The sequence below is a fragment of the Typopeltis vanoorti genome, chromosome 2, assembly GCF_054136105.1.
Source record: "Typopeltis vanoorti isolate ZY-2024b chromosome 2, IOZ_Tvanoo_1.0, whole genome shotgun sequence".
In the NCBI taxonomy this organism is placed as follows: domain Eukaryota; kingdom Metazoa; phylum Arthropoda; class Arachnida; order Uropygi; family Thelyphonidae; genus Typopeltis; species Typopeltis vanoorti.
The window spans coordinates 52766248-53277282 of record NC_143550.1 but is presented as its reverse complement, the minus strand read 5'-3'; the positions used below and the strand labels follow the sequence as shown (position 1 = coordinate 53277282).

Here is a 511035-nt window from a genome sequence, read left to right as displayed (position 1 = left end):
CCATGGATAACATCAGGGCCATCGTCAGATTAGATCGTGCCCTGAGGCAAACAAATATCGCCCCTGATGGATTATAAGGCAAAAATAAAAGAAAATATCCAATTGCTGTTTTGCTTTTATTACAAGAGAATAATGCAAAACGATTACATAATTTTAATTAAATATTTGCTCTATGGGTATATCGGCCAATAAAACTGTTTATAAGCTCTTCTAAATTTAAATTATAAACTATGCTGCCTCTATCAATATAATTGCTAGACCAAACAATCTTTCTTAGGTCATTGCCGTTCGCAAATAATTTTTAATCAGTTTAAATTGGAAAAACTTCTTTCTGCACTTGCTCTGCTAATAGGAATTGTTAGCATAGTGAGGCAGGCAGCCTGTATGCTATGTCCTGTATGTATAACAGTACTGGATAACATCTGGAAAAGTAAAGTGATCAGTCTGCAAACAAAATTGAAAGTACTGGAAACATGCATCTTTAGCTGTGTACTGTATGGCACTGAAACATGGGTAATAAGGAATCAAAAAGAATTTTGGCATTTGAAAGCACTTGTAACAGGAAGATTCTAAGAATAGGATGGGTACATAAAGTCACAAATGAAAAGCTCTATCAGAAAATACCACCAAAGGAGAATCTAATGCAGAAGGTTATAAAATGTAAGCTGCAATTATTTGGACACAGCTGCAGAATGAGTGAGGACCGGACGATTAAAGACATGTTTGGTATTATGGATGGTGTAAGCAGAAGAGGTAGACGATACAGAGAATGAATAGATGACATAAAGGACTGCTGTGGAATGAGTGTGCAGACACTGCATTGGACAAAGGTGGAAGAAGATAGTGAAGGAGCATCGGACACCAACGGGTGTAATCATGGTTCATAATTAAGTTTAATGTGAATGCTCAATCCCTCTTAACAGCTGTACAAGAGAATGAAAGAAATACTGCTGTTGATGCTTCTGAATGTTGACCATGAAACTAAGAAATGCATGTGGCAAAAAACAATGTCATATAAACGAATGGGCAGTGAGTTGATCAGATGTAGTTGTGTAATTAATCATAAACACCAGCACAATTGTAAGAATGTCAGTATGTTGCACCCTTCTCGTGACGAGAGAAATGGTTATATATATAGGCTTTTCAGTTGAAGGTGTGTTAGCCAATCTCATGAGGAGGTAGCAGAGTTTTTTCCTCCTAGAAACTTGGGTTTTTCATCCTGCATACAGGAAAATCAGCCATGAAAACACACAATTTACAGATAATGTATGTATATGAGTAGTGGTAGTGTGTAGTTGAAGTATTAAGTGAGGGGGAGAGGGTAAATTGTAGAGGAGTAGTGTGCCCTCCCATGATGAGTCCTTGGAGGTGTGTAGAGGCTTGAGTGCTGTGAGGACATGTCGGAGGCTTAATGGATTTTTACAACACTCGGAAAGGATTAAAACAGAATTTACTATATATTTTGTCTCAGTCACTGAGACATCTTCAGGGATTACAAAAAAACTACTGTAACAAACAAATAACAAGCAATAAGCCCAACCACGTGGGTGACACTAATTCTTGGAGGTTTGTATTAATCATAATTCTCTCTTGTATTGAATCAGATTTTTTTAAAGATACTATTAGAAGGTGAATGACTGGATAAATTTTACTGTGTACATGAGGTAAACTGAGTAGCTAAACCAAAACTAATTTTTTGGATGTAAAGGTATACTATATATGTGATTTCTTTATGCCAAGAAAAACTGGAAGTTATACCAGAGTTAACAAAACCAGAGATCTCTATACTCAAGAAAGGTTTTAACTTTGTGATAACACCTAATCATATTCCTAAAGTCGATACCATTTGTAATATAGAAAAGGCAGTCTTGTTACCGGAACCCACAGCTAGTGATCTTAGATTAAATAGTAGTATTATCCTCTCATCTTCAAGAACTCCTAACACGAACATCACCCCTCTGGAAAAAAGAACAATGTACAGTTTAAAGAAAAAGAACGATATCATTATTTAAAAGCAGATAAGGGCAACTGCACGGTGATTTTAAACACCAGGGATTACGAAGATAAAATTAGCAACCAGATACGTCTGTTTACTGTGTCCTAGACACAGATCCAACATTAAAGAACCACAATGATACGAACGATTTATTGCGGCACATGGTGAACTGGCCTACATGTTTAAAACAAAGACTGAAGTCTATGCATCCATTAACACCAAGACCATGTGGAACTCCAAAAGTATACAAAGATGGAATACTATTATGCCCTATTGTTGATGATATCAACTCTCCCACCTATCTGTTATCAAAACACCTTGCAAGCCTCCTCAAACAACACATCCATAATTTGGATGCTTATATACGAAATTCGCAACATTTCGTAGAGAAATTGAACATCTCCAATACTGACCTACTCGCTACCCTGGACGTTACATCTCTATTCACTAACATTCCTGTGGAAGAAGTTATCAACATTCTAGGAAGTTTGTTTCTGCAAGATATCACTTCTCTGTTCCATCATTGTTTAACATCTTTTTCTTATGGAATAAAACCATATATCAGCAATTGACTGGCCTTGCAATGGGTAGCCCTCTCACCATTTTGTGCTGATCTTTTTATGGAAGATCTTGAAAGTAAAATTTTATCTCAAGTAGAGCCTAAACCCAGAGTATGGTGGAGATACGTAGACGGTATTTTCATTGTTTGGAACCACACAAAAAAGGACCTGTTCGATTTTCTAAACAAGATCAACTCTTTACACCATACAATCAAATTCACTGTAGATCTTGAAAAAGATAAATTATTTCTGGACACCCTAATCAAGAAGCAAACGAATGGTCGTCTCAGCCTCTTAGTTTACCGAAAACCTATAAATACAGAACGTTATTTGCACTTTAGCTCCTCCCACCACATTTCTCAGAAACTTAGCATTGTACACATGCTAAAAAAAAAGCAAGCTATCTGCATTACTACAGATCAACAAGATCTCCAAGATGAGTTACCACTGATATTTAAACCTCACCATGAATGGCAACCCTCAGAGACTCTTCCACAAGATACTTTTCTCTGACTCCCAACAAAGACAAGGAGACGGCACACAGTATATTTCTACAATCATCATTCCATATGTGGGGACAGTTTCTAATAAGGTTGCAAGACTCCTCAAACCCCATAGAATAAGAGTGACTTTTAAACCTACAGAAACGATTAGGCAACTCTTAAGATCTCCAAAAGATAGCCATCCTTTCTTCAAATATTCTGAACTTTACAACATACCCTGCTCGTGAGGTTTAAATTACATTCGCAAACTTCAAGTCGCCTTGAGATTAGACAAAGGGAGCCAATTGGAGACGTTAATAACAATAGAGAAGAAAAATCGGGTGTATCCTTTTATTTCTCAAGAACTAACCATATCAAAGAGTGGGGTAAAAGCTCCATTCCTTACATGGAAGAGGATTTTCGCTCCCGAATTATTAAAGAAGCCACAACAGTTGCCCGTTCTGTATAAAATCTTAACAGGAACCAAGGGTTTATCTTGCCCGAGATCTGGAAGACCCTCAGATCTCTAAACATACTAGAACTGAATTATAGTACCAATTATAGAACGTTCCTAAATAACAAGTGAAATCATACACGCGCTATGCATGTATTGTACGCGTTATGTTTTGTCAAATATAATTGGAATCGGTTGATTTAGAGTCTGTAACAGTTTTTACCTTTAAGTGCCTTATATCAGTTATGTATCCTGGAGATGTCAACAGTCTCAGTTGGTATAACAGTTATTCTAAAAAATACTTGATCAATAAATCCAAATAGATGCATTTCCATAGATAGAATTATATGAGGGTGGTCTTGACCATAGATCTCATCACTATCGGCAAGACTTTTTTCTAAGTTGGTACATCTTTAATAAACATCCATGTGAAATTGCAAATCATTCTATCAAGTAGTTTATTTTATACAGCTGTGTGAAGCAAAAGTGTTGTCTATATCTCTTGAAATGGGTAAAACTGAGTATCGTGGTTATAGAATTCTTTGTAAAAGAAGGTTTAATGCCAAGAAATTCATTTGAAGTTAAAAGTTTATTGGCACTCTTCTCCTTTGTTTTCGACAATTAAGAAATGGACTGCCGAGTTTAAACGTGGCTATACCAGCCTCGAAGGTCATCCACGTGAAGGACGTCCAAAAAGTGCAACACTACCAGAAATCATTGACCAAGTGCACGATATGGTATTGTATGATCGGCTAGTCAAAGTGCGTGAAATTGCTGAGACTATAGGCATTTCTAAAGAACATGTAGATAGATATATTTTGCATGAAGAATTGCAAATCAAAAAGCTTTACGAACGATGGGTGCCGCGCTTACCCACAGTATATATCAAAAGCACACTAGTATGAAAATCTCTGAACAGTGGTTGGAACGTTTTAACAAGAATAAAACTAATTTTGTGCATCTAATTTTTACTATGGATTCACATTACAAACCAGAATATCTAAATAGCAGTCAAAATAGTGGACAGAAGACAGTTGTTCATCGCCAAAGAAGACAAAGTCAGTTCCATCAACAAGAAAGGTCAGTGTTTTGGTATGCTAAAGGCATTTTGTTTATTAATTATCTTGAAAAGGGTAAAACAAATGTGGAATATTATTCCGACTTTTTAACCAGACTAGATGAAAAAATTCGCGAGAACAGGCCCGGTTTGCAGAAGAAAAAAAAAATCAACTTTCATCAGGACAAAGCACGTGCCCACAAAGGTATTTTGGCAATGGGAAAATTAAGGGATCTGTACTATGAATTGTTGGAACATCCACCCAATTTCCCAGATTTGGCTCCCTCTGACTTCTATCTCTTCCCAAACTAAAATTCTTCCTCGCTGGTCAGCGTTTTTTTTCGAATCAAGAGGTCATTGCTGCTGTAGAGGAGTATTTTTCAGATCTTAATGGGAACTGGATAATAGCGCTAGAGCATCACTGGAATAAATATATTAGTCATAAGGAGATTATGTTGAAAAATAATTTTGAAATTATAAATTCGTTTTTCATTGTTAGGCCTAGAACCTTTCAGACCACCCTATAAATGCACTATCTGCCCATAATTGTGCAACCAGTTGAGCAATATTGAACTGATACTAGCAGGCGAGCCCTAATATCGGGTCTATCCACCTTTGGCTTTGATCACCTCATTCATACTTTGAGGGAGTCTTTCTATCAATGTGCATCAGATAAGTGGAATTTGTCTCAATTCCACCGTCAAACCAGCACTGAATTCAGTGGCAGAACAAGGACCTGCTTGATCATTGCTCGAACACCTGTGGCACGAATTGGACCTGCTCCAATTCGTTCCACGGGTGTTCGATGGGATTGAGGTCAGGATTCTGCACAGGCCAGAGCGGTGATTTAATATCCATCTCTTCATACCATTCCATAACAGCTGCAGCTCTGTGGTAAAGGGAACTGTTGTCTTGATAGTATCAAAGGTCCATTCCATAAAAACTTGACAGTTTAGGCAGTACTACCTGATTATCCAGAATATTATGGTACTGAACCTTATGGACAGTGAGCAGTGGTCCCTCTCGAAACCAGCCGAATTCACCCCACACCATTACTTCTCCATCACCAAACTTTATTATGGGTATGACACACTGGTAACAAGGATTCACCATGCTGTCTCCACGCCCTACCATCAGACTGGAAACAGGTGAACTTTGATTCATCACTGCAGAACACTATTTTCCACTGGTTAATTGTCCAGTTCACATACTCTTTGCACCAGGACAGACGAGCTGCGTTGTGTGCCACTGCTCTTCCATGGAAACCCAGTAAATGAAGTTCTATTCATACAGTATCAATGTTTGGTGTTACTGATGCTCTGGAACTCATCACGCATGATCTCTACTGATTGTAGTCTTTTCTGCATGCCACCCATTTTAATACTCTCTTATCCCTGTCAGTCATTTCCTGGGTATTTTTCTGAACCAGTGATTCCAGAACGTCTCCATTCGTTGATCACATTGACTTTTATTTTGAATGCTCCAGTTGAGCAGCAATGGCAAGTATGGACATGCCACCAATGTGACAGTCCACGGCGATACATGCTCTTTGCATACAGTACAGATGAGTACAGTATCAGTGCTTCGTGTTACTGGCGCTCTAGAACTCATCACGCATGATTTGTATTGATTGTAGTCTTTTCTGCGTGCCACCCATTTTAACACCTTATACCTGTCAGTCATTTCTATACCAGTGATTTTTCTATACCAGGGTATTTTTCTATACCAGTGATTCCAGAACGTCTCCATTCGTTGATCACATTGACTTTTAATTTGGATACTCCAGTTGAACAGCAATGGCTATTCAACTGGACATGCCACCGATGTGACAGTCCATGGTGACACATTTTTATGTTATTAAAAAACATGGAGTATTCTGTAACTTCAAATAACAGTGGTGTCTGGACAATTATTGGTAGATACTGTATATATGTATATATATATCAGTGGCATCATGTGCCCAGTTCAGTTGGGTATGCTGTTGTGTAGCGTATGGAACCTGTGCTACAAAATTCATGTCAATTTGACCATATGATTGCATTTCTTTCGACGTATGAAAGTTTTAAAAGTGCCACTGGTGCACTCTGCAGTCTTAAAACTGTCATGGGCAAGCAGGTTTTTCCTTCTGGAAACATTTTTTTTTTGTCCTGTCAACCTAAGAAAAATCAACCATAGAACCCACATTATTTCAGACAGTAACATATCCTATTGGGGTTAGGTACCAAGAGATGGCAGTACTTGTTTGCTTGGCTCTTCATTGGTTGCCGTTAATAATTAGTGATAGTCTTAGTCCAGCTATCTCTGTTTGTCTTCCGATGGAAACTAAACTGCCCAACTCTCCAAAAGCTAAATAGGTCAGATGTTTTTTTTTGAAAAAGTTAAGAATATTTTATTCTTTGTCTTCTCTGCTCTCGTTTGAAGTTTAAAAAAAAAAGGACTTGTTGAATGGAATTTTTGGACCAGTCACGTTACTTCCTGTAATGACATTGGTGGGAAAATATGTAAAGGTATTTTCGTTCTAACGACGCAACAAGGTATGTAAATTTCACTGATTCTTTCTGCTACTAAAAATATTGCTTTCCATCGGTGACTTCAGCTACTTTATTAATCTTACGAATAGCAAAAACAACGATCTCTGTGGCTACATTCTGTTTATATTGAAGTATTTTTGATGCAAACGGCCACATTCTTATCAACATAACGATATTCAATAATTATTAAAATCAGACAATTAGAATTATCTAATTTTAATAACGAAAATAAACATGGAAATTTTTATTGTTATACAGACACCTCCTGGAGTCAATATTCAGCAAGGGAGACATTAGTAAGATGCATTCTAACAAAATGTTTGTCATACCTCATCTTAAATTGTGTCAATATTTCTCCACTTACCATTTCATTCTACAAAACATTCCAGTCACCAACAACTCTCCATGCAAAAATTAATGCTGCACTCTCTTATGAACTGCAATTTATACAACTTAGATTTCTTAGGATAGGGTTTTGCTCTGTCCCCATCTCTCCTTCAACCATTTGAAAAATATCCTGGGTATCTATCTCATAAATACCTCTTAACTATTTATATGTCTCAGTCTTATCGCCATTCCGCTTATTTATCAGTCTGAAATTTACATTCTCTATACGTGTCTTCATAGTCAGTACTTATCTATCCCAATACTGTTTTTATGTGCCTCGTAACTTTTTTTACAGAGCTTGCTTCTTACCTAAGAATGCAGGTGATCAAATAGGTGTAAAGTTGTCCAGATGAGGTCTAATCAGAGCCTAGTTCAGTGGTATAATCACATTCTTATTTCTACTTGTTAGTATTTTTCTTAGTATACTGGCATTTTTTATGATGTTTTTATAACTTTTGCAATTGTCCCTTGATCTCTATGGTTTCTTGATTCTCTATGGACCAAGATCCCTCACTTCCTCTACCTCCTGTAATAATACAATGCCTCCAGTACGGTACAGCGCATTACAGTTTCGAGATCCAAACTAAAAAAAACTTTATATTTACTGGTTTTAATTGAGATATCACCCAAGCGGTTAGCTTAGTATTATGCGCTTCGCAACCAAATGCCTGGGAAAGGAATGATCTGGGTTCGATTCCCGTCGTCGACGTGAGGAGCTTAAGGACCTTTCTCAAACATAGCAAAGTCAGCCAGTTTTGGGCGTGGACTGCAGGGTTTTTATCCCAAGTTTATCTGGGATTTTTCCTCCCGCAAGCAGGCGAACCAGCCCCGTGGACACACCAGGAGGCATAGGACTAGCCAGCTTTTCCTCGGAACGGGTACGGTTTAGAAGGGCTAAAGATAACTCTGTAACAGGCCACTAGGCATAATACCTGAAGGGAATAAAAAACGAGTCACTTGTATGTCAACATAGCCACTTTATGCAAATCGATCTGAAACACCAGTATATCTGCATCATTCCTGTTAACTTTTTCCAACATACCAGGGGGGGATGAAAATTCTGATAAGCACTAAGAACCAAAATGATATTAAAGAAACTGATACAAACAGTTTTATCTCCGAGGACTGTAAATGATGCAGCAGCATTGTAACAAGTATATAACGCTCCATGGGGAATATATAGAATGTGCAAGTTACATGGTTATACCTCAATTCCTACATGGTGATACATATCATTATATACCAAAAACATAAAACATAAAACAACCCCATGAGACTCCATTGATAACTCTCCTCCTCAAAGACGTGGCTCCAAAATATACACCACCGTTTGTAATCTATTTGAAAGCCAGTTTCTTACCAAATCTTATTATATGGTAGTCTGTCAAATGTAGGGATCCCAGACGTCCCCTAAAATGAGGGATCGTCCCGTTTTTTTTTTTTGGCTAATTCGTCCCATTGTCCCTAGGAAACTCTTCGGGACAGCTTTTTGTCCTGTATTTTAGAGTTCAAGACTGAATAACAAAATCGATAAGTTACAATTTCTATTCTATTACGAACATCACTCTCCGTCATTACAGGGAATTCTAGACGCGTTATTTTCTCAAGGCAAGTGATGGCAACACTGCAACAATGATAAGTTCCTTATAACAGTGTGCATGTGCATTGACATTTTGGCATGTGCCGTGATATTGACTCAGCTTTAAATAGCACGGAACGGTCCGCTTGGTCCACGCCATTTTAGAAGCTTGCTCTGATATACAGGGTGTTCGGGATAAATTTGACATATTTATAATTAATTATATTTTTCCGTAAGTTACATGTATTAACACACACTTCTCTTCATTTAAAAGTTTGGACCCTTCTTCATTCATATACAAGATGTCAGAAAGGATGGATAGCTGGAACCCACCTGAATCATGGAAGAGAATAACTTGTATCATGATGATTCGTGCCCGCCATCAAAATAAGGATATTACGACTGCTGCCCAATGCTCCCTGAATACAGTAAAAACAATCAGGCATGAACTAGAGACTTGCAATGGTGACTACGAGGATGTAGCAAGAAGAAAGATCCCTAGCAGACGATCTGATTGCGTTCGTACAGCAGAATTCCTCGCAAATCTGCAGGAACAGGTGTTGAAGAACCCTGGCATTGGAATTCGGGCTTTGTTCGTGGAGTTGCTAACTGTAGTCAAGCCCTGGATAACAAGGGTAGCCAATGGTAGGCCGTATGTATGGCAGCAGGATTCGGCCCCTTGCCACACCTCTGGGAAAAGTCAAAAATGGTTGTCTGAAAATTTCTACGACTTCACCAGTCCAAATGTTTGGCCTCCAAACTCCCCAGACCTTAACCCCATGGATTATTTTGTATGGGGCGCAGTTGAAAAAGACACCAATCACACTTCCAGTAATACAAAAGCCCAGTTAATGGATAAAATTAAAACAGTTTTTGCGGCCCTTCCCAGGGAGACTGTAGCATCAGCTTGTTCGAGGTTCCGAAGCAGAATTGAAGCTGTGATCGATGCTAATGGTGGTTATTTTGAGTAAATCTTGTTGATAGTATTGTAATTAACTCTGCCTGTAATGTTTTTTTGTCAATTCATTAAATTTAATAGATACAAAGAAGATTTTCTTTTTCCTTACGAAACTGTCAAATTTATCCCGAACACCCTGTAAGTGTCATAAGTGTCTCGTATTTTTTCCAATGTATCTGTGATCCCTAGTCAAATGCCTTTTGCATAATCCAGAAGTACCATCGTATATGACTCGTGCCTAGCAAGAATTTTAGTTATTTTTCAAACCCATGTTGACCCTATATAATCTTTAGCTTATCTACCCAATTCTGTATTCTGTTCCTAACTAGCTCTGGTAAACCTTAACAAACACTTTGATCTCTGGCACAGGCAAATCAATTTTTCTCCAAGAAACTCAAGAAAAGCTGACAATAGAACCCACAGTGTTTCGGACAATAATTATGTTGTGTTGTGTTAGGGACCACAAGATACACCGATGAAGCCATATGTTAGTAGCCTCTCTTCATCGAATTGTGTATTTAATTAGTTATAGTTTTTGGCCAGCTATCTCTGACTGATTACCAGTGGAGATTAAGCTGTCTACTCAGTCTCCAAAAGTTAGGTATGGCTAAAAAGCATTGGCTTCTCCTTATAAGAGGTGTTAGCTGATTTTTTTGCTCTCAAGATGGGTGAGAAAAAAGAATATCTGGAGATTGGATATGAGCATGGTTAGCAGAGTTGTATGAGTTACATTTTATCTTGGAGGGTGATGAAGGTAAGGAATGGATTACCAGAGTCAGTTTCTGCTTTGATGGATTTATATATCATGGAATGCCTATCTAATAATTAAAATAAGTTTTAATTAAATAAGCAAAGTGGATATTACATCCAGCATTATTTCAAAGCCGAATGTAAAATCTACTAAAATTTCGTGAGTTGACCAGAGAGCTTGCGGAAATACATTCCTCGGAATTCACGAGTTGCCTTAATGTGCACTACGTAAACGACATTGGCGCCGCCCAAGCGTCTATATATTCGCCTTTTGTTAGTCCATTTTGGCAAGGTTTCACTGGACTGGCTGTTACGAACTGGTTAGTTCTCTTCAGAGACATTTTGTAAGTAACGGCCTCTCCAACTTAAGCGATCCGTCAGATCACTCTAAACGAGTGACTGAAGGAATGTCCAACTCAGCGGTGGTGCCCTTAATGACAGACTCACCCTACCACTGAGCAGAGTTGCTTGAATTCCAGGGAAAAGTATTTATTGACACAGCTCCGAATGCAGCCATGCTGGAAAAAGTCAATCCCCGGATTGTATCAAACGCTGTCTCAATGTATACGTAAGGAGCGTCTCAAAAAATTATGCGATCCACCAGACCACTCCTTACGAGTGACCAAAGGATTGTCCAACTCAGTGTTGGTTCCACTTAGTGACAGGTTCTCGCCTAACACTGAGCAGAACTGCTCATATTCCAGGGAGAAGCATTCACCGACTCGGACTCAATAGAGGCTATGCTGGAAAAAGCCAATTCCCGGGTATTCAAACGCTCTCTCAATGTATAAGTAAAGAGCTTCTCTAAAAATTAGGCGATCCACCAGACCACTCCCTACGAGTGAATGAAGAATTGTCCAACTCAGTGTTGGTTCCACTCAGTGACAGGCTCTCCCTACCACTGAGCATAACTGCTCATATTCCAGGGAAAGCATTCACTGACATGGCCTGATGGAAGACAAGTCGGAAAACACCAAAACCTGGAGACTCAAATTGCCCTCCCAAGGAAAACCTTAAGAGAACAGAAACTCTCGTTATACTAAGGAACTTGAAATGTCAGAGAAATATACTAAGGAACTTGAAATGTCAGAGAAATGTATTTTTCGTAAGTGAACTCTCAGTCGGTGCATAAATAAAAAGTAATTGCTAAAGTAAAGACCCAAAAGGCTTTAGTTCGGCGATGCAAAATTACATGAGCAAAGTGGATGTTAGATTCAGCATTATTTCAAAGCCGAATGTAGAAACTATCAAAGTTTCGTGAGTTGACAAGAGAGCTTGTGGGAATATATTCCTCGGCATTCAAACTTGCCTTAGTTGGCTCTTTATATTTTAGTAATCACTTTTACCCACCGACCGAGAGTTCGCTTACGAAAAATACGAGGCGTGTTCAAAAAAAGACCGAACTTTTTAAATAGCGAGGCCAAAGGGCACAGAGAGCGTGCTGGGGCTCTGAGCGCACCTAGCGGTAGGTTTGACAAAATCTGCCATTTCCCTCGTTTTTCTATCGTCGAGTTACATCCGATAAAATGAGCACGTGCACAAGCTGTTCGTCGTATTAGCGACAAAGTGACAATGAAAGAGCTTGAAGACCAACGTGTGTGTGTGTGTGTGTGTCAGTGGCGTACCCAGGATTTAATCTTGGACGGGGGGGGGGCAGAGTTGAACGGATAAAAATATTTTTAATACAATGAATTTGCATTAAAAATATTTTTATCCGTTCAACTAAATTGCATTCATTCAATACAATTCATTAAATAAAATGCATTAGGTAATTATAAAAATTTATTTAAAGAATAAAATCCAGTTTTCTTTTCTTTTTACAAAGCTCTTGAATTATTTCAAGAGCTTTGTAAAATAATTCATAAGTAGTATAGAAATAGAAGACATGACACAACATATATAAAAAATGAATTTTAATTAGGAAAAGTATTTTGAAAAATTTTCTAGTGTTTTTTAACTTTTTCTTTTTTTGGGGGGAGGGCCTTGGCACCCTCCCTGGCTTTTAAGTAGTTCACTAAGGCAACTCCTGAATGCCAAGCAATGTATTCCCGCAAGCTCTCTGGTCAACTCACGAAAATTTCATAGTTTCTACATTCGGCTTTGAAATAATGCTGGATGTAATGTCTACTTTGTTTATATAATTTTTAACCTCCGAACTGAAGCCCTTTGGCTCTTTATTTTAGTAATTAATTTTAAATTACCTCTATTTATACTTTGCACACATTCGTCAACTAAGAGAAAAGTGCAAAAGAGCATTCACTTTCCGTAGCACTTATCCTCTACTGAGTGGGGTGCAGACAGATCATTCTGTCATTTTTATTGTGCTCTTATAATTTCAAAGCAGCATTATGTATCTCAAAACTGTGGTTCTGCAAGACAGAATAACCTGTGATGGTTGGATCCCATTCATCATCTGAGTATACAGATAACTACTACTACTGCCTTTCGCACATCACTTACTCAAAGTCTTCATGTTGAACCAAATGATCTAGCTCTATTAGTTAGACGGAAACAGTTGTTTCTTAATTGCGCAATATAGATAAAGTTTCTCCTATGTCATCCGATATGGCTACTCTCTTTTCTCTGCATTGGGAAGCTCAATATCACACGTCCGACTGTCATACGCCCTTTTGGTATATATATTAAAGAGAATATGCAAGCTATTGGCACGAATGTTGAGAACATTGCCTACAAAAAATATATCATATCACATCCCTCCATAGCAGGTTTGCACTCTATCCTGTAACTCTCACTTGGTCATCTACAGAAGACTTACACTCATCATCTGTCTACCTGCAATTGTTTAATATACACACACAGTACAGCCAACTCTGATTTCTTGCCCATCTATACTGATGGCTCAAGAACTGACACCTATATTGGCTGTGCTGCTGTGCTTCCTGACATTGCTATCTCCAACCGCATCCCATCTTGCGGTAATCATACTGCAGAGTATCCTACTACTCAGCTTGCACTTGTGCATATAAAAGGAAATAGCTACCAAAAGTGTGTAATTTATACAGACTCTGAGTTATTTACACACTATCTCCTCTCTTATGTATAATCCATATTCAGTGCTGTCCCTTGGATTTGATGTTCAGTTGTGCTGGGTTCCCAGCCACATTGGAATTAAAGGAAATGAGACTTCAGATATAGCTGCTAGATCAGTTCACACTTTCACCACGAATTGTTTGACAGTACTATATACAGACTATAGACAGTTTATGAGATCAAAGCAGATTGCTCATTAGCAGTTATCATGGCAGGAATCATTGACAAACAAATTACATGCCATTAAGCCTGAAATTAAGCATTTGCATTCTAGTCAACGTAGAAAGAGAAGAGAGTTAGTTGTTCTTACTAGGCTCCTTATAGATCACAGTCATCTTACACATTCTTATTTAACAAGGGCTGATGACCCTCCCGTGTGTGAAACATGCAATACTCGTCTCACTATTTCTTATATTCTGGTGGAATTACCTATGGAACCAAGCCATACACACTCAGACAGATTGCATGAGTCTGATAACATCTGTGTGACTCTGACAACATCAGACTCAGAGAGATTGCATGATTTTTTTTAACTTCCTACAAAGAATTAAGTCGTTCAAAGACATTTGAGTATGATTTTGTTTATAAGAAGATTGCTTAACTTAAATTTTGTACATATATATATGTATATTATTTACTAGTTTATTTTTGACTGTCCATGTAATGCTATAGCTTTTGACCCTTGTGTATTGATGTATTTTACTTTTGCTTATTTGTAGATACTGCATTGCTAAACTTATTTTTTGTGCATGCATATTGATTAATAATTTCTCTATGACTATTTAATTTATGTGCTGCTGTAATCTTTGTGGTCATTTTATTTATATGTAGATACTGCATTCCTTAGCTTGGTATTTATACATGTATTTCGTTTACCAGTTTGTATTTGACTATTTATGTACTACTGTAACTTTTGACCTTACGTATTGCTGTAACATTTGCAGTAATTCTATTTATATGTAGATACTGCATTTTGAAAGTTAATTTTTTTGCATGCATATTCCTTAATAATTTCTATTTGTCTATTTATGTACTTCTGTAATCTTTGCTGTAGTTTTATTTAAATTTGTTGCTTGGCTTGGATTTTTGTACCTGAATATTGTTTACAATTATTCTTTAAGTGTTTATGTATTGCTGGAACCTTTGTTATGGTGCAGTATAGCATTAATAACTATTGCCTGTTGACTTTTATGGCAAGATGGACGTCACTCCCTAGGACTTTTATCCCTTTGTCGCTAAATTTTATTTTATTTTATTTTTTAATTTATATAGAGAGATTTTTGAGCGCCTGGTTCGCCGAATTAGGGAAGTGTAGAGTCTTTTAAATCGGTGATCAGAACTGCCTTCGGGCGTCTGTGTTTCCATCTGTCATTTTCATCGTAATTTGATGATTTTCGAATGAGTTGGTTGGGAAGGAGGGATGTCAGCGTCAAGTACTTCGTAGCTGTCTGGATGAGAAACGTAGGTATATCTGGTAAGTTTCCGTCATGGTGGAGGAGGGTGTTGCTTACAAACCATGGGGCGTCAAAGATATTCAGAGGCACCTATTCTGGAGTATCTGAAATCTTTTGATGTTGCTAGGGGAGGTGTGACGCCACGCTGGTGATCCGTACGTTAGTATGGGTCTAATGACTGTTTTGCATATTCTCAGTTTGTTTTCTGTACTGACTTTGCTTCTTCGGTTAAGTAAGGGTAGATTTGGGCTATTGCTGAGTTGGCTTTGTTGCAGACATGTGAGATGTGGCGGTTGAAGCCGAGTCGGCTATCTAGTTTGATTCCAAGGTATTTTACTTCTTTTTGCCAAGGAATATCAGTGTTGAACATAGTGACTGCTCCGTGGTGGGTTGCGTTCTTTTTTGTAAAGAGTATGGCAGTGCTCTTGTTTGCGTTGACGTCTATCCTCCAGTTTTGAAACCATTTTTCAAGATTTGTTGCTGCGTTTTGGAGTCGTTGTGTAGCTAGTGTAGCCTGAGTGATCTGGCTAGTAACGACATGTTATCTGCGTAGAAAGCCATGATGGTTGATGGAGTGTTTGGGACATCTGAGATGTAAATATTGAAGAGTAGTGGGGTTAGAAGGGAGCCTTGCTGAAGAATCACCTGCTGTGATTCTTCTTGCAATGGATTTGAGGCCATGCAACTTAACCTGAAACTTTCGGTCTTTCAGATAAGAGTCTATGATTTTGATGAGGTTTAGTGAGTATTCTGCAGTTATTAGTTTGGGGATGAAGCCTTTGTGCCACACTATCGAAGGCTTTCGCCATGTCCAGGAAGATTGCACCTACATGTTGTTTCCAACTGAATCCGGTAATTATGTACTATATAAGTCTGTGAACCTGTTGAGTTGTGCAGTGACCTGTACGAAATCCAAATTGTTCGTTAGGCATTAGATCTAGTTTGTCGGTTTCGTCTTGTAGGCGTTTTAGTATTAATTTTTCTGCAATTTTCCCCAGACAAGAGGCTGACAGGTCTGTAATTCTGGGGGAAACTGAGGTGCTTTCCCTGGATTATGGATGAGGATTATATCTGCCTGATTCCAGCGAGTTGGAAAGTATTATTATTATTATTATTATTATTATTATTATTATTATTACTACTACGGGCTACTCCAGGGAGTCCTTAGACTCATCGAGGGAGGCCCTAAACATCATGTTCACACAACTGTTCAACATTCTCACAGTATCTATCATACCTTGCCTTGAACTCGCTCACTGTCATAGCACCCACAACAGACTCTGGCAGCTTATTCCACTCATTTACCACTCTAAAAGTAAAGAACCCAGCTCTAACACCCCTGCTAACCACGCTCTTTCCCAGCTTCCATGGGTGTCCCCTAGTTCTCCCACCACCAGTCCTGATCTCAAAAATATCCTCTGAATTAATCCTATAGAATCCTTTTAGCAATTTGAATGTCTCAATCATATCTCCCCTTTTTCGCCTATCAACTAGATTCTGCAACCCACAAATCTTCAACCTGTTCTCATATGGTTCATTCCATAGACCTGCTATCATCTTAGTCACTCGCCTCTGTATCCTCTCCACCTCCTCCCCATTAAGAAAGAACCGAGGTGACCAAATCTGGGCACAGTAGTCGAGATGAGGTATTATCAGGGCTCGGTACAGAGGTACAATAACTTGCTTGTCTCTGCTCGTCAAGGTATTTTTCAACAACCAAGTGAGTTGATGAGCTGATTTAGCTACTTTCGCAATGTGCCCCCTAAACTTCATCTCCCTATCCACCAACACTCCCAAGTCCCTGGCCTCATCAAACTCTTGGAGTATAATTCCACCAATGTGGTATAACTGCTGCTAATCTTTTCACTCCGAAATGCATAACCTTACATTTTGTCAAATTAAATTGACATCCATTCTCCTTAGTCCAGAACTCCAATCGATCTAAGTCATCTTGCGAGACTTTGACATCTTCTGCATTCACTATCGCCCTACCCAACTTTGCATCATCAGCGAACAAATGAACTGTCCACTTAGACCCTTCCCAATATCGTTAATGAACAGATTAAACAGCAGTGGTCCAAGAACAGAACCCTGTGACACACCACTAGTCACAAGCCGTCTTTTGGACTCTACTCGTGAATAAACTACTCTTTGATATCTCTTCATCAGCCACCCAGCTATCCATCTCACCAACCCTATATCCAATCCCATATGTTGTAGTTTACGGATTAGAATTCCATGTAGTATCTTCTCAAACGCCTTTGCCAGGTCCAGCAGTATCACTGTAAGCCCATTTTCCTTATCCAGTTCAGCCGTCACCTTGTTATAAAACTTGAGCAAGTTACTGAGGCATGATCTACCCTTCACAAAGCCATGCTGTCCTCTGTACAGTATCTCATTTTCATCAATCCATTCCTGTATTTTTCCCTTGACTACTTTCTCCAAGACCTTGACAACGACTCCTCATATGCTGATCGGTCGGTAATTTGCAACCATATTCTTGGATCCTCCTTTATGCAGTGAAACTATTTTCCCCTCTCTCCACGCCTTCGGGACTAAGCAAAACCCGAGACTCAGATTAAACAACATGGTCAAGGGCACTGATAATTCCTTAGCCGCTTCATGGAAGACCTGTGCCGATATACCATCCAATCCCACAGATGTATTCACATTAAGGTTCTGTAATAGGCTATTCACCTCCACTTCGTTCACCACAATTCCCGTATGAACTAATGGTTCCTTCATTTTTTTCAACGTCACCACCTGGATGATACACTTTTGCAAAGTGCGCGCTCAGTAACTCCATTATATCGACTGGTTCAATGAACTCTTTACCATCGTCATTCCTTAAAATCATTTTGCCATGTACAGTTTTTTTCTTGCTTGCAGCATATTGAATGTACTGTTTGGGATTCTCTTTTGCTTGCATAGCTAGTTTCCTTTCATAATCGGCTTTTGCTGTTTTTACCACACTCGTTACCCTTCTGGCCTGCACTTTATACCGTTCGTGTGCCTGCAGGTCACCCCTTTCTTTAAATTCCCTCCATAGTTGTTTCTTTTTTTTGCAGCTCAAGCTTAATGGTGTTATTCATCCATTTAACCCCTACTTGTTTCACTATTGAAACAAGTAGGGGTTAAATGGATGTATATGAGTTGTGAGTCAGCAGTTAGAATTGAAGGAAGTACAGGAAGATGGTTTAATGTTAAATCTGGTGTGAGACAAGGATGTACATTATCCCCTCTGTTATTCATTATCTATATGGATCACATTATGAAGGAATGTGGTATTAAACCTGATATCAAAATTGGAGATGTTAATGTCAGCTCTTTGCTTTATGCGGATGATGTTATACTTCTAAATAAATCCGCTACAAGTCTGCAAGATTCTCTGACTAAATTGAATAGCTGTTGTAATAGATATGGTATGAAGGTCAGCAATAAAAAGACAAAGACAATGAAAATAGGCAGAATCATTGAAAATGTCAACTGTGTTGTGAATGGAGAACCTGTGGAACAAGTAAAACATTTCAGCTACTTAGGCACAATTTTTACTGAAGATGGTAAATTAAATATAGAAATATACAACAGAATCAGCAAAGCTGGTACCGTGGGAAGTCAATTGAATATATTCATATGGAATAAGAAAGAAATTAGTCGGAACACTAAATTAGCTGTATACAAGACTGTTTTCAAACCAATTTTAACTTATGGATCTGAGAGCTGGGTCAGAAGTAAAACACTTGACCAAAGACTAGTGACCGCAGATATGAGAGTCCTGAGAAAGATTAGAGGCGTGAACAGATGGCATCAATGGCAATATCATATGAAAAATGAGGATATTAGGAGAGAACTTGACATTGTCAGCATACAGGAATGTGTTAGCAGAACTAATCTCAGATGGTATGGTCACTTAAATAGAATGGGAGAGGAAAGATTAGCAAAACAAGTGTTCTCTGCCAGGTTGGCAGGGAAACGACCCAGAGGAAGACCAAGATATAGGTGGATTGATACGGTACACAGTGCCTTAGACGATAGAAATGTATGATCTGATAATGTTGGAGTCATGACAAGTAACAGACTGATTTGGAGGAAAATTGTAGATAGGAAGTTAGTAATGATGTAATTTTTTCATGTAGTACTGTCATATCCTGTACACCCCTTGAGGGTACATGGCAGGAATTTGATGATGATGATGATTGTTTCACTATTCGGACCTTAGGTATACAATCAGCCATAACCTCCTGTAAATGCTCTTTGACCACTTTCCATGCTCTATCAACGTTCAGCCCTTGCAGTTGTACATGCCATGGCACTGATCCAAGCAATATCCTAAGCTTGTCATACTTGACAGCACGGTAATTCCATATATACCCTGTGTTAATTACAAATTGCACACCTTTAGCCACCTCCCAGGTCAAGACCTTATGATCACTCTCACCAATAGGTGGCAACATGGTCATATTCATTACAGTCAAATTTTGAGATGCAATTACCAGGTCAAGCACTCTCACACCCCTAGTATTTTCAATTACATGCTGTTTCAGATAGTTATCCTTAAAAAAAAAAAAAATCAGCTAACGCCTTTTTGTTCCCGTATATACGGTAGTAGGCGAGGCCATTTAGCCCTATCTAACTTTTGGAGACGGAGTGGGCAGTTCAATCTCCACTGGTACCCAATCAGAGACAGATAGCCCAAGGCTATCACTAATTAAGCGGTACTCAGTGAAGAGAGACGGCTCAAATGTGCCGCCATCTCGTGGTCTCTAACCCTAACACAATATATTTAATTTCTTAAATAATGTGGGTTCTACGGTCGATTTTCTTGAGTTTACAGGACGAAAAACCCGAGTTTCCGGGAGGAAAATCCTGCTTGCCCGTGCCAGAGATGGACTGACTCGGGAACCGGTCGAAAAAAGGCTTAGAAAAATTTCCTCTAGTCGCCGACTAGACTCGAAACCAAGACTTCCTTCGTGCGGCCTAGCGCGGTGGTGTGCAAACGCCACATCCACTGAGCTACACAGGCTCCTCCTTAATAATTGAATAAAATCCATTTCCTTCCTCACATGTGTCCTCTCCTCCTTCCAATCAATGTTACGATAGTTGAAATCCCCCATAATAATTACCCTCCTTCCACTCATTTCATCAATTTGTTTATGCATACCATCTCCACCATCTATTCCATCACCTGGTCTATAGCAGCACCCAAACTGTATATTTTATTCTGCCAGTGTCAATCTCACACCAAATAGCCTGAAATGAGCTCTTTTCACTATCCTGCAATACAACTTCTATTCTCCTTGGCTGCAGTTCATCAGCTATCATCAATAACACCCCTCCCCCAATTTTATTCTCTCTGTCCCTCCTAAACATACTATAACCTACACATTCTATCCCACTAACTATATCATCTTCCATCAGCCATGTTTCACTAATTACAATAACCTGTGGCCAGGAAAAGCCAATCAAGGCCAAAAATTCTTCCTTCTTGTTCCTAATACTCCTGGCATTAGTATACATGAATTGCAGTGATCCCTTTGTCCCACCCCTATCTTGATGCGTTATTCTAAATGTCTCTTTCCCATTTTTTGTCCTTAGTGCTGGCTCAGGTACATTATATACATTTTTACACTCAACTGTCTCACTGATGTCTGGATATCCACTCCCCCCCCCCCTCTTTGGTAGTTCTAGTTTCCCTGGTTCTGCACATCCATTTTCACTTCATTCAGCAACACTTTTTCCAGTCTCCGCACACCAAGTCCATTCAAATGCAGGCCATCCATCTTGTATAAGTCCTTTCGCCCATCAAACTCATTCCACACCACACCGTCCGCATAACCTGCGCATAATGTCATTTGCGATTATGGCCCTCCTTCTAAACTCCTCTCTGTCATACCGCGGTAACAGACTCACCATTCTAACTCTGTCACTCTTTTCTTTCGCTACCGTTAACAATACTTTCAAGTCCTCTCTCATAAAAAAATTATCACCTTTCAATTCATTCGTACCCGCCACAATTATTAATTCTTTAACCCTCTGTTTTTGCACTCTAATACTCTCACTTACATCCTTAAATTTCGCACCCGGTAAGTACGATTTAGTTACACTCCCATCTATTACTCCTCTTAATAACGAGTCACCATACAACATTCTCTCCTTCATTTCGGAAACTCTCCCACGCTGTTTATTTAAGTTAGCCGAATCACTCTGGAAAGAGTTTTGCAGGTGCTCTAATTGCCGCTGCGCATTTTGTATCACTGCGCGCAACCTAGAGATCTCACTTCCTACAAATAATTCCTCATTTTTTTTATCATTCAAACCATTTTATCTTTCTGTATAATTGCTCTCACTCTTTCTTAGATCACCGCTCACATTGCCATCTTGTACACCGCAATTCCCTATCAAGCCACTATTTTCACTCGCATTCTGGCTTTCTTCAACCACAACTGTCTCACAACCTGACACATACTTCGACTCCTCACTTTGCATACACTTTCTACACATTCTCCCACCACTATCATTTTCAATCCAAACTCCAGCCTCATTCGGGAATGCATACATTCCACACACATCACATTGGACAAATTCTCTCACATTATAGTTTTTGAACAATGGCATCGTATTTTTGCAGGCCATTATCTTACGTCTCATTGGCGCCATATTCAAATCTATGAAACGTATCGTTAAATACTAAATTAATTAACGGAATTTACACCAAAATCACACAGACACAACAAGCTACCAAATTTAGACAATATTACGTTATGATTTTAACATATATTCTAATTTCCATTCAAAATTGTACTTAGCTTTCGGGAGCTCCCTGAAAACACGACCGTTCTCCTGCCCGCTAGCGGCGACCTACGGAAAGTAGTTGAATCTTAGCATCGTGTTGATGATAGCCACTAGATGCATTATTGTTTTGTGAGAGAGTGCTCTTATAATTTTATTTGAAATCTGATCAGGACCTCGTGCTTTTCTGTTGTTGAGATTCTCGATGATTTGATATATTTCCTTTGGTGTAGTATAGCTTACGTTGTCACGGCTGGTGGGATGATAAAGTGCACAGCGTACTTGCCTGTGGATTTTTTCGATGAAGCTCGAGTCCGCATGAGTGTAGTTTGGTTGAAATTTCAGCTCCAGGGCGTCTACAAAGGCTTCTGCTTTCTCATCGTCTCGGTAGACCATGCCTCTTTCCCCATGGATTGGTTGTATGTTTGGGTGATCGCTGCGAAGGGCTTTAGTCATTTTCCATAATGAGTTATCTTCGATGTTTAAAGAGCTTAGTTTCCTCTCCCATAATTGATTCTTATGGCCTTTGATCGCATATTGGACTAGGTTTTTTGCCCTGTTTAGCTCTTGTTTATCCTGGGGTGATAGTGTTGCATGGTATCATCTGATCCTGTTTTTGTTGCAGATAAGCTTTAGAATCTCTTCTGGAAGCAGGTTGACTTGAGCGAGTGATAACGGTGGAGGCTGTTGCTAGTCCAGCTTGAATGGTGTGTTCCAATTTATTGATCGCTATGTCTACTTCTTTGGGTGAGGAGATGGTTGGGATCGGACCTGTGAGGTTGTAGAGAGTTGCGTTGAGCTTCTTGACATTTGTGTAGGATTGACCAGGGATGATTTCTGCTTCCCCACCTAGGTTAAGCAGAACCGGATTGTGGTCGGAGCTAAGATCATTAACAACCTGTAACTGGAATTGGTGCGGGGTGTTCCTGAAAATGGCTATATCCAGCACGTCAGGTTTGCCCAGTGGTCTGTAGTGTGTTGGTTCAACAGGACCTGCTATGGTGATGTTTCTTGTCATAACGAATTTGTGTAGGCTCTTCGCATTATTTTTGGTGTTTTTGCTGTTCCATGCAGGATGTTTTGCGTTCAGGTCTCCCACCACTATTGTTGCTTCGTTTGTGTCAAGGAGCTGGGAGAGGTTCGAGGCTAGGAGTGGTTTGCCTGGAGGGTTGTAGACTGAATATAGTTTTAGACTACCTGTGTTGTTGGTGTGTATCTCAATTCCAGTTTCTTCTAGGTTTGTAGTTGTTGTTTTCTTGATCTCATTGTATCTTATGCTTATTTTTTGACTAAGATAGCCGTTCCGCCCCCCCTCTGACGTTGAACCTGACTGTCCTAAGTAGCATGTAGTACCTTATTTTGGGGTTGTCGCAAGGCCGAAGGTGCATCTCGTTGACTAAAAGGATGTCTATTTTATATCGTTCAGTAAATTCTTCTAGTTCTAGGAGATTGTTGTTTAGTCCATTAGCGTTCCAATATGCGATGTATATTGAGTTAGCTGTGGTAATCGTGTTATCCATTAATCATGGAGAAGATGACTTGTGTGTTCTTGAGGAATTTGTTGGTGTCGGCCTGATTTGGATTTGTTTTGCTAAAGGCCGTTAACATCTCTCCTAGAGTGGCAGATAGGATTGCTGTGGGATTTTGGTTGCAAGATGCCGGTTTGTTACTTGTAGAGACCGCAGATGCGTATGATTTCTCGGGTTTAACAGCCCACGTTTTGATTTCTGGTGTTGGTTGTGTGGTTCGCTTCTGAGTGGGCGGGGGTAGTGCATCTCTTCTCTTCTGCAGGTTAGATGTGTGGAGTGAACATCCCTTGTAGTTGGCTGACTGTGGGCCACCACAGTTTGCACACTTAGCGGGTGTGGTTCGCGGCTTAACGCAAGTATGCAAGGGATGGTTGTCACTGCACTTAAAGCATTTGTAATCTGCTTTACATAGCTTTTTGTGGATGCCAATATTTTTGGCAGCGATGGCTTTGACTAGCTAAAGCTTTTCTTCTGAGAGGTTCTGTCTTGATGACTAAGCTGCAGACTATCTTAAGGTCATAAATTTCTTTATGGTCTTTACGGAACTCTACTAACACCGGAGACATGGGCCGCTTGTCTGCTCGGCACATGTGCGAAATCTTAATTGTCTCTAGGCCTTGTGAACTGAGGTCAGTAGCTATTTCTTCAGCTGGAATGGTTTCAGCCAGACTTCTGATGACAACCCTTAGATTTTTTTCACCTTTAAGCTGAAACGAGCGATATGGGGCTTTCAGTTCGTCCATAAGTCTGGAGCTGACGGTAGTCCGAAGTTCCTTCTGGTTGAATCCGGATTCCTTCATATGTACTCTTAGCTGATGTAAATTTGAGGTTTGTATTCTTCATCGTCTCTGCAATTAAAGACCATTTTTCTTTTGTTCTTAAAATTACTGGTGGATTCCTATCTTTGGGTTGTGCTTTGGAGTCATCAGATTGTGTTGTTAAATCCATTAGAGCTGTTCTTTCCAAGGGTTAAGGTATTATTTCAGGTGCTGCAACTGGCGACTCCTTCTTGTGCTTCTTTTTGCTGACAACTTGCTAGTCTGTAGAGTCATCTGAGTCCGCTAGAGGCTGGTCGATAACTGGCGACATAACCTCCCTGGTGTTATCTTGAGAAGTGCTAAGGAGAGCGTCAGGGGATTGGTAGCCATCTGATTCAACCTCTGCTATTTGGTGTATTGCTACCTTTTTTGGCCATTTTCTTTGCAACAGGCCGCCTACATGCTTGAAGACTGCCAATAGCTGTTTGAAGGCTAGCTCATCATATGGAGTCCATGATTTGGCTTAATTTGTGATTAGAAGAGAGAACAGAGGTTGCTCAGGTGTCCCGAGCAGCTTGCAAGTAATCCTGTGGACTTGAGGGTCCACTAGCAAATCCTGTAGACACTCTCAGGTGTCTAACAGCAATAAAATACAACTAGCTGTCCTACAGTAGGGAAAGTGAGCATCACGAGAAAGATATTCTATCTAGAAACCCAATCCATATTAACAGCTCTCTGTAATGTTTAAAAAATTTAAACCTACGCCAATGCCAATGGTTTAACAAATAAAATTCTCGAGCTTCAAGAATTCGCAAAAAGATACAATCGAGACATAATCTTCATCAGTGAATCCAACTTCAGACCATCAAACAACCCATAAGAGGGTTATATTTTATATAGGACAGACAGACGTAACTCTAGTGGAGGCGGGCGGCACAACTATTTTTATTAAAAATTGATTGAGCCACAACTCGTTGACCAGCCCCCAAACTCTAAACCTTGAGGCGACAGGTGCAGAGGTGCACACTAATAACGCAGGCAAACTCAAAATCTACGCAGCATACAATCCTTCCCAGCATTCCACTATTCACAGCAGATTTAGACTCCATCCTTGGCTCCACGGATTCCATAATTATAGCAGGAGACCTAAACTCCAAACATACGGCCTGGTTCAATTCGTCAATCTACTCTCGACACAAAAACGCATCTTGGCTGGAGTTCCACAAGGATCCTTACTAGCACCAATCCTATTCTCCTTATTCTTGTATGATATACCGCACAACCCATTATCTTCAATTAGAGCTCTATATGCAGATGATCAGCGATATTGGCCAGATCTTTAAAGCCGCACCTAGCCATCATGAAACTGCTAGAAAACCTACTGCTAATCGAACAAGATTTCACCAAATGGCGGCTCCAAGTGAATCCCCTGAAGAGCGTAGCCGTCCTATTCTCTAGAAGATCAGCGGTTCCTAATGAAGATATCCTCCTTTTCAACACTAAAATCCCGTGGAAAACTGAGATCAAATATCTTGGAGTAATATTAGACAGAAAACTGACTTTCAGCTCCCATATCAAGACTCACTGTGCAAACACATCAAAAGCTATAGCCCAGCTCTACCCGCTAATTAACAGAAACAGTAAGCTGAGCACCAGAATCAAACTTCTCATATACAAACTGATGGTTCGTCCAATACTCATCTATGCTTCACCGGCCTGGAGTCATACTTCAAATACTAATATTCTCAAATTACAACGTATCCAGAATAAATGTCTCAGAATGATCCTAGGCGCCCTGTGGTTCATCCAAACTGTCCAGCTACACTGGGACACAAATGTCCCCTATATTTACACTTTGATGCAGACTTTAGCAATCAAATTCTTCTCAAAAGCATCTATGCACCCTAACAAACTGATCATCCAACTGGCTGCAGATTATGACGCAATGGATTATTTCAAATATACAAGATCTAAAGCCGTCCTAAACTTCAACACTGAGGACTAATCTCCTAGCCCACTCAGGGCGAGCAATTCGCTAATAAACTATCTCCACTCACAGTTTCTCTCAAAATACCAGGGAATATGAAAAGCTTTTGCTTCACCCCTTATGTCAGTAAAGTTGATAGGTGATAATTGATTTTATAAGGTTCAACTGTAATTGTCTACAAGAATGATTTTCTAGGCTTTTTTTCCAGCTGTTTCCTGCGTTCGTCGTTCTTTGGAATTTTATGATTTTCTTCTTGAAAGCCCGGTTTTTTTACCCAACAACTCAAGAAATTCGATGGTAAAAATCATACTTCAGACATGTATAATGTTAAGGGTAGGTACCAGGATACGGTGTCATCCTCCTCCTTCTGTTGCCTAAAATCAGTGATTGTTAAGAGTAGAGCTGGTCTATCAATGAAACTTTAAAAGTTTGTTGGAGAGAAATGGTCCTGCCTATTCCCTTTGGAAAATAAAAGTATTAGCTGATTTATTGAATTATATAGGGATCCTAATAGTGTAATAGTTCACAGCATAGTACCATAAACACTGCAAATTAGAGGATAACCATTGCTTATAGCACACAATGTTTATTTTTGCTGTGTGTGTATATATATATATATATATATATATATATATATATATATATATTTTAGCCTTATCTAACTTTTTAGTTAGATAATTTTAGCCATTTTAGCCTTATCTAACTTTTGGAGATTGAGTGGGCAGTTCAATCTCCACTGGTACCTAACCCTAAAACAATATATTTTTAATGTCTGAAATAATGTGGGTTCTACGGTCGATTTGAGTTTACAAGACGAAAAACCCGAGTTTCCGGGAGGAAAAACCCGCTTGCCCGTGCCAGAGATCGACTAACTCGGGAACCGGTCGAAAAAAGGCTTAGAAAAATTTCCTCTAGTCGCCGACTAGACTCGAAACCAAGTCTTCCTTCGTGCGGCCAAGTGCCGTGGTGTGCTCTCTCTCTCTCTCTCTCTCTCTCTCTCTCTCTCTCTCTCTCTCTCTCTCTCTCTCTCTCTCTCTCTCTCTCTCTCTCTATATATATATATATATATATATATATATATATTATTTATTCTTCTGCACTACAGATAGTCTGTGATATACAAACCGATTTAGGTGTAATTTAATAGTACAGTATAAATACCGTATTATTTTTACGGCTATTTTTGCCTGTTTTCATTTTAGAGTGTTGTCCCTTATTTTAAAAACACTGGCTTTTTACTCAAGAATTCTTAGGGCATTACAGGTGTATTTTAAAGATAAATATATGCAGACCAGTAGAGGAAGAAAATTTGCACATACAGTACCGTGTTTGAATGTTAGGTTGTCTTCGTTCTGCATACTTCTTCTGTTAGGCTGTTTAAAGGGGAGATTTAGGAAACGTGGGAGGGGTTGAGACAAGGTGGAACATTAATATATATATATATATATATTATAATTAAGGGGTGCTTCTTTGGGGTGGGGAGGGTTTTATGGAAACAGAGGCGGTGGAGAGCGTTAGCGCTTTTTTAAAAAACCTGGGTTTTTCAAATTAAATTCCCACCTTGCCTCAACCCCCACGTTTCCTAACCCCCCCTTTTAACAGCCTAAGAGCAGAAGTATGCAGAACGATGACAACCTAACATCCAAACAAGGTATGTGCAAAATTTCTTTCTCTACTAGTCTACATATATTTATCTTTAAAATACACCTATAAAGACTTAAGAATTTTTGAATAAAAAGCCAATGTTTTTAAAATATGGGACACTCCTAAACGAAAACAGGCAAAAATAGCCGTAAAAATAATAGTTTTTGAGAGGAGAAACATGGGAATTTTCCCAGAAACAATACCTATAAATACTGTATATCTTTAATGTGACAACATGCCTCTTTTTTCAAGTTAAACGGATATTCAGAAATATAGGGGACGCTGCAGTTTTGAAGTTTTGATGGTGGTTGTCTAAGCGATGTTTATGCTCTCTTGATCATAGTACATGTGCTCAGTGTTTTTGTGAGATGGGACTTTTAATTTTGTTTTCATGTTTGTTTCTGGCCTTCTGATTCATAGTATGTGTTACCTGTGGTGTTTTGAGGTGTTCTTTTGTTGCTAATAATTTCTCTGTGCTTTGCCCGTTTGAAAAAGCTATTTTTGTATTTTTCAGTAAGCTAGTCTCGAAGTTACTACTGAATTCCAACAAATGGAAGAAACTAGTGATCCTTCGGATATATTTAAAAATCTTCTTGGAAATATAACAGAGGAGCAGTGGAAAATTTATAAGGAACTGAGGAAAGGAGTAAGTGTATAGTAAAGAGTTCTGTAGTATTGCAGTTTCATCATTTGTAGATTACGGGGTGCTTCTGAAAATTATTTAAAACCGGTACTCACAAATATCAAGGATGACGTTTAATATATATTTGGTATTAAAGCTGCTGCGCATGCTGAATAACAATTCAACGATAGGAGTAATGGGATATCAGCATGTGTGCTAAAAGAGTTCAGCTGAACTGGCTATTCCTTTAACCAGGCTATATAATTTGAGTCTCAGAGAACAGAGAAGATTTTGCAGGAGTGGAAAGACTATGGCAATCTCATTGCACAAGGGTGGTGCAAAGACCTATGTATCCAACTATCAACCAATCAGTATCCCAGGAGTGGTGGTGAAGATTTTGGAAAAGTAAGTTTGAGAATCTGTCAACCCATTCAGAAATGGTTGACAGAGAATCTACTTTGCAATGAACAGCATGGGTTTACTAAGGGAAGGTCATGTTTTAGCAACTTACTCACATTCTATAATAATGTTACCATTGAACTAGGCAAGGAGAATGGATACACCATGATACTTTTGGTACCAAGCCTTAGCATCATGATGCTAAATTTGGCTTGGTACCAAATTGTCAGTTCAGTGTTGGAGAATATGGGTTTGGATTATAAAATATTAATGTGGATAAGAGGATGGCTGACTGACAGATATCAAAAAGTTTACAGGAGATGCAAGTCTGTAAAATTTAAGGTAACCAGTGGTGTACCGCAAGGATCAATCCTTGATCCAGTGTTATTCAGTATGTTAATGACATCGGGGATGATTTGACAGGTGATTTGCAACTATTTGTTGATGATGCAAAGATAGGTAGGGTAATCAGGAATGCAGCTGATATGCAGAATAATTTGAATAGGCTGTAATTGTGGGCATGGAAAAAGTGGTCAGTTCAATGTCAGTAAATGTAAGGTCATGCACTTAGACGTGATTAAATATCTAATTATTATTATTATTATTATTATTATTATTCCTAACACCTCCAAGGAGTCCGAAGACTCATCGCGGGAGGACACCTACAACTGTCTCAACCACTACCCTGAACCTCTACTACGAATCTTCATCATCAACGCCATCTACCACCCACCTCCACCACAACTAGTATTTTTTGTCTGTAAATTGTGTGTGTTCTGAAGGGCCAATTTGTCTGTATGCGGGATGAAAAACCCGAGTTTCCGGGAGAAAAAACCCTGCTAATGTCATATTATATTGGTAGGATTATAGTACAAGCAACTGATCAGGCTAGGGATCTTGGATTTTGTTAATAGGTAGGAAGTAGAAGTTCAGCGGCCATGTAGCAAATACTGCAAATACAACTCAAAAGATAATTGCAATGCTGATATGAACTTTGACATGCAAAGATAAGGAAGTCATTTTGCCTCTTTACAAAGGCCATGATAAGACCTCACTAGGACTATTGTGTACAGGTTTGGATTCCTGGTTTCTGTTGTGATTCTGATACAGTGGAGAGAGTGCAAAGGAGAGTATTAAAATTGATATCAGGATTGTGGAATACTGATTATGAAGAGAGATTGAGAATTTGTAGACCATGCAGGAGAAAAAAGAGTGATATGATCAAGACTTGCAAGCTTCTGAAAGGGTCACACAGTATTTCAGTTGATGGAATTTTTCAATTTATGGAGGATGGGGAAAGGACAAGAGGCATTCTTGGAAGCTGAGAATGAATACTGCTAGGAAAGGGGGTGAGATCTATATTTTTTTCTCCCATAGATGGTGCGTGACTGGAATGGATTGCCACTGGATGTTGTGTGTACAAGCAGTGAATTAATTGGTCAACCTTTGCCAAGAACAGAGAAACATGGAAAGAACTGGAGGAGGCCTTCGTCCAGCAGTGGACAGAAACTGGTGAAAAGAAGAACTGCTGCATGCAGTATTTGGCTTCCCTCAATGATTCCTTGATTTCCTGGAGGTCTCTCTTAATAATAATAATAATTTCCCATGTCGGTCAACATGGAAAATGATATTTACAGGAATGAGAGAAAATTAACGGAAAATAAGAAAATATATATAATATAATATAAAATATATAGAATATATGGAACATTGTACCCTTCAATCGGAAAAGACCTAAGTTCAATTCTCATTGTGACAAGAGGAATCTTTATATGCCTCTTGTCACAATGTCATACCTCTTTATATGAGGGAAAACCCCTCCAATGGGTTTTTCTGCTGTGTTAGCAACAGAGAAAATAACTATGTGAGAATTACTCTGTTGGACAGAGTTGGTGGATGGATAATCAAAGCAGAAATTATAGTAAACCTATTTTATGATCATATTGTTAAGGTTTTTCATGTTAATGGAAGTAATATTGTTCCAGGAGAATAATAGAGGTTTGAAGGTTGAAAGACAAATGAAATAAATGAGCACTTTTTTTGATAGGAAAAAAATAACCTCAGTTTGATTCTTGTCATGATGAGAGAAATCCTTATATGGTTGTTTTCAGTTGAATGCGAGTTTGCTGAGCTCATATGGAGGTAACAGTTGTTTTTTTTCTCCTGGAAATTTGGGTTTTTCATCCTACATTTAGGCAAATTAGCTGAGAGAGCACACAACTTGTATACAATTTTAGTATTGGTGGGCAATAGGTGGTAGTGTGTGTGTAGATTGTGGATAGTGCAAGTTGTGTGCAGATGAAGACTCAGTTAGTGTAGATTGTGGGTTGTGTGAAGAATCATAATGGGAACAAGGAAGTTGGACTTGATGAGATTCTGAAGTTCTGAAAGGAGAAATCGACAATATCATTGATTGTTTAAACAAGAGGATTGAAGCTGGAAGTTATAAAACAATGGAAAGAGGGCAAAATTGATCTATTGTATATGGAGAAATGACGTATTAAAAGGAATACTACTGAAAGTAGTTCTACAGAAAATATAATTTAATATTGGCTTTTGCATGGATTAATTCTCCATCTTTTGTAAGCATTCTGTCATTTTTCAAAAAGGTATCCATTATTCTTCATACATTTTTGCCATTGCTAAGTGAGATGATGTGTGATAACCACATAAAAGTCATAGCTCTTCATGTACAGCTTGTTTTAGTCCCTCATTGTTCATAAAATGGTATCCTTGGATAGCATCCTTCAGAGACCTTGGGCTGTGAATGGGATGAGGAAGATCATTTCAGCCATATGTTGCACTTGCATCCCTTCTGCACAAACTGGCGTGAGGTTGGGGTTGTCATGGGAAAGGCAGCTATGTTCATGTCAGCCATATCATCTCCATACACATTTTTCAGACAGGTATGAAATTCCATTGAATTGCTTACATCTTCTGAAGTAAGCAATTCAATCACCACACTTTATTTCATATGTGTATCTATAACAGCTGCCATTCTGAACAACTTGTGTGATGTATCTGAGGTGAAACTAGAGACTACTGCTGTATACTCAATAGTATGTAAAACTTTCTGCTTAGATTGAAAGAATAAAATGTTAAGGTCATTAGTTAGGAGCAGGATACAAAATCGAGTAGATAAGGAAAAGATTCTGTATAGCAGCCAATGTAAATTTCTTAAAGGAGAGAGGGTCTCTTATTTTGGTGATCTAGTTATGCTTTGTAATACTGTGACTACAGTAATGGATTAGGAAGGTTTGCATTCTAGGATATTTCTGTATTTTGCAATGACATTGCAGATTAGCATGTAGTGAATTGGTATATAAGTTAAAGCAAATGGTTGGTATTAGCACATAATAAAGTGATAAATAAGTTACAGCAGATAATTGGTTAGTTGAATGGATAGGAGTATGGCGCTCATAAAGATTTCAGAGGGTTGTGCATGGAGGAGTTCTCAGAGGAAGCATTACCATTGGAATCTCACATGGTTCAGTACCAAGAGCACTGCTATTTAACCAGTATGTCAGTGATATTGCAAGCAGTTTGAAAGGGGATATTCAGTGTTTGCAGATGGTGCAAAGTTGAGAAAAAGAATATACAAATGTACTTATACTCTAGATTGCTTTGAATAGAATGCCTGTGTGAACAAAAGAGTGGGGATGCCAGTTCAACATCAAAGAGATAAAGTTTTGCAATTTATAATTAGAAATATAATTCTCTGTACCACATCATTCGTCATGTGTTGGAGGTGATGGATGAAACAGGGAAATCTTGTGATAATGGAGGAATAGGAAGTTAAAGTTCAGAGGATATATTGCAAAAATGAAATTAAAGAAATGCGGATTAAGAAAATATTGACAAGTAAAAATATGGAGGGGATCATTTCATTGTACAAGGCTTTCATTAAACTACATTGGGTCTCTTCTACATAGATTTAGTTGCCTGGATTTATTGGAGATGAAGTCTTGGGAAAGATTCAGAAGCAGATAACAATGGCAATAATAGGTCTGTGGGATATTAGCTTTGATAATGATTTTATCCCATCCTCGTCATTCTAATTTTTTGGGCAATAAATAAACAAGATAAAGAATAGAAACAGGTGAAATGAGATTCATGATAAAATTGCAAATACACATTATTAGACTAAAAGAATAAAATGAAGATATTTCAGAAATAAAAACAAAATCAATAGAAAAAAACTAAACAAAAGTAAGCAAAATTGGATAGAACATGTAAATTGAAAGGCCAGTCCCAGTATCCTAAACAATTCATAAAATATAAACTAGATAGGAAGAAAAGGCTGGGTAGTCCTCAGAAGAGACTATTAGATGAAAATGAGACTGGAACAGATCATAAGATTTATATCTGTATTTCATTTAATCTGCAACTTATGATAAGTTGAGAAAATGTAATTTGCAGAGTCTAGGTAAGAGGGATGGACAATATGATTAACATAAATTGTTGAGACAGGCTTCTGGACTTTAACCCCTATTCATCAACACTCACAAATCACTAGCTTCATCAGTTTCCTGGAACACATTTTCATCAAAATGACACACAGCTTATAATAATTTTTATCCCCAAATGCTTAACTTTTGGAGATGAAACTTTTCCACATTAAACTGGCACCCATTATATTTTGCTCATACTGTCATCCTATTTAAATCATACTGAAAACTTTCTACAGCACCTTTATTAATTATTGTGCTACCCAATTTTGCATCAGCTCACAACTAATTGTTTCCTGTATCATTTAAATGTACAAATTAGTCAAGGCATAGAGCCTTGTGGGATATCACAAGTCACCTGCTTTCTCCTGGATTCTGTTCTGACATTATACCACTCTTTGGTATGTCTCAACCACTCATATTCAAATTCAAATCACCAACTTCATATCCATCCCCATTTGTCCAGTTTGAGTCTTATGTGGTATCCATCCCATCATATGCATCCACAAACTCCAGCTGTATCATTATGTGGTGATTCCCTTTATCCATCCAAGGCTACCCTTCAAAGCCATGCTGTTCCCCCCCCCCCCCATAGAGTATCATATTCACTTATTCCTGATTTCTTTGACCAACTTTTTCAATGCTTTTACTGCTACTCCTCAGATATTGATTGGTCTGTAAATTGCTACTTCTGTCTTGGAGCCTCTTTAAAGTAGCACAGTTATTTTCTGCCTTCCTTCCTTCCACTCCCTTGAGACTTTATGGGAATTGACACTTAAGATGAAGAGCCTAGCCAGAGGTAATGCCAATTTCCTTGCATATCCTTGTAATACTCAAGCTGATACTTCATCTAATTCCACAGCTGTATTTGCATTGAAATTCTGCAATATCCTAAGTTCTTCCAGGTCATCAACCTCTGCTCTCACATCAGTTCCTGTTGCATCTTTCACTGCAATATCCTCACTTGGATGATAGATCCTTGCAAATTGGTCACTCAAATATCTTGTTATCTTGCCTGCTTTCATCACCTTGCTGTCATCAGCACTCATAAGTTATCCTTCCATAGTTGTCATAGTTGCCGAGTAGCAAAAGATTTCTTTGGGATTCCCTTTGGCCTGCTCAGCTGATTTCTTCTCATAGTGTTGTCTTCCTTATCATGCTGGTCAACCTTCCTGCTTAATCTTGTATTGCTTGGAATCTTGCTAATCACCTTCTTATATGTCCTCCACAACATCCATTTAACTCCTACTTGATTTATTCTCCTGACCATGGGTGTACTATCTAATATTGCTTCATTTCAGGTCCTTCTTAACCATCTCTGATGCACTGCTAGCATCCTTCCCTTGCAGATTCTTATGCCATGGCACTGCCTGTGGCTGTCTCCTAAGGTTATCATAATCATCTGCCCTATACCTCCATATATATAGATATATAACTAACTTATAAATAATTAACTCTTCCTAACTGAAAATTCCATGTTTGGCAACCTCTCAGGCCAAGACCATACATTTACTCTTCCCATTTGGAGGCACTGCATTTAACTTGGTTATCTACATTGCTTCTGATTGGCAGTAGTGACCATACTATATATTTATTCATTTATTTAGATTTACAATCTTTTGGAAGTGGGATTCACATAAAAAAAAAATCTTATATACATTTGGTGCCCATTAATTTTTTTTTTTTCAATGTGAATCTCACCTGTGAAAGAGTGTAAACTTCATGTTCATTATTACCTCTTGGTGGATTTAGAGTTGGTTTACCTGATTACATATCTATACAATTTTAGCATATTTGTAATGATATGCAATTTTTCTTCTAGGAAGGTGATTTGGTTGTTGATAGTGAAGATGACAGTGAAACAGATGGACATTTTTCCCATTACAGTAGAGCTTCCAGCATATGGTCTGATGAAGTTGAGGATATTGAGCAGGTGAGGAATTAAATTGAAATGAACATCATTCAGTTATTTTTTCCAAGTGAGCTCCTTTATATATATAAGATTTGTTTGAATTTTCTAGTTGTTCTTTGCTCCATCCTGTTTTTTATTCATCATTTACCAAATGTGAGAAAGCAGAAATGAAGTTAACCGTCTATGTATACACCAGGTTTTTTGTATATACAGATAGTTAACTTCATAACAGATTGTTCCAGTATCCCATAATGCACAGCTCACTTCTTTTGGATGTGTATATTGCCATGCATTAATAGCAGGGTTATTGCCCAGACCCGTTTCAACTTTATCTAGGTACAATTTGTTTAAAAAAGGTTCTCAAGAGCTCCAAAAATCATAAGCAAAATATGATGCTGATCTAAAAAGATCACTGTCTTTCCACTCTAAACCTGGTTCAATCCAGTACTAAGCATCTCCCTAATAGCACTGTACCAAACATCAACTCTACACAGCAGCAGGCAGAAAACTACCATTACTGAACTTTGCTCTACTCAGCACTAAACAGAAACCTTCTAGCATGCAGTAACTGCTCTATTATTATTGTAAGTAATGGATGATAAGATGATCCCAGTGGATTGTGTTTTGAGGAGTACGCTTCCATGATGGGTCCTTGTGACTTCTTGAAGGAATCACATAATAATATCAGTATATTCCTCATTGATGTGCACAAACTTACAAACTTATTTTAAAAAATTATCAAAGTAATTAGTTGCTTTTATTTTCAGTAGCACTGAGAGAATAAAAGCTGTTTGTTATTGTAACACATAAAATCCCAATTTTATGCATGGATGTTTATGAAGATGGTAGATGAAATTCATTGACCAGTGCAGGACTACCACTCTGCTTATTGGAGGCCTGAAATTGCTTGAAAATAGTTTTCATGGTTTCCAGAGCAGGGGGGGGGGGCTCTGGATTTTCTAGCCCTACACAGTATTAATGTATGATAGATTTACCTATTATAAACTGTGATCTGTGATAAGGGGGGAGATAAACAACAAAAGTGTGGTTTCTGTGAGTAAAATTTTGTGATTTAACTAAAGCTATATATGTAAGCAAGTGAATAAGTGGATGGCATTATGTTAATTGGAATGAATGATTTGAAAAGGGGGGGGAAATTTTTGTACAAGAAGATATGAAAAAAATTTGTTGAATAAGGCAAAAAAGAAGAGTAAGATGTTCAGTGCAAGAATGCAGTTTAAAGAAATTAGCAGAAGGATTGGACTTGGCAAAAAAGTTAGGAAGTTATTTTACGGATAATGATCCCTCAATAGAGCGCTCGGGAAAATTCATGAGACATTTGGATATTTGTTTAGCGCCATATTATGAACTTAATAAAAAAATTGCAGCACAGTGGAAAGGCAAGTCTTATTACTGACTTCTTGGTAACTAAAGTAGCCGAAGTATGCAATGAGAATTATACAAATGATGTCCAAGAGATTTCAAGTGGTGATGACTTCCAGCCACTTAAAGAACATCTACGAAATGTTATTTCTGAAGACAGTGATGACGATTAAAATATGTGCTTTATTTTATTGTGTCTAAAACATTTATGCATTATGTGCAATGAAATTTATGTACAATTTGTAATTTTTATAATTTTATACTTATTTATCTCATAGTTTGTTTACTTAACTTACATGAATTACCTGAATTAAATAAAAATATTGTTTTTGTTCCATATGTCATTGTTCTTTATATAATTTAAAAAAAAAAGATTTCGGAACCTAACCCTACTTTTTCTATGTGATCTAAGTCTCGTATAATACGATTTATATAATGCGGCATTTCTGTGGAACCTAACATCCGCATTATACGAGGGTTACCTGTACTATATTCCTATTACTTTATTATTTATAGCATTTTGATAAAAATATAACTTCAGTTGACCAATGTTTTCATTTTCTGAGTTTTGTCTTTTGTTTAAAATGTAAGGTTACTGGATGTTTGTACTTTCAATAATAAATAGAATAAAAAATCCACAATAGCATAGCTCATGGGTCTCAAACTCAAACACAGCAAAGGGCCAGTCAATTAAATATATATATCAGATGCAGGCCATATCCAATATTATTTTGTGAACAAAACTAAAAAAAGAAAGGCTCTAACAAAGGCCCTTTTGTTGAGAGGCCTTTACGACTTACATAAACAGTTACACCTCCATTTAAATTTTAAATTTGTAACCATTTTTATTTCATCACCATCATCATCATCATCATCAAATTCCTGATATGTACCCTCAAGCGGTGTACAGGATATGATAGTACTACATGAAAAATTTATATCATTACTAACTTCCTATCTACAATTTTCATCCAAATCAGTCTGTTACTTGTCAAGACTCCAACATTATCAGATCTTATATTTCTATCATCTTAGGCACTCTGTACTGTATCAACCCACCTATGTCTTGGTCTTCCTCTGGGTTGTTTTCCTGCCAACCTGGCAGAGAACACTTGTTTTGCTAATCTTTTCTCGCCCATTCTGTTCAAGTGACCATACCACCTGAGATTAGCTCTGCTAATGCATTCCTGGATGCTGACAATGTCAAGTTCTTTCCTAATATCCTAATTTTTAATATGATATTGCCATTGATGCCATCTGTTCATACCTCTAATCTTTCTCAGGGACTCTCATATCTGCAGTCTCTAGTCTTTGGTCAAGTGTTTTACTTCTGACCCAAATTTTAAAAATATAACAATTTAGAAAATATAAGTTCAATTACATTTTATTCATACTTGAAGAAAATTATTTAAATACATAATTTTGACTTACAAAAATAAAGATTTTTATCTATGAGTCCTTTTTTAAATTTGATTTTGATCCTGAAACCTGACATCTTTTCCTCTGTACTAACATGTCAATATCTGCTTTTACGTTTCGTGTTGCAGTGTGAAGTATTGCATTTAATCTAGAATCTTTTATCTGTGAACAGAACTTTGACTTATTAAGTTTTTTGGAAGTTTATTTTCCACTTGGTTAGACTATAATAAATTTAGATTAATCCTTTACCCAAGTGTAGGCAAACAAAGTTTGTGCCTGAAGTAGTTCAGGACTGAGGCAACTCGTAGTAAAGGTGGACCAAGCCCTCATCACTCCTTGTCTCAGTATCTCCCATAATGCAAAGCACATCTCCTTGCAGACATGTATAAAGCTATGCATTAAGGGAAGGGCCACTACCCAGACCTGTTTCGACCTTTATTGAAGTCTTGTCAGTGGGTGGCAGACCCAGAAGTGGTGATACTAAAGCAGAAGCAATGGAGAAGTCATATTTACTTATACGAGTTGCCAAAAGGTGTACCACCTTATTATTAATTTACCCAAGTGTAGGCAAACAAAGTTTGCCTACACTTGGGTAAAGGATTAAACTAAATTTATTATAGTCTAACCAAGTGGAAAATAAACTTCCCACATCTTTCTCTAAATCCAGAGTAAATTAATAAGGTGGTACACCTTTTGGCAACTCATATAAGTTGAAGGTTTTATGTACTGACTTCACAGCTCTGGTTACATGTACTGCTTTTTTTATGTATGTTAGCTGCTGTTTCATCATAATAATCTGTGGTACTTACAGGCCCTTAGGACCTGTAAGTACCACAGTCCTGTAAGGCTAATGACTTACACAGATTAGCTTTCATAACTATAATTTTTTAGAATAAGGTAGTTGTCTTATACCTAAATCTCATATTATTGTCTGTAATAGTACAAGTTCTATGGGGATTTTTGAGCTTAGGAGTTTATAACCTGAGTTTATGGGTGGAAAAAATTGTACTTGCCCATGCCAGAGATTGACTAACTCAGGGATCAGTTGAAGAAAGACTTAGGAAAGTTCCTGTATCTGGCAACTAGAATTGAACGGTCGTTCTTTGTGCAGCCTAATGCTATTGTTGCAAACATCATGTCCTCAGGACTACATAGAATTTTCACTAACTTCACATCCATTCCTATTTATGCATAACAGATTTCTGTGCCGTATCCTATTATATACTTTTGCAAAATCCAGGTATCATTTCCTTTGTTCAAATCAAATGTTATTTTATTATAAAAACTAAGTAAATTACTGAGACAAGACAAATCCTTCACAAAGCTATGCTATTTGTCCATAGAGTATTATATTTTAACTCGATCCTGAATTCTGCCTTTAACCTATTTCTTCAATGCTTTAACCAGCATCCCGAAATACTGCTTTCTGTATAGAATGCTACTTCTGTCTCAGAGTTTTCTTTATGCAAAATGGAACTATTTTTGTCATCTTTCCTGCTCCCTTGAGAACCTTACCAGAACTGAGATTTAAGCATCCTGGTCAGAGGCACTGCCATTTCCTTTTAAATTTTTCTAATGTATGGGCACTTTAATTTCTAATGTATGCCTCAAGGGCTCACTTTAGTGAGTACGGGCATGGCAAACCCAAGGTACCTGATGCTGGACCACCCCTTACTTCATGTAATATATATCTGTTATATTATCTGTAGACAGGTCCCTCCTCTTTCTTCCTTGCTTCTTTCTTCTCTTATTGCTCCTTACCCCCAATTCTATTAGAGTATTCGAGGGCTAGGGGTGAAACTTTCCTATTTTGCTGTGTGATTTCATCTTATGCACTATTGTGAGGCACAACCCGTCTGGCCAACGTGGTGCTATAAGGCGAAATATCTCCCCATGAATGAATGAATAAAATAGGAAAATTACATACTGGCTCATCCATCGCCCAGCATAAAAAGGGATGCGTCCTGGACTTAGGCAGAGGGTCTAGGTCGAAAAATATGCTACAGTCTCTACTAGCTACAATGAATCCACCTACAGTGCACAATGACAGAAGGATATTAGTAGGAACATATAACTGCAGAGATCTCTACTGGATGATGATAGATTGGAAGAACTGATGAAGGAATTGGAACATATAAAATGGGACGTTGTGGGCCTTTCAGAGATAAGAAGGATAGAAGAAACTCTCATACAATTAAAAGATGGATATCTACTCTACCACTGTGAATGTGACAGAAACTCAACTGGTGGTGTAGGATTCCTAATAAATAAAACAATCAAGGACAATGTCCTGTTTGTAAATAAAATAACATCAAGGATAGCTGAACTAAGTCTCTTCATAAATAAAAGATACCAACTGAAAATTATACAAGTATATGCCCCCAACTATGGACCATCCAGATGAAGAGATAGAAGATTTCTATGAAACATTAGCATCCACATTCAATAATTCTAAAGAATTCTACATAATTATAATGGGTGATTTTAATGCCAAAATTGGAAGCAGAGATGACCATCTGAACTCCATCGTTAAATTTGGATTTGGACAGAGGAATGAAAGAGGAGAAAGACTTATTGAATTTGCAGAAGAAAATAACCTCTTTATTATGAACAGCTTTTCAAGAAGAAAATCATCCAAAAATGGACTTGGAGAAGCCCAAATGGACAAACTTACAATGAAATAGACTTCATCCTCTCCAACAGAAGATGTATAATAAATAATACTGAAGTGCTTAATAGATTTAACACAGGAAGTGACCACAGACTAGTAAGAGCAAAAGTATGGATCAACAAAAAATGGGAACGGAATAAGCTCATAAGAAAAAAGTCCAATTTAGTGAATCCACAAAATCTCTACCACAATAAAAGCTGTTATAGAGAATCACTCAAAAATGAACTAAAAAAGTGAAACATAGCTACTACCATCGATGATGCTAATGAAATATTAACAAAATTTATCTTCAATTGTGCACTAGAAATAGGAGGTGTAAAAAAGCACCAAGGAAAGGAAAAACTAAGACAGGAAACCGTAGATCTGATGAAGAAAAGAAGAGATATGAAAAGAGATTTGAATGACACCAATAAAATAGAATATACGGAAATTTGTAAAACTATACGTAAAAGGATGAAACATGAACTTAGATCATATAATACTAGGAAAATTAAAGAAACAATAGAAAACAATAGTAATATGAAGGTCCTAAGATGAACATTATCAGTTGGAACAAAGGAAATAGCTGCTGTAAGAGGAAAAAATGGTGAACTGATAAAAAAATAGAGATGCAATAATCAAAAGAATTCAGGAATTTTATACTGAACTCTATGAAGACAAAGACCGGGACATCCAAGAATCCTCTATGGATAACTCGAGTGAGGAAGAACATGATGCCCCTGAGATCTTACAAGGTGAAGTGGAAATGGCACTGCGGGAAATGAAGAATGGAAAGGCCCCAGGAGAAGATGGAATTATGGTAGACTTCTTAAAACTGGGAGGAAGCCCTGTTATCAAACAGTTGAGTAAACTGTTCAATAAATGCCTAAAACAGAGAAAAATTTCAAAAAATTTGAACAATTCACTTCTAATATTAATTTTTTTAAGAAGGGCATTAAGGAAGAAATTAAAAACTACAGACCTATAAGCCTACTCTCCATCATATATAAAGTTTTCACAAAAATTATAAATAATAGAATAAAATCTAAACTAGAGGGAATGCAATCCTGTGAGCAAGCTGGATTTAGGAAGAATTACAATACTTTGGACCATATTCACACATTAAGACAGCTCATTGAAAAATCAATTGAATACAATAAACCCTTATGTCTGGCCTATATAGACTATGAAAAAGCATTTGATTCAGTTAAAACATCTGCAACACTAAAAGCACTTGAAACCCAGGGAACTGAGAAACCATATATTGAAACACTAAAACATATTTACAATAATGCAACTTCTGTAATTAAATTATATAAAAACAGTGAAAAGTTCCCACTACAAAAAGGCTTCCGGCAAGGCAACACCATACTCCCAAATTGCTTATAGCTGCACTAGAGGAAGTCTTTAGAAACCTTGATTGGGAAACAAAAGGAATAAACATAAATGGAGAAAGGCTGCATCAGAAATTTGCAGATAATATTGTCCGAATAGCAGATAATCTTGGAGATCTGGAAGAAAGGCTAAATCAGCTAAATGAAGCCTCCAGAGAAATTAGATTAAAAATAAATTGAGAAAAAACAAAAATAATGATGAATAAATACATAAACCATAGAACTATCAAAGTTGAAAACCATGAAATAGAACAAGTTACTTCATATGTATGTTTGGGCCAATTGTTATCCTTTGAGGAGTGCCAAAGAAAAGAGATTGAATGAAGAATTCACCTTGGATGGATGGCTTATGGGAAAATGAGAGACATATTCAGAAGTGACATCCCTATGAGTCTAAAAAGGAAAGCTTTCAACCAGTGCATACTTCCTGTCCTAACACATGGTGGAGAAACATGGACTTTAACAGAAACCCTAAACAAAAAGCTGAGAGCAACACAACATCGCATGGAAAGAAGTATGCTAAAAATAACATTGAGAGAAAGGAAGACAAATATCTGGATAAGATCTCAAACAGGTGTCATGGATATTGTAAAATACATTAAACAGGCTAAGCGCATATTGCCATAGTGATGGGAGATGGACTAGAAAAACAACAGAGTGGAGACCAATGGATGGAGCAAGACAAAGAGGAAGACCCAGAAGAAGGTGGAGAGATTAATTGGAACAAATTGCAGGAGTGAGATGGATGGGAGGGAGAAAACAGAGTGATTTGGAAAATCATGGGGAGGGGGGAGACTTTCGTCCACCAGTGGACAGAACCAGAAGGTTGAAGAAGAAGATATTGTGAAATACATTAAACAGGCTAAGTGGAGATGGGCTGGCCATATTGCCAGATGCAGTGATGGGAGATGGACTAGAAAAACAACAGAGTAGAGATCAGTGGATGGAGCAAGACAAAGAGGAAGACCCAGAAGAAGGTGGAGAGATGAATTGGAACAAATTGCAGGAGTGAGATGGATGGGAGAGGCAGAAAACAGATGATCTGGATCTTCTGTTTTCTGCCTCTTGGGGGAGACCTTCGTCCAGCAGTGGACAGAACCAGAAGGTTGAAGAAGAAGATGGGCACTTATTTTCAGTCTTACTTTTTCTCCAATGATATTTGCATATTTGAATCTACAGCCTGAAGATGTACATTGATTCCTTTTAAAATTTTTATGCACATTTTATTTTTAATGTGATACTCATTTATCCTATGAGTCATTTTTTCATTATAAAAACTTTTTTCTCCTATAATATTCTTTGATGTTCATTGAAAGAACATTGATAGATGGTAAAAATTTTTTTAGGAAGAGGAAGATGAAGAAGAAGAAGAGGAGGAGGAAGAGGATAATGTAATGGGAACACAAAATACCTGTGAAATGTCTGAATCCGAAGATGGGGAAGATGGAACTATGCAGACATCAGAAATTCCTGATTCAGAATTAACAGTGAAATATATAAATGGTAATGTATAATTATTAAGAATAATAATAATAAAAAAATCCATAATGTTATTATGTCATTAATTTAAATAACAAAAAGCAGTAAATCTGTCAATGCCTTTTATTCCAAAGGGAGTAGATGGGGTAATTTGGCCCTAACTTTTTGAAGACTAGTGGGCAGCTAGTCCACCCTTAGCCAATCACAGAATAGCTATCCCAAGACTGTTAGTGATTCACATTTTTAATTCACACCTGGGGAGGAGAACATGGCAGACAGCTGCCACCACCTTGTAACCCCTAACCCCAACATTATGTTGCCTGAAATGATGTAAGTTCGATGGCTGATTTTATTAGTTTATGTAATGAAAAACCCAAGCTTCCAGTTGGAAAAACCTGTTTGTCCATGATTTATTAACTCAGTCAAAGAAACACTGAAAAGTTTCTCTAGTCGGTGATTAAATGAAACTTACAGTGGTCTTTCTTCAGGTAGCCTGGTGCTTTGGATGCAAACACCATTTCCACAGGGCTGCATAAACCTTAATTTAAATAATGAATTATTTTATTTTTGAAATCATTTTAGTAACTAAAATTATTTTAGTTATCCATGGGGTGCTTGAGGGTCAAAGCTGTAAAACGGAGAGGAGAACTCCACATAGCCTTTAAAGGAATGCGGAGAACCGACCAGGGCTTCTGAACTAAAGTCCAATCCTCACCTTCTCGTGGTGCACCCTGTTGGGTATCTACTTTGATACTGAACGAACGAGGATGGGCTGGCAATTTGGGATTTAGCCGATCAAATTGTATTCTTATTGGTTAAACCAAAATAAAAAATGATGGTACAACATGACAAAATTTCATGCCAGCTGATGCGTCACCCAGTTAAACAAGGACCCTGTTGTTTTTGCAAGGGAACCAGGGCGAACAGCGAAAAGTCAGCTACTAGAACAAATCTGAAAACACACCCCAACACAACATCACCAGAGTTAAAGATCAGTACTCTCAACATAAGAAGCCTGAATGGCAAAGAAATGGAGCTAGCGGAGGAATTAGATAAGTACCAGATTGACATAATAGGGGTGACTGAAACAAAAAAGACAAAAACTGGCGAGATCTTTCTGAGCAATAAATACAAAATGTTATATTCAGGCAATGACAATCAAGGAAAAGAAGGAGTAGCCATAGTATTCAACACAAAATACGAGGCTTATCTTCTTGAATGGCAGGCAGTGTCAAGTAGAGTGATTTGGGCAAATATCAGAATGGGGAACTGGACAATGAGACTTATTGTCCAGTTCCCCATTCTGATATTTGCCCAAATTTCTCCACTTCTACTAAGGTAGAAGTGGAGAAATTTTTGAGGCTCTAGAGAAAGCTACTGACACAATGAAAAAGAAAAGTTGGTCCTTGTTGGGGATCTAAATATCAGAGAAGGAAGTGATTGTCAGACATAGAAAAATATTTTGGGAAAATTTAGAGAAAAGAGCAAAGCTAATAATAATGGCAAATACCTGTTGGATTTCTCCTCAGGACATGGACTGGTTATTACTAACACCATGTTCAAACATAAAAATGTGCACAAATTCACATGGAGAGAAGAGGCAAGGAATAAGAAAAGTGTCATTGACTATGTTACTATAGATAGTGATGTTTTCTCTCTGGTGCAGGACACCAGAGTGTACAGAGGATTTGAAATTGGAAGTGATCACTATTTAGTCTTGAGCAGGATAAAATTGAATTTCATATTGAAAAGAATAACATGTAAGAAAGTTTTAAAGCGAATAAAAGTTGAGAAGCTCTCAGATGTGAACTGTAGACTAAAATACACAAAGATTATTGAAGAAAAAATGAAAGAATTTGAGAACAGGAACCAAACCTTGGAGATTCAGTGGCAAGCCTTAAAGAAAAACCTGATTGATTCAGCTAGAGAGGCATGTGGTGAAGTTGTCTGCAAGGATAGAAAAATCAGAACTCCATGGTGGACACAGGAAGTTAAAGAGGCAGTGAAGGAAAAGAAGAAAGCATATCAAAAGTTCCTGGAAAATAAGTCAGCTTGTGCTCTTAGAGAATACAGACAGAAATGTAAGAAAGCTAAATACTGTGTAAAATTGGCTAAACAAAAGTCATGGGAGGACTTTGGCAAGAACATAGAAAATAAATATCAAGAAGGTGGCAAAATATTCAGGAGGTTGTTGAAGAAGCTTAGAAATGGAAGAAAGAGTTCTGTAAAAGGAGTTAGAGATGATAAAGGTGACATGAAAAGGGGAGAAAAAGATACCCTTGAAGTATGGAGTAATTACTTCGAAAAATTGCTAAATGAAACAAGCAGTGATAGCACAGTAGTAAAAAAACACACAACAGGAATACATATCCATACTTGAAGTCGAAAAAGCTATCAAAGGCTTGAAATGTGGAAAGGCAGCAGGAGTAGATGCTATTCGACCAGAAATGCTGAAGTATAAAAGTCATACAGTGGCTGCACTGCATAGTTCAGAATGCCTGGACAGAGTGACGAATTCCAGATGATTGGAGTAGAGCTCTCATAGTACTCATATATAAAAAGGGAAATAAAACTGAAAGTGAGAATTACAGAGGTATATCCCTACTGAGTGTTCCTGGTAAGATATATGCAAGTATACTGGAGAAAAATGTTGAGAAGAATTGTGGAAGAAAAGCTTGGTGAAGAACAAGCTAGATTCAGGTCAAATATTGGCTGTCAAGATTAGATCTTCACTTTACGACAAATAGTGGAGATATCATGGGAATATAACAAAGATCTGTATTTAAGTTTTGTCGAATTGTAAAAGCATATGACAAGGTGCCAAGAGAGAAGCTATTCAATGCGCTACAGTTATATGGTGTCAATGGGGCATTATATCAAGCAATACTTAGTCTTTATTTGAATTGTAAGTCAGCAGTTAGAATTGAAGGAAGTACAGGAAGATGGTTTAATGTTAAATCTGGTGTGAGACAAGGATGTACATTATCCCCTCTGTTATTCATTATCTATATGGATCACGTTATGAAGGAAAGTGGTATTAAACATTATATCAAAATTGGAGATGTTAATGTCAGCTCTTTGCTTTATGCGGATGATGTTATACTTCTAAATAAATCTGCTACAAGTCTGCAAGATTCTCTGACTAAATTGAATAACCGTTGTAATAGATGTGGTGTGAAGGTCAGCAATAAAAAGACAAAGACAATGAAAATAGGCAGAATCATTGAAAATGTCAACTGTGTTGTGAATGGAGAACCTGTGGAACAAGTAAAACATTTAAACTACTTAGGCACGATTTTTAGTGAAGATGGTAAATTAAATATGGAAATAGACAACAGAATCAACAAAGCTGGTATGGTAGGAAGTCAATTGAATAAATTCATATGGAATAGGAGAGAAATTATTCGGAACACTAAATTAGCTGTATACAAGACAGTGTTCAAACCAGTTTTAACTTATGGATCTGAGAGCTGGGTAAGAAGTAAAACACTTGACCAAAGACTAGAGACCGCAGATACGAGAGTCTTGAGAAAGATTAGAGGCGTGAACAGATGGCGTCAATGGCAATATCATATTAAAAATGAGGATATTAGGAAAGAACTTGACATTCTTTCCGTCATCCAGGAATGCATTAGCATAGCTAATCTCAGGTGCTATGGTCACTTAAACAGAATGGGCGAGAAAAGATTAGCAAAACAAGTGTTCTCTGCCAAGTTGGCAGGAAAACCAAGAGGAAGACCAAGATATAGGTGGATTGATATGGTACAAAGTGCCTTAGATGGTAGAAATATAAGATCTGATAATGTTGGAGTCTTGACAAGTAACAAACTGATTTGGAGGAAAATTGTAAATAGCAAGTTAGTAATGATGTAAGTTTTTCATGTAGTACTATCATATCCTGTACACCCCTTGAGGGTATATGGCAGGAATTTGATGATGATGGATTAAATTTGTTGTTGTATTGGAGTTAATTTAGCTGTCAGCATTCAAGTGAATTTGTATTCATCTGTTAATATTGAATTTCCTCACTCACTGTAATAGGACTCTAGAAAATATGCAAAAATTAATTATTCAATTAAGTTAACTGTTTTTAACTAAAAGGAAAAGCATTTCTATAGATAATTTTTTTCTAAAAACATTGATAAATCAGAATAAAATAATTCTATTTCTAAAACGTGGACAATGTTACAGCGCATCCTGTTGGAACCATTGCTTAGTCCCAATCTTATTTTATTCTTTCTACAAGCAACTGAGTAATGGTCACAGTATTTCTGACCATTTTTGCAGGTGATATCGTTGTATGGAGTAATCACTGAAAAATGCATTCTGAATTTAGAGACACAAAAAACAATGTTCTGCAGTAAATGAAGAAATTTTCTGAAAGTTAGGAAAAACTGAATGCATTCCTTTTAACTCTCCCTTTCCTTGAGGGCCAACCTGTCTCTTTGGTGAAGAGACTTCCTAGTGATGGTGCTGGCCCCTTTCATCCTTCCTCTTTTTTTCTTGACTTTTCTTCCCACATTCTTTGCTATACTTCTCTGGAGTCATTTATGCTATCCTATTTTCCATACCACCATCACTTGGATCCAACGCACTGCCTGTTTATAATGCAGTGTGATCTGAGTATCTGGAAAGGGGATTCTAGTAGTCTCGCACTACTTTGGTCTTCTTATGGCAAGATGAGTAGTCAAGGGTCAGTTGTATTGCAGCAAATCTGCCACCATGGCTTGGTGTGATGCTGGTATAGCATCCAGGCTAGCCCTAGCATTCCTCTCTCAAGCACAGTCATTGCTTGCTGGTAAGTGGGCATCCATTTGTGTGACTCCGTTGTTAGTGGGGAGCTCTGGCACTAAACAAAAAATCCTTTGAATATGAATTTTTTATCCTCAGATTTTTCATGGGCATCCTCATAAAGTCCCAACCAGTTATGAAAAAAATTATGGCAAGGTTATTATAAAGACAAACCACTAGACTCACCCACAGAAAAAAAATGGATACTTCTATATCCATTGAAAGCAAGTTGAATTTACCCAGTGATCCAGACACAACCTTTCAAAATCAGACAAGTCTACGAAGCCTAAACAATAGGAAAATTTTTGCAATGGAACTGTTGTGTTTCCCCAGAATATCAGTGATATCAAGCACCTACTGCAGAAAACTTTTTTTGTTTTTGTCTGCAGGAAACTTGTTTAAAACCTAGCGAGGATGTCTGCAGGAAACTTATTTAAAACCTTCAGGAATATCACTCTTATATGCAAGGGCAGAATTGGAGGAGACGGTCCTGCACATGGTGAAGTAGCTATTCTCACGGGCAGTCATACTCCTTTCTATCATGTTCAGCTTAATGCTGCTCTGGAAGCAGCAGTGATTTGCCTATGTATGGGTTTCTTATCACAGTATGCTCAATATATTTACCTCTGGGTTCTGAATTAAATAAAACAGAACTCGATAATCTCATAATGCAACTATCTCAGCCCATACATACTCCTAATGGATGATTTTAATAGACATAACACTGTGAGGTAGTCCCAACACAAATAGACAAGGTCATATCATCGAGTAAATGCTTGACACTTCCTTATTAATAATGTAGTAAATACTTTTTTCCATATATGTGTCTGCCATTTTCTACTCTTCACATGGAATGTTGATGAAAACATATATACAGAAGCGATCATTTTCCTGTTATTAGCACTATGTCTTCACAGGAACCACATCCTCCTACATGGATGCCCATGTGAAACATAGACCATGCTGACTGGAATACATTTTCCCATCTTGCTAAATTTAATACTGAAGCAGTCAGCTAAACACCTATCAGTGAAGCGGTGAAGTATGTCATTAATTGTATTATTATTATGCAGCAATTCCAAAAACATCATTCGATTTCCACTCTATCTAAAGCTGGAACCCAGAATGCCAAGTAGACAAAGAAAGATCAAGATAGAGCATGGTGTATACTTTGTAGATACTCTACCATAACAAACTTAATAGCATTTAAACCTGCTCGGAGCAAAGCACATTATGTGAGATGTCAGAGTCAAAAACAATCCTGGATTAAATTTACATTGCTGATTAATCAAACAATTAGTGCAAAAATTGTATAGGATAAAATCTGGAAAATATTGTTGCTGATTCCAATTCCAGACACTTTGGGAAAAAACTTTGCCAAGATCTCAGCAACAGTTTCTTATCCTCTTGCTTTTTTAATTTTGAAAGAGCAAGAGAAACAGTGGCTAATCTTTTGTACCAAGGGGATAGATCCATATAATCAGCTACTTGCTAAGGAAGAACTCAAAAGAGCTCTTTCGCTGTCTTCCACTAGCACAGTAACAGTAGTCCCTGATGGCATCCATTATGAGATAATAAAACACCTCCTCATCATCTTCTATGGATCTCCTTCTCTTACTATACAACAGAATATTTACAGAGGAAGAGTTTCCAGACTTTAGCATAAATCAATTGCCATTGCTATCCCAAAACCAGTCAAGGATCCAGCACAGACCAACAATTATCATCCAATTGCTCTGACTAGCTGTCTTTGTAAAGTCTTGGAACTTGCATGGTAAATGGTAAATGCAAGGCTTTTTCTGATACTTATAAAGCAAAAACCTTTTTCCAATGCACAATGTGTTTTTGTAGACACCAATCAACCTTGGACCATTTGGTCCATCTTGAACCATATATAAGGGATGCTTTCCTGAAACAAGAACATGTGCTTTCAGTGTTCTTTGACATGGAACAAGGTTATGACACAGCCTGGAGATATGGCATATTAAAAGACCTGTTTAATCTTGGTCTGAAGGACACCTTCTTGTTTTTATTAAGAACTTTCTATTCAGTCATGTCTTCCAAGTCCATGTGGGAAGCACGTTATCTCGGCCATATCATCAAGAAGAGGGAATTCCTCAAGGCTCTGTCTTCAGCGTGATCCTCTTTGCTATTAAAGTGAACTAATTTATTAAACAGTTTCCTCCCACAATAGGCAATTGCCTTTATGTCGATGACTTTGCAATTTACTGTTCACTCCTGCAATATGAGGGGGATCATCAAAAGACAACTTCGACAAGTGATCAGTCGTGTCTCTTTATGGACTCTTTGTCAAGGGTTCAGGTTATCTGCAGAAAAAACTGTCTGTGCACACTTCTGTTGGAAATGCATTCCACCCCAATCCCCATTTAAGAATGGGATAAACTGTTATCCCCGTAGTTTCAGAGGCTAGTTTTCGGGACTCATCTTTGACCTAACGCTAACATTTTTTTACACACATTCATCATTTTCAGGATAAGTGCAAAAAAGCATTGAATATCCTCTGCTCTGTCCTCTATAGAATGGGATCAGTGTTTCTTGCATTTATCTTGCGCTTGTATGTTCAGAGTTTGATTATGGTTCCCAGGTTTATAGGTCTGCAAGGGAGAGTACACTCTGGCAATTGGACCCGATCCATCATCAAGGTATCTGATTACTTACTGATGCTTTTTGCACATCACCCATTCAAAGTCTTTATATTGAATCAAATGAATCCCCTCTATCACTCAAATGAAAACATTTGTCTCTTAATTAAATCCTAAAACTAAAGTCCATTCCTGATCATCCTACAGGGACTAGTCTCTTTTCTCTCTGTTGGGAGGTCCAATATCGTCAGACTGCCATTCGTCTTTTTGGTATGCTTGTTTAAGAGGCTATGAAAGCTAATGGCATGAATGTTGACAACATTAGCTGCACCAAACAAAACAGCTTCCTCCATGGCATCTACTTAAAGGTTGTGGGATGTGGTATAAATCCCATCCTTTGTCTTTTTGTCATCCTTCAACTAACAAACTTGAAATTAAGCATTGGCAGTCTAGTCAGTGTAGGAACAGAAGAGAGGAAGTTGTTCTTGCTAAGCTCCACATTAGTCACAGTCAGCTTACACAAGCATTTACTGAGGACTGACCCTCACTGTGTGAGAAATGCAACACTCATCTCACCATTAGTCATATTCTGGTGGAATTTCGGCACTTCAGATGAGATGACATTTTTACTTATCTAGCCAAGCCTTATACACTTAGGCAGATGTTATCAGACTCGGACAAATTGCATGATGTTTTTAAATTTTTACAAATAATTAATTTATTCAGATACATTTTGTTATAAATTTATATGTTTATATGTAGATATCACATTGTTGATACTACATCTTGTATATACATTTTATTTACTTATTTATCTTCTTATAAATTTGTATATATATTTTATATTATTCACTAATTTATATCCTTATAGTTATTTATTTATCTATCAATACCCTAGGTACTGATGTAACCTGTGTCTTGGCACAGTATGACCATTGCTGTTCTTGTGCCAAAAAAAACCATAAATCAATCACTCACATGGTTTGTTGATTCTCTTACATCTACAGATGCAACTGCTCTCCTGAAATTTGTTATACCACTTACAAATGGATTTTACAGTTGGTATATTCTTTTCATCCTCCTTTCTAAATAGTTGTGAACAGAACATTCAACAAAATTTGTGGAATGAAACCTCAAGACACCAAAAGCATTCTGTCCATTCATCAATTTTCACTATTCTAAATTAGTATTGTGTGTGTTCTTGCATACACTGAGATTCTTGAGTTCTTTTATCTTAGGCATGTTTTTCATGCTGCTAATTGTTTCTTATAAAAGGGCTTTTAGTACAGAATGCACATTAATACTACTGGTGAACTAGAGCTTAGATATGCAAGATAATCTGTTCTAGAAACCAAATATGGCACATTTTTTTCAAGACACTTCAGGTTTCCCTTCAATGAAAATCATTTAACACTTTATATATATATATATATATATATATATATAAATATTTCTCCCATACATGAAAGGAAGAAGAGCCTATAGCAAACAAATGCCATGTGTGGGTAGCAATGTTTGCGAAACCTAAAGGTTTTTACAAACATTCATGCTGTGATTGCATTCATACCTTCAGCTGTGTGTTGCAAAAATGTGAGGATGGTATTAGTTTGGCCACACAGGCTGACAGACATATGTAACATGAGACAGAAAGCATTTCCATAGCCTGTATATACAGCCTACTATCATAGTACATTATTACATATGTTGTATGTATTTATACTTAATGTTAGCAAAGATCATTCTTATTTACTTCATGGAGGTGTTCCTTTGCTTTGACTAGATTAATATCTTGCACATGCCAAATTAAATAAGCAAGTAAGATTATCATTTAAATTGCAAAACTTCTAAATTGCAAAAGTATAACATTCTTTGCACCAATAAAAATTGTGTCGATATATTAAATAATTATTTATTAATTAATTACTTAATTTACAGGAGAATTAAGCTTTTCAGAATTTGCGAGTATTCTTGAAAACATGAAAAGCGAAGATACCACTGATAGCAGTAAAGCTACTATTACAGACAAAGAAGCACTTCTTAATGGTGAGAATAGAAGTATTTTTGATTATCACATTGATTTTTTTTTTCTTTTTGCAATAACAACCAGAAGTGGATCCTATTCAGATTCAAAGGTCCAAATTATAAGAAAATCATTTATATTTATTCTGTACTGTTTTATGGGTGTAATTTTCAAATAAATCTACAAAACTAGATGACTCGGTTTTCCTGTTTAATTATAGAACACATTATTTGTCTACCACCTCAGAATATAATGGATGTAGTAGTTGCTGAACCCAAGTCAATTGCACACACCCCAGAAGAAAGCTTTGCTTCAATCTCAGTAGTAGCTTTGTATCCCTTTGAATTTTTGATACTGAAAGAAAAGTAAGAGAGGCAGTGACTAACTTTTCTATAAATGGGCTACTACTATACAACAGAATACTTACTGAGGAGTAAGTTCAAATTTCTGTAGCTGTTGTAGAGATTCATGTTGAAGTTTCTGGAATAAAAACTACATGGAACTGGAATGAAAATAAATAATTTAATAACTTAATTAAATATTAACATCAGCATGTAAATGTGCATCTTCACTCATTGAAGATGCACATTGAGTGAAGACTGGAAATTAATTGACCTCCAGAACAAGGACAGGCATGTGTTTGGCACCCCACCCTAACTGCTAATGGGCTGATAGGGTGGTGTGCCAAATTTGTGCAGCTACACCATCAGCTTCAACTGTAGGAGAATGGTCACTTAATGGACTTTGATGTGTCACATTTCCCTAATTTTCTAGTGGATGAGATGCAATGTTGCTCATTTTCAAAATATTCCCCCCCAACATTTTCAGTCTCTTTAATAACCAGCTCATTAACATGGAAGGTGTAGCAAAGGGCACCCCACTTTCATCTCCTATTGTTAACTTATACATGGAATCTTCCAACTGTGGTACTAAATTCAGCCTGTCATCTAGCCAAAATTATCATCATCATCATCAAATTCCTGACATATACCCTCCAGGGGGTGTACAGGATATGATAGTACTACATGAAAAATTTACATCATTACTAACTTTCTATCTACAATTTTCCTCCAAATCAGTCTGTCACTTGTCAAGACTCCAATATTATCATTATCAGATCTTATATTTCTATCGTCTAATACACATTGTACCGTATCAATCCACCTATATCTTGGTCTTCCTCTGGGTCATTTTTCTGCCAACCTGGCAGAGAACACTTGTTTTGCTAATCTTTCCTCGCCCATTCTTTTTAAGTGACCATACCACCTGAGATTAGCTCTGCTAATGTATTCCTGGATGCCGACAATGTCAAGTTCTTTCCTAATATCCTCGTTTTTAATATGATATTGCCATTGATGCCATCTGTTCACGCCTCTGATCTTTCTCAGGACTCTCATATCTGCGGTCTCTAGTCTTTGGTCAAGTGTTTTACTTCTGACGCAGCTCTCAGATCCATAAGTTAAAACTGGTTTGAACACTGTCTTGTATACAGCTAATTTAGTGTTCCGACTAATTTCTCTCTTATTCCATATGAATTTATTCAATTGACTTCCTACCATATCAGCTTTGTTGATTCTGTTGTCTATTTCCATATTTAATTTACCATCTTCACTAAAAATCATGCCTAAGCAGCTGAAATGTTTTACTTGTTCCACAGGTTCCCCATTCACCACACAGTTGACATTTTCAACAATTCTACCTATTTTCATTGTCTTTGTCTTTTTGATGCTCACCTTCATACCATATCTATTACAACAGTTATTCAGTTTAGTCAGTGACTCTTGCAAACTTTTAGCGGATTTATTTAGAAGTATAACATCCTCCACATATAACAAAGAGCTGACATTAACATCTCCAATTCTGGTATCATGTTTAATACTACTTTCCTTGATAATGTGATCCATATAGATAATGAATAACAGAGGAGATAATGTACATCCTTGTCTCACACCAGATTTAACATTAAACCATCTTACTGTACCTCCTTCAATTCTAACTGCTGACTTACAACTCAAATAAAGACTAAGTATTGCTTGATATAATGCCCCATTGACACCATATAACTGTAGCGTATTGAATAGCTTCTCTCTTGGCACCTTTCATATGCCTCTTACAGATCGACAAAACTTAAATACAGATGTTTGTTATATTCCCATGATATCTCTACTATTTGTCGTAAAGTGAAGATCTGATCCTGATAGCCAATATTTGACCTGAATCCAGATTATTCTTCACCAAGCTTTTCTTCCACAATTCTTCTCAACCATTTCTCGAGTATACTTGCATATATCTTACCAGGAGCAATCAGTAGGGATATACCTCTGTAATTCTCACTTTCAGTTTTATTTCCCTTTTTATATATGAGTACTATGAGAGCTCTACTCCAATCATCTGGAATTCGTCACTCTGTCCAGGCATTCTGAACTATGCAGTGCAGCCACTGTATGACTTTTATACTTCAGCATTTCTGGTCGAATAGCATCTACTCCTGCTGCCTTTCCACATTTCAAGCCTTTGATAGCTTTTTCGACTTCAAGTATGGATATGTATTCCTGTTGTATGTTTTTTTACTACTGTGCTATCACTGCTTGTTTCATTTAGCAATTTTTCGAAGTAATTACTCCATACTTCAAGGGTATCTTTTTCTCCCCTTTTCATGTCACCTTTATCATCTCTACCTCTTTTTACAGCACTCTTTCCTCCATTCCTAATCTTCTTCAACAACCTCCAGAATATCTTACCACCTTCTTGATATTATTTTCTATGTTCTTGCCAAAGTCCTCCCATGACTTTTGTTTAGCTAGTTTTACACACTGTTTAGCTTTCTTACATTTCTGTCTGTATTCTCTAAGAGCACAAGCTGACTTATTTGCCAGGAACTTTTGATATTCTTTCTTCTTTTCCTTGATTGCCTCTTTAACTTCTGTGTCCACCATGGATTTTTCTATCCTTGCAGACAACTTCACCACATGCCTGTCTAGCCGAATCAATCAGGTTTTTCTTCAAGGCTTGCCACTGAATCTCCAAGGTTTGGTTCCTGTTCTCAAATTCTTTCATTTTTTCTTCAATAATCTTTGTGTATTTTAGTCTACAGTTCACATCTGAGAGCTTCTCAACTTTTTTTCGCTTTAAAACTTTCTTACATGCTATTCTTTTCAATATGAAATTCAATTTTATCCTGCTCAAGACTAAATAGTGATCACTTCCAATTTCAAATCCTCTGTACACTCTGGTGTCCTGCACCAGGAAGAAAACATCACTATCAACAGTAACATAGTCAATGAGACTTTTCTTATTCCTTGCCTCTTCTCTCCATGTGAATTTGTGCACATTTTTATGTTTGAACATGGTGTTAGTAATAACCAGTCCATGACCTAAGCAGAAATCCAATAGGTATTTGTCATTATTATTAGCTTTGCTCTTTTCTCCAAATTTTCCCAAAATATATTTGTATGTCTGACAATCATTTCCTACTCTGCTATTTAGATCCTCAACAAGGACCAACTTTTGCTTTTTCATTGTGTCAGTTGCTTTTTCTAAAGCATCAAAAAATTCCTCCACTTCTACCTTAGTAGAACCTTCTGTGGGACCATAGGCACAAATAAGTCTCATTGTCCAGTTCCCCATTCTGATATTTGCCCAAATCACTCTACTTGACACTGCCTGCCATTCAAGAAGATGAGCCTCGTATTTTGTGTTGAATACTATGGCTACTCCTTCTTTTCCTTGATTGTCATTGCCTGAATATAACATTTTGTATTTATTGCTCAGAAAGATCTCGCCAGTTTTTGTCTTTTTTGTTTCAGTCGCCCCTATTATGTCGATCTGGTACTTATCTAATTCCTCCGCTAGCTCCATTTCTTTGCCATTCAGGCTTCTTATGTTGAGAGTACCGATCTTTAACTCTGGTGATTTTGTGTTGGGATGTGTTTTCAGATTTGTTCCAGTAGCTGACTTTTTGCTGTTCGCCTGGTTCTCTGGCGAAAACAACTGGGGCCTTGTTTAACCGGGCGACGCCCCAGCTGGCATGAAATTTTGTCATGTTGTACCATCATTTTGTATTTTGGTTTAACCAATAGGAATACAATTTGGTTGGCTAAATCCGAAATTGCCAGCCCATCCTCGTTTGTTCAGTATCCAGTTAGATACCCAACAGGTCGCACTACGAGAATCCACAATTATGGCTGAAGTATATAAATTATATCTTTGCCATTTAGCCACACATGGTCCATAGGCTCTTTCTAACTTTTTATAGTTCAACAATATGGATCCCCAAATTACTTTTACTTGAAGAGGCTCTAGCCTGCCTTCTTGGATACCGTGCCTGTTCAGTTTATTGTCCCCTCCCCCAAGATAATCTGGAATTTTTGAAGCTTTACTCTCCAAGGCAGTACAGATTTTGGCATTTGGGCTTGTTCTGCATTTGAGCCAACAGGCTCCATTAACATCATTGAAGAAAACAATTACAACAAAATAACCCTCACCATAAAAATACCCCCCCCCCAATCCAGACTATGCAGATGTTATATCCTTACCCCACGTTAAAGATACAACAGACAGACTGGGCTCACTCCTAAAACAACACAAAATTAGAAAAATTTGAATTAAACCTCAGGACAAAGTCTCCACCTTCCTGAGACAAATCAAAGAATGCCAGGATGCTTTCTCCTTCTCGTGTATCTGGAGTATTTTCTATGAATGTGGGATCCAGCAGTTTGGAGGATGGATTGACTTCCTTGGTAAAACAAAAAGAACATAAAAAGTGCATTCAGAATGGGCAACCTAAAAGTAGACTAGTACAACATACCTTGGAAGAAAGCCAGGCTACTACACTAACCCTGTTTCAAATTGCAGACTGTTCCTGTTCTGCATTACCCAGTTAATTACATTAGAACTAATAGTAAAACTCTACACAAATTTTGATGCACCACCCTATTCCCTTGTCAATAGTATCCACAGACACAGAAAATCACCAGGGAAAGCATCACTTTCACCCTTCATACACGTCCTTGTTTTCATTGACTGGAATTGCCTTAGTTGCTTCGGCTTTAAATCCAAAACAGACAACATTGCACTTGAGAGAGAGGAATGCAATTTTTGTTAATCTGGCTGAGCCATATATATTCGGTCAGATTTGGACAGACTGCATGAAGTTTTTAACTTTTGCCAGAATTAATTTATACAAACATATCTCCAGGGCTCACTTTAGTGAGTACAGGAGTAGCAAAACCAAGGTACCTGATTCTGGTCCATGCCTTATTTCATGCAATATACATCTGTTATATTATCTGTAGACTAGTCCCTACTCTTCTTTCTTTCCTCCATGTCCCCCCACCCCTGCCCTCAATCTTTCCTGTTTTACTTTTCTTCATCTGCTGTAGTTTGTTTAGCCTTACCTAGTAGGTTAAACAAACACAGAAGAAGACAATGACAAACCACTTTTGTATATATTTTGCCAAGAAAATATTATGAACAGAGGCTTAAGTTATTGTGATATAGTGCTGGAAGATGTGGCACACAGGTCAGAAGGCACTAAAATGGCTACTGGAGGAGAGCAGAGAGGAACTTTCCTGAAGTTAACAAGAATGATGAAGCTGGATCAAAACCTTCTGGAATGTCAACTTCTGAATTAAACTCAGAAGAAGAAGATGCCTCAGCTTTACTGATTTACATAAAATAGAAACATGGAATGTAAGAAGCATGCATTAAGGAAAACTGGAACTGGTGAAGAAAAAAATGAGAAGAATGTGAGTTAAGTTGTTAGGAATCGGTGAACTGAGATGGACAGGAATGGATCACTTTGATACCAATAATTTCATGATGTATTACTCTGGACATGAAAAGTTTCGAATGAATGGAGTAGCATTCATAGTTAAAAGAGATTACAGAAAATACATTTTGGGTTACAACCCAGTGTCTGATAGAATAATTCTAATCAGATTAACGGCATACCCAGTGAATATTGCACTCATACAGGTGTATGCAGTGACTATAGATTCAAGTGAAGATGAGGTAGAAGAATTTTACAGTAGCATGAAACAAGTATACAGTATTGATAAAACAGATTTTCTCTTGATATTAGGTGATTGGAATGCAGAAGTGGGTGAAAAAGAAGAACAAGGCATCACTGGAAAATTTGGTTTAGGACTGAGGAATGAAGCAGGAGAAAGGATGTTGGAGTTTTGTGTTGAGAACTTGCTTTATTGCAGACACTTGCTTCCAACAACATAAAAGAAGATTGTACACATGGTGGACTTCACCTAATGGAGAATACAGAAATCAGATAGATTATATTGTTGCCAGCAGAAGGTGATGGAGTGATACCCAAGCAGCAAAAACACTATCTGGTACAGACTGTGGGACAGATCATGAATTATTGATAGCTGAAGTGAAATTAAGGGCTAAGAAGAAACAAAAGGACAGTATCAGATTTGATTAAATCCTATAAATGAAGTGTTTAAAGTTGGAACGAAATTAAAAAGTTTGGAGTAGACAGGAAGAAAATTAGAATAACCTAAGAAGAGAATTGGAAGAAACAAAATGTCCAGTCATAGAAGCAGCAAAGAAGACTTAATAAAGCAACAAGAAATCAAGATTGTAAATGGTTGTCAGAAGAAGCTATTCAAATAGCAAAGGAAAGAAGAAAAATGAAACTTCAGAGAAACAAAGAAAGGGTTAGACATCTGAGTGCAGATTTCCAAAGACAGGTTAGGAAAGATATGGAACAACATCTAAACAAAAGGTGCAAGGAAATTGAAGAAAGCAATATTACGGGTAGAACAAGAGATCTGTTTAGAAAAATAAATGATGTTAGGGAAGTTTATCTCTAGATTACGAGTTGTAAAAAGTAATTCAGGTAAATGTCTGATGGAAGAAGAAGCAGCAAAAAAAAAGATGGAAAGAGTATGTAGAGGATTTGTACAAGAAAGATAATAATATTGAAGGAGAATTTGAAAGGTGAGAATTTGTTGAGGAACCCATGATAATGAAAAGTGAAGTGATATCAGCAGCTGCCAGAAGGAAAAGTTCCTTCAGCTGGTGGTGTATCAGTGGAATTATTGAGAGTAGCTGGGGATGAAGTAGTAAATATATTGACTGAAATTTGTCAACAGGTTTGGAAGAAAATATACTGGTCTAGAGATTGGAAAATGTCCTTTTCCAAAAATATCGAATCCCGGAGATTGTGAGAATTATAGAACCATCACTTTAATTTCACATGCAAGTAAAGTTATGCTGAAAGTGATCCAACAAAGTTGGAGACATATGTGAATAGAGAAATGCCACAGGAATAGGCAGGCTTTAGGAGAGGTAGAGGAACTAGAGATCAAATAGCATACATGAGATGGATTATGGAAAGAACAAGAGAATTTCAGAAGGAAGTATTTATCTGTTTTATTGATTATAAGAAAGCTTTTAATTGTGTGGATCACAACAGACTGTGGATTGTAATGAGCTCAATGGGAATTACTGAACATCTAATTCTCTTGATAAGGGAGCTGTATGACAACCAAGAAGCTTCAGTAAAAACAGTCTTTTGAGAAACAGGTGGTATTTGAGTGGAAAAAGGGGTGTGGCAAGGTTGTATACTGTTGACCTACCTTTTTTAATATTTATAATGAATATATTAGGAGAATGGCTGATTTAGACAAAAATCCAGCTGGAATTAAGATTAGTGGCAAAAAAAATAAATAATTTAAGATATGCAGATGATACAACTCTCATAGCAGAAACCAAGGACGATCTGGAGCAGTTGATTCTATTGGTTAAGATGGAAAGTAATAAAGCCAGGATTAATTTAAACATCAGTGAAACAAAAGTGATAACTTCTGGCATTTCTGATTCTGTTCCAGAATAAGAAATGATGGTAAATGTGAAGAAGAAATTAAAAGGATAGTCATGGGGAAAAAAAAAACATTAGACCTGATAAAAATTATGAAAGATAGAGGTGTGAGTAAGGCCACAAAAGTTGGAATTGTTAAAGCAATGGAATACCATTGCTTTAACAATTTCCAGTAGTTTCATCAATTTCCAACAATTTCCATCACTATTTCCAGTAGTGATGTATGGATGTGAAGCTTGATTATTAAGAAAGACAGAAAGTGAATTGATTCATTTGAATTATGTGTGGAGGAGACTATTAAGAATCCCATGGACTGCAAGATATGGGGTGCTTAAGGGTCAAAGCTGTATAACTGAGAGGAGACCTCTACATAGCCTTTAAAGGAATGCGGAGAACCGACCAGGGCTTCTGACCTAATGTCCAATCCTCACCTTCTCGTGGTGCACCCTGTTGGGTATCTACTTTGATACTGAACGAACGAGGATGGGCTGGCAATTTGGGATTTAACCGACCAAATTGTATTCTTATTGGTTAAACCAAAATAAAAAATGATGGTACAACATGACAAAATTTCATGCCGGCTGGGGCGTCACCCAATTAAACAAGGCCCCCGTTGTTTTTGCAAGGGAACCAGGGCGAACAGCGAAAAGTCAGCTACTAGAACAAATCTGAAAACACACCCCAACACAACATCACCAGAGTTAAAGATCGGTACTCTCAACATAAGAAGCCTGAATGGCAAAGAAATGGAGCTAGTGGAGGAATTAGATAAGTACCAGATTGACATAATAGGGGTGACTGAAACAAAAAAGACAAAAACTGGCGAGATCTTTCTGAGCAATAAATACAAAATGTTATATTCAGGCAATGACAATCAAGGAAAAGAAGGAGTAGCCATAGTATTCAACACAAAATACGAGGCTTATCTTCTTGAATGGCAGGCAGTCTCAAGTAGAGTAATGTGGGCAAATATGAGAATGGGGAACTGGACAATGAGACTGATTTGTGTTTATGGTCCCACAGAAGGTTCTACTAAGGTAGAAGTGGAGGAATTTTTTGACGCTCTAGAAAAAGCAACTGACACAATGAAAAAGGAAAAGTTGGTCCTTGTTGGGGATCTAAATAGCAGAGTAGGAAATGATTGTCAGACATACAAAAATATTTTGGGAAAATTTGGAGAAAAGAGCAAAGCTAATAATATTGGCAAATATCTGTTGGATTTCTGCTCAGGACATGGACTGGTTATTACTAACACCATATTTCAACATAAAAATGTGCACAAATTCACATGGAGAAAAGAGGTTAGGAATAAGAAAAGTTTCATTGACTATGAGACTTAATAGTTGATAGTGATGTTTTCTCCCTGGTGCAGGACACCAGAGTGTACAGAGAATTTGAAATTGGAAGTGATCACTATTTAGTCTTGAGTAGGATAAAATTGAATTTCATATTGAAAAGAATAACATGTAAGAAAGTTTTAAAGCAAATAAAAGTTGAGAAGCTCTCAGATGTTAACTGTAGACTAAAATACAGAAAGATTATTGAAAAGAAAATGAAAGAGTTTGAGAACAGGAATCAAACCTTGGAGATTCAGTGGCAAACTCTGAAGAAAACATTGATTGATTCTGCCAGAGAGGCATGTGGTGAGGTTGTGTGCAAGGATAAAAAAACAGAACTCCCTGGTGGACACAGGAAGTTAAAGAGACAGTGAAGGAAAAGAAGAAAGCATATCAAAAGTTCCTGGCAAATAACTCATCTTGTGCTCTTAAAGAATACAGAAACAAATATGGAAAGGTAAACACTGTGTAAAACTAGCTAAACAAAAGTCATGGGAAGACTTTGGTAAGAACATAGAAAATAAATATCAAGTAGGTGGCAAGATATTCTGTAGGTTGTTGAAAAAGCTCAGAAATGGAGGAAAGAGTGCTGTAAAATGAATTAGAGTTGATAAAGGTGACATGAAAACTGGAGATAAAGATATCCTTGAAGTATGGAGTAATTACTTTGAAAAACTGCTAAATGAAACAAGCAGGGATGACAGCACAGTGATAAAAAACACTGACCAGGCATGCAGTCAGGAATACGTATCCATACTTGAAGTAGAAAAAGCCATCAAAGACTTGAAATGTGGAAAGGCAGTAGGAGTAGATGATATTCGACCAGAAATGCTGAAGTATGATGGTATAAAAGTCTTACAGTGGCTGCACTGCATAGTTCAGAAAGCCTGGACAGAGGGACAAATTCCCGATGATTGGAGTAGAGCTGTCATAGTATTCATATATATAAAAAGGGAAATAAAACAGAATGTGAGAATTACAGAGGTATTTCCCTACTGAGTGTTCCTGGCATGATCTATGCAAGTATACTTGAGAAACGGTTGAGAAGAATTGTGGAAGAAAAGCTTGGTGAAGAACAAGTTGGATTCAGGCCAAATAGAGGCTGTCAGGATCAGATCTTCACTTTACGACAAATAGTCGAGAAAGCATGGGAATATAACAAAGATCTGTATTTAAATTTTGTCGATTTGGAAAAGGCATATGACAAGCTGCAAAGAGAGAAGCTATTCAATGCGCTATAGTTATATGGTGTCAATGGGGCATTATATCAAGCAATACTTAGTCTTTATTTGAGTTGTAAGTCAGCAGTTAGAATTGAAGGAAGTACAGGAAGATGGTTCAATGTTAAATCTGGTGTGAGACAAGAATGTACATTATCCCCTCTGTTATTCATTATCTATATGGATCACATTATGAAGGAAAGTGGTATTAAACCTGATATCAAAATTGGAGATGTTAATGTCAGCTCTTTGCTTTATGCGGATGATGTTATACTTCTAAATAAATCCGCTACAAGTCTGCAAGATTCTCTGACTAAATTGAATAGCTGTTGTAATAGATATGGTATGAATGTCAGCAATAAAAAGACAAAGACAATGAAAATAGGCAGAATAATTGAATATGTCAACTGTGTTGTGAATGGAGAACCTGTGGAACAAGTAAAACATTTCAGCTACTTAGGCACAATTTTTACTAAAGATGGTAAATTAAATATAGAAATAGACAACAGAATCAGCAAAGCTGGTATGGTGGGAAGTCAATTGAATAAATTCATATGGAATAAGAGAGAAATTAGTCGGAACACTAAATTAGCTTTATACAAGACAGTGTTCAAACCAGTTTTAACTTATGGATCTGAGAGCTGCGTCAGAAGTAAAACACTTGACCAAAGACTAGAGACCGCAGATATGAGAGTCCTGAGAAAGATCAGAGGCGTGAACAGATGGCATCAATGGCAATATCATATTAAAAAGGAGGATATTAGGAAAGAACTTGACATTGTCAGCATCCAGGAATGCATTAGCAGAGCTAATCTCAGGTGCTATGGTCACTTAAACAGAATGGGCGAGAAAAGATTAGCAAAACAAGTGTTCTCTGCCAAGTTGGCAGGAAAACCAAGAGGAAGACCAAGATATAGGTGGATTGATACGGTACAAAGTGCCTTAGACGATAGAAATATAAGATCTGATAATATTGGAGTCTTGACAAGTAACAGACTGAATTGGAAGAAAATTGTAGATAGGAAGTTAGTAATGATGTAATTTTTTCATGTAGTACTGTCATATCCTGTACACCCTTTGAGGGTAAATGGCAGGAAGTTGATGATGATGATGATGGACTGCAAGAATGACCTATAAGAAGGTTTTAGAGAATATAAAGACAGAAAGCTCTTTTCAGGCAGTGATTGCTACAGAAGTTGATGTACTTTGATGATGTTATGTGAGTTAATGAATCATTGGAAAAGGCAGTTATGTTGGGAAAGATTGAGGGAAATTAGAAGAAGTGGAACACCACAAGAGAGTTGGATGGACAACATAAAAGAACTTTATGTTGTCCATAAAGGATCACCAAAAATCAAAAATGACTGGATGGCACATAACAACATCATTGGGTTATAAATTCAATTTATGTAGATATGGTATTTGTAAATTTTTTAAAACATTTTCTTGTGCCTAAGATGTTATTTACTTATTTAGCTATTTATTTATGTACTACTGTAAGCGTTTTTTATGGTGCAGCATGATCTTTGCTGTCCTTATGGAGTAAATAAACTCTAATCCTACTTGCCTGTGTAGCAATTGTTTGACTAGAGGAAGAAAATTTCTAGAGCATACTTATATGTGTATTTCATTATTGACAGAGCCTTGATTCATGCTAAACCTTGAGAACTATTGCAGCCTTATAACACTCTCAGCTATGAACTTTGAATTTGTTGCTTTGTTAGCCGTACATCTCTAGCAATATCACATATTCCATTAACATAAATGCAACATAATTACAAACCTGTTTAGAAACTTGGCTGCTGAATTCTACTCCAGTTGCATTTAAACAGATTCCCTGCTTTCAAAAAAATCATTGCACTTGTAGTGTCAGTACACTTGTCATCAAATTGTTCTCATGAGTCAAGCCTCTTTTTCAATAAGTTTGAATAATCCTTTATCAGCTTTAGTTATAGACAGTCTTTTCTATGCTTTTCTTTTAGGGTTGAATGTCCCAGATGCCCTCTATTTTGCTGCTAACCTTGACACAATGGGCTTGTGTATTCCAGTTTTATCAGCAAATTCAGACAGAGAACACTCTACCTACTACTACTTTTTATAGGATCCCATTTTCCTGTGGCCCAGTTTACATAGGTCAGACAAGCTGAAGTTTTAAATTAAGAAAAAGGAACATATCAGCCATGGTGATCACAAAAGAGAAGAAAAATCTGGCCAGCTCATCATACATGCATGACAAATCACTATTAATTAGTTGATTGGGATACAGCCATCATATTCTATTTAGAAGAAATTTTTTTTTTTTTTTTTTTTTTCCTAAGGCTTTATCCTTGGTGTCTAGAAATCAAAATTAGATATCTCGACTCATCAGAATTAACTTTCAGAATTACCTACATTCTCTCGCCAGAGAGACAGCCAACACATGTCACACATCATTGCAGTATCATTTTATTTGTTCATTTGTTTCTGTTCCAAAAATTTCTGTTTTAACATTAGTTTCCTTCTTTATTTCTCCTGTTGTAGCCCTGAAGAAGCCACAAGAATATGGTTTGTGAAACTAGTCATTATATTCTATATTATAACCTAATGACTAATAAAATTTTTCCTATTATTGTTTAATCTACAATTGACTTGCACCTTACAAGGATAGAATGTTATAATGAGCAGTTTACTATAGTGGATATTCTTAGAATAGCACTATGTCTATAGGGTCTTCGGTTGGGACTTGTTGGTAGTACTTTGTTATAGCAGGTAGGTTTGTTATAACAGTGTTTGTTATTGTTAGAATTCACTACCGTCCGACCAGATGCTAGAACCCTGGCTGGCAGGTTGCCAAGAAGAGTCATTTCATGTTGAAGGGGAGAAAGGAATAAGTTGATGTATGAATTCATCACCAACACACGAAATCATGTGCTTTATACTTAATATAGCAATATTAAGGCTGTATTATTATATGGATCAGAGTCATGGAAGCTGTCCAAAAAACAGGTGTGACAGTTACAGGTGTAAGAAGAGAAATTAATTGGAATCCTATGTCACAGTTAGAAGATTTAGATTATGCAGTTGACATAGTTTTAATATCATCAGTTTCTCTTCTTATACCTGTAACTTTTCTCATAATCCAATCAATGATTATGTTAAACAGTAAACCAGACATTGCACAACACTGCCTCACTGTATAACAAACAATGACTTATATAAGCTGACTGAACAAAAATGTATCACTGATGAAATAAAAAAAAATACAGATGGAAATGGGTTGGATACATACACAAAGAGATTCCTAGATGGGCTTTAACATGGTCAGAAGGAAAAAGGAAATGGGAAAGAACTAAATTAACTTGGCAGAGAATGAAGAAAAGGAAGAATGGCTGGTTGGCAGAGCTGAACTGGCTACTGAAGATAGGGCATCCAGATGAAACAGATTTAGACCTTATGTGCCATGAGCCATGACAAGGGTAAGTAAATAAGTATTAAATGAACGTACACTCTAGTGAATGTGAAATTCTAATAAATTACAAGGAGCTTAATTGTATTTTATTTAAATGTGCAAGAAATGTTAGAAAATTTTCAGTGAAATTTTTGCATTTTATAGGTAATGAAGAACCCAGTATAGAACAGTCTGCAAAAGAATTTGATGAAGAATTTAAAAAAAAGGTTTTATTTTTTAATATGTGACCTTAATTTTGTAATCTTATAAATCTTATATACTGAAATATGTATCATTACTTAACTGAAAGAGTAACTGTCACATGTGTGTTCATTAGTTATCATCAAAAGTTTCTCATCTTGATATTTATTTTGTAATCTTAAAATATCTCAAAGGTAGTTACTTTTTATAAGGGTGAAAAAAAAAATTTCATTCGCATAGGTAATTCTTGAATTTATTGGCATTGATGGATATCAGCTAATATCAACTACATTTCTGTATATGGTGCAGACTTGTATGTGAAATGCTACCAGATCCATGAAGTCTTTCTTGAATATGCATTCTTCAGAAGTCGTATTGAACATTACATCATCATGCAATCATTCAGTTTTTGCTGTTACTGTTATAAATGATTGCAGAAACTGTTTACAATTTTTATATTTCAAAATACTGCAGCAACATCAGTAATCATTCAGAGAATTTAAGCCAACAAATAAAAAAACTAATTTTTGTTACTCTGTTGAATAGTACTAGCATACAAATTTTAAAAAAAAATTATGTTTTGAAAATAATAAGGATTTACCAGTTTAATAGTACAGATTTCTAAAATAACATTTCTTTCCTGTAAAGACAACCTAAAAGAATTTCATCATTATGCTTCAAGTAAAAGAAAGAATGAATGTAAAAGAATAACTCTACTGAATACAGATAGTATGGGTGGCAGATGCAAAAGAGATTGTTCAACTAATAAGTGTCCATTTTACTAAAATCTGTCCACCTGGTGTATGCAACATGGAGCTTAGTGCTACCTCTACACTGGATGAAAAACTCAGGTGTATGAGGAGGTACTAGAGCTGTTGTATAAACTAAATAAAAATTCAGCAATAAGGGCTGGTTGGATATCAGCACAAAAGATTAGTCTTTTAGGTCAAGCCACTGCCAATTTATCTAACCTGGATGATCCTTTGATCTGGCTGTATAATTCAAGTCTCAGTACAGGGAAGATTCCACAGTAGTGGAAAGGATGTATAATAATCCTGTTGCATAAGGGCAGTGTAAAGACTGAAAAAGGGGTGGTATGATAAAGACCTATATTTCTGAAAGGGTCATATAAGATACCAGTAGATGGGATTTTTTGTTTTATGGAGGATGGGAAGTGGAGAATGAATGCAGTCAAGAAAGGAGTGAGGGCTAGAATTTTTTCTCATAGAGTTAAATAGTTATATTCTCAAAATAGTTATTTATAACATGGTTGTAAAGGCCATAATTTCTAAAATGAATAGAGATGGCAGTGTGATGGTATGGTTCTACTTTTCCTGGTTTAACCTCGGACCTATGTTTGCGGTGCACAAACAATGAACTCCAAATCTGAACATTCTAGCCAATGCAATGCTTCCTATTTTGTGGCATTTCTATGGAACTGACCATTATCTCTTTCAGCAAGACATACACTATGCCATAAGGCTGCTCCTGCTGTAAACGCATTGTTTGTGGATATGAACATCGCCACATTTGACTAGCCTCCACAGAGCTCTGATCTCAATCCTGCTTAACATCTGTGGTAATGAACTGGAGTATCAGGTAAGGTCAGGGGATGTCAGCTCCACAACAGTCCAGGACCTCATTACATGCATATAGGAAGAATGGTCCACAATTCCCATTGATCACTATCATAAATAGTGATCAATGGGAATTGTGGACTATGTGAATATTCTATGGGAATATTCTGTTGTTTTAAGGATAACGATTAATGATTACGTGATTATATCATTCATGGGAATATTCTGATAGTGATCAATGGGAATTGATCACTATAAGAAAGAATGCTCCACAGGAATGCTGCAGTCCTCACAGTGAAAGGAGGTCCTAGATCTTATTAAGGTGGGCACTATGTCTGTTTGTTCCTCACACTATGGTATCCGTTGACTTCTTTCCAAGCAGTGTATAAAAAATATGCTGTCTGCAATGATAAAGGATTTGGTTTTATATGCAGTCACTTACATGATATCCAATATCCTACTGACTAACTTTCTGCACTAAAATCTTTTAAATTGGACCTAATTCTGCTTAATAAAAAGTGCAATATAAAAATAATAAAATAGGCCATATTTAGGCCACACAAGCATTTTTATTTGGTCAAAAATTTGCTATACAAAATTACTATCTGTGAAGGATAGCTGCACCAAAAGCAAACATTAGCAAGCATATCCTTACACCAAATTTTATAACCATCACAGAAACATTAACAAAATCTGGAAAAACTATTGTCCCCATTATATACTAAGGAATGATAAATTCCTTATCATTTGCACTAAATTCCTTATGAAAGGTGTGAAAGGGAAGATTTTCATTAGTCACCAAATAAGAAAACTTGTTTATAAAAGCATTCTAAGAAATGATGAAAGAGAGAGAGAGAGAGACTTGAATTAGCTTTGAGATTGTTATGGGAAGTTTTCTGGGAAACAATAAACATCCCAATTATGAAATATTAAATCACAGCAACTCTGATGCAATATGAGTTAATGGTTCATTTTTAATATTTGTGTTTGACTTATTCAAAAAGAACCTCTCTGAGTAGGGTGAAAGGTCCATTAGTACATTAAAGAAAGAAAGTGAGATAGACAGTTATAAAAGAGCAGTGACAAAATGGAAATTCAAAGAACTATAACTGATTAATTTTTAATAAAATTAATTTTGAGTATGTGTGTATTTGACGACTTTTTCTTATACTTAATAAACAATTTTAACAGATGAATTAGATTTTCATATTTTCTCAATTTGAAAAAATTATCACCAGAGACCTCCACGGAGAGTGAGGTGCTTATCAAAGGTCACATATCACCCACTGTCATTCCTTTTCTTGAATTCATTCACTATAGACTCCAAAGACAAGCGTATCTAGAAACGGAAGTGTGTTCTGCTTTTCAATCTCAATTGTGAACTGCATGCGTTTGTGTTGTTGTTTGTTTAGGTGGCTAAGAAAAGTGTCTAGCGGCCATGGGGCCAGATCACGTAAACATCGTCAACGTATCTAGGCCAGGCTTTGGGTTTTAAAGGAGAGGAATCTAGAGCATGTTGCTCAAAATGTTCCATATAAAAGTTAGCGATTGGGGGGTGGGAAGATAATGGCGAGCCCATGGCTGTGCCTTCTTTTTATAGGTAGAAAGCGTTTTGACAAAATAACTAGAATGTAATACATGTGCAAAGAGCGCTGTAATATCTGGAGGGAATTTGTTCTGTAAAAGAAGTATCGTGTCATTAATTGCGACATTCATAAAGAGGGCAGAGACGTCAAAACTGACTAATAAATAATCTTTTTCTAATGTAATGTCTTTGATTATGTTTATGAAGTGTTGTGTGTTTCTGATATAGGAGGGGGAAATGACCTACCAACTCCTTGAGTGTTGCCGCTAATTTCTTGGCTGGTGATAATTCACGCTGTCTATACCTTCAACTATCGGCCAGAGTGGTATGTTTTGTTTGTGTATTTTTGGTAGATCATACATTCTCGGGGAAAAAGCATAGTGCAGATGTAATTTTTTGATTATATCTTCGGGCCATGTAGTAACTGATTTAAGTAGTTTCTCTGTTTTCTTTTTTATTCTATTGGTTGGGTCGTAGTTAACAAGTTGGTATGTACTATTGTCCGAGACTAGCGAATTCATTTTTTCTAAACATGTGGTTCGGTTTAGAATAATGGTGGCACTTCCTTTATCGGCTCTAGTTATTACGATGTCCGGATTTGATTTTAGTGATTTCACCGCTGTTTATTTGTGTTTCATTAAGATGCTTGTTATTGTTTTCTTATAATTTATATTTAAAATATCAGCAGTTTCTAAATGTATTTTATCTGCTATGTCATTTGGGATGAATCTTAAACCTCTTTCAATATTACAAATAAAATTCAGTTCGTTCATCGATCTGGGTGCTACTGCAAAGTTTAGACCTTTGCTGAGTAGAGAGAGTTCATCTTAGTTTAAGGCATGGTTGGATAGGTTAATTACGTAACTGTTACCTGCAGGCAATTGTTGGCTCACAAAAAGAAGGCACAGCCATTATCCCCCCCATTGCTAACTTTTATATGGAACATTTTGAGCAACATGCTCTAGATTCCTCTCCTTTAAAACCCAAAGTCTAGCTGAGATACTAATAAATTTAGTTTAATCCTTTATCCAAGTATGTGCAAACAAAGTTTGCGCCTGAAAGTATCTTCAGGACTGGGGCAAAGTGGTACAACACCGGGCAACTCCTTGCAAAGGTGGAGCAAGATACCAACACTCCTATCTCAGTATCTCCCATAATGCAAAACACATCTCCTTGCGGATATGTATAATGTTATGCATTAAGGGAAGGGCCACTACCCAGACTAGTTTCGACCTTTATTGAGATCTCTTCAGTGGGAGCCAGGCCCAAGTGGAGATACCAAGGCAGAAGCATTAGCAAGGTCATCTCCTCCTATAGGAGCTGCCAAACGGTGGCACACCATTTGGCAGCTTCTATAGGAGGAGATGACCACATCAGACTATAATGTTATGCATTAAGGTGAATACTGAAGAGACCTCAATAAAGGTCAAAACTAGTCTGGGTAGTGGCCCTTCCCTTAATGCATAACATTATACATATCCACAAGGAGATGTGTTTTGCATTATGGGAGATACTGAGATAGGAGTGTTGGTAGCTTGCTCCACCTTTGCAAGGAGTCGCCTGGTGTTGTACCACTTTACCCCAGTCCTGAAGATACTTTCAGGCGCAAACTTTGTTTGCACACACTTGGATAAAGGATTAAACTAAATTTATTATAGTCTGATAGTGAAAAATAAACTTTTAACATCTAGCTGAGATACATTGATGATGTTTTCACGATCTGGCCCCCATGGCCGCCAGACACTAGACACTTTCCTTAGCCACCTAAACAAACAACACAAATGCATACAGTTCACAATTGAGATTGAAAAATAGAACACACTTCCATTTCTAGATACACTCGTCACACATCTTCCTTCTGGCAGTCTTTCGTTCACTGTTTACCAGAAACCGACATATACTGTCCAATAAATAAACTCCTACCACCACCCAACACAAAAACTAGGTGTCATTAGTAGTCTGAAAAACAGGGCTTTAAAAATTTGCTCCAATGAACAAGTGCTTAAAGACAAATTTAAAGTTATCAGCAATACTTTCTAAAAAAAATGGTTACAGCCAAAACACTATAACAAAAAAATTCTCTATAAGACCTCAATAAAAAACAAAGATAAACCAGACTACAATAAAATTATAACCATTCCTTACATTAAAGGGACATCAGATAAAATAAACAGAATACTACAGAAATACAACCTCAAACCACCTTTAAACCTCCTGCAAAATTAAAAAGCTTACTCAACTCATCCAAAGACCCACTCCCTCTGCTGGCCCACCCTGGAGTATACCATATTTATTGCACCTGTAATCTACCATATATAGGTGAAACAGGACTCACAATTCCTATCAGACAAAAGGAACATAAACGACACATTAAATATAATAACTATGATGAAGCCGACCTTTCTGATCATGCCTTGAACACTTTATATAGAATTGACTGGAAAAGTACCAGTTGTTTACATCACACCAAAACATGGTATGAACATAAATTTAAGGAAGCTTGTGAGATTCTTATCAACCACCCCAATCTGAACAATAACGATGGTCTAAAAATCCCAAGCATATGGAAGGCACATATTCTACCCAGGAACCTTTTTCCCTAAGAGTTAACTATAAACAGGACTGTAGATAACCCAGAATCTTAAATCTAACATAACAATTGTCGTGTTAAAATTAGGACATCATCATTACTGTAAGAAAACTATTTATATGAAAGAATGTTTCTCTTATGTTATCTTAAATAGAATTTAGCTTTGATGTAGTTTCTAAATAATTAATTAATTTTTAATTTTATCTGTATTTTTTTTTCGCTAGAGATCATGCCAGTAGAATAACCGTTGATCAAATCATTGTTTCTTTAGCATACTATGTGAAATGTAACTCAGCTTGTCCTTGTATATTTGTATATACTCCAGATGATGACTGTGATATGAAGGTTGAAACATCGGGAAATTAAAATAGTTATTTATAACACTGTTGTAAAGTCCATAATTTTTAAAGGAATGCTGATCACTGTGTAACACTAAAAGAAAGGATACGGCCACCATCTCCAAATTTCACAGTTGGGATTATGCACTCTGGTAAGAGACATTCGTCTTCCACACCTACACCTGTCCATCTGCTTGGTTAGAGGGTGATTTGCTCCATAACACAGCTTTCTACATCCCACTGTACATGCTGCTTGCATTACTGAAGAGTATGCTTCATGTTGGTTTGGGTGATGTGGAGCTTGCATATTGCAGTCCTAACATGGAAATCCATGTTGTGAGCTTCAGTTCACAATATTACATTAGAGGATGCCAACATGTTGAGCTCTGCTTTCAACATATTGGTCGATGACACATTGAAATATATTATATATTATATTTATTTATTATTATACATTATGCTATATTATATTAATTTTTATATATTATCTTTTGTAGCACTCTGTGGTTGCATTTGGTGAGTATGATGGGTCGTTCACTGCTGGTAGCACTTGCAAATGACTCCCTGTGCTTCCATCTCAGTGTGGTATCACTGATTGTTGACCTGGGTTGACCCAATTTGTTAACAATTTGCCAAACAGATAAGCCTGCAACATAGCATTCTATTACAATGCCTGTTTCAAATCATGAATTCCCTTCTCGCAGTCATTTCACCCAAACACAGTTGTACTGACTTGGGAGCATCATTTTCCTCCAATTTATACTGGCTACAAACATATGACTTATTATATGGCATGATGCACCTTGCCCCGGGGGGGGGGGATGTCCTTTGACTTCTTTCCGAGCAGTGCTATTGCTGATTGGCCAATTTACACATGTGTATGAAGAGTTCCTTGATTGTAACTTGATGTACTGACAGACAAGATCATTTGCACTGTCATTATTGCAAGTCAGGACTAATAGATCTTTCTTTTTACATCCCCTTCACACAAGATTAGATGGGGTGGGCATTGTGCTATATAGATTTCATTACAGGTCAGAGATACTATTTTTAGTCATCAGTGGCTATGAAATGCTTTCCAAACCCCAACAAGTATGACCATTAATCTGCTAAAAATTTGGGAGACAGTCATCATAAGATGAACACAACTGTAATAAGTTCTATACAACATTACATTAGAAGATGCCAGATTAGAACTTCAGGTATTCTATTCATTAAAAAATTTGTATTGTTACATTTACTCCTTGTCATGTGAGTTGTGCTCTTAGGATACTGGTTTTTTGAAATATTGCACTGTATTTAAGATAGTTAATAAATGTATTTTCATGATGTTTTATGATTTATTGATTTTGTGTTATAATACTCTAAAGAATAAAAAAAAAAAAAAAGAGATGAATAATGTCCAATGCCTAAGATTCTTTCTGATGATTTGTAAGCTACCCTTAATAAAACTGTCTAATCTTGTTAATTTTTCAGGTCTTTACCAGGTTTTAGAATAGCTATTATTAACATGAAAACATATGTACAGTCAATCTTACTATAGTAACTCATAGTGACCACAAGAATAGTTTGTAATTGATAGTTTAGTTTAGTAAAATGATGTAAAGAAATTTTTTTAACAGTCTTGTGTCTGTGCACATTCTCTCAGGGCTTTTTAGAAGTTTGTTATAATGTTGTTTGCTAAAGTGAAAGTTGACTGTACTTAGCAAAAATCATAATCAAAACTTAAGTAAAATTACATTAAAATCAAAATTAGCCTTTGTCAACCTCTTATAAAATTTAGAATTAAAAAAGAGGTCAGTTGAGCACTAATGCAGAACATTTAGAAATAGTAGTCTACATCTTATTATTGCTTGACTACTGAAAGTAGAACTAGTTGTTATAGAAACATCGTCATATCTGTCTGGAGCAATTGAAACTATTTTATTACGTAAGAAAGCTAAAGCAGGCAACCTCTGTTTTAGCAGTCTTTGACTAACTTTATATACTAGATATATTTTTGTTAATTTTCAGTATGCATTTAAGCCAGTCAAAGCTAGATAATTGGAAGTCAAACTTCAACTAGCCTTTTAAGGAATGGAGAGCCTACTGAGCCTTCTGACCAGATGTTCAGTCCTCGCCCTCTTGTGATGAACCCCGTTAGTAGATATTTAGTTGGATACTGAATGAACAAGAACAGACTGATAATTATAATTTGGGATTTAGCTGACCAAATTGTATTCTTATTGGCATAAATCAAAATACAAAATGATTGGTGGTATAACATGAAAGAATTTCATGTTATACCAACATCCCCTGCCAACATGTTATACCACATGTTGGCAGGGGATGTTGCCCATTTAAACAAGGTCCCCAGTGTTAAAACAGTAAAATTCATCTACTGGAACAAACTCTAAATCACCATCAGCAGAATTCAAGATTGGCAACATCAACATAAGAGACATCAGTGGAAAAGAAGTGGAACTAGCAAAAAAACTGGGAAGTACCAGGTTGACATAAAAGGATGGAGTAGCTATAGTATTCAACACCAAATTTGTGTGTAAGGTTCTTGAATGGCAGGCAAAATCGAGCAGAGTGATATGGATAAACATCAAAATAAGGAATTATACAATGAGAGTTGTGTCTGTGGTCCTGCAGAAGGGCCTACTAAAAATGCAGTAGGGGAATTTTTCAAGTCATCAGAAAAGAAAGCTGACACAAAGAAAAGGGAAAAGTTGGTCATTGTTGATCTTGACTGCATAGTAGGAAATGAATACCAGACATACAGAAATGTTTTGGGAAAATATGGAGACAAAAGCAAAATTAATACAAAATGCTAAGCGCTTGCTGGATTTTTGGTTGGGACATGTATTCATTATTATGTTCTACCATAAGGATGTACACACAAATTCACAAGGGGGGGCAGGGAGAGAGAGAGAAAGAGAGAGAAACAACCAAGAAATAAAAAAAGTCTCATTGAATATGTTATTATTGATAGCAATTTCTTCATGCTAATTCAGAACACAAGAGTATACATGGTTTTGAAATGGGAATTGATCACTTTAGTTATGAGCAGGATAAAATTGAATGTCATATTAAAAAAAAAGAAGAAAAAAGTTGAGCTGCTTTTAATATATCAGCTATACAAATATTTTAATATATCAACTACACAAGAAAAAATTAAAGTGTTTGAAGACAAGAATCAAACATTGGAGACTCATTGATAAATGCTGAAGAAACCATTGAGTCATCCAGAGAAGCATGTGGTAAAGTTGTCTGTAAGGATAGAAAAATTAGAACTCCGTTGTGTGGACTCAGGAAGTTCAAGGAAAAGAAAACAAAGGATATCAAAAGTTTCCTGGCAAATAAATTAACATGCTTGTCAGTAGACATACAAAAAAACATGTAAAAAAGCCAAGTAGTGTGTAAATTACAGTTAAACAAAAGTCATGGAAAGACTTTGGTAAGAATACAGAAAATAAATATCAGGAAAGTGATAAAATGTTCTGGAGGCTATAGAAAATAATGATAAAGGTGATATGAAAACTGACGATAAAGATGTTTTAGATGTTTGGAGTAATGCAATGTAATGATTAACTTAATTACCGAATGTAACAAGAAGTGATAGAACAGCGGTGAAAATTGTCAAGAGAAATACGGTCAGAGTACATATTAATATTTTAAGGTAGAAAATACCATCAAAAATCTGAAATGTGGAGTGAATATAGCTGCAGTGATAATATTCAATCAGAAATGCTCAAATACAGAAGTGTAAAAGTTTTACTTTGGCTGTACTGCATAATTCAGAAGGTCAAATTCTAGATGATTGGAGTAGAGTTCACATACTACTCATCTATAAAAAAGAAAAATAAAGCTCAATGTGAAAATTATAGAGGAGTTTTCCTACTGAATGTTTCAGGTAAAATTTATGCAAACATACTGGAGAGCTAAGAAAAATACTGGAGGGGAAGATTGGAAAAAAACAAGCTGGGTTCAGGCCAGAGGTTATCGGGATCAGATTTTCACTTTAAGACAAACACTTGAGAAATAGAGCCTCTTGTAGCTCAGTCGGTATAGATGAAGCCCTTTGGTCGGAAAGACCTGGGTTCGATTCCTGTCCATGAACGTGAGGAACCTTTATCTGGTCTCTTTTGACTAAAAGATGAGTTAGCTGGTCTCATTCAGACCTAGAGGGTTTTTTTCACCTGGAAACTCAAATTTTTAGTCCCTCACAACAGGCAAACCGGCCTGTGAACACACAAGGATCTACAGTCATAAAATACTTAATCCTCATTAGGAGGGCTCAGTCTTAAGGGACGGTGAAGGAAAGGGAGAACCCCCACATGAATAAACAAATAAAAATGTGAGAAATCATGGAAATATAACAAGGATCTATATTTAAGTTTTGTATATCTGTAAAAAGCATAATAGGTGCCAACGCGAAAGCTGTTCAAAATGCTACAGTTACATGGATGTAATGAGACATCATATCGAGCAATACATAGTCTGTATTTAAGTTGTAAGTCAGTACTTATAATTGAAGGAAGTGGAGGAATAAGATTAGATGTTAAATCAGGTGCAAGACAAGGGTGCACATCATCTGCAATCTGATGTCAAATTTGGAGATGTTAATCTCAGCCTATTTACTTCATGCAGATACTTCTAAATAAATCCAGTACAAGTCTACAGATTCCCTGATTAAATTTAACAATAAATTCACTGTAAAAATCACTAATAAAAAGACAAAGTCTCTGAAAATAAGCTGGAACATTGAAAACATTAACTGCATCCTGAATGAAGAATCTATAAAACAAGTAAAGCATTTCACCTCTTTGGGTGAAAAGTTTTTAGTGAGAATGACAAACTAAATATGGACATGGACCACAGAATTAGTAAAGCTGGTATGATGGAAAGTCAACTGAATAAAATTATAATGAATAAGAGAGAAATTAGTCAAAACACTAAACTAGTTGTACGAGGGTTGTTTGAAAAGTTTGGTAAAAAAATAAGTTAAATGCATTTTTTTAGAAAAAATCACCTTTATTTCTCAACATAGTATCCGTCAAGGTCTACACATTTGATCCAGCAAGTTTCCAATTTTTTCATCCCATCTAAAAAAGTAGGATTTGTCAAATTGTGCAAAATAATCATCGACAGCCTTGATGACATCCTCATTCAAAGATTTTTTTCCACCGAGCTAAATTTTTAAGTTTGGGAACAAGAAGAATTCACACAGGGCCAAGTCCAGAGAATATGGTGGATGTGGAATCAATTCAAAACTGAATTCGTGCAATTTTGCCATAGCGACGGCCGATGTGTGGGATGGTGCATTGTCTTGATGAAAGAGCACTTTTTTCTTCAGTTCTTTTAAACGGTCGAACATTGACGCATAATAGACTTCTGTTATTGTCTTACTCTTTTCCAAATAGTCTATCATAATAATTCCTTGGGAATCCCACAAAACAGTGGCCATCACCTTCCCAGCTGACAAAATGGTCGTTTTTTTTTTGGTGCTCTTTCACCGGGCATTGTCCACTGTTTTGACTGCTGCTTGGATTCAGGTGTGTAGTGGTGGATCCAAGATTCGTCTACAGTCATGAATCGATGCAAAAAATCCTGCAATTTACGATTAAACATTGCCAAACACTGTGTTGAAATATCTTTTTGCATGCGTTTTTGATCAACAGTCAACAATCGCAGCACCCATTGCGCACACAGCTTTTTCATGTGCAATTTTTCATGCAGGATATTATGCACCTGTTCAATTGAGATGCCTACAATCTCATGCACTAATTATTAATTTAAAAATACCAAGAGATTATATACTTGGTTTAATCCTTTATCCTGCATCTGAAATATAATCAGGACAGGGCAACTTATATATAAAGGCTAATGACTTCACATCACTTGCCTTGGTATCCCATAATGCAAAGCACACATCCTTATGGACATGTATAATGCTATGCATTATGGGAAGGGTCACTGTCCAGACTGGTTTCGATCTTTATTGATGTCTTATCAGTGGGAGCCAGACCCAGAGGTGATACCAAGGTTGAAGTAATGCAGAATATATGAGTTTCCAAAAGGTGTCATACCTTATTACTAAAATACTCTGGATTAGAGATAGTTGTTGGATTTTTTTCCCACTTGGTTATACTATAAATTAAAGATAATAAGAGATTATATACTTGGTTTAATCCTTTATCTCAAGTGTAAGCAAACAGAGTTTGTGCCTGAAATGTAATCAGGACAGGGCAACTCATATGTAAAAGCTAATGACTTCACATCACTTGCTGCCTTAGTATCCCATAATGCAAAGCACATTCTTACGGGTATGTATAATGCTATGCATTATGGGATCTTTAATTTATAGTATAACCAAGTACAAAAACTTTAGACAACTATTTCTAATCCAGAGTATTTTAATAATAAGGTGTGACCTTTTGGCAACTCGTATATGAAAATATGACTTCTTCATTACTTCAGCCTTAGTATCACCTCTTGGGTCTGGCTCCCACTGACGAGACCTCAATAAAGGTTGAAACTGGTCTGGGTAGTGACCCTTCCCATAATGCATTATACATACCTGTAAGTATATGTGCTTTGCATTATTGGATACTAAGGCAAGTAATGTGAAGTCATATACGAGTTGCTGTGTCCTGAATATATTTCAGGTGTAAACTTTGTTTGCTTACACTTGGATAAAGAATTATACCAAGTATATAATCTCTTGGTATCTTTAATTTATAGTATAACCAAGTGGAAGAACTTTCACTCTCACGCACTTTCACTCGGCAGTCTTTCATAATGATACCATGAATTTTGTCAATCATTTCCTTAGCGATCTCAGATGGACTTACGACCACGTTTAAACTCATTTATCCAAAAATAAATTGTCGTCAATGCTGGTGCAGAGTCCCCATGAACCGCATCTAGCTTTGATCTGTGTGCCTGTTCACTTCTTCAAATAAAAGTGTTTTATCACTGCACAAAATTCGTTTTTCTCCATTTTTATGAAAAATGTGAACACTGTCATTTTAAATGTTTGTCAAATGAGAACTATGCATTGCACGTGGCTAAAATTTTGCCAGGGGTCATGAAAAAGATGATACATGCCGACACTGGTATGAATGAAGGAATTGTGTCGCCATCTATCGGAAATTTATCCAACTTTTTAAACAACCTCATATACTAGATAGCTTTCAAACCAGTTTTAGCTTATTGATCTGAGAGCTGGGTTACAAATAAAACACTTGTTCAAAGACTGGAGACCATAAGATATGAGATTACTGAGAAAAAGTTGGAGAGTGAACAAATGGCTTCATTGGCAGAAACATATTAAAAATGAGGATATTATGAAGGCACTTGACATTCTTAGCATTTGGAAATGTGTGATCAGAGCTAATTAAGGTGGTAGTGTTACTTAAACATAATGAGACAGAAAAGGACAAAACTTTTCTTTTTTTTTTGCCAGGATGTCAGAGAAAAAACTACAAGTCCAAGATCTAGGTGGATTGATACAGTAAGATGAGCTTTAGGAGACATAGAAAGTTGCTAATGATATAGACTTTTCATGTCGTACAATAATAACAGCCTCTACACTGCTTAAAGATATATATCAGGAATTTAATGATATAGCACAACATTATTGATTACTGCTTTCATGGACACTGAATGATAATGCTGTTAATGCCATCTGAAATGAGGAACTTGCCATTACTTGATATCACTATATACTTTTAAAAGAAAATTTTGCTGCCTCAATAAGGGGAGTGAGAACTGTTTCAGTATATGATTTCCATTTTTCCGGATTTTTCTCTCTGATAAATCACATAGTGATGTCTTTTGCTGAGTGGTTTGTCACTTTTAAAAAAATATACTTGAATTCAAATCTTGTCCCTCATCAGCGGGAAGTTTATTAGACTTTTTTTTTACCCATTCAGAACTAGGTGGAACTCAGTCAGTTTATGCTGTATTGTTTTTTTTCCTTTTGGAGATAGTCAAGAGGAAATATGATTGACTATTGGACCTTTTTCATGAATAGATGATGATAATCCTAGTTTGCATGTATTAAATGGAGACAGTATGTTTGGAGAGAATTATTACAGAAGAATAATTAGTGTTTGTTTGTTAGTTTGTTTATAACTGCTATAATAAACAAAATATAGTTTATTTTATGTTGCTTTACTCTATTATATTACAGAGAGGCAGAAGAAACACTCGCTTACCCAAGTATCTGCAAGGCTTAATGGGAGAAGCAAATTTATGTTTTGCTCGTGGAGACAAAGAAGATGCTATAAAAATGTGTTTAGAAATTATTCGACAAGGTATTTTTGGCTAAAATATTTTTGTTATTCTGCATAAAGTTTGACTTCACTGTTTACATTGCTATTTTTACTGTGTTTTTTTTTATTTTTAATAAAATATCTCTCATACATTCAGTAGCTATTTCATTGGGTATATCTGTCTAATAGGAGTTAGTATTGTTGTGCTTTTGAAATCATCTGCCTTGTAGCATCATATGTTATCATGCTGCAAGTTAACACTGCCAGTGGCTAAAATCTGAGCAGGTACCTAAATGGTAGAAATGTGTAAGTAGCTCATGGAATTCAAATATCACTTCATCAACATCAGGAACTCTAACATGTACCTAAAAAAAAAAAAAAAAAAAAAAAAAAAAAAAACCTCCTTTCACCATCACTAGCTTATCTGTGTTGCCACCTTGCATGATGGTCCATTAATTCCTCTCTATTAGATTGGAGCTGAGATTTCTTGGCATAGGCAACTTTTTTTCTGCTCCTCAAGTGTCCAGTGTTTCTTCTTACATCTATCCTCTTAGCTCCATATTTTTAGCTTACAAGAGTAGAACTAAGCAGGGTCATCCACTGCTCTGATAGGATCTGATGCATTGTACATTCTGATATCTACTTTTGCAGACCACGTGCTATTTGATTGATTATGTCCTGTCTTTTAGACTGCACTCTTCTTGTAACTTCAATTGTCCCTGAGGTCAACTGTTTAGTCAGAGGACTGCTATTGGCTGGATGTTTTCTGGTTGTTGAACATTCCAGTAGGATAGCAGTGGCACATGCACTAACATCCAACACACTGCATCCACTACACTGAATTCTAAATACACACTCCATCAGTATCTTCCTTTCTCCCTGCTGTATATAGCCTGCAGTATACAGCCTGTGACAATATCTTTGACAATGTAATGGTGCCACGGATGATGTTGTTAACGAGAACTAGTTTTATTAAAATAACAATATAACTCGAAAAGTTTTATAAGTCATTGAACTTACATCATCAAGAGTACAGAACTTGTATTAATTGATGAAAAACTGAAAGAATAATTGCATCTATCAAATTTTTCATTCACTTTAACAGTCTAAAAGAAAAAAAAAACATTGAATGGCAAGCTCAGGAAGAGGATACTAATTCCAAAGGAATAATTGCATAGGCTGTGCAGAGGAAATGGTGTGCAGTTTGTATAGACTAAATTTGACAGATGGAAAGACAATAATGCTGATATAGAATGCACTTAAAATGATTCAGAGTTAGTTGTCTCAAGGCCTTGTTGTGCTTACAGTCAAACAAATCTAATTATTCTGTCAAGTTCTGTGGCATAATGCATATCATATCCCAGATCTGCTTTTGTTAGATTATAAATAAATGCAGACCAAACTTAGATGTAGTATTAAGGCTTGGTTTTTTGCCATACTGTGTGGGACTATGGAGCATTTTTGAGGTTTCTTTAAATTTTCTTATATAACAGTTATGAACAATGCACATAATTTCTGTTTTTTGCTAAATTAATTAGTGGCTTGTGTTTATTGTGTGTAAGGCCCACCCAGTCTATGTTTCTTTTTCTTTTTTTCACATCGTTTATATGTTCTGACATGCTAATCTCTCTATAGGTTGCTCTGTCTGGCCTACATAGCAAATGCCACAGGTGCATTTGCTTGAATTTTATATATTCTGGTTTCTTTATTGGCAGATGTGGATGTTTTAGCAGACCTAGAAATCTTGTAATTGGAATAGAAGCCACTTTAGTGCGGTAATTAATTACAAAAGCATTGCTGCAGTCTTGTTTGTAACATTCTTAATATACTCTATATGTATACTAGACTGTTGAATTTCATGAAAAATCTGTTAGGTGTAATTATTCTTTCTGTTTTTTTTTTCATCACTTAATATCTCTGATGCTGGTGATAATGATGCAAGTCCGAAGACTTGAAAAAATTGTTGAGTTTCATTGTCATTTTGATAAATCTAGTTCTTGTTAATAAACATGTGGTCTCTGTCCTGGAAGTCAAATGAACAATATTTTTTTAAATCAAAGTTGCAGTTAAAAATGGCTTATTGCAAAATGGATTTTCTTATATTTTTAATTGCATGATAATTGTAATACCATATTTTAAAATTTTACTCAAAATAACTACATTAAATTGCATTGTTTGGAATCAGCCAAGATATTAAAGTCATAAAATTCAAGTATATTTATGTTTTTGTTGACTATGTTCTTCAGCCAGTTTTTAAGAAAAAAAACAAACAAACTTGGCTTTCATAGTCTAACTCAGGCTCACTTGAATGGCATAGGGAAAAGTTCCTTATCTTGTTACTTGGAGATTCAAAGATGATATTGAAAAGACGCGAGTTCCAGAATATAGTTGACTTTTACTATAACAAACTCATGGCAACCACAGGATTAGTTTTGCATATCATCTTGCTTGTCTGGTTTTGGTCAGGAGATTAACAGTGCTTGCTGTAGCAAGAGCCAGTTGTCATTTGCATATCAGAATGCATTATTACACTTTAATAGACGATACCATAGATCGATGATCAGCTGTATAAAGAGCTACAGATTGACTGTTGATAGTGAGGAATCAGAAGGACAACTCAAAAATGAAGTCAGTTCCTGACTTATGATGAGTTCTGTTCTGATGATCCCATCATAAGTCAAAAAGGTCCTAAGTTGGCAATCACTCTATGAACCATAATGATATATCAACAATTAACATATCATCATCAATTTCCTGTTATGTATCCTCAAAGGGTGTTCAGGTTACCAGGTTCAGACACTTCTGACTGAATCAATCCACCTTGATCTTAATCTTCCTCTGGGTCTCTTTCTTGGCATCAAACACATGTTTTGCTAACCTTTCCTCACCCATTCTATTTAAGTGACCATGCCACCTTAGATTAGCTCTGCTGAAATATTCTTGAATGCCAATAATGTCAAGTTCCTTTATAATATCTTCATTTTTAATATGATTATGCCAGCGATACCATCAGTTCACTTCCCTAATTTTTCTCAGACTCCTCATATTTGTGGTCTCTGGTCTTTGATCAAGTGCTAACTCTGAGATCCATAACTTAAAACTGGTTTGAACACTGTTTTGTATACTGCCAGTTTTGACTAATTTCTCTCTTATTCCATTTAAATTTATTCAGCTGGCTACTCACTATACCAACTTTGCTTATTCTGTTTTTTTTTTTTTTATTTTCCAGATTTAACTTTCCATCTTCACTAAAAAATTGTTCTTAAATAGCTGAAATATTTTACTTGTTCTATATACACTCCATTCAGAATGCAGCTGAAGTTTTCTATGCTCCTGCCCATTTTCAGTTTTGTTCTTTTTATTGCTGATTTTCATGCCAAATTTGTTACAGATGTTCTTAGAGTAAGTCCCTTGAGTAGGTGAATTTGCAAGGGGATCTCGATCAATGGAATCTATACTTGTGGTCATTAATTAACTGATAGATTTCCAATTAAGAAATTGGTTGGTTGACAGCCTTTCCATTATTTTAGAAAGAATAGAAGTTAAAGCAGTAAGATAATAGTTCACTGGTAAACTTTTATGTACTGATAAGCTGCAGGACTGATATGAAAAAGAATATGTATATAGAGACGCATACTTACATATTCTTCTGCTGTGTCTGAATATGTACAAATGACACAGGATGGCTGATAATTTTGGAATAATACTGGAATGGATACCAGCAAGACCAGAAGACTTTTTTTATTGTCCAGGATTTTATTTAATGGCCACAGAAGCTTTCACTGTTTTGAGTATGGTAGAAAGTGATTTATCCATATGATATTGAGTATTATAGTGGCATTAAGTAGTGTTACAGTGGTACCATTTACATTAGAAGAAAGGATGGAACCATATAAGGGCAAAAGTTGCAATCTTTGCAGTCTTCGTTACAAAAAAAAAACATTCTTTTTAAAAAAATATAGATTTGTTGATGCTTTTTTTTTACAATTCTTGCAATCTTCTCTTTAAGCTGAGCATTGAGGTTAGATATTTTTCTCAAGTCACTTGTGATGTGCATTATTTTCAGCCTAGACTGCTGTGGCATACTTGTTAGAGAATAAAGGTTTGGCTAAGCAGAGATGTTGAATAGAATATGAAATGGCCTCTGTTCCATTCATATTTTCATCCTAGTATATGAGATCCAAAATATTTGTATTCCCAGAGAAGAAATTCCAAGAGATAATTGTCACACAAATTTAACTTGGAGGTTGATGGTGTGTATTGCATCAACAGTGAAATAATCATTCATGTGGGCATAATAAATCTTTGCTAACATATCTGAAAAACAAACTGGAAATAGGAAATCATTCTCTGAAGTGTTTTGTATATATATTTGTTTGTTTTATCAGTTTTATAATGCATTATGTAGCTGTATCCTATACATATAAAGCTATCTCTCTCTCTCTCTCTCTCTCTCTCTCTCTTTTAGCCCCCACTGCATATGAGCCTTTTCAAACTTTGGGCATTCTGTATGAAGAAATTGATGACTTGGACAAAGCTTTACAGGTATCTTATTGCATTCTTTAGATCTTAATACATTTTTGGAATTGCAGTAAAATTTAGCTGTTAGTGGAAACCTTCCACTTGTTGATATTAGAAGGTTCTTGCATTTTTTGAAAAAAGTATATGTATAAGACTGTCGTTTTTCTTTTAGCATCATCAGGGTAAATCTATACAGCAATTAAAAAAGAAGAGAATGCTAGCAGTAACTTATATTTAGTTTAGTTAGTGTTTAGATAGTAATGCAGAATTACTGAAAAATATTCAGAATGTTTTTTGTTTTTTTTTAACCATAAAAATAAGGTATGAAATCATTTATGTGACACCATTGCTATGGCAGACAGTTCGTTCTGTGGGATTAAATTAAAATTTAAAATTTGAATTATGCATAATTGCATAGCAGGGTTTGGAAAATTTACAGAGGTAACACACATGGTGTGCCTGTTAAATAATGAGAGATTTTTTTTACAGGAATACTTTAAATAGAATTGGGCAAAATAGTATATAATTTTAACTACTTGCATGGGCTCTTTCCAATGAGCACATACACATTGCATTGAACAGACCAGCTATTCTGACCCAGTGTACAATCCTTACCTTCTTGAGATACACTCTGTTAGTAGGTATCTACCTGGATTGGGATTTAAGCAATAATTGGCCTAAACCAAACAACATGATAATTTTATGCTGATTGGAATCTCACCTATTATATAAGGCCCATATTGTTTTCATCAGGGAACCAGGACAAACAGCTAAAAGTCAGCTACTTGAACAAATCCCAACTCAACATCAGCAGAGTTCAAGACCGCACCATCAGCACGGGAAGCATGAGTGGAAATGAAATAGAAAACCAGGGTAAGAATTTATTAAAGTTTCAGATCGACATATTAGGTGTTACCAAAACAGAAAAGACAAAAAAAACAGGTGAGATTTTTCAAATCAAATATAAGACATTATGTTCAAGGAAAAGAGGGTAGCTGTAGTATTCAACACAAAGTAGGAGGATAATCTTCCACGAAAAGGACAGGCATAATCAAGTAGGGTGATGTGGGCAAATATCAAAATGGCAAACTGGAAATGAGACTTATTTGCCCATGCAATTTTTCTGCTTGAAAAATTCCTCCACTAGAGAAGGCAGCCAACACAAAGAAAAAGGAAAAGTTGGTCCTTGTTGGAGATCTAAACAGCAGAGTAGGAAATGATTATCAGACATATAGAAATATTTTGGGAAAATTTGGGAAAAAAGTAAAGTCAGTAATAATGGTAAGTAGCTGCTGCATTTCTGTTCAGGATGTGGACTAGTTATTACTAACACCAAATTCCAACAAAAAGATGTGCACAAATTCACATGGAGAAAAGATGCATTAAATAAGAAAGTCTCATTGACTGTGCTATTGTTGATAGTGATATCTTCATGCTGGTTCAGAACACAAGAGTATACAGAAGATTTGAAATTGGAAGTGATCACCATTTAGTTTTGAGCAGGAGGAAAACTTGAATTTCATTTTGAAAAGAAAAGTGTGTAAGAAATTTTTAAAACAAATCAAGGTTGAGCAGCTTTCAGAGATGAACTGTAGACTCAAATACACAAACATCATTGAAGAAAAAATGAAAGAATTTGAAAACAAGAACCAAACATTTGTGGTTCACTTGCAGACCCTGAAGAAAATATTGCTTGATTCAGCAAGAAGATTCAAATGGTGGGGTTGTCTGCAAGGATAGAAAAATCAGATTTCCATGTTGGACTCAGGAAGTTAAAGAGACAGTTCAAGTTAAAGAAGAAAACATATTGAAAGTTCCTGTCACATCTTGTGCTCTGATAGAATAATGAAAAAAAATAAGAAAGCAAAGCACTATGTAAAATTATCTAAAACAAGAAGTCGTGGGAAGACTTTGGCAAGAACATTGAAAATATGAGAGGGGGGGGGTCTAGAAAGTTCTAATAAACACCTAGACAAAAATTATACTAAAGCAACTGATATAACCACAAGAAAGAGCATATGAGGATATAAGAACATAAGGTACCTTCATAACTCTGTTACTAATATCTTATTTCTTGTGGTTATATCAGATATATCTATATATCTGATATAACCACATCTTTAATTGAATTTTTATTCTAGGTGTTTGTCAGAATTTTACAGAGACCCCCCCCCCCCTTCACTCCCTCGTATATATCAGGAAGGTGGCAAAATATTCTGGAGGCTATAGAAAAAACCTAAAAATGGAGGAAAGAATACTGTAAAAGGAATAAGAATAATACTGGTGATGAAACTGAAGATAAAGTTATTCTAGATGTCTGAAGTGATTACTTTGAAAGATTGCTAAATGAAAGAAGAGCATGGCATTAGAAAACATTCAATCATCATCATCATGCCTATCAAGGATTTAGGCCTAGAGTGGCCTGTTCTGACCTCAGAAGTCATCGTTGAATCTTTTAAGAGGACATCCTGGTTTTCTTTTTCCTAATGGCTTGTAATTTAAGGCTTGTTTTGATAATCTTTCTGTTTTCATTCTTTGGACGTGTTCCATCCATTTATGTTTATATTTTTAATTTTTTTCTTTTACTGATTCCTGAGAGAAATCAGTAAAATTTCTTAATTTCTTCGTTTCTTTTGTGATCAAATAGAGTATGCTTTGCAGTTTTTTTCTCATAAACTTAATATCAGCTGTTATTAATCTTTGTTTGTCTTTTTGTTTTATTGTCCAGATTTCACATCCATGCAATAGGACTGGTAGGGTTAATGTATTGTATTGTATACTTTTAGTCTGATTTGGTTTTGAACTAGGTTTGGTTTAAATCTAGAGTTAATTACACCTGTTATTTTTAAATATTTTGCAAATTTTAGTTTTATATCTTTTTCATATGTAATCATACAACCTAGGTAGTCAAATGAATTCACCTGTTCTAAAATCTTGTTATCTATTACTGTTTTAGTTCTTAACTATTTTTTTAAATATTTATCTGTCCACAATTCTGTATAGAAATTTAGAAATTCTTCTAATTTCAATTTGGCATTTAATTTTATGTTTTCTTTAGTATCTGTATTTAAGTGTTTCAAAATCTTATATACATTGGGTCTTATTTTATATAAATCGTGTTCTAAATTAGAAACAAATTTGTTCCATGATTCTCTATATCTTTTTCTGAAACATTCAAGAAACATCCATGAAAAGAAAACATTCAAGAGTAATGTAATCAGGAGTATATATCATTACTTGAGGTTGAAAAGCCATCAAAAACCCGAAATGTGAAAAGGTAGTTGTCACCAGTAGATGTCACCAGTTGGTGACAATGATCATACTGTACTGACCTGGAAAGTAGCCAACAGTATGGATATTAGGACAGGTTACATGCTGAATTACAAAGCTGGAAATTATGACAAACTCAGGAGAATACTATCTTTAGTCCCATGGTATTAGATATTGAATGAAGAAGATATCAGCAATGTATGAGAAACTTTGAAAGGTGCTTATGGGAGAATAAGAGTGAGAAGCCTTATGAAATATATAAAGTACAGGCTAAGAAAGTTACAAGCACATTATACAGAAAGCTAAATTGTGCAGAGTAAAGGCACCAAAAAGAATTTTATTGTTATGCTGTAAATAAAATTAAAAAAGAATCTGATGAGTGCTCACCTTGCTAAGATCTGTTAACCTAGTGTATGTGACATGGCAAACAGGGCTTCCAATACACTACATGAAGAGATAGAAGAGTAGGAGTTTCAAGAACTGTTGCGTAATGTGAATAAGAATTTGGCAGTAGGGATGTCAGCACATATGCTAAAGAAATGTTTAGCCAAACTGGCTAGGCCCTTGACATGGCAAACAGGGCTAACCTAGTGTATGTGACATGGCAAACAGGGCTTCCAATACACTACATGAAGAGATAGAAGAGTAGGAGTTTCAAGAACTGTTGCGTAATGTGAATAAGAATTTGGCAGTAGGGATGTCAGCACATATGCTAAAGAAATGTTTAGCCAAACTGGCTAGGCCCTTGACATGTTTGCATAATTTGTGTTTTAGCTCAGGACAGATCTCACAGGAATGGAAAGAATGTATGGTAATCTCATTGTACAAAGGATAGTGCAAAGACTGATGTTTCTAATTGTCAACCACTTAATATCTCTGGAGTGATTGCCAAGATATAATTAAAGCTGGTAAGAACTTGCGTACTGAAATGGTCTGACAAACAAGCTATACTTTACAAGGAACAGCATGGATTTACTAAAGAGAGGTCATGTCTGAGCAGTTTACTCTTATTTTATAATGACATAATAGTAATATTATATAAATATTACTACTGAGTTGGATAAATGGAATGAATATATTATGCTACTGTTGATACTACATGAAAGACTTGCATAGACTGGAGAATATGGGATTGGAATATAAGCTGTTGGCTTGGAGAAATGGGTGGTTGATGGACAGGTATCAGAAAGGGATATATGCAGGTATGAATCTGCCAGATTTAAGGTGACCAGTGGTGTGTCCCAGCGATCAGTTCCTGGACCATTGTTGTTTAATCTATACATTAATGATATTGACAAGGAACTGACAGGCGATCTTCAGTTGTTTGTTGATAATGCAAAGATAGGCAGGGCAATCAGAGATGCTGTTGATATACATCAATTACAGGATGATTTGAATAGACTGAAAGTGTCAGCAAATGATAATCTGTCAAATTATTGGAAGTAAGTGTAAAGTTATGCACTTTGGCATAATGAGATATCCAACTACATGTTATATTAGTAGGATTATGCTTGGAGTAACTGATATATCATATTAAAAGTGGGGATATTAGGAAAGAACTTAATATTGTCAGCATCCAGGAATGTGTTAGCAGAGCTAATCTCAGGTGGTATGGTCACTTAAACAGAATGGGAGAGGCAAGATTATCAAAAGAAGTGTTTTTTGCCAGGTTGGCAGGAAAAAGACCCAGAGGAAGACCAAGATATAAGTGGATTGATACAGTAAAAGTGTCTTAGAAGATAGAAATATAAGATCTGACAATGTTGGAGTCTTGACAGATAACAGACTGATTTGGAGGAAAATTGTAGATAGGAAGTTAGTGATGGTATAAGTTTTTCATGCAGTACTATCATATCCTGTACACCCCTTGAGGGTACATAACAGGAATTTGATGATGATGATAACAAAAATTACAAATACAAATCAGTGAATAATTGTGATGTTGAAAAGAACATTGACATGTAAGGATATGTAAGTCATTTTGCCTCTTTACATGGCTTTGATGTGAATTCACTTGGATTACTGTGTGCAGATTTGGTCCCCTGAGTTTTGAGAGGATAAAGAAGCTATGGAAAGACTGCAAAGAAGAGTTACAAAGATAATATCAGAATTATGGAATGTAGATTATGAGGATAAATTGAGAGTATGTGGACTGCAGATACTGGTAGATAGAAGAAAGACGGTTGTTATGATAGAAGTCTATAAACTTCTCAGTGTTATAAGATATTGGTTGATGAAATTTTTCATTATATGGAAAGTGGGGATAGGACAAGGTTGCATCTGTGGAAGGTAAGGTAAGTTTGTGTGCAGTTAAAAAAGGGGTGAGAACTAGGTTTTTTTTTTTTTTTCCCTCACAGAACTGTGAGTGAGTGGAACAGTTTACCTGCTGAAGTAGTGTTATAGTGGAGTTCAAGAGCAGATGTGACAGCTGGTGAGGGGGATGTGTGGCTTTCCTTTGATGAGCCCTCTACTTCCTTCAGGTCTGATAATAATAGTAATATTTGTTATATTTTAAATAATTGCTTATGGAAGTCATCTTCATTTCCTAAAAATAATGCTATGCTATCTGCATATCCAACCAAGTTTAAATTCTCTTATGGATAAAATAATAACAATAATCCTTTAATTCTATTATTATTTCATCCATAATTATTATGTTAAATAAAAATGATCTTGTATCTCCTTGATCTGAGCTGATCTCTTTCCTCAGATAGATTTTCTGCAAATTTGTATTACAATTTTTTATTATGCATTCATTTTTGTGTATATATGCCATTAATCATTTAAATAATTTGCAGTGCTATATTTCTTGGTGTTAGTAGTTTCAGAACATCCTGTATATGGATTCTATCAAAAGCCTTTCTGCAATTGAAGCACTTATATTGGTTTATTATATTTTCATTTTGCTGTTATTTAATTTGCAACAATCATTAGCATGAACACATGATCTTCCTCTACAGAATTCTTGTTTGTTTCATTATAATATGAGGAACAGCTAAGGAAAAATTTTTGCAAGGCAAATTGATTAAGAACCAGTTGTATTTAGTGTTGTATTTAATGTTTTACTGATAATGGCAAATTAAATATTGAAATAGATAATAAAATAAGTCACACTGGTATGGTGGAAAGCTAGTTAAATGAATTTATATAAAAAAATTAAAAAGAAGGAGAGATCAGTGAAAAGTGTACACTATAAGTATATATGAGGCAGTTTTCAAACCAGTTTTAACATATAGGTCAGAGAGCTGGGTTAGAAGTCATACAGTTGATCAGTGACTGGAAATCTCATATGGTAATTCTGAAGAAAATTTGGGAGGTGAGCAGATAACATCAGTTAGTAGGATCATATGAAAAAACAAAGATATTAGAAAAGAACCAGATGTTATTAATGCTCAAGAATGTGTAAACATAAACTAATCTAAGAAATCATGGCCTGACTAGTTAAAGAGAATGGGAGATGAATGATTAGCAAAAACAAATGTTTGAAACAAAATGTATCCATTTCCTTTCATTTTTGTTTCCTTCATCTTTTTTTTTTCAAATGTTTAAAACAAAAATGGAAGGAAATGGATACATAGAAAGACCATGATATAGGTGTGCTGATGCAATTAGCAGTGCTTCAGAAGATTGAAGAGCTGAGAAAATCAGGCCTAGCAAACCACGTTTTCAAATTGTTAATCAGAAATTAGTCTTAACTCTTTTAAATGAGTTAGACTTATAATATCTTGTACACCCTGTGATGACGTGCATCAAAACATAGTGAGTCATATTCAGCATTAATCGGTGACTCTGTGTTTCTGATAATTGGCCTTGCTAATCTAGTCGCTTAACTTTATGTGAAGTCTAATTATGAAATTCTGCTTGTATTTATAAAAACCTTATCAATTTTAAATAAATGAAATGTATCTATTTTTATTATTATTATTACTTTTTTTTTTTTTCACTTCTTCATCAGAGTCCTTGGTATATGTATATTTTTCCTCTGTTTCTTATTATTCTGAAAGTGCATTTTTGCTATTGTTTGCATTCTCATAATCAATAGAACTGGTTTGTTAATTTTGGGAATGGAAATATTTTAGTATTTAATGTTTTGTATTTACAGTTGAGCCTTCATATCTCAGTTGGTTTACGCAGGCCTTTTGGTTGGGGGTTTAAGTTTTGTCTATGATGTGAGGACCCTTTATCAGGTGTTTTTGGGTGAAATGGTGAGTTAGCCGGGCTCATATGGAGGTGGAGGGTTTTTTCCTCCTGGAAACTCTGGTTTTTAATCCCTAAAAACTGGCAAACTTCCCCCCTGGTCACGCGTGCGCACACACACACACACACACTCATATAATCAGACATAATTCACTTCCAGAATAAGGATTAACTAATCTATTCCATGGGATTTTGGTTTTGAACACCTGCATGGTGAAGTGTGGGTCTATGAGTGAGCATAAATAAATTAGGATTTACAGTCAGTTCTTAAATTATAACGTATGCAACTTACGACCAATCCTACTTACAATGGCTATCCAGTTAACACATTCACCAAATACCACCTCAGTCCAGGGTGTTATTGCTGCCTTCAAGACATTTATTTAAGAAATACTTTTGCTCAGGTTATATTGTTGATATTGAGAGAGAGAACTCTCAGAGACTTTTAGAAGGAATATAATATCTTGCATTCTACAAAGAATATAGATGCAGTATGGAGTGTAGTGACAGCAGTGTGTATGAATGGTGTTTGGAAGAAGCTGCTGAAAACACATGTTCATACATTCACAGGAGTTAACAAAGGAAAAAAAAAAGCCTCACAAGAGACTGTGACAAGATTTTGTTGCTGGCTAAAGGGTTGGAGGTTGGCAATGAAAAAGTAAAGCAATTAGCAAAATCTGTGGGAGAAGAGCTTACAAATGAAGATCCTATGATGCTAGAAGCACAGAATATTTCAGAAGAAAAAGAAGAGAGAAAAAAGCAGAAAAACAAGAAGCTGAGTCCCAGAAACGTTTACAGAGGAAAAAAAAATTGGCAGAAGCACCCCTGTTAATAAACGCATTTTGGTTGTTTGACTAAATGGATCCCAACACAGAGAAATTTATGTAAGTAGTAAAGTGGTCTGATTGATCTGGGCTGCAGTTGCTTGCTACAGAGAAATTGATGCAGAAAAGAAAAATTTAACTCTGCACTAAGTAGGATGAAATGTACATATATTTAAAGAATCTCCCACTTCTGCTATCCTCACCCCAAAGATGGTTCTGAACCTTCCATAAGTTGTTCATATGGTGAACCATCATCATGCTTTGTTGCAATTCCAATTTTCAGAACTTGTTGTTGATCTCCCTTCCCATCTGTAACAAATTTTCCAGTTAATAAAGCAGCAGGTTTGAAACATTACACTTGCTCCACATATTTCTATCTCATTATTTTACTGGTAAATGCAGCGAAGTACTATACAGTTGTGTTTTATTACAGTATAGTACAGTACTATACACAGTAAGTTTATAATCTGTACATTGTATTATTTCACTATAAACATAGAGTAAAATTAATTGAAAATATAACAAAACGGACACACACATTTTGGAGTCCAGGCAAGATAATTATTAACATAGCCTTTATTGTTCATATAGTGATTTCTGACTTATGATGGGATCATCAGAACAAAACCCCATTGCAAATTGAAGACTGACCAGAGTATGAAAAGGATTAATTTGCCACATTTCATTTTCATTCATTTGCCACATTCATTTCAGGACATACTCTAAGGTCATAATCTGCCAGCGCAGTTCCTTGTGGTATACAAGGTAATAATTACATAATAAATAATTAAATAAAGGGACATGGTTAAAAGTTGTCTAGTCTGTTATTTTCAACAAACCTGATATTCACAGCTGAAGATGCTTACAGTTATTTACTGAGACTACTGAGCAATGATTATTCTGATCTTGTGTAATCAGAGAAAAGTAGTAATAAGTCTACAGAATATTTAACCTGTAAGACTTTGTCATAATAACAGTTATTATGATAAAGCTGGCCTGTGTATTGTAATGTTTATTTGAATCCCATTCATAAAAGTCTGTTAGCCTATAGTACATTAGTGTTGGTACTGTGAGTTTAAGGGAAATCCTTCTCCGGAGACCAAACATGGAACCTTTTTGTGCTACATCAGGCACCCAATAAGGAGAGTGATTGTTTGCACACACACACACACACACACACACACACACACACACACACACACACACACACACACACACACACACACACACACACACACACACACACACACACACACACATGTGATGAAATTCATCCGTCACTTAAAGGCTTCACAAAACATCCATATAGAATTCAAACCCACAATGTATTGGTTGGAGAATAGATATGCTAACCACTCAGCCAGCTAGCCCAGCATAGTTGTATAAACTGCTGATTATCTATAAAAAGTTGCAAGTTTGAATTTTGCATAAGATAATAATGATGTTTGTAAAAATATATGTTCTTACTGTGCTCATGCTACTCCTTGAATTTATAATATAGCAGCTCAATATAGGTGAACCCATAAGAACTACTGCAATAGTCTGTTATAGTGGATAGCTTGGAGTAATTTAGAACTGCACTCTGCCTATGAGAACTTTGGCTGTGAGTTTTCAGTAGTTTGCTATAGTGAGAGCTAACTGTATATTAACATGTTCACTGCCACGCTACTCGGGCATAGTTTGTTACCGTACACCAAGCAATTTCACTTCTTCAAGGTCAGTACGGGTAATCTCGTTGATGGCAGTAATCGATATATGAGTATATTCGTAGTTGGCTTGTGAGGCTTATATACCATCTACGAGTATACACACTTTTGCTGCTAGCTTCACAAGCCAAGCATTTTCACTTCTTCAAGGTCAGTATGGGTAATCTTGTTGCCGGCGGTAAGTGTCATACGAGTATATTCGTAGCTGGCTTGTGAGGCTCATATATCAACTACAAGTATACTCGTAGTTGGCAGCGAATGTGTTAATAATAAAAAAAATAGAATAAAATACATGTTGAATAATGACAGATCAGAAAAGCTCTCTTTGATGCATTACATATTTATGTGGTTGGTCTGAAAAGTTCTCGGCCTCAACCATAAATGGCAACACTATCGGCAAGATTTTTTTTTCTAAGTTGGTACATCTGTCATAAGCATCGATGTGAAATTGCAAGTCATTCTATCAAGTAGTTTTTTTATACAGCTGTCGGAAGCCAAAGTGTTGTCTGTATCCCTCGAAATGGAGAAAATTGAGTATCGTGTAGTTATAAAAGAAGGTTTAATGCACCAAAAGAAATTCATTCAAAATCAGAAAAGTTTATGGGCACTCTTCTCCTTTGTTTTCGACGATTAAGAAATGGGCTGCCGAGTTTAAACACGCCCATACCAGCTTTGAAGGTGATCTACGTGAAGGACATCTAAAAAGTGTAACAACACCGGAAATCATTGATCAGTGCATGATATGGTATTGAATGACCACTGAGTCAAAGTGTGTGAAATTGCTGAGACTGTAGGCATTTCAAAAGAACGTGTAGGATACATTTTGCATGAAGAATTAAGAAATGGGTGTAGCGCAGATAAAAAACGCACTCGCATGAAAATCTCTGAACAGTGCTTGGAGCATTTTAACAAGAATAAAACTGATTTTGTGCATTGATTTATTACTGTGGATGAGACTTGGATTCACCAGTACACACCAGAATCCAAACAGTAGTCGAAACAGTGGACAGAAGCCAATTGTTCAGCAACTGGCTTCTGTCCACTGAAGGCAGGGTCATGGCATTGGTGTTTTGGTATGCTAAAGGCATTCTGTTTATTAATTTTCTTGAAAAGGGTAAAACAATAACCGGGGAATGTTATTCTGATCTTTTAACCAGACTGGACGAAAAAATTTGTGGAAAAAAACCTGGTTTGCAGAAGAAAAAAATCATCTTTCATCAGGACAATGCACCTGCCTACAAAGATGTTTTGGTGATGGGAAAATTAAGGGATCTGCACTATGAATTGTTGGAACATCCACCCTCTTCCCCAGATTTGGCTCTCTCTGACTTATATCTCTTACCAAAACTAAAAATCTTCCTCTGGTCAACGTTTTTCTTCGAATCAAGAGGTGATTGCAGCTGTCGATGGGTATTTTGCAGATCTTACTGAGAACCACTACCGGGAAGGGATAATGGCACTGGAGCATTGTTAGAATAAATGTATTAGTCTTAAGGGAGATTATGTTGAAAGAGAAAAATAATTTTTAAATTATAAATTCGTTTTTTCATTGTTAGGCCAAGAACTTTTCAGACCACCCACCCATGTGAATTCTATCCACAAAAAGTTATAAATCCATAGTATATTAGTATCTTGGGCTAAAGGTTAGATAATTCAGAAAGCTTACTCTGGTACCATATATCTTATGCTTTCAACTTCTGCCCTCCAGTAAGCCAAGTGGTTATTCACATTGCGAGACCAAGGTGGGTGATTTTGTGGGTGATTCACCACAAACTAACAGGAAATACTTGTGTCCTCAAGTTGTGTATCCCACATCTAAAGCCTTGCTGAAACCTGTATGCCACTATGGGATTTAGATCCACAGTCTGTTGATTAGTCAGCAGGATGCTATCCACTCAGCCAACCATGCCTGCAGTTTAATTTATTTAGTTTTGTGGTCAGATCCATAACCGCAAAAGCTGCCAGTTGTTATTACTTTTTAGATCCAGAATGAATTTTATTTCCGTTTCCAGTTCCAGGAAGATAATACCATCAGTAGTTGGTATCTTTAATTACTAGTTCTAACAAAAAGTTGACCAAAATCATTTTGCCTGAAAGATGCAAACACAGGAATTCCTCCCATTTGCTGTGGCAGATAAACAGAGAAACTTCTCTAGATGGCAGAAGAATTTTACTGGATGTGTCTTTTCCTATAAGCTGAGGGAATCTGAGAGACCATTCATATGGGGAATACAGATTATTTTTCCATTTTTGCAGATATAAAAATCTGATGAGGCAGTTAGTCAAAAAAGTAGGAACTTTGAGCAGTTTCAGTGATTTAGAAATATGGTGGGTGCAACAAATCAAATAAAAAATGAAGTCCGAAAATGTATAATGCATAGACTAAAATGGGGAACTGTCAGGTCTGAGACCAAGCAATTAAGGGTACGCCACATATGTGGTTCTTAAAAAATAGCTTCCATAATTATCTGTTAAAAGATTTCATTAATGTCCACAAATGTAGCTAAAGATTTATTATAGAATTTAAATGAACATTATTGATAATGTTAGAATTAATCTCAATTTACATTTAATATAACATTCTTTTTTTTCCAATTTCAGTTTTCAATGATTGGTGCCTATTTAAATCCGAATGACAAAGAAGAGTGGATTAGACTTGCAGAGATGTCCAAGGAACAAGGAATGATCAAGCAGGCAATCACCTGCTATTCAAGAGGTAAAAACGTTTCTAGATGAGTGGTGTTATTGCCTCTCGAGTTGTGCATCCCTCATCTTTCTTTATTGGTCTTGGCTAAATAATTTTGACTCAGTTTTGTTTTTTTATTCAGTTTCAGAAAAAGTAGTTTTTAAATGAAGTCTTTCATTAAGCATAATTATTGCAATTCTGTGTAATATTTGCATATGTTACACAGATTGCAATTAGCTCTCACTATAACAAACGCCACGTTAGCAATATAATAGTTTCTTTCTTTATTTTGAAAGAAACTAACAAGGAAGACCTGTGTTTATTGTTAGTTTGTGATAGTACATAACAGATTTAAAGTAATTTTTATAACTTACCGCAGTTTATTGGCCATACATGTTTATACATATGTGCAAGTGAGGGAATATGAATATATCATATTCCCTTAATCCATGCAGTTAGTTTAGATTATATTAAACTGATTTCCAGTTGTCAAAGCTTATTTAATTTTTTTTTTTTTTTTTAATAAAAAAGAAACAGATATTTATAAATAAAAAACAGATATAATGAAAAAATAGAAAATAAATATGTTGGTAAAATATAAATTGTATTTATATTTTACCAACCATATATTAATGAAGAAAAGAGACATAAGGGCTTCATTTAGGAAGAATAAAAAGAAACAAAAGTCATTATCATTTTGTTCCAAGTAGAGAAACTTTTACATTATATAGTTTGAAAGTATTTTAGAAAAACAATCTTATTTATCTTATCAGAAGGTTATTTTATTATCTTATCAGAAGATCAAAACATCTTATCAGGACATCATCATATATAGCATGCATTCAAATTGGAGATGGGCTTAGACACATTGCAAGATGTAACAATACATGATGGCCTAAATTATTAACAGAATGGAGATGTTATGGGTGGCAGTAGGCAAAGTTAGAAGAACAAGGAAGAGATGGCAAGATGAAATTGTTATGATTGCTGGAGGAAAGCTGAAAAACAAAATGGAATGGAGAAAATTGAGGAAGAACTTAATCCAGATTGGTTGGATTGATTCTAGTTGATAGAAAAAGAACCTACCTAAGAGTCGTCTTTATTAGTGTTTTTGAAAAAGTGTCACTATCTTCTCAGTATTTTTTGAACTCTTGGTTCTCTTCACAGACAAGGCAGAAACTCAGTTACTACATTTGAAAGTATTTTACAAATGCCATTTAAAGGACTTTAGTTCAGAAATGCAATAATGTCTGTTGAGGTCTTAAAGTAGTAGCAGCCAATGCAATGATATAAGTTAAGACCTTTTCGTTCAGTGAATTAAATGGTGAATGTCACTCATTATATTCGATTTATGGAGTCAGCTACTGTTTTAGATAAAAACTTTAATAATAAAATTCTATGTTTTGGTGTTTACATTAAGGTCACTTTCAGGAATATATACATCTGTATACATACAACACATTGGGTTCTGGACCACTGTTTTATATAGCAAATTTTGTCATATAGTGGATCGCTGCCTTTTTTTTATTTTTTATTTTTATTTATTTATTTTTATTTTTTTTATGCATGTAATGGTTTAATAACAGTTTTAAACAACCATATGTAAATGGCATAAATAAAGCATTAATTTATGTCAGTTATGCAAACAAAAAAATTTAGAATAATTTTTGCAAACGTGAAAGCTATTCTGAATAGTCTGGCTTAAGGAAACATGCCAACTAGTTTGGCCATTAACTATGACATTAAAATTTTTTCATTTCAGCAATAAGATTGTCACCTTTCCATAATAACTGTAGTATTAACTAGTGTAGCACATTTAATTTCACTAAGAACTTTTATCTTTGTTTATAACTACTGTTATTACAGTAAGTTAGCCTGTGACCTATCACAGTGTTCAATACACATTATCACATCTTTTTTACTGGAAGCAACAGCACCCTTATCTTGAATTTTATCTGCCATTATTAATAACAATAAAAAAAAAAAATTGTAGTCATAAACACTTACAAATTAGCTCATAAACACATTTGAGCTAATTTGCCATCATATATGTAGGCACTAGCCATAATTGAAGAGCATTATATGAGCAGCTCATCATAAACCAAAGTATCATAAGGCGAGGAGTATTACTGTACATTACAGCAACTAGCAACATATCATAGTAAGCTGTAACACATATGAAACTACTTAGTTCTGTCTAGCCTGACCTCTTGTGGTTAAAAATAAATAAGTAAATAAAATCTGACATCAGGAAAAAAAAGCATACCATAGAAAAACAGGCCTTTCCAACGATGTACTTGAAGACTTCTCATAGAACTGATTGGAAAGACACTTAACTCTTTGAAGACGCTTTGCCGACCTGGTTGGCCGAGTGGTTAGCATATCCGCTCTCCAGCCAAAAGGCTGTGGGTTCAAATCCTGTCGTGGGCATGGATGTTTGTGATTGTCTGTGTAAAATACTAGTGGTGATGGTGTACAGTAGATGGCATTGGTGTAGATGATGCGATGGTGGATGAGGTTGAGTGGTGGAGACGGATACCTGTAGAGTAGGTGTACTCCCCTCAATGAGTTGTGGACTCCCTGGAGGTATCAAATATAATAATAAATAATAACTCTTACATCACACAAAAATGTGGTATGAAAGAAAATTAAAGAGGCATGTAAAACATTAATAAAACAACCAAATTTAAACAAAAATGATGGGCTAAAAATCTCTAAGTTTCGGACAACATACATACAACCCTGACAACAATACATAGTCTCAAATTGCTTAGACTAGACTACCTCACTACAGGTAGCACTGATCTCCATGAAAAATAAGAAGAAAAATTAACATCAAATGAAAGACCACTTAAAGTGAAAATAACTTCAAAATACAAAAAGGGTTCCTTGGGTTTATATATATATATATATATATATATATATATATATATACATATACACACACACACACACATACTAGGGGCCTCTGGTGAATATGGCACCGCCTCCCCGTGTTCTGGACTGGTAGGCCGGTTCTCCTTGAATTCTGATAACTCGAATTTTGAAAACTCGAAAGCCACAATGAAAAGGAAAAGTTGATCCATGTGGGGGATCTAAATAGCAGAGTAGGAAATGATGTTCCAACATAAAAATGTGTACAAATTCACATGGAGAGAAGAGGCAAGGAATAAGAAACGTCTCATTGACTATGTTATTGTTGATAGTGATGTTTTCTCCCTGGTGCAGGACACCAGAGTGTACAGAGGATTTGAAATTGGAAGTGATCACCATTTAGTCTTGAGCAGGATAAAATTGAATTTCATATTGAAAAGTAAAACATGTAAGAAAGTTTTAAAGCGAATAAAAGTTGAGCAGCTCTCAGATGTAAACTGTAGACTTCTTCTGTAGCTTTTCCCACTTAAGTAGAGTCGCTATTTGTGGTGAGTCTCCTCCAAAACCTCCTTTCTTGGGCTGTAGCCACATCCAAGTTCTTCATCCTCAAGTCCTCCTCCACCATGTTACTCCATCTCTTCTTTGGACGTCTGCACTTCCTCCTCCCCTGCACATCCATCTGCATAACCTTTCTTCCCATATACTCTTCTTCCTCCTCATCACATGACAGAACCATCTCAACCTTCCCTCCTGTGTCTTTGTTCCTAAGTTCGTAACTTTCACCATTCCCCTTACATAGTCATTTCTCAGATGATCCTTTCTGGTAACACCACACATCCACCTAAGCATTCTCATCTCTGCTACCTCCATCTGCTGATGTTATTTTTCCTCAGAGCCACAGTTTCCATAGCATACGCCATAGCTGGTCTCACTACTGTCCTGTAGATTTTGCCTTTTAGATTGATCGGCACCCTCTTATCGCTTAGCACTCCAGCCATCTCTCTCAAGTTCGTCCATCCTGCTTGTATCCTGCATCCCACTTCCTTCTCAACCTCACCATTCTCTTTCATTGTTGAACCTAAGTATCTAAAGTCACTGACCTTCCTTCCAGCTCCAGATCTGTCTCCTGGCTGCCATCCACTTTGCAACACACATATATACTTTGTCTTACTTCTGCTCAGTCTCATACCTCTCTCTTCCAGTACTTTCCTCCACCTTTCCAGTTTAGCTGCCACTTCTTCTCTTGATTCTGCACACAGCATGATGTCATCTGCATACAACATAGTCCAAGGCTCATCTTCTCTCACCTCCTCCGTCACCACCTCCATCACAATATTAAACAGGAACGGACTTAATGCTGACTCTTGATGCAAGCCAACTGTCACTGGAAAACTTTCTGTCTCTCCCAGGCAGGTTCGAACTCTTGTCTTCACATTTCTGTACATACATCTCCTGCACCAACCTGACATATTTCTCCGGTACCTTCTTCTCCCTCAAACACCTCCAGACTTCTTGCCTTGGCACTCTATCATATGCTTTCTCCAGATCAATAAATACCAGATATAGCTCCCATTGCTTCTCTCGAAACTTTGCCATCATTTGCCATAACCCAAAGATAGCATCTGTTGTCGATCGACCAGACATGAACCCAAATTGCTCCTTTGCAATCTCCACCTCCTTCCTCAGTCTTCCATCAAGAACCCTCTGTAGGATTTTCATTGTGTGGGACATCAACTTTATTCCTTTGTAATTCTTACAGTCTTGGGCATCCCCTTTACTCTTGTAGATGGGGACAAGAGTACTTTCCCTTCCATTCCTCAGGTATATTTTCCTGTTGACAAACTTTTATTAACAGGTCCCACAGCAGACCAATTCCTTCTTCCATGCCTCCACTGGGATCCTGTCAGGGCCCACCGATTTTCCATTCTTCATCCTCTTTATGGCCTCCTTCACTTCCACTCTACTAATGTTCTGCACCATCCCCTCATAAGGCTCCCCATCTTCTCTGTGAGTCCTTGCATTTTCTTCATTCAAAAGCTCTTCAAAGTATTTTCTCCATCTGTTTCTCATATCCACATCCCTCCTTAATACCATTCCTCCAGAGTCTTTGATCTGCTTCACATGTACGATGTCCTTTGATGCCTTATTTCTACATTTTGCCAATCGATAAATCTTTCTCTATCCTTCCTTTGTTTCTAATTGATCATAAAAAAAGTCTTAATATGTCATGGCCTTCGCCTGTGCAACAACTCTCTTGGCTTCTCACTTTTTCTCTCTGTCCTCTTCCACCTTGACTCGTCTCACTTCTGGTTTGCCTTCCTCTTAGCTGTCACTGCTTTTTGTACATTATTATTCCACCACCAACCCTCCTTCTGCTCTCTAATCTTTCTGGATGTTTCACCAAGCACCTCAATTGCATAGCTTAGAATTACTTTTGAATTATGTCTCCACTAGTCTTGTACACTTTCTAGTCCATCCGAAATCCTCTCTAACACCTTCTCCCTAAAAACAGTTCCTTACACTCTCCTCTTTTAAGCGAAACCACTTAATTTTCTTCCTCCCATGGCTTCCAAAGGTTCTTATCTTCGACTTTATTTTAAAGTCTGCGCACAGCAGCCGGTGTTGCTGCGCTACTTCATCTGTTGGGTTACCTTACAATTTGTTACTGCCATAAGATTTTTTTCTTTTAGTCAAAATGTAGTCAATCTGTGAATTTGATATGTTATCAAATGCTCTTCCTTCTTACAGAAAAAGGAGTTCACAATTGCCGGATCAAACGCTATTGCAAAGTCCAAAACCCTCTCTTCTTCCTGGTTCATCATTTCCACTCCATGGCCACCATGCATCCTTTCACAGTCCCTATTCTGTCTCCCTATGTGTCGTTCAAGTCTCCTCTGACAATCACCATCTCGTTGTCTTCCAGTTCCCTCATTTCTTCATGTAGCACGTTCCAGAATTCATCTTTCTCTCTCTGCTGTACAGCCAACTTGTGGAGTGTATATACATAAGATGACCAGGTGCTCTTCTCCAAGACCCAGTTTCATTCGCATGATTTTCATTCGCCTCCTACCCACCTCCAGTACCTTGCCCTTCATTCTGCCACACACCACAATTCCGACACCATTTCTTCCCTCTTTATTTGCTCCAGAGTAGAAAACAATTTATACCCGTCTCCTAGTTCCTTCACCTTTTCCCCCTTCCACCTTGTCTCCTGAACACATAAAATGTCCAACTTTCTCCTCTTCATCATGTCTGCCACCCCTCCTCCCCTACCAGTCAAGCTACCAACATTCAACATTCCCACTCGCAACATTCTCTCCACTTGCTGGGCTCGCTTCTTTAACCGCATCCCTCCTTGATGTGGTAGCCCTCATTCACTTCTCACAGCTGTAGGGCAGTGTGGCTGCACATCACTTAAGGGTATGCCCTAGCCCTTGTATCACTTTCTTTTCGACTCATTTGATCATAGCTAGAGCTGGCAGTGAAGTTTTATGACCGAATGCCCTTCCTAACGTCAATCTTTGCCATTTATCCGGGCTTGGGACTGGCACCTATTGGGGCTAGCTTGCCCCCTTCAGTGGCTGCAATAGGCGAAATGACATAGCAAGATAGGAAATATTCACCCCTAGTCCTTGAATACTCTAATATCATTGGGGTAAGGAGCAAGAAAGAAGCAAAGAAAGAAGGGGAAAACACCAGTCTACAGATAATATAACAAATGTATATTACATGAAGTAAGGCATGGTCTAGCATCAGGTACCTTGGGTTTGCCATGCCCATACTCACTAAAGTGAGCCCATGAGAATAAATGTAAACTGAAGACTAAAATACACAAAGATTATTCAAGATAAAATGAAAGAGTATGAGAACAGGAACCAAACCTTGGAGATTCAGTGGCAAACCTTAAAGAAAAACCCTGATTGATTCAGCCAGAGAGGCATGTGGTGAGGTTGTCTGCAATGATAGAAAATTCAGAACTCCATGGTGGACACAGGAAGTAAAAGAGGCAGTGAAGGAAAAGAAGAAAGCATATCAAAAGTTCCTGGCAAATAACTCATCTTGTGCTCTTAAAGAATACAGAAACAAATATGGAAAGGTAAACACTGTGTAAAACTAGCTAAACAAAAGTCATGGGAAGATTTTGGTAAGAACATAGAAAATAAATATCAAGTAGGTGGCAAGATATTCTGTAGGTTGTTGAAAAAGCTCAGAAATGAAGGAAAGAGTACTGTAAAATGAATTAGAGTTGATAAAGGTGACATGAAAACTAGAGATAAAGATATCCTTGATGTATGGAGTAATTACTTTGAAAAATTGCTAACTGAAACAAACAGTGATGACAGCACAGTGATAAAAAAACACTAAACAGACATGCAATCAGGAATACATATCCCTACTTGAAGTAGAAAAAGCCACCAAAAGCCTGAAATGTGGAAAGGCAGCTGGAGTAGATGATATTCTACCAGAAATGCTCAAGTATGGAGGTATAAAAGTCTAACAGTGGCTGCACTGCATAGTTCAGAAGTCCTGGACAGAGGGATGTATTCCAGATGATTGGAGTAGAGCTCTCATAGTACCCATATATACAAAAAGGGAAATAAAAGTGAATGTGAGAATTACAGAGGTATTTCTCTACGGAGGGTTCCTGGTAAGATTTATGTCAGTATACTTGATAAACGGTTGAGAAGGATTGTGGAAGAGAAGCTTGGTGAAGAACAAGCTTGAGTCAGGCTAAATAGAGGCTGTCAGGATCAGATTTTCAATTTATGACAAATAGTTGAGAAGTCATGGGAATATAACAATGATCTGTATTTAAGTTTTCTCTGATCTGGAAACAGCATATGACAAGGTACCAAGAGAGAAGCTATTCAAAACGTTACAGTTGTATGGTGTCAGTGGGGCATTATATCAAGCAATACTTTGTCTTTATTTGAGTTGTAAGTCAGCAGTTAGAATTGAAGGAAGTACATTATCACCTCTGTTATTCGTTATCTATATGGATCACATTATGAAGGAAAGTGGTATTAAACTTGATATCAAAATTGTTAATCTCAGCTCTTTACTTTATTGTGGATGATGTTATACTTTAGCTGTGGTACAAGGCTGCAAGATTCCCTTACTAAATTGAATGACTGTTGTAATAGATATGGTATGAAGGTCAGCAATAAAAAGACAAAGACAATGAAAATAGGCAGAATCGTTGAAAATGTCAACTGTGTTGTGAATGGAGAACCTGTGGAACAAGTAAAACATTTCAGCTACTTAGGCACAATTTTTAGTGAAGATGGTAAATTAAATATGGAAATAGACAACAGAATCAACAAAGCTGGTATGGTAGAAAGTCAATTAAATAAGTTCATATGGAATAAGAGAGAAATTAATCAGAACACTAAATTAGCTGTATACAAGACAGTGTTCAAACCAGTTTTAACTCATGGATCTGAGAGCCAGATCAGAAGTAAAACACTTGACCAAAGACTACAGACTGCAGATATGAGAGTCCTGAGAAAGATTAGAGGCATGAACAGATGGCATCAATGGCAATATCATATTAAAAACGAGGATATTAGGAAAGAACTTGACATTGTCAGCATCCAGGAATGTTTTAGCATAGCTAATCTCAGGTGGTATGGTCACTTAAACAGAATGGGAGAGGAAAGATTAGCAAAATAAGTGTTCTCTGCCTCTAGGAAAAAGTCCCAGAGGAAGACGAAGTTATAGGTAGATTGATACAGTAAAGAGTGTTTTAGAAGATAGAAATATAAGATCTGATAATATTGAAGTCTTGACAGGTAACAGATTGATTTGGAGGAAAATTGTAGATAGGAAGTTAGTGATGAGGTAAGTTTTTCATGTAGTATCATCATATCCTGTACCCCCCCCCTCTTGAGGGTACATTGATGATATCTAAAAGGCTAGTGCATCCCAAAGATGCAAACAAAGCAACTCATGGTGTTGAAATGTTTACATCTTTGCTAAGCAAGAATAGTTTTGTATGATTCTTTTAAGTGTGAGTGCTGCTGGTCTTCATATTTTAAACAAGATGTTGATTTCAACAGATTATTTTACTTTAGCTGTGATATATGTTTTAACAGATTTGGTTATGAAATGTGTATTTCCTTTTTGCTGATGGTATAAAAGTAGCAGATATCTTTGTATTTGAATGTACTGATATGCTTTTGGATGAGTTTTATGTGTAATAAAATGTGTATTTCCTTTTTGCTGATGGTATAAAAGTAGCAGATATCTTTGTATTTGAATGCACTGATATGCTTTTGGATGAGTTTTATGTGTAATATTTTTATTCTAAAGAATGTACAAATGGAAAAGGCTCTTAAGGTTTAATTCTTAAAAAAAACTCATAATTACAAGAAACTTTGAAGTATCATAGTTGCCATTGGTAAACAGTTTCGAAATGAAGAAAAAAGTGAGTGTGCTGTGATAAACAAGAATTTTTGTATTATTTATTTATTTATTTCTTTTTTTGCATTTCAGAACCAAGAATGTTAATTTATTGTTCACTAATACCACTGAAGTATTTGTTTAAGTGTGTGCATATAATTTATATTTCAGTTGTGTGCAGTCATCCATCCATTTATTTATTTATTTCTCTTTATGCTCTTGAAAGTCATGTCTTTAAATGTATATATTTCATTCAAAATAAACCAATGCATCTTTCCTCCTATACACTCTGATAAAAAATTTTCATATATTCATCATTAGAAAATATTGATTGAATTTGAACCTGTGATACTTGAGAATAATAGCTACTTTTAGCTAAGCTTATTAGATAAGTATTTATTAATTAATATATTACAAAGGTAATATTTTACCTTTTGTTGTCTAGTTATTTTTAATACTTATCAGTGAAAGTAATCAATTCTGTATTGCTGCACATCCTGTGAGAACTCTGAATAAAAACTTTTAGATAAGTGTTTCTGAATACTTTCATAGGTTTCAGAAATACCACATATCTAAACATTTATGCTATAATGACATAACATTGATGTGTGCTGCAATGCTAATTGCTGTCTATCCAATATCTCTGAATAAAAGTATGTTGTTATTAACTTGTTCATGAGGAAGACTTCCATCAGTGTTTTGATATTTTTTCTTAGCACATAAGTGTGTGTGAGTAAATTTCACAAAGGTTGTTTGTATAGTATGTATGATGCTAACAAATAATTCATATAATTACTAGATTGGTGGTATCAAAATACATAAATTCATGAGATATGTTTGCAAGTCTTTCACCTTTATAAAGGACACAAAGAAATGCTGTGAATAATTTATCACAAAATAATTTATCGCAGAAAAGACAGTAGCAGGAATCATAAACAAACAAACATAAAACAACATTAAAAAAAACACTCTTTCTCTTACAAGGTTGGTACATGTGCCTTTTATTAGATGTCATATTTCTTTTCAGAGATGCCAAGCTTAGAATCTTCTCTGGTTCAGGATGGTTTGGTCACACTCTTTTTATTGCTTTTATCATTCCCCAAATTCTGATTACCATTTGGACCTCTTTGATCATTCAATTTTGAAGATTGATTCTCAGTTGTCTAAATACCCATCAGCAAAGAAATCATCCTTAGAGATATCCAAGTTTACAACTCAAACTGGCTTCTCTTCTTCAGTTCCATGATCCGTTGAGAAGCTGGAAAAAATGACAAAGTACTTTCTATTCGTAATTCATCATCATCATTTCCTGATGTTTACTTTCAGGATGTCACAATAGTACTACATCTGATAGTAATTAATACTAATGCATATATTATTATTACTAACTTCTAACTCAAATATTTACTAAAATAATTAGTAACTAAAATATTGTCATATCTTAAGGCGCTGTTAATTGCATCAATCCACCTAGATCTTGGTGTCTTGTCTTTTTGATGTTGTGATTGCTGTCACAAAATGTACTTTTAAATGATTGTTTGCAGTCTCCTTGTTGACTTTCAGCTGTACAAGATTTCTTGAAATTCTCTCCTGATTTGTAATGGTTAATATTTTAGACAATGAACAAAAAAATAGCAAAGCGTTTTATGGTAAAATTTTGGAAAATCAAAAGCACTGAAGCTTGTGTATTTTATTTTCAAAAAAACGTTTACCAGCACTATACATTTTAACTTTATTAATTGTTCGCATCTTACTATAGTTATCTCAGGTGAACACAAAACTTATTACATAAGTTTTTCTCTGAAATCATGATCTGAACATTATAAATAATTGTTGGTCATGCAGGTAACTCTGTTTAATTTTACTGTTTATTAGAAAGCTGAGTGATTGTGGCTTGTGTCTGATTCATACTAGCTAGGCAACTTGAACTGAAATATTTAAAATACTTGAAAAAAAAATTCAGCCTTTCAAGCAATTTTTGTTGATAGTTTTACACCATATAAAATTACAGGAAACTTATTTACTTTAATGTTTTCACGATGTATATTATTTAATAATGTTAATAATTTGCAAATATGTATTTAGCTATAAAATTAGATCCTGAAAACATAGGCCTTCTTTGGAAGCGCTGCAATTTGTATGAAGAAATTGAAGACAGGAAGAAGGCTCTTGCTGGTTACAGAACTATTACACAAATATTGAAGCCTGAACACAAGGAGGGTTGCCTTCAACTCTCTAGAGAAATTGCCAAAGTAAGTTAGTTTCTAAAATCGATTTTATGCATGAATTTATATGTATGATCTTATATTTAAAATCAGTCATGTGTAGAATTTTTTTTTTATTTTGAGTAACATTGGAATTTTACTGTAGATCAGAAATATGAGCCCAGAAGGAAGAATTGAAACAACTGTTGAGCTAATTTTATCTCTCTATTAATATCATGCTCAGTTGGCTGCTATAGCCAGGTAATTTAGCTTTTATAAACCTATATTATGATAGGATAGTTAATCTTATCTCTATAGTTTTTACTACCTCCCACACAGCTGCTGTACCAGTTGTGTGTTTTGTTTCTCCTGGGAGGGAAGATGAACTGATATAAAACCCTATAATTAAAATACAAGTTTATTTAATGCTGACCATAAAAACAAACTTATATTATATCCTACCAGTTTCGCCAGCAGACTGTCTGGCTTTTTCAAGGCGTTTATGAAAAGACATAAAAACTAGTAAATGCAAATTGAAAGGAACATAAAAAACATTGTAAACCAACTAGTAGCTAAGGTTACACATTCGTGTGACAGAGAAGACTTATTGTTCTTATTCATTATCACACATGCATGTTTGTTGTAAACGTGTAATGTGATTACTTGATTAAGAGAGAGGATAAGGTTTTTCCATGAACTGTTTAGAATTACACCCTGATTTCTGTTGAGGTTTCCGCCGGTTATTGACACTATTGTGGCTTCCTTGAATAAACGATGTCTGTAGTCGTCATCGAGATATGGCATGGAGCTGTTTTGCCAATCTATCGTGTGGTTAGACATACAGAAATGACGTGCTTAGCCGGAAGAGATACTTCTGTTGTGGTTTACATCACCAACATGTTCTTTTTGTCTGATTTCTAAACTCTGTGAAGTTTGTCCTATGTAGGCAAGACCACAGGAGCAGGGAATGTAATATACTCCTGGATATTTGTAGAAAGGTACTTTATCTTTTGGGGATCCTAAAACTTGCCTGATGCTGGTGGTTGGTTTGAAGACCACTCTGATGTTGTAGGCTCTTAGTGTACTTGCTATTTGATAAGAAATTGACTTGACGAAAGGGATCACTACAGTAGAAACGTGCTGGGAGTGTGATTCTTCTTGTCTGGGGTTGTCACTGTATAGATATTTTTTATGATGTTTTGAGGATATCCATTTTGTGATAATGTGTTGGCTATTAGTGAGAGTTCAGTCTAGGTATCCTCCTCTTCTGATATAAACTTTCTGGCTCTATATTTCAACATGTGGATAATGCTCAATTTGTGTGTCTTGTGATGGTTTGAAGTATAATGAAGATATCTTCCAGTATCTTTGGGCTTTCTGTAAATAGATAATTTGACACCGTTTGATTGTTTCTTTATCAAAATGTCTAAAAAATCTTGTGCAGACCTTTTCATGGAAAAACTTGAAAAAGAAATTCTCTCCACAATCTCCCCCAGACCATCTACATGGTGGAGATATGTCGATGATATCTTCATTATATGGCAAGACAGCTTGGAAAACATAAAATAGTTTGGGGATAAAATCAACTCAATACATAACAAGATAAAATTCACTCTGGAAGTGGAAAACAACAACCAACTGCATTTTTTAGACATTTTGATAAAGAAACAATCAAACAGTGTGAAATGATCTATTTACAGAAAGCCCACATATACTGGAAGATATCTTCATTATACTTCAAGCCATCATAAGACACACAAACTGAGCATTATCCACATGTTGAAATATAGGGCCAGAAAATTTATATCAGAAGAGGAGGATACCTAGACTGAACTCTCACTAATAGCCAACACATTATCACAAAATGGATATCCTCAAAACATCATAAAAAATATCTATACAGTGACAACCCCAGACAAGAAGAATCACACTCCCAGCACGTTTCTACTGTAGTGATCCCTTTCGTCAAGTCAATTTCTTATCAAATAGCAAGTACACTAAGAGCCTACAACATCAGAGTGGTCTTCAAACCAACCACCAGCATCAGGCAAGTTTTAGGATCCCCAAAAGATAAAGTACCTTTCTACAAATATCCAGGAGTATATTACATTCCCTGCTCCTGTGGTCTTGCCTACATAGGACAAACTTCACAGAGTTTAGAAATCAGACAAAAAGAACATGTTGGTGATGTAAACCACAACAGAAGTATCTCTTCCATCTAAGCACATCATTTCTGTACGTCTAACCACACGATAGATTGGCAAAACAGCTCCATGCCATATCTCAATGACGACTACAGACATCGTTTATTCAAGGAAGCCACAATAGTGTCAATAACCGGCGGAAACCTCAACAGAAATCAGGGTGTAATTCTAAACAGTTCATGGAAAAACCTTATCCTCTCTCTTAATCAAGTAATCACATTACATGTTTACAACAAACACGCATGCGTGATAATAAATAAGAACAATAAGTCCTCTCTGTCACGCGAACGTGTAACCTTATCTACTAGTTGGTTTACAACTTTTTTATGTCCCTTTCAATTTGCATTTACTAGTTTTTATGTCTTTTCATAAACGCCTTGAAAAAGCCAGACAGTCTGCTGGTGAAACTGGTAGGCTATAATATAAGTTTGTTTTTATAGTCAGCATTAAATAAAATTGTATTTTAAGTATAAAACCCTGCTACTTCCATATGAGACTGACTGAATCTTCCTCAGTTGAAAATCTTATAAATGTTCTTTACACCTTAGAAAAGTATTTTAACCTTTTCACTATGTCTTTTGACTAAAGGACACATCATTTCAACAGGGTTATGGAAGCACTACATTTGAGCTCAAAGTCTGTTATTGAAGAAATTTTTTTTTTCTCTTTTAATTAACATTTTTAATATTCTCAGTACAGGAAACCTGGATCCTTTTCTAAATATTCAGCTTTTAACAACTAACTATGGAGTGATTATTAAATTACATTTCTCTTATGTGCTAGTGAACCAGAGAAGCAGTTGTTATGGGAAATGCATGCTTTCATCTCACATTCTATTGAAACCTGTCCCCTATCCAAACTTTAGTTTCCAACAAGTGTGTTAAGGCTTACCAAGTAGAAAATGTAGCATTATCATAATGACATGAGATGGCATTACCCTCAGCTTATATATAAGTTTACAATAGCCACAGAAATCACCAGTAATTACAAATTTTACTTTAAAATGGTAAAATATAAAATTACTGGGTTCTTGTGCAGACAGCGGTGCTGATTTTTTGGCCCCTTGTCAGGGTTATTGATTTCAGTTTTCCATGAGTGTTTCTCTTTCCCATGCATATCTGGATAGCACTGCTGTACTCAAAAAAAACAACCTTGCCTAAAGAGAAAGTTGATTCAGTGTTATACTTAAATAAATTTATTTAAGTATTTATTGTCTACTTAAAATAAATTTATTTAGGTAGGTCTTCCTATCCATACTATACTTTAATGTATCATCAGAAAAATTTTAAGTAACCTATATCACAAAGTCTACTGGTTCTGATTTGAAACCCTCCACCCTCATCCCCTCTTACATTTTACTTATAGGATTAAATAAAAACTGCTTTGGCTATAATTACAGATAATCATCACAGAATTCCAACTTTAATTCCAAACAGCACCATGTATAACCAATACCTTAAATTAAAAAATGTTATGAAATTGGAGATCACATAAGTGGGAACTTGTGTTTCCATGTATGTCATCTCCAGTTTCACCACACACTCTCACATTCAGCTGGGATCTATCCCATGGAAATTACTCCATATTCAGGTCATTCTACAAATGGGAGATAAGATTCGAGACAGCTGAAGTTAGGGTAAGTCCTAATTTCATTCGTCTCTAAAATAATGGAGAAGACCATAAACGAACAACTTCTTTGCTCTCAGAAGTCTTGTTAGTTAATCAGCAACTGCCAGTAAACTGGTGGTTGCTAATTCTTGTGATTCTATCCATCAGTATTTATTCTTAATCTAAAGTGAAACACTTCATTGATATCACTCAACAATGGACATCTCTTATTTCTCTAAATAAGTTTAGAGAAACTTGTCCAGCCACCTTGACATGTCTGAAATATCTGTCAGGTTTGGCATTAGGCTCTCACAACAAACAGCCATTCTATGGTCTCTCTTCCACGCTGTTATTCAGTAATACCAGTTTTCTTTCTGGTCAGTTACTGCATGTTATGATAGATGATTTATTGTCTTCACACTTTTCTACCATTGAAGTAGTGACCCAAGCTTTGTTCTTCCAATTCTCTCTGATTATATAGTTGGCATTCCAGTTGAAATATTCTGAATTTATAACAGATTTTAAAAAATATTAACAATATCAACTTAAGATTCAGAAGATAGATATTCAAGAGTTTTTTTGGGGGAATTTTTATGGGAGTATTTATGGGAGCATTGTCAAAGAGTAAGTGGATGTCAAAATTTATCATTATATCATCGGAATCAAGTTGTCTAATTTAATAACACACAAAAATTAGTGATATTTTTAATAAGAGGAATGAGTGTTGGATAGCAATTTAGAGATATTTGTATGTTAAATTTCTTATGAAATCAAGATTTGACCTAAGGGCAGCATTGGGCTGCATCTTGTGTGTGTGTGTGTGTGTGTGTGTGTGTGTGTGTGTGTGTGTGTACGTGTGTACGTGTGTACGCACACGGACCAGTTGTAGAATTGCAGAATAAACTTTCAGTGCAAAGGAACACAAAATTCTAACAATAATCTGAAAATGGAAAAGAGATTTAAATTATTCTAAAAAATGTAATACCTGATTGTTGGATTTCTGAGCAGGCACAGTATTTTGTTCAAGAAAATACATGTTAATTGGAGGCTGTTGTTTATGCTGTACAACTACGTACAGCTATGGAGGGTTTTGTAAAATCTTTGCACATTTTTGGGAATGGCCAAATTGTACTATTAAAGCAAATAGGATTGAAAAAAAAAGTACAAAAAATACATACTGTGATGTATCCATTAATATTCTATACCAAGTCCAAGTAAAGAACAATGAAACATTTATGGCCTGAGGCTAAAACACTAAGTTCACATTAATTGTTGATTGGAGAGATTAGTAACCCAGTTATCACAAGGAAGTTTGTTTGGAGTAGAACATTATTTTAGAATGTTTCACAATTTGGCTAAGATGAATCTTAATTGTTTCATAGGCAAAATTACTAGAATTCTTTGAAATATGAATACTTAGATTAATTAAGTTTAATTTTTGATTGGGATTTTCTGAAATATTTTGTGACTCTTAATTTTCAAACAGTGAGCAGAAATATCAAAGCTTATTTGCTAACGGAGCTCTCCTATTCCAAACTAAGGCTGAATTTTAGTTCTAACTAAAATGAAATTTTTTATCTAAATTATATTAAAAATAGTATTAAATGACATACCTGGGTGTATATTTTTAAGAAGTTAGAGATAACATGATATTTGGGCGCTGAACTGGATTCAGCTGAAAAATGTATAGTAAGAAAAAGTTGAGGATGATGAAAAATATGTGCATATATTCAATAGCAGAGAAGATAATGAATAAAATAGACACTAAATTTTGAAAGATTAAGAATTTAAAAATTTGGGAAGTAAAAATTAAAAGCATAAAAGAAACAAAACTTATAAAATATATATACAAAGCCAGCAGCATAATGGCATTCTGCCATTTCATACAAATCATCATCATCTTCCTTCCCCCCCCCCCTCTTTTTTTACCTTGCAGCGTTGAGGGTTTTTCTTCATTTAACCACAATCATACACAAAGATAAGGTAGTTAGCCCTATGCCTCCCAGTGTATCTTCTGTCTGTGGAAGCGTTCAGTTCTCAAAGCCAGTTTGTCTGCTTGCAAGATGAAAAACTCCAGATAAACTGGGGAGAAAACCCTGCAGTCCATGGCCAAGACCAGCTAACTTGGCTATGTCTGAGAAAGATCCTTAGCTCCTCACATCAATGACGGGAATCGAACCCAGGACGTTCTTTTCCCAGGCATATTGTTGTGAAGCACATAGCCACTTGGCTAATTGCACAGATTACAAATCATCTTTAGGTTTTAAACAAAACTAACTATGAGCTTGCCACATGATTCAAAATTCTATATTAAGAGGTGTTTGGTTGGTTCAAGAGTGATGGGGAGTAATTCATTTTATTTAATTGCTACAAGGTGAAGATTCTATAGACTTTCTTTGTGTTCACTACATTGGTTCTTATTGCTAAAGATTTGGTTTCATTTTCTTGGAAATAAACGGTGTAACCTTCGCAGCCGAGGGGATGTGTTTTTGACTGTATTGCAAGCAGTCATATTTTAGTAGTGGGATAATGTTAATATATTTTTGTTTGCATTTCTTCTTTGTGGTGGAATGTAAGTAGTCTAGTAAGGGAATGTTGCAATCTCACTAATGTTCAGTTAAATTAAATTTAAGAAACAAATAATGGATGCAATATAGCAGGTATTTTGCCCAGACTGTTGTTGAGAAGACAATTTTGTAATTAGAATATATAAAGATGCATTTCATGGCTTTGTAGATATGAATGTATGGGAATTTTAAGGTAATGTAGGATTTAGATAAGTTGCTCTGAGAAGATTATTATTATTATTACCACGGGCTACTCCAGGAGTCCTTAGACTCATCGAGGGAGGCCCTAAACATCATGTTCACACAGCTGTTCAACATTCTCACAGTATCTATCATACCTTGCCTTGAACTCGCTCACTGTCATAGCACCCACAACAGACTCTGGAAGCTTATTCCACTCATTTACCACTCTAAAAGTAAAGAACCCAGCTCTAACACCCCTGCTAACCACGCTCTTGCCCAGCTTCCATGGGTGTCCCCTAGTTCTCCCACCACCAGTCCTGATCTCAAAAATATCATCTGAATTAATCCTATAGAATCCTTTTAGCAATTTGAATGTCTCAATCATATCTCCCCTTTTCCGCCTATCAACTAGTTTCTGCAACCCACAAATCTTCAACCTGTTCTCATATGGTTCATTCCATAGACCTGCTATCATCTTAGTCACTCGCCTCTGGATCCTCTCAACCTCCTCCCCATCAAGAAGGAACAGAGGTGACCAAATCTGGGCACAGTAGTCGAGATGAGGTCTTATCAGGGCTCGGTACAGAGGTACAATAACTTGTTTTTCTCTGCTCGTCAAGGTATTTTTTAACAACCAAGTGAGTTGATGAGCTGATTTAGCTACTTTTGCAATGTGCCCCCTAAACTTCATCTCCCTATCCACCAACACTCCCAAGTCCCTGGCCTCATCAATCTCTTGGAGTACAGTTCCACCGATGTGGTATACTGCTGCTAATCTTTTCACTCCGAAATGCATAACCTTACATTTTGTCACATTAAATTGACATCCATTCTCCTTAGTCCAGAACTCCAATCTATCTAAGTCATCTTGCAAGACTTTGACATCTTCTGCATTCACTATCGCCCTACCCAACTTTGCATCATCAGCAAACAAATGAACTGTCCCACTTAGACCCTTCCCTATATCGTTAATGAACAGATTAAACAGCAGTGGTCCAAGAACAGAACCCTGTGGCACACCACTAGTCACAGGCCGTTTTTTGGACTCTACTCGTGAATAAACTACTCTTTGATATCTCTCCATCAACCACCCAGCTATCCATCTCACCAACCCTATATCCATTCCCATATGTTGTAGTTTACGGATTAGAATTCCATGTGGTATCCTGTCAAATGCCTTTGCCAGGTCCAGCAGTATCACTGTAAGCCCATTTCCCTTATCCAGTTCAGCCGTCACCTTGTTATAAAACTTGAGCAAGTTACTGAGGCATGATCTACCCTTCACAAAGCCATGCTGTCCTCTGTACAGTATCTCATTTTCATCAATCCATTCCTGTATTTTTCCCTTGACTACTTTCTCCAAGACCTTGACAACGACTCCTGATATGCTGATCGGTCGGTAATTTGCAACCGTAGTCTTGGATCCTCCTTTATGCAGTGAAACTATTTTCCCCTCTTTCTACGCCTTCGGGACTAAGCCAGACCTGAGACTCAGATTAAACAACATGGTCAAGGGCACTGATAATTCATTAGCCGCTTCATGCAAGACCCGTGCCGGTATACCATCCAATCCCACAGATGTATTCACATTAAGGTTCTGTAATAGACTATTCACCTCCACTTCATTCATCACAATTCCCATATAAACTAACGGTTCCTTCATTTTTTCAACGTCACCACCTGGATGATATACTTTTGCAAAGTGCGCGCTCAGTAACTCCACTATATCGACTGGTTCAGTGAACTCTTTACCATTGTCATTCCTTAAAATCATTTTGCCATGTACAGTTTTTTTCTTGCTTGCAGCATATTGAAAGAACTGTTTGGGATTCTCTTTTGCTTGCATAGCTAGTTTCCTTTCACAATCGGCGTTTGCTGTTTTTACCACACTCGTTACCCTTCTGGCCTGTACTTTATACTGTTCGTGTGCCTGCAGGTCACCCCTTTCTTTAAATTCCCTCCATAGTTGTTTCTTTTTTTTTTGCAGCTCAAGCTTAATGGTGTTATTCATCCATTTACCCCCTCCTTGTTTCACTATTCGGACCTTAGGTATACAATCAGCCATAACCTCCTGTAAATGCTCTTTGATCACATCCCATGCTCTATCGACGTCCAGCCCTTGCAGTTGTACATGCCATGGCACTGATCCAAGCAATCTCCTAAGCTTGTCATACTTGCCAGCACGGTAATTCCACATATACCCTGTCTTAATCACAAATTTCACACCTTTAGCCACCTCCCAGGTCAAGACCTTATGATCACTCTCACCAATAGGTGGCAACATGGTCATATTCATTACAGTCAAATTCTCAGATACTATTACCAGGTCAAGCACTCTCACACCCCTAGTATTTTCAATTACATGCTGTTTCAGATAGTTATCCCTTAATAATTGAATAAAATCCATTTCCTTCCTCACATGTGTCCTCTCCTCCTTCCAATCAATGTTACCATAGTTGAAATCCCCCATAATAATTACCCTCCTTCCACTCATTTCATCAATTTGTTTATGCATACCATCTCCACCATCTATTCCATCACCTGGTCTATAGCAGCACCCAACTGTATTTTATTCTGCCAGTATCAATCTCACACCAAATAGCCTCAAATGAGCTCCTTTCACTATCCTGCAATACTTCAATTCTCCTTGACTGCAGTTCATCAGCTATCATCAATAACACCCCTCCCCCAATTTTATTCTCTCTGTCCCTCCTAAACATACTATAACCTACACATTCTATCCCACTAACTATATCATCTTCCGTCAGCCATGTTTCACTAATGCCAATAACCTGTGGCCAGGAAGAGCCAATCAAGGCCAAAAATTCTTCCTTCTTGTTCCTAATACTCCTGGCATTAGTATACATGAATTGCAGTGTTCCCTTTGTCCCACCCCTATCTTGATGCGTTATTCTAAATGTCCCATTTCCATTTTTTGTCCTTATTGCTGGCTCAGGTACATTATATACATTTTTACACTCAACTGTCTCACTGATATCTGGATATCCACTTCCCCCCTCCTTGGTAGTTCTAGTTTCCCTGGTTCTGCACATCCATTTTCACTTCATTCAGCAACACTTTTTCCAGTCTCCGCACACCAAGTCCATTTAAATGCAGGCCATCCATCTTGTATAAGTCCTTTTGCCCATCAAACTCATTCCACACGTCCACAAATTCCACACCACACCGTCCGCATAACCTGCGCATAATATCATTTGCGATTATGGCCCTCCTTCTAAACTCCTCTCTGTCATACCGCAGTAACAGACTCACCATTCTAACTCTGTCACTCTTTTCTTTCGCTACCTTTAACAATACTTTCAAGTCCTCTCTCATAAAAAATTTATCACCTTTCAATTCATTCGTACCAGCCACAATTGTTATTTCTTTCACCCTCTGTTTTTGCACTCTAATGCTCTCACTTACATCCTTAAATTTCGCACCCGGTAAGTACGATTTAGTTACACTCCCATCTATTACTCCTCTTAATAACGAGTCACCATACAACATTCTCTCCTTCATTTCGGAAACTCGCCCACGCTGTTTATTTACGTTAGCCGAATCACTCTGGAAAGAGTTTTGCAGGTGCTCTAATTGCCGCTGCGCATCTTGTATCACTGCTTGCAGCCTAGCGATCTCACTTCCTACAAATAATTCCTCATTTTTTTTATCATTCAAACCATTTTCTCTTTCTGTATAATTGCTCTCACTCTTTCTTAGACCATCTTGTACACCGCAATTCCCTATCGAGCCACTAATTTCACTCGCATTCTGGCTTTCTTCAACCATAACTGTCTCACAACCTGACACATACTTCGACTCCTCACTTTGCATACACTTTCTACACATTCTCCCACCACTATCACTTTCAATCTATACTCCAGCCTCATTCGGGAATGCATACATTCCACACACATCACATTGGGCAAATTCTCTCACATTATAGTTTTTGAACAATGGCGTCGTATTTTTGGACGCCATTATCTTACGTCGCATTGGCGCCATATTCAAATATATGAAACGTATCGTTAAAGACTAAATAGTTTACGGAATTTACACCAAAATCACACAGACACAACAAGCTACCAAATTTAGACAATATTACGTTATGATTTTTAACATATATTCTAATTTCCATTCAAAATTGTACTTAGCTTTCGGGAGCTCCCTGAAAACACGACTGTTCCCCTGGCCCTCTAGCGGAGAAGATGGAACATTATTTCAGGATGCATGATTGTATTAAGCTAATAGTGGTTGATGGGAGGATAAATGCAAGTAATCCTGATGTTGGTGGGTTTATGGTATACCTTAGTACTAAATGTGATGATTGGATCTAGTTAGGGTTAAATTTAAGAAGTTCTCAGATTTATTTCTTCATATCAAATAATGAATTTTAATCTGTGGTCAAAGGTGTTCATAAAAATAAACAGTTTTTATGTGACATTCTCATTACTGATGCCTAGAAAACATCTGCAATTCCAACAATCACAAACAGCATCCCAGAGATACATCAAAGGAAGGTCATAGGCTACAACTGCAGTGGCAACCAGTATCTCTGATTATTTGCTTGTCAAAACAGAAGTGCTATCCCAAATCAGTTGTGATCTGACCTCGTGTTGGCTAAAGGAACATCAGTGCTTCCATTGTGTTCGGAAGGTATTCTCTATGTAGGCAATTAGTAGTCTGCATGCCCCTATTCCAACGTCATAGGAGAGAACTTTTGAAATGGGTCAGGCTCCATGTCAACTGGACACAAGACCAATGGGGTTGGTATTGTTTAGAAAAGAGTCCTGATTTGCTCTACAAAACAACAATATCGGGCATACTCTGAAGTGAAGAGAACCAGGGGCACGTTATCATCCTTCTGTATTTGTGAAAGGGACACTTATGTTGGAGGTAGTGTGATGGTTTGGAGAGACATCTCATTGGATGAATGCACTGACCATTATGTATTTGCTAATGGAACCATGGATGCAGCAACTTATAGAGATGATGTCCTGTACCCCTATTTTCATCTGTATGCAGGTGCAATAGAGGAGGCATTTATCCTGCAAGATGATGATGCCTGTCCTCATCAAGTGAAGCTAGTGGATCAGAATCTTCAAGAGGACACTATCATATGTATGGACCTCTTTACAAAATATATAGGAGCAATAACACGAATTGCTTCTGCAAAGCAGGAGTAATTCATGTTATGACCAACTGAGCTCCTGGAACATCATTATAAACAGTATGAAACATTGTTGAGATAGTGCTGTATTGCGATGAAGGGTTACCATATTCCTTATTGAGACACTTTGACCATCTCATTTTGATCTTTTTATTGTTTTTTTTTTTAATATAGTCTTGATGTACCTTTTTTTATTGAATTAAACTATGTATTTACAATTTTTGTGGGTATTTATTTCACATCTTATATCATACTGCCTTCAACTGAACTGCATTCAAATTTGTTGTTTTGTGTTATTGTGATTTTTCTCTATGTTCCTTAATTTATGAATTTTGCCAAAATATTTGACAGGAGATATCTCATTGAGAGTCTACCACTTTCCTTTTCCACATTGGAGACTATGATATCAGCTCAAGGGGGATAAATGTACAAAATAATCTGTCATGGCATAGATAGGAAAATAGCTGAAAAGTTATGTATGGAGAAACTGAGTCTAAGAAAATTAAGGTATTTAAGGGATGGGGGAATATCACAGGGTTCTGTGCTTAGACAACTGCTGTTTTAATTTATATTAACAGCATAATTTATATGAATACACTATATATTAATAGTATTGGGGTGGTCTCAGGGGAAGACCCTGTTATATGCTGATGATTCATAGTTGGTTCTGGTGATAAAGGACATATCCTCAAGGGGTGTACAGGATATGATAGTACTACATGAAAAATTTACATCATTACTAACTTTCTATTACAATTTTCCTCCAAATCAGTCTTTTACTTGTCAAGACTCCGACATTACCAGATCTTATATTTCTATCGTCTAAGGCACTTTGTACTGTATCAATCCACCTATATCTTGGTCTTCCTCTGGGTCGTTTTCCTGCCAACCTGGCAGAGAACACTTGTTTTGCTAATCTTTCCTCGTCCATTCTGTTTAAGTGACCATACCACCTGAGATTAGCTCTGCTAATGCATTCCAGGATGCTGACAATGTCAAGGTCTTTCCTAATATCCTCGTTTTTAATATGATATTGCCATCGATGCCATCTGTTCATGCCTCTAATCTTTCTCAGGACTCTCCCGTCTCCGGTCTCTAGTCTTTGGTCAAATGTTTTACTTCTGACCCAACTCTCAGATCCATAAGTTAAAACTGGTTTGAACACTGTCTTGTATACAGCTAATTTAGTGTTCCGACTAATTTCTCTCTTATTCCATATGAATTTATTCAGTTGACTTTCTACCATACCAGCTTTGTTGATTCTGTTGTCTATTTCCATATTTAATTTACCATCTTCACTAAAAATCATGCCTAAGTAGATGAGATGTTTTACTTGTTCCACAGGTTCTCCATTCACAACACAGTTGACATTTTCAATGATGCTGTCTATTTTCATTGTCTTTGTCTTTTTATTGTTGACCTTCATACCATATCTATTACAATAGTTATTCAATTTAGTGAATCTTGCACACTAGTAGCGGATTTATTTAGAAGTATAACATCGTCTGCATAAAGCAAGGAGCTGACATTAACATCTCCAATTTTGACATGTTTAATACCACTTTCCTTCATAATGTGATCCATATAGATAATGAATAACAGAGTGGATAATGTACATCCTTGTCTCACACCAGATTTAACATTAAACCATCTTCCTGTACTTCCTTCAATTCTAACTGCTGACTTACAACTCAAATAAAGACTAAATATTGCCAATTTCTTTGGCCATCTAATTGTCTTTTGTATGGTGGAATAGTAAGAAAGCATTTGATCAGAAAGACCGGTGCCTGACATACCCAAATTATAATCCCTAACGATATTTGGTTTTATTTGAAATTTACCATTCCGATTTTGCGCTTCGACCATTTCAAATTTGTGCATATTTGAAACTTCTCTCTTATACTTCCATTTGCTGACCAGAACAAGACCTCTTCTTTGCCAGACAAATTCCCCTTTCTTTAATTTTTTTAGAATAACATCTGGTGGATTGTTTTTCCTATTATTTCTCAGCGTTCCACACACACACGTACATTTTTCTGTCGTAAAGTGATTCCTTCAGCTACAGAATTATAAAAATTGTCCATATGCAATACACATAACCCCTGTCTAAATATTCTTCCATCAAGTGGAATACAATATCATATGCGTGACCCATGTTCGCTAAAGAGGGATTCAGATTTTCCTGTATAAATTTTTATTTTTATCTCCAATCCATTCGATTCACATAGTTCGTAGAATTTCACGCCATATTTGTGTTTTTTGTTTTCTGTGTATTGCCAAAACGCCAGTCTGCCGTTTCCACAACACCATTGACTCTTCAATACATAAGTTTCTGTCTGGTGTGTAGCTATTTTGCATTACACTATTAAAATGATCTAGGACTGGTCTTAATTTGTGAAATTTATCATTAGCTGCTTGGGAATTATCTGCAAAATGCAAATGATGCAATAAAATTTGAAATCGATTTCATTTCATTTTAGAGCACCAAAATGGCAAATTGTAAAGTTGATTTGTATTCCAATAATGCTCAGTAGATGGTAAATTACTAGGACCCATATGAAGTAAAAGTCCAAGAAATAATTTCATTTCAAGTATGTCTGTTGCTTTCCAGTTTGAAATTCTTTGACTTATTTTGATCTGCACTCAGCTTTGCTCAATATTTTGTAAAACATATAAATTGGTTTGTTCTACTAAAATTGTGAGAAAATCTTCAGAAAAGTTCAACTAACCTTTTGATACTGAAATTTCCAGTGTCAATTTTAAAACCTGCAGTTTCAACAAAGTTGAATTGTGGGGGGGGGGACTCTTGTTCTGAATTTTTTCAATAAGTAGATGTTGATGTATTTGGCTGGATGCTAACTTCATCTTCAAAAGTTTCTTCATCATCTGAATCACCACTAGAGTCGATCATCTTCGGAATCAGAACCAAATATTTCATAAAATTCATCGCTCGTATTAGAATAAGCTTCTACTTCTATATCAGTAAGTTTTCTTTTACTGGCCATGACAAAATTGAAGGTTCTTGGAGACTAGAAATGAAAACTAGACTAGACGCAATAAACACCATCGTCAGCACATGTAATATATAGGTGGAAGTGATATGAGATTACTCATACTTGGCCTATGAAACAATTCTGTCTGATAAGCCGGCTATGAGATTACTCGTAGTGACCTTGAAGACGCGAAAGCGCTTGGCGTGCGGGAACAAACTATGCCTGAGGAGCGTGGCAGCAAATGTGTTAAACAATTATCATAAAAAACCGAAAATTGGGCTCTGCTATGTAGACGATATTTTCATCATATGGTCAAGAAAAACAGAAGAACTAACTGCTTATAAAGATTACCTGAATAATATACACAACAACATAAAATTTACTTTGGAACAAGAAGAACATAAAATACTTCCCTTTCTTGATATCCTGATAGAAGTGAATGAAAAAGATAATAAATTATCCTTCTCCATCTATAGAAAACCCACCAACACAGGAAGATTTCTTAATGTGGCCTCACAACACCATCCCTTGCAAAAAATACTTTTAATTAAAACCTTGAGGTGACAGAGCTTATAATATTTCCAACACAGAAAAATGAAGAATTTCAATATTTAACACAGATCCTCAAAAAAATGGTTATGAAGCTAAGACAATAAAAAGAATCCTCAACATACCTTCTACAAGCATCTCACAAAAGCAAGATTTCAAGAATGCAATCATGCTTCCATACATCAAGAATGTTACAGACAAAATGGCCAAATTACTAAAGAAACATAACATCAAAGTGGCTTTTCTACCGCTGGAAAAAATTTCAACATTTGTATATCCCACATCATCCTTTAAAAAAAACCACGTGTATATAAAATTCATTGTTCCTGTGGCATTGCTATATAGGCCAGACAGGAAGATCAGGGGAAATTTGCATGAATGAACACCCAAAAAGTCGTACAAAAAGAAGATAACACAAATCAGGCCTAGCATACCATACAACTTCCACTGGCCATAATGTACTCTGGCAAAAAACAAACATGTCTTACATAGAAAAAAATTGTTATATAAGGAAATTTAAGGAAGCTGCAAACATGCTTAGACTTCCAATGCAGTGTAACAAAAACCAGGGCCTAATTTTACATCAAGTTTGGTCAGCATTATAAAAAATATACCCAAGTCAGACCTCTAACAATGTGAACGTGAACAACAGAACGTGACAGCATCCAGCATTGTTGAAACTTAGCATTGCACTGAATCGGATATTCAGTTTAATAACAGTTAGACGGCCACAACTGTATATAATAAATTATTTTGAGTAATTTCTCATTTCTTGTGTTTAAACTTTTAGTTACGTTTGACCCCTGAAGATGTAAGTCAAATGACTGACAAAACTTTTTGTCGGATTTGTTTTTTATTGTCATTTAGCTTAATAAACATGTGGTCCAATTACCGGAATCTTTCTTATTTATTTTCCTTTGTTCTTAATCTTCTCAATGAATGAATATGTTATGGAAGAGAGACAAATTATCATGGTTAGGAGTAGGTCTTGAATTGAAAAGTGTATTTTTCTGCTTTATAAAATTCCAGTTAATCTCAGTGTGATTTAAAATATTCATTCTGTCATAATCTGGACAGTTCTTTTATACCTTTTTTATGTACCACTGTTATATCTTCATAACTAATTGATTTTTCTCCTGTATTTTTTCCATTATCCTTTATAATAGTATTTTTTATTAAAATTTAAATAAGACATCTACCACACTTGTTATTTCGGAGAAGCTTAGACCAATCAGGGAGCGTGTAATGCTAAATTGCTGCAGTCGTTTGATTGATCTTATGATTGATGATGGAGACACACTGATTAAGCATTATTCCTCTATTTTGAAATGGAATTGTTAAAAATTATGGTATGATATTGGAAAGTTATACCACTTTCCAAACATTACCATATGATTATGTAAGTGAATATTACATCTGTGCTTTCAACTTTAATTGTGTATACATTTGTATGGAATTCTTTATAATTGCCAATTTTTTTTGTCTGACTTGACTGATTAATTAGTGCAGTTTATAGTAAAATTTTTTAGCTGGATATTTAATTTTATTTTTAAATACCATTTAGCAGAATCCCTGTGTAAAGATGCATAATACTTCCTTGTATCCAAATCTGTTCGCAAACAAAAAGGACACTCATAACAGTGCTTCTTTTATTTTGTATAAGGTTATCATTATTTATATCTTCTATCTCAGATTCATGTGCTTTGTCTGTTGTATTGCAGTACTATCTTTTAGAAAGAATGTAATGGCTTTATATGTTAAAGCCTGAAAATTGATTTCCAATTCATAGAATTCCTTCTTATATATAAAGAAGAGTAAAAAGTTGTTAATTTGGAGATTACATAATTCACACAGAACCGCAACTTTCTATCTTCACCAGCTGCTTAGATTGCAGCATAACAGAACATGATGTGTCTGATTTATATGAAACAAAGAAGATTAATTGCTTTCTTCTTAAATTTTATTGAATGCTTCATGAGCCCTCCTTTTTTTTTTTGACAGAAATTCACATTTTTAAAATTTAAAGGCATTTTTTAATTTTTATTATCATATGCCTTTTTTGTCTCAGTAATACAGTTTATTGCCAAATTTGGACTTATTTTTCTGTCTTCTTTCTGGTTTGGAACATTTGCTTCTTATTGAGTAAAAATAATATTTTTAACAAGTAGGCTTAATTTGTGCATTTAATAATCATTATGCCAAGGATAACTAGGAATTTGATATTTTTAGATTCATATTGATGATGGAAATATTGCTGATGCTATTCAAGTCATGGAAGTGGCATTTTCTAAATGCCCATCTATCATTGAAGCTGGAGGTAAGAGATTTACCATATTTTTCTTAGTGTAGGTTGAATGGACTATTATCTCATTTCTTTTATCTCTATTTATAGGTAGTCAATCTTGAGTATGAGTTAAGGTTATATCAGTAGTTCATTGAATAACATATGTGAATTGTGTTAAATATAACAAGTGTAAACAGTAGCTGATTTAAATTTATCATAAAATTAAGTTTGAATGAATTTTGAAATGAGGAATTGGACAATGAGACTTATTTGTGCTGTGGTAGTACAGAAGTTTCTATTAAGGAAGAAGTAAAGGAATTTTGATTTAGAGAAAGAAGTAGCTGAAAAAAAGATGACGAAGAATGATCGATGCCCATTTTTTGAGATGAATGAAGGATTCACCTTCATAGTCCATTATGTACAACAATATTAGTCCATCACCCATCTCAGAAGATGGGCATCATCAAATCCTTACTTAATAGGGCATATGTTGTCTGCTCTAATTCCAAGGATCTCTGACAAGAACTGGACACCATCCAAAGCATCATGCTACAGAATGGCTTCATCTCAAGGAAGATTAAATGCATCTTACAAGCCTGTCCCTAGGAACTCTAAACCTCAGCAGCAAGTCCCAGTTCCATGAATTGCAGGCATCTCGGAGGCAATTGCAAAAATTCCTGAAAAGATAGTTAGTCCTAACATTCTTATTTATAAACAAAATCTCCTCCTGGTTCCCTTTAACAAAAGAAAAACAGGCTTCTCTCTTCCTTTCTGGGATTTACTAGGTTCACTGTGATTGCCTTCACTTATTGTTTGAACAAACAGGACATTTTGTTGAATGACAATTGAATCACCACCAGTCTTATATCAACCACAGTAAACCTGACAAATCTAATCTGTCACAACACAGAGTGGACACTGATCACAATATCCTCTGATCCAATACATGCCTATTACATGTGTTGGTTTAAGTTTGAGTGGTTGTTTAAAGAGAGTGCAGAAGCACTTTTACACTGGCCAAACTTAGATAGGAATTACTGTCTAATCCACTGCAAAGATTTGGGAGAGTCTCATTTTGATAAAAGCATTAGCCTCTATTTTACTTATATTTAAATTCAATATTTTTTTTTTTGTCATATCATGTCATATTTGTCATGTAATTTTAATTTACTTATTTTATTTATATAATTTTATTGTATTTGTTTTATTTCTAAGCTAATTTTATTTTGATTTTAGCATTATTTCATTTTATTTTGTAACCACCCATATGGAGTGCTACTCATATGGTAGCACTCCAGCATGTGGTTTAGATCTGTAAAAAGAAATAACATTCCATTGTTTTAGCTTTACCTTGTGATTGTGCACTGATTTGATGATGATGGCCTTTAGTTTTAGGCTGCAATATTAAAATATCATTATTTCTCGTGAATATGTGCTTCTAATAATTGGAGGAATACTTTAAGGAATCAAGAATCATCTTTATAACCAGAAGAGATTATAAAAATAACATGAAATTGGAAGATATTTGGGACATCTAGAGTAATTACTATGAAAAATTGCTTATCGAGAGATAGATCACTAGCAGAAAACATTCCAGAGCTTTATAAAATATGTTTCTGTATATCATCAATCTCAAAAAATAGACATCACATCACCCAAGCACTTCATAGTAGAGCATGTCTTCTGCTCCACTCCTATGAACTTAAACATATTCATGCTGGAATGGGTTTCATGTATGACATAAGGCACAATGTAAACATGTTAAACTAGAACATGATACTATTAAAAGAATTATGCAGCACAAATGGCTTCATCCCAAAGAAATAAGTCATATCATAGATACATATAAGCCTGTTACTGTGTTCTGACCCTGTATGTAGAGTCCAAATTTCTTACATTGCTGGAATCTCTTAACCAGTTTCAAAGATCATAAAAAAATAACATGGTGCCTACTTGCTTTCCTGTCAGTAAACTCTCCTCCATGTTACCTTCCACCAGGAACAGTCTCTTTTTTTACCCATTCCTTGTGTATCAACACTAAATTAGCAAGTGTTTAAACTGATTTCTCTTTCAACCCTTGTGTTGAAACTCAGACAGATAACACTCACAGTTCAAGAACTTCTCACTTCTTGTTTTCTCATCTTCTGGCAGAAAGACATCAGAAGAAGAATCCTTAATAGCTTGGACACCAACAAGTATCCTGGTGATTGCTTTCTCTCACACTTTGGCAAATAGAATGTTTGCATCATGCAAATTATGGAAACAACTACCGTGTTAGCGTAAAACTTTACTTTAATATAAACCAAAATAAACTCTTGACGTTTTGACCTCACATTATCATCTGGTCATCATCTGGAGTATACAATATATACAAAGAAACAAGCTGCACTACAATCTACATAGCATGCTAAAGTTACTGACCAACCATTATAACTATTAGCCTGACCTCTGGTGGAAAAAAATTGTATATAATTGAGCAAGGTGTATGCACATATATCTTTGTGTATATGTGTATACTCCAGACGGTGACTTTAATGTGAAGGCCAAAACGTTGAGTGTTTATTTTGGTTTATATTAAACTAAAGTTTTACTCTAACACGGTAGTTGTTTCCATAATTTGTATGATGTATTCTGATCACCATGTAAGCATGAAGGAAAGGAAACAGAATGTTTCATTCAGAATCCTGTATTGTCTGTATTTATCAGTTTTGTGTGTACTGTACTCTAGCATGTTGCTCATGTTTCTTTTGAAATCCTTTGTTGTTATCCTGCATTTTTAAATTGTCAGTTATCAAAGATGGCCTGTAAGTTGCTGATCAAAATTTTTGGTTATAGTGTACTTTCTAGTGTTTGCATGTTTGTTTTAAAAGAGAAATTAGCCAGAATACCAAATTAGCTGTATACAAGATAGTGTTAAAACCAATTTTAATTTATGCATCTGAGAATTGGGCTAGAAATAAAGACCACGGATATCGGAAATTTGAGAAAAACTTAAGGGAGATGAACAGATGGTATTATATTAAAAAGGAAAATATTAGAAAAGAACATTTGACATTGTTAGCATCCAAAAATGTGTGAGCAGAGCTAATGTTAGATAATCATCATCATCATCATCAAATTCCTGACATGTACCCTCAAGGGGTGTACAGGATATGATAGTACTACATGAAAAAAATTACATCATTATTAATTTCCTATCTACAATTTTCCTCCAAATCAGTCTGTTACTTGTCAAGACTCCAACATTATCAGATCTTATATTTCTCTCGTCTAAGGCACTTTGTACCGTATCAATCCACCTATATCTTGGTCTTCCTCTGAGTCATTTTGCTGCCAACCTGGCAGAGAACACTTGTTTTGCTAATCTTTCCTCGCCCATTCTGTTTAAGTGACCATACCACCTGAGATTAGCTCTGCTAACGCATTCCTGGATGCTGACAATGTAAAGTTCTTTCCTAATATCCTCGTTTTTAATATGATATTGCCATTGATGCCATCTGTTCACGCCTCTGATCTTTCTCAGGACTCTCATATCTGCGGTCTCTAGTCTTTGGTCAAGTGTTTTATTTCTGATCCGGCTCTCAGATCCATGAGTTAAAACTGGTTTGAACACTGTCTTGTATACAGCTAATTTAGTGTTCCGACTAATTTCTCTCTTATTCCATATGAATTTATTCAATTGACTTTCTACCATACCAGCTTTGTTGATTTTGTTGTCTATTTCCATATTTAATTTACCATCTTCACTAAAAATCGTGCCTAAGTAGTGAAATGTTTTACTTGTTCCACAGGTTCTCCATTCACAACACAGTTGACATTTTCAACGATTCTGCCTATTTTCATTGTCTTTGTCTTTTTATTGCTGACCTTCATACCATATCTATTACAACAGCTATTCAATTTAGTCAGAGAATCTTGCAGACTTGTAGCGGATTTATTTAGAAGTATAACATCATCCGCATAAAGCAAAGAGCTGACATTAACATCTCCAATTTTGATATCATGTTTAATACAACTTTCCTTCATAATGTGATCCATATAGATAACGAATAACAGAGGGGATAATGTACATCTCTGACACCAGATTTAACATTAAACCATCTTCCTGTACTTTCTTCAATTCTAACTGCTGACTTACAACTCAAATAAAGACTAAGTATTGCTTGATATAATGCCCCATTGACACCATATAACTTCAGCGTATTGAATAGCTTCTCTCTTGGCACCTTGTCATATGCCTTTTCCAAATTGACAAAACTTAAATACAGATCTTTGTTATATTCCCATGCTTTCTCGACTATTTGTCGTAAAGTGAAGATCTGATCCTGACAGCCTCTATTTGGCCTGAATCCAGCTTGTTCTTCACCAAGTTTTTCTTCCACAATTCTTCTCAACCGTTTCTCAAGTATACTTGCATAGATCTTGCCAGGAACACTCAGTAGGGAAATACCTCTGTAATTCTCACATTCAGTTTTATTTCCCTTTTTATATATGGGTACTATGAGAGCTCTACTCCAATCGTCTGGAATTCGTCCCTCTGTCCAGGCTTTCTGAACTATGCAGTGCAGCCACTGTAAGACTTTTATACCACCATACTTCAGCATTTCTGGTCGAATATCATCTACTCCTGCTGCCTTTCCACATTTCAAGCCTTTGATGGCTTTTTCTACTTCAAGTATGGATATGCATTCCTGACTGCATGCCTGGTCAGTGTTTTTTATCACTGTGCTCTCATCATTACTTGTTTCATTTAGCAATTTCTCGAAGTAATTACTCCATACTTCAGATATCTTTTTCTCCCGTTTTCATGTCACCTTTATCATCTCTAACTCTTTTTACAGCACTCTTTCCTCCATTCCTAAGCTTCTTCAACAACCTCCAGAATATTTTGCCGCCTTCTTGATATTTATTTTCTATATTCTTGCCAAAGTCCTCCCATGACTTTTTTTATATAATATGTTTACTTAAATAGAATAAGGTGAGAATGGTTAACAGAACAGATATTTGTTGCCAGAATGGCAGGGAAAAGTTCTAGAGAAAGATTGAAATCTAGTTGCATTGATGCAATTGCTATACCACAGAAGATTGAAATGTAAGATCTAATAGTGTAGTCCTGATATGGATGAACATTCTGATGTGTACCTTCTTGACTATATATCAAGAATTTTGTGATAAAATTAAGTTTTTGTCTTAATAAAATTGGAAAATGTGTTCAGCTCTTCAAGCAATTTTTGTGCCATGATAATAAGTGCACTGCTGTTTGCATGAACTAGAAAAATTTCAATCTCATTTGGTCTGTTAAGTTCCTGAGATGTAGTACATTCAGATTTTCTTTTATGAGTATGAATAACTCTATTCATATTTTTAGCTGATATTTCTCTTAACATCTGTGTCCTCAACTATTTATCATTTAAAATTTCATAATTCGAACTTGAATACCTACTAGATGTGAATTCTGATTCTTAACAGGTTAATTTCTTATTCAGGAAATCAGATTTTTAAATTTTTATAGGGGTAAGAGGTTAGAAGCTGCACTGGTCTTTGTACTCCTAAATAAGATAGAAATTAACCCATAATGCATAGGACTATTGTTTGATCAGATAACTGTTGGATTTTGATCAATGTTAAATGTTTTTTTTTTTTTTTTCATTCTCTCTTTAAGTCTTTGAATGCTTTTTCATTTCCAAAAAAAAAAAGAAAGCAGAGGCCTTCTTGAATCCCATCGTTTTGAAAACTGATAAGCAGCTGATCTCTATCCTTAATATTCGGTGGTAGATGATTTTATTCCTACTGACTGTTTGTAGATTATGGATGACTAGAGTATGGCAAACAAAAATAGTGAGAGTTCCACAGTGGATTATTTTTTAGAGTTGCAGTATCAAAAATTCTTGCCTACATAAAATTAACTCAGAAACCATCTTAAAAAGTGTGGAAAAGGTTTCTCTATTTGATGACCAGAAAACCTATATCTTTCTTTTGCCGATTTGTTGTCTTGGAAATTTCCAAGAGACTACTTGTGCATTTTCATATGAAGTCTTTTTATATCTTAATTTTAGGTAAATCAAAATTTTTGTTAATACTGAGAAATTTGAGCAACCAGTTTACATAAGTTTACAGAATATCAGAGCCTCTAGACCAGTGGTTCTTAATGTTTTCAAAGTCACGGAACACTTTTGATTATAAGAAAAATTTGGGGAACACCAAAAGCATTAGGGTCATAAAACTAACAATAAAAATATTCATCAACTTGCCTTTTATAAAAATGGAACTTTTTAATGCGATACTTGAGCTTGTCAGCTTTTTCAGATTTCAACAATATCTAATATGTGATATAGCTACCCTCATCTCTTTGTTCTATATTAGTAAATCTTTCACACTATTTAGTTTTTATATTGGTTAATATTGAGAAACTGAGCTCACACAAATATGATGTTGAAAACTGTAACAAAATTTTCAGTGCCCTTGTGGAGATAGCTGGGTATTCGGCTTGGACAAAAATCCGAAATTCCTCAAGAGTTATTTCAGAGAATTTCATTTTTAGAGTATGATGTTCTCTATGACAAGGTAACTAATTGTTCTTTTTCTTGTAACGAAAATTCACAACTCGATGTATTAACTGTGCCAAATGGATTTCGTATCCAGTCATAATTGTGCGTATTTAAGGAAGGAAAGTAATAACTTGAAATCTTTTCTTCCAATATTGTTAAATGTTCTGTTATAACAGAAATAATTCCCTTGACATTTTTATTATGGAGCGAAGGAAACATCTACTGTATTTTTTTCTGATATGCAGTTTTTCCAAAGAGATACTTTTTTCTGAAAAACTGACAATTTGTCAGTGGATGTCAAAATATTTTCATTTTTCCCTTGGATACTTGTATTAACACTATTTAAGTAATTAAAATCATCTGCTAAATATGCCATTTTAGCACACCAAAGATCATTTTGAAGACATTTTACAAAAGCATCTGTACATTCATTTAAAAAAAAAGCCAATAATTCATTCTTAAGTTCTAAAATTCAGAAAAGCACTTTACCCCTGGATAACCATCTTATTTCAGTGTGCAAAAGCAAAGATTCGTACTCTGCTTCCATAGACATGCAAAATTTTTTTTTTAAAAAAGGCATGCTTTTAAAAGTCTTGACTTGATGTAATTTAAAAACCGTCATCAGTGCATCAGCATCACAAGGTGAAGCTAGAACAACAAATGTTAATTCTATTTTAGTTTCACCTCATGATGGGCAGTTTGTTTCTGGGCAAAATATTTGCAATAATAAACGTTATTTATTCTTGGGAATATGTGTGTAATAAACTTTATTGTCAAAAGTGCCATTAAAAACTTGTCTAATAGATATTTATTATCATTATGCTTTTATAGGATTAGTATTGCTTAATAAAATTTTACTGAATGTGTAAAATGTTTGTGTCTCATAAGTGCTATATGCAGTTCATCTTTATGAATAAAGCTTATTATCTGAAAGGCCCATAAACATTACTGCAGATAATACAGTAAAAAATCTCATGAATTCATTTCAGTTTCCTCTTTGTGATCACAACATTTTATAAGATCAAGTTATGAGTTATTTACTGGATCTACAAAATCTAGTTAAATAATTCATACCTGTTTTTGCTTGTATTAAAAGAGAGAGAGATTTGATCTGGTTCCAGAAGTTTTATATGTCTTGAATATAAAATCTTTTTCTTTTAATCTTAAAACATATATAGTTCTTTTCTGTTAATTTCTGAAGAAATACAGACAAGATAATTTTAAAGTTCTCTTTTTCTTCTGGAAACTCCTTCACTATCCTTGAGCACTAAAAACATTCCTTTCTTCCTTCTTTAATCAGAACAAGACTTCTGCCCAATGCATTTTAAGGATGATTGCCCATTACTTTGGGAAAGCTGTATAATCTCTTCTTACATTTTATCATTTTACAGCATCATGTAAAAGTAAATTTTTTTGTTAATTTGGGAAAACTGTTTTCTTCTATCTTAATATCATTCTCCTTTTTGGCTTTAAAAAAAAAAATCCCTTGCTAATATTATTTCTTCCTGGAACTTCCATCTCTCCAGAACCTATTCTGTTTCTAATCAGCAGCTGTTCTCACATACACTCTCTCACTATATTGAGCTTCCTATTTAGAAATATGTCATTTGGCAAAATTCTTCCACAAGTGCACCACTGCCCCAACTTGGCAAAGCAGTAGTAGTGAAAATGAAAGTAAAGTTTTTGCTTGTTGTAAACAAAACTTAGTCAGAAAGTTGAATGTTTTCTTCTACTTTCAAGTTTTAAGTATCAGAAATAAAAGGAATTTGAGGTAAATTCTTTTAGTAAATATTGTTATCAAAAAGTTTGTTATATACTCTGGATATTTTTTTTTGTCAGAATAAGGTTTACCGTCATGTTGAAAGAACCTCAATGGGAAGTCCACTCTCCTCCATACTTACTAACTTTTATTTGGAAGACATCCTTTGCTCATCCATACACCTTCAGTCTTCATTTTGGGTTCATTATATAGACAATGTTTCTGCTGTCTGGCCCCATAATGAAAGACATATTGCCTTCTTTTTTACTGAATATAAACAACATACATCCACAAATTGAATTTACTATGGAAATGGGGGGAATGCCCTTTTTAGATATTCTACTCCTTTGTTCACCATATGAGGTGAATTAATTACTTCTGTTTAATGAAAGAATACCTTCACTGGCTGCTACATTCAACAGCAATCAGCCCACCATCCATCACAGAAGATTGGAATTATAAAAACTTTATTGTGATGTGCTCATACTATTTGTTCTTCACCTCAACTGTTACAGCAGGAATTTAAATATTAAATGATATATGAAAGTCAATGGCTTCTCAGAAAGGACCATGCAGCACCTTTTTAATTCCTATAATCCTAGCTCAGATAATGAAGAAACAGTACATCTAGTTCCAATTCTTTACATTTCTGGCATCTCAGAACCCATTTCCAGAATTCTTAAGAAATACAATTTAATGGCTACTTTTCTTGCTATCAACAAATTGTCAGCGTGGTTTCCATCTTCAAAAGATAAACAGTCTCCTCTAGCCCCCCCCCCCCCTGGTGTCTATCACCTTGTGACTGTCATCGTTCTTACTTTAGACAAACTGGACTCTCTGTGTAGAAAAAGAATACAAGAACACCAGTCTTACATTAGCAACAGCAAATCTGAAAAATTTGGCTTGGCACTGCATGGAATGATGCAGACCACAACACCCTATGGTCTAAAACACACTTACTTCATCAGTGTTGGTATAAATTTGAACGCTTGTTTAAAGAAACTACCGAGGTTTCACTTCACCATCCAAACTTAAATTGGAATGACTCTCTCTCTCTCTATCTAAGATATGGGAAAGTCTTATTTTAATCACACATCAATAATTTTTTTTTTTTTAAATAGAATTATCAATTTTGCAATATTTTCTCAGTTATACCATTGCTTTGTTTTATGTATAACATCATGTGACCCTCTTACTTTTTCAAATCAATCCATTGCTTTTGTTCTACTTTATAATTAATTGTTGTTGCCACTGATGATGGTCCGTAATATTCAGGCTGAAATATATGGCCTTAAATAAATAGTATTGGCTTATCCCTTGGCCTTTAATAAATGGTATTACTTATCCCTTGCTTTTTTCCTGTTAAATTGAAAAAACCTCTCATGATACAAGTATCTCTTAAACCAGTGGTCTCTAAACTTTTTTGAGTGCGTACCCCCAAGACAAAAAAAAATAAATAGTGTGTACCCCCAATTGATTGAGCAAAAATCTATTATAATAAGTATTATAAAGAGGAAATATGCCTTTTATCATCATATAATAATTAAAAAAGCTAGATATTTTTACACATTATTTTTATTATTAACAGCTTACAAACATATTTATTACAATATTTAATGTGAACAATGGCCTTGCATTTCTTTCATAATTTCTTGAAATTCTGGTTTGATGGCTTCTGATACTGCGATATGAAGGTCTGGTTCCAAGTGTAATTTATTTCAATATTTGGTTTTAATACCTGTCATTGCAGAAAACGATACCTCACATAAATAAGTAGAAACAAACGGTAGGAGTGCATCATTTGCTGTGTTTACTAAATTGCTATACTCCGACTTCAGTCCCATCCACCAATTGTGAAGAGATTTCTGTTGAAATTCGTTTTTCAAAGTTGTGTTGTATCTAATGTCAAGATTTACTCCCTAGTGTTAAAAAACATGACAGCTTTGCCACAGACGATTATGTGTGCAAAGTCGTCCAATGTGCGCTACTCGCAAATTTAAGTTTACAGGATCTTTATAACGTCTTTGTCTATATTAGATATATGTTTAATTGATGAAAGAAAGTAATATTCTTTATATTTAATTAATTACTTAATTTTTTTCCTATCAATATAAAACGTTTTTTGATGTACCCCTACGTATCGACTCGCGTACCCCTTGGGGTACGCATACCACACTTTAGAGACCACTGTCTTAAACAACAAGGTTATTATCTGGAGTATACACATATAAGGTAATCAAAATTAAAGCATCCCTGTTTAAAGCCCTGTTTAAAGACTTTCCCATTGATCCAAATGCTGCCAAACTTTACAGACATACATTGTATGTCATGCAGAAACAATATCTGAAAAAAAAAAGTTCCAAAATTCACCTTCAGTGGGCATTGTAAACATCAAATGCATGGAATTTGCATATCATGCGAATCATGCAACTCGGCAGTGTATTCCTGCAAAGTTTCAGCATTTTGATCACCAGGTGGTGATCAAAATGCTGTGAAACTTTTTGTGAAACTTTTTCCCTCCTCATAAACTTATTCCAAGTTTATGAGGAGGGAAATGATGAGACTGACTGTGCAGATATCTGTTATAGAGCCCGTTCTCTTCCTGTTCATCTAAATAACAACTTAAGCTACAACCTCCCAGATAGTCATTCAGCTGTAATCATGTACTGGCGTTCACGTGATGCAGCAAACACGCACTCTCCCAACAATGCAACAAACGAAAGAACAGCTTCAAATACAACTACAACGTTTTCATGCTAATTATGTATAAAGACTGTCTGTGTTGTTCATAGTCTTTTAACCCTCAATGTTTCGTGTTTTTTCTTTTATAATGTCACCTGAAGAAGGCTATTACAGGCCGAAACTAGTAGTGTGTTTATATTAAAACCTTTTTACTTAAATCTCGGTTTTAGTCATTTAATTCTTCATATAACAATATATATATATACATCATCACCATCACATTAATTTGATCAACTGTTATTCTACTGGTTTGACCTTTAGTGGGGAAGAAAAAAAAAAAACCTACATCAAAGCTATGGTCTATTTTTACATGACCAGGAAATACATTCGTATTTGTATTTTAATTGTGTGCTGTATATATTCATCAGTAGTGGTGGTCTAATCAATAATTTAAGATAAGCTTTTGTTATATTAAGGCTATGATCTTAGAGCACTACCGTCTTAATTATAATTTATAATGCATGTGAGGAAAGCGTTATTATAATAACACTTTCCTCTTAGAACAAAAAGTTTTGTGGATAGAATATGTGTCATCCATATCCTTGCGATATTTAGACCATCATTATTGTTGAGATTAGGGTAGTTGATTATAATTTCACAGGCCTTAAATTTGCACTCATGCTAAGTTTTGGTGTGATGTAATTGACTGGAAGACACCCTTTCATTATCATCTTACATACAGGGTGTGGCTATTAAATAATGAGACTGGTTGCAAAAATGTGGTTTATTATTACAATTGTACAACTTAATTGTTATCCCCCTTCAACATACTCCCCCTCCTCTATCTATAGCAGTTGCATACGAATTTTCCATGTTTGGAAGCAGTGCTGCAAGTCATCAGGTGTTATCTGCTTCAGTAGCGCTGCCGTTTTCTTCTTTACCTCATCCACTGACTGAAAACAGGTGCCTTTTGATGCGGATTTCAACTTTGGAAAAAGGTAAAAGTCGCAGGGAGCTAAATCCGGTGAGTAAGGTGGATGGTCCAACACTGGGATCTTCTTATCAGCCAGATACTGCTTTACAGACAGTGCACTATGAGCTGGAGCATTGTTCTGATTTAGAATCCCAGCATTGTTCTTCCACAGATTGGGTTTCTTCTTCCTCACTCGTTCTAGCTTGGAAAGAACTTCAAGGTAATAATGTTGGTTAAACTGTCTGACCCTCTGGTACCCATTCAACCATTATTATGCCATTGACATGGAAAAAAAAAAACTATTAGCATTGCCTTCAGTTTTGACTTGCTCATTCTTGCTTTTTTCATTCTCAGTGACTTGGGAGTTTTCCAGTGCATCAATTGTCTCTTTGTTTCTGGATCATACTGGAAAATCTCCGTCTCATGACATGTGATGATCTCCTGCAAGTCTGGCTCCACTCTCAGATGGAGAAAATGGCTGCACTACTGAAGCAGATAACACCTGATGACTCGTAGCACTGCTTCCAACAATGGAAAATTCATATGCAACAGTGTATAGATAGAAGAGGGGAATAACAATTAAGTTGTATAATTATAATAATAAACCACATTTTCAACCAGTCTTGTTGTTTAATAGCCACACCTCATATATAGGATGAATTGGACACTGAGTGTGGACATCACACTTCAGTAAAAGACATCTCTGATCATCCTCCATATCCAAACATCTCTACCAGACTGGTAGAGCATACATCATTGGCATGTTGCTCCACACTAGTGATTTCCATTCTACATTCATGGTTCTGTATTCTTTGGTCCATGCCATTCAGTGCTGTAGATTCATTGTCATTAACAAAGGCTTGTATGCTACACCTGTTCCGTGAAATTCATGACATTCAGTTGTCTGGGTGTGTATCATGGAAAGACTTATAGGATTGCATGTGGCTGCCTGACATCTCTAAACAAATTCTCTAGTGTGATGATGAGATTACGTAATAATCAGCTTCTTGAATAGCATTGGCTGTTGTCATTTAGCGTTGTAAGTCTACTTGGTCATACCTTTGGCCTATTGCCACATGTGGACTTACACATGTGGCACTAGCCACAATGCAGTTTGCAGATTAGTGCTTATTTCTATACTATGGCATGTTACAGAGACATTTTTCCCAAATGACATCCATCATTTTCCCCTTCACAAGATGAAGGAGAAATGGTGGATGCCATTTGCCATTTATTATACAAGGTTGAAATGACTTCAAAGTGAATCACTGATCAATTTTACAAGCCATAAAATTTGCATAATTAAAACCAGTTTCCTGCATTCAGGTTGTGTCACATAACTTTTGGTAGGATAGAGTATATTACACTATCTAGAAGAGCAAGCTCTATGTCTGAGCAACAACACAAGATGTCACACCATTTATCAGTACTTTTACCTCAATTAACATTCATTCCTTCTCCAGAATTTTAAAATTAGGCCACTTACAGCTACTTTTGTCAATTAGCAACATTTCTCTGCTCAACAAACTGATGTATGGCTCATTGATATATCCAGGATTATACACATGCTAATGTGTATACACATTAGCATGTTAATTATACACATGCTAATGTGTATAATCCTGGATATATCAATGCTAACAACAAATGTGTTGTTAGCATTCTCCTGAAACCTCCCAACCCCCACATCCACCTCTCAGAAAACCTAGTATCTACAAGATCAACTGTACATGTTGTTTGTGCTACATAGGACACACAGGTAGGTCGGGAGATTATACCAGTCTAAACACATCAAGGACATAGAGAACAAAAGGTAGCACAAATCAGGACTGGTGGGACATACAACCAGAACCAAACATAAGGTATTATGGCATCAAATAGATTACAGATTTTTCTCAAGAGCATTCAAGGAATCAGTTAAAATTATTAAACATCTTCAACAGTGCTACAAAAAACAAGGGATGATTTTTGGTCTTCTCTAATTAAACATGACACATATGCAGTTATCAGTAATTTTGCAACAGACCATGAACCAGCAAATGACTTCCTAGCAAATGTGCACTTTTCATTGTTATTTCTGTTTTCAGATATTTGATTATGTATAATCAGGTTTTTAGTTTCTTTACTTATTTCTTTTGATGATGTGAAACAAGAATTTTCATGAAATTAGTTGAGTAGATAATAAATTATTTCTATCCCATATATTTTTTCATCTGGAAGAATACCAGCAACACATTTCTAGTATGTCCTCACTCTGAAGCCTATGCAATGTGCAGACCTATATCAATGTACAGTGATATACACATCCTGTGATTGTGTCAATCCATCTCTCCATAAAAGTGAGGAGGAAACAGCACAATAAAGATTTAGAATCCTATATCAATGTACAGTGGTATACACATCCTATGATTGTGTCAATCCATCTCTCCATAAAAGTGAGGAGGAAACAGCACAGTAAAGATTTAGAATATAAAAGAAGGAATGCTTCCATATCCCCCCCCCCCCCCAAACATACCTTGATAACAGGTATTCTTAACAGGATTGTGGCTCACATCTTAGAATGGCATTCTTGGTATCAAAATAGTAAGAACACTTAAATGCTAAAAATTGTTAACACTAAAACCATAAAATAAACCGAATACAATTGTATTTTTTTTTAATAAAAGCAGAAGAACATGTACATCACATGCATAACGCATGTATGATCTGCTAGTTTTTGTGTAGGAACGATTTGTAGTTGGTGGCAAAATTCAGTTCTGGCATGTTGAAAGATCTAATAAGGGTCTTCCAGATCTCGGGCAGAATTCTTGCTATCATTTATCAGCCTTTCAGATTGAAAGTTATTTGACCATAGGACTGCCATTTGTTAAATGTTTTCTGGTTGTTCGACTATTTTGGTATATTCTAAACACTATATTTGATCATTCTGAGTAGTATTTATCTTAATACACCTCTACTAGCACATCTGGTGCTGTATCATACTGCAGTCATTCGCATAAGTCAAATGGCAGATTCATAATGGCTTGATGTCTGTTCGTATATGCTGATAGCGTGTGTGCGTGTGATCTTGTTTTTCAAGCTACTTCAGGCCTCTAGCAGGAGCATATAACACTATCTCTTATAAAGCAATCGATTCCATGGATGATGATGGTGTACTCATCATTATAATTTATTATAAGCATGTAATAAATTGTGACTATAGCATAATCAGTATGCTTATATATAATGTATTTTGATTTCAGATATCAATGTATTGCTGGAGCTTCAGATAACTGAAAAACGATATAAGGATGGTCTCTTGGTAATTTTTTTAAAATAATATGCATGTACCATATGCAGTATATATATATATATATATATATATATATATATATACTTTGTAGTTATATAGTCACCAGCAGTTTTGTTATTAGGTTAGTTTTAGGCAGGATAACCTTAAGTTATGTCATTTGAAACTGTGATATTTTCATATTTACATTTTAACTGTAAATAAAATTATCCATTATCAGAGAGAGAGAGAGAGAGAGAGAGAGGAGTAGTAGTATTGATACATTTACTTCAGCAATACTTTCTCTCTCACACACACACAGAGTTACCAGGCATCCTGCAGCTACTATCCAGTTATACAAACCAGCATTTTCTTTAATCAAAATGATTCAAGAGAACTCCATGGTTATTATGGAATATCTTTTATGTGAAGTCTACCCATAAAAGGTCATAAACTCATACAATCCTAGTACCTTGGATGGACTATGGAATTTTTTCCTATTTTAATTAATTTTATATACTTTTGTACTTTTTAAAATTTATTTATTTATTACATACTCTAGAAGCCCTGTAGTAGATTTAGACAGGGAACTTTTTCAAGCCACTTCAGGCCTCTGGCAAGCAGGATGGTAGTCTCATGCCATGCACTGAAATTTATTTCCCACCCACAGACAGTTACAAACATTCATGCCCTTGGCTGGATTGAATCTACAATCTGTTAATTGGAGAGCTGATTAGCTAACTTAGCCAACCAAGCTGGCCAAAAACTTTTAATACCAAATGTTATATAGGCTTATATAATAGCAGGGAGCTGACATAAAGAAAATGGAAAAAGTGGTGTGTACTTGGAGATCTAAACAGCAGAGTAGAAAATGAATCCAACCAGGCATATAGAAATGATTTCGGAAAACTTGGAGAAAAGGGTAAGGCTAATAATAATAGTAAGCATCTGCTGGATTTCTGCTCAGCATAAGGAACTAGTTATTACTAATACCATTTTCCAACAGAAAGATGTGCAGAAGTTCACGTAGAGAGAAGACACAAGAATGAAGAAAAGCCTCATTGACTATGATATTATTGATAGTGATATCATGCTGCTTTAGTATATAGAGGATTCGAAATTGGAAGTGACCATCACTTAGTTTTAAGTAAAATAAAACTGAATAGCTCATTGAAAAGAAGAGTATGTAAAAAAAGTTTTAAAAAGAATTAAAGTTGAGCAGCTTTTACAGCAAAACTGTAGACTCAACTATTCAAACAATATTGAAGAATGAGTGAAACATTTCGAAAATAAGGACCAAATCTTGGAGTCTCAGTAGCAAACTCTGAAGAAAATATTGATTGATTCAGCTGTGGAGGCATGTAGTGGAGTTGTCTGCAAGGATAGAAAATAAAAATACCATGGTGGACACAAGAAGTTAAAGAGGCAGTCATGAAAAAGAAGAAAGCATAATGAAAGTTCCAAGCAAAAATCAGCAGATGCCCTAAAATAATACAGAAGAAAATGTAAGCGAGCTAAGCTATGTGTGTTAAAGTAGCTAAACAAAAGTTGTGGGAAGACTTCGGTAAGAATATTATTATTATTATTTATATGGGTACCCCATGGAGTCAAAAGACTTATTGCAGGAGACTCATACTATCCATTACCACAATACGAGGGTGGTCTGAAAAGTTCCTGGCCTAACAATTAAAAAATGAATTTATAATTTCAAAATTATTTTTATTTTTCAACATAATCTCCCTTAAGACTAATACATTTATTCCAGCAATGCTCCAGCGCCATTATGACGTCCCTCAAAATACCCCTCTACAGCTGCAATCACCTCTTGATTCGAAGAAAAATGTTGACCAGCGAAGAAGAGTTTTAGTTTTGGGAAGAGATAGAAGTCAGAGAAAGCCAAATCTGGGAAATAGGGTGGATGTTCCAACAATTCATAGTGCAGATCCCTTAATTTTCCCATTGCCAAAATACCTTTGTGGTGTTAAATCTTGAATAAAAGGAAATTTTGTAAAATAATACCTTTTATTCAGATTTCGCACGTATCCAAATTTTCGCTAAAATACTTGTATATTAATGGATAAACTTGGCATAATTGTAATAGAAATAATGGTTTCTTTCTTGAATTATTGAATAATGTAATATCAAAAGCTCTGTATGAGAACAAAAGAGATTGTATAAGTGGTGAATTGTGTATAAGTGTACCAAGGTCAAGCTAGAGTTCCAGACAATATAAGAGGATTAGTTCATGACCTAAGGCCATCATATATACAAAGGTCAACGTTAAATGGGGTTTTCCCATCGATGTGCAAGGACAAGCAACAGTGTTGGGTGCAAAATCTCGAGGTGCCGAGTGGACGATGATGTAAGAACGGGAAGGTCATGGGAAATGAATATATTGAAGTTTGTGATGCTGAGACAGAGCTTTTTTCCTGTTGTTTCCGGAGAGTTGAAGTTCCAGTATGGTTGGGAGTGGAGTATCTGAAAAGTTATAGTAAGCCAAGGAGATTATGTGGAACCACGAAGTTCGACAACGGCAGCTGAGCTTCGCTGAGATCGTAGACATCGAATCTTGACCGTATTCACAGATCTACATACATGAAGCAAAGGCCAAAGGAACGTAACAACTAGAGAAACTCGTCCAGGAAGAATCAGATGAAGCAAATACGAGCCACAGGAATTTAGCTGATGTTCGCAAATAAAGGCCAGAGAGATCCCGACTTCACAACCAAGTAAGAACTTTCCAGTTGTATAATAGGAAGAATAAGTAGTCAAGTTTGTGACGGTGAATGAATTTAACTGGAACTATACTTTATGTAGTGATACAGGACTTTAGGAACTAAGCCATTAGTAGAAATTAATTGCTCCGTATCAGAGAACATCACTAAATTGTGAAGTGAAATTTTTTTAGAGTTTGATCAAAATAGATAATTCTTGAATCTGAGTTTATGTGATATTAGTCTAAGGTATGCTGAGTAATTAAGGAGAAAAATTCTAGTCACACGGTCCCAGTGAGATTTTATGTTGTTAAGCAACAGGAGTGTATATAATATGTCGGGTTGTTTAATAGAGCTTTGCTAGACTTAGTTAAATTTAATGAATGACAATTGTGTAACTCTTTCTTTAGTAATGAATAAATTATTTTCTTGTCAATCAATTAACTTGCCTGATCATTAAGTTCAGTGCACCGCTTATAAACTGAACCTATGTGGATAAAATTTGGATATAGTCACGACTGCATAAAGAGAGAGACTTACGTATTTATTGTATAAGGATAAGGTAGATTATTAAGGATTGTGTGTCTTACTAAGTGTTTTATTCTTGGATAAAGAAAACTCTCTTATCTAAATAATTTTTGGTGACGCAGCTTAAACAAATAAATTTCCAAAATTTGAAACAATAATCGCTAGTAATCAAACAAAGAGATCGGCTCCAGCCCGAATCATTTTCTTTGTTAATAGAGTTTTTGTACACACAAGCATTATATTATTAGCGACCAAAAGTTAGATGTACTACAGGGTTGAGTTTACACAGAATTTAGTAGGACTTGATTGAAGACAAATGAAGAGATAGAACATACATATATATGCCATACGAATTAGAGTAAATGACAAAAATATGCATTGTCCTGATGAAAGATGATTGTTTTTCTTCTGCAAACCAGGTCTTTTCTCACAAATTTTTTAGTCTAGTCTGGTTAAAAGATCGGAATAATATTCCCTGGTTATTGTTTTACCCTTTTCAAGATAATTAATAAACAAAATGCCTTTAGCATCCCAAAACACCAATGCCATGACCTTCCCTGCTGATGAAACCGACTTTGTCTTCTTTGGTGCTGAACAATCAGCCTCTGTCTGTTTTGATTGCTGTTTAGATTCTGGTGTGTAATGGTGAATCCAAGTCTCATCCATAGTAACAAATCAATGCACAAAATCAGTTTTATTCTTGTTAAAATGCTCCAAGCATTGTTCAGAGATTTTCATGTGAGTGCGTTTTTTATTTGCTGTGAGCAAGCGTGGCATCCATCTTGCGCAAAGCTTTTTGATTTGCAATTCTTCATGCAAAATATATCCTACATGTTCTTTTGAAATGCCTATAGTCTCAGTAATTTCATGCACTTTGACTCGCCGATCATCTAATGCCATATCGTGCACTTGATCAATGATTTCTGGTGCTGTTACACTTTTTGGACGTCCTTCATGTGGATCATCTTCAAGGCTGGTATGGCCACATTTAAACTCGGCAGCCCATTTTGTAACTGTCGAAAACAAAGGAGAAGAGTGCCCATAAACTTTTATGAACTTCGAATGAATTTCTTTTGGCATTAAACCTTCTTTTACAAAGAATTCTATAACCACACAATACTCAATTTTATCCATTTCAAGAGATATAGACAACACTTTTGCTTCACACAGCTGTATAAAACAAACTACTTGATAGAATGATTTGCAATTTCACATGGATGTTTATTACAGATGTATCAACTTAGAAAAATTCTCGTAGAAAGGCTTAGACGTTGGTTAAACATGCTTATTAAATAATTTAAGGAATTTACAACGTACAGAGGATATAAATTAAACTTTAATCCATATTTCCAATATTTCGGAAATGTCACATTGCCATCTTCACAGGAACTTAAAATAGAGACACGTGCACGCAGGCACTAAACACAGTAAATGAGGACGAAGCAGGAAGCTATTGTTTCTTATAAAAGTTTCTTAAAAGATGGTGCCCCCTAGCGGGCTTCAGCCCAACGGCCAAAGTATTCTTGGCCATTGGAGTGAAGGTCTCCCAAATTTGGGGCAGTCTCATGCAACCAAATTTGTTGAGGTTTGGGTTTCTTAGGGCTGAGGCTGATTCCATGAATAGCCTTTCAAATTTGAATTTACTACAGTGTATTACCGTGTCTTTCTTCTGCCGTATTCTGTGGCATGTATCCAAAACATGGTCTGCAAGACCAGAGCAGCTGTACTGGTGAAACCGGATGTAGTCCTTGTGTTCTGAAATTCTGATATTTGCTGTCCTGCCTGTTTAGCCAAAGTAGGACAGCTTACAGCTGCAAGGGACCTGGTAAACACCGGGTAGGTCTAGGGGGAAGTGGTTGGTCCTTAGTGGAGCGGATAAGGGATTCCAATTTTCTGTATGATCTGTAACACGAGGTCAAGTCATGTTTTTTTAGGATTTTGGTAATTTTTTCCTTATCTGCTCCACTAAAGACCGACCACTTCCCCTATACCTACCTGGCGTTTACCAGGTCCCTTGCAGCTGTAAGCTGTCCTACTTTGGCCAAACAGGCAGGACAGCGAATATCAGAATTTCAGAATGCAAGGACTACATCCGATTTCACCAGTACAGCCCCTCTGGTCTTGCAGACCATGTTTTGGATACACGCCACAGAATATGGTGGAAGAAAGCCATGGTAATACACCGTGGCAAACAATTGAATTCCTCCCCCCTTCAGATCTTTCTCTATATCATTAATGTACAAATTAAACAATAGTGGTCCTAGTATAGCGCCCTAGAGCAATCTACTAGTCATCCTCATTTGCCTTGATTCCACTCCACCATTCACCACCCTCTGATGTCTGTCTATCAGTCATCCTCTATTTATGCCAACCTCACATCCATTCCCATTTGCTCCAACTTATGTAATAGTTTTCTGTTCAGTATTCTATCAAATGCCTTTGCAAAATCCAGCAATATCGTGATATAGCCATTTCCTTTATCCAATTCTGCAGTCATCTTATCATAAAATGTGAATAAATTACTGAGATAGGAATTACCTCTTACAAAGCCATGCTGTCCACTATAGGGTATCATATTCCTATCCGCCCATTCCTGAATTTTACTTTTAACAAAATTTTCCAAATAATTTAACCACCACTGCAGAGATACTAATTGGTCTTTAATTTGCTACTTCTGTCTTGGAGCCACTTTTATGCAATGGACCTATCTTATCCTCTTTCCACTCCCTTGGAACCTTGCCAAAGCTGAGACTTACATGGGGAGTCTGGAAAGTTCTCTTAAATACCTAGAACAAAAATGATATTAAAGCAACTGATATAATCACAAGAAAGGGCATACTAGTAGCAGAGTTATGAAGGAAGGTAACTTATGTTCTTATATCCTCATACGTTCTTTCTTGTGGTTGTATCAGTTGCTTTAATAACATTTTTGTCTAGGTGTTTATCAGAACTTTCCAGATCCTCCTTAGAGATTAAACAACTTTGTCAGAGGCACTGCCAGTTTACTTGTACATTCTTGTAGCACATGAGCTGACATACCATCAAGGCTCACTGCTGTACTTTTATGATCGTAGAAAACTGATAGAAGTAGCAGAATAGCTGAGTTACTAAGTGATCACTTTGCAAGGGTATATCATCCAGGTTGTTACTTTGTAGTTACTGATGTGAGAATCGGTGGGAGGTACTCAGTATATTAAAAAATATATGAATGTATATTTTTTAATATACATTAGTAACTCAGCTATTCTATCGGTTTTCTACCATCATAATTGCCAGCTCTTTACCACATAAACCATTTTTTGAATAAAATTTCCACATGTTGAGCAAATCTCCAAGGATAAGACTGCATGGTCACTTTTCCCGTGGTATAGTTGTAACTGCAGTTATAGATAGATCTTCTATCTATAACTGCAGTTACAACTGTTACAACTGCAGTTACAACAGTTACCAGATCAAACACCCTCAAACCACTGGTACCCTCCATCATGTGCTGTTTCAGATAATTATCCCTTAGTAACTGTATAAATTCCATTTCCATTTTGCCGTGTGCCATTTCGTCCTTTCAATCTATATTCCCATAATTGAAGCCTCCCATGATAATTATTTGGCCTGCACTCATTGTGCTAATTTGCCAGTGAATGTTGTCCATGTGGACAACAGCTTCTGGACCCTCATGTCTATAGCAGTAATCAACAATATATTTTCTCCAATTGGCCTATATCTCATTCTAGACAGTCTCAAATGAAGCATTTACCTCAGATCTTCCATTTACCTTGACTTCTAATTTTTTTTTGTTCTTTAGCTGTCGTTAATTATACACCTTCTCCTGTCCTGTTTCCTCTTTCTTTTCTTCACAAATCCATTACATTCTATTCCTGTAACTACATCATTCTCTGACAACCAGGTCTCTCTGATACCAATAATTTTTGGCCAAGTTGAGCTGACAGTACTATTTATTTCTGATACTTCAGGCACTCATATACATGCATTTTAACATTCCCCTTGAGCCCACAGTTACCCTTACATAATGTCATTACGTACCTTTTCAGATTCAAAACCTGGGAAACCACATCCAGCTCTACACTGTCATTCTTGCATCTATCTCAGAGGTGGCTATTTCCTCACAGTCATTCCCTCACTCACACTCATTAGTCCCAGGGGTGGCTAGACATGTGCTTGATTGCTTTTCCCCTAATTTCTCCCATTCCTCCTGCACAATCTTTTCATTGACAATCATGGCCCTTCTCAATTCTGTTCTTTCTTACCAAGGCAGCAGAATCACAATCTTTACTTTCTTACTCTTCATTTTTGCTTCTTCTAACAGCTCTTTCATATCCTCTCTCTCATTGCATATTTCTCACCTTTCAAATCACTTGTGCTTGCTGAAACAATTAACTCATTCAATTCATTCTTCTGCAAACTCACAGCTTCATTAACATCCTTTATGTTCACACCTAGAAAACACGCTTTCATCACTTTCTCATTAAGTATATCTCTTATCATCGAATCCCCCACACAGTACTACCTCTTTTCTCCCAGTTTCTTTTAGGCTTTTCCCATTCACTCTTTCTTTCATTGTCTCCCCTACTGTACCATATGCCAATCATTTCTCCAGTTGCTAAGTTCATGTTTTGTCTTATGAATGAATTCACATAAACGTGCAATTTCTTTCCACACTGGCATCTCATCATTCACATTATCACTTTCAACCACTTTCTTCAAATTCTCATTCTTATTTCATGCACTATCATTTACTGCTTCTGCTACATTTTCCATAACACTTCCACAATCTGTTCTTATCTCTTCTTCTTATTTGGTGTATCAATCCGAAGATTGGTTAGTTATAGCAACATCATAACATCCTGTCTTATGACTTCCTTTTTATCTCTTCATAACTCTTAGCACCTGTTTGCATCATTAAGTTATTTATATATGAAATTTTTGGTTTGCCTTGTGGCTTCTTTCCTTCTGCAGTCCCCTCCATTATTTCTATAATCAATGCCCTATGCCTCAGATGCTGTCCAATTAGGCTTTTTGTTCTCTTATTGATGTGGTTCATTAGTGACTGCTCTTCATGAACTATATTTAGAACTTCTTCATTATTTTTTCTTTCTGTCCAACTAATTTTCATCATCCTTCTCCAGCACCAAAGTTCAAATGCCTCCAACTTTTTGATGTCTTGTTTTGTTAGCGTCCAGGCCTCACAACGATATAATGCAATGCTCCATATGTATGTTTTCACTAGCCTTTTTTTGAGCTGGGTGCTAAGTCCTTTGCTGGTAAATATGTTCCTTCTGTTGTAGAATGATTTTTTGGCCAAGATTATTTGTGTTTTAATATTTTAATATCTGATTGGTTTCTTCCATCTTCTGTGATAAGACTTCCAAGATATTTAAAAGAGAAAACCTGTTGTATTAGGTTATTATTTATTTCCAGGTTTATTTTCATTGGATTTGCTTTACTTGTAATTAATAGTTTTGTTTACTTATAATTAATTTTTAGGCTGTACGTGTGAAAATTTCTTCTATTTTTGTCAGGTGGATTTCAGTCTGTCTTCGTTATCAACTATAACTGCTATTCATCTGCAAACCGTAGCCAGTTAATATCAATTCCATTTATCTTAATTCCTGTTTCTATTAGTTCTTTCATTTTATTTATTGCATCTTCAATGTAGAGATTAAACAGTATGGATGAAAGAGAGCACCCCTGTCTTACACCTGTATGTATTCTTGCTGTTGCAGTTTTTGTTTTATTGCTGGCTGTTTCTATCAGGACTTCTTGGTGTTTATAAAGATTAAATATGAGCCTTCTATCTCTCCAATCTACCTTTATTGTTTTTAGGAGGTGAAACATTTGGTTCCAGTCAATACAATCGAAGGATTTCTCCAAGTCAAGAAAGACTATCAGAATATTTTAATTCTTCCTAAATCTTTTCTCAATAACTATTCTTAAAGCTAGGATTGCTTCTCTTGTTCCCTGCTGTTTCCTGAATCCAAACTGGTCATTGCCAACATACTCTTCGGCCTTCTTTGTTTAGTCTTTCTTGTAGTATTTTCGAAGCATGTGATATTAAGCTTATTGTTCGATGATTTTCACACTTGTTTGCATTATTTACTTTAGGAATGGCTATGATAAAGCATTGTGTAAAATCTTTGGGGAATGATTCCCGTTTCATATATATTCTTTATGATCTTGAAAAGTTATGTTTCCTGAATATTTTATTAATTCTGAGGGGATGTTATCAATGCCTGGTGCCTTGTTAGCCAACAGTTCATGTAGTGCCCATTCAAATTCATCTTTTAATATAATTGGACCAATTTCTTCCACATCAAGTCTTGTTTCGTCTTCTCATAGATGAAAGAAGAAAATACAAAACCTTCCAAAATGAAGAAAGCAAAGACAAATATAAACATATAAAAAATATGATAAATAGAAAGTGTAAAGAAGCAAAAAAACAATGATATACAGAGAAATATAAAGAAATAAAAGATCTAACAAAGACTGGGAGAATCGATAAAGCTTAAAACATTATAAAAGGAATAAGCCAGATAAGAAAAGAAGTACAATTATCAAAAATAAATAGGGGAACAAACTTATAGATAAGGAAGAAATTTCAGAAAGATGGAAGGAGTACTTAGAAGATCTATATAATGGAAAAGATCTAGATGCCAAGACTATAGAAAATCCCTTCTTATATAATTAATATAATTAATATCTGCAACTTCGTTCTTCTACTCCTTGCATTTCTTGCATTCGCTCACAAAACATTTCCAACAAACATTCCCACCATTCTCACTTTCGTACCACAAACTATTCAATCTTGACAATGAATACATTAAACACATGCTACATTGCATTAAATCTACATTAATATCATTTAATATCAATGGCTTGGTCACCATTTTTTTTTATACACATCATTGTCATAATGCTTTTGTAATAATAGTCATGAATAAACAACACAGTCAAAAATAAAGAAAATACCACCACTTATATTTAACAATATTGCCAGTATTCACTAGAAAATATAGAAGGCAAATATCAGAAAGTAAATATAATGTCTGGCATATGACAAGATGATGAGGAAATCTCTTCTAAATGCTACAGTTATATGGTGTAAATGGAACATTATATCAAGCAATGCATAGTCTCTATTTGAGCTGTATGTCAGAATTGAAGGAGGTGGTGGGAATCAGAATACAGGGAGATGGTTTGATGTTAAATCAGGTATGCAACAAGGGTACATGTTATCTCAATTATTATTATTCATTATCTATATGGATCACATTACAAAAGAAAGTGGTATTAAATCTGATGTGAAAATTGGCAATGTTAATCTTAGCTCTTTACTTTATGCAGATCATTGTTATACTTCTGAATTAATTCAGTATGAGTGCGAGATTCCCTGACTAAATTGAATAACTGTTATAATAATTTTGCTATGAAAATCAGCAATAAAAAAAAAAAACTGTATCCTGAATGGTGAACTTATAGAACAAGTAAAACATTTTAGCTATTTAGGCATCATTTTTAGCGAAGATGATAAATTAAAAATGGAAATAGACAACAGAATTAGTATAGCTAGTATGATAGAAAGTCAGCTATCTTCCTGAATTTTGCAATCTTATTGATGATTCAGGATGGTATATCAATACTTGAGGTAGTAAAAGCCATCAAAAATTTGAAATCTGGAATGGCAGCTGGAGTAGATGTTATTCAGCCAGAAACGATCAATATGGAGGTATAAAAGTTTTGCAGTGGCTACACTGCATAATTCAGAAGATAAAATTTCAGATGATTGTTGTACCCATCTATAAAAAAGGGAATAAAGCTGAATGTGAGAATTACAGAGATATTTCTCTATAAGTGTTCCAGGAGGCTGAGAACTGTTTGAAAGATAACATCATTATCTAGGGATATCTGAGGTGTTACTGCTACAGAAAAAGCGTGATAAACCATTCCTGTAATGACTGTCTTTTCTACACAGGAAAGAATCAGTAAATGTCCTTTTGGCTGGTGGCACAAAAACAGATTAACTTTTGTACTTTCTTACTATCTTCCACATAAATATAGATTCTCTAGTCTGCATATATGAATATTCTTTGTTCACTTTGTTTCTGATGTGAAACATGCTTATTTCAAAATATTTCTTGTAGCAAAGTCATTCTTCCCTTCTTGGACCAGCAGTGGTCCAAGCACAGAGCCCAGCAGCATGCCACTAGTCACCTGCCAGATTTGCTGGATTCTGCTCCTCCATATACTACTTTTTGGTATCTATCCGTAACCCACCTTTTATCCGTATCACCAGTTTCATATCCATCCCCAATTGTTGCAGTTTGCATGATAAACCATTCCTGTAATGTCTGTCTTTTCTACACAAGAAAGGATCAGTAAATGTCCTTTTGGCTGGTGGCACAAAAACAGATTAATTTTGTACTTTCTTACTATCTTCCACATAAATGTAGATTCTCTAGTCTGCATATATGAACATTATTTGTTCACTTTGTTGCTGATGTGAAACATGCTTATTTCAAAATATTTCTTGTAGCAAAGCCATCCTTCCCTTCTAAACACTGGAATATCTGACTTTGGAAGTCATACACATCTTATCATGCTAAGTACTTGCATAGGGCAGAGACTGTGTATGGCTTAATATCAACTGTTTTTTGTAGCATGAGCTACACATGTTAAATTTTGTAATAATCAGCTCATAATCTTTAGTCTTGTATGCCTAAAGAATATCTACAGACCTCCTATGTTGCACATGGATGGCTCACTGCCCTAGCTTTTGATACACTGCAAGCTATTAATCACAAATAATTATCTAAGCCCATTTTATTTTGACTTACATGATAGAAACATCAGCTATCTTTTGACACGTGCTGCATGCTTTATTTTATCTCAGTCAATGAGTTCATTTCATGGCTTGCATGCCAAGTAATTTTTGGAGACTTCTCACAAAAACAGAGTACATTTCCCTCAATGTGGTACATAGCTTAATCTTTGTATTCCAAAATGCATAACTTTACACCTTTCTGCATTAAATTGACATCCATTATGTTTTGCCCATACTGTCAGCCTATTTTAATCATCTTGCAAGCTCTCTACGTCACCTTGATTTAACTAATACCTTAGCCAACTTTGCATCAGCAGCAAACAACTGAATATCTCCCTTCAAATTATTACCTATATTGTTTATGTTCAAATTAAACAGCAGTGGTCCAAGCACAGAGCCCAGCAGCATGTCACTAGTCACCTGCCAGATTTGCTGGATTCTGCTCCCTTTTGCATTATGGGAGATACTGGGTTAGAAGTGCCTGGTAGCTTGCTCCACCTTTGCCACGAGTTGCCTTGGTGTTGCACTACTTACTGGATAAGATAGTACAACACTATATATTTAGTCCTGAAGATATTTTCAGGCGCAAACTTTGTTTGCTCTCACTGGGATAAAGGATTAAACTAAATCCATTATACTGCTCCTCCATATACTACTTTTTGGTATCTATCCATAACCCACCTTTTATCCATATCACCAGTTTCATATCCATCCCCAATTGTTGCAGTTTGCATAATAGAGTTCTATATGGAACTCTATTATGCAAATGGCTTTGAAAAATCCAGTAGTATCATCATTTAGTCATTCTCTTTATCCAGTTCAGCTGTCACTCTATTACAAAAGTTAGTAGATTACTAAGATATGACTGAACTTTTATAAAGCCATGCTGCTCCTCATAGAGTATCATATTCTTATCCACCCATTTCTGAATTCTCTTTTTGACCAACTTGTCCAGTTCTTTTACCACCACTCCTGAGATCTACTGATGGGTCTATAATTTGCTACCACAGACTTAGATCCTCTTTTATGCAAAGGAATTGTTTTTGCCCTCCCATTCTCTTGGGACTTTGCCAAAACTGAGACTTAAATTAAACAGCCTAGTCAAAGGCATAGCCAGTTCTCCTGGACATTCTCTTAAAACACCAATATACCATTCAATCCCACATCTGTATTTACATTCAGATTTTACATTATCCTAAGTACCTTCAGTTTATCAACCTCTATTCTCATATCAGTCCCTGTCATCTCTGTCATAACAATATCTTCACTTAGATGATATAACGAAAAAACTCTTTGGGATTTACTTTAGGCTGCTTGGCGAATTTCTTCTCATTAACTGATTTTGTCTTCCTTAACATGCTAGTCACCTTTCTTGACTGATCCATGTGCTGTTCATAAGTTATTTGGTCACCTTTCTCCTTATAAAAAGAAACTCTATAGCATTTTCTTTCTTTTAATGATATTACTCATCCATCTAATTCCTACCTGATTTACTCTCCTGCTTGGGTATACAATGTGATATTGCTTCTTCTAGATACCTCCTGTCCCCCATTCTCTGCGAACATCTTTCCCTTACATATCTTTTTGCCATGGTACTGCTTAAAGCCACCTCCTAAGTGTATCATAATCATAATCACTTGCCTTGTTTTTCTACATATACCCCTTCTTAACTGGAATTTCCACATGTTTTTTGCTTCCTCCTAAGTCAAGACCACATGATCACTTTCTTCAGTTGGAGGCAGTATAGCCATCTTAGTTATGGACAGGTCTTCTGATCCTCTAACCAGATCCAGTGCACTTGTACTCCAAGTCTCCTCTGTTGCATTGTACTTCAGGTAATTATCTCTCATTAAGAGATATAATATACTTCTACATCATCTCTGCAGCAACCAATTTTATATTTTGACCTGATTGGCCTCAATCTCACACCAGATTTACTTAAAAGAGCTGCCATCTGCATGAATGGTGTCCCATCATCATCATCAGCATTTCTCACTCTACTGCTGGATGAAGGGCTTTCCAGGATTTCTCTACTTGGTCTTGTCCTGGGCTGTTGCCAAGTCTCTCCAACTTGTTTCCTGATTTCATCCCTCCATAGGCTATGTGGTCATCCTCTAGATCTTTTATAATCTCTTGGAGTCCAGTTTATTATCTCTGTATTCCCGCATTGGTCAAGTCTTCTAACAATGTGGCCCGCCCATTTCTATTTTAGGATTTTCCCACAGATAATGTTTTCTACTCTTGTCATTCCTCTTATTCATGTGTTCTGTTTCTTCTCTCTCCTTGTAATTCCCATCATGCATCTCTCTCCATATTAATCTGAGTTGTCTTCAGCCTTTGGATGTTCCATCGTTTTTCCAACTGCACCCCACAACATCAAAATTACCATCATATAATAATTCCAGTTAATCTTGCTAATAAGTATAAAAGAATTTTTCACTCTACTTAACATTCTAAATAGATAGTTGTGATGTTTATTTAAATATCATCTAGTCTAAGTAATAATATATTTCAGATTCTGGTTAAACATGCTGGTGTTAGTCTGTTTAAAAATGGAAAAAATATTGATTTTGCTGAACTCAAGAATTTACTTGATGAGGATGATCTGAGCCAGGTAGAAAGGTAAGTATATCATATGATGTAAATATGAAAGTTTCAAGGTTCTTCCATTTTATATTAATATATACTATAGTCTATTTTATTAGTGATATATTTATTTAATCAGAAATACAGCTTGTAATTTTAACTTGGAGCTTACTAAGGCAGAAGTGGAGGAATTTTTTGATCCTTCAGAAAAAGCAACTGACACAATGAAAAAGGAAAAGTTGGTCCTTGTTGGGGATCTGAATAGCAGAGTAGAAAATGATTGTCAGACATACAAAAATTTGGGAAAATTTGGAGAAAAGAGCAAAGCTAATAATAATGGCAAATACTTGTTGGATTTCTGCTCAGGACATGGACTGGTTATTACTAACACCATGTTCCAACATAAAAATGTGCACAAATTCACATGGAGAGAAGAGGCAAGGAATAAGAAAAGTCCCATTAACTATGTTATTGTTGATAGTGATGTTTTCTCCCTGGTGCAGGACACCAGAGTGTACAGAGGATTTGAAATTGGAAGCGATCACTATTTAGTCTTGAGCAGGATAAAATTGAATTTCGTATTGAAAAGAATAACATCTAAGAAAGTTTTAAAGTGAATAAAAGTTGAACAGCTCTCAGATGTGAACTGTAGACTAAAACACACAAAGATTATTGAAGAAAACCCTGATTGATTCAGCCAGAGAGGTTTGTGGTGAGGTTGTCTACAAGGATAGAAAAATCAGAACTCCATGGTGGACACAGGAAGTTAAAGAGGCAGTGAATGAAAAGAAGAAATCATATCAAAAGTTCCTGGCAAATAAGTCAGCTTTTGCTCTTTGAGAATACAGAGACAAATGTAAGAAAGCTAAATACTGTGTAAAACTAGCTAAACAAAAGTCATGGGAGGACTTTGGCAAGAACATAGAAAATAAATATCAAGAAGGTGGTAAGATATTCTGGAGGTTGTAGAAGAAGCTTAGAAATGGAGGAAAGAGTACTGTAAAAGGAGTTAGAGATGATAAAGGTGACATGAAAACAGGAGAAAAAGATATCCTTGAAGTATGGGGTAATTACTTCGAAAAATTGCTAAATGAAACATGCAGTGATAGCACAGTGCTAAAAAGCACTCAACAGGCATACAGTCTGGAATACATATCCATACTTGAAGTAGAAAAAGCCATCAAAGGCTTGAAATGTGGAAAGGCAGCAGGAGTAGATGATATTCGACCGGAAATGCTGAAGTATGGTGGTATAAAAGTCTAGTTCAGAAAGACTGGACAGAGGGACGAATTCCCGATGATTGGAGTAGAGCTCTAATAGTGCCCATGTATAAAAAGGGAAATAAAACTGAATGTAGAATGTATTTTACCTTGGGTATAATAAATGTTAAAGTTACCAAGCTATTTTAAACCCGGTGTTACTCCATTTCCCAAGTAAGCAAACAGACAAACAAGTCAAGTTTTCTCCTGAAAGTGTTGCAAGTCTAGCTGATCCTTCAGGTAGTGCAAGATCAAGGCAACCCATGGTAAAAGTAGTATAAGCTCTGATCACTAATCTTAATATTTACCCTTAATGCAAAGCACATCTCCTAGAGGAGATGTATGATGTTTTGTATTAAAGGCAAGGGGGGCCACTACCCAGACCGGTTTCAACCTTTATTGAGGTCTCATCAGTGGGAGCCAGGCTAGAAATACCAAGATTTTAGTAATACAGAGCTCATAAGTATTTTACCAGAACAAGTTACCATAAGGTGTTTTAACCTTATTAAATAAAAATCTCAGGAGGAGATATAAATGTAGAAAGTATTTTACCTTGGGTATAATAAATGTTAAAGTTACCAAGCTATTTTAAACCTGGTTTTACTCCATTTCCCAAGCAAGCAAACAGACAAACAAGTCAAGTTTACACCTGCAAGTGTTGCAAGCATGAGTTGCCTTGGTCTTGCACTACCTGTAGGATCAGCTAGACTTGCAGCACTTGCAGGCGCAAACTTGAAAATTAAAATAATCATAATAAATCATCATCATCATCAAATTCCTGACATGTACCGTCAAGGGGTGTACAGGATATGATAGTACTACATGAAAAATTTACATCATTATTAACTTCCTATCTACAATTTTCTCCAAATCAGTTTGTTATTTGTCAAGACTAAAACATTATCAGATCTTATATGTCTATCGTCTAAGGCACTTTGTACCGTATTGATCCACCTACATCTTGGTCTTCTTCTGGGTCATTTTCCTGCCAACTGCAGAGAACACTTGTTTTGCTAATCTTTCCTTGCCCATTCTGTTTAAGTGACCATACCACCTGAGATTAGCTCTGCTAATGCATTCCTGGATGCTGACAATGTCAAGGTATTTCCTAATATCCTCGTTTTTAATATGATATTGCCATCGATGCCATCTGTTCACGCCTCTAATCTTTCTCAGGACTCTCCCGTCTCCGGTCTCTAGTCTTTGGTCAAATGTTTTATTTCTGACCCAGCTCTCAGATCCATAGGTTAAAACTGGTTTGAACACTGTCTTGTACACAGCTAATTTAGTGTTCCGACTAATTTCTCTCTTATTCCATATGGATTTATTCAATTGACTGCCTACCATACCAGCTTTGTTGATTCTGTTGTCTTTTTCCATATTTACCATCTTCACTAAAAATCATGCCTAAGTAGCTGAAATGTTTTACTTGTTCCACAGGCTCCCTGTTCACAACACATTTGACATTTTCAACAATTCTACCTGTTTTAATTGTCTTTGTCTTTTTAATGCTGACCTTCATACCATATCTATTACAACAGTTATTCAATTTAGTCAGGGAATCTTGCAAACTTGTAGCGGATTTATTCAGAAGTATAACATCATTTGCATAAAGTAAAGAGCTGACATTAACATCTCCAATTCTGATATCATGTTTAATACCACTTTCCTTCATAATGTGATCCATATAGATAATGAATAACAGAGGGGATAATGTACATCCTTGTCTCACACCAGATTTAACATTAAACCATCATCCTGTACTTCAATTCTAACTGCTGACTTACAACTCAAATAAAGACTAAGTGTTGCTTGATATAATGCCCCATTGACACCATATAATTGTAGCGTATTGAATAGCTTCTCTCTTGGCACCTTGTCGTATATCTTTTCCAGATCGACAAAACTTAAATATAGATCGTTGCTATATTCCCATGCTTTCTCAACTATTTGTCGTAAAGTGAAGATCTGATCCTGACAGCCTCTATTTGGTCTGAATCCAGCTTGTTCTTCACCAAGCTTTTCTTCCACAGTTCTTCTGAACCGTTTCTCAAGTATACTTGCATAAATCTTGCCAGGAACACTCAGTAGGGAAATAGCTTTGTAATTCTTACATTCAGTTTTATTTCCTTTTTTATATCTGGATACTATTAGAGCTCTACTCCAATCATCGGGAATTCGTCCCTCTGTCTAGACTCTCTGAACTATGCTGTGCAGCCACTGTAAGACTTTTATACCACCATACTTCAGCATTTCAGGTCGAATATCATATATTCCTGCTGCCTTTCCACATTTCAAGCATTTGATGGCTTTTTCTACTTCAAGTATGGATATGTATTCCTGGCTGTATGCCTGTTGAGTGTTTTTTAGCACTGTGCTATCACTGCTTGTTTCATTTAGCAATTTTTCGAAGTAATTACCCCATACTTCAAGGATATCTTTTTCTCCTGTTTTCATGTCACCTTTATCATCTCTAACTCCTTTTACAGCACTCTTTTCTCCATTTCTAAGCTTCTTCTACAACCTCCAGAATATCTTACCACCTTCTTGATATTTATTTTCTATGTTCTTGCCAAAGTCCTCCCATGACTTTTGTTTAGCTAGTTTTACACAGTATTTAGCTTTCTTACATTTGTCTCTGTATTCTCTAAGAGCAAAAGCTGACTTATTTGCTAGAAACTTTTGATATGCTTTCTTCTTTTCCTTCACTGCCTTTTTAACTTCCTGTATCCACCATGGAGTTGTGATTTTTCTATCCTTGCAGACAACCTCACCTGGCTGAATCAATCAGGATTTTCTTCAAGGTTTGCCACGGAATCTCCAAGGTTTGGTTCCTGTTCTCAAACTCTTTCATTTTTTTCTTCAATAATCTTTGTGTATTTTAGTCTGCAGTTCACATCCGAGAGCTGCTCAACTTTTATTCTCTTTAAAACTTTCTTACATGTTATTCTTTTCAATATGAAATTCAGTTTTATCCTGCTCAAGACTAAATAGTGATCAGTTCCAATTTCAAATCATCTGTACACTCTGGTGTCCTGCACCAGGGAGAAAACATCACTATCAACAATAACATAGTCAATGAGACTTTTCTTATTCCTAGCCTCTTCTCTCCATGTGAATTTGTGCACATTTTTATGTTGGAACATGTTGTTAGTAATAACCAGTCCATGTCCTGAGCAGAAATCCAACAAGTATTTGTCATTATTATTAGCTTTGCTGTTTTCTCTAAATTTTCCGAAAATATTTTTGTATGTCTCACAATCATTTCCTACTCTGCTATTTAGATCCCCAACAAGGACCAGTTTTTCCTTCTTCATTGTGTCAGTAGCTTTCTCTAGAGCCTCAAAAAATTTCTCCACTTCTACCTTAGTAGAACCTTCTGTGGGACTATATAGGCACAAATAAGTCTCATTGTTCTAGTTCCCCATTCTCATGTTTGCACACATCACTCTACTTGAGACTGCCTACCATTCAAGAAGATTAGCCTCATATTTTGTGTTGAATACTATGGCTACTCCTTCTTTTCCTTGATTGTCCTTTCCTGAATATAACATTTTGTATTTATTGCTCAGAAAGATCTCACCAGTTTTTGTCTTTTTTGTTTCTTTACTCCTATTATGTCGATCTGGTACTTATCTAATTCTTCAGCTAGCTACATTTCTTTGCCATTCAGGCTTCTTATTCTGATAGTAGTTTTATATTTATATATATATATAATATATATATCTACTCTCTAATATAAAATTATAAGGCTTTTTTGTAACATTTTTGTTACACCGTTTTGAATGTTTTGAAACTCAGGGCTACCCTGAGTGTAAATTCTGTTTTGTATAAATTCAAAATAGAAGACTATTTTGAATTTATACAGAACAGGCCTACCAGTCCGGACCTCAGGGTTGGGCGTCGGGGGCGGGGGATCCCCTTTTGAGTCATCACAATTCAAGGAGAACCGGCCTATCAGTCCTGAACTCGGAAGGGGGTGCGGAATTCCCCCCTTTCGAGTTTTCAAAATTCAATTCATCTGAATTCAAGGAGAACTGGGCTACCAGTCTGCAACTCGTGGGGGGGGGGGGGGATGTGACTTTAGACAATCTGACAGATCTGCAACCAAAATCATATATTTAAAAGAATTATAAAAATGGAGTAAAACTTGCATTAAAAACTTTATTAACGTAGATTTTTTGCCTTACTATCATAGGCATCATCAGTACAAGATCATTGAAAGGCAAACAATTCTAAATGGCACCACCTGAGTAGCTAATGTAAGATAACTAAAAAGGTCAACAATTTCCTAACGTATTAAAAAAAAAAATATATATATATATATAGACACACAGAGACAAAAAGTTAGGAGTACTATCTCTCATAATGGGGATGGAACTAGACCATCAGATCTGTTTAAGTTAAGACAATGGAGTAAGGTTTCACACATTTCTTTATACAGACATTCTATGAGGACACAACCTTTATGAAGTTCTCTTGTCTTCTTCCAGTGAACTGTATGTTTAGTCTCAATTGCATGTTCTGCAAGTTCAGACTGTTTAGGTTCATGGTATTTAATATAAGACTCGAATTCCTCTAGATAAATAAAAGCAGATCTTCCTGTTTGTTCAAAATATGATAACCCACAAGAACAAGAAATCTGGTAGATGACTGGATAACTGAGATGTGGAAGCTTTTCCTTAGGAGAAGCAAAAAATTCAGAGATTTTTCTGATGGGGCAAAACATAAAAATATTCAGTGGTTTTAAAACTTTCACTATTGTTAGATCCTGAATGGAGGATTTTCTAAGAAGTTGTCATTCAGAATCTAACGTGAAAATTTTAACTAATTTTAGATAATACCTGCACACCAGCAGAAAATAAGAAAGACCTTGTTTGTTGTATATGAGAATGTGCATTGATATGTGTAATGTATTAGAAATATTTTCTGTCAAATTAGTGATTCTATGTAAAAGAAATATTGGCTTAAATTTGTGTCTTACTAAGCTATATAAAATAACGTGAGTCGCCAAACAGGTAATGAGTAACAGCTCAAAGGTCACGTCTGGACCACACGTAATGTCGGAGGCTACAGCGTTATGCGGAAAGAGACGTAAGTGCACTTTCCTCGAAGACAGCACCTAACAGCAAAAGGGAGAGTAAGGGATCAACCTAAGGGCATTAAAAGTAAAGGGTCGTGCAAAAAAGGATACAACAAAAAGAGGGTGCTAGAACACAGCGCACCATATTGCAAGGCTTTTTTCCGGATTTTCATCTTCAGGATTCTTGACCGGTGGTCGGGGAAAAGACGAGCCAGGGCTCCATGATGTTGGACAGTGGGCCGTTTTCCTGATTATCCTGAAGAAGATTCCACATGGAGCCGTACGCGAATCATCAGCCTATGCAGAATCGTGCCAGTCGCTGAATGTCCCATCAGAAAGAAACAGAGATAGCCCTCAGTTGTGGCAGAAACTAGTTTGAGTCTGGCAGCAGTAGAAAGGACAACGTAGCCAAAAGGCCAGGCACCGAGATAGCCAATCAAAGGATGACCAGAACAACACATGGTAGTTAATAGACTTTTGGAAACAACTGGGTAATGTAGAGATCTTTGTCATATGTTGCAGAAGTGATAGAAGATAGAAATTTGTGGTTGATTAAGTAATGTGGACCATCCTTTAGAGAACTTTGATAAGATTTCGTATTTTGAAATAGCTAATTCTGTTGGACAAGGAATTGTCAGGAACGAATCTGTAATTGAATGTGACTGAAATGATGTGTATTTTGTTTACTAGATAACCTTAATTGAGACAGCAACAAGTTGTGTAATATGTACTTTATGAATAGCATGCATGCGAGGATCTTAATTTAGTGTGATATTGTCATATCACACTAAAATCAGAACTAAAAAGAACACTAAAATTCGCCTAGACAGATCAAAATGATTAACATTTTGATCTGTCTAGGTGAATTTGATTAATTTAGAATTGTTTAACTATCTTAGCATGAGATTTAGCTTAGCAATAGATTTAGAAGTTCTAGTATTTTGATTCAGTTTAGTTGTACTTGTCTTTTAGTTCCAATAAACATGTTTTATTACATATGCCTGAGTCATGCCTGAATTCGAGATATCAATTTAGCACTTATGAAATTAGAACCTTAGCGGGAGAATTTTAGATATATATATTTAAGTAATAGATCATTGGTCATGACTGCAAAGTACCAATATCTATTTTAGTGCATGTTAGAGTGTATACCAATGAATCTAGGAATATTTCCCTGAACTTGAATTAATTCCTGTTATAGGATACTGGCTGGTGCAGTATAATACAAATTTGCCAGTATCCGAAAAGGGAATATCCCTTTTCGGATACTGCAGAATCAAGTTAGGCTACACATAAGAAAAGATAATAGAGGTTAATGAAGTATATAAGTTCAGAAATTAGAGAGAAACAATGACATAACACTATGCGATAGGAATGCGAGTTATTTCTTCTATATTGTAAAAGGTTGAGATACCGTAACTGTTAAAAGCTTTTTTGATGAAAGAATCCTTAAAGCCATTAGACAAAAATGTTTTACACAGACAGCTGTTTTATTATTATTATTATTACACCCTCCATGGAGTCAACTGAGAATATATCTATCATACCGAATCTTAAAATCATTAGCAACATATTCTGGTAATGCATCCCATTCACTGACAATTCTCTATATAAAAAATCTACTCCTCACACTCTCTCTTCCCCTCTTCAGCTTCCAAAGATGACCTCTGGTTTCCCCCCCCTCTCTCTTTCTACTCTTTTCATAATCCTCTCTGGATTAATCTGATAAAAATCTCCTCATTAATTTAAACATCTCTATCATATTGCCTCTTTTCCTTCTATCCACCAAACTCTGCAATCCACATTTCTTCAATCTCTCTCTCTCCATAGCCAACATTCCATATTCCTGATATTGTTTTAGTTACTCTTCTCTGAATCCTCTCCATTGTTTTCACATCACAGTGAAAACCAGGTGATCAAATCTGAGCACAATAGTCCAAGTGTGATCTGACCAGTGTTTTACATAGTGCCACAACTGCCTCCTTATTCCTACTTGTTATAGTACTTCTTATCATAGCGGTACTATAATGTTTTATAATTTGTTTATTAAAAGTTCACACTCCAGTATTAAATTTCAACATTGCTTTCTTTATGTAATGAAATCTTCTTCCATAAACCTTTGATTCATCAAATTTTTATTAAGGCAAACCTTTTGAATAAATCTGACTTGTTTCTTGTTTAGCCATTAAACACACTTGTTGTTTTTCCTGCTAAGGTGTGAAGTTGATAAAGATATACATCTGGATTTGCAGGTGAAGTTTGCAGTAGTTTTAATCTACCTGAAAGCTGTTCATTTAATTGAGGTAAGTAGATTATTACTGAAATTAATAATTCATTAAAATGTTTATATTGTGTAAACAGACTGTATCATCATCAAATGCTTAATATGTACCCTCAAGTGGCACACAGGATATGATTGCACTACATGAAAAGTTTACATTATTACTAATTAACTATTGACACTTTCCTCCAAATTAATCTGTTGTGCATGCAGATAGGATTAACTGCCCTATCAGAAGCAGTAAGCAGGTTTCTTAAGATGTCAAGTTACTTGGTTGTGATAGGCCATTGAGCTTAACACAAAAGGAAAGATGAAATTGATTGTTATCTGTCAGATATCTAACTTCATTCTTATAAAACACTTATTATTGCAGAAAGACCAAGAGTCATTTTAACTTCATTCTTATAAAACACTTATTATTGCAGAAAGACCAAGAGTCATTTTCTAGCCATTCTACATCAAAATACCTGATTTGTTAACTTTTCCTTTTCCATTCTGTTTAAGTGACCTTAGCGGCTCTGCTCACACATTCCTAAATACTAACAACATCAGTCGCCATCCTAATATCATCTTTTCGATGATTCTGCCATAGATGCCCACCTGTTCACTTCCTTAATCTTTCTCAGAACTCTCGTACTACTTGTGGTGTTCAGTCTTTGATCAAGTGTTTTATTTCTAATCCAGCTCTCAGATCCGTTAAGTTAAAATTGGTTTGAACATTATCTTGTATTTTAGTGCAGCTATTTTAGTTGCGACACATTTCTGTTATTCTGTATAAATTTATTCAGTCCTGTTGTCTATTTAATTAGTATAACATTATCTATATAACATAAACAGCTCAGTTGAATATCTCCTATTTTGATATCAAGCCTAATGCTACTTTTTTTCATAATGTGATTCATGTAGATGATGAATAACAGGGAAGATAATATACGCCTTTGTCTCACACCTGATTTAACATCAAACCATCTTCAGCTCAGTTGAATATCTCCTATTTTGATACCAAGCCTAATGCTACTTTTCTTAATAATGTGATTCATATAGATCAGCGCTTCCCCCCTCAACAAAACCGACGACCCCAAGGCTGTCAGTTTTGTTGGGGGGGGGAATAATGAAAAAAAATTTAAAATCTTTAAGAGTAAGTAGATTTTTTTTATCTTAAAAGAAACGTATTTAATTATTATTTATTCTTATTATTTTATTTTTTATATTTTAATGGAAAAAATCATTGTGAAATGGAAATTTTGTTTTTTTTGCTTCCTGCATATTTCGGCACTTAACGAATATTAGTAAATATATGCTTATTCATATTATAAGTTTCATTTCAAAGCAGAAATCTAAGAATTGCAGTTTCAAATATTTCACCTGATATCGGTGTAGCAATATTGAAACACATCCATAACATTAAATTGTTATTAAACTTCTTTTATGTTTTTAATTCTTTCTTTATTACTAATCGTTTTATGTTTCATTTGCTTTTACTGCAAATGTACAATAACAATATATCTATCTATATAAAAATATAAGATAATGTGCCATGTCAAATGTGTAATGTAAGATGCTAAAAATGTAATATTTGTATTTAATTTTTGCAATATTCGCTGTGTATGCTTTGTATTGAATATAAATACAATAAATATTATAATAATATATGTCTATATTGCACTTTTTTTCGAGGGGGACCGTGAAATATTATATTTTTTCCTAAGGGGAGCCCCTGACATCCAGAAGTTTCGGAAGCACTGATATAGATGATGAATAACAGGGAAGATAATATGTCTTTGTCTCACACCTGATTTAACATCAAACCATCTTCCTGTACCCTACTTCAATTCTAATTACTGACCTGTTTACGCCATATAATTACAGCATTCTGAACTGCTTTTCCCTTGGTACTTTATACTGTTGTTTATTCTATAGGGCATGTTTGTAATGTGCAAATTTGTTCATACATGATAGATGAATGGGGGAGTAAAATCACCACTACAATGAAATCATGTTAATTCATATGTGATTTTTCACAAGGTGTCTGTGCTTTATGCTACCAAGTAATGGCAAGTGAACACAAAAAATGCCACCTGGATTTCCATAAAACTTATTTTTATTGTACCTGCCACTGTGCAGTCACTGTTTATTTCATTTAGCAGTCTTTCAAAGTATTTATTCCCAACATCTAGAATATCTTTCTTGAATTTCCATGTCACCTTTATCATCTCTGATTCTTTTAATACTATTCTTTCTTCATTTCTAAATTTTTTCAATAATCTACAGAATATTTTACCACCTTCCTGTTATTTATCTTCTATATTCTTACCAAAGCCTTCTTATGACTTTTGTGTAGCTAGTTTTATATAGTGCTTTATTTTCTTATATTTCTCTCTGTATTCTCTCAGAGTGCATGCTGACTTAGTTTCTTCTTTCCTTGACTTCCTGTTTAACTTCCTGAGTCCACCAGTTCTGATTTTTATATCTTTGCAGACTGCCTCATCAGAGTTTGGTTCTTATTTTCAACCTCTTTCATTTTTCCTTCTATAATATTTGTGTTTAGATTGACATTTTATCTCTGGAAGTCATTCGACTTTGATTCATTTTAAAACTTTCTTAAACACTTGTCTTTTCAATATGATATTCAATTTTATCCTGCCCAAACCTGGGGATCATTTCCGATTTCAAATCCCCTGTGTACTCTTGTGTCCTGAACCAGTGTGAAGATATCACTTTCAACAATAACATAGTCAATGAGATGTATTTTATTTCTTCTATCTTCTCTATATGTGAATGTGTGCATATGTTTATGTTTGAACATGGTGTTAGTAATGGCTAACTCAGTGTTCTGAACAGAGAGATCCACAGGTACTTATCATTGGTATCAGTTTTTGCTCTTTTCTCCCAGATTTTCCGAAAACATTTCTAATCATTTCCTACTCTGCTGTTTAGATCTATAAGGACCAACTCTTTCTTGTATTGGCTTCCTTCTCTGATGCTTTGAAAAGTTCCTCCACTTCTTTACTAGAATCTTTTGTGGGATCATAGACGCAGATACATCTCATTGTCCAGTTCCCCATTCTGATGTTTGTCCACATCTTTTTCATTTGTCATTTGTCCACATCCAGCTAATATTCTTGTTTTCACTTCTCAAGCCACAGAGAAATTTGGAGAAACTCACATGGTTGCCCTCGACATTTCAAAGGCATTTGATTAGGTTTGGCAGGGACCTACTCACCAAACTGCTATCTCCTATGGTCTGTCTTCCCCACTCTTCAACCGGATTGCCAACTTTCTTGCTCATCACTTACTAAGTGTCATTTGGATGGCTTACTCTCATCAGATTTCCCCACCAATGTAGGAGTACTCCAAGGTTCTATTCTTTCACCCACTCTCTTCCTCTTGTACATAAACAGTCTGCTCTCACAGACTTCCAATCCTATCCATAGCTTTGCTGACAACAGTACACTCCATTCTTCCTTTTCATTCAACAAACCTGATGTGGTAGATCTTGAAGATTCAACAAATCTTCAAGATCTACCACAACTAAGGACCTGAACTCAGATCTTCTAACTATATCCCAGTGGGACAAGGACAATTTTTTAAACTTCAGTGCCACCAAAACTCAGTTCTGTCTCTGATATCTCAAAAGAAAGGGCTCACATCCCTCTCCCTTATCTTCAGTAATACTGATATATCCAAACACGATCAGATTTCTCTTCTTGGACTGACTTGCACCTCCGATCTTTCCTGGCACAACCATATTTCAACTATAGCTTCTGCAGCTGGCAAACAACTTTGTGTACTTTTTCACACAAGATACTACTTTACACCTTCACAACTGCTAACTGTGAAGGTGTGAAGTAGTTATATTTCCTACGTTGATAGTACCAATTGTGAATTCTTCTGATGGTGATTTGGTGGTGCACTAAAATCGTGTCTTGAGATTGCTCGATTCTATCCAGAAGAGAGCAATATCCAGCTAATTAATAATCCCTTTCTCATAGACTCACTTCAATCCCTCTGTCATAGATGTTCAGTTTTTGCCTTGTGCCTCTTCTACAGATACTTTCATTGGACAGTGCTCTGCTGAATTGGCCACTATTATTCCTCCACTCTCCTCCAACACCTTTTACAGTTCATCTTAAAACTCACCAAACCAACTTCACTGCCTCCTCTTTTATTCCATCTATTTCTCCCCTTTGGAACAATCTCCCTCCACTGCCTTCCCCAAAGATTACAACCCTCAGCTGTTCAAGTAAAATATGAACAGATTCTTCTAATTTCTTCTATTCCTCTTGTTTCAGTAACACCCATTATGTTGTGATCAGTTATGTCTCCAATTTCATTGATGTTTCTTATTTTGATTGTACCAATTGTGAATTCTTCAGATGATGATTTGGAGTTTGTAGAATATGTAAGAACCTAAATTTTTTAATGAAGTATTCAAACAACAGTCAAGGCAAGACTGAGAAGTATATAGAAGAAAAATAAACATCAGGAATAAATTATGGAAAGAGCACTATAAAATGAATCAGATGATAAAGATAACATGAAAATGGAAGATAAATATATTTTAGCTGCATGGAATAATTAGTTAAAATTGAAAGAAAGGAAAAACAGGCTGTGACTACATAGTAGTAGAAAACATCTAAGAAGAAATTAAAAAAAAAAAAAAGAAAAAATCCATCAAAAATCTGAAATTTGGAAAGTCAGCTGGAGTAGATGATTCCACCAGAAATGCTTCGTAATGAGATATAAAAGATTTACAGTGGCTGCACATCATAATTCAGAACACATAGTCAGAAGGTTGAGTTCTAGATGAAGGATCAGCAAACTACACTCCCCACTAGCTAAGGATGGTGTGTAAATGAATTTCAAGACATAATCATGATGCTCTTTCAGTATCCATTATCCATTGAATAGTGTTAATGTGACACAGCCATTCTCATTCATTTATGGATTGTCTGGCCACTTTTGCACTACATGTAGTTTCAGTAAAGCCCTTATGTCACAATCTCATCTTTGCAAGTTGCCACTGATGTCACTTTCATTAACAATTCTATCTAGGTGTCGTTTTGAATTTCATGCATTTTTCAGTTGTACATATCGCATATTACATGGGTGAATATTAGTACATATTTCTTTATATTAGTATTTCTTAACTTTTCTTAGTCAATCATTCTGTAAAGGACTTAGTCAATTTAGTCTGATCACTCCTTCTAATTTCCTATACCAATAAATTATTTTCATAAGCATTTACCTCACTTTTTTCACCATGTTTCAATAATGAACTAAAATAGGGCAAGAAAATTACTTAAAGGAAAACTGTGGAGGATAATGATTTTCTCATTCCTGTTGGATGACGTGTTGAAACGTCTATAAAAAGCTGTAAATCTTTATGCAGTTAATATATTGCCTATGATTTCATACCCTATACTGCATGTCTCAAAGGGATATATCATTGTTTATTCGTGATTTTAAAAATTAAGTGCATATATCCTCATTTGTTATATGTCCATTATCTTTTATCTTCCAGTTTTCATTTTAAAAATTTATGGAAATTACAACCGTGTTAGAAAACTTTTTTATTATCCCGACATTGCGATCTTCACATCGAGATCATCATCTGGAGCATGCATCAATATACAAGACAAGCTGAGTTACATTATTAACTGTAAGCTAAAGAAACAATTCTTTGATCACATGTTATTCTACTGGCATGACCTCTAGTGAAAAAAAAAAAAAATTTCAAATTACATCAAGCTAAATTCTATTTACAATGACAGGAATAAACATTCTTTCAGATGGTTTTCTTTCAGAAACAATGATGTCCTATTTTTAGTATTACAATTCTTATTTTTGCTTTTAAAATACTGGACAGTCCTGTTTATAGTTGTTCTTAGTGAGAAACGTTTCATGGGTCAAATATATACTTTCCATACGTTTGGGATTTTTAGACCATCATTATTGTTCAGATTGGAGTGGTTGATAATAATCTCACATGCTTCCTTAAATTTCCGTTCATACCATGTTTTAGTGCAATGTAGACAGCTAGTGCTTTTCCAGTCAATTCTGTGTTCAAGGCATGATTAGAAAGGCCAGCTTCACCATAATTATTATATTTAATGTGTCATTTATGTTCTTTTTGTCTGATAGGAATTGTGCATCCTGTTTCTCCTATATATGGTGTGTTGCAAGTACAATAAATCTGGCATACTCCAGGGTGGGTTAGTGGAGGGAGTGGGCCTTTGGATGAGTTGAGCAAGCTTTTTAATTTTGCAGGAGGTTTGAAGGTGGCTTTGAGGTTGTATTTTTGTAGTACTCTAATTATTTTATCTGATGTTCCTTTAATGTAGGGAATGGTTATGGTTTTACTGTAGTCTGGTTTGTCTTTATTTCTTATTGAGGTTTTGTAGAGAATTTTGTTAATAGTGTTTTGGCTGTATCTGTTTTTTTTGCAAAGTATTAATGATAATTTTAAATCATGCCTGTTCGTTGCAACAGATCGTCTGAGCCCTGTTTTTTAGCATGTTGATGACACGTACTTTTTGTGTTGGGTGGTGGTTGGAGTATATGTGTATATATTGTCCCGTATGTGTATCGGTTTCTGGTAAACAGTGAAGGAAAGATTGCCAGAGGGAAGACATGTGACAAGTGTATCCAGAAAAGGAAGTACGTTGTGTTTTTCAATTTCAATTGTGAATTGTTTGCGTTTATGTTGTTTGTTTAGGTGGCTAAGAAATGTGTCTAATGTCTGGCAGCCATGGGACCAGATTGCGAAATCATCGTCAATGTATCTAAGCCAGACTTTGGGTTTTAGAGGGGAGGAACCTAAGGCAAGTTGCTCAAAATGTTCCATGTAAAAGTTAGCGATAGGGGGGAGATAATGGCGAGCCCATGGCTGTGCCTTCTTTTTGTAAGTAGAAGGCATTTTGCCATACAAAATAATCTGACCGTTATACATGCGCAAATAGCGGCGTGATATCTGGAGGGAATTTGTTCTCTAGGAGAAGGATTGTGTCATTGAGTGGAACATTTGTGAAGAGGGCAGAGACGTCAAAACTGACTAATAAATCATCTTTTTCTAATGTAATGCTTTGATGGTGTTTATGAAGTGTTGTGTGTTTTTGATATAGGAGAGAGAATAACCTACCAACTTCTTGAGTGTTGCCGCTAATTTTTTGGCTAAGTGATATGTCGGGCTATCAATTCCTTGAACTAAAGGTCTTAACTTTGTGTTTTCTTTGTGAATTTTTGGTAGCCCATAAATTCTTGGGGAGCGTGCGTAGTGAGGAAATAGTAACTGACTTAAGTAGTTTCTCTGTTTTGTTTTTTATTCTGTTGGTTGGGCTGTAGTTAACTATGTGTTATTGTCAGAGACCAGCAGATTCATTTTTTCTACATAAGTGGTACGGTTTAAAACAAACTTGAATTTATGTGTAATATTGAAAGAGGCCTAAAATTCATCCCTAATAACATAGCAGACAAAACACGTTTAGAAACTGCCAACATTTTAAATCATAACAAAACAATAACAAGCAACATTACTAAACACGAATTAACAGCGATAAAATCACTTAAAACAAATCCGAACATAGTAATAACAGAGCTGATAAAGGAAATGCCACCGGTATTTTAGCCCCAAGAATTTACGAGCTACCGAAAATTCACAAAGAAAACACATTAAGTCCTATAGTTGAAGGAATTGATAGCCCGACGTATCACTTAGCCAAAAAATTAGCAGCAACACTTAAGGAGTTGGTAGGTCATTCCCTCTCCTATTTCAAAAACACACAACACTTCATAAACACCATCAAAGACATTACATTAGAAAAAGACGATTTATTAGTTAGTTTTGACTTCTCTTCCCTCTTCACAAATATCCCAATCAATGACACAATCCTTCTCCTACAGAACAAATTTCCTCCAGATATCACGGAGCTATTTGAGCATGTATTATGGTCGGGTTATTTTGTATGGCAAAACACCATCTACTTACAAAAAGAAGGCACAGCCATGGGCTCGCCATTATTCCCCCCCCCCAATTTCTAACTTTTACATGGAACATTTTGAGCAACTTGCCTTGGGTTCCTCCCCTCTAAAACCCAAAGTCTGGCTTAGACACGTTGATGATGATTTCACAATCTGGTCCCATGGCCACCAGACATTAGACACATTCCATAGCCATCTAAACAAACAACACAAACGCATACAATTCACAATTGAAATTGAAAAGCACAACGTACTTCCGTTTCTGGATACACTTGTCACACATCTTCCCTCTGGCAATCTTTCCTTCACTGTTTACCGGAAACTGACACATAAGGGACAATATATGCACATATACTCCTACCACCACCCAACACAAAAAGTAGGTGTCATCAACATGCTAAAAAACAGGGCTCAGACGATCTGTTCCAATGAACTGGCACTGAAAGATGAATTTAAAATTATCATTAATACTTTGCAAAAAAATGGATACAGCCAAAACACTATTAATAAAATTCTCTACAAAACCTCAATAAGAAATAAAGACAAACCAGACTACAGTAAAACCATAACCATTCCCTACATTAAAGCAACATCAGACAAAATAAACAGAGTACTACAAAAATACAACCTCAAAGCCACCTTCAAACCTCCTGCAAAATTAAAAAGCTTGCTCAACTCATCCAAAGACCCACTCCCTCCACTATCCCACCCTTGAGTATACTGGATTTATTCTACTTGCAACACACCATATATAGGGGAAACAGGATGCACAATTCCTATCAGACAAAAAAGAACATAAACGACATTAAATATAATAATTATGGTGAAGCCGGCCTTTCTGATCATGCCTGAACACAGAATTGACAGCTGTCTATTAAAAAGCTTGCTCAACTCATCCAAAGACCCACTCCCTCCACTATTCCACCCTTGAGTATACTGGATTTATTGTACTTGCAACACACCACATATAGGAGAAACAGGATGTACAATTCCTAGCAGACAAAAAGAACATAAACGACATTAAATATAATAATTATGGTGAAGCTGGCCTTTCTGATCATGCCTTGAACACAGAATTGACTGGAAAAGCACTAGCTGTCTACATCGCCTAAAACATGGTATGAACGGAAATTTAAGGAAGCATGTGAGATTATTATCAACCACCCCAATCTGAACAATAATGATGGTCTAAAAATCCCAAACGTATGGAAAGTATATATTCGACCCACGAAACGTTCCTCACTAAGAACAACTATAAACAGGACTGTCCAGTATTTTAAAAGCAAAAATAAGAATTGTAATACTAAAAATAGGACATCATTGTTTCTGAAAGAAAACCATCTGAAAGAATGTTTATTCCTGTCATTGTAAATAGAATTTAGCTTGATGTAATTTGAAATTTTTTTTTTTTCACTAGAGGTCATGCCAGTAGAATAACATGTGATCAAAGAATTGTTTCTTTAGCTTACAGTTAATAATGTAACTCAGCTTGTCTTGTATATTGATGCATGCTCCAGATGATGATCTCGATGTGAAGATCGCAATGTCGGGATAATAAAAAAGTTTTCTAACACGGTTGTAATTTCCATAAATTTTTAAAATGAATGCTGATCATCGTGTAACTCTAAAAGAAAGCATTACTTAAATTAAGGGATATTAAATCCCACATAGTTTTAAAACCGAATAAGAAACTCAAAGATTGGAATCAGAGAATTTTCGGCGACACTAGCGTTAGCCAATGCAAGTGATCCTAGTGTGTAGTACAATACCAGACAACTCGTTGCAAAAGTGGGGGAAGTTCAGATCACTATTCTTAGGTATTTTCCATAATGTAAAAACACATTTCCTAGGAAATGTATGCTGTTATTACATTATGGAGGGAGGTCACTACACAGACCGGTTTCAGCCTTTTTTGAGGCTTCATCAGTGAGTAGCTAGACCTAATACCAAAGTGTATAGCGAAAAGAACTTATATGCTCTGCGAACGAGTTTTCCAAACAGGATCTGAACTCCCCCCACCTTTGCAACGAGTCGTCCGGTATTGTACTACGTACTAGGATCACTTGCATTGGCTAACGCTAGTGTCGCCGATACTTTATAGTTTACTATATTCCGCAAGAAACTCTCTGATTCCAATCTTTGAGTTTCTTATTCGGTTTTAAAACTATGTGGGATTTAATATCCCCTTAATTTAAGTAATGTTTTCATTGCTGAAATAAAGCTTATTAGCTCTTTATTCTTAAGTAACTTAATAGTTGCACCTATTTGGAAAACTCGTTCGCAAAGTATATAAGTTCTTTTCGCTGTACACTTTGGTATTAGGTCTAGCTACTCACTGATGAAGCCTCAAAAAAGGCTGAAACCAGTCTGTGTAGTGACCTCCCTCCATAATGTAATAACAGCATACATTTCCTAGGAAATGTGTTTTTACATTATGGAAAATACCTAAGAATAGCGATCTGAACTTCCCCCACCTTTGCAATGAGTCGTCCGGTATTGTACTACATACCAGGATCACTTGCATTGGCTAACGCTAGTGTCGCCGATACTTTATAGTTTACTATATTCGGCAAGAAACTCTCTGATTCCAATCTTTGAGTTTCTTATTCGGTTTTAAAACTATGTGGGATTTAATATCCCCTTAATTTAAGTAATGTTTTCATTGCCGAAATGAAGCTTATTAGCTCTTTATTCTTAAGTAATCTAAAAGAAAGGTTTATCTTCCAGTGTTACATTGCTGGTTAGCATGTCAAAAACTAATTTTCTTTCCCTGTTGAGAAATGCCAATTTATATTAGAATTTGGTAGCTCAGAAGGTTTTTTGCGGGATGGGGCTGAAAATATTATGTAAATGCTTCCAACTGACAGACATGCTGAACTGAAATCTTTTGCTCATTGATTAATTTCAGTATTGGACAGTTATCTATTTGAAAAGACATATGAAATACATATAATCCCATTGCAGACTAGTTTATCTGATGAGTATTTGCATTCACTTTTGATTATGCAAACACTAACTTTGAACTCCAATTAAGTGTAATTATGCCACATAAAGGAGAATATCATATTTCTCACTAGCTTTTCAACAAGTCTGTTTGTACACAATTCTGCATTTTGTTAAGTGCATATGTCCTCATTTATTATATTGGTGAATATTTGTACATATTTCTTGATATCAGTATTTCTTAACTGTCTTTAATAATCACTCTCTAAAGGACTTTTAGTCAATTTAATCTGATCAATTTAATCTTGTATGTATATATATTTAAATAAATAATCTATTTGAAAAGACATATTCAAATATGAAATATGTATAATCTTGTTACAGATCAGCTTATCTGATGAGTATTTGCATTCAGTTTTGATTATGCAAACACTAATTTTGAACTCCAGTTAAGTGTAATTATGCCTCACTAGTTTCTCAAAAGTCTATTTCTACACATTCTGCATTTTGTTAATAAAAGTATAAATTTTGTTTTCTGTCTTATTATGTACATGATAAGTATGTGATATCCTTGATTTTACCTCTTGGCTTGCAAAGCCTAAAATATTTATTAGTTTTAAATTTACATTTACTAGAACCAGTTCTACAGGATTGGAGCAGAGTCCTCATAGTACCCATATATAAAAGATGAAATTAAACTGAAATGGACAGTTACAGAGAAATTTTCCTATTGAAATGTTCTAGATAACATTTTTCCTAGCATACTTGATAAGAGGCTAAAAAAACATAAGGGAAACTTGGAAAAGAACTAGATGGGCTCAGGCCAGATAGTAGTTGTCATAATCAAATTTTCACTTCAAGAAAAATAGTTGAGAAATCATAGGAATATAGCATGAATCTCCTTCTCTCTATTTAAGTTTTTTAGACAAATACCAAGAGAAGGTTTTCAAAATGATATAATGTCCTGTTTGCTTTGCACTATAAAATTGTATCATTTTGAAAACCTTCTCTTTAAACTCAAGCCTATGTTAGTTTATCATGTACAGAATCCAAGATCATTAAGAGAATTTAACCAACAAAAATTGCCAGTAATTTGGAAATCAAATAAGAAGGCTTAGATGATTGATCAAAACTCTTTTCGAGGAGTGGTTCAATTGTTGTTTTTGTCCTTCGGTTGCAGATTACTGCAAGAAAAATAATCATACCATTAAAGCCGTTTTGTTATGGATAATGCTCCTGGACATCCTAGGGGAGTTGACAATCTCAATGAAAATGTGAAGATTCTTTTTTTGCCTCAAAGTACAACTTCTTTACTTCAGTGAATGGACCAAGGGCATCATATCATCATGTAAAGCATACTACCTTCGTAGAACCTATGCCCAGGCCCTTGAAGCAATGAGTAAAGAGAATGCAATTTCTTTACCTGAATTTTGGAAAAAATACGATATCAAGTAAGCAGTAGAAAACATTCATTTAGCATGGGAGAAAGTCACCACCAACAATATGAGAGCTGTGTGGCAGAAGGTCTTAGCTCACTGTGCAAATGATTTCGTTGGTTTTAATAACCCAGCTGATAACATTATTGAAGAATCAGCACAATTGGAAAAGAACTTGGATTTAATGAACTGGATAATGAAGATGTGAGAAACTTACTCGATTCTCATTCAGAACAGCCAAGCGAGAATTGATCTCCTTCAACTAGAAGAACAGCATGCATTTGATAAGGAGTATGAACAAGAAGAGAATGTTACGACTAAGAAGCTAACTGAAAAAGAATTTCAGCTAGTTTTCAATCACATTGAACATGCTAAGGAAATTTTGTTTGATGCTGATCCAGATATGGAATGAAGCTTCGAAGTCCACCAAAATCTTCATGAAGCGATTGCCCAGCTATTTGCATGACAAGATGAAAAAGTCAAGCATTATTCAAACATTACTTAATTTTTTTTGTAAAAAAAGTAGCTTAAACCAAGTATTTAGACAATAAATAAAATTTTAAGCAATCAATTTTTATTAAGTATGATGATTTTATGATTTCATCATAATGAAATCATAAAATCAGTAAGAATTCAGTGAAAATTCCATGGTAAGCAACCTCAAAAGTCAAGAACGCACGATCACTTTTCTTTAATCAGAGGTGACTCTGGGGTTTGAGAGTATTTGATGTGGTCATAGAATCAGAAGTGGATTATTACATATGGATCAAAAATTGGCATATTGACAGGTAAGGAAGCCGTAGATTTCATAATACATTACCTTATCTCAGTAAGAAGGATTATCTAAAATTATTACAACTAACGATCAGCTGTAAATAACAATGAAACTTGCACCACTAAATTTATTATGTATGTCATCAAGGACTGTAAGAACATATTTTTCATCTTGAATTCATAAAAATATACAAGTAGACAGTCACTACTCAAATAGGGAGAAAATTAGTTCAAAGACCCCCAGGCTAATATTATAGTTGAATATCAGTATAATTATTGGTATCTTTTTTTTTAAATCTCAGCTGAATTACATTAAACTGCAATTTCTTTACATCAGTTACTAGATATTTATATTATGTTTGAAATGGAATTGTGAAATGAATTGAGAATCGAAGAGACACTCGTAATACAGTTTTTGCATCCCGATTTTCCATTATGTGTTAGGTCCATTGGTTTTTCTAGCCTAGTAACTTAGCTTTATACAAAATTTATTAATATCATTAATAAAAGAATTATAAAAATGGAGGAAAACTTATGTAACTACTTTATTAACATTGAATTTGGTGAAGTATCATAGGCATTGTCAGTACAAGAACATAGAATGACAATTAAACAATAACAGACAGTTTAAAAAGCACCCTTCTCAGTAGGTAACATAAAATAACTAAAAAAGGTCAATAATTTTGTAACTTATTTTATCCTGTAATATACCTTTATAATTTTTGTTCAAATTTACACTAACTAATAGATGAATTATAACTATTCCTATGTTTATTGTATTCTCTTAATGCAATTTTGCTTAGCGCACATCAATTGATGGATTAATTAATCGTGTTAAGGAGGTTTTCCTGTACTACTATTTGTCCATCAGCCACCCTCGTATCTATATCACCAGCTTCATATCACATCCTCATACTGCTGCATAACAGAGTTCCATATGGTATCCTGTCAGATACCTTTAAAAAATGCTGCAGTATTATCATGTAGCTATTCACTTCATTCAGTGCAGCCCATCACTCTATTATAAAAAGTTCTTAAATTACTAAGACAAGACCTACCCTTCATAAAATGATACTTCCTCCATAAGGTATGACATTCTTATCCACCCATTTTTGAATTCTGTTTTTGGCTAACTTTTCCAATACTTTTGCCACTTTCAAGATACTAATTGATCTATAATTTGCTACTCCAAGATGCTACTGCAGTCTTGGAGCCTGCTTTATGCAACAGAACTGTCTTTCCTTCCTTTCTTCCACTCTCTTGGGATATTACCTATCTTGATCCTATTAACTTCCAAGCTAAGGCTTGGAAGTTAATCAGCTTGGCCAGAGGCAACACCAATTTCTTTGCACATTCCTGTAGCCCACTAGCTGATATCCCATGTACTCTTACGGCTTACAGACAGCCATATTTGCATTGAGATTCTGCAATATTTTAAGTGTTTCCAATTCATCAGCCTCTGGTTTCACATCTATGATAGCAACATATCCTCACATGGATGGTGGGCCCATGAGAAGTTGTCACTTGGTTACTCAACTATTTTGTCCTCTTCTATCACCTTGCTAATGTCATCACTCATGAAAATCATCCTACCGTAACCATTTTTCATTTTACTTGTCATGTAGCAAAAGAGTTCTTTGGGATTTCCTTTGTCCCGCTCAATTAATTTCTTCTGATAATGTGATTTTGTGTTCCTTACCATGCAGATCACCTTTTTTGCCTGAGACTTCTTGTGCTCATGAAATTGTTGATTGCATTTCTCCTTATATATCTTCAACAGTTTTTTGCAGCTCCTGCTTGATACTCTTCATCTATCTAACTCCTGATTTTCCTCCTAATCTTGAATATCTTCTTCTCTTCCGCTCATGGCAGGTTGAGTTCCTCAAACATGAATTTTTGTTATTTCTTTCTTTCTTTCTGTTGTCTTTTTATGGAGTTTAAGTGGGTGCTTTCTTTAATGGTGTCATCCATTTCTTTCTATGTCTTCCACTGCTGGGATATCCTTCAATTCTACCATTTAATATGTTTGGTTCAGATTCCAAATTATCATTTTCCATGTACTGCTAACATTTTTCCCTTGTCGATTCTTATGTCATGGCACCACTTCAAGCTACCTCCTAAGCTTGTTATAATCACCTACTGTGTAGCTCTGCATATGCCCCTTCTTAACTGAAAATTCCATGGTAAGCAACCTCCCAATTCAAGAATGCATGATCACTTTTCTTTAATCAGAGGTGACTCTGGGGTTCGAGAGTATTTGATGTGATCATAGAATCAGAAGTGGATTATCAGACCATGCATTACATATGGATCAAAAATTGGCATATTGACATGTAAGGAAGCAGCAGATTTCATAATACATTACCTCATCTCAGTAAGAAGGATTATCTAAAATTATTACAACTAAGGATCAACTGTAGATAACAATGAAACTTGCACCGCTAAATTTATTATGTATGTCATCAAGGACTTTAAGAACATATTTTTCATCTTGAATTCATAAAAATATACAAGTAGACAGTCACTACTCAAATAGGGAGAAAATTAGTTCAAAGACCCTCAGGCTAATCTTATAGTTGGATATCAGTATAATTATCGGTATCTTTTTTTTTTTAATCTCAGCTGAATTACATTAAACTGCAATTTCTTTACTTCAGTTACAAGATATTTATATTATGTTTGAAATGGAATTGTGAAATTAATTGAGAATCTAAGACACTCGTAATACAGATTTTACATCCAGATTTTCCATTATGTGTTAGGTCCATTGGCTTTTCTAGCCTAGTAACTTAGCTTTATACAAAATTTATTAATGAGATTAATAAATTTTGTATAAAGCTAAGTTACTAGGCTAGAAAAACCAATGGACCTAACACGGTTACCAAGAAATTTTATAAACTTGGTTATTTTACTCCTAATCCCAAGTAAGCAAGCAGTTAAGTTTGTGCCTGAACTAGTTCAAGTTTAAAGGTGGTACAACACCAGGGAAACTCATTGTAAAGGTGGGTAAAGCTCTGATCACTATTCTTAGTATTTTCCATATCATAAAGCACATCTCACTAAGAGATGTATACTGCAATACATTATGGGTGGGGTCACTACCCAGACCGGTTTCAACCTTTTTTGAAGTCTCCTCAGTGAGTAGCTAGACCCTAAATACCAAGGTTGACAATTGACAATTGACATTTATGTCTTTAGGGGTGAAGCAAGATGCTTTTCATATTCCCCGCTATCTGTTGTGGTTGCAGTGAAGGTAAAATTTATGAGCAGAATGCTCGCCCTTATTGAGCATGGAGATTATGCATCACTAAAGGAGGCCAATATAGCTTTTGGTCTTCTGTATTTGAATATGTCCGTTGGATCGTATGCTGTAGCTTGTTGAACCAAATCGTTGGGATGTGTGGACGTCTTTAGGAAAAACTTGGTGGCTAAGGATCGTAGAAAAGAGAAGATATAGGGAATATTTGTGTCTCTGTGGAGTTGAGTGTTTCTAACATACCACGGGGCATTCAAAATCATTCTCAGGCACTTGTTCTGCACTCGCTGTATTTTGATGATGTTAGCATTAGAGGTGTGGCTCCAGGCCGGAGAGGCATAGGTGATTATAGGACGAATCGTCAACTGGTATAGCTGCAATTTGATTCTGTTGCTGAGCTTGCTATTTCTATTAATTAGCGGATAGATCTGTGCTATGGCTTTAGATGCCTTTGTGCATGCAGACTTGGTGTGTTGATTGAAAGATAGCTTTTTGTCGAGAATTACACCCAGGTAATTTGTTTCTGACTGCCAGGGAATTTTAATATTGAATAGTAACAAATCTCCTACAGGAGACATTGGCCTTTTTGAGAAAAGAACGGCTGAGCTTTTCTGGGGGTTGACTTCCAATCTCCATTTAGAGAACCAACCCTCCAGCTTTAGAATGTTTTCTTGAAGCTTTCTGGTAATGAAAAGGGGTCTGAGAGATCTGGTTAGTATTGCCGTATCGTCTGCATATAGGGCCAAAATGGAAGTCATCGGATTGTGTGGGATGTCTGACATGTATACAGAGAACAGCAATGGAGCCAGCAGAGATCCCTGCGGCACTCCAGCAAAGATGTGGCGCTGGGAGGATGTAGAACCGTTGATTTTTACTTGCATTGATCTATTTTGAAGATATGAGTGGATTAAATGAACCATTTTAGGTGAGATGCCGGCTGAGATAAGCTTGTGCAGGAGTCCAAAATGCCAGATTTTGTCAAATGCTTTGGATAAGTCTAGGAAAACAGCGCCTGTGCACTGGCGCCAGTTGTAGCTGGTTGTGATGTATTCAACAATTCTGTGGATTTGCTGGGTAGTACTATGGTGTTGCCTAAAACCAAACTGTTCTTTTGGAAGGATGTTTAGGTCATTTATTGAGGTTTGAAGTCGTGAGAGGATGACCTTCTCTGCAACCTTACCCAGATTTGAGATGAGACTGATTGGACGATAATTTTGGGGTAGGTGTGAGTCTTTGCCTGACTTATGTATGGGAATTACGTCAGCCAGTTTCCAGGTGGAAGGAAAATAGTGAAATCTTAAAATTGCATTTATTATACTGGTCAGGTACACTACTGCCCTCCGGGGCAGAAGTTTAATCACACGATTAGTAATGCCGTCTGGTCCAGGAGCTTTTTTGTTCTTTAAATTTTTAATAATGTCATATATCTCAGCAGGTGATGTTGATGCAATATGGTCAGTGCTGGTGATAGGAAGTTTGAGTGAGTGTCTGACCTTGCTGTGAATCTTATGTATGTGGTCAAAGTCAAGGTTTCCATACGAAGGCCTGCATTGCTCTTCCAAGCTGTGCGCTATAACCTCTGCTTTGTCCACATCTGTGTGAGCAAGGCCCTGATCAGTTAATATTGGGGGAAGGGATCTGCCTTTGTTTTTGGTATTTTTCAGTAGTCCCCAGATGGAGTGATCACTAGGTGAAATGGAGGATAACTTTTCATCCCATACATGGTCTCTGTGAGCTTTCAGTGCATCTCTTACTGCCCCATTTAATCTGTTTAGATTTGTTTTGTCTTGTGGTGCACACGTGTTACGGAATCTCTTTCGAGCTCTGTTTTTATCTCTGATTAAGTTCATGATGTCTTCAGGCAAACGATCTGGCTTGCGGGCAGATTTGTAGGAGGAAGCTACCTTTATAGCAGAATTAATTTGTTGTGTGAGATTTGTAACTGCAGTTTCTACTTCTTCTTTTGTGTGTATGTGAGGAACAGGTCCAATATGATCCTTGAGTGCGGCTGACAGTCTTTCCCATACAATGTAGGAGTGAGAAGGAGGACACAGGAATTCCTGATTTCCCAGCTGCAGCAGTATTGGATTGTGATCGGATGATAGTTCATCCATAGAAATGATACTGTACTGAAGTTTAATATCCTGCAGGATAGCTATATCCAGGATATCAGCAGTGCCGAACGTACTGAGATGAGTTGGTTCGGTGGGGCCTGCCACAACAGCGTTGCTTGATCCTAAGTAATTGAAAAGGATGCAACCATTCTTGTTTGTGGTTGAACAATTCCAGGCAGGGTGCTTGGAATTCAGATCCCCGGCAATAATGGTGGGCCCTCTGATGCCTAAGATGGCATTTAGATCAGAGTGAAGTAGAGATTTTTGGGGAGGATTGTAAGCTGAGTAGATTTTCAGTTTGCCAGTGGAGCTGGTGACTACTTCCACTCCTGTGATCTCAAGGTTAGTGGTTGAAGGAATGCTCACAGAGTGGTGCTTAATGTAGTTTTTAATGAAGATGGCAGTGCCACCACCTCTGTAGAGTAGTCTGTCATTTCTGTATAGGTGATAGCCCCTTATTGTAGGGTTGTCTGAGGGTCTTAGATGAGTTTCGCTGATTAGAATAACATCTGGCTGATACCTAGATGTGAAGGCACGGAGTTCCAGGATTTTGTTTTTGAGGCCATTTGCGTTCCAAGCAACTATTTGAAGAGATGCTGGAATGAGTTTGTTACTATTCATTTATGAGAGCTGTGAGGATGACCTGTGTTTCACGAAGAAATCTTTTAGTGGAGGTTTCAGTAGGGTTTGATAGGCTAAAATTTTGTAGCATGTTTGCTAGTGAGGCCGTGATAATAGCTGTTAGGTTTTTAGGTGCTCTTGGTTGATTTTGTTCTGGAATTGGCCTAGTTGTACGGGTCACATCGGCATAACTTCTTGTTTGCTTTTGGTTGGAGGTCTCCGACTGTGGTCGATGAGTCTCCGGTTTTGATGTCTGGGCCGCTGGTGTTCTTGTACTGTAGGAGGAGGGCTGATTGATTGCCTCCATCCGTCTGTTCTTTGGGTGTTGAGTGCATCCTTTGTAGTTCGCCGGATGAGGGCCACTGCAGTTGGCACATTTGGCCGAGGTGGTCCTTGGCTTAGTGCAGGTATTGGTTGGGTGGCTGTCTCCACATTTTAAACATCTATATTCTGCTCGGCATAGATTCTGGGCATGGCCAAACTTTTGGCACCTGTGGCACTGCCCAGAAGATGATCTTTTACGGAGTGGTTCCGGTGTGACGATGAGACCACAGACTGTTTTTAAGTTGTAGATATCCTTATATATTTTGTGAATCTCAACAAGGACTAATGGCATGGGAGTTTTGTCTGCTTTGTACATTCTGCTCACTTTGACTGGTGGCAGATCCTGAGAATTTAGGTCAGCAGCGATTTCTGCTGTGTCAATGTCTTCACAGACACCACGAAGGACTACTTTTAAATTTTTTTCTGAACTGAGCGCAAAGGTATGATACTGGATGCCTCTGTTGTCCAGTTCCTTGGTCAACCTTCTGTAGTCTGTCACTGTTGCTGGCTGAATCTTTATGCCTTCATCCATGTTTTTGGCCTTAATGAAGCCAATATGCAGATTGGACATTGTGGATCGTAAAGCTGCCCACTTTTGTTTTTCTCTAAGGATGACCGGAGGCACCTTTTCTTTGGGAGAGGTAGCGGCGTCCGAACCCTGAGAATCCTGTTCCATTACAGTGTTGTCATTGTGCGGTTCTTCTGTTGTTCTTCGCTTTTTGCGAGCACGCACTTCTACAAAGTCTGAAGGTGTAGAAGGCATCGACTCTAAATGATCTTCAGCGACGACTTTGTGAGCACGCACTTCTGCAAAGTCTGGAGGAGTAGAAGGCATCGACTCTAAATGATCTTCAGCGACAGCGTCTGAGACACATTCGGGGGGAAATGTGTCATACAGTTTAACCTTTCCCGGCCAATTTTCACTCAGCAGCTTTCCCAGTCTGAGGAATTCAAAATAAACTTCTTCGAATTTGGCCTCATTAAGAAGTTTTGCCATGACAATATTTGGAAATGTGTTAAGTCAAGGATGGAGAAAGAGTAGAGATTGCTCTGGTGTTCCGAGCAGGTAAAAGTAATCCTGTGGACTTTTGAGGGTCCACTAGCAAATCCCGTAGACACCCTAAGGTGTCTACCAGCAATAAGATGTCGCGATATAAAATACAGCAATGGCGATACTAACGGCAGTAGGCCTAGCGTATCGCCCTTATAACTTCAATTGACTTACCTGGATGGAAAATAAATAAAGTGCCTGTTTATGGCAGTAAGCAATTAACTGAAATTACTGATGAATACGCATAAATCATTAAATCATAACCGTCAAATTCACAATTCACCATCAATAATACACGACACTAAACACTACCACGCGAGCCGCCATCTTCCTTTTCCGAATTAATCATACCAAGGTTTTAGTAATACAGAGCCTTATCAACTTTACCTATACAAGTTGCAACAAGGTGTTTTTATTTTGAATAAGGATCTCTGGAGGAGATATAGATGTAAATAAGTTTTTTTACATTGGGAATAATGTATATTAGGGTTACCAAGTAATTTTATAAACTTGGTTATTTTACTCCTAATATATATATATATATATTTCACTCCTCTACTTAAACTCTGTTCCTTGCTCAGTATTCCCAAGCAAAAACATAACAACCTGAAGTATCCTGGCATTTACTGTATTTGGTGCAACTGCAACATGCCTTATTTTAGCCAGACAGAAAAATCCATCGAATTACATCTAGAGCAACATAAAAGAGATGTCACATATGGCAGAACCAGAGCAACTGTTCTGTTGAACCATGTCCTGAATATATATATATATATATACATACATACATACAGGTATCCCTTGATTAACACGATTAATTGATCCCTCAATGTTACCGCATATATCAAAATTGCGTTAATCAAATATAATAATCAGTGGTAAAAATTACAATTCATCCATGATCGATTACTATACTAATAATTCGTTTTATATGGTATACTCTTTTAGGAAAGATAAAAAATGAATGCAAAGTAAATGTTTAATAAATACTTGTACCTACATTAGTTACTGCAATTTTTTTTATCAAAAAAAATTATCAAGAGTCATTTGAACAGTTTTAATTTTTTTCTTGTCAGCATAAATTCTACGATAACAAGCAAAATATAACTCTCCAGCACGGCTGCATGGGAGGAATGGCATTATGCTCATGTCTCCAGGCTTTCATGTTTTTGCATGGCAAATTTAAAGGCACGTTAATTAAAACTCTTGTTGCGTATATCAAGGAATTGTCGCAATTAATTTCACTGCATTAATCAAATCCTGCATTAAGCAAGGGATACCTGTGTGTGTGTGTGTAGTTAGGAAAAATTAGCAGATTTAAAAAGTCTCTAGGAAAAAAATCTTGCCACATTTGTGTTAGACTAGCTGATTCACCTTTGACTGAAAATCGTTATGATTGTTATTCACATACGAGATGCGATTTGAATTCAGATCTTTCCTCCCAGTTGGTGTATTGAACTAAACTAATGAGATTTATAAACTTGAAGTTATCTTAATTCAAATGTAACCATTCTAGAGCTCAACATTTCACGGAAAGTAAAAAATCATCAGCCCAGCTTTAATCATTATTAGTATTAGGCATTATATTCTACATCGAAGTGATATAATTTGCTATTATGGTTTTTATTATTTTATTTATTTCATAAATTAAAAAAAATAATAATCATAGAAGTCAATATAATTCTTAGCTTAGGAAAAGTTAAGTTTAGCATTGTTCTTGTGGATGAGGATGAAATGTTAAGTACATTTATTAATTTTAGTTGTATCTATTCTCTTTAGGCATTGTTGATCACCAAAAATTCAAGGATTACACCTGTTGAATGCTCAGTTATACTTCAAAAAAATTTTTTTTTTTTAATATCTCTACATATTAATCTCCAAACCAGACATAAATCACATATTGAAGTAAACATCAAAAAATAAATAAAAATCTGGTTAATTAAAATCTCCTATTCATTTTTATAATGTTCCCTGTGTGGGGAACATTTTAAAATTGGTGAAACTTCTATTCTAATCATTGTAACTGTTAATATTTGGTCCCTTTACACTAAGTTTGAGAAATTTTCTTTTGGATTTATTAGTGGACCATAGTTCTTTATAAATATATACAATTGTCGACAAGTTTCGCCAGCTTAAGTCTGGCTTCTTCAGAACAAGAAATGGGTACACTAATGTTAAATGCTAAAAAAAGAATGATGTAACAACAGTTAAATTGAAATGATGCGTAACATCAAGAGCATGGAGTCTTAGTCATTGTTTGGTGATCGCTTTTTATAGTTTTTCGTGAAGTTGAGTTCTGCTAAACATAGTGAATTTATTAAGCTTTTCCAAATATCTTTTAGTATCATGCCTTGATTTCTGTTGAGATTGCCTCCTGTCCGGAGTACCACTGCATGTTTAGCAGAACTCAACTTTGCAAAAAACTATAAAACGTGATCAACAAACAATCACTAAGACTTCACGCTCCATGCTCTTGATATTATGCTCCATTTCAATTTTAATTTAACTGTTGTTACTTCGTTCTTTTTTTAACATTTAAGGTTAGTGTACCCATTTCTTGTCCTGAAGAAACCAGACAGACTTAAGCTGGCGAAACTGGTCGACGATTGTATATATTTATAAAGAACTATGGTCCACTAATAAATCCAAAAGAAAATTTCTCAAACTTTTCTAATAATTTTTATATGATTTTCACAGAATTCACATTCTTTTGGCTTCTTTTGACTATAGCTGGACCAATTTTATTGAACATGATGAAAGACATAGACATAAGTAGAAGGCATTATGATAATTACTAAAACAAAAAAGTTGCATAAATTTTATTATCAACTGACTTCAATTGTGCCTCATGATCATTATGAAGCTATTATTATGACTGTTATGGAAGTTTACGGTTAAAAGGAGAACAGAATCAAAATAAAATAAATAAATAATAATAAAAATACATGTGTTGCAAATTATGTGATGTGTTACAAGAATATGGAGAACTGTCTGTATACTAGGCTCTGTACTAATAAGCCTAGAGCAACAAAGTAATTAATGGTGAGGTGTATTTAGTGACATCCCAAAGTAGTCGAAGATAGTAGTCATTCTTATTTAAATTTGGCTGATGAATCAAATCTTCACATAACTACTACAATCTTTCTATTAAATGGGTTTTAAGTAGTACTAGTCATTTTTCTATCAGACCATGAATCTGGAAGATATGATTTGATCTGCCTGACTTGATTTATCCAACACATGAAAAGACTGATGTTTTCGAAATATACCAACACAGATATACCTACCCACCCATAAGTTACGTGCTTATTTAATCATTATTTTGTTCTCTTTTTAACTGGTTGCTTCGATAAGGCATCAGATACAGCCAAAAATTCTGTCGATTGAAATTTTATGACAGATTGTAATGAAACTTGGTATTTAGAGCCCTTACAAAAATTTGTGAAGGCATTCTAATTTTTGTTCTACTTGGACCATTTTAAGAGTCAAACAAAAGGCCAAAATGTATTAAAATTATAGGAATCCCTCTCTTTGCATGGTTTTGAATAACACACTTTTTGAATTAACACACTTAATAAATTGATGCAACAATTTATTTAAAATGAGTTAAAAATTCGTTTAACCCATTCTGTTCAGGCTGGTCTGGATGAAACTTCTTGAGTCCTTGATCTTGAGGCATAGCTATAAATATTCCCTGTGAGGATAGGTCGAATGTATGTAGGTTACAAAGTTTAGTTGATAGGCAGAAAAGTGGGGACATGATAAAAGATATTAAAGTGGTTTTTATAAAAACTAAAGCAAAGGAAATGTTTCAGTATATGACAAATAATCAAGAACTAGGGATCATCCATGGAAGTTTTGTAAGAGTGTGGTTAGTTTTTATTTTATTTAATGTATGATGTACAGGTCTCAGAATAAAACATACAAATTACATAAAACAGCATAAAATCAATTGTAAAAATCATATTAAAAGGGGGTACACTAGGTTGAAATGATTAAACATCAAAATTAAGAATCAGGAGTCAGAGCTTAATCCTTAAATCCCAGATCCACTCCAGGGATTCTGGGGTCAGTTTAAAAAAGTCCTCTTTAGAACCCGAGAATGAGTAGATAGGGCACTCAAGCACAATGTGATTGATAGTCTGAATCCCTCTTCCACATTCACAGTTTGGAGTATCGGACCAGTTCCATTTATGCAAGAGATGCTTGCATCTCCCATGTCCTGTTCTGATCCGATTTAAATTAGTGGCCATACATGTCTAGGGAGATTGAAGCCCTCTGGACGAGATGTCGGATTTGAGATGGGTATTTAAAGATTGGAGGTATGTTGAAACCAATACTCTCCCCATGACTCGCATAGGTCGAAGTTCTGGTCTTTATTTGTATTGCACTCCTCCAGGCAGGGTGCCTAGATTTCAGTCTTTGTGAAGTATGGAAGGAAATGTCTTGGTGGATAGGCAAGGAACTGCTTCCAATTATTTTTGTCCATAGTTTGCTTAAGGTTTGAGTCCTGCAGAGCAAGGGAGGGGCTATATTACTGAGAGTTGGGAGCCAGTAGCCAGAAATAGATCTTAAAGCTCCACAGATTATCCTCATAGTTTGATTCAGCTGGACATCGACTAAAGAAGCGTGTGTCCTGTTCAACCACACAGGAGCACAATACTCTGCTATGGAATAGACCAAAGACAGTGTGGTAGTACGCAGTATGTTGACATCAGCACCCCAAGAAGTACCAGCAAATTTATGCATTATATTATTACGAATTTTTAATTTTCCAGCAATATTTTCTAGATGATATTTAAATGTCAAACTTCTGTCTAGGGTAACTCCTAGGTATTTTGGATGATTTTTAAATTTCACCTGTTTATTTCTGAAGTAAACTTTTGGAATACAGCCAAGCGTGGTGAAAGTGTCGTTAGTAAGGGTGTGTGACTAAATTTAACACATGTGAACCACAGTAGTCCATTTTTTATTACGTAAACATTTCGTCCTAGGTATCTTAGGACATCATCAGTACAGTAGAACAATACTAGGAATGACACAAAGGATAGGGTGTGTATGTACAATGGAATCCAAATTGTGTGCAGTGGTGCGTTGCGGCCTGAACTTAAATTATATTAAATTAATTAAATTAAATTAAGTTATTTTTATACAATTTTGTATGACAATTTCCCATACTTTAGGGATGGCAAGAACATCATTGCAATTAAAAAATTATAAAAAAATTTCACAGAATTTCACGCCAAAATAAAAGACTTTCAACTGCTGAAAACTGACATGCTAATTAGCTTCGATAGTCTCTCTCTTCACCAGTATCCCCCATAAAGAAACTGTAGACCTGTTAAATCAAAAATTTCCGTCAGATATTGTTGAACTTTTCAAATTTATTATCACTTCTGGTTACTTCACATGGAAAGGAAAAATCTACAAGCAAGAGGAGGGAATAGCAATGGGGGTCCCCCTTGTCACTCAACTTGGCAGATCTGTTTATAGAACATCTTGAAGAAAAAATTCTTGCATTTAAACCCAAACCAAAACTCTGGCTTTGACATGTCGATGATATCTTCGCAGTCTGGAGTCATTCCAAACAAGAGCTACTTCAGTTTTTAGATAAAAGCAACCTTCTTCATCCATGCATCAAATTTACATTAGAAAAAGAATCCCCGCAGGGCATCCTCTTTCTCGATTTACACATCCAAAGAAAAGAAGACAGTTCCATCTTCACCTCTGTCTATCGCAAGCAGACATTTTCAGGTCACTACATTCACCATACTTCTACTCACCATCTTTCTCAAAAATTTGGTATCATTAAATCATTAGTAACCAGAGCACACAGATTTTGCTCCTCCGAGGATTCTCTAAAACAAGAATTGGAAATAATCAAAAACACAGCCACTCTAAATGAATACAATCTCAAAACAACTCAAAAAATCATCAGCAACTTCTCTACACATCAACCTAGACAAGAACAAGCCCATAGGATTCCCAATCCTTATATCAAAGGCATCTCTGAACGGCTCTTGAAAATTATGAAGAAATACAATCTTGCTGCCACCTACAAACCCATCAACCAGATCCACAACTTGTTACCTTCGCCCAAAGACAAACTTTCACCTACTACTACCTGGTGTATACGAGGTTCCATGCTCCTGTAAACTCTCTTATTTTGGACAGACAGGCAGATCAGTTTTTAAATGCATTTCGGAACATCGACCATATCTGCCTCATCAAGCCGCAAAAATCAGGCCTCGCTCAACACGGAGTTGAAAACCCAAACCACAAGATCTACTGGAAAAAGACAAACTCCTACACAGATCTTCATATAAATATGAATGCTTATATAAAGAAAGTGCTGAAGCCCTACTTCACAGACCAAATCTAAACTGCAATGATGTTCTTGCCATCCCTAAAGTATGGGAAATTGTCATACAAAATTATGTAAAAATAACTTAATTGTAATTTAATGTTAATTTTATTTAATTCAATTTAATCTAATTTAGGTTTAGGCCGCAACGTGCCACTGCATGCAATTTGGATTCCATTGTATGTACGCACCCTATCCTTTGTGTCATTCCTAGTATTGTTCTACTGTACTGATGATGTCCTAAGATACCTAGGACGAAATATTTACGTAATAAAAAACGTACTCTGTGGTTCGCATGTGTTACATTTAGTCATGAATTCTCTACAGGTTTCTCTATGTAACGAAGGGTGTGTGGAGAGCGATAAACGAGCGGAATGGATTGCCAGAATTAGTTCTGGGTGTCCTGACTGTGAATGAGATTAAGGAGAGGTATGATAGGTTTTGTTTGGTTTTCCCACAATGAGTCCATGGAGACACCATAAAATAGTAATAAATTATAATGTAAAGATATGCCTTGCCTCACTGTTGTATAGAGATAGTCTGTGTACAACAGTTAGCAACAGTTAATGTAATTAGAGATAACTGTAATGAAAGTAACCCTACATAATGAAAAATACCTCCCTTCCCACAGACACTGCTGGCAAGATAAAGTTTATTGTAGTGCTAAACAAAGAATGTAACTCAATACATTGTCCTAATACTTACTTTCAAATTTTCAGTTGCAGAAAATATGTGAAAACAGCTGTTTATAATGCAGTCGAGTGGGTGTAGAAATTGATTTCTACACCGGAAACGGGAGTTATGTAAAGCAAATTTTCAATAGCAAATAAAGATTTATATATGTAACTTGAACTTAGAAGTGCATTTAACATTTTCTGTATTGTTAAAACTGTTCACCAATAATAATTTTTAAATAAAATTTAACCAAAACATTCAAATTAGTATCCTGTATACTGTATACAGAAAATGTAAAAATGCATTTGTCCTACCTGGAAAGGACATAATATATCCTGAAGTAAATTCCCAATTGCTGAGGCACCATACCATACTAGGAACTACTTCATGGTGTTTTTGCCGAGAATTGTTTTACAATTTCAAACAACTCGCATGACTTTGTATCAGAGTGAACATACATACTATGCATAGGTACTGTGAGCAAGCCACCATTAATTAAGCATGTGTTGATTGTTTACTGACTTCTATAAACATCTTTATATTATAAAATTCAGCACTGACAATGGATAAAAGGAAGAGTGAACTTTGAGTGCCAGTGATAAAAAGAAGTGAAAATTTATTGCTTTATTTTAATTTAATTAACTACAAGATATGAGTGATGATAAGAAAGCAAAATTTGCATGTGATTTTGGACTGAATGAGGCAACGTGTGAACTATGTTTCATTCAATAAATATTCGAGAATTATTATTAAACTTCCATTAAGTGATAATGACCTTATTAATATTGCTGAACAACATGGATATGTATACAAAATGATTGTGATGCAAAAGAAAATATACCAATATAAGATACAATGTTAAAGATAATAAAAGATTTGAATAATTGTTTTGAACTGTCAAAACTCTAAAACAACTACTTAAGAACATTGATCCTAATTTTGATTCCCGTATGCAAGTCCACTAGAATGTAGACAAAGCTACAGACTGTTCCACAAGATGTATAGTTAGAAAAAGAAAACAAAAGCCATTGCAATGTACCTTGTTCAAATATTTCTCATAAATTTTCTTTCAAATACACTGTTATTTTTAAATCTTTTCAAAACATTTTATGCTTTATAATTATATCTGCAGTAAAAACAAATGCATTTAAAAAAATTTAATAAAGATTTTGAAAGCCCATGGATGAGTTTAAATTTTTTTTCATTTGCTCATTAGATTCGATTAACATGCTTTCACAGGATGCATTAACTGTGTAAAGTGAGAAATTCCTATATGCAATACAATTTTGGATGGACAGGGGTTGAATTAAAATTTTGAATATAAGATGTAAGAAGAAAGGTCCAGATGGTTCAATTTTGATTTCAGTTGAAAATGTTTTTGGGGCCAGAGGGTGACAATACAATAGGATGTGATACACGAGGTGGCAACAAAAAAGGATGTTTTCATTACATGAGTTTTTGCTTTAAATTTATGTGGAGTCTAATCTAGATAGAACATATTGTCTGTGGATGGTTTGCATTTGTTGAATTTGTAATTTAATATAATATTTTAGCATATTTTGTTTGTGTTCTTTGTGCAGTGTTTGCATAATTGCATCCACCTCGGTTCAGTTTGGTGATATGCTATTGCTCTTTATAACTCTCTAAAAGGGTCATTTAAAATGGAATAATAATTTATATTAAGTTATTTGTATATGCGTATCATTTAAATAAATGGTGCTTTCTTGTACATTTCTAATACATTTTCTTTCATAGGATTTACTCATACCATTAAAAGTGGGAAATCCAGAGAAGATGGGTGATTTGTACCTTGACATTGCAGAGGCTTTGATGGATATTGGAGAATATTCGAGGGCTCTTTATTTTGTAGCTGAATTAGTAGCAACACCAAATTATAATCTGGTATGCTATTTTAATTGTAATATTAAATTAATTTGAATTATTTATTATTAATCATTTATTAATAAAAATAAGTTGCAAAGCTTAATATTAAGAATGACAACTTGCAAAAATCAATCTTATTTTTAGGTATTCAGTTTAAGAAGACTGTTGCACTGGTTTATAGTTATGACAACCGTTCCTAAAAAATTCTCCTTATATGTAGCCGATATGCCCAATATACACTCCAAAAAGTTTGGGTATACTGATGACTGGGCTGAAGAGACATAAATTTGTTGAAATGATGGAAGAAATCCTAACTACCGATGTGAACTCACTTGGAAAATACTTTTGCAAGTGGAGACTCAAGCCTAGTATAATCAAAACAGAAACCTCATGCTTTCACCTTAACAACAAATTGGCATATAGACCTTTAACCCTAAATATCTTGGAGTCATTCCTTGACAAGATGTTATCATTTAAAACTCACCTGTCTAAAACAGCTGAAAAACTGAAAGCAAGAAATATATAATACAAAAACTCTGCTGCACCTCTTGAGGTGCTTCAGTTAACACATGAGGTATCTCAGCCCTTGGCCTTGTCTACTCTGCCACAGAATACTGCGCTCCAGCTTGGATGAATAGCACCCATGTGAAACTTTTGTTGGATGCACAACTGAATAACACTATGCACCTGATCTCAGGCATGATTAAATCAACTCCTATCTCTTGGCTCCCAATTCTGAGTTATATTGCATTGCCAAACCCGTGTAGATCAAATGCACTTCTTCACGAATACAAGAAGATCATGTCCACTCAACAGCTCCTTATCTACTCTGACCTTGAAGACCTTAATATCAACAGACTTTTTTTTTAGAAAATCTCCATTATGAACTGCAGAGGGGCTTCTTCTTGGCAAACAACTTTTGCATGAATGATGCCTGGTCAGCAAGGTGGTTTGATGAATCACTTACATTCCCCCCCTGCCCCTGATTTTGAATTACCACATAGAATCTGATCATCACTCAATAGAATCAGAACAGGACATGATAGATGTCCTGATGCTTTTCACAAATGGGACAATGCAGTTTCTCCCAAACTGAGATTGTGGAGCTGAGAAGCATTTAGTGTGACATCGTATATAAGACAACCCTTTAAAAGCCTACAAAGGAAATTTTAGTGAAGTCTTGTTTGCAACCAAAGAATCAATTGATTTTATTTGTAATCTAGATGTTAACTTGTAATTTTTTATTGACTGTCATAAATTTTATACTTTGTGATGTGTAATATATCATATGCTAAATAAAAACATAAATTACCCCCCAAAAAAGGGATTCTTCTTTCAAAAAAATAGGAATCTAATAGGATTGTGATTAAAGAAACATAAGGAACATTGTATCTGCTCTGCAATCAATAGGCTGTGGACTCAATGAATCCTACCCATGAGCAGTAGATAATCGTCGTTAGGTTGTAGATATTCTAGTGTGGAACCACCATCCTTCTTGTTGAAAGCCTGATGTAGCTTGAAAAAAAGTTCCATGTTCACTTTCTAGAGTAGGATTTCCAAATTGTCTAATCTTTATCCACTTATATTGCTAATATACATGATTTTTAACCTTTGAAGTGTGTGAGTGGGAGGGGAGAGCATCTTGTTATTGTTAGCAATTTCCCCTCTCCTTTATTAGCATCTAATAAAGTTAGCAACATTACTAACTTTAATCTGACTCTTTTATCCTAAGCCTGCTTTACATTACTGTTCTGTCCAACTGATCCATTGCACTCATAGCTGAGACTTCTAACTAAACCTGATGAGACCCTATACTAAAATAGAGATTGAGCCATTTACAAGATGCATCCAGTATATACTGTTAACGAATGTTGATAATATGCTTCATGTTCCTTCATCTCCAGAATCTGAATAATCTTTTGACATTACAATTATATCATGGGATTTTAGTCATATAATAGAGAACCTTAGAATCAAAAATCAGGATGCAATTAATAAAAGAAAGAAAAATAAGATACTAGAAAAAATATTTCAAATTGAAACCATATAAACAATTTAAAAAGTCAAGAAAATCATATCAATAGAAAAATATAATTAGGATTTGAGGTAATGGCTGACCATCTTGAATTAGCCAGAAAGAGAGAGAGAGAGAGAGAGTGTGTGCACTTTTGTTACGGTAAAATAATTCTCTATCCTAGCTCACTAGTATTTACTATTTCTTTTAAGAACTTTTCTTTAGAGATTTATGTCACCTGAAGATGAACTAATAAAAAAATTAAAGCAGCGGGGATTTCTATTATTAAAATTGCTAGATCATTAATTAAAAACATATTTTCTAAAAGCTGAAATATTCCATAATCTTCCCCCCACACACACAATCCATGTATTCCAGGGTTGTGTGTGTGTGGGGGATCTCATATTAGAATAGCATATTAGATCACTACATTGCTACTTTTTTTTTTTTTTTCCATATATGCCATGCTCGTCAAAATAAAGTATTCCACAATCTATCTGATTAGTCTGCGCGGTTAGCCTAGTGGCTTTGCGCTTCGCAACCATATGCCTGGGGAAGGAGTGTCCTAGGCTCGATTCCCGTCAGTGACGTGAGGAGCTGAAGGATCTTTCTCAGCCATAGCCAAGTTAGCCAGTCTTGGGCATGGACAGCAGGGTTTTTTCCCCAGTTTATTCTGGGGTTTTTCATCCCGCAAAGCAGGCAAACTGGCCTTGAGAACTTAACACTACAGGCCATAGGATATACCGGGGCCATAGGGCTGACCACCTTATCCTGTAAACGGATTGAGGTCCGATGATCAATGGACCCTCAACACCGCAAGGTAAAAGTGGGTATATAAGAAGATGAGATGAGATCATTAATTAAAAACATATTTTCTAAAAGCTGAAATATTCCATAATCTTCCACATCATTGCTGTGGTAGTGTTACATATTTTGCACAGATAAAAATATGTATCTGCTAATCAATATTTTATAATTGTTCTAAAAATACTATATGTAAAAAATGTTTGTTGTCTTATGTATTATATATTCTATAATTTCTATAGCCTGCAGTATGGTTGCGTTATGGAGATTGCCTTAATGCTTTAGGAGAAACAAAAAAGGCAACTTCTGCTTATAGAAAAGTAGTTGAAAAGGCACCTACCCATCTAGGGGCTCGACTTTCATTGTCTAGTCTTTTGCAGAAATTAGGAGAAATGCAAGAAGCTGTTGATGCACTTAAACAGGGTAAGCATTTAAGCTCAAGCTATTTTCATTTGTAATAATGAAGATTGATTTGAACAGTAATGTGTTTATAACAATTCAGATGTGTTGAATTTTTTTTTTTTTTTAGGTTATCTAAAAAAAAATTCAACAGAATTTTTTTATTTCAAATAGCTATAACTCTATGTGCTAATTTTGCCATGTTTCTGTTTCAGGATGATGACATAAATTAATATATAGATAAGAATATATATGTGGGGAGTGGGGGATTTCTTACTAGCATAAGAAAGGGAGATCTCAAAAAAATAATTCTTGTTTTCAATTTCTCCTGTAAATTTTATTCTAGAGTTTAAGCTGTTTATGAATTAAAATATCCTGGCTGTGTGATGAAATAGTGAATATGTTATCAGCATAGCCAGTGGAAGGATCTTAGTGGCACAGAACTAAGTGCTTTATTATTATTGTTATGAAGGAACATTTAAAGAAATCTGAACTGTCAGCATCTTGACAGGTATACAATGGCGCTTCAGATAATTATCCAATCAAGTTACCCACGACATTTGCATGGATATTTCTGATAAATACCTAATCCTTTCATGAGTAATTTTGCTTCAGAATACTTAGCACTAACAGATTATCAGAATAATAATAAAAAAAAAAAAAGTCATGAAGAGAGCTGATAATGCTACTATATTAATATTATAATCAGACCTCTACAGAATCAAGAATCATTGTGGAAGGTCTGTACTCTCATGCAAAAAAGGTCACCAAACCATGCTTAAAGATAATTCACAGTCTCTTCACTTGCCACACTCTCAGGCAATGAATTCCACTCACCAACCACTCTCCATACAAAGAACCTTTTCACTCACACTCTTCTTATATACTGTTTCCAGGGATGGTCTGTTGTTCTATCCTTGTTTTCGTCTACTCTATGAAAAATCTTCTTCATATTAAGTTGTGGAGAAGATTTTTCACAGTAACAACCCCTCATCAACTTATATATCACAACCATATTTCCCCCTTCTTTTCACAAGGTTATACTTTTGCATTTCCCACATTCCAGAGTCCTAATACAATTTAGTGAGTCTTCTCTAGAGCCTCTCTTAGATATCTTTATTCCCTTGAAACCTGCCAACCTGACACTTTATACAAGCCTCTGATTTAGGCTTGTATAAAGCCTAAATCAGAGTGCACATAGTCCATATGCACTCTGATTTAGGCTTTATACAAGGGAACCATAACTTGCTTGTTTCTGAGTGTCAAGGTCCTGCTCATCATTTTTGTAATCCATTGTAATGTTCTCACAACTTCAGCAGTATAACTCCTAAACTTCAAGTCTCTGTACACCACTACTCCCAAATTTCCCATGTCTTCTAACTCCTTAAAATTTTCATTAATTGTATACTCTGCATTCCCATCCTGGCTTACCAAATTTCAAGACCATACACTGCTTTATTCCTTATAGTTCTTTCTAATTTTGCTTCATCTTTGTGCATGTGCACACAAGCTCCTATTAAGCTTGTCCCTTTATCCCTAATATACAAGTTGAACAATAATGGACCCAAAACAAGATCCCCTGTGGCACACTGTTAGTGACCTTCCTTTTTTGGGAATCCTCCTCCTATACATAACCTGCTGATAACTATTTGACAGCACATATTAATCTAGTCTCTTATCCAGTCCATCTGTTCCACTTTAGTTGCCATCTTGTTGCAATAACAAGGTATTAAAGGCTTTTGAAAAATCCAAGTACACCGTTATATAAGCATCTCTCTTATCCAGTGAATTTGTTGCCTTCTTGTGGGTACATAAGCATATTGCTAAAACACGACCTCCCTTAACAAACTCATGCTAACCATCATAGAGAATATTGCTATTAACAACCTAATTCTGAATCTTGCCCTTGCCAACACCTTAACAACACAGTCTGGCATATAATTTGTAGCTTCAGTTATCTCCCCCCTTTGTGAAGTAGAACAATTATATCCTCTTTTCCCCTCCTTTGAAACATACCTTTTTGCAAGACTCATGTTAAATAGGTATGCCAAGGGTGCTGTTAATTTCCTGTAGCATTATTTCTCAAACTTTTTTAGGCATGGAAGACTTTTTATCCCAATATATTTATGGATCACTTATATTCAAAGCAATAATATTTTGAAATACTGATAATTATCAAAAAAGTTTATTCAATGAAGTGAGTTATGTATTATCGTTGCTGGTTTTCCATCCTACTACTACTACAGAACTAATCATGTAACTGTGTGTGCACTGTCCACACCAGCACCACCGGATGTGTAAATACACAAGAACATTTCACTGGAAGGCTACTTTGTTTCATCCACCTGAACGATGCATGAGATCTTGCATCCCCCCCCCCCACAATCCATGTATTCCAGGGTTGTGTGTGGGGGGGGATCTCATATTAGAATAGCATATTAGATCACTACATTGCTACTTTTTTTTTTTTTTTTCATATATCCTGTGCTCGTCAAAATAAAGTATTCCACAGTCTATCTGATTAATAGTCTATGCCAGTATATTAATAACTGGAAAAAAAATGTTGAAAATTATAATGGTATAAAAATAGCATATGCTACAAATATGAAAAATTTATTAATTTTATTTTTTTAATTATGTTTTTAATGGAATGTGGTTTGGGAAATGCTGCCCTGGAGCTTCCTTCAAGATATACGGTATATTGTCAAGTGTTCCATAAAACAGTTAATCGATTGGCAGTTTACTGAATGTCAATTTATCAAAGGAAAATTCACCATAAAAGCAATTTGTTGAATAAACAATTCATCTAAACACGATTTCATCATCATCATCACGAACCATCGGCTCACTGCCCATTGATGTCCGATGCCTGCTTCACTGTCTTCTTCCACCTTTCTTTGTCCAGTGCACAGTGCCACAGTTTTTGTACTTCCATTCCACACCAGTCTTTTATATCGTCTATCCATTCTCTGTATGGTCTACCTCTTCTGTTTAACCATCCAAAATACCAAACATAAATGTCTTTATCTTCAGGTCCTCACTTATTCTACAGATGTGTCCAAATAATTGCAGCTTCCATTTTATAATCTTCTGCATTAGATTCTGTTTTGGTTGTGCACTTCTGATAGAGTGATTTTCTGTACCCATCCTATTCTTAGTATCTTCCTGTAACAAGTTCTTTCAAATGCCAAAATTCTTTTTCTTGACTCCTTATTTATTACCCACATTTCAGATCCATACAGTACACTGCTGAAGATGCATGTTTCCAGTACTCTTAGTTTTGTTTGCAGGCTGATCACTTTACTTTTCCAGATGTTATCCATGGCCTTCAGATTTGTTCTTCCCTTTGCAATCCTGATCTTTATTATATGTCAGTTATACATCAGTTTGCTTCCCAAACATGTGAATTGTTCTACATTTTCTATATTAGTTCCATCCACTTGTATCTTTTGTTTCATGTTCTTCTCACCAAATACCATTGTTTTTGTTTTTTCCAAGTTCATAACAAGTCCAAATCTCATTGAACAGTTTCAATGTTTTTTGTAGTTCTCTTTCGTCTTCTTCAATGATAACAATGTCATCTGCAAATCTCAGATTGTTAATTCTCATTCCGTGTACACATATTCCTTTGGCATCTTCTTTCATTTTATCCATTGCTCTTTCTAAATGTGCGATGAAAAGTTTGGTGATATTGGGTCTCCCTGTCTAGTACCTCTGCCTGTTTTAAACCATTTTCCCAAATTATCACCTATTCTAACTGCTGCAACTGCATTCTGATAAACATCTTTTAATATAGCTATTAGTTTCTTATCAATTCCATAGGATTCCAGAACTGCTAATGTCACTTTCTGGTCAATACTGTCAAATGCTTTTTGAAAATCAACAAAGCAAGTATATATGTTTTTGTTTTTTCTCCTAGCTTTCTCTGCTATTAACCTCACAAAACACAATTTAATGAATGGTAATTCACTGAAAAGGCATTTCTTTGAAACACCAGTTCATCTTATAATAATTCATCACAAAAGCAATTGATTAAAAAACAATTCACCAATAATTTTTCAATGAATTCCTTTCATAATTCATTTGAAAGAGTTATTTTCTTGCAAAATATTGTTTAGTAGCATTTGATAATAATATGCAACATATGTAGGTGGTCATTGAAACTTGTAATAATTATTTTATTATATTTTAAAATATTATTCTGAAATTATACATGCTTCTTCACCGTGTAAATTGTGGTTTATCTGTAAACAAAAAAATTTTGTTCATATACCATAGACTACAGTCTGAGAACTGAAAAAAAAAACATAAAGAAGAAAAATGTTATATACATTTCAAAATGGAAAGATTTTATTTCTTTATATATCATATAAGAAATATATATACAGAGACCTACAGTAAGTGACTGGAAAAAGTTCAATGTTTGGTGTCAAGTAAATATTATTTTTTACATAATTTTTTTTCTATATTATGTAAAATACACAGTATACACATATAGACTGAAATGAACATTTCAAAAAAAAAAATGAACTAGAAGAAGAAGAACTTGACAGAAAATCTTGCTCTCATCCCTTTCTTAACCACACACAACCTTAACTTCTATTGATGTCCCCTTGTCCTCTCCCAAGCTTCCATATGATGAAAAACTTTATCAATGTATATTCTATAATGCCTTCTCAAAAGTTTATAGATCTCTAGCATATTGCCCCTCTTTCTCCTATCTGCCAGTGTGTGCAGTCCACATAATCTCATTATCTTCATGATCTATATTCCATAATCCTGACATCATCTTTGTAACTTCTTTACAGTTTCTTTATCCCTTTGGAACCCAGAAGACCAAATCTGCACACAATAGTCCAGGTGTGGTCATATCACAGCCATGTAAGATGACAAAACGACTTCCATATCCTTACATGTCAGTGTTCATTTCAACATTACAATTATCATGTGAGTTGTATCTGCAATTTTTGTTGTGACCTTTGAACTTCAGATTCCTATTCACCGTTATGCTAAGATCCCTAGCTTCAGTTTCTTGTAGCATAACTCTGCTAATATAATATACTGTTGGAAATCTCATCATCCCAAAGTGCATGGCTTTACACTTACTGACATTAAACTGACAGCCATTTTCATTTTCTCAAATTTCCAGCTTATTCAAATCATTCTGTAAGTGCTGGATATCATTAGAATCCTTGATTTCCCTGCCTATCAGCAAACAATTGCACACTCCTGTTAGACCCTTCCTAAGGTCATTAATGTAGAGATTGAACAACAGTGGCCCAAGGACTGAACCCTGGGATACATCACTGGTTTGTATTCAGTCAAGTTATTTTTCTGCATTCATTCTTTCTTTTACTTGCAGCATAACAATAAAATTCTCTTGGGCTGCCTTTAGCTTCCACAGCCAATTTTTTTTCATACTCCAACTTAGGTTTCTGTACAATATTTGTAACTTTTTTAGCTTGCACTTTATATGTTTCATAACTCCTTTTACTCTTATTTTCATGATATTTCTTCCACATCATCATCTTCTTATAGATCTCTTGTTTAATAAGATTGCTCATCCATTTCATTCACATCCTATTTATGCATCGAACTCTATGGACACATTCAGATACTGCATCATTTATCTTTTCAGAGCTGTCCATGCATTGCTGATATCCTTCCCATTCAGTAACTGGTACAATGGAACCAAAGAGAGTATTCTCCTGTGTTTGTCATAATTTCCAGATTTGTAGTTCATCATGTAACCTATCCTGATTGAAACATATAGTTGGTTACTTTGATCTCAATCACCAAATGGTATCAAAACAGTCACTTCCTTAACTGAAATGCCTTCTGACACTATGGTCAAATCTTACACTTGTTGACCCTGAGTTCCTTCTTTCACATGCTGCTTTAGAAAGTTGTGTTGCAATGCTCAATAAATTCTCCTTCATTCTTATCATTAGTTTTCTCTGCTACCCAATCAATACTCGGATAATTTAAGTCAACCATAATAATTTCTTCTTTAGTATGCATCAAGATAATTTGGCCATACGTTTTTTCATCCTCAGCAAATGAAACTCTAGTCTATAGCAACACTCCACCATATATTTCTTCCTGTTAATCTCCACTTTACACCATATAGCCTTAAACTCACTGATTGGATACACAGTACATTATTACCTTTCTTGCTGTCATAAGTTTCTATTCTAACTGGATTCACATCATCTGATATCATTAATAGTACTCTCCCTCTTATCATATCTCTAAAATTACTAAAATTACTATATCTTTTGCATGTAATTCCAATTACTACATCCAATTCTGAGAGCCACTATTCACTATTGTGAATGGTGGCTCTCACTATTCACAATAGTTTTCTCTATTGCCAACTATTTTACATCACAACATATTCACCGAAGGAACAAACTTTTCTACTTTGTTCTAATGCTCCTCACATTTATGTATAGACAAAAAAAAATTACCTCTTCACTTTTTCTTATACTTAAATCCTTCTTATACTATAATCTTAAATCTTTTTCTTATACTTAGTAGATAAGCTTCAATGGCATTACAGTGAATCCAATAAAAACTGAAGTTATTTTTGATAAACAGACTCCTCACTCCTTATAATTCATTATTCAATGAAGTGTTGATTTTATGATTTGTAGTTTCAATAAATTGTTTATTCAATGAATTGTTTTTTGACTAATTGTTTTTTTGATGAAGTGCCTTTCAGTAAATTGATCTTCAGCAAATTGCTTTTAGAGAATTTTCTGCATACCATTGTCAAGTCCTACTGCCTTATTAACATCAAGTTTACTTAATTCCTCATATATCTCCTGCTCACTCACTATCAGTCTCTCCTCCACCATGCCTTCTACATTCAAGCTCCTTATGATGTCCCATTCATGAGGATGAAATATCCTGATAAACTGCCCATTGAATATCTCAACTGTACCTTTTGCAGTCACTAAACTATCATTTTTATCCACTGGCATTATCTTCTTATAATTTATTCCAATCATCTGCCTTATCAAAAGAACTTTCTAGGATTTTTCTTGGCTTGATTGCTTAATTTTTTCCTCATGCTGCACTTTTGCTCTCCTTAACAACCAAATTATCTTCTGTTAATTATACTGTTGAACACTTCTAACTATAACAAAACAAAAAAAAAAAAAATTTTGTTTACTAGGTTACACTACCAGTCCTTTAAATTAACAGATAATAATTGTTAATAAATAAAAATCCTACTACTTCTTGATAGAATAAAGTCACTAAAGTATTAAAAAAGACAGTAATGTGGCTGTTTGAAATAACATGTAAATCATATCCACACCATCTATATACTCTTGATATGTTTAGATTGCTGAAAATCCATAAAAGTAACATGTTACTCCAGCCAACTTGTTGATAATGCAGATAGCACTATGCATAACCCTGCTAAATATGTAGTACAAACACTGACACAATAGACATGCTTCATCACATGTTAAAAATTCACCAATTCCAACTTACTGGGGCTTTAGAGCTTCGATAGCTCAGTTGGTTTTGATGATGTTGTTTGGTTGGAAAGATCATGTTTTGAATCCTACTTGGGACATGAAGAAACTCAGTCATTTTTATTAAGCTATTGATATTTTATGAATGTATTCATAGTTTAAACATATTAACTTTGACTTACAGACAGTTTAAAAAATAACAATAATGATGATATTAGAAGAGTCTTGATCTACAATTTCAAGATGTGTTTTTGTGAGTTAATGTTTTTATATTGAATTAAAATATATATGTGCACTTCAAAGAACCTCTATAGCTCAGTCATTATCAACAGTGCCCTTTGATCAAAAAGATCTAGGTTCGAATCCCATCTAGCTAGAAGAACACATGCAGTTTACAGACATAATAGAAAATGTGGATAGGATTAATTGCCATATTATAAGCTGTAATTAGCTTTCTATGATGCCAAGTTATTTGACCCTGACTAGCCATTGAACCTAACAAAAAGGAAGAAGAGATTGGGGGGGGGGGGTATTTTGACAATAAAATGCTGTAAAACAATAAAACAATATCTTAATCTCATTTATAGGAATTCTGAACACCTAATCTTTAGTTTTAAATGTATATCTTAATGCAGCATGAAATACATACATAGGCTTGGGGAAAAGAATCTGTTCAGTTAAAAAGGGGAAAATATTTATATTTAATGATTTATGCTCTGTATACAGATGACTCCTCATTTAAATAAATCTGACTGCAAGAAATTGGGATTTGAGTCATCCTCTGTTAAAACAAACTGGCTTGAATATTTTATGCTCTCATTTCTGCATTATATGCTTTATGATTATGCTATGATAGCTCTGATCTTGAGAATGCGTTAGTAATTGTATGTGAATATTTGTAATAAAGCAGTTGCTTATTTTATCTGTTATGTTTTGATAAGCCATTACTTGGTGGGAAACTAATTTAGGATCAGTGAAAATAATGAACAAAATGTGTATTTAAGCATATATTTATGACTAATACATGTCTAAATATATGTTTAAATACACATTTTGTTACATTATCCTAAAATAGATTAATGTATCACCCTAAAATAGTTTCACATCATTTAATTTGCAGAATTAATGATAAATAGGTAAGTATTTAGAGAAGCATTTGACAAGTGATTAGGCTCAGAGAGCAAAAGGAAAAGAGGCATGAATGACATGCATTGACAAGTTACCTCAATGAACACATGTCGAATAATCATTATAGATGATGTCAACTATGAGGACATAGAATGGAAGGAAAAATGAACTTATTGACTTTTTTCTTGAAAAAGTGGAGGTTGTTATTAGGGAACACTTCCAGAGAGAGACTATTCTAGAGAATACAATCAGATGGAATAAAAGAGGAAGAGGAGAAGCAGGCTCAGTGCATTTGTAGTTGAGTTATAAAGAGATGTTAGGCAGCTTCTGCTCATGTTTTGATAGAACCATCGGAAATCAGAAGAATGTTAAATGATCATTTCAATGGAGCAATGTGTTGTGGAAGTAGAAAAGTATCTCTGGAGAGAGAAGTAGAGCCGAAACAGGCCATCTGTGAGTTAGTGGTTGAAATGAGATTGTCAGGAGGAATATCATCTTTCAGCTGAATTACTATCTTCTGATAGTGGCAAGAATTTTTAGTAAGATTTTGCGTGCACCACCCGAGACTTGTGAACAGTATTCTTGGGATGGGAGGATTTGTGCAGAGTTAGTAGTTGATGGATGAAATCTTGAGCAGAAAAGAATGCCTAGTTTCTTAGCCCAGCAAAAGCCAACTGCCTTTTAGTTGTTGTCGTCATCTGGTGGCATCCCTAGCAAGAGGATTGCAGCAGATGAGCAGCTCTTCTCCATTTCTCTCTGTCTGTCACCTCCGTCATTCTTAAACCAGTCCATTCCACGATGTTATTGAACCACTCTCTAGTTGGGCTTCCATGTCTTCTCTTCCCCTCAACTTTCCCTTGTAATATAGTTCTTGTCAGGTGTCCCAAAGAACCTCTCAGAAGATTTCCTGCAAATCTGGTCTTTCTTTGCATAATATTCTTGAGCAGTGTTCTTTCCATCCCAACTCTTCATAAAACTTCTTGATTTGATATTCTCTCTGTATAGCTAATCTTTTCCATCTTTCTCTAACACCACATTCCAATGCATTAATTCTTTCCATATCTCTCTTTCTGAGAGTCCATAACTTACTTCCATAACTTGCAATACTCCAAACTGTTGCTTTAACTATTCAAATTCTAACACCTATTTTAATATTCTTGTTTATTAAAATTCACTTCATTTCCATAAATGTTGATTTAGCTTTGCCTATTCTATTTCTAATGTCCAGCTCTGAAACTCCTTTCTCTGAGATCCAGCTACCTAAATATTGAAATCTATCCACGTCTTCTAAAATCTTTTCTCCACATCTTATCTTTACATTATCTCCTGTTTTTCTGCCCATTATCATTATCTTGGTCTTCTTTGTGTTAATTCTTAGTCTGTACTCTTTACAAGAGTTTTCAATTCGTTGAACAATTTGTTGTAATCCATTTTCACTTTCTGCCATCACCACTACATCATCTGCATATCTTAAGTTATTAATGATTCATCCATTTATTTTTATTCCTTCTTCTACATCCTCAAGTGCCTCTCTAAGCTATAAAGGTTAAACAATAATGGTGATAACTTGCATTCTTGTCTAACTCCTCTCTCCACTGGGAATTCTACTGTTTCTTCTTCATTTACATACTGATGCTGTTTGTGACCAATATAATCTCTTTAAAATTTCCAAGTCATAAGAGTCAATATCAATATTAATTCTTAGACAAGTTATAGACAAGTTGCAGAATGATAGGAGATCAGTGTTTAATGCACTGGTTGCATAAGATTTTGAAACTTGAGATGCTTGTGCACTGCATGGTTTGTCAAATAAGTTGGACAAATGGAGCATACTCTCATCAGTAAAACTGTGGATTGGATTATTGGCAGTGAGAGAAGGTCAATTTATGTATAGGTAATAATAGATTCCTGAGGAACTCCCGTATTAATGGAGAAGCTTGAAGAGAAGAAGCCATACTATAGCATGCAGTGAATGACTAGAGAGGATGATGGTTACCCAATTACAAAAGGTGGACCAAAGGATTGCAATTTACTGAGCATGTCATGATGCTTAGTAAGCTGACATGATTAAATGCTCTGGAAATGTCAAGAACGATAACATATGTTCTTCAAAACCTTTCTATACCCCTCATCTGGTTGTGGGTGATTTAAGCTGAGAGATATGGATTCCACTACTAGAGGTAGTAGAGAATCTGTGTGTTAAGCCTTAAGTGCTGAGAGGACATTATTGAAGGTTTAATGGAATATTTACAGCACTAGGAAAGGATTAAAAACTAATTTAATGCTTCCAACATTTTGTCTCACTCACTGAGACATCTTCAGTGTTTACAAATAACTGTTATAACACACACACACACACACACACACACACACACACACACACACACACACACACACACACACAAAGACAATACTATACTAAATGAAACATGTGGGTGACTCTAAAGTTCTGTCTAGATGGTGCACCATCTATGGGTGTTTGTAGATGACCTAGGATATAAAGTGGGACCTCTGACAATTATTGTTTCCCAGATTTTGGGAAGTTTTATGCTTATATATTTATTTAAATTCAGTTGATTTCTGAGTGCTGCCACAGATTCCAAAAACAGTCTTTATGTTTTGAATTTACTATGGTGGAGCATGGTGGTTTTCTTCCAGGAAATCTGTAGGTTGTATCCAATACATGGTCTGCAAGGCCAGATTGACCGTAGTCATGATTGCAGATGTATGGTTTGTGTTTTTTTTTTAAACAGATGGTCACTGATTTACCTGTCTGTCTAAAGTGAGCCAGATTGTAGAAACAGAGTACTTTACCCAGATAGACCTGGAGTATATATACTCCAGGCACTGAGAGAGGGGTGAGCTGATCTTTGGTAGAATGGATAATATTAGCAAGTTTTTGGTGAGGCTTAAAAGCTGTGTGGAGGTTGTACTTTTTTATAGGCCCCTGGCTATTTTTTTTTGATGTGCCACAGATGTAGAAGATGATGATGGCATTTCTGAAATCCTTCGGAAGTGGTACCGAGGAATGGGGAGGAACTAATTATTTTTTTAATTCTGTAATCACTGTAGCATTGGAAAGGAAGGTGTTGTATGTGATTGAGTTCAGTTGAAAGAGAGGTTCCACTGGAACAAAGATTATGGGCTCTATTGGTTAGAGTTTTAATAATGCCATATTGTTGAGAGGGGTAGTTGTGGGAAAGTTTGTGAATGTATCTGCCTGTGTGAGTGGGTTTTCTGTATACAGTGAAGAAAAGGTTACTATTAGGAAGGTATGCTGCTAAGGTGTCTAGGAAGGGTAAACTATTGTTATCGTAAACTGGATTCTTGGATGTAGGTTATTGAGGTGACTGAGGAATGAATCTGTGTCTGGGCCATGATGCCAAATAGAGAACACGTCTCCTCTACATATCTTAGCCAGATAGAAGGTTTGAGAGGGGCTGAGTCTATGGCTCATTTTTCAAAATTTTCCATGTAAAAATTGGCAAGGGAGAGGTGGGAACCCATAGCAGTTCTCTCTATCTGTTTGTAAATTTTATTCTTCCAAGAAAAATAATGTTAAATTTAATTAAGGGAATTAATGAAAATTAAAAATAATGAAAAATTTAAGGGAATATTAGTAAACAGTGAGGTGATGTGAAAGCTTACCAATATATCATATTATTTAAACGTAGATTTTCAACTCTCCATCTTCCATCAACTCTCTTATCCCCCCCCCCCCCCCAACTGGATAGGATGTAGTAAATCTTGTTTGAAAGTTTATTTTTCACTTGGTTAGACTATAATAAATTTAGTTTAATCCTTTATCCAAGTGTGAGCAAACAAAGTTTGTGCCTGAAAATATCTTCAGGACTGAGGTAAGGTAGTGCAACTCGCAGCAGAGGTGGATCAAGCTCTCAATTCCTTGTATTAGTATCTCCCATAATGCATAGCACATCTCCTTGCGGACATGTATACTGCTGTGCATTAGTCTAACGAAGTGAAAAATAAACTTTCAAACATCTTTCTCTAAATTTAGAGTAATTTAATAATAAGGTGACACACCTTTTGGCAACTTCTATAGGTAAGGATGACCTCTCCTATTGCTTCTGCCTTAGTATTTCCACTCTGGGCCTGGCTCCCACTGACGAGACCTCAATAAAGGTCAAAGCCGGTATGGGTAGTGGCCCTTCCCTTAATGCATAGCAGTATACATGTCTGCAAGGACATGTATACTGCACTGCTATGCATTATGGGAGATACTGAGACAAGGAGTTGAGAGCTTGATCCACCTTTGCTGTGAGTTTCCCGGTGTTGTGCTACCTTACTTCAATCGTGAAGATATTTTCAGGTGCAAACTTTGTTTGCTCACACTTGGATAAAGGATTAAACTAAATTTATTGTGATGTAGTAAATCCAGTTGGGGGGGGGGGGGGTAAGAGAGTTGGCCATAGAGAATCATGGAACAAATTTGTTTCTAATTTAGAATATGATTTTATATAAAATAAGACCCAATGTATATAAGATTTTGATAAGTGAAATAACTTGGATAACTTTGCAGATACCAAAGAAAACAAAATTAAACACTGAATTGAAATTAAAAGAATTTCTAAATTACTACACAGAACTGTGGACAGACAAATATTTTAAAAAAGACAACTGGCAAACAATTAACGAAAATGAAAAGGAAATAACTGAAGAAGAATTAGAAATCACGATGACTTCTAAGGCCAAGCTAGGCCTAAATCCTTGATACGCATGATGGTGGTGATGATGATCATGATGAGAAAAATAATCAGAATTGATAGCAAAGAAAAAGAGATCTAAGATATCAGAAAGAAAAACGTTTTTTAAGAGTGTTAAGGTGTCATTTAAGGGAATATTAGTAAACAGTGAGGTGATGTGAAAGCTTACCAATATATTGTATTATTTAAACGTAGATTTTCAACTCTCTTATTCAACACCCCCCCCCCCCCACTGGATAGAGTGTTTTATATAGGATGTAGTAAATCCAGTGGTGGGGGGGGGGGGGTAAGAGAGTTGTACAGCTGTTTTGAGAATTTGTAGCATGGAGCATCAGTGGCATTTGTTACAGGTCTTGGGGGAGAATCAAATCCACAAACCTAATAAATGTCTCCATTACTTTGGGGAGGATCAAGATTGAAGTACGACAGTACAACTACTGTTATACTTTAACAGATGTGAGGATATCAGGACCAGAAGTCTTTTTGGTATTTAGGTTATTCAGGATACTTCTGATGCCTCTGTTGGAAGGCCAAGAGGCATGGAGTATGCTGTTTCTGGTAGAGTAAGAAGTGATTTGCTTTGTTCATTTTGCAAGAGTTGAAGGAGAAGAGTGATGCCAGAAAGTTAGTTTAACTTTAGTGCTGTAACAGTGATACATCTGATGTTCCTTAAATAGAACCAGACGGCACACCTACCATTTGGACTAGAGACGAATTTAGATGGGGTTTAATGATAGTTGTTTTACATTTGTTGCAAGACTGCATGCTTGTCACAAGTCACCACCTGCCTTGTGCTGAATTATTTTCTTGAACTGCCTTGATACACCTGTTACTAAACTATGGCTTTTTAAGTGGATAAGAAATTTAGGTGGAGTGAAAAAGGAAGATCTTCATGGGGGGGGGGGGAGAGACAAGTAATTTCCATAGCTCACTCACAGCAGGTGTTTGGATCAGGACTGGAAACAGTAGTCTGACTATGTACATGAGAATTAGGAGTTCTACAGGTTATGTCTTGACATCCTTGTAGTGCCACAGAATGCAGGGTTTGGGAGCAATTGGGGGATGTTCTGTGGGAGAGAGAACTTGCATGATTGGAGTTACCATGAGGAGAGATGACCTCTATAACCTCTGCAGTATAATTGGAAGGAGAATTAGTTAAGAAAACATCAGCGTATTGGAAGGGTGGAGAGAATTATGAGGTATTCAGTTGGTAAATATATCATTTGCAATTGCATCACTGCTTATAGCAAATATTTCTACATCTCTTCTTGTTTGATGATTGGAATTGAAAAAGAGAAGGCAAGAGTTATGGACATGGTCACCTGGGAAGAGGATTTCACTATTCAGTTAATTGAATTGTAGAAAATCAAGCTTCAGGAATAAGCAAATGAAGAGGTCAAAGTGGTTTTTCCAATTTGTAGAGCAGGAAATACTGCAGATGAACATTACTGAATGGGGCAAAAAAAACTTAAGCCAAAGGTGATCCAAAGCATAGAATTCTAAATTTAACGTTTACTGGCAAGCAGTATCAATTCTCCAAACAATCTACAAATGCAGCTACAAACAATCAGCGACTGATTATTTGTAGCTGCAGTTTGGGTTTCCATCAAAAACAGATATTGTCTACTGAATGATGATGATGCAAATCACCATCATCCTTTATATTGGAATTTATACTTTGGATGTTGGTGAAGTGAATGTGAAAGAGTGATTTTGACAAGAGAGTAGAGGAAATGCATTGAGGCGATAGACTCTTGAACATTTTGCCATGCAGAGAGAGCATCCTATCTCCTTGCCATAATGTAATCTTGACAGTGTCTCCTCCATCCCACTACTCAAAGTTCATGTCCAGGCATATCTGTTAGAGTATGTGCTGGAAAATTATGCACCAACTGATTGCAAAGCCTCCTGACTCGTTGCAATCAGTTGAAACCCATGTACTCAATGGTCACCAATAGTCACTTGGCCTGTGAAACAGCTTTACTGCTGTTTACGTATGTTTGGCATGCTCTAGAAGGGTATCACTCATGCTCTATGGAAAAGAGAGAGAGAATGGAGAGAAGTGAAACCAGAACACCACTCCTGGAGGTGACCAATCCCAGAGCATGGGATTGGTCACCTCATGCTTCCAATAGACAGGCAATGGTATTTCTCCAGGCAGTGAAGGTGAGTCTAGTTAACATTTACTTCAACCAGGAAGATATCCTTTTGCACTCGGAATGGTTGCTCAATTCACTGGAGTTATTTTTTTGGAAGCAGTCCATGCCATAAGAAGGCTGGAGTAACAGTTGACAGCAAGAAGCTATATATTGTAATTGCCAACCCATTAGTGGCCAAAAATAAATTTTCCATTGAAAAGTGTACATGTTTAATGCTTAAATAATATTAAATTTAATATAAATTCATGTTGTGAGTTTATTCATGTTGTTTTACTTCCAGAATATTTTCTATTTTCATGATATCCTTCCCAAAGTTTTCTGTTACTTTTCAGAATGAAGTCTTGCACTTAGTTTTCTTACATTTTTTACTCTGTTCTCTAAAGGGCACCAGCTGACTTACTTCCCTTTAACTTTCAGTACAGTTTCTTCTCTTCTAAGTTTGTTTCATCATCTTCTTGAGTCTACCACAATATTTGGTTTTTTAGACAATTTCACTATCTACTTTCCTGCTAAGTCAGTTAGTGTTTTCTTTAGATTTTGCTGCTGAGTTGCCAAGTTGAGTTCTGGTTTTCAAACTATTTCATGTTTTGCTCTGATAATATTGATAAAGTTGACTCTCACAAACACCATTATAACAAACTACCAAAAATGTTTCAACCAAAGCACCATAATCATAACTATTATGGCTGTCATCTGAATGAAATTTATCTGAATGAATGTACACTGTAACAGAGTAATTCTGTGATTTCTACAAGTTTGCTATTACAAATGAAATATGCTTTCATATCTAAAAGTTGCTCGACTTTAATTCTTTTTTAACATTATTTTAATGTACATTTTTTTTCTTCTTGAACTGCCTTGATATACCTGTTATTAAACTATGGCTGCATAAGTGGATGAGAATCAGTACTGATTTTTATGTTGCTCAAAAGTAGGTGGTGAAATCCCCTGCATATTCTTATATCATTGAACAGTGTGAAGACATCTCTGTCAGGAGTAACATAATCAATAAGTAGCTTTTCTTATTTTGTGTGTATTTTCTTCTTATGAAGGGAATTCCGCACTCCAGAATTCAAACAATTTGTATTTTGTAACACAGTGTTAGTAATATTGCTAGTCCATGTCCTGAGTAATGCTAGCAGTGTTGCAGCTCTATATACCAAGCAGAGAAATTATTACTCTCCTTACCCATTTTTCCACATTTTCCCAAATCTCTTTCTTCCACATTTTATCAAATGTTTTTATTATCTATGATACCTAGTGCTTGAATAAATCATTTTATACATATTATTTAGAAGGCTGTAACCTTTTTTTTAATTTTCTTAGTCTCAGTAACATAATACCAACAAAATAATTGCTGTTTGTCATTATCATTAAAATATATGATATTTCTCTGCTAGCTCATCTCTTTCATTCCTTCTTCTTATTCTACTGCCTGTCTTCAGTTCTGCTGAGGTTTCTGTTTCTATTGAAGTTTCTATCACAGAGGAGTCTGTTATATTTTAGAAAAGCTGAAAGTTTTGGTTCTTGAAACAGTTTTAGGAAGAAGGTTGTCCTAGAGAATAGAGATAAATGAAATGAAAGAGGATTAGAAAAAGCCTATTAGTGGGTTAACTGTTGAATTATAAATGGATGGTGGACAGCTACTACTTGCATTATTGCATCTAAGTAGCAAGGCGAGGATGAGAATAATGGATGCCAGTTCAGCAGAAGTAAAGTCACTGAGAGAAGGTCATATATATATATATATATTGTGAAATGAGTTGAATGACTTAAACCGAGAGTTAGGTAAAAGGGGGTTTAATAGTAAAACACGACTAGTTTCGGCTTATAACAGCCTTCATCAGGTGACATTATAAAAGAAAAAACACTAAACACTGAAGGTTAAAAAAACTATGAACAACATAGAGAGGCTCTATACATAATTAGTATGAAAATGTTGTAGTTGTATTTAAAGCTGTTCTTTCATTTGTTGCATTGGTAAGAGAGTGGGTGCTTGCAGCATCATGTGAATGCCAGTACATGATTACAGCTGAATGACTATCTGGGAGGTTGCAGCTCAAGTTATTAGTTAGATGTCCAGGGTTGAGGATTTCCCTAGATTCTTTGTATTGGACACCTAAGGAAGTTGATTTTGTCAACGAAACTAGTAGTGTCTCACGATTAAACCTTATTCATTTTAATCTCGGTGTTATAGTCATTAATATAGAATATTAATATGGTTTGAATGACTATAACACCGAGATTAAAAAGAATAAGGTTTAATCGTGAGACTACTAGTTTCGTTGACAAAATCAACTTCCTTAGGTGTCCAATACAAAGAATTATATAAAAAATAAAACTGTACTTCAGTTTTTTTACAATATTTCTGTTATTTTTTATATAATTCTTTGTATTGGATACCTGAGGAAGTTGATTTTGTCAACAAAACTAGTAGTGTCTCACGATTAAACCATATTAATATTCATAACATTATTAACTGAGTAAATATGAACTCCAAAACTTGTGTGTGTGTGTGTGTGTGTGTGTGTGTGTGTGTGTGTGTGTGTGTGTGTGTGTGTGTGTGTGTGTGTATATATATATATACACAAGGATGGTCTGAAAGGTTCTCGGCCTCAACCATAGATGGCAACACTATCGGCAAGATTTTTTTTTTTCTAAGTTGGTACATCTGTCATAAGCATCCATGTGAAATTGCAAGTAATTCTATCAAGTAGTTTGTTATATACAGCAGTCTGAAGCAAAAGTGTTGTTTGTATCCCTTGAAATGGATAAAATTGAGTATCGTGTGGTTATAAAATTCTTTGTAAAAGAAGGTTTAACACCAAAAGAAATTCATTCGAAGTTCATAAAAGTTTATGGACACTCTTCCCTTTCGTTTTCTACAATTAAGAAATGGGCTGCCCAGTTTAAATGTGGCCATATCAGCCTTGAAGATGATCAATGTGAAGGATGTCCAAAAAGTGTAACAACACCAGAAATCATTGATCAAGTACACAATATGGTATTGGATGACCGGCAAGTCAAAGTGCATGAAATTGCTGAGACTATAGGCATTTCAAAAGAACGTGTAGGATATATTTTGCATGAAGAATTGCAAATGAAAAAGCTTTGCGCAAGATGGGTGTCGCGCTTTTTCACAACAGATCAAAAATGCACTCGCATGAAAATCTCTGAACAGTGCGTGGAGCATTTTAACAAGAATAAAACTGAGTTTGTTCAGCACCAAAGAAGACACAGTCGGTTCCATCAGCAGGAAAGATCATGGCATTGGTGTTTTGGGATGCTAAAGGCATTCTCTTTATTAATTATCTTGAAAAGGGTAAAACAATAACTAAGGAATATTATTCTGATCTTTTAACCAGAGTAGACGAAAAAATTTGTGAGAAAAGACCCAGTTTACAGAAGAAAAAAATTATCTTTCATCAGGACAATGCACCCGCCCACAAAGGTGTTTTGGCAATGGGAAAATTAAGGGATCTGCACTATGAATTGTTGGAACATCCACCCTATGTTAGGCCGAGAACTTTTTGTACCACCCTCGTATATATACAGGGTGTTCGGGATAAATTTGACAGTTTCGTAAGGAAAAAGAAAATCTTCTTTGTATCTATTAAATTTAATGAATTGACAAAAAAACATTACAGGCAGAGTTAATTACAATACTATCAACAAGATTTACTCAAAATAACCACCATTAGCATCGATCACAGCTTCAATTCTGCTTCGGAACCTCGAACAAGCTGATGCTACAGTCTCCCTGGGAAGGGCTGCAAAAACTGTTTTAATTTTATCCATTAACTGGGCTTTTGTATTACTGGAAGTGCGATTGGTGTCTTTTTCAACTGCGCCCCATACAAAATAATCCATGGGGTTAAGGTCTGGGGAGTTTGGAGGCCAAACATTTGGACTGGTGAAGTCGTAGAAATTTTCAGACAACCATTTTTGACTTTTCCCAGAGGTGTGGCAAGGGGCCGAATCCTGCTGCCATACATACGGCCTACCATTGGCTACCCTTGTTATCCAGGGCTTGACTACAGTTAGCAACTCCACGAACAAAGCCCGAATTCCAATGCCAGGGTTCTTCAATACCTGTTCCTGCAGATTTGCGAGGAATTCTGCTGTACGAACGCAATCAGATCGTCTGCTAGGGATCTTTCTTCTTGCTACATCCTCGTAGTCACCATTGCAAGTCTCTAGTTCATGCCTGATTGTTTTTACTGTATTCAGGGAGCATTGGGCAGCAGTCGTAATATCCTTATTTTGATGGCGGGCACGAATCATCATGATACAAGTTATTCTCTTCCATGATTCAGGTGGGTTCCAGCTATCCATCCTTTCTGACATCTTGTATATGAATGAAGAAGGGTCCAAACTTTTAAATGAAGAGAAGTGTGTGTTAATACATGTAACTTACGGAAAAATATAATTAATTATAAATATGTCAAATTTATCCCGAACACCCTGTAGAAGAAATAATAGGCAATAGAAGAGAGTCCTGCAGCACTCCTTCATTGCTATGGCAATCTGAGAGGAAGCCATCCTCCATGAGAAACAGTGAATGATCAGAAACAGAAAACTGGCTGTATATGAGGTACATATACACATCTGTCCTTAAATTAAAAACCTTTATGCAGATATACATAAACATCACTTATATAACATATATGCAAAATACTTGGTCACATGTGTTACCACATGTTCTAGGAAACTATTTAAGATGATGCTTTTAGTAATTGTCAATAGTGTTGATCACAGTGGGGAAAACAAAGTATCTTTCAGAGGTAGATAAAGTAGATAAAGATGGGCATCCACTTATTGTTGATGCCCATCTGTCTAGAGTAACAATTTTGAAAACAGAGTTGACTGGTTTCTCAGTGAGATATCCCACGTGTTTAATCAGTGAAAAAATAACCCACATTGCTTGCCTAAAAGGCATAACTGTGGTCTTAAGACATTTGTCAGGAATGAGATTGCCCTGAGAAACTTGCAAGGACAAACAGCCTTTCCTGTGAGGAGCATTTGATCAATGCATTTGAAGGCTGTTTCCAACCTACATAAAATAAAATAAAATGCCTCTACATAAAATAAAAGTTTCCAATTCATTGGTTGGTATATATACAAAAGTAAAGTGCCTTTAGAAAATACATAGATCAGAAACATACTTTATGTGAAACAACAGCGGCCATACTAAGTTGAAAATACCAGTTCTCGTCCGATCACCGAAGTTAAGTGGCGTTGGGCCCGGTCAGTACTTGGGGGGTGTCCACCTAGGAACACCGGGTGCTGCTGGCTTTCTTATTTTTGGCTACTAATGGCTCGGTTAAGTAAGTTTGAGCGTGGTTAGTAGTTGGAAGGGGACCAATCATTCGATGCTGTTGGCACACTCCCTCGATGAGTCTTTGGACTCTCTGGAGGTGTAAAATAATAATAATAATAGTTGGAGTGAGTAGGCTGTGATAGGAAATTCATGTATAAGTCAAACTGCACCGTTTTGGATAGCATCAAGAATTTTTAAGAAGGTTTTTGGTGCATCGCCAAAACATTAGAATAGTATTCTAAGGTTTGGAAGATTTAGATTTTCTCAGGGCAGGTGAAAATGGTATCTTGACCAGAAAACGATACCAAGCTTATTGAGGCTAAGGAAAGTATGGACTTGATGTTTGTGCCAGGAAAAGCTGGTGTTAAATATCTTTTAAGCATCGAGATCTGGTTGTGTCTGAAAGCTAGGTATTAACAAAGATAAGGAAAGGTGAATTAAGATCCCATTTCCCCTCAAGACTAAATTCGATTATTCTAATCTGTTGAAGAATTGTTTAAGGTTGTAGAAGATTTTGAGGCTTTTGATGTTTCAGTAGGAATAGATCATACCATCATTGGCAAAATTATGAATAGAGATGTGAAGTTACTGAGAGGTTTTTTATATATAGTAGAAAGAAAGAGAGTTGGCAGTAGAACATAGTTCTGAGGCCTTCATGTATTGGTATGGAAAGAGAGAAAGCCATCCACTGTGGCATGCAGTGAACAGCCAGAAACAGAAAAACTGGCTATCCAGTTATGAGGGACAGTATACAAACATAATGCCTTTTTTTATTTGAGCATGGCAGAAAGCTTTACATGTGATAGAGTGGACAGTAGTAGTCTCTAGCTATTAGTGATTGGCACTGCATTTGATCACATGATCACAGCACACAGGTATAGTTCACCCACAGATTAGAGACCCTTCGACACTTCTGCGCATGTCCCAAAAAGGAGAATCCATTCTGATAATAGGTAATCAGTCCGTCTTCTGGGATGAATTTGTTTATTATTACAGGTCGGAAAATTTAGCCCTTCTTTTACGAACATTGTAGTTTTTAAAGTGTAACTATTTTGCTTGTATAACATATGGAAAAATGTACGTAGAGTATTAACAAAATTAAAAAAAGGTATAGCATAAAACAAAAATTTAACGAAATTTATTTTTAAGAAAGTTTTCTATAAAATAAAAAAATTATACAGAAAAACAGAAATTTTTCTCAAATGAATTTAGATATTCTAAACTTATAGTTGAGAGAACTGAGACACTTTAATGTCTCAGTTCAATCAACTATAAGTATATACTATATTTCTTCTATAATCTACTCTTTCCCCTTCAATATACCCTATTCCTCCTATGGGTTTAAATTCGGAAGAAGGCTAGTTCAGAAGCCTTAAGGTAGCAGCCCTACCACTGAACTATTCCATCGTCAGGCTAGTCCCCTGACATGGAGAACATAATTCTACTTGTAAGCTGACAGAAAAAGATAATCAGATTGAATCTATGGGAAACGACCCTGGAATGGAAAAGGTAAAACGAAAATGGAAACGACAAAATATAATACACATAGCAAACTGGAATGTAAGAGGAATAGCATATAAAGAAATAGAACTAGACCAGTTATTAAATGAAAGAAATTTTAAAATAGCAGTAATCACTGAAACAAAAAAGAAATTAAAAGGAACTATGAGAACTGAAAATTTTTAATGTGATATACAGTGGAGTCAACAGAGACCAAAGAGCACAAGCAGGAGTCATGATTTGGATTCATAACTCCCTTTCAAAACAGTTAAAACATTATAAATTATGGAATGAAAGAATAATAGAAGCTAGAATAAAAATAGATAGAGGCTATTTAACAATAATTGGTTTATATGCCCCAGAAGAAGGAAGAGAACAGGATAATATTGATTTTTTATAATCAGCTACAAAACATATATAATAAAATAAATAAAAATGATTACATAATTTTAGCAGGAGACTTAAATGCAAGAATTCGAAACACGAAAATTAATAATAATATAGGAATACATGGAGAACACACTCTAAACAGAAATGGTAAAAAATTGATTGACTTTGTTGTTTATAATAACCTAAAAATAATAAATTCTTTCTATGAACATAAAGACATACATAAATATACTTGGACAGCAAGAGGATGGAAATCAATATTAGATTACTTCATATTAAATGAAAAGACATCAAAATTTTCACTAGATGTTAGAGTTCACAGAGGATATGAAATAAGCAGTGACCACTTCCTTGTTAAAATAAAATTAAGATTACCACCTAAATGGCTACAAGTAACAAGAACAGAAAGAAAAATTGAAACATTTGTTTATAAAACTAGACTATTGAATGACACAAATGTACACTGGCTATATGAACAGAGAATTAACCAATATCTAGATAAAATAAAACAAAATGAAGAAATAGAAATAGAATGGCTTAATATAAAAACGATATTAAATGCAGCAGCAAATGAAAGCTTAGGAAAGACCAAAAAATTCAATAAAAGAAAAAACTGAAGATCTGGGATGATACAATCAAAGAAATAATCAAAAAGAAAAAAGAAGCCTATCACAAATGGTTAAGCAGTAAAAGATTAGAAGATGAAATAGAATATAAAAGAATAAGAGCCATAGCTAAACGAGAAGTCAGAAAAAGACATAGAGAATCATGGAATAAATTTGTATCTAATTTAGAACATGATTTATATAAAATAAGACCCAATGTATATAAGATTTTGAAACACTTAAATGCAGATACCAAAGAAAACATAAAATTAAACACTGAATTGAAATTAGAAGAATTTCTAAATTACTACACAGAATTGTGGACAGACAAATATTTTAAAAAAGACAACTGGCAAACAATTAACGAAAATGAAAAGGAAATAACTGAAGAAGAATTAGAAATCAGCCTGAAAGAAACAAGAAACGGAAAAGATAAGCTAGGTTCAGAACTATATAAATATGCAGGAACAAAATTCAAAGAAAGACTCTTATTATTTTTAAATAAAATTTCCTCAACTGGTATCCCCCCAATAGAATGGAAAAAAGCAATTGTAATTCCTATCTTTAAGAAAGGTAATAGAGATGACCCTAAAAACTATAGAGGTATCAGTATACTAAATTTCTGTTACAAAATATATAGCAGAATCTTAAATAACAAAATGAAATATTCCGAAAACTTTATTCTAGAAGTAGAGAATGGATTTAGAAAAGGACGATCATGTATAGACCCAGCCTTTTGCCTAAAATTAATAATAGAGAAAAGAAGAGAATACTATTTAGAAACACATATTGCATTTATTGACTTTGAAAAAGCATTTGACAAAGTTAAAAGAAACATATTATTTAGCATATTAAAAGAAAGACAAATACCAAATAATATCCTAAAAGCTATCACAAGTATAAATGAAAATAATCAAATACAAATAAGATTAAATCACGAGCTATCATATACGAGAGAGATAAACCAAGGGGTCCGGCAGGGATGTCCCCTCTCAGCAACTCTTTAATATCTACTTAAATGAAATAATAATAAAATGGAGTAAAAATTTACCTCAAGGAATTAAACTTTCACCTACAGTTAACTTAAACACTCTCCTCTTTGCCGATGACCAAATAATAAAATTACAAATTCTGAAGATAACTTACAGAAAGCTATTTTAAATCTAAATGAGATATCCAAAGATTATGGTATGATAATATCAATGGAAAAATCAAAAACTATGGCCTTTAAAGGACAAGATCCAGCAAGAACTAAAATAGTAATAGATAACAAGATCTTAGAACAGGTGAATTCATTTAACTACCTAGGATGTATGATCACATATGAAAATGAAAAAGATATAAACGTAAATTTTGCAAAATATTTAAAAATAACAGGTGTAATTAACTCTATATTTAAACCAAATCTAGTTAAAAAAAAAACAGGCTAAAAGTATACAATACATTAGCCCTACCGGTCTTAATGTATGGAAGCGAAATCTGGACAATAAAACAAAAAGACAAACAAAGATTAACAACAGCAGAAATGAAGTTTATGAGAAAAACTGCAAAGTATACCCTATTTGATCACAAAAGAAAGAAGATATTATGAAAGAATTAAACCAAGAACCAGTAATAGAAAAAATTAAAAAATATAAACATAAATGGATGGAACACATTCAAAGAATGAAAACAGAAAGATTACCAAAACAAGCCTTAAAGTACAAACCATTAGGAAAAAGAAAACCAGGACGTCCTCTTAAACGATTCAACGATGACTTCTAAGGCCGGAACAGACCATGCTAGGCCTAAATCCTTGATACGTATGATGATGATAGTTGAGAGAACTGAGACACTTTAATGTCCTAAACCGATTAATTATTTATGACTTGTTGTGACTCTTTTAACAAACCCATGCAAAAAAAAGGTTGGAAAAAAATACCATTATCAAATCCTTTTAATCTTCATAGTCATCTGAATCGGTGTCTGAATTGTCATCACTTTAACTTAAACTGATCACCAAAGGTTTGCATAATTCTTTGATAATTCCATCTTTGTCCCAATACATATTTTCCAATGAGGTGACATGAGAGCAACATATTCCCCAGTTTTGAACTGTAATACTTTCAATCACCTGTTCTGAAAGCTTAAAAGTTTCGACATGTCAATACCCCCAGGTACGTTGCAATGGCGAATGAAACTTTTCACTTCTGCCCAAATATACTCAATAGCATTAAAACAAAATCCGATTTCATGAAGTATTATCCTTAAAGTTTCTCTTTTCCAAGGAAAATTAATTTTTTCTTTAAGCACAGGAATCAATTTCGGAACAGTTGGCACTCTTTTCTCGACCACATAAAATTCGTGAATAGTTAGTTCTAACGTCTACATCAAAATCATTCAAAGCTGTGGTTTCAATGGTTTTCTTTCTCTGGTGCTTTTTTTAGGAGATTTAAATTTTGGCTTACCTTCACCTTTTGATTCCCTACGAATTCTTTTAACAGTCGACCACAATTGCACTTGCACGTTTTATGACTTGAGAAAGGGGAACAAGGAGACTGTCTTTTAACGATTCTTTTTCGCAGAATGTTAGCAAATTATTCAATATTCTTTTGCAAAAGCTACTGAAACGTTTAGCAACAGAACTTGTTGACAGTACTGGATCCATCATACAAATTAATAATAAAAAAATAATGCAAAAAAGCGACAACAAAAATCAAGCTACTACTAGTCCAGCGACAGACAAGAAAGCACGTGATTTCGCATGTTGGTTGAACAACCCTCTTTACATGATTCTTTTCTCTGAACCTTTATGTGGCATGTGTCCGGAATAGTTAGTATAGGCTGGAAGAACTGCAGTGGATATCTAATGGTGGTTTTTGTACTGGTGGTCATTAATTAGCTGGTAGGCTTCCAGGTGATGATGAAGTAAGACTTATGACTTACTTCATTATTTTAAAGAAGACTGAAGTAGGTTGATAGTCCCTTCCATAACAGGTTGTTGAAATTTTTTTCACTTGGTCATACTATAAGTTAAAGATGCCAAGAAATTATGTTCTTGGTTTCATCCTTTATCCAAGTGTAAGGTTTTGTTTTCTGGAAATGACTCCTGTTTATATTCCGACGTAACTCGAGGGGATCCTCGAGTTACATCAGAGATCTGTTCCTACGGACTGACGTAAGGCGATTTTTGATGCAAGTTGGAATTACCATAGCCTAAGTTACTTACCTAATCTAAAACACCCTAAAGTCATATGTATATATCAAGAAACAGAACTAGGCCATAGGAAAATGAAAGGGAGAACATAATTACTGTATAGTACAGAAAAATGACAAAAATGAAACTGTAATAAAAAAACAAACATAAAAATGAGAACAATCCCCAAAATGACAAATGAAACTGTACATTCTGTACAGGTGATTCTGTGGTTGGCTTGCACACTGGAAGGGGTGTTGCAAGGAGGGAGAGACTGACTTAATGGAAGGAGGAGGAGGAAGCTGGTCTTCCAGCCAAAGAACAAGAAGCCTTTCCATCTCAATCATTAGCCTACTATGTTTTTTCGTAATCACAGTCGATTTCATGGGTGCCAATCCTTTCACGTGTTCAAGGATGCGAACTTTATCCTTGATAATAGTCCCGACTGTGGTACGAGTTAAGTTCAATGTGCGGCCGATGTTCGTTGCCGTTTCTCCCTTTTTTACCCTTTTAATAATGTCTAATTTCACTTCTAATGTAATGGCTTTCCTTTTCTTTGCCACACTGCCATCGGAAGAGTCTGCCTTACGTTTGGGAGCCATATTGAAGGGTAAAAGTCACAAAAAAACACAAACACAAATGTGAGAGAGCGGATGTAAACAAAGCACGCGGTACCCAAAGAGTGTATGCTGGAACCCAAGCGACGCCACCTCTCCCAAACAAACAGCGCATAACAGCGTATTCTTCCACCATGCTCACAAACAAGTTCGCCTGCGACGTTTGAATTTTACGTCGCACTACTTCAAGTCGAAATTTATTTTTTAAATTATTTATGGGATTACTGCCGTAAAGTCAAAGCGACGCATGTCAAGGACCCCCTGTATTTATCATGAAATCTGGAAATTAGCTTATATTTAACTCTTTCCTAAGATGGGAAATACTACCATCAAATTAACATCCAGTTTCTCTCATTTCATTCTTGCTAAAGTAGTGGAGAAAATTACTCATACTGTATTTCTACTTTATCTTGAAGCCTTTCTCTCAACTAGTAAATGATCACCATAATGGATTTAGGTTTGATACAGCCCTGTTAAGCTTCCATCATATTGTATTACACAAATCTGGCTTCTCTAGCTAGGGGTGCCAGCTTTCTGTTTGGATGCATATTATATAGGATGGATCCTCAAAATTTGAAGCTAATGCATTGTTTCCACAATACTCCATTTTTTCACATACTCTTTTTGCTGCATATCAACCTCTAGTTGACTGCAAATCCAATTCACAATTTTGCTGATGGCATTTCATTAATCTCTTGTTTCATGTTTCACAAACTTGACACTATACAAATCAGCAACACTTTCAGAATATGAACTTCTACAAACCTAAATTCTTGTCACCAAAATATTTTTCAATAGGACTCTAAAACATTTTTAATTTTGAATGTTAGTAAAACTCAATCCTGTCTTATTTCTCAAAAAAACAAAAAATTTTGAATTTTTCATTTAACTTCCATATATCTCTAGAGAAAAAAAAAGTTTCTCTTCTTGGAATGACTCTAGCCTCTAATCTTTCTTGACATGTTACAGCCAAGACATTTTCTCTTTTGAGACCATATGTTAACCCTGAATAACTATGAGCTCTACAAAAAATAAATCTGTTCTGATTAGTGAGTATAGCTTCTGCCTTTTGGTATCCATAAGATTTTCCTAAAATATCTTTGACTCACTATAAAATGGGGCAATCATGTTGATTAGTGATCCTTTTCTAACTTCCTTCACTCTCTTTTTCACAGATATTCAGTTTGTGCAGGCTCCATTTTTTGCAGATATTGCCATGGTTGTTTATCAGAAGTGGCATTTGCAGTTCCCATGCTTTCCTCTAAATCTGTTAAGAAAACTTCAAGTAGTTATTCAGTATTCACAGTTCATCTCCATATTATAGAATGGATTCTTCTACTTTCCCTTCAGTCATTCTCTCTAGTATTACCTTGTAGAATAGTCTTCTCTCATATGTATTTCCTAAGAAATATAATCTGCAGGTCTTCAAATGCAATTTTTGATATGATTCCACTTTCTTATCAGATTTCTACCCATCATTGGTTCTAATATGGGATTATATATAATCATATATATGGGATTATCATTCTTGTCGTGACAAGGGAAATCTTTCAACTTTTTCAATTGAAGGTGAATCAGACAAATCGACCTTCAGAACATACACACACAGTTTACAGACAAAAAAGTCTTCAAATACCCATAAGTATTTGTAGGTGGTGGTGGCAGTCATTGGCGGTAGATGGCGTTGATGGTGGTAGTGTCATAGTAAGAGAATTAAGTATCATTAAAAATAGTATTTGAAGTACATAAGTTCTTAATTATTTAACCATATTGGGAAATGAATTTAATGGTCAGATAATTGAAGGATTAGTTGACTGAAAGTGCTGTTATGTAGTGCTGCACCAGAGGTTGGTTGACACTTAACCCATTTGAGAGTCATTTAATTGAAGATTTGGTTGTGTAAAGGTCAGATAATTGAAAAATCTTTATATATAAATTGTAAATCCTTCTTTCGCATCTGTTGCAACAACAACAACAACATCTTCTCTCTAATACTATGATTATAATTGTGAAAATACTAGTGGTGGGCGGTAGATGCTGATGGTGTAGCGGTTCGTTGTAGGTAGTGGAGACAGACAGTTGTAGAGCAGGTGCCCTTCCTCAATGACTCTTTGGACTCCCTGGAGGTGTCATGTCATAATAATAATTAGTAATAATAATAATAATTGATAGATTAAGTGAAATTATTGAATGTTGAATTAATTAATTTTATTTTATTTTAATTATTTTCAACTGATTTTATTAATAGAATTTGAAAAAGGAAATGAAGAAGCAGCCATAGTGAGTAGTTTTATAATTAGTCAGTTATTTTATAATTGGCTAGTATCTTAAAAATTTGCAAATATATTTGTTTTGTTCTCATTGCAATATTGTAACTTATTGAACTTTAATCTAAAGCTAATGATAAAGCAAAGTCATTCTAAAATAATGTCTGTGTGCTGTATTTTTTTTAGTCAAAAATGCCATACCACTTTGTGTTCTCTAGCAGGATGAAAAACTCTTCCACCTCTTAAGGAGATCAACTACTTTATCTTCAACTGAAAATCTGCTGAAGACTCTATCTAAGATGTTTGCATTTGTCTTTCTTTCTTGTTTTTTTCCCTTCTTTTTTTCCTTACAGCTTCTTTAGAGCTGTTCGAATGAAGGTGACTTATCTGGTCTCATACAGAGGTAATAGAGTTTTTCATTCTGCAAAACACACACACACACACACTGGCTAAAGAATACACAATTATTAGACATAGTATGCTGGACTCAAGGCTTTAGCTTTTGTTAGCTGTAATTTCTACCATACCAAAGCTTCTTTAGGATCTTGGTTAATGGAGCATTGATTGATATCCGATTATCTACATGTTAATTGATTATCAAATCTGTCAGATTTAGTTAGTCACCTGAGTTTCTTGGGGGACCAGGAGGTGGTAGAGAGGATTCAGGGACAAGTGACCAAGATGTTGACAGGTCTGTGGAATACTTCCTATGAGGATATGTTGAAGGTTTGTGGGTTACAAAGTTTAGTTGGTAGGCAGAAAAGAGGGGACATGATAGAAACTTTTAAGTTATTAAAGGGGTTTTATAAAATTGATGTAAGTGAAATTTTTCAATATATGACAAATAGTCAGAGAACTAGGGGCCATCCACATGGAATTTGTGTAAAAGAGTGGTTAGTAGCATGGGTGTGTGTGTGGGGGGGGGGGTAGACCAGATTTTTTTTTTTGCATAGAGAGTGGTGAGTGAGTGGAATGGATTGTCAGAATTGGTTGCGAGTTTCCTGATGGTGAATGGATTCAAGATGAGGTATGATAGGATTTGTGTGTGTAATGGTTAATTTGGGTCTTCCACGGTGAGTCTCTGGACTCCATGGAGATGCCGTAAAATAATAATAATAATAATGGTAATTACATATGGAAACAGCAGCAGAATAAGCAAATCTGGTATGCTATGTTATGAAATGAATTAAGTTATATGGAATAAGAGAGAAAATAGTCCAAGCCACTAAAGTAGCCATATATAAATCACACTGTGTTCAAACCAGTTTTAACTTATGGATCTGAGAATTCAGAAACACCATTGATTAAATACCAGAGACCACAGATATTAGAACTTTATTATATGATCTCTGAACCTATGGTTCATGTAACTCCTGTGTATGAGGGAAGGGGGGGGGGGGCATTCACCATGTCACCATCTTAGTCACTTGTCTCTGAATCCTTTCTCCCACCTGCTGGTCCCCAAGAAATCCAGTGTTTTCAACATCCAAGCAATCTTTTGCAATATGTCTTCTGAACTTCAGCTCTTTGCCCACCATTATCCTCAAGTCCTTAGCCTCATCAATTTCCTTCAATCCGGTACCATGAATATAATACACCATATGCAACCTTTTCAACCCAAAGTGCATAACCTTACATTTTGCAACATTATCCTTTGCCTACAATGCCAATTTATTTAAATCATCCTGCATTTATTTAAGTTATCTACATCACCTTTATCAACTGTTGCTCTCCCAGTTTTGCAGCAGCAGCAAACAACTGAATATCCCCTCTTAAATCTTTTCCCATGTCATTGATATACCAATTAGAGTAGTGGCCCTTAGTACTGAACCCTGAGATGCTCCACTAGTCACCGTCATTCCCCTAGATTCCGCTCCACCATATACTACTCTCTGGTATCCATCTATCTTTATTTAGCAGCAGCAAACAACTGAATATCCCCTCTTAAATCTTTTCCCATGTCATTGATATACCAATTAGAGTAGTGGCCCTTAGTACTGAACCCTGAGATGCTCCACTAGTCACCCTCATTCCCCTAGATTCCGCTCCACCATATACTACTCTCTGGTATCCATCTATCTTTATTTAGCAGCAGCAAACAACTGAATATCCCCTCTTAAATCTTTTCCCGTGTCATTGATATACCAATTAGAGTAGTGGCCCTTAGTACTGAACCCTGAGATGCTCCACTAGTCACCCTCATTCCCCTAGATTCCGCTCCACCATATACTACTCTCTGGTATCCATCTATCAGTCCCCCCCACACACACACCCATGCTACTAGCCACATATCCATTCCCAGTTTTTGTAATAGTTTTTCATGTGGTATTCTGTCAGATGCCTTGGCAAAGTTGAGAGCAGTATCATGGTGTAGCCATTTCCTTTATCCAATTATGTTGTCACTTTATTATAAAATGTGAATAAGTTACTGAGACAGGAGCTTCCCTTTATAAAGCCGTGCTGCCCACTATAAAGTATCATATCCTTATCCATCCACTATTGTATTTTACCTTTCACCAACTTTTTCAATACTTTAACAACCACTCCTGATATATTAATTGGTCTGTAGCTTGCCACCTCTGTCTTGCAGCCACCTTTATGCATTGGTACTATCTTACCCTCTTTCCACTTGCCAAGAGGGTAAGATAGTACCTGGAAATCATCTTCACTAATTCTGTTCAAATCTGGAAACAGATCTACAAAACAGATCCTTGTTATATTCCCATGATTTCTCAGTGGTTTGCCTTCAAGTGAAGATCTGATCCTAACAATCTCTTGTATGAATTCCATTTATTCTTCTCAAAGTTTTTCTTCCACATTTTTTTACTTGGCCTCCTCTTACCTGAAATACTCAGCATTTCAGATAAGATTTATGAAAATTCCTCTTTTTATTCATGTATTAGTTTTATTTCCCTTTTTACAGACGATTATCTATGATATTTCTACCCAGTCATCTAGAATTTGACCTTTGAGAGTGAATTATCTAGCCCTCTTCTTTTCTAAGTTTTACTTCTCAGGTATGCTTGCATATAAGTCTTATCTTGAACACCCAGGCCATTACTCTGTGATTATCTTTTTGATGGCTTTTCTACCTCAGTCATTAACATGTGCTCTTGATTGCATTCAATTGAATATTTTTTACCACTGTTCTGTCATTTCTTGTTTCATTTAGCAGTCTTTCAAAGTAATTACTCTAGACATCTGGAATATCTTTATCTTCAGTTTTCATGCCACCATTATCATCTGTGGTACTTTTTAATGGTACTCTTTCCTCCATTTTAAGATTTTTCCGTATCCTCCAGAACATTTGCCTCTATTTACTTCTATATTCATACCAAAGTCTTTCCATGGATTTTGTTTATTATACATATATATATATATATATATATTCCCCCCCCCTCCTTGGGCATCTCTATCGAGTCACTCATCATGTGAGGGCCACCTAATGCTGTTCACACAATAATTATTGTACTTCTCCTTGAACTCATTCACTGACAAACACACAAAACTCCCTTTGGTACCCTGTTCCTCATTCGCCAAACAAAAAGTATAGTTCTCAAGCCCTTGCTAATCACACTCTTACAAAATTTGCAGGAGTAACCTCTTGCTCTCTTGATTTTCTTGCCAGATATTAAAAAAAATCATTTTAATAATTTTTGTTTTTATCATGATCCCCTGTATTTTTCCTATTGACTAGTCTTTGAAGCCCACAGGTCTTCAATCTCTCCTCATAGGGAGCATTCCATATAATATACCTTCCGCAATCTTGGTCACTCATCTCTGGATTCTCTCCACCACTTGATCATCTCCATGGAAGCCAGGCAACTGGGTCTGCATGCAGTAGCTCAGGTGGCATTTTACTTTTTAATATCTATAGGAAGCAGCACAGAATTGTGCTGCTTCCTATAGATATCATATTCCTGTCTACCCATTACTGAATGCTGTCTTTTTACCAACTTCTCCAGTACCTTACACACCACTCTTGAAATAATGATTGGCCTATAATTTGCTGCTTCTGTCTTGGAACCTCCTTTATGCAATGAGACTATTCCCCCCCCCCCTCTCCTCTCTCACTTCTGCTCCCTAGGCACCTTCCCAGAACTGAGAATTAAATTAAACAGCTTGGCCAGAGGAGCTGATAGTTCTCTTGCACATGCTCATAATACATGGGCTGATACTCCATCTAACCCCATGGCTGTATTTGCATTCAAGTTCTACAGTAACATAAGTATCTTCCGTTCAACTGCCTGTATCCTCCTAGCAATCATTGTCACATCTGGCACTCCAGTATCTCTACCATTCAGGTAGAGATACTGGAGCGCAATCACTCAGAAACTCAACTATTTTGTTTGATTCTGTTGCCTCTCTGCCATCAGCACTTGTTAAAGTTATTCTTCCTTTTACTTGCTACATAGTGAAAGAACTCTTTAAGATTTTAAGATTTCTTTTGGCTTTATCAGCTAGCTTCCTCTCATAATTAGCCTTTGGCTAATTATGAGAGGAAGGCCAGCTTTGGCCTTCCTTACCATACAAATTACCCTTCTTGCCCACACCTTGTACTGCTCATGAGCTTGCTGAACACCTTTCTCTTTATATATTTTAATTTTTATTTAAAAATTAAAAAAATATATAAAATTTTTAATGTTGGATTTTTCTAAGGCATTTGATAGGATACCACCTGAAAAGCTGTTGCAAAATTCTTCATTATGTATAACCTTTGTTTCGTAAGTTTTAAAAATAAAAAATATGAAAGTGCATTTAATTTGCTAATTTAATCTTTATATTTTACAGGATGTTCAAATGTTGCATCAGAGATGTGTGCTTCTTTATTCGTATGGTAATTTAGATGAATTTATTAAAGCTGCCAGACTTCTACTGGGTAGTCACTGCTGTTCCTTAAATACTGAAAGAGAATTTAATGGCAAGTTTATTCTCATTGTTTTCTGTTGGTACTGAAAAGTGCTTATAAGAGGTGTTTATTTCTTCTTATTTTTACTTGTGCAGTTGAATATCACATTCCACTTTGTTTAGATTATGTAACTTTTCTTTATAGGTTAACTAATAGGAACATGTAAACTACAAGTTTTAACAGGGGCATAAATGCATATAACAAATATATGGTGTTTTGCACATGCCGGATACTTGGATTGAACTGAAAGTCACTCTCATCACTACCTCCATGCAATTCTCGTCCATCCAAAATGGGTTTGAGTCCCTTGATTAAGAGTATTATGCAGTTTAATGTAGCCAACCTGCCCTTCCTCTCCTACATCAATAATAGTAATTATTTTATGTCTGCAGATATGTGTTGCTCACAGGGCCAGATTGCCTGTTTGCAGGAGGAAAGACCTTGCCACTTTCTTATGAGGCCATCGTAACTCACCGTCACTTGAAAAGCCCTGATAAATGTTCTTCATATCCTAGATGAGATTCAAACCCAGGTCTTTCCAACAAAAAAGGCTTCATATATACAGACTAAACTATGGATCTTCTATCACCATTGTGATAATTTTATCGGAGTACACACCTTTCCTATCTTCTCCCCTAAAAAATTATACACTCTTTTCAAGCAAAAATTATTACAGCTTTCTAACTACTTTCTTAACAACCAGGAGCAACTCCTTATTCACTCTCTTCTTGTCCCATTCCATTTTTCCTTTTGTTTTAGGCTCAGTGACCTGTCACGTCCAAGTAACTTGATTTTATAAACCTGCTTAATGCTTATGATAGGGCAGTTAATCCTGTCTGCATTGCTTGCTAAGTTTTTAAATTGTGTGTATCCTTTTGGCTGGTTTGCCTGTTTGCAGAATGAAAAATGTAAGTTTCTTCGAAGAAAAATTTTGTCACCTTCCTATAAAACCAGTTAACTCATCTTCTGTTGCAAGTTTTGATAAAGGCTCTTCTAGTCCTAGACAGGATTCAAATCCAGGTCTTTCCAATCCCCTTCTTGTCATCTATTAAAGATTTCTTCTGCATCTTATAGAATTCCTTTACTATTTGTGCGTGTGTCTGTCATATTCCATATTTTCCTTCCAGAAACCAAATTTTAATCCATCAAACCTTGAACATCTCCTCAGAAAGCAGTACATGAAACTCGTCATCTTGTTACTTGCCTTTTCATACTTTCCACCATTTCGTTTTTAAGAATCCAAGTGATGAAATTGCTGCATACTGGATATGGTCATATTAAAGCCATATAAAGAAGGATAATAACTTCATTATCCCTGATGTATTTCTTAACATATAGGTGATTCTTTGAGCATTTTGTTCACTTCTGTACCATACTCTCTGAATTTCACTGCAATCCATCAAATCCTTTCTCTCAGTAAGTTTGAGCGTGGTTAGTAGTTGGAAGGGGACCAGTCGTTCAATGCTGTTGGCACACTCTCCCTCGATGAGTCTTTGGACTCCCTGGAGGTGTCTAATAATAATAATAATAAATTTCCTGCAGTACATTTCCATCAGTGCAATGCATAGCATGTAATCTGTTCATCCTAAAGAGCGCTTACTACAATGTGGACAAAAGTAACATTGTCAGTTCTATTTAAATCATGCATGATCTCCATTTCACCTTTGTTAATTGTTGTCCTCCCATTTTACATCATTATCAAACTACTGGATATTCTTCCTCAAATCATTCCATATATTATTAATGTACGTAGCAACAGCCCAAGTGAATTGGCACACCACTGGTCACTCGCATTTTCCTTGATTCTCCTTCCATATATAATTCTTGGTGTCTATCAGTCACCATCCTCTTCTCGTTTTCCACTTCATATCCATCCCCATTTGTTCCATCACATACACAATTCTATGCAGCTTTGCAAAATTCTGCAGCTGCATCATGGTATGGCTATTTCTTTTGTTCATTTAAACTCCCACGTCGTTATAGAAAGTGTGTAAATTTTGGATTTCAGGGCATTTCTTCTATTACTTTTCTCGTCCAGTAGGACATTTTATCTAATCCTATTTGTCCAATTCTTCATATTAGTCCAAGGAGTTATAAATAACTTGTGATCATTGATAATAGTCGGTTGACACAAAAAAGAAGGGTGCAAGACAATATGCATGGTCCACCCTCACATGTTAGGTTAGGTTAGTTGACACATTGGTTAGTCAGGTTAGTCAGTTGGCACAGTAGTAGGTTAGTCAGTTGACACAGCTGGCAATAATAGTCAGCTGACACAAAAGAGAAGGGTGCAAGACAATATGCATGGTCCACCCTCACATGTTAGGCTAGGTTAGTTAGTTGATACATTGGTTAGTCAGTTGACATAGCTGGCAATAATAGTCAGTTGACACAAAAGAGAAGGGTGCAAGATAATATGCATGGTCCACCCTCACACGTTAGGTTAGTTGGCACAGGTGACAATGATAGTCAATTGACATCGATGGGACAAATTGAGATTGGACGAATTGGATGACACACCATCACAAATGGATCACCAAGTAATTCATAATTCAACCATTTCTTTGGCTTCTTTCACCTCCCTACTGTCAGCATTGATTATTTTTCCATAATCCTCCTAGTTGCTCCATTACAAAAGAACCTTTGGAATTTCCTTTGTCCTACTTGTCTAATTTCCATGAATAATTTGATTTTGCCTTCCTTACCACAGTGGCCACTCTATACCTGTGCTTTGTACTGCTCATGAACTTGTTTATCACATTTCTGTATATTTCTCCTATATCTTTTTTTTTTCCCCATCTTTTGCTTCTGCAATTATCCATTTCACTTCTACCAGATTTCTTCTGATTCTGGTATGCAGTCTGATATACTGTTTTCCTCAAACAACCAGTGGCATTTCTTATGGACTGGACATTCTTCCCTTGCAATTTCTGTGCAGTGGAGCTGCTCCAAAATCCATCTTAAGTTTGTCATAATCATTGGTCTGTATTCACAAATCTCTCTTTTTTTGGCTGAAAATTCCATATGTTTAGCAACCTCCAAAGTGAAAACTACGTGAACAATGTCATTTGTAGTCTCTCCATTCAGGAAGAGTGATCATGCATCTCCTACCCTATTACATGCAGTTTCAAGTAATTATTTTTAAGAGCCACATAAATTTTATTTCCTGCTTGCCATATACCCTTTCGTACTTCCAGTCTATATTACTATAGTTGAAAGTTGAATTTCTTCCATAATAACTATGCACCATACAATCATTGAGTTGATTTGTCAATGCATACTATTACATTCACTTTACATATTGTACCTTATTCCTCTTCTGACTTGCATGTTGACTTCTTTGCCACCATGGCAGTGGACTTAATCTCTATTCACTATCAAATCATCTTTATGCTCTCACTTATCTTATTTTGACTTCTTCCAGTAACACTCATATCTTTTCTTATTCCATACTTGTCACGTCTCAAATCATCCACACCTAGCAAAAAAAATTCCCATCCTATTTCACACTCAACTCTTTCAATTTACCTCCTTGCATTCTAAAAGTGTCACAAATGTTCTTAATCTCCACACCAGGAAACTACAGTTTAGTCATACTCCTTTCTTATCATGGAATCTCTATACACTATACTCTAGTTTTCTCCTGTGTCATTTTTTCCTTCTTTACCACATCACTTGCTTTTTTCATGATTTGCTCTGTGAACGACTTGCATAGCTAATGACACTTTTTTTTTCATTATGGCAAGTTCATCTTTCTGGCATATCTACACTTCTTTCAAGTTATTGTTCCTATTATGGTCTATTTTGTCCACTTTCAAACTGCATTCTCTTTCTCTCTCTCTCTCTCTCACTGACTGACCGCATCTCACAAAACATTCATATTAAATTCTCTAAACAACAACTTGGTTGCCATAAAACTGCACTATGAATGGTATACAATAATAAGTTATTCACTAAACAAGCACTTCCATTAAAATTAAATAAAAAGTACTGCTACAAACTGCACTATGAATGGTATACAATAATAAGTTATTCACTAAACAAGCACTTCCATTAAAATTAAATAAAAAATACTGCTACAAATGAGTGCAATATCATTAATTCTTTCAGAAAAATCATCTTTCTGTAGCATGCTAATTGCAGCCTCTTAAGTACTATTTTGTAGTTCATCTATTTCATGTGACTATCGTAGTCCATTCCCATTCCATTTCTCAGTGTAGATTAGACTCGACAACCTGTCACAGCCAGTTAACTTAGCATCGTTGAAACCTGATCACTGCTCTGATGGGACAGTTTAATCCTTAGTCTACACAGTTCATTATGGTTGTTAGTTACATGAGTTCTAGGTAGTTTACATGTTTTGCAGGATGAAAAACCAGATTCAGAGAGAAAAACCCTGCCACCTCCATGCGAGATGATTTAACTCGCCATCATTCGAAAAGTTCTGATGAAGGTTCTTCAAGTCCTAGACAGGATTTAAACCCAGGGTCTATCCATCTGAAAAGCATTGCTGAAATTGACTGAGCTATGGAAGCTCCTAGGATAGTCTAAACACAATATTTCACAATTCATTTCCAATCATTAATTTTCTTTCAAATTGGACTGTTATTTGGTGAAAACAAAACCGTATATATATATCATCATCATCGTCATCATCATCATCGGCTTGAGAGCCCTTCATGGGTCCTGACCTTCTTCAGAAACTTCTGCCAGCCTTCCTTATTCAGTGTCAAACTCCTCCAATTTTTGACTCCTAAAACCTTAATATCTTGCATCACTCCATCTTAATTTAGGTCTTCCAATTTTTCTTTTTCCTTCTAGCTTAGCATTAAACATCTTAACTATTCTATTACTGTCCATGCATATAGTGTATCCAGCCCAACTTAATCCATTTATTTTTATGTACTTAATAATGGCTAGCTCATTAAATAATCTGTATAGTTCATGGTTATATCTTTTCCTCCATACACCATTCTCTTGCACTGCTCCAAAAATATATATCTGAGAACTCTTCTTTCAAACAGACCTAGCAATCTTTCATCTGCCATTGATAATACCCAGTTTTCAGAGGAATAAGTTAACACTAGTCTTACAAGTGCTTTGATCACTATATCTTTGTTTTTCTTGAAATCAGATGTGACTTTAGGTGTTTCCTAAGTCCACAAGGGCATCTATTTGTGGAAAGAATGTCTCTGAATCTCAATAGTACTGATATCATTTTTCCAATTAACTTCTGATCCCAAGTATATAAAAATATGTACAATTTCAAATTTATAGGAACCAATTTCAATTTGAGAAGGATTATTATCACAAATAACCACCCTCCCCCCCCCACACACACACGCGGATCTCTTTTTATGCGGATTTAAAGTTATGCGGTGCACGCCCACAGATATGAGACCTTTCGACACTTCTGCGCATGTCAACAGAAGGAGAATTCATTCCGATAATAGGGTAATCCAGCGTTTCCCAAACTTTTCCTACGATGGAAACACTTCACAAATCCTGAAATTTTCATGGAACACCTTGGTTATTTTGTAATGTATTCATTAATAATTAATTGTTAATTTAGCTGATTTTTTATTATCAATTAATAATTGATTATTAATTAATAATTAATTAAATTTGGCCCAATGGACAAAAAAAAGCACCCAAGAAAAGCAATTTCTTTGGAAATGAAAATTGCAATTTTAGATTGCTTAGCAAAAGGAGAGGGATCTACGGTGATTGGTAAACATTTTAATTTAGGCAAATCTACTATAAGAGCAATTAAAAAGAATGAAGTCGCAATAAGAAAATCTGTCATTTCTGGCACTTAGTTTTGTAGATTGTACTAAAGAGATTCTTTATTAGAAAACACAGACCGAGTGCTCGTAATTTAGATTGAAGAATTAACTCAAAGAAGAATTCCTATAAGTGGTTATTTAATTAAACAAAAAGCTCTTCGGTTTTATGAGCAGATGAAGCAATTGGAGCCGTCTACCTCTGCTTCCCAGGCTGATAAAGAATTTTTGGCGAGCAAAGGATGGTATACTGGGTTTTTAAAAAGGAATGCACTTCATAGCATGAAGATTACATGCAAGGTTGCAGCAGCCAAAAATTTTCAAGAGAAGTTAGCCAAAATTATTGAAGATGGTGGATATTATCCCGATCAAGTGTTTAACACTGATGAAACAGGATCATTTTGGAAGAAAATGCCTAGTCGAACTTACATCGCAAAGTCTGAGAAAAAAGCAAATGGGTTTAAAGCAAGTAAAGATCAAATGACATTGTTACTTTTTAGCAATGCATCAGGAGATCGAATGTTGAAATCCCTCCTAGTAAATCTATTTCTAAGACCACTTTCTCTAAAAGGCAAAGATCTAAAACAGCTGCAGGTATATTGGATGACTAATACAAAGGCCTGGGTAACAACTGCTGTATTTACTGAATTGTTCAATAATTGTTTATATCAGAAGTAGAAACATACATGAAGCAAAATGCTCTCAATTTTAAAGTTTTATTAATTGTTGACAATGCACCAAGTCATCCACATTTAGAACATTAAAATGTGCAGGTAGTATTTTTTCCACCCAATACAACAAACATTATTCAGCCATTAGATTAAGGCATAATTGCTACTTTTAAAAAATATTACGTTAAGCACACTTTTCAATTTATATTGGATAAACTAGAAAATGAATCATTAACAGTAACTGACGTTTGGAAAAAATTTTCTATTTTGGACTGCTGAAATAAGGCTACAAACTTTAAATGCTTGCTGGAAAGCAGCTTGGCCTGGATGTATTGCAAACAGTGCAACCATGCAAACATCTACATTATGAGCTGAAATCATTACATTGGCACATGAAATTGGTGGAGAAGGTTTTGATACATTTAGCCAGAATGATGTAGATGAATTGCTTGTGGATAATGCCTTAAGTGACGATAATATTATTGGATATCGATTAACTTTAGATATCGTCGAAGATCCAGAAAACGATAGTGAAGCAGAAGAAAAACTTGTCCCCCTTACTGCAAATATAATTCGAGAAGGTCTTGAACTGTGCAATAAATTGGAAAATCATTTTCTTGTTAATGATACAAATTCTGAACAAGCATTTAAATTCTGACATGAGCTGAAGAACTGTATGTCTGGATATCGCGAGCTGTATAAAAAATTAGTGAAATCATCACTGCAAAGTTTAATCACTGATTACATTATCAGAAGAAAAAAATCAGCACAGAACGAGGGTGAACCTAATTCTGTTTGTGAAGAACCGTTGCCTTTACCATACAGATCTGATGCGCTGACTATCTCTTCTGGTGACGAAAGTGATTTCGCACCAGTTCGCAAATGTTGCCGATTATTGTCTAATAGTGATGATAATTCTGATGACAAAATGTTAAAAAAAAAGTTACTTTTCAATAAAATTAAATGAATAAAGCTTTTAAACAAACTTAGGCATTCTTATTTTCCTGAATTTTCATCATCATCATCATCAAATTCCTGCCATGTACCCTCAAGGGGTGTACAGGATATGACAGTACTACATGAAAAAATTACATCATTACTAACTTCCTATCTACAATTTTCCTCCAAATCAGTCTGTTACTTGTCAAGACTCCAACATTATCAGATCTTATATTTCTATCGTCTAAGGCACTTTGTACCGTATCAATCCACCTATATCTTGGTCTTCCTCTGGGTCGTTTTCCTGCCAACCTGGCAGAGAACACTTGTTTTGCTAATCTTTCCTCTCCCATTCTATTTAAGTGACCATACCATCTGAGATTAGCTCTGCTAACGCATTCCTGGATGCTGACAATGTCAAGTTCTTTCCTAATATCCTCATTTTTAATACGATATTGCCATTGATGCAATCTGTTCACGCCTCTAATCTTTCTCAGGACTCTCATATCTGCGGTCTCTAGTCTTTGGTCAAGTGTTTTACTTCTGACCCAGCTCTCAGATCCATAAGTTAAAATTGGTTTGAACACAGTCTTGTATACAGCTAATTTAGTGTTCCGACTAATTTCTTTCTTATTCCATATGAATTTATTCAATTGACTTCCCACGATACTAGCTTTGCTGATTCTGTTGTCTATTTCTATATTTAGTTTACCATCTTCAGTAAAAATTGTGCCTAAGTAGCTGAAATGTTTTACTTGTTCCACAGGTTCTCCATTCACAACACAGTTGACATTTTCAATTATTCTGCCTATTTTCATTGTTTTTGTCTTTTTATTGCTGACCTTCATACCATATCTATTACAACAGCTATTCAATTTAGTCAGAGAATCTTGCAGACTTGTAGCGGATTTATTTAGAAGTATAACATCATCCGCATAAAGCAAAGAGCTGACATTAACATCTCCAATTTTGATATCAGGTTTAATATCACTTTCCTTCATAATGTGATCCATATAGATAATGAATAACAGAGGGGATAATGTACATCCTTGTCTCACACCAGATTTAACATTAAACCATCTTCCTGTACTTCCTTCAATTCTAACTGCTGACTCACAACTCAAATAAAGACTAAGTATTGCTTGATATAATGCCCCATTGACACCATATAACTGCAGCGTATTGAATAGCTTCTCTCGTGGCACCTTGTCATATGCCTTTTCCAAATCGACAAAACTTAAATACAGATCTTTGTTATATTCCCATGCTTTCTCGACTATTTGTCGTAAAGTGAAGATCTGATCCTGACAGCAGCCTCTATTTGACCTGAATCCAGCTCAGAAAGATCTCACCAGTTTTGGTCTTTTTTGTTTCAGTCACCCCTATTATGTCGATCTGGTACTTATCTAATTCCTCAGCTAGCTCCATTTCTTTGCCATTCAGGCTTCTTACGTTGATAGTACCGATCTTTAACTCTGGTGATGTTGAGTTGGGGTTTGTTTTCAGATTTGTTCCAGTAGCTGACTTTTCGCTGTTCGCCCTGGTTCCCTGGCGAAAACAACGGGGGCCTTGTTTAACCGGGCGACGCCCCAGCCGGCATGAAATTTTGTCATGTTGTACCATCATTTTTTATTTTGGTTTAACCAATAAGAATACAATTTGATCGGCTAAATCCCAAATTGACAGCCCATCCTCGTTCGTTTAGTATCAAAGTAGATACCCAACAGGGTGCACCACGAGAAGGTGAGAATTGGACATTAGGTCAGAAGCCCTGGTCGGTTCTCCGCATTCCTTTAAAGGCTATGTGGAGGTCTCCTCTCAGTTATACAGCTTTGACTCTTAAGCACCCTCCTGAATTTTCATAAACTTTTTAATGCGATTTTAGGTTTATTTTAATTAATTGCTTCAGTTTTATGCAGTTTTAGAAAATTATGGAATGTATCCCTGATTTTTCAACGTAAGTTAGGCCTTTTTTGTGCAATTTTTTATATGCAGTTTTCTGTGGAACATATCTACCGCATAAAAAGAAACCCGACTGTGTGTGTGTGTATATATATATATATATATATATATATGATATAACTGAGTGACTTGGTTGACAGACATATTTTTGAAGTAGATTAAATGACTAGAAACTGAGAGAAAAATAGAAACATTATATTTTATTTAAAATACCCCACACAACTATCTCTCTCTCTCTCATCTTCTTAGGAGACTTCATCAAGTGCATTGCTTGAGAGAAATACAAACAAACATTGCGAGAGAATATCTAAACATTAAAATTCCAATGTATTGATTTGAAGGTATTCTATATGTCACTTCATTGTTGGGCGCATGCATACATTTATAATCTTGTAAACGGCAAAGTTGGATACCAGCACAGTGGTAGTCTGAAAGATTATAACTGATGTTAGTGTTGAGATTACTGGATTGAGGACAATTTCTTTAGATTCCACAATTTTTCTTTCCAGTTCGTCATAGCATCGAAAGATGTTTTCCAATTTGTTCCATATGACTGGGTGAGAGATAGAGTTTTTGTCATTAGAGTTAGTGTCAACAGAATTGAGGATGTAATTAGATAGACCACTAGTTCTAGTTCTACTATATGTGATGTCTCTCTAGTTACAATCAAGTTACATCTAGAAGAACATGATGGATTTTTCAATCTGGCCAAAATAAGGCATGTTGCAGTTGCACCAAACACAGTAAACACCAGGATATTTAGAGTTTTGTTTAGGCATAATGAATAAGAAATGGAGTAGAGGAGTGAAAGAAGTCCAGATGTTAAATTTTTTTGGGAAGTTTAGTTAACTTAGGCGAAACAGAACTGATACATGGTAGAGATATGTAGCCTTTTTCATTATTTTCTATCTTCAGTATGGTGAGGAGGGGGATTAAAATGTAGTTTTCTGTTTGTTTTGAATAACCATTTTGCTGAAAAGTTGTAAGAAGAAACTGAAGTCCTTTGTTGTTATCCTCTTCTTCACATTTGCCTAGGGTAGACATAATGCCTAGTTTTTGAGGTGGATAGTGATGGGTCTGTGATGCAGATATCTATTGGTATGAGTGAGTTTTCTATAAATGGAGAATTTCAGTTTTCCAGATACATAAGTGAATTTGACATCTATGAATAGGAGAGAGCCATCAATTTTTCGGGTGTTGACTGTTGAGATGGTCTAGGAAATTCTGTAAGAAATCAGGTCCATGACTCCAGATTAAGAAAATGCCATGTATATATATTTCCACAACTTAGGTTTCAATGGAAATGAAGATATCTTTTTCCTCAAAAGATTCTAAATATAAATTTGCCAGTATGTGAGATAAAGGATTGTCCATGGCTAATCCAAAGTTCAGTTTGTAAATAGTGTCTTTAAACTGGAAATGACTGGAATCAATGCAATGAGTTAATAAAGACATCACTTTTTTCAATAATTTATCATTTAAAAGAGTTAGAACTTCTTCTGTAGTCACATTTGGGTAAACAAACTAGCCATAATTTTCTCTTTTTGAATACGTAAGTCTTTGACACTCGTCTTCTCTTTCCTCAAGAATTCTTGAGGAAAGAGGAGGTCAAGCCGAATAAATATTTTAGTTTTTGCCAAATACTTTGAGAGCTTATATGTAGGAGAATGAATGCCTTCTACAATGGGTCTTAGTGGAGTATTTTCTTTATGAATTTTTTGGTTGTGCAGTTTATTTAAAATAAAATACAGTGTTTCTATTTGCCAAATACTTTGAGAGCTTATATGTAGGAGAATGAATGCCTTCTACAATGGGTCTTAGTGGAGTATTTTCTTTATGAATTTTTTGGTTGTGCAGTTTATTTAAAATAAAATACAGTGTTTCTGTTTTTCTCTCGTCGGTTTCTAGTCATTTAATCTACTTCAACATAAAATAAAATAATAAAATAATAATATATATATATGTATATATGTAGGCAAAATATATATATATGTGTATATATATATATATATATATATATATAGGCAAGGCTTTTATCCTAGTTTTTTCATATGTTTCAGTGAAAAAAGTGAAACTATCTTCTGGAAAATTACAGAATAGTTAATAAGCAAAACAGATGAATAAAATACATGCTGCATAGATAATTAGATTTGAAAGACATGTAAAAAAAATTATAATGTTTTAGTGTTATATTATTGAATTTATTGTTGTCTGTTGCTTTTTGCTGTTAGCTTGAAGATTGACCTTGTTCATGTACTGTGATATGAACATGATACTGAAAACACAGTATGGAAACATAGTCAGGCCTCAAGCTAACAGCACTAATGCATGACATACAGTATGCCACAGACACATGAATTAGACATCCTAAAAATAAAAACACCAAACTTTTCTTATATGTTTGCAAAATCCAGTTTGGATAAAATATGTAATATATTTGGATAAAGTATCCAGTCTTCTATCTTAGATCTGAGGGTTTGTTTTCATATAGTAATATGAAAACAAACACTTTACTATCCCTCAGATCTAAGATAGAAGACTGGATACTGGAAAACCTAAAAGTGTGTATTCTGACTAAGTCCTACATTTTTTTTTAATAAAATATATTCTTCTTTAAAATAAAAATGTTCATATATTTTTCAAAGGAGGAAGGAAGTCTTGCCTTTTATGTGCAACTTGCCATATAAAAATTGAAAAAGTATGCTGCATCCCTGTAATTTATGAGAGGTAAAACAGTACTGTCCTTGCAGGTCACTATAAACTCACATGAAGTGAACTGGTGTTCAAAAATGTCCTACTGCTGCAAAATACAAGATAAACATCTTTTCAGGGAAGTTTAACTAAAAAAAAATTGTAGCAGCATAATTGAAGTGACGGTCTTACATGAAGTGATATTTGGTTTGTATCTTGGATTTCTGTGATATTAAAGAGCTTGTTTCACATTACATTACATGAAGAAGATCAACCTTCAGCTAACCAACAGAATAAATGCATGATGCATCTTATTTCACAGATAGCAGAGAATTAAATGTTAAAATTTTAAAATGGAACACATCCCAACTCAACATCAGCAGAGTTCAAGATTGGTACTATCAACCTAAGAGGCATCAGTGAAACTAGCAGAAGAATTGGGTACCAGATTGACATGATAGGTGTAACTGACACACCGAAAAGAAAGAAGACAAAAACAAGTGAGATCTTTCTACACTTTGTCCAGCTGTGCAAGCCCAACAATTCCGTTAAATTTATGCTTTTTATTTATTTGTTTATTTATTTATTTATTTATATCTACATATGGTTCAGAATTTATTACATACGTTACTTTAATTAGTTTACTACTATACGAAGGGAGGAGTTCTGGAAAGTTCTGATAAACTCCTAGACAAAAATGATATTAAAGCAACTGATATAACCACAAGAAAGAACACACTGGTAGCAGAGTTATGAAGGTAACTTATGTTGTTATATTATTGTATATTCGTATGTTCCTTCTTGTGGTTATATCAGTTGCTTTAATATTATTTTTGTTCTAGGTGTTCATCAAAACTTTCCAGGCCCAACTCGTATGTTACATTATGTCATGTTAAATAAATATATTTTTCATCCTAATTTTTTTTTGTTTTTTTCATTCTCAGAGAACATTGTTACACATAAGTAGTCAATAAAATTTTCATATTATTAGGCAGTGTTGCTTACAAAAATGTAGCTTGGAAATATTTTATAATAAAAATTCTGAACAATTTTTTGATTTCAGAGAATATAGGCTTAGTGGTTTGCCATAAAAATATTATGTTGAAGGGGATTTGAGAGTCACAAAAGGTTGGGAACCACTGCCTTTGGCTCTGAGACCAGTATATATGTTCATATTCTTGATTTAATTGCAATTTCAAATAGTGTATTGTTGCCTTGTCCAGATTCCAAATAACCTAATCCTTTTACCTAAAATATTGATATATTCCTGATACCATTCATCATGAATATTTTTATAACTTGGTTTGATCAGTTGTCACCTCATTTAATAATTTTTCAAAATAATACTCAAGACATTCTATACAACCTTATATTTAGTTTGTATATCATCTTTATCATTATTTAATTCCTTTTATAGTACATTTTCTTTCATTTTTAAACTTTCTTAATTCATCATCATCATCAAATTCCTGCCATGTACCCTCAAGGGGGTGTACAGGATATGATAGTACTACATGAAAAATTTACATCATTATTAACTTCCTATCTACAATTTTCCTCCAAATCAGTCTGTTACTTGTCAAGACTAAAACATTATCAGATCTTATATTTCTATCGTCTAAGGCACTTTGTACCATATCAATCCAATCCACCTATATCTTGGTCTTCCTTTGGGTCCTTTTTCCAGCCAACTTGGCAACACTTGTTTTGCTAATCTTTCCTCGCCCATTCTGTTTAAGTGATCATACCACCTGAGATTAGCTCTGCTAACGCATTCCTGGATGCCGACAATGTCGAGTTCTTTCCTAATATTCTTGTTTTTAATATGATATTGCCATTGATGCCATTTGTTCACACCTCTAATCTTTCTCAGGACTCTCATATCTGCAGTCTCTAGTCTTTGGTCAAGTGTTTTACTTCTGACCCAGCTCTCAGATCCATAACTTAAAACTGGTTTGAGCACTGTCTTGTATACAGCTAATTTAGTGTTCCGACTAATTTCTCTCTTATTCCATATGAATTTATTCAATTGACTTTCTACCATACCAGCTTTGTTGATTATGTTGTCTATTTCCATATTTAATTTACCATCTTCACTAAAAAAGCGTGCCTACTTGTTACACAGGTTCTCCATTCACAACACAGTTCACATTTTCAATGATTCTGCTTATTTTCATTGTCTTTGTCTTTTTATTGCTGACCTTCATACCATATCTATTACAACAGTTATTCAATTTAGTCAGAGAATCTTGCAGACTTGTAGTGGATTTATTTAGAAGTATAACATCGTCCACATAAAGCAAAGAGCTGACATTAACATCTCCAATTTTGATATCATGTTTAATACCACTTTCCTTTATAATGTGATCCATATAGATAATGAATAACAGAGGGGATAATGTACATTCTTGTCTCACACCAGATTTAACATTAAACCATCTTCCTGTACTTCCTTCAATTCTAACTGCTGACTTATAACTCAAATAAAGACTAAATATTACTTTATATAATGCCCAATTGACACCATATAACTGTAGCGTATTGAATAGCTTCTCTCGTGGCACCTCATCATATGTCTTTTCCAAATCGACAAAACTTAAATACAGATCTTTGTAATATTCCCATTATTTCTCCACTATTTGTCGTAAAGTGAAGATCTGATCCTGACAGCAGCCTCTATTTGACCTGAATCCAGCTTGTTCTTCACCAAGCTTTTCTTCCACAATTCTTCTCAACCGTTTCTCAAGTATACTTGCATATATCATACCAGGAACACTCAGTAGGGATATACCTCTATAATTCTCACATTCAGTTTTATTTCCCTTTTTCTATATGGGTACTATGAGAGCTCTACTCCAATCATCTGGAATTCATCCCTCTGTCCAGGCATTCTTAACTATGCAGTGCAGCCACTGTAAGACTTTTATACCACCATATTTCAGCATTTGTGGTCGAATATCATCTACTCTTGCTGCCTTTCCACATTTCAGGCCTTTGATGGCTTTTTCTACTTCAAGTATGGATATGTATTCCTGACTGCATGCCTGGTCAGTGTTTTTTATCACTGTGCTCTCATCACTGCTTGTTTCATTTAGCAAATTTTCAAAGTAATTACTCCATACTTCAAGGATATCTTTTCTCCCATTTTTATGTCACCTTTATCATCTCTAACTCCTTTTACAGCACTCTTTCCTCCATTCCTAAGCTTCTTCAACGACCTCCAGAATATTTTGCCACCTTCTTGATATTTATTTTCTATATTCTTGCCAAAGTCCTCCCATGACTTTTGTTTAGCTAGTTTAACACAGTGTTTAGCTTTCTTACATTTGTCTCTGTATTCTCTAAGAGCACAAGCTGACTTATTTGCCAGGAACTTTTGATATGCTTTCTTCTTTTCCTTCACTGCCTCTTTAACTTCCTGTGTCCACCAGGGAGTTCTAATTTTTCTATCCTTGCAGACAACTTCATCACATGCCTCTCTAGCTGAATCAATCAGGGTTTTCTTCAAGGCTTGCCACTGTATCTCCAAGGTTTGGTTCCTGTTCTCAAACTCTTTCATTTTTCCTTGAATAATCTTTGTGTATTTTAGTCTACAGTTCACATCTGAGAGCTGTTCAACTTTTATTTGCTTTAAAACTTTCTTACATGTCATTCTTTTCAATAATTAGACCTTAATAAAATTTTACATCTATATGATATTTTCTCTCATTTCTTTTCAAAATATTCCCATGTCTGTTGTTTAGCTACTTGTATACATAACTTAGTTGTATTTATTTGTTTTATATTTTTATAGTATGAACCACATCAAAAACAAAATAGATATTTTATTTAATTAACTAACTGACATTTTGCTGGATTTTAAACCAGCATCTTGGGAGTACAAACAACTTGTTACAAAAAAAAGCAGGCAATGACTGTTGGAAACAGTTCAGACTGTAATGGATAAAAGAATTAAATTCCTAACTTTTATGTAAATTACAACCATACTTGTTGAGGTTATTTAAGAGTTTCATAGCTGACACTTAATTTAAAACTAGTCTCTGATTTGTAGCAACTTCTGTATAGTACAGCAATCTTCTTTCATCTAATCTTGTGTAAAGGATTGTCCAGAGTGGTCTACCAGTCCTGACTTGCAATAATGATGATATCAGATGTATTTCTTTTGTTTCCAAGACTGATGTAAATAGATTTTCCTATCTTTGTCCATGGTAGGCCAAGGTAAGTCTCATGATGTTTGTCCTTGGTGGGTGTGAGACGGTTACTAGTGTGAAGTGTGGTTTTGAACGTGGTGTAGTGGTCATATTTATCATCATCATAAAATTTCTGTTATGTATTCTACCTATATTTTTAATAAATTTTTAGCCAATGGCTACATCACCTATCAAATAAATGTTAGCACATACTCCCTGAACACACAAGACCAAAGCACCACTATTCCAGTTCTCTATATCTGAGGCTTTTCCAAGAAGAAACTTTTCCTTTTTCCAAACAAGGCCTTTTTTTTTTTTTTTCTCATCAGTACATGATTGGAATGGATTGCTTGGGCAGTGGCTTCCCTTAGTAAGTCACTAGACTCCCTGGAGGTCCTCTTGTAGTAGTAGTAGTAGTAATAATAATCTTTTTTGTGGAATTTTAATATTATAAAAGCATCAAATGAATAACTGCTAACATCCATGACTGTCTGCATGATTAGCTCTGCTTAGTTTTTTGTGTACTATAAGAACTCAGTAATTTTCTAGCTGGTGACTTTATATGATTTTTTTCTTTTTTCTTTTTCATGGACTTCAATGCTTGTTTAACTTTGTGTCCACAGTCAGGTCCTCATTTTTCTATTTGTGTGGACAACTTCATTTCATGCTTCTCTACCTGAGGCAGTATTTTTTTCACTTTGTTACTCATTCTATAAGAAGTGATTTTTCAAACTCACTTGTTCCCCAATTTACATTTGTCTACAGTTCACATGTGAAAGTTGTTAAACTTGGATTCTTTTCAAAATTTTAGTACATATTTTCCTTTTCATCATTCTTCCCTTTTCTCCAAATTTTTCAAAACATTTATGTCTGGGATTGATTTTGTATTCTCTTTTTTACTTCTTCATTCTGAGCATTTTAATTTTTCTTTATATCAGATACCTCTGAAATGACTAAAAATACCTCTGTTTCTTCTCTGGCGAGAGCTTTCCACTGCACAACAGGCTGCTGATGGAAAAATGCTATTGAATATTTATGAATTCATTACATTATTTAAAACAGAATGTTATTTAATCAAATGTGAATTATTTCATAATTGTTATAATGAACTTAATGAGTCGAAACCTCTTACTGATATTTGAATGATTTTACTTTGAAAACAAATTAGTTATGGTACAGCTGTCATGTGTGTTAATACCCAGTACTGTAGTATTAAGTAAATTATATTGCTGTAGTAAACTATATAACTCTATAATGAAATATTCTGCCAAAAAGAATAGAAGGAAAGTAATATTTTTTGGGGGTATTCTTAACATCTTTTCTAATTTTTTTTATACTTCAGTTGCAGCATACAACCAGACCTACCGCAAACGAATAGAGTTATTGAAAGAAATGGAAATACAACCAGGTAATAAAGCAGATAACAACTTAATTTATAGACATTTGAACAAGATACATTTTTAAGTATAATTTTATTACGTTGGTAATTCTCCAAATTTTCTTGTTTTTCAAAGTAAAAGGTAAATTCTTTCTTTAGCCAGGCTTTATTTACACCAATAAAAATATGCATGTAATAAAATCAGCTGTATGAGTTATTAATCTGAATCTACTCTCATATTATTTATAAATGCCTTCCTTTACTATTTTTGATCATTCTCATTTCATTTCTTTTCCTTATATGATCACCTTAATTCGAAAAATTAGAGTTTGATTCTCATCAAGAAAGTGAAGAACTTTTTTTGTAAGTGTTTTCTGCTGATGCAAGGTGGTCTCAGTTGGCAGAGTAGTTTTTTTTTTTTTTTACATTTTTTTAAGTTTACACAGTTATGTGCTGGAGCTCTGTATATGAGCTAGCTCATAACTGTGTATGAGCTAGCTCATATACAGTTATGAGCTAAAAATTAAAAATTAAAATGGAAGGGAAACTGCAAGGGATAATAAACTACAGAGTGGGATAAACTCCGGTCCACAATGGTTAGCAACATTTGATCTATAAGCTTGTGTATGGTGAGATGGAAAATCCTATTGTAGTGTGCTTATTTTGCAACCCTTTGTGCTTCCTTTCCCTCCCACCTCTTTTTTTTACATAGTAGCCATTTTCAACAAACTGCGTATTTTTTCATGAGCACTTCTTCATAAGTCATTATCCTATGAAGAAGCAGCAACCTAGGCAAAAATAGCTGATATTTGTTGATAATGGAATTTGTTTGTACTTTTGGTGGGTTGTAATTGTCCCAAAACTATAAATTTATTTCATAGTTTTTTACTTAAGATCAAATCTTTCTTATGTTACATTTCAGCATGGATTTTAGCAGCTCATATGATATACTCATGATTCCTGAAGTTTTATTTTTGAAAATAATACAAAGTTGAATTCATTGTAAATGTTGTATGTTTGTGAATTTAAATGTAGATGTCTGCAACTTCACATTTTCTGATTTAAGATTGGTAAGACTTAAATGTTTATATTGAAAAACTGAATCTGTTTTTAGCAGGCATAGCTCTTCATGTGATAATATGAGAGAATGAAAGAAAAAAAGAGAATGAATGGGAAAAATATAAAAGTGTGAGAAACTTGGAGTGAAGAAAATTGTATGGTAATTTGATGACAGCAGGTGTACTTAATGAGAAAGTGACAAAAAACATGTTTCCCATGTGCACAAATTAAGGGTGTTAGTGAAGCTGTTAATTTGCAGAAGGAAGAAGTGAAATAGTTGGGTGCTTTGACAGTCACAAAGATTATTATTATTATTGTAAAGGAACTCCCATGGAGTCTGATGACTCCATGGAAGTTCCTTTACAATAATAATAATAATCTTATGGTCACCCACTTATTCTTTGTGAATGGATTGCCAGCTTCCTCTAATCAGTCATTGCAGGCTATGGTGATTGTTGTCTCCTGATTTTTTCATCAGTTTTGGAGTAATCTAAGGCTCTGTGCTTTTCATCTGTGCTCTAATACATTAATGATCTTCTCTCACTAACATGCAATCCTCTTCATAGTTTACTGATAACAAAACACTGCTCTCTTCTTCATTTGCAAAATCTTGTAGTGCTTAAATAACAAGTTTCAAGATCTTCTGTAATCATTTTAAAATGCCTTAAACACCAATCTCCTTGCAATGCTCAAGTGTGATTGCAATAATGTAGAAAATTTAATGATAAAAAAACACAATCCTGGCTTATTTCCTGGATGAAAGACAATGTTTTGCTCTCCTGGATTTTTGGTAATGTTCCATTCAAATAGAACATTACCAGAATTCCATTCAAATAGAATATTATCTATCCTATCCCGTCAATAGCTTCTTTGGCCTCCAAAAGCCTTGGTATTCGTTTCATTCTTGCTAGTTTGTTGGGCTAATTGGCTAATGTATCCCCTCTCTAACCAACAGACTGTAGGGTTGAATCCCACCATGGAGTTGCACTATTTGAAGCATGTGTTAGGTGGGAGATGAATTTCACATTTGTGCAACAATAAATAAAATATGAAAAATCTCTCTAGCCTGCCCACATTACTAAGGTACTATACATTTTCAATCATTCATACTGAAAGAAGCTGAATAGGAAAAAGTGTGATTTTGGAGATTAAAATGAATATCATTGAAGTTGAAACTAAGATCACACATATTTATTATGAAGTGAATATAGAAGTTTGTCCCCCCTCCATTCTTTTCTCCTGTGATCTAATTTCTGTGTGTATTGCTTAAAGTGATTTGAAATTGAGAGGGACATGGCAAATACACTAATATATATATGTGTGTGTATGTATGTATGTTCATATTTTTTACTGACTGAATTCTGAGAATTAGACAAACACTCACTGATGAGACCTCAATAAAGGTGGAAACCGGTCTGGGTAGTGACCTTCTCTCATAATGTAGAACAATAATACAGCTCCTAGGAGCTAAGTTCACATTATGGGTAAATATCAAGAATAGTGATTGGAGCTTGCTCTACCTTAGACATGAGTTGCCTCAGCTTGCACTACCTTAAGGGTCAGTTGCTGCAGTATCCAGGTCTTTGCTTACGCTTGGAATCGCCGAACTTTATATAGTTTCTACTATATTCAGCATGAAACTCTTTGAGTTTCTTATTCGGCTAAGAAACGATATGGGATGTGATATCCCTTAACTTAAACAAGTCATATGTCGCCGAATTGAAGCCTTTGGCTCTTCATATATCTAACAATTAATTTTATTTAACACACAACATGTTTTGTCAGAAAGCCGACTTCTTCAGGCTTGAGAACATTGAAAGCAAACATAAAAACACCACAAAGAAACATTGTACCACTACAAAATCGACTATAAACTACAGGCTAAGTTTGAACTGAAGCTGCAGTCCGGGCTAAAGTTCTGTTGTTAGGCATCTGCGAGTGTGTGACTTCACGAGTGCCCCAGTATCTGATTGCAGAGCTAAATGAGTCCGATAAATTATAACTAAGGTTACTGTTTATGTGATGAGAGTTCAGGACAATTTCTTTAGACTCAACTATGCGACGTTCTACTTCTTCATGGCATATATGAAGGTTTGATGTTGTGGTCCAGTTTATCTCGTGTTTACTGAGAACAGGACATGGCTTGAGAGGGCGCTTGCTCTGGTTCTGTTCTAAGCAATGTCCCCCTTTGATGTTCCTCGAGACGTAGGAGATGGACTTCTCAGTTTGGCCATAATTTGGTTTCCCGCAGTCACGTGATTTTATACAAACCTGGAAACTGAGGATGGTTGTGATCCTGTTTGGGTTTGCTTAGAATTGATCTGAGTTTAGGAAGAGTAGAAAAGCATGTTTTTATGTTAAATTTTTTCAAAATTCTTCTTAGTTTCTGGGAGAGCAAACTGATGTATAGTAAAGAGATATAACCTTTGGGGTTGTCCTGTGTTTCTACATTGTTTTGATAACTGCAGTATAGTTGTTTATTAATCATTTTTGAAGAGTAGCCATTATTTGCAAAGATTCTTTTTAGATGTTGTAGTTCATTTTTTAGCTCTTCCTCATCTGGTCTGGCACGATGCGCTAGAGTGGAGATGATACCCAACTTCTGTGCTGGATAGTGGTGTGAGAACGCATGCAGGTATCTATCCGTGTGCATTGATTTTCTGAAGATCGAGATTTTTATGGAGTCAGACATCTTAGTAAGTTTGACGTCTAGAAAAGGCAGAGATCCATTTTCTTCAATTTCGATTGTCAATTTGATGTCTGGGTGGAAGTTGTTTAAGTGATTTAAAAAAATGTGAAGATTATCTACACTGTATTCCTAAATAAGGAATACATCGTCAACGTATCGGAGCAATATTTTAGGCTTAAGTGTAGCAGAGGAGATTGCCTTTTCTTCGAAATCCTCGAAAAAAATGTTGGCTAGTATTGGAGACAGGGGACTGCCCATTGCCAATCCCTTATTTTGTTTATAAATTTTTCCTGCAAACTCAAAGTAGCCTGAGTTAACACAATGTGATATCAGAGCAAACATCTTTTTTGAGATATCGTTACTTAAAATATTAAGAACCTCTTGAGTTGGAATATTTGTGAAGAGTGCTACCACATCAAAGCTCACCATAATATCTGAATTCTTGAGCTTTATATTTTTCATTTTAGAGACGAAGTCTTTTGAATTTTTGATGTAAGAAGGAGATTTTCCTGCAAAACCTTTTAAGGATGATGCTAGATATTTTGATAACCAATATGTAGGTGAGTCAATACTATCAATGATAGGCCGTAGTGGACAATTTTCCTTGTGTACTTTCGGGAGACCGTTTAATCTGGGGATGAGCAAATGTAAAGAACGAAGAGAAAGGCGTATGTTTCATGAAAGTTCCATGGTCTTTTTAGAAGGTTGTTGGTTTTGTTATGTATCTCCCTTGTTGTAATAGATTTCACGGTACGATATGAACACAGATGGATAAGAAAATAACTATTTATTAACTTAGAAGCTAATATTTCACTGGTATTATATCCAGCATCTTCAGAGCACACAACACAAAGTTTGTTACAAAAGCAAGACAACAAATATCTGGTGTAACAGTGGGGCTAGTATAAGTAATTGAAGCGTGCAACACAAGACTAAAGTCCTAATATGGTGCCATCTAGGATTTAAAAAAAAAAAAAAAAAAATCAAAGTTTTGAAATAGTAGTCCAAATGATAGTCTTAGAAAGTTTTAAAAAATGAAATAAAATAAAAGTAATAAATATTAATTTGGTCTTAGGATGACTGTCTCCCAAATCTTTGGTAGATTTATACAGCCATACTTGTTAAGGTTTGGAGTATGTTTTAAGTCTTCTGTTGATTCCAGGAACAAACTCTCTGACTTGTAGAAGCTTCTGTGCATTACTTTTGTTTCTTTCCAATTGATCCTGAGTGCAGGGGTATCCAAAGCATGGTCTGCCAGACCCAACTTGCCATAGTGAAAGTGTCGGATATATTTTTTGTGTTCACTGAGGCGGATGTCCACAGTTCTTCCTGTCTGTCCGTAGTAGGCTTGATGGCAAGAAAAGGGCACTTCATAGACTCCTGGATGTGATAAAGGAGTGCATTTGTCCTTAGGTGAATGGATGAGAGTTGCTAATTTTACATAAGGTTTGAATACTGTGCGTAGTTGGTGTTTGTTAAGCACCGTAGATATCTTTTCGGATGTGCCTTTAATGCATGGAATGGTGATAGTTTTGTTGTAGTCTTTTGTGGTAGATAGAGGCGAGGGGGGGATTTCTGGGTAGCATTTAGTATGTTATCTATCTTATGGAGATTATAACCATTGGTTAAGAAGGTGTGACGTAGGTGAGAAAGTTCAGCAGTGAGAGCAATGTCATTGGAACAGATTGCTCTAGCTCTAGGGGTTAGTGTTTTTAAGATACCATATTGTTGAGAAGGGTGATGGTATGATTGTTTGTGTAAGTATCTCCCTGTATGTGTGGGTTTTCTATAAACAGAAAATGATAAGGAAACTTCTGGAAGATGTGTGATCAGTGTGTCCAGGAAGGGCAGGCAGTCATTGGCTTCTAGTTCCATTGTAAAGTGAATTTTAGGGTGCTGGCTATTTATGTGTGCTAAAAATGTATTCAATGTGTCTGGGCCGTGTGGCCAAATAGCAAACACATCATCAACATTGCGTATCCAGAGAATAGGTTTGAGAGTGGCTGTGTTGATAGCTAATTTTTCCAGATGTTCTATGTAGAAGTTGGTTAAGGGGGGGGAACCCATAGCTGTCCCATCTAATTGTTTGTATATTTTCCCTTTCCATGTAAAATAACCTGCCTGTACTGTGAATTTAAATAGCTGAAATATATCTGGGGGAAATTGTGAATTTAGTAAGTTAAGTGTTTCAATCAGTGGTACATTAGTGAATAATGAGGTGATATCAAAACTCACCATTAGGTCTGAACTATTTAAGGTGTGGTTTTCTAAAATACTTTTTTAGATGTGTAGGATTTTTAACAAAAGAGGGAAAATTGTTTGTGTAAGTGGTTAGTAATTTGGCTAAATGTTTAGCTAGTTTATATGTAGGACTGTTTATGCTATCTGTCAGATAAAATGTCAGATAATATATCACGTAGTACACTGATGGAGGAATTTATTTTTGAAAGTTCTCGCCAATTTTTGAAAATTGGCGCAGCAACTGAACAGGTTAACCTTCTTAAAAAGGTGCCGTGATACCAATTTGATACAAAACTGTATAAAAATTAGGAACAAGTTTCACTCAGCCAAAGCCCAACGTATTTATAAAAGAGCTAGTTTAGCACTATTACGAGAACAGGTATAAACTACCCGCCGAGAACTTTCAAAAATAAATTCCTCCATCAGTGTACTACGTGATATATTATCTGACATTTTGAACCTGGAGCTATGGGATATCTTGGATAAATTCTCCGACTCGACAGCCAATAAAGAAAATGCTAAAGTTAAAAACCGCACCGGAAAAAATTTGAAATTCTCCAGCAGCTCAATGTTACGCAGTGGCCACAATTTCATCAAGATGGCGTCGTTGTGAACCTATCATTGACATTCTTATTCAAATTGGCCATGAGTGCATTAAGTCTTGGATACAATTTTACCATTACTCCTAAAGATGGTGTTGGAACGTCTTTCTTGGCTCTACGGTTTGCCCCAACTTGTTGTAATGTTGTTCTTAATAAAATCAATTAATTGCTGGTTGATTACTAATCAAAATGTAGGGAAATTTATATTTATACTGCGCCACCCTATATTTAGATTAGTCTATGTAAAGTAGTAGAATCAGTCTTCAATTAACTTAGCAGTCTCCTTATTCATACAGACTGAATTTAATATTTTTCACTTAGGCCTCCTGCAAGATTCGAATTATTTATGAACGGTGCAATGAAAAAGAATCAGGCACACACAATGTGAAATCAATAAAACAAAACATTTAATATAAGGTTATATGACAAATACATAAATTTAACTCCGAAAATAAGACAATACAATTAACTTAGTTCATCAGGTCAAAACATTCATATTAAATCAGATTTCAAATCTTCAGATACAAAATTCACAGTTCTCTCAATAACAAAGATTGTTCATGCTGATCAATACTACAGAATTTCTTGCTAAATAAATTTGCTGGTATCATTCAGTTACACTCTATATTTAACACTTAGCAAGCACTTATAACATTATTAATCGCGGCAGTTATTGCTTCAAGGGGAATTACTTTCAACTTCTAACCTCAGTAAATTCAATGAAACGCCACAGTAAATGTTAGGATATTCGAGACGGAACTATCACTTAAACCTTCACTCTGATAATAATGATAATATGATAACTAATAATTAAGGAATTGACAGCGTACACTAGAAATATAAATTAAATAAACTTTAATATATACTTTCCGATATTTCGGCAAACATCACGTTGCCATCTTCTTGGGAACTTAATACAAAGACACATGCACACAAGTACCACATAACAGCAAATGAGAACCGAAGCTAGGAAGCTAACATTTTCCTAAAGTCCTGATGGTGCCCCTTGGCGGGCTATATTGGTAGTTCTTGGCCTTTTGGGCTGAAGTTCTTTTGATAAATGTTTCCCAAATTTTGGGCAGTCTCACACATCCAAATTTGTCGAGGTTTGGCATGTTCCTAAGTGCTGAGGTTAATTCCATGAATAGTCTTTCATATTTGCACTTCCTGCGGTGTATTACTGTGACTTTCTTCCATCTTATTCTGTGGCAAGTATCCAGAGCGTGGTCTGCAAGCCCAGAGTGGCTGTACTGGTGAAATCGGATGTAATCCTTGTGTTCTGATATTCTGATATTTGCTGTCCTGCCTGTTTGGCCAAAGTAGGACAATTTACAGCTGCAAGGGACCTGGTATACACCAGGTAGGTCTAGGGGAAGTGGTTGGTCTTTAGTGGAGCGGATAAGGTTGATTGAATACAATCCCACCAACTCTCAAATTGGAAAACTCCATAGGCTCCTTAAGAAGGTCACTTCTTGGCCTGTGGAGATTACCAACAGACTGAAACCATATTTCTCTAGACCCCCCCCTCCCCGCATATATGGACTCCCAAAAATACATAAAGAAAATGTGCCATTACATTCCATAGTGGATGGCATTGATTCCCCCACTTAAAAACTAGCCAAGAATTTAGCCAAAGCACTCTCACACTATACTGGCAACACACCATCACACACACAAAAAACACAGCCCACTTCAAAGCCAGTATAGAAAACCTTACACTCCAACATAATGACATAATGGTCAGTTTTGACGTCTCCTATCTATTCACGAATGTCCCCCTCAAAGAAACCTTAGAGCTAATCCAAGCTAAATTTCCTACCGATATCTCAGCCCTATTTCAGTTTACAATGAACTCAGGCTATTTTGTTTGGCAGGAAAAATTCTATAAACAGATAGAGAGGACAGCCATGGGTTCACCACTTTCCCCACCCTTGGCCAACTTCTTTATGGAAACTTTTGAAGAGAAAGCCTTAAACTCAGCCCCACAAAAACCTACCATATGGCTTCGCTACGTTGATGATGTGTTCGCTATTTGGCCACATAGCCCGGATTCACTCCTCTCCTTCCTAACACATTTAAACAGCCAACACCTTGGAATCAAGTTCACCCCGGAAAAAGAGGAAAACAATAACCTCCCTTTCTTAGACACACTAGTCACGCGCCAGCCTGATGGAACCTTGGTTTTCTCAGTTTATAGAAAATCCACCCATACAGGCAGATACATTCACCAACAATCCCATCACCCCCCCCCCCCCCTCACAACAATATGGAGTTATTAAGACACTATTCAACAGGGCAAAAATAATCTGTTCAAATGATCAAGTCCTAACCACTGAACTAAATCACATCCGTGACACTTTCTCAGCCAATGGCTACTCCCCCCCCCCCAAAAAAAAAGAATCTGAAAATTACTTAAACCAGTTATCCACAACCCACCTTCACCCCCCCCTTCACAAAAAAAGATTACTCTAAATCCATCACCATTCCCTATGTCCGAGGCACCTTGGAAAAAATCAACAAAATCTTAAAAAAACATGACTTGACCACCTTGTTACAGACCACGCAGAAAATTGGCATCCCTTATCCGCTCCACTGAAGACCAACCACTTCCCGTAGACCTACCTGGTATATACCAGGTCCCTTGCAGCTGTAAATTGTCCTACTTTGTTGCCAAACAGGCAGGACAGCAAATATCAGAATCTCAGAAGACAAGGATTACATCCGATTTCACCAGTACAGCCACTCTGGGCTTGCAGACCACACTCTGGATAATCGCCACAGAATAAGATGGAAGAAAGTAATACACCACAGCAAGTGTATTAATATGAAAGACTATTCATGGAATTAACCTCAGCACTTAGGAACATGCCAAACCTCAACAAATTTGGATGCATGAGACTGCCCAAAATTTGGGAAACATTTATCAAAAGAACTTCAGCCCAAAGGCCAAGAACTACCAATATAGCCCGCCAGGGGGCACCATCAGGACTTTAGGAAAACGTTAGCTTCCTAGCTTCGGTTCTCATTTGCTGTTATGTGGTACTTGTGTGCACGTGTCTTTGTATTAAGTTCCCAAGAAGATGGCAACGTGATGTTTGCCGAAATATCGGAAAGTATATATTAAAGTTTATTTAATTTATATTTCTAGTGTACGCTGTCAATTCCTTAATTATTAGTTATCATGTTTAACCAGCGTATAAGCTTCTCTACAAGAACTTCACTCTGAAATAAATAAAATAGGACTGTTCTTACCGGGATTAATTCTTAGCACATCAGATTCAATGTGAGCACATTTGAAACTATATTCACTTGTTACTTCGATGGAACACTATTCAAAAGAATTCTTCAAGGAGATAACTGAATTATTATTGTCACGCTACACAATTCTTGACGGGCTTACTATAGGGCAGAATAATTATTCCATGTTTACTACTGTATAACAAATTGAGCTTTGTACAATCCTTCTTTAAAGCAATATAAGAATATGTAGTAATTCTAAAACTTAGTGGATTTATTCTGAATCTTCTATTAATCTTCCGGTCTTTTAGTTATCCTATTACGGCACTAAATTTCTATTACTGCCACTGCTGACCTTACTCTCAGCTATCTATAAGTTTTCTCCTCCTCTCCATACACTTCTGAATGCTACTCCCTTGAATTTCCTGCCCTTCAGTGTTTTTCGTTTACTTTTACCTCTTGCTTATATGCCTTCCTTCTTTCCGCCTAAAACTTGTTCACTCCGTCCAACTCATTAATTTCTCTTCTCCCAATTATCGAAGCTCACGCCCTACCTCGCACATTCTATTTTATTTCTATCTCCATGACAACGATCAAAACAGAACGTAAACATAAGCATTAGCGTTACATAGGTTATACTTTTACACTGAGTAATGAAAAATAATAATAAAAATATTATAGTTACTTAATTTCTCTTTCATTTCATTTACAAGTAATAATAATTAAAATGTATATTACGGTTTATATAAGGCACATAAAAGTTACATACATAGAATTCCTCATAATATTATTGAAGGAATAAAGTAATAAGATAAATGTTATTTACTACAGAGTTCTTTCAATAGTATAATATACATTAAAATTATATAATTAAATAATAACTGATAAAATTCAAGGATAATACATGAATAATAAATCTTAAGCAAGGGACTAACAAATAATATTTAAACAAGTCTTGCTTAGTATATGGTAGATTATGTTAAATGTGAATGAAGAATAAAAACATACAAAATAATTTCATTCAGAGTTTAACAATGTGCCTAAAACCAAAATAATGGCTTGCGTTGAACGCGGGATTTACCACTTGCTTCCAGCTATAGCCAATAATATTAGGTTAGACATGGCCAATATCCTTATCCATTCTAAGCCTCCCAAAAATAATATCCCACATAAAGAAATAATAGCTCTAAAAGAACTATGCAATAATAACCACATTACAATAACCAAATCAGACAAAGGAAACGCCACTGTAGTAATGGATACAACAGAATATGAAAGTAAAATGCATGCACTGCTCCTAGACCGGTCTGCATATCAAATCATAGATCGAGATCCAACCAACTCACAAAAGAATAAGGTGTGCAAGTTACTGAACAAAGTCACTTCCTGGCCTAAAGAAATTGTCAAAAAACTCAAACCTTTGCACGTTAAAACACCCAGAATATATGGTACTCCTAAAATACACAAACAAGGTACACCTTTGCGTCCTATTGTAGATAGCATAAACAGTGAAACTTGTTCCTAATTTTTATGCAGTTTTGGTATCAAATTGGTATCTCGGCACCTTTTTAAGATGGTTAACCTGTTCAGTTGCTGCGCCAATTTTCAAAAATTGGCGAGAACTTTCAAAAATAAATTCCTCCATCAGTGTACTACGTGATATATTATCTGACATTTTATCTGACAGATAGCATAAACAGTCCTACATATAAACTAGCTAAACATTTAGCCAAATTACTAACCACTTACACAAACAATTTTCCCTCTTTTGTTAAAAATCCTACACATCTAAAAAAGTATTTTAGAAAACTACACCTTAAATAGTTCAGACCTAATGGTGAGTTTTGATATCACCTCATTATTCACTAATGTACCACTGATTGAAACACTTAACTTACTAAATTCACAATTTTCCCCAGATATATTTCAGTTATTTAAATTCACAGTACAGGCAGGTTATTTTACATCGAAAGGGAAAATATACAAACAATTAGATGGGACAGTTAATACAAACAATTAGATGGGTTCCCCCCCTTTCTCTCCCCCCTTAGCCAACTTCTACATAGAACATCTGGAAAAATTAGCTATCAACACAGCCACTCTCAAACCTATTCTCTGGATACGCAATGTTGATGATGTGTTTGCTATTTGGCCACATGGCCCAGACACATTGAATACATTTTTAGCACATCTAAATAGCCAGCACCCTAAAATCCACTTTACAATGGAACTAGAAGCCAATGACTGCCTGCCCTTCCTGGACACACTGATCACACGTTTTCCAGAAGGTTCCTTATCATTTTCAGTTTATAGAAAACCCACGCATACAGGGAGATACTTACACAAACAATCACACCATCACCCTTCTCAACAATATGGTATCTTAAAAACACTAACCCATAGAGCTAGAGCAATCTGTTCCAATGACATTGCTCTCACTGCTGAACTTTCTCACCTACGTCACACCTTCTTAACCAATGGTTATAATCTCCATAAGATAGATAACATACTAAATGCTACCCTGAAATCCCCCCTCTCTATCTACCACAAAAAACTACAACAAAACTATCACCATTCCATGCATTAAAGGCACATCCGAAAAGATATCTACGGTGCTTAACAAACACCAACTACGCACAGTATTCAAACCTTATGTAAAATTAGCAACTCTCATCCATTCACCTAAGGACAAATGCACTCCTTTATCACATCCAGGAGTCTATGAAGTGTCCTTTTCTTGCCATCAAGCCTAGTACGGACAGACAGGAAGAACTGTGGACATCTGCCTCAGTGAACACAAAAAATATATCTGACACTTTCACTATAGCAAGTTGGGTCTGGCAGACCATGCTTTGGATACTCCTGCACACAGGATCAATTGGAAAGAAACAAAAGTAATGCACAGAAGCTTCTACAAGTCAGAGAGGTTGTTCCTGGAATCAACAGAAGACTTAAAACATACTCCAAACCTTAACAAGTATGGCTGTATAAATCTACCAAAGATTTGGGAGACAGTCATCCTAAGACCAAATTAATATTTATTACTTTTATTTTATTTCATTTTTTAAAACTTTCTAAGACTATCATTTGGACTACTATTTCAAAACTTTGATTTTTTTTTTTTTAATCCTAGATGGCACCATATTAGGACTTTAGTCTTGTGTTGCACGCTGCAGTTACTTATACTAGCCCCACTGTTACACCGGATTGTGGTTGTCTTGCTTTTGTAACAACTTTGTGTTGTGTGCTCTGAAGATGCTGGATATAATACCAGCAAAATATTAGCTTTTAAGTTAATAAATAGTTATTTTCTTATCCATCTCTGTTCATATTGTACCGTGAAATCTATTACAACATGTCTGACGAACACATACCTATCCACGCATATGTGTCTCCCTTGTTGGATCTCTCTCTCTATCTCTGAGTATGTATCTGACTCTAATAACGTTAAGATTTTGTTACTGTAATCTGTTTTATTTAGGACTACAGTTGCATTACCCTTGTCAACTTGGAGGATGATGATATCCTTGTTCTTCTTAAGATTTTTAATGGCTAGTCTTTCACCAGGGGAGATGTTATCAGATGGCGGTTTTGCATTGTTGATCACAAATATTGCCTTCATGTGAAGTAAACTAGCCTCTGCGGTAGGAATTAGTGAAGCAGCTTTTTCTATCTTGGTTAGAAACAATTCTCTAGGAATTGTTTTTGGCGAAAGGACAAAAGTGAGACCTTTTGCGAGAATTTGTTCTTCGTTGAGATTATGAATGTACGACGATTAGTTTATCACTAATTTTTTGAGTCTTTCATGATGATTGTTAGGGGTGCGATGTTCTTGTGTTGATTGGAGCGAATTAAACTTTTTAATTAGCTTATATTTATTTATGTTTTGAGCTCTTAAATCCTGACGTGCTGATTTTTTGAATGTAGCTACATGACACACAGTCTAAGGATGCCACTAAATGGTTTTCTAATGATGATTTTTCGGTAAAGAGAAGAGAAGAGCTAAATTGCATTTGGTATTTGCTAATCCTTTCTGCTAAAAGTTGTAATTTTTCTTTTTTGTAGATTCTGTGTGCTCTTTCTGTAGTAATGACTTCTGCGCAGCAACTAGGTTCTCATTCCCGCACCCTGATAGTACCCATTAGAGGAAGCTAAATCTGCTATCAACCAAACACAAGTGATTGAACTAAAATGCTCTCAAATTTCTGCCCTTAAGGATCCTACCTGGGGCCACGCCTAAAAATTATATCATTTAATATTGAAGATTTCTCCGGTGTCAAGCAAGATCTCATTGCATATATTTGCAGAGATAATGACCTTACATCCATGGCATGAAACTCATCAAAGAAATACCCCACGATAAATATGGTAGTGTAATATTTACAAAAGAGAACTTGATCTCATCATCCATTGAGTCAATGAACAACAGATACATTGAGATTATTACAATCACATTTAAAAATATCTCAATCACCTCAGTCTATAACCACCAGAAGAAGCTTTTACCTTCCCTGACATCCTCCTCAATAATAATGTATACATGACTAATGTTGTATTAGGTGACTTTAACAGCCATAGTGTTAACTGAGGTTACACAAAGTCCAACAAAGATGGAGAACTTGTTGAAAAATGGGCTGAAAACCTTTCTCTAAACCTGATAGATAATCCAAAACTCCCTGCTTCTTTCAACAGTAGCAGATGGAAGCAAGGCTATAACCCTGATCTCATATTTGTTAGCTCAAAAATATCCAACATTTGTGTTAAAAAGGTCTTAAATCTGATTCCACATACTCAACATAGACCTATAATGCTTCAATTCAACCCAGCAATTATGCCTAACACAGTCCCTTACAGACGACGATTTAATTTTCAAAAAGCTAATTGGAACGGTTTCAGGGAAGATCTCCATCGCTCCATAGGACAAGTCCCTCCAAACCCTCAAGAGTATCCTGAATTCTTAAAAATGCTGAGGAAAATCTTCACCAAACATATTCCCCGAAGATGCTGCACAAACTACATTGCAGGCCTTTCCATTGACATATAAGCCCAGTATGCGGATTACTTGCAGCTTTACAACATCAACCCCTTCTCAGAAGAGACTATCCAAGCTGGAGAAAAATTATGCTCCAAGATGGCAGAGGAAAGGCGTTCCTCATGGGTGAAAAGAAATAGAAGCCCTTGATATGACCCACAGTAGCCGAAGGGCATGGAACTTTATTACCAGAATTAGGAAGGATTTCACTAAGCCATATGAGCATCCGCAGGTAACAGCTAACCAAATTGCTCACCAGCCTGCTGATGTCCAGGACAGTTTCTTTGGACTCAGCTATGTGGCATTCTACCTTGTCATGGCATATATGAAGGGGTGATGTTGTTATCCAGTTTATCTCATGTCAGCCTTCACTATTTGTGTTCACTGAGAACAGGACATGGCTTGAGAGGGTACTTACTCTGGTTCTGTTGTAAGCAATGTCCCTTTGATGTTCCTCGAGACGTAGGAGGATGGATTTCTCAGTTTGGCCATAATATGGTTCACATGTGACTGCAGGAAACCATATTATGGCCAAACTGAGAAGTCCATCCTCCTACGTCTCGAGGAACATCAAAGGGCATCATTAGGTCCAGGTCAGTATACTGCCCTGTGTCTGGTCTGTGGAAAGCAAAAATATTTGATGTCTTCATGATGTCTGGGATTGGCTCTGAGAACATCACTTATATTGTATACTAGGTGAAATGGGAAAAAAAATAAATTTTGTCTATGCTCTGAAGTAACAAACGTAACTTTTGCCTAGATCATGAAACTTATTACCTAATGGTGCCAAGTGACATAGCAGCATGGTATTTCTTCTGAGGTGTGGAGGTGCCACACCTTGACCTGTGTCTATATTAGCTTGCTCCTAGATAGTTTCTTCCAGCCTGATGGGTTGATGCCTATCAGCTGCATGGATATATCTGTAGTTACCAACTTGAAGGTGTAGGTAGAGGATTTAGTTACTCTAAACTAAATCCTCTACCTACACCTTACTCTTAAAAAAACCAGTTAGGCTTACTGAAGTTTGGAATACTTCATATTGTAGTGGCTGAATGTCAGTTCTTGCAGTATTTTGTACTTACAAGGTTTTTTGTCCTGGACACTGCAATACACGCAATCTATTTGGCTAGCCCTCGAGAAGAGTATTCTCAGCCTCACCCCCAGTGCAGAACTTTCTGATATTTTGCCAGTTATTAGTGATATGCTGAAGTACAGTTTTATTCGTTGACCAACGGTACGATGTTGGTCAATGAATAAAATAATTTTCAAATCAGTAACTCTTTGTGAAAGAAAAAATCCTAAACATCTGTGACTTGGAGTATTTCTTCTGCTGATCTTCTAATGTTAATGAAGTGAACAACAATACCTCTACAATAGTGCAAGAAATTGGAAATAAAAATACATCCATTGAATCTGCTTAAATTACTACTCGGTATGTTCTAATGGTGAGGATTTTACTAGTTCTGTTTTATTTCAGCTTATACAAAATTGAGTAACTATACAAATGAAATATATCTTCACTGACAGCTGGCATCACCTAAATATTTTGCAATCATCCTGTTGTTTATATTTGTTAGATGGTAACAATGAAAATATCATTTGTTACCATCATCAAAGACGTTACATATTACATTGCAATATTTTATTTATTGGGGGAAAATAGAAAAAATATGTATAGTATGTCCTAAAATTTCTATGGAATAAGGAATTATTTTTGCATATGTAATGAGGAAGGAAACAGCCACTGCTGAACAACAGATTCATGTTTATTGTGTATATTAACAAAAAAAGAAAAAGAAAAGACTGAGCACCAAGTTGAATCATAATGATGGAGCTCACTTAATGATGTAATTCTTACAATTTTTTTTTTTTACCCTTAATTCATTTTCTTTTACAATATTTTCCAGGTCCAGCTTATACAAACATGTGTGTGTCCTGTGATGATTTGTGGAATATATATCTCCAGGCAAGTTGAAAACAAAAATAGTAAATTATTCAGTGTAGAAAGTATATTGTTGCAGTAATATAGCACAAATTAGGTTATTCCTGGTCTAAAAATATTCTTCTTCCAGATTGAATTGGTAATACAAAACATGACACATTTCTGGGATATGTACTTCTTCACAGTTAATTTACTTCATTATAATAAATACTAATAATCTACAAATCTAAAATTGCAAAAGGACAGATAAAAACAAATATTCACTGATAGATTCCTAATTTACGCTCACATGCAAACCTATACTTTTTACCGTGTAGGCATTTGGAACTGAAATCCTACGGAATAGGTTGGTTGCTCCTTATTCCTGGAGGTATCCTATGACTGTACCCTGTGTGTTCATGGGATCGGTTTGCCTGCTTGCAGGATGAAAAACCCCAGATCAACTGGGGAGAAAAACCCTGCTGTCCACGCCCAAGACCAGCTAACTTGACTATGGCTGAGGAAGATCCTTGAGCTCCTCATGTCGTCGACAGGAATCAAACCTAGGACACTCCATCCCTGGGAGTATACCGTGAAATTAATTTATTTTATTGTTATTTTGGTCATACCATGAAAACCTTTTTTAAATTAACAATCTGTGTCATTTCATTATTACCATAATTACCATTACACAGAATCCTGAACTCATCATAGAATTTCCATCCAGACATTTGTATGTCTATCATATCTTTCTTTAAATTCATTAAATGTTGATTTACTCATCATCACCACCCAAGTAGTTGATATACCTCTCTGTCAGCCTCACCAGTTTATTTTTACTAACAGTTAGTATGAGTTGCTTAACTTATACTGTCTGTGATATTCTGTGAAAGGCCTATTCAAAATCCATGAACATGTGCTTCTTCCTCATTCAGATGTTATCATTCTGTTATGAAATTTGAGTAAACTCAAATTAATGAAATCTCCCTTGCTATTCATCCATTTATAAATTCTAATCCTAAGACTTATAACCATTATTCCAGAAGTAGAAACTAGATTGTAATTTACTGACTCCGTTTTGTCATCACCCTCATATATTACTTCAATCTTAGCTTCTTTCCCCTGCTGTGGGATTTTAGTATCAAGATCTTCAACAACCACTTTTGGGATGCACTTATTTTTTCTTTCACATTACTTTTAAAACATGTAGTGCTATCTTATGCAAGTGATCCATTTCTACAGCCACAAAATTTTATAACTCATTGTAGGATTACTAGACTTATTCTTGTTTTACCAGCCACTACTGAACCAGAATCCTACTACTGAAAATTAAATTAAACAAACATATCAGACTATGCACCAAATATTCAATTGTTAACATTATTTAGATATATCAAATGTTAAACAAATGTATCAAACAGCTTCGTATTAATTGAAATTTTACACAACCAGTTCTGGGGTTACTTAAGGGTCAAAGCCAAATAATTGGGAGGAGACTTGTACATCACCTTTTAGGAATGTGGAGAACCAACTGGAGCTTCTGAACTAATGTTGAATCCACACCTTCATGTGCTGTGCCCTGTTAGTCGGTATCAACTGGGTACTCAACAAACGTGGATGGCCTGGAAATATGGGACTTAACTGACCAAACTGTACTCTATTGACTTAAACGACATGCATATGATGGTACAACATGATAAGATTTCATGACAAGCTCCCCCCCCCCTCTGTTTTCATAGGGAACCAGGGCAAACAGTGAAAAGTCAGCTACTGGAACAAGTGCCGACTCAGCATCTAGAAGAAGAAGAATAAACCCAACATCAGAAGAACTGAAGATAGGAATTATCAATATAGGGAGTATTAATGGAAAAGAAATTTAACTTGGAAAAGTACCACTTGGACATAATTGGCATTACTGAGACAAAGAAACAGAAACAGGTGAGACCTTACTAAATAATAAGTATAAGATGTTAATTTCAGGCAATAATGATCAAGGAAAGGAAGGAGTAGCAATAGCATTCAACATCAAACATGAAGATAAACTTCTTGATTGGAAGGCAGTTTCAAGTAGAGTTATGTGGACAAACTTCAAAATGCAGACATAGACAATGAAACTTATTTGTGCCTATGGGTCCACAGAAGGTTCTTTTTTGAGTCATTAGCACAGGCAGCTGACAAAAAGAATTTTCATGTCAAGTGCTGATGTAATTTTCTTGCTTACATTTTCTTAGCTGCAATATTAGCAGAAAGATAAAATATTATTGCAATGCAAGAAATGTTACAAACAGGGAGAAGTATATCATCTATGATGTGGACTGCATGAAGCTCAGTTTATATATTTAATCTTAAGCGGTACCTGTGGCATAGTAAATTAATAATAGAACACGTATAGACCACAGCAATAACTTTAATTAAATAAAGGCAAATATTTCATACTGAAAATAACAGTACATCCTCAGTGTAGAAAAAACAGTTAAAAGGAATGGAATACAAACTATAAAACAGTTGGTGGATCACCAAATAAATAGTTGCCACATGCCAGAAGATTAATTACTAAATTATTAAATGATTCTTTAAAGATAATAAATTCATTGATGGTTGCAAAAATAAGACATCTTATGTTCGATATATACATTTTATATATTTTTGATACACAAATGACTGAAGTATAGCTCTCATCATATTGATTTATACAAAATCTGAAATAAAGCAATGGCAATGTGAAAAGGCTAAAAAAAGGTTTGCAAAGTTGGGAAGGAACAAATACTGGATTTAGACTAAATAAGAATTGGAATCAATGGAATATAATAGGGATCTCTATTTATGCTTGTTGGTCTCAAGAAAGTATGCACTCTTATTATTGCAAGTTCATCTATCATATTAAATCTTAAATCTCTATGATTTGAATGAAAACCTTGTAGAGAAATACATGGCTTTATTATGTAAGTTGCAAAGCGACATCATGAATCAGGTATAGGTCATAGATGTGTACTATCATTTGCTGTGATATTATTAAGACAAGTGGTATTAATCTGATATTCAAATCTGAGATACTAAGCTTGAACTAATGTTAGCATGTATTGGAAAGTTAGTTAGAAAGAAAACACTAGAGCAAGCACTAGAGACTGCAGATAAGAAAATTAGGAAAGTAAGATGGCATTAATTGCAGAACCTATTCATGGTGAAGATATTTGAAAAGAACATGATGTTATTAATATATGAATAAAAACAAAGTAAGCAGCAACAATTCAAAACCAAGTTTATAAACCATTAGTCATAGCAATTGCAGATGCATGACATTATGCTGTTGAAACAGCATCTTTTTCCTTGCCATTCCTTCCAAAGTTATTGTGGAAGGCTAGCTTAGTACTTTTCCTTGATAGCTCTTTGGAAGATAATCAACCGTTATTATTCCTTTGGAATTTCAGAAGACTGGCACAATGACTTTCCTGGTTTTGATAGAATTCCCTTATGCCTTCTTCAGAAAAGAAGGCAAAAGGGAATTCTTTCTTGACTGTTCTTCCATATCTGATTTGTGTGATAGATCCAAGTCTCATCATTACTCATAAATCTCTTCTGAAAAGCAGATGGATTCTTTGTAAAATCCTCCAAACATTCTTTCAAATTTTTGTTCCTTAAATGCAACACACACCTTTCAGACGCCTTCGAACTCAGTTCTTACATTGAGATATGGTGTACCTATTCAGTTGAGGTGCTTGTGTCCTCACATGACAGTTGAGCACACTTTAATTCAATACCATAGCATAGATTTTTTTAATGGCTTCTTCAATTAAACGTGTGGATAGACTTATGTGTTCGTCGAACATGTTGTTTATTATTTTAACAGTATAATATAATAGAACACAGAAACTAAGTAAATAATTAATTTATTAACTTGATGCTGATATTTCGCTGGTATTATAACTAGCATCTTCAGAGCACAAAAACACTGTTTGTCACAATACGCAAGACTAAAACAACATGGTGTACTTAAACAAAATTGTAGCAGCAACACAAAGACTAAAGTCCTGATTTTGGCGCCCTCTATCTGGGAAAAAAAAAAAAAAAACTATCATATATTACTAGAGTCCTAGAAAAGTGCTAGTTTTTTCTTAATATGACTGTCTCCCAGATCTTCGGCAAGTTAATACAGCCATATTTGTTGAGATTTGGAGTGTGTTTTAGGGCTTCTGTCGCCTCTAAGAACAATCTCTCTGATTTATACGGGTTTCTGTGTAGTACTTTTGTGTTTTTCCAGTTGATCCTGTGTGCAGGGGTATCCAGAGCATGGTCTGCTAGGCCCAACTTCCCATAATGATAATTCTGGACGTATCGTTTATGTTCGCTGATGCGGATATTCACAGTTCTTCCTGTTTGACCGTAGTAGGCTTGATTGCATGAGCAGGGTACTTGGTAGACTCCTGGATGTGATAAAGGAGGAATGCTGTCCTTGGGTGAACGGATGAGGGTGGCTAATTTGCTACATGGTCTGAATGTAGTGCATAGTTTATGTTTATTGAGAATTCTTGAGATCTTTTCGGATGTGCGTCACTTACTGCTGAGCTGACTCACTTATGCCACACCTTCTTGGCCAATGGCTACAATCCACATAAAATAAACAAAATACTAAACACTCCTAAGAAACCCCTCCCACCATCCACCACAGAGAACTACAACAAAACAGTCACCATCCCTTATATTAAAGGCACATCCAAAAAAGATCTCAAGAATTCTCAATAAACATAAACTACGCACTACATTCAGACCATGTAGCAAATTAGCCACCCTCATCCGCTCACCCAAGGACAGCATTCCTCCTTTATCACATCCAGGAGTCTACCAAGTACCCTGCTCATGCAATCAAGCCTACTACGGTCAAACAGGAAGAACTGTGAATATCTGCATCAGCGAACATAAACGATACGTCCGAAATTATCATTATGGGAAGTCGGGCCTAGCAGACCATGCTCTGGATACCCCTGCACACAGGATCAACTGGAAAAACACAAAAGTACTACACAGAAACCCGTATAAATCAGAGAGATTGTTCTTAGAGGCGACAGAAGCCCTAAAACACACTCCAAATCTCAACAAATATGGCTGTATTAACTTGCCGAAGATCTGGGAGACAGTCATATTAAGAAAAAACTAGCACTTTTCTAGGACTCTAGTAATATATGATTTTTTTTTTTTTTTTTCCCCAGATAGAGGGTGCCAAAATCAGGACTTTAGTCTTTGTGTTGCTGCTACAATTTTGTTTAAGTACACCATGTTGTTTTAGTCTCGCGTATTGTGACAAACAGTATTTTTGTGCTCTGAAGATGCTGGTTATAATACCAGCGAAATATCAGCATCAAGTTAATAAATTAATTATTTACTTAGTTTCTGTGTTCTGTTATACTGTTAAAATAATAAACAACGGCTTCTTCAATTGTTGCTGTAAGACAGTCATCTGTTGTGAGTGTAGTCTTCCAAGCTCTCTCTCTCTCTCTCTCGTAAGCAAACCAAAATTTGCACATGGAGTAACTTTACAACTGGGCTATTTGTATATAGAGACTAATGACTTCACATCGATTGCATTAGTATCCCATATTGCAATGCACATATCCTTACAGATATGCATAATGTTATGCATTATGGGATGGGCCGCTTTCCAGACTGTTTTTGACCTTTGTTGGGGTCTCATCAGTGGGAGCCAGACCGAGAAGTGATATCAAGGTTGAAGTAATGCAGAAGTCATATTTCCATATACAAGTAGTCAAAAGTTGTCATGCATTAGTACTAAAATACTCTGGATTAGAGATAGATGTTTGAAAGCTTTTTTTCCTGCATTACTTCAACCTTGGTATTGTTACGTCGTTACTTTCTCTATTTTACCTTGTTCTACCTCTAAATAGCCCACTTTCTAATCTACTGTTGTGCCTTTTAAAATATTAATTCAGTACTGTTTCCTTTTTGGATATTGGCAAAATTTATTTTTATGCTGCACCAGCCAATATCCTATAACAGAAGAGACTCTTGTTCATGGAAACAAGTCCAAATTCAAATGAGATACATACAATTATTAATCTTACACTAGTGCTGTGCAGATTCAGTTAACAGTCGTGACCTGAATCTCACTTAAGCAATAATATCTAATTCCTTCCAGCCAAAAGGTTCTATCTCATAAGTGGTGTTGGTTTGAATTCGTAATCAGACATAAACTCAGGTATAAGGTACAAAACATGTTTATTGGAAAAGCATAAAACATTTACAGTTAAGAAAATTCAAATACTCACTCTAAGTTAAGGTTCATACTAAATCACAACAATGAATTCGAGTAAGCTAAATCCTTCAATTACGAAAGAATAAAATTAAGTGTAAGCATAACACTACTAGGATATAATTCCTTTCACAAGTTATTCACAGAACACACGTTGAATACTTTCATTAATACTCTATCAATAACCATCTAAATTCTAAATTCCATTAGTCAAGCGTAGCCATTCTCAATCAAAATACTGCCTGTCAACAATTCTTCTTTGTTCCACACGGTATTAACTAATTCAATCAAATTCTCACTTAAAAGTTCTCTATTAGTGTCCTTAGAGTACAGTATACACAAATTTCTTATTCTTCTAAGCGATTTTTAACAGAATGAAATTATTTACATTACCAGATCCTTTCTGATTTCATGCCACCATCTCATGTAGATCTGGATTACCTTACTGTATAGTTATCGGCTGTCTTTGTGCCTGGCAATGCACTACACTTTTCTTTGAATCATTTCCGGACTGTGGTGTGCTGTCTACCGCTCCGCAGGAAAGTTTCTCCGTTCTCCTCGATGAGACTTTATTCGAAGGCTCGATTCTGCATAGGCCATTGTAACATGATCAGCTTCGCTTGGAAATCCTCAAGCGAACTCAAGAATAGCCCTCGTCGTCCGACATCACTGTAGTCGACCCACCGCTCTTTCACGAATCCCCGGACAAATCTCCTAAAACTCGAATCCAGGAACCGAAGAAGAAAAAAAAGCCCTGTAATATGGCACACATTGTCTTTTATTCACCCTTTTGGGTGCCCTCTATTCAATGTGTTTTTTACCCACGAACCCCATCGTTCATGCCCTTGGGTGATCCTACACTCTCCTTAATCTGTTAGGTTACCCTATTCCAGGTAGTCGTTCTGATGTCACTTTCCACGTAGGTACAGCCTCCATCGCTACGCTCGACTCATATAGATTATACATGATTATTTCGGATTACTACTTATCTTTCTGGAAATTTCATAATGTACAAGACAGCTTAATGGGATTTACAAATAACTTAACAATTCCCCTTATATAATTCTTACTATTCTGACACAAAATTCTCTGCTTCTCATTTCAGTTATACAGGAATAAATTTCAATATATGGTACATATGGACTACACATTATCACATAACATAAAGAAATTTTTCATAATTATTAGGTGATGTGTAGGTATCTCCTTAATTAGTAATATTTATCATGTTAAATCCTGAATGAATGATTTCTTTGCAAAGATTCCTTCATTCAGGATCTAACAAAATCACTTCTGGGTCTGGCTCCCCCTGATGAGAGCTCGATAAAGATCAGAATTGGTCTGGGTAGTGGTCCTACCCTTAATGCATAACATTATGATGTCCGTGGCATTAATGAATACTAAGCCAATTGATGTGAAGTCATTAGCCTCTATATACAAGTAGCAAGTCATGAAGTGACTTTACGTGCAAGTTTTGGTTTGCTTACACTTGAATAAAGGATTAAACAAAGAATGTAATGTCTTGGCATCTTTAGTATGTATATATATATATATATACATACATACACACACACACACACACACAACACACACACACACCAGGAACTATAATCAGTTCCAGAAAGGGTAATGAAAATAACTTTTTATGCACTTGCAAAAGAAAAAAAAAAAGGAAGTAATAACATTTGATTTCCAAATATTGAATTGCAGAATTATTTAATCATTTCATTTAATTTTAACTTCAGAATTATGAATTTTATATATAAAAAATAGAGGCAAACCACAACTTACAAACATAATGTATTTTTAGAAATGTGTTTGCAAGTTGAATTTATATTTTTCATAAGATATATCGTTAAATTTTTAATGGATTTCTGAAATAAATTATCTGAATACAAAGATAGTCAGAAATGAATAAATGAAAAATAATTTATTAACTAATTATATTAATTAAAATAGTGTTCTTTTATGGTTTCTTTATTGAAAGTAATAAAGTGCAGTATACATAACTGTTAGTATATTACTGATATAAACTTATTATTTAGTATTAATTAACTAATACGAAAATATTAATGATATATTTTTACAATAAAATTTTATTGCAAAAATAAACTGATTTCCAGCTTAATAGTTATTTAAACATACATATTTAATATGAACATATTAATTATGTGTTTTTACAATAAAATTTATTGCAAAATAAATTTCTCTACGGTGTGGATTGTTTTTCCTATTTTGATTCAGAATCCAATTCTTCAACAATCTTCCATTTCTTTGACAACATTTTTTCTTTTATAATAATTATGAACTTAAATAGAGTATGCACTGTGAATGTAATCACAAATTTTTTGTTTGTCTTTTAAAATTGGTACAACTGTTAAAACAATAAAACAATTAACATTATGAACACAACCAGTTGAAGAAAGTGATTTGCTATTTTCAGTTTGTAAATTATGTCCAGTTTAGTTTCTGTTGAAATCATTGAATTTTTTTTTTTATTATTTTTTTTTCTTTTGCCACTTTTAGTGGTTTCATAATCACTGCCTCCATTTATTTTCCATGTTTGAAAAGTAATAAAAAAAATAGAATGGTATATTATTTAAATTAAGGGGATATTAAATCCCACATTATTTTAAAACTGAATAAGAAACTCAAAGATTGGAATCAGAGAGTTTCATGCCGAATATAGTAAACTATAAAAGTATCGGCGATTACTAGTGTGAGCTAATGCAAGTAGTCCTAGTACGTAGTACAATCTAGGGCAACTTGCAACAAAGGTGGTAAAGTTCTGATCGCTATTCTCGGTATTTTCCATAATGTAAAAACACATTTCCTAGGAAATGTATGCTGTTATTACATTATGGTGGGAGGTCACAACCCAGACCGGTTTCAGTCTTTTTTGAGGCTTCATCAGTAAGTAGCTTGACCAAATAGATACCAGGTATAGCGAAAAGAACTTATATACTATGCTATACGAGTTGTCAAAAAGGTGCAACATTAAGTTACTTAAATATAAAGAGCCAATAGGCTTCATTTCGGCGATATAAACATTATTTAAATTAAGGGGATATTAAATCCCACATTGTTTTAAAACCAAATAAGAAACTCAAAGATTGGAATCAGAGAGTTCCATGCCGAATATAGTAAACTATAAAAGTATTGGCGATTACTAGTGTGAGCTAATGCAAGTAGTCCTAGTACGTAGTACAATCTAGGGCAACTTGCAACAAAGGTGGTAAAGTTCTGATCGCTATTCTTGGTATTTTCCATAATGTAAAAACACGTTTCCTATATTTCAGATCTCCATGCAACTTTTACCTTTTTCCATTCTTGGTGACATGGGAGTTTTCCAGTGCATCGATTGTCTCTTTGTTTCTGGAATTAGCTCCATGCAACTTTTACCTTTTTTCAAAGTTGAAAACTGCATTGAAGGGTACCCATTTTCAGTCAATGGATGAGGTAAAGGAGAAAACAGCAGGCTACTGAAGCAAATAACACCTGATGACTTGCAGCACTACTTCCAAAAATGGAAAATTCGTATGCAACGGTGTATAGATAGAGGAAGGGAGTATGCTTATTAAATTACTTAAGGAATTTACAACTTACAAATGATATAAATTAAAATTAAACTTTAATCTATATTCCAATATTTTGGCAACGTCATCACATTGCCATTTCACAGGAACTTAAAATAAAGACACGTGCACACAGGCACTGCACGCAGTAACAGAGGACGAAGCAGGAAGCTGTTGTTTCTCCTAAAAGTCCTGATGGAGCCCCCTAGCAGGCTGTGTAAGTATTCTTCGTTGTTGGGCTGAAGGTCTTCTGATGTAAGTCTCCCAAATTTGGGGCAGTGTTATGCAACCAAATTTGTTGAGGTTTGTCATGTTTCTTAGGGCTGAGGCTGATTCCATGAATAGCCTTTCAAATTTGAATTTACTACGGTGTATAACCTTGGCTTTCCCCCCACTGTATTCTGTGGCGAGTATCCAGAGCATGGTCTGCAAGACTAGAGTAGCTGTACTGGTGAAAACTGATGTAGTCCTTGTGTTCTGAAATTCTGATATTCGCTGTCCTGCCTGTTTGGCCACAATAGGACAGCTTATAGCTGCAAGGGACCTGGTATACACCAGGTAGGTCTAAGGGAGGTGGTTATGTTTTTTTTAGAATTTTGGTAATTTTTTCCGAGGTGCCTCGGATGTAGGGAATGGTGATGGATTTAGAATAATCCTTGTGAATGTGGGGGGGGGTTAACTGGTGTCAATATTTTTTGGATTTTTTTTTTTGAGGGGGGTTAGCCATTGGCTGGAAAAGTGTTGACGATGTAGTTTAGTTCAGTAGTTAGGGCATTGTTATTTGAACAGATAAGTTTAGCCCTGTTGTGTAGTGTCTTAATAACTCCATGTTGTTGTTGTTGGGGGGGGGGAATTGTTGGTAAATGTATCTGCCTGTATGGGTGGGTTTTCTATAAACTGAGAAAACCAAGGTTCCATCAGACTGGCGGTGACTGACTAGTGTGTCTAAGAAAGGGAAGCTGTTGTTTTTCTCCTTTTCCAAGGTGAACTTGATTCTGGGGTGTTGGTTTTTTAAGTGTGTTAGGAAGGAGAGGAGTGTATCAGAGCCATGTGGCCAAATAGTGAACACATCATCAACGTACCGAAGCCATATGGTTGGTTTCTGTGGGGCAGAGTTTAGGACTTTCTCTTCAAAAGTCTCCATAAAAAAGTTTGCCAAAGGTGGGGGAGAGTGGTGAACCCATAGCTGTCCCCTCTATTTCTTTGTAGAATTTTCCTTGCCAAATGAAATAGCCTGAGTTCATAGTGAACTGAAATGAGGCTGAGATATTGGGAGGAAATTTAGCTTGGATTAGCTCTAAGGTTTCTTTGAGTGGGACATTTGTGAATAAGGAGGAGATGTCAAAACTGACCATTATGTCAGTATGTTGGAAGGTAAGGTTTTCTATGCTGGCTTTGAAATGGGCTGAGTTTTTTATGTGTGATGGTGTGTTGCCAGTATAGTGTGCAAGGAGGGGAGTATGCTGAAGGGAATAACAATTAAGTTGTACAATTGTAATAATAAACCTCATTTTTGCAACTAGTCTCATTATTTAATAGCCACACCTTGTATATCATTCTATTTTTTATTGCCCTTGAAATATGCATGCAATTCATTTAATGTGTGGAATATATTAATCAACTGAGGAAAGACTCAATATGCTATAGAAAGGGCAAGGAATTACTGGAGTAAACATCTTCTGTTGCAGATTGCAAAACATTGGCAAATTTCTAACAATGTAAATGTTCATAATCACAGGATTATTTGCTTGTTCGTTACATGAATTTGAATTCTGAGTTTATTAATGTGTGCAATGTCCATAAATCTGAATTGTTTGTATCTTAAAATATCATAAGTAGAGGTTTGTCTGTATACTCTGCATTATAGTCATCTCTCACTGTATCAGATTATCAATACCCATTCCAAAAATGCATAGAAATTAATTCTGTACTTAAGGAAATTCACTATAGTAAACTGACTGCTATAACAAACTGTTATTTTGATCCTTGTGAGAGCTGAATATAAAAATTAACTATTGTATTCATTCTGTATTTATTTTCTTACAGTTGTGTGAAAAGTTATATGAATTGGATAGATTTGAGGAGTTACAGCACTGTGCACTTCAGGCTCTTACATCACAGATCTTCACAAAACATTCTGAAAAAGCTAAAGTAATAATTTTTTTTTTAAATGAAGTCTTTAGCGTTTCTTTTATTAATGTACTAGAAAAAAATAAATAAATTGCTGCAATGGTAAAATATCTAAATATATAATACACCCAGGGATTTAAAAAAGGGTCTTATTTTTATCAGTATTATGAACTGTGCTTTGCTAGGTGTGTAAATGCACCTGTGTATATGTGCCATCTAATTATAAAAAAACAAAATATATATATATATATATATATACACACACACACACACACACACACACACACACACACACATAAAAACACAGACACATATATGTGTATATAACTAATATAAACTGATTAGAAAGAGAAATGTGTTTATATTTTTCCATTTTGATCATTCATAATAATGATAATAATGCTGTTATAAATTGCCGATAAATATAAAGTAATTCTTTCAGTGCTGATAAATTTTTTTATTCTTTTTGAAAGAGTTATGAAATTAAGACTTCATTTTCCATTTAGCAGATATTAAATTATATATATGTAAAGGACATTTATCCCTTGTTTAAGTTAAGGGATATCACATCCCATATCGTTTCTTAGCCGAATAAGAAACTCAAAGAGTTTCATGCCGAATATAGTAGAAACTATATAAAGTTCGGCGATTCCAAGCGTAAGCAAATACCTGGATACTACAGCAACTGACCCTTGCACTACCTTAAGGGTCAGTTGCTGCAGTATCCAGGTCTTTGCTTACGCTTGTAATCGCCGAATTTTATATAGTTTCTACTATATTCAGCATGAAACTCTTTGAGTTTCTTATTCGGCTAAGAAACGATATGGGATGTGATATCCCTTAACTTAAACAAGTCATATGTCGCTGAATTGAAGCCTTTGGCTCTTCATATATCTAAACATTTATCCCTATTTGTTTAGCTGCTTTATAATTCAGAGATGTGAATGAATGGTGTTACACAATGTTGAAAATATCAAGGCTTCAACAAGTGCTTCACAATACATGTAGGATTTGACTGGCTTAAAAGTTATTTCCTAAACAGTAGGAAAAGTACTCAAGGAAATGAAATACACAAAGAAGTAAAGAAAGGCTCAAAAAAGCAAGAACAGATAAAAAATGATATAATAATGTTCTGTGATTCCATAATTAGATTACTCAATGAAGAAATGATGAAAGCGTATTTCCCCTTTTGCTGAAGCAATATGTAAGCAAATAGAATGGGTAGATATTATCATTGTGTTGATTAAAAGTTATCTGAAAGGAGAAAATCATCATGTGAGAGAAGATATGAAAGGGTTGTTAAGATGGGGGAGGGGGCAAAAGAATAAATCTTTCGCCACAATATAACAAGAGTGAGGTGAGAAAGAGGGAATCAAGCTGCAAATCAGATGATTTTGTAAGTATATTGTATAGGAGAAATAGTATATAGATTGTTTATGTAATTGGATGACCTTGATGGTCAAAAGAATTTGTACTTGCAAAAATGACTTGCTCTTGAATGGTTTTGACATTAGGCATCTGAGGAAATTGTTGTTTGATGAAAGAGCAAATGGGAGTAGTCAGGAAAACTAGATATATCCAAGTGATTATAAGAAAGCATCGATGCATACTGAAATTGTAAATGTAGTAACATAGAGAGTGAGGAAACAAAAATGATAGATTATTAGGAATGACTCCAGAAAAGGGCATTATTAGTTCTGCCAAGAAAGAAAACAGTGTTTACTAAAAACATTGGAATTTAAAATAAAAAAAATTATTCACATTAATGAGACTTGGTTGGATATTATTAGAGGAGAATATTATTACAGAAAAGTAATGATATTCTCCAAGAAAATGTAACTAACTATTTAGGATGGATAAACAACATGGAATGTTAGGGAAATTTTGTTAATAATCACAGGAGACTTAAATCCAACCAGACTAGAAATCTGCATTGGTAGTAACAGTTTAATTAATACAGGCAGTGGGTTCGAGACTGTTTGGTGTGAAAATAAACAGGGAAGCATACACAATTAGGTGTTTTTGCAGACCAGGAAACATTGCTGTCCTCTACAGCAACGTTTCCCTTTCAGTATCTGCATGCCCCTTTTAAAATTTTAGTAACACTGGCATATCTTTCTTCCTATCCCCCACCCTCTAGGCTAAGGTAATTTAGAAGTTATAATAATATTTCATTCAGATATTTATAAATTAAACAATTGTAAAGATCTGTAGTCTTTAACATTTGAGTTATATAAATTAATGGCTCAAACTCACTACTTTCATTACTAATATTTGATCCTGCTGCATCAATGTGTTCTTTCTTACAGCTACCACAGTCATTTTCATTTTCCTCACCATTTTCTGTTATGCATTTCAAAAACTCCATTTTCAGCCAGGGATCCATATTAAAGGCTATAAGAAACACACACACACACACACACACACACAAAAAAAAAATAGATGTTAGTATTAATATATTATTATTAAATATTATTAGACTGTATTTCAAGATTTGTTAATAACTAAAACATATCTGCTAAAGAGGAACGAGAACTGTATTATTCATGCACATATAACTTGTACATTGCAACTTGAGATACAAAGATAATTAAATGTGTATACATGCCCACATTGGTGTGAAAACAATCACTGAGAACTGTTACAATTTTTTAAGATGAAAATGATTCTAAAATTGAACAGAGAGTTCTGACTACATGCTTCAAACTATATTTAAACTTGAGCTAGCTTTTAGTGCAAACAGTAGAAACAATGCAGCCCTAATGGAGGTCAGTTGATACATGCCAGGAGACACATCTTGTTTAAAAATTCCTTTATATTTTTTAGTTATCGAGAAATTAATTATATAATAGACCTGCACTTTTTTTGTAGCTCCCATCTGTTTTTTTTTTAATTAATTTTATATATTTTTTGGTATTTTTAACTTATTTTACATAGTCCAGAAACCCTGCTCTAGAGACCAAACATGGAACTTTTTCAAGCCACTTCAGGTCTCCAATAAGCAGGGGGGAGGTGTCTCATACTGGCAGTGAAATTCATCTCCCACCTACCTAAGTGCGACAATACAGTGAAAATACATATAAGTAAAAAATAAAATAAAAAGTGCCTCATACCCCCCTTAAAGATCTTCTGTGTATCTAGGGAAGGAATATGTACTACAATTTGAGAAACACTGCTCTGTAGGATTGGTCTGTCTCACTCTGGTAGATATAAAGAGGACTGTTATTATGAGCAATTTCAGCTATGGGGATATAGACTGGAGGGAAGGGAAAGCATCTAAATAAGGAAACAAAATTTATTAAATTACATTCCATATTCAAAAACCAATTACCATTATGCTTAAAACGAAAAGTTCTTAACCAATATTTTCGTTCTATATTGATATATGGCAGTGAAACATGGACACTAAATGCAAAGGAAATTCAAAAATTAAGAACAACACAATTTAGTATGGAAAGAAGATTAGGAAGAGTGAAACATCTGAAGTGGCAATGGGCTGGGCATATTTCTGAAAGACAAGATCAATGATGAACAAAAGAAGTACTCGATTGGATTCCATGAGAGGAAACATGACCATGGTGCTGACCTAAATCACTGTGGATTGATGATATCATCAAATTTGCACGAATGATATGGGATAGAAGAGCCATGGACAGACAGTTTTGGAGTAAACTTGGAAATGCCTTCATCCAGCAGTGAATTGACAATGGCTGATGATGATATATATTTATGCCACTTCTGTTATTAAAGTGAAACATTTCCAATAAATAGAAGGATAAGACAGGGAAGATGCAGTATCTCCCAAATTTATTTCATCTGCCTTAGAGGAAGTTTTCATAAATTGAATTGGAAGAAGGGAGGAATTAAAATTAATTAAAAAATTCTAATCATCTGTGTTTTCCTGATGATATAGTTCTCAGACAGAAAATAAAGGAATTAGCTTGAGTGTCCAATCAAATTGGTTTGAAGGTTAATTTAAACAAAACAAAGTAATGATAAATGACAATTCAACACCAAAAAGAATTATACTGAAAGATAGAGAAGTCGAGAGGGTAGATTCATATGTTTATCTTGGACAAATCATAATAATTAAAGATGGACAAATAGAAGAAATAAAAAAAGGGTGCATGGTTTTTTATAGGATGAAAGATATCTTTAAAGCAGACTACCAAAATTTTTCACTCCCCTTATTGCTGCTTGGCAGCAGATTTTTGAAGTTCATGGAATTGAATATGGTGATTTTGTGCCTGTCTGCACAGACAGTTAAAAATTGGAGGACCCAGCATGATCTTCTACCATCTTGCCAGACAGCATATATCTGCAAAGATCCCATTAACTAGAGTGTAACAACTTTGTAGCTAAGCTGTCATGATAAAGCGTGCACTAAAATATGTCAGATTGCATTGCTACCAAAGGTGCATAATATATTTAGGCTCACAAAATTCTCTTCAGCCAATAAAAAGTCTAGAGCTACAAAAACATCCAGTACTATCTTGAATCCAACACCTCTTTCAATTATGAAAGCTACACTTAGATGTACGCTTCTATTGGATTCCATGTTGGGATCAAGAGAAACGAAGCTGCAGCTAGGTCAGTTATTTTCTCAAATATCCTCCATCTGCCTGTACAATACATTAATTATTGGCAGATTATCAGACCCAAACTTCTATCCCAGTGGTAGCATAAAAATCTCACATAAATATTTTGCTTATTATGTTCATTTTTTACAGTTTAGATATATATGTTTAGTGAAAATTTTATTTAATGAGGAATATGTTTTGTTATGTGATAAAGTAATCTATATATGTGTGTGTATGTGTGTGTGTGTGTGTGTGTGTGATTTGCATTTAGTATTGCAATTATATGCTTGGTATTATTGGAGTCACCCTGTGGTTAAGCAGTTATGATATTAAAAGAGACTTAAATGTAATTAAATAGTAAACTTGCTTACCATATATTGTAATCCTTAGAGAATAACGTAACAATGTTGTATGTATATTATTCGTAAGGTTGTGTTATGGTAGTGTTCATATGTCACTATTGCTGTACAATGTGTGAGCACTGTAGCAACGGCAGCCATTTTATCACTTGAGTTCACTTTAAATTTTTGAATTCACTTTGAATCTTTGAAATGGACATACATATGCGTTAGTTGCTGTTACTGGAAAACAGGAATGCTAGGAAGTAAAGAGTAGTCAAACAAGAAAGAAAATCCAAGAGAAGCCTAATAAACTACCAAGTTAAATTCACTAATCTCAGGAAAGTTTTCATATGCATCTTTAATTACTCTCCAAGGAAATGGAACTCAAAATTGTAATGAAGAACAGCATAATATATCCAGCCTTTGTATATGAATCTGTGGTAAAAAGTTCCTGTATTGGAAATGCATTTGGAACTGCTCATTTAATTTATTCTTATTGTTTGTGCAATTATTCTTCATGCCTAATTTAGAAAATTAAAGGATAGATGCATTAAAGAAACTAGAAGACATATTCAAGTATATTGATCAAGTGAGATCTTTAGCTAATATATATTTAAGGAATTTAAGAGGCAGACTGAATGAGTGAGAAAAAAAATTAAATAAAGGAAGATATTTTGAACAGTGATAAAACAGATGCTATAAAAGAAATTTCTATATGGCCAAATGAGATTACAGAACTTTTAGCTAAATCCTATATTCAGTTTGTTTTTGGAAAATATTTTGTGTTATCTTATTGCATTAACTGTGAAAGTCAGAGTACAAGAGAATATTATTGAGCTCATTTATGTAATTCTTAAAATGACCATTTAGTTATTCTTTGTTTGTATTATCTGTTGTATATAATTATATGTTTACAGTAAATATTTTCATTTTTTTTATCATTGAGCTTCATTCTTTTGAACACAACATGTTGATCCTGAAGTCAGTGCACCGTCATGAATACAAATCTGAAACATTCTAACCAACAAAAATAAAATTAAATATATTGTTATCTTACTCCACAACTGTCTTTAATATAACAAATTTGGATATAGGTGAGGAATAACATGCCTACAGCAAAGCAAGCTCTTTAAAATATAACATTAGCCATCTTGGAATAGATGGACTAATAATAAGCTGTGCCAAATTAAGCCCAAAATTAAATGATAGTAGAATAGATGATAGTAAAATTCATTTTCTACTAACATAGGTCAGAATTGAAATTTTATTACGTGTCCAACAGTTCTACTTTTTGGACACATAAAGCATAACACATTCTGCTAATTTAATCATGAGAAATTGAATAGTTAGACACACACATACACATTCAGTGTAATATTTATTCTATTTGAACTAATATTTTAAGTTACATCCTTTATGAAACTAATATTACTTATATCCCCATTATAGGATACTGATTTCATTGCTCTCTTGGCTTGCTTCTTTAACAGAAATCATAGATATGCATATTACCTTGTGAAGGATTTGGTTTTGAAAGTGAGTATTACACTTGATATAATTAAATCTAATAATTTATGGTTACCATCTTTAGTGGTCATTGTGGTATTGTTACTGTCATGCTTGATATTGGGACTCTTCAGGATAGTCAACTCCTTAGTTATATAGGTTTTGAATTATTATTACTACACCCTCCATGGAGTCAGCAGACTCATTGTGGAAGGTTCATTCAACTGACATCGTATTTATCATACTGAATCTCAAAATCCTTAACACTTCCTACATGAACAATATATTCTGTAATGCATTCCATTTACCCACAATTCTCCATATAAAACATCTGTTCCTCATATCCCTTTTTTCACCACACTTTCACATAACTTCCAGGTATGGTCTCTGGTTCTTCACCTTTCACCTTCTACTCGTTTTTTATAATCTCTGGATTAATTTAATAAAATTCCCTCAGTAACTTAAACATCTTTATCATATCACATCTTTTCCTGATATCCACAAACTCTGCAATCCACATTCCTTCACCTGGTTTTCACTGTGACCAAATCTGAGCACAGTAGTTCTAACCAGTGCTTTATACAGTGGCACATCCACTTCCTCATCTCAAATGTTAGTGTACTTTTTATCATAGCACCACAATGATGTGCAGTCTTTAAATCACTTGCAATATGCCCTCTAAACTTCACTCTACTGTCAACCATTACTCCGAGATCTCAAATCTCATCCACTTTCTGCAGTATAGTTCCATCAATATAGTATGCAGCCTACTTCTACACTCCAAAATGCAACACCTTGCACTTATTATTATTAACACTGTAACCCCACTTCTTTTTCCAAATCAAAAGTCTATTCAATAAGCAGCAGTGCTACTTATAATTCTCCCCAACTTTGCATCATCAGAAAACAACTGAAGATTCACAGTCAGTCCATGTGATATATCATTTACAAAGTTAAACAGCAGAGGCCCAACAACAGAACCCTGGGGCATCCCATTGGTTACCCTCTTTAACCAATATACAGTTGACCCTTGAACAGTGCAGGTTGGGTCTGCTGATCCCCCACATTGTTCAAAAATTCGCGTACAACTTTTTACTCCCAAAAACTTAACTACTAATAGCCTACTGTTGACCAGAAACCTTACCGATAGCATAAACAGTCGGTTAACACATATTTTGTATGTTATATGTTTTATATACTGAATTCTTACAATAAAGTAAGCTAGAGAAAAAAAATCTTATTAAGAAAATCACAAGGAAGAGAAAATACATTTACAGTACTGTATTGTATATAAGAAGCCTGTCCTAGAAACATGCCTGCAGAATGGTATTATTTTGTCCTCTTTCCATTCCTTAGGAACCTTAGTCATTGCAAGACTTTCATTAAATAACCAGGTCAAGGGCATAACTAGCTGTTGTGCACATTCCTTAAAAATACGTGGCGATATGTCATCCATTCCCACAGCCTTATTAACATCCAATCAACACTTGATACACCACTGATTCTTTCACTTCCAATTCTCCTAATACTTGCCTCCCCTCTACATATTGCACAGCATCATTTACACCAGTATAAAATCAACTAATAAAGTGGACACTCAATAATTTCACTGTACCCTTTGCAACAATCACTCTGCTGCCATGGCTATCCACCAGCGTCAACCTGCCATAATTATATTTCCTCTTGCTTACTATCTAGTGGAAGAATTCTCTTGATTTAATGTTCGCCTGACCAACCCATCTCCTCTCATACTGTAGCTTTTTCTTCTTTACCATGCTCGTCACTTTCCTCCCCTGCAGTTTATACTGTTCATGGATTTGATCGCCACTGTCTTGTATCTTGTACCTCCTCCATAATCTTTTCTTTTCCAACACAGCTTGCTTGATTTTACTGTTCATGCATTTCACTCCTACTGTATTTACTCACCTAATCTTTGGAATGCAGTTATAAACTGCCTGTCGGATACTGCCCTATGAATTTACATGCACTGTCAACATCTTTTCTGCACAGCTTGTCTACCTAATATATCAATGCTAGTTGACTACAGAGTTTCCCATCACCTACTTTATAATTCAACCTATATCCTTTTTTGAAAGTAACTTTTTCTTTTTCACCCCTTCTCAAACAAGTATCTCATGATCACTCTCACCAACTACCAGCAGTTTTAATACCTCATTAATAACATTATTAAATGTTATTAAAGCACTATAAAATAATAGTCAATGAAAATAAAATTACAGCCAAACTTCTAAAAATTGTAAAGCATGCTTAACAACTGACATTTTTGAATTCATCAAGCTAATATGAAAACAAAGAAAGAAAGAAATCCCAGTTTATTGAAATATGGCTATACCGTGCCCTATTTTTAAGAAAGGAAATTACATCATTATCAGTAGCTATAGAGGTATCTCCCTCTTAAATACCTGCTACAAAATGTTGTTTGTACTGATCTGGAAAAGAAATTATGTATACACATCAAACATTATTGGGGACTATCATTATGTTTTTTGCTAGGGAATGTCAACAAGGTGATCATATTTTCATGCTCTAGCAATTGTTAGAAACTCATTATAAATTTAATAAAGAATTACATCTAGTATTTGTGGGCTATAAACAAGCACATGATAGCATACATTAAAACACACTATGGAAGGGAGTAAGACTTTTGAGAATACCACAGAAGTATATAGTTGTATCATATTTATATACTTCTATGGTATTCTAAAAAGTCTTAGTCTTGAAACAGAGTCTTGAAATAAGACTCTGTTCAAATTAGGAAAAGTCATTAAAGATCTAATTGAACAAAGGAGGATGGAAATGAATGGGAAGAACATCCTATTGACTTATGTTGATCACCCCATCCAAAAAAAAACTTCACCAGGAACTCAGTAAAGTAAAAGTTATGCTTACGACGTTCAAGGTATCATTCTTCATCATGCTGTGCCCCAAGGACAAACTGTTAATGCACAGTACTGTCGGCGATTTGTGGAGCACCATTTGCACCTGGCTTTAAGGAGGAAAGCAACCACATTTTTTTACAGGTGTTCTCTACTGTGTTTGTTGCATGACAATGCTCAATGTCATGTGTTGCAATTAGTGATAGACATGTTGGACAGATGGCAGTAGGAAGTATTGGGACATCCTCTGTATTCACCGGATATGAGTCCTTGTGACTAAGACTTATTCTTCAAAATGAAAGAATCCCTCAGAGATCTAAGTTTTGTAATGTGTAAGCAGTTCTTTGAGCAGTAGGTCACACTATCACTGATAACAAGCAACACTCTGCTGATGGTATCCAGCAGCTCCACAAATTTGGAAATAGGTGCAGAACATGGCAGGAGATTACATTGAAGGGATTTAATTGTATAGACTTTATAAATAAATTATTTTACATTTTGTGCACATGTTGCCACTACTTTATTTACAACCCTCATATAATGTGTAATTTGATGCAGCTTGATACAGTATAAACTTGATGTACTGTAACAAATATATATATATTTGTTCTAGTATATCAGATTAATTGAAGGTTTTCATTCTTTGGACAGTTAGATAGTTGAGATATATATAAACGTATATATCTATACATATAGGTACATATATTCAAGATAACTAAATCAAGCATATATTCATATATGCTTGATTTAATTATCCATTCTTTCTTATGTAAGCTCATCATATTCACTTTACATGAATATGAGGGGGTGGAAAGTTTGATAAACACCTAGAACAAAAATGATATTAAAGCAACTGATATAACCACAAGAAAGAACGTATCTTAAAACCCTTTAATCCCCATGTTCAACAAATTGTAGTAATTTGTTCTTTTAAGATATATATATAAGAAGACATAAAATGAATTAATTTTTGTTTTAGTTTTTATCAGAACTTTCCAGCCCCCCCCCCCCCGATCATCAGGCTGTGGGTATTAATCTCATTGTGGACATGGTGATGAAATACATCTCTCACTTACAAAAAAGTGAGAGGTGTATTTCATTGCATGATGATGGGGAGATCATTGGAAGGTTGAAAAATGTTCAATGTTTAGTCTCTAGAATAGAGTTCTGAATTATCTAACCCACTACTAATACTGATGCATTATAAGCTTACATCTTTTTACTGTGTGGGATTCATATTAAAAAAAAAACAACTTTTAACTGATTATACTACCACACTGACGGTTACATCCATCATCTATAAATTAAAGATGCCAAGAAATTATATTCGTGGTGCTTAAGGGTCAAAGCTGTATAACTGAGAGGAGACCTCCACATAGCCTTTAAAGGAATGCGGAGAACCGACCAAGGCTTCTGACCTAATGTCCAATCCTCACCTTCTCGTGGTGCAACCTGTTGGGTATATACCTAGATACTGAATAAATGAGAATGGGCTGGCAATTTGGGATTTAGCCAACCAAATTGTATTCTTATTGGCTTAAACCAAAATACAAAATGATGGTACAACAGGACAAAATTTCATGCAGGCTGAGACGTCGCCTGGTTAAACAAGGCCCCCGTTGTTTTCGCCAGGACAAACAGCGAAAAGTCAGCTACTGGAACAAATCTGAAAGCACACCCCAACTCAACATCACCTGAGTTAAAGATTGGTACTATCATAAGAAGCCTGAATGGCAAAGAAATGGAGCTAGCTGAGGAATTAGATAAGTACCAGATCAACATAATAGGGGTGACTGAAACAAAAAAGACCAAATCTGGTGAGATCTTTGAGCAAAAAAAAAAAAAAATCAGCTAACGCCTTTTTATTCCCGTATACGGGAGTAGGATGTTATACTTCTAAATAAATCCGTTACAAGTTTGCAAGATTCCCTGACTAAATTTGAATAACTGCTGTAATATATATTTTATGAAGGTCAGCATTAAAAAGACAAAAACGATGAAACTATGTAGAATTGTTGAAAATGTCAAGTGTGTTGTGTACAGGGAACTTGTGGAACAAGTAAAACATTTCAGCTACTTAGGTACGATTTTTAGTGAAGATAGTAAATTAATTATGGAAATAGACAACAGAATCAGCAAAGCTGGTATGGTAGGAAGTCATTTGAATAAATTCATATGGAATAAGAGAGAAATTAGTCAGAGCACTAAATTAGCTATATACAAGTCAGTGTTCTAACCAGTTTTAACTTATGGATCTGAGAGCTGGGTCAGAAGTAAAACACTTGACCGAAGACTAGAGACCGTGGATATGAGTGTCCTGAGAAAGATTAGAGGCGTGAACAGATGGCATCAATGGCAATATCATGTTAAAAACGAGGATATTAGGAAAGAACATTGTCAGCATCCATATATACTCTGGATTAGAGATAGATGTTGAATTTTTTTCCACTTGGTGGAAAATCTGTCTAATCCAGAGTATTTTAGTGCAGACGTGTCATTAAAAAAAATTAATAGTATTCTGCCAGTTTATAATGATTCCCTATAAAATAAGTATAATGTCTATTTATTTAATCATTTCTTTTGTTTTCAGTTTTGCTATATTAAAGTTTGATATTCCTAATTTATTTTATCCAGGAAATGAACAGTGTTAGAGCTTGGAATCTCTTTTCTCAGATTGTTGGTATAGCCCCTGATATACGACATAACAGATTCTGTTTACGTTTAATGATGAAGGTAATTCTTTTTTTAATATTTTTTATACTTTACTTTTATATCACAGTTTATTTTTAAAATAAATGATGATAGTTTGAGAAACCGTTAATTATTCAGTTTTTGTAATAAATATTATTTAATCATTGTGACATACTCCTCGGAGATTTAATTGCTCTATAAAACTTGCTGTTTGGTGAATTAATTCTCCAACAACACATAACAAATTAAGCCATAGACCTAATTTGTTGTATCTGTACCAGGAGACCAGACCTACGCACATTAGTCCAAATGAGGTCTACGCACATTAGTCCAAAATGACATCCTTATCTTTACATGCGAATGTTCGTTTCAGATTATATATCATCTCTTCTATAACTAAATAGGAGACGATATATAATCTAGGCCTATGAATCCCCAACCACAGACATGGACTCCAGAGAGTGGGTGCAAAGGAGAGTGTTAAAAATTATATCATTATTGTGGAATACTGATTATGAAGACAGATTGAGAATTTGAAGACTGCAGACACTAGCAAACAGGAGAAAGAGGGATGATATGATTGACACTTACAAACTTCTAAAAGGGATTTCAGTTGATGGAATTTTTCAATTTATGGAGGGTGGGGGAAAGGACAAGAGAACATCCTTGGAAGCTGAGAATGAATGCCGCTATGTGATTGGAATGGATTGCCATTGGATGTTGTGAGTGCAAGCAGTGTGAATGAATTCAAGAATAAATATAATAGCTGATGTGTGTAGTATGTGGCCTCCCTTGACAAGTCCCTGACTCCTTGGAAGTCTCTCTTAATAATAATAATATAATCCAGGTTGTTTGTGATTTGGGCTACATATATCATAATTGGTCATAATTTCCTTCTTTTGTAGTTTAGCATGTAACCTTTTCTGAATGGAACATTCATAAACGTAATAATTTCCAAGTGAGTACCACATCACTGTCCCCAACTGGAGGCAGAATAGTTACTTCTTTAACTGAAACTCCCTCTGGCACTATAATCAAATCCAACACTCTTTGATCTCAAATTCCTTCTGTCACATGCTGCCTGAGGAAGTTTTCCTGCAACAGCTCGATAAATGCATTTTTATTCTTGTGAAATTTCACATCTACACAGTCAGTGTTTGAATAATTAAAGTCTCCCATTATGATTACTCTTTTTGCACTCATCATCTTTATTTGGTTATATGTCTGTTCATCACTAGCTACCGATCCACCAGGTCTGTAACAACACCCCACTATGTATTTGATCTTGTTAGACTCCATCTCACACTAGATGGCTTTAAAGTCACTGTCACTAGTTTTGCAGTCATAGGTCTTAATTCTGACTTGATTCAAGTCATCCCTCCTCCTCTCCTGTCCTTTCTAAAAATGCTATACCCTTTGTACTTGACACCAGTTAGCATGTCTGCTTCTGATAGGGTCTCACTAATGCTTACAATATGAGGTTCCAGTATATTATTATTATTAGCTGCCATAGCACAATTGGAAGAACAGCAGAACATTGTGGCCTTCGATTGGAAAAGACTTGGATTCGATTCTTGTCCTGATGAGGGGAATCCTTATATGGTTTTTTTCAATTGATGGTGAGTTAGCCAATCTCATATTGAGGTAGCAGGGTTTTTTACTCCCGGAAACTTGGGTTTTTCATCCCACCTATCAGACAAATTGGCCTTCAGAACATATGCGATTTACAAACAAAAAAGTACTGTTGTTGGTGATGATGGACAATAAATGGCATTCATGGTAGTAGTGTCATAGTTGGAGAATTAAGTATTACTGGAGAGGATGAGATGTATTTAGCAAAGTAGAGTAGTGTGCCCTCCCACGACGAGTCTTTGGACTCCCTAGAGGTGTCACATAATAATAATATTAACCCGGGCAACAAATTCTATTTTTTTGTTTACAATATGCCAACATTTGTGTACATACATAATAAGTTACCTGCATGCTCTTTTGTATATTATCTCTGTGGTGTATATGACACAGTTGAACAACTTACAGATCTCTGTACTTATCTAATTTGCCTGAAATTATTACATTAATTAGTGTGAGAATATCTGAAGGCAACAGTTTTGTATGTTCTGTTAAGGTGTGATTATTTATTAATGGCATATGAACAAAATCTGTTTTGGGAACATGAACATTGGTATATAGAGGGTTCAAAGAAAGACAGTGTATTGTCTGGTGATTATAATTTATTTAATATTCTTGAAAAGCTTATCAGTATTTTTTATCATAAATTTACAATTTATTAACAATGGTTTTATTATTAGTGAAACATATTTAGATTACAGAAGGTTGTACTGTGTTTGTATTCTTATACGAACACGTATATATCTTTATTTATCCATAAATAGTGGGAAAGCAGCTTGTGTGGGCGGGTGATTTTTTTTTAAAAATGTATTTATCTACTTGATCTTGTTTTTTGAGTTGGTGTGAGAGATCAGTTTTGTTTTTTACTATTGAAATCACAATTACTATTGAAATCACTATTCATTGGAATCACAACATCTAGGATTTCATTATGGTAATCAGCTTGATAGTGAATCATCACTGACTTTTATCACCTTTGCTGATAATAATATTATTTTTTAATTTTTTTAGTTTTTGAAAGGTGGGGAGAAAGTTTTGGTATTTTGCTATTAATGATATTGTTTTTTCTTATTGAAAACTATCATTTTCTAGTTTAGTTTTGGTCTTGATGATGTAAGCTTTCCTGGAGAAAAACGTTTGGTGGAATCACAAATTACTGAAAATTGTGATTTAGCTACAGATTATAGTTCTGTATGGAATATGAGGAAGATTTTTTTTTTTTAAATTTAATCTTAACTAGAGCTGATCATATTGGCATTTGCATTTTTCTTATCATCCTTGCCACATAAAATAAATAAATAAATCTGTCATATCAACACAATTTATTAATGCATACAAATACTCATCATCATCATCCATAGTCCTAAACCAAGAAATCATGCCTCAAAAAGATCTTTCATCTTTGACAATATCCTCTACAACTAATAAACAAATATATAAAATTACATATATATATATATATATATTAGATATACTAATATATCTAATATATAAAATTCAAATGAATAATTATTTCTTTAGTTGTAATTTATATTCAGTAACAAGATATTAGCATGTAACCTATCATTGGTTACAATAAGGGTAGCTTTATTTGAGTTGAAGAAATCTTACTATCTTGTTTGTAGGCTTATTTCTTTCTTGGATTCATTCTTATTTTGAGTAGAGGAAAGTTAATTTTGTACTGATTCTAATTATTGCATAATCTGTGATTGATTTCAATTCAGTTGCTGTTTTATTTGTTTTGTATGCAAAATACAGAATCAAGATCATCTTCCACTTGGTTACCAGAATGGCCACAATGCTATGGTAGCAGGAAGTTACAATCATGCATTAGGTATGTATTGAGGTTTTTGAAAGAAATGTATATTAAGTATACATTTCTTTCATAATTCTTCTGTTTATTGCATTTTGTAATTTACATACATGTAATAAATAATACTTCTTCTTCCAACTTATTCAGTCTCTGAAGTTCATTGCAGCAGTACTATCTTTTTTCACTCTTTTCTATCCTGAGCTCTAACAGTCCGATACAGGATTACTCTAGGTTATTATATTATTATTATTATCATGATTATTATTCGGGTACCTCCATGGAGTCCAAAGACTCATCGTAGGTGACCCAATCTACCCACACAATCTATCATACCTTTCCTTGAACCTATTAACTGACAAAGCACTCACAACTGACTCAGGCAACCCATTCCAGTCATTCACCACTCTCCAAGCAAAAAATCTAGTCCTCACATCCCTACTAACCGCACCTTTATTCAACTTCTAAGGATGACCCCTTGTTCTGGCCCCTCAAGCTATATGCTGAAACATTTCCCTTGCATCTATCCTATAAAATCTTTTAAGCAACTTTTTGAGCAATTCTTTTAACCTCCTATTAACCAACTTCTGCAATCCCCTCACCCACTTTCAATCCATCCTCATAAGGATCATTCCACTCACCATCCTTATCATTCGCTTTTGAATCTTCTCCATTGCTTCCTCATCTCCAAGAAACCCAGGATATCAGACCTGAGCACAGTAATCCAGATGTGGACATATCAAAGTCTTATAAAGAGGAATAACAACTTCCTTATCTCTACTTGTTCATGTGTTCTTCAATAGCCAAGCAATCTTATGGGCTACCTTAGCAATATGTTTTCTAAACTTTAACTCTCTGTCTACTACCACCACCACTAAATCTCTAGCTTCATATATTTCCTAGAACATGGTTCCATCAATGTGGTACACAACTTGTAATCTATCCCAAAATGCATTACTTTACATTTCTCCACATTAAACTTACATCCATTATCTTTTGCCCATTCTGACAGCCTATTTAAATCATCCTGCAAGTTCTCCACATCACCTTGATTAACTATTACTCTACCTAATTTTGCATCATCAGAAAACAATTGAATATTTCATTTCAGTTTCCTATATCATTTATGTATAAATTAAACAGTAGTGGTGCCAGCAGTGAACCTTTGGCACACCACTATTCACATGTTTTCACCTTGATTCTGCCCCTCAAGTTTTTGATATCTGTCCAGCAGCCACCTTCTTATCCAATAATCAATGTATATCCATCTATTTTTTTGTTCTAACAGAGTAGAACAGAGTTTATCCAACTCTGCTATTATTCTTTTATAAAAAGACAGTAAATTATTAAGGCATGACCGACCCTTTACAAAGCCATGTTGCCCCCATACAGTATCATATCTCTATCCATCCATTATTGAATTCTCTTTTTGACCAATTTTTCCAGTACTTTTATCACCACACCTGAGATACTGATTGGTCTATAATTTGCTACTGCAGTCTTAGAATCTCCCTTATGCAAGGGAATTATTTTACCCTCTTTCCACTCCCTTGGAACTCTACCAGAGCTAAAACTTAAATTAAAGACCCTAGTCAGAAGCATTGCCAGTTTCCGTGCACATTCTTGCAAAACCCAAGCTGATATCCCATCTAATCCCACAACTGCATTTACATTGAGATTCTGCAATATCCTAAGCACCTCCAATTCATTCACATCTCTTCCCACATTAATGTCTATCACATATGTTAAAGCAATAACCTCACTTGGATGATATACCCAGCGAGCATGTTTGCCTGGCATAGAAATAATGTCAAGTTTTTGAGGTGGATAGTGATGGGACTGTGCATGGAGATATCTATTGGAGTGAGTGGGTTTCCTATAAATAGAGATTTTTAATTTCTCACATGCACAAGTGAATTTGTCATCTAGGAACAAAAGAGAGCCATCAATTTCAAATTCTGCAGTAAATTTATTTTTGGATGTTTTGACTGTTGAGGTGTTCTAGGAAATTCTTTAAAGACTCAGGTCCATGATTTCGGATTAGGAAAATGTCATCTATATAGCTTTTCCACAATCTAGGTTTCAATGGGAATGAAGCAATGGCTTTTTTCTTCAAAAGATTCCAAATATAAATTTGCCTTTGTGGGAGATAAAGGATTGCCATGACTAAACCAAAGTTTTGTTAAATAGTGTCTTTAAACTGGAAATAACCAGAATTAGCAGAATGGGTTAATACAAACATTACTTTTTTTGACAATTTATCTTTTAACAAAGTAAGAACTTCTTCTGTTGGCACATTCATGAAGAGGGAAATGGCATTAAAACTAGCCATAAGTTCTTTTTTTGAATATGTAGGTTTTTGACACTTGAAACACAATCAACAGAATTTTTGAGAAAAGAAGAGGTCAGGCCAAATAAGCATTTTATGGATTTGGCTAAATACTTTGAAAGTTTATAAGTAGGTGAATATGACTTCTAGAATTGGTCTCAGTGTAGTATTTTCTTTGTGAATTTTTGGTAATCCATATAATCGAGGATTATAGGATGAAGTGAACAAAAAGTCATTCGAATATGGATTACCAAAAATTCACAAAGAAAATACTCCGCTGAGACCAATTGTAGAAGGCACTAGTCATCCTCATCCCTTTCTTGTTCTTTTAATGTTCTCTGATGTTTTGCTGCAATTTTCTCTTCAAAATATTCGTTTTCATTATGGTATTGAAGTCTACCATTAATTTCTGATATGATTGACATCATGGGAAGCCATTTTCACTGTCAGCCATATCTGGAATATCCATGATAGAATGCTTAAAGCCTCAGTAAGCAAAATAGTTTTGAATGGTCTTGCTTATTCCTTACCAACTCTTGGCTATAAACTGTATTTCTAATAAAAGATTAACTTTTGTATGTACTTTCTTAGCAGTTGTCAAGAACTAGTAAAATGTTTCTTGATTTCTGTTGAAATTGCATGTCCCAACTCATAAGCCAATTCTTAAAAACTTCAGATGTCATCCATGTATTTGTGTTCATGTGATATTGAATTGGTAAACTCTGCATTCTAATCCTTTAAAGCATTATGGCATGTCATATCAGTTCTTGACATATTTGAATAGCATAACTGTTACATGATTCATTGCCTTCATTGGTCCAAACAGTGTAGTGTGCTTGTAACATGGAGCCATCCGATGTGGCACAATAAAATAGTCCTATTTCGTTAGCATTGCAGTTGTCATTAGCACTAAATTTTTGAAGCAAGATTATATAATTTGTCTAACACTCCATACAGTAGAGGTTACTTGCTGGCCGGTTAAACAGCATTGTGTTCCAAATAAATAAAGAAAATTCTTTTTATATTCTCATTTTCTTTTTGTTTTTCCAGACTTGTCCCAATAAAACAGTTGTCCCAATTAATCAGTGAACCAATTAACCAGAATCTACTGTATATATACACTGACAACATGGGAGGATTTACTGAGTTTATCAAATTATTAATTGCATACTGAAATTGACAATATATTTTTTTTTACTCTCTTTCTCTCTATTTTTATTATTTTTTTAAATGAAAGTATAGTGAAATTGGCATTTGAAAAAGGTAATAATGATAAACAAAGTGCTGTATTAATAATCCAGTGCAATGTCTGGAAAAGTTAGTAGGAAACTAAGCAAATGAATTAATATATATTTTTTATTCTTTCTTCCCATATAATTCGAGAATATAATCATTCCAGCTGAATAATTTTTGCAATTGTTCCTGGTAAATAAATGAAAGAAAATGGAAAATAATGCTTAGAGAGAAAGAGAGAAATGGGATACATTTAAAGAGAGTAGACAAGAAAATACAGATTGAAAAGTCCCAAAAGTTTTTTAATTAAATTTGTTGGTTAAAAAAAGATAATTAAATGTTTTGAAAATTGCAGTATATCAATATGGATGATACTGTTGGTGTTATGTGCCATCCAGTTGTTTTTGACTTGATAATCTTGTGAAAACAAAGGCTCTCCATCCCAGTTGATCTCTTATCTTTTTTTTTTCAGTAGTTGTAAGTTCAAGTTGATAAGTTCTTTTATGTTGTCCATCCAACTCTTTTGTGGTCCTCTCATTCCCTCAATCTTCCCCAACATAACTGCCTTTTCCAGTGATTCATCTGCTTGCATAATATGTCCAAAATACATCAAGTTCTATAATAAGTTTAGTTTAATCCTTTATCCAAGTGTGAGCAAACAAAGTTTGCACCTGAAAGTATCTTCAGGACTGGGGGTAAGGTAGTACAACACCAGGCAACTCATTGCAAAGGTGGAGAAAGCGCTCATCACTCCTATCGCAGTATCTCCCATTATGCAAAGCACATCTCCTTGCAGATATGTGTAATGCTATGCATTAAGGCAAGGGGCCTTGATGCATAGCATTAAGCTACCCTTGCCTTAATGCATAGTTTCGACCTTTATTGAGGTTTTGTCAGTGGGAAATACTGAGATAGGAGTGATGAGAGCTTTCTCCACCTTTGCAACGAGTTACCTGGTGTTGTACTACCTTACCTCAGTCCTGAAGATACTTTCAGGCACAAACTTTGTTTGCTCACACTTGGATAAAGGATTAAACTAAACTTATTATAGTCCAACCAAGTGAAAAATAAATTCTCAACATCTTTTTCTGAATCCGGAGTAATTTAATAATAAGGTTGTACACCCTTTGGCAACTCCTATAGGTTGGGATGACCTCTCATTGCTTCTGCCTTGGTGTCTTCACTACTGGACCTGGCTCCCACTGATGAGACCTCAATAAAGGTCGAAACCAGTATGGGTAATGGCCCTTGCCTTAATGCATAGCATTACACATATCCGCAAGGAGATGTGCTTTGCATTATGGGAGATACTGAGATAGGAGTGATGAGAACTTTCTCCACCTTTGCAATGCGTTGCCTGGTGTTGTACTACCTTACCCCAGTCCTGAAGATACTTTCAGGCGCAAACTTTGTTTGCTCACACTTGGATAAAGGATTAAACTAAACTTATTATAGTTTAACCAAGTGAAAAATAAACTCTCCACATCAAGTTCTGTTTAGCGATCATCACCTCCAAGGAGCATGCTGTCTTTACTAAAACCTTCTTTTTGGTCATTCTTGCAGTCCATGGGATTCTTAATAGTCTCCTCCATGCCCATAATTCAAATGAATCAGTTTGCTTTCTGCCTTTCTTCTTAACAATCCAGCTTTCATATCCATACATCACTACTGGAAATACCATTGCTTTCACAATTCTAATTTTCATGACCTTACTCACATTGCCTTGCTCATAATTTTTGGCAGGTTTAACATAACTTTTTTTTTTCCCCATGACTATCCTTTTAATTTCATCTTGACATTTACCATAATTTCTGATTCTGTACCTTGGTAAGTCATAACTTTCAATGATCTTTATTTTATCTTCCTCTGTTATAAATTCATTTTAATTTCCAGAAGCCATCACTTTTGTTTTGCTGATGTTTAAATTATACCCTGCTTTGTTACTTTCCATATTAACCAATAGAATCAACTGCTCCAGATCTTCCTTAGTTTCTGCTGAGGGTTATATCATCTGCATATTTTAAATTATTTATTTTTCTCCCACCAATCTTAATTCCATATAGATCTTTATCTAAATCAGCTATTCTCATAACATATTTATTATAAATATTAAAAAGGTACGGCAACAGTATACAATCCTGCCACTCTCCTTTTTTTTCACTTGAACACAGTCTCTTTCTCCAAAGACTGTTTTTACTGAAGCTTGAATTTATACTGCTCTGTTATCAAGAGACTTAGATGCACAGTTGTTCCCATTGATCTCATTACAATCGACAGTCTGTTGTGATCCATGCAATCAAAAGCTTTCTTATAATCAATAAAATAGATGAATACTTCCTTCCAAAATTCTCTTGTTCTTTCTATAATCCATCTCTTGTTTGCTCTCTGATCTCTAGTTCCTCTTCCTCTCCTAAAGCCTGCCTGTTCTTGTGTGCATTTCTCTGTTCACATATGGCTCCAGCTTTTGTTGAATCACTTTTCAGCATAACTTTACTTGCATGAAATTAAAGCAATGGTTAAATAATTCTCACAATCTCCGAGATTTTTTTTTTCAATTGGAATAATACTGTTTTCCTGTCTCTAGGTCAGTATATTTTCTTCCAAACCTGTTGACAAATTTCAGTCAATATATTCACTACTTCAACCTCAGCTGCTCTCAATAATTCCACTGACACTCCATCAGCTCCAGGAGCTTTTCCTTTTGGCAACTATTCCATTGCTGATATCACTTCACTTTTCATTATCATGAGTTTCTCAACAAATTCTTCTTCACTATTATTATCTTTCTTGTACAAATCCTTTACATACTCTTTCCATTTTTTTTTTTTTTTCACTGCTGCTTCTTTCATCAAACATTTCCCCAAATTTTTACAACTCCTAATCTAGGGATAAACTTCCCCGTAACTTCATTTATCTTTCTAAACAGATCTCTTTTTCTACCTGTAAAATTGCTTTCTTTAATTTCCTTGCACCTTTTGTTTAGATGTTTTTCCTTATCTCTCTTAGCCTGTGGAAATCTGCACTCAGTTAGTCTAACCTTTCTTAGTTTCTCTGAAGTTTAATTTTTCTTCTTTCATCTACTATTTGAATAACTTCTTCTGACATTGATTTACAATCTTTCTTTCTTTCATTCTTGATGCTTTACTTAGTCTTTTTTTGCTGCTTCTGTTACTGTACATTTTGATTCTTCCTACAGTTCTAATTCTCTTCCTGTCCTCTCCAAATTTTAGAATTTCTTTCTTACTTCTACTTTAAATCATTTATATGATTTAAATCAAATCTGTTACTTTCCTTTTGTTTCTGCTTAATTTCAATTTAACTTCAGCTATCAATAATTCATTATCTGCCCCAAAATCTGCACCAGGTAGTGTGTTTTATGCTTAGATAGCATTTCTCCACCTTCTGCTGGCAACAGTATAATCTACCTTATTTCTGTATTAACCATTAGGTGAAGTCCAGGTGTACAATCTTCTTCTATGTTGTTGAAAGCAAGTGTTTGTGTTGGGCATGTGTTGAAAGCAACTGTTCTCAATACAAAACTCCAACATCCTTTCTCCTGCTTCATTCCTCAGTTCTAAACCAAATTTTCCAGTGATTCCTCATTCTTCTTTTTTTCCCACTTTTGCATTTCACTCACCTAATATCAAGAGAAAATATGTTTTATCAATATTGTATACTAGTTGTTGCAATCTACTATAAAATTGCTCAACCTCATCTTTACTTGAATCTGTAGTGAGTGTATACTTTATGAGTGTAACATTCACTGAATATACCTTTATTCTGGATTACAATTCAGTGTCAGATTATTCTGTCTGACACTGAATTGTAATCCAAAATGTATTTTCTGTATTCTCTTCTAACTATGAATGCTACTACATTTCTTCAAAGGTTTCCATTTCCAGATAATGCATGAAATCATTGGTATCAAAGTGACCCATTCCTTTTCATCTCAGTTCACTGATTTCTAAAATCTCAACTCAAGTTCTTCTAATTTCTTTCTTTACCGGTTCCAGTTTTCCTTGATACATGCTTCTTACATTCTATGTTCCTATTTTATGTAAATCATTAAAACAGATGGGTCTTCTGAGATTATCTTTGTCAGAAGTTGAACTTCCAGAAGGCTTTAATCCATAACTTCATTGGAAGTTCCTCTCTGCTCTTCCCCAATAGCCATTTCAATGTCTTCCAACCTGGGTTTTCCATCTTTCAGCACCATATCACAATAACTTAAACCTCTGTTCATAAGATTTTCTTGGCAAAATATATACAGAAGTGGTTTGGTATTACCATATTACCTTCTTCTGTGTTTGTTTAGCCTACTAGGTAAGGCAGATACCTGGGAGAGAAAGCAGACTCTCACTGCAAAAGATGAAGAAAAGTAAAATAGGTGAGATTCACTTTGCCCTCAAATACTCTAATAGCATTGGGGAAAGGAACAAGAAGGAAGGAAAGAAAGAAAGAAGAGTAGGGACCAGTCTATAGATAATATAACAGATGTGTATTACATACATATTATTCCTTTTGTATGCTTTCTATAAATACACACATGCTTGGCAAGATTTGTAATATTATGAGAGGTTTAAAGTCATATCAGAATCTTAAAAATGAATAAATAAAGGAGAACCTCAGGCAACACACACAAATTAATTAATTTAATGCTTGACTGAAACTTATTTTATGACATTCTAAATAAACATAAGTCTTGTCACTGGTTGTTTCTTTGAGGCTTTTTAGGATAGGCTTTTTAGGATATGAAAATTTGCTGATATTCCATTTCCATTCTTTGGAAATGGAATATCAGCAAATTTTATTTTCACACCAGTGCTTTCATCATCATCATCAACAGCTTTCTTCTGTCCAGTGCTGGATGAATGCCTCTCCATGCTTTTTTCATTTTGGCTGATCTTGTGCATCTTTCCACCATATATATCCATAACATCCAGTTATCTCACCATCCCATCTTACTGCTGGTATACATGGTTTCCAATAACGAGTTCTTGGTATCCATTCTGTTGTTCTGTTTTGTTGTCAGACATCACATGTCCTGTTCAGTGCAATTTGTTTCCATTTATTACTAATGCAATGTCCATTGCCTTTGTTTGTCTCCTTATCCAAGTATTATTCTTTTTATTTAACAGTGTTATTCCCTCAGTGGCTCTTTCAATGTTTTGTTGCATTGTTTTCACTTTCCCTAGTTGTTTTTTAGTCAGGCTGCAGGTTTCACTACCCTAGGTCATTGTTCGAAGTGGATATGGTTGTAGGTCTTTCTTTTTAGGCAGTTTGGTAAATGGCTTTTATATATATATATCTATAATAGTTAAAAATTTCCATTGTGCTGCTGTGCTGAAATTTCATTATTAAGTTTATGGTTGTTTGTAATGATTTGTCTTAGATATTTGTATAAACTTACTACTTTGATCTGAGTTTTAATTTTTTTTCAATTTGTTTTCATTCTGGAGTTCTGGGGTGTAAGAGGAGAACCGACCAGGGCTTCTGACCTAATGTCCAATCCTCACCTTCTCGTGGTGCACCCTGTTAAGTATCTTTCTACCCAGATACTGAACGAACGAGGATGGGCTGGAAATTTGGGATTTAGCCGACCAAATTGTATTTCTATTGGCTTAAACCACAATATCAAATGATCGTACAACATGATAGAATTTCATGCCGACTGGGGTGTCGCCCAGTTAAACAAGGCTCCCGTTATTTTTGCCAGGGAACCAGGGCGAACAGCGAAAAGTCAGCAACTGTAACAAATCCTAAGACACACCCCAACTCAATATCACCAGAATTAAAGATCAGTACTATCAACAAAAGAAGCCTGAATGGCAAAGAAATTGAGCTAGCTGAGGAATTAGATAAGTACCAGATCAACATAATAGGGGTGACTGAAACAAAAAAGACCAAATCTGGTGAGATCTTTGAGCAATAAATACAAAATGTTATATTCAGGCAATGACAATCAATAGCTATAGTATTCAACACTAAATACAAGGCTAATCTTCTTGAATGGCAGGCAGTCTCAAATAGAGTGATGTGGGCTAATATCAGAATGGGGAATTGGACAATTAGACTTATTTGTGCCTATGGTCCCACAGAAGGTTCTACTAAGGTAGAAGTGGAGGAATTTTTTGAGGCTTTAGAAAAAGCAACTGACACAATGAAAAAGGAAAAGTTGGTCCTTGTTGGGGATCTAAATAGCAGAGTAGGAATTGATTGTCAGACATACAAAAATATTTTGGGAAAATTTGGAGAAAAGAGCAAAGCTAATAATAATGGCAAAGACCTATTGGATTTCTGCTCAGGACATGGACTGGTTATTACTAACACCATGTTTCAACATAAAAATGTGTACAAATTCACATGGAGAGAAGAAGCAAGGAATAAGAAAAGTCTCATTGACTATGTTATTGTTGATAGTGATGTTTTCTCCCTGGTGCAGGACACCAGAGTGTACAGAGGATTTGAAATTGGAAGTGATCACTATTTAGTCTGAGCAGGATAAAATTGAATTTCATATTGAAAAGAATAACATGTAAGAAAGTTTTAAAGCGAATAAAAGTTGAGCAGCTCTCGGCAGACTAAAATACACAAAGATTATTGAAGAAAAAATGAAAGAGTTTGAGAACAAGAACCAAACTTTGGAGATTCAGTAGCAAGCCTTGAAGAAAACCCTGATTGATTCAGCCAGAGAAGCATGTGGTGAGGTAGTCTGCAAGGATAGAAAAATCAGAACTCCATTGTGTACACAGAAAGTTAAAGAGGCAGTGAAGGAAAAGAAGAAAGCATATCAAAAGTTCCTGGCAAATAAGGCAGCTTTTGCTCTTAGAGAATACAGAGACAAATGTAAGAAAGCTAAACAGTGTGTAAAACTAGCTAAACAAAAGTCATGGGAATACTTTGGTAAGAACATAGAAAATAAATATCAAGTAGGTGGTAAGATATTCTGGAGGTTGTCGAAGAAGCTCAGAAATGGAGGAAAGAATGCTGTAAAAGGAATTAGAGATGATAAAGGTGATATGGAAACTTGAGAAAAATATATCCTTGGAGTAATTACTTTGAAAAATTGCTAAATGAAACTAGCAGTGATGACAGCGCAGTGATAAAAAACTGACCAGGCATGCAATCAGGAATACATATCCATACTTGAAGTAGAAAAAGCCATCAAAAGTCTGAAATGTGGAAAGGCAGTTGGAGTAGATGATATTAGACCAGAAACGCTCAAGTATGGAGGTATAAAAGTCTTACACTGGCTACACTGCATAGATCGGAGGGCCTGACAGAAGGACAAATTCCAGATGATTAGAGTAGATCTCTCATAGTACCCATATATAAAAAAGGAAATAAATCTGATTGTGAGAATTACAGAGGTATATCTCTATGTAATGTTCCTGGTAAGATTTATGCCAGTATACTTGAGAAACATTTGAGAAGGATTGTGGAAGGAAGAGAAGCTTGGTGAGGCACAAGCTGAATTCAGGCCAAATAGAGGCTGTCAGAATCAGATATTCACTTTACAACAACTAGTTGAGAAGTCAACGGGAATATAACAAAGATCTGTATTTAGGATTTGTAGATCTGGAAAAGGCATATGACAAGGTGCCAAGAGAGAAGCTATTCAATATGCTACAGTTATGTGGTGTCAGTGGGGCATTATATCAAGCAATACTTAGTCTTTATTTGAGTTGTAAGTCAGCATTTAGAATTGAAGGAAGTACAGCGAGATGGTTTAATGTTAATTGTGTCAGACAAGGATGTACGTTATCATCTCTGTTATTCATTATCTATATGGATTGCATTATGAAGGAAAGTTGTATTAAACCTAATATCAAAATTGGGGATGTTAATGTCAGCTCCTTGCTTTATGCGGATAATGTTATACTTCTAAATAAATCCGCTACAAGTCTGCAAGATTCCCTGATTAAATTGAATAACTGTTGTGATAGATATGGTGTGAAGGTCAGCAATAACAAGACAAAGATAATGAAAATAGGCAGAAGCATTGAAAAATCAGCTGATTTGCAAATGGAGAACCTATAGAACAAATAAAACATTTCAGCTACTTAGGCACGATTTTTAGTGAAGATGGTAAATTAAATATGGAAATAGACAACAGAATCTACAAAGCTAGTATGGTAGGAAGTCAACTGAATAAATTCATATGGAATAAGAGAGAAATTAGTCAAAACACTAAATTAGCTGTATACAAGACAGTGTTCAAACCAATTTTAACTTATGGATCTGAGAGCTGAGTCAGATGTAAAACACTTGACCAAAGACTAGAGACTGCAGATATGAGAGTCCTGAGAAAGATTAGGGGCATGAACAGATGGCATCAATGGCAATATCATATTAAAAACAAGGATATTAGGAAAGAACTTGACATTGTTAGCAATCAGGAATGTGTTAGTGGAGCTAATCTGAGGTGGTATGGTCACTTAATCAGAATGGGAGAGGAAAGATTAGCAAAATAAGTGTTCTCTTCCAGGTTGGCAGGAACAAGACCCAGAGGAAGACCAAGATATAGGTGGATTGATAGGTAAAAAGTGCCTTAGAAGATAGAAATATAAGATTTGACAATGTTGTAGCTTTGACATGTAACAATTTGATTTGGCAGAAAATTGTAGGTAGGAAGTTAGTAATGATGTAAATTTTTCATGTAGTACTATCATATCCTGTATACCCATTGAGGGTAAATGTCAGGAATTTGATGATGATGATGTATTTTCACTATACATTATTTTTCATTTACCATATTTAATTGTATGCCTATCTCTAAACATACCTCATTTAATTCACTAATCATGTGATATCATATTGCTTAATATTTTCCATCAATATTCAGTCCTGTTTTCTTCCAGTTCAGTTTTCTCATAGTATATTCAACGGCTGTAGCAAATAATTTTGGTGAGATAGACTCTCTCTATCAGACAGCTCTTTTTATTTCTATTTGTGTTTCTTTTCTATTTAAATTTATATTGTGCCCTTTGATTGAAAAAGTCCTAAGCTTAATTTTTGTTGTTACATGAGGAATCTTTATATAGGCTTTTTCATTTGAAAGTGATTTAGCCAATCTCATATAGGGGTAGCAAGGTTTTTCCCCCTCCAGAAACTTGGGTTTTTCATCCCACGTACAGGCAAATCAGCCTTCAGAACACATGCAATTTACAGAACAAAAAATACTGATGGCGATGGTTAGTAGATGGCATTGATGATAGATAGATGTAGCAGGTGAATTAAGTAGTGGGGAGAGATTATTAGATGTGTGTGTAGTGGAGCAGAGTAGAGTGCCCTCCAATAATGAGTCCTTGGAGGTGTCACATAATAAATTTATTATTGCTGAACCTCTCATATAATATATGTTTTAAAGCTTCAAGCATTTTACGTAAAGCTACTGAGTCAAAGGCTGTTTCATCATAATCTGTGAAATCCAAAGAAATTAGTGCATGTGTGTTTATTTATTTTTCATTACTTGATTTAAAGCCTTAGTTATTTTGTATGAAAATGGAAAAGATACAAACAACTGGATGGGACAGACATTGGCTTTCCACTCCTACCCCTTAGCTAGTTTTTACATAGAATGCTTAGAGAACAAAGCAATCAATACAGTTACTCTCAAACTGGTATTTTGACTACATGGTCCGTACATATTTAGTGTATTTAAATAGCCAACACTCTAAAATCCACTTCACAATAAAAGAGGAATCTAAAGACTTTTGCCCTTCCTAGATCCACTAGTCACTTGCCTTACAAATGGTTCATTATCTTTTTTCGTTTATAGTAAACCTATACATACTGGAAGATATTTGCATAAACATTCACACCATTATATAACTCAACAATATTATTATTATTATTATTACGTGACACTTCCATAAGTCCAAGGACTCATCGTGGGAGTGCACACTACTCTATTTCGCTAAATACATCTCGTCTTCTCCACTACTACCACTTAATTCTCCGACTACGACACTGCTGTCATCAATGCCATCATCACCAACAACAGTATCTATTGTCTGTAAATTGTGTATGTTCTGAAGGCCGATTTGTCTGTATACATTGGGTGAAAAACCCGAGTTTCCAGGAGAAAAAACCCATCTAACTCACCTTCAACTGAAAAAGCCCATGTAAGGATTCTCCTCGTCACAACGAGAATCGAACCCAGGTCTTTTCCAATAAAAGGGCACAATGTTCTACTGTTCTTCCAATTGTGCTATTGCAGCTATAATAATATGGTATCTTAAAAACATTAACTGACAGAGCCAGAATTATATGCTGGGTATAATGTGCCTTATTTACTTATTTATGATAAGTAAATAAATATTAATTTTTACTCATTACATAAATAATAAATAATTCTGTTATTGCATTTTCCAGGTGAATATATGTGTGTGTTTAAGGAATGTCCAGGTGATCCTCTTATAGTGTTTTGTATAGGAATAACTTTCATTCACATGGCTTGTCAGAAATATGCTTCTAAACGGCAGTCACTTATTTTGCAAGTAAGGATGTTATTTTATCATTTCTAAATTAGTTTGTTCTGTTGCTTTCTCTCAACATACACTGTATGAATGTGGTAAGCTAGTCAATTTATATATAACACAGTTTATATCATTTTGTAAGATACGATATAATTTTTGCTTTCTCTCATCTAGAACTGCATGCTCATACATGAAATTCTGCTTTAAAAGCACTTAATCCATTCCCTTCAGTTGAATAAATATTATCATCAATTTCAAGAGGTTGATTCTCATAATAAGTATTCATAGTTTCTTGAATGGAATTCACTGAGAAAAGCTGGGGGTGTTAGGTTGTGGCTGAGACCCTCTCCAAGTTACTCTATTTATGGAGCACTATTATGGACTAATGGAAGGAATTGAGAGAGGAAGCAGGACTTTTTATGCCTTTGTAATACTTACGGTAAGAAGTTCTGTTATGGGCAGGGGGGGGAAGGAATTTAGGATAATCAAAGATAAACTAGTTTTTTCCTCTACTAAATCAAATTAAAAAATTACATGTGATGTACAGGCTTGAATCACTGGCATGAGTTGCAACTTTATTTCCTTGGAAAGACATTTTATCTGTAATACCCCATATTGCAGTGCTCTGCCATCATGCACAAATGAACATACATGCATGTTATTTTAAAGATTAAAGAAATAATAGTCACGATGTGATGGAATCAATTATCTAATGAAGTGCTTAGCCAGGACAATTTTTTCATTTGGATATGATGCTGCAATCCTGCTTGTTGGAAACCTGAAGTTCCATATTTGGTCTGTAGAACAAGAATTTTACATCTTCCCTTTCCTGCTATTGGCCTCTTATGACCAAGTAACTTGGCTTCCTATAACCCTGCTTACTTCGCTGCATTGTCTGCTATATCTGTAAATTACATATGTTCTTCTGGCCAGTTTTTTTCTTTTGCAGGAGGAAAAACCCTGCCACCTCTGTATTAGATCAGCTAACTCACCTTCAGCTGAAAAACCCTGGTTGAGGTACTTCAGAATCAAGATGGGATGCCAACCCAAGTCTTTTCAACCAAGGGCTATGGAGTTCTCCCAACAGGGATTTGTATTATTTAACTTTTGATACTGAGAAAATGTCAATTTTGACAGGCTTCTTCTCACACCATTTGGATTATCTAATCTTTAGGCCAGCGAGGTTACTAAATGTAAATTAAACTTGTCAAGAAATTATATAGGGTGCTTAAGGGTCAAAGCTGTATAACTGAAAGGAGACCTCCACATAGCCTTTAAAGGAATGCGGAGAACCGACCAGGGCTTCTGACCTAATGTCCAATCCTCACCTTCTCGTGGTGCACCCTGTTGGGTATCTACTTTGATACTGAACGAACGAGGATGGGCTGGCAATTTGGGATTAAGTCGACCAAATTGTATTCTTATTGGTTAAACCAAAATAAAAAATGATGGTACAACATGACAAAATTTCATGCCGGCTGGGGCATCGCCCGGTTAAACAAGGCCCCCGTTGTTTTCGCCAGGGAACCAGGGCGAACAGCGAAAAGTCAGCTACTGGAACAAATCTGAAAACAAACTCCAACTTAACATTACCAGAGTTAAAGATTGGTACTATCAATGTAAGAAGCCTGAATGGCAAAGAAATGGAGCTAGCTGAGGAATTAGATAAGTACCAGATCGACATAATAGAAGTGACTGAAACAAAAAAGACCAAAACTGGTGAGATCTTTCTGAGAAATAAATACAAAATGTTATATTCAGGCAATGACAATCAAGGAAAAGAAGGAGTAGCCATAGTATTCAACACAAAACACGAGGCTAATCTTCTTGAATGGCAGGCAGTCTCAAATGGAGTGATGTGGGCTAATATCAGAATGGGGAATTGGACAATTAGACTTATTTGTACCTATGGCCCCACAGAAGGTTCTACTAAAGTAGAAGTGGAGGAATTTTTTGAGGCTTTAGAAAAAGCAACTGACACAATGAAAAAGGAAAAGTTGGTCCTTGTTGGGGATCTAAATAGCAGAGTAGGAATTGATTGTCAGACATACAAAAATATTTTGAGAAAATTTGGAGAAAACAGCAAAGCTAATAATAATGGCAAAGACCTATTGGATTTCTGCTCAGGACATGGACTGGTTCTTACTAACACCATGTTTCAACATAAAAATGTGTACAAATTCACATGGAGAGAAGAAGCAAGGAATAAGAAAAGTCTCATTGACTATGTTATTGTTGATAGTGATGTTTTCTCCCTGGTGCAGGACACCAGAGTGTACAGAGGATTTGAAATTGGAAGTGATCACTATTTAGTCTGAGCAGGATAAAATTGAATTTCATATTGAAAAGAATAGCATGTAAGAAAGTTTTAAAGCGAATAAAAGTTGAGCAGCTCTCGGCAGACTAAAATACATAAAGATTATTGAAGAAAAAATGAAAGAGTTTGAGAACAAGAACCAAACTTTGGAGATTCAGTAGCAAGCCTTGAAGAAAACCCTGATTGATTCAGCCAGAGAGGCATGTGGTGAGGTTGTGTGCAAGGATAAAAAAATCAGAACTCCCTGGTGGACACAGGAAGTTAAAGAGGCAGTGAAGGAAAAGAAGAAAGCATATCAAAAGTTCCTGGCAAATAAGTTAGCTTTTACTCTTACAGAATACAGAGACAAATGTAAGAAAGCTAAACAGTGTGTAAAACTAGCTAAACAAAAGTCATGGGAGGACTTTGGCAAGAATATAGAAAATAAATATCAAGAAGGTGGCAAAATATTCTGGAGGTTGTTGAAGAAGCTTAGGAATGGAGGAAAGAGTGTTGTAAAAGGAGTTAGAGATGATAAAGGTGACATGAAAACAGGAGAAAAAGATATCCTTGAAGTATGGAGTAATTACTTTGAAAAACTGCTAAATGAAACAAGCAGTGATGACAGTACAGTGATAAAAAAACACTGACCAGGCATGTAGTCAGGAATACATATCCATACTTGAAGTAGAAAAAGCCATCAAAGGCTTGAAATGTGGAAAGGCAGCAGGAGTAGATGATATTCGACCAGAAATGCTGAAGTATGGTGGTATAAAAGTCTTACAGTGGCTGCACTGCATAGTTCAGAAAGCCTGGACTGAGGGACGAATTCCCGATGATTGGAGTAGAGCTCTCATAGTACCCATATATAAAATAGGGAAATAAAACTGAATGTGAGAATTACAGAGGTATTTCCCTACTGAGTGTTCCTGGCAAGATCTATGCAAGTATACTTGAGAAACGGTTGCGAAGAATTGTGGAAGAAAAGCTTGGTGAAGAACAAGCTGGATTCAGGCCAAATAGAGGCTATCAGGATCAGATCTTCACTTTACGACAAATAGTCGAGAAAGCATGGGAATATAACAAAGATCTGTATTTAAGTTTTGTCGATTTGGAAAAGGCATATGACAAGGTGCCAAGAGAGAAGCTATTCAATACGCTGCAGTTATATGTTGTCAATTGGGCATTATATCAAGCAATACTTAGTCTTTATTTGAGTTGTAAAGTCAGCAGTTAGAATTGAAGGAAGTACAGGAAGATGGTTTAATGTTAAATCTGGTGTGAGACAAGGATGTACATTATCCCCTCTGTTATTCATTATCTATATGGATCACATTATGAAAGAAAGTGATATTAAACCTGATATCAAAATTGGAGATATTAATGCCAGCTCTTTGCTTTATGCGGATGATGTTATACTTCTAAATAAATCCGCTACAAGTCTGCAAGATTCTCTGACTAAATTGAATAGCTGTTGTAATAGATATGGTATGAAGGTCAGCTATAAAAAGACAAAGACAATGAAAATAAGCAGAATCTTTGAAAATGTCAACTGTGTTGTGAATGGAGAACCTGTGGAACAAGTAAAACATTTCAGCCTACTTAGGCACGATTTTTACTGAAGATGGTAAATTAAATATAGAAATAGACAACAGAATCTACAAAGCTAGTATGGTAGGAAGTCAATTGAATAAATTCATATGGAATAAGAGAGAAATTAGTCGGAACACTAAATTAGCTGTATACAAGACAGTGTTCAAACCAGTTTTAAGTTATGGATCTGAGAGCTGGGTCAGAAGTAAAACACTTGACCAAAGACTAGAGACTGCAGATATGAGAGTCCTGAGAAAGATTAGAGGCATGAACAGATGGCATCACTGGCAATATCATATTAAAAATGAGGATATTAGGAAAGAACTTGACATTGTCAGCATCCAGGAATGCTTTAGCAGAGCTAATCTGAGGTGGTATGGTCACTTAAATAGAATGGGAGAGGAAAGATTAGCAAAACAAGTGTTCTCTGCCAGGTTGGCAGGAAAACGACCCAGAGGAAGACCAAGATATAGGTGGATTGATACGGTACAAAGTGCCTTAGACGATAGAAATATAAGATCTGATAATGTTGGAGTCTTGACAAGTAACAGACTGATTTGGAGGAAAATTGTAGATAGGAAGTTAGTAATGATGTAAATTTTTCATGTAGTACTGTCATATCCTGTACACCCCTTGAGGGTACATGGCAGGAATTTGATGATGATGAAGAAATCATATTTTTGTTTAATCCTTTATCCAAGTGTAAGCAAATGAAGTTTGCATGTGAAGTATCTTCATGGCTAAGCTACTTGAATATAGAAGTTAATGACTTCACATTAATTGCCTTAGTATCACATAATGCAAAGCACATATCCTTTCAGACATATATAATGCTATGCATTATGGAAAAGGCCACTATCAAGACCATGTCGACTTTTATTGAGGCCTCATCAATGGGAGCCAGATCCAGAAGAGATACCAAGGTCAAAGCAATGCATAAGTTATATGTTTCCCACATACAACTAGTGAAAAGGTGTATCACTATATTATTAACATACTTTGGATTTAAACAAGAATATAGGAGATTGGCAGACTGGGCTAAGGAGAATGAATGTCAGTTTAATGTGGCAAAGTGTAAAGTTATGCATTTTGGGGTGAAAAGACTATTAACAGTATATTACATTGGTGGAGCTGTACTTCAAGAAATTGACATAGCCAGAGGCTTGGGAGTGTTAGTGGATAGGGAGTTAAAGTTGGGGGGGGGGGGGGCACATAGCTAAAGTGGCTAAAGCAGCTCATCAGATCACTTGGTTACCGAAGAATACTTTGATGAGCAGAGACAAGCAGGTTATTGTTCCTGTTCATCAAGCCTTGATAAGACCCCATCTTGACTACTTCATGCAGATCTGGGTGCCAGGGTTTCTTGGTCATGGGGTGGTGGTAGAGAGGATCCAGAGGCAAGTGACTAAGATGGTAGCAGGTCTATGGAATGAACCTTACAAGAACAAGTTGAAGTTTTGTGGATTACAGAAACTGGCTGATAGGCAGAAAAGGGGTGACATGATTAAGACATTCAAATTACTGATGGGTTTTTACAAGATTAATTCATAGGAAATTTTTCAGAACAGGTGTGGTCGTGGGAGAACTAGAGCCACCCATGGAAACGGAGTAAGAGTGTATTTAGTAAGGGTGTAAGAACTAGGTTTTTTGCTTGGAGAGTAGTGAATGAGTGGAATAGATTGCCAGAGTCTGTTGTGAGTGTCACGACTGTGAATTAGTTCAAATCAAAGTATGATAGATACTGAATAGTTCTTGATATGATGTTTAGGGCCTTCCTTGATTTGTCTAAGGACTCCTTGGAGTTGCCCATGATGATGATGACGATAATAATAATAATTTCATGGCAAGTTTAATTTAATTTATAACCAATTGAAAAAAAAAACAAAAAAAACTCTATAACTATTTCTAATCCAGAAATTTTTTTTTTTTTTTTCCATACACAAGTAGTGAAAAGGTGAAACACCTTTTCACTACTTGTATATGGGAAATATATGACTTATGCATTACTTTGACCTTGGTATCTCTTCTGGGTCTTGTCCCACTTTTTTATTTTAATTGATTAATTGTGTCAATAAAAATTAATTTTAATTGATTAATTAATTGTGTCAGTATCCCATTAATGGGATACTAACATAATTAATGTGAAGTCATTAGCCTCTATATACAAGTAGCACATTCGAGAAGATACATCACATGTAGTCTTTATTTAATTATACTTGGATAAAGAAAGGGTTAAACAAGAATATAATTTCTTGCAAGTTTAATTTAATTTATAACCAAGTGAAAAAATTTTCTGTTACTTAAATGTATTAAGATTCCAAGCATTTTGTGGGTGGGATTAAATAATTGACATAATTTTTATTTACCACTTCAGCTTTTTTTTATGAAATTGAGCTTGAACCTAGCATCAAGGACTTTCATCACTTGATACTTGAGCAGTCACAGGCTTGATTTTTTTATAAGTTTAGTTTAATCCTTTATCCAAGTGTGAGCAAACAAAGTCTGCACCTGAAAGTATCCTCAGGACTGGGATAAGGTAGTACAACACCAAGGCAACTCGTTGCAAAGGTGCAAGCACATCTCCTTGTGGATATGTGTAATGTTATGGGTCTTGTCCCACTTTTTTATTTTAATTGATTAATTATGTCAATAAAAATTAATTAATCTGAAACTGATGTGGGTAGTGGCCCTTGCCTTAATGCTATGCATTAAGGCAAGGGCCACTACCCACATCAGTTTCGACCCTTATTGAGGTCTCATCAGTGGGAGCCAGGCCCAGTAGTGGAGACACCAAGACAGAAGCAATGAGAGGTCATCCAAACCTATAGGAGTTGCCAAAGGGTGTACAACCTTATTATTAAATTACTCCGGATTCAGAGAAAGATGTTGAGAGTTTATTTTTCACTTGGTTAGACTATAATAAGTTTAGTTTAATCCTTTATCCAAGTGTGAGCAAACAAAGTCTGCACCTGAAAGTATCCTCAGGACTGGGGTAAGGTAGTACAACACCAAGGCAACTCGTTGCAAAGGTGAAGAAAGCTCTCCTCACTCCTATCTCAGTATCTCCCATAATGCAAAGCACATCTCCTTGCAGATATGTGTAATGCTATGCATTAAGGCAAGGGCCACTACCCATACGGCTTCGACCTTTATTGAGGTCTCGTCCGTGATTTTTTTATCTTGCCACATTTTGCCTACATCATAACATTTATAACTGATATGACAGATAGAAAATTAGTGAAATAATGAGAATCTGTCAAATTTGATAGGCTTCTGTTTGTACCATTACTGCTATACTTCAAAGATCAAAGAATGATCCAAATTTTGAATGGAGATCAAAGATCTTGGAATGCCTTGTTTGGCAAGTTTAGAAACTGTATATTTTTTTAAGAGGCTCTAAAACAGTAAATCCTGTAGCATTTTAGCATGTTCACTTTTGCATAATTAAATTTATTTGGATGTGGCCGTGGAAGTTTGAGCAGACAGTGCCATGGAATGGGTGTAGCCATAGGAGAACAAGTCCTGCATTCTCTTTGTTGTGCTAATAATCAGGTGATCCTCGCAACAGGACAAGGAGGATGTACAATACCAAATGAGAAAACTGTGATAGTGTGATATAATATGTATGTGATAATGCGATAGATCTTGAGTTAGAGGTGGGAATTATAAAAGCAGTGGATGTTGGACTCCACAATGGATAAGTTCAGCCAACGTGATGTGGACAGAGCATTTCAAACAAGACAGGCATGATCAGTTATAAGAACCATGTGGTATTTGACAGGATCATAAGGTCTCAAGGAAAATCAAAAGAAACTGTATCTGGTGATTTTAGAAAATATAATGACCTATGGAGCCAAAGGAAAGAAATAGAAATTGTGGAGATGGAATACTTCAGACAAAGTATGATAGCCATTTTCCTTTTCCAATATTGTACAAACTATTTAAATTTAGTCTACGTTCCATTGCATTTATATAACTGACCGTGCCACTATATGATTTATCACTGTAACACTGCATTTAAAAATAAAAAGGATGTTTGCATAGTTTTGGTGGCATCATAGCTAAAATGCTTTTTACAGAAAAAAAAAAATTATACTTTGTTAAAATTGAGACTTCTTGTAGACATTCTCAGTGGACAACAGTGAGTGTTACTGCAAACATCGATATTATCATGTTTCAGAAATAGCATTTTTTGTCCAAGACTGACGGTTTCAATTTCAAGATGAGGAGAGAGAGAGATAGAGAGAGCCTGAATTTTTGTATAATACATATATATATATATATATATGATGATGATAAAATTCCTGTATCTTATGTGTGTTATTTATATTATATGGAAATAATGTAATAAATGATGTTTCTTTTAATCTTCTCAGGGAACTGTTTTTCTAAACCAGTATTTGGATCTCAGAGGAGAATGCCAAGAATCATTTTATAATATTGGCAGAGCAATGCATCAGTTAGGTTAGCAATTTTATTTCATTTTTCAGATTTATTTTTTATTTAATTTTTTTTTTTTCAGTAGCAGTGGGAATTATTCAAATTGTGTAAAGAACAGTAATAAATATGACATGTATGTTCATATTATTATTGGCATTCTATCAAGAAACTTATGCTCTTTCCTGTTAGTAGTTGATTTAAATGTGCTAATTACTCAAATTCATACCATACCTTTACGTTAACTTACAGGAATTTCATACTGGGGTTCCTGGTAAGATTAATGCAGTAATGTTTGAAAAAAGTCAACAAAAATTGTGGAAGGAAAACCTGGAAAAGAACAAGCAGTGTTCTGATCAAATAGGAATTGTTAGAATCAGATTTTTACTTTAAGGTAAATATTGTAGAAAGGCTGGTAACACATGAATGTTAAATTATTTAACGAATTCACAACATATACTGGAATATTAATTAAAAGAAACTTTAATAAATACTTCCTATATTTCGGCAATGTCACATTGCCATCTTTAATGGGAACATACAAATATGACAAGTGCACGCAGGCACTACAAAAAGCAGTGAGGCAGAAGAGAGAAACTATTGTTGTTCCTAGAGTCCTAATGGTGCCCCCCCAGCAGGATATATTGGGTTGTCTTGGCTGTTGGGCAGGGTGCTTAAGGGTGAAAGCTGTAAAACTGAGAGGAGACCCCCACATAGCCTTTAAAGGAATGCAGAGAACCGACCAGGGCTTCTGACCTAATGTCCAATTCTCACCTTCTCTTGGTGCACCCTGTTGGGTATCTACCTTGATACTGAACGAACGAGGATGGGCTGGCAATTTGGGATTTAGCCGACCAAATTGTATTCCTATTGGTTAAACCAAAATACAAAATGATGGTACAACATGTGGCAAGTTCAGGTGGCAAGCCTTGAAGAAAACCCTGATTGATTCAGCTAGAGAGGCATGTGGTGAAGTTGTCTGCAAGGATTGAAAAATTAGAACTCCATGGTGGACACAGGAAGTTAAAGAGGCAGTGAAGGAAAAGAAGAAAGCATATCAAAAGTTCCTGGCAAATAAGTCAGCTTGCGCTCTTAGAGAATACAGAGACAAATGTAAGAAAGCTAAACACTGTGTAAAATTAGCTAAACAAACGTCATGGGAGGACTTTGGCAAGAACATAGAAAATAAATATCAAGAAGGTGGCAAAATATTCTGGAGGTTGTTGAAGAAGCTTAGGAATGGAGGAAAGAGTGCTGTAAAAAGAGTTAGAGATGATAAAGGTGACATGAAAACGGGAGAAAAAGATATCTTTGAAGTATGGAGTAATTACTTCGAGAAATTGCTAAATGAAACAAGCAATGATGAGAGCACAGTGATAAAAAAACACTGACCAGGCATGCAGTCAGGAATGCATATCCATACTTGAAGTAGAAAAAGCCATCAAAGGCCTGAAATGTGGAAAGTCTTTATCTGAAGCAGGAGAAGATGATATTCAACCAGAAATGGCGAAGTATGGTGGTATAAAAGTCTTACAGTGGCTACACTGCATAGTTCAGAATGCCTGGACAGAGGGACAAATTCCAGACGATTGGAGTAGAGCTCTCATAGCACCCATATATAAAAATGGAAATAAAACTGAATGTGAGAATTACAGAGGTATATCCTTACTGAGTGTTCCTGGTAAGATATATGCAAGTATACTTGAGAAACGGTTGAAAAGAATTGTGGAAGAAAGGCTTGGTGAAGAACAAGCTGGATTCAGGTCAAATAGAGGCTGTCAGGATCAGATCTTCACTTTACGACAAATAGTGGAGAAATCATGGGAATATAACAAAGATCTGTATTTAAGTTTTGTCGATTTGGAAAAGGCATATGACAAGGTTCCAAGAGAGAAGCTATTCAATACGCTACAGTTATGTGGTGTCAATGGGGCATTATATCAAGTAATACTTAGTCTTTATTTGAGTTGTAAGTCAGCAGTTAGAATTGAAATAAGTACATGAAGATGGTTTAATGTTAAATCTGGTGTGAGACAAGGATGTACATTATCCCCTCTATTCATTAATCTATATGGATCACATTATGAAGGAAAGTGATATTAAATGATATCAAAATTGGAAATGTTAATGTCAGCTCTTTGCTTTATGCAGACGATGTTATACTTCTAAATAAATCCGCTACAAGTCTGCAAGATTCTCTGACTAAATTGAATAACTTTTGTAATAGATATGGTATGAAGGTCAGCAATAAAAAGACAAAGACAATGGAAATAGGCATAATCATTGAAAATGTCAACTGTGTTGTGAATGGAGAACCTGTGGAACAAGTAAAACATTTCGGCCACTTAGGCAAGATTTTTAGTGAAGATGGTAAATTAAATATGGAAATAGACAATAGAATCAACAAAGCTGGTATGGTAGGAAGTCAATTGAATAAATTCATATGGAATAAGAGAGAAATTAGTCGGAACACTAAATTAGCTATATACAAGACAGTGTTCAAACCAGTTTTAACTTATTAATCTGAGAGCTGGGTCAGAAGTAAAACACTTGACCAAAGACTAGAGACCGCAGATATGAGAGCCCTGAGAAAGATTAGAGGCGTGGACAGATGGCATCAATGGCAATATCATATTAAAAACGAGGATATTAGGAAAGAACGTGACATTGTCGGCATCCAGGAATGCGTTAGCAGATCTAATCTCAGGTGGTATGGTCACTTAAACAGAATGGGCGAGGAAAGATTAGCAAAACACATGTTCTCTGCCAAGTTGGCAGGAAAACGACCCAGAGGAAGACCAATAGGTGGATTGATACGGTACAAAGTGCCTTAGACGATAGAAATATAAGATCTGGTAATGTTGGAGTCTTGACAAGTAAAAGACTGATTTGGAGGAAAATTGTAATAGGAAGTTAGTAATGATGTAAATTTTTCATGTAGTACTATCATATCCTGTACACCCCTTGAGGGTACAGGGCAGGAATTTGATGATGATGATGGCTGTTGGGCTGATGTTCTTGTGATGCAAACTTCCCAAATTTGGGGCAGTCTCATGCTCCTAAATTTGTTGAAGTTTGGAAAGTTTTTTAGAGCTGAGGCTGATTCTATGAATAATCTTTCATATTTAAACTTGCTGTGGTGTATTAACATGGCTTTTTTCCAACATATTCTGTGGTGGGTATCTAGAGCATGGTCTGCAAGTCCAGAGTGGCTGTACTGGTGAAACCAGATGTAGTCTTTATGTTATGAAATCCTGATATTTGCTCTCCTGCCTTTTTGGCCAAAGTAGGACAGTTTACAGCTGCAAGGGACCTGCTATACTCTAGGTAGGTCTAGGGGAAGTGGTTGGTATTTGGTGGAGCGGATGCCAGCTTTTTATATGGTTGGTAACAAAAAGTTAGGTCATATTTTTTTAAGATTTTGGTTATTTTTTCCAAGTTGCCCTGGATATAGGGAATGGTGATGGATTTAGTATAATCTTTGTTATGAAGGGGGGGGGGGGGTATCTGGTTTTCAATATTTTTTGGGGGTTGTAGCCAGCTAAGAAAGTATTAAGGATGTAGTTTAGTTCAGTGGCTAGGGAATTGTCATCTGAACAGATTAATTTTGTCCGGTTATATAGTGTTTTTATAACTCCATATTGTTGTGTGTGGGGGGGGCGGGGAATTACTGGTGAATGTATCTGCCTGTATGTGTAGGTTTTCTGTAAACAGAGAATATCAAGGCACTTTCCTAGACACTCTAATCACTCGCTAGCCTGATGGATCCTTGGTATTCTCTGTTTACAGAAAACCCACCCATACAGGTAGATACATTCACCAGCAACTCCCCCACTCTCACAACAATATGGGGGTATAAAAACACTATATAACAGGGCAAAATTAATCTGTTCAGATGACAATGCCGTAACCACTGAACTAAACTACATCCTTAATACTTTCTTAGCCAATGGCTACAACTCTAAAAAAATCCAATAAATATTAAAATCAGATAACCACAACCCCCCCCCCCCCTTCATAACAAAGATTACACTAAATCCATCACCATTCCTTATATCTGGGGCACCTCGGAAAAAATAACCAAAATCTTAAAAAAATATGACCTGACTTCTTGTTACAAACCATATAAAAATTTGGCATCCCTTATCTACTCCACCAAAGACCAACCACTTCCCCTAGACCTGCCTGCGGTATACCACGTCCCTTGCAGCTGTAAACTGTCCTACTTTGGCCAAACAGGCAGGACAGCAAATGTCAGGATTTCGTAACATAAAGACTACATCCAGTTTCACCGTACAGCCACTCTGTGCTTGCAGACCATGCTCTAGATATCTGCCACAGAATACTTGGAAGAAAGTCACGCTAATACACCGTAGCAAGTTTAAATATGAAAAATTATTCATAGAATCAGCCTCAGCTCTAAAAAAACTTTCCAAACCTCAACAAATTTGGGTGCATGAGACTGCCTCAAATTTGAGAAGCTTGCATGACGAGAACATCAGCTCAACAGCCAAGACAACCCAATATATCCCACTAGGGGGCACCATTAGGACTCTAGTAACAAACAGTAGTTTCTCTCTTCTGCCTCATTGCTTTTTGTAGTGCCTGCATGCACTTGTCATATTTGTATGTTCCCATTGAAGATGGCAATGTGACATTGTCGAAATATAGGAAGTATTTATTAAAGTTTCTTTTAATTAATATTCCAGTATACGTTGTGAATTCCTTAAATAATTTAATAGTTTAGGGCAAATAGTAAAAAAAAAAAACATGGGAGCACATCAAAATACTAAAATTATAGGGTGTAAACGAGATGTAGATGATACATAGTACAGCTGTGAGTCAGCAATTGGAAGATGATTTAATGAAAACTTATGCAACAAATACAGATGTCCTACAGAGAATGAGAACACAGAGATCTTTATTAAATGATCCAAGAAAGATGAGATTGGCAGGACATGTACTGAGAGGTTCAACAGGACAGAGGATACATTAAGCTGTGAGTCAGCAATTGGAAGATGATTTAATGAAAACTTATGCAACAAATACAGATGTCCTACAGAGAATGAGAACACAGAGATCTTTATTAAATGATCCAAGAAAGATGAGATTGGCATACTGAGAGGTTCAACAGGACAGAGGATAATAACAATTTTAGAAGGAAAAATTATGGGAAAAGGATCAAAAGATAAAAAACGAAGGACATGGTTTGAAGATATAAGATCATGGACAGGATGACATGGCTATGCAGAAACAAAAAGGAATGCAACCAACAGTGAGAACTGGAAGGACATGGTGCTGCACCCTCTCACCGAGGAAGCTGCATGAAGAAGAAGAAGGCACTGTACATGCTATTACCACTGTTATTCATCATCTGTATGTCACTCATTCTTTATAGATCACATTATAAAGGAAAGTGACATTAATGCTGATATCAAAATTGGAGATATTTAACTCACCTATTTACTAGATATCTAAGTATCTTATATAGTAAGATTCTAAGTGAATCCACTACAAGTGTTCTAGTTAAGTAAATTCATAATTAGGATTCATGGAAAGACAACAGCACAAAGAAATAATTAAAACACACTTTAATAATTTCAGTAATTTGTCTCTATCACAGAAACATCTTTTATGATAACAGTATAAAAATTGTAATTTTATACAGAATAAGTGGAAGATGTTAGACTAAATTGCTAAAGTGGATTCCTTCTATGGGTGCTGGTAGCTAGTCTTGGGTTTGGGGCAGGAGGTCTAAGAATTAATGTTTCCAAGAACTTGGAAAGTTTAACACAATGATATTTATTTTGATTGGGTTGGTTTTTTAAATCTGCTGCTGATTCAAAAAAGAAAAAATCTTTCGAGTGTGTATTTGCTGTAGTGAAGCATAATAGTAGGCAAAGCCAATTCCTTCTACATCTATGACTACATCATCATCCCATGTGAGTAAAGAGGTGGATTCAGCGGTAACTGAAAGAATATTAAATGTTAAACAATCAAGTGATAAACAATTAAAAATGTAAATATCATCATAAAATTCCTGCCATGTACCCTCAAGGGGTGTACAGGATATGATAGTACTACATGAAAAAAATTACATTACTAACTTCCTATCTACAATTTTCCTCCAAATCAGTCTCTTACTTGTCAGGACTCCAAGATTATCAGATCTTATATTTCTATCGTCTAAGGCACTTTGTACCATATCAATCCACCTATATCTTGGTCTCCCTCTGGGTCGTTTTCCTGCCAACCTAGCAGAGAACACTTGTTTTGCTAATCTTTCTTCGCCCATTCTGTTTAAATGTAAATATCACGAATCATATTTACAACTTGGATTTCATGAACAGGAAATTTAGTAGAACCAAATCCACAGTGCACTGTTTGCTCTTTAGCACTGTCACAAAATTCTGTGAAACTCTCTTTTACGGCAACACTGAAACAAAACATTAGCTTTTAAAAAATAAGGCCTTAAGCCATTTTGAACATCTTTTGGAAGATTTGAGTAGTAGAAAAACTGTAATTAAGCATTTTTCTGGTGTAGAAGAAAATGAAAATGCATGTAAAGCATCTTACAAAGTAAGCCTTCAAATGCCAAAGCCAGAAAGGCTCACACAATAGGCGAGTCACTCATTCTTCCAGCAACAGAAGAAATAGCTTCTTGTATTAGAAATCATAACTCATTTTTGGAATGTTAGTCAAGTGAGTGATATTTATTATCCGACTAGTTTCATCAATTTTTGCTATCGCATCTTCAGGGATACAATTGGTAAGCGATATGAAGGTAACAGACTAGGTTTTAACTGACAATTCTAATTCCTACAAAATTAGTACTGTGCTTGAGACAAATTTTGTATGAATTAGAACTGTCAGTTAAAACCTAGTCTGTTACCTTCATATCGCTTACCAATTGTATCCCTGAAGATGCCGATAGCAAACATCGGTGAAACTAGTCGGATAATAAATATTACTCACTTGACTAACATTCCAAAAATTAGTTATAGTTTCTAATACAAGTAGTCAAGAAAAAAAGCTTCTTGTATGTTTGGCCAAAAAGAAGCAAACCTTGTAAAAACCATTCCTTTGTCAAACGACACAGTTTCCAAGAGAATTAAAGATGTGGCCTTAATATTAAGGGCCGATTCATTCAAGCTATTCACTGTAGCCTGTGGTTTGCCATACAAGTGGATGAGTCACCAGACATAGCTGGACTAGATCAATTACTTGTTTTTGTGCATGGAAAATTCGGATGCAATATTTAAAGATATTTTATTTTGTAAGCTTCTCAAAACTTCTACTATGGGTGATGATATTTTTAATATGACTGATTCATTTTTTGCCAAAACAATCTTGAATGGAAAAATTGTATTTCTTTATGTACTGACAGAGCAAAAGCAATGAGTGGTTATATCACAGGACTGTTGCACCAGAATGTAAGTTCACTTGTTGTCTTTACCATGAAATGCTGATAGCTAAATTTCTCCTTGATGATTTAAAAAGAGTTCTGGATGAAAGTATATAAATGGTTAATTTCATCAAACCTAACCATTGGAGTCTCAACTTTTTTGAATTATCTGTGAAGAAATGCATAGCCTGCATAAGAGATTGCTGCTTCACACAGAAGTACATTGGTTGTCATGAGGAAATGTTCTTTGGTGTTTACTTGAACTCCACAATGAAGTATGCCATTTTTTTTTTTTTTTTTTTCATGGACCATGAGTTTCAACTTTCTTTGAGACTACAAGACTTAGAATGGCTTCTATGGTTAGCATATTTTGCTGATATTTTTGAAAAAATTAATATTCGCAACTTATCATTGCAAGGAGACAATGTTGATGTGTTCTATGTTGAGAAGAAAACAGAGGCCATGGTAAAAAAAATTTATCTCTGGGAAAACAGAATTAAAAAGAATTGTGACCAATTTCAGCAACTCGATTAATTTCTTAAAGAAAATTAACAAATGATTGCATACTTTGTGAAGACATCAGACAACAAATAACCGTTCACTTAAGCACTCTTAAAACTCTTATATGGCAGTATTCCCCCCCCCCTCCCCACGATGAAATGCAGGAATGGTTTCAAGACTCCCCTTCACATTTGATTTTGAAAAACGTAAGCTTTCTTTGTCCAATAAAGAGACAATAGTTTAAAAAGCATTCATTCCAAACAGCTATTGATTAGTTTTTGGATTGGAATGGAGAAGGATTATCTAACTTTAATGCCCTTGGAATTGTAGAAACAAATCAGCATTGTCTTTACTTTTGACTTCTCCAAGCGACTTTTGTTTGGATGCCCCTCTTCTGGTGGTCTCCACTCAGCATTCTGGCACTTTGTTTCAGGCTCATACTCAAAACACCATGTTCTGTCACCAGTAACGATCGTTTCAAGGAAGTTTGAGTCCTTACGAGCAGTTTTAATGAGGTCCTTGCAGTGTTCAATTCAATACATTTTTTGGTTGTCAGTCAACTTGTGGGGAACGAATCGCGAATTCAATTTACGAAGGCCCAAACTCTCAGTCAAAATGTTGTGCACAGTTGATTTTGGAATCCCCAATTCATGTTTAATCAACCTCACAGACGATTTCGGGTTTTCTTTGATGAAATTACGCACTTTTTTTGTACGTTAACTTTGCTCAGTCCCGTTTTTGGATGGCCCAGCTTTTCGTCCTCCTTAAGTGTCTCACAATCATTTTGGAAATGCTTAAACTACTCGTAAACTTGAGTATGGGATAAGCATTCATCACCGTATGCTTTTTGAAACATTTCATGTGTTTCGGTAAAACTTTTACCAAGTTTAACACAAAAGTCAATCGCAGCTCTCTGTTTGAAACTCATTTTCCGACTGTTCGTCAAAACACACTGTCACTCTTGGCACTATAACTCAGCTTCTAATGAAACAAATGTCATAAATAGTTGACACAACACTAATGAAGGTTGCTGCTTTCAGCAACAAAAAGATACAAGAGGTGGCGCCACTAGTTTCTTCTATTTTTGAAAAGTTTGGTTTCTTTTTGGACAGAGGGTGTGTATATATATATGTGTGTGTGTGTGTTTTATTTTATTCCCATTGTTATACTATAACTATAGTTTTATCTATCTATACAGTTACATACACATTTCCAGAGGTTACATGAAGCATAAAAAGTTGAGAACCACTGATCTAGATTATGACTTAAGAAATTCCTATTTTGTTTTGTCATTTCAATATCATCTCTCTTGTTTAAACTCTCATCATATATGCTGAATAGTATGTAATGAAATAATTTAAAATAAATTATTATATTTTGACATTTCGGTTAGTGATATGTTTTGTTGATTAGGACTTGCTGACCAAGCTCTTTATTATTATAAAAGAGCTCTTGCCTGTGGACCTGCTATCTCTTTTTCAGAAGAAAAGGTAACAGGAAGTTTGTTTTATAATGATTACTGTAGTTACTGTATAGGTTTTATTATTAAAAAAATATAAATATTTTAAACTAGATTTCATTTAAAAAATCTTATCCTACAAGGGAAAGTCAGTAAGTTACAAACAAAAGCAGAACAAATGAATTTGAAGTGAATGGTTTTTAGTATTCATCACTAGGTAGCAACACCATCTAGGATTATGATAGTACATGTAGTAGACATGCATGCACATGTTTTGTAGCTATTTTCAGCAGTCTAAAATGGCTACCATGCCCAAGGAGTGTCAGCTGTTGAACATCATCATGTTGGTTTCTTTCAGGATAAGGACATTTATAAAGAGATATAGCCTGTTTATAGTAAGAAGAGTGCTTGCCACACATTGCCATTCTCAACTGGAACCAGAAAATTTCATAGAAATGCTTGACATTTCACAGTGAAGACCAGTCCGGTCACCCTGTTGAGATTGCAAGAAGCCACTTTGATACAGACGGAATAGATTCCCAGGGAATCTATTCCAAAAGCATGATGAAAATATGAATGCCGCATTGTACTGTGAAATTTTATTGAAACTTCAGGATGCAATTTGCCAGAAACACCCAGGCTTACTGACAAGAGATGTGTTGCTCCTTCATGACAATGTGAGACCTCACAATTACAAGAAGCCTGGAGACAATTCAAGAACTTCAGTGGAAACTCCTTCCACTTATAGCTCTGACTTTTTTCCAAGCAACTTTCACTTGTTTGGCCTGTTAAAACAGCACTTTGGCAGGAAACATTTTATTGTTGATCAGAAGTTTAAAAATGATGTGTAGCGTTGACTGAGACAAGAGACAAAGAATTCTATTCAGCTGGTTTTGAAGATTGATAATAATTTAACTTACTAACCTTCCCTTATATTATTTTTTAAAAAAATTAAAGTTTACAAATGCTGAGATGCCAAACATGCACCTCGTTTACAGGTTAGCTGATGGTAATGGACGAGCCGCTGTACGAATGTATTGCAAAAGGTACCCAAACAGACGTGTTGCACATTTGCATCAGAATTTGTGTGACTATGGTTCATTCAGGGATCGCAGGCATGATAGTGGGCAGCCACGATTGATGCGAAATCCTGCCGTGGAAGAGGAGGGGTTGCATGCAATGGACAATAATCCAGAGACAAGCACACGTGCCATTGCCTCTGCTATAGGAGGATCTCAATCCAGTGTATTGCGTGTTTTGTACTCTGAGTCCTTGCATCCATTTCATCTGCAACAGGCCCAGTTACTGATGGCCGAAGATTATCCTCGGCATGTGGAATTTGCGCAGTGGTTTCTGCAGAAAAGTGCCGTAGACCCGGATTTTCCAATTTGTGTTTTGTTCATGGAAGAAACTTCATTTACCTGCAAATGGGTCTTCAATCACCACAATGCTCGTGTGGGTCCCATGAGAACTCACACGCTGTGCTATCACATGCTGCACAACAACGCTTCACCATTAATGTATGGGCAGATATCATCGCTGACTGTTTAGTCGGCACATACCTGTTATCACCCCGACTGGACCTGCAGAGGTATCGGACCTTTCTGGAAAAAGTTTTGCCAGATTTACTGAGCAATGTTCCAATGACTGTGCATTGGCAGATGTGGTTCCAACACGACTGGGCTCCAGCCCAGTTTGGCATTTCTGTGCGTCAGTATCTGGACAGGTCCTTTGGGGCTCGATGGATTAGGTGTGGTGGACCCGTTGCATGGCCCCCACACTCATCTGATTTATCGGGCATTGATTTCTTTCTATGGGGGGGCCTTAAAGCCATGGTGTACAAAACGCCTGTTGCCTCTGACATCGACCTCGTGGCAAGAATTGCCATCAGCGCTGCTAATATCTGGGAAACTCCAGGTTTTTTCGAAAATGTACGGCAATCAACGCGTCATCAGTGTCAGGCATGCATTACTGCTAATGGTCATAACTTTGAGCACCTGATGTGAAACCATATTATGTATCCAACTACTATTGAACTGTTCAGTTATGCCTAGTAAAGTTTTTTACACTACTTACTGCCTTGTGTTATTTCTGTATCTTTGTGTCCCTGTTAGTACCTTCTGGTCGCGTTTCTGGTCATGCTTTTCTATGTGAATATGGTTGATTTTTGATGTTCTCTACCTTCCCTCAAAGTAAAGTTTGTACATGTAATTTTGAACCATCCTGTATATATGTATATATATAGCGACAGTTAGTGTAAATTGGAGACATCTGGAATGAAAACAACATGACTGCATTATGATAAACAACTCCCTTTTCACAGGCACTATACATAATCATTAAGACAGTACTAATTTTACAATTAAAATTTAATCAAAAACATTCAAAATAGCATGCTGTATATATATATATAAGACGTAAAAAATATATCAACTCAACATGGAAGGAACATATCATACCATCAGGCGAGTTCCCTCATTAAGGGAAACATGGGATGTGACACTACCTGGGATGAACGTGTTAAAGCTATAAAATCTATGAGATACCCTCTGATATTTTCTATTATACACTGGTGTCCAAAACCTAAGGATGAACACTATTTCTGAAGTTACAACCACAAATTCAGATGAATCAGCTTGTGGTAGTTTGTATAACTGATTTTGAGTAGAAAGTGGGCACATGTTCAAATTTGCGAATCACATGTAAAGCGTCCCCTTGTAGCACTTAACATTGTCCCATTGTAGCACTCAACAGGATAAAAGGCAAAAAGCTGTGCTAAGCAAATTGTGTTTGAAGGAAGATCTTTTACTGATATTGCCAGAGAGTTTGTAATCTCACATCCAGGCTCTGGGCAGCGTTTCAAACCAGTGGAATGTGGTTCAGACGTTTGTTAAGAGGTTGCCTTCATGCTCCCTCGGTTTACCATGGAATATGAAGACAGATTTTTGGTTATAACAGCAAAATGCAATTGATGCACCACAGCAGTTCAGCTTGCAAGTCAGGTCCATTCAAACAGAGGTGTACTGATATCTCGACAAACTGTAACAAGATGTCTACGAAAGGTAGACCTATATGCTCGAATGCCTATAGTCTCCATCTCTTTATCCACAGCTCATTGTAGAGCACGTTTTCAGTGCTGTTGTATCCATAAAAATTGGACAAGACACTAATGGATTAATGTACTCTTTATAGGTGAGATCGTTTTAGTCTTTCCTCTAAGTCTAGATGACACTTGATCTGATGTGAAAGTGATACTGCTTACCATCACAAGAATATTCTTGAAAGGAATGCTGGCTGTGTCCAGGTTATGGTTTGGGAAGGCATTATGCTTAATGGATGCACCCAAGCTATAAGTGCTGGAAAAATGGATTAAGACTGGTGAACGATATCGCAACGAAGTTCTTCAACATCATGTTCGATTGTTCCGTGGTGCTGTAGGCAAAGAATTAATTTTTATGGATGACAGTGCCATACCACATTAGACACGAGCAATGGAGATACTTCTGAAGACCTATAATATTAATTGAATTGAGTGGCCAGCGAGCTCCCCAGATCTCAACCCAATAGAACACATTTGGGATGCAATAGGGAGATGTATTGTTGCTCGAAATTCCCCTTGCAGAAAACAAACATGGCCTTATCCTTGCTCTGAAGGAGGAGTGGGTCAGTTTGCCTCAAGAATTCTCCTGAATCACTTGGTGCTAAACATGATACAATGTTGTGAGAGATGCAATGCATATTCCAGATTGAAATGTCTTTCTGCATAGTTTTCTGTAAGCAGGGCCGTTGCCAGATTAGATCGTGCCCTGAGGCAAACAATTAAATATGGCCTCTGATGGATTCTAAGACAAACATTAATACAAAAGATTACATAATAATATTAATTAAATGTTTGCTCTACGGGGGATATCACACAATAAAACTGTATAGTTGCTAGACCAATCTTTCTTGGTTCATTGCTGTTCACAAATAAATTTTAATCAGTTTAAGGCTATAAAAACTTCTTTCCACACTTGTTATGCTAACAATTCCTGTCAGCGTAGCGACGGTGCTTACTGTATATGGGCTGGACAAGCGCCCTTATTAAGCCGTGTCAAGGAAGGCTTCCTCTATGCTACACCCTGTTGCCAATACTGTCTGTAAGCTTCATTAATTAATTCCTTAACTACATCGTATGGAAATTTGTAACTTTCACTAAAAATAAATTGCAGTTTAATTTGTAGGAAATTTATAACACCTTTTTTGTGTAATATAACTTATTAGTATGCTAGCAATAAATTTATGTCCACATTTGGCTATAGTCATGAAAATGTTTTCATATACAGTAATCCCTCAATTAATGCGTCCCCGATTAGTGCATCATTTTTTTCAATATCCAAATTCAATTAGTGCGCCCATATGCATCTTAAAAATAAATATTAGATTTTAAAAATTTTCTATCTATACATTTTTTTATGGCTAACTATTTTAAAAAATCACTCACTAGAATGAAATAATTTAGTTACCGATTTAAAACATTTTACAAAGTTATTTTTAATGGCATACTACATTACTTCCATGTACACTATGTATACTATGTTCCAAATTTTTACCGCCAAAATTTATATCATCTGCTATAGTATGCCCACAGATTCGAGACCCTTCGACACTTCTGCGCATGTTACAAAAAGGAGAATCCATTCCAATAATAGGGTAATCAATCCATCTTCTGAGTTGTTTATTATTACATGTCGGAAAATTAACTTCTCTTTTATGATCCTTGTAGTTTTTAAAGTGGGAACTATTTTGCTTGTATAACAGTTGAGAAATTTTATCTACAAAGCATGTGATTTTGCGTGTTTTCGACCAATTCGTAAGTCCTTCATTTCTTTCTCCCCTTCAATGATAACTTCCAAAAGTTAATTAAATTTCATTTTGAAGAATTGAGTGATTCCGACCTGCTAAATTTAGATGCACAGTGGGAAGATCCCAAAGAATATGAAGAAAAATTAACCACTGATAGTCAGCCAAAAGAGATTTCACAGAAACAATTTGAAAATATTTTTCGTACAATTACAGAAGAGTAGAAGAGGCAATAGGGCCATACCGTCGTCAGCTGTATGAAAAAAAAAGAAACAAAATGCCTGCTAAACTACATTAGCTCAATTTTTTGTTAAGAAGTAGAATGATAAATGTATATTCTGAATATGTTTTATTGTCTTTCAGCTTCATGGTTTTCCTTTAACCTAGGCCCTGAGACATACCTTAATTCTTTTATAAAAAAAATCAAGGTTCAAAAAAGAAATTTGAGGAATGAATTATACTTTTTTCCATAGGGTATTATATTCGATTAGTGCTTTTTCGATTAATGCCCCTGTTTTAAAGAACGCATTAGGCTCACTAATCGAGGGATTGCTGTACAGGTAAAAATGTAGTTCGTCCTTAGCTTTTGGACACCAGTATATTTCATTTTAAAAAATGCTTGTTTCAATCAGCCAAACTGATTTCACAGCCCACTAACAGGTTGCTACCCACAATTTGAAAACCAGTGGTTTAACATGAACAGGTTTTAATTTGCTTATGGTTTCTTTGGTGCAATTTTTTTTCAATTATTTATGAACTTCATTCTTTTGAGACAGATTTGGGTCATGATCTATAATTTGGTAAGTAAAATATCTAAAGATTATGCCTTATTTATTTTTTTTTTTTATATTCCTCTTGGTTCATAATGACAGTTGCATTACCCTTATCAGCTTTTGTTATCATATAAGTTAATATCTTTTAATGATTTTTTTAATTATACTAATTTTCATTCATTTTAAATCTCAATAACATCTTACTGGACAGATGTTATTCAAATTTAGTATTTGGAATCTTTGCTAAAATATGGCAAACCATCCAAATTTTGCTTTTCAGACTATTGTGGTAATTTGAAATGAAAGTAACACTGCTTTGGGTAGATGAAATTTGTAATAAAATTTGGTATTTAGGATTTCCACCTTCATCCTTTATAATCATTCATGTTTGAATGAAATATTATAACTTCTCCCAAATTTCCTTTGCCTGAGATGGTGGTACACGGGTGCTGAAAGTTTGAGAAACACTTATCTAGATGAATTATATTATGAAGGAAAGTGGCATTAAACCTAATATCAAAATTGGAGGTGTTAATCTCAGCTCATTCCTTCTCCCAATGATATTATAGTCTTAAGTAAACCCAGTATGGGTCTACAAGGATTCTTCAATAAACTGAATAACTGCTGTAACAAATTTTGCATGAAAATCAGCAATAAAAAGACAATGACTGAAAAGAGTCAAGAACAATGAAAACATCAGCTGTATTCTGAATGGGAAAATCTCTACAAATATAACATTTTAACTGTTTAGGCATAATTTTAATGAGGATGGCAAATGAAATACAGCAATACGGCACATAAAATTATTTCAAACGGTGTGGCTTTAGCATAAAGTGCATTACAGTAGTGTTTTAGAAATTTTTCTGGCTGTGGCCCACTTTGATAAGGGAAATAAACTCAGCAGCCCACTAGCTCCATATCCCACCTTTTCTGATAAGTCATATTTCCACCGGAGGTGAGCCTTCACATGCTGCCCCTAAGTGTAAAATATTAGAATATTATCATTCAGTATCATGAGCGTCCTTAATATTTTTGCAGTATAGAGCAAACAAGTATTTGCTTAAATCAGCTGTGTATCTTTATACTGTCAGTGGAACATGTTTATAGCTTTCAAATGAAGTGTTAGTCATTGAATGCCATATCAATGACCTATCCATTTGCAACATTAGTAAGTAATTACATTATCAGAATCATCCATTAGCATCATTATTAGCTGATGGAAAAATATATCCATCTGCCTGTCTACACTGAAGTTATTGCTGCTTATATAAGTGCTATTCAATATTGAAAAATGCCTTTATTTCACAATGCCATAGCATATATGGCAGATAGCTGTAAGATAAGAATGTTACTTTTTAATAAACAAACTTAATTTTGTAAATGAAACTGCATTATTTTTAAATACTTTTCTCTGTATTAAACCAGCATACATGTTTAGTAAAGAAAAGATTAAGGTATCTTAAAAATTTTCTTGAAGATTTTTGTAATGTTAGGATATTATATTCAACTTAGGATTGTTACATTCTCTGTTACATATGATGTTTCTTACTATTAATGTCATGTATGCATGTGGGTGTAGGGTGTGTGTATATATATATATATATATTTTTCTTTCTTTCTTTCAGCCTCTGTTTGACCTCAGCCATGAGATTGTATATAATTTAGTGCAAATTTACCAAGCAAGTGGATCTTATGACTTAGCACGCTACTATGTTCAGAATTACTGTGTAGTGTAGCACTTATTTATATTGATACAATACAAAAATCAATACCTGTATACCGATGTACTTATTCTTATGCATATTAAGGGAAAGTAAGATGATTCTCCTTTTCAATTATTTACTTTTCAAAGCAGGATCTCTTTCTCTATAATAAGCACTAAGAGGTATGATCAAAAAGCATTTGAACTAGCAAAAGCTTTACTGCCAGCCATTGTCAGTATAAGTGCATCACCAGACTGGTAGAATCTGCCTAAATATGCCATTCTTCTGGTACATGTCATTCTGAAGTAGTATCACACCAAATAATGTGCATGCATGTATTAAATGATGAAAATGTTACTGAAATCTGTGGCTTTCAAAAATATTACTATGGAAACTTGTGGTGTGTTGAAACTTGTAAAGATGTCTAACCTCTGTTGAAATTATACAATAGAATCCCCAAAATGCTCCATTTAATAAGTACAATATATTTCCATTTGTCAGAAATGAAATCAGGAACTAATTTTCAGGCTCCTATTCATCTATAAGTAACTGATAAAGTCATGATCATGATTCAGATCAATCAGTAGCATTCTTTGGTTGGAAAGATCTATGTAACCCCCCCCCCCCCCACCACCACCACCCCAAATACACACACAAGGATGTGAGAAACATGTATAGCTTTTTCAACTGAAGATGAATTAGAGTTTCACGTAAAAAAAAGGGAATCCACCCATCCATGATCTCTTAAACTGAATTTCTTCAGGTTTCTAACCAGCTTAACTCAAATTTCTCCCCAAAGCAAACAAGATAATCAAGAACAACCATATTTACAGTAAATGTGGTTATTCTTGTCTGGTGCTGATAGATAGGCACACTAAGGAAGATAAACCAGTCTGAAAATTTTTTGATTATGCTGAAAGATTGAGTGGGGGAAAAAAAAAGGTATATATATATATATATATATTGTATAGTTTTATATACAGTAAATGTTGATTATGAAAAAAATATGCTCTTTTAATTATAAAAAATTTAATATAACAATTGTGTTTATTAAAAATATCCATTATGTAAATGAATTTCTGATGAAACTAATAAATTGCAGAAATAGTCGTTTTTTTGACTTCTTAAATTATTTAGAATGGAATATTCCCAGTGTATATACATACGTATTATTATTATTATTATTATGTGACACCTCTATTATTATTATTATTATGTGACACCTCTAAGGAGTCCAAAGACTCATCAAGGGATATCAAGATATCATCCACATATCTCCACCTTATTGAAGGTTTAGGAGTAATGTTGGTGAAGATTTCATTTTCAAATTTCTCCATGAAAAGGTCTGCACATGGTGGTGACAGAGGACTGCCCATGGCTAGGCCTTCTAATTATTCACCAACATTACTCCTAAACCTTCAATATGGTAGAGATATGTGGATGATATCTTCATCATATGGCAGGACAACATGGAAAACCTACATATGTTTGTCAATAAAATCCACTCACTCCACAATAAAATCAAATTTACTCTAGAGGTTAGAAAACAACGAACAGCTACACTTCTTGGACATACTAGTTAAAAGACAAGGTAACAATTTCAAACTGTCTATTTACAAAAAAAACCTACGGACACTGAATGATATCTACATTAATCTTCAAGCCATCATAGGTCACATAAACAGAGTATCATCCACATGTTGAGAAATCGAGTCAGAAACTTTATCTCCGACGATGAAAAAGTTCAGACAGAACTTTCCCAAATCGCTATAACACTATCGCAGAATGGTTATCCTCGAAACATCAACAAATTTCTATACAAAGATAACCAACAAGAAAGAACAGTCTCCCAGCAAATTTCAACAGCAGTCATCCCCTTTATGGGCTCAATTTCCACCAAAATTGCGAGATTGTTAAAAGCCCATAACATCAGGGTTGTATTTAAACCAACTACTAGCATCAGACAGGTTCTAAGATCTCCTAAGGACAGTGTTCCATTTTATAAATATCCAGGTGTGTATAATATTCCATGCATGTGCGATCTTTCCTACATTGGACAAACTTCGAGAAGCTTGGAAATAAGACAGAAAGAACATGTGGGCGTTGTAAATCACAACAGAACGATCACCTCTTGGTTTAGCACATCACTTTTCAACTTCGAACCACGCTATAGACTGGGATAACAGCTCTATGCCCTACGTAGATAATGATTACAGACATCGATTATTCAAAGAAGCAGCAATAGTGCTACGTACAGGCAGCAACCTAAACAGAAATCAAGGGCCATATTGAACGATACTTGGAAAAATCTAATTAATTCTCTCAGTCCAACAGAACTACAGTACGCGAATAATCATATTATGCGTTTGCATGTAATGCGTGTTCATGATACTTAGTAGAAAGTCGGGATTCATACAGCCATGTCATGCGAAAGTGTTACCTTAGCTTCCTAACAGGTACTAATATTTTTTGTATTCTTAAACCTTTTTTGCATTTACCATTTTTTTTGTACTGTGCAAGCCTTGAGAAAGCTAGTCAGTTACTAGCGAAACTGGTAGGCAATATTGTACGAACACACGTATGAATTAAATATCTATGATCAGGTTATCAATGTCTTATATTTTTTAACATTTTATGACCAAAAATATGTATAAGTTAAATATATATATATTTTATTATTATTATTTTAATTTATATGATAATTTAACAAAAACATTTGTGGGATTTTTTCATAGATGTTTTATGACCTAGACTTCTACATGTTTCATTGTTTACTAACAGCAGTCATTGTGAAACATATAACATTAATAGTAATGTAGATTAATCATGTGTATCAATTGACATATGAATCATGAAACATTCATTGTGTCACAAGGTCATTAAATGCAGTGGCGAATTCTCCATGCTTGCTGTGCAAGCTCCTTAATTGAGAAAGAAATAATATTTATTTGTTATAAATACATGCATTTATAAGCATTCCATTTAGGCTTTTATTTTTGTAGACAGAAGACGTCTTAAGCTTGCACGGCAATAATTGAGCTTTGCATTATGTATCGAAGCCGATGCTTGCTCGTCTAATCAAAGCTACCTTGGCTTGCTCAGTTGTAGGAGCTTACAGGTTCTCGCAGCAGCACTGTGATTTCATGCGTGCGCATAGCCATTTCACGTTGTCTCACTCTGTTGCTTAAACCACAGGCCATACACAGTCAACATAGCTCTAGCCAGTGAGCTTCAGCCAGCCTTTACAAGTGTGCGTGTTGCATGGGAAAATTAAGTTACAACCAACTTTTTATGACGATGTTATTGACTAGTTCATAAAGAAGAACCATAGGGTAGAATTTGTATTCAAGTAGCTAAATTGAAAAATATAGAATATCATTTGTAAAATAAATGTTGTATTTGTATGATTAAATGTACATAAATTTCTAAACATATAGTTTTAAATGCTCAGTACAGGTAACCTTCGTATATAACGTGGTATACTTATACAACCCGGTCTACAAATTGTAGTAACCCTTGTTCAATGCTGTTTTGACAGAAATACAGTCTAGAAATTGTAGTAACCCTTTATCTTTTCATATATTTTTCACTGCGTGACTTAAAAATCAAATTTTATCTTCATTAAATTTGTGTCTGCCCGTATAGCGCAGGTAGTTATAAGTAGTGAATTTATATCAGGGGAAACACCCTTTAGCATGCATGTAATACAATACAATTATACAATGCAATTGTACAATACAGTATACAATTGACAATACGTAAATTGTATAGTGCATAAAAGTGTTTATTGTTGAAAATGGTCTTCGTTTTCTGCCAGGAAAGTGCATTAAAGATCATAAGTGTATTATCTCAAGCTGAGCACTTTATTTTCTGGTGAGTTACATACATAATTAATATGTAATGCTTTTTCATGTAAAAAAATTATTTTTATAGTAATGGCCACAAATTGCATTGAAAGGGAAAAAATGAATATTGAAAACAAAATTCGTCTGGAAGAAAAAAATTAAAAAATCATGCATTGGTTGAAAAATGGAGAAAAATCAGTTGTTGTAAGAACTGAATTTAAATGAATCAACAATTCAAACAATCAAACACAATGAACATAAAATCCAGAAAAGTGTTTATTGCTGGGTAAATGGTAAGTGCAAAGCGTGTTGCTCGTGTACGCAATTTTCTAAGAGAAAAATAAAGAAATCTCTAATGATTTGGAAAGAAGATGCACTTAAAAGAAAATTCCTTTGGATGGAAATCTTATTAAACAAAAAACTCTCAAAGTTTATAAACATTTATAATGCAGACCAGGTGTTCAATGCTGATGAATTCGGGTTATATTGGAAAAAAATGCCAAAACGCACCTATATTTCGAAAAATGAAAGATCAGCTCTATTCAAAGTTTCCAAAGACAGAATTACTTTACTGTTTTGTAGTAATGAATCAAGTGATTACATGACAAAACTAATGTTTATTAACCGATCCTCATGCTATGAAAGATTAAAATATGCACTTATTTTTATTTTGCCTAAAACATTTATGCATTACATGCAATGAAGCTTAATTACAATTTGTAATTTTTATAATTTTATACTATGTATTTGTGTCATAGTTTATATGTTTTCTTAACTTACATGAATTACCTGAATTAAATAAAAATATGTTTTTGTTGGATATGTGATTGTTGTTTATATAATTTAAAAAAAAAACGATTTCGGAACATAACGTGATTTATATAACGCGGCATTTCTATGCAACCTGACATCCGCATTATACGAGGATTACCTGTAATTCATTATTCCGATAATCATATTTCAATCACACCTCTCACTCCTTGAATGATAACAAGAGCAAGCGTGAATTTCAAGACCAGCATTCGCCCCTGATTAAATAGTTATTGGCATAATAATCGGATAGGTTATATAAAGATAAAAGTGATTTCCAAAGGCTCTGGTTTCTGTTTAAGGTGTGAGACGTGTAATTGTGTCAGCTCCAAAGATTCCTTAAATGTTTTGAAAAGAGATTGTCTTCCTGTTAAGGCATAAAGCCAAAGGCCAATCCAATGCTGAAAAAATCTGCAGTGAAGCCATTACTTTACTTTACTTTTACACTCAGTGTGTGTCACCCCATGTTCTTTTTTATGCATCTCAAAATTTTTTCCAATCTGTCTAGTGTAAGCTTAGCTGTAGATACATGGAATTTGTATACTCCAGTATGTTTTTCAAAAGGATAGTTGTCTTTTGGCAAATGCAGAAATTCTAGTTTTAAACTAGAATATCTTAGAAAAATTAGAAAAATGTTATTACACGTGGCATTGATCATATTATCTAAACAAGACCATAGATCAGCATCTATGCAGTTAGTATTGGGCAAGTGAAGACAACTAATGAACTTGGTTATGTACATACCTTGTAGATTGTATTATCTCGCATAACAGCAGGACAAATGACACTTTTCGATGGATCTGTTTAGCCCTTCTAGAATAGAAATGTTCTTTGAAAAGTAAAAACTTGGGAATTATATTATTGTTTTCCTACATCTTTTTCAGAAATGTAAGTTGATTCAGAAGTCTGGCTTTTTTGCATTTTAGTTCTAGTTTATGCACCTTTCTTTTTACTTCCAAATCAAGTCTGTTCATGATGAGGATGTAGATTTTATGACTAAAAAACGAATATGACAATGATAACTAACACTGGGTTTAATAAGTCATAATAATATAGATAACTAACAGTGTTAGTTATCATTTGTCACATTTGTTTTTTGGCCGAAAAATCTACATATTCATCAAGATATAGGTGTGTTTATGCAGTTAGGAGTGCTTTAAAGGGGGTGCTTAAGAGTCAAAGCTGTATAACTGAGAGGAGACCTCCACATAGCCTTTAAAGGAATGCAGAGAACCGACCAGGGCTTCTGACCTAATGTCCAATCCTCACCTTCTCGTGGTGCACCCTGTTGGGTATCTACTTTGATACTGAACAAACGAGGATGGGCTGGCAATTTGGTATTTAGCCGACCAAATTGTATTCTTATTGGTTAAACCAAAATAAAAAATGATGGTACAACATGACAAAATTTCATGCCGGCTGGGGCGTCGCCCGGTTAAACAAGGCCCCTGTTGTTTTCACCAGGGAACTAGGGCGAACAGCGAAAAGTCAGCTACTGGAACAAATCTGAAAACAAACCCCAACTCAACATCACCATAGTTAAAGATCGGTACTATCAACGTAAGAAGCCTTAATGGCAAAGAAATGGAGCTAGCTGAGGAATTAGATAAGTAACAGATCGACATAATAGGGGTGACTGAAACAAAAAAGACCAAAACTGGTGAGATCTTTCTGAGCAATAAATACAAAATGTTATATTCAGGCAATGACAATCAAGGAAAAGGAGGAGTAGCCATAGTATTCAACACAAAATACGAGGCTAATCTTCTTGAATGGCAGTCAGTCTCAAGTAGAGTAATGTGGGCAAATATGAGAATGGGGAACTGAACAATGAGACTTATTTGTCTCATTGTTCCTATGGTCCTATGGTCCTGTGTGGACCTATGGACCATAGGAACTATGGACTCAGTGGACCATAGGTCTCACTGAGACCTATGGTCCCACAGAAGGTTCTACTAAGGTAGAAGTGGAGGAATTTTTTGAGGCTTTAGAAAAAGCAACTGACACAATAAAAAAGGAAAAGTTGGTCCTTGTTGGGGATCTAAATAGCAGAGTAGGAAATGATTGTGAGACATACAAAAATATTTTGGGAAAATTTGGAGAAAAGAGCAAAGCTAATAATAATGGCAAATATCTGTTGGATTTCTGCTCAGGACATGGACTGGTTATTACTAACACCATGTTCCAACATAAAAATGTGCACAAATTCACATGGAGAGAATAAGCAAGTAATAAGAAAAGTCTCATTGACTATGTTATTGTTGATAGTGATGTTTTCTCCCTGGTGTAGGACACCAGAGTGTACAGAGGATTTGAAATTGGAAGTAATCACTATTTAGTCTTGAGCAGGATAAATTTGAATTTCATATTGAAAAGAATAACATGTAAGAAAGTTTTAAAGCGAACAAAAGTTGAGCACTCTCAGATGTGAACTGTAGACTAAAATACAGAAAGATTATTGAAAGGAAGATGAAAGAGTTTGAGAACAGGAATCAAACCTTGGAGATTCAGTGGCAAACTCTAAAGAAAACATTGATTGATTCTGCCAGAGAGCCATGTGGTGTGGTTGTGTGCAAGGATAAAAAAATCAGAACTCCCTGGTGGACACAGGAAGTTAAAGAGGCATTGAAGGAAAAGAAGAACGCATATCAAAAGTTCCTGGCAAATAAGTCATCTTTTACTCTTACAGAATACAGAGACAAATGTAAGAAAGCTAAACAGTGTGTAAAACTAGCTAAACAAAAGTCATGGGAGGACTTTGGCAAGAATATAGAAAATAAATATCAAGAAGGTGGCAAAATATTCTGGAGGTTGTTGAAGAAGCTTAGGAATGGAGGAAAGAGTGCTGTAAAAGGAATTAGAGATGATAAAGGTGACATGAAAACAGGAGAAAAAGATATCCTTGAAGTATGGAGTAATTACTTTGAAGAACTGCTAAATGAAACAAGCAGTGATGACAGCACAGTGATAAAAAACACTGACCAGACATGCAGTCAGGATTACTTATCCATACTTGAAGTAGAAAAAGCCATCAAAGACTTGAAATGTGGAAAGGCAGCAGGAGTAGATGATATTCGACCAGAAATGCTGAAGCATGGTGGTATAAGAGTCTTACAGTGGCTGCACTGCATAGTTCAGAAAGCCTGGACAGAGGGACGAATTCCCGATGATTGGAGTAGAGCTCTCATAGTACCCATATATAAAAAGGGAAATAAAACTGAATGTAAGAATTACAGAGGTATTTCCCTACTGAGTGTTCCTGGCAAGATCTATGCAAGTATACTTGAGAAACGGTTGAGAAGAATTGCGGAAGAAAAGCTAGGTGAAGAACAAGCTGGATTCAGGCCAAATAGAGGCTGTCAGGATCAGATCTTCACTTTACGACAAATAGTGGAGAAAGCATGGGAATATAACAAAGATATGTATTTAAGTTTTGTAGATTTGGAAAAGGCATATGACAAGGTGCCAAGAGAGAAGCTATTCAATATGCTGCAGTTATATGGTGTCAATGGAGCATTATATCAAGCAATACTTAGTCTTTATTTGAGTTGTAAGTCAGCAGGTAGAATTGAAGGAAGTACAAGAAGATGGTTTAATGTTAAATCTGGTGTGAGACAAGGATGTACATTATCCCCTCTGTTATTCATTATCTATATGGATCACATTATGAAGGAATGTGGTATTAAACCTGATATCAAAATTGGAGATGTTAATGTCAGCTCTTTGCTTTATGCGGATGATGTTATACTTCTAAATAAATCTGCTACAAGTCTGCAAGATTCTCTGACTAAGTTGAATAGCTGTTGTAATAGATATGGTATGAAGGTCAGCAATAAAAAGACAAAGACAATGAAAATAGCAGAATCATTGAAAATGACAACTGTGTTGTGAATGGAGAACCTGTGGAACAAGTAAAACATTTCAGCTACTTAGGCATGATTTTTACTGAAGATGGTAAATTAAATATAGAAATAGACAACAGAATCAGCAAAGCTGGTATGGTGGGAAGTCAATTGAATAAATTCATATTGAATAAAAAAGAAATTAGTCGGAACACTAAATTAGCTGTATACAAGACAGTGTTCAAACCAGTTTTAACTTATGGATCTGAGAGCTGTGTCAGAAGTATAACACTTGACCAAAGACTAGAGACCGCAGATATGAGAGTCCTGAGATAGATTAGAGGCGTGAACAGATGGCATCAATGGCAATATCATATTAAAAATGAGGATATTAGGAAAGAACTTGACATTGTCAGCATCCAGGAATGTGTTAGCAGAGCTAATCTCAGGTGGTATGGTCACTTAAATAGAATGGGAGAGGAAAGATTAGCAAAACAAGTGTTCTCTGCCAGGTTGGCAGGAAAACAACCCAGAGGAAGACCAAGATATAGGTGGATTGATACGGTACAAAGTGCCTTAGACGATAGAAATATAGGATCTGATAATGTTGGAGTCTTGACAAGTAACAGACTGATTTGGAGGAAAATTGTAGATAGGAAGTTAGTAATGATGTAATTTTTTCATGTAGTACTGTCATATCCTGTAAATCCCTTGTGGGTACATGGCAGGAATTTGATGATGATGATGAGTGCTTTAAAAGACTGAACTAATACTCTCATAAATAATAGACCAATATGAATGAAAATTGTTGATCTGAATCGTGACATGGAAAAATTGCTGCTAAGACCTCTTGAAGATATGTACCAGAAAATAGTGATGATGATAACAAGAGCACAAGAAAATATACTGATAGTCTTACCTGAAAGAATGATATGGTGACTTGTTGGGAACTTGTGGAGGGGTGAAACATAAGCAAAATTTGTTAAGAGTCGATAATAAGCCATAATGAATTATACAAAATAAGAGCTAAATCTGGTATCACGTAGATGATTGATACCTTGTGCATATTTCAATTCTGTACTTTGTAGTAATGAAACACATTCCCGCTCAGTAATCTTTTATGAAAAATATAAATTTTCTTAGTATCTTGTTTGAGCATACATGGGAGATTTCAAGTGATTACACAGCACACTCAGAAGAATGATGTAATGTACCCCTCACCTAGAAAGGTTGGGGGTTCAAATCCTGTCTAGGACATAAAGTATCTTTATAAGTCACTTGAGCTGAAGTTGAGTGAATTAGCCAATCTCATATGGAGGTGACAAGATTTTCACTCCCAGAAGTGTAGATTTCTCTTTCTTTGTTATTCCACATACTGAATCGGTAAAAAAATCCAGAAAAATTGTATAACACACAATAATTAACAGATATTTTTAATTAACAATATTTAATTAATAAATATATACTGGATTTATAAGTCTTAGTTGTCTTGGTAGTAATTCCAAATACAATTGACCCTTGAACAGTGCAGGCATGTGTTTTCTTTCAATAAATATACTGGAAAATTTTTCCGAGATTTGCGACAATTTGAAAAAAAAGAAAAAAAAGACAAACTGCGTACCCTAGAAATATTGAAAAATAAAGAAAAAAATTAGATTATGGTGGGAATGCATAAAATATATGTAGATATCATTCTATTTTATCATTTACTACCATAAAATATACACAAATCTATTATAAGAAGTTAAAATTTATCAAAATCTATGCACACTAACACTTACTGCCCATACATGGTGCCATTTGCAGTCGAGAGAAATGCAAACATAAAGATGCAGTATTAAATCATAACTGCATAAAATTTGGTGTTCTAAATTAATTAATTTAATTATTTGACCCTTTAAATTAAATCTAATTTAATTAACATAAATAAAAATTTCATACTGATTCATTTGTTAGCGTATAGCAGTAGTTCTTAACCTTTTATGCTTCACGTACCCCCCCCCCCCCAAGAAATGTGCATGTAACTGGCATACCCACATACCCTTTGTATAGATAGTAAAACTATAGTTATAGTATAACAATGGGAAATTCTGAAAGATATGGCCAGGGACAGATCTGAAGAGCGTATGTTCGTAGAATCACCAGGAGTCGAAGACGACTCGATGGAACATAACGCATACATAACAATGGGAATAAAATAAAACACACACACACACACACATATATATATATATATACACACACACATTAAATTTTGTATTCATAAATTACATATATCGATAAACACAAAGAGTGAAGACATAAACAATCTAACAAATCTTATAAAATTATAAACATTTTACTGGGTGATCAGTGAGTTGAAGCAATGAAGCAATACACTAGGCTACCATAAAGCAATCATTTTGTTGCTTCTTTGTTATCAACGTATGAATCGTGATACCTGTAAATAAATATGAATTTCTTTTTCACATTATCCTTTCATTTTTGATGTCTAGTGTTAGTAATATGTATAACATCTACAGTGTTTTGTATCATATAAGATAATATTGATGTAGGTACTAACAGACAGACGATTCATCTTGTAAACAGATGACAGAAACTTGCAGTATTGATAAATACATTATAGTACCGTAAATGTATTTTCTCTTCTTTATGATTTTCTTAATATTTTCTTTTCTTTAGCTTACTTTATTGTAAGATTACAGTATATAATATATATAACATACAAAATATTTGTTAATTGACTGTTTATATTATCAGTAAACCTTCGGGTCAACAGTAAGCTATTAGACAGACTATTATTAACATTTAAGTTTTTGGGGAGTCAAAAAGTTATACATGGATTTTTGATTGCACAGGATTTGTCACCCCTAACCCAGAGGTTCAAGGGTTAACTGTAGTTCTCGATCAGATCTCTATAAATATATAAATCAATATATATATATATTTATTTATTTATTTATTATTAAAAGACCTTCAGGGAGTCAAGGACTCATCAAGGAAAGCCATACAATCTCCTATACTAGATGCACTCACTATTATAACAGGAAAACTGGTCCACCCACTCAGTTCTATGAGGGAAAAATCTAACTCTTACCCCTTTCTTAACTGCACACAACTTTCTCACGTTCCCCCTTGTCCTCTGTCCACCTTCCATATAATGAAAAGTTGCATCAATCAATATCCTATAATGCCTCTGAAATGTTTATAGGTCTCTATCGTATCACTACTTTTTCTTCTGTTTACCAGCATCTGCAGTCCGATACTCTCAATTTATCATCATAATTCCCACACTTCTAGCCTATTCAAATCACCCTGTAAATGCTGTATATCAATTAGCATCTCTGATTGCCCTACCTATCTTTGCATCATCAGCAAAGAACTTAAGATCTCTTGTCAGGCCCTTTCCAGTATTATTAATGTATAGATTAAACAATAATGGTCCAAGCTCTGATCCTGGGCACACCACTGGTCATCTTAAATCTGGTAGATTCACATTCCCAGTATACTACTTTCTGATACCCGTGCAGCAGCCACCCACTTATTTGGCCAATAATTTATATTCCAGTCCCATATTCTCTAGTTTATGCAATCTTATTGCATAAATTATTGCACGTGGTATCCTATCAAATTCCTTAGCAAAGTCAAACAGTATCATAGTGTATTCATTCTCTTTATCCAACACATCTATAACATTATTATAAAATATGAGCAAATTGCTCAGATATGACCTCCCTTTAGTAATTCCATGCTGTTCCTTGCAAAATATATCTTGTTTGCCTACCCATTTCTCTATGCAAGTTCTTACCAACTTCTCTAAAATCTTTACAATTACTCCAGAGATACTAATAGGGTAGTAGTTAGACACATCAGTCTTTTTTTTTTTTTACTCTACCCTTGTGCAGTGGAATTATCATACATTCTTTCCATTCCTGTAGGATCTTTCCTGAGTTATGACTTAATTATATAAACAAGTCAAGAGCCTAGCCAGTTCTGCTGAACATTCTTTTAGCACACATGCTGATATCATATCTGTTCCAATTGCCAAATTATTATCCAGGTTATACTACAGCTCTAGAACGTCCTTCTTGTACACCTCTATCACTTCATCCAAAGTAGTGGTAGCACTATGCATTCTTTTACATACATAAGGTTGAGAGAACTTTGTAAAGTGAGCACTCATTATTTAACTACCTAGTATCATCTGCATTCAGTCAAGTTATTCTTCCACATGTTTTTTTTTTTTTCCCCTTGAAGCATCTTCTTCTTCTTCTGCAGCTTCTCCAACTTAATTGGGGTCACTGTTGATAATGAGTCTCCTCCACACCTTCCTGTCTTGGGCTGTCACCACATCCAAGTTCTTCATCCTCAAGTCCTCTTCTACCAGCTCCCTCCATCTCTTCTTTGGTCGCCCATGCTTCCGCCTTCCTTGCACATCCATCTTCATGACCCTTCTTCCCACATATTCGTCCTCCCTCTTCATCACATGGCCAAACCATCTCAACCTTGCCTCCTGTATTTTCGCTCCTAAGTTCGTAACTTTCACTGTCCCCCTGACATAGTCATTTCTCAGACGATCCTTTCTGGTCACACCGCACATCTGCCTAAGCATTCTCATCTCTGCTACTTCCATCCTGCTGATGTTATTTTTCCTCAGGGCCACAGTTTCTATAGCATATGTCATAGCTGGCCTCACTACTGTCCTATAGATTTTGCATAATGATAAAATTCTTTTGGGTTGCCTTTAGCCTATGCAGCCAGTTTCTTTTCATGCTCCAACTTAGCTTTCCATACAATACTCATAAATTTTTCTGAGCTTTATGTATTTTCTAACCCTCTCACAATATTCCTTCTACACATGTTGGTATTAACATAAAATTTGATTCAAGGAAACAAAACTTACCGATGCCACAACATAAACTGAATTCTCAGGAGTAAATGTCTTTGATAGTGTCATACAATGTTAATAAAAAAAAAAATATTAGGCAGACTAATAAAAAACAAAAATTATTTGGCAATTAAAGTATCATCATTATCAAATTCCTGACATGCATCCTCAGAGAGTGTATAGGATATTATGATAGTACTACATGAAACAGTTACATCATTACTAACTTCCTATCAATAATTTTTCTCCAAATTAGCCTGTTATCTATCAAGACTCCAGTATTATCAGATCTTATCTTTCAATCTTTTAAGCACTTCTTACTGTAACAATCCACCTAGATCTTTCTCTGGGTCTTTTTTTGACAAAGAACATTTGTTATTCTAACAATGTCAAGTTCCTTTATAATATTATCTTCATTCTTAATATGATTCTGCAATTTGATACTATCTATTCAATTTCCTATAGAACTCTCATATCAGAGGTCTCCAGTCTTTCAAGTGTTTTATTTCTAACTCAGATCCATAAGTTAAAATTGGTTTGAGCACTGTCTTGTGTACAGTTAATTTAGTATTTTGCCGAATTTATTTCTTATTCCATATAAATTTATTCACTTGACTTCCTATCATACCAGCTATTGTCTATTTCCATATTTAATTTGCCACTCTCATTAAAAATTTTGTTTAAATAGCTGAAATGTTTTATTTGTTCTATAGGTTCTCCATTCAGAATGCAGTTGATGTCATTGTCTTTTTATTGCTGATTTCATACTAAATTTATCAAAGCAGTTATGCAATTTAATAGGGAATCCTGCAGACTCTTACTGGATTCATTTAGAAATATAGCATCATTTGCATAAAGTAAAGAGCTGAGATTTAACATCTCCAATTTTGACATCAAGTTTAATGCCACTTTCCTTCATAATGTGATCCATATAGATGATGAATAACAGTGAAGATAATGTGCATTCTTATTCACACCTGATATAACATCAAACCATCTTCCTACACTACCTTGCATTCTAACTGCTGGCTCACAACTAAAATATAGACTAAGCATTGCTTGATATAATGTCTTGTCATATGCCTTTTCCAGATCTACTAAACTAAACTATGGGTCCTGGTTATATTCCCACAATTGCTCAACTATTTGTCCTAAAGTGAAAATCTGATCTTGACAATATCTTGACCTTAACATAGCTTGTTCTTCTCCAAGCTTCTCTTTCACAAATTTTCCTATTCCCTTTTCAAGTATACCTCTAGAAATCTTACCAGAGAAATTCTTCTGTAATTCTTGTTTTATTTTCCTTTTTTTATAGATGAGCAATATGAGAGCAGTACTCCAGTCATCTGAATTTGACCTTCTGACCAGGTGTTCTGAACTGTGCAGTGTAGCCACTGTAAAACTTTTCTACCTCCATGTATGAGCATTTCTGGTCAAATATCATGTACTCCAGCTGTCTTCCCACATTCCCAGTTTTTTGTAGCTTTTCTTCTTCAAGTATTGATATGTCTGATTGCATTTATATTAAGTGTTTTCTACAACTATTCTGGTACTTCTTGTTTCATTTAGCAATCTCTCAAATTAATTATTTCAAACAAGTAGAATATCTTCAATTTTCATCTCACCTTTATCATCTCCGATTTCTTCTATTGTAATCTTTTCTCCATTTCTAAGCTTTTTCAACAGCCCTCAGAATATTTTGCTACCATCTTGATATTTATTTTTTATGATCTTACCAAAGTTTTCATTATGTTTGTTTTGCTAGTTTTACACATTGCTTTGATTTCTTATATTTTTTCTGCATCTTCTAAGATCACAAGCTGACTCATTTTTCAGAAGTAGGCATATCTTTCATTATGCCTACTTCTTTTCTTTGCTATCCCCTCCAAAAAATCTAAAAAATACTTAACCCAGTTATCCACAACCCACCACCCCCTCCCCTTCACAAAAAAGATTACTCTAAATCCATCACCATTCCCTACATCCAAGGCACTTCGGAAAAAATCAATAAAATCTTAAAAAAACATGACTTCTCCACTTGTTACAAACCACATAGAAAACTGGCATCCCTTATCTGCTCCACTAAAGACCAACCACTTCCCCTAGACTGATGTATACCAGGTCCCTTGCAGCTGTAAATTGTCCTACTTTGGCCAAACAAGCAAGACAGCAAATATCAGAATCTCAGAACACAAGGATTACATCCGATTTCACCAGTACAGCCACTCTGGGCTTGCAGACCACGCTCTGGATACTCGCCACAGAATAAGATGGAAGAAAGCCACAGTAATACACTGCAGCAAGTTCAAGTATGAAAGACTATTCATGGAATCAGCCTCAGCCCTTAGGAACATGCCAAACCTCAACAAATTTGGATGCATGAGACTGCCCCAAATTTGGGAAACTTTTATCAGAAGAACTTCAGCCCAAAGGCCAAGAACTACCAATATAGCCCGCCAGGGGGCACCATCAGGACTTTAGGAAAACGTTAGCTTCCTAGCTTCAGTCTCATTTGCTGTTATTAGTACTTGTGTGCACGTGTCTTTGTAGTAAGTTCCCAAGAAGATGGCAACGTGACGTTTGCCGAAATATCGGAAAGTATATATTAAAGTTTATTTAATTTATATTTCTAGTATACGCTGTCAATTCCTTAAATATTAGTTATTATAATAAATTTAATTTAATCCTTTATCCAAGTGTAAACAAACAAAGTTTGCACCTGAAGTATCTTCAGGACTGAGTCAACTCGTGGTAAAGGTTGGACTAAGCTCAAAAAAACTTCCAACATCTTTCTCTAATCCAGAGTAATTTAATAATAAGGTGAGACACCTTTTGGCAACTCGTATAGGTAAATATGACTTCTCTGTTATTTCCACCTTAGTATCATCACCTCTGGGTCTGGCTCCCATTGACAAGACCTCAATAAAGGTTGAAACCGGTCTGGGTAGTGGCCCTTCCCCCTTAATGCATAGCATTATACATGTCCGCAAGGAGATGTGCTTTGCATTATGGGAGATACTAAGACAAGTGATGAGAGCTTGGTCCACCTTTATCATGAGTTGCCTCAGTCCTGAAGATTCTTCAGGCACAAACTTTATTTGCTTACACTTGGATAAAGGATTAAACTAAATTTATTATAGTCTAACCAAGTGGGGAAAAAACTTCCAACAAGTTCCTGCATGTCTTTTACTGGATTTAGAATGTCGAATCTGACAAAAAATATATATATAATGGAAATATTTATAGAAAATGCTACTAGCAGATAATATAAGTCTTCTGACTCCATGGAAGTCTGATGATGTGATGATGATAGTAATAATAACAATAATATTATAATAAATATCATAAAAAAACTAGTCTGACAAGAATGTCATTTCTGTTTCATTATGAAATTTACTATAAATGGAACTGATATATCAGTAAATCATTGTTTTCCTTGGCTACAAAGTTAGGAGCACACTCTGAGTGCTAGAAACTTTCTTTGTATATGTAGTATTAGTTATATAATAAATAATAATGGTTATTGTTTGATTAAATTTGCAGTTATGGACTCATTTTGTTTGAAAAAAAGATTTCATTTTACCTGAGAGTTCTCAAGCAGCTATGCTGGTGATACAGGAATGCTCATGCTAATTATTCTCTTTGTATCTGTTCAAAGAATGTATATCATAAAAGTCCTTTTATTACATGCTACATAAAATTCTCAAACTAATTCATAATATGCACATTTATACAAATTACTAAAAAAAAGTTTAAGTGAAGAATGATTTATTTATTTTTTTATTCTTATTTTATTTTTTTGAGTACTTTGTTGGAGAAAATTATGCAGAATAGAGAACTGCATAATCCTAATGCCTGCATTCCTGTATTGGAATCTTGCTCACCTTGTATTAGAAATCCTGATTTACGCTCGCGTGCAGACCCACACCTTTTTCGGTGTAGTCATTTGAAACCAAAATCCTACGAAATAGGTTGGTTACTCCTTATTTCTGGAGGTATTCTATATCTGTCGAAGCGTGTGTTTACGGAGCTAGTTTGCCTGCTTGCAGGAGGAAAAACCCTGCAATCCATGCCCAAGGCTGGCTAACTTGGTTATGTCTGAGAAAGATCCTAAGCTCCTCACGTCAGCGATGGGAATCGAATGCAAGACACTCCTTTCCCAGGCATATGGTTGCAGAATGTGTAACCACTTGGCTAACTGTGTGGTGTATTAGAAATAAAGGTTGCAAATGTATAAATAATACATGATAAATTATTAATACACTTCAGTCTTGCAAGATGCAACCCACTGTGTGGTGGAAAAGATTTAGGCTAATTAAAAATGGTAAACAGACTGAAAACTTAAGTGTACAATTAGGAAGAAGGAAAAATGCCCAGAAGTAATCGATATCTCAAATAATCAATAATCTCCTTTATTTAAAAAATATTAATTATGGAATAAAAAAAAACTGCATTGATAAAATCAAGCACACTAGACTAATTAAACATACTTTCAATTTCCATGCTAAAAACAAGTATATATATATATATATATATATATATATATATATATATACACAGACACACATATCTATTATATTATATATATAATATAACAGATTATATATTATATATATATATAACAAAATATAATATAACAAATCATATATATATATATGTGTGTGTGTGTGTGTGGAAGACTTAGGACATTAAAGAGGCAGCCAAGGAAAAGAAGAATGCACATTAAAAGTTCCTGCAAGTAAGTCAGCTTGTGACCTTAGAGAATATAGAGAAAAATGTTAAGAAAACTAAGCAGTGTAAAACTACCTAAACAAAAGCCATGGATAGACTTTAGCAAGAACATAGAAAATAAATATCAGGAAGGAGGCTATTGAAAAAGCTTAGAAATGGAGGAAAGAGTAGAGTACTGTAAAAAGAATAATAGATGATAGAGGTGGCATGGAAAATTAAATTAAAAGTATTCTAGATGTATGGAGTAATTACTTTGAAAGGCTGCTAAATGAAAGAAGCAATTACAGCATGGTGGTGGTAGTAGAAACAATCAAAAATACCTGTCAACACTTGAAGTAGATAAAGCCAACAAACACCTGAAATATGGAAAATCAGTTGGAGTAGATGATATTCGACCAGAAATGCTGAAATGTGCAGGTATAAAAGTTTTACAGTGACTACACTGCATAATTCAGAAAGCCTGGTCATAAAGGTCCAATTCCAGATGATTGGAGTATAGCTTTCATAGTGCCTTATAAAAAGGGAAATGAAATTGAATATGAGAATTACAGAGGAATTTCCATACTGAATCTTCCTAGTAAGATTTATGCAAGTATACTTGAGAAACAGCTAAGAAAAGTTGTGGAAGGGAAGCTTAGAGAAGAACAAGCTGGATTCAGGGCAAATAAAGGTGTTGTCAAAAGGAAAACACCTCTGTTTGGTTTCACTTTAAGACAAATAGTGTCTTCACTTGGTGTTTCACTTTAAGACAAATAGTGGAGAAGTCATGGGAATGTAACACTATCTGTATTTAAGTTTTGCAGATCTGGAAAAGACATATGACAAGGTGCCAAGAGAAAAGATATTCAAAAAGCTACACTTATGTGGTGTAAATGAGACATTATATCAAGCAATACTTAGTCTGTATTTGAGTTGTAAGTCAGCAGTTAGAATTCAAGGAGGTATAGGAAGATGGTTTGAAGTTAAATCAGGTGTGAGACAAGAATGTACATTATCTCCACTGATATTAATCATATTATGAAGGAAAATGGCATTAAACCTGATATCAAAATTGGAGATGTTAAATCTCAGCTCTTTACTATGTGCGAATGATATAAATATTGTGTAAATATGTAGTATATGTAAATACTATGTAAATCCAGTACAAGTCTGCATGATTCTCTGTTATGAAAATCAGCAATAAAAAGACAAAGACAATGAAAATAGTCAGAGACATTGAAGACATCGACTGCATTCTGAATGGAGACCCTATTGAACAAGTAAAACATTTCAGTTATTTAGACACAATTTTTAATAAAGATGGCAAATTGAATATGAAAATAGACAGCAGAATTAGAAAAGCTGGTATTGTAAGAAGTCAACTAAATAAATTTATGTGGAATAAGAGAATAATTAGTCAAAACATTAAACTAGCTATATAGAAGCAGTGTTGAAACCACTTTTAACTTATGGATTTTATTCAGAGACTGGAAATTACAGACATGAGAGTTCTGAGAAAGATCAGGAGGGTGAACAGGTGATATCAATGGCAGTATCATATTAAAAATAAGGATATTAGGAATGAACCTGTCATTGTTAGTATTCAGGAATGTGTTAGGAGAGCTAATCTCAGGTGGTATGATCACTTAAAAAGAACAAGAGGAAAGGTTAGTAGAACAAGTGTTCTTTTCCAGGATGGTAGGAAAAAAACCCAGATTAAGACCAAGTCCAGGTGGATTGATAGAGTAAAGACAGTAAATATTCATACAAGATACCAAAAAGTGACAAAATAGCCTGTCAGTTTTTTCTTCTTTTTTTCCCATTTGCTGCCTGAATAACTGAAATGTTTCATAAATATCATTCTACAGCAAAATGTGTATGTGTGAAAAAAAAGTGTAGAAGGAAAATATCAGTCACTCACCCCAGGAAGCAAATTACCTAGTTATGCCATGGGATAAGAAATTGCAGAAGAAGGATGTTAGTACTGCATGAGAAAATAGTCGAGGAATGTTTAAGAAAAGTATCCGACTGCATACCCAGAGTCAGACAGAAGGACTAATTGTGGAACTCAAGTGGGGTAACTTATCAAGCAGGGGCTAAAAAAAAATAGTTATGGAGCAAATATAGAGATATCTGATTAGCAAACCCATATGCAGCACAAAGTACAGGCAGGACAAGTGATCTCATGGTGATAAGGAAAGCAAAATAAGGTTATGACAGGAAATTAGTAGAGCAGGCCAAAGGAAATCCCCCAAAAAAGGTTCATTTGCTGTGTAGCAAGTTCTTTTTTGGATAACTTTAATGAATACAGATTAGTTAGTTTCGTATGATGATGATACATCGGCTGGGAGTCCCCTTTTACAGGAAGGTATGGTACCATCTCAATCTCAGTCCCCCCCCCAAATTTTATCCGGGCTCGGAACCGACATAGCTGACAAATCAGGCCTATGGCTGGGTCAGTATTCCTGATTGTAATCCATGTGTGTTCACAGGGCCAGTTTGCCTGCTTGCAGGATTAAAAACCCCAGATAAACTGGTGGGAAAAACCCTGCTGTCCACACCCAAGAACTTGGCTATGGCCGAGGAAGATCCTTATGCTCCTCACATCGTCGACAGGAATCGAACCTAGGACACTCCTTCACCAGGTATATGGTTGCGAAGCACAAAGCCACTAGGCTAACTGTGCAGACATGAATACAGATTGTAAGACAGTGACAGAAGCAGAAAAAATACTGTGGTTGATTATTGAAATGAAAATCCAAGATGGCTTCATTCTTGCTTACTAAATCTGAGTGATCACTTTGCAAGGATGTATACCTTTACAAAGTGATCACTTAGGTTTAATATTGTACTGAAGATGTAACAAGCATTTATTTGAGAACAGAGGTATGTAAACCAGAGGTATGTAGGATATTAAAAAATCTTAATATTGATATGATCATGAGATTGATCGGGATACCATTCCGTGTGTAATGAGAAAGTGTAAAAGAAATGGCAATGTCCCTAACCATCCTGTTTAATTTAAGTTTCAACACTGACAGACTCCCAAAAGAATGGAAAGAAGTCAAGATATTGCATAAAGGAGGCACCAAGACAAAAGGTAGGAAATTATAGACCAGTTAATATCTCAAGAACTGTTGTTGTTGTTGTTAAGGTATTGGAAAAGTTGGTTAAGCAGAATTCAAGAATAAACAGATATGATACTCAACAGGGTACAGCACAACTTTATGAAGGTGGTTAGGTTGCCTTAGTAATTTACTCACGTTCTACAGTAAAGTGATGGTTGAATTGGATAAGGGAAATGTCTAAACCATGATTCTACTGACTTTGCAAAGACATCTGACAGGATGCCACATAGAATCCTATGACATAAGTAGGAGCAAATAGAGATGGACATGAAGTTGGGGACATGGATAAGAGAGTGGCTGATGGAACAGACATAAGAGATTGGTATATTGTGGAGTTGAATCAAAGAGGAGTGGTGACAAGGGAATGACCAAGTATTTGACAATGATGTTAAGCTGGTGGAAGGAAATAGTTAATGAAGATGATGTAGAGATACCATGGGAGGATCTAAATAGATTACCAGACTTGGACAAAAAAATAATGGTTGCCAGTCAGCATGTCAAAATAAGTTATACACTTTAGAATGAAAAAGTTAACTCAAGCTGTGTATTTCACAGATGGAGCTGGAATGTAAGAAATTAATGAGACTAGGCACTTGGTTGTGATGATGGTGGAGGAAGAGTTGAAGTTTTCAAAGAACATACTGCAAAACTGAGCAAAATATCTCAAGCAATGAGTGGATTTTAAGAAACACATGGAGTTGTAGGAATAAAAATGCTATCATCCTTCTTTATAAGGCTCTGATATGACAGCATCTGGACTATTTATTGCACACAGAATTGTTCATCTGGAATTTCTGTGAATGCAGAAGTGAGTGGAGCGGAACTATAGATGAGAGTATCTGTAGATCTATAAATGATGACTGGTCTATCGAGTACTCCATACAAGGAGAGAATGAAGTTGTGGAGATTACAGGGTAGGGAGGTAGGTAGAAAACAAAAGGTATGATTGAAACATGAGTTACTAAAGGAGTTTTATAGAGTAGATGCTGAAGAAATTTTTCAGTATATGGCTGGATACTGAAAAATTTCTTCAGCATCTACTCTTACTTTCCCTCTTATTATTGCATCAATGATCTTGGCTAGATTTTTTGCTTGGAGAATAGAGAATGAGTGGAATGTATTATCAGAGGCAATTGTGAGTGTTTTTTCTGTGAATAAGTTTAATGATAGGCATTGTGTGAATAATTGTCTCCATGGAGATGCTTAGGTAGCGATAATAATATACAGTGAAGCTATGGAACCTAGAATTAGTTGACAAAATTTGTGGATAAAGAATCTAGCCACAAATAATGTACAACTAGAGAAAATTTTGTGATCCTGCTGAGTATGAGATGGAAACTTAATAGACCCTTGTGCCAAAACCTTATCAAAATCCCTTAGAGATTTCAAGAGAAGCCACCTACAAAAACTTTCATATTGCATGTTGCAATATGATTATTCATATGAATATTTCATATTGCATGTTTCATATTGATGTGTTTTACATTGCCAAAATGAAGCCTATTGGCTCTTTATTTTAAATAATTTCATATTGCATTTGTCCAAGATGGGTGTCATAAACATGAAAATTCCCTGTTGATAAATAGTGGAGGAATTCTGTACTGGTGATTTTTCAGGTAGAAATTGGTTGTCATTGGATTTCATTATTTTAAAAAGGGAAGCAAGAAATATATATCACTAATTTGATGGTAAAGTTTTGTGCCATTTTTAGGAATAGGTTAATTTCTAAGCTACAGGATAAAATACCAGTGGAACAAAAGAATACAAAAAGTCAACACAAAACAGGAGTCAAATCTGTAGCACAAACATTCAGAAATATTTGAGAGAGAGACAGAGATGTCATCAGGACTAGGAGACTTTTTTAGCATTCAATTAAGATTTGGACAGGATTACTTCTGATCACTTCCTGTCAAAAAATCAAACTAAGTACTGAATGTTGTAAGTTTGAAATAGTAGGAAGGCATTTGCCAAGATCATTGATGCAATAATAAGAGGGAAAGTAAGAAGCTAAGAAGTTGGTGAGAGATTATGCAACATAACCATCCAAGTGCAAAATACATTGAAGCAAGACCAGTCAAAAGTTATGGCTTACTTTGGTAAGGGACTAGAAAGCATGACTGTCATTTGGTCTTGGTGCACGTTTCCTGCTTATTTTGGATGTGCTAATAATTTTATTTAAATTATTTTGAGCTTTAGTAGATACAGAAAAGGAAAATGAGATTTCAGTGAAAAGCTGTTTGCAACAGCCTTGGCACACATCTTGGAGAACAGCCTTAGATGCTATGATGTTATTAACAGGCTATGTGAGAGAGAGATTAAAGTGGAATGGGGAATGATAAATATTTCCATTCCTATAAGAATTGGTTGTTTATTGTGTTCATTGCAAATATTTGGATACTAAAATAGAATACTAAAAACCAAGAAAATAAGATACAGAATCATTCTGCTTTGCATTCTTATGATATCGTGTGTGGATGTGAGTGTTGTTCCACAGAATAAGACATCTACACTAGATTATGGTCTGAACTTACTATGGGACAAACAGTCTTTCATGGTATCATTTGAAGGATCATTTGCAAGGAAAAGATTAAGATAATTTGTAGAGTATTTAGTGGCCATGTGAACAATTTCGTAAAATAAAGAATGGTAATGCCAAGTGCCTCAGCAATCTGCCTGCTAGATCAGTGAAGTGGAAATGAAAGCCAGTAGTTCTAAACATTAAAATCTCTACAGAGGATGCTTCACTATTAGGAATGCTGGACTGGAGTAATCAACATTTAAAAAAAGAAAATCAAAATTGAGACTGTTGGCATTAAAAAAATAACAGATGCAACGAATATATTTGGTAGAATGAGGCAAGGAAATTTTTAGTCAGAAATCAAAAATAGGAGATAAGGTTAAAGATCTGTCTCCCACATGCATATCAGATCAAATATATATGCATAAATGCCAACTTTGAGATGAAAAGAGTCAAATGGGTTGTAATCACAAAAACTATGATATTTGTAAAGTGAAAGTGGAATTTCTATTAGGGAAAACAGGTATAATTTGCAGACCAAAGATGGAAATGAAAATTAATAAAGTTGGAGCTATATTTGCCTATATTTTTGAAGTGAGCTTGGAAGTTTGTTGTCGTTTGTCAATTCATTTGGAGATTAGACTTGTTTCTTGGAGTAGAAAAGTTCACTGGTATATGTCTTTATCTGTATTATTAATAGCAAGCCTTTGACATGACATCTGCTAAAAGTTAATCAATATTCAAGGAAAAGTTAAATTTGATATTCATTTATGCTGTTTTCTGTATATGTTTTCGTGTGAGTAAGTGTAATATGGACTAATAAATGTGCAGCGAGAAAAGAATGGTTTTTACCTCTGCTTCACTGTTTTGCAAGATTCCCTACTACTGTTATCTCCATCATGCATGATTTGCATAACATCATTGCATAAAAATGGTGGTAGAATGGAGGTATCAAACTATACACCTGTTTGTATTCCTTCCGTGGTTGTTAAAATTTTGGAAAAATTGGTAAGAATGTTTATATGGAATTGGGAAGATGAGAGTAATATTCTTTATGCAGGCCAGCATTGCTCTATTAAGGGGCACTCTTATTTTAGTAATCTAGTTACCTTTTACAATAGAGTAACAAGAGCAGCAGATAAGGTAAGGAATAAACTCATTACTTTTTTTGGATTTTGCAAAGGCATTTGATAGGATGCCTAGTAGATTGGATTGGTAATGGCTTTCTGATAGATATCAGAGAATTGTACATAGGCGAGCAGTATCAGAGAATAGAAAGGTTACAAGTGAAGTTCCACAGGGTTCACTATTGAGACCATTACTGTTCAATATTTGTCAGTGATATTGTCACAGGACTACAGGGAGATATTCAGTTGTTTGCAGATGGTGTAAAACTTGGGAGAGTTATCAGTAATATTGTTGATGTTTTATCTCTTCCAGAGGATTTGAATAAGGTGAGAGAATAAATAGGAATGTCACTTTAATGCAATTAATGTCAAGTTTTGAAATTTTGAATCTAAAGATGGGATGCTTCATATTCACTTGATGGAGTTATAGAAGAAGTGGAGGAAGCAAGGTATCTTGGGATGATTGTAGATCGAAATTTGAAGTTAGAGAGCATATTGCAAAGGTTGTGAAGACATCTCAAGAAAATTCCGATTAATTTTAGTTTACGTCTTGCCTCAGAAATGCCCCTTCCAGTAAGCAAGACAATGATGTAACCTTCTCCTATCTAAACTTTTTGTATGAGTTTGTTTTTATGTTATGTTTATTTGAATCTAAAGATGGGATGCTTCATATTCACTTGGTGGAGTTATAGAAGAAGTGGAGGAAGCAAGGTATCTTGGGATGATTGTAGATCGAAATTTGAAGTTAGAGAGCATATTGCAAAGGTTGTGAAGACATCTCAAGAAAATTCGATTAATTTTAGTTTACGTCTTGCCTCAGAAATGCCCCTTCCAGTAAGCAAGACAATGATGCAACCTTCTCCTATCTAAACTTTTTGTATGAGTTTGTTTTTATGTTATGTTTATTTGAATTAAAAGAAAGAGCACAATAGTTTCTGTAACTTATTATTACAATACAGGGATATTATTACAGTATTACACTGTATTATTATTGCCACATATGAGCCTTTATAGTATTGTTATTATTATTATTACTGCATATGTGCTGTTCATTGGGGATCCGAGTTTCATACAAATCTGACTTAAAGACATTCTCAGGAACATATCTCGTTCATAACCTGGCGATTGTCTATATACAGATATCACTGGAGAAAAAAATGGAGTTCAAACGAAACCAAAGTACAAAATCTTAAACATTGATGGAAGTTGTCTGCAAGAATAAAAAAAACTAGAACCTTGTGATAAACTTGATAAGTTAAAAAAAAAATCTGCATTATGGAAAGGTAGCAGGAATAGATGATATCTGTCCAGAAATGCTTAGATATTAAGTCTATATCATATTTAGATATTGAGGCTAGCAATGCCTCAATATCTAAATGCTCAGATATTGAGGCATTGCTAGCCTGGTTTGCTGAATAAGTAATGCACCCACTGTCCAAGGCTGAATCCTGCAGTCCTTGAATTCATTGCCAGTATGAGACCACCACCACCACCACCACCTTGCTTCACAGAAGCTGAAGTGGCTTAAGATACGTCCATACTTGTTCTCTAGAGCAGGGTTTCCCAGAGTACACAAAAAAAATTATTAATATTATTATTTATTAACATCTAACCCCCCCCCCCATGGAGTCAGACTCATTGTGAGAGGTATACAACATCACGCACAAAACTCGTTCACAAAACTTTTCTACATTCACACTCAGGTATTGCATTCCACTCACCAGGGGCGAATTCTCCATGCTTGCTGCACAAGCTCATTAATTGAGAGAGAAAGTAATATTCATTTGTTAATAAATGCATGCATTTAGGCTTTTATTTTTGTAGATAGAAGATGTCTTAGGCTTGCACAGCAATAATTGAGCTTTGCATTGTGTATCGAAGGCCAATGCTTACTCGGTTGTAGGAGCTTCCAGGTCTTGGCAGCAGCACTGTGATTTCATGTGCGCACATAGCCATTTCTGTTGCTTAAACACAGGCCATATGCAGTCAACGTAGCTCTAGTCAGTGAGCTTCAGCCAGCTTTTACAAGTGTGCGTGTTGCTTGGGAAAAATTAAGTTACAACCAACTTTTTATGATGATGTTATTGATCAGTTCATAAAGAAGAACTGCAGGGTAGAATTTGTATTCAACTAGCTAAATTGAAAAAGATAGAATATCATTTGTAAAATAAATGTTGTTTTTGTATGATTAAATGTACATAAATTTCTAAATATATAGTTTTAAATGGTCAGTAATTCATTATTCCACTAATCAGACTTCAAACCCACCTCTCACTCCCTGAATGATAACAAGAGCAAGCGTGAATTTCAAGACCAGTAATCGCCCCTGCCACTCACCAACCCTCCATGCAAAGAACTTTCTCCCTCATACCATTCTTATACAGTTTCCATTCATGACTTCTTGTTTCTATCATCCTCTCCATTTTCTATGAAAAATTTCATCCATATCAACCTGATAACAACCCCTAACTAATATGTCTCAATCATATTCCCCCCCTCCTCCTCCTATTCACAAGGCTTTGCAATTTACATTTTTTCAATCTGTCTTCATACTCTGCATTCCAAAAACCACTGACCACCTTTTGTGAATCTTCTCTGCACCCTTTCTAGCATATCCTCATCACCATGAAAACCCAGTCACCAAATCTGGAATTGGTGACCAGGTTTTCATGGAATTATTACCGCTTTATTTAAGTTAAGGAATATTACATCCCATATAGTTTCTTAGCCGAATAAGAAAAAACTATATATTGAGTTTCATGCCGAATATAGTAAAAACTATATATAAAGTTCGGCGATTCCAAGCGTAAGCAAATACCTGGATACTGCAGCACTGATCCCAAAGGGTAGTGCAAGCTGGGGCAACTCGTGGTAGAGGTGGAGCGAGCTCCGATCACTATTCTTGATATTTGCCCATAATGTGAACTTAGCTCCTAGGAACTGTATTTTTGTTCACATTATGAGAGAAGGTCACTACCCAGACCGGTTTCAACCTTTATTAGGTCTCATCAGTGAGTAGCCAGACCTAGTTAATATCAAGTTTGTAACGAACAGAACTGGTACCCCTACTACGAGTATTGCCGTGAGGTGCTCTAATAAATTATTAGATATGTGAAGAGCCAAAGGCTTCAATTCGGCGACATATAACTTGTTTAAGTTAAGGGATATTACATCCCATATAGTTTCTTAGCCAAATAAGAAACTCAAAGAGTTTCATGCCGAATATAGTAAAAACTATATATAAAGTTCGGCGATTCCAAGCGTAAGCAAGTATCCAGGTATTTGCTTACGCTTGGAATCGCCAAAATCTTACACTTTGCAACACAAGTGATGGTTCCACCTACCTGCCCATTCATACAATCTATTCAAGTCATCCTATGGCATGGCTATGTTCGCTACACTTTAGTATCTCATTATTTCACCCTGATGAAGATGAAACACACTTATAAATTGATCACTGAATATCTCAATGATGTTTTCTGAGGAAGTTACTATTTTACCATTTTCATCCATCAACATGATCTTACCATAATCATTCTTCCTTCTACTTGCCACATATCTGAAAAACTCTCTAGGGTTTCTTTTATTTTTCTTGGCCCAATTTGTTAATTTCTGATCATACTGTAGCTTGGCTGTCTTATGAGTCACCTTTCTGACCTGCTCTTTATACTCCTTGTGTAATTGAGTGATACCGTTATTCATCTTGTTCTGTCAACACAGTGTCTTCTTCTAAATTTCATGCTTAATCCTTTTATTCATCCATTTGACATCTACCTTATTCAATCTTTTGACCGTCGGAATGCATTTACACATTGATGTTGTTAAATGTGTTTTGGTCAGTTCCCTTGCAACATTTATCTCCCTCCTGCTTAACATGTTATTCCATGCTATAGCTCCAAGCTGTCTTCTAAGCTTTTCATAATCACCAGCATTATAATTCTTTGTATATCCTTTCCTTGCAGAAGTCTTCATATGGCTAGTCACCACCTAGGTGTTCACTTCATGATCACCTAGGTAGAAGGAAGTGCAAAATCCCACTCATAATCACATCCTCTGATGAAATGAGCAGATCTAAAACTCTCAGTCCTCATGTACTCTACTTTACATGCTGCCTGAGACAGTTGTCTCTCAAGAACTCAAGAAATTCAATTTTCCTTGCTCCCAAATACTATCTGTTCATTCCAATCTGCAGTAATTAAAATTGCTCTTTCCTCATTCACTGACTGAAGTTGCTTATACATTTCTTCATCACCACAGTCTTCATTCCCTTCCTATAGCAGCATCTGACTAAATATTTCTTCCTGTCAACCTCCATCTCACACCATAGTGACTCAAAAGTGGCATGAACAAGACTGGTTACAGATCTAAAAGTGAATTGCTGTGTTTATTTACAAATGCCAGGAGCATCAGAAATAAGGGAGATGAAATGGTTTCATTGATTGAATTTATTTTCCCCAATCATTGAATATCGATGATATCTTGACAGGAATAGAAATGGAAGAGTATGATGTTTGGATAGAACATCAAAAAGTTCTATCCAAACATCATTTGGATAGAACTTTTTCTATCCAAATGATGTTTGGATAGAACGACAAAAAGGAAGTGGGGGGGGGGGGTTCTGTTGATGATAGCAGACAAATTATATCTGCACAAAGTGGAGAGGCAAGATGTAAATACATCCACTCTTCTTATACTGTGTCTCCCTGTCCACCTTGACTCCTCCCCATTCCGCTGTCCATCTTGCATTCTCATTGTATCGTTATCACTCACAGTACTATTATTTTCATTTACAATCACTTTAATGTCTCCATTTCCTCTATCCTGATCTTTTGCCTCACCTCTTAAAAATGATTCAAAATAAAAAATACAAAATAATAACAATAATAAATTATTTGAAAATTTATTTAGCCTGTCCATGGCAGTGGTGTATTATAGGTTTATAACTTAAATAAAAATAAAAATTGTCTATTTTGTACTATTTGTAAAGAAAATTGAAACTTGCATTTCCTGATTAGCATTTGGGATAGAGAGAGAGGAAGAATATAAAATGGACTAATACTTATGTGTAATTGAAACTTGACTTGATTAAGAGATTTCTATGCAAATTCTGTATATACAGTATTTACAAGTCATTTATAACCATAAGAATAAATACTTATGGAAATAGATGAAGTATTGGTTTTCTTCATGAATACATAACAAATATTACACCAAGATTTCTTCGTCATAAGTGGACAGATTGAAAGAATATATGACCACCTCCTTTCCTGCTCAGTGAACAGAGACTGGTACCATTCTCTGTCTCAAGGAAGTAATAAAATCACTTATTAAAATCCTGAAACACACTGTTACTCAAGATCTGCTATGAAGAGAAACTTTGTAAGGTGTCCCTTATAGATTGGCAACAGAGGGCACTGAGTGATTTAATAAATAAATGCCTTCTCCTGTTTCTGCAGATCTCGATGATGTTAATGTAATGTAAGATGTAGCTTCCTGAAAACTAATAGCAGCCATTATAGAAGTTTGCTCACAATTAAAAGAACTGTGGTGTATTTGTTATACATTAATGAGACAGAATTTTTAAAATGGGTGATGTATCCTTCATGTTGATGATTTAATTCCACAGAAACTACAACTCCACTTATAGAATAGTTTGATTATCCATATTATCTAATTCTTGTTCCATCTGGAGTACTTAATGTGTGCTATAGATAACATCCTTTTGTGGGTGGCATTATTACTATAAATAAAATTCTAAAAAATGGTTTCTGGAATCTAGAAAGTGGTTTACAGATAAGAAAATGCTATTATTGGAAACACAAATTCACAAGAATTAATAATAATAATAATTTTATTATTGCAAATATTTACAGATCTATAGAAATCTGTAAAAAGAAATAACATTCTATTGTTCATGCATCACCTTATGAATGTGCTTGTGTACTGAGGATGGCCTTTGAGTTTCAGGCCAAAATACTTGCAATAATAAAATTATTATTATTAATTCTTGTGAATATGTGTTTCTAATAATCATTACTGTGTCATAAATGCTATTAAAACTCATAAAACTCATTAGGGCAGTTGGAAGTACAACAGAACATTGTGCATTCAATTCTCGTCGTGATGAAAGAATCTTTATAAGCTTTTATGTAAGCTGATCTCACATAGAGATAGCTCTTTCCTCCCTCAAACTCAGGTTTTTCATCCTACATAGACAAATCAGTCATGAGAGCCCAAGCAATTTAGACAAAAAATACTGTTGGTTGTGGGTAATAGATGTAGTGTCATTGTGTGTAGTTGGAGAATTAGGTAATAGGGGAGACAATCAGATGTGTAGTGGAGTAGAGTGCTCTCTCACAGTGAGTCATTGGAGATGTCAAGTAGTAGTAATAGGAGGAAAATACTGTTTTTTTTACCATAGACTACGTCTCCTGAATTGTTGCCATTTTTACAAAACTCCATAGTTTTAATGAAAGAGGATGGCCAGTGTGTGTACATGCATGCACATACATATATGCTTACCTCACCACTGATTAAAGCAGCAGGCTTCCTCCTTGGAGATGACAAACTTATAAAAAAATCTATAATAGTCTGTGGTAAAAATTGACTGATCCAATATCGTATTTTAAATATAATGTCAGATGGACGGTAATAAAGCAAAGGATCTTCTGCCATTATAGCATCTTCAGTAGCATTTACTACATCATGAATGTTTGGATTTGCAGTTTTCATAAATTTAATTACTAAAAAAGAAAATTCCTCAAAATATTCATTTCCATATGTCTCTTTTATGTCAGATGGTGTCTGCTTGTAGGTTCTTTCAAGAGCTTTTCCAGTGGTGTCAAAACTTGAGAAGTCAGTTCTGGAAAATAGAGAAAGGAAGAAAAATTAATTCTTATTATTTAAAAGGGTATTATTACATTCTTCAATAATACAATAGCTATGTTTACTAAAATGTATGCTTCATTTAAAATACAATTTCCCTTTGGAAATGTAATAAATAGAATGTGTGTATGAGAAATACATAAACAAATATGCTCAGAAAAATATAACTATTATTTTTGGAGGAAATGTTACAAGGACAAATTATGAAAGAATAAGATATTGGAATGTACACTTATTAATAATATATCTTAAATAGGATTTAAAGAAAAAATATTCACATGTTTCAGTATCTTTTTTTTCTTTCTGATAGTCTTCATGATAAAGTGCTGGAAAACAAATGTAAAATAATTCTGAAGATTCAAAAAAAAAAAAAAAGTTATTTAAAAAATTAAATAAAAATCTACAGATGAGAGTCATATATGCAGTATGTTGACACATTTCTGACTGCAGTCTGTTATTTTGCATTGTTCATAATGATTGATAGCAAGAAAAGGTCTTGTTATATTGTTGGCATTTGTGGTTTTGATCTTGATTTTAAATACAACTTATCAATTGCTTGCTTGTGACCAGGAATCCTAAATTTATCTCTGGGTCACGGACTCTAACAAAATTTATTTGATCTGCGCCAGTTAGAGTTGTCTATATTAGTAAATTGATATGTGCAGTCATGCCCTTATCTAGCCTTAATATTGTTCAATCACTCGTTTCCCCTTTTGTCACGGTTCATATTTTTGGTGAGTGGCAATGTCGTTCTCAAACATAGTCTCATAACCAGGATTCAAATGATAAACAAAAGCTTTAATTTTCACTAACAGTATACATGGAACATATATCAATTAACTCGTCAATTCCATTAAATTAAATTAATCACTTCAAATAATATTATATAACAATTTCAGTATATGACATATCTATTACCTTCTAAGAAAAGCATGCACGTAGTTATACACTAGGAATTTTCTAGACATGTGTCTCTAGGGAGACAGTTAAGGCAACATTTACATACAAAATACTTTGCAAGGATCACAAAACAAGGTTCTTCGGACTACCAGTTCAAATGTCCCTAAAAGTTCCACCGACTAATAAACAGTCTCAGTCTTCCTTTCTGCAAAGATGTGCTTAGACCGAAATCTTTCATTTACACTCCCACTTAACTTTAGATAGGTCAAAATCACCTTATCATTTCTTGCAGCATACAGTCTCATGCAATCACCACGTGCATATCCTGGTTGGACCTTTTTGTTCACGCTACAGATTGCTTTCTCATCTCATGAGTTGCTGTGCACTGGAGTTTCACCGCCATTAGGAAACATCTGAGGTGCTTGTATGGAACTTTACTACCATTCAGGGGGGGGGGACATCACGGTTTGGGTTTCACTTGGATCCGAACCTTAATCCCTCATCGGACATCCTTCGCGTGTCTTACCTCCTTCACCACTTCTTCCTGCTCTCCTGATTTTCCGACCATCAACTCCTTTTTTCTCCTGCAGCTTACAGTTGCGGTCGCATCAAAGTCCTTCATACCGAACCCGTGAGAGAGTTCCTCCCAGAGAATTTGTGAAATCTTGCTTGTGAAGTTCAACAGTGGGTTTGTCAAGATCATGATCCTAGGGCTCTTAGTCATCACTGTGGCATGCATAGTTTCATGGAATCTGTCCTTGGATTGATCGTCAACACATTTTTTTTCTTGGTTTGTTGTAACTTACATATATTATTCTTCTAATTCTGTTCACACATATTATTTTTTCACTTCCAATTCACACGCATATATTTCCCTTTTTTGAATCACACATTTTAATATTATACAATGCTTCCCTCCAATGGGTGAATACAATTACATTTAATGGACAGTTATATGATACACCCCCCCCCCTTTTCCTTATTTCTTTCTAGTACAATTTTCACCAGCAGTACAGATATTTTCCTTATTTAGGCTCCGTTTCTTGTTAGATCCTGAACAAGGGTCTGTCTAGCAAGGCAGGCCTCATTCACGATCTAACAGTCTGGTGTAATGTATGAATGGATTAATGATTTCCAAATATCATGTATAGAATAAAGCCTTGGTTCTTGTTTAGACTGCCATACAAGTATACAATCTTACTAGACTCTTTTGAAAGAAGGACAGAATAGGAGGTTATTTTCCAGAGATAAGGCATCAAAGCCAATAATGACCACAATGTCATTGGTGGGAAGGTGTTTACCTTCCTGGATTTCATAACTTCTCTCATTCTCATAACTTCATTCTCATAAATACCATAAATACTCATAAATAATCATTCATTCTCATAAATATTTCATTTTTGGAAATGAAATGTGTCTTTTGGAGATAAAAGGCTTTGTAGTCTCCACACTGTTTAAAAAAGATTCCAATGCCTGTATCTTGCAGTGCAGAAGCCATATGTCAAAAATATTCACCAATACATGGTAAAGAAATGAAGTCTGTTATTCTGTCTGATTTAGAATGAATTGGTTGTCGAGAAGATTAAACTCCTTTTTTTTTTATCAACAACTTCTCCTAGAAAACAAATACAGTACATAGAGAATTGATTTCCACCAAATATACAATAAAAAATTTTAGGCAAAGTCTTCACTCCTCATACTTAAAATCGAATGATGACAAGATCTGTGTTCAACAATATATAGAAAATTTTATCACTGGGTTAGAAAGTGTGTTATACTACCCCAGAAATTATATTCTTGTTTTAATCCTTTACCCAAGCATAAGCAAACAAGGTTTGCATGAGGTATCTTCAAGACTAGTCTACTTGTATATAGAAGCTGTTGACTTCACATCAGCTGCATAAGTATTTCATAGCACAAAAAAAAAAAAAAAAATATATATATATATATGGAAAGGGCAAGACTATTTAACCATAACCAATCTCCATGCTTAGCTATCATTAGAATAGCTGGGTCAAGGAGAGTATGGCAGGCAACTAATGCCATCTCATGATTCCATACAAGTAGCCTAGTTAGTAGCCAAGGTATTTCACATGCAAAAGGATTAAAAGAAGAATATTTTTTGTCATGTATAATATACTTTCTACAACCAAATCTAATCTGAAGTATTTAACAGTATGATGATATACCATTTTACGACTTGTATATAGAAAATATATGACTTCTGCATTGATCTTCCTGTGTCTAACTCTATCTGATTTGTTTTTCCATTGAAGTGGTCTTGATTACTGCATTCCATTGATTGCTAATGCATGCAAAAAAAAAATGAGTGGAAGGTAAAAGTTGTGTCTGTTACCATGGTATGATAGAGGTGAACTAAGACAGAGCTATGATTGTAAAGGAGTCAGTGAACAGATTGTGTTGGGGGAATGGTGTGGAGTGTCTTTGATGGAAGGAATAATTTATATAAGATGGATGGCTTGCATTCAAATGGTTTTGGTGTCAGGAGTCTGTAGAGAATGTAGATGACATGCATTGAGGATTTTGAACTTTGGGAACAAACTTTCACTGAACAACACGTTACCTCTGCTCAGAGAAAGCAATCATGTAGTCTTGACTTGACTTGTGTTGTTCAGTGAAAGTTTGGAAGTGCAGAGTGAGGGAAACCAGAATATGTTTAGGGGGAATGCAAGTGAGCATGGGGTTAGCAACCTAGAGGTTAGTAAGTGGGAGAGTGATCACATGATGCTAAATGTAGAACCCCGAGTTTTTAACTTTAGTGAGCTAAGCAACACAAGGTGTAAGGAAGGTTGTGAGATGAAGGGGTATTGCAGTTTATGTGTACTAATTCCAAAAGTATTCAAATTTATGTATACTAATGCTAGAAGGATTAAAGGGATGAGGAGTTTTTGTCATCGGTTAACTCAGCCAAATGTTATAGGCATTAGTGAGATATGGTTGACCAAGAATGATATGGTCATAGGAGTATAATTCAAGGGATATGATGTTTTCAGACAGGACAGAAGACACAAGATGGGAGGGGATTTTGTGATAATATTAGAGAAATTAAAGCCAAAAACAGTACAAGTGCATCAAAGAGACAGAGATTCAGAGGGAATTTCATTTGAAGCTATCTAGTGTGAAATAGCCTCAACTCATCTCGTTATCTGCATTCTCCCTTATACTCCTGCTGTAATCCAAGGAGTATAATGGAGACTGTAGATGACATGCATTGAGGATTTGAACTATGGGACCATCGACTGGAAGTAGGAGGAATGGTCACAAGCAGGAAAGGAAATGGAATTTATATGGCTGCTAAGAGATAAGTATCTGAGGTAGCATGTAATAGAGAGAACATGAGATTTGAGAGTGCTGGATCTCATCATAGCATCAGAAAACTTAACACTAACCCAACTAGCTCCACTACCTCTGCTCAAAGAAATCAATCATTATAGTCTTAACTTGGAAATTGTCAGCCATGCAGAATTTTCTGTTAAAAAGGGATATATGTGGAATTATAAAGTAGGTGATTATGACAAGCTGAGAAGTCAGCTTTCAGCAGTGCCATGGCATAAGAAACTGGAGGGAAGAGATAAATTAAAGATACCAAGAAATTATATACTTGGTTTAATCCTTTATCCAAGTGTAAGCAAACAAGTTTGTGCCTGAAGGGAAGAGATGTTTGTGTTCCATGGGAGGAGGTCAGGGGGATGTTTGAAAAAAGCAGTATCATAATGTATACCTAGAATCAGAAGAATAAATCAGGTAGGAGGATGAATAGCTTCATTAAACAGGAGTTGCAAGCAAAAAAAAAAAGGTTGTGGAGAGATTATAAAGAAAAAGGTGATTGGCATGTCCATGAGCAGTACAAAGCACAGGGAAGAAGAGTGCCCTGAATGGTCAATAAGACCAAAGTTAATTATGAAAGGAAGCTATCTGATGAGGCCAAATGAAATCCTACAGAGGTCTTTAACTGTGTGGCAAATAAAAGGAAGAATGACTATAGAAGGATGACTAAAAGGTGCTGATCATAGGAAGGTAACAGAATCAAACTAAAATAGTTGAATTACTGAGTGAGCATTTTGCAGAGGTGTAACAGTTGGTGAGATGTGACATTGACTGATAGGATAATAGAGGTTGAAGAAATGAAGGTGCTTAAAATAATGCAGAACCTCAATATGAACACAGCCATGCGATTAGACAGCTTATTGGCCTGTGTATTAATAGAATGTGCGAAGGAAAATGTCACATCTCGCATTACAGCTCCTTGGACCAAGCTGTTTAATTTTAAGCCTTAGTACTGGGACAGTGCCAATGGAGTAGAGGGAGGGCAAAAAGAGTCCCACTGCATATAGAAATCTCCAAGACAGAAGTAGCAAATTACAGTCTAATCATCATCTCAGGAGTGGTGGTTAAGGTATTGAAGAAATTGGTGAAAGACAGAATTCCAAACTGAGTGGATAGGAACATGATACTCTATAAGAGATGATATGGTTTTGTGAAAGGCAGGTCTTGCGTAAGTAATTTGTTTACTTTTTATAATAAAGTGACAATGGAGTTGGATAAGTGAAATGGCTACTCACTAATATTGCTAGGCTGCAAAAGCAATTGAGAAGATTCCACATAGAACTCTATAGTATAAATTGGAGCAAATGGGGATGGATATGAATCTGGTGATTTGGGTTAGAAGATGTCTGATGGACAAATATCAAAGAGTCGTTTATGGAGGAGTTGAGTCCAGGAGAAAGCAAGTGACCAGCGATGTACTACAGGACTCAGTATTTGGTCCTCTGTTGTTTAATTTGGATATAAGTGGCATAGAAAATGATTTGATAGGAAATATTCAGTTGTTTGCTGATGCTAAACTTGGAAGAGCAATGGTAACTGAAAATGGACAAAGGTAAATGGCTGTCAGTTTAATGTGGCCAAGTGTAAGGTGACACACTTTGGGAAGAGATCATGAGCTAGGTACTATATTGATGGAACTGAAATCACCCTCAGTAACTTGGGTGTGATTGTAGACAGTGAGTCAGAGTTTAGAGGGGTATATTGTGAAGTTAATCAAAACAGCACACCAGATTACATGGATGTTGAAAAACATCCTAACAAGCAGGAATAGAGAGGCTATTGTTTCCATATGTAAGGCTTTAATAATGTTACATCTGGACTACTGCATATAGATCTTGACACCCAGATTCCAAAGTGGATGAAGAAGTGATGGAGAGGATCCAGAGACCAGTGACAAAGATTGTGGCAGATCTATGGAATGCTCCCTATGAGAACAGAATGACAGTCTGTGGGTTTCAAAAACTAGTGGATAGGCAAAAAAGCATAGACATGATAGAAGCATATTAGTTATTAAAAGGGTTTTATAGAATTGACAATGAAGACTTTTTTCAGTACATGGCAGGAAGGGAGAGAATGAAGGTCACCAGTGGAAATTGTGTAAGAGTGTGGTTAATAAGGGTTTTAGAACTATATTTTTTGCTTGGAGGGTGATGAATGGGTTGCTAGAGGTAGTTGTGAGTGCTTCATCAGTAAATGAGTTTAAGGAAAGTTATGATAGGTATTGTGTGAATAATGGCTAGTGTGAGAATAAGGGATCTCCCATGATGAGTCTTCTGATTCGATAATAATAATTATCTCCCCAATCACAAACTTATACATGGAGGAATATGAAGAGGTAGCTATCAAAAGCAATTCCAAAACATGGAAGCAATACATGGACAATATTTTTACCATATTATACTTGACAGTAATATAATTATACTTGACAGTAATTTTGTTTGGAAGCAAAGCTTTAATATCTAAACAATTCTGTTATTATTTATTGGTCTTCATAAAAATAAAAATTTAAAAAAAATACTATTGAAATACAGAGGGAAAATCTCTCCTTTTGAGATACATGTAAAAAAGTAGGCTACAGTACATATATCACTAGATGTTTACAGCAAGTTCACTCACAGTGGTCAGTATCTTCATGCTCATTGTACAACCTAGCAAATGCTATCACTATTACTGCAATAAATAAAAAATACAGCTATCCACATCTTAGAAGACACTGATAAGAAAAAGAAATTGTTTAATCTTCTCCACAAGTAATTCATTCTAAATGGTTACCCAAAGGGAGCTGTTCAGATATTATTATATACAGAGAAACTTTATGCAGATATCTGGACTTCATCTCTTTACCATTCACTAGTGGGAATTCTCAAATATGTAGTTTCTATGTTGCATTGTGTAGTATGGAAACTATTTGGGAAGTTACCAGTTTATTTATTCTTATGGTGAAAAGAATACAATGAAGCTATAGGTCAATGTCTAGTCCAGAAAGCCAATCCAGGGCCTCATTCTGTCACCTCGTGGATGTCTTGGAGGTTACCATGAAATTGGCACCTTGGGTAGATTCACAATATGAGTGATCATATGGGGGGGAACAGTCACAATAAGGGTGGTCTGACAGTTTCCATTTGTGTAGTAGGTAGCTACATCTGCCCTGGTTGGTTCTGATCCTGCTGACAGATGACCAAATCTTTCTAGGAAGAGCAAAAACCAGACTGAGGGAGCACAGGGATCTTCAACCAGGAAGCCATTTGTTGAAAGATTGTTGGACCTCTCCACAATGTTCTCTCCACATGTTAGATGTTGATGGTAAGGCAACTGAAGAGAGTTCGTCCATGGGAAGTTACCAGTGAATGGTAAAGAGATAAAGTCCTGATTATGTAGGCATCAGAATCTCCTCTAAACTAATGCAGACACTTCAAGGCCTTTTATCTCCAAAAGACTGTGTTCCTGTCCAAAAATATAATGGTGTGCGTATAGACATCAGGATATTTTTAGAATAATTACCACAGAAACAGATCATATATCTCCTGTTCTTTTGGCAAGGCTAGAGGTGAGAATGGAGAGGTTACAAAATCCAGGAAGATGAAATGACATCATCCACAAATGCAAGGATAAGTCATTACTACTTGTGTCTTCATTGAACAACATGAAGTAGATTGGTCACTGGCTTTGATACTTTTCTCGAAATAACCTCCTAATCTTTTCATTTCAAGAAAGCTAGTAAAATGTTTTATATGAAGCTATACAAAAATGAACTGCACATGGCAAATGTGCTAGGCATATATTGCATGTATGACTGAGCTCTCATCTCTAAATTGCTTTCTTATTCTGAAGATTCTATCAGAAAAACTGAGGACAAAACCCTACATTCTTTTACTTTAAATCCTCTTCGGTACATATATATACATACATATATATTCAATGAACATATATCCCACTATCTTTCTCTTTCATAACAATACATATTTAATAATTTTATACTAAAGCTATCTTATACAATTTCAGCAAAATTAAACTACAGAAAATGGCACTATAACAAACTTGTTCATTATAATAAACTATCAAAATTTCTGACTACGTGTAAAGCACAGTATACTAAAATAATTCACTATAACAAAGTGGATTTGCTATAATGAGAATTGACTATAATAAATAAAAATTTTAAATTATAAATTAATTTCTTTGCCTGGCTGGCCTTTGCAAAACCACAACTTCTTTATTGTGTCTAATATTATAAGAATTATGCTTGATATGAAATATTTGCTAGAAACACAATCAAAATATTGTGTCTTCAGAAGGATTTTCTTTTAACATATGTTATGCATAATCAGCATTTTGCTGAAATAAATGACTAAATAAAATTAAGTGAGAGTGAAATTCCATGGGACTCTTCTCTTTTAGCAATTGGATCATCACATTGCCTACAGAGGCATATGACTTATGCCCCTGTAGGCATAAGTCATATGCCCTTATGATAAGTGCAGTAGGAAGATTGAAAATGGCTGCAAAAGAATTCTCAGTGAGTTTGAATGAGTGATCACTTTTCAAAAGTCTATCACCCAAGTGAGGATATCTCTGTATAGCAATAACTAATGTGAGAATTAAAGTTAATAAATCAGAGGTACTTAGTATATTGCAGAATTTAAATGCAAACACTGCTGTAGGTTTAGATGGAATATCAGCTCAGGTGTTGTGTGAATGTGCAAAGGAATTGTCAATGCCTCTTACTTGGTTATTTAACCTAAGTTTAAACTCTGGTATGGTCCCTAGGGAGTGGAAGGAAGGAAGGCAAAGTTTTCTTTGCATAAAGGTGAAATTACAGACCAATCACCATCTCAGGAGTGGTGGTAAAAGTATTGGAAAAGTTGGTTAAGGACAGAATTCAAGAATGGGTGGATCAGAATATGATACTGTATAGGGGCCAACATGGTTTTGTTAAAGATCGATCCTGCCTTAACAATTTCTTAACTTTTTATAATAGAATGACATCTGAGTTGGACAAGGGAAATGGCTACACAGTGATACTACTGGATTTTGCTAAGGCTTTTGACAGGATACCCCATGGAATACTATTGCACAAATTAGAGCAGATAGGAATGATACTAAACTGGTGATATGAATAAGAGAATGGCTCATGGAGAGATACCAGAAAGTAGCATATGGAGGAACAGAGTCCAGGATGAGGCAGGGACCAGCAGTGTGCCTCAGGGCTCTGTGCTTGGGCTGTTATTGTTTAATTTGTACATAAATAATATAGGAAATGGCTTGAAGGGAGATATTCAGTTGTTTGCTTATGATGCAAAGTTGGATAGTGCAATAAAAAATCAAGCTGATGTTGAGAGCTTGCAAGATGATTTAAATAAGCTGGAAAAATGGACAAAAGGTAATGGATGTCAGTTCAATGTGGAAAAGTGTAAAGTTATGCATTTTGGGATTAAAAGATTACCAGCTGTGTACGACATTGATGGAACAGTACCACAAGAGATTGATGAGGCTAGGGACTTGTTGGTGGATAGGGAGATGAAGTTCAGAGGGCACACATTGCTACGTGTCCAAGATTGCACATAGGATTACTTGGTTATTGAAGAACACACTTAACATCCAGAGATTATAGAGGTTATTATTCCCCTTTATAAGGCATTGATACTTCCACATTTACTGTGCTCAAGTCTGGTCACCTGGATTCCTTGGAGATGAGGAGGTTATGGAGAGGGTTCAGAGGAGAGTGACTAAGTTGGTGAGTGATGTAAAAAATGCTCCCTACATTGATAGATTGAGAGCTTATGGATTGCAGAGGTTGGTTGATAGGCAGAGAAGAGGGGGATATGATAGAAACATTTAAATTACTAAAAGGTTTTTATAAGATTGATGCAGGGGAAATATTTCAGCTGTGTGATAGTGATGAAAGAACAAAAGGTCATCCCTCGAAATTAAGGAAAAGTGTGGTTAACAAGGGTGTGAGAACTAGATTTTTTTGCTTGGAGAGTGGTGAGTGGGTGGAATGCATTGCCTGACTCAGTTGTGAGTTCTTCGTCTGTAAATGAATTCAAGAGGAGATGTGATACTTTTGTTTTTATAGTTTGGGTCTCCCACGATGAGTCTACTGACTTGATGGAGATACCCGTAATAATAATAATAATAATAATATGTACATAATTACCGATGCAAGTTCATCATGTGCTTTAACCAAAAAAAAAAAAAGAGAGAATTTTTCAAATAAGTATTAACATTGATATTATACATACTTCACTTTGAACTTTCAGTGTCAGCATGTCTTTCATATCTTTAATTTTAAAGATATGAAGAAATTATATATTTGGTTTAATATGACTTTAAAGTCACCCACATGTTTAGCTTAGTATTGTGTTGCATTTGTGTGTGTTACAATCATTTTTTTGTAATCCCTGAAGATGTCTCAGTGACCGAGATAAAATATTGGAAGTATTAAAATCAGTTTCAATCCTTTCCGAGTGCTTTTTAAATTCCATTAAGTCTCCAACATGATGACTTCACAGCACTTAAGCCTCAACACACGGAGTAAAGAGAATATGGTTCCATTGTATGAAGCCTTGATCAAGCCACATATGGATCATGTGTACTCATGTATCCAGATGATTAACTAAGGTGGTTTCTTGACTATGGAATGCTTAGCATGAAGTAAGATTCAAGAAATGCAATTTGCAGTCTAGTAGATAGGAAGAGAAAGGGGAGGGGAGGGGGGATGTGATTAAGACATACAAGATGCTAAGGACTATTATTACATTAAAGTAGGAGTTTTTCATACTTTAATGCTGTATAAGGAGGATGTGAGCAGTAGGTGAGAAGGTTTTTTGCATGGAGAGTAGTGGGTGATTTGTGGTGAGTGCAGAGATGAAAGTATTTAAGGCATGATACGATAAGTTATGTGCATGTGAAAGTGGCACTTCCAATGAGGAGTCTTTTTACACCATGGAGGTCTGATAATAATAACAATAATACTGCAATATTAATAGCAAAACGTGTGAGAGAGTATGGTTTTAGATTGTAGAGGAAATGTACAAGTCAATGGTGTTAGACTTACTGGGCAAGTCGTGAAGAGTAATGAAAACTTTTGATAGAAGTTTAGATCAGAAAATATTGATGAGGGTTGCACTGAACCAAAACTTTTTAAACAGTTTAAGTAGCCTACTTTGGAACACCGACTTCCCATTGTAAGCTTTTCATTAACATGCTTATTAAATTACTTAAGGAATTTACAACGTACAAATGATATAAATTAAACTTTAATCTATATTCCAATATTTCGACAACATCACGTTGCCATTTTCACAGGAACTTAAAATAAAGACACGTGCAAGCAGGCACTACACACAGTAACTGAGGATGAAGCAGGAAGCTATTGTTTCTCCTAAAAGTCCTGATGGTGCCCCCTAGTAGGCTATGTACGTATTCTCACCCGTTTGGCTGAAGGTCTTTTGATGTAGGTCTCCCAAATTTGGGGCAGTCTCATGCAACCAAATTTGTTGAGGTTTAGCATAGGGCTGAGGCTGATTCCATGAATAGCCTTTCAAATTTGAATTTACTATGGTGCATTACCGTGGCTTTCTTCCACCGTATATTCTGTGGTGAATATCCAGAGCATGGTCTGCAAGACCAGAGTGGCTGTACTGGTGAAAACGGATGTAGTCCTTTTGTTCTGAAATTCTGATATGTGCTGTCCTGCCTGTTTGGCCAAAGTAGGACAGCTTACAGCTATAAGGGACCTGGTATACACCAGGTAGGTCTAACAGAGGTGGTTGGTCTTTAGTGGAGCGGATATGGGAAGCAAATTTTTTATATGGTCTGTAACAAGAGATCAAGTTATGTTTTTTTTAGGATTTTGGTAATTTTTTCTGAGGTGCCTTGGATATAGGGAATGGTGATGGATTTAGAATAATCCTTGTTGTAAAGGGGGGAGGGGGAGGGTTGTGGTTAGCTGGTGTCAATATTTTTTGGATTTTTTTTTTGGCGGGGGGAGGGGTAGTCATTGGCTGAGAAAGTGTTGAGGATTTGGTTTAGTTCTGTGGTGGATGGCATTGATTCCCCCACATACAAATTAGCTAAACATTTGGCCAAAGCGCTCACACACTATACTGGCAACACACCATCACACAAAAAACTCAGGCCATTTCAAAGCCAGCATAGAAAACCTTACACTCCAACATACTGACATAATGGTCAGTTTTGATGTCTCCTCCTTATTCACAAACGTCCCACTCAAAGAAACCTTAGAGCTAATCCAAGCTAAATATCCTCCCGATACCTCAGCCCTATTTCAGTTCACTGTGAACTCAGGCTATTTTCATTTAGCAAGGAAAATTCTACAAACAAATAGAGGGGGCAGCCATGGGTTCACCACACTCCCCACCCTTGGCCAACTTTTTTATGGAGACTTTTGAAGAGAAAGCCTTAAACTCTGCCCCACAGAAACCAACCATATGGCTTCGCTACGTTGATGATGTGTTCACTATTTGGCCACATGGCTCTGATACACTCCTCCCCTTCCTAACACACCTAAACAACCAACACCCCAGAATCAAGTTCACCCTGGGAAAGGAGAAAAATAACAGCCTCCCTTTCTTAGACACACTAGTCACCCGCCAGCCTGATGGAACCTTGGTTTTCTCGGTTTATAGAAAACCCATCCATATTCACCAACAATCCCCCCCCCCCTCACAACAATATGGAGTTATTAAGACACTACACAACAGGACTAAACTTATCTGTTCAAATGACAATGCCCTAACCACTGAACTAAACCACATCCTAAACACTTTCTCGGCCAATGGCTACCCCCCCCCCAAAAAAAAAAATCCAAAAAATATTGACAATAGTTAACCACAATCCCCCCTCCCCCCCTTCACAACAAGGATTATTCTAAATCCATCACCATTCCCTACATCCGAGACACCTTGGAAAAAATTACCAAAATCCTAAAAAAACATAACTTGACCTATTAATATAATTACGGCTATTATAGCCTGTTTTTGTTTAGGAGTGTCCCTTATTTTAATACATTGGCTAACATTACTCAAAAAAGGGGTATATATATTTTTATGGCATTATGGGTGAGTATAAAAGGCAATTATGGCAGAATAAAAGAGGTGGAAAAATTTTTTGTACATACCTTGTTTTTGGTAAACCTTCCAATTCCAAGATCCTGCTGAAGGTTGTTTATAAACGGGGGGGGGACATGGGGGGTGTTTTTACGCGGGATATGAGTTTGGAAACCCGGGGAAATAGTAACCCGGGTTTCCAAACTCATTTCCCGTGTCAAACCACCCCCTCCCCCGTTTATAAACAACCTTCAGCAGGATCAAACAAGGCATCATAGAACCAAAAACAAGGTATGTACAAAAAAATTTTCCACCTCTTTTATTCTGCCATAATTGCCTTCTATACTCACCCATAATGCCCTAAAAATATATACATACCCCTTTTTTGAGTAATGTTAGCCAATGTATTAAAATAAGGGACACCCCTAAACAAAAACAGGCTATAATAGCTGTAATTATAGTAATAGTGTTTAAGAGGAGTAACATGGGAATTTTCCCAGAAATTATACTTAATAACTTGACCTCTTGTTACAGACCATATAAAAAATTGGCATCCCTTATCTGCTCAACTAAAGACCAACCACCTCCCTTGCACCTACCTGGTGTATACCAGGTCTCTTGCAGCTGTAAGCTGTCCTACTTTGGCCAAACAGGCAGGACAGCGAATATCAGAATTTCAGAACAAAAGGACTACATCAGTTTTCACCAGTACAGCCACTCTGGTCTTGCAGACCATGCTCTGGATACTCACCACAGAATACAGTGGAAGAAAGCCACGGTAATGCAACAGAGTAAATTCAGATTTGAAAGGCTATTTATGGAATCAGCCTCAGCCCTAAGAAACATGCTAAACCTCAACAAATTTGGTTGCATGAGACTGCCCCAAATTTGGGAGACCTACATCAAAAGACCTTCAGCCCAATGGCTGAGAATACGTACATAGCCTGCTAGGGGGCACCATCAGGACTTTTAGGAGAAACAACAGCTTCCTGCTTCGTCCTCAGTTACTGTGTGTAGTGCCTGCGTTCACATGTCTTTATTTTAAGTTCCTGTGAAAATGGCAACGTGATGTTGCCGAAATATTGGAATATAGATTAAAGTTTAATTTTAATTTATATCATTTGTATGTTGTAAATTCCTTAAGTAATTTAATAAACATGTATAACCAATGTCTAAGCCTTTCTATGAGAATTACTTTTCATTAACAGAAGTTATTTTTTGCCTATTTTATCTTATGCATAGAGGCTAATAAGCAATAGAAATGAAAGTTTTGAGAACAATTTTGTCAGAAGGAAAGTTAAGGTTAAAAAATATTATTGTTATTATTACATGAACATCTGCATGGAGTCTAAGAATTTCTCATGGGCAATTGTTGCACACAACTCTGCACACTGTCTACACTACTTAATCCTTTGTCTACACACTATCCCCCACCTACAAACATTATGCCACTTATATTATTTGGTCTGTAAATTTTGTGTTCTCTGACCAATATGCTTGTATACAGAATGCTAAATCTGAATTTTCAAGAGGGGAAAACCCTTAGCTTTGTATGAGATTGGCTAATTCATCTTCAACTGAAAAAAAAAAAAAAAATCCTATATAAAGATTCCTCTCATCATGAATGAAAATCAAACTCTGACCTGTTCCAGTTGAAAGACACAATGTCCTGTTGTTCTTCCAATGTACTATGGAGGTGCTTAAATATGGACATGAGAAATGTTTTGGGACTAGAAAATATTGAAGTAATACTTGTGAATTCTCACTTGAAGTAATTTGGACATAGAATGAATTTAGAAGGAATATGAAGAAGAATATATTACATGAAAACTGTGGAGAAAAGACCAAGAAGAAGATGACAAAAAAAAAAAAAAAATGGAGAAACTAGATGATTGAGATAGAACAGTGTTCATAAAAAAAGAATATGGAAGGATAGAAAGAAATGGAAAGTTTTGATACACCTGAACTGACATTTTCTGTTTAAGCATCTGTTGATAATAATGTACTTTTCAAGCAATATTGCAAAGCAGAAGTGTCTGCAGTTTCCCCTTTCACTTCTTTCATATATATAGTTATTAACATAATTAGGCATGTTTACTGAATGATCATCCCCTACTTATTAACTTCTAAGATCACTTTCTTTGTTAACCTACTTACAAATTTAAAACATTTTGTTGTAATAAACATACTTGTATAACCAAGGCTCAATGCTGATGACTTTAATGCCCCACTTTTTCATCTCCATACGAAATCCTTCACAAAAAGATAGAGCAGCATACTTGCTCATGCAGTAAGGAACAGTACCAGCTACTGTAAATCGTGCTAAAGAAATTTATAAAAGATCTTAATAAGAATTATTAAATTAAAATACATATACAAAGTTCCAATTATGATATTTCAAAAACCACACATTTGTTCAAGAAAAACATTCCTTCCTCTGTTGAATAGGTGTTTATTACATCACCTTTGCCAAAGTAACAACTTTTTTTTTTTTATATTTCAAAAATCGTTATTTTTTAAGTTGTTTCATTATTCAATTAAATTACTAGCCTCATGTTATCTCAATCTGATTTTGTAAAACATACTCCATTAAAATTAATATATTTTATTTTTTACTACGTTTCGTTTTTTCCAAGTGTGAAACCAAGATATATTGTTATTATTATATACATGAATGAAGTCAAGAGACTCCAAGGAAGTCAGGGTACTCACACCTACCTCTGACAATCCATTCCAGTCATTCCCCATCCTTACTGACCACAAACACAACTTTCATGGGTGATCCCCAGTTCTCTCTCTCATCTCATCATGTACTGAAAAATATCTTTTGTGTCAATCCTATAGAATCCCTTCAGTAACTTATAGTTTCTATCAATTTTTCAATTTCTATCAGTTTTCTATCCCTTCTTTTCTTCCTTTTAAATAGACTTTGCAACCCATACACATTTAATCTATCCTCATAAAGAGTATTCTGCAGGCATTTCACCAGCTTAGTCACTTGTCTTTGAATTTTCTCTGCCACATATTCACTCTCAAGAAGCCCAGGTGACCAAACATGTGCACAATAGTCAAGATGCACTCTATCATAAACTTATAAGGGGAGATAATAACCTCCTCATCTCTACCCTGTGTTCTTCATAACTTCGTAGAATGCATAATAACTTTTTCATTATGCCCTCTGAATTTCAACTTTCAGTCCACTATCACCCTAGATACCTAGCCTCATCAATCCACTACCATCAGTATGATACAAAATATATAATCTTTCGATCCCTAAGTACACATAACCTTACATTTTGCAACATTAAATTGACAACCACTATAATTCACCCACACCGCCAGTGTATTTAAATCATCTTGCAAGTTCTCTATAGCACCTTTATCAACTATTGGTCTCCCCATTTTTGCATCATCAGCAAACAACTGAATATCCCCTCTTAAATCTTTCCCTATGTCATGATATACAAATTAAAGAGTAACAGCCCTAGTACACAGCCTTGAGGCATTCTACTGGTTGCTTTCGTTCTCCTAGATTCCATCCTACAATATACTACCTTCTGCTGTCTGTCTCTCTTAAATCAGAAACCCCTGCATCCATGCTACTAGCTTCACATTCATTCCCATTTACTCCAACCTTATGCAATAGTTTTCTCTGTAGTATTTTGTCATATGCCTTTGCAAATCCAGTGGTATTATGATGTACCCATTTCCCTTATGAAATTCTGCTTTCACTCTATTATAAAATGTGAATAAATTACTAAGGCAAGTAATTTATTACTTACCTTTATTATTTTTATTATTTATTACTTACCATGCTGCTCATAGAGTATCATATTAGTAAAACATGAGCCTCACCCAAAATACCTTGGAGTGAACCTGGACAGAAGCCTAACCTATAAAAGACACATCACCAACCTGTCCAACAAAATTAAACAAGAAATAATATCATTTCCAGGCTTGCTGGAACAACCTGGAGTTGTGGGGCAGAAGTCCTAAGGTTGCCTGCACTAGCCCTTGCATTTTCTGCAGCAGAATACTATGCCCCCCCCCCCCACATCTGGGATAGAAGTGTGCACACACACTAACATCATAGATACTTGGCTAAACTCTACCATTAGTGGGACACAGAAGCACCCCTCTTCCCTGGCTGCCTGTCCTATCCAACTTTGCTCTACCAAATATATGGAGAAGACAAGCCTCAATTAAAGAATTTAATAAAGTAATGAGCAACCTTCCCCTGCACCAGACTCAAAATTCCACCTAGTCTTTGCCTATAATTAAAAAATCATTTTTAGTCCATGGATGAACTCTCTTCAGCTGCCTTACTATCAACATCTGACACGTGGAGAGAACACTGGTCAAACAAATGGCTTCCTGGCAGATGTGGCTACCTACTACAGAAATGGAAACTGTCAGACCACTCTTATTGTGACTGTTCCCCAGTAGCCCAGATATTGTGAACGACTGCCCAAGGTGCCAATTTCATGGTGACATCCACAAGATGATAGATGAGGCCCTGGATTGGCTTTCTGGACTAGACATTGATCTATAGCTGCATTGTATTATTTTTGCCATAAGAATAAATAAATAAATATTCCTGTCTGCCCATTCCTGAATTCTACTTTAAACCAACTTTTCCAGTACCTTAACCACCACTCTTGAGATACTGAACTGGTCTGTAATTTGCTAATCCTAGTCTGGAGCATATCCCAAGGGATATGTGAAAGATCTTTAAGCACAAGGCACTTCTTTTTTATTTCGATCATCTTTTTTTTTTTCACTTTTATATTTTTATTACTGTATTGTCACAGTACAGGGTTATACCATAATTAATTTTTCAGTAACTAAAAAATATAAAGGAAGTTTTATTTTAAAACAAAATGTTTCTCTTGGCATATATCACCCATGCATGCATGGGTCATGTTTAATCATCTTTATGTCACAAGTTATAATTGATATTCATTTTTCTGTCTTGAAAGTACTTTTACAAACTGGGAAAACACTTAAAACATATTTTCCCAGTTTTTGAAAATATGACAAGTGTTTCTTCATCGGTTGTTTTTCTTTTTCAGTGTTTCTTCATGTGTTGTCTAAGATGAACATTCCACAATGAGTTTTATGACTCCATAATAATAATAATAATAATCTAAAATTAACTTATTTCCACTAAATAACCAAAGCATTCTTTCATAAAATTTTATTTGCAATATTATGAATAAAATTCCATATCCTATTGACCAACCTTGGATTCTTGTGCTCATACCTCAAAACTTCCCTAAAAAAATTTGATAATATACAGAAGAGCATGCACTCCACTTAATAGATGACCTCTTTCTCTCTCTCTCTCATACACACACACACGAACACACATCAATAGCATTATTATCATCATCATCAGATCTCCATGGAGTAAAGAGACTTATCACGGGAGGTCTGACTCTCGCCATACTTTCAGGTAATGCATTCCAATCACCCACCACTCTCCAGCAAAACAACATAGAAAAAAATTGCACTACCTGATTGACAGGAAGCAAAAAAAAAAAAAAAAAGTGTTTATAATGATGCTTACATACAATACTAGTGATGACCACCACTCGTCCTTTTGATCGGCGAAGTAAAGGTAAAAAGACTTGTGAAACCCGGAGTACTCCAAATGTGTTCACATCAAAAACTTGCTTTATACTGTCCAAGGAACACCATTCTAATTCACCATAAAAGGGTATTCCAGCATTATTAACTAATGCCCAAAGTTCTGAAAAAGAAAAGAAAAATAATAGAAATAAAGTGATAGGTATGAAAATTCAATACAGAGAAATAACTAATGCTACCACCTGTACTTTACTTTTATGCAGTTTATATGAATTTTGGATTAACCATTCAATAAGTAAATAGGAGAATCAGAAACTGATTGTCTAAAGCATTGAGAGTACTCTTAATCACATTATGAATTACTTACAGCTGGCTTACTGCTATCAACTTAGTACGTGATTTTTTATATTATTTAAAAAAATTTTTATATTATTTTTATATTATTTAAAAAAAAGTACATGTGGAGTAAGTAACAAAGTTCTTCAATGAAATTATAGCTTGTTTGTCTAAAAATAAATACAAAATTAATAATGGAAAAACTCACGTAAAAAGATTATTTAATAGTATAATTTTCGTCTGCATTTCACAGGTATCTTCAGTACATTTTAAGCTAAAATTAAACAATAACTGACAATTACAAAAAGTGCCACCTGAGTAGCTAATGTAAGATAACTAAAAAGGTCAACAAATTTCCTAACAAAAAAAAAAAAAAATTATATATACAATAAAAAGTTAGGAAAATCTCCCATAAAGGGGATAGACGTAAACCATCTGATCTGTTTAGGCAGTTAGCCTTTTTAGATCTTTTAATTCTTTGCCAACCAGATGATAACCTACATTTCTCAGTCTATAGAAAGACTCATACGGACTATTATATCCATGCTGAATCTCATCACCATCCCAGTCAAAAGGCAGGAACTATTAAAACACTGGTTCATCAGGCCCAGCTTGTGTGTCTGTTGCCCTTTGTTCCCTGCACACACTTTTATTTGCTTCCGGATGAGAAAAAGAAGCAGAAAAATGGAGATGAAAACAGTGCAAAAAATGTTGTGGCATACAAATTGCAGCTTCTTCTGTGACAGATGCATATCCTCACTTGGTGCAAGGGAACTGTCCTGCTTTGTATTTATATGTCTGCTCATGGTATTCCCTTATTAAAACTTAGCTTGTGTGTCTGTTGCCCTTTGTTCTCTGCACACACTTTTATTTGCTTCCAGATGAGAAAAAGAAGCAGAAAAATGGAGATGAAAACAGTGCAAAAAATGTTATGGCATACAAATTGCAGCTACTTCTTGACAGATGCTTATCCTCACTTGATGCGAGGTAACTGTTCTGCTTATTGGATGCTTAAACTGCTGTGAAAAAGTTCCATATTTAGTCTAAGATAAGGGGAACTCAATTATTTAACTCTTCCCTTACCTACCATAGTATAATACAAATGTATAATGGGTTCACAATTTTTTTTTGTGTATAGGATTCAAATTTAAAAACTAAAATTCTATTGTGAAACAAAATAGTGCAGGAGGAGGACAAACAGAGCAGTATCAGTCATGTTTGGAAAAGTAAGGAATTACTTCTCCAGATTGGTTTACTTGAGCATTATCAACATATGTTAAATATTGCTGTCACAGAGCAAGCTGGTGAACTGTATGCTGTCAGCAATGATTTAACATAAATTGTCCACAAACCCACCAGAATTCCAGACAATCCTCTTAATTCTACCAACACTTTGGATCTTTTCTTAACCAGCTCCCCTCCAAAAAATATACACCACTGATGTTAGATATCCTCATGGCAAATCTGACCATAATCTTGTTCCCGTCTCCTTTGTTACAGATCAGCCTTCTTCCAGTCATTCACAGCCTCATATCCTGTGGCATTACAACAGTGCTAACTGGTATGACCTTCAGAGATTGTAAACATCATTTCTATGGTCAGATTATTGCTTCCAATCCTAGCGTCTGCATCAATCTAATAACAGAAATTATTCTCACTGGGATGACTGCTTTTATTCTCCACTCCACTCAAAATTCCCCACCTTTATACAAACCCTGGTTCTCCAACAACTGTGCGAAACCAGTCCAAACTAAAAATTCAACATATACCCAATGGCTCCAGTCAAGAATTCATGTCTCTCACTAAGCCTACATTACAGCTTGTAACAAATTCAAGAAATCATCAACAAATCCAAAGCAGACTTTGTAAGGGCCAAATGCAGTAAGCTTGTCTCCTGTCCTAATGGCAGTTGTGCCTTCTGGTCACCTCTCAGGTCTGTGGGACACAACTTCTGCCCTTCTGTGTTTCCACCTCTCTCACATCCTGATGATACAATGGTGACAAGAGGCCTGCCTCTTCCCAAAGAAAAGGCAGGCCTCTTGGCATCAGTTTTATTCCTCCAACTTTCACATAGACAACCAAAGTAGAACTCCTCCTGCCATTCCACAAACTATCCACAGTATGCCTACTCTGAAATTTCACCAGAAGGACATCAGAAAAATCCTCAGTAGCCTTGAAAACCAATAACTCTTCTTGCACTGATGCTATTCTGCCAGTTGTGCTCCAGAACTCACCTGTCCTGCACTGTCTCCTCAAGCTGTCATACTCTGCATTTGAAAAACCTTACCCTACATAACTCACTTCAACCCACAGAACATCAACCACAACTTCCCTTAACGCAGACCTCCAAAACATCCTCCGATGGGACTCAGATTACCGCATCAACTTCAATGCTAGCAAAACCCCCAGTTCTGTCTTATTTCCCACAAAAAAGAATCATTTTTCCCCAGTATTATTTTTGATAACACTCAAATCCCCAGACAAGGTGAAATTTCTCTTCTCGGAATTACCATGACATCAGGCCTTTCCTGGCATAAACACATCACAACCATTGCATCCTCAGCTTCCAAAAAACTAGGCTTTCTCTTTCACTCAAGACCTTACTTCATTTCAAAACAGCTGTTAACCTTATACAAATCGCAAATCCACCCAGCTATCGAATACTGTTCTCACATTTGGAGTGGGGCTCCTAAAAACTCCCTCAAAATGCTTGACTCACTACAGAGGAGAGCAATTAGACTGATAAAAGATACATCTCTATAACACTCAAATATGTATACATACAAAGGAGGGTCCAAGACTGATGTTGTAAATTACCGACCAATTAGCATATCAGACATCGTTGTCAAGGTCTTGGAGAAATTAATCAAGAGAAGAATACAGGACTGGATAGATGAAAATGGGATACTGTATGGGGGACAACATGGTTTTGTGAAGGGTAGATCATGCCTCAGTAACTTGCTCACGTTTTATAACACAGTGATGGCTGAACTGGATAAGGGTAATGGGTTTACAGTGATTCTAATAGGCCTTTGACAGGATACCACATGTTACTCTAATCAGTAAACTGGAGCAAATGGGGAAGGATATAGGGTTGGTGAGATGGATAGGAGGGTGGTTGATGGAGAGATACCAGAGAGTGGTTTATTCAGGAGTGGAGTCCAAAAGACAGCTTGTGACTAGTGGTGTGCTGCAGGGTTCTGTTCTTGGACCACTACTTTTCAATTTGTTCATTAACAATATAGGAAAGGATCTGAGAGGAAGTGTTCACTTGTTTGCTGATGATGCAAAGCCTGGGTAGAGCAATTGTGAGTACACAGGATGTCAAAATTTTGCAGGATAGTTTGGAGGACTGGACTAGGGAAAATGGATGTCGATTTATTGTGGCAAAGTGTAAGGTTATGCATTTTGGAGTGAAAAGATTAGCAGCAGTATATCACATTGGTGGAACCGTACTCCAGGAGTTTGATGAGGCCAGGGATTTGGGAGTGTTGGTGGATAGTGAGTTGAAGTTTAGGGAACACATTGCAAAAGTGGCCAAAACAGCTCATCAAATCACTTGGTTGCTGAAAAATACTTTAACAAGCAGAGACAAACAAGTTATTGTTCCTCTATATCGAGCCTTGATAAGACCCCATCTAGACTACTGTGTCCAGATATGGGCGCCAGAGGTTTCTTCTTGATGGGGAGGAGGTGGAGAGGATCCAGAGACGAGTGACCAAGATGATAGCAGGTCTGTTGAATGAACCTTATGAGAATAGGTTGAAGATTTGTGGGTTACTAAAATTGGTTGATAGGCGGAAAAGGGATGATATGATTGAGACATTCAAATTACTGAAGGGTTTCTATAGGATTAATCCAGAAGATATTTTTGAAAATAGGATTGGTGGTGGGAGGACTAGGGGCCATACATGAAAGCTGGGCAAGAGTGTGGTTAGCAGGGGTGTTAGAACTAGGTTTTTTACTTGGAGAGTGGTGAATGAGTGGAATAAGTTGCCAGAGTCTGTTGTGGGTGCTATGACTGTGAATGAGTTCACATATCATACGAGGTATGATAGATATACTGTGTGAATGTCGAATAGTTGCTCTTGACATGATGTTAGGGCCTCCCTCGATGAGTCTATCGACTCCTTGGAGTTGCCCGAGATAATAATAATAATAATAATAATCTCTTACCGCCTCACTCCCCCCACTTTCACATAGATGCTTAGTCTCTACAATTTGTATATTCTACAAATATTTTCATGGAAAATGCTCATCTGAAATAACATCAATAATTCCCCCACTCTGTACTACACCCATTGGAACACATACAGCCACCTCCCAACATCCCTTCACAGTACACCTTGAAACCTACAGAACAAGTTTCTTTTCCTCCTCCTCCTCCATCCCTGCCAGTGCTGTGCTGTGGAACAGTCTTTCCCCCTGAGGTATTTCCCAAGGAATACAATATGCAGGCTTTCAAATCGAATGTTAACAAGTTCCTCCTTTCTAACCCACTACCCATTATATGGTACTCAAGTACTACAGGTTGACCAGCCAACCTCTCGTATATGGGCCCCAACATTAAAAAATAAAAATTAAAAAAAATACTCATCTGACATCTCTATCCCACAGCCTAGAGGCAAGCTTTTGCCCAACCTATTTCTAAAAAAGGGAGAAAAAAAGTCAATCATCAAACTTTCATCCTATTGCTCTGATCTCAAAAATAATGGAAATTAGCTAAATGCTTCAACTTAACAATTATCAACGTGGATTATGCAGTTCTTGTTCCACAGCAGACTTCCTTGCTAACCTACCTTTGGATGTGAGCCATAGAAAGTTCAGAGAAACTCAAGTGTTCGTTCTTGATAAGCTACCATCCTATGGTATGCCTTCCTTCCTTTATGGATGGATTGCCAGCTTCCTCTCTGGCTCACTGCAGGAATGGTGGATGGTTTCCTTTCATCAGATTTCTCAGTTAATGCTGATGTACCCCAAGGCTCAGTAGTTTTCACCTATGTTCTTCCTCCTATACATTAATGATCTTCTCTCTTCCTGACATCCAGTCCTATTCATAGCTTTGATGATGATAGTAATCTTGATTCCTCATTTTTATTTTCAAAACCTTGCAGTGCTCAGATAACTCATACTTCAAGTTCATCTTAAACCAATCTCCCAAACACACTGATATCCTTGCCATTCTCAAGTGGAGTGAGGATAACCTGTTGAATTTTAATGCCATCAAAACTCCTGTTTCATTTCTAGAAAGAGAGACCATTCTGCTCTCTCCCTCAGTTTTAACAATATTCCTCTTGCCAACCAAGACCAGTTTCTTCTCCTTGTATTAACTCTCTCATCCAATCTGACATGGCAGGAATACATCAAGTCTAAGTCTCTATAGTTCCTTCAGCCTTCCAAAAAACTTTGTATTCTTTTCCATTACAAGCAGTCCTTCTCTCCTGCTCAACTCTTGACACTTTATAAAGCTCAAATCTGCCCAACCTTAAAATACTGTTCCCATTTGGGATAGTGTATCATGGGAATGAGGCATAGAAGTTGCAGAGGCTGTCCCACATGGTACTGTTATAATGCCACTCTACTATGGCAGCGGTTGTGTAAGCATTGTTGCACAGGAGAGGAGCACTAAATTATGGTCAGAATAGAATTAAATGAGGCCCACTACATTCACTGTGCATTTGGAAGGATCATTGGTGAGAAAGAAATCTAGGGTGTTTGGGAAGTGGTTCAGGTTATCAGGCTATTCTGGTTGGCATGTGAACAAGTCGTGTAAGGTCATTGGTGATGGTAAATGTTTCAGCATCTCTGCCTGCAAGATCTGTGCAACTGGAGGAGTAAAGCCAGTTGGTATTGTGGACATTAAAATCTCCTAGGAGGATGATTTCACTGTTGGGAAAGTGGGACTGGAGAAAATCAATTTTTAAGGAGAGGAAATTAAAGAGATCAGAGTGGTTGGTGGCATTAGCAGCGCAATAAAGACAGCAAATGAATTTGAATGAGTGGGGAAGGGATATCTTCAAACAAAGAAGAACAAAGTTGGTCGATTCTAGGTTGGGTACTTTCTGGCAATGTATGTCAGTGCCACCCATGGATCGAAAGGAGTTAAAGATGGGAGTTAAAGGAAGGTTGAGATGAATAGTGCTGGGAGGGGGTGAGATTTGGGTTTCTGACAAAAAGAGTAGTGGGATTGGATAGATTAAAGATGGTAGTGGACACCATTAAGGCTGGGGTTGAGGCCACAGATGCTGGTAAAGTGGATATGCAAGGTTCCGTGAGGCATATTTGACCTCAAGGGTCTTGCACATTTCCTATGCAGTGTCTGCATACTGGTCTCCATGGTGGCTAGTAGTGGCGTCACTTGATTCGAAGATGACGACTTTGTTCTCTCATACCCTAAAGGCACTTGGTGATATGTCATTAAGTACTATTGCTTATCGACATCAAGCTTACTTAACTCCTCATGTTTGTGGCTCACTTACCAGTAAGCCATCTTTTCCCATTTCCTCTACACTTGAACTTCTCATGATTTCATACTGAAGAGGATGAAACATTGATCAATTGCTCACTGAATCCTCTCATCAGTTACCATCTACCATTTTCACTCATTAACATCATGTTGCCATAATCATTTTTCTACTTGCCACTTATTAAAAAAAAAAAAAACTCCATAGGATTTTTCTTGTCCCAATTTGCTAATGTCTGCTGATACTACATCTTCGCTGTTCTTACTAAGTCATCTTCCTGGCTTGCATCTCCCTGCTCTTTATACTCTCCATGCAATTGATCATTATTCAGCAGAAGATAAATTACCATTATTTATCTTCTGCTGCCTCCACAGTGCTTTCTTCTTCTTCCAGATTTCATATTGATCCCTTCATTCATCCATTCAACACACCTACCAGATTTAGCCTTTTAATGTCTTGAATACATTCACACATCGATGTTGTTGAATACTCTTTGTCAGTGCCCAAGCAGCAGTTATCTCCTTGAAAGTTTATTTTTCACTTGGTTAGAGTATAATAAATTTAGTTTAATCCTTTATCCAAGTGTGAGCAAACAAAATTTGCACCTGAAAGTATCTTCAGGACTGGGGTAAGGTGGTACAACACCAGGGCACTCCTTGCAAAGGTGGAGCAAGCTACCAACACTCCTATCTCAGTATCTCCCATAATGCAAAACACATCTCCCTGCAGATATGTCTAATGCATTAAGGGAAAGGCCACAACCCAGACTAGTTTTGACCTTTATTGAAGTCTCTTCAATGGGAGCCAGGCCCAAGTGGAGATACCAGGCAGAAGCATTAGCAGGTCATCTCTACCTATAGGAGTTGCCAAATGGTGTGCCACCCTTTTTTTTTTTTAAATTACTCTGGATTTAGAGAAAGATGTTGAAAGTTTATTTTTCACTTGGCTAGAGTATAATAAATTTAGCTTAATCCTTTATCCAAGTGTGAGCAAACAAAGTTTGCACCTGAAAGTATCTTCAGGACTGAGGTAAGGTGGTATAACACCAGGGCGCTCCTTGCAAAGGTGGAGCAAGCTACGAACACTCCTATCTCAGTATCTCCCATAATGCAAAACACATCTCCTTGCGGATCTAACCAAGTGAAAAATAAACTTTCAACATCTTTCTCTAAATCCAGAGTAATTTAAAAAAAAAAAAAAAAGGGTGGCACACCATTTGGCAACTCCTATAGGTAGAGATGACCTGCTAATGCTTCTGCCTGGTATCTTCACTTGGGCCTGGCTCCCACTGAAGAGACCTCAATAAAGGTCGAAACTAGTCTGGGTTGTGGCCCTTCCCTTAATGCATAACATTAGACATATCCGCATTGTTTGCTCACACTTGGATAAAGGATTAAACTAAATTTATTAGTTATCTCCTTCTTGCTTAACTCCTCATTCCATGCTATAGCTTGAAGCTGTTGCCTAAGCATGTGGAAAGGCTTATGTGTTCACAGTATGTGTTATTTATTTTTAACGGTATAGATGACAATACAGAAAGATAAGAAAATAATATTTATTAATTTATTTACTGATATTTTGCTGGTATTATATCCAGCATCTTCAGAGCACAAAAACAGTTTGTCACAGTATGCAAAATTGTTGTTGTTTCGTGTACTGTGACAAACTGTTTTTTTGTGCTCTGAGGATGCTGGATCTAATACCAGTAAAATATTAACAAATAAGTTAATAAATATTATTTTCTTATCTTTCTGTGTTGTGATCTATAGCAGTGCTTCCCAAACTTCTGGATGTCAGGGCCCTCTTTGGAAAAATTAAAATATTTCACGGTCCCCCCCCTCAAAAAAAAATCGTAATATAGATATATATTATTATAATATTTATTGTATTTATATTCAATACAAAACATACACAGCGAATATTGCAAAAATCAAATGCAAATAATACATTTTTAGCATTTTACATACACATTTGACATGGTGTAAAAATTTGATGTTGCCAAAATAAATTATCTAAAACATCGACTTTTTACAGTATGAATTCACCAAAATTTTCTTGTACAAATGTATATTTTATTTCTCTATGTAAAGCTATCTGTATAAAGAGCAAAATAAGCTCAAAGGGAATTAACTCGCTCATTGTTTAAGAAGGGATGTAGAAGTATTGAAACCAAGAGCATTACCCGAAATTCGGCATGTCGTTTGAAAATTGTTTGCAAGTCCCATCACAGGTAAGCTTCAAGGTCAATATTGAAAGGGCACGGCGTGAATCAAAAGCAAAGGCCCATAGGCAGGATTAAGGTGGTAAAGGGAGAAAGTAAGATTGTTGGCGAATATTCGAGAAACATTATCCAGGGTTCTAAAAACTACTAGCAAGACTCACACAGGGGACGTTGGGGGTCCCAAAAACATAATCCAAGGTGCAGGGACACTGGTGTTTAAAAGGTCTGGTTCGGAGATGAGAGGGCTTCCTTTTTCTTCGTCCTGAGTGATCCATCCACGAGAGATCGAGGACGAGAGGTGTCATAAGTCCCGGAGGGGAGGACGGAGAGACCCGTCCACCGATAGCCAGCTGCCCCAGTTGCAGCCAAAGATATCCGGAGGCAACAGGTTAAGGAGAAATCTTGCCGTATTGGTCCTGAAGCTCTGATGCTCTTTTGAGTAAGTGCACAACCCGACCGACATAAAAATCCTTCGCCAGGAAGTTCAAGATGACGGAAAGCCTACCCTATATCCCGCCAGCTGCGCGACTATTCATCGGTGCCCTGTATCGCTTCAAGGAGAAGCGAGGCACCGATGAATAGTCCCCCCCCCCTCAAGCGCCGGAATAAGAAAAAAAGGGAAGGAAGGCACATGCATGATAGGAAGAGACCCACGTGAGCCTATCTGTTCATTAATTGTTTGTGATTTAAGAAAGAATTCCCTAGTTAACTATTGAATTGTCTAGTTTAAGGAGATAGTATTTAGAGTGTTAGCATTACTCGTAGATGTATGTAATCGCTAATGAGTGAAGCATGAGCGCAGTTAATTTCCCTTGGAGAAAATATTGAGCTATTGAATTTTCTTTGATTAATTATATGTGTATTTATGATTGAACTTTATGATAGAGTATGTTCCTGCTATCATATCATTGGAATGTTTGAATCTCAATGAGGTGGATTGTATAAAATATAATTGCCTAGATTATGATTAAGTGTTTGAAAGGAATGAGATGCTGAGATATATTAGTATATATATATGTTGTATTTTGATTGATGCTAAATTAAGAATGTCGAGCCCACCTAATGAATTTATGTTATGTGTATAACTTCCTGATAGCTGTAATATAAAGTATGCTTGTTGAAAATCTATCTAAGTACATGCAAAAGAGTATATACTAGAAACCAAGTTGAGTGATTGAGAAAGACTAAGAATTACCTTTCATAAATAAATCTTGTGATTTCATGTGATATGTACAATTATTGAACCAGAAATTAAACTTATTGTTATTTTTGATAAAAATAGTTGTCCGATTCAATCTTTTGCAATGCACCGATCCTAAAACACTATTCGGACCTGATAGTGGAGATGATTAGCATTGATTTAAGATAAAAAGTGAGTAATTTTTGCCATGACTAAAACCTTGGCTAAAATAGGATATAAGTGATTATTTGATCTACCAGGGTATAAAAACTTTCTTTTGCCTATAGGGGAATTTCAGAGTCTTCAAATAAAGAAATATCTGGAGATCCCAGGCACGAGAAAAATACTTAGGGTAGAATAAGAAAGGAAATACAAAATTATTAAGATAAAGAGATATTAAGCGGATAAAAATCGTATGTTGTTATATAGCCACTAAGTGAAACTCAAGATCGAGAACTACGATCTATATGAGTTTCAATGCCGAAAAACTATCGGCGAAGGCAATTCGAAGCAAAGGTGGAGTAAGCTCCCTCACTATTCTTGATATTCTCTCATAATGTAAAACACAGCTCCTAGGAGATGTAATACTGTCATTACATTATGAGGGGAGGTCACTACCCAGACCGGTTTCAACCTTTTTTGAGGTCTCATCAGTGAGTAGGTAGACCTGAAAGATACCAAAGCTTAGTATCTTCCAGGTCTTAGTATCTTAGTATTTCAAACAAAATTTGTGAACCTGCATCAATGTGTGATTTTTTTTCCATTAAAATATAAAAAATAACAAAAAAGAAATAATAAATAATAAAAATTAAACACGTTTCTTTTAAGATAAAAAAAATCTACTTAGTCTTAAAAAACATTTTCAATTTGTTTTCATTAATTTCACGGGCCCCCCCTCAACAAAACCTATGGCCCCCAAGGGGGCTGCGGCCTACAGTTTGGGAAGCGCTGATCTATCGCATTAAAAATAAATAAAGTTGCCTAAGCTTTTTATAATCAGCAGCCTTGTACTTCCATGTCCAGGTAACCTTCGTGTAACGCAGTACTTATACAATACGGTTTTGATATAACGCAGTCTACAAATTGTAGTATCCCTTGTTCAACGTGGTTTTGATATAACACGGTCTACAATTTCTAGTACGCTTTTTTTTTTTCATATATTTTTCACCGCGGGCCTTAAAAATCAAATTTTATCTTCGTTAAATTTGTGTCTTCTTGTATCGCAAGTAGTTAAAAGTATCGAATTGAGTTTTATTGTATCCTTGAATAAGGTACTATACAGAGGTTTTTGCAGTCTGTGTCATTCTCAACAAATAGTGCAATTAGAGACAGATGGAATAAAAACGGTGCTAACTAATAAATCACATGTCCCCTCTCACAGAAACTATGTTGTATAGACTTAAGCAAAACCATATGCTGCACTGAAACACAGAATATAACTAAAATCTATTGTCCAATTTTTCAATTACAGAAATAAGTGTTTGTTTTATTGCATTTGAAATTCTCGATGTCATTATGACAGATCACAAAGGCTAACCTAAAATAAAATTCTACCAAAAATTGAAACATGCCGTATAATGAATGTGTGAGTTCGCCTGCCATCTCAAATGCAAACAAGATGCCATAAAATTCAACCAAGGGTTGAAACATTTGTGTGAGTTGAGCCAGTTCCGTCGGAACGATAAATGACACCTTGTTGTGAATGTGTTAAAACTAATAGTGAATGTTGTTATGACAGTTTCAGATGTTATGGAATTCAATTGAAGAGAATTAGCATTTTAATTCAACACTTGCCTTTGTCTTTGGGTCGCGCGATCTTTTGTTAATACCACACCAAATATGCACATCTTTATAGCTGCTCTCTTGTGTAAAACAAAATTCAGCTTGTATGTATTGTAATAATTTAAAAAAGTTGAATAATTTATATGCGTATAAAAGGATATCATCTGTAAATCGATGACGTACCACCTCTGGCACGAGTGCCATAGGTTCGCCATCTAGGGTTCACTGTATAAAGTATTTATTGTTAAAAATTGTCTTCGTTTTCTACCAGGAAAGTGCATTAAAAATCATAAGTGTGTTATTCTCAAGCTGAGCAGTTTATTTTCTGGTGAGTTACATACACATGTAATGCTTTTTTTTATGTAAAAGTTTATTTTTATTGTAATGGCCACTAAAACTGTAACGAAAGGGAAAACCCAACATTGAAGAGGAAATTCATTTCTCTCGAAGAAAAAATTGAAATCTTGGATCAGTTGAAAATTGGAGAAAAACCAGGAGTTTTTGCAAGGACTCTGAATTTAAACGAATCAATCAACAATTCGAACAATCAAACAAAATGAACATAAAATCCAAGAAAGTGTTATTACTGGGTCAATGGTAAGTGCAAAGCGCATTGCTCGTGTTTGCGATATTCTAATAGAAAAAAATGGAGAAATCTCTAATGATTTCGATAGAAAATTGTACTCAAAAGAAAATTCATTTGGATGGACACCTTATTAAGCAAAAAGCTCTCAAAGTTTATAAACATTTAAAAGAACTTGATCAAGAATCTTCAGAAGAAATCTCTTAGCATGGATTTTGTGCCAGTAAGGGTTGGTTCGAAAACTTTAAAAAGCTGTTTTCTTTGTATAATCCTAAACTCCAGAAAGAATCAGCATAAGCAGATGTTGAAGCTGCCGGGAAATACCCAGCAGAACTTTTAAAAATCATTAAAGAAGGTGGTTATAGTGCAGACCAGGTGTTCAATGAGGATGAATCTGGGTTATATTGGGAAAAAATGCCAAAACGCACCTATATTTTGAAAAATGAAAGATCAGCTCCTGGATTCAAAGTTTCCAAATATAGAATTACTCTACTGTTTTGTAGTAATGCATTGGGTGATTACATGACAAAACCAATGTTTATTAACCGATCTGCAAATCCTCGTGCAATGAAAGGGCTCGACAAGTCCACCCTACCTGTTTATTGGCGGGCCAACAAAAAGGCATGGGTTACAGCTAGCATGTTTGAAAATTGGTTTTTCAAGTGTTTTGTACCCGATAGAAAGTTACAAAAAGAAAAACAATATGGACTTCAAAATTCTACTAATTTTAGATAACGCACCAGGCCACCCAACAAATTTAAGACATCTGAATATTAAAATAACTTTTTTGCCACCTAATACTGCTTCACTTATTCAACCACTCAACCAAGGAATAATATCAACATTTACGTCATATTATATTCAGCAAACATTCCAATTAATTTTCGAAAAAATGGCATCTAATCCAAACATGACACTGCCTCAAGCGTGGAAAGAGTTTTCAATATTGAATTGTGTGAAAATTATTTCTCTGTCCATTAAGGAATTACAACCCTCTACACTGAATGCTTGCTGGAAAAAAATATGGCCTGAAGCCATTCTGGAACAAAATTTCGTATCTCCAGTGGATGCCAAGCTATGTCGTATAATAAACGTCGCACGCATTTTTGGTGGAGAAGGCTTTTGCGATATGGTTGAAAATGAAATTAGTGAATTAATTGATGCAGAAACAGATTTAAATGAGGAGGAACTGGTACAATTAATAGATGGAGTCTAAGCAAATGGCGGGTCGAGTTCTGCCGATGATTCTGATTGTGATGAATCCGTTAAAGAATGTAGTTTAAAGAAACTAGTAGAAGGATTGGACTTGGCAAGAAAGTTAGGAAGTTATTTTATGGATAATGATCCCTGAATGGAGCGCTTGGGAAAATTCACGAGAAAACTGAATATTTGTTTAGCGCCATATTATGAACTTAATAAAAAACGCAGCATAGTGGTAAGCAAGGTCTTATTACTGACTTCTTGATAACTAAACCAGCCGAAGTATGCAATGAGAATTATACAAATGATGTCCAAGAGATTTCAAGTGGTGATGACCTCCAGCCACTTAAAGAACATCTACGAAATGTTATTTCTGACAGTGATGACGATTAAAATATGCACTTTATTTTATTGTGTCTAAAACATTTATGTATATTACGTGCAATGAAGCTTAATTACAATTTGTAATTTTTATAATTTTAAACTATGTATTTGTTTCATAGTTTGTTTTCTTAACTTACATGAAGTACTTGAATTAAATAATATTATATTTTTGTTAGATATGTCATTGTTGTTTATATAATTTAAAAAAAAAAAACTACACTCATTCCGACAAGGTTCCGATGACATCAGACACGACCGAAACGGTCTACACCCCTGTCCCAGTTTCCACATAAGGATACCCTTCCCCTTCGTTTCCCCCCCTCTCATCCCCACAAAAAATGCGGCCCTAAACATAATAATATATATATATATTTATATATATATTATTAATAGTAACCCGAGTTTCCAAACTTATTTCCTGCATCAAAACACACCCCCATGTTCCTTCCCCCCCTCTTCCTCCTCCTCCCTGTTTATAAACAACCTTCAGCAGGATCTTGGAATTGGAAGGCATCATAGAACCAAAAACATGGTATGTACAAAAGTTTTTCCACCTCTTTTATTCTGCCATAATTGCCTTCTATACTCACCCATAATGCTTTAAAAAATATATATACCCCTTTTTTGAGTAATGTTAGCCAGCCAATGTTTTAGCATAAGGGACATTCCTAAACAAAACAGGCTATAATAGCTGTAATTATATTAAAAAATAAAACGAATTCGGAAGATAACCGTACTTTTTCTATGTGATCTGAGTCTCGCCTAATGCGATTTGTATAACGCAGCATTTATATGGAACCTAACATCCGCGTTATACAAGGATTACCTGTATATCCTTTCCTTGCAGAAGTCCTCATAAGGCTGGTGCCATTCAGGTGATCACTTCATGATCACTCTACCCAGGAAATGTGATACCCCAATCATATAACATCCACTGGTGAAATGATCAGATCTAAGAGTCTCAATCTTCATGTGTCCTACTTTACACAGTGCTTGAGATAGCTGCCTCTCAAGAAATTCATTTTCCTTATTACTAAATGCTATCTCTTCATTCTAGTCTATACTGCTACTGCTATAATTAAAATCACTCATAATAATCAGCTTTCTCTTGTTATCTAACCCAAGTTTGTTTTTTTTTTTTTTGGGAAGGGGAGAATCCATGAAAGGTTATTTGCAAACCTATAGTACAGTTTGTACTGTGGGTGGGCTAAGGATTTTTTTCTGTTTTTATCAATTTTATACATTTTTTGTATTTTTTTAAATTTAATTTTTAAAAGTCTGAAAATCCTGCTGTGAAGACTAAACATGAAACTTTTTCGTCACTTTAGGCCTCCAATAAGCAGGGGGGGGGTCTCACAGTAGGTGATGAAATTTATCTCCCTCTAAAGACAGTCACAAACACCCATGGCCATGGCAGGATTCAAACCTGCAGCTGTTTGGTTGGAAAGCAGATATGCTAACCACTCAGCCAGCCATGCAAATAAAGTTTCTTATACATTCTTCATTACCACCTTCCACATTCTCTAGCCCAGGGGTTGCAAAACTTTGACCGTCGACCCCTTCAAGAGTTTCTTGACTTTTTATCGACCCCTCTATTTTACTATTACATAATTATAATGGGACAAGCAAAAAAGATGTTTCTGTGAGTTTTTAAATTGTTTATTTTATAGTTATTACAGTGTTTATTGTATGTATAATATAGTATATATTATTATATTACTTTTACTACTACTATTGCTATCACTAGTAATATCACTGGTATTATATACTACCAGCCCTGCTTAACCTTCTCTTCAACATAGAGAAGTTTAGTTCGTGAATGAATAACGATTGGATTATAATATGTATGTTGATGAATTTTAGAACATTAATGCTCACTTGCATGTCGACGCGCAAAAATGAGACTGAGATCAATACGTGCGCGGTATATGTACTTATACTTACACATATTCAATCTTGCTCCTGCCGTGCCGGCTGGGCAGGAACCACGCATCCGTTTATTGGTAAATACGTCATTCTAGCCCACTTGATTGGCCTCCGTAACTATTTTCATGACCTCACTCCATATTACAGGTCCTATTCATATCACTGTTCCCACAATTCACTCTTAATTGCGTTGTCATTCAGGATGGAGGTAATCCAAGTTAACCGAATTAAATATTACCCGTACAATGATGTCTTATATTTTTCTATCGACCCCTGAGCCCGAATCGACCCCTAATAATGTTATATTGACCACTTTGGCGACCACTGCTCTAGCCTATAAAAACATCGAAATATCTCTTCCTGTCATCCTCTTTCTCACACCATACTGCCTCAAAACCATTGCTACTATTCCCCCCCCCCCTCTTGCATCTCTAACTTATGTGGACATAAGTTAGAGATAAATTCCCTTTGTTATCATCATCACTCCCTCTTCCTTCTTCTCCTTTCTATCCTCATGAAAAACATCATACTCTTTCATTTCTATTCCTGTTGAGATACCAGTGAAACAATTTCATCTTCCATATTTGTAATGCTTCTGGCATTCATAAATAAAAACAGCAGTCACTTTTAAGTCTAAATTCAGTCCTACCCATGCCACCTATGGTGATGATTTCCCCACATCTACCCATGTTCAATTGCCTTAATCACTATTTATCCCATATATCTCTTCAGACGTGCTTCTGATCTCTTTCTCACATCACTCATTGCACTTCCTTCTAACAATGACCTTTCCAGTTGAATCACAATAAGTCCATTCAAATGCAATCTGTCACTTTCATACAAATCCATTCTTCCCTCAAATACATGCTACACATCTACAAACTGCTCTCTTTGCCTTACACGGTTCTTCCAGCATACCACTCATGATTCTTGCTCTCTGTCTCAACTCATTGTTGTACCTTGTCAATACATTGGCAACCTTTCATGCTATGTTGTTATTTTTCACTATCCTCAATAACTTTCTGATATCCATTCTTACATAATAATTTATTTATTAGAAAAGAATTTGTTCCACAACCACCACTAACTGTCACACGCATGTATGCACACACGCACACAAACAACGACTCGTCAATCCATTCCTTAAATGCATTCACTACATTATCTCAGGCAATGTGTTCCAATCACTTATCACTTTTCATGCAAAAAATTCTGCTTCTCACTTCCATATTCACACCCTCCTTATATATCTTCCAAGGAAGAGGGTATATAAGGAGGGTGTGAGTATATATCTTCTCCCCTTCAATGAAAAACCTTTTCTGTGCTAATCTGATCATAACACCTTAATGTCTCGATTAAATCTGCCTTCCTCATCCTATCTACTAGGCTCTGCAAATTGCATTTTCTCAACTTCTCATCATACTCAACATTCCAGAGGCTAGAAACTACCTTAGTCAATTGCTTCTGGACCTTTACCAATATCTCTTCATCCTCTTAAAACCAGGTGACCATATTCGGTCACCTGGTTTTTAAAGTGTTTGAGTTTTATCCAACTTTCATTAAAAGGCTTCCATTATATCAGGCTTTAAACAGGCTATACAGCCTGTTCAAAGTCTGATACAATGGAAATATAATATCCTTACTTTTATATGTCAGTGTCTGAATCATTGTCAGACTCTGCTGCGATATCCTCACCACTTTAGCAATGTGTTCCATAAATTTTAGATCCTTATTTACCATCCGTCCCTCTCTCTAAATCTCTTATTTCTCTCATATCCTCCAAGATATCCCAACTAATTGTATATATAATTGTACATAATTGTATACTCTGCATCCCATCTTTGTTTTCTGAATTTTAAAACTTTACAATTTTCAACATTGAACTGGTAACCCCACTTATTTGTCCATTCACACAATCTATGAGAAAAACTGGTATTCAATTCCTCTAGTAAAGCCACAACACCTGCTCTACTCCCCATAGTTCTCACCTTTGCATCATCTGCAAATCCCTATTCTAACCTTCCCCAATATCATTAAGATACAAGTTAAACAGTAATGCTCCAAAAACTACTCTTGCAGTGCACCACCAATGACTTTCCTTTTATGGAATATTTCCTCAAAACACTTTGTGATATATCATCAAGTCCAACAGCCTTATTAACATCAAGTTTACTCAATTCCCCATATACTTTCTCCATCCTTCCCACTGCACTCTAGTTCTGTATGATGTCACAATCACAAGGATGAAACATTAATGCATATTTTGGGACCACTGCTGGTGAGCTGAATGCTGGTTATTTGTTTGATCGAATTTGTTGGTCGAAACTGATCCCAAAATGCATAGCATTTACATGTCCAAAGGATATGTGCTTTGCATTATGAGATACTAAAGCAAGTGATGTGTCATTTGCCTTTATATATGAGTTGCCCACTCATGAAGTTACTTCACACCCAAACTTTGTTTGCTTACACTTGGATAAAAGATTAAACCAAGAATGTAATTTATAATATAACCAAGTGGAAAAACTTTCAAAAAGAAGAGTCCCTGGATCTTCCAATTCAGCCTAGTAAAGACAGCACTTTTAAACAGACTACACTTGGTAAAATTATGAAATGTGTGTGACCAAATCAGCCAGAAATGAGCCCCAGAATTCCAGAACTGCAGGAGCCACTTTCTCAGTCAGATTTGGATGGGAAAAACATCAGTTGAAATTACCAATAATGAACCTAGTATAACAACTGAAAGAACAAATAGAAAAGCAAGTAAAACAACTGAAAGAACTTAATATGCAGACAAGATCATCAAAAAAGAAAGATGAATTAATAAAAAAAATTAAAAGATGTGTTAAAAAAAGGAACTACATCTAAAATAGAAAATGTAATAAAGATGGAGAAGGTTGTAGATGGTGCTTCATAGTCCATAAACTCTTCTGAGTTTATGGACTATGAAGAACCATCTCATGCAAATAAAGGGAAAGCAAGAGATACAATTAAAGAAAAAATAATAAAGTTTACTGATTCAAAGTTTTCTCAGTACAATTATTATCTACATGAAAAGAAAATAACTAGCTTCCAAATAAAGAATGATAGGCATGAAATTGAAATAATGGAAAGCTATGCAATAAAAAAATGCTATGCATTTTATTATTAATAAGGTAAAGCACCTTTTGGCTACTTGTATATGAGATATATGTGACTTCTGCATTATTTTAACCTTGGTATCTCTCCTGGGTCTGGCTCCCACTGATGAGACTTTAATAAAAGTTTAGTAGCCCTTCCTATTATGCATAGCATTTTACATGTCCAAAAGGGGGGGGGCGCTTTGCATTATGGGATACATACTAAGGTAAGTGATGTGAAGTCATTAGCCTCTATATACAAGTAGCTCAGACGTAAATGTATTTCATGCACAAAACATTGTTTTGTTTCCTTGGGTAAAGGATTAACGTCCTTTGTAAGGATTAAGCTTGCTTGGGTAAAGGATTAAAACCAAGTATATAATTTCTTGGTATCTTTAACATATAATAAACCCAAGGTAAAAAACTTTCAACTATTTTCTCATTGCCTCATTAAATGTATGAGGATTCCATAGGCAAATTAAACAAGAACCTATGTGAAAACTTATGCTATGCCATAATATCCTTTTTTTTTATTCCACAAAACATACTTCTGCATATATAAAGATATAAAAACTTTAACAGATAGATATCCACTTCTTTCTTATTGGAGCTTTGGAAGATTTAACAGGGCTGGAGTAGGAGTTCTTATTCTTGCCCCCCCTCCCACTTCCTTGGGTCATTCTGTAATATCCAAAGGGATGAATCCAAAAGGGTAGAATCTTGACAATAGACTTGAAATACTGTGGATGTATAATAAGGTTTATGAAATGTTTATACTCCATCCAATGCACAGTTAGACGAAAATTCTTCCAGGAATTGGAACCATATTTAAACAATGTCTACTACATCATAGTAGCTGGAGACTGGAATTGTATTGAAAGCCCCACATTAGACAAAACAAAACAGGAGGAGACCCCAAGAGTGAAAAAAGTAGAATATAATTATTATTATTATTATTATTACATGAGACCTCTAGGGAGTCCAAAGACTGATGGAGGGAGGGCACTTACTCTACAACTCTCTGTCTCCACCACCCACATCGAACTGCAACTACACCAACACTATCTACCGCCCACCACCACTAGTAAATTCACAGATGATCACAAACATCCATACCCACGGCATGATATGCACAATTAAAAACATGTCTCAACAATGCTCAACTAGTAGACATGTGGAGGATACACAATCCTTATCTCCAGGCTTACACATACATGAATCATAGTATTGGTACCCGTCTTGATCAAATTTATATCTCTTCTTCCCTTATAAATAAGATAATTCAAATAAAACATATTTCCATCAACATGTCAGTGTTCATAATCCAGTTTTACTTAAATTCTGCTGCATAAAACAAGTAGAGATCTGTTCTGGACCATGGAGACTTCCACCAGATTTTCTGTGGATTCTAGACCCTCCGTTCAAACTGAAATATTGTTACATGGAACTGGGATATATAGTTAACATTCAAACAAGCAGTAAAACAGAATATGATTGAATGGGGCAAGGAACAGGCTTTCTTGAAATGGAAAAAAGTTGAAAGACCTGTATAGAGAGAAGCTGATTCATAGCAAACCAATGCAATGGTATAGAATGCAGCAACATCATCAGAAACATTAACATAGAGATAGAAGTGGAAAATCAAAAACAATAAAAGAAAGAAATTTCAAAATAAGAATACAGCAGCACTTAACAGATAGCCCTTCAGCTGCATTCTTCAATAGGCAATTCGCTAAATTCTGCGAAGAAAGGACTATCACTCAAATCTGTGTTGATGGTGGACTTGTTGACCACTCAAGACAGCCTCAACTCCTTTCAAAAATACTACAGAAATCTGTTTGAAGACAACAGTATTATGGGAAATTATAACTCTTGGAACATTAATGGCTTTCCTGTTTATATCCAAGATGGGCTTGACAGACCCATTACAGCATCTGAAGTTACCACAGCCTATAAAGAATGCCAGACCAGAAAATCCCCAGGACCTGATGGTCTAGGGATAGAACTTTTCTGCAAGGTCTGGGATTTTATTATTCCCATTCTAATCATACTGTTTAATTCTTTTCTCTTGTCAGGACACATACCAAGTGAATTTGTAGCAATCCATACCATCCTCATTCCAAAACCTAATAAAGATCACACTTTGATCAGCAGTTGGAGACCTATTTCTCTATAAAAGCACTCAGGTGTATGAAGTTCCAGGCTGAGCAGTAGAATTTAATCGGTTTCTCTATGTGATCTACTCCACTTAGTTAATAAGAAAAAAGCAGTCGATGGCAGTGTTATCAGTAGACCTTACTCGAGCATTTAATAATGTCTGGCATCCCAGACATTATTAAATGGTCTTATATCCATTATCAAAGGAGACTATGCCAATTCAACTACCCACGTCCTAGTTAATGGGTTCCTGTCAGACCTGGTCAAAATTCGAAAAGGAGTCAAGCAGGGTTGCCCTCTTAGTCCTCTGCTTTTTGCATTGGTTCTTGAACCTTTCTTACAGGAAGTCGGCAATACATGTGCTGTGCGAGGAATAACAGGTCCTTCAACTATGAAGAAAAATAAGGTATTAGCATATGCAAATGATGTGGTGGGCACTTTGAAGGATAATGATTTCGTATACATCTTTTTTGGTATGTTGGGAAAATTCAACAAGATCAGTGGATTAACTTCTAATGCAGATAAGACAAAATTAAGTTTTTGGAAAGTGGCATCTTAAGGCATTCCTTTTGGACTAACCCCTAAGAGAGAACCCTTCATTATACTTGGAATGTCCTTCTCCACTTACCCAATATTATCAGTTCAAGAACTTATATACAAGAACATCAAAACCTTAGAAGACCGGAAAATAGGGCCACTTTCCTTTTCTTCTGAAGCCATAGTACTCAAAACCATAATCTTCCCTGCTCAGGTGTACATAATAAATATTACAGACATCAGAAACACTGAAGAAAAGCAATTATATAATAAGCCTGTGCAATGTTTTTGGTCCTACTGATACCAAGAAATTAAAAAGGAATTTCTTCAACTATCAAAGCATGGAGGATTTGGGCTTCCAGTCTTAAAATTCTGCTATTCTAATATTGCAGACCAATCACACATGTGCAGACCTCCTGTACTACCCCAGTTTTACCCCCTGTTTGAGGTAAATGATTATAAAGGTCCAAAAGTTGAGATTGTTCCTGAATACTACAACATTCTTTGCTTAACTCTAAGACTGCTACAACACTCTGGCATTGACATTCTTTCCATTAAAAAAAAGTAAAATTTGGTATAAAGAAATCTTTAATCTCTTTTGGGGCAAACTTCCACAGCTCTGTATTGACAACAACACTGTTTCATAACTTATCGAAGTTCCAAGGATACCCTAACAGGAGGGATCTTGCTAGGAGAATTGCATATGGTCTATTTCCAGACAATACCATCAAATGGAGATACTTTAACATCGGAGATCCAATCTCTGACATCTGTTACTAATTGGAAACAGCAGAACATGCATTCAACAGCTGCCCTCTTGCCCTGCATATTTGGAACAGATTATGTAATGTGTCAGGCATTTCATTACTTACAACAGAACAGATTATTTTTTTTGCAGTACCCACCACTGGTCAGCAATGGGAAGAGAATTTTGATTTTTATAATTAATCAATTATAACGATGATACATTGCGCCATTTGATTGGAAAAGGCCTAAGTTCGATTCTCGTCATGATGGGAAGAATCTTTATATTTTTCAATCGAAGGTGAGTTAGCCGATCTCATACAGAATATCAAGGTTTTTTTCCTTCCAGAAACTTGGGTTTTTTCATCCCGCATACATACAAATCAGCCCTTCAGAACACATGCGACTTACAGACAAAAAATACTAGCTGTGGTGGTGGTGGGCAGTGGATGGCGCTGATGTAGAGATGATTGGTAGTAGAGGATCGGTGTAGTGGTGGAGACGGAGAGTTGTACAGTGGGTGTCCTCCTGCAATGAGTCTTTGGATTCCTTGGAGGTGTCATGAATAATAATAATAATAAGAAGAAGAAGAAGAATGAATTAAAATACCATTTATGGAAGGTTAAAAAGAAACATAGATTTGAAAACCAACAATACGACATCCAAATGCTTTATAATATTGTATTTTGGAAGTTTTATTGTTCGGTCATATGATTTTTGTATTTAGAAAGAAAGGGTGGTCTACATCATCTAGCCAAATTTTTGGCTAGATGATGTAGACCACCCACATTATGCAGTATTCACCAGGGGGGAGATAAAATTCTGTTTACTTTTGCTATGAAAGGTTTTTTAAATGCTTCCATCCTCTTAATTCAATGTGGCCTTATGGTCAATTGCAGGGATGACTAGAGATCAATATCAGGCACAGAAGGCCCACTCAAGGCGGTTAACTCAGATGAGGCTAACCACCTGGGTATCAGTCATCTTTGCAATTTAGTTACAATTGGTCTTTTGGTTTTCATCTACATGAGATTAGGGAAAAAGAAAAACTGATAACCTTTAAGCTATATGATGATATAAAAGAGCTGAGGCCTTTTCTCTGTCTCTCATGTTATCTATCTGTCTTTTCTTTCTCCTAATACTATCAGGTTCTCTTGCACTCCTATACTAACTACTCTAGGCCTATGATGAGCACCCATTTACTTTTTCACCTCAATAAAGGTCAAAACTAGTCTGGATAGTGGCCCTTCCCATAATTCATAGCATTATACTTGGCTGTAAGGCCATGTGCTTTGCATTATGGGATACTAAGGCAATTGATGTGAAGTCATTAGCCTTTATATACAAGTAGCCCAGTTGTGAAGTAACTTCATGCACAAACTTTGTTTGATTACATTTGAATAAAGGATGAAACTAAGAATATAATTTCTTGGCATCTTTAATTTATAATATAAATAAGTAAAAAAAACTTTCAACAAAGCTTCTCACTCCCATGCTCACACCCTCGTTATACAATTTCCAGGGATTTCCTCTTGTTTTACCTTTGCCTCCCTCTACTCTATAAAACTTACAAACCTCTGTTGAACTGTATACCATCAGATTTCTTAATGCCGTTTTCCTTCATAATGTGATCCACATAGTATCTCCTTCAGTTTTAACTGCTGACTTATTAAATGAATTCTTTCTCTGAGAATTCTGTAATTTTGAAACTGAGACTTTTTCAATTAAAAATTCAGCACCACCTATACACTGAACTAGTCACAAACCTCTGCTGAACTGTATTTGTTTTCCCTGAATCAGGATTCAAATTTTCTTTTTCTTTTTTTAGAATGAGTTTTAATAATTTTTTCGGAAGTATATGTTATAGCATCACAGATATAAACTTATATGTTAGGAAATAAAGGACTTTTATTATTATGATTATTATTATTGACATTTGACCTCCATGGAGTCGAAGGACTCATCGTGGGAAGTCCATACTCTCCCGTGCAAAAAGATAATCAAACCATGCCTTATTAAATCCATTCACAGTTTCTGCACTCATCATGCTTTCAGGCAATGCATTCCACTCACCAATCACTCTCCATGCACAGAACCCACGTCTCACTCTCCTGCTCACACTTCCTCATTCCCTTGAAAACCAGGTGATCAAATCTGCACACAGTGGTCCATGTAGAGACTGATCAAAGCCTTATACAAGGGAACCATAACTTCTTTGCTTCTGCATTTCATTGTCCTCATTATTATTGCCACAATCCATTGTGAAATTCTTACAATCTTAGCAATAAGACCCTTAAACTTCAAGGCTCTCTCTCTCTACATCATCACTCCTAGAGATCTCTCATTCTCTTACCACCTCCATCAAAGTTTCTCCATTAATTTTATGATCTGCATCCCAACCTTGCCTATTAAATTTCAAGACCTTGCACTTTGCTACATTCAATTGATAATAAAGAAAAACAGAAAAATAAACACTAGTTACATAAAATGCACAAAGGCCAAATGAGAGTGGCTATGGCAATTCTGCCTGCAACTGATATTTGATAATTACTAATATTATTATTATTTATTATGTGACACCTTCAAGGAGTCCAATGATGAGGGAGGTCACCTACTCTACAACTGTCTGTCTCCACCACTTAATCCACCAACGCCAAAAACCACAACTACCATCATCATTATCTACATCAATGCCATCTACTGCCCACCATCACCAACACTAGTATTGTTTGTCTGTAAATTGCATGTTTTATCAAGGCTGATTTGTCTATATGAAGGATGAAAAACCCGAGTTTACGGTAGAAAAAATCCTGAGTTAGTGATCTCCATATGAGATCACTAACTCACCTTCAATTGAAAAAAACTCATATAAAGATTCCTCTCATTATGACGAGACTTAGGCCTTTCCTCTCCTGGAGACTAAACATGCTGTTATTCATGCATCCAAGAATAGGAGGTTTTCACTAAAAATGGATAGGGTATTATATTAAATGACATATCATCTCTAGCCTAAAAACCTGCAGAAATGTCCAGGTGACAGCGATATTCAAACCAACAGCCAAAGCAGAAATTAAACTAAACTAAAAGAATAGTCATAAATTTTATCTCCTTACAGTGCAATGCAATTCAGTTATCATTCATTTTACATATTTTGATTGCTGGTTTTGTTCATGTTCAACATATAATTTTGATTCTTGTTTAGTTTTTGCCACCCACATTAACCTGCTACCCAAGGCAAATGCCCCAGTTTTTATCTCTCCCCTGATCCATCCCTAGTTAAAACACTACAGACATTAAATAGTCAAAAATCCTTCAGAAAACCTTTAGAAGGTCTAATAATAATCAAAAACATGGGAAATTTGGGAGGAGAGCATGAGGTCAGGGAGATGAAGGGATCAGGGCAATTAATTAGTGGACTGAAATTGAAGTAAACAGACAAGCCATTGCAGGGTCCTTAACATTTAATACTGAGATTGCAGAGATGCAAACTCGATAATTCCCCTCCCCCAACTACACTTCACACTATAGGAAGGAGAACAGTGAAAATATGCACCAAGAATGCAGGATATTACATTACACCAATGTAAATCAAAACTAAATACACTAATTCTTTTTTGCACAAATAATAAAGTCAAAGTGTGCAGCATACATGGTCATTGCTCAGTTATAAAAAAATAAATAATTAAGAACACCTTTTATAATTACCTTTTCCACGAAGCCCATCTTTTACAATTTTCAGTGCAGTTTGTATACTCTCTTCACTGGTAACATCTAATGGAACAACATGAAGTTTATTAGTAGTGTAACTGGTTGTAAGCAGTTTTGCTCCACCTTCCTCAGGTTTTAAGCATCCAGCAAATACATAAAATCCCAATAATTCCAATTTCCTTGCAAGAAAATATCCAAATCCAGAATCACATCCTGCAGGGGGGGGAAATAATACAGTATATAAAAAAGTTGAATTGATTAAATTTCTTTTTCAACATTTACTTGAAAATATATTTTTTTGAAATAAATTTGAAGATTATAACTATTAACTGAAAGGATAATAAATAACCAATATTGTTTTATAACCACGCAGCAAAATAATTTTTTTTAACCCCAAAACAACCTCCTTTCACTCATTGACCACTCTCCAAGAGTATAAAATCTAATATACACATCTTGCTAACAATGCACATTCACTTAACTTCCAGAGGTGATCCTTGTTCTTTCCCCCTCCAATCATATATTGAAAAATATCTCCTTTAACTGTACAAAGAGTAGAAAGGAGATCAGTGTTACCTGGACACCAGTTAAGAAGTATTTAACAGCAGTAACATCTGAATATATTCCAAAGGGAAATAAGCAGATGTAAAATGGATGAATGAAGAGATTACACATGCAGTTAGGAGGAAGAAAGCATTATGAAGGCAGCAGAAGATGAATGGCAATAATTTGCTGCATGTGGAGTATAAAGATCAGGCCAGAAAGATGACTCAGCAAGGATAGCAAAATTGACTAATAAAAAAGAAATAACTAAATAAAATAAAATAAAAATCAACTAATGCCTTTTTATTTATTCCTGTATAGGGAGTAGGTGAGGCTGTTTTAATCCTGTCTAACTTTTGGAGACTGAGTGAGCAGTTCAATCTCCACTGGTAGCCAATTAGAGATAGCTGGCACACATCTCTACACTAATACAGTGAAGAGACAGCTAATAAGTGCCACTATCTCATGGTACCTAATCCTAACACAATATATTTAATGTCTGAAAATAGAGTGAGTTCTACAGTCAATTTTCTTGAGTTTATGGGATGAAAAACCTGAGTTTCGGGAGAAAAAACTCACTTGCCCATGCTAGAGATCAACTAACTCGGGAACTGGATGAAAAAAGGCTTCGAAAAAATTCCTCTCGTCAGCAACTAGAATCGAACTCATGACACTTTTTTGTTCAGCTGGTTGAGGGCTGAGGAGTGTAAACCCCACTTCTGCTGAACTATATAGGCCTAAATTGACTAATAAGGCCAAGAAAAATAAATAAATAAATAAAATACCAGAGAAATCTTTCAACATGGACAGTAGAAAAAGAATAATTATGGAAGGTTGCTATATTCATTATTTTGTAAACTGAAGAAAATGGCTGACATTTATCACCATTTTCTTCAATTTACATAAGAGATTACTGTGTGGCACACTATCAAATGCTTTTACAAAGTTCATATAGTATTGAGTGTAACCATTCCTTCTATTAAACTGAACTGTCACTTTATCATGGAAAGTTAATAAATTACTAAAATAAGACCTCTCCTTCACAAATATGTGCTGTCTCCCATGAGTAAAATATTCTTTCTACATATTATTGAATTCTGTCTTAACCAATTTTTCCAAACTTAACCAACAAGTCTCACTCCAGATAACACTGTGTTCCCTGGATTATAGCAACATCCCACTAAATATCCTGTCCTATATCACACCATGTGCTCTCGAAACCATTAGTAGCATTTCCATCAAAATTCTCCACTCTGAGAGGACAAAACTTATCATGAGTAATACCCCACAACCATATTTACCCTTCCTATCCTGCTGAAATATACTGTACCCTTCTACTCCTGTCAGAACTTCAACTTCTATCAACCACATTTCGCTGATCCCAATAATTTTTGTACAGGCTGATGTTATCAATGCCACCAGTTCATTTCCTTTATTACTGATACTCTTGACATTTATATAAAGAAATATAAATGCACTGTTAGCATTTCTAATCCTATTATTATTCCCTCCAGTTGAGTCTGCAATATACCACACATTCTACCATCATCCAAGCAGCTATTCTCACAAGAGGCCAGCCTATCATTCATCCTGGTGACTCTAATATTTCTTTCCTGACATACTCATTTGTCCAGAAAACAATCTCTCCAGATGCTTACATCCTTCCATGCCCATGTTCAAATGTAGACCACCTCTTGCATACACATATTCCAGACCTCTCTTTTGACACATTCTTGTTATCATGTCATTCATTATTGCTGCTCTCCTCCTTAATTCTGCATTATCATATCGGGGCAATACACACACATTACCTTTCCTCTCACACTTTCTGCTACATGGTTCCTGATATTAACCTCAAATCTCTTGCTAAATTCACACTACTTCTCAGACCATTTATATCAAGCATCATTATCATCTCATCCACATTCTCACCTTGCTATATTGGCACAGACACACTCTGTCATTCCTCCAGGCAAGCAATCCTCTAACATTCTATTCTGCATCACTTGCCTCACAAATCCATTCATTCCTTGCCCGCTTGCATCCCTTACTCTGTCTTATATAATGCTCTCCCTCCTTGTTCTTATAATCTTCTGCCTTCCTCTCATCTCTCTTAACTTTCTCTTATTCCCTTTCTTTTCCTGGTTTGCCCATTCTTTTGGTTTCTTATTCCTCTGACTTTCTCTCAAACCTCTTGCTCATCTAACATCAGTCAGCCTTTCAAGTCTTCTAATCTCTCCCTTCACATGAGTCAACTCACTTTTCACACTTCTACTTCCTCCCCAAACATCCTAATATCAAGTTCAAGTCCACTACCACCTCATTCTCATCTTTCTCCCCCCCCCTTTATCACACTACTCATAAATCTCTCCTGTCAAAACCTAATTTCTGTAGGGTAAATATCACTATCACTGCCACTTGAATCTGAGATACTGATATCAAAATCACCTAGCTCTTCCTACTATCTACATTTCATGTAAACATGCATTCCCTCACCTCTTCCTGCCATATTTTTAAATGATGAAAGTGTACATGTCATAGGCATACATGCTACAAATCTTGTAATCATACTTTGCATTAGTGGCAGGTTGGACAATAATGAATCAGTAAACAGAGATATAGTGGCCACCATAATTAATAGACGGAAAAGGTATAATACGCAAATCAATACATGAGAAAAGTACTTCAAACACAAAAAACTCCCAAATGCAGTCACAACCAGGCATAAATTTACAATGAAGTTATAATAAATTATTATTATTATTATTATTCAAGCCTCCATGGAGTCAAAAGACTCATCATGGGAGGTCCTTCCTATAAAACACAAAGTCTATCATACCATTCCTTGAACTCATTGACATTCTTGCTCTCACCACTCTATCAGGCAATGCATTCCACAGTTCAACCACCCTCCATGCGAAGAAATAACTCCTCGCCCTCTTGCTCACAGCTTCCTTTCAAAACTTCCAGGGATGGCCTCTTGTCATTGCTCCTTCCCACTATACCACCAAATGAAGGAACTCCCCAGTGCCCACCCTGTAACTGCCTCTCAACAGTTTAAAAGTCTCGATCATATCACTTCTCCTTCTTCTATCCACCAAACTCTGCAGTCCATTCCCTCAGCCGATCCTTATAACTGACATTGTACAGTCCTGAAACCATCTTTGTTATCCTCTTTACCTTTCCACAGTTAATTTATCCCCTTCAAATCCTGGGGATCAAATTTGAGAACAATAGTCTAAGTGTGGTCTGATAAAGGTTTTATACAATGGAATGATAACTCTTTTATCTCTGCAGGTCAGCATCCTTCTCAGTATTGCAGCAATCCTCTTGGCTACCTTCACCATCTTTGCAATATGCTTCCTGAATTTCAGTTTTCTATCAATCATCACCCCCATATCTCTTGTCTCCCCTACTAACTCCAGTACAGCTCCTCCAATCAAGGCAAGTGACTAGTGGTGTACTTCAGGGCTCAGTTCTTGGTCCTCTATTGTTTAATTTGTACATCAATGATATTGGAAATACCTTGAATGGAAATATCCACTTCTTTGCTGATGATGCAAAATTGGGAAGCGCGATAATCAATTCAAATGATGTGGATATTTTACAGGATGACTTAAATAGGCTGACAGTATGGACTGAGGTAAATGGCTGTCAGTTCAACATTGCTAAGTGTAAGGTGATGCACTTCGGGAGAATGACATCGCATGCTGTTTACTATATTAATGGAACTGAACTGCAGGAAGTTGATGAAACAAGAGACTTGGGAGTTATTGTGGACAGAGAACTTAAGTTTAAAGGGCATATTGAAAAGATTTCCAAAACATCACATCAAATTACATGGTTGTTGAGGAACACACTAACAAGCAGGGATAGGGAAGTTATTGTTCCACTCTATAAGGTATTAATAAGGCCGCATTTGGACTATTGTGCACAGATCTGGTCGCCAGGATTTCTTGGTGATGCGGAGGTGGTGGAGAGGATTCAGAAGCGGGTTACAAAGATTGTTGCAGGTCTGTGGGATGTTCCCTATGAGGATAGATTGATGATCTGTGGGCTCCAAAAACTAGCTGATAGACGTAGGAGAGGAGATATGATAGAGGTATTTATATTGTTAAAGGGATTTTACAGGATTGATACTGATGATATTCTTAAGACCAGTGCAGGATGTGAGAGAACGAGGGGCCATCCCTGGAGATTGTGTAAGAGTGTGGTTAACAAGGGTGTTAGGACTAGATTTTTTACTTGGAGGGTTGTGAATGGGTGGAATGCTTTGCCAGAGGTGGTTGTGAATGCTTCAACTGTGAATGAGTTTAAGGAGAGGTATGACAGGTATTGTGTAAATAATGGTTAGTGTGTCATTGTCGGGTGTCCTGCGATGAGTCTTTTGACTCCATGGAGACACCGTTAAAATAATAATAATAATAACAACAACAACAACAATAGATATAAATGTTCTGTGTGGCTTATATCCGGAGTAACGTCAAGAATTAATGAATAACATTTCGCCTCTTTAACCATTTCTAAAATATTTTTGTTTTATAGCTTCAGAAATTATACGGATGATTTCATTTTGTATTTTATCTCCTAAATAATGAGCAATGTTCCTTTCTTGTGATGTTTGGATGCAATGCAAGTGTTCTGCCATTATTGAATCAAATTTAGCGACAGTTTCTAACTTTAAAAAATTGCCGTTATCATTTTCAAAAAGTTTTCATGAAGAACCTCTAAAAGCTATACTGTCTTGATAAATGTTGTATTATGTAGATTAACCGTTCCATAACATATTGCCAATATTTTTTCTCAGTTTCGTATAATCTTTGTTGTGTGCAATCAATGTTTGAACACAACAAAGAACTTTGTTGCGTGTTAATCAACGACATTTTAAGTTCGCTGTATTTTGAACAGTTTTTAATGTGTGCGGAACTTGTCTCGTGTATTTTTAGTATAAGACTGAAATGTTGCCAATCGTTACAACCGTATTCGTTAGTAAGTTGGGAATTTTGACTAACAAATATTTTGCAATAATAACAGAAAACCGAATTTCATGATTCTGAATAAACTAAATAACTTCGTAAAGTTTTTCTCCATTTGCTAAAGTTCGATAATAGTACGAATCGGAAAACTTGTGGCCAGATTCATCTTTGGGAAATTCTTTATTAACTACTTGACGTGGGCAATGCTCAATTAAACAATCTCTAACTTTGGTAGTTATATAATTTGTCCAAGTACCTGGATCATTAACATTAAAATTTAAAGTAAAATTTGAAGTTTCGTGTTTCGCTGAATCGAAATCCAATATTTCTTCTGCTGCAACTTCTGTAGACAGTCCAGTCAGGCCAGTTTCATTTTCGCATATAACATTTGTTTCTTCATAGTTGTCTTGTGTCATCTCTTTTTCTGTAGTAGAGCTACGCGGAGTACTTGATTCGTCAGAACTTTCTGTTCTTCGTTTTGTATGTGCTACTGAAGTTAGGTTGGTCGATTGGTACAGCCTGTGTTACTAATGACTCAGTTAAGTAAATTTCAGCGGGGTTAGTAGTTGGAAGGGACCCAATCGTTCGATGCTGTTGGCACACTCTCCCTCGATAAGTCTTTGTACTCCCTGGAGGTGTCAAATAATAATAATAAATTATTCGGCGATCCAGCCAATTTATGTTCCAATTGTCTTTTCCTGTTTTGTGCACCAGATAACTTCTTTGGCTTTTTTCCCGATATCTAGGGGTTAACACATTTGGTTAGACTCTAAATAAGAAGAGCGTTAAAAGGTGTCCACCAAAATAAATAATAATTTCTGAAATTTTCCCTTAAACTTATTTTTTAACCCCTTAACCGACTATTATTTTTAAGGTGAATGGCCCAAAACTATCTATTTTTTCTTTTTATTACAGAATTTTATTTTTCAGATGTTTGAATAATAAATATGCTTACATTTTAGGTATTTTTTGAAAATTAAACATGTAGAGATATCAGCCCCTGATTGATTTCTCAGTGATATTTATTTAATATTTTTTATATTCTGGTAATTGTTTAATAATTAAGAAATTCCTAGAATATTAAATTTATTTATTAAAGAAATTAGTAAAAGGACCCCAACCCCAATGTCGTCCAACCAGAACAAGAACAAATATATAAATAAATCTCTTATTGAAAATTATTTTTTTTCTAGACGTCTACCCAACATAAGATAAAAATCATTTGTTTTCAAAATAAGATAATTAATTAAAATGAAACAATTTAACTGATTTTCAAACTTAGCAAAAATATAATAGACATACTTACTTTACGTGAATAATAATCCAAATTCACAAAAAAATTACTAAACAGCAATAAATATATTTTATAAAACAAAAGGCAACTGCACAGTAACACTGTAAATCACAAATTTAAATTATGCAAAAATACACCAAAAAAGTATCAAGAAAGGTCCAATTGCAGTATGTTTAAACAAACCTAGATCATCTAAAGAGTTTTATAGCTCATAAATAACCTATGTTTATTTACTAATTATATGAAAAGCCAAAGGCTTCAATTCGGCGACATGAACTTATTTAAGTTAAGGAGTATTGCACCCATATTGTTTCTTAGCCGAATAAGAAACTCAAAGAGTTTCATACCGAATATAGAAACTATATAAAGTTCGGCGATTCCAAGCGTAAGCAAATACCTGGATAGTGCAGGATCTGACCCATTTAGTACAAACTATGCTTATTTATTTAAATCGAGCCGCGTCAGCCTGACGCGCCGATGGTCTACGACGCATACATATGGGATTTTTAGCTATGGTCCCTCAGCTGATTAATATGTTTATAATTTATAAACTATTATCTTTAAAATTTTATTTGTCTATCAAAAATCCAAAAATAAGTACATACATAGATACATCTTCAAGGCCCACTCCTCCTAATTGGGTTGTGGGGGGCAACAGCTGCAAGAGGAACTTCCAATAGTCACGATCCTCTGCCACCAAGCTCAGGTGTTCTGGTGGGATTCCCAAACGTGTCCACCCAAGGTTTTGGATATAATCTATCCAGCGAGTACTTGGCCTTCTATGTGGCCTCCCACCCTCTGGCTTGGCAAAGAGGGCTTGCTGAGGGAGCCTCTCTGTGGCATTCTGACCAGGTGCCCGTACCAGAATAACTGTGATCTCTCAACACGGAGAAGCAGCGGTTGAGTATTGAGAGTTTCCCGAATTGCAGAGCTTCTGACTATGTCGAGTTTTGTCGGCCCTGCAACCCCTCGAAGGAACCTCATTTCAGCCGCTTGGATTCGTGTCCGCATTCTTTTGGTCATTATCCAACTCTCATGACCATAGGTGAGGATGGAGACATAGACTATATTGAAGACAGCCAGCTTTGCTTTCTGGCTTAACTCCCACTTCAATACTACCGAACGGCCAAGCTCCCGCAATATTGAGCTTGCTAAGCCAATTCGAGTATCTAGCTCTATGTCCCATTTTCCATCATTCGTGAATATGGACCCAAGGTATTTAAACTTCTCCACCTATCTCATTGGGACTCCACTTACATTTAGAGTGCACCGGGATGGTTGTCTTGAGACCACAAATGTTTCAGTTTTGGCCACACTGATCTTCATTCTGGCATCTGCACAAACAGCTACAAACCAAACCAGGGTCTGCTGGAGGTCATCTGTGGAAGAGCTAAGCAGAACTAGGTCATCTGCAAAAAGCAGACGTCCAATGCTACATTTTCCAATTCTGACACACTCACTGCATCGGCTGTGCCTATCAATCCAGTCCATTGATACACACCCTTGGCAGAGGCCAACAGAGACTGTGAAAGGTTCAGACTTTGTGCTGTCTACCCTGACACAAAACTCTGGGCAATCATACAGGGACTTGATGGCAGCTAATAGTTGACCATCCACTCCATGCTCCCGTACTACTTGCCAAAGCTTATCCCGAGGAACCCGGTCATATGCCTTCTCCAAGTACACAAAACATGTGTAGACATTCTTGGCATATTCCCAAGATTTCTCAAAGACTTGCCTTAAAGTGAAGATTTGGTCAGTTGTGCTTCTACCAGGACGAAAGCCACATTGTTCTTCCTGGAACTTTGACTCAACTATGCTGATGCACCATCTTTCCAAGCACTTAGCATGCACTTTCCCAGGCAGGCTGAGCAGAGAGATGTCACGATAGTTGTTTTGTGCTCGCCCAGATACCAAGCAGCCTGACACACTCGAGTCAGCCAGAGAACACCGTCTCGATTTAAGGCTTTTAGCATTTCGGGCCGAATTTCATCATCACCAGCAGCCTTGCCCGATTTCAGCGATTTTATTGCTAAATGGACCTCTTCTGCTGTGAGACTAGTCATTTCCCCGATCTGCACCTCTTGGATGTCCACAACTGCTGGGCCACCCGGGTTAAGAAGGCTCTCAAAGTATTCCCTCCATCTGTGGAGGATATCCTTCTCGGTTGTTAAAAGTGCACCGTCAGAGGCCTTAATTGCCCTTGCTGTGCACGATTTCCTCCCTCGAAGGCGGCGGATGGTCTGCCAGAATACTTTGTTTGCATTTTGCATAGGATGAGGCTAATCTTTCTCCAAAGGATCCTTTGCTGTCTTACTGTCCTAGCAGCAGCTTTTCGTGCCTCAGCATACTGCAAACGCATCTCAGGTGACCTGAATCTAAGCCATGTTAGGTAGGACTCCTTTTTTTCCCGGACCGTTTTTCGGACTTCTTGTTTCTACCAAGGTGTCCTTTTCTCACTGCCTGTTGTCACACCGAGCCGCTTTCTGCCACACCATGAGAGTGCAGAGGCAGTGACAGCTGTTCTGAACAGCTTCCATTCCTCCTCAACATCTGCAGCATGCTTGGGAATCTCTTTGAACCTGGAGGAAATGTCTTCTGCAAAATTCTTCATCACAGCCTCATTTTCCAATGTCTCCCATTTCATACAGTATAGCTGCTTAGGCCTACCAGCGTTGATGGTAGCATCTGGTTTCTGAATCCGCAGAGTGCACACAACAAGGTGGTGGTCAGTTGACAATTCTGCCCCCTCTTCTCACACGAACGTCCAACACTAAAGAAAATAGGTCTGCTGAGACCATCAAGAAGTCAATCAGAGACCTTTGTTCTAGTGTATCCCTGTACCGGGTATACTTATGGACTTCTCGGTGCTGGAAGAAGGTATTCGTTATGGACAAGCTGTTAGTACAGCAGAAGTCCAATAATTTCAACCGATTCGCGTTAGGGTCAGGGGCACCGTTCCTCCCAACCACACCCCTCCATGTCTGGTCATCTGTTCCAACATGTGCATTGAAGACACCCATTAGCAGGACTGATTCCATGTCTGCTACCCTGTCAAAAGCAGCATCCACTTCCTCTAGGAAGGCAGAGTATTCTGACTCCAGATTAGGTGCATAGGCTTGCACCACAGCCAAATCATGGTTTTTCATCTGAAGCCTTAACGCACTGTACCCGTCCTCCCCCCCCCCAATGGGATCCACTCAGCAACACAGTCTGACAGCTGAGGGGGGGGGGTTGTGAGTATTCCCACACCCTCCTGAGCAGACATTGTCGGGCTCACACCAGAGTAGTAGAGCTTCCACCTCTTATCCAGGTCGATAGTTCCAGAGCCTCTCCTCTTGGTTGAAAATAGCCCGACTAAGTCTAGCCGATAGCGCTTGGCTTCCTCAATGAGTTCCAACTCCTTCCCTGTCAGAGAGATGTTCCAGTTGCCTAAAGCCATAGTCTGGTGCCGTTGTCGTTGCCATTTCCGTCCTTTTGCAGAACCATTTCTTTGAGCTTCCCCTAAACACCTCCCCAAAGCAGTAGCGGGCCCATTGATGAAGTTTCCTCTAGCAGAGTGCTGAGGAGTGGTGTCTAAGGGAGACTGTAACATATTTTTCGAACGGGTCCCTCTGCCTAAAACCCGAACGCGTCCCTTGGTAACCCGCGCGACGGACGATGCGGTATGAACATTTTTTGATGGCCTGATCATGTTACAGTGTTTGATAACGTCCTGTTAGCACAAGACGAAATGACATAGAAAAATAGGAAAGATTCCAAAAATAAGTACACAATTAAAATCAAAGTCAAAAATTGTCCAAAGTCACTTAAACACAGAATTCACAATACACTCAATATATTTCACATTCAAAATTGAAATTCAGGCTAAATATTTGATAGATCAGTGTTTCTGAAACTTCATATATCCGTGTATCCCTTCTTTAATTTTCATTATTACCAAGTACCTTATCAAAATACCCTTCTCAAAATAATAATAATAATAATAATAATAATAATAATAATAATAATAATAATAATTAATAAATAAAAATATATTTCATTGTAAATATCTGTTTCATTTGAATTTAGATGTACATTTAAACAAAAAAATATGATTTATTTTTAATAGAACAAAATTTATAAAGATACTATACATTTTTACTTAATATAAATAATTTATCATCGAGAGAAGTGAAATTGCTTATATCTGCTATATTGCTCTCTTTTGTGCATTTTATAAATCCAGTCTTTAACCAATGAATTTGAAAACTAAAAAAATTACCGTATTTACTCGTACTTTTTTCCCAAAATTAAAGCTAAAAAATCGTGGTGCGAGATATATGCGGGGATATTCGGAAACTAAAGTTTTCAGGAAAAAAAAACCTGAAAACGGGTATGACTTACTAAGAAGCTTTTATTTTCCATCACATCTTCTGTCCTCGAGAGCAGTTTCCTTGGCAATGTCAAAATTATCTACTCAAATAGAATAATCTTCTTTCCCATTATATCAGGCAAAAATTACCAGTAATTTAAGACTTGAGATACATAATGAACAATCCTTTACAAATTACTAATGAGAAGTGAAAGATGTGCACGATTGTAGGCCAGTAGAGAAAGAGCAGCTATTAAGAAGTGCATATGTTTGGTGCGGTATTAACAAAAGATCGCACGACCCAAACAAAAAGCAAGCCTACAATTCAATGGAAATGCTAATTCTCTTAAACCAATTTCTATAATATCTGAAATACATTCACTATACAGGGTGTTCGGGATAAATTTGACAGTTTCGTAAGGAAAAAGAAAATCTTCTTTGTATCTATTATATTTAATGAATTGACAAAAAAACATTACAGGCAGAGTTAATTACAATACTATCAACAAGATTTACTCAAAATAACCACCATTAGCATCGATCACAGCTTCAATTCTGCTTCGGAACCTCGAACAAGCTGATGCTACAGTCTCCCTGGGAAGGGCCGCAAAAACTGTTTTAATTTTATCCATTAACTGGGCTTTTGTATTACTGGAAGTGCGATTGGTGTCTTTTTCAACTGCGCCCCATACAAAATAATCCATGGGGTTAAGGTCTGGGGAGTTTGGAGGCCAAACATTTGGACTGGTGAAGTCGTAGAAATTTTCAGACAACCATTTTTGACTTTTCCCAGAGGTGTGGCAAGGGGCCGAATCCTGCTGCCATACATACGGCCTACCATTGGCTACCCTTGTTATCCAGGGCTTGACTACAGTTAGCAACTCCACGAACAAAGCCCGAATTCCAATGCCAGGGTTCTTCAACACCTGTTCCTGCAGATTTGCGAGGAATTCTGCTGTACGAACGCAATCAAATCGTCTGCTAGGGATCTTTCTTCTTGCTACATCCTCGTAGTCACCATTGCAAGTCTCTAGTTCATGCCTGATTGTTTTTACTGTATTCAGGGAGCATTGGGCAGCAGTCGTAATATCCTTATTTTGATGGCGGGCACGAATCATCATGATACAAGTTATTCTCTTCCATGATTCAGGTGGGTTCCAGCTATCCATCCTTTCTGACATCTTGTATATGAATGAAGAAGGGTCCAAACTTTTAAATGAAGAGAAGTGTGTGTTAATACATGTAACTTACGGAAAAATATAATTAATTATAAATATGTCAAATTTATCCCGAACACCCTGTATATATATTTCTTAGTTTTAACAGGTCATGAGGGGGGTAGTGTTGCAAAACCATATGTTGTACCGACGTGATTTTGCTTGAGTCTATACAGCAGTTTCTGTTGGAGGTAAGTGTGATTCATTAGTTAGTGTTTATATTCCCAGTTGTCTCTAATTGCACTATTTGTTGAGAAATATATTACACAATCTGCAAATGTCTGTGAACCTTATTCAGTGACATGATAAAACTAATCGTTTTTCGTGTTTCTGCAGTATAGTTGCTGTTGTGGAGGACATATTGTTTACTGTAGGGAGCGAGTTATCGTCCAATGTGAAAGTTGGGGCGATAGTGACTCACAATTTGAGTAGGAGAATTCATGCATAATATAATTTAATATCTATATATTGATTATAAAAGGTTATGAAATTCACATCGTACGATACTTTATGGGTTGTTTCCTTAAGTATCTAATAAGTGGGTTCTAAAATGTTTAGTTTTAGTATGTATGACTATAATTTTTTTATTAATAAAATATAATAAGCACATATTTAAACTGTCAATGGAAATGGCGCCTTTTTTATTTGGTAAACTACACACTGTATTTTTGTAAAATATCTTGTTGCTGTAATATAGCTGAACAAGCGCCTTTATTAATCAGCGCCAAGAGGCAGGCTGCCTCTCTGCTATACCCTGTCGACAGTACTGGGCAAAGCACAGCGTAAGAATGAATTCATGGTCTGTCTTAAACTAACAATTTCCACTAAAAATATAATAAACAATCGATAATATTTATACAATTTTCGCTGAGTCGATGCTTACTCTGTGAAATAAAATCTGTGGTAATATTGATAACGTTTCACTTCAAACAAATTATAATAAAACTGGTGATGTATTAAGTTAAAAATGTTGTTAGATTATTAAGAATTCATAATTTGACTGATTTAAACTTTCATTTATATTGTTAACTATAATTTGTAATTGTGTAATATATATAAAAAAAAAAGCCTGTGGAGCTCAGTGGATGTGGCGTTTGCCAACCACGGCGCTTGGCCGCACGAAGGAAGACTTGGTTTCGAGTCTAGTCGGGGACTAGAGGAAATTTTTCTAAGCCTTTTTTCGACCGGTTCCCGAATTAGTCGATCTCTGGCACGGGCAAGCAGGTTTTTCCTCCCGGAAACTCGGGTTTTTCGTCCTGTAAACTCAAGAAAATCGACCGTAGAACCCACATTATTTCAGACATTAAATATATTGTGTTAGGGTTAGGGACCACGAGATGGCGGCACATTTGAGCCGTCTCTCTTCACTGAGTACCGCTTAATTAGTGGTAGCCTTGGGCCACCTATCTCTGATTGGTACCAGTGGAGATTGAACTGCCCACTCAGTCTCCAAAAGTTAGATAGGGCTAAATGGCCTCGCCTACTTCCCGTATACGGGAATAAAAAGGCGTTAGCTGATTTTTTTTTGTTAACTATAATTTGTAATTGTGTAGTATATATAATACGATATAATTCAAGAATAAGAAAATTTATATATATATATATATATTTTTTTTTTTTTTATGATTTTTTTTTTTTAATGGTGAAATGGCGCTCCTCACCTCACAGCCCTTGTGCGATACACAATCTGCACAACCGCACGGTGTGGCCCTGCCACTAAGGCACTAAGTCTCTTCAACATGTTGAAGGAGAAAGCAGGACCCGATTACGACTACGAATTCAACGCTTCTTCCAGTTGGTTCATGAGATTCAAGCAGCGTTTTTCGCTGCATAATGTGAAAATGTATAGTGAATTTTCAAGTGCCGATGAGAAGGCTGCCAAGGAGTTTGTGGAGAAATTGGTTAAATTATTGCGCAGGAAAATTATTTGCCACAGTAAATATTTAATATGGATAAGATCTTGTTTCAGAAAAAAATGCCGGAGCGGACAATTCATCCACAAAAAGCTAAAATCTATGCCAGGTTTCAAAGCTCTTAAAGACTGTGTTACGATTCTGTTAGGGGGTAATGTGGCTGTATATAAACTGAAATCATTTGTGATATGGCATAGTGAGAATCCACGAGCCTTCGCAAACATTAGGAAACATATACTTCCAGTTCATTAGCGGAGATATAAGAAGTCGTGGATGGCTTAAAAATTGTTTGCGGATGCCTTAATTGACTGTTATGCGAGTGAAATGGAAAGCTATTGTGTGAAAGAAAATGTAGAATTTAAAATTTTATTAATTCTAGATAATGCTCCAGGTCATCCGTCTTATATCGGTGATCTTCAACAAGTTCAAGGTCATGTTTCTCCCTACAAACACTACTTCATTGATCCAACCGATGGATCGGGTAGTTCTAGTAGTGATTAAGGTTTATTATCTACGTAGAACTTTTTCAAAAGCCATTTCTGCTAATGAAGAAAATGACCAGACTCTCATGCAATTCTGGAAAGCGTTCAATATTATCATGCTATTAAAAATATTGCTGTGACTTGTGACGAAGTGACCTTTCAGTGTATGTGTGGCATATAAAAGAAGACATTAAAAAGGTTTGAAAGTTTTGAAAAAAAAAAAATGAAGATCTTTGTAATTTGAGTGAATAAATAGTGGGCCTATCAACTCAGGAAGTGCCCGTGAAGAGTTGACCAACGAAAAATTGGTCGAAATGGAGGAATAACATGTTGCAGAAGAGGATGAACAAGAATAGAAAGAGGAAAAAGAGAAACAAAGAGAGGTAGTTAAACAATTCGCAGTGAAATGTTCTCTGCCGTTAGCAATGTTCTCAAAACGGCTGAAGACATGGCCCCCAATGTTGAACGCTACTTATTAGTAGAAAGGAAAGTACATGATGCTTTGCTTGCTATAAACAAATTTATGGTGAAAAGAAGAGGAATAAACAAAGCACATTTTCATCAAAAAACAAAGGTTACACCAGAAGAGCCGCAGCCCGGTCCTTCGCATAAGGAAGATAATGAAGATGTGATTGTGGAGGAAGATTTGGGGGATTATTCTCCTGTTTTATAGTGGCAGTAACGCACAGTACAGTTTTAATTAAAAAGTAATTCAAAAAATTAAACATTCAATAATTTTAATTAAAAAGTAAAAGTTGATTTAATATATCGACTTACGTCCTGCCTTAGGGAACGGAACCCCGACGTAAGTCGACGGATGACTGTATATATAATACAATATATATATATATATATATATATATATATATTTGGAAGGCCTTCCCTCACGTTCAAGATCTTCCAAATTTTGCCTTCCTTCTTTAAAAGTTTTATGCCAGCGAAAAACACTTGGCCTCGACATTACTTCATCGTGGAAAGCTTTGCGTATCGCGTTAAAAGTGTCCGATGCCGATTTTTGCAAACGCACACAAAATTTAATCGCATAACGCTGTTCCATGGACGCTTCCATTTCGAAGACTGGTCGCACCTCGTAGACGCGCCGATGAGCACTTGCGTTTAGTCACGTGACACTCTGGCACATCAGCCCGTATACGCCATCTATCAACCTCTGTTGTTATACAGACAGCAGCATTTCTTTATTCCACAGAAATTAATATTGTGATGAGTGGTTTCGCCACAGTAAAATTAGTCTTATTACTTATTAAACAGCCCACGTATATGTATTAAGGATACCAGGTAGTTTTATAAACTTGGTTTTTTTACTCCTTCTCCCAAGTAAGCAAAACAGTTAAGTTTGCGCCTGAACGTAGTTCAAGTCTAAAGGTAGTGCAACATCAGGGCCACTCGTTGTAAAGGTGGTAAAGCTCTGATCACTATTCTTAGTATTTCTCATAATGTAAAACACATCTCACTAAGAGATGTATACTATTATACATTATGGGTAAGGGTTACTACCCAGACCGGTTTCAACCTTTTATGAAGTCTCCTCAGTGAGTAGCTAGACCCTGAAATACCAAGGTTTTAGTAATATAGAGCCTTATCAAGATAAAATCTTTTGACATCTTAATCTCATCCAGAGTTTCTTATTCAAAGTAAATGTACCTTGTTGCAACTTGTATAGGTAAAGTTGATTAGGTATTGTGTTAGGGTTAGGGACCACGAGATGGCGGCACATTTGAGCCGTCTCTCTTCACTGCGTACCGCTTAATTAGTGATAGCCTTGGGCCATCTGTCTCTGATTGGGTACCAGTGGAGATTGAACTGCCCACTCAGTCTCCAAAAAGTTAGATAGGGCTAAATGGTCTCGCCTACTCCCGTATACGGGAATAAAAAGGCGTTAGCTGATTTTTTTTAGCTGATATATATATATATGTGTGTGAGCCTGTGTAGCTCAGTGGATGTGGCGTTTGCACACTATGGCGCTTGGCCGCACGGGTTCCCGAGTTAGTCGATCTCTGGCAGCGGGTTTTTCTCCCAGAAACTAGGGGTTTTTCGTCCCGTAAACTCAAGAAAATCGACCATAGAACCCACACTATTTCAGACATTAAATATATTGCGTTAAGGGTTAGGGACCCATGAGATGGCGGCACTTGTTAAGCCATTCTCTTCACTGCGTACTGCTTAATTAGTGATAGCCTTGGGCCAGCTATCTCTGATTGGGTACCAGTGGAGATTGAACTGCCCACTCAGTCTCTAAAAAGGGAATAAAAAGGCGTTAGCTTAGCTTAGCTTGAAATCTACGCTTCCTCTTGTTATCATGCAGGGAATGAGGTCTGATTAATGGAATAATGAATTACTGACCATTTAAACCTATATACAGGTAACTCTCATATAACGCGGATGTTATTTTCCGCAGAAATGCCGTGTTATATAAATCACGTTATGCGAGCCTCAGATCACATAGAAAAAGTAGGGTTATGTTAAGAAATCGTTTTTTTTTTTAAATTATATAAACAACAATGACATAACCAACAAAAATATATTTTTATTTAATTCAGGTAATTCATGTAAGTTAAGAAAACATAAACTATGAAACAAATACACAGTATAAAAGTATAAAAATTACAAATTGTACTTAAATTTCATTGCACATAATGCATAAATGTTTTACGCAAAATAAAATAGTGCATATTTTAATTTTTCATAGCGCGAGGATTTGAGGATTTGTTAATAAACATTGGTTTTGTCGTGTAATCACCTGATACATTACAGAGTAATTCTGTCTTTGGAAACTTTGAATCCAGGAACTGATCTTCCATTTTTCGAAATATAGGTGCATTTTTGCATTTTTTTCCAATATAACCCGGATTCATCCGAATTGAACGCCTAGTCTGCACTATAAATGTTTATAAACTTTTAGAGCTTTCTGTTTAATAAGATTTTCCATCCATAGGAATTTTCTTTTGAAATGCAATCTTCTATCCAAATCATTAGAGATTTCTCCATTTTTCAATTCGATATCGCGTACACGAGTAACGTGTTTTGCACTTATCGTTGACCCAGCAGTAATCACTTTCTCGGATTTTATGTTCATTTTGTTTGATTGTTCGAATTGTTGATTCATTTAAATTCGAAGTCCCTGCAAAACCTCCTGGTTTTTCTCCATTTTTCAACCGATCCAAGATTTTGATCGGTTGAAAAATTTTTCCAATATAACCCCGAATGAATATCATCTGATATACATTTCTACCCGGAAAGAAATGTATATCAGAAAATATACATTTTCTGATATTCGATCTTTTTCAATAAATTTTTCAATTTAAAGGACATTCTATCCTTTTCAATTTAACTACTTGAATACAAATTCTACCCTACGGTTCTTCTTTATGAAGTGGTCAATAACATCGTCATAAAAAGTTGGCTGTAACTTAATTTTCCCAAGCAACACGCACACTTGTAAAGGCTGGATAAGTTCACTGGATAGAGCTACTTTGACTGCGCATGGCCCACGTTTAAGCAACATGGTGAGATGGCGTGGAGGGAGCAGAAATGGCTATGCGCGCGCATGAAATCACAGTTGTGAAACGAGGACCTGGATGCTACCAGAACCGAGCAAGCCAAGGTAGCTTGACTAGCATCGGCCTTCGATACACAACGCAAAGCTCAATAATTGCCGCGCAAGCTTAAAACGTCTTCTGTCTACAAAAACGCCTAAATGGAATGCTTATAAATGCATATATTCATTAACAAATAAATATTGCTTCTTTCTCAAAAAATGAGCTCGCGCAGCAAGCCTAGCAAGCATGGAGAATTCGCGACTAATATAGGGTGTTCGGAATAAATTTGACATATTTATAATTAATTATATTTTTCCGTAAGTTACATGTATTAACACACACTTCTCTTCATTTAAAAGGTTGGACCCTTCTTCATTCATATACAAGATGTCAGAAAGGATGGATAGCTGGAACCCACCTGAATCATGGAAGAGAATAACTTGTATCATGATGATTCGTGCCGGCCATCAAAATAAGGATATTTCGACTGCTGCCCAATGCTCCCTGAATACAGTAAAAACAATCAGGCATGAACTAGAGACTTGCAATGGTGACTACGAGGATGTAGCAAGAAGAAAGATCCCTAGCAGACGATCTGATTGCGTTCGTACAGCAGAATTCCTCGCAAATCTGCAGGAACAGGTGTTGAAGAACCCTGGCATTGGAATTCGGGCTTTATTCGTGGAGTTGCTAACTGTAGTGAAGCCCTGGATAACAAGGGTAGCCAATGGTAGGCCGTATGTATGGCAGCAGGATTCGGCCCCTTGCCACACCTCTGGGAAAAGTCAAAAATGGTTGTCTGAAAATTTCTACGACTTCACCAGTCCAAATGTTTGGCCTCCAAACTCCCCAGACCTTAACCCCATGGATTATTTTGTATGGGGCGCAGTTGAAAAAGACACCAATCGCACTTCCAGTAATACAAAAGCCCAGTTAATGGATAAAATTAAAACAGTTTTTGCGGCCCTTCCCAGGGAGACTGTAGCATCAGCTTGTTCGAGGTTCCGAAGCAGAATTGAAGCTGTGATCGATGCTAATGGTGGTTATTTTGAGTAAATCTTGTTGATAGTATTGTAATTAACTCTGCCTGTAATGTTTTTTTGTCAATTCATTAAATTTAATAGATACAAAGAAGATTTTCTTTTTCCTTACGAATCTGTCAAATATTATTATTATTATTAAAAGAGACCTGCAGGAAGTCAGGGATTTATGGGAAGCCACCGCATATTATTCACATCAAATGCCATACCTGTTACCTGTTTTTGAATGGATTGACACCACTTGCACACATCTGAACTAGCACTTATACCCATCTTGGCAGCATTCATTCTTAACTTCCAAGGTTAAGATTCATCCTACTTCATCCAGCATTCATCCTACTTCTAACGTTATCCTGTATAACCTTCTCAGAAATTTGTAAGTCTCAATCATATCACCTCTCTTTCTCCAGTTTGCTAGTGTCTGAGTCTACAAATTATCGGTCTATCTTCATGATGATGTTCAACCTGTTTTCTACTCACTACAGGGTGAAGGCCTCTTCCATTGCGGACGGATTGGGTCTACTTCTTCCATGGTGACCCAGTCCATCTTGGGAGAGTGTTGATTCACTTGTATGAATGAATGTATGAAGGTGAAAGACAATCACAAACATCCATGCGTATGCGGGACTCGAACCCGTATCCTTTTCGCTGGAGAGTGGATACACTAACCCCTCCGCCAACAGGCCAGCTTCTATCTTCATAATCCACAGTATTCCATAATCTGATATTATTTTTAACACTCTCCTTTGAACTCTCTCTCTCTCTCTCTCTCTCTACGCTGTAACAGAATCACAACTGAAACCAGGATACTACACCTGCACACAAAAAGTCCAAGTGAGGTCTTATGAAGGCCTTGTAAAGAGGCAAAATGACTTCTTTATCTTTACAAGTGAAAGTTCGTTTCAGAATTGCAATTGTTCTCTGAGTTGTTTTGCTGTCTTTGCTATACGGTACTTGAATATCTGTACATAGTAATTCATAGGTCTGATCAAATCCTTATCCTATATGTCAGTGTTCTCCACATTGTTCCTATAATGCGCTGTGCTGTCCTCGCATTTTTTTAAGCAAAATTTGACAATCTTAGCAAAATATCATAGAAATTAGGTCCTCATCCACCAACACCCTCAAATCCATCATCTACTTCACCTCCTGTGATTACCCCATCAATACCTTGACCCGGCAGCCCTATTCATTTGCCCAATCAAAAAGTCTACTCAATTCCACTTAGGGCTACAATATCCATTTTACCCCTCATAGTTCTTCCCAACTTTGTATCATCTGTAAACAACTATATATATCAGCATTCAAGACCTTTCCAACAGCATTTACATATAAACAACAATGTACCCAAAACCTTTCCTCTTATGCAATATCACTCTCCCATACACCACTTGCTGTGCTTATCAGACAGCCAATCTCCAATCCACTGCACTATTATCCAACCCCATCTTGTCATGTGGAAGTCTATCAAAGGCTCTAGCAAAATCTGTGTATACCACCGTGAATGCTTCCCCTTTGTCCAATGCACTTGTCACCTTGTTACAGTAAGTAGATTGTTAAACAATCTTCTTTTAGCAAAGGCATGTTGTCGTCAATATAATTCTGAATTCTGGTTCTCATTAGCCTCTCTAACAGCTTTATCACAACTCTAGACAAACAGATTGGCTGTAATTCGAAGTCTCAATGTTATTACCCGCTTTACGGAGCAGAATAATTTTCTCCTCTTTTCACTGCTTTGAAACTTGGAGCTTTACTGACATGAAGTTTGCTCAATTCATCTTATACCTCCTGGTCACTCACCATCAGGAGTTCCTCCTCCCTTCCCAGTGCTCTCGATTTCTAAATAATGTTACTATCATTCAGAAATCGAGAATTACTGACGAGATGAAATACCTTTATGAACTGCTCATTTAACATCTCTACTATCATATATCCTCCTCAGTAGTTATCACTCTGCCATTCTCTCCAATCAGTATCATCCTTCCATAATCATTTTTACTTCTATTGGCCATGTATCGAAAAACTCCATAGGATTCATATTTTGGCCTCATTAGCTAACTGCTGCTTATACTGTACTTTTTTTTCTACCCTTACCAAGCGAGTTACCTCTCTTGCTTGCTCTTTGTTCTCCTCGTGCAACCTCGACTATTACAACCACTCATCTTATGCTGCTCCATAATGACTTCTTCTTCCAAACTGCATTTTCACCTCTTCATTTATTCATTTTACACCCAAATTATTAAACCTCTTTACATTTGCAATGCATTCTGACATTGCCTCTACCAGACAGTTACTAAACATGTCCCAAGCAGGCGTGGATCTTTTTTCCTTCCAACTTTTCATTCCATGATAGTTGCAAGCTGTCTCCTGAGCTTGCCATAATCATCAGCCGTATAGTTCCGCATATATCCCTTTTTCCCATAAATCCTCATAATGGCTTGCCACCACCCAAGTTATCACCTCATAGTCACACTTGTCAACTGAGGGGAGATTCAACACCTCATTTTTAATAACAATATCCGATGAGATAATCAAATCCAAAACCGTTGATCCGCGTGTACCCTCTGTTACGTACTGCGTAAGGTAATTGTCCCTCAAAAACTCAAAATATTCATTCCCTGATACTGTATCTTCATTCCAGTCTATATTGCTATAATTAAAATTACCCTTTTCTTATTAGTTAGACCGATTTGTTTATAAACTTCCTTTTCACTGCTCCCAAGTCACCAGGTCTTTAGCAATACTAGCCTAGATATTTCATTTTGTTCATCCCACCTTACACTATAATGTGTCAAAACTACTCCCACTGTTCGATCACTTTCATCTTCCCCCTTCGATGGAAATAACTCCTCTGCTACCGTCAACTGCACTCCTCCCCTCCTGTCTTGCTATTCTCACGAAAAACATCATATCTATCCAACTCTATTCCTGTCAGAATGTCATCCTCATCTAACCATGTCTCACTTGGCTAGATGGATACAGGATGAATATACAAATTTTAGGCGAATATACTGTATTAATGCTAGTTTCATTTCCTTTATTTCAAATATTTCTGGAATTTGTAAACAGACATACTAAGTAATTTGTGGTTCTATAACAATCCTCTCCAAACCCCACTCTTTAGATGTGCCTCCTCCATATTCCCCCTTCCTTGGAGAATAAACCGAACGTTTCGCAAATAGAAGAAACTAGTGGCCCCACCTGTTGTATCTTTTTTGTTGTTGAAAGCGGCAACCTTCATTAGTGTTGTGTCAACTGTTTATGATATTTGTTTCATTAGAAGCCAAGTAATAATGACAAGAGTGACAGTGTGTTTTGACGAACGTTCGGAAAATGGGTTTCAAACAGAGCTGCGATTGACTTTTGTGTTAAACTTGGTAAACATTTTACCGAAACGCATCAAATGCTTCAAAAAAAGCATACGGTGATGAATGCTTATCCCGTACTCAAGTTTACGAGTGGTTTAAGCGATTTCAAAGTGGCCGTGAGAAGCTTGAGGACGACGAAAAGCCGGGCCGTCCAAAAACTGAACTGAGCGAAGTTAACATCCAAAAAGCTTTCGTGATTTCATCAAAGAAAACCAGAAATCGTCCGTGAGATTGATTGAATTGGGGATTCCAAAATCAATTGTGTACAACATTTTGACTGAGAGCCTTCGTAAATTGAATTCGCGATTTGTTCCCCACATGTTGACCGACGACCAAAAAATGTATCGAATTGAACACTGCAAGGACCAAAAAATGTATCGAATTGAACACTGCAAGGAACTCATTAAAACCGCTGGTAAGGACTCAAACTTCCTTGAAACGATCGTTACTGGTGACGAATGGTGTTTTGAGTATGAAATAAAGCGTCAGAGTGCTGAGTGGAGACATCAGAAGAGGGGCATCCGAAAAAAATCGCTTGGAGAAGTCAAAAGTAAAGACAATGCTGATTTGTTTCTACGATTCCAAGGGCATTATCCAAAAGAATTCGTTCCGCCTGGCCAAACGGTCAATGGTGAGTTTTATCTCGAAGTTTTAAAGCGATTGATAGCGAGAATTCGCCGCGTACGGCATGAATATCGTGACGACCGATCGTTCGTCAAAACATATTGTCACTATAACTCAGCTTCTAATAAAACAAATGTCATAAACAGTTTATATAACATTAATGAAGTTTGCCGCTTTCGACAACAAAAAGAAACAACAGGTGGTGCCACTAGTTTCTTCTATTTTCGAAAAGTTTGGTTTCTTTTTGGATAGAGAGTGTTCCATCACTGATTTTACACATCTCCTTAGACCTATTTGGTTCCCTATATCACTGGTCATCCAATCCTTTCTTGTACAAGCGTACATTGGCTCCTATATCCATCTACTTTCCTCATGCAACGCCTCCCTATCCATGCCAACCTTCCCGTCTTTGTGTTTCCTTGTCTTGTGTTCCTTCTCTTTCATTCTCTTCACTCGTGCCGCTCACTTCTGCATTTATAATCTCTCCTACCCTACTTCCTGCTGTTCCACATCACCTCTACTAGTTCTTGCTTCCTTAGGTCTATTCACTGAAGTGAATAGACCTAAGGAAGGTCTATTCACTTTTTGAATTCACCCTCTCTTGCAGTAACAGTTTCTTCCAGCTGATTCACACCAAATCCATTTAAATGTAGCCCATCTCTTTTATACATCTCCATCCGACTCTGAAATTCATCCTACACATCGCTTGAAGGTTTTCCGAATTATTATTACGTGAACCATCAAGTTGACAACTCATCGCAGTAGAACACTGCACATCACACAACCAACCGTCTACACTACTTACGACCTCTATCTATACATTTTAACCCATCTTTAGTTCACCCATGCTACTAATGTACGACAAGTGTACAATCTTTTGTTGAAATTCACACACACACACACACACACACACACACACACACACACACACACACATTGCAGTAGTCAAATTTACGAATTTTTGCTTTCACAAATGTTCATATTTTTACCTTTTGCTACTTTTTTTTTGTTGTTTATTAACGTTTAAGGGATATCACGTTAGTAAATGCGTTATTATTTCTTCCAGATGATTAACTAAAACAATACGTAATCCAGAAACCTGACATATCCTGGTGATTTTACTATTCGCTGTGAACACAATATAGATAAATTCGTGTAAAAAAGAAACTGTGTCCTTTCACAGTCTTTTGGCTGCAGATCAGACCTGAAAATCAACCAAGGTAAGTTTTCTTTGCTTTCAATATCCTACTTTGAAATTTAAAATATTCCGGCAGGCACGCTGATACCATTAACTCTGCAAACGATTTTTTTTTCTTGGCCTCTAATTTTATCAATTTTTCTTCCTTTCTTTCTCAACTCGGTGACATACACATGTTAAAATACGTTTGAACTTCTATTTGCATACTATTAGTTTAGTGCCTTCGATAATTTATTTCTTATTCATATAAACCATTTTAACGAAATGCTGATTATATTTGTTAATTAAATTAACCAACGAACAAGAAAGATAAAAATAAGTATTAGTAAATAAAAAACGGACGTGAAACATCCTTAAAAATCTCGCCATAATAATTGTAAAAAGCGTCAACTGTTAAGATTTTTATTACTCAATTACATACAAAAGTAAACACTTACCAGTTATAAAAATCGCCTTGTTACGAGACTCTATCCGTTTCCGAGGCCACCAGTTACGCAAAATAGCTGTTACGACTTTAGTAATATGTAAGACTGCGATTAAAGTAGCAATCAAAACGATGTATTGCGCCACATACGGTATTACCTTCATAGCAATCAAAACGCCAATTAAAGCGGTACTGTACTGAAGTGCTAAATCCATTTTTATAGGAATTTGAATATGAAATACTTTTCTAAGTGAACTGAAATCTTCACAGGTTCTTGTAACGTACTTCTCGTTTGGTTACACTTGCTACTGTTTATACGTTATGCCTCAGCCATTTCGTTACACCACATGCACAAAAGCTGATTTACCACTTAGCGTCCTTGTAACAATTACCTATATACGCTTTCCACTTATATATTTATATATAAACACTTATACATCTAATAATCAAAAAGTTGGGGAGAGATATTCCAAATAGGATCCGAAGTGTTTTTGATAATTAAGAATGGAAGTGTAAGCAACGCCCGAAACTCTCGTTGCGTACAAACTGTGAACTAATTTAAGAAAAATAAATTAATAAATCAATTGAATTAAAAATTATTGCATTTTAGTAATTTTCAAATGATTGTACTTAATTAGTTTATAAAATAATGTTTATTGAAATCCTACGCTGGGAAAGAGAGTAGGGAGTGCAGAATTGATTAACTTTTCTCAGGTTGTTAAATCGTCCCAGATATGATAAGGAAATGAAACGTACTGATATAAACAGAGTAGTGTGTTTGTACTAATACCTAGAGGACTCAATAACCGGAGCATACTGGCACCAAGATGTCTCCACTAGTCTACGATATTTAAAATGCTTTTCTCTCTGTGTGTGCGTGCGCATAACCTATCCATGATAAATTAACATGATATGATATTATAATATGATAAAAAATATGATAAACGAATATAGTCAGTTTTTATGCAATTATTTATGTGAAATGTTTTTTATTCTAGTATTTTATTTTAATTTCGAATCAATTGATATTTGAGAAATATTTTTAATTGCTATTTCATCACCAAAAGATGGAATCCGTTGTCTAATTAGTATCATGTGCGTCTGAGTGCCAAGATAATCTGAGAACCATATTATAAAAACAGAGAGGGGCGGGGGGGGGGATCTTTTCATGTCACTTCAGGCCTCTGTTTAAGTACGATTGCAGTATTACACTGGATGATGAACTATTCTAGCAAGAACAACTGCAAGAAAATAAACTTATCAAAGGGATCCTTCTTTCTTTTTAGCTACTTGCTCTCTTACATGGGACCAATGTGCTACAGGTTTTCATAAAACCAAGCATATCTCGCTTTCATTCTCCCATCGCATGGTACGATTTTGTTTATTTAAAAAAATTGTTTAAATTGTGATTTTTAGAAATTGGCGGTGAATTGAAATATATTTTAGAATATCTGTCATCTCCGCGATTCTTAGAGGAAGTAGAGAAAAACGTTATATATCAAGAAAAGCTTTAATGAAAACTGAAACATAATAGTTATCGAATTAAGAATCGAGAAATTATAGCCTAGCTTTGATGAAAATGACTTTCAACAGTATCCTTCAAAGCAGTTTGAAACTGGGGTTGAATTTCCTATGTTATCTAGTTCTCCCTATGATTTCAAAGAAAAAAAAAAAAAGAAAGAAAGAAATGAAATGAAATACAGTGAAATGTGGAACTACTGACCTGATTTCACAAGCTATCATAGCGCGTAACTCGATAATGGGGTTAGGGAGAGCCGAGAGCTTACGTGGGCAAAACGCTTTACTAAATTATCATGTGACCCATTAAGAGCTTGTTGTCTTGGTACAAAAATCATATTTTTATTCGTGTCAACTTTCTTATTTTTTTTATTTTTTCATATCAATCTAGATACAAGAGGTTACAAAATCTAACCTAACAGTGCAGTTTATGGGCATTAAGCAACTTATTACCTCATTTCAAACAAGCTAAACAAATATAAACAAAAACTGTAATCTGAGTTGAATGCATTTTTAGAGGAACAACAGGTATTCTTCTAAAAACATCGATGATTCTAGATCTATAGAAGAAAGAACTTTATACCTTCGGTTCGATACTGCTCATTGATTAGAGCAGTGCTTCCCAAACTTCTGGATGTCAGGGCCCCCTTTGCAAAAATTAAAATATTTCACGGTCCCCATCGAAAAAAAATCGTAATAGAGAGATATATTATTATAATATTTGTTGTATTTATATTCAATACAAAACATACACAGCGAATATTGCAAAAATCAAATGCATATATTACATTTTTTGCCTCTTACCGTTTGGTTCTGAAGACGACGCGGGCTGTTCTGGTAAAATATGAAATACTGTCCTTTTTTTTTGAGTCTGTTTCTGTTTCTTCTGATTGTTCGCAGGATTTTTTTTTTAATTTTTTATCAGCCACTTATCCATCTCAGAGTTAAATTTTTTAACGTAGAATAGATCAAATAATATCACCACTTACCGATACTGGCTCACCACAGACTGGTAACATGGAATTAGTGAATATTACCTGAATAAGGGAATCCCCAGACCAGGAACATTTTTCTCTTTTGTGACTTTTCTCCCTTTACGGTAATTAAGCCTAACGCGAAACAGACAGCAAAGGCAGGTTATTAAGACGTGCATATGACTGGCGCAGTATTAACAAAAGATCGCGCAACTGAAAGATAAAAGCATAGCTGACAATTGAGTTGAAATGCTAACTCTCTTCAACCGAATTCCATATGTGAAACTGCCATAACATTCATTTTATATATATATATATATATATATATATATATATATATATTACTTAGTTTTAACACTTTTACGAATTTTAACATGTTCGGTTGAATTTTATTACTGCCTTGGGAAATCGAACTCACACACACATCTAATTAATAACAATAGTTTTTAGTTAGATACTGTGTTTGCCCATGCAACATATGGTTTTGTTTCAGTCTATACAGCATAGGTTCTGTATGAGGGGGACATGTGATTCATTAATTAGTGTTTTTATCCCAGTTGTCTCTAATTGCACTATTTGTTGAGAAATATATTACACAGACCTTATTCACTGACATAATAAAAGTACTTGTTTTTATTGCCTCTGCAGTATAGTGGCTGTTAGGGAGGGCGTGTTGTTTACCACTCTCCCCACATGAACTTGTTTAAGCTTTTTTTCATGTGTAAAGTATATGCGAAACTTTTATTGGTAACAGAAAACTAGCTCGGATGACAGTGATAATATAAAACGAGTTTTGATATGTATATAAAGTCAATATTAACAGTTCCTGATTACGAACGCGCGATGAAAGGGACAGGAAGATTTGGAGCTTCCCTGGAGAGCATTCGAAGTAAATACAATTAACGACTGCTTTGAAATGAAACATATGAATAAGCAATATTTACTAATATGCATTAAGCGCCGAAATACGCAGGAAGCAAAGTTTGTGAACCAAAACCAATGTGTGAATTTTTCCATTAAAATATAAAAAATAACAAAAATGAAATAATAAATAATAAAAGTTAAATACGTTTCTTTTAAAATAAAAAATATCTACTTAGTCTTAAAACATTTTAAATTTGTTTTCATTATTTCACGGCCCCCCCCCCCTCAATTAAACCTACGGTCTTCAGGGGGGGGCACGGCCCACAGTTTGGGAAGCGCTGGATTAAAGGACCCCCCACACACACACACCCCTTTCTTCTTCTTCAGCAGGTCCTCGAGTTAGTTGATCCTTTATACACCTAAGCAAGATTGTCTCTCTGGAAAACCGTGGTTAAAATAATAATAATAATAATAATAATAATAATACATAAATAAATAAATAAATAAATAAATAAATAATACATAAATAATAAATGTTATATATTAAAGATACCAAGCAATTTTAAATAAAAACTTGGTTTTAATCCTATTTCCCAAGTAAGCAAACCGACAAGTAAGTCAAGTTTGCGCCTGCACGTAGTGCAAGTCAGAGCGACCAGGCAACTCGTGGTAAAGGTGGAATAAGCTTTGATCACTATCCTTGGTATTTACCCTTAATGCAAAGCACATCTCCTAGCGGAAATGTATGATGCTATACATTAAAGACAAGGACCACTACCTAGACCGGTTTCGACCTTTAAAATGTGGGAGCCAGGCTTAAGAAATGCCAAGGTTTAAGTAATACAGAGCTTATAAATTTTACCTAAACAAGTTCGCAACTTGTTTAGGTAAAATTTATAAGCTCTGTATTACTTAAACCTTGGCATTTCTTAAGCCTGGCTCCCACTGATGAGACCTCAATAAAGGTCGAAACCGGTCTGGGTAGTGGCCCCTGCCTTTAATGTAGGGCATCATACATCTCCGCTAGTGGATGTGCTTTGCTTTGCATTAAGGCTAAATTCCAAGGATAAGGAGAAAAGTATGAACGAGTCAGGTTTATCTGACAGAATGAAGGAAATAGCTACAGCAATAATAGAAGTTACTAAAAGTTTAAGGAAATCATTACCAGCAAATAGATTATGTAGAGAAAAACTTACTTTACAGACACTTGATCTAATAAAAAAAAAAAGGAAGAATTGAGGAAAAGGAGATACAGAAGTAACGAAGATCATATAGAATTTGTGGAAACGTGAAAGTTAGAAAGGAAATCAAAAACGACATCAGAAAATATAGTTTAAGAATCTACTATATTTAGATGAGACTGATACAGAATCACCCATTATGATGGAAGAATTATAGATAGTCCTCAAGTGAGCAAAGAATAATAAAAGTCCAGGAGAATATGGCATGTTAGCAGAACACATAAAATCAAGACGCTCACAGTTTCATAAGCTCATAGTCGATATGTTCAATGATATTTTACCTGCAGAAAAATGTCCTGTGCAGTGGCATAAATCTTTGATTAACTTATTACATAAAAAAAGGGTAGCAAAGTTTATATCAATAACTATAGGTCAGTCAGTTTACTCTGACAGCTGTACAAAATGCTTATATCCATTATATTAAATAGGTTCTATACAATATATCATATCCATTATTAACGAAGTAAGAGAAAAAAGCAAATGGATATATAATCTTCCTACACGTTTAATGTTCATAGATTTCGAAAAGGCATTTAATTCTCTATATTAATCAAAAATAATAAACAGCTTAAAATAAGCCATCCCAGCAAAGTATATCCGATTAATAAAAACTGTATATGAAAACTTAGTAGCCAGTATAAAGCTAGAACATCAACGAAAGGTATTTGATATTGAGGGAGAAGTAAGACAAGGAGATCCTAAATCGCCCAAATTGTTTTCTGCTACACTAGAGTCTTTAAGAACGTTTCATGAGAAAGCTATGGAATTGGCATCAATGGAGATAACTTCAATCACTTACGTTTTAAAATGACATTTTGTTCTTTTAGAAAAAAAACAAGGAAGAAGCTCAAGAAATGCGAAATGACCCTAAGAGAGAAAGCAGGAAAAATGGTTTGAAGATTAATCATATTAAAGCCAAATTGAGGGCAAATTCAGATCAAACGAACTAAAAATTAATAGATGATCATATTGAAATTGTGGAGAACTGTATTTAAACTTGGTCAGTTAGTTAGTTAGTTAGTTTTAAGGAAAAACAATATAAATAAAGGATTAGAAGCATCACAAGAAGATTAGAAGGAAGCAAAGCATTTTGGCTATATAAGGAGTTCCTGTTAGATTTACCTCTATGCCTAAAAAGAAAGCTGCTTTATTATTATTATTATTATTATTATTATTATTATTATTATTATTAAGAGAGACCTCCAGGGAGTCAGGGACTCATCGAGAGAGGCCACATACTACACGCACCAGCTATCATACTTATTCTTGAATTCATTCACGCTGCCTTCACTCACAACATCCAATGGCAATTCATTCCAATATATGCATTATATTCCAGTGTTTAGCTATGGAAATGAGATCACAATTTTAAAAAAAGGAAGACAGGTTTCGTGTGGCTCAAAGAGCCACACAAAACCACACGAAACATATCTTTCATCTGGCTTGGAGAGAAGAATGCTCGACATAACAAAAAGAAATAGAATTGGAGAGATAACTGGAGTACAAGATATCGTAAAGTGTTTTAAAGCATGTAAATGTAGAAATGCCTGTAATAAAATAGAGGTGTGACTCGGTTTAAGCCGGGATTTGGTTCCTGAGATTTCCTGTGTAAAATAATATAATGGGAGATATATGTAAATACATTAGGTTTTCCGTTTAAGATTTTCAATAATCAACACAAAATACTTAAAAAATGTTTTATTTTATGAAATTTACGTATATTGAAAATTTTATAATGTTTAAAATAAAATAAAGAAAATTTACTGCTTAAAAAACGAATAGAATAGATGTCTGTTTGGTTTTCTTCTTTTTTGATAATAGTTATAGTATGATTGTGGAACTGTCGCAGTTCCTCTCTTAACAGTTGAGCTCCGCTCCCAGTTGGGGTCATTGCTACAGAAAATCTCGCATCCCTTATTAATGAGTGCAATAGCCTCTTGCATTGATTTCACTGTTAGTGTCCTATCCGGCATTGCATAGTCAGCTCTACTTTCCTATGTGTCTTTTCTGGACAGTTGTTCAGCTAGCTCTTCTAAATCTTCTGTTGAAAGCTCTTCACCATGACTCTCAAAGAACTCATTTATGTTACTGACTTCTACATCATCCAATTCTATTTCCTTTGCTAGCTCTGTCACGTTCTCGTTATTCACGCAAGGATAGTGTCGTTGGTTAATGTAATTTGCTTTTTCTCGTCTCATTTTATATTCCTTTTTTTTTTGTTGTTGTTGTTTGTTTAATTACTTATATTTTAGGCCTTTTTTTTCATAATTTAATATTATAGTTTTATTACAATGTAAATTTTGTTACAATGTCCGAACCATCTGTGTCTAGGAAATCTGGCAGTCATAACTCATGACCCCTTCCAATCATGATCTATGAATCGCGCAAAAAGTGAAGCAGGCGTAAATTGAAACAGCGTAAACCAAGTCATACCTGCATTAGGTATATTTATTCTTTGTAATATATCAAACAATGTATGTATAATTTATGTCTTTTTCACTTTATCAAATGCTTTTCATAAACAAAATCTGCATCCATTGTAGAGGATATCTGATTTACTGAATACATACTATTTTGTAGTATGTATTCAGTAAATTGATACTCCTGTAATTAGCAGGTTTTCTTTTATATTCTTTTTTTTTTTAATGTAGGTGTTACTTGTATATATTTAATTTAAAAAATTTAATAATCTCTGGTGAAATTTTTTAACAGCAAATTTAAACAGTTCGTATTTTATCTTGCCTTCTCCTGCTGATTTACCATTTCTTTTTTTAAAATTTGACTTAAGTGATATAATCTATATAATCATGTAATTATAATTATATTATTATATTGTTATAATTATATAATCTAAATAATTTTGCAAGTTTTTGACGTATTTTTCCCTTTGTTGGTATTATCTCTCCAAAGATCTGGAAAGAAATCTAAGAATTCTTTTAATTATACCTCGTAATTTACATTTCCGGTCACTTTTATATCAAGTTCATATGCTTTAGTATTTTATGGACATTAGGTCATATTTTGTCATTTTCTAGGTATTATACTTTTTTTTTTTTTTTTTGCCAGCTTTCTCTGTGTCTCTTTTCTGGTTTCTCTTTTGGCTATTGCTCGTCTTTTATATGTATATTCAATTTCGTCTTTTTTGTTTTTTACTACTTGACCATCGTTTATGTGAACGAGAACATCTGCGAAACTAAAAACAGAAACTATTTACAGTATATATTATTATTAATATTATTACGTGGCACCTTTAAGGAGTCCAAGAAGTGCATTACGTCACATTACTCATCGTCTCCCCTGCTCAATCCTCCATATGCTACTCTGATACCGCAACGGCACTACTACTATTATCAACATCAGTACAGTTACGAGGGTATGAAGAGCCTGTGGCAAGTGTCTAACTTGTGCCCCCCCCCCCTAACCCAACGCAAGTGTCTAACTTGTGTCCCCCCCCCCAACCCAACGCAAGTGTCTAACTTGCACTCCCCTAACCCAAAAATGACAAAAATTTGAAAATTTTAAATATAACAAGTTAAATTTTACTAAATATGTAAAATACTTACTATTAACCCCATCAAAATGAGTTGCAGTGTGTTGCATAATTTGTGTGTCTAAAGCGGCGTATCGCCGAAATTTAAAAATACAATATAAAATAGCGGCTTTTATATCTATTTATTTATTTATATTTTTTACGTTTTGAGCCCCAAACCTAGTTGCGCCCGTGGTGGGCGCCTCTTTCGCGACGCCCTCGTTACGGCACTGATCAACACACACACACACACACACACACACACACACACACACACACACACACACACAACAAAGGTAGAGCCAAAATAGATTTCGTTCATTAATGATGATGGAAAGAGAATGTATCAGTCGTGAAAGATCTTCAAAAATAATAAAACGAACCAGAGTAAAAGCAAAAGTATCATCACAGAAACTGATTTACTTGAAACAAGTCTGTCTGACGAAAGTAAAATTTGTAATAAGTTCATATTGAAACTCAGACATCAGAAGAGAAAAACAAGAGAAGGATAATCAAGCAGCGAAACCGATCCACGGTCATGATCGGATTAAGGAGGCAAGTCCATTGCCAAATCGTTAAGGAGATAGAGGTTTAGGAACCCCAGAAAGCACTGTTTTTTTTTTTATTATTATATATATAAAGTTGCATGACAACATAGCTATCGATATTGGTGCATCGACCATTTTTCGACAGTTCCTTGGCAGGTTTTCAACCCCATTTTTTCAGGGAATTCTGACGTATAGGCGTATCCAGGTCTTCTCCGATATCTTATATGAAATTTTAATATTTATAAAAATAATAATAAATTATAAATTTTGTTCATTTAGCTCGTCAAATCCGTTAAATTGTGTATGCGCTGTAATTTGAGTTATTAGCTTATGAGCTAATGCCATTCCCACTAACGTTTGCTATTCACTAGGAGTGTTCAAGAGTTAATATTTTATTTCCTCATTAATTAATATTCTGAACGCCGACATCAGGTGCCAGATTCCTCATACTTTGTTCTCGTTAACTCACCTTTCAACTGGCTTCAATTCATAAAGAGCGTTTTAATGATCGGCTTCTTTAGTATTTTATTATTTATTTCCTTGTACCTCTTTCAGTATGTTTTCTTGTAGTTTTAATGCAAATTAGAACAATAGTAATAAAGAAGCGGTTTTTAAAATAGACTAAATGAAATTTGATGAGAGAATGGCACTGCATCTTGGATTGTGCAAAGCTATACAAGAAAAAAGAAAAAAACTTTCAATTCAAATCATTTGATATTTAATTCTAGAATTTTGAGTGTTCTACCTGCTTATTTAATTTCCAAAAAAACTTATTAAATAATTATTTAATATGTGTATTTCTTTCTATATGCTTATATGCAGGAAAAAAAATTAACTACAAGTAAAAAATTGGAAATAATTTTTTTTTTTAGTATCACCTCAATAAAGATCGAAACCGGTATGGGTAGTGACTATTACCTTAATGCATAGTATCATACATTTCCGCAAGGAAATGTGCTTTGCATTATGGGAAAATTCTAAGCAAAGTGATCAGAACTCGCTCCACCTTTACCACGAGTTGCCTAGTGTTGCACTACGTGCAGCCGCAAACTTGACTTCTTGTCTGTTTGCTTACTTGGGAAAAAGGATTAAAAAAACCTAGCATATAAAATAGCATATAATATATATATATATATATACAGGGTGTTCGGGATAAATTTGACATATTTATAATTAATTATATTTTTCCGTAAGTTACATGTATTAACACACACTTCTCTTCATTTAAAAGTTTGGACCCTTCTTCATTCATATACAAGATGTCAGAAAGGATGGATAGCTGGAACCCACCTGAATCATGGAAGAGAATAACTTGTATCATGATGATTCGTGCCCGCCATCAAAATAAGGATATTACGACTGCTGCCCAATGCTCCCTGAATACAGTAAAAACAATCAGGCATGAACTAGAGACTTGCAATGGTGACTACGAGGATGTAGCAAGAAGAAAGATCCCTAGCAGACGATCTGATTGCGTTCGTACAGCAGAATTCCTCGCAAATCTGCAGGAACAGGTGTTGAAGAACCCTGGCATTGGAATTCGGGCTTTATTCGTGGAGTTGCTAACTGTAGTCAAGCCCTGGATAACAAGGGTAGCCAATGGTAGGCCGTATGTATGGCAGCAGGATTCGGCCCCTTGCCACACCTCTGGGAAAAGTCAAAAATGGTTGTCTGAAAATTTCTACGACTTCACCAGTCCAAATGTTTGGCCTCCAAACTCCCCAGACCTTAACCCCATGGATTATTTTGTATGGGGCGCAGTTGAAAAAGACACCAATCGCACTTCTAGTAATACAAAAGCCCAGTTAATGGATAAAATTAAAACAGTTTTTGCGGCCCTTCCCAGGGAGACTGTAGCATCAGCTTGTTCGAGGTTCCGAAGCAGAATTGAAGCTGTGATCGATGCTAATGGTGGTTATTTTGAGTAAATCTTGTTGATAGTATTGTAATTAACTCTGCCTGTAATGTTTTTTTTGTCAATTCATTAAATTTAATAGATACAAAGAAGATTTTCTTTTTCCTTACGAAACTGTCAAATTTATCCCGAACACCCTGTATAATAAAATGCACTAATGCTTTTTATTCCCCAACAGTGGTAAAAAGACCATTTAGCCCTAACTACTTGTGAGTAATGGGTAGCCAGTCGCAGATAGTGACCAAAAACAATGAATGATTTTAATTGTCATCTGGGAAGAAGAGTACGGCGGTCTGCCGCTGTCTCATGATCCATGCTCTGACAATTGTCTGAAACACCGTGAGTTCTACAGCAGATTTTCTTGAGTACATTTATGGTCAGTTTTTTGCGTTGCATGGTTAAAAACCCAACTCTTCCTGACAAAACGCATACTTATCTGTGGCAAAGATCGACTAACTCGGGAACCAGCTGAAAACAAGCCTACAAAATAGTTAACTATTTTGTAGTAGTATTACAATATTTTTATCAGTAGTATACTACTGACAATATTTATGTCAGTAGTATTACAATACTACTGACATAAATAGTATTGTAATACTATTTATGTCAGTTTATATAATATATCAGCTAACGCCTTTTATTACCTTTTATCTCATTGTATTTTATTTTTTAGTCAATTTAGTGATCCATATTTAATATAATCCCATTTATTTAGTATCTAGCCTAGTTGAATAAACAAAAAAGGGACACTCCATTATTTAAAATGTATTTGCTTTTTGTTTAGTATTGTAGTGAATTTAGAATTATTGAAGTGGTATTGAATTTATTTAAGTATGAATTTCTAAGAGAAATGACACTACAATGGGTCTTTGCTTTCTATACTTAGGTCCAATTTATCACACATGCACTTTTCCAAATAGTTTGAATATGAATATATTCAAAAATATTTTAAATATTTTTTGAATATGAGAAAAAACCATATTGAAATCAGTGGCGGCTGGTGAAATTTTAAGTTGGGGTGCTGCCTGTACAAAATAAAAATAATAATAATTCTTTTTTTCCTAATTAGTAACCAATTTATTAATAAATAAATTTGTAGATTTATTTATTAATAAATTGGTTACTGATTAGGAAAATAATATTTTTTTGTTATATTTTGTGTAGGCAGCACCCCCACTTAAAATTTTACCGACCATCACTGATTGAAATATAATCTGTTTACCTCAATAAAAATAGCATTCGTTGTCATAAATTCTTTCTTCAATATTTATGCTAATATTTTTAAGTTTTACTGTATAGTATATCAAAAAATTTATATCCTCCCAATGTGGTCATTTGTGCTTTCTTATGGAGTTTGGACTTTTGGGCTTTCTTATGGAGTAAACGATCTTTGTCTCTGGACTGTCTTATAGTGTCTAGGTCTATAATTTTATTATAATTTACTCGTGTTCGATCTTGCTCCAAGATCTCATTGTAGTCACTTTGTAGGCTTGATTACTCTTACATTGTTTCTTTTAAGGACTGTTTAGCCCTGTGGAAGTAACGTTTGCATCCATAGCGCTAAGCACTCGAAGAAAGTTTTTCTCACTTCGAATCAAGTCGCTGACTGGCGGAACTTTTTTCTAACCCTTTCTTTGACCCGTTCCCGAGTTAGAGATCTCGGACACGGGCAAGAGAGTTTTTACTTCCTGAAATTCGAGATTTTCGTACCGTAAACTCAAGAAACTCGACCTCAGAACTTCACCATTTCAGACATATGGAACACTGTCTGCCTCTCTTTGCTAAATGCTGTTTATAATTACTCAAAATCATGGGCCAGCTATTGCCGATTAGCTGGTGGTGGAGATTGAACTTCCCCCACAGTCTTCAAACAGCTCTTCCACTCCCTATAGGGGAATAAACGGCGTCAGCGGATTATTATCTATTTATATTTTATTTTTAATTATTTATTCTTTGTATGCTTTTCAGTATACAATGTTATAATCCAGATAGCACCCATATGATCTTTGTTGTTGTTGTTGTTGTTTTTTGCCATCATTAAAAGTATCAGGAGCACATTTCAGACTCACATTGTGTTCCTGTAATCATTCTCATTCCGGTATTTTTCAAGAACACTGTTATGCAGTAACAACATATCAGTAGCTTAACAAAGTTATAAAGTCAAAGGTTGCATACTAAATAAATGACTATAGTGGTGAACAGCATAGTAATATGTCCTAGAAATAACTACTTTCAGCCATGTTTTATCAAAGGATGCGATGAGAGTTACACAGTATTTTCTTCAGTTCACAAAATGAAAAACCCAAGTTTATGGAAATAAAAATCCTTCTTGCCCTTTTCAAAGATTTATTAACTCGGGAACAGGTCGAAGAAAAGCTTAGAAAAAGTTCCTCAAGTTGGTGACTAGAGTCGAACGCACAAGTCTTTCTTCGGGTGGTATGGATTCAAACGCCATTTTGACTGGGCTACACACTTTGACTTTATTAATAACTGACTACTTTTGTATTGATGATTTTGACATACTCAGTTTTGTTTAGCTCGATTTCGCCTAAACTTATTAAAAAGATACTAGAATGTTTGATTTCGCCTAAACTTATTAAAAAGATACTAGAATGTTTGCCAGCACCAGGTGACTTACACAATTCGTATATTTATCCGCTTGCATTTCTTTTAATCCTATAGTATATTCCCCTATTATCCTCGATCCTTAGCACATTAATAATCCTTCAAGTTATGATCATGTAATCTGATCATAATTTGTTGATAATATCTAGCAATATGACTTACAAAGTCATTTTCTACCTTGTATTGTTTGACATAGTAACAGTGTTTCATTATGTGATCATCACAAGATACATGCTTCCTTTACATGGCTGGACTATTATTTTTGGTCCGAAATTATCTTAACAGGCAGTAGTTTCTATTTTTCATTCTCTTATTTTTCTTTCTCTTCCTGTAACCCAACTTTGCTTCTCCACCAGGTGTACTGAGCTGAAAACAAAGCTTTCGTAAATTATAAAAAGCAGATTACCGTTTTATATTCTTTCCATAATGATTCTAAAATATACTTAAGCAATCAGATTGTAATTGTATATGTTTTCTTGCTAAAATCATCTACTGTCCGTATTATATAGTTTTCAGAGGTCATACTTTTTTTACAGAATGTTGTAATATGAAAAGTAGAATTTTACTGAGATTTACTGACAGAAATAACTTTAAAAACTTGATATTTTTAATTTGTTGAACGCTTTATTCATTGTGCAATAATTCGTTCAGTCTTTGATTATGAAATAGCTAATAATGGGTAATTGAGCTTACTAAAAACTGAACCACAGTAATGAAATATATTGATAGCCTTTTTCAAGTATTTCATTACGAGTAGATTTATAAAAAAAATTCAATAAGTAACCAGGCTTTACTTGTTGATTTTTTATTCATTAAAACTGAAAGTTTCTCGTTTCTCCGACATGTTTCGCTGTATTGACTGACAGCATCTTCGCGAAGATATTTAACATAAACAAAAAACAATAACATTACAAACGTTTTCCAATAGCCATTTATTTCTATAAATTGAAAAATACTGGATTAATGGTTTAATTACGTGTATCATCATGCGTATTCCATACATTATTGTGTATGTAAACTTTGTATGCGATTGCTTGGCATAGATGTCGTGACTTCCAGACGTCATGAAGTTCGAGTCCTTGTTTTTCTGTTTAATGTGTCGTGTTAGCAATGACCTTGGAAGACTCCTAGAACAATCTGATAAAATTGTTCTCTTCAAAGTAAATCATGGAGGAAACTTGCTAATTTACAATGTGACCTTTTGTGAGCATGTACAGTGGGAATTCACTTTTTCCTTCCCTCTTGTTTTCAACATCCCTTACATTGCATGCTATTTTTTACGGATTTCAAAACTTCTCCCAATTTGACCTTCATATACCTTTCTTAAGAACAAGAGATCTTTTATACCCCTGGATGTTTGTGGAATGGAATGTTGTCTTTAGGCGAGTGTAGGAAACCTTCTAAGGTATTAACTGGTTTGAAGGCCGTTCTAATGTTGACTAAATTTAATAATTGGGCTATTTTTTATATGCTGCCAACGTATGGTAAGGAGATCGTGCCTTTGTCATTAATTTCCGGATTATTACTAGACGGTTAATTTGAAAATAAAAGTTTCTTTAGTAACCTCTTTGAGTAGCCATTTTACAGAAACAAACTGACTAAATAGGATTTGAGGTTCTTTTCTTTAACTTCATCATTTTTGAGTATATTTAAAGTTCTATTTTTTTAAGCTTTAGATAATACCTTCAGAACATACGCAATTTACAGACAAAAGATACTTGTTGTGGTGGTGGTGGTGGGCGGTAGATGGCGCTGATGTAGTTGATTGGTAGTGGAGGTTCTGTAGGGTGGAGACGGAGAGTTATACACCAGATGTCCTCCCGCGATGAATCTTCGGATTCCTTGGAGGTGCCACGAATAATAATAATAATCATAATAATACCTAATTTTTGTTGAGGGTGATGGACCATGTTTGCATGTAGCTACCTGCCCATGTGGGTATGTTTCCTGTAAACTTCTAATGTTAATCCTCCAACGATGTTTTTGATGACAAGGATATATTTTTTTTTTTTTTGGAAAGGAAGATTTTACTACTAAAAATATGGTCTGACCAGTGGCGGCCCATACATAAGCACTGAGACACTGCAGCAGCAGCACTCCCAAGGAAAAATTGAAAAAATTAATAAATTTTTTCAATTTTTTAATTAATAAAACACAAATTAATAAACACAAACAAAATAACATATAATTATTTTGTTTGTGTTTATAAATAAATAATAACAATGCTTACAATATTATATAAATGCAGTACCACGTGATAAAGGTTACAGCTTATGTTTTAACATTGATAGAATAGTTAATAATTGGAATTGTTCGATTAACGCTTTAGATTACGAAACAAATGCACTGCACTCTAACGCCGATATCCGTTTGCCTTGTCGTTGCACGTTACGTCATTAGATACACTGCTGCTTAGGCAGTGTGTCTTATGCCTAAGTGTCTCGTTATTTCTGTGAGATATGAAACGTTTATTATTGGCACTTATTAGTGTTCGTGGTGAACTATTTTTTTGTAAATTTTATTTTATTTTGTTAAAATAACATATAATTATTTATTTATTATAGATAGAAGGCTGAATTATTACGAGTGTCACTGTTGAAAATATGAAAAGAATTATATTTTTTCAATTATCGTTACACGAAACAAATGCCATGCGATCTAACGCCGATATTCGTTTGCACTTGTTATTGCTATTGATACGAAACTTTTATTATTGGTGTTTGTTCGTGATGAGGATGAAATATTTTCAATAAAGCAATTTTTAATACGTAAATTTATTTATTAATAAATTCGTTACTCATTAGGAAAAAAAAGTTTTTTTTTTTTTTTTTTTTTTTTTTTGTATATGCAGCACCCCCACTTAAAAATTTCACCGGCCACCACTTGGTCTGACAATGGACTCACCTCTATCGTCTCTCATCTCCAATTAAATACGAAAAGTTTGAGGAAGAAACTAAAGCACAGATGACCACATTGGCAGATATCTATATGCAAGCTCTTTCCATTATCTTCAACAGAAAGTTCTTATCATCAAAACCTTAAAATGGTGAAATTAAAGAAAATCCTGTTTAGTCAATTCCTGCAAAATGATAACTCAAAAAAAAAAAAAAAAGTTAATAAAGACACTATTTTTTGATCAACCATCCCGCGATAACTCGGAAATTAATGAAAAAGGCAAGGTCATCTTACCATACATTGGTAACACATCAAGAAAACTAGCCCAATTCTTGAAATCGTCCATATCAGAATCAGTCAACACCTTACAAAATTTCCTACGTTCTCCTAAAGACACCTTGCCATTCTACAAATTGTTCAGGGAGTGTTCTGAAGTTATTCGCTCACACGTCGCATGAAAGAGGAACCGAAGACTTCTATTTATATGTAAGGTTTTAATTAAAATATGTAATATTCACGATACCAGCAATCACATATAGGTTTACAACCATGTACAGACTGCGCATAATGTGGCTAATGATACACACCTTATGATTGATGACTATCAATTCACTAAATTGCAATTTATAGAAATAATTGCTTTTGAAAAACGTCTGTTTTTTTTCCTCTCTTCCTGAAAACGATGTCAGCCATAAAGTCAGCGAATGTAGGAGAAACAATCAGTTTTAATAAATTAAAAAGTCTACAACTTAAACCTGGGTTCCCACTAAAAAAATTAATAAATTAAATATTTAGAACAGGACAAATACCAAGTATATTAACTACCGCCATAGATACCAATACACAAACATGGGGGAAGAAATAATTAGTAATTACAGATCCATAGCAACACTACCAATTATCAATAAAATTATGGAATGGATCATACTAAGGAAACTCGCAACATATACAGAGAACTTTCGTATTATCCAAAAAGCACAATACGATTTTCAGGAAAATAAGGGAACAACATCTCTCTTGGAAAACTTTACAGACGTAATTAATACCGCCTGAGATAAAAACAAAATTGTCATGGTAGTCTTTATCGATTTGACTAAAGCATTTGACACACTCACACACCAGACCTTATTAGAAAAGTTAAGACTTGTTGGAATAGATGGGCCTCTGCACAAATGTTTTATAAACTACCTTCAAAATAGAAAGCTACCAATAACCTGTGGAATACCATTGGGAGCTGTTCTCTCCCTAACTCTATTCAACATTTATATGTACGATATTAACCAGCTGCCTCTCAAAGGCATGATCTTCCAATACATAGACGATACAACTATAATATCCATTATAATGCAAGCATAGCCCAAACAAATATGCACCTTACATAAATCTGCTCATTGATCTGTTCACCAACACCTCCACACACCTAAACTCAGATAAGATGAAATTAATTATATTCAGAAATCCACTCTCTCAACCAGTTTCTAATATATGTTATTTTTATGTACTGTAGTTGCATCGCTTAAATACATTAAAGCAGAAATTGTAAATATATACAATTATTGTTATTTTATAAATGCTCTAAAAATGCAATCTTATAAAATAAATCAGCAAACGCCTTTTATTCCCTTATAGGGAGCAAGCGAGGCATTCACGCCCTATCTAGCTTTTGGAGACTGAGTGGACAGTTCAACTCCACTGGTAGCCAATCAGAGATTGCTGGCCCATGTCTATCACTAATTATACGCTGCTACCGATGAGGAGGCTGGCAAACAAATGCTGCCATCTCTTGGTACCTAACACTAACAAAATATGTTACTGTCTGAAATAATGTGGGTACTACAGTCGATTTTCTTGATATTACGGAACGAAAAACCCTAGTTTCCGGTAGTAAACAACCCGCTTGCCCATGCCAGAGATCGACTAACGCGATAACCTGTCGAAAATAGGCTTAGAAAAAGTTCCTCTAGTCGGCGACTAGACTAGAACCTAACTTAGAGTGACCAAGCGCCCATCCACTGAACTACACTGGCTGTTAAATGCAATCTTATTCAACCACAACTATAAATCACCAACTACAGTAACTAATATTCATACATTATACAGAAAAAGGAAAATTTGTATGAATTTCATTATTACAAAAAAAGAGAACAATATTATGTTGTAAACTCTTAATATATAATGATAATTTTAATAATAAAAAAGCACTGATTTTTTTTTTGTTTTTTTTTATAGAAATCTAATGCGAAAATGAACCGTAATCTGCAGCACTTAGTTGCTGTTTGTAAAATTTAAAAAAATGTCAAAATGTCACTTAAGACGATTATTTTATATATATGTAAATAATTTTGAGATCAATAAAAAAAAAATAGTGCCTGTGTAGCTCATCGGAAGGGACACTTGCATGTCTGCATTAGGTCGCCTGAAGGTAGTTTTAAGTTCAAGTCTAGTCACTGGATGGAGGATCATTTTCTAAGCCTATTGTCAATAGGTTCCCGAGTTTGTTGATTTCAGGCACGGGAAAGCAGGTTTTTTTTCCAGAAACTAGGGTTTTTCTTCCCGTTAACTCAAGAAAATCGACAGTAGAACCCACATTACTTCAGACAGTAACATATGCTGTCAGGATTAGGTACCAGGAGAGGGCAGCACTTATTTGCCCATCTCTTCATCGGTGAGGTCTCTAATGAGTGATAGACACAAGCTACCTATCTCTGATTGGCTACTAGTAAAGAACTGCCTACTCATTTTCAAAAAGCTAAATAGGGTTTAAAGGCCTCGTCTACTCCCTAAAAGAGAATAAAGGCGTTAGCTGATTTATTTATTTGTTATTATTTTAAATGGGCATGGAGTCAGTAGACTAATTGCGGAAGAGCCAAACTATCCATGCAATATCTATCATAATTCTTCTTGAACTCATTGATAGATGAAGCACTCACAACTGAGTCAGGCAATGCATTCCATTCATTCACTACTCTCCAACTAAAAATCTAGTCTTCACCGCTTATTAACAACACTCTTACTTAATTTCCACGGATAGCCTTGTGTTCTTCCATCACTATCTCACTGCTGAAATATTCCCCTGCAGCAACTTATAAAAACTTTTTAGTAACTTAAATCTTACATCATATCCTCTCTTCTCCACCCATCAACCAACTTGTACAACCCATAAACTCTCAATCTATCAATGTAGGAAGTATTCCTTACACATCTCACTAACTTGATTATTTAGCTGTGAATCTTTTCTACCACTTCTTCATTTCGAAGGAATCCAGGTAGCTATATCTGAGCACAGTAATCTGGATGTGGACGTATCAACGCCATATAAAGAGGAATAATAACTTCTTTATCTCTGCATGTGTGTATTGTTCAATAGCCAAGGAAACCTATGCCTATCTTGGACACCTTAGCAATATGCTCTCTGAACTTCAACTCACTAATACCCCAAGTCCCCAGCCTCCTTAATCTCTTGGAATGCAATTTCATCAATGTAGTATGCAGCTTGTAATCCTGTAAAGTTGATATCCATTAACTTTTGCCCATACTACCAGTTTATTTAAATTATCCTTCAAGCTCTCTACATCAGCTTGATTAGTTATTGCGTTACCCAACTTGGCATTATCAGCAAACAATTGAATATCTGCCTTCAAGTCATTTCCTATATTATTTATGTGCAAAATTAACATTTTAATTGTCCAAGCACAGAGCTTTATGGCACACTACTGGTTACCTGCTTCAACCTGAACTCTGTTCTTCCATACACTACTTTTTGTTATCTCTCCATGAGCCATTCTCTTATCCATATCACCAGCTTAATATCCATACCCATTTGTTCTAATTTGTGTAAGAGTAATCCATGGGATATCCTGTCAAAAGCCTTAGCAAAATCCAGCAGTATCACTGTGTAGCCATTCCCGTTGCCCAGCTCAGCTATCATAAAAAGTTAATAAATTAGTAAGGCAAGACCGGCTTTTAACAAAACTCATGTTCTCCCCATACACTATCATATTCTTATCCACCCATTCCTGGATTCTGTCTTTAACCAACTTTTCCAATACTTTTACCAGCACTCCCGAGATGGTGATTGGTCTGTAAGTTTCTACTGCAGTCTTATAGCCTCCTTTAATGCAAAGGAACAATTTTATCTTCCTTCCACCCCCTATGGACTTTACCAGAGCTCAGACGTAAGTTAAACAGTCAATAAATAGGCATCGTCAATTCCTCTACACATTCACGTAATGCCCGAGTTGATATCACATCAAAAACCGACAGCAGTATTTGCATTTAAATTCTGCAATATCCTAAGAACTCTGATTCATTAAGTTCAATTATCATATCAGTTATTGCTACATAAGACACAGTAATATCCTCACTAGGGTGATTGAGTTTTGAAAAGTGTTCATTCAGAACTCTACTATTACATCTGACTTAGTCATCTCGCTACCATCAGGGCCTATTAAAGTTATTCTTCCGAAGTCATGCTTCCTTTTACTTGCCATGTAGCGAAAGGATTCTTTGGAATATGCTTTCACATGCTTGGCTAAAATCTCATAATCTGATTTAGCCTTCCTTATTATGCTGGTAACCTTTCTAGCCTGAGCTGTGTACTGCTCGGGGATGTGCTGATTATCCTTCTCCTTGTAAATCCTCCATAATTTTTTTTTTTTTTTTTTTGCAGATGACGACGACGACTTCTGCTACTAGAGCCTCGTAGCTCAATCGGTATAGACGAAGCTTTGGTCGAAAAGACCTGGGGTTCGATTCCTCAGTGACGTGAAGAACCTTTATCTGATCACTTTTGGCTAAAGGTGAGTTAGCCGGTTTCATATGGTGGTAGGGTGTTTTTTCTCCCGGAAACTCTGGTTTTTCTACCCTCAGAATACACGGATTTACAATCATAAATACATACTTAATCCCTCATTAGGAGGACTCAACCAATCCTAAGGGACGGATGAGGAGCGGAGCGATCCCCATACGAATAAATAAATAAATAAATAGTTACTACTCATCCATTTAATGCCTACCTTATTTTTTTTCCTGACCATGGGAATACATTCCGATATATACATATATAATTTTTAATATATTAAGAAATTGTTAATAACATTATACATATAATAATATATATATATAAATATATATTATTAATTGTATAATAATAATAATAATAAATATTCTATCTATCGAAATTTTTAGCGACTTGAATATTTTAACAATATTTTCAATTCAATTTATGTTGAACGGAGTTAGATGCTAGCGCCAGGCAATATTTGAGTGGTTGTTGTTTTATATTTTAAAGTGAACCTTATATCTCTTACTTAGGTATTTATCAACATGTTAGCGTGAAGATGATATTACGATAATTTATATTCTTAACACTGTTTTCAGTTTATAGTTTATTGTTGCTGCTGTTGTTTTTAAAGATGGGTAAAAGAAAACGCTCAGCCGCTTCAACACCTTCTGAAGCTTCGTGTGTAGAAACGGAATCAAATTTGCAAACCGGAGAAACAGTAGTGTCTTCCACTTCAGTTTCGCCTGATCCACCTGATGCCCAGTCTACAGAAAAAATCCCCACATTTAAAGATCCAAAATTTGTGCATTCGTCGAAGTCTGGGACTACATCTTCTGGTAAAAAGACTCGAGTACTTAAATCACTGAAGCAAATAATGGCAGCTGAACGTTTATTACCGGCCGCAAGCCAACATTTGACATATTCAAGTATAGAAGCCCCACCATCGCTGAAACCTCAGAAGAGATATTCGGATGTAAGTGGTCATTTAGCGAAATATAAAGATCCGCAAACGAAACTGAGATTTTCAACTGCAGAAGAATTTACACAAATTCGTTTGTTGTCACAAGAGACAGTGAATAATTATTTAGCTCTACGCAAGGCATTAGGTCCTTAATGGGGAATTGTTTTTTTTTTTTTTTTTTTTTTGCCAAGATGTGAGGTTGTTACAAAAGATAATCCCAAGTTGTATATTTGTAATCCCAATTTGTGAATTTGCACTCCGAGGAAGCATTGGCATCAACATTTCAGAGTGAGGCTTGAATCAAACAAGCTGCATATTTAAATTTTTCTTGTGAATTGTAGCAAGTGGTTCAAGGTATTTGCTTTGACCTAAGCCAGGGGGACAGGTTGTTTGTATAGGAAAGTAAAAATTAATTTATTTCTAGGCAAGTAGAGAATGTAGCACCAGTGATGGATAATAATGAAGCTGAGTGCACTGATGTTAGATGAATTTTAAGGTAAGGTTCGAAAGGTATTTTGATGCATATTGTGGCCTTCCAGTATGTATGTATCATGTGATCCCATAGCAGACTGAAATTAATAATAATGTTACATATATATGTATATTTGTCTGAATTTAGTTCATGTATGAACTAAATTTTAAGGATATTTTAAGAAAGCAGCATGTAAACTTTTAAGTTGCCCTTCTGCTTTCCCAGTTTGCTAAATATTCTTGCATTACAAATGCCTACTTGAATTCCTCTAATCAAATATAGAATTTAAAGTATGTTTTTTTCTTGAGCAAGTGATATTAGCAAAGTCACATTATTATTCATAGATTTTCATTATTGGTTGGTTATGCATGTGTCCTAATACTTAGAACATTTTTTTAAGTGGCACAGTCAGTATTGAAAATTTTTTCATCACATTAAAATTATTTATAATATAATTTTATTAATTGAATTTTGAGAATTCAGCATATCCAGGTATAATTAATTCTTTTGTGTATACTATGCTGTAGGCATCATGAATGATGATACTATCTTGCACTTGACTGCAAACCTTCTTCCTTTTGCTGCTCACAGTAATGTTCCAGTTCTTCCTACTCTTTTGACAAACCTTGCAGTGCTTAGTCATTCTAGACTTCAAAATCTAGTAGAACCGGTGCTTGAAATACTAATCTCCATGCCATTGTTCAAGGGGGATAAGGACAACCTGGTCACATTCAGTGCTACCAAAACACTACCCTATTTTCTTTCTTGTAAAAAAGATTTTATTTGACCTAATCTAGCAATCTGTACTTGTATAATCCCTGTATAGATCAGTTGAGATTCTCTTTCTTCCTGGACTGACATTTATCTCTTGGCATAAATGTATCACATAAATAACAACCTTAGTCCCTAAAATACTTGGTGCTTTTCCGATTAAGGCATCACTTGTAATTTGTCCAACTACTCACAAAGCCTAAATCTCCCCATCTCTAAAGTACCGCTTTCACATTTGGTTTAGAATACCAAAAACTCTAAAAATTCTGGATGCTATCCAGAAGAAAGCAGTTTTTGATCGATTATCACTCCCTCACAGACCTGCTTTAAATGGTAAAACTTGCATTTTTCCCCCTCCTCATGTCTTTTTTGATAGGTACTTCACTAAATCCTGAAAACTGGCATCCATCTTTCCTTCTCTTTCCACTAAATGTGTAATATACATATCCAACATCCATTCATTGTCCAGATATAATCCCACCAAATCTGCTTTGCAAATCTGCTGCTTCTTCCTTTTTCATTATATCTGCTTCTGTTCTCTGGAACCACCTTCTTCATAAAGTTTTTCCCATGTGTTTAAGGTTCTGCATTCTCTGCTGTATGGGATATTAAAATCTGCATTCTGCATGCAGATTTGAAATTCCAAAATCAGAACATATTCTGATTTTGGAATTAAACGTGACCTGATTTTTACTAAAATGAGTTTATCTTAGTGGATTAAATCAGGCCATTTTTTAATTCCAGAATCAGAGAAAACAATTTGAATGATACCAATTATGTCAGAAACAGTAGTAAATAACATGCCAAAAACGAAAGTGCCATACAGTTGTCATTGTTAATAAAATACATTTGAGAACAGCAGAACCATAAGAAGTCTTAATATTCAAAACCAGTAATAGTCCACAAGCATTTTATATTTACCTGTTGTGTTCAAACCTGCATAGCCAAGAAATAATTTAGCTTTTTTTACTTGTGTCCCTGATTTATTGACTAGCCTTAGGTGCATTGTTCTTATAATGAACACATCGTGAAAATGTGTTTGTGGAACATTACCGATTTTGAATATTTCTCATCACAAATGACAACTCTGTGGTACTTTCTTAGTAGATATTTTTGTGGGTAGTCATACTCCTATCTATCATGTTCGTTTTAATTCCCTGAAAGCGATTTGTCTATCTGTGGGATTTCTTATCACAGTATGCTCAATATAATTACCACTGGGCTTGGAATTAAATAAAACAGAACTCGATAATCTCAAATGCAACTGCCTCAGCCCATACTTCTAATGGGTGACTTTATGGACACACCAGTCTGTGGGGATAGTGGCAGCACGAATAGATGAGATCGTATCATTGAGTGAATGCTCGATGACCATGACCTCTCCCTTATTAATGACGGAGTAAATACCTTCCTCCATATGCCTACCTGCTCATATTCTGCCGTCGATCTTACAATCTGCTTCCCTGCCATTTTTTCACTGCTCACATGGGATGTTGAAGAAAACATATATAGAAGCAATCATTTTCCTGTTGTTTACACTGTCTGCACGGGAACCATGTCCTACACAGATGCCCATGGGAAAATGTACCAGGCTGACCAGAATACATTTTTCTGAATATTGAAGCAGTCAGCCAAATGCCTATCAATGAAACAGTGAAGTATGTCACAGATTGTATTGTTCATGCAGCAACCACAACAATTCCAAAAACATCATCTTGATTTTCACTCTATTGAAGGTGCCCTACCACAGCAAACTTAATAGCATTTAAACGTGCTCTGGCCAAAGCAATTTATGTGAGATGTCAGAGTCAAAAACAATCTAGGATCCAATTTACACCATCAATTAATCAAACAACCAGTGCAAAAATGGTATGGGATAAAATCTGGAAGATGAAAAGTAGATACAAACAAATTACACAATAACCACAGTAATTAACTTTAATGAAATGAAAGTACAGTAATTTGTTGTTCATAGTCATGCCACAGGTACCTTTAAAGAAAAGTAGATACAGAATACACTGATTGTCTACTTTGGAACTTAACAGATGTATTGTTGCTATTCTGCAATGGCTTTGGATACCACTGTTGCCAGAATCTTGGCAACAGTTTCCTATCCTCCTGAGAAACAGCAGCTTAATTTTTGTACCAAGGGGATATAGCCATACATTCAACTATTTGTTAAGGAGTAACTCAAAAGAGCTCTTTTGCTGTTTCATACACAAAGGTCGTGATGAGATGATTAAAACACCTGCCATCATCTTCTATGGATCTCCTTATACAACAGAATATATACAAAGGAAGAATTTCTGGGCTTTGGCATAAAGTCCAGCAAAGTCAGTTGTCATTGCTGTCCAAAAGATGGCCAAGAAATCAGCCTGGATTCTAGCAAGGATCCAGTGCAGGCCAACAATTATCCAATTGTTTTGACTGGCTGTCTTTGTAAGGACTTGGAAAAAGGGTAAATGCAAGGCCTCTCTGGTACTTAGAAATCAACAAACTTCTTTGAAACTCGCAATGTGGCTTTCATAGACACTGATCAACCTTAGTTTATTTGGTCTGTTGAGATACATGTATAAGGGATGCTTTCCTGCAATGAGAGTATGTGGTTTCAGTGTTCTTCAACATGGAGAAAATAGCTTATGCCACAGTGATTTGGCATGTTATAAGACCTGTTTAATATTGGTCTGAGAGGACACTTTCCTATTTTTATTAAGAACTTTCTGTCCAACTCTGTCTTCCAAGTAGGAAACAAGTTATCTCAGCCATATCATCAAGGAGAGGGAGTTTCTCAAGACTCAAGTCTCTTTTTCCACTCTAGCCAATTACCTTTATGTTGAGAACTTCGTAGTGTACTGTCATGTCTGCAGCATAAGGAAAGGCAAGTTCAATAAGCAGCTGATTCTGCCTCTTCATGGGTTCTCATGAGTTCGGTTTATATGCAGAAAATACTGTCTGTGTACACTTCTGCTGGAAATGCACTCTCCACCTTGATCCTGATTTAAGAATGGGAAAAACTATTCTCCCAATTAGGGGGGGGAGACCGACAGAAAGCTAACATTCTTTACACACAAATGTGTGTAAAGAATGTTAAAAATTTTCTTTGGGAAAAGTGCAAAAAGCATTAAACTTCCTCTATGCTATCCTTGACTGGACAGGGTGCTGGTTGATGTTCCTTACTTTGCATTTATTGTGCAGTTGTACATTGAAATCTTGATTATTGATCTCAGGTTTACAGTTCTGCAAGGGAGAGCACACTATGATGGTTGTACCCTATCCATCATCAGGGTATCTGAATAGCTACCAGTGTTTTTTGCACATCACCCATTCAAAATCTTTATGTTGAATCAAATGAACCCCCTCTATCACTCAGATGAAAATATTTGTTTCTTAATAATGCCCTAAACATAGTCCCTCCCTGATCATCTTACATGGACTAGTCTCTTTTCTCTACGTTGGCAACATTGCACATGCTAGACTATCATTTGTCCTTTTAGCATGTGCGTCAAAGAGGATATGGGAGCTGTTGGCATGAATGTTGACAAATTACCTGTGTCAACAAAACTGCATTCCTCCATGGCAAGCAACTACAGAAGTCTCATACACCTTCATCTGTCTATCTTCAGTTGTTCAATGCACGCACGCGCGCGCACACACACACACACACACACAGGTGACCACTCTGATTCCTTGGCCATCTATACTGATGGTTCAGCATCAGAGATCTCTCTCTCTCTCTTGGCTGTGTGCTGCTGTGTTTCCTAAACATTACTATCCCCATCCCACTCAGTTGCAGTAATTATACAGCAGAGTAGCATTCCGTTCAGTTTGCACTTGTGCATATCAAAGAAAACTAACAAAAGTGTTGTAATTTATACAGGCTCCTCTATGATGTGTAATCCACATCTAATGCTTGATGAGGTGTTACAACTCTTGTACAAAATAAAGACCCCTTTATTTTGATAATAATAAATTTAGTTTAATCCTTTATCCAAGTGTGAGCAAACAAAGTTTGCACCTGAAAGTATCTTCAGGACTGGGTTAAGGTGGTACAACACCAGAGCAACTCGTTGCAAAGGTGGAGCAAGCTACCAACACTATCTCAGTATCTCCTATAATGCAGAACACATCTCCTTGCGGATATGTCTAATCTCTACCTATAGGAATTGCCAATTGGTGTGCCACCCTTTTTTAATAATTTACTCTGGATTTAGAGAAAGATGTTGAAAGTTTATTTTTCACTTGGTTAGAGTATAATAAATTTAGTTTAATCCTTTATCCAAGTGTGAGCAAACAAAGTTTGCGCCTGAAAGTATCTTCAGGACTGGGTTAAGGTGGTACAACACCAGGGCAACTCGTTGCAAAGGTGGAGCAAGATACCAACACTCCTATCTCAGTATCTCCTATAATGCAAAACACATCTCCTTGCGGATATGTCTAATGTTATGCATTAAGGGAAGGGCCACAACCTAGACTAGTTTCAACCTTTATTGAGGTAGAATGGGAGTTCATGTCTCTCATCATTGGCCTTTGGAGAATAAAGCATGCTGAGGATCAGCAGACAGTAAAAGAGGAGTATGATATAAGATAGAGTAGGATAGTAGGAGGTAAAAAGAGGCCTCAGTCAACCTGTTTAGCCTTATTGGCTAATTGGTCTGTAACATATAATCTCAATTTACCTGTTCAGAAAAAGGTTAAACATAGACTTTTGTCTATAGTTCACATATTATTTTATCTAAAGTAATGATTTACTCCAGTATTAATGGAGGTTCTTTTTATGTTACTAGATATAATATCCTTATTTTTATTCCAGGTAAATAATTTTTTTTTTTTTTTTTTTTTTTTTTTTTTTTTTTTTTTTTTTTTTAAAGACAAGATGTAAATAATAGGACTTATTTAAATGTTTATTTTAAATCTAAAATAACAGGACTTAAGGTCCGTCCGGTAAGTAGGAATGAATAGGAACTTACTGAGGAACTTGTATACCTGGTACCACTGGGACTTAGAATGGGGAAGAGACTGGCCCGGGAGATGCCGCTCACGAGGAGCGGCACCGCCTCGCAGTAAGCCTTCGCCGCCCGGGTTCTCAGCTCTCCCCCCTTGTTTGGAGTAAAGAAACCGTGCCAGCGAAAGCTTTGTGGCTAGGGGAGACAGAGTGGTTATTCTTTTTCCTGGGGTGGGGGGGATGGTGGGTTTTTTGGGTTCTAAAGAGATATACAGGGCTTGATGTGTCCCTGTATAAGAAAGCATATTGTCGGTGGTTTGCAGTATTGATTCACAAATTTAAAGTCTCCTAGTAAGTGCCTTTCTTGTGCAAGAAATTTGGGTAAGTAGAAAAAGAAACCTTTTCTTATTCTTGCATACATTAAATTTGCGCCTCGTACCTAGGATTTTTTCCGTACTTTCCAGATGTGATATTTTAGTACATTGATTAGGAAGATAGTGAACTTTTGGGTTTTTTGGACTGGTGGCGGGAATTGTAGTCGTACGACCTCTTCTACTGTCAGCATGGGGATTCTCAATGCTGTGCTGAGTCTCCGCCAGATGCGTTGGGCTGGTGGGCAAAAATAAAAGAAGTGGTCCACCGTTTCCACGTCCCGGTAGACATCGCAGAATGGGTCGCACGGGTTAGGTACATGCCGGGATTTCACCAGTTTCACCGGGAGCCGCCCGTTGGCTATTCTCCAGGCTAGATCCCGATGAAAAGGCTGTCCCCAGCTATTTTTGATGTTTCTGAAGAGAATTTCATTATTTGTACTAAGATTGGGTGTATCACGCCTGGAAAGCTGGAAGAAATCCCAGTATACTGCTTTGGGTTTGTGTGTGAGGATTGCTATTCCTCTGTCTCTGAGTGTTGTGATCGATTTCACTACTGTACGGTACCACTTGGGCACCCCCCTTGCGCGGGGTCCAGCATAGTCCGTGATCCCAAAGAGGGGAAAGAAAAGTCCTATAAAATATCTAATTAGTAGGCCAGAAATGTGGTTGGAGTTTAAGGCCTTCCGTACGGTTTTGAACGTGTTTGCTTGTAGCAAGCTTTTGTGATCAGGCAGAGCATAACCCCCTTCTTCCTGTTTGAGTTGTAGGTATTCTTTCTTTACTTCGCGTTTTCTCCCATTCCAGAAGAAATCCAGGAGTTCTTTTGATAATTTATTTTCTTGTGCCAGTGTGATGCCTGTGATATTGACAGTGTGCATCAGCATTGGGGTGACGATTGTTTTTATTACTGTTGCTCTGCCATAAAAGGAGAAGAAGGTTGGTTTGAACAGTCTTATCCTTTCCCTGCTTGTCTCCTGCAATTTTTGGATTGGTAGTGCTAGGGTGTCTGAAAAGGGCACGCCTAGTATAGTTAGGGGCTGTGTCTGTAGCGTTAAACCGTAGGGAAGTCCAGTGCTATATAAATTTCCGAAACTTTTGATTTTGGTTTTTTGTGCGTTAACGCGAAGACCACTGACTATGCTGAATTTTTGCAGCGTGTGCAGATAGATATAGATGGACTCAGAGTCTCTGAGTGTAGCCACTACATCGTCTGCATATGCCACTATTTTGCATTGTCTGGAGCCTTGGGGCAGTGGAATACCGTTAATTGCGGGGGTGTTATCAATTCTTTTGATTAGGGGTTCTAATACTAGGGAGAAGAGGAGGGGGCTTAGCGGGCAGCCTTGCCTAACCCCTCTCTTTATGCGGATTGGTTCTGTTAGAAACTCATTAATAGATAGTTGGGTCGTGGCTTCCGCATACATGTTTTTAATTGTATGCCGAAGTCTCGGGCCCACGCCTGTTTTTTGTAGGATGTTCTGCAAGTACCTGTGGTTGATGCTGTCAAACGCTTTCTCCAGGTCGGTGGAGAGAAGTGCCAGGGGGTATTTTTTCTCTTTGGCCAGTTTGATCAAGTCTCTTAACAAAAAGAGATTGAATTCCATAGATCTACCAGGGATCCCGTAGACCTGTGAGCTTGTTATTATTTTTTCGATACCGCCCTTAAGGCGTGTGCAGATAATTTTTGCAAAAATCTTGTAGTCTACGTTGGTTAGGGAGATTGGACGCCAGTTATTCGACAAAGTCCGATCTCGGTCTTTCTTGGGGATAAAGATGGTGTGGCTCTTTACGAATTCCTTGGGGATGTTTCCCGAAGTGAGGAATTCATTAAAGATGTTTATTAACGCTGCCAATGCAAATTCCCAGATAGATCTATAGAATTCTATCCCCAGTCCGTCTGGCCCTGGGGTCTTCTTTGTTTTCATCATTCTGCATGTGGCCTTTAATTCGGCTGCAGTTATCGGCCTGTCCTGCAGGGCACTAAGATGATCGGGAAAACGTGTTGTGTCCCACTCACTGAAGTCATCCGTGCCCTGCCGGTCAGAGAAGATACCGATATACTGCTGATGAAAGTGACGGAGTATTTCGTTGGTTGAGCATAAAATCTGGCCCTTCTCCTCGATCTGGTGAATCGTTTTCTCATCATTAGCCCCCACACGTTGTTGATTGTAGAATGCGGCGGAAGGTGTTTCCAAATTTCTGAGATAGAGTCTCATTCGAAAATCGAGGTCTTCGACTCTACTCTGCTGCTCTTGCTGCAGCTCTATTTCTACTTGCCTGATAAGATGTCCGCAGGGAACTCCGCTCCGTTCGTTTGTCCGGTACCAGCCGAGTTCCCTGTAGAGATCCCTCAGCCGTTTGCGTTGTTGGAAGGCCCTTTCGCGCCCGCATTTTTGGAACAGTTCCCTAGTCTGCCACTTGAAGCTCAGCCAGTTTTCCCAGTCCCAGTTGGTGTTTGTCCATCTCTCACAGAGGTTCTGTAGCTGGTCGCTAAAAAGACTGGGAAAGGTGGGAGGAAGCCTCCAAGGCCCTCTGGCTGTTTCCATAACCTCTGGGAGCGTGATTTTGAGTATGACCATTTTGTGGTCGGTTGTCATGTGCACTGCAGTGTGACGTATCCTATGAACATATTGTTCCAAGTTTTGGGACACGTACACCCTGTCTAGTCTTGTCGCTATCTGGCCGCGGCACCACGTAGTTTCTACTTTGGAGGGGTTATTCCACCTCCAGATATCGACGAGATCAAAATTAATACAGCATCTTTTTAAAGCATCAATGCCGCCAATTCTGTTGTTTGGATTCCCACCGATTTTGTCTAGACGTGTGTCTTCCACACAGTTCCAGTCTCCTGCAACTATTAGGTGTTCTGCTCCCAGGAGATAGTTTTCAAGGACAGAGAAGAGACCAGTTCTGTGGTATGGATTGTTCGGGGCGTAAACTGCAGCCAGTCGGATGGTACGGCCATCGTACTTCCAGTCCACCGTTACTAGGCGTCCTGTGGCGTCTTTTTGGACGTTGAAGAACCCCCCCCCCGCGATTGGGGGGCGAATTAGTATCCCCACCCCCCACGAGTGAACGTCCCCGAAGCACCAGTAGCTGGTGACCGGATAGCTTCTCGAGAAGTTCTTCACGTCCCAGTGCTTATAGAAATGGGTTTCTTGTATCAGGAGGATATTAATTTTGTGTGTTAACATTAGCCTCCAGACAGCGCTTTGCGCAAAGGGGTTGCGTAGTCCGTTAGTGTTTAAAGTTGCGATTTTAACTTCCACGGTGGTGTTAGAATGAGGGGGCGGCGTTATCTGGTGTTTGTTTTATGAAGGCCGGTTCTGGTTCCTCGTCGGAGCTGGTTGCACTTTGAACATCCGAGACAATGACGAGCCTGTCTGTAGAGTCCCTGTCTTCGTCAGAGTCCATTTCGTGGACTTGGGGTTGTGCCAATTGATCCATTACTGGGGGTTGGCTCTCTAACATTGTAACGTCATTGTCGAGGGGCTTTGCGCCTATTGTTCGACGTTGACCTGTGGTCTCTGTTTCGTCCTCCGATGACATCATGCTGCTTTGTTTCGCTTTTTTCTTTTCCTGTGATTCCGTTTCTCTTGCGCGCTTTGTTGGGGCGCTGGGTGTGACCTCTTCCTCTTTCCTGCAAGCTTCATGGTTTGCCACATTGATGCTGGTGATGTTCTGTGTGTGGCGGCTTGCCTTGGGTATCTTTGGGGTTTTCGTTTCCGTTGCTGCTTCCTTTTCAGCCTGTTGGCCGAGCTCCGGAAAATCGCTCCTTGATATTTTCTCAGGGTTCCCGATGGGCGTTGCCCTAATCGGTGTTATGGTCCCTCCTATTGCTTCTGAGTGTGTCTTGTTCGGACATGTGTCCAATTTGTGGGTCAGAGCCCCACACTTAATACAGGGTTCTGTACAGCTTTCTATTTTATGCTTTGACGATTTGCAATTTCTGCATTGTATTCGAGGGCAATCTGCCCCAAGGTGTTCCTCCGAATTACATCTAAAGCACCTTTTTTTCACACCTGGGTAGTTCACCATTACCCTCGTTCCCCCCCAAAAAAACAAAATTGGGGACTTCTTTTTTCATGTCAATCTGGTTTCAACGTCTCCTGTTTTCCATCCTTTATAGTCTGCGTACTCCATTGCTTTAATCTCGTGAATTTCCCCCCATTGGCTAAAGAATTCCTTGACTTCAGGTTCGTTCTCTAGGTATTCTAGTGGAAACCTGGTTATTTTTAGTGTTTTTCGTAGGCTCCCTACTAGAAACGGTCTGATTGTTTGTCCACAACAAATGAAACCCTCTAATAATTTCTTTTTTGTTTGTTCGCTTTTGACCACTATTTGAAATCTATTGTTCCCATAAGGTATAAAACCGTATATATTTTCAGCCCCTACTGTTTCGATTAGAGCTCTCGCTAACGCCCGCTGATCTACGGGCTTCGTGAGCTCGATACCGAGCGTCCTAGTTCTAGGCAAAAAATGCGACATGGTTACAGAAATTCCTGACTACTGGGTGTAGAAAGGGGATGTAAGGGAGGGCAAAATCGAGGAACGTTGGGCGTTCCTCGCCGCAAACAAAGCGATACCAGAATAGACGGATAAAACAGGCAATAAAAAGAAAAAAAGGTCTTACCAAAGCTGGGGTACTACTGTGGAATCTGAGCATGGAGCTCTCTTTTCGGGCCGTTGAAACTGGATCTTCTTGAGAGGTAGACGTCTGCCTTCGGCCGGAGCTTTCTCGGGGGTCCTCAGGAACTGTCTCTGGAATCCGCTGCTTTCTGTCGATGTCGATATTGAGGTCTCATCAGTGAGTAGCTAGACCTAGTATTGAGGTCTCTTCAGTGGGAGCCAGGCCCAAGTGGAGATATCAGGCAGAAGCATTAGCAGGTCATCTCTACCTATAGGAATTGCCAATTGGTGTGCCACCCTTTTTCTCAGTATCTCCTATAATGCAAAACACAACTCCTTGTGGATATGTCTAATGTTATGCATTAAGGGAAGGGCCACAACCCAGACTAGTTTCGACCTTTATTGAGGTCTCTTTAGTGGGAGCCAGGCCCAAGTGGAGATATCAGGCAGAAGCATTAGCAGGTCATCTCTACCTATAGGAATTGCCAATTGGTGTGCCACCCTTTTTTAATAATTTACTCTGGATTTAGAGAAAGATGTTGAATGTTTATTTTTCACTTGGTTAGAGTATAATAAACCGGGTTAAGGTGGTACAACACCTTTGCAACGAGTTATCCTGGTGTTGTACCACCTTAACCCAGTCCTGAAGATACTTTCAGGCGCAAACTTTGTTTGCTCACACTTGGATAAAGGATTAAACTAAATTTATTATACTCTAACCAAGTGAAAAATAAACTTTTAACATCTTTCTCTAAATCCAGAGTAAATTATTAAAAAAAGGTGGCACACCAATTGGCAATTCCTATAGGTAGAGATGATCTGCTAATGCTTCTGCCTGATATCTCCACTTGTGCCTGGCTCCCACAGAAGAGACCTCAATAAAGGTCGAAACTAGTCTGGGTTGTGGCCCTTCCCTTAATGCATAACATTAGATATATCCACAAGGAGATGTGTTTTGCATTATAGTAGATACTGAGGTAGGAGTGTTGGTAGCTTGCTTCACCTTTGCAACGAGTTGCCCTGGTGTTGTACCACCTTAACCCAGTCCTGAAGATACTTTCAGGTGCAAACTTTGTTTGCTCACACTTGGATAAAGGATTAAACTAAATTTATTATACTCTAACCAAGTGAAAAATAAAACTTTCAACCCTTTATTTTGATGTTTAGTTTTGTTTAATTCCTATCCACAAATAAGGAAATAAGGGAAATGATATTGCAGCAGCAGCTGCTAGATCAGCTGATACTTTTTCAACATACTGTATGATGGTTTCATATACTGACTACACACAGTTTATAAAATCAGAATTAATTGCCAATGCTGTACTCCTGGCAGGAAGCACTGACAATCAAATTGCATTAGATTAAGCTTGAAATTAAGTATTGCAGTCTATCCAGCATAGGAACAAAGAGAGGAAGTTGTTCTTGCTAAACTCTCTGCATAGATCAGTCATCTTGCACATTCTTATTTACTGAGGGCCGATGACTCACCTATGTGTGAGAAATGCAACACCCATCTCGCCATTAGTCATATTTTGGTGGAGTGTCGATGCATCAGACGAGATAGGAGTGACATTTTACATTTCTGTCCGAGTCCTGTGCACTGAGACAAATTGCATGACATTTTTAAATTTTTACAAAGAATTAATTTTTTTAAACATGTGATTATAAATTTATTTATATGTAGATACCACATTACAGGTATCAAACCTTGTACATACATTCTTCTGTTTATTCATTTATCTTATCTTGCCCATTATCTAAGACCCAGTTACCCATTGGGTTGGATTAACCATGGTGCATACAAATTTTATTATTATTTTTAATTCTCTATGCAAGTGGATTCATAAAATAACATTATATATGCCATTACTGCATGTTACAAATAACATTGCATCATTCATGGATGTATAAAAAAATTAAACAAAAAATAATTTAGTCAGCCTGGTTGGCTGAATGATTAGCGTATCCGCTCTCCAGCCAAAAGGCTGCGGGTTCGAATCCTTCCGTAGGCATTGTTGTTTGTGATTGTCTGTGAAAATACTGGTGGTGGTGGGTGGTAGGTGGCATTGATGTAGCTGCAGTAGTCCATTATCCAGTGTTCTTTGTCTACTTTTGTTCTCGTCCATACATGCTACATTCAGTTATAGCCTATTCTTGAGTGTCTCTTTTATGATTGTATTATGTCTTATTATTGTATGTATGTCTACTATGTCCATATGTATAAGGATTAATGTAATGTAACTTTTCATGTGTGAGCCATACTAAATAAATAGGCCAATCTATATATCAGGGGTTGTGAACGGAGAGATTGGTCAGAAGTAGGATACAGAAATGAGTTGATAACAGCAGTATTCTCTGGTTAACAGCATGGGTTTGTTAAAGGGAGATCATGTTTCACTAATGTATTATAACAAGGTGACAAATACCTTGGACCGGGGAGATGCATACACAATAGTGTAGTTGGATTTTTGCAAAAGCTTTTGATAGACTGCCACACGACAATCTGGGAGAACCCATTGCTAATCTTTCTTTCTGTGCAAAAAAAAATCTTCAAATTTAATAAAAATAAAAACAAATAAGTGCTATTGATGCAATGTTTCAATAAGTCCACTGTGTCTGGTAGGAAAATGTCCCAAAGTAATTGTGTAATTTCTATTCTTGGAACATTAATGAAAAAATTATATGGTATATCAATAAGAGCCAATCTGATGCCTTTGATATTTTCTATGAAAATAGAAAACTATCTTTGCCTCTAATGTTCTTTACATGAGAGGATGATTAGTTAGTCAAGAAGTTGGAGAGAATCTTGCATCAATTGGTTTGACTGACAAGTCTTGTTTTATGCAGTTTAATGACTCCGTATATTTAGGAAGAAGAGGATGTCTAAATTCAAAGCAGTTTTTTAAAGACCAATTCAGCATGTGTTTTATTAAGTTATTGGGTTTATTATGGAAATATTCTGTGGAATCTCATTCCAACTTTTCACTAGGAACGTTAACTGTTATTACTTTCCTTCTAGTTTAATTTAATCATGCTATTTCCTGATGAAGTGAAACAGTTTTTCATGAAACTAGTCGAATTAAAACACTTTCTATTTGACATCTTTATTTGTGGTTTAATACTGGAAATATTTAGTTATTCTAATATGTCCTTTCTCTACAGAAGCCTACACAAAGTATTTTTTTAGTTATATTCTCATAACTAATATTCCAGAAGACAGAAATTATCTCAATATCTTTTCTTAACTTTCTAGTTTCTCCACACAGTTTCAACAACTTGAAAGTCGTGTGTCAAAATCTGCACACAGTATTGACAGGGCCGGTTTTATCATTAGGTCAACCTAGGCAATCCCCTAGAGGCCCCACATGTGTAGGTGTACATGTGCTTGTGTGAATATGACAAAATATATAGAGAGGGACAATGTATAGGGGCGCCTAAATTTTATTTGCCTAGGGGCATCAGTTACTCTTGGACCGGCCCTGAGTATTGAAGGCAGGTTGTGATCTGATCCATTACCTTTTACATTGGAATAGTAAATTCTGTTTATTTTTTACAACTCTTACATTGTGCATGAATTTTAAGTCATTGTACATCTTCTTTTTTCAGATCTCTCCCACAGCATTTTATTTCTACATTTCAAAGTGCAAAAAAAAGTTTGGAATAATGAACTGACAGACTCATTTATTGTCAAACTATTCAAATTCTGAAGAGACATGAAGAGGCCTCCTGAAAGGGGGGGGGGGGGAAACCGAAATCATTTAGTCCCCAACCCTTGTATATAGGGATTACCTAAACCTAAAAATCCTCTCCATTCCCATAATGGATGCTACTGATCCCCCTCCCCCTTCTTTTAAGTTAACGAGAAAGATTAGCTAAATCTTTAACCCTACTTACAGGTCATGCTTCATCTTATATTAAAAATTCCACTCATTTCACATCTGTAATCCAAAATTTAGTTTTAAATAATATCATGGTTTGTTTGATGTCAGCTCTATATTTATTAATGTACCACTACTGAATAAAATGAAAAACAAGGGTAATCTTAGACAGGCTTATAATATAATTAAGTAAATTAAAGGAGAATAAAAGCTGGGCTAAATATACAGTGTGTGTGTGTGTGTGTGTGTGTGTGTGTGTGTGTGTGTGTGTGTGTGTGTGTGTGTGTGTGTGTGTGTGTGTACACACACTGCTTTGAAAGAAGATAGCAGACACTCCAATGGGCAAGGTGCATTGTGCCATGTAAAATGAGTCACATGCTTATAGCCAGTATTAATTGGAGGAATGTTATGCTCGAAAGTCAATGCAACTGTTTCTGGGTGAAATAGATGCAATAAGAGAACTAACAGAGTTTGAAGGAAGCAATGTGATAGGATGCCTTCTTGCAGGCCAATCTGTTCGGTAAATTGTTGACAAACTGGGCCATTCCTGAACTTGACCCTATGATATTATGAAGGATAATATGTAAAAACTGCCATTTGTCACCTGACACGTTGAATGCATGTCAGGTGACATCCATTCAACATGTCACCTTGAATGCATAACACGTTGGATACAGGTCATTGACTGGAATACTAATCTGTACAAAAGCATTCAGAACCAAGGCTCACGGCATGGGTGTCTATGGTAGGACTGCAATATTCAAACCCCACATTACCTGGACCAGCATGCAGTGTTGTCTTCATTAATGCTAAGAGCATGTACAGTTTGACGTGGAAACCTGGAAAGCTGTGTTATGGAGTGACGAATCACACTACATCCTCTCCCGAGCAGATGGACAGGTGTGGCATATACTCTGTAAATGTCTCTTACCAGAGTATGTAACCCCAACTGTGAAATTCGGAGGTGGCAGTATGCTGGTATGGTCCTGTTTTGGACTCTGACCTCTGTTTATAGTACTATGCACATCGAACTCAGAGAGGTATCTGAACATTCTGGACAATGCAATACTTCTTACTTTGTGTTGTTTATGGAACTGACCATTGCCTCTTTCAGTAAGACAATGCACCATGTCATAAGGCTGCTGCTCTGTGTGATTTATAGACATGAACGTCACCATGCTTGACTGGGCTCCACGGAGCCTGGATCTCAACACTATTGAACATTTTTGGGATGAACTGGAACATTTGGTGAGGTCAAGAGACGTCTACTCCAGAATAGTCCATAAGTCCTTGATCACTATCATATCATACCCTTTTGGAAAGTGTGCCCCATAGAATTGCAGGAGGTTCTATATCGTATTAAGGTGGCCACTATGGCTGTTTGTTCCTCACTCTATTGTATCTGTTGACTTCTTTCCAAGCTATGGATGTACAGAGAGGGACAAGAAACAATAACAAAGTAAAAAAACAGAGGGAGAGAATATTTCCATGAATTGTCAAAAAAGAACCAAGTCCAACTCAAAATCATTCATGTAGTTTTTCTTCTAGTTTCCTCCTGCTTTCAGTAACTGCCCACTCAGTCTCCATAGGGAAAAATGGCCTCATCTACTGCCTATAAGGGAATAAAAAGGCGTTAACAGTTGTTTGTTTTATTATTTCTAATAACTCAAGGATTAGAATAAGTGATTGTTCTGAATGAATATGATTCTTTAGAGCCATCATCAAGGCACAAGCTTAATGATATAACAAATCCTGAGGAACAGACATCCTTGTAGAGTTACTGAACACAGGAGGTAAGAAACTAGAAATAAATTGAATTGATTTTAGCATGTGGAAGAAAGAGGAAATGTCAGTGGATTGGTCTGTCTGATACCTAAGAATGACAAAACAGTTTGTTGAAATTATAGAAGTATTTCTCTGCTGTGTACAACATACAAAATACAGGGTGGCCATAAAATAACTTTCCCCTCTTTGGAGGCATGTGTAGCTAAAACCGATATATGGAATGAGACCAAATTTTACATTGAGACTTTTGAAGGCATGGGGAGATGATTTCCGCAAAGAAAAAAAATTTAGTACCAAAAGTCGCCGATAGGGATAATTTTTGGTGCAGGCGGAGCCAAAAACAAGTGGATAATTACATTAAAGGCAGATAAAATGAAATAACATTTCGACGGTGTAAGTGATAGCCACATCACTCATTCCAGCTGATATGTGGCATGTTACAATGATAATAAGAATAATAATAATTATACTAAAACAACTTGTGAGAGACACAGAAATTAATGTAGTGATTGAACTCAGGAAATAATGTTTTATTCATCAGAATCGGGGTCCCCTGGACCACATACACGATTTTCAATATGCTGACCTTTCTTGTGTACAACAAATTGCATCAGATGTGTGACATACTCTACAGCTGAGTGTAAGGAGTCGGATTGGATGTTTATAACAGCCCGTTTTATGTTCTCTTTCAAGACATGCAAGTTGGGAATGCCACCAACATACACAACGGATTTCAAATACCTCCACAGCCAAAAGTCACAAGGAGTGAAGTCCGGGGATCGAGGCAGCCATGCCGTTGGAAAGAACTGACTGATAACCCTCTCATTACTGAAATGCTGGCATAAAAGGCTCCATCATTTCATTACCACACACATATTGTACTGAACGTTCAATGTGTGGTCGTGCTCCATCCTGCATAAAAATTATGGAGTCTAAACATTGTCTTTGCTGCAATGCAGGAATATGGGCCAGGGGACCCTGATTCTGATGAATAAAACATTATTTCATGTGAGTTCAGCCACTACATTAATTTCTGTGTCTCTCGCAAGTTGTTGTTTTAGTTTAATTATTATTATTATTATCATCATTGTAATGCGCCACATATCCAGTTGGAATGAGTGACTTGGCCTGTTGCTTACGCTGTCGAAATGTTATTCCATTTTATCTGCTTTTAATTAATTATCCGCGTGTTTTTGTCTCCGCCAGTGCCAAAATTTTCCCTAACATCAACTTCTGGTACTATTTTTTTTTTCTTTTTTTTTTTTTTTTTCAGAAATCATCTCCCCATGCCTTCAAAAGTCTCAGTATAAAATTTGGTCTCATTCTGTTTATTGATTCTAGCTACAAATGCCTCCAAAGAGGGAAAGTTGTTATTTTATGGTCACCCTGTATTTATCTCTATTTTGAAGAAGAAATTAAACCATTTAATGTAGAATATAGAAGAAACCCTCAATTACAGCGAACAGTATGGCCTCAGTTTCAATTTTAAAAAGACAAAAATCATGATAATTTCAAGAGAAAAGGAAATACCAAAAATATGCATCAATATAAAAGGAAATAAATTAGAACTGGTGCAAATATACACATGCATTCCTCGGACACTTGATTACAGAGAAAGGCAAGACAGAAGATGAAATTAGAAAAAGGATTGAAATTGCAATGTCAACTTTCAACAATATGAAAAATCTATTGACATCTAGAGAATTAAATCTGAAAAACACGACTAAGAATCTCCAAATGTTACATATGGCCCACGTTATTATACGTGGGCACTCTCCAATCTGAGTGAAAAAACTGGAGGCCTGTGAAATATGGATGCTGCAAAGAATTATGAGGATATCATGAAAAGTCACAAAGACAAATGAAGAGGTACTATAGATGGTAGGTGTAAACAGGAGCCTGATAAAAGAAATTAAAAAGAGAAAAGTCAGCTATTTCGGACATATTCTGAGACATAACTGCCTACAAAGGACACTTCTCGAAGGAACTGTTGAGGGAAAGAGGAAGACAGAGACTAGAGTGGATGAAAAATATAAATGACTGGACCTATCTCTCATATGAGGAAAGCAGCAGAGAGGCACAGAATAGAACATAGTGAAAACACATGGTAGTCAATCTCCTGGAAGGAGAAGACACCTGACAGGACAGGAATAGAGGACTTGAGTTTGTTGAGGCGTGTAATAAATTTGTAGTTAAGGGAGAGCTGTTTTCCCCAGATAGTCTGCATTGGAGCGAGCAGACTTTGTTTTGTTTTGTTTCCCAAAACAAAACTAGATGGTGGGACCCTGAGTGTGAGATACCAAAATTGTGAGATAAGGACAAAGGAAGACAAGATGAGATGCAAGAATGACCTCAGTGTGATCAACATAGTCAAATTACTGGAATGGTAGGATAAAGAATTGCCAGAAAGGAAAGGGGATCCAGGGGGAATCTACTTTTGTTATCACCATTGTAAGAAGTGTTAGGAATAAAAGTGCAGAGTTTTGTGGCCTTGATACAGTTAGTCCACAAATCAGTTAGACTTGATTAATAGATTATGTGCTGTGCTTATGGGAAGAGAATTGCTATAGCATTTTTCAAAAAGATAAATGAGGATGTTGGTATTACTGATGATTTCAGAACAGTATGTCCTCTCAAGGCAGAACCTGAAGAAAGCAAGCAATAAGATAGTTGCTTTGAAGTTGTTTGATGTGACAGTTAAGTTAGCACAAATTTTAAGTATTTAGTGGGATGTTGATACAAGACTGGGAATGCAGAGGGAGATGATTCTGAAACTTTTAGACAGACAAGAATGGTGCATGAACAGGAGGGTTATAATGGGTGACAGTTATGGAAATATCGTGTGAGTAATGAGATCAAATTTCTTGAGCTAATTGGAGACAATGATCTTATGGAGCATGTAGTTGAAGCAACACATAGGACTCGAGTGTTACATTTAATAATATCAGATAGAGATGATAGAATATGTCACCACGATGCCACAGGTATTGTGTGTGTGTGTGGGGGGGGGGGGTGTTAGTGATTATGTGGTTCTGACATGAGGAGTAGTTAACTAAGTACAAGCTTTGTGGAACTATAGATGTGTAATTGCAAAGCAAGGGACTAGGATAAATTAAGGAAACAGAATGGTGATGTGCAGTGGCTTGGTTGAGGTCTCAGTGGGAGCCAGACCCAGGGATGATGCTAAAGTTGAAGTAATGCAGAAGTCATATTTTCATATACAAGTAGCCAAAAGGTGTCACACCTTATTATTAAAATACTCTGGATTAGAGATGGTTGTTGGAAGTTTTTCCACTTGGTTATACTATAAATTAAAGGAAATTCTATAGTTATGTTGCTACCTAAAGAAAGGGTGAATATGGTAAAGCTGACTTTATTTGCTGCAGATGTAACGAATGTCATCTGCTGAAGGTATGGTGGAAATCTTTGATGGATGTTTTTAGTGTATTTCATGTGGGAGGGGGATAAAAATAGTTGTTACCTATGGATGTGAAACCTGAATCTTTATGGCAACGGTGGAGAATTTGATTTTAGCTTTTGAAAGGAAAATCCTTAGCAAAATATTTGACTCAAATGATAATGGTCCCTGGAGGATCAGGTACAACTGCAAGTTATATCAACTTAAAACACTTACCCACAACATCTAGTATGTTGCAGTCAAAGGACATGTGAATGGTATGAAAAATGACAATATTCCTAAGAAGACAAGTAGTAATATTCTCGGTAAAAGACCAAAAAGAAATTAAATACATCCGCAACTATAACTATGGCCAGTTGGGTCTAGCTGACCATGCTTTTGATATGTAGCAGAGAACAAATGGGAAAAACTATTGTGCTTCATGATGCACTTTGAAAGTAGAATTAACAGCAAATTTCAAAAAAAAAAAAAATCTTAATAACTAAACTTTCCAAGATTTGGGAAACTTAGAATTTTTAGGTCTCCTCATGAACAGCACAGATACACTATCTACCAAGAATTGTCTGGACACTCCTAAACTAGAGCATCCAAAATCAACAGTTGGCAATGTGATCAACAAAGGTAGACATCAAGGTTCACCTGTTTCCAGTCTGATGGAAGATTGGGTGTAGAGGCAGCCTGATGAATTCTTCCACAAAACCCACTAACTTTTTTTTTCCAATTAAGTGTTTTTGTGTGTGCTATTACAGATTTAAGTTGTATCCTTGATATCTGAGACAGAGATCAAAATTAAAAAAAGATCCTTTCTTTTAGGCTTATATGGTGATCCGAATGCATTTTTGAAAATTATGGAGACAACTACCGTGTTTGAATAAAAACTTTAGTTTAATATAACTAAAATCTACATTCGACGTTTCGACCTTTATGTCAAGGTCATCTTCTGGAGCATACAACTATACACAGAAAACAAGCTACACTACAATCAAACTGGTTTGTCAAAGACACTGACCAACCACTACAACAATTGTTGGCCTGACCTCTGGCGAAAAAAACTGGTTTGAAACAACGACAAAATATGGCGGCCAATCACAGGAATCCATCCAATCAGAAGTCTTCCTCCCCGATAAACACCAACAATGAACAACAAACAAGGGAGACAAGGAGCGACCAACCACCGACCAGCAAGAACCATGTGATCAACCTATCAAGCCACACCCTGAACAACGGCGAACTTACGTTACTGAATAAAAGATTTAACTACGCAATAGCACCTAAAGAGGTAAACAAATTGGATTTTATATACCACATTGAAAGAGGCATCAGGTCCCTACCTAACAATATAGCAGATAAAATACGACTAGAAACTAGTAATGTCCTGAACACTAAGAAAACCATACAGAACAACCTCACAAAAACAGAATTAGCAGCAATTAGATCATTAAAAGCCAAACAAAACATAATAACGAAGGCGGATAAAGGCAATGCCACTGTTGTCCTTGACAGGTCAACATACGTACTTCAAATGAATCAACTAGTAGCGGATAACAACACAAAATGGTAAATTATAATCCAACAAAAAGGATAAAACAGAGAAACTACTCAAGTCCGTCACTTCTTGGCCACCAGACATGGTTAAAAAAACTTAAACCCCACTACGCCCCCCCCCCAGAATATATGGGGTTCCGAAAATACACAAACAAAATGTGCCCCTTCGGCCAATCGTGGAAGGAATAGACAGTCCCAATTACCATTTAGCCAAGAAATTAGCGGCAACACTCAAGGAGTTGGTAGGTCATTCCCCCTCCTACATAAAAACATTTCCCCTCTGGATTTTATTTTAATTTTATAAACAAAATTAAAAACACACTCGACAAAGACGACTTATTAGTCAGTTTCGACGTTTCTGCCCTTTTCACTAATGTCCCCATCAATGACAATTCTACTACTACAGCAAATTTCCGCCCGACATTACAGTCCCCTTTGCCCACCTACTACAGTCCGGTTAAAACAAATTTTACCTACAAAAAGAAGGTACAGCCATGGGCTCGCCACTATCCCCCCTCCTCCTAATCGCTAACTTCTACATGGAAACTGAGCAAAGGGCTCTTGATTCCGCCACGCTAAGACCGACAGTCTGACTTAGATATGTTGACGTTCGCGATCTGGCCGTACGGGCGACAAACGCTAAACGCTTAGCCACCTGAACAAACAACACGAACGCATACAATTTATCATCGAAATCGATGGTAAATTGTATGCGTTCGTGTGAATGCATAGACTGCCTGAAGGAAGACGTCACACGTCTTCCTTCAGGCAGTCTGTCTTTCACGGTCTACCGAAAACCGACACACTGGCCAATACACACATTTTAATTCATACCACCACCCATCACAAAAATATGGAGTCATTAACACCCTTAAAAATAGAGCTACAACAATTTGCTCTAACCAGCAAGCCCTGAAACAAGAACTAAAAATCATCAGCGACACATTCATAAATAATGGCTATAACAAAAATACTGTTAATAAAATACTCTATAAAACTACAACAAAAACGATGACAGTAAAACCATAGCCATCCCATACATTAAAGGGTTATTGGAAAAAATCAACAGAATCCTACAACATTATAACCTCAATGCCACCTTTAAACCACCCACTAAACTTAAAACCATATTCAACTCCTCTAAGGATCCTCTCTTCCCATTAGCACATCCTGGAGTCTATTGCATCCACTGCACCTGTAACTTACCGTACATTGGTGAAACAGGACGGACAATCCCTATATGCAAGAAAGAACACATTAGACATTAAATATAACCATTATGGTGAAGCAGGCCTCTCAGACCACGCACTCAACACTTTACACCAAATCGACTGGAAAAGCACCTGCTTATTACACCACACAAAAACCTGGTATGAAAGGAAATTTAAGGAAGCCTGCGAAATCCTGATAAACCACCCAAATATCAACAACAAAGATGGCATGAAAATTCTGGATGGCACACATTCAGCCTACCTAATATATAAGATCCACCATAAGTCAGGACTCTAGCCAATCCTCCAGCTAGTATTAGAAACCATTCCATACCAACTGGCTGGAATGTGTACATGATGTTAATAAATATATGTATATAGATAGATACTTGTTGTGCCCAATGTATTTCTACAACCTCTAGCGTTGATGTATAATTTTTTAATTTAATTTAATTTTATTTATTATTATTTTTTTTTTCACCAGAGGTCAGGCCAACAATTGTTGTAGCAGTTGGTCAGTGTCTTTAACAAACCAGTTTGATTGTAGTGGGATTTACTAATAGGCTCTCAAGCTTGCAGGATTGCTTGAACATACCAGCTGTGCTTCAGGAACTGAAAATATCTCCAAGCCAGCACTGCTTGAACAACCATGGATCACTGATATCATTCATACCTTAAACAGAGACCAGGCACTTGACCTTTTTTTAAAAGAGGTTGTTGAGAAGGGTTGAGTCGGAATGGCCTGGATTTTTGAACCTGTATGCCCAAGTCAATGATCCTGAAGGAGAGGATGAGGATGCAGTGTGTGAAATTACAACTGTCCCATCACCTAAAAATCCATGACACATTGATTCTCAGGGGGGGGGGGGGTGGAGCATGCAAATAAAAGATGGAGGACAGCAGACGATTATGTGGATGATGACTTAATAACAAGACATTCCAGACAAAGGGGAAAAAGTCTGGCCAGTTAATCTTAGAGACAAGGAAAAATGGACCTCGGGTCTCAAAGACTCAGGGAACAAAGCATTTCTTACTCCTGGGCCAAAAACATGGACGAAGGAGTAAAGATCTAACCAAACTCAGTCACAGACTATAGGTTGATGACAAAGATGTTAGATAACTTTAAATTGTCCTATCATACCTTCAAGCTAACCAGCGAGAGAAAGCTTAAGTAGTTTTTCCTTGGGGTTGGTGAGAGCATCACCATTGCAGAAAACAACAAACCTCATCAACCAGGGTCTAATCCCAATTAAAGGTAGCAGGATGCTGAGAAAAGACCAATGACACTAGTGATGGTCAAAATCAGCAACACCCAGAAAAGAATACACGAGATAACTGCTGTCTGCCAGCTCAAAATAACAACAGGGTGAAAGAAAAAAGGCATCAGCAGAGCAGTGTCATAGATGCCAGAAGTTTTGGCCATTCCCAGAAACTATGTAAGGCAGACTTCAGATGTCTGAAATATGGCAAAAGCCAGCACCTGTACCAAGCCAAGAACTATGCCTGCCCGTTGTGCTAATTGCAGAGGACTGCACCCTGGCAATTAAAAGGGGTGCATTATCCATCCAAAAAATGGGGTCAACAAGAACTATCCTTCCACCCCCCCTGCAATAACATTCAAAACAAGGTCACTCTCCAACTCAGATAAAGTTATCTCTGACAAATCAGAAAAGAAAGGAACCCAACTAAAACAAATCGTATACTGAGGCTGTACAAATAAACACTACAGCATCTCAAGAGTAAGCAAGCTCCAACTTAACATCAATATTGACTCCCTCACTAGCTACCATGCTACATAAATTCAGCAAAACTAGACCTTTACCATCCATAAAAAGATTCCTGCAAGGAACTCAATTTTAACAGCCATGAGTAAAAGTAATTTCAAACCAAACTCCCTCATGATCATAGCTTGGAATGCTAATTGTCTGACCAACAAGATTCTTGAACTGCAAGAGTTCGCATACAGATATAATCAGGAGATAATTTTAATTAATGAAACACCAGACCAGCAAATAACCCTAGACTTCGAGGCTATGTTATGTACAGAACTGACAGACGATGCCAGAGGTGGAGGCACTGCCAGCTATATTAAATTAAAAGCTATCTGAACCCATAATGTTCTAACCAATCCACAAACTCTGAACATGGAGGTGCATACCAACAATGGAGATGATCTCAAAATCTATGCGGCTTACAATTCACCAAGCAGCCCCTATTAATATCACATTTGGACTTCATCCTTGGCTCAACAGATTCCATCATCATAACACGTGATCTGAATGCCAATCATACTATACTTTACCATACCATATTCTATACAACTAACAACTCTCAATACAGCCATAGTTGCCAGATCTACTGAGCCCACCCATCACAGCCCTTTAGGCAGATCGGATGTACTCATCATCATCATCATCATCATCAAATTCATGCCATGTACCCTCAAGGGGTGTACAGGATAAGACAGTACTACATGAAAAAATTACATCATTACTAACTTCCTATCTACAATTTTCCTCCAAATCAGTCTGTTACTTGTCAAGACTCCAACATTATCAGATCTTATATTTCTATCGTCTAAGGCACTTTGTACCGTATCAATCCACCTATATCTTGGTCTTCCTCTGGGTCGTTTTGCTGCCAACCTGGCAGAGAACACTTGTTTTGCTAATCTTTCCTCTCCCATTCTATTTAAGTGACCATACCATCTGAGATTAGCTCTGCTAACACATTCCTGGATGCTGACAATGTCAAGTTCTTTCCTAATATCCTCATTTTTAATATGATATTGCCATTCATGCCATCTGTGCATGCCTCTAATCTTTCTCAGGACTCTCATATCTGCGGTCTCTAGTCTTTGGTCAAGTGTTTTACTTCTGACCCAGCTCTCAGATCCATAAGTTAAAATTGGTTTGAACACAGTCTTGTATACAGCTAATTTAGTGTTCCGACTAATTTCTTTCTTATTCCATATGAATTTATTCAATTGACTTCCCACCATACCAGCTTTGCTGATTCTGTTGTCTATTTCTATATTTAGTTTACCATCTTCAGTAAAAATTGTGCCTAAATAGCTGAAATGTTTTACTTGTTCCACAGGTTCTCCATTCACAACACAGTTGACATTTTCAATGATTCTGCCTATTTTCATTGTCTTTGTCTTTTTATTGCTGACCTTCATACCATTCTATTGCAACAGCAATTGAATTTAGTCAGAGAATCTTGCCGACTTGTAGCGGATTTATTTAGAAGTATAACATCATCCGCATAAAGCAAAGAGCTGACATTAACATCTCCAATTTTGATATCAGGTTTAATACCACATTCCTTCATAATGTGATCCATATAGATAATGAATAACAGAGAGGACAACGTACATCCTTGTCTCACACCAGATTTAACATTAAACCATCTTCCTGTATTTCCTTCAATTCTAACTGCTGACTTACAACTCAAATAAAGACTAAGTATTGCTTGATATAATGCCCCATTGACACCATATAACTGCAGCGTGAATAGCTTCTCTCTTGGCACCTTGTGCCTTTTCCAAATCGACAAAACTTAAATACAGATCTTTGTTATATTCCCATGCTTTCTCGACTATTTGTCGTAAAGTGAAGATCTGATCCTGACAGCCTCTATTTGGCCTGAATCCAGCTTGTTCTTCACCAAGCTTTTCTTCCACAATTCTTCTCAACCGTTTCTCAAGTATACTTGCATAGATCTTGCCAGGAACACTCAGTAGGGAAATACCTCTGTAATTCTCACATTCAGTTTTATTTCCCTTTTTATATATGGGTACTATGAGAGCTCTACTCCAATCATCGGGAATTCGTCCCTCTGTCCAGGCTTTCTGAACTATGCAGTTCAGCCACTGTAAGACTCTTATACCACCATACTTCAGCATTTCTGGTCGAATATCATCTACTCCTGCTGCCTTTCCACATTTCAAGCCTTTGATGGCTTTTTCTACTTCAAGTATGGATATGTATTCCTGACTGCATGCCTGGTCAGTGTTTTTTATCACTGTGCTGTCATCACTGCTTGTTTCATTTAGCAGTTTTTCAAAGTAATTACTCCATACTTCAAGGATATCTTTTTCTCCTGTTTTCATTTCACCTTTATCATCTCTAATTCCTTTTACAGCACTCTTTCCTCCATTCCTAAGCTTCTTCAACAACCTCCAGAATATTTTGCCACCTTCTTGATATTTATTTTCTATATTCTTGCCAAAGTCCTCCCATGACTTTTGTTTAGCTAGTTTTACACACTGTTTAGCTTTCTTACATTTGTCTCTGTATTCTGTAAGAGTAAAAGCTGACTTATTTGCCAGGAACTTTTGATATGCTTTCTTCTTTTCCTTCACTGCCTCTTTAACTTCCTGTGTCCACCAGGGAGTTCTGATTTTTTTATCCTTACAGACAACCTCACCACATGCCTCTCTGGCAGAATCAATCAATGTTTCCTTCAGAGTTTGCCACTGAATCTCCAAGGTTTGATTCCTGTTCTCAAACTCTTTCATTTTCTTTTCAATAATATTTCTGTATTTTAGTCTACAGTTCACATCTGAGAGCTGCTCAACTTTTATTCGCTTTAAAACTTTCTTACATGTTATTCTTTTCAATATGAAATTCAATTTTATCCTGCTCAAGACTAAATAGTGATCACTTCCAATTTCAAATCCTCTGTACACTCTGGTGTCCTGCAAAAGGGAGAAAACATCACTATCAACAATAACATAGTCAATGAGACTTTTCTTATTCCTAGCCTCTTCTCTCCATGTGAATTTGTGCACATTTTTATGTTGGAACATGGTGTTAGTAATAACCAGTCCATGTCCTGAGCAGAAATCCAACAGATATTTGCCATTATTATTAGCTTTGCTCTTTTCTCCAAATTTTCCCAAAATATTTTTGTATGTCTCACAATCATTTCCTACTCTACTATTTAGATCCCCAACAAGGACCAACTTTTCCTTTTTCATTGTGTCAGTTGCTTTTTCTAAAGCCTCAAAAAATTCCTCCACTTCTACCTTAGTAGAACCTTCTGTGGGACCATAGGCACAAATAAGTCTCATTGTCCATTTCCCCATTCTCATATTTGCCCACATTACTCTACTGGAAACTGACTGCCATTCAAGAAGATTAGCCTCGTATTTTGTGTTAAATACTATGGCTACTCCTTCTTTTCCTTGATTGTTATTGCCTGAATATAACATTTTGTATTTATTGCTCAGAAAGATCTCACCAGTTTTGGTCTTTTTTGTTTCAGTCACCCCTATTATGTCGATCTATTACTTATCTAATTCCTCAGCTAGCTCCATTTCTTTGCCATTCAGGCTTCTTACGTTTATAGTACCGATCTTTAACTCTGGTGATGTTGAGTTGGGGTTTGTTTTCAGATTTGTACTTGATGTACTTGACATCGTTATTCTTAGAAATATTAGTACCAGTTTGAAACGGTCATCAGATCGTAACCCCCATCTTGCTCAAACTAGTCATGCAAGAACAACTCTTCCCCCCTGCGCACATTGGTCCTGTACCTATCATCTGAAAAAAAGGAAGAGCTGTCACGGCTACGTGAATAACTTGACAAACCAGTTCAAAAAAGCAATGGTATCTGTCACCAAATCTACATGCATCCAGTCGACGAGCCTTATCCCAAAGGATATAATAAATTTAATCAGGACAAAGAATAAAGCTAGGAAGACATACCACAATATTAAGGCCCCACCAGGATAAAACAATCTTAAATAACTTGAATAGACAAGTTAGAGACGCTCTTCAAAAATATAGAAATCAAGAATGGGAAAGCAAGTTAACTTAGCTCAATCCAGAAGATTATACAATCTGGAAATTCATGAAAATACTTTGCAGAAAAAATCAACCCCTCCCTCCCATGCAGACAAAATGTGGAATGGCACACTCCAATAAAGATAAAGTTGAAGCTCTAGTTAATAGCCTGGAGGAGCAGTGCAGCCCCTCATATGAAAACCTATTAATTTCATATATGAGGTTCATAGACTGGTCAAGAGAACTTTAAGACAAATAGAGGAAACTTAGATCCAATCAACCCTACTATTCCAGCGGAAATAAACATAAAGTATTTAAATTCTTAAAGGGCTCCTGGTCCAGACGGTATCACTAATAAAATCATAAAGATTCTCACTCGAAAGGCCATAGTGCATCTAGTTAACATAACATGCAATTATAAGACTACAACACTTTCCCATAGCCTGGAAAATTACAGATATCACATCTGTAAAAAAAGCCTGGTAATAAATCACAACTTCTCCGAAGCTACAGACCTGTCAGTCTGCTGTACAACCTAGGTAAAATTTCTTAGAAAAGAAATCCTCTCAAGATTACTAGAAACAACAGAAAAGCTAAGAATCATTCCTAATGAACAGTTTGACTTCCGAAGGGAGCACAGTACAGTACAATGGATATACAGAATAGTGGAACACGTCATGCATGGTTTTAATTGGAACCTACACACCGCCGCCGTGTTTTTGGATCTAGCAAAGGCTTCTGGCACCAAGGCCTTCTCTACAAGCTCATAAAAGCAAACACCGATAAACCTCGTAAAGCTAATTAATTCATATCTATTGGATAGATATATGCAGGTGAAAATCTACGGAATTGTTTCATCCAGACAGAAAATTCTAGCAGGTGTCTCTCACGGTTCTTTACTTCCCCCCCCCCCCCTATTGTTTTCAATCTATTTGGCAGATATCCTGCAAAATCGAAGGTCGAACATCATATCCCTATATGCAGATGATACGGCAATATTGGCCAGATCTCTCAGACCCAAGCTGGCAATCCGGCGACTCCAGGATAGCATCTCTCCCGTGGCGAAATGGTTCTCGGAGTGGAGTTCTAGGTCAACCCCACAAAAGCTCAGCCATACTTTTCTCTAGAAGGAAAGTCCTCATCAATGACTCTTTGGACAAAAGATTCCATGGCATACAGAAACCAAATATCTGGGAGTACAACTGGACAAAAAGTTCGAATTAATAGCCACATCAAACTCATTGGCTGTAAGGAATCCAGAGCCATAACTCAGTTTTACCCCTTAATCAACCGAAGAAGTAAACTACACATTCCAAACAAACTGTTAATATATTTGATGGTGATAGGTCCTGTAATTACTTACGCTTCACCCAGCATGGAGTCATACCTCTAAATCAAATATCCTGAAACTAAAGAGGATTCAGAACAGGTGTCTGCGGCTGATTCTAGACGCCTCATAGTTCATTCATCGAGAGACCAAAATGTCATTCGTCTTCTCCGATCTTCGCGATCTAGCTGAAAAATTCTTCGCCAAGACCAGCACGCACCCAAACACACCAATAAAACAAGCCTCCAATTGTGATGAAGCAGTGAACTGTAAACACAAAAGACCGGAACCAATTCTACTTTCTACTGAACACATCTAACCACAATGCCTATAAGGGGCGAGCATAAGGCCCAATACCTTCCCACTTACAATTTCCGTTCTCAGACAAAGAGGGAATATGAAAGGCATACTTTTTTTTACCTATCTAGTCAGTAATTGAACGAACTTTGTCTTAGGGTTTTCACCTTCTCTTACTGCCACTTGAGGTTCGAGGTCTCGAATCGAAAAGAAGGCTGCACATTGCCGCCATGCTAAGGGTCCTAAAGGGCACAGAATAATCGACGACTCGGACAAAGAATAAATTTGGGGGGGAACCAAGAACTAGTCAACAGAAGGAAAGAAGGACAAAAAATGGGCACTTTCGTGAGAAGCAAAAGATTCATGGCAGTGCTGAATGAGAATTGTAAGTCAGTGTCTTATGTATGTGATAATTCTGAACAAGAACGTACTTCAAGTGTGTCTGTTTATGGGTTATTAAGATAAATGTATATTGAATTGAGCTTTCTAAAGATATGCTTTATTGTCAGTTAGCGTATATTTGACTAGCTGGATATTGTACATTATGAATTAGCTTTAAAGGAAGACAATTAGAACTAAGGTTGAATTAACAAGAATTGAAATTGACAGATTTGTTATTGAATTTGTGTATGTGTCAGACTGTAAATATTCCTTTTTGATTTAATCAAATCGTTTGTGAACAACACATTGAACTGATTCTGTCAATGCACTATCCGGAAAGTTTCGAACCTGAATAAGAAAAAGTTTAAGAGATCAATAATCAACCCACGACTAATTAAAGGTAAAGATTATCATAAGGGGAAAATACAAACAATATCTGCTTTGTCTTTAGTTTAAAATATAATCCCGCACTCAATACTTAGTCTAACTGGTGCAGTCGTAAAACAAATAAATTTGTTAGACTATAGAGTGCGAGAACATTGGATCCAGAAGAAATAAATAAATGGCGGCAGTCGGTAATTACGTCAGTTCCGACATTTCCCGAAGTTCAAAGTAAAAGAACAAACACAAAGTAGGTTTGAGAAATATGTAATAGGAATAGAAAACGTTTATAACAGTAATGAGGTAACTGAATCATTTGAAGTAGTAGAATTGCAAAGTGAACACTTTTTTGAAAGAGTACAATTATATTTTTCCGTAAGTTACATGTATTAACACACACTTCTCTTCATTTAAAAGTTTGGACCCTTCTTCATTCATATACAAGATGTCAGAAAGGATGGATAGCTGGAACCCACCTGAATCATGGAAGAGAATAACTTGTATCATGATGATTCGTGCCCGCCATCAAAATAAGGATATTACGACTGCTGCCCAATGCTCCCTGAATACAGTAAAAACAATCAGGCATGAACTAGAGACTTGCAATGGTGACTACGAGGATGTAGCAAGAAGAAAGATCCCTAGCAGACGATCTGATTGCGTTCGTACAGCAGAATTCCTCGCAAATCTGCAGGAACAGGTGTTGAAGAACCCTGGCATTGGAATTCGGGCTTTGTTCGTGGAGTTGCTAACTGTAGTCAAGCCCTGGATAACAAGGGTAGCCAATGGTAGGCCGTATGTATGGCAGCAGGATTCGGCCCCTTGCCACACCTCTGGGAAAAGTCAAAAATGGTTGTCTGAAAATTTCTACGACTTCACCAGTCCAAATGTTTGGCCTCCAAACTCCCCAGACCTTAACCCCATGGATTATTTTGTATGGGGCGCAGTTGAAAAAGACACCAATCGCACTTCCAGTAATACAAAAGCCCAGTTAATGGATAAAATTAAAACAGTTTTTGCGGCCCTTCCCAGGGAGACTGTAGCATCAGCTTGTTCGAGGTTCCGAAGCAGAATTGAAGCTGTGATCGATGCTAATGGTGGTTATTTTGAGTAAATCTTGTTGATAGTATTGTAATTAACTCTGCCTGTAATGTTTTTTTGTCAATTCATTAAATTTAATAGATACAAAGAAGATTTTCTTTTTCCTTACGAAACTGTCAAATTTATCCCGAACACCCTGTATATCATCCAAGCGACAAGACTGCAGTAACAAGAAAGTCAGACTTGTATGGGAACTAAGGTAAATCAAATGAATGTGCACAGCATATTACAGAACCTTCATGTGAATACAGCTATAGGATTAGATGTTATACCAGCTCGAGTTTTACGTGAAGATGCTAGGGAATTGTCGATGCCTTTAAACCACACTGTTTAATCTAACTTACAGCTCTGAATTATCGGTACACAATAAATAACGGAAAAAACTCACGTAGAAAGGTTATTTATTAGTATAATTTTCGCCTGTGTGTCACAGGCATCTTCAGCACATTAAGCTCAAAATTAAACACTAACGGACAATTCCAAAAAGCGCCACCTAAGTAGCTGGTGTAAAATAACTTAAAAGGTCAATAACTTTTCTTAAAAAAAAAAAAAAAATTATTAATACAATAAAAGTTAGGAAAGATTAGCTGATTTGTAAAGTACTATCTCCCATAAAGGGGATAGACGTCAGTCGTCGGATCTGTTTAAGTTAGGAGAGTGAAGTAGAGTTTCACATGTTTCTTTATAAAGGCGTTCCATGAGAAACTGACTTTTGTAAAGAACTCTTGTCTTTCTCCAATGAACTCTGTATCTAGTGAAGATGGCATGTTCAGAAAGTCCAGACTTTTCAGGTTTAAAGTATTCAATATAAGATTGGTGTTCTTCTAGCCGAATAGAGGCGGATCTTCCCGTTTGTCCGAAATAAGATAATCCACAAGAGCACGGAATCTGGTAGACACCTGGATGATTAAGATGTGGAAGCTTGTCCATAGGAGAAGGGAGAAAGGTGGAGATTTTTCTAAACGGTCGAAAGGCAACAAAAATATTCAGTGGTTTTAAAACTTTTGCTATACGTTCACTGATGCCTTGTACATAAGGGATAGTAATGCGCGTTATTTCCTGTGTTTGAAGAGGAAGACATTAAAACTACTCGAAGTTCTTTTAATGAAGCAATTCTTATAACCATTAGATAGAAAGGAAGAAGTTATGTATTGTAGTTCTTTCTGTAAAAGATCGTCTGTAGAACAAAAGGAGTGGGTCCGATGAACCAGTGTTTTAATAGGTCCTGCCTTTTGACTGGGATGGTGATGAGATTCCGCATGGATATAATGGCCTGTATGAGTCTTCTTTCTATAAACTGAGAAATGTAGGTTACCATCTGGTTGGCGAAGAATTAGACACATTTCCTCTTCAAACACAGAGGAAATAACGCGCATTACTATCCCTTATGTACAAGGCATCGGTGAACGTTTTTTCCGTATAGCAAAAGTTTTAAAACCATTGAATATTTTTGTTGCCTTTCGACCGTTTAGAAAAATCTCCACCTTTCTCACTTCTCCTAAGGACAAGCTTCCACATCCTAATCATCCAGGTGTCTACCAGATTCCGTGCTCTTGTGGATTATCTTATTTCAGACAAACGGAAAGATCTGCCTCTATTCGGCTAGAAGAACACCAATCTTATATTGAATACTTTAAACCTGAAAAGTCTGGACTTTCTGAACATGCCATCTTCACTAGACACAGAGTTCATTGGAGAAAGACAAGAGTTCTTCACAAAAGTCAGTTTCTCATGGAACGCCTTTATAAAGAAACATGTGAAACTCTACTTCATTCTCCTAACTTAAACAGATCCGACGGCTTATGTCTATCCCCTTTATGGGAGATAGTACTTTACAAATCAGCTAATCTTTCCTAACTTTTTATTGTATTATTTTATTTTATTTTATTTTATTTTTTTTAAGGAAAGTTATTGACCTTTTTAGTTATCTTACACGAGCTACTTAGGTGGCGCTTTTTTGGAATTGTCAGTTAGTGTTTAATTTTGAGCTTAATGTACTGAAGATGCCTGTGACACACAGGCTAAAATTATACTAATGAATAAGCTTTCTACGTGAGTTTTTTCCGTTATTTATTGTGTTCCGTTGCGTCTACTCACGGTTTACCTCTTTTAAAAGCTCTGAATTAGTCCCAGGGAGCTGGAGAAAGGGGATAAGAGTTCCATTGCATAAAGCAGGCTCCAAGATTTATGTAGCAAATTGCCGACCTATCAGCGGTTATTGTTAAGAGACTGGAGAAGTTGGTCATGAGCAAAGTACACGATTATATAGATGGAAATGGGATACTCTATGGGGAAGATAACATGGTTTTCGAAAGGACAGGCCATATCTCAGTAACTTGCTCACGGTTTATAATGCAGCAACATCTGCGTTTGATAAAGTTAATGGGTTTACAGTGATACTGCTGGACTTTGCAAAAGCCTTTGACATGATACCACAAGAAATTCTAATCAGTAAACTGCACACATGGGGATGGATATAGGTTTGGCGAGGTGGATGAGATGATGGTTATGGTTATATCAGAGAGTATTAGTACAGCCCAGGAGAAGGCCTGTGACTAGTAGCATGCCACAGGGCTCTGTTCTTGGACTGCTATTTGTTTAATTCGTTCATTAACGATATTGGAAAGAATCTTAGGAGAAACATGCAGTTGTTTGCTGATGATGATGCAAAGTTGGGTATGGCAATAGTTAGTAGAGATGATGTTAAAATTTGACAGGATGATTTAGACAGACTGGCAATCTGAGCAAAGGAGAATGGATGTCAGTTTAATGTGGCAAAGTGTAAAGTTACTCGTATGCCTTAAGATTACCAGCTATATACCACATTGGTAGAACTTGACTACTGTGCGCACAGTAGTCAAGGCTCGATAAAGTGGAATAATAACCTGGTTGTTTCTCCTCGTCAAAGTATTTTTCAGAAACTAAGTAATCCGATGAGCAGTTTTAGTCACTTTTGCTATGTGCCCTCTAAACATTAACTCCCTGTTGACTAACAGTCCCAAATCTCTGGCTTCATGAATTTCCTGGTGTACAGTTCTATCAATGCAGTATACAGCTGGCAATGTTTTCACCCAAAAAGACATAACTTCATACTTTGCCACATTAAACTGACAGCCTATCCAAATCACCCTGTAAAATTTAAACATCATCTGTACTATTGCTCTACCCAACTTTCATCAGCAAAAAACTGATCAGTTCCCCTCGGATCCTTTCCTGTATCGTTAATGAACAAATTAAACACAGTAGCTGTCCAAGAACAGAGCCCTGTGGCACGCCACTAATCACAGGTCTTGGCGATGAGAAAGAACTGGAGAGAATCCAGAGGCAAGTGACCAAGATGGTAGTAGGTCTATGGAATGAACTTAACGAGAATAATTTGAAGACTTGTGGATTATAGAAACTGGTTGATGGTAAAGGGGTACTATGATTGAGACATAAATGTTATTTATGTCTCAATCATCAAGGGTTTTTACAAGATTAATTCAGAGGAAATTTTTCAGAGCAGGTCTGAATGTGGGAGAACTAGGGACTATCCTTGGAAACTGAGTAAGAGTGTAGTTAAGAAGGGTGTTAAAACTAGGTTTTTTTGTTTCGAGAGTCGTGGATGAGTGGAACAGGTTGCCAGAATCTGTAGTGGGTGCCATGACTGTGAATGTGTTCAAAGCAAAGTATGTTAGATACTGCATAAATGTTACTTGACATTATGTTTAGGGCATCTCTTGGTGAGTCTAATGACTCTACAGAGTAGCCCATAAAAATAATATAAAGCTTTCATATAGTACTATCATAATATCCTGTGTTATCTATCATTCCATGTTGGTATGCCTCTTTGCAGTGGGCAGGTTATTTTTGCTATTCTTCTTATACAAACTGAAATACATCTTGTTGGAATGTTGATCCAGATGCATAAACTTCTGTCACTGTCAAAATAATACTTCTCCAATGTGATGAAAGAATCCAATATAAAATTTCAGTATATTTTAAATGGCTCTGTCAAGTCTGTTTCACACTAAGTCTACTCAACACTTACATCATCTGTAAAAAATCCAATGAAACATTATATGCAAAACGCAAATTTTGCCTCCTACTCAATCGGAAGGCTAACCTACCAGTCCATCTTTAAGCAAAAAAAATCTGCTAACGTCTTTCATTCCCTTATAGGGAATAAAACGTTTATCCCTAACTAGTGGACACTGAGTGGACAGCTCAAACTTCACTGGTACAGAATCAGAGATAGCTGTCCTAAGGCTATCGCTAATTATAAGTAGCATCCAGTGAAGAGAAGGCTAACAAGTGCCGCCATCTCTTTGTACCAAACCAAAGAACAATGTTTTTAATGTCTAAAATGGTGTAGATTTTACGGTCGATTTTCTTGAGATTACGTGACGAACAATCTGTGCCCCTTGCCAGAGATCGACTAACTCGAGAACAGGCTTAGAAGACGTTCCTGTAGTGAGCGAAGAGAATTGAACTTAGGTCATCATTCTGGTGGCGTAGCGCTGAGGAGAGCAAATGCACTTCCGCTGATCTGCACAAGCTTATAGCAAAAGAATTCTTTAGGATCCCTTTGACCTCATCAGCTAGCTTTCTCTCTCAATTATCTTTTGCCATCCTTACCGTATAGACATTCCTTCTTGCATGCACTTTATATTGGTCATGGGCATGTTGAACCTCTTTTGTAATCTCTCCACAAACTTTTCTTTTTGTCACACTCATGTTCATGGAACCTGCATATCTTCTGTAATCTTGTTTTTTAATAATTAAATTTAAATGCTTATTTGTAAGGGTATAATAACACAACAAGTGTCAAAAATAATGAAGGTAATATAAAATTTTTATTTTTGATTAATATTTGGTTCTCTTTAGTGCAAGATGTGACATAATGAGCAAATGACAACAAATTTGCAAATATTTCAAAATTGAGTGGGCAGTGATATTTTCATTCGAAAAACAAATTGTGGTATCAAAATTTAGTTCAACTGGACAATTTTACTAACATTCAAAGTTAAAAATTCACTTTTTGCTGTTTAGTACTTCGTAGGTCCTCCTTTAATTATTACAGCTTGGCATCAGGACGGCATTGACAAAATCAGTTTCCTGATGGATGCAACTATCAATGCATGGTTCCATACCGTTTAATGTCTTCTTTGAGCTCCCGATATGTTTTTGGTTTCTTGTGTATTTCAGTCTCTGTTTGGTACTATAAATTCTCGATGAAGTTGAGATCTGGTCTGTTTCCTGGCCACGGTAGCTGAATGGAGTGTTCATTAAGTCACTTATTAACCTACGATAAAGAGTAAGGCTTTTTTAAGTACCGAATTCAATTCGTATGGTACATTTTGGGGTTATAATAGCATTAGTTACGCCTTTTGCTCTATAACAAGGGACAGAGTCATCCTGAAATATGCAGTTCGTCGTTACGGTAAAATGGTCTCTGATAATAGACAGCAATTCTTCTAACAATTTCTGGTACACTTGTGCATTCACTGAACCTTTTGTGAAATGTAAGCGAGCAACGCCATAATACGACATGCAACTATAGATCATCTCACTGGCTGAGAATTTGACTGTTGACACCAGACAGTCAGAGATGAATTTTCCCCCTGATCGTCTTCGAACTGTGTCTGTCGTCGGCTCCCTGAGAGTTAAACTTTTTCTTCAGAAAAAAACTATTGTTTTCCACTGATCAGGGTTCGCATTGGCATGCTCTTTACACCAATTTAACCCAGCCAATATAATTTCTTTGGTTAACGGCTTCTTTTTTGAGGCACCCGGCTATCAGTCTCTGTCGAACGAGTTTCCTCCTGACAGTTTCATTTTGCCACAACTCTAGTTCGTACTTCCCAGTTCATTTCACTTCTCCAGACGTTTGGCTACTTATTTTAGAGGCAGAGCCACTTTAGAACTTGATCTTGGCATGGTATAGACAGTGTCTTTCTTTCTGTCTTCTTCTTCCTTTCAGCAGATCCGGTTTCCTTCACTTTCGACAACAGCTGTCACAGTAGATTAACTACAGGACACTCCTTTTAACTATTTCAAATGGAATAGCCTTCTCTATTCAAAGCTTGAATTGCATTTTTTCTGCAAGGTGTGAACTGCATCCAACTAGCCACAGTGATCACACCACGAAAATGCGAAAACTAGCCCTTGCTGTCTGTTTATAGCATAAAAGTATACTATTAACTAGAGTAGCTCTATCTAGCTGTTAGATGATGCAATTCAATGAAATATCTAATGATGAGCCAATTAAAATAACCATTCAACTACTAAAAACTATATTTATGTAAGGTGATACGGTTTCTATGAACTTACGTTTGTATGCATGCATGCACAACTCAGTAGAATTGATGTTTACTTCTCAGCGTTAGACCGTCCAAAGAAAGATCGTCGTGATTTCGATTCTATTTGTCGACTAGTGGAACTTTTTCTAAGCATTTTTAAGCCCCCTCCCCACTATTTTACACATTAAAAATATGGTGTTAGGGTTAAGCACCACGAGAATGTGACACTTGTTAGCTGTCTCTACTGCAGGCCACTTAAATTAGTGATAGCCTTTGAGCAGCCATCTCTGATTGACTAAAATGACCTCGTGTATTCCCTTATAGGGAATAGGTGGAGTCATTGGGAAATTGGCCATTAGGGAATAGGCGAAAAGGAACTTTGATTAAGCCTTTTGTCGACCGATTCACGACTTAGTCAATCTCTGGGACGGGCAAGCCGTTTTTTCCTCCCGAAAACTGGGGTTTTTCGTCCCATAAAACACAAGAAATCGACCATAGAATCTACATTATTTAAAGCCAGTAAACATAATGTTTGAATTAAGGACCAAGATTTAGTGGCACTCATCAGACACCTTTCTTCACCGGATGCCATGAGTAATTAGTGTAAGCATTGGGCTAGCTATCTCTGATTGACTACCGGTGCAGATTCCCTTTTAGTCTCGAAAAGTTAGATTTGGCTTAAACGGCCTCGCCTACCCCCTAGATGGGAATAAAAGGCCTTAGCTGATTTTTTAAATGTATATATATAAAATAAACAAATAACAATAAAAATGTATTTTTAATGAATATATAAAATAAAAAATAAATCAGATAACACCTTTTATTCCCTTATAGAAAGTAGGCGAAGCTGTTTCAGCCGTATCTGACATTTGGAGACTGAGTCGGCAGTTCACAATACAGCCGTAGCCAGAGATAGTTGGCCATTCGCTCTCATTAGTGAAAACCAGCAACTGATGAAGAGAATGCCAAACAAGTGCTGCCATCTCATGGTCCCTAACAGGATATGTTTTTGTCTGAAATAGTGTGTATACGTTCGATATTCTTGAGTTTATGTGAAGAACAACCAGAGTTTCCGGAAGAAAAAGCCTGCTTGTTCACTGTGCCACAGATCAATTAACTCGGAAACTGGTCGAAGAATGGCTTAGAAAAAAGCCATTCTACATCGATTGCATTCCTGCAGTCGACGACTACACTTGAACTTAAATCTGTCTTTGGGCAGTCTAGCATAGAGGCCACACAACATATAATATATACATTGCTTGGAAAGAAGTCAAAGGATGCCATAGCGTGAGGAACAAACAGCCATGGCGTCTACCCTAGATGTAGGACATCCTTTTGCGATGACAGCAGCAAAGCTACGGGGCATGATTTCCACAAACGTAGGCTAGCGATCAATAGAAATTTTAACCATTCTTCCTGTTAGGCATGTAATAAGGTGCTGGATTGTTTCGGTGGCAATCGTACTTTTGACCACACTTGCCGGTTCAGTTTATTCTGCACATCTTCGATAGGATTGAAATTGGGGATTGATCTATAGAGGCCAGTCAAGTGTGGTCACGTTCATGTTACATACCGCCCAGTTACAGCATCAGCCAGTAGCACACTCAGGATTTAATCTTGGGTGGGGGGAGGGCTCGCGTTGAGTAGACGATTTGAGAATACACACTACACATCGCATATGACTTATGACTGAGCATCTGCAATGATCGCTAATTCATAAGTAGTATAGAAATAGAAGACATGACACAACATAAATTAAAAAAAAATTAATTAGATAAAGATTTTTGAAATTTTTCTAGTGTTTTTTCCTTTTTGTTTGGGAGGCAAGGGCCCCTCCCCCCCCCCTCTAGGTGTGCCACTGGCATCAGCCTTATAACATGGCTGATTAGCTGTTTTTTTTTTTTTTTTAAGAAGGTTCATAAGACTTTGAAAGTTCATTGTTTATTGCATATTTATTTTAGAATATTATGTAATATTGATATTTGGAGAATGAGGGGGGAAATGATTATAAAATATAATCATTTCCCCCCTCATTATAAAACATAATTATAAAAACGTTGTTTGACGACAAATATATTGATCGTAATATTTACCTGCATTTTGCAAAATGTGCAAAGGACATATTGTTCTAGAATTTTTCTTAAACACATTGAATTTAAGAAATTTTTCTTAAATTCAATGTTTCGAATTCTCAAAAAAAATCTATGGAAACATATGTTTCATGTCAATTGCATTATTTGCATGTGCAAAATGTTTTCAGATCATATAAAGCCGGCCTGGTTGGCCGAGTGGTTAGCGTATCCGTTCTCCAGCCAAAAGGCTGCAGGTTCGAATCCTGCTGTGGGCATGGATGTTTGTGATTGCCTGTGGAAAAACTATAAATACCTTAACACTCTTAAAAAACGTTTTTCCTTCTGACATCTTAGATCTCTTTTCCTTTGCCATCTATTCTGGTTATTTTTCTTGGAAGAACAAAATCTACAAGCAGATAGAGGGAACTGCCAAGGGTTCCCCCCACCTCTAACCCCCCCTTGCCAATTTTTATATGGAAGATTTTGAAAAATGAGCCATAGACTCAGCCCCTCTCAAACCTTCTATCTGGCTAAGATATGTAGATGATGTGTTCTCCATTTGGCCTCATGGGGCAGACACATTAGACTCCGTCCTCAGTCACCTCAAAAGCCTACATCCAAGAATCCAGTTCACGATGGAAAAGAACAATTGTTTACCCTTCCTAGATACCTTAGTTATATGCATTCCCAATGGTACACATTCCTTCACACTATATAGAAAACCCACACACACAGGCAGATACATTCACAAACTCTCCCACCACCACCCCGTTCAACAATATGGCATTATTAAAACTCTTACCAAGAGAGCCCACAATCTTTGTTCCAGTGGAACTGCCCTTACAACTGAGCTTGACCACATACACAACACTTTCCTCTCTAATGGCTACAGTGATCACAGCATTAAAAAATAATCAGGTCCTCACCCGTTCCTCGGTCTTCTCTCCAGAAAGAGTTTAGAAATGCCGTCACCATACCCTACATCCTTGGCACATCCGAAAAAATAGCCAAGATTTTAAAAAAATACAACCTACACACAGCATTTAATCCCCACTGCAAACTTGCTACCATTATCTGCTCACAAAAGATCAGCTCCCTCCTCTCTCAGTGCCTGGAGTCTATAAAGTACCCTGTTCCTGTAAACTGGCATACTTTGGACAGACAGGCAGATCAGCTACTATCCACCTGGAGGAACATAAGTCATACATCTGCAACCACGACTTTGCTCAGTCAGGCCTGGCTGACCATGTCTTGGATACAACCCACAGGATCTCATGGAAAATAACCACCATGCTCCACCACAGCAAATTCAAAAGAGAGAGACTATTCTTAGAATCAGCAGCAGCTCTCAGGAATCAACCAAATCTTAACAAATATGGTTGCATTAACTTTCCTAAGATTTGGGAAACGCTTATCACCAGATGTCCCACTTTACATTCCAGGCCACCTACAACTGCCCTTAGAGGGCGCTCCACCTAGATAGGACTTTAGTATCACCCACGTGGTTGGGCTTAGTATTGTTTGTTATTTGTATTTATGTTACATTAGTTTTTTTGTGTGGGGTGCTTAAGGGTCAAAGCTGTATAACTGAAAGGAGACTTCCAAATAGCCTTTAAAGGAATGTGGAGCACTGACTAGGACTTGAAACCTAATGGCCAATCCTCACCTTCTCGTGGTGCACTCTGTTGGATATCTACCTGGATACTGGACGAATGAGGATGGGCTGGCAATTTGGGATTTAGCCAACCAAACTGTAATTCTTATTGGCTTAAACCAAATTACAAAATGATGGTACAACATGACAAAATTTCATGCCGGCTGGGGCGTCGCCCAGTTAAACAAGGCCCCGTTGTTTTCACCAGGGAACCAGGGTGAACAGCGAAAAGTCAGCTACTGGAACAAATCTGAAAAAAAAACCCAACTCAACATCAACAGAGTTAAAGATCGGTACTATCAACATAAGAAGCCTGAATGACAAAGAAATGGAACTAGCTGAGGAATTAGATAAGTACCAGATCGACAAAGTAGGGGTGACTGAAACAAAAAAGACAAAAATTGGTGAGATCTTTCTTAGCAATAAATACAAAATGTTATATTCAGACAATGACAATCAAGGAAAAGGAGTAGCCATTGTATTGATCGACATAATAGGGATGACCGAAACAAAAAAGACAAAAACTGGTGAGATCTTTCTGAGCAATAAATACAAAATGTTATATTCAGGCAATGACAATCAAGGAAAAGGAGTAGCCACTGTATTCAACACTAAATATGAGGCTAATCTTCTTGAATGGCAGGCAGTCTCAAGTAGAGTGATGTGGGCAGATATGAGAATGGGGAACTGGACAATGAGACTTATTTGTGCCTATGGTCCCACAGAAGGTTCTACTAAGGTAGAAGTGGAGGAATTTTTTGAGGATTTAGAGAAAGCATCTGACACAATGAAAAAGGAAAAGTTGGTCCTTGTTGGGGATCTAAATAGCAGAGTGGGAAATGATTGTCAGACACACAAAAATATATTGGGAAAATTTGGAAAAAAGAGCAAAGCTAATAATAATGGCAAATATTTGTTGGATTTCTGCTCAGGACATGGACTATTTATTACTAACACCATGTTCCAACATAAAAATGTGCACAAATTCACATGAAGAGAAGAGGCAAGAAATAAAAGTATCATTGACTATATTATTGTTGATAGTGATGTTTTCTCCCTTGTGCAGGACACCAGAGTGCACAGAGGATTTGAAATTGGAAGTGATCACTATTTAGTCTTGAGCAGGATAAAATTGAATTTCATATTGAAAAGAATAACATGTAAGAAAGCTTTAAAGCGAATAAAAGTTGAGCAGCTCTCTGATGTGACCTGTAGACTAAAATACACAGATTACTGAAGAAAAAATGAAAGCGTTTGAGAAGATGAACCAAACCTTGAAGAAAACCCTGATTGATTCAGCTAGAGAGGCATGTGGTGAAGTTGTCTGCAAGGATAGAAAAATTAGAACGCCATGGTAAACACAGGAAGTTAAAGAGATAATCGAGGAAAAGAAGAAAGCATTTCAAACATTCCTGGCAAATAAGTCAGCTTGTGCTCTTAGAGAATACAGAGATACAGAATGTAAGAAAGCTAAACACTGTGTAAAACTAGCTAAACAAAAGTCATGGGAGGACTTTGGCAAAAACATAGAAAATAAATATCAAGAAGTGGCAAAATATTCTGGAGGTTGTTGAAGAAGCTTAGAAATGGAGGAAAGAGTAAAAGGAGTTTACTCTTTTAAGTAATTTGAATGTTTCTATCATATCCCCTCTTCTTCGCCTATCAACCAATCTCTGCAATCCACAAGCTCTCAATCTATCAATATTGAAGAAAACCCTGATTGATTCAGCTAGAGAGGCATGTGGTGAAGTTGTCTGCAAGGATAGAAAAATTAGAACGCCATGGTAAACACAGGAAGTTAAAGAGATAATCGAGGAAAAGAAGAAAGCATATCAAACATTCCTGACAAATAAGTCAGCTTGTGTTCTTAGAGAATACAGAGATACAGAATGTAAGAAAGCTAAACACTGTGTAAAACTAGCTAAACAAAAGTCATGGGAGGACTTTGGCAAAAACATAGAAAATAAATATCAAGAAGTGGCAAAATATTCTGGAGGTTGTTGAAGAAGCTTAGAAATGGAGGAAAGAGTAAAAGGAGTTTACTCTTTTAAGTAATTTGAAAATTTACTTATTTTTTCAAATTACTTAAATTACTCAAATTAGTCAAATTTTAAACTGTAAAAGGAGTTTGAGATGATAAAGGTGACATGAAAACGGGAGAAAAAAATATCTTTGAAGTATGGAGTAATTACTTCGAGAAATTGCTAAATGAAACAAGCAGTGATAGCACAGTGGTAAAAAACACTCAACAGGCATACAGTCAGGAATACATATCCATACTTGAAGTAGAAAAAGCCATCAAAGGCTTGAAATGTGGAAAGGCAGCAGGAGTAGATGATATTCCACCAGAAATGCTGAAGTATGGTGGTATAATAGTCTTGCAGTGGCTGCATTTCATAGTTCAGAAGGCTTGGACAGAGGGATGAAATCCAGACGATTGGAGTAGAGCTCTCATAGTACCCATATATAAAAAGGGAAATAAAACTGAATGTGAGAATTACAGAGGTATTTCCCTACTGAGTGTTCCAGGTAAGATATATGCAAGTATACTTGAGAAAGGGTTGAGAAGAAAAGCTTGGTAAAGAACAAGCTGGATTCAGGCCAAATAGAGGTTGTCAGGATCAGATCTTCACTTTACAACAAATAGTGGAGAAATCATAGGAATATAACAAAGATCTCTATTTGAGTTTTAGATCTGGAAAAGGCATATCATAAGGTGTCAAGAGAGAAGCTATTTAATATGCTACAGTTATATGGTGTCAATGGGGCATTATATCAAGCAATATTTAGTCTTTATTTGAGTTGCAAGTCAGCAGTTAGAATTGAAGGAAGTACAGGAAAATGGTTTAATGTTAAATCTGGTGTGAGACAAGGATGCACATTATCCCCTCTGTTATTCATTATCTATATGGATCACATTATGAAGAAAAGTGATATTAAACATGATATCAAAATTGGAGATGTTAATGTCAGCTCTTTGCTTTATGCAGACGATGTTATACTTATCAATAAATCCGCTTATGAGTCTGCAAGATTAAATTGAATAACTGTGGTAATAGATATGGTATGAAGGTCAGCAATAAAAAGACAAAGACAATGAAAATAGGCAGAATCATTGAAAATGTCAACTGCATTGTGAATGGAGAACCTGTGGAACAAATAAAACATTTCACCTACTTAGGCACGATTTTTAGTGAAGATGGTAAATTGGTAAAGGGGGCTCTGTGCTTGGGCCAATGTTGTTTAATTTGTATATAAATGATATAGGAAATGGCTTAAAGGGAGATATTCAGTTGTTTGCTGATGATGCAAAGTTGTGTAGTGCAATAAAAAATCAAGCTGATGTTGAAAGTTTGCAGGAGGATTTAAATAAGCTGGTAAAATGGGCAAAAGAAAATGGATGTCAGTTCAATGTGGAAAAGTGTAAAGTCATGCATTTTGGGATTAAAAGATTACCAGCTGTGTACTACATCGATGGAAAGGTACTCCAAGAGATTGATGAGGCTAGGGCCTTAGGGGTATTGGTAGATAGGGAGATGAAGTTCAGAGGACACATTGCTAAGGTGTCCAAGATTGCACATAGGATTACTTGGTTCTTGAGGAACACACTGACATCCAGAGATAAAGAGGTTATTATTCCCCTTTATAAAGCATTGATACTTCCACATTTGGATTACTGTGCTCAGGTCTGGTCACCTGGATTCCTTGGAGGCTGTGGAGAGGGTTCAGAGAAGAGTGACCAAGTTGGTGAGTGATATAAAAAATGCTCCCTACATTGATAGATTGAGAGCTTGTGGATTGCAGAGATTGGTTGATAGGCAGAGAAGAGGGGATATGATAGAAACATTCAAATTACTAAAAGGTTTTTATAGGATTGATGCAGGGGAAATGTTTCAGCTGTGTGATAGTGATGGAAGAACAAGAGGTCATCTCTGGAAATTAAAGAAGAGTGTGGTTAACAAAGGTGTCAGAACAAGGTTTTTTGCCTGGAGGGTGGTGAATGAGTGGAATTCATTGCCTGACTTAGTTGTGAGCTCTTCGTCTGTAAATGAATTCAAGAAGAGATATGACAGATATTGTTTTGCTAGTTTGAGTCTCCCGCGATGAGTCTACTGACTCCATGGAGATACCCGTAATAATAATAATAAATTAAATATGGAAATAGACAACGGAATCAATAAAGCTGGTATAGTAGGAAATCAATTGAATAAATTCATATGGAATAAGAGAGAAATTAGTTGGAACACTAAATTAGCTGTATACAGGACAGTGTTCAAACCAGTTTTAACTTATGGATCTGAGAGCTGGGTCAGAAGTAAAACACTTGACCAAAGACTAGAGACCACAGATATGAAAATCCTGAGAAAGATTAGAGGCGTGAACAGATGGCATCAATGGGAATATCATATTAAAAAAAGAGGATATTAGGAAAGAACTTGACATTGTCGACATCCAGGAATGCGTTAGCAGAGCTAATCTCAGGTGGTATGGTCATTTAAACAGAATGGGCGAGGAAAGATTAGCAAAACAAGTATTCTCTGCCAGGTTGGCAGGAAAACGACCCAGAGGAAGACCAAGATGTAGGTGGATTGATATGGTACAAAGTGCCTTAGATGACAGAAATATAAGATCTGATAATATTGGAGTCTTGACAAGTAGCAGACTGATCTGGAGGAAAATTGTAGGTAGGAAGTTGGTAATGATGTAAATTTTTCATGTAGTACTATCATATCCTGTACAACCCTTGTAATCTCTGAAGATGACTCATTGACAGATGAAATATAGGAACAATTAAATTCTGTTTTAATCCTTTCTGAGTGCTGTATACAATCCATTAAGCCTCCAACATGATGTAGTTGTGTTTGTAGCAGGCAATTAAGTACTTAAAGAACAATACATAATTAAAGGGGAACTGGTTAAATAGTAAATAAAACAAAAAAAGAATTCTGAATTTTTTTTGTGTGTGTTGATTAATTGGTTATTGATTGTATAATAGACAAATGTAGCTTCATTAGCAGCAACTATTTCTTCTTCAGTTTTCCTATACACTGTTGCCTGAAATAATTTGTTTCTTGCTCTTGAACTTTTCCTTGCTGAAGCCTGTTTTTCATGTATACTGCAAAACATTGACATTGGACAATCTTTGTGAAAACTGGATGGATGGGCACCCTATGTGAATGAATTAAACAGTAGAAGACAAGAAGCAGCAACTGTAGTATTATGTAAGCTCAATTAGAAGAACAATCACTGTGCCATTTTATTGGAAACAATTCAAGTTCAATTCTTGTGACAAAAAGCTTCTGTCACAAAAAAATCTCTATATGGGCTTTTTCAACTGAATGTGTTAGCCGATCTAATATGGAGGTAGCAGGATTTTTTCTACCAGATACTTGGGTTTTTCATCTGCATACAGGCAAGTGGGCCAAGGGAACACATGCCATTTACTGACAAAAAATACTACTGATGGTCAGTAGATGGCATTGTGTGTTGAAGACAGTAGTGTTGTTGCATAGTTCGAGGATTAAATAGAGAAGAGGACGAGACAGAAATAGGTGTTGAGTTAAGTAGGGGAGATTGTGAGTGGTGTGCTCTCCCATGATGAGTCCTATAACTCCTTGGAGGTGTCACATAATAATAATAATAATAATAATAATAATAGAACTTTTATGTGTAATTCTAATTACAAAATACAAGAACTTTTTTCTAGCCCATTCTTTAAATAATCCCAGAGTTCATCAATCCTTTGGTTCAGACATTAAGGCTTCCTCTTTCAAGAAATTTAGGTTTTTAATCAGGTCTGTGGTATGCCACTAATCACAGGCCTTCTTCTGGACTCTACTCCTGAATAAAGTACTCTCTGATATCTCTCCATCAACCCACCTCTTATCCACCTCACCAACCCTATATCCAAATCCATGTGCTACAGTTTATTGATTAGAATTTCAAGTGGTATCCTGTCAAAGGCTTTTGCAAAGTTCAGCACTGTAAATCCATTACATTTATGAAACTCAGCAAATGTGAGCAAGTTACTGTGGCATGACCTACTATTCATAAAACCATGTCTCCCCCCCCCCCATACAGTATCCCATTTCCATCTATCCATGCCTGTATTTTGCTCTTGACAAACTTCTCCAGTACCATGACAACAACTCCTGATGTGTTGATCGGTTGGTAATTTGCTACATCAGTCTTGGAGCCTGCTTTAAGCAATGGAACTATTTTCCCCTTTTTCCATCCCCTTGGGACTAATCCAGAGCTAAGACTTAGATTAAACAATATGGTCAAAGGCATTGACAACTCCCTAGCACCTTCATGTAAAACTCGAGCTGGTATATCATCCAATCCCATAGCTGTATTTACATTAAGGTTCTGTAATATGTAATGCACTTCCATCATTCATCTCAGTTCCCGTATAAGCCTTTGGCTGTCTTATTCCTGCAATATCTTCATCTGGATGATATACTCTTACAAAAGTGTTCACTTAGCAATTCTACTATCTCAACTGATTCAGTTACCTTCCTACTATTGGCATTCATTATTCATCCATAAATCTTCTTCCTTTCACTTGCAACATATCAAAGGAACTGTTTGGGGTTATCTTTGGCCTGCATTGGTACAGAAGGTCTACAGAAGCATCCAAACTGCAGGCCACCTTTCTCCTTGAATTTCCTCCAAAATTGTTTCCTTTTTTTTTGTAACTCTAGCTTGATGATGATATTTATCCATTTAACTCTCACTTGATTTACTGTAATGATTCTAGGTATGCAGTCTGCCATTACTTCTCTGAAGCACTTCTTTACCACTTTTCATGCACTATCAGCATCCAGCCCTTGAAGTTTCAGATGCCATGTTACTGATACAAGCTCCTAAACGTCACACTTACCAGTCCTGTAATTCACATAAATCCCCTCTAAATTGAAAATTCCAGACATTTAGCCACCTCTAGATCAAGACTAAAGTATCACTCTCACCAACGGTGGCAACGTGGTCATATTCAAAGTCATATTCTGAGACTTTGTCATCCTAGACAAAGTCTCAGATGCATTTACTAGATCTAGCACTCTCAAACCCCTGGTATATTCCATCATATGTAGCCTCAGGTAATTATCCCTTAGTAACTCCATAAATTCAATTTCCTTCCTCCCATGTGGCCTCTCCTCCTTCCAATCTATGTTTCCATAGTTGAAATCTCCCAAAATAATTACCCACCCTCCACTCATTGAGCCTATTTGCCAATGCTTACTATCCCCATCATCTTTTCCATCCTCTGCTCTATAGAAGCATTCAACTGTATATTATTTTGTTCTGCTGGCCTCTATCTCACACAGATAGCCTCAAATGTGCTATTTTCACTTGCCTGCAACTGAACATCTACTCTCTTTGGTTGCAGTTAGTCGGCTATCCTTGAAGTTTCATCAATAACCCTCTCCCACATCATATTTTCTTTCTATCCTCCCTGAACACACCATATATCCTTCACACTCCATTAACTATCTTCTGTCAGCTATGTCTCATTAATGCCAATAACCTTTGGTCAGGATGAACTAACCAATGCAAAAAAAACTCTTCTCTCCTTGTTCCATTTGCTGCCAGCATTAGTATACATAAAGTGCAAAAGCTCCTTATGCCCACTGTACATAAAAAACCCTCTGTTCTCCATTTTTAAAAGTATTCAGAAATTGAAAGATTTGAAGCTTATAAATGAAATAAACAGGTTAATCTAAGAGACTAGGAGGAAAAAAAGTGATACGGATCATAGAAAATATGGGAGTGGCCTAACAGATTATTATTATCCTGAAAAACCATGATAAAAGACTAGCTTCAAATCCAGTTTCTTGAAAATCAACCATGTCTTTCCTTACTACATGTAGACTTGATCAGTGCTTCAAAGATAGCGCTGAGACATAAGGACAATACAAATGTCAAAATAGAGGTGTTGGAATAATTGTGAATCCATAGGAGATGCACATACAGATGCATGCTTCACTGAAGAAAGATATTTGTGGAAATAAAGAGCAAGAGACTATGATAAACTCATAAAACAATTCAGTATCTAATGTGGTATGATTTCTTGAAGGAGAGAAGACTGGTAATATGTTGCACTTAAACCAAGATCAGTTGCTGATGGCAATGCCAGACTGTAGTCCTAAGTTAGAAGAATAAATCGAGCAGGGTGAAACTGATGAAAGTATGCAGAAATTGCAAATTGAAGAGGAAGAGTATGTGATGGAGATTTATTAAAGTAGGGAGAGGTAATCTACTCAGCTGCATAAGGAATGTAAAGCATATGCCAGGAGGATGACAAGTGCATTGAAGGAAGAAAAATCAATATGTGAAAGGAGACTAGTTGAGGCAGTAAAACAAAATCCTACAAAATTTTAAGTTTCGTGGCTAGCAGAGGAAAGAAATATGTGAAAGACTGACTTTAGATGCTAGAGATTGCATAAGTGACATCAGCTAAAGATAAAGAAATGTTTTTTATACTAACAATGCCCCTTGATACATGAATGAAAATTTTACTAATAAATAATTAATTTTCATTACAGTTATCCTTTGTAATTTAATGTAATTAAGAAATATTCCCTAAAATTTGACAGATATGTTTTATCAATGTATAAGTTTATCTACAAGAAGTAAATACAACTGATGAGATTGTCACCATAACAGGAGGATCTGAATAGACTGGTGCTATGTACAGATGAGAAGAGAAAGAGTTCAGCACTGCAAAGTGTAAGGTCATGCACTACTGCCAGAAGAGATGAAATTATTACCAGACTAAGGAGTCATCCACTGTGAGAGGTCATCAATATCACACAAAGCTCACTGAACCATGTTTTAAAATTATTAACTGTTTCTGCACTCATTGCAGACAATGAATCCCAATCACAACCAAATCACTCTCCATGCAAAACCTGCTTCTCCCTCTTTACTTATACAGCTTCCAGGAATGGCCTCTTATTCTACCCATCTCTCTCTCTCTCTATGAAAAATCTCCCCATTAATCTAAAATTCTCTTTACCTTTTCTGACATGCAGCCTGATCAATATCTTATACAATGGAACCATCACTTCTTTACCTCTGTCAGTGTCCTTTTCATCATTGCCATAATCCATTGTGATATCCTCACAATTTTGGCAATGTGGTCCTTAAATTTCAGGCCTTTGTCACTCCAGGTGAGGATATCTCTTGAAGAATGTCCTGCCTCCTTCAAGAGATATCCTCACCAATTGTATACTCTGCACCCCAATACTTCCAAATTTCAAAAACCTAATTCACAACACTACCACTTACTTGTCAACTCAGATAAATCATTCAAATTTAAATTTAAACAAATTCAAATTTATTAAAATATCTCGTCTATTCTACTTGAAATAGTTCTTACCAGCTTTTCATCTGCTATAAATCCCATTTAAATCTCTCTCTCTCTTTCTTTCCCAATAGCATTAACATAACAAGTTAAACATGCTTTTTTTGGGGGGGGGGGATGGCACACAATGGTACAGCATATGATCATCTTTATTAACAGTGACACATCACATACGAATGCAGCATTGTTTTAATTTTCAACTTTTCCTGCTGGTAAAGAATGCACACCTTTCAATTACAAAAAAATATACTGCTGATAACTATCAGATATCTAACCTCCTATCCAACTCCATCCATTCCAATTTAAATACCAATTTGTCATGTGGCAATCAGTCAAAGATAATACAGTGCAAAATTTAAATATACCACTGTCTATTCATTCTTTTGTGGATCACATATCTTTGCATCTGAATGGATTTGGCGTTTGGAGACTGGAAAAACTGTTGCTGAATGAAGTGAAAGTGGATGTGCAGAATCAGGGAAACTAGAGATTTTAGGCAGAGGGGGAGCTGTTGAGTCGATACGTAGACATCAGTAAGGCAGTTAGGTGTAAGAATGTGTATAACATGCCTAAGTTAGTACTACTGGTAACAAACCAGAATGGGATAATTAGTATAAATCATCAGGATAGAGGTGGGCCTAAGAAGTTCTTGCACTTTATGTACACTAATGGCAGGAGCATTTGGAACAAGCTGGAGGAATTTTTGGCATTGTTGGCACATCCTGGCCAAAGGTTATTGGCATTACATGGTTAACGGAAGATGATATAGTTAAGTGGGATAGAATGTGAAGGATATAGTGTGTTTAGGAAGGATAGAAAGAAAAAAATAGGAGAAGGAGTGTTACTGATGAGCAGATGAACTACAACCAAAGAGGGTAGAAATTCAACTGCAGGCCATTGAAAATAGCACATTTGAAACTATCTGTTGTGAGATTAAGGCCAGAAGAACAAAATATACAGTTGGATGCTGCTATAGACCAGGGGATGGAAAAGATGATGGACATAGTATGCATCAGCAAATGGACTCAATGAGTGGAGGACAGGTAATTATTATGGCAGATTTCAACTATGGGAACATAGAGTAGGAGGAGAAAAGGGCACATGAAAGAAAGGAAATGGAATTTATGCAGTTACTAAGGGATAATTACCTGTGACAGCATGAGATGGAATATACTAAAGTTCGAGAGTGCTTGATCTAGTAATCACATCTGAGAATTTGTCTATAACAAATATTATTATTATTCGTGACACCTCCAAGGCGTCCGAAGACTCATTGCGGGAGGACACCTACTGTACAACTCTCCGTCTCAACCACTACACCGAACCTCTACTACCAATCATCCAAATCAGCGCCATCCACTGCCCACCATCACCACAGCTAGTATTTTTTGTCTGTAAATTGTGTGTTCTGAAGGGCCGATTTGTCCATGTGGGATGAAAAACCAGAGTTTCCAGGAGAAAAAACCCTGCTACCTCCGTATGAGATTGGCTAACTCATCT

The 511035-nt window shown here is 35.9% G+C and overlaps 3 protein-coding genes and 1 pseudogene across 7 annotated transcripts; 3 read left to right on the top strand and 1 right to left on the bottom strand.

Annotated features, from left to right (window-relative positions):
• Window positions 1-28258: 28258 nt before the first annotated feature.
• LOC150109014 (general transcription factor 3C polypeptide 3) lies at window positions 28259-335124 on the top strand. The gene is made up of 28 exons (XM_090411276.1): window positions 28259-28385; window positions 28481-28612; window positions 35258-35368; window positions 43540-43696; window positions 53002-53109; window positions 67076-67137; window positions 81384-81507; window positions 85934-86010; window positions 98585-98699; window positions 110031-110197; window positions 127653-127740; window positions 142912-142970; window positions 157531-157637; window positions 166159-166246; window positions 195518-195664; window positions 198707-198887; window positions 228217-228248; window positions 233027-233156; window positions 250723-250788; window positions 267526-267584; window positions 279423-279527; window positions 285877-285963; window positions 291465-291563; window positions 294909-294984; window positions 308900-309024; window positions 317269-317356; window positions 326649-326725; window positions 333935-335124. The coding sequence occupies exons 2-28, from the start codon at window positions 28517-28519 to the stop codon at window positions 334043-334045; spliced, it is 2742 nt and encodes a 913-aa protein (XP_090267402.1). The 5' UTR covers window positions 28259-28385; window positions 28481-28516; the 3' UTR covers window positions 334046-335124.
• Window positions 219539-219656, top strand: LOC150109015 (5S ribosomal RNA; annotated as a pseudogene).
• LOC150109013 (short-chain dehydrogenase/reductase family 9C member 7-like) lies at window positions 281820-436479 on the bottom strand. Of its 4 annotated transcripts, none has more exons than XM_090411308.1 (7): window positions 436018-436479; window positions 411012-411227; window positions 384654-384836; window positions 381274-381406; window positions 365403-365742; window positions 350981-351045; window positions 281820-281900 (listed from the first exon to the last, which is right to left on the bottom strand). In XM_090411308.1, the coding sequence occupies exons 1-6, from the start codon at window positions 436217-436219 to the stop codon at window positions 351031-351033; spliced, it is 1089 nt and encodes a 362-aa protein (XP_090267434.1). In that variant the 5' UTR covers window positions 436220-436479; the 3' UTR covers window positions 281820-281900; window positions 350981-351030. The 4 variants fall into 4 exon arrangements, with proteins under 4 accessions (XP_090267434.1, XP_090267415.1, XP_090267444.1 ...); XM_090411289.1 differs by lacking the exon at window positions 281820-281900 and adding an exon at window positions 322903-323299; XM_090411318.1 differs by lacking the exon at window positions 281820-281900 and adding an exon at window positions 332976-333285.
• A 20916-nt stretch (window positions 436480-457395) lies between these two features.
• Window positions 457396-472988, top strand: LOC150109012 (INO80 complex subunit C). 2 transcript variants are annotated; one of them, XR_016549496.1, is made up of 2 exons: window positions 457396-458353; window positions 472652-472988. XR_016549496.1 is itself a non-coding variant. In XM_090405039.1 (1 exon), the coding sequence occupies exon 1, from the start codon at window positions 457528-457530 to the stop codon at window positions 458008-458010; it is 483 nt and encodes a 160-aa protein (XP_090261165.1). In that variant the 5' UTR covers window positions 457396-457527; the 3' UTR covers window positions 458011-458626. The 2 variants fall into 2 exon arrangements, 1 of the variants encoding a protein (XP_090261165.1); XM_090405039.1 differs by lacking the exon at window positions 472652-472988 and having other exon boundaries at window positions 457396-458626.
• Window positions 472989-511035: the final 38047 nt, after the last annotated feature.

Excerpts from the sequence above, each read along its gene's own strand:
- LOC150109012 (XM_090405039.1), top strand. The coding sequence starts at position 457,528 with ATGGGTAAAAGAAAACGCTCAGCCGCTTCAACACCTTCTGAAGCTTCG.
- LOC150109014 (XM_090411276.1), top strand. The coding sequence starts at position 28,517 with ATGGAAGAAACTAGTGATCCTTCGGATATATTTAAAAATCTTCTTGGA. Across the intron at positions 28,613-35,257 it reads ATAAGGAACTGAGGAAAGGA|GAAGGTGATTTGGTTGTTGA; the intron begins GTAAGTGTATAG and ends TTTTTCTTCTAG. Across the intron at positions 81,508-85,933 it reads TTTAGAAATTATTCGACAAG|CCCCCACTGCATATGAGCCT; the intron begins GTATTTTTGGCT and ends TCTCTCTTTTAG.
- LOC150109013 (XM_090411308.1), bottom strand. The coding sequence starts at position 436,219 with ATGGATTTAGCACTTCAGTACAGTACCGCTTTAATTGGCGTTTTGATT. Across the intron at positions 411,228-436,017 it reads CAAGGCGATTTTTATAACTG|GATGTGATTCTGGATTTGGA; the intron begins GTAAGTGTTTAC and ends CCCCCCCTGCAG. Across the intron at positions 365,743-381,273 it reads ATTGAGCCTTGGTTATACAA|AACTGACTTCTCAAGTTTTG; the intron begins GTATGTTTATTA and ends TCTATTTTCCAG.